Source organism: Delphinus delphis, chromosome 6 (genome assembly GCF_949987515.2).
Source record: "Delphinus delphis chromosome 6, mDelDel1.2, whole genome shotgun sequence".
Taxonomy (NCBI): Eukaryota; Metazoa; Chordata; class Mammalia; order Artiodactyla; family Delphinidae; genus Delphinus; species Delphinus delphis.
Genome location: NC_082688.1, coordinates 25,705,131 through 26,165,882, shown reverse-complemented (window position 1 = coordinate 26,165,882; position 460,752 = coordinate 25,705,131). Strand labels below are relative to the sequence as shown.

At 43.8% G+C, this 460,752-nt stretch overlaps 2 protein-coding genes, 1 long non-coding RNA gene and 2 pseudogenes across 8 annotated transcripts; 2 read left to right on the top strand and 3 right to left on the bottom strand.

Moving 5' to 3' along the window:
* Window positions 1–4,710: 4,710 nt before the first annotated feature.
* On the bottom strand, window positions 4,711–7,287 carry LOC132427634 (uncharacterized; annotated as a pseudogene).
* A 584-nt stretch (window positions 7,288–7,871) lies between these two features.
* On the top strand, window positions 7,872–150,034 carry ZNF462 (zinc finger protein 462). 5 transcript variants are annotated; one of them, XM_060014375.1, is made up of 14 exons: window positions 7,872–8,139; window positions 8,778–8,821; window positions 63,727–63,976; window positions 65,167–70,748; window positions 71,558–71,722; window positions 73,319–73,602; window positions 77,379–77,497; window positions 81,865–82,059; window positions 112,756–113,023; window positions 114,947–115,083; window positions 124,709–124,932; window positions 141,344–141,476; window positions 146,072–146,195; window positions 147,292–150,034. In XM_060014375.1, exons 3-14 carry the CDS (start codon window positions 63,754–63,756, stop codon window positions 147,497–147,499), a joined length of 7,662 nt encoding a protein of 2,553 aa, XP_059870358.1. In that variant the 5' UTR covers window positions 7,872–8,139; window positions 8,778–8,821; window positions 63,727–63,753; the 3' UTR covers window positions 147,500–150,034. The 5 variants fall into 5 exon arrangements, with proteins under 5 accessions (XP_059870358.1, XP_059870360.1, XP_059870357.1 ...); XM_060014377.1 differs by lacking the exon at window positions 8,778–8,821 and having other exon boundaries at window positions 73,499–73,602; XM_060014374.1 differs by lacking the exon at window positions 8,778–8,821.
* LOC132427756 (small nucleolar RNA SNORA70) lies at window positions 64,480–64,561 on the bottom strand (annotated as a pseudogene).
* LOC132427181 (uncharacterized) lies at window positions 143,209–373,412 on the bottom strand. The gene is made up of 6 exons (XR_009519816.1): window positions 373,288–373,412; window positions 347,281–347,395; window positions 344,801–344,873; window positions 174,134–174,203; window positions 147,265–147,334; window positions 143,209–144,221 (listed from the first exon to the last, which is right to left on the bottom strand). It is a non-coding gene; the product is annotated as an uncharacterized lncRNA (long non-coding RNA).
* On the top strand, window positions 373,413–417,444 carry RAD23B (RAD23 homolog B, nucleotide excision repair protein). Of its 2 annotated transcripts, none has more exons than XM_060014379.1 (11): window positions 373,413–373,543; window positions 373,937–374,105; window positions 386,888–386,969; window positions 389,838–389,917; window positions 392,818–393,092; window positions 397,943–397,998; window positions 404,388–404,515; window positions 407,772–407,904; window positions 409,767–409,894; window positions 411,439–411,609; window positions 416,532–417,444. In XM_060014379.1, the coding sequence occupies exons 2-11, from the start codon at window positions 374,040–374,042 to the stop codon at window positions 416,643–416,645; spliced, it is 1,233 nt and encodes a 410-aa protein (XP_059870362.1). In that variant the 5' UTR covers window positions 373,413–373,543; window positions 373,937–374,039; the 3' UTR covers window positions 416,646–417,444. The 2 variants fall into 2 exon arrangements, with proteins under 2 accessions (XP_059870362.1, XP_059870363.1); XM_060014380.1 differs by lacking the exon at window positions 373,413–373,543 and adding an exon at window positions 373,653–373,724.
* The last annotated feature ends 43,308 nt before the right edge of the window (window positions 417,445–460,752 follow it).

Genomic DNA, 460,752 nt, shown 5'->3' with positions numbered 1-460,752 from the left:
ATCACCTGGAAAAAACTACCGTTAACACTTTGATTATACTTTTAAAATTATCTTTCAATGCCTAGATGCACACATACCTGTTTACAAATATGAGACAGTGTTATACATATTGTTTTGAAATCGATTTTTCCCCTTATCAAAAAATCATGTAAATATTTCACTCTCATTTAATATTTCTTACAGAATTTGATAGCTATATAACTTCCTATTACATAGATGAATATAATTTCTTTAACCAATCACTTGTTGTGGGGTATTAATGCCACAAGGAACTCCCTTGTACAAAAGTTTTTGGTGACAGTTATTAATATTTCCTAAGTCAATTTTTAAAAGTTAAATTCCTGGGGGGCTTCCCTGGTGGCGCAGTGGTTGAGAGTCCGCCTGCCGAGGCAGGGGCACGGGTTCGTGCCCCGGTCTGGGAAGATCCCACATGCCGCGGAGCGGTTAGGCCCGTGAGCCATGGCCGCTAAGCCTGCACGCCCAGAGCCTGTGCTCCTCAACGGGAGAGGCCACAACAGTGAGAGGCCAGCGTACCGCCAAAAAAAAAAAAATTAAATTCCTGGGTTAAAGACTTCTAATACATCCAGAAAGACTGAAACTTTTCGTATTTCCACTAACAGAGAACTAGAGGGTCTATTTTTCCATATCTTCAACAACTGAGAATTATATATACTCTTAACAATTGCAAAATATAAATATACATATAGATACATATACAGTATATATTTCTGCTAATTTTTTAGGTGTAAAAGAGTATCAGAGCTTTCATTCACATATTTGATGAAGATAACCTTTTTTCATATGGGCCAAAAGAAAATTTCCTTTGGTAGTATTTGGCAATATTTTTGAGATTGTATGGAATTCTAGATTTCAAAACATAACAGTAAAAATTGGGAGAACTGGACTTTAGTCTTCTTTACACTATTAGTGTCAGAAGACCTTAGGTTAAATCATTCAATCTCTTTGGCCCTAAATTTCCTTTTGTATATAAAATGTACTCAGAATACTCACTCAAATCTTCCTGTTGTCCCTGTAAAAAGCAAATTAAATTATCTTTGTGAAAAACAGATACTGTGACACAGTTTTATTAGCAATATTAATAAGATCTTCAAGACATATTTATAATTACCAGACACATAAAAGTGGGTTCTATCATTTAACGTTAAAATGTTTTGAAATACTAAAACAAATATTTGACAGTTCAGTTCAAACAGTCAACTCCATCGTGTGTGTATATATGTATATATACTTGTATATATATACATATATACGTGTATATATGTATATACGTGGTTTATATACTTATATAACTTATATAGATCACTTATAAGTTCTACATTTCTTAAAATTTTAATAAGTCAATTTACTATTGACACGCTGGTATATTTCCTTTGAAAGTGATTTCTGAGTGTGTGCATTATGAAAAAATAATCAGTGATCATAACTTTATGTCTAGGTCTTTTACCTAGCATGAGGCCATTTTTCTATTTAATTACAAAAAATCTTCGTAAATAATTTTAAGCTGCCTGATATGTCATAGTGGAGATTTATTATTGACTAACCATTCCTCTTCTCCTAATCACAAGTTATTTTCAATTGTTTACTTTACCTCTATCATTTTTTTTGTGTAAATCTTTTCTACCATTTTTGACTGTTTCCTTAGGGTAGATTCTAAGAGGAGGAATTAAGGGAACAAAAAGTGTGAACATTTTAAGACTTTAAATATATATTGTTAAATCGTACTTAAAAGGCTTGTGCTAATGTTTAATTCCTCTAAGTATATATAATGAAAAGGCTTACTGTGGGGCTGTGCTAGCCACCACTAGACCATACAATTTTTTCTTAGTTTTTAAATTATAAAAGTGATTCCTGTTTGTACACACAAAAATAACTCAAACTTTCTTTTTCACCTTTCTCACTCCTTACCGTTAAGAGTTTGGCATGTATAATATCAGACTAGTTTTTTAATCCAAAATCTTTTTTCTTTATTCTAATTTTAATAATATATTTATTTTGATGTGTATTATAATTTTATATATTAATAGCCCATCGGACTTGTGATTTCATTAGTCATATTACTTTTGATGGAGCTAAGATTTTTTTTACGTTCATTTAGAAATAATATATTTTAAGTAAATAACAGTACAAGTAGTATGGAAGCATGTCAAAAAAAAAAAAAAGAAATCTTGAAGGTGATATCAGAATGATAATAACTTTAGGAAACTGCCTGGAAGCATAGCTTGTAGAGCTGACTGCCTTTGACCAGCTCTGTGTTCCTGACTAGGTCACATCCCCTCTCTGGGCTTCAGTTTGAATGCAAGTAGTAGGAATCTGGAAATACTGGTCTGTCTGCTAGACGGGATACCTCAAAAAATAGACAATCCTTCAGGTGAGTCTTTCTTATGAATTTTGGTTAATCTAATCATAGTTGATCTAACACAGCTCTTTCTTCCTAAAAAGATCTTCTCTAGTCAGAATTTCACGCTAAATTATGAGTTAAGGCAAGACACTGGCTTTAAATTATTTTAACACAATATTACTTCCTACTAACTCTGTAGTATGAACAAAAATGTTCAAATTAATCATAGCCTCCTTATTGGCCAAAGTCCTGTATTGCTTTTGAGTGAGTAAAAATCTAAAGTTCTATATAAATCCAAATAATGGCATTTTAAAGCTAGTGGTTCCTGCAGTAGATCAGGCATTTAGACTTTGACTCATCTTCTCTTATTCATCTTTGTATCCCTGGTATTCAGCTGAGTATGGCATATTGTAGATGCTAAACAAATATTCAATGGTTAATGGACATTCCACATGAATGGTCCATTATAACAGGAACTAGTTTGATAGAACTGTAAATTTAACTTCTACCTATGGGCAAAAGACTTAAAAAAAATTTTTTTTTTAGAACATTGCTATTGAAACATCTTCTTTGGTACCCAAAGGTATGCACAGAAAGATTCACACAGGGGAAGTTTAATATAAGTTATCGCAATTTCTCTTCCTTTGGGAGCTGTTCAGAATCATGAATTATCCACGTTTGTCTTCTTTCAGTCACTTCTCCCTAGGTGTGGACACTAGTCAACTAGTTACATATGTTTAGGTTTGGGTTTATGAAAATATATTGATTTTTCGGTAAGGGATCAGAAAGAAGGTGTGTTAGTGACTTCACTTTTTTGATATCTGGAGAGTCCATAATTATCCAATTTGAAGTCTTAAAAAAAAACTTTTCAAGGACTAGTCATTTTCAACAACAGTAAAAGATCTCAATAATTCAAAATAAATAGCCCATTGAAAATAACTCAAATAGTAAAAAGACTATATTGGATGGCATGGGAAATTAGTTTTACATGGGAAGGAAAATACCACCAAGTTCAAGAGGTGTGTGGTCAAATGTTTAAAGCCGGAATAATTAAGACTTCTGAAAAAGCCATACTCTCTATTCATCTACTCCTTGTTTTGCTAAAATCATCGGCCTGAACAGTTTTCCAACTGGAATTTAGAAAGTGGGATTATAAACTGGAAATTTTTTTTGCATAGTTTTCAGGAAGCAGGACTTTTCCTTTTTTATATGATATAATGTAAATATTGAAACCATGACATTAAAACATCTATTCACTCTTGTTTCAGTTGAAATTCTATCTTTTTAATGTAGCCTCTGGACCAACTCTTCCTTCTTTCCATGATTCCTTCCTGTAGGGGATAGAAGTCCCCTTTCCCCCCATAAACACTTTTGAGAGGTCTGGGCACTTTCCTTTCCTAACCTTTAAAAACCAAAATGATTTATAGACTATCCCTATCCTGCTAGAGTTGGGCAAGAAAGTGGATCATATTTGCATGGGTCACTCTGATTATAGGACTCCACTGTTTCTTGAACTAAAATTGCAAGATTTATTATTCTATTAATGCTCATAAAGTCACTCTTTTGATGAGCCATAATTTCCCTTTATGAGGAGTCTGTATGCCAGTCACCCATGATAAGGGAGAAGAAAGTCCAGACTTCCCACGTACTCATACTTCCTGGAACATTAACAAAGTCTTGAAATCCCATATGACTCCAGGGGAATAATGGCATAGGGTACAGTAACAAAAGGCAAATTTCACAAAGCCAATGTGTCCCCACGAGACTTGCCTCACATTGTTGCCTGTGTACAAAACCTAAGCTTTTCCATTTTAATTAAAATTTTTAGAAATTAACCCTCCTGGTGGAGAAGATAACCCAACGAGGCTTGTATTATCTTTGTGAATATTCTTAGGGAATGAAACAGCAGGAGGTGTGAACTTTCTCCTGTATATCTTAATGGTCCGCTAATGGCAAAGCATAATTACAGTTACTTAAGCGCCAAGTTTGTCAAGGTTTTCACTAAAACCTTCAGCCACACACTTTCCTTGAGTGACCTAGCTTTTATTTATCCAAATGCCTTCTTATCATTTGAAAGAAAGCTACCCTCTATAAAAAAAAGCAGGCAAACAAAAAGCCCACTCCCCCACCATGTTTATTTCTTTCATGTTAATTTCTTTCAATTATCTTAGATGGATAGTTAAGACACGTGTGACTTCAAAAAAAGTCGAAAAATTTGTGTATGGCATCGTTAACTGAAATTTTAGCCCTCCACATTCAAAAAGCAGGGCAATGCGGGAGTTTTGCAGTAGTTTGCTTCACGGCTTTGGTAAGTCAATTTGCTTCTAAACCAGAAGATGGTCTTCTAAAGACTATCCTGTATTTGGAATGGAAACTCGGCCATTGTACCTTTCGCCCAAAGCACCCACTTGAGAAGCCCGAAAGCCACCTATCTCCCCCATCGGTCTCTGGATCTCCTCGCTGCCTTTGTCCCTTCTAGACGTGGAGGCTTGGAGAGGAGGTTTAGTTTCCAAGGATTGGAGCGTTTGAAGGGCGGGGCCATCTCCAAGTCCATCTCCCCTTTTTGTCCTCTTCTCCTGGGACGGGAGGGAGGAGCCAGGTCCCCCCGCGGCCGGTTCGGGAGCTATCACGGTCGCTCGAGGTGAGTCTGAAAGGGCGGCAGCCCGTTTAATTGCAGCGCAAGGTTAATTTCTTGAGTTCACCGCAGTCGGTCCGCCAGCCGCTTCCCCGGTCTTTGCCAAGTGGGTTTATGAGGTCTGAGGCGTGTTGGGGCGCGCTCACGTTCTCGCGAAAGGCTCCTCCCCAGGGCTCATTCCCCGACTGCGGGAAGCCCTTTGGTGCCCCAGGAGTCTTGGGTTTCCTCTGACCTCGTCGCTTCCTCCTCCCTCCGCACCGCCGGGTTCCCCGCGCCCCTGCCCCCCTGCCCCCGGGGAAGGGCGGCCCCCATCTTAGGACTTCCGACCCAAGCCAACCAGAAGGAACCTTCACGTCGATGAAGATTTTATCACAGCCTCCAAAACCCAGCAGTAATAGAAGCTTTCAACCTGAAATACGATTGTTACTTCCCCGGTGCAGAGCTTGACAGAAAAAGTCAGCTTTTTATTAAAGACAAAGAGGTAAATTATCAGCCGGGGCAGTGAAGGGACGGCGGAGACCTGGCGTGCTTCCTCTCGGTGCCACGAGGAATTTATGGGGGAGCGGCGGCCAGGGCTCAGACACCCCTGGGGTCCCGGGGGTGGGGTGGGGGAGGAGCTCGGGGCAGAAGGACTATCCCCAAGTCCTTCCAGGCACCTGGACTGGGAGTCCTCCCAAGTCTGTTCAAAACCAGGGTCATTTCAGTCCTGAACAGCCTTACCGTCCTCCTCTCTCCTTTCTTCTTTCTCTTCTTGCTTTGACTACTGTTTCCCTTTCGCCTCTGAGCTTTCTCCTCTTGGTTCTCCTCTCCCTACTTTTTCTCTTCCCTCTCCTCGCTTTGCCTCTCCCTCCCCCTCCTTTCTCCTCCACCGCACGCGTAGAGTGTCATTTATTTATTTATTTATCACCCCCGCCATCAACACCCTTTTAGGGCTCCCAAGCTTTTCAATGTGAGTGGGAGGAGAAAAGGGCAGGAAGTGTTGACTGGAAGGGGGTGAAATCGTGTCTCTGGGTGAGAGATTCTGCCCCGGAATAAACGATTGGGGAAAAGCTTGGAAAAGGATTCCGATCTGTTTATAAAACCCCGCTGTCTGGTGGGAACCAACTCCGCGCGCGTCTCCTCCTCCCCTTCATTGTGTGGGTTTACAGGGATATCTTCCCGGACTGTTGTTGGGTTTGCGGGGGAGGTAGTGAGTATTACAGAGGACAGTCTTGCCCTGGATCCTCCCCACCGCGCCTTCTCCACCGGATGCGCGCTCCCCAATGCAAAGGAATCCAGCAACATCCCCCAATTCAGACGCGGACAAAAGAAACTTTAATTAAGGTCTCTGCCCCGCGCGCTGCGTGTTTCTCTCTCCCGAGGCTGTTGATGTCCAGCTCGAGGATGCGAGAAATAGAAATGGTACAAGCAGCCCATGCCCTTGAACTTCAATTGCTTCTGACTTGCTATATTGATTTTTTTATACTGTAGGCACCACCCCCGCCCCCTCCCCACCATCAGATTAAAGCCTTAGGAGACATTAGACCTAGTGAGAGAGGAGGGTAAACCCACTCCTTTGCAAAATAAACAGTTCAGAACGATTTGTGGGAAATTACACTAAATAAAAATTCAAGGTGTGAAAGCTTCATCTTGGCTCTCTTGTCTTCAACACCATGACACCTTATCATTAGGAGCTCTGATTGTTACTTTCCGAGCTTTTGGATGATCAGCCAGAAAGTGCAAGCAACGCGGGGCTGGAGAGTGTAAAGTTATTTAAGTAGGCTTTTTTTTTCCCCCCGTTTTGGTGCGCCGTCAAAACACTTCACAAGTTAGGAAAAGAAAGTGGTGGTTCCGAGGCTCAGAATGATGGGTTCTTTCCTCCCTCAACCTTCCCTTACCATATCAGAAAAGAAATAAAATGCACAACGAGCCTTTATTTCGGAGGAGAAGACTTCAAAATACGTGTCAGTAATGGACAATTTGAGCTTTTCACTGGAGGTACACCGCAAGCTGGAAAGGGATTAAAAAGCCCCACGTGGTTGATCTGGGTTTAGACTTGCAACCTCTAGTTCCCAATGTGTGTTCTTTGCAAAGATTGGCCTCTAGATGGATGCGTGTGAGGGACTCTCTGGGGCCGGGGCTCGGCGCCTCGGGCAGGGCTGATGGTGGGAGCGCTATGAGCGACCGGGCAGGGTCCTCACTGGGGGCTTCCTCTGCCGGCCGGGGCGGCCGGGCGCCTCCGGGACGCGAGCGCGCACGCCTCAGCCCGGCCGCCGCGCTCCTCGCACCGCCTTCTCCGCAGGTCTTTATTCATCTCATCTGCCTCTTCCCCTTCTCCTCCTCCTTTGCCTCCTTCTCCTCCTCTTCCTCCTCCTCCTCCACCACCACCTCGTCCTCCGCCACCGCCTCCTCTCGCGTCTCACTGGCCTGGCTCTGTGTTGCTCTGAGTGACAAAGACAATGTCCCAGCCTTAACTTTGCAACCACCTTGCCTCCTTCTGGGGTTCAGCGCGGGGGGGGGGGGCGGGCGGGGGGGAGGGGGGACAGCAACCGCAGCCTCAGCATCTCCTCCACCTTCTCCTGCTCTTCTCAGCTCTTGGATAATTCTTCCTTTCCCCCCCCTCCAGCCCTTTCCTCATTTCTTTCTTTCTTTCTTTCTTTTTTTCTTTCTCTCTCCTGCGCGTTGTTGTTGTTATTAGAAAGGCTTCGCGCACCCCCTGGTGCTCCGGCGTTTTGTGTGGCAGGAGAAGATTGTCTGCCTTCTCTCTTTCTGTCTTGCTTTCTCTCTCCCTCTGGTTGCTCATTATTCAGAGAGAGACACAGAGGGAGGGAGAGGGAGAGAGAGAGAGCGCGCGAGGGAAAGGGAGAGGAGAGAGAAGAGGAGAGAGAGAGAGGGAGAGAGTGAGAGGGAGAGGGAGGGAGGGAGAGAGAGGGAGAGGGAGAGAGACGGATATCTCAGGTCATCTGCAGCTGCAGCGAGTCTGAAGAGCCGAGGAAGGCAGGGAAGATGGCGATCCTCCATTGCTGAGACCCGGCAGAAGCACATGAGACTCCCAAACAACTTCCACAACAATAACCCGAGCAGGAAGAGGAGAAAGAGAAAAAGGATAAGGAGGCGGTGGGGCTGGAGAACCCGAAACACCTCCCGGCGCCGGGACGCTTCTTCAGTAAGTTACTGCAATTAACCAGCACCTCGGGGTGGTCCGAGTGCTGCGGGGAGGAGAGCACGGGGTGGTGGAGGCACAAACGCGCTCATTCATTCGGCCAAGGAGGGTTGGTGGAGCGGGGAGGAGAGGAAGTCCCCTGCATGGACTGGCTGTTGGAAGAGAAGAAGCGAGAGAGAAGAGGAGGGGGGGGGGAAGGAGGAGGAGGAGGGAGAGAGAGCTGGAGGGGGAGGAGGAAGAGGAGGAGGAGGAGAAGCGAGGGAGGAAGAGGAGGAGAAGGTGGTGGTGGCGGTGGCGGTGGAGGTGGCTGTGCTTTTCCTGCTGGCTGCTCCTTCTGCCGGGGGGGAGCGGAGCGCTGTGGCTTAATTAATTTCGTGTAGTTCTATGGAGAGAAGAGAAAATAAAAGATGAGTGAGGAGAGAGCTGGAGCCTTAGGACGGATGCTCCTGGTGTGGGCACAGGAGTAAGGGACAGAGAGGGGGGCGGAGGGCGGGAGTCGGGGAGACCTGAGCCGAGAGCCAGAGGGAAAGAGCGAGGGGCAGAGGAGGGAGCGCTCCCGGCCGCCCCGACCTGAGCGGGTTGACCTCTTTCTTTCTCTGTCCCTCTCCTTCCTTTCCCCCTCTCTGTCTGCTTGTCCCCAGCCCGATGGCAAAGCCGTGCGGATTGGCACCCCCCTCTTCCTCAGGTATTTGGCTCGCTCTCTTCTCTCCCCGAAGTTGGGATGCGGGGTCGGGATGTGTCGGGGGGCGGCGGCGGCGGCTGCCGGTGCTGCCGGTGAGCAGATAGGCGAGGAGCGGGGGGCGCCGGCCGGCTGGGGGGCGCAGGTTCAGGAGCAGCTAGGAGCTGTCTCCAGGCTGGGGGTTCAGAAGCGTCTGGTGGAGGAGGACAACGGTTTCTGGAGAGGAGAAGCCATTACACACGCTTGGCTCTCCTCGGAGGACGGGAGAAAAGACCCCAAGCAGGGGCCTGGGGGTCGCCTGACTCCTGGTGCAGTTCCCAGGGGTCTGTCCTCCTTCCAGGCGCGAGGGGAAGCCGCAGCCGCCCAGCAGAGGAGCAGCCCCTCTCTTTCCCTTTCTTTATCTCCCTGTCCTCCATTTGCAAGCTGTCTGCTTTGGTTCCAGTCCAGACTCCAAAACACAAAGCTTCTTCTCACGTTCATTCTCCAGGCTTTTCACCATTCCTGGAGGAACCCTCATTTTCTTTTCATTGTAGCTTCTAACCTACAGAGAGGGAGGGAGGCTGCCTGGAGTTCCTTTTATATTCCTCCCCTACTGAAAAAAAAAAAAAGTTTCATTTTTAAGCACGCGTCTGGGATGGGAAAAGACCAACCAGTTGGGGCTTTCTCCCAGGGCTCCCGGGGGGCTGTGTCTGAGTGTCTGTGTTGGCTGTTTGGTTTGCTTTGGTTTTGTTTCTGGAGGTGGCTTGCAGGATTTTTGAGGAAGTAACTAGTTTGGTTGAGAGCTGGGAACTGAGTCAGGTAAGCCCGTGTCATGTTGTAACTCCACCAGAAAATGGAGGAGAGCGGGTTTCCAGGAGACAAAGCTGAGAAGTGTTTATAAAATTATGGATGTCTCCATTTTGAAGCTCTGTTGGTGATGGCTGGAGGAGGAGGCCTGCCAGCCTTCTCCTTCTCCCTTTCCAGGGGGTGAATCTTGTGGTGGCTCCTCACTATCTGTTCATTATGCAAGGAAATGAGGGGCTTGGAAGGGCTGCTCGCATTTTCCTCCCACCTAAGGAGTGCTTTCACAAGTTATGGAGGCGTTTGTTGCCAATTTAAAGTAAACTTTTGGAATTTTTTTTCTCTCCTTTTGAGTGGACCTGAGGGTTTTGACCTCCTTCGGGAAAGGCAAGGAAAACCTTAAACATTTTTCCACTGAGGTCTTCACACAACTTTAAGCTGCTCCAGGTCTCCTGCAAGTCGTCAGGAAATGTGATTTCCTCATTGTGAAGATGGTGGTGGCCCTGAGCTGAGATTTTTGGAGTTCTGGGGCTTGGTTATCATCATGTTTTGATGCATTGCAAGACTTTATTGTCTGGTTGGGGTTGATTTCTGCAAAACAACAGCAGCAACAGCAAATCCTGCAAGATCTCAGAGGAACTCTAAGACTGGCTGACACCAGTTTCTTGAAGGTCTACATTTCTTTTCAAGATGCTCCATTTGTGTATTAGGCCTTCTTTTAGTTCCTTTGTTTTCCCTCTTCCCTTCCATTCTGCTGTTTTTCTCTGTGTTCTCAAGTATTGTTAAGTCTTCAGAAATGTCAGATGTCTTCTTAACAATGTCACTATGGAAACAAAATTTTAAAGTATTATGTCAGTTGAGAAAACCCTCTGTCCAGGTAGCTTCACCTTTCTAATTGGGAGGAATTTATTAGTCTTAGAGGAGGACATTTTGTGAGGATGATTTGAAGAAAGGACCCAAACCTACCCAGTCCACACACACTGATTGGAGTTCTTCACAGATTAGTTCTAGAGAATGTATGTAGTTGATCCAAGTAAAGAACTAAATCCTGAAATGCTTGAGGAATTTATAAAAGCCAACCATGAAGATGTTGCTTTTCCATTAGGTAAGGTAGCCATCTTGAGGATGAGGGAAGATGTTGGAAGAATTTTAGACGGACTCTTGAAGATAGGTGAGGAAGGCTCCACAGTGGAATGAAAACTTGGAGGAGATTCAGAACCAATTAATAATATATTGTAAGGAGGCTGATTGGACCTCGTTTTCAACTAAGGAGAAATATAGCAAGGTACCAGCTTCAACAGAAATAAGGAACACATTGGTGAGCGACTTATACCAGCTTTTTTCTTGCTTTGCTTTCTCATTATGTGTCAGATTTGTGTGTGTGTAAAGTTCTTTATGTCCACAGTATTTTTGGTGCAGATTGAGGTGGTTTTGAGATTCCAGATGTAATTATATTCTGTTGAGTAACTGGGAGCAGTGTCATTCAGTAAATGCTCAGTGCTGTATATGACAACATCACATTTTTCAAACCAAACTGTTGTGTCATTAATTGAGGGTTATTGTTCTTCTGACGGGTGTGAAAGGAGAGGAGAAATACATGGTTTTTTTAGCTAATAATTGTCCATGGTCAATGGAGTAAAACCCTGTTTTTGCAGACGAAGATGTATGGTTTTCAAGACTTGCATTTGATGTGTATGCTCATTTAAAAATACTTCTCTTCAGAGCTCTGCTTCTTTATTAAAAATCTAGGGCTTTCCAAGAGCACTTAAAAAATCTTACTTGGAATCATACCTTTCATTATTCATTTATTGAATGTTACTCTTTGATACCATTACTTTTGCTCTTAAGTAGAATGTCAGCAGTGTTATATTTAAAATTACTAATGCATGGATGTATTTGCTACATATTCAAACTCGGAAGTTCAAATGCAATGGGATAAAAAGAGTTATTTGGGGAAGTAATTACCAGATAGTTTTGCATCTAATTAACCATATATGTCTATGTAAACATAAGTACATTATAGTTGATCTTGAAGCAAACCTACATGATGTCTTTGTTGTTGATGTTGATACCAGGAAATCTGGTTAATTACTTCTTTCAGTAGGGAAAAAAGCTGACACACTGGTTGCCAGTCCAGCAACCAGGTTTTTTGACTCATAGTTTTTACTTTGCAACCAGATATTCAGCCTTAGAGCTGAGGTTTTCTGGAGGGAAAAAATTAGGTATCTAAGAGGCATTTTGGAGTTTGAGAATGTGTTCTAACTGGTTACCTAAGAGACACATCCATCTCTGATGCTCTTCACCAACATGAAAAGTACCATTATATTCAAGACATGGTTTCTTGCATTTTTCTAGATATATGCATTTGAAATGGGACAAGTATTTAGGATAAACCACTATGAGAGAAATAAAAAGTGTCCAATGGAACCTTCTCATTTGATGTCAAAGCTCAGAGATCCTTTTTGTTTTTGAGACGTCAAGTTGATGAGGCTCGTTAGGCAAGTTTTTACCTAATTTGTTCTAATATATCACAGAGAGAAATCATTCTGGAGAAGTATATGTGAGCTGTGATGCACACTGCCATAAAGAACATTCTTGTGGTCTTCGGATTCCATAATCCTTCTCACATTAGATTTATGTCCATCTAATTCATTGATCACATTCCTCCAGGACTTGTTTTTTTCCTTACTCTTTGGAGTTGGAGACAACTTTTAGATGAAATAATTATTTTGCATATATATGTGTCTATATATATATATTTTAAAAATTTTCTTTCTAATGAGTCTTCTGGAAGACAGTAGGGGAAAAAAGAAATCCAACTGTACTAATGGAGTTTAAAGTACTTGTGGTCAGTTTTCCTGAAAGGAAAGAATGGTAAAGTTGCCTTGGGAAAGAGTCCCGTTTTCAGTGTGATGGAGTTTAATAGGGTCTAGTCTATCTTGGATTCTTTCCTGGTATTGAGGTTTCTTGGTTAAGGTAACCTTACTTATCTTCTTTGTGGTATGTCCTTTATCAGACTTATAGTTCACTGCCTCATGGGACAGAACACTGACAAAGCTGCATTGAATGTTTCAAGTTGATGGCTGGGGAATAGAGAGGCTATTTCACAATGAATGCCACACTCACAAATTAGGAAATACATAAATAATGAACTAAGATTGGAAAGGACCTGACATGGGTGTATGATTGGATATTGGTATATGGAAACTAAGAAATTCAGAAGAAGTGGGGGAAATATTTCCAGTGTCTATTACTAAGATCTAGTGAGCTGAAAAAAAAAAAATCAAGTGTCCATGAGAGTGTGTGTGTGTGTGTGTGTGTGTGTGTGTGTGTGTGTGTGTATGTGAAAGCAAGCATCTTTTGAAGTTCACATACTTAGGAAGTTGGTGGCTTTGAGGGAAACATTAGCTGGGTGTTGGTGACCTATTAATTGATTATGAGCAAACAGAGAGGAAAGTAGATAATGTTAGAAGAAAATTCCTCTTCTTGTGTGATACGCCAAGACATCTGGCAGATGTTATGTTGGGCCCTAAGGAATGGACAGTTTAATTTTAGCCCTAGCAAGGAAATGGGAAGTTCTAAGCTCTTTTAATAGCACAAGCCTTAGTTTGGGGAAGGTTGCTTAAAAAAATAAGAGAGGAAAAGAAAAGAGGCATTGATTGTATTATGAAAGAACTCCGGGGAACATTGGAATTAAGCTGAGATTTTGGGGGTTATGGACAAATACATTATTTCCCAAGTAGAAATTAACATAAAAATCATTTAAAAATTGACTACTTGGTAACACCCTAAGTGATGAATATTAAGTGTCTGATAGTCACCTTTCAGAACTTTTCATTGAGAAGCTAGTTTTTTTGTGCCTTAGAGAGATCATCTCCTTCACATCTGCCCTTCCCCCTGCATTGTACTGAGGAGGAAACTGGCAGAGAGACGTGAGGTGACTTGCACAGGTCAGAGAGTTCATTTGTAATAAAGCCAGGCCTAGAACTTAGGTCGGCTGACTCCCAGTCCAGTGCCCTTTCCACTGCCCTACTGCCCACGATTGTAGCGGTTTGTGAAACACCAACTCTCCTCTCCAGAGTGCAAGGCTGTCTGAGAAACCCTGAAATCCCACGCTAGTGGGGCAGGAGTATTGATTTTTGGTAGCTGAGTGTAGCATGTTGGGGAGCCTGGGGCCGAGCACGGTCATTCATAGAAGTGATACGCGCCAGAGGCCAATTCTGTTCGTGGGACTTTTAGCTCTTGGGTCTGTAGCTGTGATTTTCTTCTAATTGTCCTCCTCTCTGTAGTTCTGTCATCCAGGGCTGGGGAGTCCTTTTCAAATGCCCTTCTTTGGAAGTTTGTCTGGGTCTACTGCAACTTACCAGAGTGCCCACAATTGGACTCCGAGGATCTGTTTTGCAACCTGGTACAGATTTCAGTTGGCTTCTTGCAGAGATGCCATTTTGTAATACTGATGAATGGCCAAGAGAGTGAAATCCAGTCTAAAACGATGACTGGTGGCTTCCCAGTGTTCCAGACTCATCCAAAAATGTGCCCTCTATGTATCTTCTTGAGGCCCAGTTCTCTCTTGCAGACCCATGGCTAGCTATTTCCCATGCCCCAGTAGACATGAAGTCATCCTTAAAATGCGTTTGAACAGCACGTGCAACATTTAACCATGAGAGAGGGATGGGACAGTACTTGAAGAAGGGTGATGACAGGTTTCCATTTCTGATTCCTCTTAGACAAGTGAGAGTAACTTTGTAAAGAAGAAGAGTGATGTTTGGAAGTTTCCACATTTTCTAAGCTTCTTCCAAACGAAAGCATAAATTCTTAATCCAGGAGGCAGTCTGGAGAAGGTAGGGCTGGATGTGGACTTCTGGCAGAAACACAGTTAACGCTATAAACAGTTGGACCTCAGTGTGGCATTCCTCCAGATGAGTTGACTGTCGAAAATAAAATGTTCCAGAAGAACTGGGAGAACAGGAAAGAAGTTAAAACAGCATGGTTTGCATGCCAGTACTGATGAAGAAAAAAAAAAAAAAAAAAAAAAAAATAGGGGGGGCATTGGAAAGAAGATAATCCTAAATGGAACTGTCTCTGGGATTTATAAAACCTAGGAGGAGAAGTTTGCAAGTGAAGGAAAATGGATTTTTATGAATTTAGGTTGCATTGACAGTTTATTAGGAAGCTCTTTTGAATCTTTTGTCCCCTTGAACTTTGTACCTGGAGAACTGCACACACTGAGCAATTTACATTTTCTGCTCAGAAATGCTATTGTAAAATATATCTACTTTCTAAGGGATCCTGTCCTTATCAGTTGGTGTATACATAGGGTTTGTAGTCTTGGGATTTGTGGCTCCAACACCAAGTTGGATTTTTCAGGGCTTGGAAGGACAAGAGGCAGAGGAGTAGTGTGGGCTGAGAGGTTACCCATATGGTTCACCTGCAAGTGCATTGTCTTTTAATTTTGGTGAGCACGTGACTTGGTGTCTTCAAAGCTTTCTTGCCTAATTCGTAGCCGGAGAGGGTTTTTTTCTTGCGTTATTCTTGGAGGGAAGGTTTCTTTTTGTGCCAGGTCATGGGTATTTTGGTATTGATTTCCTTGCTTTCATGTGTTTGCTTGTTTAGTTCACTGCGTGTTGCTTCTGAATATTAAGAAAGCACTTCTGCCGGCTCTGTCCACAGCTTACCCCCAACTTCATTGAGAGAGCAGAGCCTGCTCCAGAGGGTGAAGGGAAGGTGGGGAGGTCCTTATTTGTTCACAAAATAAATCCTTGAAGACTGCTTAATTCAGAAAGTTACTTGCCAGGCTTTCGAGTAGACTTTTCACAAAGACCATGCAAGGAGAGATGGGGAAAATTCCACAGGCAACCAGTGGGTCCTGATGAAAATGTGTTAGGATCACTTAGTAGGAAATTAAGCATTTGTCCGAGATGAGTAGGCAAGGCTTATCTTTGCATTCAGATTGGTTTGAGTACAAAAGGAGCTCGAGGCCCCGGCGAGACAACTGTGTCAGAAGTATTGAAGCCCAGGATTTGTGGAGCAGCTTAGCTGCCACACAGCCTGGCTGGGGAAGGCCAGTTCGCTCCCTAAGCCCTCGTCTGGCCAGTCGAACCACAACACGAGCGAAGACCTTCACATTTTGGAATTCTTCTCCTCCCTGTTGAGATTTAAGAAGGGAGAGTCACTGTCCTTCAGTTTTGCTCATGTCAGCTGAGTGCTTTTCTCTTGAGCTGGTAAAGCCAGAGAGGGTGGGGGAAAGGCAGGGTGCTGATCTCCTTTGAGGGAACGTTCTCCCTTTTAACGGGACAAATGTGCCTATTACCATTGTACTTATTAGGCAGAAAATAATTGTGTAGGGGCACAATGTGGGATACTTGAAAGATGTTTGCTGCACAGAGGTTCCAATACTCACCTGCAGATTAAGAAATGGGTTTCTAAACCATCTCATTTCTATTGCTAATGAAAAGCTTTGGAAGGCACCTGTGAATCAGTGCTCCAGCTGCTATCATGGTAGGGGAAGTTAGGCCTTGAAAGGATACACGGATTAGCCCATCAGAAAAGCAAACAGTAGCATTTTTCAGCACAGGTAGAAAATAGGGTTGTTAAGCTAACAGAAAAGTAAGCTAAAGCATTGACATAATTACGTGGTGGAAACTTGCTGGGATGGAGAGACTGCTCGGATGGGAGAAGGAAGAGGAGAAGAGAGGCAGGAGAATGATCGACAAGTCAGAAGAGAAGAGGTCTGTCCACTGGGAAGAGCCTACAGGAAGAAAGGCGTTGCTTTTAAGAAAACAATAAAGCAAGTGAAAAAAGACCTTGTAATTTAGTACCTATTGCATGTGAAATATGAAGACCAGTGTTCAGACCCACATTCTTTGGTCAGTTCTTATTGTAAAACATAGAATTGGGCTTGGGAGACAATTTATGTGACTTTGGGGTTACAAATACGGCGTTTCTGCCGAAGGGCAGATGGAAACTTGCAGGAGCTGATTAAGTAAGTAGAGTTAGGTGGAGATTTTCCTGGAAAAGGAGCAAAGTAGAGAATAGAGCACAGCAGAAAGTAGTTGCATTATTAATGGGCAGAACATGTGATAGTCCTTGCTAAGGTTATCCATAGAGCTTCTCTACCTGCGCCCTGGGTGTTAGAAGAAGTGAGGAACAAAGATGTGCTTACTTCGGAGGGGAAAGGCATAGACCGTGATGACTACCTGTGTCCAGTTTGGAATTAAGCCATTTGCTGGAGCCCTGCATCACAGGCTGGTCTGTCAATCCAATCTTGGCATTTTAAAATCAAAAATAAGGCCACCGTGGTCCAGAACGTTTAGCTATTCTAATCTGTAATTACATCATCCCTCTGTGTGACCAGTTAGTCAGCAATCCCACATCAATTACCCAACCCAGATTGGACCTGATCTGGGGGTCCTACACGTGGGGTAAAATTTGAACACTGGGTTATCGGCTGAAGATGGCCAAAACATAGATACCAGCTAGATATTATGTAAAGATTTCAATAACAAGTACTTATCACGCAGAATCTTTTCTCTTCAATGGTTTCTAACTTAAATGGTCTTCACTGAAGACTGTTAATTAGTATTTCATAATGATAACTGGCAAAGGGATCTGGGTGGAAGAGACCATTTTCATTTGAATGTCAAAGTTCAGCTACAAGAACTTCTCCCCCTCGGGGGAAGGATGGACTGGGACTTTGGGGTTAGTAGATGCAAACTATTACAGTTAGAATGGGTAAGCAATGAGGTCCTACTGTATAGCACAGGGAACTATATCCAATTTCCTGGGATAAACCATAATGGAAAAGAATATAAAAAAGAATGTAAATATGTATGTAACTGAGTCGCTTCGCTGCACAGCAGAAATTAACACAACATTGTAAATCAACTATACTTCAATAAAAAAAAACTTCTCCCCCTCTTCTGCTGTCAACTGAGTATCGTCCCTTCTGATGTTGGGTAAGAAGACCTTCCATAAGGAGATTAAATATGATTGCTTCATCAAAAAATTCTGCCAACTCCTCTATAGAGTGGGAATATCACATAAACCGTTAACAGAACGCTATTTCCCTTCTTGGAGTGACTCATAGTTAATATTAATACTAGGTAACATTTGTTTAACATTTAATATGAACCAGGGACTTTTCCTACGGTAGAGAAAGCTGAAGTCGGGGAAGTAATTTACCCAAGTTTCATGGAGCTGTGTAATGGGGGAGCCAGGATGCACACATGGGGGGACCACCTCCTGGCTCTCAGCTTCTGGGAACTGGCCCTGGCTATTATTTAGTTTGCTAATAGCTTATGTTTCGGATGGTTTGTCTCTTCCAGTTGCTTATGCCAGGAGTCTATCCTGGTGTTCTGGAAGGAACTCTGAGCTTAATGGAAAATTAATTGTAATATATTAGTTGATATGAGAGATATAACTTATTGTAATAGCTTGACAAAGTGTGTTTAACTAAAGAGTGCCCTTTCTTTGTTCTTCTGAGTTACAGAGGAGATGGTAAAAAAGAAAAGCCCAAGAGACCATGTAGGGGGAAATTTAGAGAATAAATTAAAAAAGAAATTGTACTGTATCAAGTTCAGTAGTGTAACGTAGTTATACACGTGGCTGTTTAAAAGGCGCCCCTCCCTGTTACAAGCAGAAAGATAATGCTGTATGACTTTTTTTTTTAAGTAGAGAAGGTGTCTTAACTTTTTCTCTTCTTAGGGCCCCTTTTGAAAGTCTGAGTGCCCTGTACTGGCTCTGGTTACTGCAAACAGGAGAAATGTTTTCAAAAGCCACAGAGACATATTTGAAAATTAGGTCCACTGTCTTAAGGGTCGTTGTTGGAAAATAGTGCAGATGCGCTTCAAAGCATGGGTGCTAGTATCTTCCACGCCCTTAGTGATCACCATGTGCTCTATTTAGATCATGGAGACATGATGGATGTTTTGGTTTTATTTGCCCCTCCCTGAAACATCACAGTACAGTAAGGAAGCTGTTGTTCAGGTATGACCACAAATGCCCTTAATAGAGTAACAGGCTGTACTAAGGGCCGTGGAGCAGGTCCAGATATCCCTCAGATATCCAGGGCAGTAGCTTTTCTGTAGGACAGGCGGTTGGTGTTAATTGCTGAGTAGACTCTTTAACCTTGAAGCAACTGGTGGTGGTTTTATAAAAATCTTAACTTTGCCATGGTCTGTTCAGGTGATCATCTGTCCCTAGACAGACTCATACCCAAAACCTGGGTAGGAGGATAAGCGTGTGTCCTGTGTCTGAAGCGTCCTAGAGGAGGTCACAGAGTCACCCACTTTTACCCATCATCCGTATCATTATCTACCAAACTTATAAGAACCATTGTTTTCTTAGATAAAGTCCTTTAATGGGAAAACGGCTCAGAAAAAAATAACTACATAGTTGAAGAGAGTAATATTGAACTGTACCAAAGCGTGCAGTCCTGTGGGTGGAATTTCTAATTTTATTCATTTATTTATTTATGGCCACACCTTGTGGCATGTGGGATCTTAGTTCCCCAACCAGGGATCAAACCCATGCCCCCTGCAGTGGAAGCACGGAGTCTTTTTTTTTTTTTTTAATTTAAATATTTATTTATTTATTTGCCTCTGCCAGGTCTTAGTTGCGGCATCTTTAGTGGTGGCATGCAGGATCTAGTTCCCTGACCGGGGATCGAACCCTGTCCCCTGCGTTGGGAGTGCGGAGTCTTTAACCATTGGACCACCAGGAAAGTCCCATGGAATTTCTCATTTTAGAGCCACAGGGACTGTCTTTGGCCTGAGCTATAGTGCCCAGCCATCTAAGATGCTCCCTCAGACCAGCCTGTCTCAGACACCAGTCCTTTACATGTTTCTTCTTCTTCTTTTTTTTTTTTTTTGTGGTACGCGGGCCCCTCACTGTTGTGGCCTCTCCTGTTGCAGAGCACAGGCCCAGCGGCCATGGCTCACGGGCCCAGCCGCTCCGCGGCACGTGGGATCCTCCCGGACCGGGGCACGAACCCGCGCCCCCTATATCTGCAGGCGGGCTCCCAACCACTGCGCCACCAGGGAAGCCCCTTCAGTCTTCTTAAATTTTTGAAGAGAAGTCTACCCGGGCTACCCTCGGGAGCACTGCAGAAAGTGAAGGTGAATTGGGTCAGTGTCTCTTTGTGGGTGCAGTGACGTCCACTTGGGAACAGGACATTGAATTTGAGAACACACTCAACATGAGAGCCAGGGACGGGAGGGAGCTTTAGAGCATGTCGGAGGAGGTAAATGTGTAAAGTTTATGTATTTAGGCCTGGTGGAGGAATCCTCTATTATCCTGAGAAGAAAATCACCGCTCCCAAGACAGATTGCATTAAAATGTGAAAAAGCACATTATATAGATCACATAAAATAGCACCCGTTTAAGAAAGCAGAATCGTATCCTTACGCTTGCGTGGAAGTTCTCCTCATTCTTTCCATCTTCTGCCGTGGCTTTGCCTCTCATTAGTAATTTTGGGAGGCTGAGCAGTGAAGGGGGATTGAAGAACAGATTTCAGATGCCCCTGAAATTTCTCCCCACCCCTTGGCGGACTCACGTGAATCCCTCACCCAGTGTTTCTCTGACCAGTGGCTGTAGCTTGTTAATAATGAGTGAACATCACCCACAGGTCCTGAAATGAGCAAGTGTTAAATGTTATGTGATTATTAAGGGAAAAACAAGATAATCGAGTCAGTGGGTTTAATTAGATTGTGATTGCCCGATTGCTGCTTCATGATAATTATATTCATAACCCCATTTCTAGACATCAACTACAATTAACAAAATTGACCCCAGCACAGGTAAGTGTTAGCGATCTTCTCTGAAGCAGCTTCTGAACAGTGAATTTCCGATGTTCCCAGTACGTTCCTCCTGGTCCTTTGTCCCTTCTTGCCAACTTCCCATCATCTTTTTCCCCATTTTAGTAAAAAAGTTGGTGGCAACATCATCTTGTCTGTGACCACACACATATTATATGGCTCGTATTGATGTCTACAGAAAAATAAATTTTCAAGTTTTTGAGTCAAATATGGCTGAAAAACATTAATAAGTCAGCACATGGGAATCTTGAAGCATAAAAAATTGAACATTGGCTAGATTTTTTCTCAGCCCATGATACCTGTTCAGTAGATTTAATGTGATTCATTTGAATAGATCTTTACTTTATAAGGCATAGTCTTAAAATGAAAACGAGAGTCATGTGTGTTTAAGATGCTGCCTTATCAGCATGATCATTAAGGTCTGAGGAGTACGGAGCGAGGGCTTTTAACTTTATAGGATCCCCCTTCTTGTCCAAATTCCTGACATTTGCCGCTAGTGTATTCCAAGAGAAAAAGAACATATCACTGCTGGGGGACATCCTTTACTGTTATCTCTTAAATGAAGTCAATGATTTCTAGGAAGTATAAACAACCTGTATCAGAAGTGGGTATGTCAGTGTGACACTGTGAATCACTGGGCCAGATTGTCACTTGGCAGCCTTCCCTTTCTGACATGCAGTTATATGGGAAAGTAACGCAATTAAAATCTGCACACCATGGCGGAACTTCATTGCATTGAACTGTTTGAACAATTAGGAACTCGGCTGCCATGTCTATGGGTATATGGGTATATGGGGGTATGTGTATGTATTTATGTAGAAGTATGTAAATATATTTTACATAGCTAGATAGGCAGACAGACAGGATATTCTTGCTGGGGAGAAGGCATTTACTTTTCCTGAAGAATCAGGAATGCAAATTTCTCAGAATTTCTGTGTGAGCATGCAGTTCTTTGTGCTTGGGTCTTTAAGGAAATGGTGTGTAGTGGGTGGAGCACTCTTTGGGTGTTGCGCAAGCACCGGATGAAATTTTTCTCTGTTCCTTCCTAGCTGTGTGACCTTGAATAAGTCACTTAACCTCTCTGTTCCCTTGATTTCCTACCCAATAAAATGGAGATAATAATATGAATCTGTAGAACTGACATAAAGGCTAAAAAGTATTATGTGTAGGGCTTCCCTGGTGGCGCAGTGGTTGAGAGTCTGACTGCCGATGCAGGGGACACGGGTTCGTGCCCCGGTCCGGGAAGATCCCACATGCTGCAGAGCGGCTGCGCCTGTGAACCATGGCTGCTGAGCCTGCGCGTCCGGAGCCTGTGCTCCACAACGGGAGAGGCCCCAACAGTGAGAGACCCGCGTACCGCAAAAAAAAAAAAAAAAAAAAAAAAAAGGTATTATGTGTATAGGGGTTCTGGTTCATAATGGGCACTGGAAAAATGATAGTGTCTTTCTTCCTCAGGGATAGAGAAACTGAGGTAGAGGTCTGCTCTGAGGGCTTTACCAGGTGTGAATTGTCTTGTCCTTCGTCTTAGACTCTGTGTTTGGATTAGTTTTGTGCCATGTCTGTCTTATGTGATGAGTAGTCCTCGTTGCTGTTGTCCATTCACAGGTAGACTTTTCCAGATTGTGAGCCTCTGGTCTGGCTGGCTATGGACTCCGCAGCACTCTACATCTGCATGTGCGTTCAGTAGGGATTTGTAAACCACCCAAGAATGATGCCATGTCCTCTTGGAGAAGTGCACTTACTATCCCACCTTGCAGAAATATTCCCTGCAGTGGTGTGGGAACAATTTTTAATCAGTGTGAACTTCTTCAAGCATTTTCGAAGAACGATGTCATTTTTGTTCCTCTTGTTTGGCATCATTCTGGCAAAAATGCTTTGTCTAAGAACACTGTATTTGTTCAGTGAAAATACTGGCCTGTGCTGTTCCACATAAATGTTGGTTGCCTCTTTATGACTTCACTACGATAGGTAGCTCTGAGCCAGCTTGAGGGCTGTCCTGTGTCCTTGCTTTGAATTGCTTTGGTCTTCTCTGTGCAAATGTTTATTTTAATAGTACATGTCCACTTGGTCTTACTAATGTACTGTAATATCAGATGCTTAGAGATCTCAGGGGTAAGGAGGCTAATTTTAGAGTGCCTTCAGGGTAGGTGATATTTCAAAATGTGGACGGGTGTTGATAGGGCCTAACAGGACTTAACTAGCCTGGTCTGTGCCGAGTCAGAAGAACATTCATTGGTGCCTCCTGACAGCGTGCTGGTGATGGTGGTGGCAGAGATGGAGAACATGTAAGTGGTTCTTGGGTAGCACAGCAGTGATTTTTTCACCTTTCAAAGCAGATTCCCCATGACGCCTTATTTATTTATTTATTTTTACATTTTGAACGTTTCCAGAGAGACAAGGGTGGCGGTGGAATTTTTTTTTAATTCTTAAAAAAATGTATAGTCGCCACTTAAAATTGTGTGCAGCGATACTTGAGGAGGAGAGGAAAAAGTAACCAGGTATTTATTTACTGTGTTCCGCTCTCTAGGATGCTCTCAAATGAGAGACTTTTTTAAAAAAATAAATTTATTTATTTTATTTATTTATTTTTCGCTGCATCGGGTCTTCGTTGCTGGGGAGAGCTTTCTCTAGTTGCGGCGAGCGGGAGCTACTCTTCGTTGCGGTGCGCGGGCTTCTCGTTGCGGTGGCTTCTGTTGTTGCAGAACATGGGCTCAGTAGTTGTGGCTCGTCTTCAGTAGTAGTGGCTCGCGGGCTTCAGTAGTAGTGGCTCGTGGGCTCTAGAGCCGAGGCTCAGTAGTTGTGGCACACGGGCTCAGTAGTTGTGGCACACGGGCTCAGTAGTTGTGGCTCATGGGCTCTAGAGTGCAGGCTCAGTAGTTGTGGCACACGGGCTTAGTTGCTCCATGGCATGTGGGATCTTCCCGGACCAGGGCTCGAACCCATGTCCCCTGCATTGGCAGGCAGATTCTCAACCACTGCGCCACCATGGAAGCCCCTCAAATGAGAGAGTTTTGGTGTCAAAGGGTGGACGCCAAAATGAAAGAAATGGAGGCTTAAGCTGTGGGTGTGGTCTTGGTTATAATAATGTGGAATGCCCTCAGTAAAATAAAAAGTGTGGGAAAAGAGGAGGGGCTGAAACTAGAACTTCCTAGCTGCCAGAAAAGCTCTGGGAGTGGAAAGATTTTTCCATTTTTCTTGAGACCTCAGGGGGTGTTAGATTTGGGGATGCCACCTTCACCTGTGCTCAGTTCTTTCCAAGTTGCAGAATCCTTACTTATCTGTGACAACCAGGTTGTAGTAAAGTGATTGGCTTCACTTGGGGTCAAGTTCCTAATTTGCTCCTGACCTCCAGTTTATCTTTAGAGTGAAATCCCCTCTCTGGTGAAGGCTCAGAGGCATAATGTATGTAAAACACCCAGCACCCTGCCAGGTACTAGATGAATGGCTGCCTCTGCAGTTCATCTGCAATGATCAGTTACTGGCCATCCACTGCCTCTTGTGCAGGTGGCTTGCTCCTTGACATTTAGCCGCTGCCTGGCTTTGCGCTCCTAGTTAGTAGCTGTGGGATGATGATAGAGTTGGAAAGAATTTAGTGTCTTCACTCTCATAAAACGTGTTTTATAGATGCTGTTATATTTAAGAAATGTGTGCCCTTTCATCTCCATTCATCAAACATTTATTGAGGGCCCTCTGAGCCCCTGGCACGCCTGCAGTGTGTCTAGGTGGTCGAACCCAGGGGAGGTGGGATCGCTCTACCAGTTAGGTTCTTTGTTTTGGTAATTGGAGTGATTATGTTGGAGATGGCTGTCCTTAACCACATTTAAATGAGCCAGAGGGTGGTGAACCCTTGGCTGGAGGCAGTGGGCCACGGATTCCTATTTAGATGCGTGTATTTCTGTGTCTTTGTGTGTATATATTTACAGTATAACTTGCGAACCATGTAGTTAATGCCGCTGGGGTGCGGAATCTGGCAGATCATTTAAATATTTACTGTTGGTGTGAAGTCGAGTTTCCAGTTATTTTTAGGTCATTTTCATCTTAGCAACCCCGTTGGAGATGAACCAGACACACTGCTGTAAACTGTCCCCACATTTTGATAGAATTTAATAAAGTCAAGTTGAATGGTTTGGTCCCAAGAGGCAAACAGACCATCTGGTTAGCAGAAGGGTTAGGTTGAGTATTGCATGGCTGCTGAGAGGGCCACAAACCAGCCCCGACCGACACACTGGTAATATGTCCAGTTGCTGAATGCATTAAGCATTGAAATGGTGCTTTCAAGTCTGCCGAGCCAGCAGTTCTGTTACCACCGCTGTGACGCAGGAGATAATTCAGCTGGGCAAGCGGCAGCATGGGGGTGGATCCACAGTACAGGATGTGTAATGTCAACATGAAGGATTGGAGCTGGCAGAAGGAAGGGAAGCACTCATTTCATGCCAGTGCAGGAAGCCTACAGAGATGCTTCCCCCCCACCCCCACCCCCGCTTTGCATCTTGTCCTCTTCTGGAGCTTTCCCATGATGTGCTAAATGATTACCTTGTGCATGGTCCATGGCAAAACTTCGGCTGATTTTCTGCCTCTTTTGGAACCTGTCAGCATAAATGGAGTGAACCATATTTCCCACACATGTAGGGCGGGCAAAGGGAGGAGTTAGTGGCCCAGCCTGGGAGGAGGAGAAAGGGCTTCGTTAGGCTGGAGCATCTTTGCGCTTGAGATGGAATCCCATTGTACGTCCCTTTGTGTCCAGCTTTGAGACCGGCCATCCGTTCAAAGGCTGCAATCATCTCGGAACATTGTGCTGCAGCTGTAGTCAGGAGGAAGCTGCAGAATGGTTCCAGTGATTCTGCAGAAGCTCGGCAATTACATAATTGCTGTGTAACTGGAGAGAGCCATCAGGGTTGTCTAGTTCTTCTGGAAAGAAAGCTACAATTCGAAGGGGAGATTGTTTTCCCTCGTTAAACCTGAAAGCTGATGAGCGAGTAGGTCAAGCCACTAGGCTGGAATGGGGTCCTCTCGCGGGCCTGAGAGGGCACGAAATTCACAAGTACACTTGGCTGGACACTCAGTGGACTTCGCGGCTGTGTTAAAGGGAGAGAGAGAGAGAGAGGAAGTCACTGACTCTTGGAAAAGTGGATTCTCATATCAGCTGAACTTGTTTCTAGTATCTGGGACTCCGTTCTGTATGCATCTGAAGCATGGGGTATTCCAATCTTCCGTTCCTAGGAATGGGACCAGCGGAGTTGCACTTGATCACCAAGAGCCCTCTCAATTTCTGCTGCCTGCTCGGAAGGATCTCACAGCCTCTCCTGAATGAATACTCCCGGATGCAGATCAGCAGAAGCACCGTGAGGCCTGGCTCTCATCAGCTCTTCCTAAATGCTGCAACCCTGTGGTTGTCAGCCCCTGGTGCAGCGCCTCAGCAGCCCGGGGGCTGGAGCAGACTGGACAGTTTGTCTGGGAAGACCTCACAGCACAGGAATGAATTCCTTCTTTCAGCCACCTTACCACTTGTTCTCCCCAGTGGAGAAAATTTTGAGGTGGAGTCGGGTAGATGCAGGCACGAGGGTTGCATTAAACCAATCGGAAGCCCAGGCTCCAGATTTCATCAGATACGGAGCAGTCACCTAAAATTAGCCACACCTCCTAACCCAAGGGAGGGCTTTATGTTTATTTATGTTAAGTAGCTCTAAATTTCACCAAGCCTGCCTTTCTGGGCTCAGTTTTGTGGGGCTGGTGAGTAGAAAGAGTGGTTGTCAGAGGCCCAGTTTTATTAATGGCAGAAGTTGGGCCTTTCATAACTGTGGTACTCATCTGCATTTTTCTGTGTAAATGTGTGGTCAGAACTTCTGTATACGGGAAAATTATATATTGTGTCTCCTTTGTGAATTAAAAAGGAGGAGCCAGCAGGCAATATTAGGACTTGGACTTCCAAAATGGATTAGGTCCACAGATTCCTAGACCTTGTAGACCTCTGCTTTACTCTGTACCCTCTGGGTTTAATGCTGAGGTTGACGGATGCAAAGAGTTCCTTTGAGAGGTTCGATTCCTCTGAAACGTTACTGGTGGGTTTTCAAGGAGCCAGCCTGTTGCAGCCCCGAGCTAGTATTTTGGAGTAGTCTGGAAGGGTATAGGATGACCCTTGGTGACCCTTGCCTGCGTCATTCCAGGCAGGCCTTGGCATGCTCCAGCAGATGAGTAAGGGCAAGGGCAATTGGCAGGAGGACCCGCTGAGTTCATCTTGCTTCGTATCTCAGGAACCGTCCTGACCTTTTTCCATCATCAGTGTTCGGGCACTTTGAGGGCCTCTCACCGCTGTGGCCTCTCCCGCCGCGGAGCACAGGCTCCGGACGCGGAGGCTCAGCGGCCACGGCTCACGGGCCCAGCCGCTCCGCGGCATGTGGGATCCTCCCGGACCGGGGCACGAACCCGCGTCCCCTGCATCGGCAGGCGGACTCTCAACCACTGCGCCACCAGGGAAGCCCTGGACCCTCTTTGAAGGGTCCTGGAGATTGTATTGGGGGCAGCGTGCTCTCATATCGGGAAGGAACACTTGACTCTAACGCAGAGACCGCATCGAAGGGAACCCTTTGCTATGAGGATTGGGAGGCCCGTGAAGACCTTGGCAGTGAGGGCCATGGTATGTAGTGGAAAGAACATAGACCTCAGAGCCAGAGAGTAGCTGTGTGACCTTGAGTGGATGATTTAATCTCTGATCCTCAATTTCCTGATCTGGAAAAAAAACTCCACTTTGTAAACTTCTTGTGGGGAATAAATAAGATCACAAATGTGAATCTCTGGTGCAGAGCCTGATATGCTGTGGGCGCATAAAAAATACGAATTCCCCTTTCTCCCATCCTTCAGTTTTTATAAAACAGTTATTACAGGCAGGGCACTGTTAAACAGTGACTATCTGATTAGGAGTCCGAATACACTTGAGTCCACTTGAAATCCCTGGGAGGGGGCTCCTTGAAGCATGTCCTGGTGGGACTGATAAACATTTAACTTCTTGGCTTTAGGGGCTGAGCAGTATCTTTTATTATATGGTGACTTTTAAGAGCCAGTGTGCTCCTCAATGAAACACGACCCCAAAATCTGGTAAAGGGGAAGAAAAGTACCTTAACCTCTGTATGCAGTATCTTGAGCATTCTGTAATGGATTATTTATTAAGTACCTTAGATGAGGTTCTGGTGTTTTTGTTTTGACTATGGTTATACAACGAACTCCCTGAAAACAGAAACCTGATGTTTCCCAAGAATAGCCCTGATGGGAGAGATTGGGGTGTCCAGAATGCAAAAGACTGCACAATATGGATGACTCTTACAGGCTTTTCTTTGACCTCTAGCCCAGCGTGCCATTCCTTAGGTTGGTGCTCAAGGAAGCCTTGTTGACTGTTTTCAGGGGAAAAGACCTTACTTAGTTAAAATTTAGCCAAATCAACTGGAAGGCCAACCACTGGTTTGGCTCATGTCAGTTACTGAATGGAACTAGCTGGAAGCTGTGGAAAGGCAGGTGTGGGGTTTCCCTTGTTCATCTCTGTATGTCAGTGTCTTGCTGAGTGCCTGGGGCAGATGTACATAATCAATAAGTATGGGTTGAGTTAGTTAATCAAGTCTAGCACTTTTTAAAAGGGCATGTTGCTCCTGAATATCTGTTCCCCAAACACACCTAGATTTCTGAAATCAAACATCTCTGAAATCAGACATTTCCGAAATCAAAAATCTCTTAGTTCCTTTTAAGCACTGGTGGCTACTGCAACCCTCCTAGACGTCTAATCCAGCATTCAACTTTAGTTAAGTGGAGATTTGGCACTGACATTTTCATTGAAAAATGAGAGTTAGTATTAATCAAAGGAAACTGCCCAACTCTACAATCTATATTCAATATGTTTTGGAAGTAAGAATGTCTAGATTGCAGTCTCGGTTGAAGAAGCCAAGGAGAGTTTGATTGTTGGTAGTTTCTGAAGAATACTAATTTGAGCACGACCGTTTACCGGTAGGATGACTCTTCAGGCCATTGTAAAGTTAGATTTTGTAGAGCTGAGTCTGAAACACTGGAGAGGGAACATTCAAACTCAGCAGTACTCAAGGATTCAAGGCCGGTGGTTCTGGAGGAAACTCATGCGTAGTTTTATATGACAAAAGAAGACACGTATTTTCCCAAGACTTTATTCGGCTTATCAAGTCTAAATGGATCATGGCGTGTATTTCATGGTGGTACGGAAGCTCAAGGAATACAGACAAGTTACAGAGAGAAAAGATGAGTATGTAGTGTTTCCCATCAGTTGAACAGAATTGGAAGAACGAAGCAGTGGAGCCGGGACACTAGTCATGCGCTTGGAAGATGGTCAAGCAGTTTCAGAAAACATGTTTCCTCACCTTTGCCTTTGGTTCTCGAACATCTCAGTGGAATGATTTAGACTGTTGAAAGTCTAGGGTGTGCAGAAGACCTTCTAGGTATGAGGTGACTGCAGCGTTAAAGAAACCCATGGATCCTGTTAGTTCCAACCTCACTGAAGGACATATTCTGAAGAGCCAGCTCATTAAGCGAGCTTTTGAAGGGTGTGCGCTGCAGAGCAGTTTCCTGTTATTTGGTTAATGGTTGACCTAGTTCTGTTGCCATATGCTTCCTGGAACGCATTCTAATATAAAGTATGTGTTAAAGCGAGACTAGGAGAATAGCAGGAAAGTCAAAGCCTTTCTGAAGCCGGGACCATGTGAACGTTAGCCTAGTGAGGGCAGAAGAGCGTTATGGACAGAAGATGAAAAGACTTTTCTCTTCATGGTCCTGTTTACTCATTCCAATTTTAATCTTCACATTGCATCCCAGCCGATTCTCAGGAGTTGCATTTTCCCAGGGTACCTTGTACAGAAGGCCTGCATCTGTGTCCTTAGTTATTTCTTGTGTGGGCTAAGCTAAGCTTGACGTTGAAGTACCCTGAGTACAGTTACTACTTCAAGGAAAGATGCTATTCGATGTGGCCGAGAACAGGTGATTTTGTTTTTGTATTATTATTTTTGTATTGCCAACAAGGGATTAGTCAATCTTTCGGTCTGAAATCTGGATGGAATCCAGGGTCTAAGCTCCTTTGATATATTTATCATTTTACCTGGGATCAGCAGCCTTGGCTTGTTCATTTAGGTGGATAAGGGAGCCCACACAACCACGGGGGCTGCTGAGCAAACTTTGCACCAGACACGGTGTTTGTTTTAACAGCTTCAGAATGTGAAGAATCTGTGGGTCTCGTATGCTAATCGCTGGATATTTGGGTGGTGGTGGAGGAGGCTCTTCTGTTCTCTTCATTGCTCAGAAAGCAAATGTTTGAGGAACCACAAGTATGGGGAATCAGGTGCGATGGGGTGGACAGTTCCTTTCGAATTTGTTTTTTTTTTAAATCACCCTAACTGTGGTATAGGGTAGTGATTCCTCACCTGGGCGGACCTTCAGAATCACTCTGAGAACTTGGAAACAAAAAGAAGGTTATTAAAAACCGATTTTTAGCTTCTACTATGGGAGAGGGATTTAGCAGGTCTGGGGTGGGACCCTGTAATGTGTGTTCTTAGAAGTCAGGTTTAGGAACCACTGGTCTTGGAAATTCAGTACCGTTAGGCTGGCAAGGGGGAAAGGAACAGCTGCTTGTGCTTTACTGTCTCACATGCAGGAAAGCAGGAAAAGGAAAAGAGGTGCTGTCAGAACTTGATATTTGTAGCTGCTAATAATTTGAGCTACGGAATAGGCTTTCGTCTTTTCTTCCCTAGGAATTCAGTACCTCCAGGGCACCTTAAGGGTACAGTACACCAAGTGATACAGGTTTGGGAAGTGTCATCTTAGTGGCAGGCTACTTACTGTGCTTCACCACCACCACCATCCCCCAGTGCCCCGTCCCCTCCCTCCCACCATGGAGGCCATGTTAGCAGAATATCTGTCATTCATCAATTCAATAGGATGCAGGGTTTTTTTTCATATTATACCTTTGGCAGAAACAAAGGGATGTGACATTGTGTTGATTTCTATCTACAAAGAGATTGCTACTGACCAACCCAATTAGCGTCTGGGTTTTTTTTTCCTATTAACAATAAAGAGATGCACTTGTTGACCGAGGACTTGCCCCATATGGCCGCCTGCCTGTCCTGTTTTGAAGCTGTTCCTTCTGATGTTGGGCCACAGCTCACTGACCCATTTGTGAATCAGAATGACCTTGACTACAGGATCACCCTGATCTGGGGTCTAATAAGGTGCCTGATAAGTGATAGATCTTGAGTGCTCGGTTAGTGAACGAATGAATGAATGAACCAGCTAAGTAAACATTGCCCCCAAGAGATAAGATGTGGCTTGGAGGGAAGAAGATTCCGTTTCAAAGCGATGTTGTGTGGTCAGTGTAACCTTTTTAGGATATTTTCTGCATTAATCTCAGCAGAAAGGAAGATGACCCTGTTGCAAAATTTGATAGATCAGACACTTTGGCTTCCTGAGAAAAAGCAGGGCAATTATTATTTTTTTCTTTTTAAAAATTTTATTGAAATATAGTTGATTGACTATATTTGTTGTGTTAATTTCTGCTGTAGAGCAAAGCGACTCAGTTATACATATATATATTCTTTTTCATATTCTTTTCCATTATGGTTTATCACGGGATATTGAATATAGTTCCCTGTGCTCTACAGCAGGACCTCGTTGCTCAGGGAAATTCTTTCTTTTTTTACGTGTTGTTTGTCCCCAAAACAACAATCACCACTACTGCCACGAAAAACCCTCCACACATAAAAGAGTGGGTACAGAACAAATATTGTTAAGGATGTTTGATGTCCTTCCTCTATTCTTCCTGCAAACTTTAAAGGTCCCATAGGGAGTGAGAAGAATGTTGTTTTAGAAGCAGCAGAGAAGAAACAGTTGAATAGAAAGAAGAAAGTTGAGGAAATGTCTCTTCTTGACAGTCATTTGTTAGGAACCGAAAACAGTGGTCATAGCCTCAGAACTCATGGTCATGTCCTTGGCATGCTTAGAAGCTCCAAGAATGGAAGAAAGTCTCTTCAAAGTTATTTTGAGGAGTTGGACACTACCTGCCAGGCTTCTACCGCTTACCCAAGTTAAGAGGTTGAAGTACCTCCAAGGCTTTAAGTAGCAGCGGAACATGTGATCTTGTTAACCCCGAGATGTTGCTGAGCAGTGACTCAGATCACTGTGGCAAGCGATCCTGGCCTGTTCCAGCTGCCCCAGCAGAAATCAGCATGAGGTCACCTTTTAGGCATATGGTACAGAGCTCATGCCCCCATCAGGACTTTAGATCCAGGACAACTTGAATCGGCTCTCCTGCACGTGGGACCGATGTTGAGGACCGCTTGGTGCTCTGGACCTATCTGATTCCTAACCATTTCCAGTTCTTTCCTCCATCCCGTACCCCCTCCCCTCACATACATCACCTGGAGAGAAGGGGAAGGTGCCAGAGAGAGTCATGAGTCCTCATAATGCTTTGCTCTTTGGATGTTTCCTCATCGAGATAGACGGAGGCTTGTGTTTTCCCCAGGAGAAGGTAAAGTATGCTCAAGGTCGCCTAACAAACATGTGATGCCTGTTTGGAATCAAATAACAGACTTGAACCGTTTGTCTCTTACTAAATGATAATCAAGAGGTGCCTCATACCCAAGAAGCTGGTGTGTTGGCTTTCGCAGGAGAGAAGGGAGCCGTGTCACGACTCGTGGAACATCTCTGATTTCGTACAAAAGACAGATGGGGGTGTGGGGTGGCAAGAAGGTGGCTCAAGTGGTTGCCTCCCTTGAAACTTTCTCTGCTTTTTCCTGACTCCACTATGTTTCTGTAAATCTGGGATTATTTTGAAGCTCGAAACGTCTTTCTGTTCAGCTGAGTGAATGTGTGCCTGTTTCGAAAGTTGATAATGACTCAAGGGTATCCAGCTCTCAGGATTCAAGCCACTGCATGTTGGCAATGATACTGGATCCCAGTTTTATAAATAAAATGCCGGGGTGCCGCCTGCAGGATCCAGACATAGTCTGTGAGCACATTCTAAATCTTGACCCATGGGTACACAGCTGGTGTCAACTACAAAAAACAGAAGGAGCCAGGGTCCAAAAGGGAAGGAGTTCCTATCTTCTGCAGTGAATGTCAAGTCACTGGTGATATTCAAAGAAATGACCTCTCAGGCTAGAAGGGACCTATGAAATCATCCTGGCTAACCCAACCCCTTCATTTTGCATCTCTGGAAAGGCTATGGTGATTTGTCCAAAGTCCACAATGTAAGAAGTTAGTTAAGAAGCCTGAGATGGAATTTCAGTTTCCTGTCTTGGCCATCTATGCTTATTCCACTACAACAGTGCTGGCAAATAGCTTCTAGTTCTTGTGTCAATTTTGATTGATTGGTGGAGACGGTCCGGAGCCCCGCTTGGAAGGGTCTGTGCCTTGTCTAGGCGTGTTGGGAAAGAGTGTGGAGATGAAGCGTTAAAGGAGAAGGCTGCGGGAGAGGGGAAATCCTTGGTTGGGAACTACTTCCCCATAGTTGCAATTATGTGTTTTAAAGTCACAGACTCCCTCCCTCCCAAACGCCTTGGTGTTCATGAGGTCTTCCTGTTTCCAAATGGTTTAAACCAAAGGAGAGGGTATTTAGTTGGGAGGAAACTCACTCATGGAGCAGCTTTTCCAAGTGACTTATCCAAGGTAACTAGGTTGTTAAGTAGCACTTTGAAGCGATGATAGGGTTTTCACTGTGGTTTTTATCAAGTAGCCTGAAGAGTTCTCCTTCTGCTTGGTTCATATAGTTTAACCCTGGTACTGGTGAGGGGTCACTCAGCTCCCTGTTTCACTGCCGCCTTCTTATTTGTTCTTACATGTTGTCCACAGTTGGCCTTTCATTGCCCACCTACTTGAAGGGACCTCCCAGAACATCTACATTAAATCCCTTCCCTCTGTAGACGGTTCAGAAAGGTTGTAAACTTGCCCAGGGTCATACAGCTAAGTTGGAGAATACAGCCAAGCTAGATCCCTATATCCTGACCATCACTGCTTCAAGATATTACCTTAGAGGTTTCCTACCTGTTACTTGTGATTTTCAAACTACAAGGAACCTTGGAGGCCATTTATTTAATCTCAGTTTTTGGAAATGAGAGTGAAATTGAAAACGAGATCAAGGACTTGCCCAAGGTAACTAAGTTGTTAAATAGCACAAAAACCCTCTAGATCTTGAGGAGCAAAGCCAAACCCATAGTGTAAATTTTTTTCTGTACCATCTCTCTTTTCTCTTTTTTAATGAGAAAAATGAACTGTTTATCACAAAATCCACAGGGGTCATGATTGCCTTGCCTCATCTTAGAATCTATAGATGTTATATAGTTAGAATGATGAAACCGTGATTCAAGAGGACTTTTGCGAGTTATTCTTACGTAGTTTACATAGTAAATTTAGAAGGAAAAACTTTGGTCGTAAATTTCCTTGTGATGTGACCCTCACGAGGTTTTAAATATAATTTTAGAACCCTTTCTGCTTCCAAAGATAAGCTGTCATAAGGACCCAGGGTGGGTATAAATGTGCCTGGCAATTTAAGGAGCGCTGTGAATTTGTGATTGTCAAACACAGCGCTTGGTTTTCCCGGCGTATGAACAAAGCGTGTGTGATAATACTTTGCCCTGAATCCGGTCAGTGTTTGGCGGGGAGGGAGCTCTGTTTCACATGCAGAGCGGTCTGTTAACATATAATTTGAGATGAATGCTGTTGATAACAACATAGCAAGGGCTCTGTGATTTCCCATGCAGGTGCATCCATTGGCCCCTCTTGGCTGGTCTGGAAAACAGAATTGAGGCTGTCCTGTATTTTAGCATTTCAGCAGCCAATAGCTCCTCTTAAGAAATGCCACAGACGTCTGTTCCCATGGGCCGCTCCACATCTATCCCTCTTGCCACCATGTTAGCCGGTGAGGAGGGAGAGCCATCTACCTTTCTAAGAACTCTTGGTATTCAAAAGAGTGTTGACTCAACCTTAACAAGTAGGCAAGGCAGCCCACCTTGGTGCTTTCGCCCTTCGCTGGAACATTTCCTTTTGAAGCACCACTGCTTTTAGAATCATCAATAGAAAATGTTTCTTCTGCTTCTGGAACCACCATCTAACCTTGAGCCTTTGTTTTGGAAGATAATGGTCTAATTTCTGCACAAACCTGGGGAACACTCCACTCTTAATTTCTTTCCCTCCCAGTCAGTTGTTTCAGCAAAATGATCCCCTTTCACTTTAACAAAAAGATTCTCTTGGAGCTTAAAATATTCCGGATATGCTTTAACTTGCCTTGGGGTCATAGCGCACCTCTTCCAGGACTGATAAGTCTTGTCAGTTGCCCCAGGGTGAGAACTTTAATAGGCAAATTGCACACACCTGGTTTTGCAAAATTTTGGCCTAATGGGGAACCTAGGTGGAAGTCAGTACTTCCACTCCTTAGTACACACCCTTCCTCTGCACCCCTTTTAAAACAGAGGCCTCAGAAATTGCAGCCTTGCTGCCATTTATCTTGTAAAACTTGCCTCTTTGCTCCCCTGTTGGGATCTTTAACGAGCTCAGGCCAGCTCAGGTTGTTGTTGCTGTTGCGGATCCTGCTTCTTCTGTCTTTTGAATTTGAAGGTCATGCCAGTGATGGATGTGGTGTATGTATGGGGGAGCCTGGTTAAAAGCGAACAGGGCTGGCAAACTCTCTTTGTCAGATTATGCAGCCCTTGCTCTGCTCTTTGATTTGTGGCAGCTCTTGGTGTTTGCACAGCCTTTCCCGGCCCAGACTTCTCTTGGTTAGTTGAAGACAGACAGCCTGGTACCCCGATTTTAAAGGCTGGACACTGGATTGACCTGTCCTTCACCCTTATTCATTCATTTGGTCATTCGTTCAAACATTTATTGAGCGTTTGTGCTAAACTTTGGAGATTGACAGAAAGACCAGATCCTGACTTCTAGAAGCGCATAATCTAGTGTTTCTATCTCCCATAGTTGGCAGGTGTAATGCACTGCCACACCTCCTAGGATGCACTGTAATGCGTATTCTTTGGCTTCTATGTTCTCTCTAATTGCTGAAGATCAACTCCCCCAAGTAAACCTGTCGGACGTCTTTCTTGTCATCCACTCTCTTTCAGACACGTCAGGGTACCCAGGTGATCAGGATGCAGGACCACTTCCTTAAGAAGCTGCACGTGGTACTGATGTATAGGTATATTCAGACCAGTGAACGGGCATCACCCTTCCCTCGAATGCTTTATGCTCTAGACTAGATTCCACATTGATCATGTTCCTTCTGCCATCCTTCTAATATGCCTGCAGGATTCTTAGACCAGGCTTTTTCTGCAGTGTGCAACCTATATATACGTCATTGCTTGACATTCTACTAAAAGTTGATAAAATCTGGTGATGGCTCGTAGCTCTTTAGGCAATAAAAACTATGTATAAGGCTTCCCTGGCTCTGACTAGGCCGTGGCTGACCTTATTCTCAAAATCTGTTGTCAGTCTGTGTTCCACCATCATTTGCATGTATGTACCTCAGAAATTCCAGTCATCACCCCAGCAACGCCTGAAGTTCCTCTTTCAGGAACACTGGTGATCTTCCAGTCTCTTGGTTTGGAAGAGTCTCCCAAACATCTTTTGGAAAATTTGTTCATCTACTTCTAGAGTCCCTTTTCGAGCATATAAAAAGCTAGCACGCTGCACAGGACATGAAACCTTTCAGTCAGATATCATATCTGTCTTCCACGGTTCTCTCTCTGTGTCCATAAACCATGGTTATACATTGTTTTCTTACGTGGTTAGGCTAAACACCGTTGGTGATGGGAAACAGTCGAGGCTTGTCGCCACTCACACGGCCACGCTTTGGCTTACCTTCATTGTACGGGTGAATGTCTCAGGTTGGCCCCGTGTGTCCAGGTCAGAGGGCATGTGCTTTGCTGTGGAATCCCAGAGGTCACTCCCTGCCTTTGTCCTCGACACCAAAGCTCATGTCACTTGCATCATGCTGTGACATGAAACAATATTGCATCGTAGGGAGTGCATAATGGGCTGTGTTGTCCAATTATCATGAGATTACCAAATACTTTTGCCTGGAAACTTGCCAGCAAGAGTGAACAAAGAGATGCCCCAAGCCACTTTTTCATCTTTATTCCTGAAGACTAAATGGCATTCCTAATACCCTCTGTACCTTTCTGGTTGAGTAAAAGGATAAGGCAGGCTTTTTTCTTTTTTTCTTTTTTTTGGACAAAGAATATGGCTAGTACAGGAAATCAAGATTTTTTTAAAGCTAATTTGATGAGAATTGGTAAAAAGTCAGAAGGTGGAACAGAGAATACACCGACTAGAAAAGGAGATGATGGATTTCTAGGAAATGAGAGGTTGATATATTTATAGTAATGAAGGCGAGTTCTTCCTGGAATAAAAGTACTGAAGAAGTAACAAAAAGAGGCAAAGAAAAAGCATTTTCCTAGCACACAAACTATGAAGCCCACGCTTTTTGTTACTGGAAATTCTGACATTTCTTGAATTCTCCCACTTTCTTGATTTTTAAAATCTAACAATTTCGTTCCAAAGTCATCTTTATCCATCTCTGTGCTTTCGCTCTCCCTGAGTTGTCTGTGTCCTCGGAAAGTTAAAAACAAGTGGTATCTTTTTTTTTCTCGTCTCTCCTGGCAGAGGCCTACAACGGGCTGCCTTTCCCCTTCTCGGTGGAAAGAATGGAAACAGAGTACGCGGCCAGCGGAGCTCCATACGGATTGACATTCCTTGCTTCTGCTTTTGAAGTTAAGATGGTCACGAGAGAGAAAAATATTTTCGGTTCCAAGCCTAAGAAAAGGACATTCCTTTCCGTCTTGGCACTCTGTTTTTCATGGTGTTGATTTCTCTCCGAATCATCTTCAGTCCCATTAATAAATCACATCTGAAGATGAAATCACTTGTGTAAGTTCTTTTCCTCGCCACACCCTTGATTATAGAGAAGGTGACGTTTTCTTAGATTTATCTATAGTAGCTTTAGGATATATTTTCCTGGCATTTTTTTTTTTTTTTTTTTTTTTTTTTTTGCCCTGGATGAGTTCCCATTGTTGATCAAGCACATTCAAGAGAGTTTTCCAGAGCCCTGAGAGACCCATCCATGCATTCTGTTCTGTTAAACAAGGGGAAAAAATTTTGTTTTCACCTTGCTGTAGAGAAGGAAATCTCAGAGGAATCGTTTTCCTTTCAGGAAGATTGGGGTTTGTAGGTTGAATTCCACATTATACAAATTCCCTGAAGACAAAGAAGCTATGCGATCAACAATCTTTCTTCAAAATACATTTCTCTGTTGAAAGAGGAGGGGATTCCATTTGAGGCTGTTGATTAAGACATGAAGATGAGGTCTGAAATTGGTGGTGGCTCAAGGTCGCTGGTAGAACGAATGGACCGTTTGAAAATTATTAGCAGCTGGTTTAATAGAGTTGTAACAACTACAGCTGTGTGAGAAAATCCACACACAAGGTATTTGGAATGTCCCCTTTGAGGTCCTTTCCTATTGTTCTAGAATAATCCTGGCATCCATTTAACAAAAGCACAACTTGGACAGAAGATTATGTAGCTTTATGCATGAGCGTGTAATACAGGCTTTATTTGCTTTAGGTTTTGGATCATCTTTGTATTTTTATTTTTTTTTAAATGCTGGCATCATGGCGCCTCTCACACAGCCTGCACATCCCCATGTCCCACCTGCTAAACCATGACTTCAGAGGCTCACGATGTTTGAGAATTTTAATGGCTTGTCAATGGAGTTCTCTTTCTTTTCACCTAACATTTTTTATTAAAAATTTTTAATCATATCAAAGGATTTATGGGGTTTAATTTGCCAAACTCCAAGGCAGTGAAGAAGACAAAAGAAGAGATGTTGTACTTTCTACAACAACCCTTTTCTTAAAACACAATGTTGGTTTCTGGATTTATGCAACCTAATAGAGGAATAATTTGCTTAGATCTTGGCCTTCCTTCATAGCTGGAGGCAGGCGCACGCGCACACACACGTACGTATGTGTGTGTGCATATGTAAAAAAAATTATTATTTTTTTTTTGCGGTATGCGGGCCTCTCACTGTTGTGGCCTCTCCCGTTGCAGAGCACAGGCTCCGGATGCTCAGGCCCAGCGGCCATGGCCCACTGGCCCAGCCGCTCCACAGCATGTGGGATCCTCCCGGGTCGGGGCACGACCCCACGTCCCCTGCATCGGCAGGCAGACTCAACCACTGTGCCACCAGGGAAGCCCATATATAAAAATTTGGTCTGCAAAGAAATATGCCTGTTTCCTCCGTGTATCATCTGTACCTTGCTAACCCAGAAGCTTGACAGGGAAGAGAAATGCAGAGAGCATTCCACCCGTTCATGAATTCCACAGCCATGAGTCACCCTGGCCCCAGGCTTCTCGCCTCTTTGCCTCATCCTATCCCTGCTCTCAAAGTCAGAGGTCTGGATCTCCAGTTCCTAACTCTGGAACTGGGCAAAAAGGTAGGAGATGACACAACGAACATAAAGCAAGAGATCTATTCCTTATCTCAGGGCAAATTTCCAAAATACGCTACCAACGCACAAGAGTATGGAAGTCAGGCTTAGATAAATCCCTGCCTTACGTTGATTTGCAAAACTCTTTGTAAATGAGACCTAGGGCTTTCAGTACACATTATGTAAATTTGTTCTCCACCACAACTCCCTGAAGCAGATGTGCTGTCTCTGATCCACAAAGGTCAAGTGACTTCCCCAAAGTCACAGCTGGTTGAAAGCCAGGACAAAGTCCCAAACCTTGTCTTCTGACCGGTCCTTTCCAGGACACCATGGATGACTCACCCATGAATGACAAATGCTTTGTTGGCTTTTAAAGGAAGTTGGGGATATTCAGGAGACATTCTCTAACCTTGTGAGGATGTCTCATTGTGGAAGGAAGTCACCATGTTCTTCATAGAATAGTCCTTCTCGGAGCCAGTGGCCCAGATGGCCTGCTATGGCTTATGTAGGATGGATTTTAGTGATGATTAAAGACATGGTAAGATAGCAGATGCCCATTGAAATAGTAAACGGTCCTGTCAGAAGAGTTTTCCTTTGCCTTTACTTCACTCAGAAGAGATGTATCCCAACTCATTCCCAAACTAATGTGTTTCATTAGGCGCTGATGGAGAAGGGGAAGGGATGTGTAAATGGTACTCAAGAGAGGGCAGGCACTATATTTTCTAAGGGCCAGATGACATACTCTGTTTGTTTTCTAATCTTTACCATTATTGTTCAGTGGATCCAATTTTGTTGCTGTTCTTATTTAGCAGATGAGAAAACAGAGGCCCAGACAGGTTAAGTAACTGGCAGGTGGTCACATCCGTGTTAGGTGTCAATGCAGTGATGTGAACTCAGGTCAGCTGTGCTCTTTCCATTGTGCAATGCTGCCTACAGACCTCTCTGAGATTGTTGAGAAACGTGATACTGGTGTTTCTGGAAGACAGAGAAGTCCATGAAAATAATGGCTGAGAATTATTGGTGATCGACAGCGTGCCCAAATAATTTTTATGTATTATCTCATTTAATCCTTACTATAATCCTATGAAATAGGCGAGGAAATAGAGGCATAGAAAGGTTATACAATTTACTAAGACCAGGCAATTAGTAAGTGGATACAAACTCAGGCAAGTGGGCTCTGAGCCCATGCTCTTAACTACCATTCTGGGTGCTGCTAGGCAGGCTAATTGCCAGGTTCAAAATAGCCCTCGTTGGCCGAAGGTGTTTTTCAGCTGATCAGCTCTGGGGCTGGTGCATTAGAAAGCCAACTTGACAATGTAGGTAGAGAGATTGTGCTTTAAGAGACCTTTGCATCTCTATTCGTATAGAAGATATCAAGATATTATTTCAATAATCCATGAAACTTAATGTGACAGACTCTCCTTGAGTGGGAGAGATCCCTAACTGGTCAGTCTTAAGGAAAGTGTAAAGACATTGCAGGGCTGTAAGCCAGGGAACTGATGTGATTAGATTAGCATTTAAAAATCTCTCACTCCAGATGTTCAGCTGCAGTAGAGGCTACCTCAAGGTAAATTCCAGTGAAAACTCAATTGAATAAGTACTTTGTGTTCAGAGGGATCCTTGAAGGTTGTCTAAGTTTACATTGTCCAATACAGTAGCCCTGAGCCATTTTGAGCATTTGAAATGTGCCTGGTCCGAATGGAGATGTCGCTGCAAGTCTCAGACTGAATTTTGAGACTCAGGAGAAGAAGAATGTAAAATATCTCATGAATGTGTTTCTGTATTTGTTATATGTTGAAATAATACTTCTGGCTATATTAGGCTAAATAGACTATATTATTGAAATTAATTACACCTGTTTCTGGCTGCTAAAAAATTTAAAATTACTACATCCATGGCTTGCATTATATTTCTTTCTGATAGTACAGGTCTAGGTAATTTCCTTGCTATCTCGTTACATAGAAAATACGTAAGAATACCATTATCATAGGTTGATGGTGTATCTCTGAGAACCATCCGGTTAAGTATTCCAACCTAAAGACTGTTGCTTCTTGGGTGATATTCTACGCCTTCACTGGCACTGTTCTTTTTAAAAATGCAGTTAAAAGTATAATTTCTCATTGATCACTGAAGAACTAACTGTTCTTGACATATGTTTAAAAAAATGAGCTTGGGGCTTCCCTGGTGGTGCAGTGGTTGAGAGTCTGCCTGCCGATGCAGGGGACATGGGTTCGTGCCCCGGTCCGGGAAGATCCCACATGCCGCGGAGCGGCTGGGCCCGTGAGCCATGGCCGCTGAGCCTGCAGGTCCGGAGCCTGTGCTCTGCAACGGGAGAGGCCACAACAGTGAGAGGCCCGCGTACCGCAAAAAAAAAAAAAAAAAATGGACCTTGGACCACATCTCATCAGTTACTCTAAATGGGTCAGAAAGTGGTGGTGACCTGGTGATTAGATCAATCCACAGAGCATTGGCTTTTGTCATTTCTCCCTTCTCCGTACTGTGTAGGCTTGACCACCTTCTCCTCACCTCCAGTACATCTTCCTGGTCCAGACCTACTTTGTCTCGTCCCTGGACCATCTCAGCAGCTGCTTGAGCAGCTTGTATCTGCCCCACCCCCTTCCTCCCCTCCTCCCACCCCCAGAAGTCCTTCATAGTGCTGCCAGAATAATCTTGAGAGGACACAGCTTCATTATATCACATTCCCCTGATTAAGGATGATAAGAGTTCCCTGTTGCTCTCCCAGTGAAGGGAGGGAGGGAGGGAGGGAGGGAGGGAGGAAGGCATCTGACATTTGAGGCTCCATCGATGTTATCTTATTTCATCCCTATGAGATGGATATTTTTAGTCCCATTATACAGGTGAGGAAGCAGTTCTGTATCTTGCCTGAGGTTAGGTGGTAGGCAATAAAGCTAGATGCTAACTGCTGGGGTGAGATCCTATTATCTTTCTTTGCTCAAACCTAGGCTAGTTCCACTGACCCAGCTGGCTGCCTAGCTTTCAAGAACATTCATTATCAGACCCACAGACCCACCATGTCCTTTGCTTTCCCAGCTGTTCTCATCATCTTTGTACTTGGAAACTGTACCGTAACAATCCACGCTTCATTATAAAGTGTTTATAATTCTTCAGTCTCTAATTTTTTTTTCTGTTAGTCTTGTCCCAGCTATGTTTTAACTTCCACGAGAAAGAGCATGCCTTATACCTGCCTTTTGTCCGCCCCTGTGTTTCTTTCCGTTTTATTTTTATTTTTTTTTGACCAGGTCTAGAACCACACCAGCTACCTAGTAGGCACTCAGGTGTTCAATAAATGGATGGTGTTGGCACATGGTAGCTGGTCAATAAATATGTGTGTTGGACTCAGTTGAAAATGATTTTTCTTTTAAATGAGGGCAGAGAGCTCCAGGTCAGTGACTCCCTTTTCACTCGTCTAGATATGTGATGTAATGGCCTTTGCAATGACAGGATACTTCTAAGCCAGACTTTACCTCATTAAGTCTCAGATTTCCCACCTTATCTCAGCTGTGGGATGAGGTGGTCATGCCTGGTGTCCCATGTATCTCCAGGGGCGTAATGGATTATGTTGCTTCTAATATTTCCTGGAGGGACATTTAAGATGTACCTCTTTTGAGGTATAAGATAAATGGTGCAGTCCCTGGAGGACAGTCTTTGTCTTCCTTGGGCTTCATGAACATTAAATGGAATGGTCAGTCAATGGGGTCCACTGATGGATTGATTAAAGTTTGTGTTCAAATGTGTGTTCCAGCTGAACCTTGCTTTCTCAAATTGTATGGGACACAACTGCTCCTGTCTGAAGTTCGTGGAGAAAACTAGCAAAGCGTTGACACCTGGTGCATTTGCTAATAGGCAGTTCGTGTTCTGTGGTCAGTCTTGGCTGTGCCGCTTTTGTTAGCGTGCCCACATTATTATGTGGACACATATTAAGTATTTACACACCAAAGTGATCACGCACCCACACGTTCCCTAAAATGTGGGCTGACTTGTTGGACCTGGGGATTTTTTTTTAAGGGAGACTGTTTAGCTTGTTTACTTATTTCTCTGAAAACACTCAAACGTTTAAAAATCATTTCCGGCTCGTAAAACCAACATACTAATAACAAATATACAAACATTATAGAAGTTGGAATTCAGGGAAAGTGAAAGTTCTTTTAACTCCACCCCCAGAGAAAACTTCACCGTGGAGGGTTTGGGGAATATATTTTCTTATTGTTTTCCTATATTTGTATAATATTATTATTATTGTGACCATTATTATTTAACTAGCAACAGACCATGAATTCTGTTGTGCAGCCTTTTTTTTTTTTAACATCTTTATTGGAGTATAATTGCTTTACATGTGCAGCTCCCTTTTCACTTATTTATGCCTGTTAAGGAACACTTCCCCCAAGAATTCCTTAAGGAGAAGCACAGGTTTTGTGATGCAGGCGAAGGAGCTGAATGCCTGGGGTTCTTAGCTTTGGAGACAAGAGAGCTTTGCCTATGCTGTGCTCAACCTTGGCCATCAATGACCTCATTTCTCTTTAATATGTGGGTCTTCAAGGACTTATATTTTTTGAGTAATTCCATAGAAATAAACTTTTTGGAGACCAGTTCTTTTCAATCCCGACATTTCTCATCCCTCCAATACACCAGCCTCCTGGAATACAGCAATGTTTTATGAGTGAAAATGGTATTTTGTAAGGACACTCTTCTTTGTCTGAAATTTCATTGCCAGAGGCAGGGACAGTATAAGGCGCATAGTAACGTGCACATGGATGTGAGAGAGGGAGGATGCAGGTAGAAACATATCATTAAGTTCCAAAATCTCCAAATCAACCAGGAAGTCTTAAGACAAGGGCAGCATTGAGATTAGGAAGGAGATGATTTAAGCTTGAGAATACAGAGGGAAATAGGCCAGCAGAAGGGTCCTGCTGATCTACCTTAGAGTAGCCTCCAGCCACAAGCCAGGCCCCTAACTCATGGCCATGGGGTACTGAAGCTAAAGCGTTTCTCTAATTCTTTTTTTTTTTTTTTTTTTTTTGCGGTACGCGGGCCTCTCACTGTTGTGGCCTCTCCCGTTGCGGAGCACAGGCTCCGGACGCGCAGGCTCAGCGGCCATGGCTCACGAGCCCAGCCGCTCCGCGGCATGTGGGATCTTCCCGGACCTGGGCACGAACCCGTGTGCCCTGCTTCGGCAGGCGGACTCTCAACCACTGCGCCACCAGGGAAGCGCGCGTTTCTCTAATTCTGATCCTTAGCTCCTACATCAACATTCCCCCCACCGCTGCCGGGCACACAGATACATATATGCACAAACGTGCAGCCCATTGGCTCAGCCTGATTCCTTATTTCCTAGCTACCGAGACCCACTTTCCCCTACATATGTACATTTCTCAAAAAGGATGCATGTTACAATCAAAGTTTACATTGTGTGCTTGGGGTTTTTTTACCTTGAAAACCTATTAAAGTATGTCATAACAAATTTGTTTTCAGCGGGAGGAAGAAGAATATGTAGGTTCCAGACACTGGCTGGGGCTGAGGTCGAACCAAACACAGACCCTGGTGCCGGGGAACTCACACTGCAGTGTGAGGAGACAGGCAATTAGGCAGACAGTGCTGTGTGGAAAATGCTTGGGAGCTTGAGGAGCACCTAGGAAGGGTCTCAACCCAGCCCTGGAGTGCCGGACAGGGTTTTCTGGAGAAAGTGGTTCTCAGCTGCGGGTGATTCTGCCCCCAGTGTCTCCAGTGAGAGCGGCGGAAACACTTTGGTGGTTGCTACAGGGGATGATGAGGGAGGGAGATGCTACTGGATTCTACTGGGCACAGGCCGGGCGTGCTGCCAAGCATCCTACAGGGCCCGGGACAGCCCTCCCACAACAAACATCTGGCCCCGATGTCAGTGGTGCTGAGGTTGAGAAACCCTGGTGTAAAGTCAGAGTGAAGGATGAATGCAGATTGGTGGTTCTGGTGGAGAGAATCATAGGTATCCAGGGAAGAGAGTTATTTCAAGGAAAAAGTGGGCTGTGGTGGAGAATGGTGCAAAAGTTATGGTTAAGTTAAATAAGGAGAAAAAGTATTCTTTCACTGGTCCGAAGAACGTCGTTCCTGACCATGGTGTGTTTGTTTTAGCCAAATGGTAGTTACAAATGCCAGATGTAGAGGACTGAGGGAGAAGTAAGGAGCATGAAAGCAGCTTGTCTGTGAAGAGGGGGAATTAATGGTAATTATGGCAGTTATGGTTAAGGCTTCCTACAATGTCAAATGCTGTATGTTCATTATCCAGATTATACCACCCAGCAACCCTATGAAATGTGGATTTCTTTGTATGGCTGAGGAAATAGAGATTTGGAGAATTTAAATATGTCAAGAATTCATATAGCTCATAAGGCATAGAGTAGGGATTCAACCCTAGGTGGCTTTGACTGTACCTATATTGTTTTTCCAGGGGAGAAGATAGGTCAGAGGGACATGGTGTGTGCGTGCGCGCGCACGTGTACGTGTGCGTGCGCGTGTACGTGCGCGCGCGCACGTGTACGTGTGCGCGTGCGCGTTGGGCGGGGTGGGCGGGGGCTGGGGAGTTCTTCCTGGATAGGAGAGTTTAAGATGGGAATGATTTAGCTGGTAGAGCGAAATTGAAAATGCAGGCCATGTGGGCTCCCAGGTGAGGCAGGAGAGCATTGATCAGGAGCCCAGGTCTCCGCTAAAAGGGAGTGGAGCACGCCTTCCATTGTGGCAAGAGAAGAGGGAAAGGATGGGTACCCGCAGGGTTGAGGAAGGGAAAGGCAGACAGAAGATGGAAACCTCTTCCTCTTCTCAGTTAGACACGGTGAAGAATGGAAGACAGGTAAACATCAGACTACTGGGTAAGTTTGAAACCGTGAATTTGCAGGGATACCAATCTCAGAGTAGGGAGAACACTGATTTACACGGATCCAAGGTTGAGATTTTTCCAGATGGTTATGAGGGAAAGACATTGGGTCGGGCTTCTTAATTTAATTATTTCAGGAGGTCATTCTCACAGTTTTCCTCCTTGCTTGAATTCCTTTGAGGAGGAGATAGAGTAAAGCTTTTTTTCCACAGAACTAAAAGACTTTTCAATGCATGGGTGGAGCAGCTTGTGTTGCTTGAGACGATTATATGCAGATAAAATCAGTTAAAAATTATCTTCCTGGGCTTCCCTGGTGGCGCAGTGGTTGAGAGTCCGCCTGCCAATGCAGGGGACACAGGTTCGTGCCACGGTCCGGGAAGATCCCACGTGCCGCGGAGCGGTTGGGCCCGTGAGCCATGGTCGTTGGGCCTGCGCCTGCGCGTCCGGAGCCCGTGCTCCGCAAGGGGCGAGGCCACAACAGTGAGAGGCCCGCGTACCACAAAAAAAAAAAAAAAAAAATTATCTTCCTGACCTTAAGGCTGGAGTTCCTAAAATCACTGCATAGAGATCATCTGAGGCTATTGCCTTAAGGAGTCATTAAAGAGTCTTAAATTGGGTAGAAAATGGAACGCCAGGGCTGGCAGGAGAGTCAACATACTTGGTGAACGGAGGTGCAAACCACTGATAACAATACCGTGCCATATCACTCCAGTGCTTTACATTTGATGGTTGTTTTAAAGTTAAAGTAATAACGTCTTGTTAAAAAATTTTAAATCATTAAGTAGAAAGTGAAAGTGTTGTTCACCTGGGCCCACACCCAGGTGAATTACCTTATAAAGTTTAGAAACTCTTTTCAAATTGTTATTTCTCTTTATTTTCTTGTACAAATACATGGGCTAGGATTTCTGCAGTACTAAGTAATAGTGATGACCCTTGTCCGGTTTTTGATTTGAATTTTTATAATGTGTTAAGCATGCTGCTGATTTATATATATATATATATATATATATATAGTTAAAACATTTTTATTAGAAATGGTTCTGGAATTTAATCAAATGCTGTCTAGCCTCTCTGTGTTATCAAATCATTTTTTTCTCCTTTGACTTCCTAATGTAGTAGAATACAGATTTTCTTTTCTTTCTTTTTTTTTTTTTTGCCGTACGCAGGCCTCGCACTGCTGTGGCCTTTCCCGTTGCGGAGCACAGGCTCCAGACGTGCAGGCTTAGCGGCCATGGCTCACGGGCCCAGCCGCTCCGTGGCACGTGGGATCTTCCCGAACCGGGGTACGAACCTGTGTCCCCTGCATCGGCAGGCGGACTCTCAACCACTGCGCCACCAGGGAAGCCCATCTTTCTTTTCAGTTTTTTTTTTTTTTTTTTGGCCGCTCCATGTGGCTTGCGGGATCTTTCTTAGTTCCTTGACCAGGGATTGAACCTGGGCCCTCGGCAGTGAAAGAAAGTGCAGAGTCCTAACCACTGGACCACCAGGGAATTCCCTAAATTTTCTGGTACTGAAATACTGCCTTCCTGCAGTGAACCCCACTTCATCATGGAGTGATATTCCTTTAATGTGCACCTGGATTTTATTGTGAATTTTTGCCTCAATATTTAAGTGCATTGGTCTGCTTTTATTATTTTTGTATTACTATTTATTGTTTGGGGCGTAAGCTTTGATATATGTGCTACACTATAATGTGTTTGGAAATATACTGGTGAAAGTCTTACACTTCAGACTTTGGACCAATTTAAAAAGCATTCTGATATACTGAATTTTTGAAGTCTCTTCTCTGGTTGGGTTGGCTCCTTTTCTTGGATTAATTTTGGTAGTATATGTGTTTCTAGACAATCATCTATGTATGACGTTTAGGTTTACAAATATAACTATGAGTTGTACAAAGTAATTTTAAAATTTTATTTTCCTTTACATCCGTGGATATTTTCTGCTTCTTAGTTATATTTGTGTTTTGCCTTCCTCCTCTCTATTTTCTTGTTAGGCTAGATAGTGGTTTTTATTTAATTTTACATAGAATTACATTTTCAAAAAATAAGTGGTTCCTCAGGCAGTTTTATTGTTTTTTGATTTTTTGAGTCCCGATTTTCGATCGTAATAAAATTCTTTCTTCGTCTTTTCCTCCTTTTTCTTTTCATTGAGTTAGATGTTTCATTCATTTAGTATTATTTCTTGATTTATAAGAAGTATTACTATTTCTTGTTTATAATTTTCATAGAGCTATGAAATTTCCTCTAAGTACAGCTTTTGCTAAATTCCACATTTTGCATACATAAGATTTTTAAAGTCACATTCTGTAGTTGAGTCTTTCTGTTTATCCGAACTTGTTTAGAATAATGTTAAAAAAAAATTCCAAGTGTTGGAAGATTTTGTTTTCCTTTTTCCTCTAGATATGCTGCTGTGTAAGTAGAAATGATAGACTACTTTTTTCTATTTGTAGTTTATAATCTCTTAATTCTGGCGTTAGAGATGCTTGTAAACCTCCATGGGCATTTGAAAATCTTTGTAAATGTCTCATACTTGCTTGAAATGAAAATGTGCTTCCTGTTTCCAGGATACAGAATTTGAAATGTGTCTCTTAATTCTGTTATTTCTATCCTTAGTTGACTTTTTCCATTTAACATATTAAATACTTATGTCTATCTCTTCTTGTATTGCCTTTTTTTTTCTTTTCTTTCTCCAATTGGTGCTGTGGGGGGGGGGCATAAATAGTCACGATCAGTCTTCATTGTGGATTGTAAGTTTTTACATTATTAAATGTTCATCTTTATTTATTTATTTATTTTGGCCGTGCCTTGCGGCGTGCGGGTTCTTAGTTCCCCGACCAGGAACTGAACCTGGGCCCCCTGCAGTGGAAGCTCAGGGTCCTAACCACTGGACATCCAGGGAATTCCCTAAATGTTCATCATTAAAACTTTTCAAAATATAATTTATTTTCCTTTACATTTGTGGAAATTTTCTATTTTTGCTTTTGCAAAAATTTAAAGATAAGCTTACAGGCTTTTTTATCTTGAATTAACCATGAGTAAAATTTATCAAGATCCCCACTTTTCTTGATATACTTTTACCATATTATTACTTTAAAGATTTTGTGTCATTTTACGGTGTATCTCTTGTAGACAAAGTGCAATTAGAGTTCATTTTTGAATCTAGTCTGGGAATATTTTCCATAGTAGTTTATTGATTTAACATATACACTTGACTAATTAATTTTTTGCACGTACTTGTATATGTCTATACACTTTTCCTTTGTTCTCTGTTTTTCACTACGTGGGCTGTGTTTGATCAAAAAAAAGATTAAAAACTAGTCTTTTTATTACTAATTAAAATTTTAGCTTTAATACCTCTATTTAGTAACTTCAGAAAGAATACTATCAAGTATTCATATTTGTCCTTCTGTGAGAGTTGAGAATTTTCTTCCACTTACATTTATCCTCTAATGCCAACCACCCCCACCTCTTTCTTTTTAACTTGTTCATTTTATAAAATGTATTTATTGAAGTATAGTTGATTGACAATGTGGTGTTAATTTCTGCTGTACAGTGATTCCATTATACATATATATGCAGTCTTTTTGATATTCTTTTCCATGATGGCTTATTGCAAGGTATTGAATACAGTTCTCTGTGCTATACAGTAGGACCTTGTTAGTTATGTATTCTATATATAATGGTTTACATCTGCTAATCCCAACTCCCAATCCATCCCTCCCACCTCTTTATTTTTGTTGTTATGCTTGAGGATTTTCCCAATTCTATATAATTTTATTATTATATGGAATAATGTATTGTATTATAATTGTTCCCTTTAAGGGATTGTAATTTTGTTTTGTAATTATTATAAATTGATCAATCTTTGTTCTAAATGTAAGTGGATTCTGTGTTCACATCCTCTCTTTACCTCTAAATTCCCCATTCTTGAGATCTCGATTTTGAACTTTCTCTTGGTTGGATATATTACATCACTGAATAGATTTTGAAGAAGAGTCAGTAAGTGCAGCATTCCCTGACTGTGCTGATTGGAAAATGTGTTATTACTTTTATACATGGTTGTGAATTCAGTTGGGAAATGAATACTCCCATCTTGCTGTCTCTTTCTCAAGCCTCTGTAGACATCCGTTCACTCTTCTTTATCATTGAATGTTACTGGGAAGAAGTTTGTGGCTGTCTGACTTTCCCCCCCTGCAATTGACTAATTTTTAAATATCTTGATTTTGTAGTCATCAGTGTTTATCCTTGGAAACTGTACCTTTACCGAGATGTCTCAATTTTGATGATTCTGTTACTTTTCCCTGGAACATCAGATATTCCTTTATTTCGGGGAAGTTATTTTCCATCACAGATTTGAGCATATTTTGTTTTGCCCTGTTTTGTTTTACTGTCTACTCGAGAATACCTTTTATCTGTATGTTGGATCTCTGTTTTCAAACTCTCTTACCTGTCATGTTCTCTACTTGCTTTCATCTACTTGTCCTTTTCCTCTGCATTTTGTGCAGTTTTTTTGAAGACTGTTTTCCGCATCATCAACTTTGATTCTGGTTTGTGGATTTTACCTCTTATTACTTTAATATATTTATCGGTTCTGCAGTGATAATTATTTTTGTTGTCAGTTTCTTTCTTCAACTGCCAGCATCTCTTTTATCTCATGCTGATGTCTTATCATCTTATCTTTGATCTCTTCTTTTATAGTATCTCTGTTAATTGTTGTATATAATATTCTTCTGTGCCCTGTTCTTTCAAAATATATTGTTCATTGGTCTTTTCCATGCCATGTTTCTTTCTGTCACTTTTTTTGGCCTCAGTTCACTTTTTCTAACTTACTCATCTTCAGTTAGGACATGACTCTCAGAACTTTCTCTTGGCCCCCAGGTAGTGAGGATGATATCTCTCTAAATCTCCTTCTTAAATCCTGCTTAATTCTGCTTTCAGAACCTGAGTTTGGGTGTGGATGGACTGCCTTTCTTCTGTAGCCTTCAGCAATCTGCAAGGGTCCTGGTTAGATGCCTAGGTAGGACACAGTTGATGAATCTTATCTCTGAACTCTGTGATTCTAAGTTTTAAGTCCTGCTTTAGATTTGAGGGTCCCATAGATCTACTGGTTTGGTGTGACCAGTTTTTTTTTCTTTGTTTATATTTTCCTCTTTCTTTTCCTTCACCCAAGACTTCGTTTGCAGTTTGAGACAATTAGCCACCATTTTTTCTGGAAGTCCCTTGGTTAGCTTAAAGCACATATCCGTGTTCTGAGGGATTTCCAAACACTTCTGTGTTTTCAGACGTTGATCCTTACAGTGGGTTTAACTCAGCACTGCAGCTTTAGTGTGGTAATCAAATAACCACTCCAAGTTTGAATGTTTTCTAATAAGATTTTGTTTTATTATGAAAGCCTTCTGTCATACAAGAGGCTTGGGTCCTGAGGATTTACCCAACTCTTAGTATTTTCTGTATAAAATACTCCACTTCTTTCCTTTGTGTATTGCCACATCCCACTTTAGAAATATCAAGGACACCATGTCATGAACCGTTCTTAAATTATTAAGGGAGATGAATATCAGTATCAGCATTGTCTTGGCCACAGTATTCATTCTTTCACAGATATTAACTCTGTCTTTTAAGGGTGTGCTCTTATTAGCTTCTGATGCTGGGTTCTGCAACTTAGTATTTTCCCATTAATTGTTAAATAAGTGAAATATTTGCAAACATTAGTCTTCTCCTAGGCTCTTTAAAGACTGCATAGCTATTATCGTATTCATTCAATCAACAGGGCTTATAAGTAGGGCTCCCAGTGCGATGGAGAAGGGAACTCAGCATTCCAGCTGCTGGTCTCAGGGACTAGAGGGAAGATTTGAGCTTGATCTTAAAACTGGAGTGAGCATGAGGATCCCCTTGAGGGCTTGTTAAAATACAGATTGCGTTTGGGGCCCTACCCCCAGGGTTTCTGATTCACAGAGTCTGGAGCGGAACCTGAGAAATTGCATTCCTAATGAATTCTTGGCCGGTGCTGCTGGTCTAGGGATCTCTCTTTGAGAATCATTTTCTTAAAGGATGGGAATTATGTGGATCTTCAAAACGTAGGTAAAAGTATTCTACAGTGAGGAAAACGTGGACAAACATGGAGATCTCAGCATCCTCCTGATTTCTAAGTCATTCTTTTTTTTTAAAAAAAACTTATTTATTTAATTTATTTTTGGCTCTGTTGGGTCTTTATTGTTGCACGCGGGCTTTTTCTAGTTGCGGTGAGCGGGGGCTACTCTTCGTGCGGTGTGGTGGCTTCTCTTGTTGCGGAGCGCGGGCTCTAGGCTCGCAGGCTTCAGTAGTTGCGGCATGTGGGCTGAGTAGTTGTGGCTCACGGGCTCTAGAGTGCAGGCTCAGTAGTTGTGGCGCACGGGCTTAGTTGCTCCACGGCATGTGGGATCTTCCCGGACCAGGGCTCGAACCCATGTCCTCTGCACTGGCAGGTGGATTCTTAAGCGCTGCGCCACCAGGGAAGCCCTCTGAGTCATTCTTTTCATTATGGTAAGGGACTCTTTCCTAAGAGACCCATATGGGGGGAATATTTAAAAAGTTAAAGATGATTACTGGCCTTTCGGATGCATTTAGTTTTTCATATCCAACAAATGGATGTAGATATCTACTAGGAATATAGATAAATAAGGGATAAATATATAATATAGTATAATATAAATGTATTAGTAAACGTGGTGACATATTCTAAGTTGTGGTTGGTTTCAGGATATGACGTGTAATTTGAAATGGAATCTGGTGTCCACGGTATTCTGAAATTATTGGTCTGAGCCACTGACTGGCTGTGTCACAAGGAGACAGGTTCATTTTAAATGAACTGACCCTGATGTTTCCAGACACCCCTAAGGCTCATTCAGCCAGCCTCTTCAGCCACTTTGTTGGCAGAGCACATTTTCCATAAGAAACAAGACGAAGCTTCTCATGGGGTAGATTTGGTGGGTATAAAGCTACTACATAACCTTGTTCTGATTCCATGAGGGTGGATTCTGAGGAAAGACGATTCGGTGTTATGGATCTCGTTCTTCTGTGTATACCTTTGTCAGCAACTTTCAGTCTCCCACATGTGTTTCTGAAGCAGGAGCACACTGCCTCTGTGCCTAAGAAGATCTTTGAACAGCCAGACTGCAGATGATGGAGTTTGCACCCTTTCAGTTAACCTCCTGAGTATAGAATTCTGAGCAGAGGAGGGGACACTGGGGGTTATTCTGGAATCTGCCTCCTCAGTGAAGAAAGACTCTTGTTTGTGAGAATATATGGGGCGTGGACTTCAAGTGTGAATAACTATTAATGAACTGAATAACATTTATAGAGTGTTTTTACTGCCGATTTCCTTTCTCTAATTATGGAATTCAACAGATTTTTTTTTCCTGCTTCAGAGAGTATGTTCCAGAAGGCTTGGGCAGGTTATTTTTCCTGAGACCTTCGGTTTCACTAACTGAAAAATGAAGATATTGGGCCCCATTGGACGACATGGTCTTTGAGATCTCCTCTCTAGTGGGCACTAATGAGCTTACAGATAGTTAACTTTTAGGAGTGAAGTCTTCTGTTTGAGTTAAAGAAGGCACAGGTAATTTATTGTTTCAATATTTTTTAGGGAAGCCAAGGAGAGAGAACTCTGTTCCTACCTAATTTCTTTATACTTTCCTCTACTGAAAAGGTTTATACGGTTTTGAGCTATCGGGGAGAATTGTTCCTCAGCCTTTCCAGAATCTTTGCAAACAAGAATTGAAAGGTTTTTTTGTGGAGGGAAGGCAACCAGATAGTCTCAAGTGTAGCCCCAGGTGATGATTCCAAGTGTCACATCAGTTTAGGGGAGCTTAGCAGTGTTATAAATATGTGGGTAGAATGATGCTGCCAGAGTACCTTCCGCTTGGATGGTGAGGAAAAGCAAGGTGGCCACTTCCTCACGTATCAAGGACAGGTGGGGACGTGGAATTCCTAATATCCCAGGAGTCAGCCAAGTGCTGTGATGTGGCTTCATGAACTTTATGAGCTGAGTGGGAGCAGTGGGATATAGTGCTAAGTTTTGTTTTGTTTTTCTGGTCATGGAGCCTCTCTGGAATTGCTTAGGTTCCTATATGTTTACTTTGGGTTGGTACCACTGGTTAATTTTCTCCTGGAAAGCAGGCATGCGCACACTCATTCATCCCACAGATCTTGTCAGGGCCAGACCCGTGCTGGGCCCTGGGGATGTAAGAACCACAAGGAGCACGGTACTCATCCTTTGAAGAGTGATTTTGAGTAGCCTGGGGCCCCGTCACTTTGAGAGAAGATAATTTTGTATGTTGGCGAGGAGAAAATGTGCATGACGTTTTTCATAGAAATTTTAGTTGGAGGCCACGTGCTAACTGTAGGACTTGACCATTTTTAATGATGTGGATCCCTTACCCACAGAGCCCACAGGGTCATCATCAGTGCAAGGGGCTTATCACTAAGGACAGATGGACCAGTTATATTCCTTAATCTTGGATTTTTCTTGAAAAGTTTATAGTAAAATACCCAAATCAGAAAAATAAAACTAAAAATCTCATGATGTCAAAGGACAGGAAGGCTACTAAGATCATTTTGAACCATGGAACCATAGAATCTTTGAGCTGGAAGAGAACTTGCTGATCATCTAGTCCTGAGATTCCCCAGCCAGGACCACATGAAAGGCTTATAAAGGCAGGTGGCTTACAGGCAGAGACTGAAAATACCTAGAGACCACTTGTGACAGGGTTTCCATCCTCCACACTCTTGTCATTTTGGACCAGATCCTTCTTCCTTATGGGGGTTTTCCTGTGCGTCGTAGGATGTTTAGCAGCATCCCTGGCCTCTATGCATTAGATACCAGTAGCACCGCTCCCCCCGCCCCCACCCAGTTGAGAGAACCAAAAGTGTCTCCAGATATCCCTGGGCTGGGGTCTGTGGGGGTAAGATTGCCCCTGGTTGGGACCACTGCTCTGTGACAACATAAGGTTAGTAGAAGAGTCTAACTCTCATAACCAATCTTTTTATGTTTGATTGGAATCTTATCACTCACAAGCTCTGCTTCATTCATTCATTTGTTCATTCATTCAGCACATTTGCTGAGTACCCATTGTGTGAACTGTCCCCAGTGCTGAAGATACCAGTGTAAATAGACAGGTGTGGGCTTGCTATCAGGGTGCCTGTGTTCTAGCAGAGGGAGATGGAGCACAAACAAACAGGTATCATAGCAACAGTGAAGGAACTTAAAAGGCAGCGTCATGTGGTAAGAGAAAGTCAGCATGGTCAGAGCTGTGGATAGGGGCTCGATTTCATGGGGATGGGGAGGGCGGGCTAATATTAGATGGAGTTGTGAGAAAGCCCCTTGGAGGATAGAACCTTTGAGCCCAGAATTGCATGAGGAGGAGTCAGCCGTGATGAAACTAGGCATTTATTTGTCTCTGAATAATAATAACAAGTGAGAGATGAATTAAGTCAGAAAAAAATCTTTCAAAATACGAGAAGAAAATTTTGTAAAACACTCCTTTGTACAAAAGGTTGACTGGCACAATCTAATCTCTTCATTTAGTGAAATGATCCAAGTAAAGGCTTCGAAAGACTTGTTCAAGGTGAAGGTGGCAGGCGGAGCCATCACACCTGCTGGGAATAAATTATTTTACTTGCTGGAGAGGCATTTCTGGATCCTTGTCTTTTTTTTTTTTTTTTGAGCAGCCCCATAGTGAATAAGCTGAAAGACCTAAGTTTGTTGGGCAAAGTGAGATTTTCATTAAGGATTTATGGAACGTGGGGCTTGGCCAAGTACCTGAGCCACTGTAGTGTTTTCACATGGTGATAAATCCCACTGTTGTGTTGGCAGACAAATGTCTTAACTTTCTGCTAAGAAGTTCTTGAGGCGCAGTGATTTTTAGGAGTAAACTTACTTGCTGAGAGTAGATTGGAGACTGCAAGAGAAAAGGAATTCTTTAGCTATCATGTAAAATAAAATATTCCTAATTCTTGGGTATCTGCCAGTTCCACACATAAGAACATAGGGTGTTTTTCCTGTTTTCTTGGAACGGGGTAGGAGAACCAATGGAGCTCAGTGGGCAGTGCCTTCTGCTATAGGTGGAGGCCAAGAGGAGAAAAAAAAAAAAATCACAATCTTCTTGAATAGGAGGACTTCACAGTGGTCATGATTCCTGATTCACACAAGCCCAGCCATTGTTTACCTTTCCAGAAAGCAGTCTGCTTAGGGCTTTCAGCCTGAGGGGGTAGTTAGATCAGGAACCATGGAGTGGCTATATTTTGTCAAATATAAGAAATTGAACTGGAAAGGTTACTGCATCAGGGCCTTGTGTGCCACAGATATAGGCAGACTCGGGACAATTCTCATTTAAAGGAAGTGACTTGTCTGAATTTTCTGAGCACAGCGTGAGCACAAGGCAAAGAACAAATCTCAGAGGGATTAGATTGGGACTTTTGTGGGCTTTTCCTCAAATAAGAGAGGTTCTTCTGGCAAAACTTTCTTATACTTTCACCAGCCCTGGATCCTTTCGTTTTGTTTTTTTTTTTTTTTTTTCCTCTCAGAAGGTAATAGAGAGCAAGGTGAGTTGTTCGAATGGTTTCTGGATTCATTCACTAAAACTGTAGAATTTAGACGTGGTGGGGTTGGCCAGACCTTCTGTGCCGGGCACAGATCTGGCTGTGAAGACATGCCCAAGGCCTGTGGTCAGCGAAGCCTTCAGACCCACAGAGGAGCTACTCAACGCGTGGTTTGGTCTTTCACGATATGGAAGATGCCTTTGACTGCAGCTTCTGCTTACTCTGCGTCTTAATCAGTTCTGTAATGAAGACCCAGCAGCATATCTGCAACTTCCCTTTAATTTTACAATTTTTATAATGAGAGTTCTTGTAGTGTGAAAAGTGTCTGTGGAAACCCAGCCAGCATGCTGAAGAGTCTACAAAGGAATACAGCGATTTTCTGTCTCTGCCGTTGGGGTGAGGTTTGGCTCTAGAGGAGAGAAATCGGGTCCCTCTTGATCTCCAGGCTCGGGCAAGAATGGCTTCAAAGTTTCCAAGGAATTTCCTGATGGACCCATGACATTTCAGAGAATGCATTCGACCCTAAGAGTGGTTTTCGCTCATTTGGAAGAACAAAATGAGCTGGGATCTCATTTGTCATGGTTGCCTTTTGAGAATTTTAGCATGTGGAGGCGTCTTCATTTTGTTTTGTTTCTCAAGGGGAATATTGTCAGGACGCTTCTCAGAATTGGACTTATCTGGTGAACTGCAGGTTCCCCTTCACAGACAATGAAGTCTAAAGCTCCTGAGATACCACCCTGCTTCCTCCCTTTCTTTTCTAGTCCCTTCTCTCCTCTTTTATCTCCTTATTCAAATCACACGCTTCCTTTTCTAAGGACAGGAGAGCTGGCAGGCTGCCTATTGGCCGGTTGGCCTCAATTAGCCTTATATCATTGCAAAGGAATGCATGAATTCTCCAGAAGGTATGTACTATCTCATTCTGTATTAGACACTCACTACCTGCTTTCATAACAGGTCACTCAGCCAGAATGGCCTCTTGTTTACATATCTGATATTTTGTTGGTCATTTGGATTAGATCATCTCATTTTAATAATGATCCCCGAGGTTATCTGTTATGAAATATTACTCCAACATGCTCTGTAAAACTTGAAAACTTGATTCAGGAAAACAAAGCTAAAATAAGAGAACCTGAAGGCTAGCATCCTTGGCCGCAAGGTGACTGGGGTTATTAATCTGCAGATTGCCTGCTTCAGACTCTGTCCCAGAGATGGAACAGAGGCCACACATGGGCATTGGCAGGACTCAGGCTCGCGTGGTATTTCTCTGCTACTATTTAAATTCAGTCTCATCTTGGGGGTTACATATGTGATTGCAAATTAATCCTTTCTCTTCTGAAAATTTGGTTTTGAAGAACAGCTGTGTCTCCCTTCTGAATTCCTTAATTATTTATCCTCCCTGATATGTTAAACCTTTCATTAGTGTGGTGAATTGCCAAGAGTACACAGAACTGCTTAGATCATGTAGCAAACAGTATAAACATTGGATAGGACATTTGAAGACACCACATGGTGAGCCAGGATCTATAGTTGTACCAAATGTTGTGGGATCAATGTAGGTATCTTGTTGTTGGAAGTTCTTTGTTGGTTTATTTTGTTGGCTTATTTTTTTTTAATCACTGTAACATGGGAAGAGTATGTATGTCATTTGTACTTATTCAAAAGTGTTCTAACAGAAGTGTTAAATCTGGAGGGCACATGCCCCTATCTGAGTTCAAATTAAATCAAGAAAATGAGTTATTTCATATATACGTACACGTATGTATGTATATGTGTATGTGCAGAGGACAGGCACCCTATGATACATGTGTTGCATATATATGCATGCCTGTGTGTGCATATCTACAGTCTGCATTTGCATTTGTAAGTGTGATTCCGTAACTACTGTTCCTTTTCCTGAAAGGAGATTTCTGCTCTATTTCTTGATCCAGTCCTGTTTGGAAAGATGCTTTAAATGATTTTTAAATTAGAACTCCCACTTCGACCATGACAAGAGTAAATGATAAGCAGTGATGTACAACACGTCTTGTTGCTGAGAGTAGCAACCCACACTCAAAAGTGGATTAGTTAGTGATTTTTTTTTCCCCTCATTTTTCATCCTAAGCATGAAAATTCTTCTTTCCTCCCAAACCACGTTCCTGGGGCTTGAAATAAGAGATGTTAACTTCCCAACACACCCCGCAGCTCTTTGACCTCATCATAGCAACAGTTTCCGATCTCAAATACATTTGTAGAATGATCTTTAAGTTCCTGATTTTTCTGTCTTTCTAGCTGAACGGTGCCGAAGTTTATGCATTCCACTAACTGGTAATTGGTTTTTCCAATCATGGGAAAGGAAAGTAAGAAAAGCACAGACAATAGGTGCTCACTAAAGCCTTTTCTTAGAATTGTGATTCAAGAGAACGGAGGAGTTCAGTGTCTTACAAATGAAACTAGGTTTCTGGAGTGGACATAGGAAAAGCATCTTACGGTGTTTCTGGTTCTATTTCTCAAAGGCTTTGAAGCTTATAATTAGTTGCTCTTGAATCCCTGTGGCTGTGGTGCTTCACAGCTTTATTTCTGGTCTGCAGTCCTTCAGTCAGAGAACAGGGTAGGTCCAGGCAAGGCCTGCACCTTTTCATTTGGACACTTCCCGGAGACAGTTGGGATTTTGACTTGAAGACCGTGTTCGTGCTCCATGCAATCCTGGAGAACAGTGCTCGCCGAGGTGACCCAGGTGAGGGTTGTGGTGGCAGGATTGTAGGAGTGCCCTCAAACACCCAGGGCGCCTCCCTTCTCCCCTCCTGTCTGGGCAGTGAGTGGGGAGGACACATGATGAACCTGTGGATTGTCCCCTTTCACCTTCACAGGAGGAAAATGGAGGCATAATGGGTCTCTGAAATTGTGAACACAGAAAGTGGGTGGGCAGACGGTAGAAATTAAAATTGGTGGGTTTTTTTAAGTTGAAGTGTAGTTGATTTACAGCGCTGTGTTACTTTCTGTTTTTTTAATTTATTTTTTAATTTTTTAATTTTTTGGCCACACCGCATGGCACGTGGGATCTTAAGTTCCCAGACCAGGGGTTGAACCTGCGCCCCCTGCAGTGGAAGTGCAGAGTCCTAACCACTGGACCGCCAGGGAATTAATTCCCTGTGTTACTTTCTGAAGTATAGCAAAGTGATTCAATTATATATATAGATCTACTTATCTGTCTTTTTTTAGATTCTTTTCCGTCATAGTTTATTACAAGATATTGAACATAGTTCCCTGTGCTATACAGTAGGACCTTGCCATCTTTTTTTTATATATAGTAGTTTGATTCTGTTAATCCCAAACTCCTAATTTATCCCTCCCTCCCCCTTCCCTCTTTGGTAACCATAAGTTTGTTTCCTATGTCGGGGAGTCTGTTTCTGTTTTGAAAATAGGTTCAAAATTGGTGTTTTTAAGATTGAGGAAGAGCAGCTGGTGGCCATTCTCTCCCTTTCCCCCTTCTCAGCTGTATATTCCCAATCCTTAACAAGATCTCTGGATTTTCTTTAAATATGTCTTCAAGAGTTTGTCCAATATGGAAAGTTGGGTTTGGGGTTTCCCATCAAAACCCCACCTCTTGAAAACTCTAGACTTATCCATGTAAATTGCACAGACCAACACGTGGCAATCCGTAGTGCGGAGTCGTGATAATTAGTATGGTCAATTAGTATGGTCGTCTAGAGGTTTCACATTAGGAGGACTAATCACATTAGGTGCTAGCTTATTTGGGAACGAATCCATTTTTCATCTGCCTGCCAAGGCCTCATCATGGGTGGTGTTGTGAGTCTAGTCGTCCGATGCCTGTTTGACCTTGAGGGGCCTGGAGATATTGCATTGGGAGTAGGAGATGGGGCCGGTGGGGGGGGGGGACACGCTTGTTTGATTTGTAGATTCATCTCATGACCTTTTGAAATAGCATTTCTTTCAGTTAGTTCAGAAGCTTCCTCTTTGGCTTTTGATTTTGCTGATTTGGTCAGTGGGAAAAAAAAATACTGCTAATCTCATTATCGCAGTAGAATTTTTAAATAAAGTAAATAGATAGGAGATCAAGGCTTTTAACTTGAAATCGTCATTTGGTAGCAGCTCAGTGTCTGGTGTAGCCTTTTAGGGTTGCTGTTCTTTCTCGGTTGATGAAACAGTCAAATATGCAAGAGAGTATTTCTCATCTTTGTTCCCATCTTTGTTGTTGGTTTCTCAGAGGATTACCATCTGCTGCAAAAACATCCTCGAGCTGATGGATGGGTCATCCTCAGGTCCAGCTTTCTTTGTCTCTCTCCTCCCCTGTTCCGTCTCCGCCTCCCTCCTCTCACTTTTCGCCCATGTGTGCGTCCTCAGTCTCATAAACACGTCAAGTTTCTGTGTCTTTGATTGTTTAGGCCATGCAGGCAATTTCTGTTTCCTTCTGTCAGCGTCTCCAGGAGCAATGTGTGCACAAAGACAAAATGGCTTTCAGAGGAGGCCACATCCTCATCTGAGGACTCAGTGCAGACATCCAATTGAAGGCCACTCAGTGGTAACCAGACACTGGTTCTCTCGGCAGCCTGGAGATTAACCTCTTCTAAGGCTCTGTGCTATTTTTGAGGTAGAGTCTGCAACAACATTAAAGCTAGAACCTATTAGGAAATCACTTTCATCATCTCTTCTTTTTCCAAATCAGTGGCTTTTTTTTTTTTTCCTGATCTCCTAACCCTTTAATCTCCTTTGTAGCAGAGCAAGGAGACCGTTGGTTTGTTTGCATCCAGCGAAGTTTGAATCCTTCCTTGCTAAGAGCTTCGGAAGACACCAAGATATTAGAGAACCGTGCAGAGAGATGAATTTCATCTCGGGGTGGATGACTTAATGCCAAAGGTGCCCTGCTTTCCTTGGGCAGAACTGTCATTTTTTTGGTGGATGTTGTGCGAACTAGGCTCAAACTTTCCAAAAGACACACAGCAGAAAGCCTTTTGTTGCATTATTTCTAAAGGCTTGAAGTTTTGAAGGGAAGAGATTTTGTTTTGCTCTCGGCTACACAATGGAGCTTTCAGAGAACCTCTTTTAAAAGGAATAGCTACAGCCTTTGTGTTGAAGGGTGTGCCTGTTGGCAGGGTCCGCTGATGCAGACAGACTGGCTGGTGATTAACAAAGGTCATTAGACTTTGGAATCTGGCAAGCAGAGTCGGATGGTATGTCTTCTGTGTGTGGAAGGACGACTCCCAAGAAGCCAAGGCATTCTGGAGGTTCCCCCCTCCAGCCCACCCCCAAAGGCAGCTGGAGAACAGGGTCTGGTCCAGGAACGTCCTGCGGTAACCAGGGCTGTGCTGGGATGAACGGACTAGCCCATCAGGCATGGGATAAAAGAACCTTCGGAGATCCTGGTGAATGACATTTGAGGAGGAGAGAGGTGCTGCTTTTTCGGGAAGGAGTGAAAACAGTTCCTCCTTTGTTGGGAGGAGGAGGGCAGAGGAGGGGCCCAGGCTGCTCCTCTCCTGTTGCCTCGGCCCGGCAGCCTGGCAGCATCCATCCCAGAGAAGCCATGTTGTGCTCAGAAGGGAGGCTCTGAGCTAAAATGGCCGCTCCTGAAGCTCAGAGGACTAGGGCAGCTTAGTGAGACTTAGAGCTCCAGTGACGCAGGAGCTCCTATCTCTTGAAAGTGTGATAAACACATTCAGCAGAGCTGTGGCTTGTTTGGCTGAGATGAAAGGACTAAGCTGGGGGGATGGGGAGCGCACACTGGATGATCTGCCTTTTTGCCGTGAAGTGTTCTAAATGCAGGAGTCGTCTGCACTATGGAAAAATTTGTGTTCAGGTCTAATGGGCTGTGCGAAAAGGAGAAGTGGGGTGGGGCCTCGGTGACGGCTGTAATTTGATCCAGAGCTGATAGCAACCTCTTCCACACAATTTGGGTTGGTGCTGAGACACAAAAGCTGGTGTGGCTGGGAATATGGAGGCTGAGTTAGCCGACAGGGACTCTGGTGCACAGTTCAGGGTTTATTGAAAAAAAGGAGAAATTGCTGGGTGAAAGGGGAGAAGGTAAATCTCTGTGTGTCTCACTCTGCAAGCTCAGGCTGTCCAGAGCTGGACTTGCCAGGAGTTATTTTCACAGGAGCATTCTTTCAGAGAAAATCCTCCTGCCATAGCTCCTTTCACTGCATTGACAGATTTCTCCACTGTATTCTTCCTGCAGAAATCATTGATGTTTTACAATAAAAGTATAGAAAGTTGCTGTACGATCAAAGTATCGAAAGATTTGGCTTGTGGCTTTTGTTCTTGGACATCTGGTTCTAGATTACAGTGACTCAGTAGAGTTTGCTATGAGCTCAGTGAAGTAACTCAGTCATTAAGATAATAACTGGGTATCTCAACTTAAGATAGGAAGGCGTATGCCTTCTCATACATTTTTAACTTCTTAATGGTGGGCCGCTCCATTGAGTTCGTGTGAAGCTATCTGTATCTTTCAATCACACAGTAAATAGCAGGACAGAGGCAGCCGGGCAAGTTTTACTTTATTCTGAATCAGGTTCACTGCTTGTTATGGCCAAGTATGCACTCCACATTTGTAAAGGGGAGAAGTAGAAAAAGGGAAAGTCCTGCCTTAGAAGCCCTTCTTCCAAACCACGTGCATTTCTGTTGCCTTAGTGTAAATCGAGGTACCGAGGTGCAACCTGAAACTAGAAACTGGATTGTCATCTAAAGTTGGTTGTTTAAGAATCTCTTGAGAAATATTTTATGACCTAATTAGATTGGAGAAGCTGTTAGGTTATAATTGGTAGGTAGTAAAAAGCAAATAACCATTTAGCTCATGAAAAAAAAAAATAAACCGTTTAAAGAAGGGAAGAAGGAGGTGTACCGCAATATCAGTTAAGAGAGTAGAAGAATAAAAAGATACAATAAAAGCGCTTCCTACTGCCACTCAGAGATTCAGTACTGTTTCACCATTTGGTGATAAAACATCAATGTTTTACAGTATTAAAACAGCTAATGAAGAGTGAAGTTTGTCCTTTCTTCTGTTTGGCCCCCTCTTTACTTCTGAGAAGATTCTGGTTCAAAAATAAAACTGGTCCCAGCCGGAATCAAAGTCAGTATTAACCTACCAAGAAATCTGAATTCAGTCAAGAAATTCAGAAACTACTAAAACTTTTGAAGTATTAGGGGTTTCTTTGGCACATAGCACTTGCAGATACATCAAGCTAGAAAAAGTTTACCTGGTTTTTCCCCCCTTCTTTGAAGTTAGGAAGTCAAGGACACCATCCCTGTTATGTCTGATTTCCTTTCTTTGGCCAGTGTTCCATCTGGCAAAGTCCAGTGAGAGGAAATGGCCGATATTGGAATTTCTTCCATCAATGGACTTGTAGCTCCAGCAGCCTGGGGTACGCGATGAGCGCAGGCCTTAAGGTGTTTCGTCTGCCTTCTGCCACCGCAGGTTCCTAATGTGAGAGGGTAGACCCAGATGATGGAGGTGCTTCAGTGCGATGGCTGTGACTTTAGAGCCCCGTCTTACGAAGATCTCAAGGCGCATATCCAGGATGTCCACACGGCATTTCTGCAGCCGACGGACGTTGCCGAAGACAATGCGAACGAGCCGCGCTCTGGGTCCATGAATGCCAGTAACCAGACAGAGGTGGAGTTTTCGTCTATAAAGGATGAATTTGTGATTGCAGAGGACTTATCAGGTAAATCTGTCCTGGGCTCGGCATATCTGATGTATTTCACTGCCCTCATCTATTTTGAGCCTGTAGCCGTGGTTCTTTTTTTTTGGACAGGAGAGTAGGACTTATTGGTGGGCGTGAGTAAGGAGGGGACGGTGCCAAGGCCCTCCTGAGTGCAGGGTCCGCCGCTTGCCCAGAGGGCCAGGATTACGGATGTATTTGACCTCACAGCCATCTGGGATGAGCTGCTTTTCTGCCACCTTGTTTTCAAATTCATCTGCATTAAACTTAGTAAATGCCCACTTCTTGGAGATGTGGCTCTTCTGGTGGCCAGGGAACTTGAACTTGGCCCTGTGGAGGGCCTTAATCACATGCTCCTTGTTCTGCAGCCTGGTGCGGATGGACCTTATGACTTGGCCAGCGTGGACCCTGGCCACTGTGCCCTGGGGCTTTTCAAAGGCACCGCACATACCTGTCTGGAGCCTAGATTGGGCACAACATGCCAGTCATGAATGTCCACTGGAAAGGGCTGTCTGCAAGGTCCCTTAAGGCAACCAGTACAGGCAGCAGGCTGCATACAGTACCGAGGAGTCTGTAGCCGTGGTTCCTGACATGCATGGTTCCCACAGAGTTTCTTGCTCTCTGCGAGCCTCTTTTTTTTTTTTTGGCCACGCTGCAAGGCTTGTGGGATCTTTAAAGGTTCCCCGACCAGGGATTGAACCTGGGCCACGGCAGTGGAAAAACGCTGAGTCCTAACCACTGGACCGCCAGGGAATTCCCACTTGTGAGCCATTTTTGTGGTTTGGGCATCACGTTTCTCTTCTTGAGTAGCCCAGGTTATTGTTCTTTCAGCTTCCTCTGTTTCTTAGCTTCCCTTCAGTTTGGAGCACAGGGTAGTATCTTGGAAAGTTCTAGAATGAATATTGCAGTCTGTGAAACTTGCATTTTCATAGCTCTGTGGCACATGAATCGAGATGTGGAGACTCTTGCACCTGAAGCCAAGCACTGCCTTCCGTCCGTGAGAAGCAACGTGTTTATGTTCGTTAACGCTTCGTTAATACTCTTCAGGGCCTCATCTTGAGATGTTAGGCTTTTTGAATGTGATGTTTATTAATGAAGGATAATTGAGAAGAAAATGGATTTGCATGATTGAATTTCTTGACTCGCTTTTGCTATGCTTTTCTCTTCCCACTTACCTTATGCCTTCTCTTTAGGTCAAAATGCAACTGCATTGGGGACCGGAAGTTACTATGGCCATAGTCCCGGATATTACGGTCAGCATATTGCCTCTAATCCCAAACCAACAAGCAAGTTTTTTCAATGCAAGTTCTGCGTACGCTACTTCAGGTCAAAAAACCTCCTCATTGAACACACTAGGAAGGTCCACGGAGCTCAAGCTGAAGGGAGTTCAGCGGGACCTCCTGTTCCAGGATCCTTAAATTATAATATCATGATGCACGAGGGATTCGGAAAGGTCTTCTCTTGCCAGTTTTGCACATACAAGTCACCAAGGAGGGCAAGAATAATTAAGCATCAGAAGATGTATCACAAAAACAATTTGAAGGAGACCACTGCTCCTCCCCCTGCCCCTGCTCCGATGCCAGACCCAGTGGTCCCACCCGTGTCCCTGCAGGACCCCTGCAAGGAGCTGCCGGCGGAGGTCGTGGAGCGCAGCATCCTAGAATCTATGGTCAAGCCTCTGACCAAGTCTCGAGGCAACTTTTGCTGTGAGTGGTGCAGCTATCAGACCCCCCGCCGGGAACGCTGGTGTGACCACATGATGAAGAAACACCGCAGCATGGTCAAGATCCTGTCCAGTCTCAGGCAGCAGCAAGAAGGGACTAATCTGCCTGATGTGCAGAACAAGAACGCTCCCAGCCCCACTTCTAACTCCACCTATCTGTCTGTGAATGCTGCCAGCCGGGAGCTACCCAACACTAACGTCTCCACCTTCAGGGGCTCCATCGGCAACTCCATCATGAGACCCAATTCTTCTTCCGCTTCCAAGTTTTCGCCCATGTCTTACCCTCAGATGAAGCCGAAGTCACCTCACAATTCTGGCCTCGTCAGCTTGGCGGAGAGATCCCGTTACGGAATGACTGACATGACCAATTCTTCTGCCGACCTGGAAACTAACAGCATGCTGAATGACTCTAGTTCCGACGAAGAGTTAAATGAAATAGACAGTGAGAATGGCTTAACTGCTCTGGATCATCAGACAGCAGGCATGTCCGCGGAGCAGCTGATGGGCTCAGAGGGCAACAAATTATTGGAGACCAAGGGGATCCCATTTAGAAGATTCATGAACAGGTTCCAGTGCCCCTTTTGTCCGTTCCTCACCATGCATCGACGTAGCATCTCCCGTCACATAGAAAACATCCACTTATCCGGAAAGACAGCCGTCTACAAATGTGATGAATGTCCATTTACTTGCAAGAGCTCGTTAAAACTTGGGGCTCACAAACAGTGTCACACGGGTACAACGTCAGACTGGGATGCTGTGAATTCCCAGAGTGAAAGCATCGCTTCTCCGCTGCACGAAGGTGTCGTGTCTTACGAGAGCTCGAGCATCAATGGGAGAAAGTCGGGGGTCGTGCTGGAGCCCCTGCAGCAGCAACAGCCGCCCCCGCCGCCCCCGCCGCCCCCGCCTCCGTCACAGCCTCAGCCGCCGCAGCTGCAGCCACCCCATCAGGTGCCGCCCCCGCCCCCGCCGCCCGCGCAGGCCCCGCCCCTGCACCCCTACAAGTGCACCATGTGTAATTACTCCACCACGACTCTGAAAGGGCTGAGGGTGCATCAGCAGCACAAACACTCCTTCTGCGACAACTTGCCAAAATTCGAGGGGCAGCCCTCCAGCCTGCCAGCGGACGGCGAGACAGACAGCCACCCCTCTTCCAGCAACACTGTGAAGAAAAGTCAGACCTCAATTCTTGGGCTGTCCTCCAAGAACAATTTTGTAGCTAAGGCCTCTAGGAAACTCGCTAATGACTTTCCTCTCGACTTATCGCCCGTGAAGAAGAGGACCCGGATTGACGAGATCGCAAGCAACCTGCAGAGCAGAATTAACCAAACCAAACAGCAGGAAGATGCGGTGATCAACGTGGAGGATGACGAGGAGGAGGAGGAAGACAACGAGGTGGAGATCGAGGTGGAGCTGGACCGGGAAGAAGAGCCACCGGAGCCCGTCCTGGAGGTGCCCACGTCCTTCTCAGCGCAGCAGATCTGGGCGAGAGATGCCCCTGAGCCCCAGAAGGAGCCCAGCTTCAGAACTGTCACCCACGATTACAATGCCACCAACGGGGCTGAGATAGAGCTCACCCTTTCTGAAGATGAAGAGGATTATTATGGCTCCTCCACGAACATGAAAGATCACCAGGTTTCCAGCGCTGCTCTGCTCAACACCCAGACTCCTATCTACGGAACTGAGCACGGTAATGAAAATGCGGACTTTAGCGACTCGGGAAGGCTTTATTATTGCAAACACTGTGACTTTAACAACAAATCTGCCCGGAGCGTCAGCACCCACTACCAGCGCATGCACCCGTACATTAAATTCAGCTTCAGGTACATCTTGGACCCCAACGATCACAGCGCAGTGTACAGGTGCCTGGAATGCTACATCGATTACACCAACTTCGAAGACCTGCAGCAGCATTACGGCGAACACCACCCAGAAGCCATGAACGTCCTCAACTTCGACCACTCGGACCTGATCTACCGGTGTCGGTTTTGTTCCTACACGAGCCCCAACGTCCGAAGCCTGATGCCGCACTACCAGAGAATGCACCCCACCGTCAAGATTAACAATGCGATGATATTTTCGAGCTACGTGGTGGAGCAGCAGGAGGGGCCGAACACGGAGTCCCAGACGCTGAGGGAGATCCTGAATTCGGCTCCCAAGAACATGGCCGCGTCCGCTGCCGTGGCCCGTGGCGGCGGGGTGCCAGCTCCGTTCCCTAAGAACACCCCTTCCAAGACCTTTCCTCCAGAATGTGAAAATCAGAAGGACCCCTCGGTCAGCACCGTCGTCGTGTACGATTGTGACGTTTGCTCCTTCGCGAGCCCCAACATGCACTCTGTGTTGGTTCATTATCAGAAGAAACACCCGGAAGAAAAGGCCTCCTACTTTAGGATCCAGAAAACCATGCGAATGGTGTCTGTGGACAGGGGCTCTGCCCTTTCTCGGTTGTCATTTGAGGTGGGTGCTCCAGTGTCTCCCAAAATATCCGCCATGGGTTCCCCACCCCCCCCACCGCCCCCGCCACCAGACCTCGGTACCGAGCTTTACTACTGCAAACACTGCTCCTACAGCAATCGGTCAGTTGTGGGAGTCCTTGTCCACTACCAGAAAAGACACCCAGAGATAAAGGTTACCGCCAAATATATCAGACAGGCTCCTCCCACAGCCGCAATGACGCGAGGGGCCGATGGGCCCCAAGGCTCCCCCCGGGCACCGGCCCCCAGGCAGCAGCTCAGCCGGAGCGGCTCCGAGAGAGACGGCCCTCCCGCGGAGAGTGAGATGTTCTTCTGCCAGCACTGTGATTACGGGAACCGCACGGTCAAAGGTGTCCTCATCCATTATCAGAAGAAGCACCGAGACTTCAAGGCCAACGCGGACGTGATCCGGCAGCACACGGCCACCATCCGAAGCCTCTGCGACCGTAACCAGAAAAAGCCTGCCGGTTGCGTGCTGGTCCCCCCCTCGAACGTGGAGCGGGACAGAACGAAACTCCGGGCGCTCAAGTGTCGTCAGTGCTCGTACACCTCCCCCTACTTTTACGCACTGAGGAAGCATATCAAGAAAGACCACCCTGCCCTGAAGGCCACGGTCACGTCCATCATGCGGTGGGCATTTCTAGATGGCTTGATAGAAGCTGGCTACCACTGCGAGTGGTGCATCTATTCCCACACAGATCCCAACGGTTTGCTCCTCCATTACCAGAGGAGGCATCCCGAGCATTACGTTGATTATACGTACATGGCCACCAAGCTCTGGGCTGGGCCAGACCCATCCCCTCCCTCTCTCACGATGCCAGCTGAAGCCAAAACGTACAGATGCCGAGACTGTGTTTTTGAGGCCGTCTCCATCTGGGACATCACCAATCACTACCAAGCGTTCCACCCCTGGGCCATGAATGGGGACGAGTCCGTGCTGCTGGATATCATCAAGGAGAAAGATGCTGTCGAGAATCCCATCCCTGCGCCTGAAGAGCTCGTGGGCCCCGTGAATTGTGAAAACAGTATGCCGGCCCCACTGCCCGAGCAGGAAGCTGACTGCCCCGAGGACGCCAGGCTTTCCCCAGAGAAGAGCCTCCAGCTAGCGTCAGCCAACCCCGCCATCTCCTCCACCCCGTACCAGTGCACCGTGTGCCAGTCTGAGTATAACAACCTGCACGGCCTTCTGACCCATTACGGGAAGAAGCACCCAGGCATGAAAGTGAAGGCTGCTGACTTTGCCCAGGATATCGACATCAACCCGGGCGCTGTCTACAAATGCAGGCATTGCCCCTACATCAACACCCGCATCCACGGCGTCCTGACCCACTACCAGAAGCGACACCCGTCCATCAAGGTGACTGCCGAGGACTTCGTGCACGACGTGGAGCAGTCCGCCGACATAGCCCAGAACGACGTGGAGGAGACGAGCAGGATCTTCAAGCAAGGGTACGGCGCCTACCGCTGCAAACTGTGTCCCTACACGCACGGCACTTTGGAGAAGCTCAAAATCCACTACGAGAAGTATCACAACCAGCCTGAGTTCGATGTCTTTTCCCAGTCTCCCCCGAAGCTGCCCGTGACCCTCGAGCCCGAGATAACCACTGAAGTGAGCCCCTCCCAAGTCTCCGTGACCGAGGACGAGGTGGGAGAGGAGCCCGTGTCCACGTCTCACTTCGCTACCTCGCACCTGGTGTCCCACACTGTGTTCCGGTGCCAGCTCTGCAAGTACTTCTGCTCCACGCGGAAGGGCATAGCCCGGCACTACCGCATCAAGCACAACAACGTACGCGCCCAGCCTGAGGGCAAGAACAACCTCTTCAAGTGCGCCCTGTGTGCCTACACCAACCCCATCCGCAAAGGGCTGGCTGCCCACTACCAGAAGCGCCACGACATCGACGCCTACTACACCCACTGCCTGGCGGCCTCCAGGACCATCAGCGACAAGCCCAACAAGGTGATCATCCCGTCGCCGCCCAAGGACGACTCCCCGCAGCTCAGCGAGGAGCTCCGGCGCGCCGTGGAGAAGAAGAAGTGCTCCCTGTGCCCCTTCCAGTCCTTCAGCAAGAAGGGCATCGTGTCCCACTACATGAAGCGTCACCCGGGGGTGTTCCCCAAGAAGCAGCACGCCAGCAAGTTGGGGGGCTACTTCACCGCCGTCTACGCCGACGAGCACGAGAAGCCGGTGCTGATGGAAGAGGAGGAGAGAGGCGGCTTCGAGAAAGCCGAGGTGGAGGGGAGCGAAGGGCAGGAAATCGAGTGGCTCCCGTTCCGCTGCATCAAGTGCTTCAAGCTGTCCTTCAGCACGGCGGAGCTGCTGTGCATGCATTACACGGACCACCACAGCCGGGACCTCAAGAGGGACTTCGTCATCCTGGGCGGCGGCCCCCGCCCGCAGAGCTCCGCCTACCAGTGCAAGCACTGCGATAGCAAACTGCAAAGCACGGCGGAGCTGACCTCACACTTGAGCATTCACAATGAGGAATTCCAGAAGCGTGCCAAACGTCAGGAGAGGAGGAAACAGCTTTTGAGCAAGCAGAAATATGCAGATGGTGCTTTTGCAGATTTCAAACAAGAGAGGGTAAGGATATGTTTTGCTTTCCCTTCCCCCAGGAGGCCTCTCATCACTGGTGCCCACATGCACGTCTTCGCTGCCAGCCAAACCGCTACGGGCTTCCTAGTGACTTAGCCTGCCAGAGAGCTCAATAAGTCAATTAAACATTTCGAGCTTGATTATCCCCCACCCCCCGCGTTCTACGCTCACCCTTCTCCCCGGCCCCCTCCCTCCCGCCCCTCCCAAGGTTCCCCAGGGGAGGGTCGGGTGGCCTTTCTGTATTTCTCTCTGCCAAGTAGCCTTATCCGAGGCCTAGTTACAGGACAGCGCTCGCTCTCTTTCCCAGGGCAGTTGCGGGCCGTCTCTTGGTATCGTTAGCGCTTCTCAGCCATGTCTTGGTTTGCAGTGTCGGCTACAGGAACCTAACGTCTCCAGGAGTAGAGTTTTTTTTTTTTTCCTTCTTTTTTTTTTTTTTCTTTTTTGGTCAAGAAGTTCGCTAATGGCGTAGCTATGCGACGTTTCACCTGTGTAGTTGAAAAATCGGTTTGAAAACCAGATAACTTGGTGGCAGTGACCATGAGACTTCAGCACCGAGATCTTCTCTCCTCACAAGTCATAACCTGTTTGGGTTCTGGAGACTTCTCCCGCGCGCGCGCAGTGGGCAGCGCGCCTCGCCCCTGACGAATCTGTTGTGTAAAACTGCTCGCCGTGTTAGCTCCCTTGGTTTTTAACCTGCTAATCTGCTTTAACGTAAAATCTGCTAGTAAGCTGCAAGAATAAATGCCGGCGTTGAGGGAGGGCTCGGAGTACTGATGGCTACCACTGTATTTTACCAGCCTTTTGGTCACTTAGAAGAGGTGCCAAAGATCAAGGAGAGGAAGGTGGTGGGCTACAAATGTAAATTCTGTGTGGAAGTGCATCCGACGCTCCGGGCCATCTGCAACCACCTGCGCAAGCACGTCCAGTACGGCAGTGTCCCGGCCGTGTCAGCCGCCGTGAAGGTGAGCACTGGGAAGGTCTGGATGAGGAGTCTTGTGTGTGAGCCCTTCGAGTTCCTAATTCACGCCGTTGCTCAGAGCCGCTCAGGAAAGGGCGACCCCACATGTGGGCGTTCCTGAGTTATGCTGGGATCGGTCTGGCTTGTTTTGATTTCTTTACAGGTTGGATCCTCCTCATCTTCCGTGTTTCGACCCGGTTGCGTTTCGATCTGGTTCCCTTCCACGCGGATAGTCTGGTGGAAACAGAAGATCCGGGCCTCTCGGTACAGGAGGCCTTGGGTCTCCCTTCTATGCTGCGTTTAGTGCCGTTAGGTGTTCGCTTTTGCAAGCGGCCCGGGCTCTTGAGAGGAGTCCAGTGGGTTCTGTTCCCATCCTCTTCTGCACCTCCCACTGCCTGACTTCTTGCTGTTCTCATCTGGCGACGGTGCAGAGAGCCCGGGAGAATCTGTCTTTTACTTCTTATCCTGGGTCCCCGGAGGAGCGTTCAGAAACGTTAAATCTAAAACTGAAAGCCTCCAGGTCACAGTTGGCCCTGTGAGCCCTTTGACCTGATTTGTCTCCTCCATCCCCTCTCCCTCTGTGTTGCTGGCGAGCACCTTCTCTCTGCCCCCGACCAGTATTAGGCCACCTGGTTTGAAGATCATAACCCTAAAATGAGCCACTGTTTCAGTGACCAAGCTGCCATCCCTGCCTTCCAGGGTATTGCTAACCACTTAGTGTTGAGCAGAGAAGTCAGTTCAGGGCTCTGCTCTCTCTCTCTCTGGATACGTGAATGCATTTCTGTCATCGGCCCTTCTTGCTCTTGAGTCCTGTTTTGCCAATGTGGCATATGGAGGCGAAGCTTCCGCTCTTCCCTTTGAAGACTGAAGCCTTGTGGCTGGCGGCACAGCAGTGAGTGGCACGGGGACAGCATCAGTCAGCTTCTTGCCCGCCACCAGGGTGTGTCCCAGCCTTGCGTCCCATAATTGCTCAAGGGAGACAGCGGCTCTTCCCGTGTAATCGGTAATCCGAAGGAGCCCCCCCAAGCCAGGCTAGGCTGCTGCTTAATTTTTTGAATTGATTGTACAGCAACCTTCGGTCAAGGGGTGATGTCACCGCCTGTGAGATGGGGATGAGCGTGGTGGCAGAGAGCTGGATCTTCCAGTTTCCTTCATTTCCCGAGGGTGCTCCAAGGCTCCCAAGTGCCCATACCGCACCATTCTCCTTTTTCCCCTTCCTTCCTCTCTTCCTTTCTGTGAGCCATAACCCTAACCTGCGTTATATCAGTTTCGGTAGGATCCCAATTTGAATTTTCTCTTTAAGATAGAAGGTAAGTGAGTGAACTGTCTTCAAAGTGGGAGAGCCGCTCCCTCAGCTTTCCCAGACAGTAGCAACCTGTGTCCGGATATGTTGCCCTCACGTCACCACCACTGCATGAAGGATGGCAGTTGGGTTTGCCCTCCCTCTAGGGGGAGCTGGAGAGGCAGGGGAGGAAGCCTGAACAGGAAATGCTTAACAGGAGTTTGGGAGAATGAAGGGAGAGGAGGAGAGCTGGGAGCAATGATGATGGATATTTATTTTGTTGGTGGGGCATGTGTGTGTGTGTGGTTCTCTTAGCAGGAGGCTGAAGACCCTTCCCACTTGTTCCTGGATGGACTGGAAGCAGCCAAAGATGCCAGTGGCGCCCTGGCGGACCGGGTGGATGGTGAACACTGCTTGCTTGATGGAATGTTGGAGGATGAAACCCGGCCGGGGGGATACCATTGTAGTCAATGTGACAGAGTCCTGATGTCCATGCAGGGGCTGCGTTCTCATGAGAGGAGCCATCTGGCCCTGGCCATGTTTACCCGCGAGGACAAGTACAGCTGCCAGTATTGCTCCTTTGTTTCTGCTTTCAGGCACAAGTAAGTGTTCACCGAGTGGGTGCAAGTGGTAACTGGAGGAGGTGGAAGGCGGGAGCGCTTGGAGGCATCTGAAGGCCCCGCTCATGGTTCAGGCCTGCCGTTCAGTTGGCTGTGTTACCTTGAGCCTCTGTCGCCCCACCTGTCAAATGGGGCTGAGAACAGGAGATTGTTTGCCTGACATCAGATTTGGCGAAATCGGGCATTTAGAAAAAAAATTGAAGTATAGTTAATTTACAAGGTTGTGTTAGTTTTAAGCGTACGGCAGAGTGATTCAGTTATACACACGCGCGCACACACACACACACACACACACACACAAACACAATACATACACACATTCTTTTTCAGACTCTTTTCCGTTACAGGTTATTACAAAATATCGAGTATAGTTCCCTGTGCTGTACGGTAGGTCCTTGTTGTTTACCTATTTTATATAAAGTCGTGCAGTGGTCCCCAACCTTTTTGGCACCAGGGACCAGTTTCTTGGAAGACGGTTTTTTCCACGGGGCAGGGGGGTCGGTTCAGACGGTAATGTGAGCGATGGGGAGCGGCGGATAAAGCTCGCTTCACTCGCTCCCCCGCCGCTCACTTTCTGCTGTGCGGCCTGCTTGGGGGACCCGTGAAGTAGTGTGTATCTGTTAATCCCAAACTCCTAATTTGGTCTCCCTGGCCCCCGCTATCCCCTTTGGTAACCGTAAGTTTGTTTTCTATGTCTGTAAGTCTATTTCCGTTTTGTAAATAAGTGCATCTGTATCATTTTTTTTAGATTCCACATGCAAGTGATATCATATGGTGTTTGTCTTTCTGTGTCTGACTTACTTCACTAAGTATGATCATCTCTAGTTGCATCCCTGTTGCAGCAAATGACATTATTTCATTCTTTTTTATGACCTAGTGATATTCCATTGTGTATATGTGCCACATCTTCTTTATCCATTCATCTGTCGATCGACACTTAGGTTGCTTCCATGTCCGGGCTATTGTAAATAGTGCTGCTATGAACATTGGGATGCATGTATCTCTTTGAATTAGAGTTTTCTAAATTGGGCATTTTCTTAAATGATAATTTTGGAGGTGTTGCTCTGACTTACACAAGGCAAGACCAGAGAGTAGATGCGTTTACTGGTGCATCTGTCGAACATTCATCCAGAACCTAGTCATCATTTGAGGAAGTAAAGTTCCATTTGGGAAATTTTAAGCAGCTAAGGAGGTAAAATTAGGACTTTTTAACCCATATGACCAAAGGGTCATTGCTTGGCATTTTAAAAAAGACCTGGAATGGTAAAGAAGTTTATCGATGCCAGAGAGATGCTTGAGGCGCAGGGTGGGTTGAGGAGACGGAGCTTCCTGCTACCTGGCACAGCTTTGAAATTGAAAACTTGGGTTTTTGTGTGAGGCTTTTCGGGGCGATAGGAAGAGGGATGGTTCTGAGAAGAAACAACCTTTTGTTGCCTTTCTCTCGCAACTGCATGAGAGAGAAATTTTTCAATAACGTGTTCTACAGTCTTGGATGAAGGTGACTGATGGTGAGACTGACACGCTGTTTATTTTTATCATAATTGAAAATAAGTGATGGGCTGTTTGCTTCTTAAAAAAGATAAAGTGCTAGTTAGTGTCTGTTGAAAGGCAGGAAGAGGTGATGCTTCCACAGAGGTTAGGATGGGTTGCAAACTCTTTTATGATTATACAGAGCCTAGTATCCAATCTTTGTCATCAGATTCATGCCCTGGCCTCAAACTTGTGTAGTTCTCATCCGTTCGATAAGTATTTGTCGGACAGCAACTCTCAACGTTTTCTGACACACACAACCTCAATAAATCGTTGTGAATAAATGAATATGCCCTGTTGTTGAGGCTTTGGGGGAATATAAAGATGAATAGGACATGGTCGGCGATCTCAGGGAACTTAGGGTCTAGTCGGGTTGTAAGTAAAGCAAGCACGCAAATGACTTGGCAAAACAAGGCACATGTCTTTAAAAAAAAATGTATCAATAAAATGCAGTGAAGTTTCAAAGAAGGGAGATGGTACATCTACTTTGGAAGAATCGGGAAGGTTTTATGGAACAGGGAGCACTGGAGCCAAGTCTTAAAGTAGGAAGACAGGACCTGCCAAGTTTGGAAAGAACATGCAATGTGGAGGAAACGATGAGAGAGTAGGGCCCTGAGGAAGAGATCGATGCTTAGGAGGGACCAGTTGGCGGTCCAGTTGGACTAATTTTTAAGTGATATGTAAAGGAATAGTAGAAGGTAAAGTCTGAATACCTGAGTGGAGACTGCATTTGGGGGGTCTTTGAATGCAGAATTAGTGCTTTGTAATATACATTACTGGTAAAAGGAAGACTCTGAAACGAGTAAAGGCATCTTAATCACTAACATTTTTGAGCCTCACTGTGTGCCAGGCACTGTGCTACGTGCCTTCAAGTATTATCTCATTTTATTCTCAGAACAGCCCTATGAGATATGGTCCCATTATCATCTCCCTTTCCTGGATAAGGGAAGTGAGGCCTTTTGATGTAGAGGGGTTATGGAACTTGCCCAAGGCCACTCGGCTTATGAGTAATAGCTAGCATTTGATCTCAGGCAGTCTGACTCCATCGCTTGTGCTTCTGAGTTGGAAAAAAGATGGGGGAGACCAATTAGGAGGCAGTGATAGTAGCTGATCCACGAAGTTAGAATGGAACTTTGGGAACAGTTGAGGGAAGGAGGATCTTCATGTCTTGGGAAAATTGGCTTACTGGAGGGGAAGAGGGACAGAGTACAGTACAAATGGCACGGAGGTTTCCAGGCCGGTTGACTGACAGCTTGGAAGTGTTCTTTCTACAAAGAAGGGAATGAAGAAGAGAATTTGTTTGGGATTTTAAAAAACTGACGCGTTTGTTTCAGGCTGGTTGAGTTTAAGATAGCTGAAGGACATTCAGCGGGAGGTGTCCTTAGGCAGTGTGGAAAGGGCTGCTTTGGGGCTTGGGAGAACATTATATATTTAAATGGTAAGCAGTACTGTTCCCATATGAGTTATTTAGAATGGAATCTAGTTCTCCGGGGCATTGATACAAATTCAATTAGAACATCTTCCCACACCTCGTTTGGTAGATTTATTATTTTTTTAGAGTAGTAATTATTATGAAATACTGGGAAATTATAATTAAATCATTTCTTTATAAGTTGCTTCTGGGATACGATGTACAGCAAACATGGTTTTATCAGAAGGCATGGCCAGCCTTTGGATCACATGATTTCCTGTAAACACACCTGCAGTGGACCTCCATATTTAGAAAGACCTTGAAAATAGCCCATTGCAAGTGCCCTGCTCAAGTGTTCATAGCGGAATTAAGGTTTAAGAAGGAAGTCAGCCTTTTTTACATGCAAAATTTCTCTAATTCCCTTTTTTTTTTTTTATGGTATAAGTTCAAGGACTCTTTGATAGGCACCTCATTGACTTTTCAGAAAACTTAAATTTGTCCATATTTTACCTTTTCCTTTTAGATGCCCTCTTCTACTTCACAGTGCTTTAGAGAAGGGAAAATAAGTCTACCAAGACCTGTTTCCATTGCCATGTCTCTCAAGCCAAAAAAAATTTTGATCTCTTCTTTCCTTTAGCTTCTCCAACTCTTGCCAGTTTGCGTTTGTTTGTTTTTTCCCTCCTGTAAGCACCATCCTTGGAAAGTAACAAAATGACTTTGAACCGCTTAGAAATGGGATTTCTGGAAAAGGGCAATGAGAAAATGTTGGATGCAATTTTTAATATTGTCATTTCCTTTTCTCTTCTTCTGCATCAAGTTTGGATCGCCATATGCAAACCCACCACGGACACCATAAACCATTCCGATGCAAGCTCTGCTCCTTCAAGTCCTCCTACAACAGCCGGCTGAAGACACACATCCTCAAAGCTCATGCTGGTGAGTTGGTGTTCGCGGTGCACTGGTTCCCTGAGTTTGAAATTTAATAGTCTTCAGTGAGTGAAATTTTTAAGTCTCTTGCTCCATACACATGAGAATAAGGTTCTCTTGAGATGGTTGTGTATTCAGTTTTATTTTGATCTAATTAAAAAAATAAAAGAATGGCCCAAAGGCAAAATAATACCAAGTACCATGTCACGCATGTCATAGTTGATTCGTGCAGCTAACACATACCTACTGACAGATTCTTGCTACTCACAGGTTCTGTTTTCTAGAGAAATTTCTAAATTACCTGGACTTTCTAATGGAAATGCAAGAATTGGTACATCTCCTGAAGATAATTTCCAACTAAAATAAAGTGATAATCTTGGGGACGTTCAAAGGGACACAGAGACCTCAGGATGTGTGAGATTTCTCATGAGATGCCCTTAGATGCATTTCCACATCCCAGATAAGAAATGACCTTGGGTCATGAGTGTCCAGGAGTTGTGTTGATCTCCATCACTCTATCATCCCATCTCATCATGCTCGTCTCATGAACATCCCTTACGCACCAGTCTCTGTACTAATAAGCCTGGTATGTTCATCATCTCATTTAATCTTCAAGGCAGTCCCAAAGGGTAGATGTTGTCACCCTCAGTGTCGGATGAAGCCACAGAGACTCAAAACCCAGTGTCCTGCTCAAGGCCACAGAGCCCATTCACTAAGAATTTGACTCCAGAACAAAAGCCTACATCCTTGTCACTCACAGGATGCTGCCTCCCTCTCTCTTCTGCTCTTTTCTACTTGGCATGTGATGGAGGATGCCCACAGGTGGCTAATCAGAACTCAACGAAGAGAGGAAAGAGGCATGAGTAAGAAAGGCAGTGTGGCAGGGTCTGGGCGGCCTCCTCCCAGGATGTCCCCAGTCCTCTGAGGAGCCCGACTCCGCAGCAGCCTGTGGCCCTCTCAGAGGTGTTGTCAGCCTTTGAGGAACTTACAACAAGCAAAGGAAAATTGGGAAACCAATAGCTTTAGAATAGCTAGCGATACTGTCAGAGATTCTTCTAGAGATCCCGTCTCCCTGCTGAGTTTCCTCAGCTAAGGTGTTTAGAATTCTAGTTGAATTCTAGTTTAAAATTTTTCAATCAACTAGAATTCTTCTGTCTCATTTATTTGCTTCCCTTCCCTTATTAGCTTCCCTTCCCTTATTAGCTTCTTATTAACTGCCCAGAACCCGAGTCCTTCACTTTTGTCGTGTCCTCATCCCCTGTGGAAATACAGCCATGTCTCTACTGTTTCCTGAAGGTTGGGTCCCGTTGAACTGGCTTAATGGAGTAAAACTACGGAAGCCTTCAGGATGCCTTAAGCCCACTGGGGGTGGGGGAGGGGATGGCAGATTAGCTATATGGGCTCTTGTCTATCTGTTAGTATTTTTATATCTTCCAGAACATTTTACTAAAGTCCATGGAGTAAGAGGCTTCGGGGTTCAAACCACTCTTTTCTAACTGGTGTATATTGTAAATTATTCACTCGGGACACTGTCCTGGGGAGTTTTCCCCATAGATCTCAGCCTTGTCAAAAACACTTTACCAGTGGGAGTTGGGTAAGTGATTTGGCCTGTGGGAAAGACTTTAAAAAAGTGCCACAGGCTACACACGGACTCCAGGGCGTTGAGCTGAAGTGTATATTCTTGGAGCTGACCAAGCAGACTGGTCTTCTGTGCTCGCTGGTTTGCAGGAAGGAAGCATCCAGAGAGAGAGGGTGGGAGCATCGTAATCCAGTTGTACACACACCTTGAACCGTTGGTGTCTATGACTTGGTCTTAGCTACAGAGAGTGGCTTGGCTTGGAGAAAGCCAAATCATTTTCCAGAAGACTCTTGACTCGTCTGTTCTAGATGGAGTGTTTTATTTTATTTTATAGGGTAAAAGTGTGTACTAACCAGATACCTGGATTTGAGTTCTCTCTCAGGTTATGCTACTTATAACCACCCACCAAGGTTCATATAGCCAGGTTTGCACTGAAAAACTGAGAAATGGAATAAGGAGAGCAGTAGTGTACAATATGACATATATTTATTATTTCAGTAAACACCATTATTCATACCCAGCATTATCCTGTAGCTAACAGGTCATGGTCTGAGGGGTGTGGAATTGACTGGTGTTCTCGTTTGGGTCCTCTGACTTCTTTGTGCTTCTCTTCTGCTTTGGGCTATAGTATGTTGCCTCATTCAAGGTTTTGTGTGGGTCTCTTCAAGGCTTTCTTGGAAATGCACACTTTGGGGGTCATCAGTGGTGAAAAGGAGGCATGAATGCGGGACTTCAGATGCTGGTCTCACTTCACATGAAACCACTTAGTAATTTTCGGGGTGGCAGGAAAGTAACCATCTCAGCAGGGTAAAAGCAAGAGTGGAGGTTTAGGGCTTCCCTGGTGGCGCAGTGGTTGGGAGTCCGCCTGCCGATGCAGGGGACGTGGGTTTGTGCCCTGGTCTGGGAAGATCCCACATGCAAAAAAAAAAAAAAGGGTGGAGGTTTACTAGCTCATTCTCGCTCTGCTTTAGTGAGCATTTGTCTATAGCACATCAGCGCTGTCCTCAGTTCATATTCACTGGTCCACAAAACCTTCGTTACTAACAATCCTTTCTTCTCTTATTCCTCTCCTTCCTTTCCCTCTTCTCTGGTTTTTAAGTTTCACTTGAAAATAAATTTTAAAAATACATGTTCATTAGAAAAAAATTGAAAATGAAAGAAGAAATACAGTCAAGGCATTCATAATCTTATTATCTGAAGACCACTGTTGTTAATATTTGATAATATTTCCTTTCAACCATTTCCTCTATAATTATTTTCCATAGTCATGATTATAATTTAATCTAAAATGTATTATGCTTTTCTGTTTATTTTTCTGAGTTTCAGTATTTTAGTTTTCTATGAATTGCCAACTCTTGGAGAATTTATTTTCATGAGTAGTAATTTATCAAGAAGATATACCCACATTTACTTAATCACTTCCCAGTGGTTGGAAATTTAGGTTGTTTTGCCCCTTTTTCAAGCATAAATAATGTATATTTCTAAACAGAGATTTCTAAGTATTCAAGGGTATTTCCTTAATATAAATTCTCAGAAGTGGAATTATTGAGTAGCAGGCATGAACTTTCTAAGCTTATTGTTATAAAAAGCAAAATTGCTTTCCGAGTTGATCGTACCAGAGTTTGTCTGTCCAGCGACATAAGGATGCCCATTTCACACCCTTCTTAAATTGCAATTCATGTAAAAGCTGACTTAGGGCAAAGATAAATCATACTCTCATTTAACTTGATCATAGTGATCTGTGCTGTATTTCAGTGGTATAAAAACAATTAAAAGGACAATACTTTGTAGAAAACAAACTTATGGTTACCAAGGGGGCGGGAGGGGGAGGGAGGGATAAATCGGGAGATTGGGATTGAAATATACACACTACTATGTATAAAATAGACAACTAATAAGAGCCTACTGTATAGGTATTGTACAGGGAACTCTACTCGCTACTCGGTGATGGCCTATATGGGAAAAGCATCTAAAAGAGAGTTCGTACATGTATATGTTTAACTGACTCACTTTGCTGTACAGCAGGAACTAACACAACAGTGTAAATCAACTATACTCCAATAAAAATTAACGAAAGAAAAATACTTATTTTTACTTACATGTCCTTTTTATTGAAAAATATTGGAGCTAAATGCAGACACACGTTTATATATATAAACACACCTCTCTCAGTTAAAGAAATGACTTTCACCCATTTCTGTGCTATTGATCAGATAGGGAAATGGAGTTTTGTGCTGAGGTTCGTGAACTGGTCCCAAAAAACCCCACAGGTAGGATGTATGGAATCCAGGAGGCCTAGAGTCAGCAAGGAAGTAAATTATGAGGATAGCACAGCAGTTTGCACTGAGTGACTTCGTGCTCGGAAAGCCACCGATCGACCCTTGGAATAAGGATGGAGTGTATTATTTTCTGTGCATGATACGAAGGCTGGAATGAAAACTGACATCGTCATTTGTAGTACAGAGAGGGAGGGAGACAGACGGGAAGCCTTTGCCGAGGGAGCTACCTAGACATTTGGTTTCACGCTCTGCTGGGGAATCTACCGTAGGCTCATCCCTGTAAACAACGCATGAGATGGCAAAGGGACCAGGTCACTCGATGACGGAGCTCCTAAAAGAGTTCCGATCCTCCAGGAGCCCTGTGGTCGTGGCAGTGGGCAGGGGGTTGGTCTGGGAGGGTCCTCAGACCGTGCAGCTTGGGACGGGCTCTCTGGAGTCACTGACCCTGTTGTTCTGTCTCCCACCCGCCTCGTCCCCTGTCCCCTCCCTCTCCCCTGCCGCCGACCGTCTCCCTCCAGGTGAGCACGCCTACAAGTGTTCTTGGTGCGCCTTTTCCACCATGACCATCAGCCAGCTGAAGGAACACTCCCTCAAGGTCCACGGAAAAGCCCTGACCCTCCCCAGGCCGAGGATTGTCAGTCTCCTCTCCTCGCACGCCCACCACTCCTCCTCCCAGAAAGCCACCCCGACCGAAGAAGTGGAAGATTCCAACGGTAAAACCGGGCTTCCGAGCCGCCATCAGTCATGGGTGGGGGGAGGTGGGCTGGGGTTAACGGCCCATCCTTCTTTCTAGAGGAAAATCTGACACGAAAACGTGGCGGTTCAAGTGAAGGAAGAAACGGGAAAAGGTTGGAACAGTATAGACATTGGAGTTGGAGGGTGAAGTGAACTCGGTGAGCATCTGTTTGGTGCTGAGGCCAGACGCCCCTGCACTGGTGTGCCCGCTGCTTGTGAAAAGAGCACGTGTGTGATGGGTTCGTGTTGGATTCTTCCGCCGTGGTTGTGAGCAAGGAGGAGGACGAATACCAGGCAGATTTCTTTCTTCGTTGACTTTTTTACTTATTGATATCCTGTCTTGTCCTAAAAAAATACGTGTGCTGTGAAGTGTTCGGGGTGCCAGATGTGTACGTTAAGGACAGAATTCAGAGGGACTGGAATGGGCGAGTGGGTGGGGGCATGTGTCTGATGGGGTCACAAGAGAATTTAGGGGTAACGTAGTGATTTCTGTTAATGGCTGAAGGATGTCGAGGAAGCGTCATTTGGAAGGAGGGTGTAACTGCCCACTTTTGGAAGCTTCAGACTAAAGCTGGGAAGCCCTGGAAGGGGTCTCCTCGCTGGCAGTGTAACTAAAGCTGTAGGAGCGAGAGAACGAGAGCGGGAGATGGCGGGTGTGGCAGAGCGAGCAAAGGACGGCTTGTTGTTTCGATCCGCCCAAGAAACAGAAGGGTGTTGATTACTCAGCTCACCTCAGATGACTGCAGAATCTCGTGCTTCGGAGAGGAGGGAGTCTGGAGAGTCTTAGTGATGTAGAAGACCTGAGAGCTGCTCTCTTCCGTGAGCCTCTCGTGCTAGAATCCCTTCTGCGGCATCTCTGGTAACCAGTTATCTACCCCCTAGCCTGAATACTTCCCAGGTCACGGAATGGACTGTTTCCCAAGGTCTGCTACTAGGTCCTTGAGAGGAACTTAGTGGGCTGGCAAGAAAGTTCAGGGGCTCTTTGGAACAAAGGCTTGGCTTTGAATCTTACTTCTCTCAATGCCAGTTGTGTCTTCCTGGGCAATCTTAGCTTCCTAGACTCACATGACAAATTGGATAATGATACCTACTTCATGATGGCCTTGAGAGATTAATGAGAAAAGGTACATGTGTAAAATGCCTAACACAACACCTGACACATGTAGGTATTTAATAAATGGTCATGTTATTCAGCACTTTACATCCTTTGATTGCAGTTTTGGTTTTTGAGACCATTTATGACACGTATGAATTTGGGGTTGTTTTTAATGTAAGGGTGTAAAAAGATAGAATCCTCAGGTAACCTGAAGATCTGACAGCCCAACATGTCCATGTGGGCTGGTTATCCAAATAGCAAAAGAGTAAATGAGGAATCTTCATTCACAAGGTCTGGGCGAAGACAAGTGGGAGGAAAAGAAAAGGTAAGTCCTGGGATTAAAAGCTGTCGTTGCTGAGTTGTAGAACTTGGTGGCCTTTCCTTTGCATATCAGTAAACACCAGCTTAGACACAATAACTCCTTGCCGGTATTCCTGTCTTGAAGGACTTCTGTTTAACAATGAAGGCTTGTTGTAATGAATGAAGCGAGCGCGCTGTCTCCTCAGCTGTTGTGTGGCAGTTGAGCCTGTGTTTGTTGTTGTTTTCCAGGAAAACTTCAGAGTCTCAGAGTGAGGGGTGGAGAGGAGATGGGGGGAGCACATGTGAAAGGCCACAGAAGATGTCCCCTTTGCACCTTGAGATTCTGTTCTTTGTAAGAGATTGGTATATTGCAACAAAAGGCAAAATAGAATTTGATGTAAATTGTAAGGTCTTGTTTCACATGATTGTCAATGAATTGCTTTCATCTGAAATGGAAGCTGTGCTTGTGGAACCATTTGGGTGAAATTGATACATCCAAACACCATTCCCAGCAAAGGCTTTTCCTGGGACATTTCTCTCCATGTTGTACCTTCTTTTCCCTTTGTCCTCCCCCCCCCCGCCCCCCTTGGAAGGTGGGTCTTAGTCTCAGGACAAGGGAATCCCGCAGACTACTCACTGCATGGCTTGCCTCCCTCTGTGTAGGCTGAAGAAGAGTTCAGTCAACTTCCTGAGTCTGTACTTTCTGCCAGTAGGTGTGCAACGCACAGAAGAATCATAAATGGATACAGTGCCATTCTGGCCACCCAGCAGCTTAAAATCAAATGTTTAGAGGGTATTATCAGCATGGTATTGGACTAACCGCAGCCCTAAGCCTGAAGCCTAACCTTTTTGGGGCTGATTTCAGGTTCTTGGAAGCTAGACTAGGTTAGGACCTTGGGAGGAGGGTGGTCGCAGAGACATGATGATAATGATATTGAGTAACTCTCTGCATAACACCGATAGTCTGTTCAGCCCCAGGGAGGTAATTTGGCAACATATGAAAGTGTTTTCCTTTCTTCTTCTAAAGAAAGAACACAATGAATGTGAAAGCTCTGGGTGACAACTCGTTAGTGAGGCCTACACAGAACTCATTGGACCTGTGCTGTTTTTAATGTATATAAATAACCTGGGTCAGTGGGTCCACAGTGATTTGTTTAATTCGGGTGAGGTAAACCCAAAGGTTTAAGGTGGGGTAAACAGAAAAAAGGCATCAAATGGGCTGTTCTCATGAATGGATAGAGTGGAAAGAAAAATTAATAGTGTGTCCGTTCAAAAGATACTTTCTTGAATCCTTCTGATGTAGGTCTTGCAAGGTTTTGGATGCCCAAGAATGATGGAAGAGGTTGAAAATGGGAAGGCTGTCTGCTAGGGAGCTGAGTGGTGGATTCCTAGAAGTGGCTACATCTGGGGGACGAAAAAACAGCTGTGGGGCTAGACAGTAGCCTGTAAATCACGCCTTGAATGGTGTTTGAAACACGCATGTGAAATCCAGTTGCACATTTTAATAGGGGGAAGCTGTAGGGCCATTGGCCCTCAGTTAAGGTTTCCCACACTGCAGATGCCAGGGCGCTCTGAACACAAGAACCGAAAATGTGTTGCAGGTCTCGGGGGGAGTAGAGATCTATAAAGCCAGGGAAATCACCAGCGTGTCCTTGGCTTTCTGATCCCCTAGTGCGGGATGTGAATAAAACGACTGGACACGCTCGCTGCTGTGTGCAGTGGTCAAATGCTTGCAGTCTTGCGGGCAAGCCAGCGTTCTCCGGCAGAAGGAAACGGGCTGAACAGGAAGGTTCTTCCCTAGCTGCTCTCCCTCGCAGTGCAGAGGGGAGCCCTATGAGGGAGGGAGGCTGGGAAGGCAGATGTGAGAAGGTGGAGGGGTGATTTCGCTCCCACTGCCTGGCCTCACACCTGTTCTGGACATAAACAGAGCTCTTAGGCTCTGGGCTATCAGTCTTGACATGTCTCACCAGCACGTGGATCCTCTATATGTCCTTCATGATTGGCGGTTGGAAAGAAAAGCAGTGCTGATTCCGTGTATAAGATAATGGGAAATGACACTTAATTGCTGTTCTAAACAGTGCATTAAGGGGAAATCGTAAGGTTGTCAACAAGAGGAAGTGCTCTGCTGTGTTTGTGTTCACTGGGTTCTTTCTGCCGTATAAAATAGAGGACTGGGTTTTTTCAGGCTTTCTCCGAGTCTGTGCTTTCAGTACAGAAAAACACACATATACGTACATCTATAAAACAAGAAAGAAACTAGAGCAGTGTCGTTTCATTATGAGATTTGTTTAGGCCTGAGTAGCTCCACAGTGCCTGGGCAGTGGATGTGTAATTTAAAATTCAGCTCTATCCTTAGTAAGAAGTCAGGCCACTGGTGACGTTCCATCTTTTTCCTCCCTCGAATTTCCCCTAAAGAATAGCTGATTTTATTTCTTCTCTCTGTCCAGTTATGCTGTACAGAATGGCCTGTTTTAGGGAAGTAGCTAGCGTGGTACGCTTAAAACAAAAATCGGACACGAAGAGCAGGTGCAAAAAATAAATAAGGTGTGTGAGAATTAGATAGTTTTTCAGTCTGTGCCCTATGGCAGCCTAGGGAAAACACCAAGAACTTTCGGTCATGAAATCCTTCCCCTTGTAAGATAGATCTCATTGTAGCCCACCCAGCAGAGAAGTCTTTGCTAGTATGAATTGGTAGAAAAATGTAAGGAGCTTTGTGATTTTTTTTTTTTTTTTTTAAGAGAAGAATTTTCTGTTACAACTTCTCATTTGGCTTCTCGGTTCTAATCTCTAGAATAATATTTGATAAGCACTATTTTTATCAAGGCATCTCTCATCAGAAAACCACAGGCACTTCTCATGTCAAAATCCAAGTCCTCTGCGTTGCATTCAGAGTTCACCACTCAGTCCCACATTCTCCATCCTGAGTGGTCTCTCCGACAAATACTTACGTTTCCAGCCATCTCTGTACTTGCTGTCCCCAGCATCTTCCGCCTTCATTTGCACTTCCATGCATCTGAAGAAGCTCTGCTGGGAGCTTGGAAGGATTTCTTCCTTGTCCGCTTCTGTCTACCAGTCTCTGAGTTTAACTTCTTCTAAAGACTGACATGTACCAGCCCCAGCCCTACTCTGATTTCTCGTCGATTGATGACCTTCTTGGTGTTCATTTGTACTTTTGGATATGCTGTTGGTTCTGTCCCCTAATTTTCCAGTGGGAATAGTTAGGTAGATACTTATGAAATACTGACTTCTCGTAACTGACCAACGATTTCTTGGAGGCATCACAGTTTTCAGTTCAGTTAATTGTACCGAGTCTCCTAGCCTGTCTGACTAACTCCACAGGACCAAGCTGTACAGCGGTAAGTTAATTTCATTTCCATTTAAGAGGCAAGTTCAAAAGACAGACGATCCAAAGATGAAACCTTAGGGATTGCTCTAAGAGAAGCTTTCTGACACATCAGTCTGCCAGGAGGAAACGATCTTCCTTGACCAAAGAGTGTTTCCAACTTTATCATTGTTCCCTGGATAACGAGACCTTCTGTACAGAAGTGGGAAACTGAAGTTTGAGACAGGGTGTAAGCCTTTCCAGTACTCAGGAGGAGACAGGAAGTGTGGTGGCACTGGGGAGATGGGCATTACCAGTGTGGTTACCTGGTAGCAGAGCGCCTTGGAGCAAGCGCACATAATCATTTGACCCTGGAATGGACTAGCTTGTTCTCTGCGTCTGTGTCAAAAAACATACAGTGTGGGCTTCCCTGGTGGCGCAGTGGTTGAGAGTCCGCCTGCCGACGCAGGGGACACGGGTTCGTGCCCCGGTCCGGGAAGATCCCACATGCCGCGGAGCGGCTGGGCCCATGAGCCGTGGCCGCTGAGCCTGCGCGTCCGGAGCCTGTGCTCCACAACAAGAGAGGCCGCAACAGTGAGAGGCCCGCGTACTGCAAAAAACAAAACAAAACAAAACAAAAACCATACAGTGTTTGGTTGCTGTTAAATCCAGTTCGGAGAAGCTGTAGAGTGAAACTGACCCACAAAACTCATAGATTAGTAAAAATCTTTTACTCTCCCTGAAAATTTTGCCCACCAGCCTTTTAACATAATATATGGGTTAGAGGAGACTTGTAGTGGTTAATTTCTACAAGCCATAAATCAAGGATTGGCACACTTTTTCTGTAAAGGGCCAGATCAAAAATACTTTCAGCTTTGTGGGCCATAGAGTCTCTGGTAGAACCAGTTAACAGTGCCACTGTAATGTGAAAGCAGCCGTAGACAATATGTAAACAGATGGACGTGGCTGTGTTCCAATAAAACTTTATGTGCAAAAGCAGGGGAGGCTGGATTTGGCCCATGGATTGCATGTTGCTGAACCCTGCCATACATGACTGGTGGGAAAAATTACAGCAATACCCATGAAATTAATCCTGTCTTTAATAAATGTCATTATAGACCTTTATATTTAACATATAGACTATTTCTAGATGTCACTTAAAATATAACTTGACCTAAATATATTCTTTGTTTCATATATGAAATGTAGGGCATTAAGTAGAGCTTTAAAACTGTTATTGTGTGAATTACACTTATGCTTGAAAGAAAATCTTCTCTAAGAATTGTATTGAGTCTGGCGCCAAACTATCAATTCATTTAACCTTGACTGCAGCAATACTTGACACTTAAAAATTAAGATCTGAGATGCCTCCTTTTTGAAGAGAAGCTTTTCAGATTTCTAAATAGGTCAGACATAAAATTCAACCTTTAAGAGGATCCAGTTAGTTGCTAGGGCATCAGACCCTTCCACACAGGTTCCAGTTGCAGTCGGATTTCTCTTGGGGTGAAAGAAAGAAGAGTGGTTTCTTTAAAAATGACTCCTGAGTGAATAATTGTGAAATACAAAGATCTACGTCGTTTATAGCACGTGGGATACAAGGCATAATTTCAGTGGCTTGGCCGTCATTAATTAATTTTTTATTTATTTTTGGCTGCGTTGGGTCTTTGTTGCTGTGTGCGGGCTTTCTCTGGTTGCGGTGAGCGGGGGCTACTCTTCGTTGCGCTGCATGGGCTTCTCATTGCGGTGGCTTCTCTTGTTGCAGAGCATGGGCTCTAGGCGCACAGGCTTCAGTAGTTGTGGCACGTGGGCTCAGTAATTGTGGCCCGCAGGCTCTAGAGCGCAGGCTCAGTAGTTGTGGCACACGAGCTTAGTTGCTCCGCGGCATGTGGGATCTTCCCGGACCAGGGCTCGAACCCGTGTCCCCTGCATTGGCAGGAGGATTCTTAACCACTGTGCCACCAGGGAAGCCCTTGGCCGTTATTGTTTAATAGGTTCTGCTGGTCTCAAAATTATCTGGCCAGAGAATACTAACCTTCCCTTTTTTGACTTAAGAATTTCTACATTAAAATCTGATCTAGAGTTTATTTTAGTGCTTATTATGAGGAGTGGCATTTCTCCTATAAAGACTTAAGAATTCTGTAACTCCAGTGGTGCAAAGTGGTACAGATGATTCCGCATCTTCTATTAGACATCCAAAAGTCTTCAGCGGTTAAATTATAGACCTTGCCCTCATCAGCAAATAGGGAGCCTCCGAAATTATCACTACCCTGTAGTCGAATATCATGTGATAGACCCTTCCCAAGAAACCCACCTGCCTGAGATTTCTGTGACTTTCTGAATTCGCCACAGTTTCATGTGCCAAGGATTGAAAAACATTTCAAATATAAGCTTTCCATGTCCTGGGAACTCAGTCAACTCGCCCATCTCCCTCTTCCCATGCCAAGAAAAACATTTGTTCCTCAGAAGTACAAGCATATACTACCCAACTCATTCAGAGCTAGTTCCTAGCAACACCAGAATTTGCTTCATAATTCCGCAGCTGACTTTTGCATTTCTTGGTTGGAGGTTACCTTAAAGTCCTCCAGAACCTCAGTTGTGGGAAATATCTAAAAGGAAGAAGAAATTTACTTTATTCTTTGGCAGAAAATATATTCAATTGTTAGGCAAATCATCTAAAATTATCTCGGGTTTTTTTCGAAAGGAAATTTTTTTGTCTTATCATTGCCCACCTTGATTTTTTTTTTTCCCCTGGAACCAGAGCTAGATATTTTAGTGCAATTTTATTGAATATAAAATCCCTTAAACTCTTTTGAGACTTCTTATGATTCATAGGTCCTCTCCTCTCTTCCAAATACTGTTCTGCACTAGAGGATTTTATACAAGCAGAGGGAAGGGTATTGGATCTGGGAGGACTAGTGTGTGTGAGCCGTGATTCAGAGGTAGATATCCTGGGGCAGCTTTGCTGGAGCAGAGGGTATGTCCCAGGCAAGATGGCCATGTGAAAAAGAATTGTTTTTAAGAGCCGAGATGAGAAGTTGCCAGAAATAACCTTCTTGAAGCAGCTATTATTTATTTTTTAAAATAAATTATGTGAGTTTTGGTGGTGTGGCCCAGCATGTCCAAATGATGTACACATTTTCTTAATTCATTCATAATCCTAAATAATATCCTATTGAAAAATTCCAGTGGTGGTACTTAATCAAAAACGGCAAGATAAAGACTGGCCAGACTGACGTGAAAGGTTCAGGTAAGTTGGGTCTGCTTGCCTTTTACTGAAGTCAGTCCCTTGCTGTTTATGCCCAGGAAGGGACGTGTTCCTGCCAGAGTGCTCCTCTGTTTTGTAAGTAGTTTCATAGTCGTCAGGGTCAACCCAAAAGAGGTGTTTGGCTAAGAGTACAGGGCCCAGCTAAGGTTTTATTTGCCTGTACACTGCTCTTGGAGAAGTCATTCCAGGGCTACGCTCTCCAGCTTCCTCGGGGACACAAAATATTCTTACCTGCCTCATGGAAGCCACCTCCTATGTCATCTCTTACGTTCATGTGCTGTGAGCCTTCCACCAGAGCTGTTGTGATTGCCCCATCGGGCAACACAGGATGACCTTCTCAACCTTTCCCGGAGTCCTTGATTTTTAGCACTCCTAGTTATTTTTTTCTCCATGACCAGTTTGAAAGTCATCCATTCTGGGTTATTATAAGGTTTCTTGGCTGTCGTCTCTTGGTTTAATTCTGAAGTGGTAAAATTAATCATAATTTTTATTTACTTCGGCTGACTGCCTTAAATTTGCCATCAGATTCAATATGTCTGATGAATCAGAATTACAAATTATTATTAGTCTCATTTTACAGAGAAGGAAACTGAGACTGAAATGATGAGTCCCAAAGTCATAAAACATATATGTGGTGGACCTTGTCTGAACCCAAAGCTTATGCCCTTAACCTTTGTGCCATTTCATCAGAGAGTCGCAGCAGAAACACACATGCATAAATGAGCCAGAGTGGAGAAGATGAAACCTATTCTTACATGTCTGGGGGCCCTGGAATCTTCCAAAGGAAAATAAAGCCAAATTTTATTGTTGATTGACAGTTAGAGCTTAAGTTAATAAATACGTAGAGTTAATTAGAAGAGCAGAATATAACAAGTGAGAAATTTTGCAGTTGGATTTTATTGGCTGCAGCCATGGAGAAGAGAAGGAATTGATGAATCCTGGAGGGCTTCTTGGAAGAGGTGGGACTCAGGCTGGGCCTTGAAGGGCGAGTAGGATTTTTTTATGGGCAGATCGAAGTCTATTCCAGGTGGGAGGAGTATCAGAAGTGACCAAACTTAAAGAAGGCTTCCTGGGATGGCAAGAAGACCAGTCTGGCTAGAGTGGAGGGTGTGTAGGGAAGTTATTGGGAGGATAGTTGGCGAGATGAGGGGAGGTAGAACCAAACTGTAGGGGTAATTAACACCAGGGAGACGTCTTTTCATTGTTAAGAAGCTGGGCTAAACAAGGAAGACCAGCAGCGAGGTCCCTGTCCCCTTTGGTGGTGGGAGGGTACTTTTGAGCTATGGGTGCCTGATGTTGATACCTGTAAGTCTTCAAGAATGAATGTGCATTAAAACTAGTCATGGGAGGTACTTATCCCTTTTGAAGATGTCTGCATAGATTTTTCCTCCTCACGACAAGAGTAATACCTACTTAGGATTAAAGAACAGCTTTATGGCAGTAGTGAGGGCCACCCATAATGCCAGCCTCTTTAATAACAGTCTGCTGTAGAATCATCTAGATGTTTCTTCTTTGCATATACAGACAGGCTCTGTTTTGTTATTTTAATTTTTTTCTAAAACTGGGACCACAGTATACAAACGACTTTTTTTTCATGTTTTTGTCTTTACTTGGAAGATTCTATCACTATTTGACTCACCATAGTTTTAAAATGTGAGGGTCCATATCTCAAAACAAACCAACAAAAATGATTCCCCTTCAAATCATAAACATTGAGTACTTAAAGGCTTCAAGAATTTTTGTGTGAATGTGATATATGTGTTTAAGATGGGAGTCTCAGAATTATATAAGGCCTTTGAGGTTTCGCCAATCAAAATTTCACTCATTTATTTCACCTTAAAGGCTCATTCACCTTCTAAAAAATTATTTAAGTAAAGTCTCTCTTCCTACTGCTTAAGACTTAATACATTTGAAATACTGGCAAATGGTCCATAGTTAAATGACAAAATCAAGATTACAGACTGTCTAGACTGTTCAGAGTAATGAGCTGAAAATGAGATTTTGTTAGGGAATAAATATAAAACATGTTGGGTAGCTTCTGACCTTTGTATTCACTTCCATTACTAGACTTGCCAAATATTCTTATAATTGTCGGTTATCATATCTGTCTCCACAACTAAACTGTGTGCTCTCTGAGGTCAAGGACTATTTCAGAGTCTTAGCACTTGGCAGGCCATTCAATAAATATTTCTTGATGTGAATTAGGGCGGCAGAATAAACCACACACAAGGAAAACAGACAGACAAAACAGTAGTTTATGTGTGAAAAAGCCTGGGAATTTTAGTGACTGCGAGCTCAGCTGTGTCACACGATGTTTGGAAAAAGCCAGTGGAATTGTGCTGTGTGCACCATGATGTTGCACGTTTCCTTGGTCACACCTCCCTCCTCCAGCTAACTAGCTTTGCCCCCTACCGCCCCCCATGGCAGCTCCATCTCCCTCTCAACTCTCTGTGACCGAAGCGACTAATCCCTTTCCTCCAAGCGGCCAAGAAGAAGAGTGGGTGCAGTCCTTACTTGCTGCTACCTGTTGAGAACATTTTTGCTTCCTTCACTTTTCAAGTGTCTGCTCTCTGCTTATTTCCTTCTTATCTTCTGGAATGTTCCTTCAGCTTCCTCAGCGAACTCAGTGCCAGGCTCACAGCCTGCCTTTTTACCTCAGCCATGACCGTCGTGCTCTGGAATTTCAGTATACTAGACTCAGTGGTCATGACTCAGTGAATGTTTGGTTTCTTCAGCTAGAGAGATTCACGTCTTCCTGACTGTGTTCCGCCACCCTTCATCTGTGGCTGGACTCACCGTAGGCACTCTACTTCCAGCATCTCAAACCTGTAAATTCTCTCTGACCACTACCGATCCCTTGTCTAGCCAACCCAGATCCTAGGCCTACCCATTTCAAAGGGGCTTTCTCCTGCATCCTCGTGTCTCTGCCTCCTTTGTCCTTCTCTGGTTTCAACCCGCCAGACCCCAACGCTGAATAACCCTCACCTTGTACTTCCTCTGATTTCCACCGGTCTTCCTGGCTCTAATCTCAAGCTTTCCCAATCTGTTTTCAAGGTTATCTCTATTAACCACAAATCTGATTTACTTTTTTTTATATTGAAGTATGATTGGTTTACAAGGTTGTGTTAATTTCTGCTGTACAGCAGAGTGATTCACTTATGCATAGATATACATTGTTTTTTAATATTCTTTTCCACTATGGTTTATCACAGGATATTGAATATAGTTCCCTTTGCTGTGCAGTAGGACCTTGTTTATCTGTTCTGTATATAACAGCTTACATCTGCTGACCCCAACCTCCCACTCTGTCCCTCCCCCAACCCCCTGCCCCTTGGCAACCACAGGTCCATTCTCTATGTCTGTGAATCTGTTTCTATTTTGTAGATAAGTTCATTTGTGTTATATTTTATTTTATTTTTTAATTTTTTTTTTTTGTGCTTTTTGGCCACACTGTGCATGGCATGTGGGATCTTATTTCCTCAACCGGAGATTGAACCTCCGTCTCCTGCATTAGAAGCACAGAGTTTTAACCACTAGACTGCCAGGGAGGTCCCTGTGTCGTGTTTTATCTTCCACATATAAGTGATTTGGTATTTGTCTTTCTCTTTCTGACTTACTTCACTTAGTTTGATAATCTCTAGGTCCATCCACGTTGCTGCAAATGGCATTATTTCATTCTTTTTTTATGGCTGAGTAATATTCCATTGTATAAATATACCACATCTTCTTTATCCGTTCCTCTGTTGATGGACATTTAGGTTGCTTCCATGTCTTGGCTATTGTGGATAGTGCTGCTGTGAACATAAGGGTGCATGTATCTTTTTGAAATTATCCATTTTTTTTTTTTTTTTTTTTTTGTGGTACGCGGGCCTCTCACTGTTGTGGCCTCTCCCATTGCGGAGCACAGGCTCCGGATGCGCAGGCTCAGCGGCCATGGCTCACGGGCCCAGCCGCTCCGCGGCATGTGGGATCTTCCCGGACTGGGGCACGAACCCGTGTCCCCTGCATCGGCAGGCGAACTCTCAACCACTGCGCCACCAGGGAAGCCCCTATCAATTTATTTTTAAAAATAAATTTGAGCTTATTCCGATTTATCCCTCTATAACATCAGTTGACTTATAAGTTTTCCAAGGTACTTTCTTGAGTGAAAGAGACAGGCATGGGGTCACAACCAAGTTGGTAGAAGTTGCGGATAGCTGCAGTGTTTACCTTGTCTGTCCCGAAGCTAAGAGTGAATAAATGGAGTGAGGAGCTAGAGTTAATAGCTGTGGTGTCACAAATTATTATATTGTACTTGTGAATTGTGATTTTCCTGTTACTCTGATTTAACAGTATTTTAAAATGTTGCCCATGGGGAAGTTTTTAATTAGGAATACAGAGAAGGAAAGATGGAGAAATCCACATCTAACTTGCACGCAAACAAGAATAATGCCACCAGTGTGTCTGTTAGAAGGAACAATTGTGATAAGTCAATTAAAGGCAGGCAGTAAAGTGTAAGTAAACTTCCCAACTAACACATTAAAATCAGTAATTTCTATATATTGTTAATAATAAAATAAGACCATTTTTGCTGATACATTTACAGTATACTTTTGCATCTTGGTTATGTTACCTATATAATGAAAGACTGGAAAAAAACGATTGTCTAAAAAATGATTAAGTTCAGTGCTAAAATACAGGATAGAATTTTTTTTCTCTTCCTTTTTCTTCAGTGGCTTTATTATTATGTGCCTCTATCCCAGTACTTTTCACTACATTTCTGCCTTCTCTAATTTTCTGGGATATTATCTAAATCACAGTCTCCCTAGGGAAGAACGTAGGCTACATAGATGTCCACCCACTGTGTGTTGCCAGGGCAGAAAAGAGTGTTTGAGAACTACGGGATGGAAGGGTGGTAGTTCTGTGTTAAGTCAAGGGCAGGTTTAAGATTTTATTTATTTATTTAATTAACATTTTCTAAATGGCGAGATGGCAAGAACAGTGTATGAGAAAACAGCTTTCATAATATACTGAGTAAATTGGTGGTGTTTATACTAATCATCATCATCCCAGTAAAAGGAGGTGACCGTGCTTGAGCTGGTGACGTAAAGCCATATACGTTAAGCAGCACGGAGACCGGCCCCACCCCCGCAGCCCCAGACTCTCCCTGTGGACCAGGTGGAGCATCTCTCCTGTGACCCCTGGGCTTCCTGTCTCCCGAAGCGGTGTGAAGGTGATTAACAGCAACAGGTCAGCAGCATGTGAGACACGAGAGGTCCTGCTCCAGGACGTCTGGTGGCCGTGGCTCCCCTCAGGCACTCCCCCAACTCAGGACGATTTTTTTCCAGTGTAATTTTAGGGTCGCACTGCAGTACTGGTGCGGAGCGTGACTCTCCCTGTGTATCGCTGGGTGCGTTTTGATTGAGCAGATGCCAGGAGGACCCATTTTAACCCAGCTGGAGCTAGTGAAAATGAGGAGTGAATGAGCTTTCCAAAACCAGTTATTTGTACAGATCATCTTTCCTTAAGAGTCTGCTCGGGGATGTTGGACACCTGAGTTTGAGGTCCAAATCCAGGAAGTACCACCCACATTGGAAGCCGTGGACCATCCAGCATGTGCAGCCTCAGGCAGAGGGCCTGACTGCCTCCGTCTCACACGTGTGGGCTGAGATAAATCATTGACCTTCCACGATTTCTTATACGTAAGACAATAATGATGCCTACTTTTTGGGGTTATTTTGTGGATAAAATGAGATAGCATATGAAAATGCTTTCACATTCTAAAGTACTGTAGAAATCTTAGTATTAAAGTAGCATAGTAAAAGCAAATTTCTTGTCAATTTATGATAATTTGTCAACAACCAGAGATTGATGAGGATTTTTTTTTTTTTTAATGGAAAAGGAAAAATACTATCACATCTTGCCTTGGAAGCTGAATGAAATCTCTCAACATCATGAATTGTTTCTTGGGAGTCTAAAATAATTCAGTGTTTGCAAAGTGGTGCTTAATCAGGAGTCCTGTTGATTTAAATTTCTTTAGACTTTGGGGCTTGATGGAACCCACCTACACAAGAAACTCCCTTGCACTTGATGTCCTGATCAGTGGGTGTAATGCAGTGATAAGTCCCAAAGTTAGACATTCTTATTATTGGCATTAATCAGTATATATTTTAAATTAATGATAACTGTCATTTATTGCGTGTCTGTTAATACTTTACGAATACTCGTTTAATCCACACAACAGTTCCATAAAATAGGAACTTCCGTAACCAGCTTCCTGCTGTTTTTGGAAGGAGGAAAATAGCCTTAAGAAAGGTCACAGTTACTACCTGGCAGGGTTCGAGGAGGGTGGAGTCGGCCTAACTCCACAACTCTGTCTACGATGTCACACAGTCTCCCTAAATCTTCGTTCTCAGATGTGTTATTGTTCCCTTGGAGAGTCTAGAAAAGGGAGCGCTATGAACCCTGGGAGAGTGCTCTGTGTTTTGAATATTAAAACCATTCTTGGGTAAGAACTTCTGCAGTATTTCCTGCAGTTGCAACCTTAGCCTCCAGATCTCTTGAAAAGAACCAATACTCCCAACTTATTCTTCCTCACCACTCGTTCTCTTCTCAAACTGCTAGAGTCGGTGTTCTGCCTTCAGCGTTTTATTGAAACCACTCATGAAGTGACCTGCTGGCCAACCCCAGAGACATTCTCTCTGGGAAGGAGTCGTTCCTCCCTTGTTTACACCTGCTGCCGCCGCCTCTCCTCCCCGCCCTCTCTGGAATCCTTTGCAGTGTGGCTTTGGCTCCAGCGTGCTAATGGAATGGCTCTTACAGAGGTGGACAGCAACTCCGGACAAACAAGTCCACGGCCTCTGCTCCTGCCTCATCCTTCTTTTTTTGTCCGTGGCATTTAAAACTGCTGACCTTCCTCCCGGGGAAGCTCTCCTCCCGTGGTTTGGGTCCTGCTGTATGTTTCAGGCTCTCCGCTGGCCTCTCTGATGATACCATCTCTTTACCCTGTTTTCGCTGACAGCTGCCATCATGTAGACCCCAGTCTGGTCCTCAGTCCTCTCCTCTGCGCTCTCCTCCTTCACGGACACACGGAACCACCTCTCACTTTTCTGAGGATGCCACCAAAATCTCCAGGTCCAGCCATAATCAGGTTAAGCCCCAGACCGTCTTTTCCATCTGCTCTTTATTTTCTCCACCTGGGTGTCCCACTCAGCCTCCACCGCAGAGGTTCTAAAATGGAACTCATTAACTTCCTCCCGGGCCTGCCCCTCTGCCAGGGCTCTTGGTACCCAGCTAGAATCCACTGCGTATCCGGGTCTCCTTGGACCCACATCCCATCCGTTGCCTACTCAGTCCTGTGGTTTCCGTCTCCTTACTTCCTTTCACACCCACCCCTCCCCTCCTCTCCCCTCCCCGTCTCTTACCCGAGCCATTACCATAGCCACCCCACCTGCACACTGCTCCCTTCAGTCCACTCTAAGCAAGGTTGAGAGTCCTATCATTCTCCTGTTCGAGAACCTCTAGCAGCTCTACCTGGCCTATTAAAAAAAAATTCCCACTCGGCATTCTCCGTGCCCATCCCCCAGCTGCCCCTCCCTTCCTCTGCTTCCCCATGTCCAGACCCTGCTTGTCCTTCAAAGCCAGGTGCACGTTTCGCTTCCATGGTGTTTCCTGTGATGCCAGACATGAGTCAGCTCTCCCTCCTCTGAAACCCCACAGTGCCGTGGCCGACCTCGCCGGGGGACACGTGGTCCGTTCTGCCAACTCCACGATATTACCAGAAAGGGAGCTCATCAGGGACAGGGTTTTTGTCCTGCCCACGGCCCATCTTTCTATTCTAAACACCTGGCATATTATATGCTGGACATCACTTTCTAGAGTAGATGTCCTGTAAATGTAAAATGAAAGTTGTGTTCTGTAGATAATCGTGACAGTGGTTTAAAGCAGTAAGTCAAGATTTGGATTTTTTTTTTCTGACCCCAGACCCACAGTGTCTTGCAGGCTCTCCGCTCACAACAGGTAGAAATGCCCGTGGGCGTTGGCTCTGTTCCTTGAGCACGCACTTATTTTCATATGTGTTTCAGTAATGTCCCCTAAGAACCAGAGAACCCTCGAAGTGTGAGCTCTGATGGTCTTGGTATCTGTCAAATACCTAACATATAGTAGATATAATATTTGTTATGACGAAACAAACCATTTATAAAACACTAATGAATCCAGGAGAATATTGAATCACTTTACAAGATAATATTTTGACCATTGAGTTGAGTCTGAGTCCAAGAAATATGTATTAAGTGTCCTTGGGTTGACACGTGGGTGTTAAAATTAAGGAGTACAATACAGATTTAGAAACCTTTTGGATGTTGCTGAGATGCTGTATTTGAACAACAGACCACAAGATCTTGGCTGGCGCCTACGTCTTTTTGGTGTTTGCAAACGTGTGGACATACCACTTGGTTTCCTGTGCTTCCTTGGTATTTTCTTGCACATGAAGGGTTGGTAGGGAGCAGAAAAGGCAGCCTCCTGGGTTTCCAGTTTTCCTTCCCATAGGTAGTAGGATCATCATCTATTCCAGATGTAAATGTAATGTGTTCAGTTGAAACAGTAGGAACTGAATTTCAAATGAACAATTCCAACCTGCTAGTAAAATCCAGAGGGGAAGAGTTACCACATTGGTGTTTTCTACTTGACAACACAAAGCATGGAGTCACAGGCAGCTGCTGCTGTCCCCCATCAATAAGGAACGTGCTGCTGCTTGGTTTTCTCTCATGGTGGGAATGCATTTATGCCAAGCTGCCTTCCCTATCTGAGAGACGGGGCAGGGCTCTGGGTGCAATCGATAGACCTAGAAAAGGTACAGATGCGAAGCCTTTATCTCACCTGCTTCCTGCTTCAGACCCTCCAGTGGCTGTCTGCTCTGCCTTCATAGTAGATTGAAGCTCAGCATGGAAAGCTGATATTTGGGCCCCTCTTTCTCTCGGGGTCACTCCTCACCCCTTCTTCCTGCTGCATTCTGCGCTGCAGCTGTCCTGGAGGCCCTGTCTGCACAGGGTCCTGCTCTCACCCTCCAGGCCTTTCTAGTCCTCCTTCCTGGAATGTCCTCCTCCACTTATTTTCACCTGACCTCCTCTTTATTCCATTCACTTGGCTAATTCCTACTCATCCTTGAAAACTTGAATCTTCCTAACTCTTCCTGCCTGGCTAAGGGACCTGCTTTCTGTTCACACCTTTGGGCACTCTTTAGTTCAGAGCTGATCGTACTCTATTGTAACTGTCTGACTTTCCATCCCCCCCAAGACCATCCACTTCTTTTTTTGTTGTTGAACTATAGTTGATTTACAGTGTTGTGTTAATTTCTGCTGTATGGCAAAGTGATTTAGTTCCATACGTATATACACATTCTTTTTCTTATTCTTTTCCATTGTGGTTTATCCCAGGATATTGAATATAGCTCCCTGTGCTATAGTAGAACCTTGTTGTTTATCCATTCTGTATGTAATGGTTTGCATCTGCTAATCCCAAGCTCCCCGTCCATGCTTCTCCCACCCCACCCCCCTTGGCAACCACAAGTCTGTTCTCTATGTCTGTGAGTCTGTTTCTGTTTCGTAGATAAGTTCATTTATGTCATATTTTAGATTCCACATATAAGGACCATCAGCTTGTTGAAGGCAGAGGCCATTATTTTTTTTAAAAGGGCATATCATATTTTTAAAAAAATTATTTATTTATTTGCCTGTGCCGGGTCTTTGTTGCGACACGCGGGATCTTTGGTTGTGGCGTGTGGAATCTTTTAGTTGCGGCATGCGGGCTCTAGTTGTGGCATGCAGGATCTAGTTCCCTGACCAGGGATTGAACCCGGGCCCCCTGCTCTGTGAGTGTGGAGTCTTAAACACTGGACCACCAGGGAAGTCCCAGCAGAAGCCATCATTTTATTTTGAGTCCCCAGAGCGTGGCAGATTACCTTGCACACATAGGCACTCAAATGAGCTATTTAAGTGAATGAATCTAGTCTTAAGTGCTGCTGTTCTTGGTGCTGCACACTGGCCACGACCCTCAGGAGGCCGAGACGCGTGCTGGTTCAATGGCAGGACTGCCTTTTGTCACAGACCCTTAACATTTTTCATACTGAGTCTTGGGCAGACACTCCGTGCCCAGCTGAGCCGGAAGTCCCCAAGAAAACTTAGATGCCCTCATTGGTTATGAAATAAAATCCAGACATCCATGCAAGTTAAGAAGTTTGAGACAGACCCCTCACAGATAGTGGGGAGAACCAGCCAATCGACCAATACCTGCGTACTGTAGATCAGGTGGTTAGAAGTACAATCGAGAGAAAGAAAACAAGGTAACGGAGAAAAGGGCAGCGGCGGCAGTGTCAGGTAGGGGCCTTTGGGAGAGCATCATTAATAATGGGGATGATCACACCCGCCAGTCGGTTACCCAGAGACCTTGCTCAAAGCTGGAGGTGATGTTGAAAAGCCTTTAAGAGGAAATAGACCCCGGAATGGTTGCCAAGAAAGCTTCTAAACTTTGGGAGTTAAATTTGCTCTGATGTGCCTTCTCGTAGCAAGTTGATTTGTGACCATTCTGTGTGCCTCGTTATCTAACAAAATGGGGGTGACTTGGTGTATTATTGGGGTCGAGCCCTGCCTCTGAGCTGAATCCAAGCCCCTCGGTCAGTCCCCTCCCCACGGCAGCCATCCTCACCCACAGAGTAAGCCAGCCGGTTGTTGCCAGAAGGGGCAGTGCAGTTGGCTTTGCCCAGAATCAATCAGTCACAAACGAGCTGCCGAACACCTGCCATGTGCCTGGAGCTGGGGTGAATGTCAGTTACATCTGTTTAGAGCAGTGTAAGAGATGCTCATTCCACTCCGTCCTGCAGTCCAGCGAAGGAGATCAAATTCTTTCGTCTATAGAAAACACTCCGTAAACACTAAAAGGCAATTTGTTGTTTAGTGCAAAATATATGATGTAGATTTTCATTGCTGTGGAACTGAGGCCCTTAAAGCACCCCCACCCCCACCCCGTGCCAGACGCTGTACTTTACACACTGCTCTCCTGTTTGCACTGCACCCTATGAAGTCGTGGGTATCACTGTCTCCGTTTTATGAATGAGGAACCAGAGGACTGCTTAATTGAGAGTCCCCAAGGGTTACGAGGAGGCTCACATGCACGCTCCGGGGCGCTGAGAAGTTGCCTGTTTTCCAGGTGCTCCCTTGGTTTCCCCATCTGTAAAATGGGAAGTAACACATCTCATGTCATAAGGTCATGGTGAAGATCAGTGAGAGACTTGTGCAAAAGCACCTGACATACCTGATGACCTAGAGCTGCTAAGCCAGTGAAAGGTGAGCCTGGATTTGACTGCCTGATCCTTCTGCTTCTTGGAGGTTTACACCCTACACCTGAGCCCAGCATCACTAGCAATATTCCTGCGGGGGAGTTTGGAGTGGGTGCAAGAGTGTCTGTCCGAAGAGAAGAACCTACTGCTTTAATGTTATTAAAAATACAGCTTTACCCGGAGCCAGGATTTTCTTCCACTGCATGGGAAGAGGTGAAAAGAAAAGGGAAAAAACGGGTAAGAAACCCACTGGGTGTGTTGGTTCAGAGACTCCTGCTGCTGGGGGACAATTTTAGAATAACCGTGCGCTTTGAAGTGCGGCTGCGTGTTCTTGATCCGCCATCATTATCCTCACCCGATTTCCATACCGTCACTTAGAGCTCGACATGTATCTAAATATATACGCTTCTCCTCAGATGTGTTCTTTCCTCTTGCTACGCTGAGCTTTTGAGAAATCTCTGCATCGTTCCCTGTGCGGGCTCTCCCTGTACTGTTTGTTGCAAGCTGGACACTGTGACCGCCTCCTTGAAGTCTGTAGGTATCTTCCCTCCGGTCAGGCCTTGAGGAGGAAGCAGGGCGGCCTTGCCCATGGCCCATAAGCTCTGAATACCATGTGAAGTTGCTAGCGAGCGCTCGACTGTTGCGGCCAAGTCACTGATGTAAAAGAGGCTTTTGTACTCCACGTTGTTGGGTGGATTTTCCGTGTGGTAAAGACATCTATACGATCTAAACGAACAGCAGGAAGCATTACTTCCTCATCACACAATTCCAAAGAGTCGCAGGTGAATTATGCATTGGTATTGCGAGAGTGTCTCAATGAACACTGGCAGATGCCGCCCAGAGTTTCCTCCTGAACAACATTAGAAAAGGGCTCCTTCGCCTGCATTCATTTGCTTTGTGGCAAATTTCCAGCCGGTTTCAAGGAGGGTTTTTAAGAACACACACTTTGAGTTACAAATACCATTTAGTACAGAAGGAATACCTGTGATATTTGCTAATGGCTGTGGCAGAAAAAGAACGTGTTTTCGAAACTGGGGCATGCAGGAGCCCCGGGTTCTGTTCCTGTTTCTCCACTGACTGGCTGGGTGACGTGAAGCCATCTCTGCTTTTCTGAGCCACCACCAGTCCTTTTGCAAAATGAATAGCCTTACACTACATATCTGGGAGGAGAGTGCATCCATGATGGAGGAAAATTGGTAAAACATTTCATACGGTGAGGATGCAATGCTAAAAATCTGAAAGTAATCCATGAATACCTTCTGGATTGCAGAGGCCTCTATTTTCGTGGCCTTAGGTGTTGACTATAGCAAAGTCATGGTGCATTTAAATACATGGTACCGTTACACCTGTGCATTTCACGAACATCTGTGCCTACCACAGATCTGTGCCTACCAGTGGGTACGAAAAAGGAGAGAGAGTTTCATAGTGATTCATCCAAAGTGGCTCCCAGGTGTCCTGATATCATCTGTTTTAAAGTTTAGACTTTTTGCTGATTTAGGGTGAAAGCCAGAAATTATGCCTGTGACTTCTTGGGATGGTCATGGATCATGAATTTCCTGCCATTCAAATTCTCAAATGTTTCAGAAGCCATTCTCCAAGTAATCAGAAAAGACCCAGGCTTGTTTCAGTAAAAGTGGATCACTGTTTCAGTGGGGCGGCTCTATTAACCACAGTGTTCAAGGAGAGAGTGACATTTGGTTCATTGGATTTTCCTGTTAAATCTGGGTTTTGCAGAGCACTTTTTCCAGTTTGAACTCTTTTTGGATCTTTATAACACGTTCATTGAGCACCTCTTTTGGGCCAGGCCCTGAACTAAGTCCTGGGAGATAATGAACTTAAAACAAGTTATGGGTGGGTAGTTGGATGGATGGATGCATGGATCCTGCTTGCAAAGAGATCATAGTCTGGTGGAGGCAAAATAAATTAACCTGCATGCAGCGTGAGTACTAGCAGGAAAGCCTGAAGGGGGAGTTAAATAAGTGTATCTAGAAAGATCAGGGAGAATCTTCATAGTGACAGTAAATTTGAACTGAGTTCAGTTTTGAAAGATGAGTTTGCCAGGCTGAGAAGTCGAAGGAGGATATTGCAAGAATGTACAAAGAAGCAGCGAAAACACACAGAGTGAATGTTAGGAACTTTCCTTGCGGCAGTAGCACTGAGTGGGAGCAGTGTGGGTGTGGAGTGTGGTAGGTCTGGGAAGATGAAGGTGGGCCAGGGTACTGATGTTCAGAGTTTGGACATTTTTCTTGTAAGAAGGCTTGAGTACCTTGATCATATTTGCTTTTAGAAAAGAAAGGGATCTTGGGGGAGAAGAAACTTGAAGATAGAAAGCCAGTTAGGAATGTCCTGCAATGCAGGTTCACACAAGCAACCACAGGGGTCTGAACAGAAGCAGTGGCTGTGGAACCGTGAGTGGGTCACAGGTACGGGCTTTTTGGGAGGTTGAACCGATAGGGCTTTTTCATTCAATGTATAGAATGAAAGAGAAATGAATCGAGGATTTGTTCTGATTTTATTGACTGGGTGGGTGGTGATGCCACTGGGGGAAAATGATACAGAGAAACAAATGGGCTTGTCCCTGATTATAGGACCTAGCGAATTGCAAGTCCAGGAATTCTCTTTTGTTTTAGGTCAGACTTGCCTGGATTCCCCCGAAAATACAGAGAAAACGAGAACATGAAGCTTCATGCCAAATAAGGCCTTTGAGAGACCCTTTCAGTGAATTTAAGGATGGTGGGATGCTAAATCTCAGCCCTTTTCGTTTTTTTGCTGTTTTTGTCATTTTGAAGACTAACTTTTTGTTTTGTTTTGTTTTCCCTGATCATATTTCAAGGTTTTGTTTTTACTCATCAGAATGACAGGAAGTTTTCAGTGCGTGTTTCCTTCAAGTTTGGCCTCAACCTTATTTTCAGGATTAGGCATTTGTTTTTCCGTTTGTCTCCATGACAACCAAGCCCAGAATTCCTATATATAGTCATCCAGTGCCCATTGTCCCCCCTGGCCATTGTATCATAATCTTGTACATCCAGGCCAGAGAACTCTACTGATGATAGAAGACAAGGAGGTGCCGGAGTCCTTGGCCTGGAGGTTTTCAAGGCATAATCAAAAGAAGGAAATAAAGTAACGTGGCTGCCTTTAGAGATTTCTGTTCCCCTTTAGACGCTATCCAGGAGGAGTTGAAATGGCCTGTGTTCCAAAGCTTAGTTTCTAATATAGTTTTCCTTTGGAATGGCCCCGTGTTCTATCTGGAGAACCTTTTTGAGAGTCTTCAAAGGAAATACGTGGACAGTTGAATTGGTGATTTGAAGTCGGTCATGTTCTGGATGCCACATTCTGCTCCCTGATAATAGCAAGAAGTGAACAGTAGGTATCTTGAGAAGGAAATTGAGTTTCAAAGAAATTCAGATAGAACCTAAGAAATCTTTAAAAATAAGTAAACCTCTTGAATCTGTGAATCATCTTGACAGCTCTGTGCTACAAACAGTTCTTATAACTTCAAACAGAGAGATAGACAGAGGTACAGGATTGAATTTAAGAAAGTTGTTCACAAATTCAATCCAGGAACCGTTTTCTTAAGTACTTTTTTGAATGAAAGGACCATGAGTCTCTGGCTGTGAAAGCACGTAAGATACTATTGCTGTCCATCTAAAATGTAAGCCCCACGAGGGCAGGGATCCTTGCTGGGTTTTTTCACTGATGTATCCCAAATGCCTAGAAGTGCCTGGTACACAGCAGCCTCTCAATAAGTATTTTCTGAATTAATATAAAATAGGGTCAAACATATAGATAGATACAGTTGAAACTTACTTGATATAATCAAGACCTAGTTTCTCAGTGATATTTGCAAATTTCTTAATGCAGGGAATCCTTTTAAAAATGCTTTAAGCATTTTATTTTCACTTAAAAATGCATTCATTCACCAGGATTGTGCTGTAGGTTTCAAGCTTATGTATTTGAGTCTGGGTCTTGTGATTGGAGTTCCCCATTTTCTCTCTTGCATAAATTGTAATCACCTATACTACTTCCAGTTTCAGTTTCTTTTAAGTGGCATGATAATTTAGACATTTGTGGAACAGTCTTAGAGCAGAGTCCTTCTAGACTTTTATGTTCTCCTCAATCTTTTATCTTGCCAAAACGTAATTTGACAGTAATTTTTTTTAGCAGCTTGACTTTCTCAAATCTTTTCCAAGCACTTAATGTAGCTTTCATAGAAATGGCAACTTTTATACCCATCTTTCATCATTTTAGGTAATATTAATTAAATTGAATAAGCTCAGTAACAAATATAAATATAACAGGTACAAAGAAGTTTGGGAGAAAATAAAACTGATTTTTGTTAGCATTAACTCAACTGCTGGAAGCAGAAGTGGATGGGGCTGCTGCAGAGTGCTCCAGCAACCAGCCTGGACCCTGTTGCCATGGGATGTTTTAAGGTTAAAGGCATAGAGAGATAAGGCCAAGTTTGGCGGTGGAGGTTGCTTAAGAGAACATATGTAAGTGTAAGCTGAAGTATAATAAGATCCAGATGAAAATCACTGTGTGTGTGTGTTGACAAAGCACAGAGGAGAGCAGGGTTCTGTCTGGATTGTTGGGGGAAAGCCTCACAGAGTAGGTGACATTTCAGCTGGGTTTTGAAGGATGGGTAGGGATTTGCCGGGCATAAAGAAGAGGAAGAACATCAGGGAGCCCTTGATCAAGAATTCCCAATGATGAGATATGTAGACAGTGCAAGGAGTTGGGAATTAGCCAAAAGTGAGGCTGGAAACACAGGCTGAGACCAGACTGTGGAGCTGTATGTACCAAGGAGTAGGCTTTATCCTTGAGCCCTGAGGCATAATCATATCATACTCGTGTAAGTGATATACATTATATGTCTATGACATGTATGCTGGCCAAACTAGAGCAGATCTTGGAGGAAGGAAGACCAGCTAGGAGGTTGTTAAGAGTTGCCCGTATGGGATCTGAGGACGTGAATGAACAGTGGGAAAGGTAGGCAGGGCCCTGGAGGAGGAATATGATTGGAGGTAAGAAATGACGTGTGTCTCTGGGATGTGGTACCTGGTGAAATGTGCTGCCACAGGAAACATCTGACAGCCTGAAGGAGGATTCCCACAGTTTGAGCTTGAACGAAGTGGTGAGCCACGGACTCACATTCAGAACGCCCGCGGAGATGCGTGAGCAAAGATGGTGGCCATGTGCAGCATGTTGAGTTTAAGGCGTCCACCAGACAGAGTTTTTCGGCTTTAGCTGAAGACTCAGATCATGTCTAAGCTCACTGATAAGCAGGAGGATTCTCTATCTCGTCACCACCAGATACCTGGGTTGCTGTCACGTCCATGGAAATACTTGGACCCTTTTTGTCCTTTGCCTGAGTTTCTTAGCCATTGTATGATAGGAGTTGATGCCATTCCAAAAGCTTCCTGCCTGTTAACTAAAGTATGTCTTTAGCTGCTCTCTTGTCATCGTTGGTGTGCCCTTCTCAATTTTTCTAGGAACAGTGGACAGTATTTCCAGCATATTTGGGTCCCAACCCAACCCCTATACTTTGGGCATTTACCATATTTGTTGTTAAATTATCTACAGGTAATATTCTGTTTCTGGTTTCTTATACTACAAACCTTCAGTTGCCAAATCACCTGCTTTTCTGAAGATAATTACAACCTGTGCATCATTTTGAACTCTATGCTATTGTAGGACTTGAAGATTTTCAGTCCTTCCTTATGCGATCTCCCTCACCCTCCGATGTACACATTTTTCTGCTCAGATTCATCCTCTGATCTTTATTTCTTTTCTCTGTAGGAATTAAGTCACTTTTGTTGTTGTTGTGATAAGAATGTAGTTGTTTAATTTCTATTTATGACTTAAGGTGGAGGTGTGGTGAATTGAACATTTCGGTAGCTTCACGTCTGGTAGTGATTTCATTAATTAACACACTAGCTAATACTAATTACGTTTATTAATGGAATTCAAGGTTCTCTTGACGTCCTCCCTCCATCTCCCTCACTCCTACTTCCATCAGTCACCAAGTACTGCTGGTACTGCTGATTTTGTCTTCTTCTCCACTAGGTCTTTGGAGATAAGGTGGCTCCATTGAGACTTATTTTTTCTTTGCAGTGTATCACCGTCAGTTATTTACACGTCTGTCTGAGACAGTGAGTTGCTTGAGGGCAGGGACCACGTCCTGCTGTTCCAGAACAGGGTCACCCATTGACTTAGATGTTCAATAAATGTTTGCTGAATGAATGGGTGTCATTTAACCGTTTGCTCTCCTGGCCGCCTCTAAAATTTGCTTGCCTAAAATCCTTTTGTCTTTTATTTTCTCCTGGTACTAGATTTGCCCTGACCAAAGAGCCTCTCTCCCAAGCCTGCATGAAAATCTAGCTCAAATATAATTAACTGTGGTCGCTGGCACCAAGGTACTGCTGCCACTTTTTCACCTTCACTCACACCCTCTCTGCGGAGCTGCGGAAAATTGAGAATTGATCCTCCCGTACAGCTTCCTTTTCAGATCACTCAGCGCATAAGGGAGCTGTCCTCTCTGCTGCTCCCACAATTTACTGCCCAATTGATTCTTACTCTTCCCTGTGTCTTCCTTAATCTTGCAATAGTTAAACTCTCCTGGTACTGTTCAGTTTTTCTCTTTGCCCCTTTTATTCCTGCAGTCAGTGGAGTTAAGTGTGTTAGACACAGAGCAGGCGTATATCTTCATAACAGCCAGCTACTCTGTGTTTCTCCTAGTAGATCAGGGCTCCTAGAAGGCATCCCTCGCACCTTCTTCTTTTTTGTTTTTGGCTGTGCCGTGTGGCTTGTGGGATCTTAGTTCCCTGACCAGGGATTGAACCCGGGCCCCCAGCAGTGAGAGCACCGAGTCCTAACCACTGGACCGCCAGGAGATTCCTTCCTCGCACCTTCTTTGACTTTGAGTCCCTAGAGCCTGCCTGTGGCCTGACACGAAGAGGGTGTCGAATATTTTGTTGGATCAGAATGTTCACGAGGACTTCATTCTGTCATGTTTATTGTTCTTCCAGAGTTCACTTATTTGTCGTTTGCTATAAAATAGATTTCCAGTGATTATTTCTGTGCTGGCTAATCTCTGGAGAAAAAAGAAAAGAAAAGAAAACAAAACGCTTTAAATGGATACTTGCCTGGGTTTGGCTGGAATTCTGGGGGTCTGGAATGAGAGCCAGAAATTTCCCATTTCTCCAGGAACCTGACTGAATGAGAGGGGTGGGTAGGAGGTCTCATCTGGAACTCAGCCCTTCCCCGGTTTGAAATCCTGAGCTGTCCAAGAGCCCCCGGGAAACACCCATCTCCCGTTTGTATTCGTGTACCTTTCTTTCCCAGCCAGATCCCCCCTGAGGAATGTTAGAGCGTTATCTTTCTAGGGCAGTTTATCCAGCATCTGACTTAAGCATGCCATTCGGGCAGGCGCATCTCCAGTTCTGGGTATTTGCAGTGCTTACCTGCGTAGCGTGCTTATAGAGGTGTCCCCTGGGTGGTCCCTTTTTTTTGTTTTTATAAAGCATTTGAAACGTTGGATATTCTTTTTCTTTCCCAGGAATCTTACTTTGTTGATTCTTTTTTCCCATGTGCTCTGAAATGCTGGTTTTAGTGTTTTCTTTGGTATTCAGTTTAATATTATTTTCTCTTTGTGACCATTTCTACCTAGTCTGATGTTACTTTCTCAGCTATTTCACCCTTGCTGCCATCTCTCTCTCTCTCTTCTCTGCTGTGTGTTTCTCGCTGATGGAACACTCAGATATTCTTTCATGTTCTTCTGACTTGCATCAGGGGACCCTGGAGGTCAACCCATTGAGTCAGATGCCTGATAGACAAGTTTCAGATTTTAGAGTCAGAGAGATCTTTGTTCCAATCCTACCTCTGCCTCTCGGTAGCTGTGTGGCCAGCCATTCTCAGCCCCAGCCATCTCATCAGTAAAATTGGCATGAGAACCTATGTCGTACACCATAGTGGTGAGAATTCGTTGTTGGCTGTTCAGTAACTTACAAAGCCCCACCTGGATGCGCTGTGACCATCCATTCTACAGTTCTGTTATGATCTTGCTTTTATAAAATCATTTTCCTATTATAGAAAGTTTACAAAATGGATAGCTCCATATAACTTAGCTAAATTTATTTTATAACTGCAATTATAAATCATAATTTAATTTCCAAAACTTTGCACATAAATAAAGTCACAAGTCAGAGACCGACACTCTTTTCTGAGACTGCACGTCTCAGGGGTGGGTTAAGAATGGATGGACCAATGCCCTCTTTGCTGTTGGCTCCATCGTAGATATTCTGGGCCAAAGAGGCGGTAAAGATGTAACCTGTACTCCTGTGCTTTAGCTGCTGTATGTTCCCGTGACCACAGGTCGGGCTCTGCAAGCACAGAGTGTTTTTCCTTTCCTTTTCTTAAGCTTGGAATGAAAGAAAAGAGTCTTAATGATGATTTTTAACTTATGTGACATGCCCTTCACTGCTAAGAATCTGTTTGTCTTTTTAACCTGGGCACAAAAGCATCCTCTTCTGCTCTTCTTTCTGGCTATGCCTCGTGAACAAACTGGGATTTTATGTAGCTCAGCAAATGGGCTTTTTTAGGATCAGTGGAATCAGACACACTCACGTCTTTGTCACTTTAGTGCCTGAAGTGCTAAAACTGTACATTATTCACAAACTCCAAGTGAGAGCGAGGAAGAGTGTGTCTTGGCACCAGAGAGGACAGTAAAGCTCTCAGAAGACCCAGAAAGTTATCACTTGGGCATTATTTCAAGTGTATCCTAAGTGGTGGGATTTGCTTCTTTCTGTAAGTAAACCTGTCCATCTGATTTTAACCAGGAAGGAAGGATTTTATGACACGGATACATACAGGTGTTCTCTTCACACTGCCATTTGTGAAGGCTGATGAGCTGTCCTTTCTTGGAATGCTTTCTCCACGACTTCTAGCATTTTTATTTCAAGTTTCATATCACATAGAAATACCCGTGTTAAAATTGAGGATGTGTTTTTTGAGATGGGTGGAATGATATGCCATAGACCCTAGAAACAAGAAAACTGTGTTGAGTCAGACTCCTCCCCCTTTGGGGAGTTTACCCAAGGGAGCCTTACGTGTGCTCTAGGCTGGGGGGTGCAGAAGGTAGGGGAGACGGATTGACCTGGTTTGTCTTCTGATTAGGAGCCAGTTTGTAATTTTGTTATAAAGGGACTGGAGCTGTCCAGTGCCTTGTGTCCGAGTCTTAGAGGCCGTGGTGGCTGCTTGTTGAGAAATGGGCTGTTCCTTTGTTTTGGTCTCTGGGGAGATTTGTGGATGGTCAACTGGTCAGGGCAGTCGGACCTGCCTTCGGCCTGCTGGTCCCAGGATTTCTTTCCTGTAGAGCTGAGAGCAAACCAGGACCAGCACTGGCGAGAGGGCAGGGCTGGCCGGGGCACTGGCGTGGCAGTGCTTTTCCAGCAGCTCAAGTCCCAGTTAACAGGAGAGGCGGGCAGAGCATGCGTTGTGCTTCATTGTGCGTGTGTCTGAAGCAGAAACTAGTCTTGAGAGCTTAACCAGAAAACATCTCAAACAGTCCATGAAATGGTAAGCAAACCTGCTGTTGAAAGAAAGAATGAGAAGTTGACAGTTGCATTATTGTGATCCTGAGTGGGTTCATCGGCTAGGCTAGGGTCGAGGAAGAAGGAAAACGGAGATTAAAAGAATCGGCTGAAATGAATTCAGTTGTGTTAATGTCTTTCTTCCTTTGTCTTCAGTTTACACCTGGTAATGAACCCATGGAGGCTCGGAGATATTGTTCGAGTTTCCTTTTGTTTTATTTGTGTGTGTGTGTATGTGTGTGTGGCAGGTTTGTTCACAGTTTCCAAAGGGGTTTTTTCCTCCATCCTGAGGAATATGAATTGAGGAGGGGAGGAGGAAACAGGAAGGGGAGGAATTTTAGTATTTCGAAGACAAGAGGTGACCCCACAATAAGGGAACTGCTCTGAGGCCGATGGGATGGATGGTCCCAGTCTCATCAAATATGGGTTTTACAGAGTCCCCGCGTGTCCCGCCTGGGGAAATCACACTTTGGAAAATTAGGTGTCCATCAAATCAGGAGGAGGCTGGTACAGTTTCTGTCCCGTTTCCCCCCTGCTTTTTGAAAGGCTTAAGAAAAGAGTCCTTTGTTTTCTTTTCAAGGAAAGTTACACTGAAATTCATCTGTGTGGGATTCACAGACTCCCATTTGTGTCATTCATGGGCAGCCGTAGGTTATATAGGACAATGGTGGTGATAACGTTGGTGAATTCCTGACCTCAACATTCAGAGCTGCGTGTTGGGAAAAGGTTCAAGACCTTTTTTTCTTTTCACTTGCTCGCTCTTTTTTTAAAAAAAATTCTTATTTAAGGAAGAAACTGAGATTTTCCCACCTCCCGTCTACATTAGATTTCCCCACCACATGACATTGGGCGTCACAGGCTTAAGATTTGTGCCTGTCACTTCCAGCATTTTCCTCCGAATTGCAAACTTTCAAATACCTTTTCAGGGAAACTTGTTTGGAATTTCATTTTAATGGGATTTATGAATAAATCTCCATCTTAATGCTGACTAAGCTTTAAACATCCATTCCTGGAGAACACTATTGGATTTTTATATTTTAAAATTTAAATCACTTGACAGTGAAGGCATAAAACACTTTTATATTTGTGAGTGCCATGTGCTTGAGCATTTCTGTTAAAGGCTTTTTTCCCCCCGGTTGGCTTGAATAATTCTGGGCTGCAGAAGAGGAGATACTGCATCTTCTACTTGCCTTTCTCATGTGGATGCCTGTGTACATTGTGCGGGTTTGTTTATCTCACCTACAAGGATGGGGATTCTGTGGCAGCCTGTTGCCACGCTGCAATTTCCTTTAAAAAAAGTTTACTTTCTTCCTTCACTTGGAAACCTTTAACCTCAGAATTTTATTTTTAAATGCTGTGAACCCTCAAAGTCAGATTAAAAGAAGTGACGCTTCCTCCCTACCTGCCTTTCCCCAGAGATGCGTTGTAGAATGTAAACGAAGATGAAAGCTGGGATCATAGTCAACCCCTTTAAAAAAATACTCAAAACTAGGGCTTCCCTGGTGGCGCAGTGGTTGAGAGTCCGCCTGCCGATGCAGGGGACGCGGGTTCGTGCCCCGGTCCGGGAGGATCCCGCGTGTCGCGGAGCGGCTGGGCCCGTGAGCCGTGGCCGCTGAGCCTGCGCGTCCGGAGCCTGTGCTCCGCAACGGGAGAGGCCACAACAGTGAGAGGCCCGCGTACCACAAAAAAAAAAAAAAACAACTCAAAACTAATGTTGGGGGTTTTCAGGTGTCAAACCTCCACTGTGTTCTTTGTGTCTGGTGTCATCTTCCCCCATCTGTCCACAGACTCATCCTACTCCGAGCCTCCAGATGTGCAGCAGCAGTTGAACCACTATCAATCCGCTGCTCTGGCGAGAAACAACAGCCGTGTCAGCCCCGTGCCTCTTTCTGGAGCCGCGGGGGGCACTGAGCAGAAGACGGAAGCTGTTCTTCACTGCGAATTCTGTGAATTCTCCTCTGGCTACATCCAGAGCATCAGGCGCCATTACAGGGACAAGCACGGTGGGAAGAAGCTCTTCAAGTGCAAAGACTGCTCCTTTTACACAGGCTTTAAGTAAGTGGCATGAAGAACAGCCTTGAAAAACAAGGTGGCAGCACCCGCTTCACCCCTCACCATACTCTTCCCTTTCACTCTCCTATCTGGAGCTCATGGGAGGCCCTGCCTGTGGGATGAAGAAGGGGTTGTTGGGTCCAGTCTTCACAAGAGGAGGCTAGTTCCAGAAGACTGTTCTGGGGGTTTGGGGAAGACATGAAGAGCTGTATCAGAACAAATGAGCTTAAAAATCAGAGAAAATGGGTGCCCAAGGAGTGTGAGATCATGGCAAAGGATTTCCCTGACCCAGTATGTGAAACAGTGAGTGTTTTCCCTTTGGAAAACCACACCCTCACCCTCACCTTTTATTTTATTTGTCTTTGGGGGAAAAAAAATATCTTCTTGGGAGCAAAGTCAAAGTCAAGAGAGAACACCGGCAGTCGTGACGCCCCTGCTACCCTTGTATAGATTTCTTATTTCTTAAGATCATGTTGTTGAAAGACACCCAGAGAACCAAGACTCCACACTGGGAAGCCTAAACTTGAACAATCACAGAGAGATTGTTCCCATCTAGAAAAATATAATCCGGAGTCACCTTTGCTCCTGTGTATGAGAAAGATTGGCATGCTTCCTGTCATTTAATCTAAACCCCTGTGACTTCGTCTCATCCTGGGAGATACTGTTCAGGTTCATGGTTACGAGTGTAGCATATGGAGCCTGACTACCTGGGTTTGAACTCCAGCTTTGCCACTTACTGGCTGTATGACTTTGGACAAGTTACTAAGCCTGTCTGTGTCTCTGGTTCCTTATCTGTTAAAAAAAAAAAAAAAAAAAAAGGACAATAATAGTACCTACCTTGTAGGGCGCTTGTGAGGAGTAAATGAAGCCGTAAAGTGCTTAGCGTAGTGCTTGGAGCAAAGGAAACACTAATAAGTGTTATTGTATCATAGATAGACAGCTTTTATAATAATATGAAATGCTATAGTACACATATAAAGCTATTATCTGCTCCTGCTGCCGTCAGGGCCTGGGCTTTAGGTCACTCCAGTATTTCAATACACACTCCACACAGAGAGGCTGGTGAGTAGACTTCATGCCCCCCCAAAAAACATGAACTGATAGAAAAACAAGTCTCTTTTCCACCAACATCTTAGTTGCTTGGATTTAATGGAAAATGTGTTACATCTCTGACTATTAATGTGGTTCAGTTGTTCTTTAGATAAATATGTATGTGACCTTAGAAGTGAGAGAAGGCAAAAAGGACCCAGATAACAAGGGCCCACTGACAGGTGTACATGTTTCCCCAGAGAGAGGCACTCGGGTTAATAAGAAGGGGACCTTGCCCGTTAAACTCTTGGTTTCATCCATTTTTATGAGACATTTAAGGCTTTGTAAATTTTGAAGTTTTGAAAAGGATGGAGTGGGGAGGCAGTGGTACCCTCCACCTCCGAGCTGGTACAACAGCTCTGAGTTTCCTTTACGTGGTCACCAACCGTCCTGACTTCCTAACCAGCCTGCCCTCCCCTGTTCCCTGGGAAGAGTCACCGAGGCAGCTGATAAATCTTCCCAGCTTCAAAACAGTCCCTCTCCTTCTGAGCTTGATGAGAAATATATTCTCGTAGGGATTTTGTTTTATATTTTGTTTTAAGTTTAACAGGCAACTTCCAATTCTCAAGAATAAACTCAGGAGTCTATTTCTTTCTTTTCAAACTCAGCCCTGCCTGAGCCCAGCCAGGTAGCAAAATTTCCAAAAAGAAGTTACTGCTGCATGACAGTGCTTAGTTATTGCACGAGGGACCAGGACACTTGTGGTCAGCAAACATGATGAACCACTGTAGTTTTGGCCCCCGGGTGGAGTGTCTCTGTAGTAGGGTTGCTGGCAGGGGGTGTGAGTGAGATGCTCCTTGGTTGCACTCATCGCCTCTCTCCCCACCTCCCTCCCAGATCTGCTTTTACTATGCACGTGGAAGCCGGGCATTCGGCGGTCCCCGAGGAGGGCCCCAAAGATCTTCGCTGTCCTCTCTGCCTCTATCACACCAAATACAAACGCAACATGATTGACCACATCGTGCTGCACCGAGGTAACCTTCCAAGCTCGGTTTTCTTGTGCGGGGCGGGGGAGGGCGGCTCGGGTGGCGTTAGAGGGAAGCCGTCTCAAGGTGGAAGCGGCACCTTTGCCTGGTCCCTTGCTCCCCACCGTATCTCCCCTCAAGAAATCACAGCGATCACCCTAGTGACAGCCAACAGGGTAAAAACATCTTCCAGCTGAGAGGATTTCCTTCACGTGGAGGGAGGCAAAGGTGATGGATTCTGCAGTGAACAGTTCTGCGGGGCTTCCCCCTGAGAGGGAGTTTTATATCCTGAGTCCTCCGCTCTCACGGCCTTGCTAAGGAAGGAGTGAATGAGAAGCAGAGTGGGTGGGTGAGGGCAAGGAGCTCTGTGGCTGTAAGCAGTTCTTTGGACGAACACCAAAATGATGATTTCCGAAGCAGAACGCGGAATTTCCCTTGAACTGGATGGAGAGAGAAAATTCTTAAAACTGAAAGTGGCCTGATATATGTTAGAAACCCCATAGGCTTTGCGTTTAAATTCTAGATTTAAGGCCTCCTGTGTTTAACCTCCCTCTCCTCCGTAAAAAGAGGTGACGAGTTATGCCTCTGAGGTGACGTATTGAGTGTCTAGTGTGTTCCATGTGGGTGCATCCTGGGTGTTCCGTAACCGTCGGCTCCTCTGCTAAGCTGGGGTACGTCTTTTAGGTCCTCTTTGTTTTTTCTTTGACTGGAGTTTACTGCTGGCCAATTCAAACAGTTAAACAACAGGCCCGTCTGCACTGGAAGGAAAAATATGTTTATGTAAAACCTACTTTATCCGGAAGAGATTCAAGCCAGAGGTGGATGGAAAAAGATGGCTAGAGTACCCGTTGCCAGTCTCTCTTGCTATTTCCACCTACTGACCTTTCCATCTCTCCTTCCTTCCTCCCTGCCTCCCTCCCTCTCTCCCTCCCTTCTTTTCTTCCTCTTCCTGCCTCTCTTCCTTCCTTTACCTCTAACCTGGGAAAGCTTTCAGGTATTTGCCGAAAATACCGGAAAAAGACTCGAAGGCAACAAGTGTCTTCTGCTGCCCTGCTGAGGTGTTACTCTGAAATGCTGGGCATCGCAGGGGGCGGGGGGAGGGGGCATTTTCCAAGTTGCCAGCATTTCCACAGAGCCGCTGCCTCTGGCCGGCACGTTTTGTGACATGTCACCCACATCTGCTGCAAACTCCGTGGACGCCTCAACCTTCAGCACCCTCAGGTCCCCCTCCTCCCCGGGCAGGCTTATGAGACGTGACATGCCTGCTGGCGAGGACGTCCGCCTGCAAGCTAGGGAAAGCCACGCAGGAGCGTTTAGGCAGGAATTCCTGGCCCGACTGCCCCCTCCTGGTGTGCCCCCTCAGCCACCTGGCTTCCGGTCCCCCGGCCCATGTGTGTGTCACTGGCTCTGTGCCCGCACTGCTTGGGGCGAGGCCAGGCGTCGTGCTGCTGTAGAACAGACAGCATCGGTGAGACCCCACTCTGGCGGTGGATTCTCTCTCTTTTCCATGTTGCTGCCTGGTGGGATCAGAGCCTTGATGCCTAATGCGCTTGATGACTTTCCTTCCCTGAGCTGAGAATTCAAGAAACGGAGGCAGAGGGAGAGAAGCGCATAATGCCTGGAGCATGCCACACCTGACGTGGCGCTTCTCACACACGCTTACTTCATCGTCCAGCCACAGAGGGAGGGACAGTACTGTGACCCGTAGTCCTGTTATATGTACGTGAAGCTTGAAGCTGGAAAAAACTTTTTCTTTGATTTAGTGTAGTTATTTACGATCGTTTCACAAAGGATTTAAGGTATCTTAAAAATAGTCGTGCAGAACTGTAGGATTAAAAACAAATGAGAAGGGCTTCCCTGGTGGCGCAGTGGTTGAGAGTCCGCCTGCCGATGCAGGGGACACGGGTTCGTGCCCCGGTCTGGGAAGATCCCACGTGCCGCGGAGCGGCTGGGCCCGTGGTCCATGGCCGCTGAGCCTGCGCGTCTGCAGCCTGTGCTCCTCAACGGGAGAGGCCACAACAGTGAGAGGCCCGCGTACCGCAAAAACAAACAAACAAACAAAGAAACAAATGAGAAGATTGGGGCAAATGCAGGATAAGGAGAAGGCAGTTGAAAGTCACGTCAAGTATGAAAAAGCTCACCTAGAGTCTGGGTACTCGGTGTCCGCCATGAGGTGCTGTGCGTTTGTTAGCAGTGGGCTGCAGTCGTGGCCCTGGGACTGCGGCCCACGGTAGGAGAGACAAAAACGGAATCAACTGGATTTAGAGTGTTTGTTAGACTCTTGAAATTTTGTTCAGGAATCTGAGATGCTGGAACCTGAAAGGAGTTTCTCTGCTGGGTTCTCCTGAGGGGACCGTGTAGGGTGTAGTGCATACTGTCCCCACCCTGAATCCAGTGCTGAGTCCCTTGAGCCCACAAGGGCTGAAGTAGTTTAACCAAAGTCATCCAGCCGGTGAGCAGGGAAGCTGTGTGTCAATGCAGTCCTCTGACCCCATGACCCATCCATCATATTGCCTGTCGCTGGTTACTTACAGTCTCTTCTCTTTATTTATAGAGATGATTTATTTTAAAAGAGGCATCAGAGTATATAGATATTGTCCTCATTGGGGTCAGAAAGTACACAACCTGGAATGAACATGAGCATTTGAGGGTTGGTGGTAATAATGACAACATCCATGGCAACAGCAATGGTTACTATTACTGAGAGCTTATTAGGTACCAGGTGCTGTGCTAAGTGCTTTCCAGTGAGTCATTTTATGGAATTTTCACAAAACCCTAAGTGGTAGGAATTACTGTTATCCCTCACAACAACAGAAAAAACAGGTTCAGAAAGACTGAGCATCTTACCTAAGGTCAGATGACTAATAAGCAACCCAGCTGGGATCTGAACCCAGGCTTGTCTGACCCCCAGCCCATGCCTTTACCCACCAGGCGTCACTGTCTCATCCTTGGGGAGGTGGTTGGTGTCACTCTGTTGAGCGTTCTAGTGGCTGTGGCATTTGGGTCTGAGGATGGCGTGGTCTGGAGGCTGCAGGTCAGAGACGAGGACCACTGAGCTGCAGGGGGCAGGGTGCTTCGGGACAGCGTATCTGCCATCTGCATCCTGGCCTGGCTTTGGTGGCCATCCCAACTCAAAATGGCAGCTCAGTGGGAAGCTGGTCTCGACAAGTCAAGAGACAGGGCTGGGTGTCTGCCTGGCAATTTCGAGTTGGGGCTGATCTCAAAGTAACCAGATGTGGCTCTTCCTCCACCTGTGCTTTCCTTACTCTGTGGATGAATAAACATCTTTGGTCTCTAAAGCCTGCAGTATGAGATCTTTCTGAGACCGTAGTTAATTAAAATACGTGGAATGAAAGGCAAGAAAAGCAACTTCTGAACTGGCCCTGAGACTGCGCTGCTGTTTGCAGGACTGGAGTCTCCTTAGCTTTTTGTTCAGACAAATTGCTGTATTTACATAGGGAGGAAGGGAAAGAGAATCCGTTTCACTCCTGGGAAATCTGAATGAGAAATAACCATGGAATTACGTTGGCTGTGGCAAAAGAGAGCAAGCATACTGTTTGTCCATGCATTCAGCAAACATTCATTATTTGCTTGTTTCATGCCACGCCGTGCTGCGTTCTTTGGGTTAAGATGGGATACACGAGACCCAGTCTGCCTCTTCAAGGAGGTGAAGCGTGTGCATAAGTCCATATAAGATAATGAGTGATCAGTGTCTAGGAGATTCCCAGTGGCAGATATATTTCTGTTTGGGGTAGAAAAAGGTGGTAGAGGGGGTAGCTTTCAAACTGATCCATGATAACATTTCAGCAGGCAGAGAAGACTTAAGGTGGGTGTAATTCGTTATCTGGGGGACTTAACAAAAGTGCATCCTCTTTCTGTTTTGGAGCCCGGAAGTCTGAAATCCAGGTGTTCATAGGGCTGGGCCCCTCCTCAAGTCACTAGGAGAGAATCCTTCCTTGTCTCTTCCCGGCTTCTGCTGGCTCCCGACTTCCCTGGGCTTCCCTTGCCTTGTGGCTGCATCATCACTCCAGTCTCTGCCTCATCTGCACATGGTCTTCTGTGTGTGTGTGTGTGTGTGTGCATGCGTGCGTGCGCGTGTGTCGGTGTGCCCTTTCCTCTTCTTATAAGAGCACTGGATTTAGGACCCACTCTAACCCAATATGATCTCATCTGGACCTTGTCTTGACTAACATGCAAAGACCTCATGTCCCAATAAGGTCACATTCTGAGGGGCCAGGTGGACATAAATTTCTGGGAGCACCGTTTGACTCACTACAGAGTGGAAGGAGAATTTTAACAAACCAGTCAGGTGAGTGGAAGCAAGACGTGTTTACAGAGTGGTATCAGACTGTTCTGAAGAGAATAGGAGACAAGCCTAGGAAAGTATATTCTGGCCAAATTAAGGAGGGTTTGGGTACCAGCACAGGGGTAGAACGTTACTCTGTAGGTAGTTGGGAAGCTGCGGTACTGATGAGACACCTGTGGATTCTAATTTAGCAAAGATTGAAGCCAAGGATTATAGACCCATCTCTTGGAGGAGCTGTGAACTTAGGTCAGATCAACATTTGGTGAGGTTGACCATGATCGGACTAATTTAACTGGAGAAAAATTAAGCCCTGAGACTTCTGTTTCAAGGAGAAAGTTGGTGGTAGGAGGTTTGGTGGGTTTTCATTCATGCCACAGACACACACTGAACACCCATCCTGTGCTAGTGTTGCTTTAAGCTCTAGGGATACAGCCGGGAAGAGTCAGGCCAGGTCTGGGCACGAAGGAGCTTGAGCTTTTGTGGCAAGAGAGACAGTGAACAAAGGAGTAAACAGTTTCGGGAGTATGTTTCCACTGAGCTCTTTTTTTTAAAAATAAATTTATTTATTTTTGGCTGCATTGGGTCTTTGTTGCTGTGCACGGGCTTCTCTAGTTGCAGTGAGCCGGGGCTACTCTTCATTGTGGTGCACGGGCTTCTCATTGCGGTGGCTTCTCTTGCTGCGGAGCACGGGCTCTAGGCGCGCGGGCTTCAGTAGTTGTGGCTCGCGGGCTCTAGAGCGCAGGCTCAGTAGGTGTGGCACACGGGCTTAGCTGCTCCGTGGCACGTGGGATCTTCCCAGAGCAGGGCTCGGACCTTGTGTCCCCTGCACTGGCAGGCAGATTCTTAACCACTGCCCCACCAGGGTAGTCCCTCCACTGAGCTCTCGTCACCATTGGAAGCACAATGCCTCATGCATCGCTTTGCCTAGACGTCCCTTGTATATGTACAGCAAACCTGGGTATAAAAAGCTGGGCACAGATTGAATTATAGGCACGAAACAGTTCTGCCAAATATTTACATTGTAATTATGAAGCTCTGTAATCACCGAGACTGGTCTCCGGTTGGCTGGTTAACCTCTCTGTTTCCCAGCCTGTAACCTCAGTACGTACACAGATGCTGAGTACAACTGACCCCTGCAGGTGGGTGTCTTTTTGGAACTGAACTAATCTCCCCTAATTGATCTGATCAGTATCATTTTTCTTGAGAAAAAAAAAAAATCTACGGTGAGATTGATAGTCTTTCGTTTTATTCAGTGAGATTACACGTTCCGTTCCTCCCCATCACGTGCTTTGGCCTGTTAGAATTAGAGGTGCAGTTCCCAGCTCTGTCTGGCTTGAGGGTGGTAGCCTGGCTGATGGCAAAACTTCTTACGGGAGCTGTTGTGCTTATGTTTCTGCGTGTCTGTTTATGGTTATATTTGGGGATGGTGGCTTTCTAGTTCTCAGCCTTTGTCAGTTGTTTGGCGCTGAGAGGGTAACAGGTGGGTCTTTGGTTTGGCCCAGAGAGGGTCTCGGCCCTCTACCATGGTAACCTGCATTCAGAGTTTGTTGGAGTGAATGACTTCCAGATCTCCCCCAGCTTCCTGTAGGCCTGGCACGTTGTGGGGAGGAAACCCATGTGTGTTGTGGGCTCCCTTTCGGGAAGGATTTTTCCTTGGTGATTCTGGGCTCCACAGTGATGTGGGTTTTCGCTGTTTTGAGCAGAAGTGACCCCCTCACCCCCGCCTCGGTAGTGGCGATCTTGCAGATTTTTCCACCCGGCACACGCTTCCGGGCTCTTGGTGAACTTTAGCACCCACGTGCTACAGTGTGGCGTTGCTCCGGGCTGGAGCCTCTTGGCTTTTCTGTCCAGCTGCGGTGCTAAGCCATCTTTTGAGTGTGAGGAGATGAGAGACACGATCTGTCTTGTAGTCAGACTGGTGAAGTCATAATATTTTTGCAACCAGAGCTGGAAGCTGAGGCACAATGAGTGTGATTCAGGCCTTGATTTCTTACCCAAGGTAATTTCGAGAGGTGTGAAGTCAGGAAAAGACCCACAGTTGTCGCTGCCCCCGTAGAAAAAGCCCCAAGCGCTGAGCTTCTGTAGCCAAGACAGGGCTCAGGCCCCACCTGGAAACATTCCAGTCTCCCACTTCAGGACCTTCACTGGCCTCCACCGTGAATAACCTTATTGAGAAAACGCTATCGGTCCTTCACCTGCTTTTTAGAGTCTGTCTTGTTTTATATCTTGGTCATGTTAACCATGTTTGTAGAAAGGAAAAAAAAGATAACTTTTTTCTAAAATTAACATCCATATAACTAAGAGACTTGGGACATACTGTAGTTAATGTCTTAGTTTGGAAATGGGAAGTCTTACCTTTCAGGATAAGTCAGCAGGGAAATGACCTTCTATGAAATCCAGAAGATATTTGAAAGAAATACAGATAGAAATGGTTGCCTTAGACACCGATAGCTTTTGTGATTTTGAACTATTAGGAATAAAAGCTTAGCAGTGCATGGCAAACAGACTGGATGTGCCCAGAGAGCTCTTTTCAGGAGGAACAGAGGAGGGTGCGGGTAAAGGTCAGCGGACCCAGGCTCCCAGGTCACAACTTTGTGCTGAACTAGAGGAGCGACTTCGAGGAAGTAGCTTAACTGGTCCGTTCTCGGCTTTCACTGGAGATAATCAAACTGACTTTGCAGGGCGTTGTGAGAATAAAAAGTAGCTGAGAGGATCGAACACCTAACCGTGCTTGAAACATAGTGAGCCCTTAATAAACGGGAGCAGCCGTTCCCATTCATTGTTGTTGTTTCACCTCCAAGGTATTATTCTGGGTGCTCCTGACTTTGTGCAAAATGCATTTAGACACACAGAGTGAAATAGGAAACTGCAAAGAAGACTAACCAAAGTGGTAGAGGAGTTGAAAAGGAGACCTATTAAAAGAAACACAAGCTTGAAAGAAATGATTATTTATGGGGGAGAAGGGAAGACTGGAGGGCGACCGAATGTCTTCAAGGTGTTGAGGCGTCGTTATGTGGAAAATTATAGCCAGCTGTTCTCCATCTCCACGGAGGTCGACAGAACCGGGGCCGACGGGACAGGCCAGAGCCGAAGAAGGAAAGGGGAAGCAGTAGAAATGACAAAATATAAATCAGGAGCAAACACAGAGAGCATGGGGTGGGGGGAGGGTGCGAGTCCCAACACTTCCCATGAACTCCTGAGCTGCAGGGTGGAACCGGTCCCCTCGCTTCAGCCTGCCCCCCGTCTCTTGCCGTGGGCGCCAGCTTGCTCGTAGCTCATGGCCACGCCTGTCTAACCCAGGGCAGCTGGACTGAATAGTTGGCACTTGACCTGGAGCGGTGTCTCAGTCGGGGTCCATCTTGCTTCTTCAGGGTGCAGCTGTCTGGAGGCATTTTCTGTCGGCGTGACTGGGGGGGAGGAGGTGCTGCTGGCCTTGGTGGGCGGGGGCCTGGGGTGCCGATGATACACATGCCGCACTGCACGGGAAAGCCTCCCACAGCAAAGCATTATCTGGCATCAGAACATCAGTAGTGCTGCTGTTGAGCAAACCTGGATTAGAGGAATAGAACATCACAGGCTGGGCTTTCTTAAGGCTCATTAGTTTACGCCAAAGCATTTTTTCCCTCCATTTACACCAAACCGTGGAACTGAATGGTTAGAAGACTGTTACAGCATTTACTATTCTAAGAAAATGTGTGGATTCCATTATAATCATGTGTTTCTTAGCTGTCTGCTCTACTGTGGTTTAAAAATATTTATATTTCTAAATAAGCGACTGACTCTTTGTACAGGGAAAATAACATATGCATCAGAGCTCCAGGGAGTGTGGTGCAGACACCACCTTCCACGCTTCCTCTGCCCAGATTCTTGCTGGCCAATTAATCGCTGCATTCAAGGGCTCCCACGGCAGGGACTGCCCTGCACTGAGAATGTGCTGGTTGAGAGAAAGACAGGGCTTCAGGTGGGAAAATTCCCCAGGGGCCAAACACAGGCCAGCAACAAAGGGAGGCCTCCCAGAGTGAGCGGCTTCACACAACATCTTGATGCTCTGGAAATGTTGCCACTCGGTGACTCTGAGGGTACAGCACACTTTCCTGACTTACTAATACATTGCTCTTTCTAAATAATATATGTTGTGTGTGTCCATCTGTAAACTTTCAGAGTCTTCTGAAATTCAGACACAGCATGAAAGCACACGCTATATTTGATCCTTGCATAAATAGCACAGATTTTAATTTTATCCCAGTTACGGATATCTGGCGCGTGTGCCGAAACTCTGGGCAGACTGGTGTGAAATTTAACTTGAGCAGCTAAACACAAGGGTGAGAGAGCACAAAATAAACAAGCACACACACTTCCAGCCCTACAGCATTTGGTATGTGAATGGGAAAAGCACCCAAATCCTCTCTCTCTTTTATTTTCTCCCTTGTGACAGTCAGATTACAGATTGTCTGTAAAGGCACAAATCCTCCGCATCTCCCACGCCACCCCTTTCTCCCCCGGAAGGCTGCCTGCAACCGTTTCATCTGCCTGAGTTCTTCCGAGGTGCAGTTGGAGTTTCAGTGAATGAAAGTGTCCAGGATGCTTTGTTTTCAGATTTGAACTTAGATTAGAGATTCCCTTGGTTTCCAGAAAAGGAAAACAGTCTCCTTGAGAACATCTTGGAAGGGGAAACAGGAATGGAATTGGAAACGATGGGAAATAACAGACTTGCGGTTTGGTAGATGGGCATGGGGATCTCGGTTTGGGCAATTGCAGAGTTTGTGACCCCTAGAGAGTTACTTAAAAGCTCAGTTCCTTGCTTTACTAATTTGTAAAAATGGGAATAACTCCAGCCTAATAGAGTAGCTAGGGAGGTACACAGTGGTGGCACATAGGTGCTCCGAAAATGTCATTTTCCTTCCCCCTTAAAGACACCTGTGACATCCGTAAGTCCAGCCTAAATGCCACGTGCTGAGGAAGTAGGATGCGCTGTTGCTGCTGATAATCACTCATGTTGGTACAAATTCTGTTCTTCTCTCCTCCTTTAATCATCTCCATTCAGGAATTCGCCAACACCTTTCAGCCTGCCCACCCCTGTTTATAGGCCATTCTGGGTATTAAGTACGCAGAGAGCTTTTGACCTTAGAAACACCTGTGTGTCCCAGCGGACTGTGTTGATTTGGGGGGTTGGAGGAGGGACGGTGGGCATGTGCATGCAGTTCACGGACCTGGAGCCATGAGAAGTAGCAACAGTGGATGGGTGAGTCTCTCCTTGTACTCCCGAGAGAGGACATCTGCCTTCCATCAGTAAAAATTCCCATCTTTATATTCAATTTGTTTCCACAGAAGAGCGCGTTGTCCCCATTGAAGTATGCCGATCCAAACTGTCAAAATACTTGCAGGGAGTAGTTTTCCGCTGTGATAAGTGTACCTTCACCTGCTCCAGTGACGAGAGCCTCCAGCAACACATAGAAAAGCACAATGAACTGAAACCTTACAAATGCCAGCTCTGCTACTATGAGACCAAGCACACGGAGGAACTGGACAGCCACCTTCGGGATGAGCATAAGGTACGGGCCTGGCCTCCCTCCTCCCACCCCCGCCCCCAGCACACCTGGGGGAGGGGCTGGGCCAAATTTAGCCACACCCATTGTGTGCAAGACAGAGACACGCGCCAAAGTAATGTTTAAAATGAGGTTCAGTTTATTCTTTTATAAAAGAACTGTAAGGTCGTTTTAGAAAAGTGGAACACGTAGGTGGGGGAGAGAGAACCACCTGTAATGCTACCCCCACATCCAACTGCTTAACATTTTTGGTCTCTTCTATGCCCACTTTCCTTTGTTTTATTTAATTATGATTCTACCTTACATGAAAGAGCATATCTTTCCTTTCTTGTTCTTCACTTACCCTAACTGGAGTATTTTTCCATGTTATATTTTATTTTTTTGCGGTACGCGGGCCTCTCACTGCTGTGGCCTCTCCCGTTGCGGAGCACAGGCTCCGGACGCGCAGGCTCAGCGGCCATGGCTCACGGGCCCAGCCGCTCCGCGGCATGTGGGATCCTCCCGGACCGGGGCATGAACCCGCGTCCCCTGCATCTGCAGGTGGACTCTCAACCACTGCGCCACCAGGGAAGCCCTTCGTATTATTTTAAATGTACTATCACGAGAGTTGATGAACTTTTTCCATAAAGGACTAGATCGTAATAGTTCCGGCTTTGCAGGCTAGATGGTCTCAGTGGCAGATACTCAGCTCTGCCCTTGTAGCAAGAAAGCAGCCCTAGACAAGACAAAAATGAATGGTCATGGCTGTGTTCCAATAAAACTTTATTTACAAAGTTAGGCGACAGGCTGTGGACCCTTAGTTGCTGGCCCCTATTCTATCTGGTGGCTCTGCCGGTGTGTCCCTCAGTCATGTGGGTTGTTTCTGATATATTGCTGACTACAAAAATTTTCCAAGGCTTTGCTATTCATGTCTGAACATTGTAAGGACTGTGCAGTATGTGTTTTATTTGTGGAGGGAACAGATTCGTATAGGACATAAAATAAGGGGTTTATGAAAAAGAATTCTCTTCCAAAAGTCTGCTGATCAGAGGGTAAAGTCATCCCAGATGGCTTCCTCACTTCTCTGAGGACTTGTGTGGCGCATCAGGAGTTGAGACAGTTGTTTCTGGTTTTGTATATTGTCCAGAGTGTGGGGAGTGTGGGGGGGGGGGCAGGGATGATCAGTATTTGTTTCATGAAAAGAGCCTATTGAAATGTTTTCTAATTAACCAACAAATCCAAAACATCAAGTGCGTGTTTACCTAAGGCACAATGAGAAGCACTTTTGATACTGTTTCCTTTTTTCCTTGCTCTGTGTACTGTCAGTGGAAATAACAGCTTCTCTTTTCTGGACTTACAAACCCAAGTTATAAAGATTCCTGTCTGAGTCATCTGCACCAAGGGTTAGAATTTTTCTGTGGGGTGTTGAGAGAGAAGGCTGAGCTTATCACCCATCTACAGTTTAACAGTTTGATGCTAACTTTTCTGCTTTGGAATGCCTTCATTTTCTAAGTGTCTCCCCAAAAATGAAAGCAGAGAAGAAAAGCCTGAATTACCTCACTTAAAAACTTCCAATACCCTTTCTTATCCAAACTTCCTGGGCATTTCTGCCCCCAAACTGAAAGGAAAATCACTTATCTATCTCAAGCTAAGCTTTCTACAGTTATGCACACGTGTCTTATTTATGTAACCACCTCGGATCTGTTCATTGTAGTGTTGAAGCCGTCAGACTGGTATTTTGGGACTGAGCAAACCAGGAAGGTAGATTCTTCCCCAGTGGTTGCACAGTAGCTGTGAGTCACTGGAGAATTCCAGAGAAGGCTAGAAACCATACCAGATGTGAAAGCAGGCAGAAACGTGGGGCTTTGGAATATGCATCAAGCAAACGGGTTACTCAGGAAACTAGGAGCCCAGTTTAGGACTTTTGGAGCCAGACAGACCTAGGTTTGAATTTTGTCTCCACCATTTACTGTACAGCAGGTTACTTCAATTTCTCTGTCTGTTTCCTGATTTCTAAATGGGAACCAGTATACTCTTCTCAGAAGTTTTGTAAGATTAAATGAAGTCCTGGTATTTCCCACACTTCGAGAGCCGCGTCTCAGTCTATTTGTGAATTGAACTGTGCTCAAATACAACAGCAACCTATCAGAAAGGCGGTTGTGTCCCTAAAGACCTAAAATGGACTATAAAGTCACTAACTCTACTTTGCATTTTAGACATGGTCTTTGATATGTTATATTTTCATTATGCCGTGTTCGATTCTTTAATCTTACTGCCTCTCATGGTTGACCAGCTTATTAAGTCCAGCAAGCACCTAATTGAGGCTAAAGAATGGCCACTCTCAGCACGGCTGATGATTTTCATCTTTGTCTCAATCGTTGTGAAGTTTGAGGCTCGTGCTTATTAACTGTTCCTTCTTTTCTAAATGATGAATACAAAATGCAATTTGAATTTTTGAAATAATTATCCAAACACTACTTTATAAACATAGACAGCAGTGCTGCTGAAAGTGAATTTTTGACTGATAGGCAGTGACAATAATTATAAACGGTCATTCGTTGGGGTGAAGGATATACAACAGCCTGATTTCAGCATTCATGATAAAGGGTGTAGGAGTATCAATAAACAGTGTACTAAAGAGAAGTTTGCTAGTGATTGAAATACAAAAGTCAAGAACCATGAGGCAAGAACAAGAAATTAAGGCCATAAGAATTGGAAAGGAAGGAGTAAACCTGTTTTTGTTCACAGACAGTGTGATCTTTGTAGGTAGAAAATCCTAAATAATCTATTTTAAAAGATACTAGAATATTAGTGAGTTTAGCAGAATTGAAGGATGTAAGATCAATATACAAATGCCAGTTATATTTCTGTATACTAGTAATGGATAGTCTGAAAAAATGAAATTTTAAGAAGATCAGTTTCATTTATAATATCAAAAAGAATAAAAATGCTTAAGAATAAACAAGAACTGTGAAAGCCATATGCTGAAAACTACAAAATGTTGTTGAGAGAAATAAAAGAACTAAGTTGATGCAGTATATACCATGCTCATGGATTAGCAGACTCAATATTGGTAATGCTTCCCAAACTGATCTACAGATTCAGTGTAATCTATCAAAATCTCAGTAGGCTTTTTTTCTTTGGTAGAAATTGACAGACTGATGCTAAAATGTATATGGAAATGCAAGGGACCTAGAATAGCCTGAACAGTATGAAAAAAGAACAAAATTGGAAGACTCACCCACCCTTCCTTATTTCAAAACTTTTACTGTAAAGCTACAGTAATCCAGAAAGTATGGTATTGGTATAAGGACAGATGTATGGATCAGTGGTGCAGAAGAAAAAGTCCAGAAATAAACCCTAATATATGTGGCCGGTTGATGTTCATCAGAGGTGCCAAGGGAATAAGGAAAAGATAGCTTTTCAACAAATAGTGCTGTTACCATTGGATTTCCATATGCAAAATAGTGGTTGTTGACGCTTACGTCACTCAAATTTCTCTTGGGAAAAAATTCTTAGGTATGACACAATAGCTGTGAACATTAAAAGAAAAAAGATCAATAAATCAGATGTCATCAAAATTAAATTGTTGCTCTTCAGAAGACACCATTAAGAAAATGAAAAGGCGAGCAGCCGATTGGAAGCAAATATTTGCAAAATAACTAACAAAGGACTTTAACCAAAATATATAAAGAACTTTTACAACTCAGTAGTAAGAAGATTGACAATTTAATTAAAAATGAGAAAAAGATCTGAACAGACACTTTACCCATGAGGATATACAAAAGGCAAATGATCACATGAAAAGGTGCTTAATAGGACTCATCATTAAGGAAATGCAAATGAAGACAATTAAATGCAAATTAGGTAGTAAGCCATCACTACCTCTCCACTAGAGTGGCTGAAATTAAGAAGACCAATAGCACCGAAGTGTTGGCAAGGATGTGGAGAAACTGGAAATCTCACACAGGGCTGAATGCAGTGTACAATGATGGCACATCTACTTCGGAGCATTTGGGCAATTTGTTTAAAAGGTAAACATACACTTTACCATTTGATCCAGCAAGTCTACTCCCACATAAAGTGGTTGCGTAAACAAAGTGTGCCATATCCATACAATGGAATACTACTTATCAATAAAAGCAATTAGCTACTGATAACATGTAACAATATGGCTAAATAGCAGAATCATCATGTTAAGTGGACAGAAGCCAGACACAAAAGACTGCATATTGTATGGTTTCTAGGAAAGGCAGAACTGAGGAGACAAAGCAGGTCCGAAGTTGCTTCAGGCTGGAGGTTTGGAGCAGGGATTGCTTGCAGAGGGTATGAGGGTATTTCTTAGAGTAATAGAAGAAGATTGTGGAGGGTTGTACAAATGCATACATTTACTAAAACTCATTGAAATGTTCATTTAAAATGGATTAATTTTATGGTAAGTAAGTTACATCTTAATACCTAAAAGATGCAAGTTCCCCAGGACCTGACACATGGTAGGTCCTCAGTAAATGTTAATTTTCTGCAGTCTTTTCTTATAAGGTTGATCCTGAGAACAGACAGATCTATAAAGATGCAGAGATCCAGAGGAACGTGTAAACTGCCAAAAATAAAATGTGCAATAGACTTAGCAGTTGGTTCTAAACTAAGGTTTTCTGTTTTCTAGCGAAACAATGTGTTGTGTGCGTTGCTCATTACATTCTTCCACAAATAGCTTTAGGTGATTTTGTGTGGTGGAGAGAATCTATACAAGAAATTAAAAGACACTGTAGGATGTATTTTCAGTCAAAGGATTTCATCATTAAACAGAAGTGGATATTCAAAACTGGACTCCTGAATTCTGCCTGCAAAGCTTGTAAACCTCAGGAATGTCTCTGAAGATGTCAGACTGTATCATTCATGGACTAGACAGAACACTGGTTCAGCAGGAAGCATCCTTGAAGTCAAATAAACCATTCTGCTGAAGAACCAAATTCTCAAGTGCCCTGGATTTATACTGCTGTGTTTATCCTCAGAAGCCAAGGTGAAGTAGAAATGGGTGACAATCAGCACATTCATTTTTTTCTCTTTATTTGTTTTAGCACCTTCATTTTTTTAGGTGACACAGAATCTTGTCTTCCTAGATCTTTATCTTTGGACCAGTGAACAAGGAATCACTTGTAAATCTCTTGGAATCTAAAGTAAACAGTACAGGCTATTTGAACTTTTAGTTTTTCATCCTTCAACTCCCTGTCTTTTTTCTATCTCACTAGGTCTTCTAGAGGCGGACTATTCTGTTCTTTCAGTCCCTCCCTCCCTCTCTCTCTCCCTCTCTCTCTCTCTCTCTCTCTCTCACACACACACACACACACACACACACACACACACACACACAGAATGAAATCATATGTCAGTAGTGCCATTTATCAGCAATGCTGGTGCAAGATGAAGAGGTAACGTTTCTAGGAACCTTGAAGTCATGAAAAAAACCAAACCTCGCACTTCTCACATTTGGAAAAACACACATATTTTTTTCTTTGAAGAAAGTTTAAGTATATGCAATACCTTGTTAGCGTTCTTTATGGTTCTGAAGTCTCTTTGCTAGTTTAAGGAACATAAAAATATATTATCTCTAACTTGCTTTGCTCGTAAAATTGTCATGTTCGCTGTATTAAATTTAGAAGGATAGTCTATTCAGCCAATACACATTCACTAATTGAATTTACTTTGAAATGTTTTTAATTTTTTATACAAATGGAGCCTCAGGCAGCTGAACTCTAAGGAACTCGTATCTCTTTCTTTTTGTCAGTTTAGGGGAAGCAGCAGAACATTCAGCTCAGGAGGAATTGCCAACATTTGAGTTATTCCAATAAAATTGTTCCGCTTTCTGGACTAGTGAAATCCGCAGTGGCAAAAAAGTCACATAGAATATTTGTTTCCAGCAAAGGGAATGAGAAGAAATAAAACAAAGAACCTTCCCCAACTCCAAATCATAAAATACACCTTTGGCCATGGTCTTTTTGGACTGCGTTTAATTTCTGAACTAAGTACTGGCATCTCTAGCTTTATGAACTCTGTAGGTTCCTGCACGCTGAAGGTTTTTCCAGAAGATTATGTCATTTCATCTGTGCTCTCCCTCATGTTAGTTGCTTCTTGATTTGTCAGCCGTGGACCTGCTTCTATCATGTATTTTGGAAGACAAACCGGAGGTAGATGAGCAAGAGGTGTGGTCATATTCAGAGGGATGTGCCTGGCAGAACCTTAGAAGATATTTCTCAAGTAGACATTTGAAGATGTTCTTTGCCTATAACCTTTGAAACTCTCCACTAACCTCTCCAGCCAAAATGAATGGCCTCGGCTCCCAGGCTTCCAGAGAGCTCTCCTCCTTCCTCTGTTAAGGCACATATTTCATGCTGCCTCAACTTGCACTTAACTCTTAACAAGGCTCTGTCTTGCCCCTGGATGCAACAGTCTTAAAATGGAAACCACATTATTTACCTCTCTTTTCTTCCCAAATCTAACCATAGTGCCCTGCATACAATAAAGTCTCCAGTAGCTGGTTGCTAAGTAAATAAATAAGTGAAAGCACTTTTCAAATAAGAAATTATACGTATCCTGTTTGTTCAAATAAGCAAAACATGACAGCAGCATCAGCACCTTTGCCTCTGGATTTCGAGTTCAGGAGATTGGCAGCAGCTCAGTTGGCCGACAGCAAAGTTGTTTGACTTTAATGATGCCTTTCACTTGGCTATCTTGAGTACTTGTGACTGGGGCTGTGCTGAGATTCTCAAAATGATTGATTTTGTCTGGACTTTTGCTAAGTCAGGTCTGGCAGGAGCATGTTTTCTGTTCTAACTCAATGATGGCAAAAGAAAGTAGATAGTCTCCTTGACTTCCGTGCCCCATACCCTTCTGGAACTTTACCATCCTTTATTCTTACTGTTCTTAGAAAGGTTTTTATTTTGAAGAAAATATTCTCAAAAGATTCTACTGCTTTATCCCACCAAATTTTGGATCGAATATTATTGTCACAGTACTTTTTTCTTCCTTCTTGTGTTCAGCCAGTATCCCATGGATAATGTTTCCATATTTTGTAAGCAAATTTACATTTCGACAGATGATCTGCATTCTAATGAGGAAAGCTGGAGCTATGTCATCTGAAGATGTGAGTTCTAATCCTGGCTTTATCACTTAACTTGCTTTGTGTCCTGTTTTCCTCATCTACAAATACGGAAGATAACGCATATCTTACAGAATGATCATAAGGGTTAAAGTGATACATGGAAAAACTACTGGGTTAATTTTTAGCATATAGTAGATTATTTGGTCAGCATTGAAACAAAATATTTTAGAAAATGTCCAATTTTATTCTCATTAGCAAGCAGATTTGTATCATGGCATGCAATATTATGAAGTTCTTTATACTTTATGATCGCCTATGGGATTTTATGTTACTGGTAGATTCAAGTAGCATGTATTGTGTGTCAACTAGATGACTGGCCTTACACTCTGCGCTGAGCCTGTAAAACTAAATAAGAAACAGTTGCTACCCTGCAAGAGTTCATAAGCAAGCAGATGAGATCGCCTTAAACAGAGAATCACAACCAGCGTGTTAAGTGCTGCATAAAGATGTCTATAAAATAGGAGGGCGGCATAATGCAAAGCAAATATGGTGTCCTGGCTCACCTTCCATAGAACTTTAATACACTGAGCCGAATATCTTTTCTAGAAGCTTTTAATAAGAGCTCTGATAGAAATGCTCTTAGCAGAGAATTTAAGACTTCTACCTGCGTCTTTGACCACCTGCCTGTAAGAATTCATAGAGACAGTGCTTTGCTGACCCTTTCTCCCACTGATTCCTTTCCTTCATTCCCATTCTGACTTTCAGAGACAGGCAAAGAGGATGTGCTGGGCAAACCACCTGATATCATAAGTCAGGGGTGGGCAGACTCTGGCCCATGGACCAAATCTGGCCCACTGCCTGTTTTTATATGGCCCGCCAGCTAAGAATGGTTTTGACAATTTTAAATGGTTGAAAAAAATCAAAAGAGTAATATTTCATGACATGTGAAATTATACAGAATTCAAATTTCAGTGTCCCTGAATATAGTTTTATTGGAACACAGCCATGCTCGTCCATTTCCGTATTATCTGTGGCTGCTTTCAAGCTACACAATAATTGAGTAGTTGTGACAGACCATATGGTCCAGAAAGCCTAAAAAACTCGCTAACTGGCCCTTCACAGAAAAAGTTTGCCTGCCTGGGCCATGAGTCCTTTAAAATCTTTGCAGTACCACACATGGTCAGTTTGTGACTGAGATGGGCACTTCGGATGTAAGAGACAGTTTTTCCATGTTCTCTGCTGTCACTTCTTCTAGAAGTAAAAAGTTCTCTTGGCCTTTCTTTTTAACATGAACATGCACTATTAGGTGATGTGAACATCCTGGTTGGGGGGTCTCTTTTTAAAGGTACAAGTGTTAAGTCAGTAGGAGGGGGACTCTGGAAACATTACGTGGATTTGTCTTCATCACCATCTCCTCCAGTTAATGTTTGCTAAGTAATCTGAAGACGAGGGTGTCCAAATTCATTCTTTCCGTAACAAGCAAGGTTATATCAGTCTTTCCTGCAAGGCTGGGTCTGCCCCCCAGGGCAGTACGAAAATGCATGTGCAACTTGCTTATATTTGTAAATCACATAACACTCCTTCCCTTAGAATAAGACTCGAGTATGGAAATTCTTTCATATGCTAGGGACAGACAGAAACCATTTTGCTGAATGGTTAAAAAGCAACAAACAAAAAGACAGGTGTCGTGGTGAAGCTTGAACACTAAGCATGAGCCTTGAAGGGTTTACAGCATCTCTGCTTCAGTGTTAAGGGGTAAAGTTTTTGCTGGTCTTCGGCAGTTCATCTCATCTCCTTACTGGACAGCTCTTCACACAACTCTGAGTTAGCGGCCTTTACGGGGGACTTTCAATTCCTGGGCATTCACAGATAACTTTCACGAGATGTAAGGATCTGCACATAGTTTTACAGTCTGAGTGATTGTGTGTTTGAACAGTCTACCCTTTAAAAACTTGGATGGCTTCTTTTGCCTTCAGAAGGCTCTAAGGAGCCAGGTTCTAGAACTCAAACTCAGCCTTGCTGTCTTTCTCCCTCTGTTGTGGGCTTTTGTGAAACAAGGTGATAAACTGCTTCTCATCTCTAAAGAAGAAAGTGAATGTCCCTCCATATGTCCTCTGTCTCATTAAGAAGTTGGTCGGATACCCACCAGTTTCGAGATCCAGAAAGTAATCACTACAAGTATGATCATTTTAGAAGCAAACTTAGAAATATGTTGGAACTTTAATATAAAATCTGTATACCATTTGACTTTGACCCTGTAATTTCATGTCTGAGTATTTAGCCTATAAAATTAAAACTAAATATAAAAGAAAGGTTTATATACAATAAGGCTTATTACTGCATTCTTTTCTATTTTTAATTAAAAAATTTTTTAAAAATTTATTTTAAATTGGAGTATAGTTGAATTACAATGTTGTGTTAGTTTCAGGTGTGTAGCAAAGTGATTCAGTTATATATGTACATATATCCATTCTTTTTCAGATTCTTTTCCCATATAGGTTATTATAGAGTTCTGTGTGCTATACAGTATGTCATTGTTGATTATCTGTTTTATATATAGTAGTGTGTATATGTTAATCCCAAACTCCTAATTCATCCCTCCCCCCACCTTTTCCCTTTGGTAACCATAAGTGTGTTTTCAAAATCTGTGAGTCTATTTCTGTTTTGTAAATAAGTTCATTTGTATCATTTTCTAGATTCCACATGTAAGTGATGTCATATGACATTTGTCTTTCTCTGTTTTACTTACTTCACTTAGTACGATAATCTCTCGGTCCGTCCATGTTGCTGCAATTGGCATTATTTCATTCTTTTTTATGGCTGAGTAATATTCCATTTTGTGTGTGTGTGTGTGTGTGTGTGTGTGTGTGTGTGTACACACATACCACATCTTTTAATTAATTAATTAATTTATTTATTTAGGCTCCGCTGAGTCTTAGTTGCTGTACACAGGATCTTCGTTGCAGCATGTGGGATCTTTAGTTGAGGCATGCGGGCTTCTTAGTTGCGGCACGTGGACTCTTAGTTGTGGCATGCATGCGGTATCTAGTTCCCTGACCAGGGATCAAACCTGGGCCCCCTGCATTGGGAGCACTGAGTTTTACCCACTGGCCCACCAGGGAAGTCCCTATACCACATCTTCTTTATCCATTCATCTGTCGTTGGACATCTAGATTGTTTCCATGTCTTGGCTATTGTAAATAGTGCTGCAATGAATATTAGGGTGAATGTATCTTTTCGAATTATAGTTTTCTCTGGGTATATGCCCAGGAGTGGGATTGCTGACTCATACAATAGTTCTATTTTTAGTTTTTAAAGGACCCGCCATACTGTTCTCCATAGTGGTTGTACCAGTTTACATTCCTACCAACAGTGTAGGAGGGTTCCCTTTTCTCCACACCCTCTCCAGCATTTATTGTTGGTTATTATATTTATTTAATATAATATTATTATTATATTATTATTTGATTATTTGATGATGGCCATTCTCACTGGTGTGAGGTAATTCGTCATTGTGGCTTTGATTTGCATTTCTCTAATAACTAGTGAATTTGAGTATCTTTTCATGTGTTTTTTGGCCATCTGCATGTCTTCTTTGGAGAAATGTCTATTTAGATCTTCTGCCCATTTTTTGATTGGGTTGTTTGTTTTTTTTTGTTACTGAGCTGCATGAGCTGTTTGTATACTTTGGAGATTAATCCCTTGTCAGTTGCTTCATTTGCAGATATTTTCTCCCATTCTGTGGGTTGTCTTTTTGTTTTGTTTATGGTTTCCTTTGCTGTGCAAAAGCTTTTAAGTTTAATTAGGTCTCATTTGTTTCTGTTTTTATTTTCATTACTCTAGGAGACGGATCCAAAAAGATATTGCTGCGATTTATGTCAAAGTGTGTTCTGCCTGTTTTTTCCTCTAAGAGTTTTACAGTATCCAGTCTTAAATTTTGGTCTTTAATCCATTTTGAGTTTATTTTTTTTGTGTGGTGTTAGAGAATGTTTACATGTAGCTGTGCAGTATTGAAGAGACTGTCTTTTCTCCATCATATGTTCTTGTCTCCTTTGTTGTAGATTAATTGACCATAGGTGTGTGTGTTTATTTCTGAGCTTTCTATCCTGTTCCATTGATCTATATTTCTATTTTTATGCCAGAACAAAAATGTGTTTTGATAACTGTAGCTTTGTACTATAGTTTGAAGTCAGGGAGTGTAATTCTTCCAGCTCCATTTTTCTTTCTCAGGATTGTTTTGGCTATTCAGGTGGGGTCTTTTGTGTTTCCATACAAATTAAAAAAATTTTTTGTTCTAGTTCTGTGCCATTGGTAATTTGATAGGGATTGCACTGAATCTGTAGATTGCCTTGAGTAGTACAGTCATTTTGACAATATTGATTCTTCCAATCCAAGAATGTGGTATATCTTTCCATCTGTTTGTGTCATCTTCAGTTTTTCATCAGTGTCTTATAGTTTTCAGAGTACAGGTCTTTTGTCTCTTTAGGTAGGTTTATTCCTAGGTATTTTATTCTTTTTTGATGTGCTGGTAAGTGAAATTGTTTCCTTAATTTCTTTTTCTGATCTTTCAGAAAAAAGATCTAGTGTATAGATCACTATACACATTTCTAGTGTATAGAAATGCTAGATTTCTGTGTATTAATTTTGTATCCTGAAATTTTACCGAATTCATTGATGAGCTCTAGTAGTTACCGGTAGCATCTTTATGACTTTCTATGTATAGTATCATGTCTTCTGCAAACAGTGACAGTTTTACTTCTCCTTTTCTAATTTGGATTCCTTTTATTTATTTTTCTTCCCTGATTGCCATGGCTAAAACTAAACATGAAAGAAAGGTTTGTATATAATAAGGCTTATTGTTGCATTTTTAATAGTGAAAAGCCAGAAATAACCAAAGGTAGACTCACATGGGAAGAGTCAAGTAAACTATAATATATCTACTTAACGAAGGATTATGTGGTGATTAAAAATGGATGTATAGGGCTTCCCTGGTGGCGCAGTGGTTGAGAGTCCGCCTGCCGATGCAGGGGATACGGGTTCGTGACCCGGTCCAGGAAGATCCCACATGCCATAGAACGGCTGGGCCCGTGAGCCATGGCCGCTGAGCCTGTGCGTCCGGAGCCTGTGCTCCACAATGGGAGAGGCCACAACAGTGAGAGGCCCGCGTACCGCAAAAAAAAAAAAAAAAAAAAAAAAAGGATGTATACAGAGATTGATATTTATGCCGTACCATGCATCGAAAAGCAGCACTGTAAATCACCTGTGAATAGAGAACAGGAATACAGAAATGTAACTACTTGTTCACAGGTATTATGTATAGGTCGTTGGATTTTATTTTTGTTATTTTTTTAATATCTTTATTGGAGTATAATTGCTTTACAGTGGTGTGTTAGTTTCTGCTTTATAACAAAGTGACTCAGTTATACATATACATATGTTCCCATATCTCTTCCCTCTTGGGTCTCCCTCCCTCCCACCCTCCCTATCCCACCCCTCTAGGTAGTCACAAACCACCTAGCTGATATCCCTGTGCTGTGCGGCTACTTCCCACTAGCTATCTATTTTACGTTTGGTAGTGGATATATGTCCATGCCACTCTCTCACTTTGTCACAGCTTACCCTTCCCCCTCCCCATATCCTCAAGTCCATGCTCTAGTAGGTCTGTGTCTTTATTCCCGTCTTACCCCTAGGTTCTTCATGTAGGTCGTTGGATTTTAAATGAGTTTTTTCTGTTTTCTAGTTTTTCTTTGTAAACATTTATAGTACAGAAAAATATGATAAATGAAAATGCAGACACCCAGTATCCAAGAGGTGAGAACCATGCCTGCTCTAATCTGGACACTGCACTGGCCAGTGTAGATCTGGCTGTGAATAAGCTGCAGGGTGTTTGTCTTCATGGAGTCTGCAGTTCTGTTGGGCAGGTGGGCCAGAAACAGTTAATTTCTGAGGGTTTTTTTAATCGCACCATTGTTGATTTACAGTGTTTGTTAGTTTCGGATGTACAGCAAAGTGATTCAGTTCTACATACATATATAGGTTATTACAAGGTATTGAATCTAGTCCCCTCGGCTGTACAGTCACTGAGTTATGAAAGGGGAGGGGAGGGTGCTGTGGTAGCCTAGGGCAAGGATATTTAACCTAGGAGGTGTTGAGGGAAGGTCCCCCAGATACAGTGACATTGGAGCGATGCTGGAAGGCTGAGGAGACGACACACCATGTGAGCGAGGCAGGCTTGAGAGAATTTCACACAGAGGACATAGCCTCTGCGGAGAGAGGCACAAAGTCAAGAGCTTGGCCTGTTCCAGAGACCTCAATAAGCTCAGGGTGGTGGGAGCAAAGGGCAGTCAGTGTGAGGGCAGGGTGGGCCAGGGGGTAAGATGATAGTCGGGGGGACATGTAAAGCCCAGTAAGAAATTGGGGTTTCATCCTCAGGGCAAGTGGAGTTTGACATGAGCAGATATAATTTTTTTAAAAAAAATCACTCAGTCAGACCACCCTGGAGGTTAGATGCAAGAGGTGGTGAGAATGGACGCTGGGAAGTCGGCAGGGAGGGAGGGAAGGGGCTTGCACTAATACAGGAAAGAGACGGTGGCTCAGAAGTGCAGCAAGGAATCTTCCTTTTGTATGAAGATTAACCCTGGATTGCTGGTTTCGAGATTTAAAGTATAGTAAGAACTCAACCCTATAAAGAGTTTTTAATTTAAAATCCTCTAATTACATAGCAAAATTTTTCATTTTTATTTTTAAACAAAGATTTTAGAAATCTTCAGGACAGATAAATCCTCGGTGAGCCCCGGGTGAACGTTATACCATGAAAATGTCATGTACTCATAAAATTGTGCAGAATCCAAAATGCTAACAGTTTTCCTGTAAAAGGAAAAGAAACAGGAAGGAGGAAAAGAAAAAATAACATTTGGTTTGGTGACAGATCTCCTTCTGTCACTGTGAGTTCCTTGATAGGCACAGGGCCTGGCATACAGCAGGGCCCCTGGGAGTCCTGAATGAATGAATGAATGCAAACTACTGGATTAAAGATGTTTGAGGATTGTTTTTTGGCCTTTCTTGGTTTCGTTTCTTTTTGTTTGCTGGCAATGCCCACCTCTCCTGCCCCTTCTACATGCTTATAGTTGCCCTGGCTGAAGCGGGGAGAAAGCTATTGGAAAAGGCTGCCTTTTAAAGTACTGATCATTTCAAAATATTGTTTCTTTGCATATTTTGAAATTAGGCCAGTTGGAATCTTGCCTCCTTTTCCTGAAAAAAACTGGCAACCCAGAAAACTTTTATTCACATATTTGTCATAAATGCTATTTGATTAAAATGTAGACTTTGTGGTGAAACATAACTTCATAAATATGCACTTACCACACTTACATGTGCTTCCAAAAGCCAAAATCGGAAAAGGCCACATTCCCAGAAGGGGAAGGAAACCACAATTTGGTGAACTGTTTATTGTGTTTCGGATACTATGCTGGCCCCCTTTTACAAACAAGGACACTTATGTTCAGTAATTTGCCCGGAGTCTCATGGTTCACGGCGAACCCGAAACTTGCGCTCAGGTCTGTGTTATAAATTTTTAAAAATCTGCATAGGTTGGTAGGAGTGAGGATAGTAAATAGATAAAGCCCTAATTGGGAAGGTACTTTGTTCAGAAGTCCTTTGCCGGCTGATACCGTGAACTCAGAGAGGAAGAAAGATTCCAACTTGACTTCCTCCTCTTCGCCTTAGGCTATTCGTTTTTAAAACTTTTCTTCATGAGCAGAACAGGAATTCGCCTTCTCTGAGGGTTTAGTGCTGAGAGGGACGAAGAGGTCTTTTCCACCCTCATGCTGAGTTGTTTTCCAAGTCAACTGATTTCATGGATTTCATTCAGTGGGTTGTTTCTCTTGCTTTAAGAGAGCTTTCATCCCGAGGGTTCTTGCTCCTTTTCAACGCGGCCGACCCCCAACATGATGTGATGGGGGCGGTGTTAAGCTTTTTCACAGCACTGTCTGTTGGCCCTGATGCTCTGAGGCTCTTTCTCTCGCATTTGTCACAGTTGATGATGATGTTTCCATCTGCCAGGCATATGGAATTGGTGGTGCTCAGCACATCTTTGTTCCAGGCTGGTCCCAGGGAATATTTTGGAACTGTCTTGTAAATTCTCCCTGTCCTCTCCTGCGCCCTCATTACTCTCTCTCTCTCCTGTAGCAGCTATGGAAATCTGCCTTGGAGTCTCAGTAATGAAGTCTGTCTTCCCTCCTCAACTAAACTCTGAGCCTCTGGAGGCTAGAACCGGGTCTTATTTATCTCCATGGGCCCCTTCCCTGGTCCCCACGGGGGAAGCACGGAACCCATCACTGTATTGGTTTGAGTCGTTTTGTTGGCTAGACTCCTGTGCTGTCGTTGCTGGTAATTCTACACATGCAACTGAAGAAGTTCTGAAAATAGATTAATTGAAGAGGTTGCATCTTGTACTACCATTGACATGAGAACCCCAAACAGAATGTCCTTACAGAGTTTTCTCAGGGTGGATTTTTATTTCTCTTGGATGATATTTTGAAGACAGTTTGGATTCCCACATTATCCTAACCACGTTTTATGTAAACAAAAATCAGCCATAGTTAACACTTTAAAAGGGTTTTTAGGGATTTGTCATCCAGATTTTTCTCAGATAATCCCCAGCTGTGATGAATAGGCTGTGGTCAGCTTCAGAAACAGTAGTAACACTAAACAGTACCAATATTATTGTCTTACATCTAAACCAGAGTTAGGAATCGAATAGCTGTCGTTTGGTCAAAGCTAGGACAGCCCATAGCCCTCCAGCTTGATAGGCTCATGGTGGAAATGTTGTGACTGCTAGTCTTCAAGTTACTTACAGTCACTTCACCTCCAGAAACATAACTTCATAAATATGCGTGTATGACACTTCTAATACATGTTTCCAAAAGCCAAAATCAGAAAAGGCCACATTCCCAGAAGGGGGAAGGAAACCACAATTTGGGTAGTTTACAGAAGGTACATCCTTGGATTCAACTCCAGAAATGTTTAGTGGACACCTGTTCTACACCCCGGGCTTCACGATGCTTTTGATTTTCTGCTGACGGTAGCTCACGCTTCTTACTGAATTTGGTAAGGAAGGTCCGGTGTTGACACTTCCAGTGAAAATGAATGTGGAAGTAAACGGCAGGTACACCTCTGAGAGAGTCAGCGTGAAGAAAGGACCTCTTAGGCACTGGGGTTATCTGGTCCTGGCTCTAAAAGCACACCCACAGGAAAATGACGGCGGGAAGTTCTGTCCTCCGGGGAGAACCGCATTCAGCTGCGGTTTGTGATTCCACTGTCTGTTTGGGTCTGTTTCAGGTAAGCCGTAACTTTGAGCTGGTTGGACGAGTTAACTTGGATCAGCTGGAACAGATGAAGGAGAAGATGGAGAGCTCCAGCAGTGACGAGGAGGACAAGGAAGAAGAAATGAACAGCAAGGCTGACGGCAGAGGTAGGTCCCTCCCCTGCCCCCTGAGCCCCAGCTGGCACCCAGCCCGGCTGTGCTGAGATACAAGGGGAGGCAGAAGGTTGTTGTAGGGGCAACAGAAGGAATGGACTGACTTAAGAAACACACCAGGGGCTGTGTCCTGTAAACTAGTACCAGCTCTAGAAACTCCCAGGAAGTACATTCGGTAAAAAAATACGTGGCGATGATTGGTTTTTTATTCAGGAAAACTGGTATCTTGGGAATCTGCAGAATAAGGACAGACAGCAAGATGGATGGTCCTGTAAATAAGCTACTGAGGAATGTAAATGAGCTTCCAATTGAACACTTATTTCAAATTGCTCCTGCTGGGCTGGGGGGAGCTGCAGGGGGCTTGAGTTCTCTCCATGTGTGCTGCACGGTCCTCCTCTTACCCCCTTGCTACTGCTTTTGCTTTGTAAAGAGAGAGAGAGACCAGGGGCTTTTATTCCGCTGTGTTTACAGGGAAAGGTTTTGTGGTATTTTTGTATGAGTTTCTGTGAGTCTATCATTATTTTCAAAGTGAAGTTTTTCAAAGTATATTTAGTTGTAGACATACGTTTACATGATCTAGAGTTGGTATTCTATATTGCTCAACATAGAATCTTGTGGAAAACCCAAGACTCTACGTAAAGGATATAGGTTGGGATATCTTACTTTAGTTATTGCAGATTTATCAAAAGCACATGGATAACCTAGACCTGAGAAATAAATGTGATAGACATCATCGCAGTGATGAGAAGAATGGTGTTAGTTGCCATTACTGAGCATCCTGATGTGCCAGGCCCAGCGCTCGTGGGTTTTATACCTTTTATCCTTAACGTTCCATAACGTTAGAGGCTCTGTAGTTGGTCTGCCTGGATTTGGCTCCCAGTCGCGCTACTTGTTGGTTATATGACTTTGGGTAAATTATTTTATCTCTTTATGCATTCATCATCCTAATAATAACAGTGTCACTTCCTAGGGTTGCGTAAATCTTAAATGAGATAGCACACAAACGTTAGTCCTAGAACATAGTAACCAGCTAATAATAATGATAAAACCCTGCAATGTAGATGGTATTATTGCCATTTTTACAAATGGGGAAACAAAGGCCTGGGATACTTAAGAGCTTGTTCAAAGTTTAAAAAAAAAAAACCACTGGAGGTTGAGTCTAAGTCTTCTGGCTCCAAAGGCAAAACGTCTTTTACACTACACACCATCTCCCCTACCCTTTGGACAGCGGGGTGATCCTCATTGAAGGGAACCTGCCCCTGAATTCTGTCAGTCCAGTGGCCCTTAGGGCCTCACTCTAAGGGGCACTTTTGCGGAATTTCTTGGCTTTTCTTGCTTGGTCAGTCTGCAAGCCTAAGAAAGCCGACTTGGTGGCCGTTCCCCCTGCGGTTCTCCCTGTTCTTCTTCCTGACTTGCCCTGACTTCCAGCCCCATCCCCTTGCCCACCATCTTTTACCTCTGCCGTAGTAGGAGACCACAGGTTTGCTGAGTGGGGATCCAGTTTGGCTCCTGAACCCCCGTGCCCGCGGGAAATGGATAAATAGAACACCCACGCCATATAGACTGATTGCCCTTGTCATGTTACAACTTTTATTAGGAGGGGCTGCAGTAATCTGTTTCTTACAAGGAAAATGGCTGTGATCTGAGAAGCATGGTTTTTAAATTTTCTTTTCCTTTATTTATTTTTTTTTAGCATTTCACAAATATGTTCTTAGTGATGAATTCTTTAGCGTCTGTGCACTGTTTCCAGAGTTCTCTGGAAGAGGATGCTTGTGACAGAGGGTACACAGGCTCCTTTTCTTCATGGTGCTCTGTGCCCTACCGTTCCTCTCCAGGAAATGAATTAGTCCTCGTTGGGTACCATGACGTTTTAATCTCTAGAGCCGAGCACACATGATTTTACAGGTTGTAAGTACTGCAGAGGCAAGAACCCCCTTTAGTCCTCCCCTCCCCTGTGACGCCTCTAAACTAAATGGCAGTTGGCTGTGAGAGCACCAAGCACGTTCCCTTGCCCAGCCTGGCCGCCCCCTCGCATGGGCACTGTGGCATCAGACCAGCTCTGTTTGCCTGGAAAGAACTTCATGGTATCTGATCGCCTGTCCCTGGGAAGTTTAGCATCCACATTCATGAGCCTTAACAGCATGGGGGAAAAAATCTTGGGGTGGAGAAGCCTGTATTCCTCTCTCAGCGGGTGGGGGAATTACGTGAGTCACTGCTAGTAACGTTAATGGGAATTACCAGCCAAAACCTTCCCGTACCCCTCGACCGATCCTTGAAAGAACAGCCTCCTTTGTTTCGTTGCCTTTGAATCAATTTTCCACCATCAGGTGTATTCTTGCCAACCAGAAGAACCGGCACACAATAGCCTCGGGGCGTTTTTGCCAGACGTCCTGTCTTCCAGGAGTGGAGAGGGGAGGTGGCTTTAGCGCAGCTCTCGGGCTAATGGAGAGCCATTTGGTGTGTGACAGGTAATGACTGGCCTCCTCCTTTGAGGATGAAACAGCATGAGCCCTCGGAAAGAATAGGTGGCTGGTTTCATGTTGCCTAAGGGTAAGCGAGTGCGTGTGCCAGGGGCAGGCCCCGCGTTGGCAGTGTGGGTGCTCATCGGGCGCTCAGTCGGGGGGCTCACATCCTTGGAGCCACCCCGTTCCCAGCGTCCTTTCCCAGCACGAGAACCAGGGAGGGGACTGACTGTGGCCACATTGCAGGTCCTGCCTCAGAAGGCAGCTCAGAGGGAATCTGAAAGAGGAGAAACCAGGCGTGAAGAAATCAACATGAACCCAAGCAGGACCCTCCCCACCCCCTCTCATTATGCAGCTGGGAGGAGTTAGGAAGGCATTCTGCTGATTTCTTGCCCAAGATAATCCCTGCTAAGGAATTAATGCGCAGGGCAGATGGTGCTGTCTCATTTCCAATGAAAAGAATCAAGGAAGGTAGTCTGTGCAATTATTTTTAATGGCTTGTGTGGTGATCTTCTTAATTTGTGAGAAAATGTTTCATCTTTTGTTAAAACTGGCCCCATTCACAGAGCTTTTTGTGCTGAAGGTGAAGGCAGCGTAGAGACACCTAGCCTGTTAACGTCATCCTGAGGATTTTTATCAGACGGAGTGTTTCAACCAGGAGCCATCCTCCTGTAACATCTTGTAGGTACAGACACACAGCGATCAGATACGCAGAGATGATCAACACGTCCCCGTGTGCTGCCCTCACTGCAGCGTGGCTGCAGAGCCGTCTAGGTCCTGCTATTTATTATGCACGTAAAGATCTGGCCCTCTGTGGTATGATCAAAGACGTGTGGGCTTGGGGCTCAGGATAGCACAAAGGCCATATAAGCTCTCGTCTTTGAGTTTGCCAGGAGGCGTGGCCTCTAAACAATTAGCCAGCCAGTCCACGTTTATCAGACCACTCACGTGTGCCCAGGGCCGTGGAGGAAATAAAACGACAGTCAACATTTGATGTTAACAACAGAGCTATCCAGAAACGTGTGCATATCCCCATGTTCAAGAATACACCAATTGGACTTCTCCGGTGGCTCAGCGGTTAAGAATCCACCTGCCAACGCACGGACACGGGTTCAAGCCCTGGTCTGGGAAGATCCCACATGCCACGGAGCAACTAAGCCCGTGCACCACAACTACTGAGACTGTCCTCTAGAGCCCGCAAGCCACAACTACTGAAGCCCGTGCGCCACAACTACTGAAGCCCATACGCCTAGAGCCCATGCTCCGCAACAAGAGAAGCGACCGCAATGAGAAGCCCGCACACTGCAACGAAGAGTAGCCCCTGCTCGCCACAACTAGAGAAAGCCTGCATGCGGCAACAAAGACCCAACACAGCCCTTCCCCCCCCAAAAAAAAAAAAAAAAAAATATATATATATATATATATACACACACACACACATACCGATTGAGGCATAGATGCCGGGCAGCTGGCCAGGAGCCCTTACTAGCTGAGGACACGCTTTCACATTCCAGACTCCCTGATGCCCGGGACTCACTCCTGCTAGGTTCTTTGCTTACAGATCTCATTCAGTGCTCACAGTCACCCTGGGAGGTGTTGATTCTGATATCCATGGCAGATGACCACCAGTCGTGAGTCCTCGGCCTTCCTTGGGATGTGTCGAAGCCTCGAGGTCTTACCACGCTTTTCCTGATCTGGTGCTTTTTTAGTGAGTGGAGATAAACTTGTGTCAAATAGAAAATGAATACATGCTAAACTTGAGGCACTGATACAGAGCATCACAGAAGGGAGAGATTTGATAGGGAAAAAAATGCTCAGATGCCATTGGAATGAACAGAATGGGTTCTTCAGGCAAGACAGACCCAGGTTATTTGTGATGGAAGCAACTGGGAGGTGAGGAGAAGTGAGGACACCTGGGGCTCGGGAACCACAGGAACAGTTCTTGAGAGAGTTTCAAGAAATATCCTTTGGTGAAAAGCCAGTAGGAGAAAGAGTAAGGAATCTGGAAATTGGTTTCACTGAATGGCTTTGGGACGGAAGGTAGGAGACGAGGTTTCCTAATGGATGTTGACTTCTCTTCTGCCCGCTCCCCGGCACACAGGTAACACTTCTGCTTTCTCCTCACAGATCTGATGAGATTTTCTGACCGTGGGGCTGCTATCAACACTGAGAAGCGTTTTCCATGTGAATTTTGCGGACGGGCATTTTCCCAGGGCTCTGAGTGGGAAAGGCACGTGCTGAGACACGGCATGTAAGTCCCATGAAGGCCTTCGCCCATCGTGCGAGGTGGTGGTTTCTCCTGACAGTACATAGACCCCTCTGTGTCACACTTCCGGGCATGGGAGGAGAGGCAGTGGTAACGAACTGGGTCTCTACCTTTCCGCTGGTTTTTAAATGGTCACCCAGACACAAGGCAAAGGAGGAAAGATCATCTTTACGAATGACAGAGCCCGCTCCAGCCCTCGTGTAGAAGTGTAGCGCTCTCTCCAGCCCGTGTCCCTTCAGCTTTCATTAGCATGACGTTCTCTGATAGAGCGTGGACCGGGGTCCAAAGATCTGGCTTCTGTTCCTGCCTCTGTGATGACTCATTCCCTGAGTGGCCTTGAACCTTCCCACGCACCTCTTGGTGCCTTCAATGCTCTGCCTCGGGGACAGAGCCCGCTTCTGCCTGCCTCCCAGGTAGGTGGGAGCATACCTGTAGAGCACTCATAAGATCCTTGAACATGAAATTGTCCCCTAGATAAGGCACTTAGAGCCCAGCAGACGCTGGGAGAACCTAGGAGTTGGTCCTTCCAGCAGAAAATGCCCAGAAACGTGAAGCATCTAAACTTCAGAGACTGTAACTAAGCTCCCCAGGACATGGGTCCCATCTTCAGGTTTTTGCTTTTTGTTGTTTCTATGATTTGTTTCTGGACCTATCCATTAAATCTTTAATACCTGAGTTGCTCGTTTAGTCCGAATAAATATAGCAAATCTCCAAGCTTCTAGGTTCCTCTGATGGGTCTGAGCTTAAGGCAGTTCTTGCTATGACCGCTTATGATTTATATTGTTCCCAGTACAGGAGGGAACATAAAATAATTATGTTGATCTGGAATCAAAGCATGGTATAATCAAAACATAGTATGATAATGGATATTTTTATAGGTTCAACTTTTTGTTAAGATGCCAGAAATATATGGCCTAAGCATAACAGGTAGCAAGGATAAGTCACTCACAGTTCAGTCATACTTGTAAGACCCCAAGGCCTTTTTAGGATCAGAGAAATAAGGACATGAATGTTTTTTGTTTAACTAGAAAAATATATATATATATATACTCACCCTTCACTACCATGAATGTTTTTCCAGGGCGTTGAATGACACCAAGCTGGTGAGCCAAGAAGAAATCCACCTGAAAGATAGCATGGAGGACAGTATTAAGGTGCCCTCTATAGAGGAGAAGGAAGATGACGAAGCAATCGGGATAGACTTTTCCCTAAAGAATGAACCAGTAGCCATCTGTGTAGTAGCTGCTGACAAATCTCTCCTGGAGAATGCAGAGGCCAAAAAAGAATAAGCGTTTGGTGAAATTCTTAATCACCTCTTACTTGAACCGTGATGAAAAAAAGTGGGAGGGCCAGCTTGGGCTGAGAAGGGGGGGACAGAAAAGAAGACAGAACAAAGCTGCTTTTTAGGACTGAACAATCTATTTTCAAAGCACTGGTACCTGTGTGAGTGAGTATGTAAATTAAAGTTATTTAAATGGTTGGAATATGTGGCTCCTTTTCCATCACTACATCTTTCCTTCCGGATCTTCATCGTGGAAGTTTCAGTTGTTGCGGAATACGAAGCACCTCCCTTGCACACGTGTGCGCTATGGTGGTCTTGGACAGTATGTGGAAACAGAAGCTCCGTGACAGTAGAAGACTTCTCTTAGGGGAACAACTTTTTGACGCACAACTTTTGGTGCGTTTTTCTAGTTTTAATACGTTAAGCTTTTTCAAGACCTAACTGCAGCCGCTTTGGGAAAAAACAAACAAAAAAACAAAAAACAAAACAAAAAAACTGCTTTGCATAAAACAGTCACCTGTTTCCTAGTACCTCAAACTTAACCAAGGGAATTCTCTGCATTTGTCAGTACTACCTGTCGTCATTGTGGTTAAATGTAGAGAGAACTGCTGGGCAAGATGGTGAATGGAGAAAAAAAAAAAAGAGTTTTAAAGAAAGGAACACAAATTGTGCTTAAAATCCCCACGTGGGTTTTATTTCTTAAAATACTGTGATTTTTTTAATTATTTTAGTAAAAAACAAAACAAAAAAAAGAAACAGACTTTAATTATTAGATAAATGTTTGTGAATTATCCTTTATTCCAGGTAAGCTGTTTATTAGTGTTCAACTATAATTTAGAATTTGGTAGATTTCATGTGAGCTAATTTTAAGGTGACTGTGGAGTTTTGTTTGCCACACGTTTATCTTCTATCAGTTTGAGTGTTACAAACACAGCACAATTCAGTTTTTCATATAAATTGTTTTTTTTGTGTGTGTTATTGTTGTTTTGATTTGGGGGCAAGGGAGATTTAGTTTTTTGTGAATAGGAACGTTTTTATTTTAAACATGGAAATAACAACTTTTTTTTTTTTTTTTTTTAATTTAACTAAAGAACCAAACTTTTCGGCACAGCTATGCAGCTTGTGGGCCAGACGAGGAAGTCCTCTTCACCCTTTTGTTGCTGTCAAATTTTACACATTATCTGTCTCACACAAATAATTCCTGTTAGGATGGGCTGGCTTTTGTGTGTGATTTTAAATCTGTGTTCTGTTTTTGTTTGCATTGTGTTTTTTGGGGGCGGGGGGATTCTCATTTATTTTGCGGGACAAGGGGATGTGCTCGAATCCCATCCCTTTGGTGAGAGTGTTCACGAAATACTTATATCCTACAAGGAGCCTGGAGAACTACTTTTTTTTTTTCTTTAATCTAGCTGCCAGCTGCTCTGTTTCCCCATATTAGCTTTTTCAGGAGGGAGCAGCTTAGACTAAATCTAAGTCTACATTTATAATACGTTCTGATTGATTGTGAACAAAGGGTTTCGTTCCAAAAAGTAGAACTTTCCTTGAATCTTAGGTTTTAGAAGCCTGTGTGCGTGTGAGCTTGGATGTGTGCGTGAGCATGTGTGTGTGTGTATGTGTGTGAGTCCTTTGGTTTTCATGTTTTGTTTTTTTTTTTTACTTGGAAGGGTTGGGGGAGGGGGGGAGAAAGGGAAGGGGAATTGCTGAGATGACAGTGTCCCACACAGCTTCAAATAAAATCCATGGAAAGATATTGCATTTGTGGAATAAGTGCTTACTTGAAAAGCATGTTGTTCTTTTACTTTCTTGCTGTTAAGAATTTTTATTTGTAGGGCGTTTGTTTTAATTTTTTTTTTTTAGGGATGGGGGCCATCATGTGGAAACCAGAAAAAGGGAAAGTGTGAACTATCTAGACAAAGATTCATTTTGTGTCCATATTTGTTTTTAATTGGCCTCATTTCAAATGTACTAAACAGTTCCATACCTGGATTGGGTGTTTGTAATGGTTACCAAAAAACAAACAAAAAAAAAAAAGAAAAAAAAGAAAGAAAAAAAGAAAAAAAAAAGAAAATATTTGTGACATGCTTTTATCACTACTTTATTTTTCAAATAACATGTAAATATTGTAATCCATTGGATTTTGTTTTGCTAACCTGTTAATAAAAATATGGGACCATTATCCTTTTAACAAGGCTAGAATGTCATTTTTTTTTTTCTTTTTTCAAACATATACCTGATATTTTGTGGCCGCACATTTTGGATGCATTATTATAATTCTGTTGACTGTAATGACATAGAATTTACAACTTTTTTTGTTTAATTTATACAGAGGACATTTTTTTTCAGAGCTTGAGAGAAGAAAATAAATAGCAAAATGATAACCTATTGACTCCAATAAAATCAGTATTTCCCAGTACTTGATAAAAGATAGGGAGATCCTGAGTTCTTGAAGCCAAGGGGTTTAAAAAACAACAAAAAACACACAAGTAGGTTATTCAAAGTTGTTTGCAACATACATTTTGTAATGAAATGTGAGAAATTAATAAAGAATTTTTTTCACATGTGTCTATGTGCATCTGTTGTAAATCATTTACAGATATGACTACAGATATGAAATGTAGAAATTATATAGCATTGCCTTTCAATGCATGTACGTGAGAGATATTTCAAGCCATTAAATCTAAACCGTTACGAAAAACAAAGGTAAATTTAAGGTGAGGTGTGAGCTGGAATTTTAAAATGTTAATATTTCTCCATCAGCTATTTATAACCAACTGGGGGAATTTTATGGAGGGAATGAATGTTTTCCATCAAAAATGTTAAAGTGGTGTGTGAAGCTTCAGAAGGAGGAAATGCCAGTGACTGAACATCATCTGGGAACCCTGAACCCGTGAGCACAGTTATTTTCCTCTAACTGCAAGTCACAGCCACTGCCACAAACTATCTTACTATGCATCCTGCACCGGTAATTACCATCATTAACTTATTCTTTGAGCTACCCTGTTATAAATCAAAGGGAAAATTAATAGTCATGAAACCTGGAAGAAGGGTAAATTAAAATCAACAGCACTGATTTTTTTTGTCTTTTTTTTTTAAACATCTTTATTGGAGTATAATTGCTTTACAATGGTGTGTTCTGCTTTGTTATCAGCTATACATATACATATGTCCCCATATCTCTTCCCTCTGGCATCTCCCTCCCTCCCACCTTCCCTATCCCACCCCTCTAGGTGGTCACAAAGCACCAAGCTGATCTCCCTGTGCTATGCGGCTGCTTCCCACTAGCCATCTATTTTATGTTTGGTAGTGGATATATGTCCATGCCACTCTCTCATTTTGTCACAGCTTACCCTTCCCCCTCCCCATATCCTCAAGCCCATGCTCTAGTAGGTCTGCGTCTTTATTCCTGTCTTACCCCTAGGTTCTTCATGACATTTTTTTTTCTAGATTCCATATATATGTGTTAGCATACGGTATTTGTTTTTCTCTTTCTGACTTACTTCACTCTGTATGACAGTCTCTAGGTCCATCCACCGCACTACAAATAACTCAGTTTCGTTCCTTTTTATGGCTGAGTAATATTCCATTGTATAAATGTGCCACATCTTCTTTATCCGTTCATCTGTTGATGGACACTTAGGTTGCTTCCATGTCCTGGCTATTGTAAATAGAGCTGCAATGGACATTTTGGTACATGACTCTTTTTGAATTATGGTTTTCTCAGGGTATATGCCCAGTAGTGAGATTGCTGGGTCGTATGGTAGTTCTATTTTTTGTTTATTAAGGAACCTCCATACTGTTCTCCATAGTGGCTGTAACAATTTACATTCCCACCAACAGTGCAAGGGTTCCCTTTTCTCTACACCCTTTCCAGCATTTATTGTTTGTACATTTTTTGGTGATGGCCATTCTGACCGGTGTGAGATGATATCTCATTGTAGTTTTGATTTGCGTTTCTCTAATGATTAATGATGTTGAGCATCCTTTCATGTGCCTGTTGGCAATCTGTATATCTTCTTTGGAGAAATGTCTATTTAGGTCTTCCGCCCATTTTTGGATTGGGTTGTTTGTTTTTTTGATGTTGAGCTGCATGAGCTGCTTGTAAATATTGGAGATTAATCCTTTGTCAGTTGCTTCATTTGCAAATATTTTCTCCCATTCTGAGGGTTGTCTTTTTGTCTTGTTTATGGTTTCCTTTGCTGTGCAAAAGCTTTGAAGTTTCATTAGGTCCCATTTGTTTATTTTTGTTTTTATTTCTATTTCTCTAGGAGGTGGGTCAAAAAGGATTTTTTTGTCTTTTAATATGAACTTTTTAGTGATGAATTCAAACTACTTTAGCTTTTTAAAATTATTTGACCAGGCAAGTATTACTGTCAGAAACTAGCTCAAATCAAAATTATCATGTAACCAGTTAAACTTATTGCATTCGAATATTCAATTTCTGCCAATCCATAATCTAATCATTTCAAAATATTTTTTTAAACATCTTTACTGGACTATAATTACAGCACTGATTTTTAAGCTCAAAGCCGATTTATACTGTCTGCCTTCACCAGTGTTAAGAATGGCTTACATCCAGAGCCCATTCTGAAAATTTGATTCTCACACGTCCTTGTTTTTATCTCCTTCACAAAAGAAAGATGTTAAGAGACTTACAGAGTGTATAAAACACAATTAGAGCAAACAAAATTAGGTAAATCAAGACCTAAAGGGAAAATGACTGAATAGCAAAATCATAGTAGAGAATTGGCAAAAATGCATTCCATGAGACCATGCATAAGCTACATACTTGGCTCTGAGCTTGCCGGGAGGCATGGCAAAACAACGGCTCAGTCAAGAATCACATTCTTAGTAACTTTTTATTATTGAATGTTCAAGAGACATTCCACCTTTTCTAGAACTGCAGGTTAAGAAGTTTCTTCTGTGTGTTTTCCTAAAGGAAAGTGATGTAATCGACTTGTCCATTATAAAACATAGCTATTCCTCTCTCATGGCCTCCATCAAATATTTAATGAACAGTGTTTTTATTGCGTTCATGTCTAATCCATACTCCCACTTGGTTTTATGTAGAGGAAGTAGAATATACTGATAAATTAGTCATGGTAGGCGCTGCAACAAGGCAACTCCTTAGCACCATAGAGGTTTAATTCTTCCACAGATTGGCAGTGAGGGTCAGTGGGAATGCCCTTTCATCTAGTGGCTCAGGAATCCAAGCTCCTCCATCTGATGTTGCTGTCATCTTAACACATGAATCCTAGGGTCATTGCTGAGAGCTTGGAGGTGATCTACCCACTCAAATGCCTCATCCAGGAAGTAGCACACATCACTTCGAGTCTTGCTTCATGGGCTAGACCTGGTCATACCATCCCACCAACCCACAAGGGGCTGGAAAGTGTGTGGTCTTGTCTACCAATGTGCCCAGGAAGGACTCATGAGCTGGCAACCTCTACCACAACCAGGAACTTACAGAAGTGTTTCCTTGGAAACAGAAGGGGAGATAGAAACCCTCTATTTAGAAAGCACAGGATGCCGGTCCCATCCCCCATGCACGTCACCAATATTTTTGAGCAAATGTTTGGTGCTAGCCACCAGGTAACAACAAACAGACATGGCTCTTGTCTTCCAAGAGCTCACGAATGGTGAGGACAGATGCAACGTGGGAGAAGTGACTACCCCTGAAGATGCTGGGGCTTGCTGGACCGTCAGGCTCCTGTTGTGAAGGCTTTGCCCCCACCTCTGGGTTGCTGCTGGCAACTCTGGGGAAAGGCAGCCTTGACTGAGTATGTCTTCTGTGTCTAAAAGCACACATTTGTTTTAGGGAGGCATAGGAGAAATCGGTTACTCATATACATTTAGTGAGTCTTCAGCCCGAAGCATAACAAAAATTACTACAGGATGTGCTCTTTCCTTGCAGCTATCCAAATCTCAGGGCCAAGGGGTCTGACAGGGGACAACACTAGGTCATAAGGACCGTAAGATGCTTCGAAGTGCTGTGCTCATCATTTCCTGGAAATAGGGTTTTTTTCCCCAAACACCCTGCCCTGTACATGCCACTCCCTCTGCCTTCAGTATTGAACTCCTTTTCTTTGCCGGAAATGACCTGTCCCTTTAAGAGTCAGCCTAAGTGTAACTTCTGACATGAAGCCTTCCCTGACTTCCTACATGTCATAGGTGGTCACCCTATTTACCACCCATCCCCCGTCTTAATAAACATTTATTGAAGATTCTTCGCTTCTCTTCCCCACCCCCACTCCGACTCCGACTTGAGTCTCAGACACACTGCTGTCAGATGCAGCTAGCCTTTTTAAATTCAAATATATTCCTGTTGATACCAAGTGTTAGTTCCCATCTGATTTGGCATCAATGTTACATTTTCCTTCAGAGCTTGAGATTGCTTTTTAAAATATCTAAGTAAAAATATGCAGCTCGGTAGATGAAAAATGTCTTTGTCTGAAACCCTCGGCTCTCTGGGAAAGCATCAGAGAACTGACACCAACAGTCCCCCTCAAGAGCTCACTTTGGCCATCCTCCTCCTCCTACTCTCTTGTCCAGAAGTGAACAGGAAATGGATGGGGAGGTCCACTGGCTCTGAAGATTAGGCATCAATGGTGGCCAGCCACGGGATGGGGGAGCAGAAGCCAGAACTGGCGACGGTGGCAGCAGGGATGTGTGGCAGTGACAAGTGGGTAGATGACTGGATCAAGATGCACCCTGGCGAGAGCAGGCAGGCAAGGGGGGGCTCGGGAGGCAGGTTCGAGGAAAGACTTTTTTTCGGAGTTCGAGTGATGTGGACATGTTCATTACACTGGAGCGAAGGAGTAATGGCAGCTGCAGAGTAACTGACAAGCTCATTCATGTTGGGATCCAGGGCACAGTAGAGGAACTGGCTTTGCAAAGAAGAGCGGCTCTTTCTCCCCTGAGAGGGGAAGTAAGAGGAAAGGGAATGTGCTCTCTGTGCCTTTGCAGGCGGGAGGTGCAGGGGGCACTGAGTTCATTCTGTAGAACCTCGGCTTCCAGGTGGAATCCAGAGTGAGAGATGGGGGCGAGTCAGCAGAGAGCTTAAAGATTTGCAACTGCTGCTGAGGGCCAGATAGAAGAGAGCTGAGTGGAGGGAGGCTGAACAGGACTGGAAGCAGTTATTATGTTCTCCATATGACAGAAAAAGCTTACTCAGAGGATCCGGGGAAATAGATCTTTTACTAGAACTTCCCTTACGATACCCACCCCTCTGCCCCCAAGACACACAGACAAACCACCACCACCGCCACCACTACCTAGTAAAGAAAGGAAATGGAGAAAGAGAGAGAGTCAGCTCTTGGAATTAGAAGGGACACTTCCTTTCTCCGCCTACTTAATTATCCGGCTTTTTGAATTAGGGGTGGAAAGCAAACTTGCCTTATTTCTATTCACCATTGCTCTCTTGAGTTTGCTCCCATTCATGAAGCAGCTTAGTTTGGTTTAGCTAACTGCATGCATGACTTCCAAAAACCACATCACACTGTGGGAGGAATGCAGCCTCTAGCAAAGCTACAGCGGCTTCACCACATTGTTTAAAGAGAGAAGCAGCGGCAGCGCCAGGGCCTCTGAAATCCATTTAAGATGTGTGAAAACATGAGATTGAAACGCTGACCTCTCCCTGAAGCTGAAAGAACCTACTCCAGGGGACTGTTTGGAAAACTGCGGCTGCAGGTCCGGGCCCATCCGAGACTCCGCAGGCCCCTGGCTCCCAGGGGCCCGTTCAGCCGGGAAGCCCTGCCTCTGTGTCCTCTGTCCCGCACAGGGCATCAGCCTGAAGGCTACTGGGCATTTTGGAAGGGGAGACGTTGCTTAAGGAACGGTCATGGAGGCCAGAAGAGGAGGGGGTCATCAAAGGGCAAAGAGAGGAAAGGAGGGAAACCTTATCTAAATCGCCTGGGTCCAGGTCTATGGCCACCCACTGCCTTTTCAGATTCAGGTCAGGGAGGAGACTCTACCCAGATGGGCTTTCTGATGCTAACCCAGGTGCCAAATCGTTTGAGGCATCTCAAGGCAGGAGCTTGGCCATAGAACTTGAAATTTGATTAACATGACTGAATTTTCATTCTGCGAAATGAAAATTCACAGAATTTTGTCACAGAAAATAGCAGATAAATATAGCACAGCTGGTTAAGAGTGGAATCTCCTCCTCCCTGTCTCAAACTCCGGCAACTTCTTCAGCTGTCCACGGGTCCTTGGGCCCCCTTGCTGCCTGTGCCAGCAGGCTGGGTGTCGCCTCTGTTTCAAGCGTGCAGAGGTATCGCTCTTCAGCCTCCCCTCAGGTCAAGACCTACTATTACCGAGTTCCCAGCTGATTTTCGCCCAACTGGATGTTTGATCCAACACTGTTATGCTAATCATCATAAGGGTCACATCCTTTAATCTTTTTTTCATTGAAGTACAGTTGATTTACAGATAAAGTTGTGTCAATCTGTGCTGTACAGCAAAGTGACTCGGTTACACACATATAGACATTCTTTTCCATTACGGTTTATCACGGGATATTGACTATAGTTCCCTGTGCCGTACAGTAGGACCTTGTTGTTTATCCATCCTATATATAATAGTTTACATCCGCTAACCCCGAACTCCCACTCCATCCCTCCCCCACCCACCTCCCCCTAGGGTCACATCCTGCAGGGAACTTTTCCTTGTATTAGTATCATCATATCGCCTGTGGCGCTCCAGCCCTATCCTTCAGCTCTATCAGCTTCTTTTCCTCTTTTGCTGGATGACGAAGCCCATTCAGGGCCAGGTCTCCTCCCTCCCTCTCTGCAGGGTTTAGGGTTTGGGACTCGGGTTGCTGGTCCTCCTGCTGGCTCTTACTCCTCTCTGTAACTAACCCAGGGGCCACCTCAGGTGCACCGAACAGGCAGACTTCCGCTCACAGGGATCTCACTGCTGCCTTTGCCAACACACCCTTTCTTAAGGCCGGATGCCACAAGCCCAGTTTTCCCTGCTTAATTAAACACCTCCTCTGCCAAATTCCCTACCCTGGAGTTAGGGGCCATCACGGATTGGGCCAATTATACCATCTCTTTCACTGCCATCAGAACTTAATTGTGCAACACCCCCTTGAGGGGGTCCATCCACTGAAGTCCCTAACTGTGCACTCCCTTCTTATGTTTTTGGGGTATCAGGGACACTGGGAGAGCACCAGCACAGACAACTACCATTTGGCCAGACCCCTGACTGATCATGACAGATCCCTGTCTCGTCATAACATCCTAACAAAAAATGGGGGTGACTACAAGCACCCCGAAGGACTCCCCGTTAGGATGCATAGCTAGTTGGAGTGAATTTAGACAAGGTGGTTTAAGAAAAGAGAAATTAATTTTCTTTTGCAATACTGCATGGCCGCAATACAAACGAGGGGACCAAGAGATCTGGCCAGAAAATGGGTCACTGAATTACAATACCATCTTGCAGCTGGACCTGTTTTGTAAGAGGGAAGGTAAATGGGGGTAAGTTCCATATATCCAAATGTTCGTGACCCTGTTCCAAGATCCAGGAAATAAAAACAAAAGCAAAATAGAAATAAAAGCAAAAATAAACAAATGGGACCTAATCAAACTTATCAGCTTTTACACAGCAAAGGAAACCATAAACAAAAAGAAAAGACAACCTATGGACTGGGAGAAAATATTTGCAAATGATGCAACCTACAAGGGCTAGATTTCCAAAATATACAAACAGCTCATACAACTCAATAACAAAAAAAGCAAACAACCCAATCAAAAATTGGCAGAAGACCTAAACAGACATTTCTCCAAAGATGACATATAGATGGCCAACAGGCACATGAAAACACGCTCACCATCGCTAATCATTAGAGAAATGCAAATCAAAACCACAAAGAGGTATCACCTCACACTGGTCAGAATGGCCATCATTAAAAAGTCTAGGGCTTCCCTGGTGGCTCAGTGGTTAAGAATCCTCCTACCAACTCAGGGGACACGGGTTCGAGCCCTGGTCCGGGAAGATACCACATGCCGCAGAGCAACTAAGCCCGCGAGACACAACTACTGAAGCCTGTGCACCTAGAGCCTGTGCTCCACAACAAGAGAAGCCACCGCAATGAGAAGCCCGCGCACAGCAACAAAGACGCAACGCAGCCAAAAAAAAAAAAAAATGTCTAAAAATAACAAACGTTGGAGAGGGTGTGGAGAAAAGGGAACCCTCTTGCACTGTGGGTGGGAATGTAAATTGGTGTAGCCACTATGGAAAACAGTATGGAGGTTTCTTACAAAACTAAAAATAGAGTTACCATATGATCCAGCAATCCCACTCCTGGGCATATACCCAGAAAGAACTAAAATTTGAAAAGATACATGCACCCCTATGTTCACTGCAGCACTATTTACAATAGCCAAGACATGGAAACAACCTAAAATGTCCATCAACAGAATGGATAAAGAAGATGTGGCACGTATATATAACGGACTATATTTCTCAGCCATTAAGAAGAATGAAATAATGCCATTTGCAGCAACATGGATGGACCTAGAGATTATCATACTAAGCAAAGTAAGTCAGAAAGAGAACGACAAATACCATATCACTTATATATGGAATCTAAAATACGACATAAATGAACATATCTATGAAACAGAAACAGACTCACAGACATAGAGAACAGACTTGTGGTTGCCAAGGGCCGAGGGGGAGGGAAGGACTGGGAGTTTGGGGTGAGCAGAGGCAAACTATTATGAATAGGATGGACAGACGACAAGGTCTTGCTGTAGAGCACAGGGAACTATATTCAATATCCTATGATGAACCATAATGGAAAAGAGTATGAAAAAGAATATATATATGAATGACTGGGTCTCTTTGCTGTACAGCAGAAACTAACACATTGTAAATCAACTATACTTCAATAAAATTTTTAAAAACAAAATAAAAAACTCCTGCCAGGTATACCTGGCTCACATCCCTTAAAAGTACCTTCTTCTCCTACAGGAGCCCCACAAGCACCCCGAAGGACTCCCCATTAGGATGCATAGCTAATTGGAGTAAATTTAGACAAGATGGCTTAAGAAAAGAGAAATTAATTTTCTTTTGCAATACTGCATGGCCCCAGTACAAACTAGGGGGCCAGGAGATCTGGCCATCTGATTTTAGATGATACCCTTATGTGGACCTCTTGAGGTCCACAACCTCGAACTCCTACCCTCCCCAATTCTGAGGGGAGACAGTCTTCCAGACCGTCTACCCCTAGCGCCCCATCTGGGCTGCTGGAAATACCACCACTTATCCCTCCAGCCCTGTCCTGTATCCTCCGTTACCAGAGGTGAGTCCTGCCAGTACTACACGAAGCAGGGCTACCTGCAAACCTCCCAAAAGCAAACTGTGTCCCTTAAGGGAAGTGCCAGCCGGCGATGGAGGAACAACAGAGGCCACGCCCCTTTTCCAGGGCTGGCCTAGCTACTTGCAAAGAGCAATCTGGATGTTCTTCCGAGGACTCCAGTTGGACCCCTTTGTGGAAGGGATTCACCAAGCTGACGATGTCCTATGAACTTACTCGGGGGGACCCATAGGTCCTCCTTCTACTGCTGCACCTTTGAAGAGAAAAGCCGGATCCTTGGGGCAGCCCGGGCACATGGCAATGAAATGGCAGCCCAAAATCAAGGACATATAATCTACCTTACAGGAGGGGATGCAATCCCTGACCAGGAGCCCCACTGGGACTGCCAACAGGGAGGTAGAGGGCTCGAACACAAGAACCACATGATAACTTGCCTCACAGAAGGCATGAAAAGGCGTGTTGTTAAGCCTGTTAATTATGACAAAGTCAGAGAAGTAACACAGGGAACAGGTGAGAATCCAGCCCTCTTCCAGGACTGCCCGGTGGAAGTCTTTAGAAAGTATACAATTTTAATCCTGACACCCCCGAAAGGCAAGTCCTCGTAAATATCCATTATATCACTCAATCTGCCCCAGACATTAGGAGAAAATTACAGAAGGCCGCTATGGGACCCCAACCTCCCATGAATCAGCTCATGGACTTGGTCTTTGGAGTATTTAATGATAGAGATAGAGTTGAGGAAGCACAGAGGATCTGGGGGCAACAATGCAGGGCACAATTACTAGCTGCAGCCCTATCTCCTGCACCTCAGGGTTACCCTCCCCGACTTCGCCACCCCCCATCCCCTGCCTTGCAAAAGCCCATGGCAGGGGCGGGATCTAGAAAATCTGGAATAGAGACACTGCCCCACCAAAAAGGGACCTATTTTAATGCAGCCAGGAGGGCCACTGGAAGAACGAATGCCCCTTGTATGGAAAAGTCCACCCGGACCCTGCTCGATATGAGAGGGCCACTGGAAGCAGGACTGCCCCCAGTCCTGACGGGGACTTAGGGCTCCCAAGACGATGAAGGCTGAGAGGACTGACGGGGCCCGGGACCCTGTCTGTCTCCCAAAGGACACCTGGACACCTGGTCATTTCCCCTGAGGAGCCTCGGGTAACCCTTGACGTGGCAGCTAGGAAAGCTACTTCTTTTTTTTTTTTTTTTTTTTTTACTAGATACAGAGCCACCTATGCTTTCTGATTTCCCCGGACTCTTGTCCTCCCAATCCCATATAGAAATAGGGATGGATGGACGGATGGCCCAAAGCCAAATGATTCACCACACCCCTCAGCTGCTTACTAGGAAGTTTTACCTTTGCACACCAGTTCCTGTTCATGCCTGCGTGCCCCATCCCCTTGTTGGGAAGGGATTTTCTCACCAAATTCCAGACAATAGTTCAATTTGGAGACCACCTCCGAGAAGGCACGCACCAGGAGAAACAGCTGCTCTTGGCCGTGGGAGCCTCTGCCTCAGTAACACATCAGAGGAAGCCTCCCTGCCTCACCATAGTGTTTCCCAAGTGAACCCTGCTGTCTAGGATACTGAGGTTCCTGGCAGAGCTACCAATGGACCCCAGTTCAGATTTCATTAAAACCCAATGCTGATTACCCGTGGAAAAAACAGTATCCCTTGAGGCCCGAGGCCCCACGGGGTATCCAGCCTTTCATAACCAAGCTTAAAATATGGGCTGTTACGACCCTGCCAATTTCCGTGTAATATCCCCATTCTCCCCATAGAAAAACAAAGTATACAGAATACAGGTTTGTTCAAGACCTGAGGGCAGTTAATGAGGCAGTGGTCCCAGTTCACCCAAGAGTCCCTGACCCATACACCATACTGACCCAAGTTCCAGAAAACACAAACTGGTCCACAGTGTGAGACCTAAAGGATGCCTTCTTTTGTATTCCCCTGCACCCAGACTCCCAGTTATCTCTTTGCCTTTGAGTGGACAGATCCAGGCACCCAGAGCACCTCCCACCTAACCTGGACCGAGCGGCCCTAAGGCTTTGGGGCTAGCCCCAACCTGTTTGGGAATGCATTAGCAAAGGAGTTAAGAGAATGACAGTTGGTTAATGGATCTCTCCTACAGTGTGTGGACAACCACCTAATTTCCATTCCCACTAGGGAAAACTCAGATAAAAACACCACTCAGGTCCTCAGCTTCCTAGGGGAATGAGGATATCAAGTCTCTCCTCACAAGGACCAAATTTCCACCCAACAGGTTAAGTGCCTGTGATACGTGCTCACGACTGGGACGAGGACTCCAGTACAGGACCGAAGGAAGCCACTGTAACCCTCCAACCAACCGCCCTGGATACCTGGATTCAGGCTCATAGCAAAGCCTTTCTATGAGACCCTAAAAGGAGGCGACCATGAACCCCTTAACTGGGATGAAGATTGCCAACAAGCGTTTCTAGCTCTGAAACAAAAATTAGGGATCACCCCTGCATTAGGTCTCCCTAACTTAGAAAAATCCTTTACCTTCTATATAGCTGAGAGACAAGGGGTAGCCCTGGGTGTCCTCACCCAAAAACTCAGGGACCTCACTAAACTAACAGCTTATTCCTCAAAACAACTTGATCAGGTGGCCACTGGATGGCCAGGAAGTCTTACGGCAGTGGCCGCCACTGCTCCACTAATGGAAGAGTCCAATAAGTTCACCCTGGGACAATCATTGGAAGTCCTAACTCCTCACCAGGCACAAGGAGTCCTGGAAGCAAAGGGACACCAAATGGCTGACAGGTGGATGACTGCTTAAATACCAAGCCCTCCTACTTAACGTCCCAGGTGTAACTCTTAAGGTTTGCCAAGACCTGAACCCAGCTACTCTAATGCCAAACCCCCCACCCCAAGGGTCCCTTGTTCACTCCTGCGTGGAGACTATTGAAGAAGGTTACTCCAGTAGACCTGACCTCAAGGATGAGCCCCTGCCGGATCCCGATGTAGAACGATTTACCGAGGGAAGCAGTTTCATACGTGAAGGGGTAAGAAAGGCTGGCTATGCCTTAGTCAGCCTGCAGACCACTACTGAGTCTGGAGCTCTGCCCTCTCACACTTCCGCCCAAAAGGCCGAGTTGATTGCCTTGGCCAGAGCTGTTCAGCTGGAAAAGGGATTAAGAATCAATATTTATACTGATTCCAAGTATGGATTCCTAGTGCTACAAGCCCATGCTGCCATATGGAAAGAAAGGGGACTATTAACAGCCAAAAGGTCCCCTATAAAACACCAGGCAGAAATTCTAGAACTCTTAGAAGCAGTCCGGCTTCCAAAGGAGGTTGCAGGGGTCACCAAAAGGGCAACAAGTCCCTTACAAGGGGAAATGCCCTGGCCACAAAGGCCGCTAAGATGGCAACTCAACAACAGCTTGTCCTACAAGACCGGACAGCCCACCCTTCCCAACGGTGCCACCTTATACACCTGAAGAACTCGAGTGGGCTAAACGAGGGGGACTGGAAAGAGACCTCTCAGGGCGGCTGACAAAAGATAACAAGCTTCTCATTCCTGGGGCCAAGCAATGCAAAGTAATTAAGCACTTCCACGAATGCTTCCACTTAGGGCAGGACTCTCCTTATTCAAACTGGTTACTCAGGTGTTCCCGGGTAAGGGACTGTCCCAAATTGTTAAAAATATCACCAGGGCTTGCAAGTTTTGTGCCTGCAATGCTCCAGGAAGCCACCCCATACCTCCACCCCTAACTTGGCCCATACAACACCGGGGAACCTATCCAGGGGAATATTCCTGGGCTTGACCCAAACACCCCCACGTAGCAGATGAAAATACCCATTGGCATTCATAGACACCTTTATAGGGTGGATAGAAGCTTTTCCTACCTACTAGGACTGAAAAGGCAACAGAAGCATCCAAATTTCTGCTTAAAGAGATAATTCTGAGATTTCAGTTACCAAAAAGCTCACAGAGTGATAACAGACCTTCCTTCACCACCAAGCTGACCCACCAGGCTTCCCCAGCTCTGGGTATTTACTGCTTCCACTCTTCCTAGAGGACCCAGTCCTCAGACAAAGTAGAAAAAGCAAATCACTTTCTAAAAAGAACGCTTGCTAAGCTGTGCCAAGAGACCTCAGAAACCGGCGTCTCCCTCCTCCCCGTAGCCCTTCTAAGGACCAGGATGGCCCCAAAGGGAATTTTAAACTTAGCCCGTTCGAAATGACCTATAGGAGGCTGCTCTTGACCTCAGATCTCTGTTTGATGAGGAAACCCACCAGTGGTCTCCCACCTTGTTAGCTTGAACCAAGTTCAAAGGGCCCTCCAAGAACACGGAAACAAAGTGCTGCCCACCCCCCCCCCCCCCACAACAAAAGAAAATGTCGAGGAGTCCATCCAGTCAGGGGATTTTGTCCTACTAAAAACTTGGAAGGAAGGGTCCCCTGAGGACCAGCTACAACCAAAATGGAAGGGACCGTACCAAGTGTTACTAAGTACCCCAACTGCTGTCAAGCTACTGAGAATTACTAGTTGGGTACATCTGCCTAGATTAAAACCTGTATCTTATGAGTCCCAACAGGAACCAGAAGAGAGCTACTCCTGTGAGCCAGTGGAAGACTTCAGACACCTGTTCAAGACAACAGATAAGTGGCTTCATATGGCTGTGATGTGTTGGCCTACTCATCCTTGTGTTTCTGACTATCATGCTCTTATTCTGCCCCTTTTCAGAGCCCCCTCCCCCTGGCAAACATCCGCTTTGCCCCTGCTGGGTCTAAGAGAAAAAATACAGTAATAGCCATGATACTACTAGTAGGACTTCTGATGATGGTCTTGGCTCGGGGGAATGGGGAAATCAGGCTTTAGTAAACATATCTACAATAGTCACCTGGGGAGAAAAACTGCTTAATTGTTGGGTCTGCCACAAAAACCCTGGCTTACAACAATCATTACAGATACAAACAGGTACATACAACAAGAGCTTGACCAATTCAAACACATGGCATCCCCTCCTCCCTCCCCATACGAGCATGATGGACAATACTCCTGTTAGGCCCACTACCTTGCCTAAGTTTAACTCTTTTTAAAAATATGACTTAAAACTTTTCCATTAATAATGACTACTTTTGTCATCCAGAAAACCAGTCATGCTTCCAACCTCTAATGGTTCTCTTGGCTATAGTGAGCCTTTTTGGAATAACCCCTGGCCACCCAATGGTAACATCGCCATAGCGTTTTGGAACCTGGACCCAAACTGAATTCCCATGAATGTCTCCACTCCGTGTGCTTACAGAAATCCAGGTTGAGGGTGCCTACAGGATAGAGATGGAATGCACCAAAAATTGGGCTAAAGATTGTCTGGCCCTGTGGAAGCGGTGGGTAAAACCCTCTTAATTCACCATCTCATCTAAGCTGAGGGCATGGAATACTCCCGACCTAACTATTTTGCATATTCTAATGGGCCCCTGTCCCTGCATTGTGTTTATAACTTGTCGCTTCCATGGGTCCGGACAGTTGCTTCCTTGTTAAATTCTTCTGTTCCCAGATCTCTTATTGCACCTTCAGGATATGTCTGGATATGTGGCACTCCCCAGAACGAGGGCCCAAAGACAAGTGCACCCCAGGGTAATATGTCCCCTATATAAATCTTATCTTTATATCAATAATGTGTGGCATGAGAGAGCCTATACATTAGGACATTTGGTCCCATTCACAGCACAATACATAATAATACTCAATATTATCCCAGGAAGGCCACTGGATTAATATTGGCAGGAATAGGACTGGCAGGGGGATGGACGGCTCCATGGGGAGGCTTTGCCTACCATTAAATAACCCGAGAAAATCTAACCAACACTTTAGAGAGCCTAGCCCTGACCACTGGAAATGTCCCAAATAGACTTTTTGACTTCTTTAAACTCACTGGCCAGTGTGGTTATGGAAAATAGATTGGCCTTGGATTACTTGCTGGCCAAGCAGGGTGGCGTTTGTGAGGTCATAGACAAACCTTTTGTACCTATGTTAATAATTTGGGCCGAATCGATAGACATCAAAAAGATTTATGAAGAGGCATCCCAGTTACACTGCTACAACCGGGGGTCAGCCCCTAAGGCCATCTGGTCCCAGGTGCCTCCAAAGCCTCGGGGCTTACTGAGGTCATCGCGCTGAGGACTCAGAATAGAAATGCTCTGCTCACTTGTGAGCCTCTCTCCCTCTCTCCCTCACTGATTGGCTGTGTCCAGTGCTCAGCACTGTGTCTGGAAAAAAGGAGGTTGATTCAGTCAGGATGCTTTGTGCTGCAAGTAATAGAAAATCCCAGTGCTAACTCCAACGGGTTTACAGCCATGAGGAAATGTATAATTTCACAAAAATCGGAAGTCCAGATACAGGGTGGGAAACAGGTACAGTAGGAAAAGCAGCTCAATGACGTCGTCTAGGGTTCAGTTCTGATTCTTTTCTCTGACCACCATCGGTATCAGCTCCACCCGAAAGCTGGTTCCCCTTGTGGTCACAGCATGGCTTTCAATGCTACATACTTTATTGTTTGCATGTAAAAGGGAAATTTCTTCCCAACCATAGTCTATAAAAGTTTCTTGTAATCTCATTGGGCCAACATAGCTTGGCCCACACATATAGCCCTGGACCTTTGCCAGGTAATCACCATCATCTGATTGTCTCAGACTAATCGTGGTTTCCATCTGGAATAGGAATGGGGTGGGGAACAAATCTGGGTTCAATGAGGAAGGAGGAAAGGGGAACTAGATGTTGGCTATGCAACCAGCAGTACTCTTTCCATAGGTGCTGAATAATTATTTGGTGGATGATATAATAAAAACAAGAGCATGGGGCTTCCCTGGTAGCACAGTGGTTGAGAGTCTGCCTGCCAATGCAGGGTTCGTGCCCCGGTCCGGGAAGATCCCACGTGCCGCGGAGCGGCTGGGCCCGTGAGCCATGGCCGCTGAGCCTGCGCGTCCGGAGCCTGTGCTCCGCAACGGGAGAGGTCACCACAGTGAGAGGCCCACGTACCACAAAAACAAAACAAAACAAAACAAACAAACAAGAGCATGGCCTGATGCTCCCTGGTGTTGTCCCAATGCAGAACAAAGTCAGAGTGGCCGAGGCTCTTGTGGTGTCTCTCTCCGCATTGGAATGTCCTCGGTTTCAGGAAACTTTTGTTGATCTAGGCACCACTGGGTCCTTACCAGTCTGATGCTTCTTTTTTTTTTCCTAAAGATTTATTTATTTATTTGGGCTGTGCAGGGTCTTAGTTGCGGCACGCAGGATCTTCGTTGCGGCATGCGGACTTCGCAGTTGCGGCATCCCCGACCAGAGATCGAACCCAGGCCCCCTGCATTGGGAGTGCAGAGTCTTACCCACTGGACCACCAGGGAAGTCCCACCAGTCTGATGTTTCTACTCCTCAGCCATCCTCTTGCTCAGAGAGGATACTAGTAAACTTGTCCAGACACATGAAAACATTTCAAGAGTTTAGCAGGCGGAATCCATATCTCCCCATCTTAGACCGTTTCCTTAACTCTAGCAAGGTATTTAGCAGACCTGCTGCTCACTTTCCTTATAACCCAACCTTTTCAGTACTCATTAGTTTTCAAGAACCAGAAGTCTCTCTTTGGAGACAATTAAAGAATTATAGTCTTTCTTCCCAAGCCTGTGTCCTATAATCTATCCAATCCACTTCTCGGGGAGAAGGTAGGGGCAGATGGTAATAAGGGTCTTTGGGACCTGATGGGTCTGTCTTAGAACACCACCTCCACCACTGACTCAGAAGGGGACCACTGGGAAACCACATACCCTCCCTAAGTCTTTTTCTCCTTTTCTGTGAAATAGGGTCTTTATAAATAAAGTACTGTCTCCCCTACCCCAAAGAACGGGCTTCTGAAAACTGCCAGAGTGGGACAATTTGTCTGTTTGTTTATTTTGGGCCATGCCATGTGGCATGTGGGATCTTAGTTTCTCAACCAGGGATTGAACCTGTGCCCCCTGCATTGGGAGCGTGAAGTCTTAACCACTGGACCGCCAGGGGAGTCCCCAATGTAGGAGAATTTGGGTTTGAAGAAATTAAGACCGTACAGAGAATTGGGAGAAAGTGGGGGGCAACATCAGCAATAAGCCTATGAAAGGTTTCAAGGGGACTTCCCTGGTGGCGCAGTGGTTAAGAATCCACCTGCCAATGCAGGAGACACAGGTTCGAGCCCTGGTCCGGGAAGATCTCACATGCCACGGAGCTACTAAGCCCTTGCGTCACAACTACTGAGCCTGCGCTCTAGAGCCTGCGAGCCACAGCTACTGAGCCCACGTGCCACAACCACTGAAGCCCGCGCACCTACAGCCCGTGCTCCGCAACAAGAGAAGCCACCGCAATGAGAAGCCCACGCATCGCAACAAAGAGTAGCCCCCGCTCGCCACAACTAGAGAAAGCCCGCACACAGCAGTGAAGATCCAACACAGCCAACAATAAACAAATAAATAAATAAAAATAAATTTTAAAAAAAGGTCTCATGAATATATATTTTATGAATATATATTTTTAATTTTTCCTAACATAGAGCTTAAAAAAAGACAAGATGGCAGTGACATTTAACACACATTAAAACATGAATAACAAGTGCTATCCGATTAACTTCTATTTACCATCCCTTGCTTGTCAGAACATTTTCAACATCTTCCACCCCTTAGTTTATAGGAAAATGCTGGCAAGTCAGATTGTGGGTCAGCCGATGAAGAGGCGTTTGTTGGCTCGCTTGCTCTAGACTTCAGGCCTCCATCCTACGCTCACCGTATTTCTGTTGGTTTGCTTGGGCATTGTTTTTCTCCCATTCCCCAGAGACCCAGGCTCAAGGCACCAGAAAGAACACACCTCATGCACCGTCTGTCTACACTGGGCCTGCTCCTCCCCTGGGGCTCCCAGTCTCAGGGAAACACTACCGCTTAACCAGTCACCCAAGGAGAAATCCGGGCACTGAGTCCTCCCTCACACTAGCTCCTTGGGTCCAGCTGTCTGCTGCACAGAACCCCGAGTCCATCTCCCTCTGGCCATACTCACTCCAGGTGCTATAGCTTAGCTTTCATCACTTATCAAGACCACTACAAGCACTTCTTATCTGCTTTCCTCCAGTCCAACCAGGCTACGCAAGGCAGCCAGAATGGAGGCAGATCTAATTCTGTCACTCCCTTTCTTCAAGCCTCTCAAGACCCTCTAGCTCCATCCTCCCAGGCCCCACAGCCTCCAGTCATAAAGAACATCCGGCAGCTCCCCACCCCCAAATTATTCCTCATACTCTGTGGATTCCCCACGCGGCTCCAATTGCTTGGAACATTTCCCTCTACCCCAACCTAGCTAACCCGTCTTTGCCCTTTAATACTCAGCTCAGATTTAACCCCTCTGCCTAAGTTTTTCATTCCATAAAATGAGCATAATAATAGGACCTACCTCATAGGTCCTTGGAAGGAATAAATGAGTTCTTCCATATAAAGCAAGAAGAATTGTGCCTGGTAGTTGGATAAATGTGAGCTATTATTATCCTTTCCAGGTAGCCTGAACCCTGAACCATACTCCCCAGATTAGGTGCTTCCGTATTGTCCCACACTTCCCTCATCACAACCCTTCACAAACTGAACTCAGATGGAATCACTAGACTTTGCATTCCTTGAGAGCCTACCCAGGGTCATATTTATCTCTGGCTGTGCTCAGAGTAGGGCCAGGAGCACTGAAGGGCCACAGTGAATGTTAGTTGAATGAATAAAGATTCAAAGCAAGAAGCCCTTTTACCACTGCCTGGAAGCCATCCCAGATGAGTTACAGAAACTCCCTCTCCTGGGAATTCCCTGGCAGTCCAGTGGTTAGGACTCCGCAGTTCCACTGCAGGGGGCACGGGTTCGATCCCTGGTCGGGGAACTAAGATCCCGCATGCCAAGCAGAGTGGCCAAAAAAAACCCCAAAAAACAAAAAAACTGCCTCTCCCCAGGCTTCTGACAAAACATCCTGGATGTCTGGGCTTCTGTCCCAGCACTCACTGACCAGAGACAACCCCGACAACTGGTGGTATTTGTGGCATGATAGGCGGGGTGACTCCACTTAAAAAAGGGAAAAAAAACAAAAAACACATGAAGAGGAAAATAACTTAGTCATCACTGTCAACCCTGGCAAATAAACAGTGCTATTACACACTCCAGAACTCAAGGAGCGACACGTAATTAGGCACAGGTTCAATCAGCAGCGTGAGGCAGCTTAGGTGGGGGCGCCAGGGTATGAGTGGCTCATTTGCACTCAGAAGAGATGGGGATGTTGATTTTCATGCAAACACTGTCTCTAAGATTCCCAATTAAATGCGCACATGAATGTGTTTAACGCCCTACCTAGGAGAAAGCTTTTTCTGAGAAAAAGAGCAGGGAGGTGGTGTGGATGTTTCTGAGTTGGCAGCAGATTTATTAGGGCTTTACTTGTTTTCTGATTTTAAAAGTAATATATTTTCATTGCAAACACCTTTGGAAAATATAGAGAATAAAGAAGAAAATAAAAATCTATAATAATCTTATCACACACTTGATCCTATCACGACTTTGATTTCCTCTATTTACATTCAGTAACTCGGGAAGTGCTCTCATCCACTCCCAGGGCTTTAAATGCTGTCTTTATGCACATGATTCTCAAATTGTATCTCCAGCCTCCTCCTCTCCGCCAAGCTCCAGACTAGATGTCGAGAGATGCAGGCCTGTGGGTATTTAAAAGCATCAGAAACTCAATGTGGCCACAATAAATCTCTTGTTTTCTACCCTCTCCTTGCAGATTTCCTTCTTGGATCTTCCCCATATTAGTAAATGCCACTGTTATCCACCCAGTTGCTCAAGCCAAAAACTAGAAGACATCATGCTCTAAACTTCACGTACATTTTATCCACTGTCGAGTCTTAACTTTACCTCCAAAAAAACATCCCAATTTCCTATACATCCTCCATCTCTACTGCCATCCCCCAAATGCCAGAGTCCAATATTTGTTGCCTGGAATAGAATTTCTCTATTCTTTGTACAGCAGTCAGAATATCTGGTTATTTTCTTAAACCTGATACCTAAAAGTAGAATTGCAAAACATAAATAATTTAAGGTCTTGATTATATATGTATCTAAGTCGATTTACAGAAATCATCTCCTAATAGTCCCCACACCAACAGTATCTGAGTGTCAGCATTCTGAGACAGCATCCCCAGTTGTATCACACACCTGGCCAAGCGCAAGCCTAGGTCTACATTACCGGTTTACATTTCTATCTCTGCTACTGACTGAAGCAATGATCACTTCTTTGATCATCTCATATCTATATACAAGTATGAATTTTCAATCTTTGCCATAAATGAATCAAAAATATCATTACATTTTTTTACTCATAATTGAACTTCGTATCTATCTGGAACCCCCATGTTGTCTAGTGGCAGAAAACTCAAATCTATTTAATTCTGAATAAACTCAATCACTTAGGGGTTTTCTCTGTCACCACAAGTTTAAACTCAGTCAGTTTGGATTTTTTCTACCTCTTCCTTCAGCTCATGACCTGAAGCTTATCTAAGTTGATAGAGATAGCTGGAGAGGGAGGGGCTTTACAGTATCCTAGCCCCAGACTGAAAGAGGGGAGGGGGATCTAGTTTACAGCTGTCATCTGTCCTTGCTGGAATCTACTAAGAACTTTTTGTTTTGTGGTCTTCGAGATGTCCCCTGCCCACCATAAACTTTAGGTGTCAGTTGGTCCAAGCAGCCCAGGTCTGACTCTCTATTAACCATTGCTGAGCCCTCTTGGGGATGCAGGGAACTTTCAGGCACTTCTCCATGGCAGTGGGGGGCCATGCTTGGGCTGTCCTGCTGTCATTCCACCTCCACGTCAGTCCCCCCGTGCTGCCTCTCTTGGGTTGCATTTGGGGAGTTCTCACCAGGCCCTTACTGCAGGCTTTCTAAGCCTATCCAAGCATTCTATCAGCTCCGGGCCTGGGATTAAGCTCAGGGAGGAGAGGATTAGTGTGGTAAACGTGGAGATACACTGCTGCCCAGATCCCTTGTCACAGAAGGACTTGCAGCCCAGCTGCAGAGAGTGAGTGCAGTCAGCAGATGGTCTCCAGCTGTCAGCTCCTCTGAGATGCAGACAGCCACCTCTCTCAAGGTCATGCCCTTCCCAGAGCATCTTGTATTGATGACTGAGTAAGGTGGAGGTATAAAGGTCCAGCCATTCCACCCAATCCCAGAGTACCTGGGTGAGTAATATTTGCTCCAAGGTTTTGTCAGGCTTCCATCCCAGTTCAACTTCTCCCTCGGCCCAGTGCTGCTTTCTTTCCCTTTCTTTCTTTGATGTTAATTCCCAATCAGCATTTTGCACTCCGGACTTCATCTCGGAGTTCCCTTGCAGAGAACGCATCCTGGAATGATTGCTAAACTGAGCCACATTTAGGGGTCCCTCTCAGAAATACTCACTGCTACTCTGTTGCTTCTCCTAGGACCCCTGGGTCTCAGTACAGCCCCTGGAATCTCTATAGACTCTATACAACTAGACCATTCATTAACTTTTAAAATGTTTTAACATATTTTTATTTTATATATTTCTTTGCATTTTTATATTTTTTATTTATCATCACATACTCTCCCCAAATCTATTGTAAACATCATAGCATATGGCTTTTGGCGTAAGAAAAGCCAAGCTTTTGAAACTCAGAAACCTTTTCTATCAACCTGTTTTCTTTGCCAGGACTCTGAAAAGACTCTTTGAAACTCAAGATTGAGAATTGATGCCTTTGTTCTCTTTTGTTTGGCTATAGCCTCCCTTCCTTGAGGCAATGAGCTTTGCCTGCCTGAGCTGCTGCCTGAAATGATAGAAAGTTCCCATGGTATATTAGAAATGTGGAGGTGGCTGTGTGTGGAATATGGAAAATACTTGGGCTAACTCAAAATCTTATGCTAGCTTATACCATAGCCTCTAAACGCCAGTAAAAACGGGTGAAGCTCAAGTCTGCGCTGGTTCTGAAACCCAGACATGGGAGGTGAAGCCATAGGGAGGTGAGGTGAGACCTCCCTAAAATCATAACTGTCACTACGTAACGCTAAAAGATGTTACCAAGAAGCTGGAAATAAATTTTCTCCTCAAAAAGAGATGCAAAGTCATCTGAAATAGATGGAGTAGCACATAAAAGAGTAGGGCTCTCTTATATTTCAGTAGATATTCCTTTAGGAAATGGACTTAGAAATGTTAAAGCAATATCAAGATAAAGAATCCCAGAAGCAGATGTGGACAGTCCTATTGGAAAGTCCTTACCTATGGTGTAGGTTGACGAATGAAAAGTTGTTCATTCTGTTACAGTGGTGGCCCTCAGTGAGCACACACTGTTCAGTCCCTCCCCTAGAATCTGGGCTGGTCCTGTGACATACACAACCAACAGACTGCAGAGGAAGTGACGTTGTGCCAGTTTGGGGCATAAGGCTTGAGAAGACCTATCAGCTTCCACCTTTGTGCTCTTAGGAGCTCTGACTCCCCGTGTTAGAAGGCTGCCAACACTGCTGGAGAGAACGTATGGAAAAGCCACATGGAGAGAGAGGTCCTGACATTATATGGAAAGGGAGGAGGCCCAGTCATCCCAGCATCCCAGCTGAGCTCCCCCCGCCGCACTGCCCTGCCAACTAAAAAGTGCCACATGAATGACCTCCAGTCAGACCTGTAGAAGAACTGTCCAGCTGAGCCCAGCCCATTTTGAAGACGTATGAGAAACAATATAACACTTTCTGTTTTAAGCCGCTAAGTTCTGTGGTGGTTATCAAATATTCAATTCACCCTGCTCTGTGCTAATTCCTGGATCACCCAACAACTTTCCAACCCATCCCTGACCCTGAGCTCCTACCCTGCCATGCAGTTCTGACTTAAGGGAAAGAAGGCACTAGTAAAAGGCTGGTGAGAGCTTTCTTCCTGGCTTGCAGACAGTTGACTTCTCACTGTGTCCTCACATGGCCTTTCCTGAATGTGTGCGTGCAGAGAGAGAACAAGTTCTCTAATGTCGCTTCTTATAAGGACACTAATCCTATCGGAGCAGAGTCCTGCCCTTATGATTTCATTTAACCTTAATCAACTCCTTATAGGCCGTATCTCCAAATACAGTCACACTGTGGATTAGGGTTTCAACATATGACTTTTGGGGAGACACACATGCAGTCCATAACAATGAGTAAAGATACAGATCCGTTAGGAAGCAGAGGGGAAGAGAGTGGAAGAAGTTCCTGCTTAGTGGCTGTTTATTTTCTGTGACCTAGGATACAAGATTGTCTGTTGATGATGAGTGGGATCTGGAGAGCGTGGAGGCCAGAGGAAAGGCACAAAGCTTTAGAACAGAGCAAGGAAGGAGGAGGAAGGACAGTGGAAGCCTTGGCAGGGAGGAGTGTGAGTTCTGCTGCAGGTGACGGCATAGATGTGAAATGAAGCTAACCCAGAGCGTGGCAAAGCACTTTCATCTGGGAGTCATCAATAGTTCAGGAGCAATCAGTGGTTCTGGAGCAGGAACACAGGGAAAAGAACAGTGAATTTATCCCAGGTAGGAGAGGAGTGTGTATGTCCGGGGTTGGAGATGGAAATGAGGGGGTTGAATTCCCGTGGGATGCAGGCTAGGTTAGGAAAGGAGCAAAAATGAGATGGGATCAGAAACTTTGGGATAAAAGTAAAGAGAAGGCTTAGGAGTATCTGCAAAATAGCCTCTCGTTTCACAAGAACACATGAAGGTTAATGGTTCTATTTGCATCTAAACCTGACAAAGCTGGGTTTGGTAGCCGCTTGATCCCCTTTCATACTTTGTGCCTCTCTCTCCTAGGATGGACTGCCTAGCTTGCACGCTCATCTGTTGGATCATTTTTGTTACAAAGCCACAGAGATAATGGGAGATTTGTATGAAACTGTATTTATAAAGATAAGCTCAAGAAAGAACGATTCTTGAGCATTTCACCAAATCAAAGAGACACATTTCCTTAGCAGAGGGAGATGATTAGTTGAGGTATTTGTGATATAACCATTACACACTGGTGGTGGGAGAATTCTCCCGGACTGTCCCCAGTCACTCCCATAGCCCTGGCATAGTTTAGAGGCCGCCAGCTCAGCCCCCCTAGATATGTGATCTTGGGCAATTAAACCAACGTTCCTGAGCCTATTTCCTCACCTTGAAAATAACTTCCCTTCCAGGGCTGTCATGTGGCAGAATGAGACAATGGATATGAAATCGTGTGAGGTTTAGTCTTTAATTGCTTGGTTGAAGTAAGTGCCCAGCCGTCCCAGGTTTCTCTGAGGCTGATTTTTTTTAAGAGCAGACTTACCTGGAAGATGATCTGGGAGAGGCTTACTCACTGCTTTAAATGAAGCTCCTTCAGGTCCCATTCAGGTCCACTAAGGAAAAATGAAAGACGGTTGAGTCCATGAAGCTCGCCGCCCATGTCAGAAGCAGCTCCTAGATCTACGGCCATGGTTCTCAAGCCTTAGCATGCTTCACCATCACCTGGAAGGCTTGTTAAAATACAGATGGCCACACCCCCCTCCAGAATTTCTCCATCAGCAGTTCCAGGCTGGGGCCCAAGAATTTCCATATCTAACAAGTTTCCAGGTGTTGCTCCTTTGGCCCAGCAGCTCACACTTCGAGAATCATCACTGATCTAAAAGAGCTACAGCCCTGAGACCTGGCCCCTTTTCGCAGAGAAGCCAGCTCTGCTTCCTGTTAGCAGAGGAAGACATTCTGCATTTCACAGATTAGTAAGGACCTTTTCCCCTCTTTCCCAATCAGTGGTCAGAAGTGAAAGTCACTGGCTCTCGGTGATTAAACTTGAGAGCTGGCTTGGCCAGTGGTCCAGGGAAGAGCGTTTAACCACACACCTAAATGAATGGGTTTGATCAATAATTAAGTGAGCTGTTCCTGGCATGATTGTGATGGTGAGGCCGTGGTCAAGCCGCCCGGTGAAGGAGGTGATTAGGTGCGGTTTTGCTTGTTCATGCTGGGTTCAAAAGGGCTTCTGGGAGTTAGAAACTGAGTCAGACAGAATTTATTATTATTTTATAATTTTTAAAGAAGGAAACCAGCACTACTGAGAGGTACTGGTGAAGGGAATATAAAGTGTTGCTAAGTGTTGGCTTCTTAACCTCCTTCTCCTACTTGGGAATTGCCAGACTTGTAAAATTGAGTCCAACTCCCACAAAAGAGACGAAAAATGCCAGGCACTTGCCTCCCAGGCCCTCCTTGCGTTTAGAGGACCTGATGGAGACTCTGCCCTTTGGTGCACTAACTTCAGACTCCACCAGAAGTTAAGGACCCAAGAAGCAGGCATCATCAAGAACCCACCTGTCAACAGGCAGGACAACAACACTGAGTTTCTAGAAGCATCCGGAGCAGCAGTCCAAGAGACCTCACAGGCATGCAGGCGGTTTCAGGTTTGCGAGCTGTGGTATTTAATGCCCAAGGAAGGCTACACTGGTGCCTTCACCAGGCCAGTGCTGGGCCTAGTTGGGTAATGCTATTCCTGGCTTTTGGGTTTGGGGGGCTTTTTGTTTTGTTTTTGTTGTTTTCTAACTTTTGTTCACAGTTGAGAACCCTGTGCAACTCGGGATATGTTCCAAATAAACTCTTAAATCAAAAAACCTAGTTCTGAGTTCTGCTTTTTTGTTTTTTTGGTCATTTTGAACAAATCTTTTAGCCTCTCCAGGCCATAATTTCTTAAGCTGAAAACAGGGAAGACTAATTTCTACATAAAGGAAGAAGGGGAATCAAATGAAATAAATATGCGAAAATGCTCTGAAAACCACACTGTACTATAAAAATGTCAGTTACTACATGTATATAAATATGGACTAATACCCATGGCCTCTGTATAACAGAGGCTATAATTTGGCCCTTCCTCAAAATTAGTGAGCCTTTTCCTTCTCTATGCTCATCAGTATCTCAAAGCATATCTACTTAAAGTGTTTTCACAATGAATTTTAATTAGATTTACTAATCTATCCCATTGGAGTATGAGTTCCTCAAGGGTAGAGTCTAATTAGACCTTTTATTTTCCTCTCATGTCTACTGGTACATAGTAGGTTCATAGTAATTGTCAGTTGGATAAAAAGTAAAAGAATTTGCTGGGGCCTCCGTGAGTGTACCAGGAAGTTTCTAGCTCAGATGCAACTCTCACTTTCTTCCTTTGCAACACTTTTTGAATCTGTGGCAAAAGGCCCCGATGGACAAAGGGAGCGATCTGATGGAATATGCTCGTGGCGAAGCTCCTACAGGTGCAAGTGATGGACACGGTGGTGGAAATGCGTCTTAATTGGTAGCGTGAAAAACATTTCCCAGGTGCTAGATTGGGTTGTAAATGCCATCTGTCCTGCCACAGAGGATTAGAGGGAAGAATGCCTTTCTCTGGGTTCTGGGGATAGTGTAGGCATCAAGATGAGTGTTGATATTAACTTGTCTGTGCTCCGCCTGGATAATTGCAGGCAAGGGAAACTGTCTAGGGTTTCTATCTTGAAATCAAATGGATTGATGCGGTGGCAGGTCTCCTGTTCCCAGGTGTTTGGTTACATTTGTTAAAGGGAATTCTAGGAAGAATTAGAATTCAACAATTTTTGGCCTATCCTGGGAGGTTCTAGGTCAATACACTCCATACTATTTGATGTTTGATCCTCCAAAGGCAGAAGAAATGAAGCTTACTTCTTCACTCTGGCCCTGTCTTCTCTTAGACATCCTCTTTAATTCGGTTATTAACTCCATAATTACTGAGTTCCCATGAAGGGGCCAAGCCCTGGGTTGGGTCCTGGGGACACCAAGGAAGAGATGACATTTTTTTCTGAACTCAGGAAATTCACTGTCTTGGATAGGAGGTGGGGAGGGTGTCAGACACATAAACAACATAATGTAGTAGACGATATAATAGATATACAAAGAATTCTAGAAAGAGAGGGAGAGAGAGAGGGATATATACATACATTCATATATGATCCCTCATGGCACATTAGCTAAAAGATCCCTGGAACTTTCAGCTACTTTGGCCAATAAATCTTTTTGGCTAAGCTAGTTTGCTCTTGGTTTCAGGCATTTAAAATTCAATGAGTTCCAATAATACGGGAATCACAGAAGCCGTTGTGTTAAAGCCACATTTGAGCTGAAGTTTCTCACCTCAAGGAGGGCTGGGTGCGCTAGAGAGAATGTTACGTGCAACGCCATGAAAGAACAAGGCCTGTCTTGGGAATGTTGAGATATCTGATACAACTGCATTTTCATCACACCACCCAGATGATTCTACACATGCACGAGAACCCCCGCTTTAAGGAGTACCCAACCATTCGTATCTGAAGAATCCCAACTTTGATGCTTCATTAAAGCAGATTTCCCCAAAACTTCATACGCGTTACTCATCACACTCACCCTATGGAAATGTGCTTAAAAAAAGTTAACCCTATATCCTTGGCTTTTTTCTGGGGGAGGGGCAGCATTATATAATACATTCACGAACATTAAGATGCTAATGCCCCTTTGCCTCATTCATGTGTAAACCCCATGTCTTACACTGCATAAAGTAAAACTCAGTGAGGAACAGCGGCCCCATCTTCAGTAATAGTCATAAAGTAGTGACATCCACTTACTGTGTAACTTCTCTGTGTCCTGCTCTATGCTGAGCGCCCATATGCTTGACCCAATTCTGTTTTCAAAACAACCCTCTGATAGGCATGGTCATCCCCATTTTAGAGCTGAAGAAACTGAGGCCTCAGGTAGTTGAAATAATTTGCCTGCAGCTAATGGAAGTCAGGATAGGAATCCAGGTGTTTCCTTTCTGCCACACTTACCCCTCTGCCTCTCCAATTCCCTTATTCCCTAGCTCCAAAACCCACCCTCAGTGTTTCCTTCTTGGGGGAGTGAGTTTCTGGCCCTCTCAGCTTCTGCCGTGGGAGGTGAGCTTCTGGCAAGGAAGTCGGGGGAAGGGCGGGAATGGCTGTCAGGGAGGCGGACAGTAGTGGCCGCCCCTCCGAGCCACGTGGGACACGGCAGAAGATGCTGGAGGTGTTTACTCCTGAGGGGAGGAAGGGCATGACGACTCTCTCCAAACATCCTAAGTCACTCACTTGAGTGTTTTAAGAGGTAAACCTAGGACGGTGGCGGAGAGTTCAATAATAATCTTCTAACACCAGCGATCAAGAGGAGGGGCTGAACAGCGGGGAGGTGACCCAAGGTGTTCAGACGCAGACTGGAAGGTGGCAGTTCGTGGGGAAGAGGAAGCTCTCTGGTCTCAGACAGACCAGCTGGTTGATCCAGCTCTCCCACAGCTGAGCTCTGCAACCTAGGACAGATGATTGAAACTTCCTGTCTCCTTCCTCATTATAAATTAATATCTTAATAATATCTATTCTGCAGGCTTGTGAGAATTAGAGGTAATACATATTCAGAGCTGCCATAGAGCAATGGAAATAATAATACTACAATGGTTGCCAGAGATGGGACATCTCTCTTAGCACCACTGTTTTAGATTCAAGAATCCAACAGGAAGGGCAGAGCATTGAAATGTATTACCTGTAGAGATCCCACCAGGGTAAAGAGGTCTTTTTTAACCATAACTTCCCAAAATGTGGAGCTAGAACAGCACTGATTGGAGGGTGGGGGTAGTATTTTACAGGAACTTTTTTCTTTCAGCGTGTTGTGTTGTGGGAGGGGCCGGAGAGGTTCCCATATTATGTACATTTCATCTCCAACGAGAGATCAGGTTACTCTGACATAACCGCAGGGAGCCCGTTATTTACCCTCGATCCCTATAAACTTCTCACTACTGAGTTTACAGTTGGTGGATTGTTCATTCCACATACTATAATTGCTTCATTAGAGGCTTCAGATGGTTCACTGTGTTGGCAACTTCCTGCAAAACTGTCTGCACAATCAGGGCCAGGCACATGCCACTTGAGTCATCAGGAATTGAAGCATTTGCCTGTTTGTTTGTGTGTGTGTATTTGTTTTCAAAAGGCAGCATATTACATGGGATTTAATCCTGAGGCTAGGTGCGACCCCGCCCGCTGGGGGGCAGCACAGGGGCAAACAGATCTCTCAGCGATCTCAGCCACTACGGTGTGTAAGTTACCATCCATTTATTAATGACTCCCTGATTTCTAGCTCCAGCCCCCGTGTCTCTCAGGAACGTCAGAACCAGATAGACAAATACCTCAAGATAGCCCCCACCCTTACTTGGATTATCCCATAGGTATCTCCAACTCAACATCCTTGATACTGACTTTCTGATGACCACTGTATCCTCACCCCGAACTCTGTACCCTCTCCTGTTCCCCATCTCAGTAGATGACATCACCATCCATGCAGTAGCAACATCTCTGCTCATCATCCACGTGGCCTCCATTTCCCTCGTGCTTACACCCAGTCACCAAGCCCAATGAATTCTTCCTTCCGTTTGCTCTCATTGGGGCCACTCCCTCATTTCCATGGTCACTTCCACTGTTTGGCCTAAACTTCCACTATTTCTTCCGCAGATACAACAGCCTCTTCTATGTGAGCTCCCTCCAGGCCACAGGAGCGGAGTCATCTTTTAAAAACTCAAGTCTGATAACATCACCACCATGTTTAAAGCCCTTCAAAAACTTTCCAGTGTCCTTAGGGGAAAAATCTTAACTGACCATGTTACACCTGGTTATACCTTTTTCTTAGCACTTTGTATACTTTCCTCTTCTTTTAAAAAAAAAAATCCTTATTTCTCAGAACCCTCCTTACTCCCTGATGTCAGGAGCTGTCTTTCTTATTCACCACTGATTAACCCCAAGATTAGCAGACTGCCAGCCACAGAGAAGGAGCTGAGGAACTATCCATTGACCTGTGGCCATGAAAGAACAAGAAGGGATTCCTGTTAGCTGGCTTTTCACCCCTATTCCAAGATGACTTCAGGGGTGGAGAGAGGAATACTTCAAAAATCAAATGGGCAAAACCTAACAAATCTGCCACCCCAACGATGGGACATAAGGTCCCTTACACATGTGCTTCTCCAGCCTCAGCTCCCCCAGATCCTACCCTTTTCTCCAACCTCCATCACAGGTCTGTGCTCAGTGCCAGAAATTTTCTCTGTTCCCCAAACACCCTGCCTTGTTCATTACCATCAGTGCCTTTGCATATAAAGTTCCTCTGACAAGAAGGCCTTTTCCCACCTTCCTTTCCTGGGAAAATTGGATTCCCCCTTGAAAAGTGATTTCAATGACCACTTCTGTGGCTCCCCAGGTAAAGACGCTGCTCCTCCCTTGTCTTAGTCTGCTTAGGCTACCATAAAATAATGCAACAGACTGGGAGGCTTAAGCAGCAGATATTTAATCCTCACAGCTCTGGAGGCTGGGAAATCCAAGATCAAGGTGCCTGCATGGTCGGGCTCTGGTGAGAACCCTCTTCCTGGCTTGCCTTTTTGCTGTGTCCAAACATGGTGAGGAGAGATCAAGTTCTCTGGGATCTCTTCTTAGAAGGGCACTAATCCCACCATGAGGGCCCCATCCTCACCACCTCATTTAACCCTAATTACCTCCCAAAGGGCCCACCTATAAATACCATCACACTGGAGGGCTGTGGTGGCTAGGGCTTCAGCATATGAATTTGGGGGGACACAAACATTCAGTCTATAATATCCTTCTAGCCTACCTTCACATTTTACTATGTAATCATTATAAGGGCTATTAATATTCAAAACTTGCTGTAGACTTCATATTCTTTATTTCATTTAATTCTCACAACTATACCAAGAGGGTGGTAATTTTGTCCCCATTTTAGAAACGAAAAAATAGTTTCCAAGTGCCCAAAGTTACACAACAACCCAGTGGTGACCGCAAGCCTGGAATCAGGGGCTCCTGACACCACAGCCAGGGTTTAACCACTCTCCCGTACTGCCTAAACCAGAACTTGGTGAATGTCCAGGCAGACAATATTTTGGACTTGCTGGGCCATACACTCTTTGTCACAACTATTCAGCCCTGCCACTGTATGCAAAAGCAGCCACAGACAGTACATACGTGAATAGACATGGCTATGTTCCAATAAAACGTGATTTATGGACTCCAGAATTTGAATTTCATATGGTTTTCAATGTGTCACAAAATGTTCTTCTTTGGATTTTTTTCCCAACCACTTAAAAACATAAAAACCATTCCCAGCTCACAGGCTGTAAAAAACCACCTCGCCTGCTGATCCCTGGCCTAAACGACTACGACTTTAATAGTAAATATTTTTCTGAGAAGGGAGACGTTTCTCTTCTCCAGTACCTCCTGACCCGTCAGATTCCTTCCATGTCTCCAAAAGCCCTCTTAACATTTCCTACCGCAGGGTGTTTTAGCATCAGGGCTGCTCCCTCTCCTCCCTCAGGTGCCTGCCCACACACGGCTTTCTCAGCGAGGTCGTCTCTGGCTGCCCTGTCTAAAGCTGTCGCAGCCCCCTGTCCCTCCGTACCTCTTTTATCCCGCTTTATCTCTCTCCTTAGCACTTACCACCATCTACCCAAGCACACGCCCTGTTTATTGTCTTACCCCCATTAGAACGTGAGCTACGTGAAGGCGGGGCAGGCTGCTCTGTTCACAGCTGGAAACCCAGAACCTAGTAGGGGATGTAACCCATAGTAAAAGCTAAAGAAATATTTAATCAATCTATTCATGCAACTAAAGTCATTCACGAACATCCAGCACAGAACGGATTCTCAAAAATAAAAGCGTGGACGAACAGACAGAGGAGGTATGTACCCAGTTTCTCCTGGGATCTTCCATTTGGGGTTGGTGGGAAATCTTGTTTTCCATAGAGTTTGCACAGGGGGGAAAGCAGGCCCTTGCTTTTCCTCTGGCCTCGCTGTGAAGCACTGATCTGTGCTGAGATTTCTTGGAGGCGTGAACTCCTGACCCTGCTCCTTCTGGAATGCCAGGCTGGAGGCTCTCAGAGAGGAAGCAGGAGGTGACTGGGGCCTGGGCGTCAGCCCCAGACGGCAGCAGCAGATGGAGCCGGGGACAGCTGGAGAGGAAGGCCTGGGATCCCGGCGGAGGAGGGAAAAGGTGTGTGCCAGGGCTCCCGGGCCACTGGCAGAGGAGGACGGGCTTCTTGTTGGGTTAATTGAGGTAATTTTTGCTGCCACCTTTCGGATAGTGATAAAATTCTCCTACCAGCCACTGACGGTATCTCTGATGCCTGCCTTGTTCCACTGTACAGAGACAGCGCTCTAAATTTAGCCCCAGTTATTTAGCTATTCCTTAAAACTCTGTCACTTAAAAAATAATTATAGGATTTCTCTGAAAGACTGTAATACATGGAGTGCACAAATTCCAGGTATAACTTGGAGATCCAGCTGGGATCACCAAATAAAACTGAGAGCAGTGGCCTAATTCGAGCAGTCCATGTGGCAGCTAGAGAGACCTTGTTCCTTAGGCCCCTCTCCTTAATCTGTATTTTGAGCTAAAAGCTCAAAGGAACCAAAAGAAACTAAAAGAAGTGGTCTCAAGCCCGATGTACAGACCCTGGGGAAAGCCCGGTTTTCCTTCTGCTTTTGGCAGAGCCGGGAAGGCCGCCCGGGCCCCCAGAAGGTCAGACGTGCTCTCCCTGAGCGCAGAGGAAGTCAGGCTGAGCCCTGCTCTGTCTATCCACTCGGCCAAGAGCCTGACATAGTTGACCTCTAGGAGAGAAGGGGTTTGTTCTTCTCTTAAAAAAAAGGAAAAAAAAAATTCTTTTGGATTTTCTGTGATTGTAAACTGCAGAAACCAAAGTCAGTCTCTCAAAGGAAAAATGATGCCCAGGAGGAAAAGAACTGGTCCCTCTAGGAAGTGAAGACCCCACTCAGCAGAGCCCTGGTGGACATAAAAGCCACAGGGAGATGAAGAATTCTGCTTCCGATTCATTCCACAGATGGTACTGTGTTCCCACTTTGGTACAGTCCCTGGGGGACTCACAGCAAATCAAAGGAACAAGGGCGATCTATTCAGCCTAAAACCTTCAGTAGATGCTACAGAAGAAGGATCCAGGAGGGGCAGAGAGGGCCCAGGGAGTAATGCCTATAGGGAAGTAGCTGGGCCCAGAAGCAGGGAACTGGGGACGAGGATGGCGCTGCCCTGCTGGTGAGCACTGATGTCTGTGGATTTCCCACCTAAATCAGGCTTTTCAAGGATGGTTCATCATGGCTTTCCAGGAGGAGTAAAGGGCTCTCTGGCTACATATATTTCCCTAGGATGCTGGGTAGAGGCTAGGGTCCAGGGCTGTAACTAACCCTTCCAAGGTTAACCCCGGCACACTTGGTGGCTTGGAGCACATCCAGCACTAAGACAGCCAGTTGGTCCAGTTGGAAGGGATCATCTGGGCTTTTCACTCCAAGCTCTGTGTTTGTCAGAGTCGCTGACTCAAGCCCAGAGCAGATAAGTGACTTGTCTCAGGCCACAGAGCAAAGCTGCGGCCATGTCGTGAGAAGGAGCCAGCTCTCCGTGTCTCAGTCCAGGGCTACCATGTGTAAAGCAACTCCTGGGCTAGTGGAAAGCACTGGCTTTGAAGCCAGATGTTCTTAGACTAGAATCCAGACCCTGACACACAGGTGCAGATAGGTCTCTCAAAGCTGCTGTTTTCCTCTCTGTATAGTGGGGATGGCCATCCCTGCTGGGCTTCCTGCCCTGTGTGGCTCTCAGAATCGAATGATCCAACCTGAGGGAAAGTGCTCTGTAAACTGTAAAGAGCTGAGCAGATACTGCCCATTGTCACAGTTCCTCATCCGTGACTCAGATTCCAAAGGGGCCCATCCCGCCGACTTCAGCCCTAAACAGAACAGCGTGATATGGACAGGAATGGTGGCCAGGTGACTGTGTAGTCAGCGCAGCAGACAGCAGGCCCTGCATCATCCTGCTGTCCATCCCTCCCTCTGCCCGCTTCGTCTCCCCCAGATGGGCCTGGCTGGGGGGAGCTGCAAAGCTGTCCACCTTCCCCGTGGCTCTGAGGCCCCGGCTGGGCAAAAGCCAGGAGGCAGATCTTGGGCATCTGACCGATTCTTTCCTGCCAGTGTGAACATCTCAACTCTCAGCCTCTCCTCCTGACTTCCCGAGGGACATGCAGAGGACCCTGTCCCTGGATGATCTGTCTCTCATGAAACCAGAGGTTACCCTGTATTCTGAAAGCGGTACCAGCACCCCCAGTCCTTTGGAGGGCTAAGACTGGGATGGCTGCTAGTTGGTGACGGGCCCCCAGATCTCCCAGCGCTGACCACTGCTGCCACTGAGACCAGAACCACCGGTCCCACTTTGAGGCCGCTTGGGGAGGGGATGACTGCAGAAATCTCAGGACCCTCCATAATCACAAAACCCGTGAGTGCCTGAGGGAGCAGAGGGGAGACTTGTGCTGCCCCTGAAGACAGCCCTCCTAACCAGTGGCCTCCTCTGAGTGCAACGTCCTGCATGAAATAAGGCACAAAATGAATATTTGCTGAGCGCCTACCTGGAATTCTCTAGGTACAATCACACCGGTCCTTCAACACCTGCTGACTAAGAAACTACTACTCGTGCTTTACAAATGAGGAAATAAAGAGTCCAAAAAGGTTGCGAAATATGCCCAAGGTCATGCAGCTAACAGCAACATTAACATTCGCAACGATGAGGGCTTTGAACAAGACAAACACATTCGGGGCGTCTTCTCACCAGGACCCCACAGTAACCCTGAGGTGGTGATTAGCTCGCTGTCTTCCAGATGAGAAGGCTGCAACAGAAGCAGACCCAGTCACACAGATGGCGAGGGGCAGATCCACCGTCAAATCCAGATCCCACTGCCCGGTCTCCCGCACACGTGGGCGGCCGCTGGATTTAGACACATGGCTCCGGACGCTCAGCCCAGCGTACGTGCCTCCAGCTGTTAGGAATTCTCTCCGCAGAATCACGAAGGGAGCTTTTTCAGACGAGGTTCTCAGGCCCCACCCTGAAGATTCGGGCTCAGCAGGTGTGGGCAGCGCCCGTGGCTGTGTTTACACACGCACTCAGGCGCTCCCAGTACTCCCAACGCTGCCTCCCTGTCAGAGTCAGCCTCCACCCTCAACTTCTGTCCTCACCACAACTGCCGCTGTCCTTGCCCCCGTGGCCGACAGCCTCCCTTCACTGTAAACCCAGGGGCCACTCGGAGGCGCTCACCTCCATCCACCTGTCAGGGGCAGCCCGCACCACGACCACTCCTCCTTCGCGAAACTCTCCCCACAGCCTCCCTTCGCTCGTGGGTTTCCTCCCGTCACTCTGGCCTCTCCTTGGCCTCTCGCGGACTTCTGCGCCTCCTTCTCTCCGTTTCACCTGGCTGTTCCCGGAACTCTGCACTCAACCATCTTCTTTGGCCATTTTCTTTGCCCTGGGTGACCTCACCCACCCCGTGGCCTCAGTTACTGCCTCTGTGTGGATGGCGCACATCCCTGCCCAGACCTCCCCTAGAGCCCCAGTGCTGGAGGCCCAAATGCCTCTGGATCTTGTCCACCCGGCCGGCCCACCTCAAACATGGCGGCACGCCCGTAAGGGAACACGCCATCTTCACCTCCGCGAAGGGCTCTTCGTGGGTCACTGAAGGCATGAAACTGGTGGTGCGTAGGGGGGGGATACAGTCCCCAACTCCTCCTGTGTCCTGAGATTGCCAAGGTGTAGAGATTCGAGCTTCTAAATCTGAGAAGCACGCCAGCTCTCCCGCTGCATGGCCACCGGCCCACTTCTTCCTCTCTTCGGGGCCCTGCTGCGCTACTCTGGTGCCTTCCTGACCAGACTCTCATCCACCCAACGCACGCTCCACCCAGAGCCTATCAATCAGGCCATGCTACTTCCCTACTAAAACCCATTAAGTATTTCCCTCTGACCGTCAGCACAAAACCCAAGCCTTTTATCTCCCTTCCAAAGCACTTCCTGTGGGTCCAGGCTTTCCTTTCCAGCCACGTCTCCCCCAGCTGCCCACCAAACAGCGCTATCTACGCTCCGGGCACTTAGGCTTGAGCACGGTGCTGGGAAAGCTTCCAGGTATTTTGCTATCTTTGCACTGCTCGTCCCTCTGGTAGGGAGACTATCTCCTTCTCTACGTTTATCCTTCAAGTCTCCCTCAGGAGGCACCTCCTCCAGAAGCCCCCTCTGCCCACGGGCTTTAGGTGGGCGCCCCTCCCTCACCTGCCACAGCAGCTGCTGCTTACCTCTCTCCCAGCACTGACCACCGATCCTGAACCATCACTGCCTGTTCTCCTCTCCCACCGGAACGCAAGCAACGTCTTGTTGCCTTCAACTTCCGTTTTCCAGGGCCCACCCAGAACCGTGCCCGTGGCACTTAGTCAATGTCTGTGGACTAATATGATGAAAACAGTATCACGCACCAAACATTTATTGAGGACTCAGACTGCCAGGCACCATGCTAGGTACATGCATTGTATCATTTAACCCATACAACAATGCTAGATGGTAACTGATTCTTACTCCCATTTTGCAGGTGAGGAAACTGAGGCACGGGGATATTAAGCAATTTGCCCAGGGTCACACGTTTAGTCAGTGACAGAGTGGAGACCAGGGCCCACAGCCCAAGTAATGAGGGAAGAAATGCGTGAGGAAACTTATTCCAGGAGGTCGAGTGACCACAGCTTCTGCCCGGAATTAGGGAGGGACCACATTCCAGCGGGGACAGTGACCGTGCGATCCTGTGTAAAAGTCACTGGGAAATGAACTCTGAATTCAGCACGGCAAACGGAAGACCACTAGCTCCTTAAAATTAACCCGCCATCCCACAACTCTGAGGGCCTGAAGTAACCATATTCCCAAGCGAAACGAGGGGACAGAGGTTTCCCTCATCAGCCTCCCTGCTCGCCAGCCCCACTCAGTCCTCTTCGGGCCCCCTGTCCACTGAGCGGTCCCCAGCAGCACGCTGCTTCCCTGGCAGCCGGAAGAAGCACAAACCCCATCGTTCCCTTCAATCACCCCAGATTCCAGGCTACGCTAGGCACACAAGAGGGCAGAAAGTGGTTTGAAATCTGTGTGCGGGAGATGTCGGAAAGGTTGGCGAGAGCAATTTTTGTTTCCCGTCATTCCTTTGTATAATGTTGTACCCTTCTGACAAGTCCGCATAATACAGCTTAACTTCACCAATTGCTGACTTAAAAGAAAACAGTGAAGACCTATCTTTAATGTCAAAAGAACAATGGGCAACCTTCCAGAGGAGGAAAATGACTTGCTCTGAAAGAGCTGGAGAAGAAAAGTGCAAAATGTTCCCAGCTTAACGTGAGGGGGGAAGAAAGTCAGCAGCTGTGTGCTGGCACGTCGGCTCCCCGGCTGCAAGCCCAGGGCGGCCTCCACCAGCCTCCTCTGACAGTCAGGCCCACAGGCTGAGGAGGAAGCCTCCGAGCTTGAGAGGGGACAGACGGTGGCTGTTTACTGCTCGGGAACGTTGAGCCAGCGGCACTCAGCCCAGGTGTGTCTGCGCGTAGATGTATACATGGATGTAGAGCTCTCCTTTCGAAGACAAGGAACCCCTGAAAGTGTCTGTGGAACCCCCTGGGAACCTCAGCCACTGGTTCTCCATCTTCTGCTGGAGATTTCTGTTTGTACCTCACTCTCCCCACGAGTAGCCACTCTCCACTGGGCACTGCGATTCTGACCAACCTTGCCATCTAAACACTATTTAAATGATTTTAACTCTTTAGGCTTTTCCCCGTGAGATAGGGAGCATCTCAGGCTGCCTCTCCAGGTTCAGATTCCATCCCTGCCACCTCATTTCTGATACTTCAGCCACATCAACCTTCTTGGAAGGTCCTGACTGTGCAGTTTCGTGCTTCTGTTCTATGCCCCCAGTGCCTTTGCACATGCTGTTCCCTTTGTCTGAAATGCCCCCTGGAAAGTCCTACTCGTCCTTTAAGGCTTAGATCAAGAATTTCCTCCTTCTGGAATCCTGTCTGACTTCTCCAGTGAGTTTGCCACTCTCCTCTTTTGAGCCGTGGGCTACCTCTATCAGAGGAGACATTACTATATATGAAATTTATCAGTTTACATGATTTCTCCTCTATTAGGTGAAAATTGTCTCAGGAGCAGGGACTTTGGCTTATTCATAGACATATACACATATACATATGAATTCACATGTACATGGACCTAGCTCAGGGACTGGCCATACAGTATGCATTCAATAAAATGCTTGTAGGTTAGAGGGTCTAAAACTCAGCTTCTCAATGCTGGCTGCAAATTAGAATTACCTGAGGAATTAAAAACAAAACAAAACAATGACAGCATCCACGTCACCTTGGAACTCCAGACCACCTGAATCAGAAACTCTGGGGGTAGGGCTCAGCCACTGGGGCTTTTATGAGCCCGCTAGGTGATTCCGATATGTTTCCTTTGTCTAGAAACTTATGGTTAAATGACATATTTAATCCCCGCCCCCCAACACGTATGATACATGGTGGTGAAGAAAGACAAAGATAGCTACAATGAAGAGCTCCCTCTTAGAAACAGAGAGAGGGGAAAGCAACATCCTGTGGTCACAAGGTGTGGCATTCACACCAATGCATGTGTGGACGGGGATAACAGCACAGTGGACGCCTTTGCCCTGCGATGGAGGCCGACCAGCCTGGCCTCCTCTGCTCCTCCCTGAACTGCCTTGTCTATTGGCCCTGTGGCCACAGCTAGAGGGCCACGGGGTGGCTTCCCTTCTCAGGGCTGCTGACTTCCTCCTAGAGAGTTCATGGGGCTGGAAATGCCCTGGGAGGTTATCATTCGTCAGGCTTTGTGTTTTTCAGGCGTTTCAATTTTCCAAAACTTTAATAAGCTCTTGGGTGATCTGCATCCAGTCAAATGCAAAGTCAGAATTATGGGTCCCTGAATCTAGACCACTGTCTGAAGGTTCCAGTCCCTTAGTAGCAGGCCCTCCGGTTCGATCCATCTTGCTAATGATACACTGGGATGGGGATGCAGAGGGACAAGGCTAAAATTCCTTTTGCTTCCTGGCTGCATCTCAGAGGATAGCTTTTTATGCTGTGGAAGAAAGAAGACATTGTAGAGTGCTGAAATATCATTCTACCTCTAGGTTCCAATCTTTTCTCCCTGTGTCTTTTTAGCCTCCCTCACTTCACTTATGCCAAGTTTAGCTTGGGATAGACAGTTCAGCTTTTCCAACCCACCGCACTCCTCTCTGCCCTCCTGGACAGCTGATCGAGACAGGGTGGGCTCTGTTTCCTTCCCACTCAGCTTGCTTCATCCTTACAGGATGCTACTGAAGGCTTTATGAAGTAGCCAATCCTCTCCAATAGAATTCTTTTTTCTATCTCTAAAACACAGTTTGAGTCTCAAGATAGTACATGTGACAGTTCAACCCAGCTGCTATGTAAGACATGACTGGGATTTCCAACTTTCCAGCCAAGAATAGAGGAATTCTTGGTGCTCTGCATGCTACTACGATCCAGCCAGTTCTACTTTTTAGGATTTCACTTATAAAACCCCACTTTCAGAAGGCAATGTTACAATTATTTAGGACCTACTCCATAGTAAGTGAAAGAAACCCACCTTAAGATGGCTTAAGCAAAAAAGGGGAATACACTGGCTCACCCAAATGGGCAGTCCAAGGTTTCTGCTCTCTTTAGATGTGGTTGTATCTGAGGCATGAAATTATGCCATCAGTCTACTCTCTCCTGTTCTCTCAAAATCTCAGCTCTGTCTTCCTTTGTATTGATTTCACTCTCTCCCAGTAGCCCCAACAAAAAGAAAGTGCCACTTTTCTAATAGTTCCAGAGTCCTATTGCTGACTCTCATTAGCCCAAAGTGGGTCACATGCCCATCCCTAAACCAATCACTGTGGCTAGAGGATGCAAGACAACGATTGAGCATGTGCCCAAACTTGAAGCCAACAAATGAAAGTTAGCCCAACCTAAAACACATGGTCTGAGCATCAGAAAGATGTGTTCCCAAGAGAAAAGTCTGGTTCTGTTAGCAGAGGAGATGGTAGGTGGGCAAACCACAGAAGTTCACTTTAAGGACCATGACTGTTTGTGCTGGCTGCTGTGGCCCCAGAGCTCAGTACAATGCCTGCCACACAGGGCACGCTCTATCAATGTTTGAATGAGTGAATAAATAAGTGAATGAATTCAGAGACTAACTCTATATCCCAATTACTCTATGGGGAAGCCCAACGGAAAGAAGAGCTCTTCAAAAGCTTTCATGAGTTCTAGTGTATAGCCTAATTTTTTTTCTTTTTCTTTTTATTTATTTATTGGCTGTGTTGGGTCTTTGTTGCTGCGCATGGGCTTTCTCTAGTTGCGGCGAGAGGGGGCTACTCTTTGTTGCGGTGCGTGGGCTTCTCATTGAGGTGGCTTCTCTTGTTGTGGAGCACGGGTTCTAGGCACGCGGGCTCAGTAGTTGTGGCACGCGGGCTCGGTAGTAGTGGCTCACGGGCTCTAGAGCGCAGGCTCAGTAGTTGTGGCGCACGGGCTTGGTTGCTCCGCGGCATGTGGGATCTTCCCCGACCAGGGCTCAAACCCGTGTCCCCTGCATTGGCAGGCAGATTCTTAACCACTGCACCACCAGGGAAGTCCCAGCCTAATTTTAATGACCCCTGGATTTGCCTAATTGGAGATATAATCCTTTTCTCCCCACAGGGATCCTTTTTCCCAACATTGTCACCAGAAGGGAAACCTGGCAATATTTCCCCAAATTAAAAAATACAACAAATTTCTCTGAAGCAGCAAAGTTATATATTCATTCTTTCTTTAAGCCATTCATTCTACAAACATTTATTAAGCACCTCATATATCAGATACTATGCTAGGTACTAGGATATAGGTATAAAAGATCATAATCTCTTACTTTAAGAAGCTCAAGCCTAACAGAGAGACCAAGAAGTGATCAAAAAAATGGAGGCAGCTTATGGAGTAAAAGATTCCAGGCTTTGGAGTCCAAGCCAGCTCCACCACTGAATTCTGGTTCCGCCACTTGATTACCACACAACATCAAGAGAGTTACTAACCTCCTCAAGCCTCGTTTTTCCTTATCAGTAAAATCAGTTATAATAATATCACCAACCTCATAGAGCTGTCGTGTGAATTAAATGATAATATATATATGAACAGTGTGTAGCTAGAGCCTGGTACAAATGGTAGCAATTCTGTCTGAGGCTGTTGAAGACAAGAGGAAAGAGCAAGTCGTCCTCTGGGAGTCAGAGAAGGTCTGATGGAAGAGATTTGAGCTGGTCTCCGGGATGAGCAGCAGATCACGATGTAGAGTGTCTAAAGGGAGTGCATTCTAACAGAGGGACAGTTTATTTAAAGCTTTGAAAACCCAAGGAAAATTGGTACGTTTACAGAGCAGCAAATATTTCTAGATGCCTTGCGTGTTGGTGGGATAGTGATGGGAGTGGAAAGGTATGAAACACCAACATTCGGGGAAAGAACAAGGACTCTGGGACTTCTCTGTCTGACAGGAGTATAGGGCACCCGGGAACCCCTGACCAATAACCATAAATCATTGGCGCCCCAGGTAGGTATGTCGGAACAGCCATTATCTCTCCTGTACGCACATCATGATGGTGTCTTTCAGACGGGCAGAGAAGTTGAGGGTCCATTTACAGTTCCTTTCAAACGATTCGCAATAAATCACAGTATTTATTATTCACAAGCTGGTTCCAACGAAGCAGGGATTGTGAGTTGGGGGTGGAGGAGGAGGGCGTGGCTTGACTCCTAAGGGAAAGGTTGGGGGGTTTAATGAGATAATATCCATGAAGCACTTAGTCTCCCAGAGGCGATAATGCGGCAGCTCCTGCTCAGGGACTGGGAGATCTGGGGAGATACTGTTTCTAAGTAGAGACGCTAGACTGAGGAACGCTAGACAGAATGGAGGGGCAAAGCCTTGCTCCTTAAGTAATTTCCCTCATCAGCATCATGGCTAGAACCATCCACTGCAGCAGAAACAAAGAAATGCCAGTTAGGGGAGTGAGGTCCAGACACTCAGGCCTCCATGGCACCAGGGAAGAACCCACCATCCCCACCATGACCCGTATCAGGCCCACATCACACGGGCCGCCTGGGCTCCAGCGCCTCAGGCACAGCCTTGGTCCTGAGCCTTTCTCTCACCCAGCTTCTGCCCCATTTCCCAACCTAACTCAGACTGCCAGTTGTGAGGGAGGAAAGGGGGACCAGGATCCAGAATTCCTATTTCCTGAGTAGCTGCTACTGATGTCATAGGCCCCTCACGGGCGCGTACCATAGAAACAACATCCACACTTTGCTACCACCAGGACGGGTGGGGGAGGGCTGGGCTACGTTCTGAGAGGTGAGGTCATTACTCACCCTCTCACCCTGCTGAGTGCCTCCTTTCCCCCGATCATTCCCTCACTCCTAACCAGCATTACACACAGGCCTGGGAGAAGCCCCGGTCCCATGAATGAAGCATTCTGGAGAGTGTCCAAAAGGATGAAACAGTAAAGGAAAGTATCCACAAAGAAGACAGAACTTTAATTCTCCTTATCTCCTCACCCTAAGCCTGCCCCTCTTCCCTGTGACCCACTTTTGTGTCCCTGGTGACTCTACTTGCACATGATCCAGTTTAGAATTCCTTCTCCTTATACATTTATATTAGTCAGGATGAAACTAACTGCTGTCACAGACGAACTCCAAAATTTCAGAGGCTTAACTTCGTAAAAGCATTTAAAAAAAAATGTGTGGTCAAGGGACTTCCCTGGTGGTTCAGTGGCTAAGACTTTGCCTTCCAATGCAGGGGGTACAGGTTCCATCTCTGGTTGGGGAGCTAAGATCCCACATGCCTCGTAGCCAGAAAAAAACAAAACATAAAGCAGAAGCAATACTGTAACAAATTCAGTAAAGACTTTAAAAAATGGTCCACATCAAAAAAATATATATATAAATACAAAAATATATACGTAAAAAATAAATAAATAAAAATTCATGGTCAATGTGTGTGTTTTTCTTCGATCATGGGAAGTGGGGCAGGGGGCGTGGAGAGAGAATGCTATGGACTCAGCGTTTGTGTCCCCCTCCCCCAGATTCATATGCTGAAGCTCTGATGGTATTGGGAGGTGGGCCATTGGGAGGCAATTAGGTCATGAGGGTGGAGCCCTCAGGAGCTGGATTAATGTCATTAGAAAAGAGACACAAGAGAGACAGTCTCTCGCTTCACCATGTGAGGACACAGCATGAAGGTGTCAGTCTTCAGACAAGGAAGAAGGCCCTCACTGGGAACTGAACTGGCCGGCACCTTGATCTTGGACTTCCTAGCCTCCAGCTCTAGGAGAAGTGAATTTTTGTTGTTTAAGCCACCCAGTCTACTGTATTTGTGTTATAGCTGCCCGAGCTGACTAAGACAGAGGGGCTTGTGTTCCCTGAAGGAATTCAAGGTAACAGGCTCTGCCATCTTCAACGGGGCGGTGGCGGGGGCGGGGGGGCTTTCAATCTCACCCTGCGTGTCAGCATCCAGTTTGCAAAGGGGGAAGAGCATGAGGGATCAGGCTTCTGGGGGCCAGGCCTTGAAGGAAATGCCTCACATTCCCTGACTAGAAGCCCGTCCCGTCCCGTGGCCCCAGGTAAGTGCTTCAGAAGCAGGAACGGGAGTTGCCAGGTTTGCTGAGCAGCTTGCCAGTTGCCGTGATGCGGACCTGCAAGGTCCAGGTCAGGGAAGGTTCTGTGAGAGAGCAGAGACGAGGTGCTGGGAGGAGGGCAGCAGCACCTGCAGATCCCAGTGAAACCAGTGGAAAAGCACATATATACGTGAGGAAGACTGGATGCTCTGGCTCTGGAAGCGCTGCTAGCAGGACCCGGATAAGCTGGAGAGCTGGACACGGGGCTGAGGTCGCAGAGGCCCAGGGCCACAGGGAAACACATGCACTGACAGCTCTGGGCAGAAACGGCCATCGGGAACACCAGCCACACAGACAGTGGGACAAGCTTCGGGAGAAATACAGGAATTCATTTAGCTCCTTTTTGCATATTCTAAGTCTTTGAGGAAGATGACAGACACGTGGGAGGAGAAGAGGTCTGTGAGCAAGATACAAAAATCCTCTACGACTGAGGAAAGGTGGCATGGAGGTTGGTAAGTAATATTACTGGGGTTAAGAAAAGAGCAGCGGGATTGCCTTGAAGAAGGAGGAGATGCAGAAGGAAAGAGTCGGATGATATTCCGGACAGGGGAGGGGGGAGGGGGAAGGGGAGGGGAGGGAAGGGGAGGGGAGGGGGAGGGGAGGGGGAGGGGAGGGGGAGGGGAGGGGGAGGGGAGGGGGAGGGGAGGGGAGGGGGAGGGGAGGGGAGGGGAGGGGAGGGGAGGGGGAGGGGCCCAACCCCACTGCTAGTCCTGAGGTGGAGGGTGTGAGAGGGTGACCGCCCTTCCTGAGAGGGTCCTGAAGGACACAGCGGGTCAGGCGCAACCAGGTCCCAGTTCAGATGATGTAGGCGGAGGGTACACAGCAGGAAGCCTGGAGGAATGGCAGGAGTCTTCCAGAGCCCCAGGGCAGGGGCACCCAAGGTGGGAATGGCTTGCACCTGGGCCAGAGTTGACCTGGGTGGAACTTTGAGAAAATGGGAGAGGGCAGCTGATCAGATGGACTGTGGCCTGAGGGAGACAGTGAGCCCTATTTTAGGATCAGTGCATTTTACTCTAGGTAAATTATACTCTAATTTATAAAAAATGGAATAAAACCCCATAAGGGCAATTTAAAAAGTGATGTAAATTACATAGGAAAGTATCAACCATTTCCCCCAAATGAAGAGGCTTGTGTCACATACACATTTTTTAAGGCACGGAGTATGAAGAAGATAAAATTACTTTAAAAAATGGACATAAATAGCTAATGTGAGCAATAATGAAGATTTAAGAAAGACCAAAGACGCAAAGAAACAAGTTATCCTGCTGTTGTTTTACTCACATTAGGCTTATCTGAGCCAGCAGGTGTTTCAGCTCAGGTTGGAAATGCCTGACAGCGAAGTAGAAAGTCCGTTTCATTGGGAAAGGAGAAGGATGGATTCCACTTTAAAGGTTAAAATTTCGATCTGGGAGCTATAACAGCACTGTCAAATAATTATCATTGTTATTTTTACAAATCTATTTCACTTTAAAACAAGTTGGGAAATTTCTGACTTAGTTTAAATGAGACCTCAATTCTCCCAGGCCTGATCGCCACCTGAGGCAGGGACTCCCGCTGGAAGAGTGCTGTGCTGAGTCATTCAAATGGCAGCTCCCACTGAGAGAAATAACAGAGCCAGAACCTCGCAGCAGAGCTGCTGAACAGTAGCAGAGGGAGCAAGGAGGAAGCCGATCTTTCCAGGCAGATCTGAATGCTTCTTTTTCACAGGATCTTAGTCAATATTTATCTAGCTATTCAAAGAGTTTTAACTAATCATTTATCTTTTTCCTTTTTGTCATATTTCTCTGCCTCTTTGGTTTACACTGAACTTGGACAACAAAAGGAAGCCCTAGCTTCTTTATTTCAGACCTCAAGATATCAGAAATAAAACGTCTGGCTGAGGTATAACCAAATTGTGAAACTCAGACAGTTGGTGCAAGACCTATGAAAAATAAGGCTTATGCCCCCTCCTTCTGGGTGTTGATTTATAGAGTAGTAAGGTTTATTAGCTATGATTTATTTTTCTAGAGTCTTTTTTTTTTTTTCTCATGGTACCATTTTCAGGGGTTACTAACCCAGTCCTTCTCTGACATACAACTTTCTTTGACTTTGGGCATTAGAATAGCTTCCCTGGGAGAAGAAATCTTGTTTGCCATTTTGAAGTACAGTGGGATACACAGCGGATGTTGCCTTTAGAGGAATCAGTCCCGCCTTGCATTTCTGTGATTATTAAGAGACGTGGAGGAGCCACGCCCCTGATGGGGGACACTGACATGCCTGATCAAAGTCCCTGGAGGACAAGAAGCCAGGGGACAAGAAGTCAAAGTCAAGTTCTCCAGGAAACACTCAGACAAGGCGATTTGTGCGCAGCTGTTTTCTTGGGAAGGAAGTGAAAGAAGCAGGGTTGGGTAGAGATGACGGGGAAGTTGAACTGGGATGCAGTTCCAATGGGCCCCAGGGGAGCTCTGAAGCCGAGGTGACTCTTCAGAGATGTCCAAAGTTGAGCTGACAGGGCTGGGCCTTTGTATCCCACACTGACCAGTGATTGGATGGAGGCCGTCCTCGGGGAGAAGCTACCTTGGGAGAGGCAGCTCCCTTCCGCTAAGGACCATTCCCACAGACAGTCAGCAGGCAACACTCCCGGCATCTCGGGGTGAGTGCCTCAGTTCTGAAGGGGGGACCCAAGTGGCACATCACAGCATGCATTGAGGGGCCACTCTTTATGGATATGAAGTTTACCGCCGAAGCCTTTCTTGGACTCTAAGTGACTCCTCTGTTATTTGCGCGTGGATTTACCACGTGCACGACCCTGCCACACCCATCGTCTGGTTTCATAAAACATGAGAGAGTGCGAGAAGGGAAAGGAGTATGATCCAGTCCAACCTCGTTTTATAAATGGAGAAATTGAGGCCAAGAGAGTAGGAATAATGTAGTCAAGGCGGTAAAGTGTAGTCATAGCAGAGCTAGAACTGGAACGCTGGTCTTCTGACGTCCAACACCCAACCTCTTTCCACTGCCCATACCTGCTGCCTCTGCCTCCATTTTATTCTCACAGTGGCCCTAGAGCACAGGCAGGAAAGGTATCATATATATGTGATAAATATATACAGTGACAGCAAAGCTCACACAGCCAGAAAGTAGAAATAGTCCAACCCAAGCTTATTTGAGGATCAAAAGGGTGCTCAGTCAACCTCACCACACTGGGGGCCTTTCCCAAGGGCCCCACCTCTATTCAGTTCAGCTCAATGATCATTTGTTGAGCATCTAGACACTGTGCTAGGCCCTGATGATACAAAGATTAATTAGACACTACATCAGCTTTCAATAAGTTCACCCCACTTAAATGGAAAAAAAATAGAAAAGTATACATCAGTTCAGGGTCACTCTGTACATGTTCTGATAGAACTAAACAATGCCATTAGGGTACAAAGGAGAACCCCAACTCAGCCTGAGGGCTTCCTGGAGGAGGCAAATGTGTTCACATTTGAACGAGAGACCCTCATTCTCCCTGCACATCCCCACCTGATCTTCCCCAGCTGCGGGCCAGGGGGAGGGGTGCGGCTCCATCATCTGCTTAGTGACTGGAGCTGGGGGCGGTGCCCAAAGAAGAGGGGGCCAAAGTCAGAATCTCCTCCTCCTTCACCCCACCTCCAACAACCCATCTGCCATGGAGGGTTAATGAGGTTTCTCATCTCTCTCCCATTCCCATCTTTGCCTCGGTTTTGATATGACAACTTCTTAACTGGATGTAGAAAACCATCTCCCGTCTGGTTCTCTGCCCCCAATTGTTCCTTGCCCTTTCTGCCTGTGCCATCTTTATATAGGGCAAATATGACTCTGCCTTTCCCTGTTAAAAATCCTCCTGTGATCCTACACGGCTTTCTCCTGATATGAAGGTCTTGACACTTGTATGGCTTTAGATACTGCTCATGTGCCTGGAAAAGCAGGCATTAATTGAACCCTCTTCTTTACCTTGCAAACTCCTACTCTTTCTTTAAAACTCAGCTCAGACAACCATCTCCTCCAGGAAGCCTTCCCTGATGTCCCAGTCTGATGTAGGTGTCCCCACTGCACACTGTCAGCCCTTACCACACAGTTCTGGACTCACTGCTACAGCTGCATGTCTTTCTCACAAAGCTGTGAGCTCCTAGAAGGTAGGAGCTCATTTGCTCTGTATTCCAAGCACCTGGCACATGAAAGCTATCTAGTAATTGAGGAAGAGAGGCAATTTCAGGGAGCAGAAATAGCTTGAGCAAAGGCATGGTGGAGCGCAACAATGGTGCTTTTGGGGGTTCTGTATGGCAGAAAGTATCATGACAATGTAAACAGGGGACAGCATACTTTTCCTGTAAAGGACCAGATAGTAAATATTTTAGGCTTTGCAGGCCAAGAGGCAAGATTGAAGATACTGTGCTGGAACTTGTGTAACCCTTTAACATGTAACTGTTCAGAAATATAAAAACCATTCTTAGCTTGTGGTCTGATCTGTGAGTGGCAGTTTTGGCTCATGAATTGTGGTTTGTCAACCATCGCCACTAAGGCTGAGTAGATAAGGTCCACAGTGAGGGAAAAGGCTGGAGAGGTAAGCGGACCCCTGACTGTGGAGAGCTAAAATGGTGGGTGGATGATCTGGTACTTGATTCTATAATCAAAGGCGAGCTATCAAAGGGTTTTAGACAGGGGAGTGAGATGGTCTGATTTGTATTTTATAAAGGTTAAGTTGGCTGCAGTGGAAGGGGCTCTGTTCAACTGGGCAAATCCACCCGGCCAGTCACCACCTTCTGACTCCAGCACGCAGGCATCTCAGATGGATCCGGACATCATCTCTTTTCCCAAGTGAGGAATTCCTGGAAAGAGATGGCCCCCAAGGCTATTATCTCTAATAACTTCCAGCACGAACTAGGGGCCTTGAGTTTGGTGGAACATTCCCAGGGGACAACTTTCCTCCTCCCTTCCCAGAAAAATAAATCGGGTCATTTAGAACCAATGGGACAGGACCCACCAAGAACATTCGCCGTGGATGTGCAGACCCACTTCTGCCTAAGTTTCTTCATGACAATGGTTATTTATCTGATCTTGACTTCCACACTGATCCAACTCCTACACTTAGTTCCAAAACAGGTCTTAAATCACTCAGGAGCCAAGCCAAGCCAGGCTGAAAGAGGAAGTAACCTTGGCCGCACACTCTACAGACATCAAAACAAAGACGGTAAAATCAGATGAAATCACCCTCAAACAATGAAAGCAAGATGCTGGCATCTTCTTCAGGGACTGGCCCAAATTAAGACTGTAACATCCATGGATAAGACAGGCGACTGAGTCAGAAGGCTTTCCAGGGGGAGATCTTAGTAGCTAATCAGACAATGACGATTACTGGATATTACAAACTTAAAATCAAATGGGTATCTGCTTTTGGACGCCTGTTTTGACTTAGGAGGCCAACTTCAGAGTGATTAACACAGCCTTCTCGAGCGACCACACCCACTTTTACTGCCTATATTAATTTTCCTCTACACACTTCCCTCCAAGAAAGCAACCTTGAACCTGACTCAACTAACCAGCCGAGGTCGTGGTAAGTATACTTCACTATTGTCTTTCTGGTTCTACATTCTTACTCAATTTCCTTGGAGAGGAAATGTGTTTTCGTGCTGGTGTGAGATCCAAACTGTTAGCTCCAGGCTACAGTGAAACCAAATTAGTCATTTAAATGCTGAGTCTTCAGTGCAGCAACTCTGCCCCTCCCATCCCTCTACATTTTATTCAGGTAAAGTGTTTTCCTTGGGTTCTACAAAACTCCTCTGCAGGTGACGTTACTAAGGAAGGACGTAGGTCAGACTTCCCCAAGGTTACCTAGAGAGTTTTTGGTTTTATGAATTCTATTTAGAATCAAGCTAATATGGATCAAATAACTTGAGATTGGACTTCAAAAGTTTTAAAATTATCTTAAGAAAGCCATCAAGGGCTTCCCTGGTGGCGCAGTGGTTGAGAGTCCGCCTGCCGATGCAAGGGACACGGGTTTGTGCCCCGGTCTGGGAAGATCCCACATGCCGCGGAGCGGCTGGGCCCGTGAGCCATGGCCGCTGAGCCTGCGCGTCCGGAGCCTGTGCTCCACAACGGGAGAGGCCACAACACTGAGAGGCCCGCATACCGCAAAAAAAAAAAAAAAAAAAAAAAAAAAAAATTATCTTAAGAAAGCCATCAGAAGTACCTCCAATTCCCCCAGAATAACCTGCTCAGTATTCTGATGGCCTAATATTTTAGATGAAAAATCACAGGTTTCTAGGTCCCTAAGGATCTTATAGTCTAGGCCCTCATGTTTTAACATCTAATAGCAAACTTTTAAATGGCTATCCTGGGGTTGAGAATGTGATTGAGAGTTTGAATGAAATGGAATCTGTGTAAGATGCTGTGACTATAGCAAATTATCCTACCAAACCCATGGTTACTTTGTGACCTGCAGAGAATTCATTTACTTTCTGCTGTAGCAAAAATCCTTCTGTTCCTCTTTGAGGAGAGGACCTTGGCTGACAGGACATGTTTAGCCAGGGAGTCCTCGGAATCACAGGGCTCTGGGAGTTAGAGGTATTATAGGACATTTGTAACGGATTATTTCTGAATTGCTGAACCACTTAGTGACCTATTTTGAGGTTATCCGGTTAAGACCAGGGCACTATCTGATAGAAAGAAGAAGCTCCAGGAGTAACAGTAACCCAGACATCCCCACCAGCACTACCACCAGCCTCTCAAATCTTCTGAGAACTGGGGAAGGCCTGGTATTAGACTTCTGCCTATTAGACCAGGTATTAGAATCTGCCTTCACAAAATTCTACTAAGTCCTTATTTTCGACACGGAGGCCAGCTTTGAGGGCCTGGGGTTATACTATATTAGGGCAAAAACGAAGAGGAAAGCCTACGACTCTCACTATCAAAGGACTTTAGATACAAGAGACCAGGTGCACAATTCACAAATCAGAACTACCAGCCTTCAAATAAGCCATCATATGTGAGTTTGGGGAATATGGTGTAGAGGATCACTGGCACGGCAGTTCAAAGGGGGAACTGGGTTGGGGACATCCCTGGCGGTCCAGTGGTGAAGAATCCGCCTTCCAATGCAGGGGACGTGTGTTCGATCCCTGGCTGGGGAACTAAGGTCCCACGTGCCGTGGGGCAACTAAGCCCGCACACCGCAACTACTGAGCCTGCATGCTTCAATTAGAGAGAGAAAACCCGCACGCCACAACTAGAGAGAAGCCCACGCATCGCAACAAAGCCCATGCGACACAGTGAAATATCCCGCACGCCGCAACTAAGACCCAACGCAGCCAACAACCTCCAGCTTGCACATCCACTAGCCATACAAGCAATGAACCAACACGCAGGAAATACACCAGTGGTAACAATCTCTTTGCCCACTATGCCAGGCTTAGTTCACCATCCAAAGTCAACCAGATTATAGGAGAGAAGTCATTTTTAGTATGTGAGTTCTCCACCAGAATTTGCCAAATGAAGGGGAAATTCTGAAAGTAACTTACTGCGAGAAGGCCCTAAGCTAGCATAAGTGCAATAAAACTTCAAAGTAGAGATTGTGCATGGACGCTTCCTGTGCCCTAAATGAGCTAAGTGGCAAATATCTCAAGTTCCTCTTGCTGAGTTCTTGGCTTCTGCGTGGCAGACTCAACTGTTTTTGGCTATCCAGGGGCAGTTCTCCTAACCAGATCTCTGGATAATCAATTATTCCATAGAATCGTCATGACTTTCCCTGGGCCACTCATTTCCTGCACTTAGAACACATGCAAGGGTTAGGGAGTTAGGGAGTGGTCTCTCAGTGGTCAGCTCTTTTGGGCTTTCTGGGTAACCCCTAGCTCTGCAGGGCACTAGTTCCCCTTCAGATGGCTCTAAGGGACCCAAGCTATGGTCCCTTAGCTTGGGACCCTACTGTGAATGAGAGTCAGAACCAAGAGCTCTGCTGGACTAAGGCACTGACCACAGCCCCACACACTGGCCAGGGCAGAAGAGCCCATTACGTGAGTGGGGTCATCACTTAGCTTTGCAACTTTGCCTTCCCGCTGAATGAGTGCCATCAACACCCAACCTGTGATTCTAGACCTTTTGCATCACAAAAATCCAGTCACTCCTTGAGGGCTACACCTTCCAGCTACACCACCACACACTCATAAACTCCCAGAGATTCTTGGGTGTGGGAAGGAAGCTAAACTTTGCAGCTGAACAGGTTCACTCAAGTGCCCTTGAGCTTGACGTAGAGGGAGTGGACTCACCTTGGACACATCATTAACATGAGAAGGTAGGCAGAGAGCGGGAAGTTCTGCTGAGTACAATAACGGCAAACGTTGGTCAAGTGTTGACCACACGGCAGACACTGTCTAAGCACTTTGCAAGTGTGATGAAGTCATTTAAGCCTCCCAGCAATGAGTCAAGGCGCGTACTGTTTTTGTTTCTAATTTACAAATAATAAAAGTGAAGTACAAAGAAGTGAAGGAATTTGCAGGTAGTAAGTGGCCCACTGGAGAGTCGATGCCAGGCTGCAGGCTCCTGCGGCCCTGCTTCTGGCCACACAGCCCCTGCTAGGACCATATTTCACATTCTATCATCTCCCAGGTACCCTAGAGATTTACTAGCCCCATTTTATAAATAAGAAGGTGAGTTTCAGAGAGGTTAACTAATTTTTCCAAAAATCACATAGTAGCCAAGCAGGGAGTTCAGTCCCTGCCTCCAAGGCCCACACTTCCCCCCCGTACAACACACTCAACTGGTTCATTTTCCGGAAGTTTTGAAACCTATGCGGAAGAGAAAAAAAGGGAGGAGGTGGGAGAGAAACTCAGAGGAAGAAAAAAAATGGATATTTAAGGAACAATGAAATTAATGAAATATTTATTTTACACGCATGTTACGGATCTGAAGTTATATCATGTGGGGTTTGGAAAATAAAAATATATTATGTGTTACTTGGTTTGCAAATAAAATGTCCATGTCTCATTCAATTAATCACACTAAAGCCTAGGAAAGGATTGAAACAAACTAGGACAATTAAAAAATTGTCCTATTAAATTAATAAAAATTAAAAAACAAAAAATAAGACCCTTAGGGGATTCAAAAAAATAAGAGCATGTTTTCCGCTAATTTAAAAAAATTGTCATGGTTTTTCTCCTCTTTGGTTTCACAGGGCTCTGCAGCAGTTGCACACAATTAGCAGTTAACCATTTGGGAGAAAGTATTTTGGCCCAACGATGCAGCCTCACCCACAAAGCGGGGCGCACTCCAGAGAGCGGCTGCCATCCATCCACCAGGCTCGGCTTTTAGACTCGGCTTTTAGAGCCACCCCACGGGGAAGGGCAATTGTTCCTCATGGTCCCAAGGGAAGACATCAGTTTGGCTGTGACAGTCCCCGAATTGCAGGCATGATTGTTCCAGGGGAAGTATTATAGGACCAACAAAAAGAAATCTGTGCTGTATTATTTTGTAGGTTCCAACTGGTTGGGTATAAAACAAAACAAAAAAGAAATTACATACTTGATGTGAAATTAGAGCATTTAACATTTCTATTTCTTTTAGACATTTTAATCTATTCCTCCATGAGGATAGCTAGCGACTGTCTAAAAAGCTTTTGCCACTTTTCTAGCACATTCTAAGATGCCTATTTTCTTTTGCTGGTCCTTCCAACAAAACCATGTTCATTTTGTTCTTAGGATTTATTTCCAAGGATACAGTTCTTAGAGTAATTTAGGAATTATCCAAAGAATTATTAAAGGATTTGAGAGTTTTAATATAGCAGTATTAGTTTATACTAAGGGATCCTTCAAGAAAAATTTTTGAATGTCTGGTGGTGAGAAAAATCTTAGAAAAAATATCAAAGCCAAGGGCTTCAAAATGATTAATAATAAAGGAGATGAAGAGAGGTAACATAATTGTCATAAAAGAAGTTTTCTCATATATAAATGTATACATAGGCATGTTACATTTACATCAGGCAAATCCCCTTGATGGTGTTGTGCTAATATTTTTCCTCAAATACATTATATTTTCCCATCATCATGAAGCGGTCCATGATGTGTAAGCTGATCTGCCAGGAAGGATAATGTGTTTGTTCGTGAATGCCTTTTCTATTTACAGTTCTAGTCCTAAAGCTAATTAAGTTCTCCTTTGATTGCAGGCTTAATAATAAGAACTATTTGGGTTTCAAAAGTCATATTTAATATCAGAAAACCAGTCCTTTAAGTGTTTCCTTGTGTTGGCTAGTGCTGAATGAGCCAGATGGTCTTAACTAAACAATCACCCTTGAGCAGAGAAGAGTGCACCAAAGCACAATCAGTGGCTTTGCCGGTGTTTCCGCTCCTCACCGTGCACAGCAACGTGTGTCTTCATCCATAATGTAAGAGGTGCATCATCTTCTTTACTCACATATCACCCCAATGATGAGTAGAAAATAGAAATTCTCCTCTGTGCAGCATTTCTATAATTTGTGGGGAAGTGTGGTGAAAGCTACGTATTCTGGAGTAAGAATGCGAAAGTCATGCTCAAGTGCAAGACGGGGCTCCTAACTTGCCTTCTGAGGTGATGGGTCTGTGAAGGTGGCCCACCTGTTCTTTCACTGGGCTCCAGGGCATGATTTGGAGACAGCATCTGGGGCGGAGCTGAACTATGGAAGAGGGAAAGGATGGTGACCAGTCCATTGGTACAAAAGGATAGAAAAGTAGGACCCCCTCGTGGCTGGGCAACAGAAAAGGAACCAAGGAAGAGGGAGATGTGTGAACTTAGAATTCCAAGCCCAAGGCTGTTTAAGGTGGGGTGCCAACCCTCTTCTCTGTTCCTTACACAGTCTCCAGTCCACATTACTCACCAATGCTGTTGTACAAGTTAATTCCACAGGGGAGCACATGAAAGAGAACAGGGAAGAACTGATGTCCTGCTTACGTTCTCAATACAAATAGTGATACCAACCCTCAAATCTACAAGCTCACAAAAGAGTGAAAAATTGTGGTGTGCTGCTTTCTAGAAGTGAATGGTGGAGTACTGACCCCAAATTCCTTCCTACGTAACTCAAGTGGAGGATCTATTTTACAGTGAAAGTGTTAGAAGTTTAAAAATATTATAAATTTGTCTGAATGCACAGAATGTACATCACCAAGACTGAACCCTAATGTAAACTATGTGTTCTGGGTGCTAGTGATGCAGCCGTGTAGTTCATCAGATGTGCCCCTCTGGTGGGGATGCTGACAATGGGGCCGGCTGTGCATGTGGGGAGCAGGGGGTACATGGGAAACCTGCTCAATTTTGCTGTGAACCTAAAACTGCTCTAAAGTCCCTTTACCCTGTTTGATTTTTTTCATTCCATTTATCACTAAATGAATGGCTATTTTTTTTTCTTATCATTCACCATTACCCGATTTATTTCTCTCTCTCTCATTAGGATTTAGGGGATGAACTTTGTCTTCTTTACCACTGTTTTTCCAGCTCTTTGAACGTATCTGGTATTTAGTAGATGCTCAATAAATATGTGTTGAACAAACAATAGTAAGATGATAAATATGCAGGATCTAAATAATAAATAAATAAATAAATATGCAGGATCCCAAATGAATGATCTTTGGTAGAATTCAACAATTCGGTAGGCATATGACCACAACCAAATCACTTCACATCTCTGGGACTCATTTTCCCATGTGTCCAAGAAAGGGTTCTTCCTAAATCAGCAGTGAGCAATCCTTAGCCTCAAGAAATGCACATGGCCTACCTTGTTACACACTGGATCTAAGTTGTGTGTTAATTTATGAAAACTAATATCATCTTTGATCTAATTTAAGCATGAAGTGAGAAACTAGAAATGTGCTTCCTTGCTGCAATTTCTCCAATATTAACATAGAAATTAACATTTTAGTGACTGAAAAGCCATGCAAAGATTTTTAATTGGCATTTTTCTATTTAATAAGCAGGTAACTTAAGTTATTAGAATACACATTTCTCCACAGGAATCAATAAAGCTTTTTTTTTTTTTTCCTTTTGACTTATAGAAAATTTGTGTATAGTTTCTCTTCCATCAGTTGGTCCCGATGCAAAAGAAAAAGGTTGCTGATACTGGGTAGACAATCTCTGACTCTTTTAGAGAGAAATGACTAGGGTTTATCAAAGTCAACGTATAGGTGGTATGTAGGCAATCAATCTCAGTCTATAGTAATTCCATTCTATAGCTAGAAATCAGGGGCTCATAACTAAATCTCCTGAATACTAGTGCTGACTACATTTTGTTAACTGTAAGGTAATGTAGAACACTGGTAAATGGTGAAAAAAAAAAGGTAAAATGGTAAAATGAATCACCAGCTTCCCCGACATTAGTTGATTATATTTAGGGCGATAGGAAATGGGCAATGGAGGCGGTTGGCAGGGACTCGCTTCTTTGTTCTTATTCCATCTTTGAAGACTCACTCTTGCTCTGTGAAATTTCTTTATGGATTCTGAACTTCATGTGTAATTAAATCTCCAAAGAATTGAATGACAATTGGCAAGCTGCCACTTTAGAGAATATAATCGATTTGACAGCACATTTCCAATTGCTCTCCCCGCTTCCACACTTTTCCTCTTCCAACTCCTAATGAACACGACCAGCACGACACTCTACCCGAAGCCGAGCTCTGATCATGTTGCCCTCCTGCTCAGAAACCTATGAAGTCTCCCCAATACCTGGGAAATCCAACCTGAAGTTTTAGCACAGCCTTTAATGCCTCCTGTAATCACAGAAAGAATGCTCTCCTCAAACTTCATCAGGCCCTGAACGGATCCTCGATTTTTCCTCTCCCCACTGACTGAATGGCCCTCTCTGCACCCACCCCCATTTCCCAGAAATTCATTGCAGTGCCCTCCTTTTCTGAAAAGCTTCCTATAGACCTATACTCACACATGGGGGTATTTCCTGTCTCTCGGATTGATGTTGAATCATTCTGCCTTTTTTTTTTTTTTTTTTTGCGGTACGCGGGCCTCTCACTGCTGTGGCCTCTCCCGTTGCAGAGCACAGGCTCCGGACGCACAGGCTCAGTGGCCATGGCTCACGGGCCCAGCCGCCCTGTGGCATGTGGGATCTCCCCGGACCGGGGCACGAACCCATGTCCCCTGCATTGGCAGGTGGACTCTCAACCACTGCGCCACCAGGGAAGCCCCATTCTGCCTTTTAATAGATTTAATTATTTGTATCTTAGGACCCTTTCAAAACTATAAACTTCTAAAACCAAGTCTCATTCATCATTCTTTCCACTACTCCAAACTGCTTCTTTCCTTTGGAGGAGCAGCTAAACCACTTGATGATCGTGTGTCTGTCTCCTTGAAATGGGAGGCATTCAACTGGTTCTGTCACTGCTTTTTAACATAGAGGTAGCCCTTAATTTTGTCTCTTGTCACCTATTAAAGAAGGACTGTGTGTCACAATGATAACACCCCTCCCTCTCTTCCCCACCCCTTAATGAGACCAGTGCGTCATAAGAATGCTCAGTAAAGACCAGCTTCATCAGCCCATCCTCCTTAGCAAATGATGTGCAGCTCAGAGAGGGCTGGAGGGAAACCCCTTCTTCTTGGCACCTGTATTAGTTTCCTGTGGCTGCTGTCACAAATGAACACAAACTGGGTGCTTGAAAAAACAAAAATGTATTCTCTCACACTTCAGAAGGCCAAAAGTCCAAAATCAAGGCATCTACATGTTCTGTCTGAAGGCCGGAGGGAAGTCCTTCCTTGCCTCTGCCTAGCTTCTGGTGTTGCCAGCAATCCTTAGCATTCCTGGCCTTGTAGATGCGTCACTTCACCCCTCCCTCTTCACACGGTGTTCTCCCTACACATCTCCTGTCTCAGTGTCTCTTCTTTTTTATAAGGACACCGGTCATATTGGATTAAAACTAATCATCTTAACTTGATTACATCTGCAGTGACCCTATTTCCAAATAAGTTCACATTCACAGGTACTAGGGGTTAGGACTTGAACATATCTTTTCAGGGGACATAATGCTACCTACAACGGCATCCAAAACTCTCCCGGTGAAGCTTACTACTCACACAGAATTACATAAGGTCATTGTCCGTACACTGCAGAGGAGATTAAACTTCTGACTCTCCACTCTCCGTGAGAGACAACAGTAACACCAAAACTCTTGAAGAAGAAACAATGATTCCTTTTTTTAAAAAATTGAGCTACAATTTTACATTATTATTTTTAGTTGTGGTAAAACATATATAACATAAAATTTACCATTTTAACCATTTTCTAGCATATGGTTCAGTGGCATTAAGGATATTCACACTGTTGTACACCATCACCACCATCTCCCTTCAGACCTCTTGTCCTGCAAAACTAAAACTCTGTCCCCTTTAAACACTAACTCTCCTTCCCTTCCCCCATGATGGCTCCTGTAAATATGGAATTTATCATGAACAGCAAACAACTGAGTTGCTCTAACACAAGGTGTTTATTTTATTTTATATTATACACATATATGTTGATCATAAGTGAAAACAATGGTGCTAGTGAGAAAGTCTCTATTATGGAAAGGCGTAAGAAGCTAGTCTGGGGCAACCAAGAGGAGTTTTACACTCTTTGTCCCAGAATGTGACTCAATTCCCTCGTTTGACTGATGAAATTATTGCCTAAGCAAAAGTGACTAGGGCCCCTGGAGGATGTTTGACATAAATCCTCATGGGAAGGTGCTACTGGCCCCATTTGAAAGTGCATTCAAATCAACACTACAAACATTTGTTCACAGCTCTTACCTATGCCAGACACTACTCAAAGCACTGGGGCACAGAAATAAATAACACATCCCAGCTCTCAAGAACTCAAGTCCATAGTAGATACAGATATTTAATACCAGGAAATATCTGGTATTTTTTTTTCTTTTTTAACATATAGCCTACTTTCTAGCCTTAAAATAGTTTTTTAAAGGATGCCACAATCGGCGCAGTGGTTGGGAGTCCACCTGCCGATGCGGGGGACGCCGGTTTGTGCCCCGGTCCGGGAGGATTCCACATGCCGCGAAGCGGCTGGGCCCGTGAGCCATGGCTGCTGGGCCTGCGTGTCCAGAGCTTGTGCTCTGCAACGGGAGAGGCCACAACAGTGAGAGGCCCGCATACTGCAAAAAAAAAAAAAAAAGGATGCCACAATCTTCCATTGGTCAACTTCTTCCTCTTCTTTACTCCTCCACTGAGTCTGTCCCTGATCCCTGGTATTCTACCTTTTAAATATTTTTCAAGGGGAATCAGCTTTGCAAGGAAGGATGAAGTGCTTGTGGGTGTCAAAGAGACACTAGAGAATGCAGATCTAAAGTTCAGGAGAGCTCTGTGTTGGAAAGAAAATTTGAAAGCGATTGGCTGGAAGTGGCCAGAGAACATCTGGTTCCCCAAGAGTGCCACATCTGGTGCTTCTGCAGCTTGTCCTGGCCTAAGAAGTAATTGTGTTCCGTCATGAAAGTATATTGCCCAAAAGAATGTAGAACACCCTTTTCTAGGAAGATCTTAGACATCCTGAATTTATTCTTTCTCTGCCTATTCTTTTTTTTTTTTTTTTTTTTTGCGGTATGCGGGCCTCTCACTGTTGTGGCCTCTCCTGCTGCGGAGCACAGGCTCCGGACGCGCAGGCTCAGTGGCCATGGCTCACAGGCCTAGCCGCTCCGTGGCATGTGGGATCTTCCCGGACCGGGGCACGAACCCGTGTCCCTTGCATCGGCAGGTGGACTCTCAACCACTGCGCCACCAGGGAAGCCCCTCTCTGCCTATTCTTAAATGTTAGTATTCTGTCCTGGGTCTTTCTTATGATCACTTTGTACTAGCTCCCTGGACCATCTCATATAATCCTGTGGCTTTAATTATCATATATAATCTGATGACTCCAAAATTTAAGTTACCAACACAGACTTCATTCCTCAACTTTAGAAGCACAGATCCAATTGCCTACAGACATTTTCACTTAGATGTTCTATTAGCATATTCCTTGAGCATGTCTAAAAGTTACCTATCGCTCACTGCCAAATCTCTTCATCCCATGCCATGGAGTATGTGCACACACCTGTGTATGTGTGCATTGTTTTATCTTGGTGTATTGCAGTAACATCCATCCATTTTTTTCACTCTCTCCATCAGTGAGACATGGCAGGGAGAGCAACATAAATCAGAGCCTCAACACTGTCAATGTTTCTGGAATTAGACTATCTGCTATTCAGGAATATGTAAGAACATATTAAGGATTAACGGGGCAATCTCCAATTCCTGTGCCCTTTATGTTGTGTTCCATATTTTAGTACTGCACCAGAAATCAGGCATCAGATCAATATTCCATACTCCAAACCCAGGATTATCAGAGCTGTTTCCTCATGAGTCAGTGATTTTTAGTCCTTAATTTAACTAATGGATTTTTGCAACTCTCTATGGCTAATGAGAAGAGAGAGTGAAAAATTGTCTTTATGGTCTGTGGGATTTTAAATAGGGAATCAATTTGATTCCCTATTACTTTTCAATGCTGGATGAAAGAAAGGAGGACATGAATTACCTGGAAGGGCTAATTTATTTGGATGATGAACTTGTTTCTGCTAAGATCTTGGTGGAATGTGCTACCGGAGGTTGTGGACTTTGCAAGAAAAGTACACCTAATGTTGCTCTTTGATGATTATTATTTCTGTTTGATCTCAGTGTCACAAGAAATATATGAGCCAATTGACTCTATCCCTCCAATTACGGAAATTTGAAGATATTCCTGGAGTTCAATGGCAGTGGAGGAGATTTTGAGAAACTATTCCAGAATTACAAAACCATAAATGAGCTATCAGGTCAAGAACCCAGAAGCAATGATGTCCAGAGCCCTGGAATCTGCACCATTAGAAGGGACAACTATCACCAGACCTTCATGTCCCGGATGGATCATTTGAGCTTAGCGGGTACAGGGTTTTCTTTGGGGATGATAAAAACGTTTTGGGACTAGATGGAGGAGCTGGTTGTACAACATTGTGAATGTACTGTCACTGAACTGCTCACTTTTTATACTACAGTATTAAGTGGTTAATAGAATGTTATATACCATTATAAATATTATATAATATTTTACACAAATTCTATAATAGTATGTATAGTATAAAGTGGTTAATTATATGTTGTATGAATTTCACCTCACTTACAGTTTTAGAAAATTGTCAGTTGATAATAGTTAAACTCTCTTCCTCCCACGACTTCCTATTTCTTTTGCAATAAATTCCAAATTTATCACCCTGTGCTATAGGACTCTACAAATCTGGACCAGCCTACTTCTCTCACCTCTCTCTTTACACCTACTGTTGCTTCCTGTACACCAGCCTTTTGGTTTCTTAAACACTCCAAGTTTGTTTCCACCCCAGGGCCTTGGCACTTGCTGTTCCCTCTTCCCAGAATGCCCTCCCTTAGCTCTGTGCAGGACCATCATTTTCTCAACAAACAGGTCTCTGCTTAAAAGCACTTCCTTAGAGAACCCTTCCTGAGTGATAATATCTAAACTAGTCTCTCCTCAAGCATTATTATACCACTTGGTTTGTTTCCTTTAGAGCACTTACACCATATGAAATTATTTTAAAATTCACTGTCACTTGTTTAATATCTGTTTCTCTACATGAGAAAGTAAATTTCATGAGAAGAGGAATTTTGTAGATTTTGCCCATTATTCCATCCTCACTGCCTGGCACACAAAGGCATCAAAGATTATTTGCTGCATAACAGGTTGAAAGGAAGGAGGGGTGGAGGGGAGGAAGGAGAGAGGGAGGAATGAATGATGACATGAAGGGAGGAAGACTGTTAAGTCATATCTAGGTTCGGTTGGACCAGAATTCTGTGATTGATTAGCAATGTCTGCCATGAGTGTAGAACAGCATAGAAGCATCACGAAGGCAGTGGTATGCTGATAAAGGTCTAATAACTAGTTCTGGGAACTGGAGCTAGGGGCGGGAGGCAGTGTCCCGATTTGTAGCATTTACCAGTTTACGTGGTGTAAACATTCCAACCGTGGCTGATTTCAAGCAAACTGTAAGTTGTGAACTGGAATAAATGATGTGTATTTGCTGTCCATGAGATAGTCCTATACCTGCCTTTTACAGACAGAGAACCTGAAATCCAGAGAAGAAGAAAAAAAAAAACTGGATCAAGATTACACAGCAAGGGGCTTCCCTGGTGGCGCAGTGGTTGAGAGTCCGCCTGCCGATGCAGGGGACACGGGTTCGTGCCCCGGTCCAGGAAGATCCCACATGCCGCGGAGCGGCTGGTCCCGTGAGCCATGGCCGCGGAGTCTGCGCGTCCGGAGCCTGTGCTCCGCAACGGGAGAGGCCACAGCAGTGAGAGGCCCACGTACAGCAAAATAAATAAATAAATAAAAGAATATACAAAAGCAAAAGAGATAATATCTCTGAAATATTTTTGAGTAATTACATCTAACACTTGGGTTGGATTTGCTTCAAATAAAAATTACAGAAACTCCCCCCATTATGGCATGGAAGCTTGCTATAATGACAAAACATGTTCTCTTGGTTGCTGAAATTGACTTATCCATTAGCAACTTTATTAGTGCTTCTTCCACCCAGCGATGCTTGTCTGTAAGATGGAAAGGTTCACAGATTTAGAAGAAGGAGGAGGGGGAGAAGGAGAAGACAAATGGAGACTTGGTTGTGCATGGCTGCATCTGCCCTTTGAACGAGGACGGATGTGTGGGAAAACGTGCAGTGTAGGAAGGATTTAACTCAACGTCATTCACTTGAGTGGGCTCTGGTTACTTGTGCAATTTGCTTCAAGATCAGCAGTTAGAGGCTTCATCTAGAACCAGAGTCTTTTTTCCTTTTTAAGGTTCTATTGCATGCAAGTTTAAGGTTCTATTGCATGCAAATCTGGGCAGGGCTGCCCTGGTAGCGCAGTGGTTGAGAGTCTGCCTGCCGATGCAGGGGACACGGGTTTGTGCCCCAGTCCGGGAAGATCCCACATGCCGCGGAGCGGCTGGGCCCATGAGCCATGGCCTGGCTGAGCCTACGCGTCCGGAGCCTGTGCTCCGCAACGGGAGAGGCCACAACGGTGAGAGGCCCGTGTACCGCAAAAAAAAAAAAAGGAAGTTTTAAATTGTTATACAATTCACCATTATGAACTATAGGAAAAATAAGAAAAGAGAAGAAAAACACAAATAAAATGTCATATTTGCTTATAATGTTGTGTTTGCTTAAAAAGTCAGATTTGCTTATAATTTTTATCATGCATTTATGTAGCATTACATTTACATCAATGGGATTAAACTAGACATCATGCTTAATAACTTGCCTATCCTCACTTAATTATGAACAATGGTTTTCCCATATCAGTTGACATCAATGCCATCATCAATTCTTTGGCTGCTTATTGTGTGGTATGGGTGTACAAATAATTATTTAACCAATCCCATTATTGGTCATTTTGGTGTTTTCAGTACTGTGCAAACCCACAGAATCACTTTGAAAGAAATTAGCCTGATCCTGAAAAGACAGACCTTAAACAAGTGGAAAGAACAGATTACAGCTGAAATAAGCTTTGGAACTCCATTCTTCCAAGCTTATGGCACTCTTTCTAATTGCAGTCTAAGTGAGAGAAGGGCTAAGGGAATTTCTGCAGCTGCCAAAAATTCTGCAAGAATTTTCTTCTTTTTAATGCCATAGACCAAGGGTCAGCCAAATCTAGCCCCCCACCTGTTTTTGTACGGCCTGAGAGCTAAGAATGGTTTTACATTTTTAAATGATTGAAAAAAATCAGAAGAAGAATATTTCATGACACATGTAAATTATATGAAATTCAAATTTCAGTGTCTATAAATAAAAATTTTTTTCACCTCACATAGTTACCAAAGTTTTATTGGAGCACAGCCATGCTCATTCATTTACGTATTGCCTATGGCTGTTTTGTGCTACAATGGTAGGGTTTAGTAGTTGCAACAAGTATCTTACAGCCCATAGTGCCTAAAATATGGCCCTCTATATAATTTGCCAATGCCCGCCAGGGGCTATTTTCCACTCAAAATTAGAATTTCTCATATCTACCTAGTCATTAAAATCTGGGGTTTTATAATAATTTCTAGGCTTGGAGAAAGCTTGGGCTTGTAGACCCACTCTGTCACTGATGAACTTATATGACTCATTTTTCTTCTCCAAGCCTCAGTTTCCCAATCTGTAAAATAGGCAAGTTGAACTAGATCTCTAAGGCGCTTCATTTATTTATTCATTTGACAAGTATGTCCTTAGTGTCTACTACATACTGGGCTCCAGACAAACTCTGAAGTGTGCTGATAACGTTTGTGACATGGGACAATATTACGTGATTTTCACTGAAATGTAAATTCTTACTGACAAAGAAAGGAAATGCAAGGAAATCTACCAGTAAGAAGCTCAGAAGGGTTCCTAGCAGTAGATGCAAGCAAACGACTTCTCCCCTGAAATTGTATCTAGAATCCTAAGGGATTCCAAATTCAATAAGTTCTTCTGCAAGAGACTTTAAAGAGAAAAAGGTATATCTTGTGCCAGTACTTTCTCCTCTCTTAACCTTTCAACCACTCCAAGCTGCCAGGAGAGACTTTCCTTAAAATACAATCATAAGATGGCACTGCTCAAAGGGACCACTTCATTTGATGGAGAGGAGCTATCACACACCTCTTTTTCCTAAAAGTTTCAGATCTTTGTGACTTTCTGATTTAATAACCACTAACTGAGCTCCTGCTCTTATGCACATCTGTGGCTTGAGGTGTGCTGTGTCTGGGGGGAAATCCTGATGTGACTTCAAAGACTAAAGTAGTTAAAACTTCTTTAGCTCTTGTATCCAAATGGGGCTTCTCAGTGGACACCAGCTCAGGTTGACTTTCTCTCATAGCCCACCAGGCTGACCTTTTCTAGAATTCTCAGGCGTTGTTAACCGAAGACCCTTTGAGGCCATGAATGCATTTTTATATTTTTAAATATGACAATAATAATACAGCTAATATTTATTGAACATCTATGTTCTAAGCTCTGTGATAAATACGTTATATGCATTTTGCATTCAATCCTCATAATAACCCCAAAAGTAAATATTACTAGTCTATTTTCCAACAAAGAAACCAGGTTCAAGGAACCTAAGTAACTTGCTTAAAGGCACTAAATCAGCTTGAGATACACCAGACCCAGAACCCAAATCTGTCTGACTCTGAAGTCCTTGCTCTTAATACTACACTGTATTACAGTTTTACTACCCCTTTTCCTTTGAATGCAAACCCTCCCAATTTCTTCCAGTTGCATCCACTTTCCACAATTTGATTCCATTTAATTCAACTGACATTTAAGTTTCTACTCTATGTTCCAATAAACAGCCCCTATCTAGTTACTTTGAACAATTTTCTACTAAGCCTTTTCATGTTCATGCCTTGATTAAAAACAGCTAGTTTGGGCTTCCCTGGTGGCGCAGTGGTTGAGAGTCCGCCTGCCGATGCAGGGGACACGGATTCGTGCCCCGGTCCGGAAAGATCCCACATGCCGCGGAGCGGCTGGGCCCGTAAGCCATGGCCGCTGAGCCTGCGCGTCCAGAGCCTGTGCTCCGCAACGGGAGAGGCCACAACAGTGAGAGGTCCGTGTACCGCAAAAAAAAAAAAAAAAAAAAAACATCTAGTTTGCAATAGTCACACAAAAGATCTCCTCTGATCTAGTGTCCCACATCCACCAGACTGTGCTGCTTAACATCAGAGGCTCTCTTAACTTAGCTCTATCTGCAAAGCTTAGACATTGCAGGTGTACTCAACAAGGAAACCATGGGGAAAGTCACATCCTTGAGCCCCTCCTGATGGCTCCTGGACCTCCCACAGCCCCTGCTGAGGGTTCAGCCTTAGGCAACCATGTTTTATGACCTGATCCTCTCTTATTTATTTACTTGTTTTGACCTAGATAACAGAAATTGATTCCTCACAGTTCTGAAGGCAGGGAAAGTCCAGGATCAAGGGGCTGGCCAATTCAGTTCCTAGTGAGTACCCTCTTCCTGGTTTTCAGACAGCAGTCTTCTCTCTCCTCACATGTCAGACAGAAAGATCATCTCCCTCATGTCTCTATGATCCTCTCTTTCTTAGCACCTGACACAAGAAAAGCCAATCCGTGCCAACAATTTATGAGTTCATCTAGTTGCTAAAATAGGGACAAACATTGCTGATCAGAGCCTGAAAACTTCAAACCAGGAAATGCAGAGAGATTCACCCAATTGGAAACAGAAGCCAAAGCTAAAAATTCCAAAGAGGGAAAGTACTAGGTGCCATGAATGTGACAAAGGTATGAATAGAACAAATAAATGAGGTAGAAGGAGACATGCAGAGCAGGGGGTTACAGAGTTGGTAGGTAGAAGCAATTGCCCTTAGTGTATCTGGGCCAGGTGGATAATGACAGCAACAATCCTTGCAGCCTTGAATTCTCAATGAGCTTCCAGACAGTTTCCATGTTGGAAACAATTCTTGATTTCCTGAGTCTTTCTTGACATATGTATGTTTTCATTGAATTTACATTTCTGGAAGTAGCTGAAGTGCGTTATGATACTTTGGAACCCCAGGAGCCTAAGTAACACAGGAAACATAAAAAACTATTGATTGTCTCTTTGGTGGGGCTGGTGGTGGACTCTGGGAGGGCTCATGCCGGGTAGTACTTCCCAGGGCTTCTGCTGCTGGTGTTCTTGTCCCCAGGGTGAGACACAGCCATCCCCAGCCTCTGCGGGAGACCCTCCAACACTTGTAGCAGTGTTGTGGGCTATTTTATCTTTTATTCTGCTCGAAGATTATGGAATGCGAGAGCTCAAAGCAGGAAGCAGCCCTGAACCAAGATGGCGGAGTAGAAGGACATGCTCTCACTCCCTCTTGTGAGAACACCAGAATCACAACTAGCTGCTGGACAATCATTGACAGGAAGACATTGGAACTCACCAAAAAAGATACCCCACATCCAAAGAAAAATGAGAAGCCACAATGAGACGGTAGGAGGAGTGCAATCACAGTAAAAGCAAATCCCTTAACTGTTGGGTGAGTGACTCACAGACTGGAGAACACTTATACCACAGAAGTCCACCCACTGGAGTGAAGGTTCTGAGCCCCACGTCAGGCTTCCCAACCTGGGGGTCCGGCAACAGGAGGAGGAATTCCTAGAGAATCAGACTTTGTAGGCTAGTGGGATTTGATTGCAGGACTTCGACAGGACTGGGGGTAACAGAGACTCCACTCTTGGAGGGCACACACAAAGTAGTGTGTGCATCGGGACCCAGGGGAAGGAGCAGTGACCCCAGGGGAGACTGAACCAGACCTACCTGCTAGTGTTGGAGGGTCTCCTGCAGAGGCAGGCGGTGGCTGTGGCTTGCGGTGGGGACGGGGACACTGGCGGCAGAGGTTCTGGGAGGTACTCCTTGGCATGAGCCCTCCCAGAGTCTGCCATTGGCCCCACCAAGGAGCCCAGGTAGGCTCCAGTGTTCAGTTGCCTCAGGCCAAATAACCAAAAGGGAGAGAACCCAGCCCCACCCATCAGCAGTCAAGCAGATTAAAGTTTTACCGAGCTCTGCCCACCAGAGCAACAGTCAGCTCTACCCACCACCAGTCCCTCCCATCAGGAAACTTGCACAAGCCTCTTAGATAGCCTCATCCACCAGAGGGCAGACAGCAGAAGCAAGAACTACAATCCTGCAGCCTCTGGAACAAAAACCACATTCTCAGAAAGATAGACAAGATGAAAAGCCAGAGGGATATGTACCAGATGAAGGAACAAGATAAAGCCCCAGAAAAACAACTAAATGAAGTGGAGATAGGCAACCTTACAAAAAAAGAATTCAGAATAATGATAGTGAACATGGTCCAGGACCTCGGAAAAAGAATAGAAGCAAAGATCGAGAAGATGCAAGAAATGTTTAACAAAAACCTAGAAGAATTAAAGAACAAACAAACAGAGGTGAACAATACAATAACTGAAATGAAAAATACACTAGAAGGAATCAATAGCAGAATAGCTGAGGCAGAAGAACGGATAAGTGACCTGGAAGACAGAATGGTGGAATTCACTGCTGTGGAACAGAATAAAGAAAAAAAAATGAAAAGAAATGAAGACAGCCTAAGAGACCTCTGGGACAACATTAAACGCAACAACATTTGCATTATAGGGGTCCCAGAAGGAGAAGAGAGAGAGAAAGGACCAGAGAAAATATTTGAAGAGATTATAGTCGAAAACTTCCCTAACATGGGAAAGGAAATAGCCACTCAAGTCCAGGAAGCACAGAGAGTCACATACAGGATAAACCCAAGGAGAAACATGCAGAGACACATTGTAATCAAATTGGCAAAATTAAAGACAAAGAAAAATTATTGAAAGTAGCAAGGGAAAAACGACAAATAACATAAAAGGGAACTCCCACAAGGTTAACAGCTGATTTCTCAGCAGAAACTCTACAAGCCAGAGGGAGTGGCATGATATACTTAAAGTGATGAAAGGGAAGAACCTACAACCAAGATTACTCTAGCCGGCAAGGATCTCATTCAGATTCGATGGAGAAATCAAACGCTTTACAGACAAGCAAAAGCTAAGAGAATTCAGCACCACCAAACCAGCTCTACAACAAATGCTAAAGGAACTTCTCTAAGTGGGAAACACAAGAGAAGAAAAGGACCTACAAAAACAAACCCAAAACAACTAAGAAAATGGTCATAGGAACATACAAATCGATAATTACCTTAAACGTGAATGCATTAAATGCTCCAACCAAAAGACACAGGCTTGCTGAATGGATACAAAAACAAGACCCATATAAATGCTGTCTACAAGACACCCACTTCAGACCTAGGGACACATACAGACTGAAAATGAGGAGATGGGAAAAGATATTTCACGCAAATGGAAATCAGAAGAAAGCTGGAGTAGCAATACTCATATCAGATAAAATAGACTTTGAAATAAAGAATGTTACAAGAGACAATGAAGGACAATGAAGGACAAGAGACAATGAATGTTACAAGAGACAATGAAGGGATCAATCCAAGAAGATATAACAATTATAAATATATATGCACCCAACATAGGAGCACCTCAATACATAAGGCACTGCTAACAGCTATAAAAGAGGAAATCGACAGTAACACAATAATACTGGGGGACTTTAACACCTCACTTATACCAATGGACAGATTATCCAAAATGAAAATAAATAAGGAAACAGAAGCTTTAAATGACACAATAGATCAGATAGATTTAGTTGATATTTATAGGACATTCCATCCCAAAACAGCAGATTACACTTTCTTCTCAAGTGCACATGGAACATTCTCCAGGATAGATCACATCTTGGGTCACAAATCAAGCCTCAGTAAATTTAAGAAAACTGAAATCATATCAAGCATCTTTTCCTACCACAACACTGTGAGATTAGAAATCACTTACAGGGAGAAAAACGTAGAAAACACAAACACATGGAGGCTAAACAATATGTTACTAAATAACCAAGAGATCACTGAAGAAATCAAAGAGGAAATAAAAAAATATCTAGAGACAGATGACAACAAATACAGGACAATCCAAAACCTATGGAATGCAGCAAAAGCAGTTCTAAGAGGGAAGTTTATAGCAATACAATCCCACCTCAAGAAACAAGAAAAATCTCAAATAAACATCTAACCTTACACCAAAAGGAACTAGAGAAAGAACAACAAACAAAACCCAGAGTTAGTAGCAGGAAAGAAATCATAAAGATCAGAGCAGAGATAAATGAACTAGAAACAAATATCAATAAAACTAAAAGTTGGTTCTTTGAGAAGATAAACAAAATTGAGAAACCATTAGCCAGACTCATCAAGAAAAAGAGAGAGAGGACTCAAATCAATAAAATTAGAAATGAAAAAGGAGAAGTTACAACAGACACTGCAGAAATACAAAGCAACCTAAGAAACTACCACAAGCAACTCTATGCCAATCAAATGGACAACTTGGAAGGAACAGACAAATTCTTAGAAAGGCATAACCTTCCAAGACAGAACCAGGAAGAAATAGAAAATATGAACAGACCAATCACAAGTAATGAAATTGAAACTGTGATTAAAAATCTTCCAACAAACAAAAGTCCAGGACCAGATGGCTTCACAGGTGAATTCTATCAAACATTCAGAGAAGAGCTAACACCCATCCTTTTCAAACCTTCCAAAAAATTGCAGAGGAAGGAACACTCCCAAACTCATTCTATGAGGCCACCATCACCCTGATACCAAAAGCAGACAACGATACTACAAAAAAAGAAAATTACAGAACAATATCACTGATGAATATAGATGCAAAAATCCTCAACAAAATACTAGCAAACAAAATCCAACAACACATGGAAAGGGTCATACACCATGATCAAGTGGGATTTATCCCAGGGATGCAAGGATTCTTCAATATATGCAAATCAATCAATGTGATACACCATATTAACAATTTAAAGAAGAAAAACCATATGATCATCTCAATAGAGGCAGAAAAAGCTTTTGACAAAATTCAACACCAATTTATGATAAAAACTCTCCAGAAAGTGGGCATAGAGGGAACCTACCTCAACATAATAAAGGCCATATACGACAAATCCACAGCAAACATCATTCTCAATGGTGAAAAGCTGAAAGTATTTCCTCTAAGATCAAGAAGAAGACAAGGATATCCACTCTCACCACTATTATTCAACATAGTTTTGGAAGTCCTAGCCACGGCAATCAGAGAAGAAAAGGAAATAAAAGGAATACAAATTGGAAAAGAAGAAATAAAAGTGTCACTGTTTGCAGATGCCATGATACTATACATATAGAATCCTAAAGACGCCACCAGAAAACTACTAGGGCTAATCAATGAATTTGGTAAAGTTGCAGGACACAAAATTAATGCACAGAAGTCTCTTGCATTCCTATACACTAATGATGAAAAATCTGAAAGAGAAATTAAGGAAACACTCCCATTTACCACTGCAACAAAAAGAATAAAATACCTAGGAATAAACCTACCGAGGGAGACAAAAGACCTGTATGCAGAAAACCATAAGACACTGATGAAAGAAATTAAAGATGATACCAACAGATGGAGAGATATACCATGTTCTTGGATTGGAAGAATCAACATTGTGAAAATGACTATACTACCCAAAGCAGTCTACAGATTCAATGCAATCCCTATCAAATTACCAATGGCATTTTTTACAGAACTAGAACAAAAATTCTTAAAATTTGTATGGAGACACAAAAGACCCCAAATAGCCAAAACAGTCTTGAGGGAAAAAAACAGAGTTGGAGGAATCAGACTCCCTGACTTCAGACTATACTACAAAGCTACAGTAATGAAGACAATATGGTACTGGCACAAAAACAGAAACATAGATCAATGGAACAAGATAGAAAGCCCAGAGATAAACCCACGCACCTATGGTCAACTAATCTATGACAAAGGAGGGAAGGATATATAATGGAGAAAAGACAGTCTCTTCTATAAGTGGTGCTAGGAACACTGGACAGCTACATGTAAAAGAATGAAATTAGAACACTCCCTAACACCATACACAAAAATAAACTCAAAATGGATTCAAGACATAAATCACAGCAAGATCTTTTTTGATCCACCTCCTAGAGTAATGGAAATGAAAACAAAAATAAACAAATGAGACCTAATGAAACTTAAAAGCTTTTGCACAGTAAAGGAAACCATAAACAAGACGAAAAGACAACCCTCATAATGGGAGAAAACATTTGCAAACAAATCAACAGACAAAGGGTTAATCTCCAAAATATATAAACAGCTCATGCAGCTCAATATTAAAAAAAACAAACAACCCAATCAAAAAATGGGCAGAAGACTTAAATAGACATTTCTCCAAAGAAGACATACAGATGGCCAAGAAGCACATGAAAAGCTGCTCAACATCACTAATTATTAGAGAAATGCAAGTCAAAACTACAATGAGGTATCACCTCACACCAGTTAGAATGGGCATCATCAGAAAATCTACAAACAACAAATGCTGGAGAGGGTGTGGAAAAAAGGGAACCCTCTTGCACTGTTGGTGGGAATGTAAATTGATACAGCCACTATGGAGAACAGTATGCACATTCCTTAAAGAACTAAAAATAGAACTATCATATGACCCAGCAATCCCACTACTGGGCATATCCCCAGAGAAAAACATTATTCAAAAAGACGCATGCTGGGGCTTCCCTGGTGGCCCAGTGGTTGAGAATCTGCCTGCCGATGCAGGGCACACGGGTTCGAGCCCTGGTCTGGGAAGATCCCACATGCCGCGGAGCAACTAAGCCCGTGAGCCACAGCTACTGAGCCTGCGCATCTGGAGCCTGTGCTCCGCAACAAGAGAGGCCGCGACAGTGAGAGGCCCGCGCACCGCGATGAAGAGTGGCCCCCGCTGGCCGCAACTAGAGAAAGCCCTCACACAGAAACGAAGACCCAACACAGCCAAAAATTAAATAAATAAATTAATTAAAAAAAAAAAAAAAAAAAAGACGCATGCACCCCAATGTTCATTGCAGCACTATTTACAATAGCCAGGTCATGGAAGCAACCTAAATGCCCATCAAGAGACGAATGGATAAAGAAGATGTGGTACATATATACAATGGAATACTACTCAGCCATAAAAAGGAACGAAATTGGGTCATTTGTAGAGACGTGGATGGATCTAGAGACTGTCATACAGAGTGAAGTAAGTCAGAAAGAGAAAAACACATATCGTATATTAATGCATATTTGTGGAACCTAGAAAAACGGTACAGATGAACCGGTTTGCAGGGCAGAAATTGAGACACAGATGTAGAAAACAAAGGTATGGACACCAAGGGGGAAAGCCACGGGGGTGGTGGTGGTGTGATGAATTGGGCATTTGGGATTGACATGTATACACTGACGTGTATAAAATTGATGACTAATAAGAACCTGCTGTATAAAAAATTAAATAAAATTAAATTAAAAAACAAAAACAAAAGCTATTGATTGACTGGCTCTCTGAAAGACTGAATGATGGTCCTTCAGTAGTTCTCTGTAGTTACTTATATTGGTCTTTGTAGGGACGTGGATTTTTTTCCTACCTGAATGTGTAATTGACACTAGAACCCTTGGGCATCAGGCAACCTAAGAAGCTTGTATGTTACCTACGGGACTTCTAGCACAAACCATCTTCAGTTCTGCAACAAGATCATCAAGGGCCTTATGTGCCAGGTTAAGGAGCTCGGATTCCATCTTGTTACCATAGCAGATGCCAAGAAGAAAATAAATATCTGCTGGAAAAACGGAGTCCTGATACCAACAACTTCTTTATTAACAATTATTGGGCTGAGGCCTGTTCCCAGGTTTGCCACGTCAAACTTTGGCCCTTATTACTATCAATACCTGGTATGATAGGAAGGCAAGGCTGATACCATTTCAGCAAAACATCAATCTCAAGATAAGGATGAACCTCTGTCAGCTGCAGTTGCCCTCAGGGGGTTGATATCCTTTGCAGTTGGACAAGATTTCATTTCCCTGGTTGTGTGCCTGTTCTTTTTAAAGGCTAGCAAATAACTGCTCCAAGGCTTACAGTATCCTCTATCCCTGACTGCTTGTGCTAGAAATATGTGAAATAGGAGGTGACCACCTTTGTGAAGGGTGATAGGACTCTGCAAAGTGAGGGTTTATCACCAGAGAACTCTAAGAATAGCTCTACCCTAAGAAAAGGCTGTTTCATGTGATCCTTTCGGAGTTTCCAGCAGGGATAGCTACTCAAGTTTATCTGTTATGTTGACTCTATCAGAAACAATTTGCCCTCCCTCCCTGAAATGCTGTGTAGAGAACTGCTAACTTTTGACCATACTCAGTGGACAGAGTGCTATTTTCAATTAATAATGTCTGCCAGGTACACAGGAGGGGAAAGAGGCAGCATGAGTGCTATGAGCTAGAGTCAAGCATGGGTTCCTCCAAATGAATAATCATTTCTTGCCTCTGTGATGATACAAGTCTGAGTCATCTAAAGTTAAAATGTTTGAGTCTTTCAAGGGCAGTTTATTAGTTTCCTCAGTTTTTCAATCATGGGAAGAAGAAGTGAGAGAAAGGGATTATTGTTCCTATATTTAGTTAACCTACAGTAATGTCTTGACCTTGTAAGAAATAACTGAATCTTTTCCCACCTACAATGCCAAAATTTTCCATTTACTGGCCATGTGACCTTCAAAAATATGTCTTAACCAGCATCTCACTTTCAATAATGGATAGGTCAACCATACAGAAAATCATAAGGAGATGTTGGACCTGGACTATCCTTTAGATCAGATGGATCTAATAGACATATACAAAACATTCCACTCAACAGCAGCAAAATATACATTCTTCTCAAGTGCGTACAGAATATTCTCCAGGATAGATCATATGATAGCAAATGATCTTAGCAAATTTAAGACTGAAATCATACCTAGTATCTTTTTCGACCCCTATAGTATGAAACTAGAAATCAATAAAAGGAAGAAAGCTGGACAATTCACAAATATGTGGAAATTAAACAGCATACTCCTGAACAACCAATGGGTCAAAGAAGAAATTTTAAAAGGAAATAAAAAAATATCTTGAAACAAATGAAAATGGAAATACAACGAATCAAAACCTATGGGATGCTGCAAAAGCAGTTCTGAGGGACAGGTTTATAGGAATAAATGCCTACATTAAAAATACTCAAATAAAGAACTTCACTTTATACTCAGGGAACTAAAAAAACAAGAACATACTAAGCCCAAAGTTAGCAGAAGAAAGGAAATAACAAGGATCAGAGCAAAAATAAATGAAAAAAAAAAAAAGACCAAAAAAAAATAAAACTATAGAAAAGATCAACAAAACTAAGAACTGGTTTTTTGAAGAGATAAACAAAGTTTACAAACCTTTAGCTAGACTAGGAAAAGAGAGAAGACTCATATAAGCAAAGTCAGAAATGAAATAGGAGACAATACAGATGATACCACAGAAATACATAAGAGACTGCTATGAATAATTTATATGCTCACAAACTGGATAACCTAGAAGAAATGGATAAACACCTAAGATTGACAACCTACCAAGACTGAATCATGAAGAAATAGAAATGTTAATAGACCAATAATGAAAAAAGATGAAATCAGTTATCAAAAATCTCCCAACAAAGAAAAGCCCATGACCAGATGGTTCCCCTAGTGAATTCTACCAAACATATAAAGAATCAATGCCAAGTCTTCTCAAACTCTTTCAAAAAATTGAAGAAGAAGGAATACTCCCTCATAAACATTTTACAAGGCCAGCATTACACTGATACCAAAGACAGATAAGGACACTAAAAGAAAACTGCAGACCAATATCTCTGATAAATAAGATGCAAACATTCTCAATAAAATATTAGCAAACCAAATTTAACAACACATTAAAATGATCATACACCATGGTTAAGTGGGACATACTCCTGGGATGCAAAGATGGTTCAACAAATGCAAATTAATAAATATGATATACACAATAGAATGAAGATAAAAATCACATGATCATCTCAATAGATACAGAAAAAGCATCTGACAAAACACAACATCCTTCCAAATAAAAACTCTCAACAAATTTGATATAGAAGGAACATATCTCAACATGAAAAAGGCTATCTATGACAAGCCCACAGCTAACATCATACTCAATGGTGAAAGTTTTAAAGATTTTCCTGTAAGAACAGGAACATGACAAGGCTACCCACTCTCACCACTCCTATGCAACACAGTATTGGAAGTCCTAGCCGGGATAATTGGGCAACAAAGAGAAATAAAAGGCATCCACGTAGGAAAGGAAGAAGTAAAATTGTCTTTGCACATGATATGATCTTATATATAGAAAATCCTAAACACTCCACCAAAATACTGTTAGAACTAACCAATGAATTCAGAAAAGTTGTAGGACAAAAAATCAGCATATAGAAACAGTTGTGTTTCTATATACTACCAACAAAATGTCTGGAAAAAAAATCCCATTTGAAATAACATCAAAAACAATAAAATACTTATGAATAAATTTTACCAAAGAGATGAAAGATTTGTACACTGAAAACTATAAGACTTTGATGAAATAAATTGAAGAAAACTCAAATAAATGAAAAGATAGCCTGAGTTCATGGACCAGAAGAATCATTATTGTTAAAATCTCCATACTACCCAAAGCCATCTATAAATTTTGTGCAATCTCTATCAAAACTCAAAGGGTATTTTTTACAGAAATAGAAAAAACAATCTTGAAATGTGTATGGAACCACAAAAGATGCCAAATAGCCAAAGCAATCCTGATAAAGAAGAGCAAAGCCAGAGGCATCATCCGTCCTGATTTCAAACTATACTACAAAGCTATAGTAATGAAAACAGCATGGTACTGGCATAAAAATAAACACATCACCAACAGAACAGATTCAAGAGCTCAGAAATAACCTTCACATATACAATCAACTAATATTTGACAAGGGAGTCCAGAATACTCAATGGGAAAGAATAGTCTCTTCAATAAATGGTTCTGGGAAAAGTGGATAATCACATGCAGAAGAATTAAATTGTACCCTATCTTACACCACTCAAAAAATTAACCTGAAATGGATTAATGACTTAAATGTAAGTCATTACATTTAAGTAAGGATGTAAAACTGTATATAGGGAAAAAGTTCCTTGACATTAGTCTTGGCAAGGATTTTTTTGGATATGACACCAAAAGCAAAAAAACAAATAAAACTATAAAACCTTTAGAAAAAAAAAGAGAAAATCTTCATAAGGTAGATAGAGATAGACAAAGTTCTTAGATATGACACCAAAAGCATGACCCATAGAAGGAAAAATGAATAAGTTGAACTTTATCAAAATTAAAAACTTGTTCTGTAAAATATCCAATTAGGATGAAAAGGCAAGCTACGAGTGGGAGAACATATTGGCAAACTACGTATCTGACAAAGGACTACTATCTAGAACACTCAAAACTCAACGTTAAAACAACAAATAATCAATTAGAAAGTTGGAAAGGTACATGAAGAGACATTTCACTGAAGAGGATAGACAGATGGAAAATAAGCACATGAAAAGATGTTCAACATTGTTAGCCATTAGGAAATACAAATAAAACTACAATGAGATATCACTACATACCTATCAGAATAGCTAAAATAAAAAATTGGTGACAACACCAAATGCTGGTAAAAATGTGAAGAATTGCTGGTGTGAATGTAAAGTGGTCCAGCCTCTGTGGATAATTTTGGCAGTTTTTTAAAATAATAAAAACCTGCAACTACCATATGACCCAAGAATTATCCTCATGGGCATTTATCCCAGAGAAATGAAGACTTACATTGACACGAAAACTGTACATGAATGTTTAAAGCAGCTTTATTCATAATAGCCCAAAGCTAGAAACGATCCAGATGTCCTTCAGTGGGTGAATGGTTAATTGTGGTATATTCGTACCGTGGAATACTGCTCAGAAACAATATTTTTTAAAAAAATGTCAATACATGCTACAGTCTGGATGAATCTCCAGACAATTATGCTAAGTGGAAAAGCCAACTTAAAAGGTTATGTATTATATTATTCCACTTATATAACATTCTTGAAATGACAAAATTATAGAAACAGAGAACAGATTAGTGGTTTCTAGGAGTCAAGAGTAATTTCACAGTTCAAGAAAGCAAGGCTCTGAAGGGGTCACAACTGAACTCTGTTCTTTGGCCACCCATTGGTCAGTTTTTCCTCAGGAATGGGAAACATTTCCTCATGCTTCAGCTTGGTCATCAGATTGGTGGGATGGAAACACCTGTGCCCACCAAGTACCAGATCACCAGATCGTCCTTTGCACTAAGGCTCCCAAAGAAGGGGATGGGTGCAGAGAACCATGAGGGACTATGAAATATGTCCTGAAAAAGATTCTCTACAGAACTGAACAATAAGGCAGTCAGGACAAAAGATGGTTGAGAAGGAACATGGCTTCAAAGAGGTAAATCTAAACGAAAAGGAAAAAACAGGAACTCTTTGGAGGCAATTTCTGTAGCTGAAAGGTTTAGAGAGCAGTACTTGAATAATGGGAGGAAGGGAATTCAAGTTCCATTTCAGTTTCTTTGGTGCAAGAAAGAAGTCCTCGTGGACCAAGGAAACCATAGACTTCTTAGACACTGAAGTCTCCAGAGCAAAAAAAGTCTCAACTTCTTTTTTTATTAAGGCAAGAAGAGCCCATGGGATCCCACCCAAATCAGGGACTACAAGGCTTTGAGAGAGCTCCGTGTGTGTGTGTGTGTGTAAGAGACAATGTGTTCACCTGTCTTGGTAACCTGGTAGGTTAGAATTGATAAGCAAGACAGTGACCATGCTATACCCAGGAAAGGAATAGAGACCAGTGCCACCTAACAAAGTGGATATCAGTTTAAAGGTACACAGGTATTAAAAATGGATGGCAGATTGGCTCAAATCCAGGAAACAGGAGGTAACTTTTAAGAAAAGAGTAGTCAGAAATAAGAAGGTGCTCACCTTATGTACAAGCACTGTGGACACTTTGGTCTACCCTGTATAAATAACCCATAATAGGGGTATAATTTCAAAAAAGGATATATTTGCTGACAGCATCATTGGAACAGAGGGCGTGGTGTATCCAGGCAGAAGGAGCACACTGGTACAGGGGGTCCGAGGGTCTTTCACGTTGGACTGGCTCTCAGCTCCCCTAGAAAGGTACTGTCCCGCGGCAAACTGTCAGCTTCAGCTTCAGGAGGGAACATCTCTAAACCTGAGCCCCCTTATGGAATTAGCACCCTTGTAAGAAGAGATGCAAGAAGGCTTGCTTCTCTTTCTGCTCTCTGCCATGTAAGGGCGTAATGAGAAGATGGCCATCTACAAGCCACGAAGCACCACATGTGCCAGCACCTTGATCCCGGACTTGCTAGCCTCCAGAACTGTGAGAAATAAATGTTTGCTGTTTAAGCCACCCAGGCTACAGTAATTCGTTATAGCAATCCCAGCTGACTGAGACATATGCCTAGTCTGTAAGGCTAAAACACAAATGATCAAAAAAATCTCAATTTTGTTAAAATATAAAGATCAATAATAAATCATCTATTTCAATGCAAAATAAAACTGTGAGAAATGGGTATGCTATCTGTGCAGTTTGGTATAGTTACTGTAGATGGATTTCAGATTTGACTCTGAGCTTCCTGGCAGCCAAGGCAAAAAGGTAAGTATGTTGGATTACTTAGTTCTCACTATCTGGAAGGAGAAAGTGTATCAATTCTTTTTTTTTTTTTTTTTTTGCATTACGCAGGCCTCTCACTGTTGTGGCCTCTCCCATTGCGGAACACAGGCTCCGGACGCGCAGGCTCAGCGGCCATGGCTCACGGGCCTAGCCGCTCCACGGCATGTGGGATCTTCCCGGACCGAGGCACGAACCCGTGTCCCCTGCATCGGCAGGCGAACTCTCAACCACTGCGCCACCAGGGAAGCCCAGAAAGTGTACCAATTCTTAAATTCTGAAACAAAGCTATTATAGTGAATACTGTGATAGCTTCAAAATAGTTCTACAGCAAATGCAGAAATGTTTTTAGGATGACTGTTTCTTGTATCTGCCCTCAATAAAGACTGAGGGCAAGATATTAAAACATAACTCTAAACCTCTTGATCATTAGGAAGCTGATATCATTATCAAGGGTAATAGGGTCCAGTAGTTTTTGGTGGTCCAGCTGCATACAGGGACAGAATCAAACATGAACCAAAGGAACGTATTCCCACCATTAGCCATATCCAGCCCTAGACATACATCAGGAATAGCCTATGAATCAGAATTGGGGGGGCGGGGCCTGGAAATAGCACTTTCTCTGAAGTTTCTCCTAGTAATGCTGATATGAAGCCACATTTAAGAGCCACTGACAAACTACCTTAGCAGAGGAATTAAGCAACACACAACCACGGGTCAGATCCTCCCAAAAGGACCACGAAGCATTTACTGTCGGTAGCTAACTTTTATAAAAATGTAAAGAAACCATCCGTCAGCCCAGATAATTTGAAAACTCCCCCACCTGCATTTGATGAGTCCTGGCACCACCCCCTTTCCACAGTCTTTCAAACATGAGATGAGATGTTTAGGCAGTGCTACCCTCGGAAACAGAATTTTGGCATTGGAAGGGTCATGCTCTTTCATGCCTCAAGCTCTTCAGTCATGTTGCTTCCCCTGATACCTCCTTTCCCTGCTCACCCCGCCCATTCCCATCCCCCACCTTGCCAACTCCTACTCATCCTTGTGACCTCCGTTTAAATGTCACTCTGTACAGGCAGTCTTCCCTGGACACATCCCTGGACAACGCTGCCTGCCATCAGCTCCTTCTTGACCCTCCCAAGGACTGTCAGCTCCTGTGCAGTAGTGTCTTTGCCACCCTACTGTAAGCTCTACAAGGCAGATTCTCTTTGGTCTTCTTCACCCTGTATCGCTGGTTCTCGGCATAAAGCCTGGTGCATCACAGACGTCCAGTAAATATCTGTGGAGTGGATGAACGAACATCTAGCCTGCCGTATTGTATAGATACAGAACCTGAGGACCAGAGAGGCACTGATCCAGAGTTCAGCTGAGCGTCAGTCACAGAGCCAGGACCAGGAATAATGAAGATGATGAAAATGCACTGACCCTTTACTAAGTTCCTGGCACTGAGCTAAGTGCTATTCATCCATTATTTAGGTCAATCCTCATCAGATGACTATGAGGCAGTTCCTAAAACCAGATGCCATCCTGGCTTTTCTCTCCCACACTCTCTCAGCTGCTCCCTCATCAAGTTCTGCCAGCCCTACTCACCAAATAATGAGAATCTGACATCTTCTCTTTATCTCCACCATAGCCCAAACCACTGTGACTGATTACCCAGACTACTGCCACAGCCACAAACTGAGCTCCCTGCTTCTACTCTTGCCCTACCCACAGATTTATCCTCCACCAGCTGCCAGAGAGATATTGCTGTTGCCAGAGAGGCCATGCCATTCCTCTGCTTAAAACCCTCTGGCTTTCCGTCCCGTGGTAATGAAATATAAGTTCCTTACCTTGGCCTGTGAGACTCAAGGAGATCTGGGCCCTGCTGGCTTTCTGACCTCCTCTACCACCTTCCTCACCTCTTGCTACTCTCAGCCACACTGGGCACCTTTCAGACCTCCAGCTCCCTGACTTGATCAAACATGTACCTAGCTCTGGGCTTTGCCCAGGGTGTCCCATCCACCTGAAGCTCTCCTGCTCTCTCGCTGCTGAACTTCAGGTCTTGGCATAGCTGGCTCATTCTTGTCATTCTGATCTCATTCAAATGTCACCTTTTCAGAGAGGTCACCCCTAACTCACCCCAATCTGAAGTAGTCTGCTTAGTCATCACATTATACTGTTTGTTTTTCTTTATAATACTCATCACTATATAAAATTTTCTTGCATAATTCTTTATTAGCCATCTGCTTCCTTCACTGTTGTATTGGGCCCCGGAGTTATCATCAGCCCCTAAGACCCCATCTATCTCTAGAACAGTACTTGTTCACTGCTTAGCACAAACTTTTTGAATTCATGAATCAATGCCCATTTTTCAGATGAGAAAACCGAGGCTCAGAGAAATCAAGTGAGCTGCCCAAGATCACACACTTATGAAATGGCAGGAGTGGGATCAACCACATGCAGCCTCTCTTCAGAAACTTCACTCAACCCTAAAATCCAAATTTTCTAGCTTTGAGCGCAGTTCCCAACTCCCTCCACCGTTCTGGATTCTTAGAAGGGAAGGACTGTGTGGTTTTTTCCTCCTGGATGGCCGAGACCCCCAGATGAATCGGACTTAAAGAAAGCATCCTTGGGGCTTCCCTGGTGGCGCAGTGGTTAAGAGTCTGCCTGCCGATACAAGGGATGCGGGTTCGTGCCCCGGTCCGGGAAGATCCCACATGCCGTGGAGCAGCTGGGCCCGTGAGCCATGGCCGCTGAGCCTGTGCTCCGCAACAGGAGAGGCCACAACAGTGAGAGGCCCGCGTACCACAAAAAAAAAAAAAAAAGAAAGCATCCTTCTCAGCGTGGCCTTGGGGAGGTGTGGTGCCAGGGTTCCATCAGCCACTCCCTGCTGCCCAACCCATATGTGAAGACATTTTTGCAGCCTCTGCTCTGCCACCCAGGGAAATAGTCCTCATACGACCCCATTCCTGGGCCTCAGATGGTAAGAACCAATTCTTTCAAAAATGTGATACCTCCTGCCTGCTTTCTGGAATTTAGGAGAAGGTTCTAGCATAATCTGGTACAGGCCACTCATCTTAGAGCAGTTTGGTACAACTGTGGCCTTGAAAAGACACGTATGTGAGATGTCAGAAGCCACTCGGCCACACCCAGAGCACCCCAGTCCCTGCTGGGCCATCACCCACGGGTCAGCCTTGCCCACTTTTGGAGAGGTCTCGGAAGTCCCAGGGCCACAGTCCAGAAAGCATCCAGAGAAAGGCAGCTTTGCCACAAAGCCAAAGGAACCCATGCGTGGGCTGCCGGAGAGACCAAGGTTGCCTGCAGGAGCCGATTCTGCTCATTCTCAGGTAGAAGAGAATGTCCACCTACCCTCCGTCTGCCCCTGAGGCTGAAGGCACCACCTACGAGTCCCATAGCGGGTGCTCTGTGGATGACCTGAGGCCCAGCACACAGCTGCCCCTGACCTCTTCACACTGGCAACTACTTCTTGTACTGTTTAAGAGCACAACAGTGAGGGAGCCATGGCCTGCCCTGGGGAGAGAGCAGGCACGGGATTGATTTTCAAGATTAACTGTCATCCCCAGCTGGGAAGCAGTGCGCACGTGAACTGAGCAATCTTCCTGAGTTTTCTCCTGCTTCAGAAATCACTTTCTCTGCCAGGTGTCTGGCAAGGCTGGGTTGGTGGGTCCTAGGAGGTCTGTTACTGGCCACTGAAGGATAAAGCCCTCCAGTGAGCAAGCATGAGGAGGTGTCAAGAGACCTTCTGGTAAGAAGGGCTCACCCTGTGCATATGAGTTTCATTTTCTTTGCTGTGTGGCCCTAGGCAAATTGCTTAATCACTCTGAAATTTCCACTCATCCAAAAATCGTAGACTGTTAACACCTACTTTACCATATGCTTGTGAAAATTAGAGATAATGTGTATAAAATACCTGGCCCATAAAGGCACTCAAAATGAATGGTGGCCATTCTTCAATTCCCATCTCTCCAGTAACTGACATCACCTAGGGCTATCCCCCCAAACTAGGTTAAATTTTCAATAGGATCTATACAAAATAATAAGGGAGGTCAAACAGGAAATGAACAAATAAATATCTTATTTGAAATAGAAAACTGTCAAGTTTCCATAGTCCACATTCCTGATGGTTCCAGACCTTGGTGGTTGAGATCACATTCTTTCCCACCAAGCTTACCTGCCCATCTTACCTCTAGATAGTCTCCAAACTGTTCTGGTCTTCAGAATAGATCTAGAGATTTAACTTATCCTGATTCTTGGGGCAGCGCCAAAGCTTTTATTAATTTTAAACCGTTCCCTTTGGAATCTTCCATGCCCCAGGAATGCTCCTTCTGGCATAAGATACCTGGTTCCCATGCTACTTGTAAGACTCTGACGTCCATCTATTGAGATCCAATGAATGGTCTGGGTTATTAGTCATGCCTGCTTGAAATGTCACAGTGCGCTCACTCCTTTGAGAATCAGCCTCCTGCCACAGTTCATAACCCAACATGGGGCCACACCTATGCTAACCAAGCCAATTCTCTAAGGGTGAGGCTAGGAATCTGCCCATATAGAAACCCTAACTCATGATTATTCCTGTGAAAGTTTAAGAACCACTCAGGTACAGTAACAGGAAGGACTCTTAAAATGTCATAGTTCCCTCTGCTTTTATCTGTTGGAAAGAAGATGTAAGCATCTGAGTGAGGCAATCCACCATGCAGAAGCATTTATTATCTATGAGCGCCCCACATGTTCAAAGAATCATGATGAGGAATCTTAGGGCAAAAGACTAGTTCCATATTCAGTTGATCTATACATCATTTCATGCAGCACAGAGCTGGCCAGCAGAACAGGTACACTGAATACAGAGTTTATGTCTACCTCCATAGGAGGGGCAAAGGGGATAGAAGCATTTTATTTTTATTTGAATGTTGCCTAAATGAATTTAGTTTGATAATATTATAGATTACTTGATATCAAAGGAAGAAGAATTTGTGTACTCACACACACACACACACACACACACATTTGGCGAGCAAAATAAGGACATACTCTCTCTGGTTTGTGGTGAAAAGAAGTAATATTGAGGGCCTACTATGTGTCCAGCATTTTCATGTATCTCATATAACGTTCCTAATTGCCTTAGGTAGGTATTATTAGTTCCAACTTCAGACAAAAATTGTGGCACAGAGTTGAATGATTTTCCCTATTTCCCTTACTTATTAAGTGGCGCAGCTCATCTTCAGACTGGAGTCTGGCTGATTTAAAACCTGCGCCTTTGGTCTTTATCCTTTGTTTCTTTCTTAATTTAGGTTTGTGTGGCTCTTCATATTAAACAAAGCCTGTCTAAGGAGACCAGGGCCTACTAGGGAATATAAAGGAAATAGACAAATATCTACATTAGGACATTGACCTGGATTTGATGAGAGATATGACATTACAGGGCTTCCGAGGAGGTTGCATTTGCATCTCACTTTAAAGGATTTGATATTGGCCTGGAAGGATGGGAAAGATTGCTCTAGGAGAGAGAGAGTGAAAGGGCATATCAGTTGGGAGGAATGGTATGAGTAATTGTGTGGAGGTGGAAAGAGCAAGGCATCTAGATTGATTGGAACAGGAGCTAAGGCCCCAGGAAGAAAGCAAGCATGGGCCTATAATATGGCTACTGGACATAATTTTATATTTCTCCAGCAATACTTTGCATCCTTGGAGACTGGGGGCAAAAAAACACCACCAGGACTTGTTTAGGTAGAAAGAGCCGAATGTCAATTCATAAGGATTGGCAGGAAGGCTCCTACTCTTGGAAAAGCTGGCTCAGGAGCCCAACTGGGCTAAAAAGCAAGGGGAATGGTAGGAGGAAATTGAAATGGACCATGGGAATGTGAAGGATTGATGATTAAGAGTAGGAGCCCATAATGAGAGGTTTAGCAATTTGGATGCCCTCAGAGGAAAGGAACAGAAAACCCTAAATAAATTAGTTTAAATGACACGGCAATATGTGAGTTAACCCGCTTAACAAAAAGTCCATGGGTAGAGCATCACCAGATGAGGGCTCTGAAGGCTCTGACTGCCTGTCTTACAACCCAGGGTCTCTGCCCTTCATGATATATATTGGCATCGTCCTCGGCTGGCAGCGAAGTGGCTGCAGGAATTCCAGAGGTCACCTTCAAAGAGCACCTTATCCAGAGGAAACTGGGGACTGTCTCTTTCTTAGGTCTCTTCTGAGGAGAAAGGAAACCTTTCCCAAAAGCCTTCCCAACAGACTTCCTCTCATGTCTCATCAGCCAGAATTAGGTCACTTACCCATGCTTAAGCCCAACACAGCAGAAGGTAAGAATTCTCATGACTGACTTATCATTGAGGGTGGAATAGATGTTGGGGACTCAGCTAACTGGCCACTATAAGGGGAAAAGGAAGGAATCATACGTTCTTTCTAAGCCTTGGTTGTCTCTCATCCACCCCTCTTTACTTCTCTCATCCACACTCCAGGTGTGTGCTGTTACCATCTCTGTACCAATAAGAAAAGAGAGGCTCTGGGAGGTAGGCAACTGCCCAGGGTCCCACATCTCTACTGTGCCCCAAAGCCCCTGCCCTTTTATTACTCTGCACTACAGACTCCGAGTGAAGTGGAAAGACAGAAGCTGTGCCCAGAGAGAGGATTTTCAGTGTCAAATATCTTACACGTGGCAACATTTCTTTTGAGGTGTCACACGCTTGGTTGGCTTCAATGAAGACCTCTAGGACTGAAGCCCGTGAGAGCAACAGTTGAAAACATTATCAAAAACAGAGTCCTCAAACAGGTAGGCTCCCCTGGGGAATAATTCTGGAAACAGCCAGTTGGATTGGGGAGGGTGGGCCAGGTACCAGACACTGAGGGGTCCCATGACAAACCACACAAAGTAAGCAGTGGGTTGGGGGGCTGGGTGGGGAGCCAGCCTGCCTGGGTAAGTTGGCTCAGACATCATTATTCTCTTTCCCTCCTCCTCTTACATCACACCAAATATGGAAACAGATACCTGCCTACCATCTGTAGGCAGCTCCACAGGTCATTCTTTGGAAGGTGGGAGCCAGATGGGGTGATGTTTTCTTTTTTCCTGAGCATTCACAGAATGAGGAATCTATGAACTGGAAGCAATATGAGCGATCATCTAGTCATTTTGAAGTGAAGAAAAATCCAGGGAAGCCAAGTTACCTGTCCTGGGATGGGAGGAAAGCCAGACTTAAGAACTAAGTCTCTTATCTCCCAGACCAACGCCCCTTCCACTGAACTGTGCTACTTCCCACTGTCTAGCTGACAATAAAAACTGAAAGCAGACTTCTTCTCTCTCCCTAAGAGAGTCCCAGCCCCAGTGGATTTGCTGTCCCAGCACGGGTGAGGTTCTCCCGCGTCCCCACTGAATTGGCCGTTGACTCTTCTCAGGGCCAATAATGGCACGACAGTCTCTATCCCTCTGCCTCAGCCTTTAGAGAGCAGGGTCTGCATGGACTGTATTTCACATTTTACTCCACAGCGGTTTCCTGTTTTGTGTCAACAGTGTGCCCTCTCGTCTAGGAACTTAATGTAGTTTTGCTCTTTAGCCATTTAATCCCCACTCCGTATTAATAACCCAAGGCCAAACCATTAGGAATTACTGGAATTAAAGATGGGGAGGCAGAAGTGGACTGGACTGACAGCTGCTCTTTACTTAGGACAAACGTGATTGTAATTCCTAAAAAGCAATGAACTAGATTTTGGACTCACAGAGTCCAAGTTGAAAGAATGGGACGATCTGAAGGATTCCCAAACTTGAATTCTAAAACTTTGAAAACTACAGGGGCTGCTCTGCCAGCCTACTCTCATCTCAGGCAGTTGAACTCTTATCTAACTTGACTTTGAATCCTGGATCTTGGTGATCCAAGATGAACCTATATTGTAGGAATTTCCAGAACCAGCCTCTAGGCCTAGTGTACCAGAGGCTGGTACCTAGTCAACAGGAAAAAGCAAATGGAAGTAGTTCTCCCACCACTCACTTGAGAAGACTTGCAAAGTGCTGTTAGGAACGTCAGATGTCGAGTGCAATTGAGAGGGTGGTGGAAGGACATGGACGTAATCTGGACTCATCTTCTCCAAAGAAGCACTGATGATGTCTGATGCTCCTAAAGTCACTCCTGCATTCAGTGCCCCATATGAGTGGTTAACTGTAACTCTGTCCAGTCCTCTCTCCTCCCCGTAGTTCATCACGCTTTAAGGGTGGAGATCCAAGTTGTATTCATCCTTCAGTCCCCCATAGCACCTTCCAGGGCCTGGACTACGTTGAGGCACACCAGGCATGTAGGGCACAAAATTTAAGGAGGCGTTTACTCTGAGAGTCCTTAGATTCTAGGCACCTGACCTGCCTCACCCTCTTTCCCACACCATCACCCTCCTGAATATCTGACATACAGGAGATGGGCGGTGAGTATTTGTTTGCACAATGTTCACTCCACTACCTGAAATTCTCAAATGTCTCCCCGTCACCTGCAAGTCCAAACTCTTGAATGTGGCCAACACAGCCCTTTGTGAGCTGACCCGTCTCCATCCCGAGCATCAGAGACCTCAACGCTTTGCCTTATTTTAAGCTCCAGCAATCCTCAATTCCTTAAGGTCTTGACCTCTCATGGGCTCTAGAACAGATTCCGTGCTCTGTGAAAGATTGCCAAATGAATAAATGTGAGACCTGAAACACTATTAATACACTGATGTCAAAGGATGGGAGGAGAAGGCCTAAGGAAGAGGTCTGGCGGTGACTAAGAGCGCAGGCTTGGGTGTCATCCCATTTCCATCAGGAGCTGTGTCCATGGACCACTGATTTTCCCTAAGCCTCAGTTATCTCCTTTAAAAAGAAAAAAGAAAAGTGAGAAAAGGGCCTATTTCATTGGTCGCTGTGCAGATTTTTAAAAACGGTTCACGTAAATCCTTAGCACGGTGGCTGACTCATGTAAGCGCTCAATAAGTGGTCATTAATGTTCTTACAAATTGGAAACAAAATCCAATCTCAGAGAAGTATTTATAAATCAGCTGACTGCTACTGGGTTTCAGGAGGTGACAGCGACATAAAGCTAGCACCAGTCATCCTGAAAAGTCCAAGTTCTCTCTTTGACAGGTGCCTGCCAAGACCAGGACTGAGAGACACCTTTCCATGCTGCAGACTTGTGCTGGGAGACACCACAGAAGAATAAAGGTAGAGAGTCTGGATTTCCATGTATCAGTAGCAAGACCCTGCACCAGAATTTGTTAGTTCATTACTTAGTGTCTGAGTCTTGGAGAAAACATGTAAATTATGCAGAAAGGCACCATATTGTCAGAGGCAAATGAGACCTTCATTATCCCTGTGTGAGTAGGGCTTAGCCAACAGAGCGGAGAGAAACAGTAAACCCATCAAGGTCTGGCAGCACAGATGGGTGCTCAAAAAGGTTCCAGGGACCCTCAGAGCAGGGCCAAACGCTGTCGTTATTCAAGCAGTTAACACATGGCTAGGCACGTGGTATCCCTGATGATCTGCTTCTTTGCAGCCTTCTCTAGGGGAGGCTGCTCAGCTGTCCACAACCGTTACCACCACATCCTTAAAACACAGAGCCCACATAACCCGGGTGGTTAGTATTCTCCTAGTCCCCCACTGCCATTTATAGGAATTTTCGTTCCCATGTGATTCAAAGACCCTCCTGTCTCCACGAGTCACAATTATACCATTGCATGGACTATAGGCTATACCATGTCTCCTATCCCCACCTCTGTCTCACACTGACTATATTAAAATTTATCCCCTGTGTTTACCGGGCACCATGGCATCTAGTGTCTGGCATGAAGTAGATACTACACAGATTTGCCGACTGTTGGCATTGGTTCACAGCCTTACTCTCCACCCCCAGTTCCTGCTGCCATCTCAGAGGCCCTCAAGATCTATAAAACATCTCCTCTTCCAAAGTCTTGTTTAACCTACTTACATACACTTCTCTTCCATTCCAGGAACTCACGTTTATGACCTGCCAACATCTACCTCTAAAATCTTGACCTTGAAAAATCATCCATCTGACCTCAATTTTTATCCCTTCCCCCTCCCACTCTTCACAAACTTGATCCAAACCATCACCCCTCTCAAGTCCTGTTCTACATGTGTTCTCACACTACCTCAATCATCTCTTACTTCCCATAGTAAAGGTCACCACATATAAGTTCCCCCAGATCCCTTCCCATTCACTTCCAAAATTAACTATATTTTCTTCTATTATAATTTCCTCTCTTGTGGTCCCTTAGGAAGGGAAGCTTCTTTTCAAAGCTAACCCCTGTACCCCTGCATCCTATCATTATTTTCTTGGAATAGTGTACATTTCAGCAACCTGTCTCTTTCTTCTGTCAGTCCACCTCTAAAGTCACTTCCTATTTGTCAAACCCAGTGAACTTTTAGTTCTTAACCTTAGTTGATTTACCCAAAGCATTTGACAAGGTTCTTAGAATCGTTCTTCTTAGAATCCTCTTTTTTGTCTTCTGAACTAGCATTCATTTTGGGTTTTTCTCTCATCTACATTCATCCACACTGGTAGTTGTCTCTGGATCCTTTACTTGGCCCACTCTTTAAATTCTGATGTTCCTGGAGGGTTTGTCCTGGATTCCCTTCTCTTTTCACTCTGTACCCTCTTCTTGGGTCATGGACCCACTCACATGGCTTCTACTATATGTGTATCCATATCATGACTTGCAAATCAGTATCTCCAGCCAAAACCTCTCCCTCGAGCTTCAGACCCAAATACCTAACTATACATGGAAACCTCTACCAGGATGTCTCTTAGGATCTCAACACACTCAAGACTCTTTGCTGTCTCTTCCTCTATCATACCCACTCTGCTCCTGAATCCTCCATCTCACTTAGTGGTCCCATCACGCATCTAGCTGAGGCTCAGACATGTGAATGTCTAGGTCAATGTCTAGGTCATGGATTGACTGCAACAGTTAGCTTTAACCTGAACAAGGAGGCACTTTCAGCCAGGATGGAAAAAAGATCGTTCAACCTAAGTGTCCATCGACAGATGAATGGATAAAGAAGATCTCGTATATATATATATATATATAATATATATAAAATAAATATACACACAGTGGAACAGTACCCAGCCACAAAAAGAATGAAATAATGGCATTTGCAGCAACATGGATGGACCTAGAGATTAAGTGAAGTAAGCCAGACAGAGAAAAACAAATATCATATGATATCACTTATATGTGGAATCTAAAAAAAGGATACAAATAAACTTATTTACAAAACAGAAATAGACTCACAGACATAGAAAACAAACTTATGGTTACCAAAGGGGAAATGTGGTGGGGAGGGATAAATTAGAAGTTTGGGATTAACATATACACGCTACTATATATAAAATAGATAACCAACAAGGACCTACTGTATAGCATGGGGAACTATACTCAATATCTTGTAATAACCTATAATGGAAGAGAATGTAGAAAAAGAATATATATATTTGTATATATATGTATAACTGAATCACTTTACTGTACACCTGAAACTAACACAACATTGTAAATCAACTATACGTCAATAAAAATTTTTTTAAAAAGAAAGAAAAGAGGTTGTTACTAAGAAATTGACTGGGAGGTAGGGACTTTTGGGGTCTTAAAGAGAGAAAGAAATAGAAATTGAGAAGTGACCTCTGACATTTAACCAACAGGAGGCTCATGGAATTGACCAACACCATTGAAGAGTTTCCATCAGTGTGCTCTGTCTCCCTGACAATTTAACCATCTCTCTATAGTGATCCTCATCTTGTCCTCCCTTGTACTTTGGGATTTATACACATGTCTCAGATCCTCCAGGACACTATTGGCTCTAGAGTGGTATGGCCGAGTCTGATTCATTGCTACGCTCTCTACAAACAAGGCCTGACCCCAAGGAGATACACAAGAAATGTTTGTGAAATAGAAGGATAAACAGATAAATGGGTAAGTGAATGAATGTATGAGGAAGGGAAGGAATGAGTGAATGAACTAATGGACTGAGTTGAAAATGAGAACCCATAGATGGTGGTAAGAATCCCAAGCAGCCATTATAGACAGTGATGAGATCGTATTCACTGCAAAGCATGATGGGGAGAAGAAACACACTGAGATTAAGATGATGCTAACATGCAAATACAGTTCCAGGTCTGGGAACTGAGCAAAACACTCTTCAGGTCCCAATAAGCCCATGTTATAATCTCAGCAACCCTGGATTCACTGCGTGTAGATGTGGGTACTGGTTTTCTGGAACTGTTCACTTTTATAAGGCCCTAACTCTTCTTCCTGAACCTTAATAAACAGCCGCAATACAATAACACTGTAATGGAGAATAATTCTGGCGCACTCACAGAGTGCCATGCATTCTTCAAGTATCTCATTTAGTCCTCACAACAACAATATGAGACAAGTATTTATCCTATATTACAGATGAGGAAAATGAAGCTTAGAAAAGTTAAATAATTTTCTTAAGGTCACTCTTCTTCTAAATGGCAGAGTCAGGATTCAAACCCATGTCATCTGACTTCACAGCCATCCCTCCTAATCACTCCCATCAAGTTTCCAGCAACACGTTCCCATGGCTGACTAGGAGAACAAGTTCACGTCCATTAAGCAGTTGCTATGTGAGGCACCAAACACTCTGTGGACGTTGAATCCGCAATACGCTTGTGCTTGGGGCACCATTTTGATCCTCATTTTATAAACAAGATGCTAAAGCTCATGTGACCTAGTGACACCACTAGAAAGTGGCAAAGCTGGAATGTGAAACTGAGTCGGCTTATTCCAAAACTCATGCTGTTCACCACAACATACTCTATCCCAGCCACAGCGCTCACAGTTTCTCTCTTGCTCAGTAGGTAGTTGTGGGGGTCAGAGAAAGAGCCCTGTATGTGAAATAGGATTATTTATGTTCTAGTCTTGTTTCTTCCGCTTAGGTCTATACCTTGGGCAAGTCATTTCACATTTCTGGGCCTCAGTTTCCTCCTCCGTAAAATGGAACCAGTCATGCCCCTTGTAGAATGACTGTGAGGCTTAAAGGAGAAGTCAGTGTTGATGAAAGCACTGTGCAAGCCTTTATCTCTGCGAAGCAGAAAGGGGTCAATAGATGTGATTATGCTTGTCCTGGGAGTGGATGAAATGAGTCTCACAGAGATCAAGTGTCTGGTCTAACAATCTCACAGAGAATCCATTCATTATACCAGGAATAAAGCCCAGATGTCCCTAGGCAGAAGTCCATGTGCCTTCTGCTAGGTGGCCAGGGATTGTTATTTTGCCAGGGCGAGGTTCTGCCAGCCCCACGGTGCTACTTCAGTTTCAATGTGCATCATTTCTTCCCCCTCCCACACCCCCCAGCTCTTTCGAGGCCCCTTGACATTCAGGGTAAAAGTCTTTTTCCATCTTTCCTTGGCGTAACTGTTGAGTTAAGTGGTCTTGTTCTATCATGTTCCTCCCAGAACGAGCAGTTTCAGAGGAGGCAGCGTGAGTCTGGCCAGGCATGCTTGTCAAGTGCTTGAGACCCTCTGCTAATGAATATTGTTTTGGAGCTGCTTGGGATTAGGCCATTATCTGTGTGCTCTTCCCCTGACCCTATATGGGCCAAAATTCATTCATTCTAATTCCATGCTTAACTAGGAACGCTTTACAACTCCTTTCTCCCCTGGTATCATTTCTCTTCAATCTCCAGGACCCATTATGCAGCAATTTTGCTTTCTCCAATTTCATTTTCACTTTCAAAGTGAATGTCATTTGTAAGGCAAACGACGTATTCTTTGGATCCCAATCTGTTAAATTATTTCTGAACTTGACTTTTTTGGGGCCTCATTCTGGCTGACCTAAATTCTTCTCTGTCTACCACTTCCCCCTTCTCTCTGAAGGCAGCCATTTGTGGCTTCATTGCCTAAAGAAGCTGTTTCTGGAAGCATTTACCTGTCACCCCAGTTGGAAAGGTATCATTCCTATCTAAATTAGCAAGTGTGAACTTTTATCTGAACTCCAGGCAGAAATGATCCTTTGCACGAGAACTCCCCATTAGGTTTCAGACCCATCCACAGCATCATTCTCAGATGATTCTCTTTGGAACTAGGATTCAAATGTTTCGAATGCAAAGATCATCTCTTTAGCCACTTTTCAAAAGAACGTGCCACTCTTGCAGAGAAGATGCCTGGAATCCCAATTAGGCCATCTCTTGCCCCAAGACCATCTCAGAGGAAACGTCCTGCAAGGACCCCTGGTCTTTTCTGCCCTGGTGTTGCCAACTGCAGAGAGAATGTGCGATGGGTGACTGAGGAGGGAACAGCCTCAGTATCAAGGAATGATTTCATACAATTCACCTTCAGGAGTAGCAGCAAAGGGATTTTGCAATGAAACCATGACAGTTAACACATGTCAAAACTGATCTCACAAGGGGGCTGGCAGCCCTGCTCTGCCCCAGGTTGGACAGACAGTGGGTAGAGTGTTGAGCTGGGTTTGAAGTACCCCAATTCCAGAGGACGTGCCACAGGTACATTCCACAGAGAACAGTCAAGCTTCTGAAGAGACCAAACTGTGTGAAGGACGGTTAAAAGAACTGGCATGTTTAGCCTGGAAAGGAGACCTTTTGTGGGGACAAGCAGGGTGGAAAATTCTGTGGAAAATTCTGTCTCAGACTCCTGTTTTACAAATTAGAAACCTGAGACTTGGAGAGTACAGATCCAGGGAATAAGCAGAGTGAACTTTCTAAAGAACAGATGAGATCATTTTGCTTTACTGCTTAAAACCCGCCAATGACTCTCTCACTGCTGTTAGAATAAAGGGACCACCCCAGGCCACACCCTCCAAGACCCCACATAATGGTGCTGGCCCTCTGTACTAGGGAAAGGTGGAGCTAAGATGGTACAATCAAGAGGCCCCCCTAAATGAATGGCTTAGACAAGGTACCAGTTTATTTCTTCACCTTATTAGAAGCAGCACTATAAGTTGGACACCAGACCAGGCTTCAGTAGGAGCCAGTTAGCAGAAACTGTCAGCTGAATCTCCGGGAACATACCCATGAATGAAAAAACGATGCCTGCCTACTCTGTCTACTTGGAGAAGAGTAACAAAGAGTAGACTGGACCACAAATCGGAGGGTGGCAAACAGCTCAGGTGAGGAGGAAGCACATCTTAAAGGGAGGAGGTATGCTAATTAATGCACAGGTGATACGTGCTACATTTAAGCATATGGAGACTGTTAAATTTTATTATAAGTAAGAAGTTTGAATGATGAAAAAGTCAGAGGTGCACAGTCAAGAGCAGGCTGGGAGGCTCTGTCATCCTTAAGGTGGAGCTTCTCTGTCTGGGGGCCGGGTGGCACCTCTAGGAGCCTTTATTTAGCTCTCAGTGTCTGCTTAAGCGTTAGCTCTTTGGGGAGCATTCCCTGCCCGACCTATTAAAGGCGCTTGCCTTTCATGTCTCAGCGTATCTCAGCTCAGCGCCCTGCTTGCTTCTTTCCCAGCACTTACCACAAATTATACTTATTCATTTGATTTCATCATTTTGTCTATTCCTCCTCATCCCCACCCCACTAGACTATAACTCCATGAAGGTAGGGTAAGGATCTTGTACGTCCTGCTCGCTACTTTATTAGTTCTCTATGACTGCTTAACAAAGTGCCCCCAAACGGAGTAGCTTAAAATAACCAACATTTCTTATCCACCTTTTCTGTGCGTCAGGAACTCAGAAGCAGCTTTGATAGCTGGCTCTGGATAGGAGTCTTTCTTGATGTTGCAATCAATATGTCAGATGGGCTGCAGTTATCTGAAGGCTTGGTTGGGGCTGAAGGAGCTATTCCCCAGTGGCTCACTCACGTGGTGCTGGTTATTGGCAGGAGGCCTCAGTTCCTTCCCACGTGGGCCTCTCCAAGCACTGCTGAACATCCTTACAACATGGTGGCTGGCTTACCCAGTGTGAGAATTCCAAGAGAAAGCAAAGCAGAAATCACTGTGCCTTTTATGACCTAGCCATGGAAATCACAGACTGCCATTTCTACCGTATCCTATTGGTCACACAGGTCAGCTCTATTCATTGCGGGAGAGCGATATTCACAAGAGTGTGAATATCAGAACAGGGATTGTTGTGGGCCATCTTGAAGGCTGGCTACAACCACGCTATGCTTCAGCAGCCAACATAGTAATGGCGTAGAGTAGGCACTTAAGGTATGTTTGTTTAAAGAATGAACGAAGGGTGAGAGCCCAAGTGAACTCAGCATTGTCAGGATTAGTAACTGAACTCAGTCTTGAAATCAAGTCTTCAACCTCCTGCTAAGTGCTCTTTCCTTACACCACAAGGCCTTCTTTATGACCCTGCCTACCATGGTCTGTCTTTTCCAACACACACAACCATCTCTCCTAGCCTGTATCAGCCTGTAACCAACCCTGGTGATGGCCTTTCCAGCAAAGAAATGCATTGCTGGGATATGTCTTTACTTTAGTATCTGGCAAGGACAGCGTAGAAACCCTGGGAGGCTGAGGAGATGAGAAGGCCTGACAGAACCATAAGTAGCATTTGACAGTCTAAGGCCAAGGTTTAGAAACTTCAGCGTGCAGAAGAGTCAGCCAAGGAGTTTGGTGACGTGTCCAGAGTGGGACCTAGGATTCTTCAGTTAGGTGGGCTGGTGGGAAGTTCAAATTGCCGATGGTTACAGGACAAGCACTCCCATTGCCCTAGCTCCTTTGCACCACTGAGCACATCCTTCCTGAGGGTGTCCATAGAGAGGTGGGAAGAGGAAGCCCAGCCATAAAGCTACCAAGGTAAGAGAATTTATACAAGCTCATCAGGAAAATTAAGGCTGGGGAGGGAGAACAAGCGGGCAAGAAGTTCCTCAGTAGTTTATTTGCGTGGAACCCGAGTGTTGGGTGGTTGTATTTTTTAGAGGTTTTTGCAGTGTGAGTGTGTGTGTGTGTGTGTGTGTGTGTGTGTGTGTATGTGTATGTGTGTGTGTAAGTTAGCTTCCTCTAGTATCCAACTGGGAATCTGATTCATTTAACTTGTTCAGAGTCAGTTGCAATAAACCAGGTGGTTTTGCATTGCTCATGCAAATCACTTTCTCCTCACACATGGCTACAGTCCCAGCTGCCAAAATGTTGTCATGTTCTTGTCTCCAGAGCCTTAATAAGAAGAAAAAGTATAGTCTGTAGCATATATGTTTTAAACACTCTCCCTGGTTATCCCTGGGCCTGGGTGGTCACTACTACCCCTGTCAATGGGCCAGCTCAAGGCAGGAAGAGAGGTGTACAGATGCCAGTGGGGCTGGAGGGTCAGGACTCTGGCTCCTCAGGTCACAGATTCTGCTGACCGAACTCAGAGCATCCTTTATTAGAGCCAAAAGAACCTTGAGTATATGGAGACTAAAATCCCCAATTCCAGTCCTGCCTTTGTATTAGGATTATTAGGATAATAATTATTAGGATATTAGGATTTGGGCTCAAACTAACAGTGCCCTAGTGCCTCAGTTCTTGTGAGAATTAAGTAAGACAATCAAAGTCAAGATTCTCAGTTGTTTTTACTTGATGGTGCAGAAAAAGATATTTGTACAGTACACTGGGGTAAACAGGAAAGGTTACTTATGGCCAAAGATGATCTCTAGAGTGTTCTGATCACCCCAGCCTCTGTCCATACACCCTATGGCTAAGGGATCAATGTCTCACGGTAAACTGACTGTTCCCCCACATTAATAGCCCTCCCAGCAAGAGGATTATACTTACTCACCCTGTAGACTCTTACGTGGCCATGCACCTTGCTTTGGCCAATGAGATGTGAGCAGAAATGACATGCCACTTGCGAGTGGAGTCTTTAAGAGCTAGTGCATACTCTGCCTTGCTCTTTCCCTCTATTACAGTGACCAGCAAAGTTCCAGATCATTCTGGATACCAAAGTGAACACTGTATGCTATACGGCCACTGAAGCAGAGCCACGGCCAACTCACAATGGCCATGTAGCATGAACAAAGAATGAACTTCTTTTGTAAGAGATTTGGGAGTTATTTGTTACTGCAGCAAAACTTCTGCTACCCTGACCATGCCATGGCATACCCAATGGGACAATTTGATCTCAAGGAAAGCTCTAATTAAGTGGAGATTGCAATGTTAACCACTCACATACACAAGCACCAATGGAGTATAAATAAGTGTTTTGAGTTTCTATCAGCTCTGAACTCTGTGGGGTTCAGCTTTATCCCAAGTTTGTGAAGAGATGACTGAAAATTCTAGTTATCATAATCCATACAAAAAGATATCATCTCTTTTTTTGTCTCTTTCGTAGAGAATTAGAATCTCCCAGAAGCTCTGTTGAAGTTTCTGTAGTATATAATTATAGTAATAATGAAAAGCATGGGCTGTGGAGTCACCCAGCATGAGTCTAGATCCTGACTGCGTGATCTTGGGTAAGGGGTTTAATCTCATTTTCTTTTTTATTTTTAATTAATTTTTATTGGAGTATAGTTGATTTACAATGTTGTGTTAGTTTAATCTCATTTTCTACATCTGTAAAATGGGAATAACAATAGGATTCAATGGATTTATTCAGCAGGAATAAACAAGTTAGTAGCTGTAAGGGTTTTGGGCCAGTGCCTGGCACAAAGTACATACTTTGTACGTGTTAGTAGTGGACATCTGACATACTCATGGCCTCCCATGTTATACCTTGTCATTAGAAATCTTCTAATATTATGAGTCCCACCTTCATCTCCCTTACAGCAAATTTATCTGTGGACAACTTGAACTCAGAATTATACAAGGGAGGGCATAGCTCCTGCTTAGCTAGATTGACACAAAGCACAGCTATCACAGTTTGGAAAGGTAGATCATGGCAGACTGTGCTGTCAGGCTAAGGATTTTGGGGGACAGAGTAAAGTCTTAGAAAATTTTTGTTTTCTTTTTACGTAGATGTGGCTTGATTAGCTTTGCATTTTAAAAGATCTCCTAGGTGCCAAGGTAGAGAATGACTGGTGGGGAGTGGAGACAGGAAGCAGAAGAACCAATTGTTACAGTATTCTGTAATTTCTAAGGCGCTGCTTCAAATCCTGTGGAACGAGGTGAGATAAGAATGCGCAAGCAAACAATCACTGAGGCAAATTAGTTCTAATTATTTGTGATACAATGCAAAAATAAAATATATGTACACACATCAGATTAAGAGACTTCTTTTTTAAGTGGCATTCAGTCCTTTTAACTAGTTTCCCAAAATGCAGTGCTGTTATTGATTTAATTCTGAATTTTTGCCATTGACAATGAAAGTAAGTCAAATGATCAGAATAATTCACCTATATTTTCTCCTCACGTACAACATAAAAAAAAGCTGTGAAAGATTCCGAATCCACTTACCTAGAACCAAAGAGCTTTCTGACTAATAGCTTTAGATGTATATATGAACTTCAGCTCCAAAAAACACCTCTGGAAGTAGGAGAGAAGGAAACAGTCACATCATGGAACAACCCTCTGCACTGAATATCCATCCACGTGCTCCCCCTCTCTCTCCCAGCTTTCTTTGTGATTGCTTGGGCTTGTGTGTTGAGTTCTGGCCAGCAGACTATGAACAGACGTGATGTGTCCCATGTCTGGGCCAAGGCAGCTTGGAGCTGGGGTGCCTTCATCACTTTTCTATTGGGTGACTTGGAAGCAACAAACAATAGAGCTACAAGATGAGGGGGCTTGTCTGACCAGGATGGGACTTCATGTGAATGGAGAAATGAGTTTTTATTATGAAAAATAATTGTGGATTTGTTACCTCAACATGGCCTAGCATAGCCTGACTAATATACCTGCCAAAGCCCGTGTCAGGCACTTTCACACCTGTTTTCCTCACCGAGACATCCCAATGAGCCTGCCATAAACGCAGGGCTTGGAAAGGCTGTGTAGCTTACCTAAGCTCACAGAGCTTGTGGGTGGCACTGAAGAACTTAAACCAACCGGTATGGATCTAAAACCCATGATTTTTCTATCCTGCCACACCACAACACATCCTAGTACCTTCCCACAAAGGAATCTGAAGGATCTGGCCATGGATGGACAAGAGGCACTGGGAGAGACACAAAGTTCTAGCTGGTCCCAGGTCCTCACCAAGTCTCCAGGTCTTCAGGTTTGTTCCTCTGACCTCTCCTTCAATTTCTTTTTCCTTTTAATTCTGGAGGCAAAGTAGCACTGTGGTTAAGAGCATAGATTTTTGGAGTCCTGCCACTCACAAGCTGTGTGACCTTGACCAACATACTTCACCTCAAGCAAGCTTCAATTTCCTCATTAGCAGAAATGAGGATAAAAGTACCTACCTCATAGGGTGGTTATAAGGATTAAATGAAATGGTGTCTGCGAAGTACTCAGTGTGGGGTCTAGCAGATTGGAAGTGCTTGGTGAATAGTAGCTGATAAATGTGATAGCCCAAAGCAGCCATTCATTTTAAGGTGCAATAGATTATTCTTTCCAACAAATGCTTTCTCCAGGCACTAACTGTATAAATGGCCTCAGGGCACAGTGGGACCGGAGTCCCAACCTCAGAGGCAAAGGGGACATTTTGTCAGCTTGCTTTCCTCTTTCTTGCTTACATTCATAGTTATACTTTGTTCCCATGACTAGTTGCTATTCTCCTAAAGAGCTCTGGGCTTGGCATCGAGCAGGCTGTTCATCTAAAAGAGCAGAACCTCTTCTAGAATTAGCGATTCCATCAGGAATCTCAGGACCCTCAGAATCAGTTCCTCATCTGAAAAATGGGAATGATAATCTCCACTTTACTGGGTTTATAGGAGGATTAAAGAAAATCTCACAGGGGAGAGCCCGTGGCACAGTTCCTAGCATGTAACAGGCATTTTGGAACTGAGAGTTATGTCTCATCACCTCAGGAGGGAGGCTGGGGCAAGTACCCTGTAGATAGTGGCGGAGGGCTTAGCTGTGGGAAACTGTTCTGTGGGACACACACAGCTTTTATTTTTTATTGCTATTATTTTTTAATTATGGTAAGAACACTTAACATGAGATCTACCCTCAACAAAAATTTAGGTGCACCGTTACAGTAACGTGAACTAGAGGCACCATGTTGTATAGCAGATCTCTGGAACGTGATCATCCTCCATAACTGAAACTTGATGCTCACTGGATAGCAACTCCCCATTTCCCCCTGAGCCCCAGCTCCTGGCAACCACCACCCTGCTTTCTGTTTCTATATATGTGACGATTTTATATACCTCATACAAGTGGTATCATGCAGTATTTGTCTTTCTGCGACTGGCTTCTTTCCCTTAGCCTAATGTCTTCAAGGGTCATCCATGTTTTAGATATGGCAGGATTTCCTTCTTTTTTGATGCCTTTTTTTTTTTTTTTGTGGCCGCACCACGTGGCATGCCAGATCCTAGCTCCCCGACCAGGGATTGAGCCCATGCCTCCTGCAGTGGAATCACGGAGTCTTAAACACGGGACCACCAGGGAAGTCCCTAGTCTTTTGATAGTGATGAGAGAGAAATAAGCACTTTCTTTTCTCTTATATATTTAATAATTTTTAACTTAAAAATGTACATATAATTTATGTTACCTAGGAAACTTAGACAATTCAAATAAATCCAGAAAAGGGAAAAAGAAAACGATCCATAATTTGGACAGCAGAGAGACTTAGACACCGTTCCAGAACTTCTTCTAGGTGTGCATAATTTTTATTTAAGTCTCATAATGCATATGGCTTTATAATTTGCTTTCTGCCCTTAACTAGGTTTTGGATCTATCTTTCCACATCAGTAAGTATCTATAACCAGTTATTACAACAGCTGCATGGTATTCCATTGCATGGAATAAACTATAGGCGGTTTCCAATTTTTTGCTATTGCAAGCAACCCTGTGATCCTCAATGCTGAAATAATCACAGGGCAAAGCATTATTAGCTCTGCCGTCTAATTTCAGTCCCCACTCCTGAATCTCTTGCTTGTCCCTATTATAAATAATTAAAATGTTTTCCAGTTAAACCTGCCTAATTACATATTAATGGTTCCTAAGTCAAAAGATCATTGCTGAGTTTAATTACAACAGAGCCACTTGTTCACAAAAACCCGATCCTTATTTCATATCAGAAACAACCCAATAACCTACAGACTGAACTTCATAGACCCGAATGATCTTCTACAACAAAGAGATGTCTAACAGGGTCTTCTCTGGAAAGGCAGAATTTATTTCATACCTAATAATTCAGACAAGAGAAAATAAGTTCCAAAATAAGGGAATCTGTTTGTGAAAACAGTTTCTAAATTATGAGCAGTGCTGCAAAGTGGACAGGGCATGACAGAGAGTCAGACAAAATGAGGTTATCATTGGGACTGATCCTTATTTGCTGTGTGCTCTTGAGCAATTTACTTAACTTCTCTGAGTCCTAACTTCTTTATCTGTAAAATACTTACTACTCTCTACTACAATGTTGTTGTATGGATTAAAATGTTGATATGTAACACCAATGTTTTATTTGGCCACAGATTAATAGAGAAAGAAAGTAAAATCCCCTCTTCCCATTCAGAAAGCAACAGAAGGGCACCAGGAGTGAAATTTCCCCTTCTTGACCACTGAGACATGGAGAATAGCTAGAGTCAAGGCCCTCTTCAACTTACAAGAAACTGTCTCTTAGTCCAACTCTGTCTTTGATATCTCAGGCCAACAGAGTTCTCCATGAATAGGGTGGCCAAAGAACTTATATCCACACTGGTACACTTTTTTGAGACCTAACTGGGGCACTATAAATAGTAGGGACAGCAGGTGCAAACTTGAGCTTTCCCAGGCAGACTGGTAACCCTAGTATTAACTGGATAATAACCAGTCTACATGGAACGAGTAGGAAAACCAAGTCATTTCATTTCAAGTCCTCATCTAAGTTGTCTTGGCTGTTCCCTAAGTGATCAAGAAAAAATAATTCAATCACAGACTGAAGTACACACACAGTTTATCTGCTTGTCCAGAATGACCCTTTGGCTCTATCTCTTTGAATTGTCAATTCCCTTATCAGTCTTCTCAAAGCTAAGCAAACATCTTTCTCTCCCCCATAAATCTTGTTGTGCAATTTTATAAGCTTTGTGTTTTCCATTTATATGATTTTTTTGTTTTTACACATCCATTACATGCTAAGTCCTAGCCTAAAATTATGGGAACTATAGAGATGTCTGAGCCAAAGTCTCTGCTTTCAAGAAACACACAGTTAAGCCAGGGAGATGAACACAGAAGCCATCCACAAAAATGTACGATAGGAAAAATTCCAACATGGCGGTATGTGCAAAGGATCATGGGACACAGAGAAGAGGGTGACCGACTCTTCCCTAGAAGGCTTCACAGAAGTGGTATCATTTGATGCATCTCAAATGATATTTTCTAAGTGAAGAAGTATGGGGAGTATGTCCCAGGTACAAGTTTAAGGAAGTTTGAGACTGTGGAATGTGTGAGGAGCTGCCCAAGGTCCAGTGTGGCTGGAGCCTGCTGTGAAAGAGGGCGAGAGGTTGGCCTCCAAACTCTCTCTGGGTTCCTAAAACCCTCTCCAGCAGCGGAAATCCAAACCAAGCAGACTTCTTGCCTCCTCTCTAACAGAACTCCCAACAGCCCCAGAACTTCTTGCAAAGCTCCAACACGTTTTCTTTGAACTTCTTTAACAACAATGCTACAGTTTCAATTTCTTAAAGTGTGTGTGTGTGTGTGTGTGTGTGTGTGTATAAATGTGATGCCACATGCCCGCTATACTCTACCAGATTTTTGCCATGATTTTGTACCAGTGAAAACTTTATGAATAGATGCCATACTGACTTTTAAAACACCTATAAGTGACTGGTTTTTAAAAGAATTTTTCCTCACAGTATTCAAAACTGGTCCCTTCATATGAGGAACCCATGTGAGACCGAGACGCACCCTATATTGAGTTTACATCCTTGTAAACAAGTTTTTCTGCTATCATTTCTGTAGGGTATAAAAAAAATCAATGTGATTCTAAATCATTCTGACCTCTTTAGAAGGCAACACATGTTGCATTCGATTCATAACAATTCCTGTGTTAAAAAAAAAAAAAAGCAAGTGGGAAAGTGAGCAGTCCAGCCATATGGCAATGGGATGACTCAAAGCAGGGGGAGTGCTCTCATGGAGAGCAGAGTGCCATCACATTGGAGGATGGAGGGAAGGGGCAGCAGGGTGTCCCAGAGTTTTGCAAATGGGCTTCTATTAGGCCTCTGGCTTATAAGTGATAGAAACTCAATTTGAACTAGGTTCAAGAAAAGCAATTTTAAAGGGTTTATTAGATACCTTAGTCGAAAAAGTCAGGGGAAGGACTGATCAGTACTGACATGTCAGAATTTAGATACTCAAAGGATATCACTCAAAGGCATCTCTTTCTATCTCTCAGCCTTGCTTTCTTATTAGCTGGGTTCATTCTCACGGCTGTTCTCCTACCATGCTGACACAATGGTTGCCCGGGCTCATATCTTCACACCTCAGCAACCCCAATGGAAGGAGAGGTTCTCTTTGCCAAAAGTTCCAATAAAATCCTAGGATTGAGGTTCACTGGACAAGTGTGGGTCATGTGTCAATACCTAAAACAATCATCGCGTGCAGGAGAGAAGTAAGGTGATTTCACTTAGTATTATCATCCAGGCTGAATCATCCTGGATCTTAGATAAGGAGAATGGAGGGTAGGAAGCAGGAAATTCCACTGGGCCTGGTGGGCTGAGAGCTAGGGAACAATGGTTCACCACTGCTGTGGCGGTATCTGTCTCACTTTCCCTAATCTGTTTTCTCTTCTTCTTAGATACACATTCTAATGAATGATTTCAGCCTCCTTAACAGGTGGGTATATCCATATGACTAAGTTCTAGCTAATGGAAAGTGAGGAGAAGTAAGATGTGTTGCTTCTAGGCCCATCAAAACCTCCCAGCTGGGACTTCCCTGGTGGCGCGGTGGTTAAGAATCCGCCTGCCAATGCAGGAGACACGGGTTCGAGCCCTGGTCCGGGAAGATCCCACATGCTGCGGAGCAACTAAGCCTGTGCGCCACAACTACTGAGCCTGCACTCTAGAGCCCGTGAGCCACAACTGCTGAAGCCCGTGCGCCTAGAGCCCGTGCTCCACAAGAGAAGCCACTGCAATGAGGAGCCCACGCACTGCAATGAAGAGTAGCCCTCACTCGCTGCAACTAGAGAAAGCCCGCGCACAGCAACGAAGACCCAACGCAGTCAGAAATTAATTAATTAATTAAAAACAAAGAGAAAAACCTCCCAGCCACCTTTAGAAGCCATGAATAGAAGACGGTAGATGCACAAAATGGAAGGAGCCTGGTCCCTAAATGTCCACCCCTTAGAGGAAAGCTGCCTACCAAACAGGAATACCCGTGGTGAATATTCCATCGTGTTTGAAACATTATGCATTTGGGGATTTGCTTGTTACAGCAGCTTGCATTACCTTAACTAACAGAGATGCAAATACCAAAAAGGGGGGATTTGTAAACTGAGCAGGCAAAAGCAGTTGATGTCTACTAAATAGCTTATTTGTGTTTGATGCTGGAAATTTCAGACATCCCGATGGGTTTAATCAGTTAGTACCCATGGCCCGATGGAAGTGCTGGCCAAGGAGTTAAAAGACCCAAGGAGTTCAAGGCCTGACTCTGCCACTGATAGCTGTCAGACCCTGGACATGTCACCTCTCTCTGACCCTCAGTTTTTTTCATCTGCAAATTGGCAATCACAACCTCTACTTGACTGCCTGACTGTGAGACTCAAATGCAATTATTTGAATTAAAGTGTGTTGTAAACTATAAAACTAGCCTATAAACAAACTGAAAACACGCTGATTCACCCAGTTGGTTAGAGCAAAGCATTAATGAATCCATTTGGCCTCACAGAAAAAAAATTTTTCCCATCTAGAACTGTAAAAATTAGCACTGGGAAGAAAAAAAATGAGCAGGATATATATACATCTTGTCCCAGGGAGAGAGACCAACACAGCAGGGGGCAAGTCTGCTGGGAGGCAAGCTGAAGCCTCCCTCTTTTCTCCCTCTCTCCTTTCCACCTCCTCTCAAACCCAATCCACTCCTCAGAAGACTGTGTCTGCTTATGTTTTCCAAAGCTGGCCACTCCTCAGCTCTCTTCCCCCTCTCTCACGGACTAGTAACATCCAGTCTAGTCCAACTTCCACAAGGCTGGTTAGTGATTCTTCTTCCAAAATGCAATTTGTCATTTTTCTGGGACCAGAAACCTCTGTTTTTAATCCTGAATCCAAGATGCACACAGCCCTTTTGGCATGGCTTTTGGGTCCCCTCACGGTCTGCTCTCAGCCTCCCCTGCTGAGTCTTATCATCTCCAATCCACGTGGAAGAGACCACCTCTCCATTCCCTGGATGCTCCAGCTGCTTTCACAACTATCACCTCCACCTGGGAAGACAGAGATCCAGGCAGCAATGATTTTGGGAGCTCAGGAGGTCCCAGCTGGAGATATAGGTTGGGAGCATCTCTACAGAAGCAAGAACTGAAAACCTGGAGCTGGGAGACCCAGGTTTGGGGTGGGACCGTGAGCTGAAGGAGGAAGCTGCAAGGCTGAAAAATAAGATGCTGGTGTGGGGGAAGAAGCAGAGGAGGGCGACAGCACAGAGCAGAAGGAAGGAGAATGGGACGAGAGGAGGGAAGGGTCAGCAGGGCTGAATGCTGCAGGAAGGGCGGAGGGGCAAGGAGAGAGCAGAAAGGGGACACTGGGGCTTCCCTGGTGGCGCAGTGGTTGAGAGTCCGCCTGCCGATGCAGGGGACACGGGTTCGTGCCCTGGTCCGGGAACATCCCACATGCCACGGAGTGGCTGGGCCCGTGAGCCATGGCCGCTGAGCCTGCGTGGAGCCTGTGCTCCACAACGGGAGAGGCCACAACAGTGAGAGGCCCACGTACCGCACAAAAAAAAAAAAAAAAGAAAGGGGACACTGGCTTCGGCCAGTGTCTTTTCAGTGGAACAGCTGGGGTGGGAAGTGCTCTGAGCAGGTCCAGGGATGAGAGGAGGGGAGGAAAAGGAGGTGGTGGGAGGGGCCGAGCCTTTTGGGAGGATGGCTTTAGGGAACCTGAGTCAGTTCCCTGACAAGTAACCCATTGTGCCCGGCACCTGGTGAGGGGAGTCGCTCTTGGCCTCACCCCGTGGAGATTTCAGCGGCTACCACCTGCTTCTGGTGGCCCAGACAGGCTGCAGTAGCCTGAGCCGGCTTCTGCCAGCATTTGAAAGGGACTGAACAACAGGTGCTGAAATCCCATCTCCTCTGAAGCTTCCTCCTGCACTTACCTGGCTCACAAATACCTTCCATCGTGAGCTCCTAGAGATCGCGCCCCTCCACTTGCCAGCAAAAAACCAGACCCAGTGATGACCGTCAACTGGACCCATCCTGAGCGTAAGATTTAAGGGAATCAAGACATGGTTCCTCTAAGTAGCAGCTTTGTGACCTTTGGCAAGGCACATCTGAGCCTCCGTGTCTTCATCTGTCAAATGACAACAGTTCTCTGGAGGATAGATGTGAGGGTCCGATCAGAAACGGAGTTCAACCACATGGAGAACTGAAAAGCTTTCCACGGGGGTTCATTACTACAGTTTTCTGATTGTGGAAATGCACCTTTGCCTAGAGCTTGTCAAACATTTCATCCTCAACTCCCTTCTTTCCTTCACAACCCCCATCCAGAGCATCAAAACTCCTATCAGCTCTACCTCCTAAATATTGCATGAATCTGACCCTTTCTCACCACCTCCACTGCTACCACTGTCACCCAAACTGGCATCATTGCCCTCTTGGAAAATTACAAGAGATGTGCATTTAACAATAGGCCTCACACGCCTGCCTTCCTACCCTCTCTCTTCTCTCAAAGCAGCCAGAACGGCCCTTTTCAAAATGTAGCCAGACCACGTCATCCTTCCTTCGAAACCCTCCAATGGTTTCTCGATGTGTGCAAAACAAATTCAAAGTCCCCGCCATGCCCTGTGAGGCTCCCATGACCTGCCTCCACTGCCCAGGGGCTTCTTGCTGCTCCCTTGACCACACCCCGCTCTTCCCGGTCCAAGGCTTTCCATTCTGATGTGTGACTCGCTCCTTTGTTTGATTCAGGTCTTTGCTCAAACAGCACCTCCCTGGAGAGGTATCCCTGATGACTCTATTTCAAAGGGTGCCCCCCACACCCAGCATCCAGCCCTGCTTCCACCTCATCTCTCACCCTTTAGCCCTTTGTCCTGATGCATCTGTCTTTGCAGAACACTAAACTCACGTTAAAGTGGGTTTGTTTATTATCTATCTTACCCACCCCAGCCTTTGCCCAGTCAACTGCAAGTTTTGTTAGGACAAGGGCTTTTTCTCTACTTTGTTATCCTCAACACTTAAAAGGTGATAGGCCCTTAATAAATTTCTGTTGAATAAAAGAATGACCAAATGAATGTTTTTCCTACATCTGTCTAGGTCAGCAGTGTCCTGAATTCCATCTAGCCTACTTCACCCAGCCCAGCTCCATATCCAAATAAATGGCTTCCGCTAAGTCCTAGCAGTCTTGACTCCTTGAAAGGGAAAGGAAAGGACAAGTTGCTTAATTTGATCCATGGAACTGTTTTTGCCAGTATCAGCTTCACCTTTTGAGTGGCAGTGAAAGGTGCAATCTTTGACTTACTATCTTTTCTTTAGGACTTTATTTTTTAGAGCAGTTTTAGGTTCACAGAAAAATTGAGAGGAAGGTTCAGAGATCCGCCATATCTCCCCTGCTCCCACACATACAAAGCCTACCTGTTAACAACATCCCCGACCACAGTGGTTACGCTGGCTACAGTCGATGAACCTGCACTGACGCGTCATAATCACCTGAAGTCCATAGTTTACCTTAGGCTTCACTCCTGCTGCTGTGCATCCTATGGGTTTGGACAAATGTATAATGACGTGGACCCACCATTATGGTAGCGTACAGAGCACTTTCACTGCCCTAAAACCCTGCGATCCCCCTATTCATTTCTCCCTCCCATCAAACCCTGGCAACCACAGACCTTTTTATGGTCTGCATAGTTTTTCGTTCTCCTCTCTAGTAAGAAGTAGATATATCCTCATTGTAAAACATCCCAACAACACAGTTATATAAACAGGCAGTAATAAAAGCTCCTTCCCTTTACCCCCACTCTTCCAATCCCACTCCACGTCCCCCACTAGAAACTACTGTCCATGGTTTGATGTGTTTCCTCCAGGACCTTTCCTGTGCATTGGTACACATATAACTATACAGACACATACATCTCCCTTTTAGAAAATGGTATCACACTGTGCATTATGCTGCAATTGACTCTTTTTTCATCCCAATACATCTTTCCATGTCAGCTCATCTAGACTGGCTGCCTGGTATTTTTAGTGCCTGCCTGGTATTCCCTAGTATAGATATAATCATAGTTTGTTTAATGTTCTGTGGAACATATAAGCCAGCTCCTATTTTTGGCTATTACAAACACCACTACAACAAACGTCCCTGTACGTACAACATAATACACAAATATATTTCTATAGAAGAGATAACTAAAAGACAAAAGGACGTTCTCACTTAATGACATGCATGAACATTTAAAAATGTAAATAATTATACTATAGGATAATCTTTTATTAAGAGACCATTAATACAATTTCCCAAAGACTGAATATTAAATATAATGATGGGGAGAGGGAATTAACATTTAATAAGGGTCTCTGGAACTTTCCATGGCATCTGCCATTAAACCTTAGGACCACTGTACAGGATGGGTATTTTTGCTGCCTGGCCTGATGAAACTTGAGGAAACGGACGCTCAGAGAGTTGACGTGGCATGCTCAAAGTCCTCCAGCTAACGAGTGGCAGAGCTGTGACCCTCACCCAGGCCCGTTTACAAAGCCCATCATCTTTCCAACACACTGGGATTTTTTTTTTTCACCTTCCTTTTTCGGCTCAATAGAAAGGAAAAAAATTTGCTTGTGAAACTTGGTGATCTGCAGTCATGCATTCCAAGTCACTTAGGTTGTCTCACCTGAAAATCAGCCTCTGCTCTGTTGCTCATCATGAAACCAAGAGGACCATCCAAAGTGCGGGTGCCCTCATAGAAAACCCCCTCCTTTCCCGGGGTGGGGGGAGGAGAGAGGGCTCTTTGGTGAGGCTCTCTCCTACCCAGGAGAAGCATTCACAAGTGTCCCAGCCCTGACTGATGCCTGGGGCTTCTCTGAGCTCGGCCCTGTCCTAGCAGGGTGCGGTGAAGAGGAAACAGATCCTTCAGGACCTCGACATGTAACCAAAGGAAGCAAATGCTTTCTCGGTAACAAAGGAGGCTCCGAGATGTCTCGATAGCTTCCCTCTCAAATAGCTAAAAGAAAAACAGAAAAGACAGGGAGGCCACACATGCATTTATGGAGACGTCCACAGTTGGGAGTCTGGAGGACAGGGGAACTTGAAAGGGAAAAGCTGGGAAGTGGCCCAATATGCAGAAGCAGAGGTCATGGAGTCAGGAGGTCTCAGCATGACATGGCTGAAAGGGGCCTGAAAGTTCTGCCAGCCGAACTTCACAGCCAAAGCCTCACGTCTTCGGCAGCTTCCCCGCCAAGAGTCAGTCCCCCTGCTCTTGCACTCGCCACTGACATGGAGAGCATCACCGCCCCAAACGCCAAGGTCCACCTTTGCACACCTCTGCCCAGTAAAGAGCTCTCCCTTCTAGGATTCTGAAACCTACCCCCTCCTTTATGTCCGCCCACTGGTCCTAGGTCCCCTCCCTCGAGACCCCACAGAACGAGTCCAGTCCTGCTTCCCAGACACACCCCTTGCAGCCCTGAGAAATGCCCAAATTCCCCAGCACCTGTGAAACCTTCACAGCACTTCTGAAGGGGGCTGCAGGATAGAGCTCTCTCTTCTTAACAAACAGGTCTAGCCTTTCTGGTTAGGAGAGCTGTCTGGACAAAGAAAACCAATCCCGCTTGTCTTTTGAACCTGCAGCCGGATGGGGATGGGAAGGGAACAATAGCCCCGGCAGAAGTGGGGGGAGGCCTGACTCTTCACTTCTTAATGAAGGTGTGAACTTTGAAGCTTTATTATGAACACTTGAAAGCCTAGCCCTGGTTAAGCTCCTTTCCGAAGCTCTCAGTCACCCTGGATAATGAGGCCGCAGCTGTGTGGGAAGCGCTGGGGCAGGAGAAAGGGAGGACCAGGGTTATCTAGAAGCAGGAGCCTCGCTGGGCCTGGCAGAAAAGCCACCCTTGGCTGCAGGCTCTGCCCCGTGACCAGGCCCTGGTGGCTTTCAGGGACAAGGAACTCTCTGTTCAAGTGAAGGAGAGCAGTAATCCTATTAAGGATAGGAGAAAGGCCTGGGGAGTCCTTTTTATCTTTTTCTAACTTCCTAGGTAATAAAAATAATGCCTCACACCTGGATGGCATCTCACATCATCACGTCCTCTTGATTCACACAAAAGTCTCTGTGAGGCAGAAAGGACAGTGGCTTAGAGAAGTTAGTGCCCCTGCCTGAGGCCACTTGGCCAGTAAATGGCAGGTCAGCTAGCTCCAGCCCAGGTCTCTGTCCACCCCACAACTCTTCCACCCCACCAGCTCTTCTCTTGAAGCCTTCAAGGCAAGTCTCCAGGTATCCATGGAAATGTCCAATCACGATCAGTACGCAAACGACAACGAAGTTACAGTCTAATGTTAATCAAGTGCTTCCTGTGTTTCCTAGCACCAGACGTCACCTATTTACAGGCATTATCTCATTTAATCTTCCTAACAACCAAATGAGGCTGTTATTATTACTATTATTAATATTGATGGGGAAACTTGGCATGGGGAGGAGAAGCAACTTACCCAAGGTCTCACAGCCAGCAAGTAGCCAGGTCACAATTTGAACTCAAGCTATTTCAAAGCTTATCTCACGTGTCCCCATTGTAACTGTAATGCCTATTTCTTATAGAAACTGGGAAAATCCAAAGAGATAGAAAAAAAGGAAATAGAGGTCCCATCACCCAAAGATGCGTGCTGTATTCACGTCCTGGCTTTTTCCTCTGGGCACTTACGTCTCACACACATTCATTCAGTACGCACTTCTCGAGCACCTCCTGTGTGCCGGGCGCCATTCTGGGTATTGCGGATCCAAATGATCCACAGGTGAGTAAGAGCAGAGGGTCCCTGTCCTCAGGGGGCTGACACTCTAGGAACACGTTCCTGTGTATGTCAGTGTTTCCTCCACCTGCACTGCCCTCATTTAAGGTGCCAGAGGGTTATAACCATTGCGTGAAGAACACACCGGGGGGCGGGTGATTTAAATGGTCATGTGATTCACACCCAACATCTATGTGCTGGGTAGCTCTGTGCTAATGGCCAACGACGGGGCAGCAAATAGAGTGCTGACTTTTCCCTTTCCTACTCTCAGTTCTACAGAGACAGCAATTTACTCTGCATGCTCTGAAGGGCATCAGATCTGCCATCCTGTGATTGCAAGATGGCAACGTGACTGCAAGATGTAACCAGTCCTTGGGCAGAACAGGCTCACGGTTAAGAAAATGGAGCCAGGCCTGCCCTCCCAGCTGGGGCAGGAGAACAGCCTCCTAAGTATTGACCCCGTTTTCTAAACAGGGAAAGTGAGGCTCACAGAATACATTTTCCTGAAATCACTTTGAGTTGGGAATCAAAGTCAGGCCAGCTTTGAAAGGTACCAGGGCTAGGGATTTTTCGTATCTCGGAGGAAATGACTGAGACCCACCCCGGAATGGAGGGAGTTCCACTGGGGGGATCTGGTCAGTTAGAATCCAGGCAGCAGCTGAATTCTGGAGTGTCAGATATTAAATTCCTTCCTCCTTCAATCTGTTGCGATATATTGTTTTAGTTGAAGCATATAAGAAAATAGAGCCTCATAAAGATATGTAATTGGAAAAGGGAAAATATTTTAAGAGTATTTTTTTTCCAAATAGTTGTGGTTATTCTTCATTGGTACTACACGAAAACTCAATATATGGTAACTTTTTAAACATGAGTTGCAATGTGGAATCTGAAATCATATCAGTGCACTTTTCATACTCAGCTTCATTAAAATCCATTGGTCTGCCTTGTGGTTTTTTTTTTTTTTAATGTTGAGCCTTCTTTTAATTTATTTATTTTTATTTTTGGCTGTGTTGGGTCTTCGTTTCTGTGCGAGGGCTTTCTCTAGTTGCGGCAAGCGGGGGCCACTCTTCATTGCGGTGCGCGGGCCTCTCACTAATGCGGCCTCTCGTTGCGGAGCACAGGCTCCAGATGCGCAGGCTCAGTAGTTGTGGCTCACGGGCTTAGTTGCTCCGCGGCATGTGGGATCTTCCCAGACCAGGGCTTGAACCCGTGTCCCCTGCATTAGCAGGCAGATTCTCAACCACTGCGCCACCAGGGAAGTCCTGCCTTGTGTTTTGAATAGTTCTTTTACAGATTCATGTTTTGTAACATCATGCATTGGTCATTAGAAAAACATTGGCTCACTGAGTTACACAGATCTTCCAGATACTGACGCATCACATTATGATACCCTCTGGAATTCCTACTCAAGAGAGAATGAGAATGGAAAAAGACAAATAATATCTTAGTATTATTATGAAAATGGTTTTGACTTTGGGGATCCCCTGAAGGGTCTCAGTGACCCCCCAGAGGTTTACAGACCACTTTCAAGAACTACTGCTCTGGAATAAGGGACAAGTGATGACCACTGAGAAATCCAGGTGTGGGTGACTGAACTCCAACCTTCTGAAGGCAGGAAATACATGGGAAGCTGAAACTGAGACAGAAGCCCAGTCCCGTGGCTGGGAAAAAAACAGATTAAGAGGGCTTGCCCAGGTGCTCAAGGGTCATCCCCCAGGGCTTCCCTGGTGGCGCAGTGGTTGAGAGTCCACCTGCTGATGCAGGGGACACGGGTTTGTGCCCCAGTCCGGGAAGATCCCACATGCTGCGGAGCGGCTAGGCCCGTGAGCCACGGCCGCTGGGCCTGCGCATCCGGAGCCTGTGCTCTGCAACGGGAGAGGCCACAACAGTGAGAGGCCCGCGTACCGCAAAAAAAAAAAAAAAAAGAGGTCATCCCCCAGTGAGCAGCAAAAGATAATTGAGAAGCTGCAGAGGGGCCCACAAGGCAGGACCCAGGCACTGGACCCTATAGGCCAGAGAGTGCACTGAAGCCCCACTGAAGACACTGAGTCACCACCGCCTTCCTCAGCTAGACAGTGCCAGGGAGCGGAAAGGAATGCCAGCTGGATGGAGCTGGGAGCAGAGGCCAGGGATGCAGCGTCTGAGATGCATGCTGGGGACGTGAATATATGAGAAAGAACACCTTCTAATTCTAATTACCATCTCTTTTGGTGTTGGAGTCAAAATAAGAAGTGTCTAGAAAAAAACAGAATCAAGCAATAAAGGATCACAAGAGGGAAACCTCCGCAGGAAGTGTCTCAAGTCTTCATTCTCCTGCCACACTCCTATGTCAGGTTCTCAGCACCTATCTTCCTTAACTGGCCTCCGCTTTCAGGATTGCCCCCCCCAGTCTAGCCCCAACCCTTCAGTCAGAGCTATGTTTCTACAACACAGATTTGAGCATCTTACTCCATGCTTAAAATCTTTAATCATTCCCTGCCATTTCTCACAGGTCAAGGGCAAATTCCTTAGGGAGGCACAGAAATCAGGCACCAGCTGGCCCCTCCTGCCCTACCCACTCGTCCCTTCCTGTTCCACCACTGAACCCTCTGTGCAGCCACCAGCACTTCCTGCCACCCCTCAAAGACACCAGCCTATTCCCTGCTTTTGGCCTTTGCCCAAGTTCTTCCCAGGGCGTGGTGGACCTTGTCCTTCAACATCCGGTTCAGTTATTACTTCCTCTCCAATGGAATCTGGCACTTTCTCTACCTGTGTACAGTAGGATCCATGTGTTTTTCAAGATGTGATAGCCATTAGTGTTGTTCTCTAGATGTTTCTGTTCTCCCCAAAGTCCCTTCTGGGTCCATGGTAGAATTGTACTTCCTGGTTCTCGTGTGGTTAGATGGAGCCTAGTAACTAATTCCAGCTCTGGACAATGAGTTCTGTGAGGAAGTGAGAGCTAGACGGAGAATTTAATCGCCAGTAAAAGGCCATCAGGGATCTCTTCCCTCTGACACTGCAATGGGTATTATCTGAGACGGGCCTGCTCCTTCAGCCTAGGTCCCCTAGAGATTCTGATGAGCAAAGAAAGCGCCTACCCTCGCCAACACCTCCTCAGTCTCCCTGCCAACTCATGATGTATCTATAGTGTATCTTCTGAGATTTGGGGATTATTTCTTTTTTAAAAAATTTTATTTATTTATTTATTTGGTTGTGTTGGGTCTTCGTTTCTGTGCAAGGGCTTTCTCCAGCCACGGCAAGCGGGGGCCACTCTTCATCACGATGTGCGGGCCTCTCACTATCGCGGCCCCTCTTGTTGTGGAGCACAGGCTCCAGACGCGCAGTCTCAGTAGTTGTGGCTCACGGGTCTAGTTGCTCCGCGGCATGTGGGATCCTCCCGGACCGGGGCACGAACCTGCGTCCTCCGCATCGGCATGTGGACTCTCAACCACTGCGCCACCAGGGAAGCCCTGGGGATTATTTCTTTTTTTTGTGGTACGCGGGCCTCTCACTGTTGTGGTCTCTCCTGTTGCGGAGCACAGGCTCCGGACGCGCAGGCTCAGCGGCCACGGCTCACGGGCCCAGCCACTCCTAGGCATGTGGGATCCTCCCGGACCGGGGCACGAACCCGTGTCCCCTGCATCGGCATGTGGACTCTCAACCACTGCGCCACCAGGGAAGCCCTGGGGATTATTTCTTAATGCAGCATACCCTAGCCTAACTGACTGAGGTGGTGACCAGAAATGGCCAAGCCATAAGGCTATCCTGACTCTGAGTCTTAAACAGGGCTGACCCAATCAGACCCAACAGAAGTGCGTGTGGACCCCTCTGTCTCTTACCCCCACCCCGTCCTTCAGATATCTTGGACCCTTTCTATCTGGACTTGACTCTGTCCTTGTTCTTTGCTCCACTTCTGTGTCTGCCCGATGCACAGACTTCTCGGCTCTGCCTCTCGTTTCTAGTTTCTTTGACTTAATGGTGAATGTTTGCCTCCCTGGGTTTGCCCTTCAGTGCTCTCTAGCTGTTGTTTTCTCTTACTCCCTGTGATATGAAGGAACATGGTCCCCCAAAGATGTCCATGTCTTAATCCGCAAATTCTTCCATGGCAAAAGAGGCTTTACAGAGGTGGTTAAGGGAAAAACCTTGAAATGTGGAGATTAGCCTAGATCATCTGGGTGTGCCCCATCTGATTGCATGAGTCCTTAGAAGTGGAGAACCTTTCCCAGCTGAGTCAGAGAGGGAGCTGTAACTGTGAAGAAGGGTTAGAGAGATACAACACTGCTGGCTTTGAGGACTGAAAAGGGGCCCATGAGCCAAGGAATATGGGTGTTCCCTGGAACCTGGAAAAGACATGGAAATAGATATTCATCGTAAGCCTCCAAAAAGTAAAACAGCCCTGCTGACACCTTGATTTTAGCTCAATGAGACCTGTGTTGTACTTCTGACCTATAGAACTATAAGATAGTAAATCTGTGTTGTTTTAATCCACAGAGTTTGTGGTTGTCTGTTACAGCAGCAGTAGGGAGCTCATACGTACATTACCACCCCCTTTCAGTCTGCTCTGGAAAGCTTTCCTATCTGACGGGGCCAAGGCCACAGGGACATTCTCCAACTTGTCCATGAGGTTGGAGGAAATGGTAGAACCATGTTGTAAGTCAAAGTCCACCCTGACTGGGAAATTATGAGAGCAGGGCTGTGCACCGTACACCATGGTAAGAGTACAGCCTCTGGAGACTAGAAGGCCTGCCTTTGTCATACTGAATCTGTCTGTTTACTGAGTTTATTCCTGAATCTCTGAAATGCGAAGGTTTCATTTATTTTTCTAAATGATCTTCTCTGGCTTTTATTTCCCGTGTATGAGTTCTCCCAAGCCACTGTCCATTTAACTGAGAAGCAGAAAAGTAAAGGCCATAATATTCAAGGTGGCTGCCACATCAGTCTCTGCTCTGCTTCTGAGATGTCTATGGGACTGGAATTATAGGTGTCAAAGGAAGAAGAACCAAAGCCAGCACAAAGATTGGGAGAAAGCCAGATGTGAGGTTTGAATGCTAACTCTGATGTGTCCTAGCTGTGTGACCTTGGACTAGTTGCTTAACTTTTCTGAGCCTCATGTCCTTCATTTATAAAATTTGGACAGTAATGCTTACTTGCAAGTTTGTTGTAAAGATTAGGCAAGATAATGTACATAATGTACCCAACAGAGTACCTGGCATACAACAGGCACACAACCTACAGCATCTTGTAGGAGTGGAGCACAGAGGAACACAGGATGTGAATTTCATGTTGGTCAACCATCTAACCACTAGGGGGTGCTCAAGAACCCCCTTCACATCATCCCCAAGGAGGAGAAATTTAAATCTTTGTTAGGCTAAGAAAACAATAGTACATCATGCCAGGGGTAGAAGTCTTCAGGGGAAGGAATGGAAGAGGTGAACACTTCTTTGTCATTTGCTGATTCTCGGTTCTCTCACCACTGGTGGCTTTCCTCTCTTCCCTTCTATATGGCTGGTGTAGTCAGAAGAACCAAGGGCACTGGTGTGCTACAGCCAAGCCTAAAACTGCTAACTTTTCAGAAATTCTGCCAGCTGGTTGTCAAACAGCCATTATTAGATATTAAATTATATAAACTTACAAGTAAATAAACTGTATTAAGAACAAAGGTAATACTCAAAAACCATCATTTCCTAATTATTTTATAGCATTTTACTATGAGCTATGCTCTTGAGTTATTCGTGTCTATTGTGTCTTTATGGCAGAAATCCTATCTGATGATGTGCTACCGCACACTTCTTCCCAACCCAACATTCAATGACGTCATGTTGGTAGCCTGAAATCCTCCATGGTGGGCGTATTCACACCACACAAATTGGCAAACACTGAACATCAGGGCTTGATGTATTGTTTTGTTGATTGTCTAGAGCGAGGGCAGCAAACTCCAGTCCAGGGGCCAAATGCAGCCCACTGCCTGTTTTGTACGGCCTACTGTGAGCTCACAGGTTAGCAGTGTGAGCTGCAGAGACCCAGCTGCACCTCCCCCTCTGCCCTGGGTTGCCCCCTGCTCCCAGCACCTGCTTCCCTGGCTGGTGGCCATCCCTTGCCACTGCACAGGATCCATGTTGGTTGCCACCTACACGCTAGAAACTCTGCTCTTGGCAAGTGTGCGTACCCAGCTGTAGAACTGCAGTCCAGGAGCTGGTGACTTGGCAAGTCCCTCTGCCTCTAGTTAGCTGCCCAGGTTAAGAGGGCCAGGCTCTCTAGAAGAGAAGGATGCACCAGGATCTGGGTGTCACTGGGACAGAGAGGAAAACGGACCTTGGCAGTCAACAGGAGCCGCTGCCCTTCTCGTAGGCAAAGTCCTTTCGAAGAAGTGTGCTTCCTATACTGGAGGATGGTCTCTGGCTGGGAGAAATGTGGGGCTGGCAGCGATAGAGAGCAGCTCAGTCTAGCAGGCAAATAAATAATGATAATCCAGTTAGTGGGTCTCATAGGTTGGAGGCATGGAGGTAGCTGGCTGGATCCAAAAGTAGGGCATGAAGAGCTGGGCTAGCAAAAGGAAAAAGCCATAAGGGAGTGTGAACACACAGTTCTCCGTGGAGTTCTGCTCTGCATCCATTGGACCAGGCCCAGAGGTTCAAAGAGGAGCGCCATCTCGGAAGGAATGTTCTTTCCCTCTTTGGGGGATAGCACATTATGCTGGACTTTGGCCAAATCCTGGCTTGCCTCATCTCCCAGGATTAATTTTAATGGCCTCCCAGAAAGATTTCCATTCTCCACTTCTCGACACAATGTGTGAGGGTTCCCAGCAGAGAAGTAGAAGCAGATGCCCTCCTTCCATCTGGTGATTTATTGGCCAGGAAGACAAAAGGGGTGGGGACACATTCTTTATGAGTCTGAAAAGCCCAGGGTGAACCCCAGAACACTCCAAAAGGTGAGAATCTATCCTATCACATCTCAGATAAGGGAGTCATGTACTTCAGGTCTGTGATATGTTTCAGATTAGGCCACACTTGCCCATGCATTGCCACGCCTACCCAAACTGGAACAGAGGAATGAGCACACACTCTAGAATTACAGGTTCAAATCCTACATCTGTCACTTAACATGAGACCCTATACAAACCACTTTGTATCTCAGAACCTCAATTTCTTCATCAGTAAACTGGGGTTAATTATAACTACCTGAGGGGCAAGCTGTGAAGATGAAATACATATGAAGCCCGATACACACAAGGCCCTCACCGAGTGGGACCTACGTGTGTTAGAGCTAGCAGACTCGCAAAAAGCCAACTGCTAAATACTCAGAAACCTTGCCAGCCAGTGGTTAAACCATTTGCAGCCTGAAACCATCCACAGCATTAGTGCTGACACCCCAGAAAGTAGCAGGGCTTTTCTTTTTTCTGGAGATCCGGTTCACCAGCACACCATTGTTTTCATTATTATTTCCCTTCCTCTTCCTCATATCCTGGAAAGACCCCTGTGAGGTAGTATCATTACCCCCATTTTACAGATAAAAAAATGAGATTTAGGTTAAATGACTTGTCCAAAGTCAACAACAAGTCATAAATATACAAATATTTTGTCTTCAACTATAGTGCCACGTATATGGGAAAAGAATCTAAAAAGGAGGGGATATATGTATCACTTTGCTGTATACTTGAAACTAACATTGTAAATCAACTATACTCCAATAAAAAGTTTCTTAAACCCTTAAAAATATATAGTGCCACCTCCACTCTACCAGAGTAGCCTAAGTAATTTTGAGTGCACACAGATCCTGTCTTGGCTTCTGGTACCCCTTTTCCAGACACTTCAGAGGAGATGTGACCTTTCAGGGCCCCCGCTCCCCCCTGGACAATTTGGTTTTATCGTCACATTAGAAAGCTGAAGCTCTGTGCCTCCTGCAGGAAGGTCCCACCTCATCTTCAAGGTTTCCCATTTGTTAATTTCACTGTGTATTCATCACTGCATTTCTACAGATACTTCACCCTCTATACAGCATCCTTAAGCTAAGTGGCTTCAAGGGCTCCAGAAACATTATCTCATTGTCCCCTTACATCCCAGTGGAAAGGGTTGGAGACTGGAGCCCTTATTTTACAACTGAGAAAAGTGACTTGGCCAAGGTCACCAGAGGAATTGGAGGCACTGGCAGCCTGGCTCTCCTTTCTCTCCAGCCTAGGCTGCCCCACCCACTAGCAAAGAGCAGAGGAGCAGCTGCAGCCTCTCTCCTGAAGGAAGAGAAAATGTCAAGGGCTATCAAGACTCTAGCTGCAGGGCACAAACTCATTACCAGCTAGGGTTAAGGATGAAAAAAAAAACCCCTACATGATGTACTACCATCCAATTACGAGCTTCACCCAGGCTTGAAGCAGTTGACATTGTCCACAATCAAGATGCTAAACCCAGTCTGGATGAGGACATAGTTTGCATTCTCTGGCTGTGGGATGATACTGAAGTAGATCTGGGAAAAATAAATAAATAACATGGAGAGAGGTTCACACTGCCAGATTATTCAAGCTGACATTATTACTATCACGCCCAGTGATTAAGAAGAAAATACAGGCAGAGTCCCACTTGTCTAATTTGATTATCAGAAAGGCTTTGTGTTGATTACTAACGTCTGCTTGTAATTGGGGACAGAAAAGCGGTATCCAACCAGCTGAGAGCCAGGAAATCACACACAGGGACCTACGATCTGTGTAAATGAAATTTAATAATAAATGGGATGTGCTCCCAGATAAAGTAGTAAATAACAGGCAGAGAAAGAGGAGGTTCAGATTATATAGGTGGGAAGGGGATTGTGGCCAACCTGGCATATGTGGAGAAATGGCCTGTGTTGAGAGGGAAAGATGGGCTCAGGAGTAAAATGAAGGAGACAGAGAAAATGAAAAAGAAGACAGGGAATTAGATACGAGATTATGGTGTTGGTCTCAGGAGAGGTGATTATAAGTACTGTTGGGGGCAGTATACAAGAAGACTTCTGTGTGTAGAGAGAAAAACGTGGCCAAATATGAAGGACCCCAGAGCCAAGCAGAGAAAGATTACAAGATGGGGGACAGCATCTCCGTGAAAACCACTGGTGAGCTGCATAGGAAAGCAGGGGCGGTCTCAGCATTCTCTCTGGCCCAGCGTGTTAGGAAAGACCCGAGGTGGCCCTGTAGTAGTACTGACTGGGCACCTGACTCCCGCGGTGGCCATGCCATCGCCTAAAGATACTGACAACATGTGCAACCTACATGCAGATGGAGCTGTAGAAGTGGTGCCGTTACTAGGCAACAAATGCTAGGCTTGAAGTCAGGAGCCCAGGCGCTGTTCCTCGTCATCTGTAAAATGGGGATAATAGTGTAGTTTGGGGGCGGAGTTTGTAGTTTGTAGTTTGGAGTTTGGAGTTTGGAGTTTGGAGTTTGGGTACTTGGGGGCGGAGGGACAGGGGAAGAACACAATTTAAAATAAGGGGAATGAGGGCTTCCCTGGTGGCGCAGTGGTTGAGAGTCCGCCTGCCGATGCAGGGGACACGGGTTCGTGCCCCCGTCTGGGAAGATCCCACATGTCGCGGAGCGGCTGGGCCCGTGAGCCATGGACACTGAGCCTGCGTGTCCGGAGCCTGTGCTCCACAACGGGAAAGGCCACAACAGTGAGAGGCCTGGGGGGGAATGAGGTAGCCCTATAAAGACTAAAGCTGTAAGATCAGCATGTTACAGGTCACAGCAGAGACAGGCAACGTCACATTAAAGTAGCAGAAAAGGCACTCAGGCAGAGCAAGAGCCTGACTAAAAGTGGTAAGACCTCCATAGAAGGAAACTGTGCAACCAAAGGGGGCTTGATGGGAAATGGAAGAAAACAAGAAGGACCAAGCTCAGTGCCTCTGCCAGTGAGTTCATATGATGCCTTACCACAGACCTAGAGAATGACGGTCCCATAAACAAGAGCACACCTACTGTCACCATCCTAGGATGAGGTTATGAAATTTCCCAGCCATCTAACTCTATGCCTTGGTTCTGTGTTCAACAGCCAATCCTCAACTCAGCTTATTCTACTGGGGAACCACTCTGCTAATTTAGAGTTTCCCCTGAGTGAGCCCCAGGAGGATGTGCTGGCCTTCCTTGGACAGCAAGACCACTGTGTTCACTGAGCTTTTTCCAGGGGAGCAGATACAGAGGAACCCTGATCTCTGATGCAGCAGTGACGTTCTGTTCTGCCAGGAATCTGCCAGGCTCCAAGGTATGGATTTGCACCAGACATTGTCCTTGCCTTTGAAGAAGCAGTTGATGGGAAAGCCAGGCATAGCAATAACAGAATGTGGGAAATGCTCAGGGGAGATCTGTAGTTAAATGACTCTGGGCCTCTGCATCCCTCAACTGTAAAATGGGGTTATGGCATAAATGAGTTTATACATGGAAAGCACTCCAAACAGTGCCAGGCACACAGCAAGTTCTCAGTGAATGTTGGCCATGAACAATTAATTACTGGACACAGTAGCATGCGTCTCCACTTCACTGTACCTACTGTCCTCTTGACTTCAGAAACTTTTATTGCTTAATGCCATTTTTACAGCTGTCACGTGCTTTCTCATTATTGTTATGTGATTATCAGAATATAAACACTATGCAACATGCAAAAGAAAAAAAACAACTTTGTTCAAGACTGAAATAATAATTTATAAAGTAGGGAACAGAAAGATCTTCTAACACATTCACAAGTTATTTTAATACTTTCCAAATAAATGCCAAGGAAGGGAATGTTTATATATAGCATTCAAAACAGGCCCCTCCACTTTCTCGGTGAATATGCACCAGCTTGTCAATGTCCCCATTGTGCAGGGCCCAGAGCTGGATATAATTAAATCCTATTACCCAGGAAAACTTGCAGCATAGTTGGTCTGACACATTTAATGATTTGTTAACTCAATCTGCAAATGTAATTAGAATAACTCTGTGTCTGGGAGATGGGAGATGAATCTGAGGATATGATGCCATGTCTGCCCTTAAAGAGCTTAAAATCCAATGGGTGGGCTCGATATGGAAATGGCTAAATATGGTCTCAGGCAGAAATACATGAACACTAAGTAGACATTCAGCAGCTAGAAGCACCAATCTCTGAACATTTTGAGGGCAAGGTTTTATCTGTGCCTCTTCATCTGTCATGAAAAGATGTCCTAGCACAGCAATTGGAAATATGAACTCTGGGTACAAATCCCAGCCCGGGCTCTTGCCAATTGCATGATCTTGGTTGCGTGAGCTCGTTAACTTCTCTAAACCTCAGTTTCCTCATCTTTAAAATAAGGATAACAACAGTAACTATATCATAGGGCTATCTCATTGGGATAATATCTCTATTATCTCACAGCAGTAGTAAATATCTCATTGGATTAAGGTTGGGATAATGGATCTAAAACACGTACCGCAATACCTGCCACATAATAAATTAGTACTAAGCTTTCTCTGCTCACTTCCCCTAACACCGAGCATAGAGCTAATCCATAGTAAGCACCACTAGTCAATTTTAAAGAATAAAAAATGCAAGATTGAAATAAAGAGTAAATGAATTATTTAATTAACAAGAGAAGTTATTGTATGGGAATAAAGGTGGAAAAGTAATTATTCTTGCTTGGGGAAGCAAGGTGGTTTCTTTGAAGATATGGCATTTGAGAGAGCCCTAAAGGCCGGACTCACAAGAGGCCTGAGCCTGCATGGTATGTTTGGAACAGGATAGATATGCAGAAAATGAGGTTGAAGCCTTGGTAGCAATCTAAGAATTGTGGAGCTTCTCTTTGGGGAAAGAAAGGCCAGTAGAGATTTTAGTGGAGGGGTTTGGTATAATATCTGTTTTCTAAAGTCATTCTGGCCGCACACAAAGAATGAAGTCGTGGGGGACAAGAGAAGTTTGGAAGAACAATGAAGACATCAGCACAATAGTTCAGGCAGAGATGGTGGGAGTCTGACTAGGGCAACAGCAGTGGGAGTGGAAATGAGGAGAAGGCATTTGAGAACGGATGGAATGTGGATGTAAGAAACAGCAGGGAGTAAATGAAGATTTGAGGTTTCTCACCTGGGTGACTGACATAGCCTTTATTATAGAAAGATCATTATTAAGTCATAGAGAGAAAATGGTGCATCATGTTCTCCCGAATCATGTAATCCTAGATTACAATGGTGGATGAGACCAGGCCCCCAAATATTCACCACCTGCCACATCAATGTCACTCATCTGTGTCCTAATTCCAAAGCAGCTTCAGGACATATCTTATTCTTTGAAAGGTCAGACTTATACCGAGTTAAAGTCTGCTTTCCCATAATTTCCAACCTTTAGTCCTAGTTTGGCTTCTGGAATCACAGATCAAATTTGGACCTTCTTTTCTAAGGCCATCTTTTGAATTCAGCTGGCTAAATAAGAATTCCACCTTCATTTTTCTAATTTTTCCATAAAAATAACATGAAGTATTTCGTCAAATATTTTGCTGAAATCAAAATACATTGTCTGCTTCTCTCTACCTTATTATTCTGTTAAACCTGTCCCCCCAACCCCTGCAAAATGTGGAGAGGGTCTAGTTATATAAGTGGTCACAAACCAGACACTAATGACCATCAATTTTTGTACAGGTGCTCAAAAACTACTTATTTAAAAATCTAGCCTAGAATTTTCCCCAAGATCAGCAGGTTGGCTGCCTAATTTCAACTGCAATGGAAAAACGCCTCTGGAATCTCACAGAGCCACCACCAGTCTAAGGAAAAGCATATGCTCCTTTTGTGTCCTTGACCACACCAAGCCAGATCTACCCAGCATTCCTTTGTGTTTGCTGGTCGTTCTCATGACACGCTTTTTGTATGCTTGTTCTTTCTCATCACTTGAATTTCAGCTCAAATATCCCCTCCCCCAGGAAGGCTTTCCCTGACCACCTGATCTAGACTCACTCCACCCCCAGCACTTTCCCATTACCTGTTTTACTGTTGGTGTAGCCTTTTTAACTATCTGAAATGATTCTGTTCATTTGTTTGCTTGCTGTAAAACATAAGCCTCCCGAGAGGAGGGATGTTGCCTGTTACATGTTGTAGTCCCAGTACCAAGAAGGCTGCCAGCCCAGAGTCTGTGCTCTATAAGCTGAATAAGTATGTGAGTGGTCACTGGCTTAAAATTCTAACTGCCCAGCCTCCAATCTTTTCAGCTTTCACAAACCCCAGGATGACGTTGTTGTTTTCTCCCAGGGTTTCTGTCACATTCACTTTGCCAAGCAACTTTTCCTAGTTGGTCAGAATTAGGTCTAGGACAGAAGTTCCCCAAGCCTCTTCCGCTTCCGGCTGAAAGATGAAATTCTCAGCCAAGTCGAGCAAGGCAAAATGGATCAGATGCCCTGTGCGAGACTGAAGGGAGCTTCTAGCAGTTACTGCCCCCCGCACTGTTCTTCGTATAGGGAGGTCTCATCCCCCAGCTGTCTCCTACCGTCATACATGCTCCCCAGCCCCAAGAAGAGGCTGGATCTTCTCCAGCATCGTCCAAGCAACTTCACCACGACTCACTGACCTCCTTCTCTTCCCTGACTCTGGTTCTTGATTCCCAGCTTTAATGACTCACATTAGACCAGACCCTGATAGCAGATGACCACGGAGTTACAGTCAATGGATATCACTGGTTGCATGAGTCAGAAAACACTCCAGCTACACAAAATAAGAAGAGGAGTAATTAGAAGTCAGCAGGGAGTTTCATGGAACCCAAGAGTAGTAGGCAAGCTATTGTCCCTGTCTCTGTCCCGCCCCCTCTCTTCTTCTTCCACACAGCTGAGTCATGCTCCCCTTTGCTTAACAGCTGGCTTCCTCTCCTTGATCACTGTTTATGTGCTCTCCCAAAACTCTGACTTACATGTGCTATGGCTTTCCCTCTGTCAGGTCGCAAACTTCATCTCAAGTCGATATGACCTTTCAGCTCATATACTCACCACCGAATGACTACAGCCTCTGGCCTGTTGGTTCAATTACTCAATAGAAAAAAACCTGAAAGGCCACTAGCCAGCCAATGAATTGTCTTGTTATTTGAGGTTTCTAATCTTTTGAGGGTAGGGAGTGGGACTTCCTAAGGGGGGGTGGTGTAGGAAAGTGAAATATCTCAGAACATTCTAAGATGCATAGCATGATATCGTTGCTAAAGTGACTGTTCCCTGCTTGGCCCTGCTTTATCTCTCTGGATTGGGGCCCAGTTCAAACTTTTGTACCATCCTAGACCTGAACCCCTCTCCCCCTGCCCCCAAAAGTGGGCCCCGTCTCTGCAGCATCAGCTGGATTTCTGATGCCTCTAGCATCAGCCAACATGCTGACACACCTGGGTGCTGACACCCACTACATTGAATGCAGTTAGTCTCAAGCATGGGTGGCACCACCACCACAAAGGTTTTTGGAGAGGTGTAAGAGTGACTTTGGGTTGACCCAATGGCTGGGGTCAGCTACCACCCTTTAGTGGGCAGAGGTCAGGGATCCTTAATTTCCTGCACCATGCAGGAGAGTCCCTCCTAACGAAGACATGTCCTATCAAAATGGCAGCAGCGCCTCTATTGAGAAACACAAGTAGACTGACAAATCCACCTAATCAATCATCCATGTATATGTTCAGCATCTTTACTGCCCGCTACTATGCTAGTCTGGGAATACAAAGATAAATATATGATAGATTTATTTATTTATATATGATAGACATAATCCTTGTTCTGGAGGCTCTCAAGCCTAAAGGAGAAGAAAGTCACATAAAAATAATACCAAATAGGAAAACATTAATTCTAGATTAAAAAACAATCCCAACTGTATAAGAAAGGAAACATAATCATAGTACAATATTTGACTCAGCAGGGAGTGATATATAATCAGAATAACGTAAACTCTAATTACTGATTTAACAAAAAAATGTGATGTAACCATTTTGGGAGGATGAAGGGAAAAAGAAGTGGGGTGGTGCTTGTATCAGAAAACCTAATCTTCATCCATTGTCAAAGGAAGTCAATAGATAATTCCAATAAATCGCAGCATAGCTGTATAAGCACATTACTTAGGAATACGGAGGTAAATTCCAGAAGACATAAGTAGGAGAACTGGGAAACAAGGTGGTAAGACAGAAGTCAGCTGTTGTTTGATAATAAACCTTTCAATATTATTTAAATTTTATACATATATTATCCTTTAATGCAAAATTTAATTTTAAAATTATTACAATACAGGCTATGCAATTATTATGAAGCCTATATTGGAGAAATGTACATGATGCTATGCATTTATTCTTTTTTTGTGTGTGTGTGCGGTACGCGGGCCTCTCACTGTTGTGGCCTCTCCTGTTGCGGAGCACAGGCTCCAGACGCGCAGGCTCAGCGGCCATGGCTCACGGGCCCAGCCGCTCTGTGGCATGTGGGATCTTCCCCCACCGGGGCACGAACCCGTGTCCCCTGCATCAGCAGGCGGACTCTCAACCACTGCGCCACCAGGGAAGCCCTATGCATTTATTCTTAATGTTATAATGTCTGTAATTGGTAAAGCCATGAAAAGGCTTTACTAGACTAAGTACGTAGGTCTGTGGGAATGCACCAGCAATACCCAGCATATGACTAAGGCGTGCTTCAAATGCTCATATATATTTTCTTAGCACCTCTGTTGGAAGCTTCCCAATCAGCCCACCTGGGGTAGTAAGCAGAACCTCCAGAATCCCAGCATTGGCTGCCACTCAGGGTGTGGAGGAAAGAGAAAGCTGTAATACATACTAGAGGGAGAGGAATTGGGAACCCAGGAGAAATTCAAGAGAGAGGGGGTGAGGAGAGAGAAGAGGCTGGGAAAGGAGGCCCAAGAGGAAGCAGGTAAGGATATGAGTGTCTGTGAGGCCCCCAGCTGATTTCAGGGTTTTCCAGTTTTACCACGGTGATTGGTAATTTATCTGCCACTCCTCCTCCATCAGTAAGCTCCTGGCAGGCAAGGACCACACCTCAATCACATCTGAATCCCCTGCATCTAACAGGGGATCGTGCCTGTGCTCCCTAAATAGCAGAGAGTTATTGAGCATTTATTCCTGTTACGTGCTGTTCTAATATATGAGCATGCACATATAACAGAGATACTGTTTCTACATATGAAAACATTTAGTCCTAACAGATACTCAGTGAGGTAGGTATCATTAAATACATTTTACAGAGGAAGAAACTAAAGCACTTAGAGATTCAGGAACTCTGATGGAAAGATGTTATTTCTTTCCATTTCACTGGTGAAAAAATCGAGCGTCAGAGAAGTGAATGGATTTTCCCAGCATCCTACAGCTGGTCAGCTGCAGAAGGAAAATTTGAGCCCAGGTCTATATGATGACCACACCTTCCAAGGTAGCCAGCCTCCTGGGCAACCTAGTGGCAATTCGGTCCAACTTTGCCAAGCTAATGCTGGGTGATCTCAATGCTGGTGATATTGGTTTTGGGGGTGCAGTTTTGGGGTATCTCCTCTCATCTGTGATTCAAAGAGTCTCTGGATGTTGGTGGAGGGATCACCTCAACATTTAAGATGTTTCTTCTAAATGCTGTACAGTTCTCTGGGCAGCCAAGGCAACCCCTGAACCTATGGAAGCCTGGTGTTCTGCACACTGGACCAGGTGTCAGTTACAAAACCAACACAGTGGGCATTTCCCAATTCATGCAAATATGTTAAGCTAATGGTTAGAAACGTTTCAATTAAAATTTTTTTTACCTATGTACTTTTCAGTGCTTGTCCATGTTAGAATCTAGTGTTGAATGATGTCTTATATACTTAGCTATTTTAAGTTTCATATATCAATATTTTATGGTGTTCCACAAACAGTCCCATTCAAGACATAGATAATTCCAACCCCACTGCCTCTCCTGTCCATCTTTGCCTGCTCAGAGCTCAGGATAATAGTAGCTGTGAATGAGGAAAATGACTCACAGATTTTTTTTTAAAGGAGGGGGGAAAAGTCATTGTTATGTCCACCTTCCTTTCTAAGCCTAACTCTTCCATTTGTACAATGGATCCCGTCCCTTTCCATCTACTCGATGACTTCACTTCTCTCCATCTAATGCCTATGTTTCAGGTATTCTTTATACAAAAATTTATCAAAGGGTCTGTCAAGGCTCACTTTCACCTCTTCCCTTTCTCTCCTGAAGTCACTCGAATCAGGTTTTAGGTCCCACTATTCTTCTGGAAGAGCTCTTGCAAGGTCACCAGTGACTACACATGGCAAACCCCGACAGTCAATCCTCAGTTCTCTTGTCAACTCTCAGCTCACTTCACCCCCCCTTTCCTGAAGCACTTTCTTCACTTGGTTTCTAGGCCATCACTCTCTTGTGGTTCTCTTCCAGCTGCTCCTATCACTCATTCTGGGTGTCCTTCACTTGCCCAGAATGGAAACCCCTTATGCCCCAGAGCTCAGTTCTTGGGATGTTTCTCTTTTGTATCTAATTTCACTCCCTGGATGATGACCTCATCCTACTCTGTGCTTTAAAATGCCACCTGTACTCTCGACAATTCTCAAATTTATAACTCCAATCTGGACCCCTCCCTGAAATCCAGACTTTTATCTACAAGTGCCTTCTTGACATCTCCTCTTGGATGTCTAAATAACATCTTAGACCTAATGGGACCAAAACCAAACTCCTGGTTTCCCCATTTAAAACTTCCCTCCCACGTGTTTGCCCATTTTGGAAATGGCAACTCCATTCTTCCAAGCAGCCAAACTTGGAGTCATGCTTGCCTCCTTCCAGCCCATCAGCCAATCCTGTGAGGTCTACCTTCAAGATGTGTCCAACATTTTATCATATTTCCTGCATCCACCCTGGTGGAGCCACTCCCATCTCCACCTGGATTCCAGCAACAGACTCCTGCCTCTCTCTCTGCTTCCCCACGCTGCTTCTCATTCTGGTCTCCCCCTAGAAGCCAGAGTCATCCTGTTAAAATATATCCTTCATATATATATATATATCCTTCATATACATATATAAATATATCCAGCATATCCTTCCTTTGCCGAATATCCTCTGCATGGTTTGCTCCATCAGTCCCTCAGATCTCTGTTCAAATGTCAGGTAATCAGAGAGCCCGTCCCTAACCACCCTATTAAGAACACTAATCTCCACCTACCCACTGCACTCCCTATCTCTCTTACCCAACTTTACATTTCTTTCTTTCTCTCTCTCTCTCTCTCTCTCTCTCTCTCTCTCTCTCTATATATATATATATATATATACACATGCATGTGCACACACACACACACATATTTATTTATTTTGTTATATACTTATTTGTTATCTCCCCATGAGTCCCAACACATTGCCTTTTATACTCACTGCCTTATCCCTAACACCTAGAACAGGGCCAAACTCAAAGTAGGTCAATAAATATTTGTTGAATGAATGAATGACCTCAGTGCAAGAAGTGCCAAAACAGAAGTGTGAACACAAAGCAGGGCAGGATCACCTGTCTGGAGAGGAAGAGGCAGTCAGAGCAGCCTCCTTGGATGAGACCATATGACATTGCTTGGCACAAGTTTGAGAAAGATTGTCCAATAAGAAAGTAGGAATTACGTTGAGGCTTGAACCTAATTCCAGTTCAAATGTCACTGTTTACAGGCATTCTTTTCTTTGGTAAAAAGTCAAGTGTGCCTCACGTCCAAACTCCTTTCACATAAAAGGGATCCTGCCTCTGGGCTTCTTCCCAGTGCGCAGCAGAAAAGAAGGCTTATGGCTGTCAGCATGGGGCAACTTCACGGTCATGGTTCAGCCACAGAGAGGATGGGCAATAAAGAAAACTGGCTCAGAGATTTTAAAGAGCATGTTTAGCCAAACCGGACTCGCAGGAGGTTTACCATTGCTGAGGATGTTTTGTTCTGTTGGACTGGCTGCAACTAGTAATGCTCTGAGAGAAAGGAATAACCCTCATTCACAGAGGGGGCACTGCCTGGGCTCTGGAGAGAGCAGGCTAATTCCAGCAGCTGCCACTAGAGGTCCATTCACAGCTAGAAATAAGAAGAGGCATCATTCCTGCAGCCTTTTCAGGGCTCCTGCGGAGTTGCCTGCCAGAGGGTCTGCCCCCAGAGTATGTGGAGCTCACATCACAGCTTCCAGTCCTTCTGCTGTGGCTTTTTTTTTATCCCCCAAAGACCTCATGTTGGGTCCTCTTCCCCCCCAAACTGTGGAAGGACAACCCCTTCAAAGTGCTGGCTGTCGCAAGCCCATGGCTTGAGGGTGGACAGATGAGGAGGTGGTTCCTTGTCACTAAATAAACATTGCTACATTCAGTAGTAGCGCTGCAATTACCCTAAGCAGGTCACCTTCCTGCTTCATGCAATAAGTATTTCACAAAGATCTACCTAGGAATAGAGTCGTTTTCATACAGTAGAGATGAGTGCCCAGTCTGAAGGAATCCATCAAGAATCCTATGAGTGGTGAACTGACAGCTCGAATAATATACCTGTTCGGTAGATTCATGCCTCAGTGTGGCTTTATATGGTTCTCAGGTTTGTCTGTAGGTGAGTTAGAAGTAGCAGCCCTGTGGGTTTTAGAGTCCAGTTATCCTTTACTGGCAGATCCATTCTATACTTTTAATCAAAGTTAAATCTACATAACATAAAATTCACCATTGTAACCATTTTAAAGTGTACAATTCAGCGCCTTCCATCACATTCACAGCACTGAACAGTCATCACTACTATCTAATTCCAGAACATGTTTATCACCCAGCAGAGAAACCTGTATCCATTAAGCAATCTCTACCCCCTACTTCCTTCAGCTCCCTGTAATCATTAACCTGCTTTCTGTCTCTATGGATTTAATCTATCATTTTATATAAGTGCATTTATATAAATGGGCATTTTATATAAATGGCATCGTACATTGTGTGGCTTTCTGTGCCTGGCTTCTTTCACTTTGCGTAAAGCTCTGAAGGTTGAGCCAGGTTGTGGCAGGTATCAGTACCTCATTTCCCCGATGGCTGAATAATAGCCCATTGCATGGATATGCCACATTTTGTTTACCTACTTACCAGCTGATGGACATTTGGGTTGTTTCCACCTATCTTTTACCTATGAAATAAATAGATAATATGAATAATGCTCCTATGGACACTGTTGTACAAGTCTTTGAACACCCTTTTTCAGCTCTCTTGGGTATATACCTGGGAGTGGGACGATTGTGCACTTTCACACTGAGCACCCACTCTCTACCAGGCATCGAAGTACAAAGAGGAATGAGATATGGTCCCTCCCTCCCCCAAGTAATCTCCTTCCATGCTTTCTGCGTGCTGTTCATTTGTTCACCAAAGGTGTACCAGGCCCTGGAAGTACATCCATGAGCAAAACACACGAAGGTCCCAGTTCTCATGGCGCACACAGTTGGGTGAGCAGATAAGAATGAAGAAAAAAACCCTGCAACTGATGATCAAATAAGATAATTTCAGATGACAGTGGAGGGCAATTTTAAGTAAACACTAATATTCAGTTGTCTACTAGGAAGCTCTCAATTGCCACAGAAACATTTAATAATTAGCATGGCCAAAACTGGGCCCAGCACCTTTATCCCATTCTCTCGCCACCTAACCTGTTTACCTTCCTAGTTTCCCTACCTCTGTTCTTGACCTATCTAACCAGTGATTCAAGCCACTGTCCTAGAGTCCTCCTCAACTCTCCCTTCTCCCAAATCTCCACATCTAAGAGGTCTCCAAGTCTTCCGTGCTCTCCCTTCCGTGTCTTGAGTCAGTCTTCTTTGCCCCATTACTCTCGCCTCTGCCTGGTTCAGACTAGTATCATTGCTGGATTTTGCAAGGGCTTCCCATCTCTCACCTTTAATCAAGTCTTCACCTCAACACCAAAATTATCTTTCTACTGTGCAAATCCAGTCCTGCCATCCTCCAATTTAAAATCTTCACTAGCCCCCCATTCCACTCAAGATGAAGTCCCAACTCCAGCCTGGCATAAAGAAACCTCCGGCGGCCAGACCCTGCCGACCCCTCCAGCCCTCTATCCTGCTGATCCTGGCATCACCTTCCCTCTAACAGAAATAAAATCCTTTGTTGTCTCCTAATGACACCACAGTTGCATGCTGTCCTCTCTGCCTAGACTATCCTTCCCCCTTGGACTTGACCTTCCATTCTCACCCACCTCATCCTCTTAGAAGCCTCCGCCTTCTTCCCTCCACCCCCACGAGACTGAATTAAAGGCAGTCCTCTGCCCTCTCCAAGCTTAAGCTGATTAGCAATCACGTCTACTTGCCTGCAAGGGCTGATTTTCCTGTAGAATGGGCACATGTCTGTTACTTCTATATCCCTAAGGCTGAGCACTTTCTACAAGGTGTATGCTTAGACGAAGATGTTAGCCCCTCTGAGCCTCAAGTTCTCTTTTGCAAAAGGGAGTTACTACCCACCACAGATGACTCCTGTGAGGATTAAATGAGCAATGCTTTATAAAACAAATAAACAAGAAACAAACAAATTAAAAAACTGCCTAGAGGGCATCCCTGGTGGTGCAGTGGTTAAGAATCCATCCGCCTGCTAATGGGTTCGAGCCCTGGTCTGGGAAGATCCCACATGCCGCGGAGCAACTAAGCCCGTGCGCCAGGACTGCTGAGCCTGCGCTCTAGAGCCTGTGAGCCACAACTACTGAGCCCACGTGCCACAACTACTGAAGCCTGCACGCCTAGAGCCTGTGCTCCGCAACAAGAGAAGCCACAACAATGAGAAGCCCGAGCACCGCAACGAAGAGTAGCCCCCACGCACCACAACTAGAGAAAGCCCGCACATAGCAACAAAGACCCAAGGCAGCCAAAAATAAATAAATAAATTTATTTATTTATTTATTAAAAAAAAAAAAAAGAGTGTTGTTGATGATTTCCTGAAGCTGGAGGAATTCTGTTCTTCCAAGCCTCCTGTTCAACTTTTGGTTAGTCTTATGAGTGCATTACAGAGAAGAAATGTTAACCAAATTGCAAACGATTAAAAAGTCAGAGGGATAGCCAGGGATAGTATGATGGGAATTTTTCCTAACTGTCTAGAATGTTGAGTGAAAATGACTGAGGTGTTGTGAGTAAGGATAAATGAGTTTTCTCTTCAGATTCCAAAAACCAATTGCATACATGCCAGGCCAGGGTGCTCTTACTTAAGAACAACTCATGTGAACAGATGGGTAATGTGACTGCTAAACAAAATGTGAGTCAGTGTGAGCTTGGTGTTGCAAACTCAGGAAGTAATAGACCCATTGTTCTTAGCTCCAAGCAGATGATATTTGGAATGTGTGGGACCACATCTGAAGAGGAACAATGGTCAAGTACAGAGTATCCTTGAATGAGCAATCAAAATAAAGAGGGGTGAAATGCCAATAATGGAAAATAGACGTCACCATTTATTTCCAAATAGCAGATGGAATCTCAGATGAGTCTAGGTTACATCGTTATACTAAAGGCCAGTTTTGCTCAAAGTCCGTAAAAAGCAAGCACCTGAACACAGGTAACGTGAAGGGCCACTTTGGCTGGTCTAACAATGGCATCTCAGTCTTACCTGTAACCCACTGCCATTGCTTCTGTATTTGGGTAAAGTTAAATATGCATTGTTATTTTTTCCATTTAACTGAAAAAGTGGAAATCAACCTTACCGTCAGTTAGACTGTGATGTATAGTGTTTCTAACCAAACAGAGGCAAGGCCACACTGGAGCTGAAAAAATGACTTCCAAGAGATTGTTGCTTTCTTACCAGTGACATCTCTGGCCCCATTTTGTTCTTTCTAATTCCTGAGCAAGGATTTCTGAAATGCCAATTTGCTGAATTTCCCCTCTTTCTAATAGCATCCAATACAAAGCTACTTCCTGTTTCTCTAGTCCTTCCTTAGAATCACCCACATCCTTTAACAAACCCCTCCAATGCTCTCTTACCAAGGCACCAAGAGCTCTCCCCCATGGCAGTAAACCTACATTTGTTTAACTATAGATATGCTCCCAAAGGTCTTTGACTGGTGGAATCCAATACAACAAATTTTTATTGAGAATCTATTATGTGTTAGGTACTAGGTACTTGGTGATGAAGGAAAGTAAAGACTTGATTACAGACAAGAGAATAGAGGAATCTGGATCAATTCCAGAGCTACTGATGATAAGAAGAAAAAAGAGAAATAGGAACTAAGCCAGAGTAGTAGAAATTGGACAAGCTATGTGCCAGGGCACCTAGCCTGCCCAAACTTCCTACTGCAGGTCCCTGTTACACAGACATAATCAGACTCTGTACCAAGTGACACAAAATAAGGGTGGACACCAGCCCCCAATGGGACCTTATAGTCCAGGAGCCCATGACTTGTGTGGCCTTGCTCAAAGAAGATATGTTAGACCAATTATATTCCTATTTCAGGATGTTGAGTTGAAATTCACATAGACCAACCTCAACTGACAATGAAAGTCAGAAGGATTATCAAGAGTTACCCCATTGTAGAGGTAATTGGGTGACCAATATGGACCACCTGCTTCTGAAGGCAGGAAGAAACTGATCAGCAGACAGGTGAGACTAGAGGTTATGCACAGAGGGCAGCAGAGCTGTCTAAAGTGAGGCCATGAAGCCATCAAGAGATAGCCTTTTTGTGCAACAATATCCCCATTCAAATCCCCATGAAAGCTGGAGGAACTTGGGTTCTTGTCCTGGATTCTCCTGAGCCTGTCTTTACCACTGATGCCCCTTTTGTTAAGCTAGCTCTTACTACTACAATTAGAGCACTATCCAGGACAAGAAAGAAGGAGCAGGGGATCCTTAAACAACAGCCCAAGACTAGTAACCTCAAAAGCAAAAAGACAAAAGAAGGCAATCAGAGTTCACGTGGTGCCTTCTGAGTTCAGCACGGGACCAGGTGAGGGGAGGAGCAGGTGATCAAGGCAAGAAGCAGGCTGCAGATGGGGCCAGTGACATGCCAAGTGGTACCACATCTGTGCTGCTGCCATTGCCTTGCCTGTCATGCCATGGCTTGGGAGTCAACTCCTTTAGGGAGCAACTCAAGTCTCTCCTCCCCACTCCTCCCAGACTCTGTCAACAACTCCTCCTCTCAGTGGACTTCGCTCGAGCTGCGTTTACATTTGTGTGAGCATTTGACTGTTTACCTCCCTCAGCAGATTGGAAGCAACCGGAGGGCAAGAAAGAGGCTCGGCTTGTTTACCTCCCTATTCCTGAGGCCTAGTACAGGGCCTGGCACAAAACAGGTGTTCAGTACACATGTGTGTACACAACCAAATGATGAATGGCCCGCTAGGGAGTGTATTCATCACAGCTCTCCAGAGAAACAGACCAGTAGGAAAGATAGATAGGTAGCTAGATAGATAAATAGATGCATATATATACACATGTGAATATAATACGTATCTATAGTATACTATTTATATGAATATATATAAAAGAGATTTATTACAAGTGATCATCTCACATGATAATGCAGTCTGACAAGTCCCAAGATCTGCAGGGTGAATTTCCAAGCTCGAGACCCTGGAGAGTTGATGGTTTACCTCCAGTATCAAGATCTAGGAAGAGCCATTGTTTCAGTTCAAGCCCAGAGGCAGGAAGAAAGCCAATGTCGCTGTTTGAAAGCAGTTAAGCAAGAAGAATTGTCTCATATTCAAGGGAGAGTCAGTCTTTTTGTTCTGTTCGAGGCTTCAACTGATTGGATAAGGCCCATCCACATGACAAAGGGCAATCTGCTTTAGTCAGTCTATGGATATAAATGTGAATCTCATCCAAAAACACCCTTGCAGATAATGTTTGATCAAACATCTAGCGGCTCCATGGCCCAGTCAGATTGACACATAAAATTAACCATGGGAGAGGTGGAGCTGGGGAGATTGGAGGGGAAAAGGAATTTGTCTTGCTGGGTTTGTATTTAAGTAAAATTTTATTGTAATTAGGCAAATCATTTTTGTTTTTTGGGTTTTTTTGAAAGGACTTTAGGAGCTGTCCCAACTTTGCCTGGGCTCACCCCTTATCTCTTTCCTGGAAGGAGACAGGAAAGAACAGGAACAGGATAAACTCCATCAATTCTGGTTCAGCACATGAGTCTCCTCATGGGACACTGAATACTGTGATTGCTGCTGGGCTTCCATTGGCTCACTCAGATAAAAGGAGGGGTGGAGAGACCACTGGGAGTCAAGCTACCACGCCCTCAAAATTCTGAACCACAGAAATCTGGGTCCCCGGGCATTCCTAGGTATGGTCATTGCTAACCCCGATACTGTTGTTTTGCATAAGACTAAATGTTTTCATAAACAAGATGTTTTGCTATTTCAAGAACTCAAAGACTCTGGCCTGCCAGCTTAGAAAGCCACTATCTTAATTCCGCCCCTGGTAAGATGCTCACATTCTTTGTGCTTGGGACAAGACTGTGGCACGCTCCTGCCACCTGGTGGCCACAGTTGTGCAAGCTGAGAGTTGTGCAAAGGCTTTAACCTTGAAGTTCTGATTTGGCCAAAACACAAGACAGAAAGGGCACGCTATGGGACTCACATTAGTGAAACAGAATTATGGGTTAACAGAACAATAAGCATGGGAGAAAAATTAGTGATTACTGAGTTCAACCACCACAATTTCCAGATGAGGAAACTAAGGCTTAAAGATACTTTGTGACTCACTCAAAGATACACAGGCAGTAAGTGACCAGAGCCACCTCATCATCAATAATCAAGTGTCATTTCCCTCCAACTCAACACTGGAAAATAATTCTTTCTTTATTTAAGGCAACTAAAGACTTGATTAATTAGCAGAATGGTGAGCAATTAAGCGTACAGTTGACTCTTGAATAACACAGGTTCGAGCTGCGCAAGTTCACCTACATGTAGATTGTTTTCAATAAATACACTGGAAAACTTTTTGGAGATCTGCGACAACTTGAAAAAACTCACAGACAAACCACGTAGCCTTAGAAATATCGAAAAAATTAAGAAAAAGTTAAGTATGTCATGAATGCATAAAACATATGTAGATACTAATCTATCCTTACATAAGCGTAAAGTGAGTGATATTTAATATAAAATTAATAATGTGCTAGTTTTCTTATAACTTTGCTTTCAAGTAATTACATTACCGTACAATATGCCTCTCTTGTAATTAAAGAAATTGCATATCAGCCTATCATCACAGGTAAGTCGTTTTTAAAAAATGTAACAGTGTTTCCAATACTGTATTATGAATATGACTGTAATACTGTGTGCCATAAAACCTTATAATGATTCATTCATTAGAGCAAAGGCTTAGCTACCATGAAGCAATCGTATCAATTGCACTAGGCTACCATAAAGCAGTCATATCGCTGCTTCTTCATTATCAGTGCCTGAATCGTTACATCTGTACATAAATATCAATTTCTTTTTCATATTATCTTTTCATTTTTGATGTCAAGTGTTAGTCATACATACAAGATCTACAGCATTTTGTATGCTATAAGACAATATTGATGTCCGTACTGACAGTTGATTCATCTTATAAGGAGACAACATAAACTTATGGTACTGATAAATACAGTACAGTGCTGTAAGCGTATTTTCTCTTCCTTACGATGCTCTTAACAACGTTTTCTTTTCTCTAGCTTACTTTATTGTAAGAGTACAGTATATAAGACATATAACATACAACATATGTAGCTTAACTGTGTATGTTATCAGTCAACATACACAGTAGTTGAGTTTTTAGTAGTCGAGGTTTGAGGAAGTCAAAAGCTATACGTGGATTTTCAACTGTGTGTGGGGTTGGTGCTCCTGACCCCATGTTGTTCAAGGGTCAACTGTAATTACAAAGCAAACAAAGGGGACAAACATCTACTATGATACCTCTTCTGTAATGAGCACAGTCTTTGTAAAAAAGGCTGTCTTTTCAGAAGTGACAAAGTTCTGCCAGGGCTGAATTCTGCTTTGCTCTTTCAGTTTAAAGGAACAGAGATGGATGTGTATCAGCAAAATCAAGTGAACGATCACTTCCCTCTACAGGAATGGGATATTATTTGTATGTTTACGCTTTTGTTCATAAAATATGTATTAAATATTGCTGTGTTGTACTAGGTGCTGGGGATACAAGGAGAAGAAACACAAATGAGATTTCTGCTCTCCTGGAGCGCACTGTCTGGTGGAGAAGGACAAGTTAATACTCAAGTGCCATGGAAGGTGGTAGAAAGGATGCTGCACATGTGCTTAGGGAAGAGGAGCTAGGACTGGAGGAGGCAGCTGTCAGCAGAAACAGAATCTACGAGAGCCACTGGTCCTGGAGAGGGAGCTGAATTCCAAGGGTGGTCAATGCCAGAGTGGCCAATAGGAACTATAAAACGGTGGCACTGCCAAAGCTGAAGAGTCAGGTGAGCGTGGGCGTCAAGAAGAAGATCCATAGGGCCCATTATACCTGCTTGGCTACAGGGAGCTCACCTCTGGAACGCCAGGCGCTGGATGTGGCTGCCACCAGAAACAGAAGGAAGGGCAGAGAGATACGGTAACAGAGGGTGGACCACTGAATCCCAGGTCAGGGAAGCCTCGCAGACCGGGCCAAGGGATGGAGATTATTAATGTGCATCTTGCCTCTGTCAGGATTGGCCCAGGGACCAGCATGAGGCTGAGCCAGCAGGGAGGGGGGCAGGCAGCACAGGTGGCTTCTGTAGTGAGGATGCCAGCAGGGGTCAGATGGAAGCTCTGACCGTAATGCTAATTGATTTCTCTGTGGGTTTCTGTTCAGACAAATGTCGGTCTCTTGCGGGTTTAGTTTAAACCTATTGGCTGTGTGGGGTCAAAGCTCTACATCCTTGATTTCTTTTAATTTCTAAGTCCCTGATCACCTGAGTTTAAAGGAAGAGATGGTCAAGGTCTTGGCTGCTGGGAAGACACCATAATGCTTTGGAGAGCAGTTGGGAAAACGCTACTAGTTTCCCCAGAGCTGAGGAACATTCCAGCCTGTACTATCATTCTGTACTATTCAAAATGCAACATCAGACTGTGAGGTTTTAGGGCAGGTAGTGAGCCTGTGACCTTTAACATGTCTAATCCAACCTCTCCTTGGGAAAAATATTGACCCTTCCAGGTGGAAAGCGGGCTTGGAGCAAAGAAAGATGGAAGATGGAGCTTGGTAGATTCATGGTGTCGTGATGCCTTGCCCGTCTGTTGGGTTGGGACACCCTGAGGAACTTTCCACACCCCAAATCTACCCAGGGACATTCAGCTGGACCCTCTGAAGTGAACTTTGGCCTAACTGGCAAGAGTTTTGCTTCCACCAGCGCTTGGCCACACACCAACCCCAAGACCCTGAGATAGTTCTCACTCCCTGACTCAATTTCCTCAACTACTCTTGCTATAGTTTCCAACACTAAGAAGAAAAACTAGTGTTGTGGCCAAAAATGAAAACACCATGCTACATATTAAATGTCGTCCAGGAGACACTAATTTAATGGCCCCAAAGTGGTTTCATGCCTCCGAGAGGATTTTACTTCCTGGCCTTGGAGAAGCTAAGTGCTGCCTTCTACTTCTGCTCTGCATTCGAAAAGTCATAAATAGTTCACTGTGTTAAGTCCTGTTTTAAAACCTCCCCAGAGCATCTAAAAATAGCCTCTGGCGGCTCCATGCATGTTTCCTCAGGTCTTCCTCTTAGTCTTTCAATATTGGTGGCGACCATTTACTGTTATTGCCACACACAGACTTGCAGAGACAAGAGCAGCTAGGCTGGAAGGCAGAGAGGCAGTGTGTCCGAAGGGCCCCTTGAGAGGTGGAACCTAGCACTGATCTGCTACATACATCCCGGGATGAGAGATGTCGCCTCTTCTTGCCTTGGTTTCCCTGCTAGCAAAAGGAGAGTGGCGGGGGAGTCTCCCTCTCTCCAGGGCGCAGCAAGAATCACCCTTGAGTGGGAAGTGTCAGCAGACTCTTCAGCAAAGCGAGGCCTGCCAGCCGCCAAGTGCTCTTACGACCAGCCAAGTCCACGCTTGTTAAGTGCCTTTGCAGTACGCGTCACTCCTGTCGTTTCCTATCTTCAGGCCAGAGTGGGGCTCTCCTGCCAGTTTTCCAGCCCCGGGGCATGACCCGAGGCTGAATGTCCATCATAAGCTCCATGGACAAGGGCCAGGAACGGCCAAGCCCAACTCAGCCACCTGCCTGTTCTTTGCATCCATGCCTCTGTTTTCTTTCCACTTAACTCCAACAGTAAAGACCACCTCTCTCTGACTCTCAGCCCACCTCCTTCAGGGACGCACCCCCTGCAAACAGACCACCAGCTCAGAGCACTCCTGTCTAGCCAGGAGGAAGGGTAGGACAGCACATCCTAGGTGGTCTCTGTGGCCTCTGTCTTCTCTCCAAACACTCCCAACAATGCACAGTGATGAGCTGCGTCTCGGGCCCCCTGACACCCCTTAACCTGCAAAAAATCAGGCAGATATTTCGCGACAGCAATCAGCTCCCAGACACATCGAACCGTAATGTGATTATGCCATTTACCAAAATGCAAAGAGAGATACTTGAGGTGTTTCTGATTAGGGATGACATTACCCCTCTAATGGGCCACTGCATTAATCAAAGCTGTCGCTATGACAATGGCGATGGTGGGGAAATAACCCCAGCTTGATTCAGGGCTTAGCAAATACCACCAAGGAAGAGGTCAGCTTTTGTGAGGGGCACAGACGAAGAACTGCTTCTTCCTGCTCGAGCAGGGCTTTTTATTGAAATCACACCAGTAACCAGAAAGAGAGGCCTCTGTTTTCTTCCACTGCATTGGGGTTTTCTGGTTCCACTGCTCAAGATGACTGGATAGCACTGTCCTGCGAGGAACTGGGGGAGGAGGTGTTGGTGGGGAGGAACCGAAGGCTGATTTGTGGGGCTGTCAGAGCCTTCTGGTTTCGAGAGCTGTGTGTTAATTGCTAGTGGCCCCCTGGGAATCATGTGGGGCATGAGACCCTGGGGGCAGCGGGAGAGATGACCTGTGGAAAAGCCCAGCTTGTCCCGTGGCGTGAACACTTAGCTCATGCCGCTGTCTCCATCCCAGAGCCTCTGAGGCGTTTGGCAGACACAAGCCCGCCCTACACACCCTGGGACAAGACAGATGGAAGAACAGAGGCGGGAATGAAATGGATCTGACGGGCCCCGGGGGGAGACGCCTCGGCCTCTGCTCTGTGCTGCAGGGAACCCAGGAACTGCAGGCGAGACCAGGGCTCTCAGGAGACTGGCTCTGGCTCGTTAGCGGTAAACTACTCCACCAACCCAAGTTGGCCCTCTCTCAGGCACAGACTTGCCCGGAAAGGGAGCCTGTGAGGTTGGCAACGTGGCACGGCCTCTCCCCCACCACAGGGACGGGACATCGGAGCGGACGCAGGAAATCTGATTTACAGTCCAGGTCCTTCTAGAATTGTTTCTGAGCCTTGGTTTTCCCATCTTCAGAGTGCGGACAGTGAAATCTACTCTGCTGTCCTTACGGGGGAGTAAAAGTTCAAATCACTTCATTTGGGGGAAAGCGACTTGTAAACTCTAAGAGCACAGATCTTCAAACTCGGCTGCATTTTGGAGCTGCCCAGGGAGTTTTATAAAGTCCTGTTGCCTGGGTCCCAGTGCCAGACGTGCTGGTTTCACTGGTCTGCGGGGTGGCCAGGGCATGGGGACTTTTCAGCTCTCACATGCAGCCAAGGTTGAGAACCGTTGCTCTCAAGTGTTGTGAGGTGCCGTACCCCCCTTTTTTGAGCCTCATTTCCAAAACTAACTTATACTTTTAATGAGGATAAGAATTTTTTAAATAAAAGGATCTTGTGAGGATAAAAGTAGAAAATGTACATGAGAGTGCATAAGGTGGTACACACCAGATTCCTAATTAAGCCTCCAGACCCTCATTAGAGGCTGCTGTCTCTATTTCAGGGGAAAGAGCTTGTCCCCAGAGCTGAGACCCCAGACGACACCTTGCCCCTTAGCTGTGCCACTGCATACACGTCGCTGGATCACGGGGAACATCTGCGACACCTGAAGCCTTTCACACGGTTGATCTCAATTATAGCAATAACCCGACAAGGTGGCTCGGACTGTTGTTACCACCCTCTGAAGCCACATCATAGGTGATTCAGGCAGTCAGTGATGGAGTTGGGATTGTAGTCCAAATTTGTCTTGTTCAGAAACTGGAGTTCTTTCTACGACCTTCTTGGTTAGAACTGACCTGAGCCAATTTTGTCATTCAGCGCGTACACGCACGAGGTCTCTGGGCTGCAGGTCTCTATGTTATAATGAAAGCAGTGTCGGGTAGAATTGTGCCACCTAGACTCTCATTTATTAGCAAGCAGGGGCAAAAACAGGCATGTGGCTTACTCTGTGAACTCAATGGTATCTCGAATCAAGGTCCTTTTAGGTGCCCCAGCAGAGCCTGGCACAAAAGCTTTGCTCGGGGCAGAGGTGACATTTTTTAGCACCAAGATCCAGCTAAACTTGCAGTCGGGTCATGAGAAAAAAAAAAAAATCTCTGATAATCAGTCTAACAAACATGGGATCCATTTGGAGTCCTAAGCTCACAGCACTGTTCTACTTAACTAACATACCGACCAGAAGGCTACCAGGACGTTTACAACCCGGAGTTGCCAGAGGTCTTTCCCAATGGCTGTGAGGAAGGAGGAGGGGTTAGATTATTCACTGAGCCACAACCAAACATGCTGGGCGCTGGATCAGCCTCCTGGGGCTGCTGAAACAAAGTACCACAAACTAGGTGGCTAAAAACCATAGAACTTTATTCCCTCACTGTTCTGGATGCCAGAAGTCAAAAATCAAGATGTCAGCAGGGCCACACTCCCTTAAAAGGTTCTAGGGAATGTCTCCTAGCAGCTGGTGGAGGCCGGCAATCCTTGGTGATCCCTGGCTTGTAGCTCCATCACTCTAACCTCTACCTCTGCTGTCACATGGCCATCTTCTCTGTGTGTTTCTGTGTCTCTGTGTGCCCTTTCTTCTTCTGATAAGGACACTAGTCATATGAATTAGAGACCCACCCTAATACAGTATGACCTCAACTAATTACATCAGCAAAGACTTTATTTTGAAATAAAGTCACATTCTGAGGTTCCAGGTGGACATGAATTTGGTGGGGGGCGGCGGACACTATTCAACCCAGTACAAGCACCTACACTGTGCCAAGTGCTGTGGAGAGAGAACATAAAGGGGACTAAACTTGCCCTGCACTTGGGTTGCTCACCCTCCAGCGATGGAGACCAGCAGGTATGTGAGCACCCTGAGAGTGGTAAACATGTTGCGGGCGTGGCACGAGGGAGGTGTCGCACCCAGCTTAACAGGGTCATGGAGGCAACCTGCAGGCTGACTTTGGAAGGTCTGACAGGAGGCACCAGGTAGAGGAGGATGGGAGGGCAGCAGACAGAGGGAAGGACATGTAGATCCAAGGGGCTGGTCATAGAGGGAACAGGACTGGTTCACGGAGACAGGAATGTGGGATCCGAGATAGGCAAGAGGGACAGATGAAGCCAAACTGTTGGATAGGGGCAGGTCAGGAAGGTCCCATGTGCTAGTCTAAGAGAGCTGGGATTTGATCCTAGGGAGCTCAGGGAGACACTGGCATCTTTTAATCAAGGAAGGAATGTAGTCATATTTGCATGTTAGAACAATCACTCTGGAGCAATGAAAAGGATCCACTGGAAAGGTTAAGATTAGAAATCGGAAGTCTACGCAAAAGACAAGGAATGATGAGTTTCTGGCATATGGCAGCAACCATGGGGGTAGAGAGAAGAGAACTGATTTAATGTTTATTCAGAAGAGGGAATCGGCAGAACTTCTCGATAGATGGAATGCTGGATGCTGGGTGTGAAAAAGGAGTTGGTAATGACATCCACGGTGCTCTTTTTGGTTTTTTGTTTTATTTTAATTTTAGTTATTGGGGTCATCCATGAACTCTCTGGGAATGAACCAAGGACAGAAGCCTAGCGACTTCAATATTTAAGAAGCAGGAGGAGAAAAACCAGCTAGGAAAGGATTCATAGAACAAAATAGTCAAGTGACAGGAGAACTGGAGCTACACATGGGGAGAACTAGCAGAGGGCCCCTGGGACACGGTCGGAATGGGGGCCTGCGTGGCAGTATTAGTCTGAGGAGGGGGATCTCTGGGAAGGAAGGCCCCTGGGCAGGCCGCTTGGAGACCCAGGAAGGAGGTGGGGTGGAGACTAGGACCAAATAACCTTACATTGGGCAATTTGCCCAAGTCTTGATGTCCCCAGAACAATGGGTTCAGGTCAGTTCATTCATTTGTTCAATTAACTAGGATGACCAATTGTCCATTCTGGTTTTCCCAGAACTGTTCTGGTTTTAACACCGAAAGCCTAACATCCCAAGAAACCCTTCTGTCCTGGGAAAACTGGTTGGTCACCCTAGTTAACAAGCATTTCCTGCACTTCTGCCACATGCCACGTATGATGTCGGATGGCACGGAACTTAATAATACTTAGAGCAGGCTTTTGAGCACCCCACAGCCTGGAGGGGAAATAATGGGTTACAAGTGCTTAAAAACGGGCAGAGGGTGGATTGAGATTCCTCTCTCTCACTGCCAAGGGCAAGTTAAAGGAAGGTGGTTTGGATATAACTTAGGCCAGGGATGGAAAACACTTTTTTTTAAAGCAAAATAAGGCCGTGACATGAGTCTATAAGAGAGTATGTCAGTAGGAGAAATATTAATTTCTTGTATAAAATAAAGACGAGCAGGAGTGAAGCCTTTTCTGTTGTTTAACCCAATAAAAGCAGTGCGAGTTTTCAAGATGGTTATGTTATAGTGAGAAATAATTTCTTTTATAAAGCTGCAGACAGCCGGGTTCAGAAGGAAGGGAAGAAGTCCACGCAGGGTAAAACGTGCTTGATTTCTGATACTGCAGGAGAGAACCAGTCACAGCTTGGAAAGGAAAACCCTTGTTGAGTCTCCCCTTCAGTCCCTACCCCCTCACCCCTGTATTAGCTTCCCAGGGCTGCCAACAAACGACCACAATCTAGGTGGCTTCAAATAACAGAAATCCACTCTCTCACTGTTCTGGAGCCCAGAAGTTAGAAATCAATGCACTGGCAGAGCTGTACTCCTCTGGAGTTTCTGGGGGGGAGGGTCCGTTCCTTGCCTCTTCCTGCTTCTGATAGCTATTGGTGTCACCTGATGTTCCTTGATGTGTAGCCTCGTAACCCCAATCTCCATCCTCACACGGCCGTCTTCCTGTGTTTCTCCATACATCCTCCTCTTCTGTCTGTCTGATGTCCCTCTGCCTTACTCTTATAAGGACAGCTATCATTGGGTTAAGCTTGCCCCACCCCCCAAGCAATCCAGGATGATCTCATCTCAAGATCCTTAAGTTATAACTACATCTGAAAGAACTTTTTTTCCCCAAATAAGGCTATATTCACAGGTTCCATGGATTAGAACTTGGACCTATCTTTTTGGGGGTCACAATTCAACCCACTACACTTCTATTAATATAATCCAAGCACACTTCCCCTCCTGTGTGTTGTGAGGGGCAAGGAGAGCAACCTGACTCTGACAAAGAGCCCACCCTCTCTCAGCCCCAGCTGTATAGCAGCAAAAAAGCCATTCATAGGGCCTCCATGTATGGTTGTCCGATGTGTGCACTGCACAAAAGCCCTTGACTAGGGGGTACTGAAATACAGCCCACTCTCTGCAGGTCAAACCATGTGCCTTGTCAGTACTGCACCCACTGGAAGAAAGGGACACCTTTTTCCTTCCGGGCAAAGGGACTGCCTACATCCCAAGCAGTGTGCCCGGCTCAAACGTGGCTCCTTTTTCTGATTTGAACAAAAGTGCTATCTGGGCTAGAGGAGAACCTGGCCATTGACATTCATTAACTCAACTGTGTTTGCCAGTGGCCAATTAGAAGTGATGGTACAAGCTAATGATGGAAATTTTTCAGGACCACGTAAAATGTGCCAGACATCAGGCAAGATGGAGAAGGGACTGATTATTTCTTTAGGAAGCAGCGCGGTGAAGAGGGAAGCAAGGGGGATCATTGCAACAAGTCGTGAGTTAAAGGGAGAGATTTGCTAGAAGCGGAGGGAAGGTCCACAGCCTGGATAGCCTCTATGTGAGCACACCCTCATCTTCACCCCAGCATCCTAGGCAGCGAGGCTTCATCCCTTCTGTGATAGGAAGGGGCAATGCAGCCAGACTGAGACCTGCTCTCCAAACCCACCTACCCCTGTCCCACTCTCTGTAAGATGTTGAAGTAATCACCAGAACCCCCTGCTTGGTAAAGACGTGCTTGAATGTTCACTGAGAGCCAATATGCCTTCGCTTTGAAGAAAGCTGAGTGCTCTGGTATCTGAGCCAGATGGAGAAAGGCAGTGGCGTCCTCATCGTGGCCAACTGTGTGTCCAGCAGCAGATAGCCTTGGGCAATGATCCCCCAACTCAGACTGCCCAGAGACCAAGCCACCACCCACCCTACAGGAGAAGGGGACAGGGAAAAGGAAGCCTCTCCTTCTGGTGACACTGCAATCCCTTAGGTGTGTACAACCCCCAAATCTTTCTATATCCACTATTTTATTGGAGCCTCACAACAATGTCCCATGACGAGCCAATTTTATAGATCTGGAAACTGAGTTTCAGAGATATGATAGTCTTTCTCAGAGGCAGGGCTCCCTACTCCTGGTCGGGTTTTGCATTCACAGTAGTGATTTTCTGCTTCCTGTCTTTCTGCACAAGACATGTTGAGAATCTGAAGGCTGGGCTCTAATCTAGACCCCCCTTGTAGAGGTCTCAGAGCATGTCGCTTAACCCAGCAGGAGCGATTACTCTGTAAATAAAAAGGAATAACAATAATCTTCCCCGTGATGTCACTGTGGACTAGCCAATAAAAAAGATTAAAAAGCAATTGTCAACAATTGAAATCAAATACATAAGAGTAATTAGCTATGTCTGACTAACTTCCATGGGGATTTAGATATAATTAAAAAACAAGAAAAGACCAATCCCTAGATATTCATGAGAGTTAGAGGGAGTCATTAGTGAGGTGGAAAGAAAAGTGGATTTTCTTGATAGTTTTATTAATAAGAGAAAGAGTATATGTGTATTGTTTGTCCAAAAAATGAGATTTTCAGGAGCATATGGCAAATTAATCATTAAGACTCTCTTATGGCTCAGACCCACTTAATATGTTCTCTGTGGTGTGTGTATGACAAACCTGTAAAAATTACATTACAGTGACTATTAAATGATTCATCAGGGTCACTTCCCCTGTAGATTTAGAATCTGGTGCTTATTCATGCTTCCCCTTTGGTAGGCTTTATTACCTCAACTGTGTTTGCCAGTGGCTAATTAGAGGTGATGGTACAAGCTAATTGCTAAAATTTTTCAGAAACATGCAAAGTATTTATTTTGGGAGGAGGGGGAAATTACAGTTCCATCTTTGGCAGCAGAGGGATGCATTGTGATTTTAACAAATGGTATGGCCGCTGGTCCTAAAGAGTTCAGGATCAGTTTAATATGCAGAGTGATGGGCTAACAGCGTGGACCCGGGAACTGAGATGCTATTGTTGCTCCGGATACCCCAGAACACGCAGGCTATAGTGGGCTCATGCTTTGTGTGGCTTTAAATTCCCATGGCTTGGATTTGGTCCCTGAGGACTTTTTCTCTCTTGTAACCCTTAACCATAGCAGGATGGGGAACACCATGGGGGTGGCAAATTGAACCGGGTTCATCTGGGATGTCAGAGATTGGCGAGACCAGCACAGATGGGCTCCAGGTGATAAGAAAAAGTGCAATCTGTAGGTAAAGAGTAGACTTCAAAGAGCAGAGGATAGTTATTTGACAGTAGAACACAAAGACAAGGGATTCAGGAGAGGCAATGCTTAGAAATTCAGGAAGGTAACCCTGGGAAGTCTGACAACCAATAACCAAGGCTTGTACCCTAGAATGGGGGTCATGGTTGAGACTGGCCCCTAGGGAAGAAGAAGGTAGAAGGTGGGGGAAGAGAAGAATCAAGGTTGGTCTCAAACACAAAGAGTACCCTAGCAGTAAGAGAGATGATGCTGAGTCCTTGAGAACAGAAGTTGGATAACGCACTCTTGATCCAGACAGCTACCTTTACAGCAACCTATACTTCATGAGATTCTGTTGGGTTGAGCAGCATCCAATGCCCTCAGCATCCACTCCCACTCCTGGTGCGCCTTCTCATGCAGAGGAGGCTGGAAATAGACGTTACAGATCCATGGCTCGCTTGCAGCTAGGGTTTGCCGTACAAATTAGGTTCTGCCAATTCGATGCGCTCATGCCAGATTGGAGTGGGGGAAGTGAAGTGCAGACCAGTTGCCTGCTGTCTTTACTGCTTCTCCAGGCAAGAAAGATCATGGCGATATACAACTGTGGCAGCCCGGAGAATGCACTTCCCACTTTTCCACTGCGGGACTGGCATCCATCCACCCAGCACCCTGCTGCTGTGCTCTGAAATCAACCATCACATTGTCACATTCATCCCGGAAGCCACACTTCCCATGGGCTGGGAATTATCTCATTCTATTTAATTCTCACAATGAAGCAGGTCTTCTTACTACTAGCCCCATTTTGCATTTAAGGACATTGAACTTAAAGAGATTATGTAATTTCCATAAAGTCACAAGGCTAGTGAAGGGCAGGTTCTCCTGCCAGATTTATTATGCATGTACCATGTACCACAGGCCAAGCTAGAGCCAACAGACAGGTTATTTCACACGCTCCTCACTGTAAAGGCATTGCCAGAACCAGGAGTTCAGCAGGGGTGGGCTTGGCTTAAATGGCTCTGATTAAGAAAGCTTCATTGTTGCATTTTTCAATGTTGTTGTCATATCTATAATAGTTAGGATTCTAGATAAAATATGGGACACCCAGTTAAACTTGAATTTCAGATAAACAATGAATAATTTTTTAGCATAAGTATTCCCAAGACAATATCTGAACACATTTAGACTAAAAAAATGATTTGTTGCTTATCTGAAATTCAGATTTACCTAGGTGTCCTGTGTTTTTGTTTGTCAAATCTAATGAGTCTAACAATTAACAAACCCCTTCCAAACAGAGGGAATGTTGTCCAAAGCCACGATGCAAAATTAATTTCTAAGCATTGCCTAAGGAGCAAAGCCAGGAATTCTTAGAAGAAAGATAACAATAACAACAATAGCTGATTTACTGGACACCTTTCTACTTGGCAATAACTTTCCTAAGGCCTTTCATGTAATAACTCACTCTAACCTCACAATGAGCAATGTGGCAGGCGTTACCATCATTCCTCTCTCACATACGACTGAGACAGAGAGAAGCCTGCCCAATGACACCTGGCCAGCAAGCCGAAGGGCTGGAACTCCAGCCATGGTGGTCAGTTCCCGATCCTGGGTGCTTAACCACTACCCATTCGCATAGTCAGCAAGGCTCAATTTACCAAATTAGACAAGGAATATCCAACTCAGGTTGACACAAATGTTATAGATTCCCTTGTCATTTGTTCTTTTCCAGTTACCCCCAATCTAGGCGTCATCTCCCTAACTGGCGTCATACCCATTCTCTCCTGGTATGGCAGCAATCTAACCAGAGCCTGTATTTTTAAACTACAATTTTCTTTTTAAAAAGTATTGTATGTTTACCTTCTGAAATTCTGAAATACAACAAAGAAGAGGGAAAACTTTTTTATAGAAAGTATAAAGAAAGTTAAAAGCAACTTTATTTCCATTTTTTAACATGCTATATAAAGTCTTCTTGTCTTCCTTTAGACACATATATGTTCTTCTAATTTGTTTTTTTAGACAATATCTGAATCATACCATATACAGTTTTGTGGCTTCAATGAACATTGAACATTGTGAACATCTCCTCTTTCCCACAAGTGGTCTTTGAGAATGCTATGGACTGAATTCTATCCCCACAACATTCGTATGTTGATGCCCTAAGCCCCAATGTGACTTATTTGGAGTAAAGAAGTAATTAAGGTCAAATGGGGTTGTAAAGCGGGGCCCGAATCCAATGGGATTTGTGCATTTATAAGAAGAGACACCAGAGAGCTGGCTCCCTCTCTCTGCCTTGTGAGGACACAGCAAGAAGGCAGCCATCTGCAAACCAAGGAGAGAGCCCTCACCAGAAATCGACCCAGCTAGATCTTGATCTGGGACCTCTAGCTTCCAAAAGTGTGAGAAAATAAATGTCTGTTGTTTAAGCCACATAGTCCTTGGTATTTTGTTATGGCAGCCTGAGCTAATACAGAGAACATGGGTATTTCAGAACTATAATACTCTGTCTGATGGATATACAAAAATTTATTCAACATATTTCCTTATGCTAATCCTGTAAACTGTTTCCAAATTTGCACTTTTCACAAGTAACACATATTATAAGTAATCTTTCCAGCCTCTTCACCTTAGGAAAAATTTCTAGAGGCAGAGTTAGTGGTAGGGTGATAGACTGTCTCAGTTTGCCCTGGACTGTCCTGTTTTTGCACAGACAGCCTCACATCCAGGGAAACCCCTGAGTTCTGGCAAATCAGGACAGTTGGTCACTATACCCTTGGGTCAATAGCAATGTACTTTCCAAAGCCTTCTGACATGTACTGTTGGATCACCCACCAGACATGTGCTAATTTCCACAGCTGCCATATAAGAGGTTTCCCTTCTGAGGTATAGAACCTTATCTGTAATTTACATTAACATGCTTCAGCATAGATAGGAGAAACATGAAGTATAAATTAAAAGTAGTCTATACCCTAGAAACGGTTAATTAATATGTGAAGTACCCTAATCATGAATCCATATTGCAGAGGTAGCTGGTTAGCATTTGAAAGACCCTAATCAGGAGCCCGCACTCCAACTCCAGTGCCTGCTACAAGCACCGTGACAAGTGCTTGCTTTAAATACCACTATCTGAAGCTGCATATTGAGCTTGTTAATTAGCATAAGGAATATTAGAAATAATGTTTCATCAGTGAAATGCAAGCTATTCAAGAATCATTCTGCCTTAAATTAACAGATATTTTGAAAAACCTGGTATCAAAAACCAGCAACCTTGGGAGTAATACTTTACACCTTTGGAGTGATACTCTAGGTCAAGAACTCCATTTGATCCCATCACCCTTACATTTATTAGAGGATCACAGAGGTTTGGAAATGGGGTGCCTTTTGGGGTTATCACAGTGATTAAGGGGTAGTGAATGGGGAGGATGGCTAGCAGAATTCAGCGCCTGGGTCCAGGGTTGCTAAATATCCTACAATGCCCAGGAAAGTAGAACACCCAAAATGCCAGGGATGCTGGAGAAGTTTAGCCAATGAGCAGAACCTTGTGGCATTTTTGCCTCAACGTGAACCTTCTAGGTTGGAGAACCCCAAGGACAGAGGGTCCACACTTCAGTGGGCTTACAAAGCAGACTGACCAGTCTTTGTGTCTGTTTTCCGTTATCGTGTTGGGGTTTTTTTTGGTTTGTTTCTTTATTATTTTGTTGTTGTTACATGTGGTTGAATTTGGGCCAAGACTTGCTAGTATTGTAACACATCACCTAGAAGTGAGGTTTAGAGGAGGAGACCTACTGACTTCACTGACCTCTAATCATTGGAAACCATGAACATTCAACAAAAAAGAAGCTGCTCATGGTGGACAGGCAAATCAGCCAAGGTCAGGTCACAAAAATGGGTATCTTTAAGGTCTGCTTTAACACGTCATTATCCCTTTTAGTGCTCTTAAATACCAAGAAAAATGAAATGCAATGAAAAATAAAGCTGGTAAGTTCCTCTGTTTTATTTAAAACAATGCATAAGGCATAATTGTCTGATGCTGTTTACTGAAAAATATGCCAGATGAATGTGACAGTGTGCATATGTGCATTCTCCTTGGTAAATCCAGTTATACATGTGCCCATCTTGTTTAACTGATGGCCCAGATTTAAATTCAGTCTTCAAGCAAGCAGAGTGAAACTCAGAAGCAATGCCACTGCTGGTAGGTAAGATCCCCACAAAGAGAGGTCTTCCCCACCACCACTACCGCCACCAAAGACAGCCAGCAGAGGCTTATGTGGATGAGGGCAAATCCCCTATGACAGTGAATCTCAAATCCAATAGGGAATCCAAATCCACTGGAGGGCTCCTTAAAACACAGATCACTGGGTCCCACGCGCAGAGATACTGATTCAGGAGGGCTGAGAATCTGCATTTCTAACAAGCTCCCAGACGCTGCTGACGCTCCTGGTCCTGGGACTACACTTTGAGAACCATTGCTCTGGTCCTCAGCCTTAGCTGTACATTAGAACCAGCTTTTAAACCAATCAAGACTCAGCCACACCCCAAGAGGACTGTGTCAGAATCTTGGGGGTGAGGCCCTGGCCCCAGGATTTTCTTTAGCCTTCCTTAGGGAATTCCAGAGTAAAGCCAAGGTTGAAAACTACATTTCTAGAAGGAGGAAAGAGTCAAGCTATATCCAGCTTGGAAGTCCCAAGCTCGATAATATCAGCAGTAATAATAATAACAATAGATGCTCTTTATTACCTCTGACTGTATGCCAAGTTCTGTCCTAGGCCTCCTTTAAGCATTTTAATTAATCTGTACAACAACCCTATGAAATAGGTATCTTTGACGTTTTTCGTAACAGATGAAACTCAGACTCTGAGAAGCCAAGCAGCTGACCAAGGAAATAAGTGTGCATTCAAACCCAGGAGGATGTGATTTCAAAATCCGTCTTTCTTAACGACCACATAATGCTTCCTCCTGTCATCCAATCCAAGGGGTAGGTGGAAGCCAGAGCGAACATGAAGGATTAAAAAGGGGAAAAGGGAATTCCCTGGCGGTCCAGTAGTTAGGACTCCGTGCTTTCACTGCCGAGGGCCTGGGTTCAGTCCCTAGTTGGGGAACTAAGATCCCACAAGCCAGGCAAAACAAAAGTGGTGGGTGGGAAGGGGAACAAACCTAAGAGGACTTGAGAAAAGGAGAAATGAGCAAACAAGAGGAGGCTGGGGCAGTTCTAGAGGTGCTGCCAATGCCTAGGGCGCCACCTTTGGTCATCCTCTTATAGACCGCAGACAGATGGGGTCCATTCGAAGGGCCTCTGTGCACAGGATGTAAAGGAACAATGACGGGATGGTGATCTTCACACCCCGACATCCCACGTTCCAGGTCAGGTAGAGACATCTACAGAGTTGATGCCATAGTCAGCAGGGGAAAATCCAGGTGACCTCGTTCCCTGCCCACAAGGAGGATGAGGACTTCACGCAGCCTGGGTAGGGGTGAGGGGGGCAGACATGGGTTCATGACTTTAAAGGAGGTCTGGGATGAAAGGATGTGAACGGGGTCTGGGAGCCTTCGGGAGAGAAGGGGAGTTGGCATCTGGAGACTGCCGGGTTCCCCTGATGCCCAGAGCCTGGGAGCCTTCAGGGAGCTAAAGCGGCCCCTGAGAACCATGGGCAGTGCCCCTCGAATCACACAAGTGGGAGGGCCTCGGAAGCTTTTCTCCTCGTGGGGCTCCTACGTTCCGCTGCCTGCAGTTGTCATGCATCTTCCATCACAACGGACCTGCACCTGGTTGCAGTTAGAGTCACTTCGAAATGTTTATGATAGCAGTGCTCAGGCCCCTCACCCATAGATTATGATTTAATTGGTCTGGGGTTAGGTCCAAGCATCTTTTTTTTTTTTTTTAATGTTCCCCAGGTAATTCTAATGGGCAGCCATGTTCTAAGATATCCATAATTTACTTTAAAATACCTCAGCAGACAGTGTGGTGTTATTACATTTTTGGATTAAGCCAGTAGTTCTTGATCTGGGCTGCATGCTGAAGTCACCTGGGCATCTTTAAAAACATGAGTGCCTGGATGCCACCTCCAGCGAGTCTGATATACTTGGTCTGCAGGTGCAGCATCAGCATCAATGGTTTTAAAATTTCCTCCAGGTGACACCAATAGGTGGTCAAGGATGAGAATGACTGGATCAACTTCTAGCCCAGAAACTGATAGTATACTGAAGTGTGCAAAGTTCGGGGGTGGTCAAATGGCATTCTAATCCAGATACTCATTCTTCAAGAGTAGCCTATCTCAAGTGCTTTGGGCTTCCCTGGTGGCGCAGTGGTTGAGAGTCTACCTGCTGATGCAGGGGACACGGGTTCGAGCCCTGGTCTGGGAAGATCCCACATGCCGCAGAGCGGCTGGGCCCGTGAGCCATGGCCGCTGAGCCTGCACGTCTGGAGCCTCTGCTCCGCAACGGGAGATGCCGCGGCAGTGAGAGGCCCACGTACCGCAAAAAAAAAGTGCTTTGCAAATTAGCATACTGGACATCAAAAATGAGTTTTATGAAATAACATGAGTATTACAAATCGGCTCTCACTGGTGAAATTATAGTTATAGAATATATATGTATTGACTAATAATATTTTAGAGACACTTTGCATGAATAGGGTAGGAGAATCCAGTGAGGCCGATAACCTTTAATTTTAGGGATATTATATTAGGGATATTATGTTAGGCATATATTAGGGATATATTGCCCTGAGCTAAATCTCTTAAGTGGTTCCATGCTCAGCAATGAATTCTCAAAGATTCTGCCTAATGCCAGCTGTATGGGTGACAGGAGCACTGCCTTTACATCAAATGAATCTTTGATGCAAAGTGTTGATTGAGCACCTAAGAGCAGACTTCCTTAAGCTTACAGAACAGATCATATGATTTTGGTGGAGGGACAGGGGGTGTAACAGCTTGCTTATAAGCATTTAGTTAGTAAATGTATGTACATCTAGCAGAATTTGCATATGTCCAACTCATCAAATTGTATCCATTAAATATGTGCAGATATGTGCAGTTTTTTGTACATCAATTATACCTGAATAAGGCTGTAAAAAATTATCATATAAAGACCTTTCCACTCCCTTCCAAAAAATCAATTAGTTAACTAACATTGCCATATCTTAAAAAAAACCAAATGTATTAGTGAAGTTGAAGAAGTATCTAACTCACCCACCCACCCCAGGGCAGCCCTGATGGCTGTCAGCTTAGAGCTGACCTGGCTCTAACAGGAAACCCGTGCTGTTCTCCTGCGGAACACAAACAGGGCCACTCTGACTGTGGTGGGTGAGACAAAAAAAAAAAAAAAAAAAGGCCACCCTGGAACCATGTCTGAGCACAAAGATAGGAGTGCCGTCCAAACCACAAAAGTGGCCAAGCATCCCGCTTTCCCTGCTAATGGAGTGACTGGGGCCTCTTCATCCATTCTGGCTTTAGCCCCACTATGTTCTTCTCACCTCAGAGATAAAACTTACTAGGCTACTCAACCACAGAATAGTCCCTCCTTCTTTCTGATAGCACCCAAACCAGAGCAAAACCATGCGTCTTGAACTCTCGCCCAAATCACCCAACATAAACCCAGATTCTAGGACCAGCCCTTCCATAACCTCCTTACTGAGACCCTCCAAGGTTCCCCATTTTGTTCTGTCCCCCTTGTTGCAATGAACCAAATGCATTCTTTTTCTATTCTATGTTACTGCATAATAAATCACCATGAATTTAGAGGCTTAAAAATAGGAGAGATGCATCATTTCATAGTTTCCCCGGGACAGGAGTCCAGATGGTTAGCTGGGTCCTCTTCTCAGGCTCTCACAAGGCTGAAATCAAGGTGTCAGCTGGGGCTACATTCTCATCTGCAGCTTGGGGGTTTTCCAAGCTCATTCAGATTGTTAGCAGAATTTGGTTCCTCCTAGTTGCAGGACTGAGGTCCTGCTGTTCTTGTTGGCTATTGGCTGCTGACCTGGGGTCATTTTCAGCTTTGAGAGGTCACTCCCACATCTTAGCCACATGGGTCCCCTCCATAGGCAGTTCACAACATGATTGTGATGCTGTATGAGCTCCCTGATGTTTTACCTTCTCTGATGAGTTCACCTGATTAGATCAGGCCCACCCAGGATAATCTGTCTTTTGACTCATTAGTAACCTAATCATGGGAGTGACATTCCAACATAGTCACAGGTCCCACTTAGATGGAGGGGGGAGTAGAGGGGAGGGGGAATGATACAGGGCTTATCCACCAGGGGGCAGGAATCTTGGGGGGGCATCTACCTATCACACCAAGAAACACTTTTCAGCTCTCATTTTCTATCAAAATGAGCCTAAGACTCGTGCACAATCAGACTACATCAAGTCACTTCATAACACCAGGATGGGAGACCATGGGTCAGACTTGCCAGGAGACTTTACTGAGCTTCAACCAAACAGTCTGGGTGAATCATTCCCCTTTTTCAATGGCAGAGACATTGAAAGCCTCTTCCACCAAAGGCAGATAGAGCTTGATACCCAAGGGAGTAAAATGAAGCCTATTTGCTCAGTGACCTAGTCACTGAATTTAAACTGCTTTTTAAATGATGTATTCCCAAACTATACCAACTTTACCCATTTACTTAAGTTAACCCTAAAGAATATTCTTCTTGAGTATATTCAACAAATATTAATATTTTCTGTTAGATATAAGAATGAAGAGCCCTTCTCCCCTTCTATTAGAAGCAAAGAATACTTGCTAAGTGAGAAAATAAATGGTATTTTCATTATCTACAATTTTAAGCACCTCCTGCCCCATGAGTCCAATTTAAATTATCCCTTTGGCAGAAAATATCAGAATGGTTGGGGACCTGGAATTCACATCCAATTGAAGTCTCTCTATGAACTACAACAGGTTGATTTTCCCGAGGAGGTGTCCCTATGACCCCAATTATCCTTTAACTTGTGTGAATTCTCCAATTATCTTCCTTTAAGCTTTTACTCAAATTATCAGGATTATTCATTTATTCATTTTTGAATAAATATGTTTTGAGCGCCAACTATATGCTAGGTTCTCAGTATGGAGATCCAGCAGTGGACCATAGAAATGTCCTCCCTCATGGAGTTTTCAATACAGCAGAGACACAGATGTTCAACAAAAAATCCAAAAATTAATATGTAATTACAAATTCTGATGACTATTAGGAAGGAAAAGAATAAGAAAAAACCATGTGCTTGTGATAGTTACAGTAAATTTGAAGTGAAAATTGTGAGTTTGGACATTTTCTCTTTTCTCCTATCGCTACAAAGATTGTTTAGGAAATATGTCCAATAAAATAAAATCACTATCGCAAAGAGATGCCTGCACTTCCGTGTTCATTGCAGCATTATTCACAATTGCCAAGACATGGAAACAACCTAGGCGTCCATCAATGGATAAATGGATAGATAAAATGTCACACACACACACACACACACACACACACACACACACACGCGCGCGTGCACGCGCGCGCGCACACACGCGAATATTACTCAGCCATGAAAAAGAAGGAAATTCTGCCATTTGCAACAACATGGATGGACCTTAAGGGCATTATGCTAAGTGAGATAAGTCAGACAAAGACAAATACTGTATGATCTCACTTATATGTGGAATTTTAAAAAGCCAAACTCATAGAAACAGAATAGAGTGGTGGTTGCCAGGGCTGCGGGGTGCTCAAAATGGGGAGATGTCTGTCAAAGGGTACAAACTTCCAGTTACAAGATGAGTAAGTTTGGGGAATGTAATGCACAGCATGGTGACTATACTTAACAATACTGTATTATATACTTAAAAGTTGCTAAGAGCAGATCTTAAATGTTCTCAACACACACACACACACACACACACACACACACACACACACCCCTAATTATGTGAGTTTATAGATGTGTTAAGTAACCTAATTGTAGTAACCATTTTGCAATATATAAGTGTATCAAATCGTCACATTGTATACCTTAAACTTACAACGTGTTATGTGTCAGTTATACCTCAATAAAGCTGGAAAAAACGGAAGAGACATCCACCTTTCTGGGAAATGCAAAGGATAGTTTGGAATGTCCTTTACCCAGCGGTTAAGGGATCCACTTGATCAAGTTTATTTCAGAGATAAAAAAACAGGTCAGCTGTGTGACCATGACTTTCCACTCACCTCATTTCAACTGGAAAAGCTAGAGCTCCATCAATTCAAAGGTCTCCACTCCTAATATTACTTGCTCCATCAATCTTTGTTTAAAGTCAGCTAAACAAGAAGCACTTTTCCCCATTATGGACCAAAAAAGTAAAGAAATCTACTCTGCTTATACTTAATGTCCATTAAAATTGTGTATGAGAATCAGGAATACCTCCTGTTTAAATATTTACCAAACACAGATTAATCTTAGGTCTTAAATTGAACAATATAATTTAGTTCAGTTTCATTCACTCTAAAATAAGGATTCTCCACTGTAATTATCCAGGTAAAGTCAGTTACTCTCTAAAACCTTCCTTGATTCCGCCAGGCACAGTTATTAATAGTTACGTCCTTCTCTGTGCTCCTGCAAGACTTCCATTACAGCTCATTTTTGCATTGTACCGTAAATAACTTGAGGTCTTTGAAATTATTTTTCTGGCTTTTTTACTCGACTGAGGCCCTTGAGGAAAACAACTTGGTCTTATTCATTCATGTATCCTTGGTACCTAGCAGAGTGCCAAGGTCATAGTGATAAAACTCAATAAAAGTTTGAGTGAATAAACAAAAGGCATTGCACAAATCTAATATTATTATAACAAGTGGAGAAGGGTGACAGCTGACTCTTGACTTGGACCCTGAATGAGGAGACAGCCATGCAAAGATCTAGGCAGGAATAGCATTCAAGAAAGAATCGCCAGTGCCAAGGTCATGAGGGGAGGAAAAAAGATATGGGAAGAAGGCTACTGGGAGAGCGAAAGAGAGTAGAGGAGATAAGGTTAGAGGAGAGGGGCAAAGGCTGAACAATGAGGTCCTTCTAGGTCAGGATAAGAAGTTTGCATAGTGTGCTACGTACAAGGGAATTCACTTTCAGCAGAATTACATGATATAATTTATATTCTTAAAAGATCATTCTGGCTATTGTTTGGAGAATGGACTATAGAGGGTGCATGTTTGGGAGCAGGGAAACCCTAGAGGCCTACTGCAGAAGTTCAGGCAAGAGAAGATGGTGCCCGCGCACTGCATCCCGAGCTGCCCCTTGATCACCGGCTTCCCAGCTTTGCTGCTCTCCTCCCTCCTCCCACCCTCTGGCCCATCTGAGTCTGGAAACAATTGCAAAGGATTATTGTGTTGGGGGTTTATATAATGTGGAGTGAAGTGTAGAGCACAAAAAAAAAAAAAAGAAAAAGAGAAGATGGTGCCCAGTTCTAGAGTAGAAGCCACTGAGGTGGACAGAAGTAGCTGGATTTAAGACATGTTTTGGATGTAGAGGCGACCGGACTTGATAATCTGGATACGGGAAGGGCTGCTGTTTCACTGCTAAGTCCCTAAAGAGCCCACCCGGTGACCAAAATATTGAAATATTCTATACCAGTTGGTAAACAGTCACTGCCAAAAGCCCCCAAGTGGTGCCCCACTTCAACACCCTAACACCCTCAGACTTCCCCTAAAACCAAAAACCAAGATATCAATGCCTGGCATGGTAGAGACCCCCTTGGACAGCTCTACTGCCTGACTCTGTTCTGATTGGTGGGTCCCATGCCACACTATTTGCTAAAAATCACAATTGGATTTAAAAGACGGGGAAAAGAGAGGAATGGAGCTCTCCTAGGCTTTTGGCTTGAGCTGTTGGATGGATGCATTGCTGTTGGCTGACTGTGGAAGGATAGGAGATGAATAAGTCTGGTGGGAGGAAAACGATGATTCTGTTAAATTTTATTACTTATTAAACTTCCAAGTGGAAAGGACTAAAGGCCAAGTGAAGGTTCCCAGTCACTATGTACACCACAAACTTCAATGCAACAAAACTCTAGAATGATCAAACTTTGAAATAATCTTGAGGATTATTTTATTGTGAATAAATCTATAATGCTCTGGATTCCATTAAAACCTTGAAGGACCTCCAAGCCTTTTATAAATCCAGGCTCTTATGACCCATTTGGCTGACCAGTGGTAGGCTGAATAGTGGCCACCCAAAGACACAAGGTCCTAATCCTGGTACCTGTAAATACTGTCTTATTTAGAAAAAGGGTTTCTATGGATGTGATTAGGCTAAGTATCTTGAGATGGGTAGATCATCTTGGATTATCCTAAATGCAATCACATGTACTATGGACTGAATTGTAGACCCCTAAAATTCATATGTTGAAGCCCCAGCCTCCAATGTGACTATATTTGGAGACAGGACTTTTAAGAGGTAATTAAGGTTAAATGAGGTCATGAGGGTGGGGCCCTAATCTGAGAGGATTGGTGGCCTTATAAAAGAGGAAGAGCTTTCTCTCCCTACACCCCCAAAAATGTGATGACACAGAGAGAAGGTGGCTGTCTGTAAGCCAGAAGGAGAACTCTAACCAGGAACAAAATTCCCATCACCTTAATTTTGCACTTTCCAGCCTCCAGAACTATGAGACATACATTTCTGTTGTTTAAGCCACATAGCCTATGATATTTTGTATGGCAGTCCAAGCAGACTAATACAGTATGTATTCATATAAGAGGGAAGCAGAGAAAGATTAGAAACAGACCAAAGAAGACAAGGCCATGTGAAGATGGAGGCAGAGATTGGAATAATGTGGCCACAAGCCCAGGAATGCCAGCAGGCAGCAGATACTGGAAGAGCCAGGGAACAGATTCTCCCCTAGGGCCTTCAGAAGGAGTGTGGCCCTACTGACTTTGATTTTGCCCCAGTGACACAAATTTCAGACTTCAGACCTACAGAACTTGAGAGAGTACATTTCTGTTGTTTTTAATCAGCATTTTTGTGGCAATTTGTTACAGTAGCCACAGGCAACTAATATACCCACTAAGATAGGTGGGATGAAAAGTGGTGTCGTGTCCCTCTCACAAATGAAAACCCAGAGACAGGAATGTTTATAACGTTTTGCCAAACTTTCATGACTTCTAGGGCAGCACACCTGCCCCACTCCTGCTTTCCTCAGTGAGTAGGGCAGACGGCTTTCCCCAGGCTTCCTTTTTTTTTTTTAAGTGAAAACTTTTATATTTAGAATTGGCCAGCCGGACTCAGTTTAGATGATCCCAATTTTGTTGGCAATATCCAAAGTGTCATAGTCAGGAGCCAGTCGAACATATTCCTTCTTCTCTCCATCAGGCCTGATCAGGGTGATGACCTTAGCCAGGTCAATATCATAGGGCTTCTTCACAGCCTGTTTAATTTGGTGCTTGTTGGCCTTGACATCCACAATGAACACCATTGTGTTGTTGTCTTCTATTTTCTTCACGGCTGACTCAGTGGTGAGGGGGAACTTGATGATGGCATAGTGGTCAACCTTAGCCAGGCTCCTCAGAGCCCTGTTCTCAACTAGGCCTTGATCTTGGCCCCCATCCTGTCTTCAGTCTGCCTACCCAGTCTTAGTAAGAATCCTGCTAAGTCAGTTTACCGAGAATCCCCACACCCTTGATATCTGATCACTCAGATACCCCCACCCTTGGTATCTGATAAAGTTCCCCATTCCCCACCTTTGATGTCTAGGTTCTTGGCCTTCCTTTAGCAAGAATCCTAATAGGTCAGTTTAGCAAGAGTTCCCCTACCCTTGATGTCTCTTCTTAGTAATTTTTTATCCACTGACCCCTTCATTCTGCTCCTTGGCTATAAATCCCCATCTGTTCTTGTATTCAAAGTTGAGCTTGATCTTTCTCCTCTATTGCAATAGAGTTCACCCTTATTGTACAAGCCTTGAATAAAGTCTTCCTTACCATTTTAACAAATGTCAAAATACTTTTTTTCTTTAACAGACGTGGCACTGCTGGTATATCAACTATTGGCTTCCAAAAGTGAGGGAACTTTAAACGGCTCTCCCTTCCAAATATAAAGGTTGCTGCTGTCACTAAAAATGTTGCACAGGATTAGGACAAAGAGGAAATATCCCTACTCTCTTTGGAGATACTTGTCTTTGAGTTGAAACCATCGTAATTTTTGTATTACAAAGAAGATATAAGTAAGCTAAACCTTTCATATCTTTTCTCTTTCCTCCTCCCTTCTTTCCTTCCTCCTTTCACTCGCTTATTCATTCATTCATTCAGGAAGCATTTACTGAGCTGTGACTATGCACAAGGCTACATGCTCTGTGCCTTAGGGTTAGAAACATGTAGACATTGTAGTCATTGCCCTCAAAGAAGAAAAGAAACCACAGTAAGACTCTGAGCGGCTGCCATGTTATCTGTCACCATTTTTACGTGTATTGTCACATTTAATCCATCCACAGGACCAGAGAAATAGCTGTTATTTTTCTTTTTTTTTTTTCTTTTTCTAACAGATAATAAAACTGAGTCTTAAAGAAACTGAGCAACTTATTCAAGACCACGCAGCTACTGAGCTTTGGAGGTAGCTCTCAAAAACAGATGTCAGGGGCTCCCCTGGTGGCACAGTGGTTGAGAGTCCACCTGCCGATGCGGGAGACACAGGTTCATGCCCTATCCGGGAGGATCCCACATGCCGCGGAGCGGCTGGGCCCGTGAGCCATGGCCGCTGAGCCTGCGCGTCTGGAGCCTGTGCTCCGCAACGGGAGAGGCCACAGCAGTGAGAGGCCCGCGTACCGCAAAAGGGAAAGAGAAAAAAAAAAAAAAAAGATGTCAGACATCAAAATCTGTGCCTTTTTTTCTCTCACTGTGATATATAACAATTAAGATATACACCCACATAACTATGATACAAGGTAAAGAAGAATAACTTTGCTGCCCTAGAAGAAATAAATACTCTTGGAATTCAAAGAATTATAAAATGTAGAAAGGAAAAAAAAAATACTGTGTGTCTAGTGTTTGCTAGGCATTTTACTTTGCATATCCATGTGCATAATCTTTTCATTTTATTGTGGTAACAACACTTAATGTGAGATCTACCCTTTTAACAAATCTTTAGGTGTACAACAGTATTGTTGACTACGGGCACAATGTTGTACAGCAGATCTCTACAAGTTATTCACCTTGCATAACTGAAACTTTTTGCCCATTAGGAACAACTGTCCGTTTTCCCTTCCCCTCGGCCCCTGGCAACCGCCATTCTACTTCTGTGCATAGTCTTGTTCAATCCTTTCAACAACCCTGTGAAGAGAGACATCCCACTTTCAGCAAGAGAGACCGGGGAAATCTTCAAGGAAAAGGTAATGCCAGTCTGGGCTTCGGAAGATGAGGAGAGCAGAGCATGCGCAACTAGAGAGAAGACACGTTCAAAGGGAAGAAACGGGGTGCTCTAGAAAAGGAGGGTACGTTCTCAAAGCAGCTGCTGGTGAAACTGGCTGGAGCAGAAAGAACACAACAGGAGGGAACAAAAGGCAGAGGGCCTACAAGGCCATGCTCAAGTGTTTGGCCCTTGTTTGGTGAGCCATGGGAGCTCTTGACCTGGAGGCCAGAGCTGAACTTTGGGAAATAGGTGGTGTGAGGGTTGAATTGAAAAGGATGGAGGGAAAACCCGGGGTCAAGAGAACAGGTGGGAGGCTATAAATAACCTAATGAGTGGTTTATCTCCTAAGGCAGAGAGGCTGGGTAGGAGGGACAGGAGAAGCACATAGTGAGACGAAAGTACACATCATTTTTCAAAAACGGCATTAAAGAGAGGAAAAACTGTGGCTCAAGATAAATAGTTCTCTTCTGGAACAGACGTAGCAGTGGGCCTATGATGCTTTCATTTAAACCTATATTTGTTAGATGGCAAGGGCGGAAGCTGGCCAGCAGTAAATTGCCCCTTATCTCTAGATCCAGGCCATTTCACTCCTCTGCCCAGAGTCTGAATAATAAATATTCTATTTTTCCAAAGAAAACAATGTCATTGAATGAGGCAGAAATATCAGAAATAGGACGGTTTGATTTTTATGGACAGAGTTTCATATGATACATCAGAACTCATCTGTTTCTTTCCCAGTTGACCCAGAGCCCAAATACCTGACCTTAGAAAGTCATTTTCTTCCTCTTTTCAGTACAGTTTAAAAACATCAAAGTGTTTTTAGAACTGGAGAGACAAACCTAGGAATGAAGCTTGCAGCAAAGAAGGGATAATCGATCTATTCAAAGGACCAGAGTTCTCCTGATAAGACTGAATGGGAACAGCTGGAAGTGGGCCAGCAAAGGCTACAGATTAGGCAGTGATGGGAAAGGGAACTAATTTATTCGTACCCGTTTCTCTTCAAATACTGAGCTTGGTGAATTTAACAATGAACAAGATGATCCCTGCCCTCAAGGTGCTCACAGACATACAGAAAAATCCCCATACAGTGTGAGGTGAGCACCAGTATGGGAGCAGAGGTTTGGGGACCCAGGGAAATTTCCCAGAGACCTGAGTAAATACACATGATCCAAGGCTCAGAACATCAGGCCTCCATAATCAATGTCTCCTAAACGTCCACATCACACTTACTGATTTCAAACTATATCACAAAGGTATAGTAATTAAAGTAGTATGGTACAGGCATACAAATAGATACACAGACCAATGGAACAGATCCAACAGCCCAGAAATAAACCTTTGCATATACGATCAACTAATATCTGACAAGGGAGCCAAGAATACTCAATGGGGAAAGGATAATCTTGTCAACAAATGGTGCTAGGAAGACTGGATAATCACATGAAGAAGACTGAAATTGGACCCCTATCTTACACGACTCACAAAAATCAACTTGAAATGGATTACAGACTTAAAACATAAGACCTGAAACCATAAAACTCCTAAAGAAAGCATAGGGGAGAAGCTCCTTGACATTTGTCTTGGCAGTGATTTTTTGGATTTGACTCCAAAAGCGAAGGCACCAAAAGTTAAAATAAACAAGTGGGACTACATCACACTATAAAACTTCTGTGCAGCAAAAGAAACAACAAAATGAGAAGTGCTGTTACAAAATGGGATGGACTGTCTTGAGAGGATGTACATCCTCTTCTTTCTGCAGACGTTCAAACACAGGTGGGATGAGCACTGGGCAGGGGTATGGCAGAGGGGCTCAAATAGCAGGAGGTCATTTAGAACAGATGACTTCAAGCTTCCTTCCAAGCCTGACATTCTGTGACTCTACATTGAAGGTTCACGCTAGATTTGCTCCAATGCACTCTTGATCCCTACAGAGCTCCCTGCCCGGAATCATGCTATGAGGAATGGTAAGTGGCATCTTGGATGGGCCAGGCCCAGGGCTAGCTGGAGATAAGTAAATAAACACATAAATATATAAAATCATAATAGTGCCAAACATTTATGTATGATACGCCTTCAATCCACTCATGGAAGGTAATCCGATGGCAACTTTATTTCTGTTTCCTTTCAAATTGTATTCAGTGGGCTAAAAACTCAGGCAATCTCGTGATATTTGGATCAATTTCTGATCAAAAGTCTGACAACCACTTTGAGCTGCAAACACAGTATAAACCCTGAGGTTACAAAGACCAGCCTCCTGTAATACTAATCAAAGCTGCCTCCTCATTTGAAGGAAAGACTTTCCCCTACTTCCCAGGGAGGGCGGGGACTGGAGGAAGGGGAAGGAGTGTGGTAGCTCTTCCCCCTGCCAAGACTCCCCTCCCCCAGCTTGTCAACGGCAGTTTCTGATCCCCTCAAGGTTGGGGTAGGGAAAGATCAGGTGGGGATAGGGGGTAGGAAAAAAAGTAAGAGCGGCAGGAATGTTTTACCTGCCTATCATAAGCAGGTTAGGCCCTGGAGATGGACTGATATTAAAGTTGTTTTCTGGGGCAGTTCACTGATGAGCTCTCACAGGCCATGCCCTTGACCCAGGCAAAAGCCCTCTGGTCTACCATTGCTCACTCTCTCCTCTACCTCTAGGAATCCGGAAGCACGACTTCGACTTAGCCTCTACTGAAGGGCACTTCTCTCACCTTGGTGACTCTACTGGACAGCACACCAGATGACCCCACCCAGAGTTGCCAGATAAACCATCTTGTCTTTGCCCAAAATCTAGGAGTGAAGACCGATCTCCAAGCAGGAGCAGTTCTCCTTTGCTTTGCTGCTACATCAGCTAATAGCCCAGGTTTCATCCTCTGACATCCCGGGTGGGCACAGTGGTGTGGGACCAGACAACAGGCCTGTGTGTTTCCCTAACTGCTCTCTGGTCCCAGTGAAACTCCTCTGCCTTGACAAGATGAGGGGGGAAGCTCCCTTCAACCCTTTTCCTTGGATGGGGTAGGAGGACTCACCGCACAGCCACAACTCTCCAGGGAAATCCTCATAAATTTCTCTAACTTTCCACTCTTCTAACCTTATTGTATCCTTGATATGGCTGGGGGTTTGGTGAGCTGTGTTTTCCAACTTCTCTGTAATTTCTGCACATGGCCTAGACTCTCCTTTACATTGTATGGTATTGCATCAATTGAAACTTCCAATACAACATCCTGTTTAATTTTCAGTGACCAAATTGGTAAGAAACTATAGAATTTATTTATAGCTATCTAAGTGCTTGATGCTCCAAAGCAAAGCCCTTGTAAGAGAACAAAGAATGCAGGTGAGGCCTGAAGCCCCTTGCTTCCCACTCATGAATCTCTGCCTCTTCTATTCCCCAAACCCAAGGGTAGGATGTTAATCACTGCTGTGCAAAGAAAAACCACAGTGAACCACAACTACCAGAGGAAGTGGAGCTAGTCAAAGCACTAAAAGGACCACATTTGATCCCAAACCTAATGCTGAGTATTCCAGGCACCTTTTTGTGGGACGAGAACAGTAGACAAGGTCAGGTTGTCATTGGGGAGAAATTCAATCCAACTGGAGACGGCCAAGTCTCCTCCAACACAGTAGAGAAAGACCCAATCATTCAACTAATCCTTGGAGTAGGAAGTAAAAGAGGAAGGTGCAGGAGAGCCTATCATGCATAGATTCAAGAAGTAAAAGAGAAAGAGGATGGCTTGGTCCCTGCCCCTGAGTAATCCAGAGCTTCCCAGTGGGCCACGCTGCGGTGCCATGAATGGGTTCCAGATGTGCCACAAGGCCTTAAACCCCCAAGCCTTTGGGGGCTGCAGGAAACCCCAGACAGGTCAACTCTGGTCATGAGCAGCCTTATTTGGGGCTCTACAGAGGGGGGTTCCAGATAAGCAGGACCTGTCTGTACATCCCACAGTCCCTACAGGCAGAAGTGTACTGAGCACCACTGAGCATGACTGGTCAGCCTCAACGTTCTGCGCAGAGCTAAGCAGGAGCCCTTCGACGTGGACAGTCATGCCAGCAACTAAGCATGGAGCCCAGACTGCCCATCATGGACAAGCGGCCCATGGAGCTTCTGGGGGAGTTTGTATTCCTGGTGCCCAAGGAGCATGGTGCATAGCCCAGGGTGCCACGTGTCTATGTTGAGAGAAGGTAGACCAGGAAGGTTGAGCTCCTGGTGGTGGCCTTCCCGTACATTTGGGACTTCTGCCCATTTGTAATTGATGTGTCCTGTCAATGATGACTGCTCTCGTGATGTGTGGGAGTTTTGCACATTAATATTTGGAAGTACTAGATGTGAAAAAGTTCTATTATATTTAAAAACATTTGCGTTATCACAAGAAATTTCAATATTAAGTTTGTCAATAAAAGGATGGGCTGCTATAGTCCCTAAATATAATTTCAAGTGCTACAGATTTTGAGACAGCTGTAAAACAATGGTTAAGTAACTTTTTATGACCTCCTCATGCAAAGTTTCTAATTGATGGTGAATAACCAAAATTGGAAGAGATTGTTATTAAAGACTTTTGATCAGGAATTGAGTTCAGCCATTTCAAGCATCAAACTTGATAGTAAAAAGTTACATTTCTAGACGCAAACTCATTTATTTTCTCATTTTGAAAATTGACAATGCTCAATTTGGATGTTTTTATGCAAACCTAATACCCAATATCTTTCTCAATTTAAAATTTTTCTTGTAATTCCATGATGTAAAAAGAAATGATTTTTTTTCACCTTGCCCCACATAGGTGCCCCTGGAACCCCTTCAGTCTACCCACAATGTGCTGTAAGAATATTGCCATCTTCTGTATGAGCCATGACACAGAGGTAATCCTTGAGTTTGAGCACATGGTCTAATAATCAGATTAGGTAAGGGCTCCTTCTAACACTCTCTTGAGCTGGGTGAGGAATCTTAGAGGGAAATTTTCTAACGAGGAAATTGCTTTGACGTACATATTTTTAAGTTTGCATGCTCTATCAAGAACATATCCATTGTGTATAGTGTGTCAAAGGTGTTTCCTAAAACACTGATCCTCAACTATGGATCTCAGCTCTCCAAATTGCTGCGTGAACCCCATCTTGGGAGTATTGTTCATGGCTACCTCCTTCCTCAGGATTCTCCCTCCCGTGGGAAGACAGAGAACAATCTGGGCGCTTCACTCTCCCAGGTGTTTCATATTACCAATCCACATTCTCTTATTTGGTCGTTTGGCCACCTCAAAAAAACAAAACCAATTTAATCTAAGTCTAGCATACTCTTTGGCTAATTTTACTATTTTCATTATTTTATCTTTAAAATATTTTCTCTATTCTTTTAACTTATCTGTAATATTTTATCTCTTTTCTCCTAGTCCTTCCCCATTGTGGAATGGGAAGATTGGAGAGATGAAGGTGTGACTCACATAAGTGACCCAGGTCAGAGGACAATGTGTAGTCAGGCCCAGGCCTCAGGAAACCTTGCTGAGTTTCTCCCACGCCCTCATTCATTGTTCACCTGCTATGTGCTAGGCACACACACATGCTATCGCTAGTCAGTACAAGGACCCTGCAGTACAGGTATTAGTAGGTCCAACTTACAGATAAGGACACAAAGGCTCAAAGTGACTTAGCAATTGCCCAAGGATACATCTCTAGTGAGTGCGTTAGTGTCAGGAGTTACAGTAAGATCTGTTTGATTTTGAACCTGTGCTCTTTGTACTCTGACAGTGCTTCTCAAACTTCAATATGCTCACAAGGACTTCCCTGGTGGCGCAGTGGTTAAGAGCCGCCTGCCAGTGCAGGGAACATGGGTTTGAGCCCTGGTCCGGGAAGATCCCACGTGCTGCGGAGCAACTAAGCCCGTGTGCCACAGCTACTGAGCCCATGCACCTAGAGCCCGTGCTCCGCAACAAGAGAAGCCACCGCAATGAGAAGCCCGAGCACTGCAACCAAGATTAGCCCCTGCTCGCAGCAACTAGAGGAAGCCTGCGCACAGCAACAAAGACCCAATGAAGCCAAAAATAAATAAATAAATAAATAAATTTATTAAAAACATATATATGCTCATAGGTCACCTGGGTGTCTTAAAATGCAGGTTGGATAGGTCTGGGGTGGGGCCCCAAGAATCTGCATTTCTAACAAGCTCGTAGGTGAGGCAGATGCTGCTCCTTGACCTCACTTGAGTTAAAATCTGCCCATGGGCTTAGCCAGGCCCCTCTGGGTACGCCAGCATCAGGGAGACACCCCAGACAGAGCTGTCGAGGTTATCATTTACAGCTGATTTCTCCCTCTTTCGCTCACTGGCTTTTGATCAGGGTTCCAATGGATGGCTAGCAAAAGCTAATTACAATCCCAACTAATTCACTGTGTCAGTTGTTATTCATTAACAAATTATGTTCCTGACAAACTGCTCTAGTGTGGTACCCTAAGTACTGTAATTAAAATCTTAGAAAGTTGCATGTGGGCCTAATTGATTTCCTTAATGTATTACTCAGACTAAACATTCCATTATTTCCTGTCTTGATGTTTATGAAGGGGTGGAACTGCCGCTGCCACCCAGGCAGCAGATAGATGGGCTCTGGCTTAATGGGGAGCTTGCCTGCTCTTGGGGACTGCCCACTTCCCCAGCAAATGACAGTGGGGACTGCTCTCCACCAGAAATATTCACGGAGAAAGGGATGGAGAGTAATTTGACTTGTGTCTATAACTAATTTGTGTCCTTGGATTTCCGGACTTTGGGGATGTTATAATGATTCCCTAGGGTACCGATGGAGAAACGGAGAGATGCTCCCTGAGGCTGTCATGGCCCCATGTCAAATAGCCTCTCCCTTTTAGCACTGAGCACCACAGGGCAGAATTGGAGAGGAAGCTGGAGACAATGTTTATATTCCATCTAAAGGTGTGTGTGATGCAGACAAGTCCAAGTGCATTTGGCAAATTTGGAATGTTACAGACAGCCAATATGCATACTGCAGGCCATTGAATTAGACTACATGTACTCATTCATTCATGTTTTCAATAGCCTCTTAATGAATACCTAGGATGGGCCAGGCCCAGGGCTAGCTGGAGATAAATAAATAAATACATAAAATCATAATAGTGCCAAACATTTATGTATGATATGCCAGGCACTGTTCTAGGAACTTTAAACATATTAATTCATGTAATTCTTGCTCAGCTCCTGTTTAGTAGGTATACTTATTAGCCTTGTTTTACAAATGAGAAAACAAGCAACAGAGAAAGTGACGAATTTGCCTAAGGCCACACAGCCAGGATTCAGATCTGAACAGTCTGGCTCTGACTCCTTGCTTGAACCCCTGAACTATACTGCTTCTCTTCAGTATAATAATAATAATTAACAAGGACTTAGTGTGTCCTCATGAATAACTCTAGACTCACAAAAACCCTAAAATGGGGTAGGTACTGTCATTATTCCCATTTCACAACTGAAGACACTGAGGCATAGAAAGGTTGCTTAACTGCCCCAAGGTCTCACAGCTGCTAAGGGGCAGAGTCAGAATTTGGGCCCAGCCCAGGACCACAGCCTATTCTTAATCTCTATGCATCTTAGATAAAACTAGCAGAGATCTGAGAAATCATATGGGGGTTGGGAGCCTGCATAGGTCAGCCAATTTAAATAATTAAACTCCAGGTGGCCCTGCCCTAGATTTCCAGTGGATGAAAGTACAGAGCTGGATGTGAAGGCAGATGGTCCGGTGCCTAGGGCTGCCCCTGACCTCTATTATCACGCCTCTTGACACTATTCCCCTGCCCTCCGCCTTACTCACTCAGCATCCCGCACAACAGGGGTGGACCACACATGTCTAAGGATAAACACATTTCTAAGGAAATGTGTTGCATTATTTGCTGCACACTGTACGTTATGTACTTAATTTTAGAACTTCACTTTCATTTTTTATGAAGGCAGACATCAAAAACTGCAAACTATAAAAGACAGATGTTTCTTACATTTTCCTGATTTTGAAAAAAAAAAAGGTGTCAGTTGTGAGGTCGTTGGAAGAACTAGACTATTTTGTTTGCTGGAACAGGAGACTGGGCTTTTCCATAGGTTATTTCTCACACTGCAGCGATGTGCTCAATGAGGACTCCCATTACCCACCCACTGCCCTAAGTGTGAAGTGCTTCCTTAGTACTTTCAAGCTCTCCCCTCAGTTCTGGAACCACAGCTTGACATGACTCATCCCCGCTACCCTCTGAGTCACTTCCTGTGTCACTGGTTCACAGGCTCCCTCATCGTAAATTGCATTATTTCTGCTTCTCTCAGACAAGTGCCTTTGCGTACACCCTAACCCAGAGTCAAATAATCTACACCCCATAGATCATTTGACTCCCACACTTCTGCTCCAGGAATCACAAATTCCTTTCCCTCTGGTTTCTCTGACTATGTGCCATCCTTGCAGAGCTCCTTCTCTCAGCAGTTTCCGCTCATTATTAGGCACGTTTTCCTCTCAGTAAACTGATTGTATATCCTTCCATTGGACTATCCCACCAGTAGAACAAACTGGCTTTTCATTCATCCCTTTTAACACATCATGTTCTCCAACTATCTTTAATGCACATATATACATATATTTATATTTTAATATAAGCAGCCAATACTGTAAATTTTTGTCATATTACTAAGTTCAAAGAAATTTGAGTTTAAGTTCAAAGAATCATGTAGACATATATGCATCCCTGCAAACTCCATTTTTCACTTCTTATGCAGGACCTTGGAGCATTGATGATTTAGCTAATAGAAATGCTGTCGAAAGCTGAAAGTCGCTCCTTGGGGTAGTGCTACCTTTCTCTAAGAAAGTCCTTAAAAACACTTGACAGAACTCGGTTGCCGATGACAGATTTTCCCCTCTGCGCTAGTTACCATTTGCAAGCAGAGAAGGAGGCAATGCAATCATCAGAAAAGCTTCAACCATTCTTTTCAATTTATTTGATATAAAGGAAAACATCTGGTTTAGGGTATGTGTTCAGAATACAGACTATCTGTGAGGCAGGCATGATGCCGGTACCTAGGAAAGACAGAGTCTCTTTTTTCTTTGCTGGAACTGCCATTGGGAGGTTGCTGGCAGCTTCTAGCTTGGGGAGGCTGAGAAAGCTCTCAGAATTTCTGGAACCGATTCCTTTTGTTTTTGGAAAATTACCAGGATTGGTTTCGTAGTTATATAAATATAAAGCAAGTCCCCACCCTTTGTCCTTGGCCACCGCAGTGAAGTCACCACAAATCTGAATGCTGATGCTGCAGATCCAGATGCCAAGCATTCTGTCCAGTGATGTAAGTGGGTATCTTCAGCCAGAACCATGCCCTTGAAGAGGGTGAGAAATGTTTTGCCTAAATGTGAATCTAGAGCAGGACCACTGGTATTTAAAGAGTAAATTAACACCAACCTTGTGAAATGTATTTTCAACTATTTGAGTGTTTTCAACTTTTCTGATTTAAAAAAAAGACATTTAAAAAGATATTTTATATTTTACATAGTATTCCAGTGAACATATGCCACAAATCTAACAAATAAGTTTCATAAAGCAACACCTGTCCTTATTATGCATAATGCTGATATTTCCATATATTCTTTGCCATTGTTTTTGATGGTGGTCATGTCCCACTGAATTCATATTAGGACCTGTTAATGGGTCGCAATTTGCAGTTTGAAAAACATCCAACTATTGGGTCCAGTGGTCAATCTGTGGAATCCAAGAGATTGGGGGCCTTAGATTTTGAGGTTTGGGGACCTATAATGATGACAGCATTTTACTTTAAAACACTTCAACATAGATAGGGAGATTTTATATATGTGCCAGTTAGTTTCAGTTTTAACTCTCTGGGTAGCTGGGGCAGTCAGCTAGCATTCTGATATAAAGTCCATCCACCAGTGCCCCTGCTGTCTGTATCTCAATCAATAGTCATACACAGCTTTGTTAATTTGCACATGGAATGTAAAAAATTGGTTTTTATTGTGGAAAATGGGGTCCTGTTGATCAGCATAACAGATACCAGAAATGGGCTCCTTTTAGTGAAATTAAAAGGATTTTTTGTCAAATATATTTCAATTTAAAAACGTAAAAAAAAAGAACATTTATAGTAAAGATGTTTCTAAGAATGTTAAAAAAAAATGTTCTTAATATTTGGACTAGTTTAAATATCTCTACCCTCTCTACACGAGCAGCGTGTCAGAATCCAGAGAGCTGGGCAGCCTACAACCCTTGGAAGACTTAATTGCTAAAGGTTCCATATGCCACACCGGTGTGTGGCCATCGATGTGGAATGTCCTTGTTGTTGGATATTGACGGAAAGGGTGACAGAATCCTGCCTCTGCGGTCTTGGCTTTTGTCTCCAGTGAACAGAAGTTTATGCAAGTTCATCAGACCATCCAAAACGCCAGACAGAGGCTGTGACTTCGTCAAGCTTCCAGAATGACAGTGTGAGCTGCTTTGTGCCTGCTTGTTAGGGAACGTCTGCTGTGTGGCAGTCGTGGTCTGAGACTTGCTTTCAGTATAACACAGTGGTGAGTTACATGAGAGTAGCAAATTGTCCCCCACCTCAAACTTTTTTGGGTTACCATGTATTCTTTCACGTATATTAAAAAAAAAATGAGCTGTGTTACCAAATTGATTAAATCCAGTTCATACGCCCCTTCGGCTCTTGCAAATCTATACAGAGATCAAGGCATCCTGGAGAAGCAGGTCACCTCAGGGGTGAATGGCTGACAAACACGACCAGAGAACAGATATGTAGAGCATGTGAGTGTCCTCTTGACGCCCAGAATTCAGTTGGTAGAAAAACTCAGCAGAGGAAGGATCTTCAAAGGATGAGGACTTAGGGTCATTTTACTTTAGATCATAAAAGGAAATATGACCTTCTTTGGTAATCAGAGGCTAGTGAGGCCTGGAAATCCTTAAGTCACCTTTGGAACCACGGTCTATAACAAGAAGGATTTTGTTCATGTTCCACTCTATTTAAATGTTGGTGTTTTCACTGTGAAGTTCATTTTCTCAGGATAATATGGTGGGAGGAAAAGTGGCAGGACTCCCATTTGCGCCTAAGATACATCCACTGCTGAGCTTCAGACCATCCTGATGAGCCAAAGAAGGGGACAGGCCATAACGGAACAACCACTGAGGAAGGGGCTTTCTGAATTATGGGGTTATTTGGGAATAGTGAGTGGAGGTTTGAAAAGGGCCCAAGAGCAATGAAGATGAAAGACTTGGGATCCTCCTTGTACATCACTCCCTGGCCCAGCCCATGAACTATGGGTCTGATTAGATCTCTCAGGGCTGCAGGCAGAAACAAAAGGAGACATGAGAATATTGCTCCCAGTGTATTAGACCCGGGGAATTAAGTGTAGCCCAGATGGGAAGAAGGATCTTCTCTTCATTGCTGTTTGGATCCAACATAGAGAAGATTCAAGGGAGTGCAGAGCCACTTGGGAGCTACAGAGCTGGGGTCTGCACCTTGGGTATCACTTGGAGAACAGACAGTGCTGTCACCCAATGCCCTGGGATCAGTGACAGTACTGGAATATGGCCACTGAGGGGCTTTTCCATTGGTGCACATTGATTATGTAAGCCAGAGAAAGAGAATTTGAGATCAGTGTCTGTAGCCTCATGCAGTTTGGGGCAAAGACAAAAAATTTTGGTCATTACCCATGCTGAGCTCCACTGTACCTATTTATGCAGGTAAGACCTGAGGAAACTTGAATTAAATTTAGGACTCTCATTAGAATTGTGGTGATTCTGGGTTCTCCTTCAAAAATAGAGCCTGAGACGAGGTCTTGTGTGTGAGCAGTTTATTTGGGAAATGATCCGGAAAAGTGAGGCCAAGAGGGAATGGCAATACCAGAGTATATTATCAAGTTGGTCACTCTGAGTTACTAGGGCTTGACCCAGTAAGACCCTCTGAGAAGCCATGTAGAATATGCCTCATTTATCCACCAGCTCCCATCCCCCATTAGAAAAGAGATGCCCATTGGCTTTAACTCCCCCGCCCTTTCGGGTTCCACGTGCCTGAGTGGGTTTCCATAGCCATCTCACGGCGCAGCATTAGAGAAGTCCCAGGGCAGGAAGACATGATGCAGATGAAGTGAGGTGCTGTCAGAATGTTTGCACAAAGCTAGTTGCTACAACACCAGCTGGAGTAAAACGCGGGCTGAGAAACCTCGAGGATGTGCAGTGGCACACACACAGTGATACGGTACATCTCTTGCATGGCTCAGATCCACTCTCGTCCGACGTTAGTCCCATTCATCAGACAGCCTTCAGTGTGACGGCTTTCTACAGTCTCTACAAAAGACTTACAGGAGGCTTCCTGGAAAAAGCTATAGTCGCTCCTGATACAACCGGCATTGCAGGAAGGGGTTCCATAGAGTCAATCTGCTACCAGATGCCTGGCCAATACTTTCCCCATACCTTCACAAGAAACGGAAATTCTCAATTATGCGAATTGCAATTCAGTTTCAAGTAACAGATAACTGACCCAAAGTGGTTTAAACTAAAAAGGGAATTTATTGGCTCATCTAACTGAGCAGTCCAGGAGTAGATCTGGATTCAGATAGGGCTGGATGCAAAATATATGTGGTACTCTTGCCATAGAACAGAAGGAACTGATGCAAGGCAGGAAAAAAAACAGGTGTATATTACATCAACATTTTTAAATTTTGCCAATACAATAAATGAAAAAAATAGCATTTTTATTTGCATTTCCCCAACTACTGCTGGTCTAGTGGTTGAAGTGGAATTTGAACACAAGTCAGTTGACCCAGAAATTCATATTTTTTTTTTAACCAATATCCTACACTATATCTTTCACATCAGCTCCATTTGGAATCCTGAACTAGAAAAAGGCAGGAAAGAAAACACTGTCTATAAGATCTAAGAAGATGACAAAATATTTAGAAATTCTGCCTGGGAAAATTTAATGGAAATGGGGATTTTCTCACTGTTAAATTTGTAAAGGCTATGAAATAATGTAACTTCTCAAGAACATTTAAGGGTTTAACTGTTGCCTTTTATTGACAGAGAATCATGAAAAGATTCTGACCAGCTGGCAGAAGAGGAAAGGAATTAGCCAGAGGGAATCAGTTTAGTCATAACAATTACATTTCTCAATAGAAAAGGTATAACACAGGGATGGGTATAGTAGACACACGTTGTCTGTCTACCCTGCATCCTCCCCTGGTCATGTGGTCCTAACGCAACTGTGAATAGTGATGCCACCCTACCCTCAACTCAAGAGTGGTCATGCAGCCCAGGCTGACGAATGAATATGCTCATCCTTCTGGTCATGGTGAATGGTTCAAAGATGGGCATGTGATATAAGCAGAGTGATGATTAGTGAAGTAGAAATAGAAAGCATATAACATATTTAAGGAGATTTAAGGATCTATACCCAGGCCACAAAAAAAGAGAGAAAGGAAGACGAAAGCAGAAAATAAAATACAAGTAATACAGTTACCACGTGATTTCTGTAGTATGTAATAGAATGCGTATGCAATAGTGCAATTTTCTTTACTAGTCCAGCAAGGCAAATCTAAGCGGAGTCCTCCCCAAGACTTTTCTGCCAGAGTAACCAGAATACCTCCTTTTCATTGGGGTTGATAACCTGGCATCTAAAATCAGCATTATCCCTGAATTTCCAAATCTTCTGAGCCAATAAATTTCCTATTTTGCCTGAGTTGACTTGTTCAGATTTCTGTTTTCCAACAAGAAGTTTTCGACCAATATACTAGCTCACTCTCAAAGCTGTTACAGCTCCTTCTTCTGAGTCTGTTTATGTGAGAGGCTTCGTGTGTGGAAGGACGATGGCCAGTCGACACCTTTAGACACCGGTTCCTTCACCAGGTCCCATGGAGAGTGTAATGGAAAGAAAAAGGAATGCAGGGAAGTGTGAGTCTCACTTCAGATTCCGGAAAGTGCATTCGTTCCCCCCACATTCCTTAAATATGATTCCAGAACCCGTAGGCGAAGGATATTTAAGTGATTTACAGTGTGTAAGCTATAATCCTTTTTCCTTTGTCGCGTGGGAAATGAAAAGTTGATTCCTATGTACAATCATTTAAACAAAACAGATTCTGGACCGAGTGTCAGCTGTTATGTTATCAGCCAATACTGCGCTTTTTAAACAGTCCTTCCTACAACTCGTCCATTAGAGCCAATTGATAAATCAGGATGTGAGTTGGAAGCAAGGCTGTGATGAATAAAGACTAACTGCAGCCCAATTAAAGCCTTTCTGAGGAACTTTGTAATGTGGGGTTTCAAAGGAACAAAAAAAGGAGTTGAACTGAGTCTCTGACCCAAAGGTGCTTAAGTTCCCTGGAGAAGGGGAGGGACATCAAACCACAAGAAGAATGGCCACCTTTTGTGGAGCTGCTTCTCCATGCTAGGCACGCTGCCTGCTTTATCCCACTTGATCCTCACAACTATTTTATAAAAGAGGCATTTTTAATCCATGGATATTCACACGGAGAAACAGAGGCTCACAGAAATCAAGGTTTGCCCAAGGTTGTATAATTGGTCCACGGAGGATCTAGGAGTCAAGCTCAGTTCGAGCTTGTCCAAGGCCTGTGCTCTTCCCAAAAGCCTGTATTTTTTTCCACAGCATTATGTGGCCATGTATAGCTGTGTTTATTAACAGTTTTGCATTTAAGGCATTCCTTCCAGAACTAAACTTCTAGTTAAGACCTCTGAAGGAATCAAATCACACCCACAGTTATTACAGTATTGCTTGGTCTTCTTTTCTAGAAGGATGCTCTTCTAGAGGAATTGTTTACTGCCTTGAAATGCTCTCTTATAAAATCTCAGTTCAAAGGCTGTGTGTGTCCCAGTAAAAAAAAAAAAAAAAGCTTTTAAATCTTTTGCCACCGGCTTAAATAGTGCATTATTGTCACTCACGAGTCATATCCTAATCTATGGTAAATCACACGATATACTCAATTTGTATTATAGCTAGTGCCCTAATTATATGTATCCTTAACTGTTTATACAATCGTGATGGAATCAATTCTATTAATTTTGCAGTACCCACAGATTTCCCCTCTTACCCAGTCTGCCAAAGAGATCCTGTAGTTAATTATCTGCTCTGTTCTCCTCCTTAGGAGACACGAGAATATGAAAAAATTCCTCTAATTATTTTGTGCTTATTTGTGCCTCTATAAATCCAACCCTTCTCCAGAACTGAAGCACCTGGGACACAGCTTCCATAGCGCTGCACGACAACACCTGTGAAAAGCTAGCAGTACACCAGGTACAGAATCACACATGCCTGGCGGCGTGGCAAGGTGGGATGATTCCTGGAGCCTGACCATCCCTTATGTGCTCTTCACAGCATTATCGGGGGATTACATGAAATAATATACATGAACATCCCTTCTTAACTACAAAACACTGTGCAAATGTGAGCTGTCCTAAACAGGTGGTGTGTGCAATGGAGATTACCTTTTGCCAGGGGGTAAGCATTTCAGTTTATATAACACTTTTCATTCCAGGAGCCCCAAACCCTTGCGAATATTATCCTAAGAAATATCACTTGAAATAAAGTGCACATAAATAAACAGAGTCTAACAAACGGAGACACCAATTATGATGACAATGATGAAGGTCTTAAAAAAGATCGTCAATATTTTGACAAGTCAACTCTCAAGGATGCTGCCACTGTAATCACAACACCTTCTGAGGGGAAAAATCAATTCTCAACATTAAAGTTTCCCAGCAGTGTTGACTGTTTGGGTGAGGGGGGAGGACGAGGGGAACAGAAGTGGGAAAACATTTTAAAATGTGAATTTTATTTCCCATAGCAGTATACATCAGAAAACTGAAATGTAAATCCGCGACTCTTTCAAGAGTTTCTTTTTGTTTTCCGATGGTAAAGGGGGAAAAAATAAACTGTCATTATCAGAATGATCAAATGCAGGGAGAAAAGAGGCAGAGGTAAGGAAAGCACCAATTACAGTGCTGCCAATCTGTGTGCATTGGGCTCCTTCCAAACAACAGTGCAAATGGATCAGAGGATGTGGGGAGGGGATGGTGCGGGTAGGGAAGGGAGAGCTGCCAAAATACAAGACGGGGGGCGGAGAGAAATTGCCCCCTGGCGCTCTGGCAGCAGTTTAATCAGCCAGAGCCCCTACATTCCCAGGCACCGATTCCACTGTGTGTGTTCACTCGCGGATTTGGCTTCTGCCTCAGTCTCTTTGTTTGGGTAGCTAGGCATGAAAAAGAATCATCGGCAACCAGAGCTCCACTTGATTCCCAGTTCCTCTCTGGAAACTCTCTGTCCACTTAATTCCCAGTTCCTCTCTGGAAACTCTCTGTCCACTTAATTCCCAGTTCCTCTCTGGAAACTCTCTGTTGGCATCGTGTAATGTTCTGTGTAAAAGGCCAGGCTTTGGCAGGTCAGAAGAGAAATTTCAGACCCTCCATCAGGATCCTCATGGATAAAGCTAAGTGAATTCTTGGAAACTGACAGAAGAATCTGCACCTCTGGAATAATGTGTTGCCCCGGCATCTCACTGTTCTTGACAGTGACAAATAGGAACCCCTGACAAATGTTCCTCCCTCTCCTAGCGTATGCAATGGCGGCACAGCTGTTTTCTCACTATAAAAAGACAGTTACTCCTCTCTCACTCCAGACTATAGCAAAAGTTCAACTTACACTAGTGATTGAACTACCATGTGTCATATGAAGAAATACAAAAGAAATTCACCAGGAGATGCTCTAAGATTTCTAATCATTTTACCTACTTTCCAGTACCTAAATTTAAGCATGATGTTCACAAGTTTTTGAATGAACAAAAACCAAGAAATCTGGATAGATATTGCATTACCTGCTCTTTTCAGAAATCTTCATGCAGGGTAATTTTAATCCCTGCCTTTTGTCCCCATGGGTCAGGGAAGCCACTTTGTCTTATTATAACTGCTTTGATTTGTATCAAGTACCTATTGGGTTCAAGATACATTGAAGAGTGCTCTGAGAGACATAAGAAAAACTGGAAGAAGGAATAAGTGAATAGACTTCCAGTAAACATGAAAGATTATACACATAAATTTGCCTTTCCCTTCCCAAACCCCTCTAAAATGACAGTAAAAATTAAAAGAAAAAGAAAACATGAACCTACAAAAACAAAGAAAAGAGAAAAGGAGATGACAGCAGATTATAGACAGCCACAATATTTTGGAAATGGAAACCCAAGGAGGGAAAGGAAAGGAGGTACGGGAGGAGGACTTAACCAGAAACACACCAGTTCATGCCTCAGAATCCCTAGAAAGTCTCAGGATTTGAGGATGCCAGGTGCCTCCCAAGGAAGAAATGCTGAGTGGGTTTGAAAGCAGGACAACTGACCGCAAGTTTTGTAAGGAGTGAGCAATCCCTCCAACCCCTCACCAGCCCTTTGTGGCCAGGCAGCCACAATCCCTGCCCCAGTGGAACCTCAGCGCTGTCCCCCGGACATGTCGTGCAGAGGTGTCTGGACTTGGGAACATCAGACACAGCTGACAATGGAATGAGGCACCACAATTAAATAAGGAGACTGTGTGATAAATCACACAATAAACAGACAGTCCAACCAAATCCATCCCCTTCTTCATGGTAGTTCTCAGAAATATTGCCATTTAAGCTTCAGATTGCAGACAAGACGGGAGTTCCCTGGTGGCCTAATGGTTGGGATTCCAGGCTTTCACTGACGTGGCCCAGGTTCCATTCCCTGGTCAGGGAACTGAGATCCCACAAGCCATGCAGCGCAGCCAAAAATAAAATAAAAATAAAAAAATAGAACTACCAATAACCAAAAGGACCTACTGTATAACCCAGGGAACTATACTCAATATCTCAAAAAAACCCTGCAGATAGGAGAGAGAAAACTAGTCACAAAGAAGTAGGGATAAGAATGGCATCATCTTCTCAATAGCAACACTAGCACCTTGACCCTGGTTTACTCTCCTTCAATCCCACCCCACATCACTCCACATGCTTGGTTCTGCAGCTTTGACTTCATGCAGAGGCTCCCACAAAATATTAGTGTTCCCCTCTGTAAGTGGTTGGTATGGTGTATCCACCCAGCCCCCTCTTACCAAAGAAATGGCCTTGGTTCTCAACCCACAGAGATAATGAGGAACTGCTTTAGCAAAGGGAAGAACCAGCATGGATTGTTTCCCTGGTCTCTCTGCTCTTTGGATAGTACTTTACTCTCAGTTCCCTGTCCTCCTCTTGTGATTATAACCTAAAGTGCAACGATGGCAGCCAATCCCAAATATATTCCTGATTCCTGCAATGTAGCCAAAGACTGATTTCATCACCCTTTCCTTTTTTGCTGGTGATTGGAGGAACAAACGGATCATGGGCCTGGTTTGATGAATAAATATATGGCCTGGTGACATCTGGAGTGGCAGCCTTCCAGATCTGCAATTGGCATAAAACACACATAATGAACCTGGGGTGGAGACACTGGGTTTAGGGACCATAGATTTGATATTACCTCACCATCTGGACATCAGCCTAGATTTCCCTTTCTTGGCTGCGTTCAGGGGCTAAATGCCAGTTCCCCATCAACTACGCAGTGGAGACAAGAAGATGATGCCTGGAAAGTCCACCATAGTTTAGGAAGCCTGCCGCAGCCAATTTGCTGTGTCCTTTTAATTAAAAAAAAAGAAAGAAAAAAGAAAAGGAAAGAAAAGAAGAATAATCTCATTGTTAGGTGACTGACAGAGAAGATGATTGTTTTTGCTTTCAGCAAACCAATGGAAGAGAAAGTCAACCCACATGGTCTGAAAAGGAAAATGAGAACCTCACTCATATACTAGGAAGAATTTAAGAAAGACAATTTCCAGGCACTTGAATGGATACAACTCTGTTGTGCCTCTGGTTCCTGGATTTTGTGTTTGAGCTTGGTCTCTCTGCCTTTTGAACTTTCCACTGGTGAGGCCGGCCCCACCTCACTCATGAGGAGGAAATTTGCACATTTCCAGGTTCAGATGCTGAGTGAATCATGGAAGATAATGTTATTTGCAATAGAGGAGAAGCAGCCATTGAAGGAAAGAAGATGATAAGTTTGCTTGGGGGCATGGCGAGTTTGAGATACCTGCAGAAGGTTCAGGCTGAGGTTCCTGTGGACACTGAGAGTGTTACAAGGTAACTAGAAACCTAGATCCTGGGCTCAGGTGATCAATTAAGTTCAGTTCAGTAGATTTGGAATTCATTTAATTAGAGGATAAAGTTAAAGCCACAATCTTGGATAAACTCATCAGGGGCTAAGGTGAAGAGTTTAAAGAAAAAAAAAAAGGTTATTTCAGTCAGGGTAGAGCTAGATTATGCTGTAGAACAAATAATCCCCAAATCTCAATGACTTAATACCTCAAAGGTTTATTTCTCATCCATTCTTTATGTCAAGGGTTGACTAGGAATGCTATTCAGTGTCATCTCACTCTGGGATTTGGACTGATGAACAACCACCCACTCGCAACATTGCTGGTCTCTGTAGCAGGTGGAAAGCTGGGTCTCATACTGGCAGTTAACTGTTGTAGCCCAGAAGTGACAGACATTGCTCCTGCTCATAATTCAAAGGCCAGAACTCATCACACAGCCCCACCCAACCGCAAGGAAGGCAGTACTCGTCATCCAACCATGTGTCTGGAAAGAGAGGAGTGCTGACATCAGGAGCCACATTAATGACTACCCCAAGGCCCAGGACAGGCTTTGTATAAACATGTCACTACAGAGATGCAAGAACTAAGAGTCGGCACAGAAAAAAGACCGGGAAAGAACACTTAGGCATAGGAGGAGGACCAAGAAAGCAAGAGTCATAGATGACCAAGAGGAAGGAAAGAGAGTGAAGAAAGGAGCAAGTCATCAATGCAGAAATTTCTAATAGAAGGGTACACCATGCACAGTAAGGCAGAGGGATTTAACACATCCAACTGGCTATCTCACAAGAGACCCTTCAAGATGGTGCTCATTTCCTTGATGATTTTCTCAGTCACAATTTCTGTCCGTCAGCCTAACCCTAACCCCACAACTAATCTTAATTATAATGATGTATACATAAGGCTGCCTCAGCCTGTGGCCACCAAACATTCTAAAGGTCTAATGATTTCATTCTTGTTAAGCAAACTTCTGCTTATGATTTGGCTTTCCTTGAAGGTCTATCTTCAGTAAGAGCCGTGTGTTAGTTATCGTATATTAGAGCATTTGGGACCATGTGACAACTCCACTGCTCATTTGGGTAAATTTAAAAGACAACATTCTGATTCATCAGTGGGATGAACATGGTATATATGAATCTCTCCCTAGATGGTTCCACCCTTGATATGCAGGTAAATGTATGATATGTAGGCAAACATAAGGCCTGCAAGCCCTATGTGCAATACTGACTTTTTTCTACAATGAGCATTTAGCAGGAAAAATCCAATAAAAATCAACTTCACGTTGAAGAGAGACAGAGGAAGGAGTATGAAGAATTCAACAGAGGAAAAGCAGTTAGGAAGTAAAGGAAATGGGGAAAAGAGAGACCCTGAGAGGAGATCGCAATTTCAGCAACCTAAAAACTTTGGTGGCCTTTTAATTTTTGCTGAATTTAAAACAGGACTACAATTGTTTGCAGACTATGAAGTCTACAGTTTGGCAAAGTTTAAGTTAAGGTTATTGATGGTGGGATGAAGTATCACAACTGAACACATGTCAGAAGCCAAGTATATACCATATTTTTCTATTTCTAGAAACAAGCAAGCTGGGAATTATTAAATAAATTATAATAGAACCAGATTGTATATTTTAATATTACATATAACATGCATTATAATATAATAAATTATAACAGATTATAATATGATGGAATATAATTTGGTCACCAAAATTAGATCATTAGATAGTATTAAATAGCACAGAAAAAAAAATGGCCTCAATAGAACGTTCAGTGGGAAAACAGCAGGGCTTTGAAATGTGTGTGCATTATTATACCCAGCTTGAAAAACAGAAAAGCCTAGAAGATCTCCAGAATGGGTGGGGAAGTAGTGCTGTGGTTATGCTGATTTTTATTTTAGTCTTTATATTTTCCTGTGATTTTCAAATTTTCTATAATGAACTTAAAATTCCTTTAGATAATGTAAATGACTTGTATAGAGAAGCACGCTTCCACTAGCAACTCAGTTTTTAAATTATTTTGTTAGTTATATTGGAATTAAAACCTCATTAGATACATTAAATGTAGCATATTTAAATGCTCAGGGTATATATGTTCCCAACTGCTTTTAAAATGAAATTGTAATTAGATGGAATAAGAGAATTGAGACTAGAAAAGCTCTCTGAGGGTAATGGCAAAGGCATGAAATGCCCTATTTCAAACATTATAAAATACCATACAAATGGTAATCTTGTGAACATATTTTGCAGAATGCAATACATATAAATTAAAACTTGACTTTAGATTGTCTCATAAGTTTTAGTATGAACAGAAAAAGTTTTCTAAATTTCAAATTAAGCTCAAGGTTTACTTTTACAATATATGAAAATGAGATGATAAGCAAACCAATACTGAAAATAAGATTATGGAGAAAAGAGTTTACCTGCCTAAGAGAATATACGATTGTCAAATAGTGGAACCATCCTTTACATATTTACAATATATGTGTTAATTAACAATTAATACTCTAAGTACAGTTCTAAGCTCCATTTGGGGATGCAGAAGAAATGAAGAGTTTCCTCCCTTCTGATGAATTCTGCTCTTTCTGCAAAGACTGAAGCAAGATCATCTGAGAGTAAGGGGGCAGTGTGAAGCTCAGGGAGCAAGGAAGGTCGAGAGGCTCAAGGTAACTTTGCAGAGAATAGGAGGGTGTGTCCACCTATATTGCCACCTATATTGCTACATTGCCATGGCTTGGAAGTCTCGACCTAGCTTTGGATTGAGATTATTTCAATGATATAATTGAATGATCTCACTGAGCAAGATGGATTCCTAGGGTGCAAAGAGAAAACAATTTTATTCACCCCCAACTGCCCATTTGAATTCTCTTTTTTGAGCCAGCTCTTCCTTACCTTTCAGATGAAATATTAGGAAGATCTTCTAACTCTCTGATCATCTCAGATAATAAAATGTCCTCTGGTCACTTCATCCCCAAATCACAGCTTCAGTTTATAAATTAATATGCCAAGAACTATTGCAACAAAACTCCAAACTTCACTGCAAGCTTGGATATGCTTTAGAACAAAGGGCCTGCCGTGGGGAATGAGGTTTCACTTCTATTTCCCCATTAGTGCTACTCCTCCCGACCCCTCTCCGATCTCCCACCGCTTGGCTACCAAAAGGTCTTCCAAGATGGGAGCAGAGACGGCAGGAAGGTAAGTGGAAGGAAGGCCTTATCTGACTGACACAAATATAAGTTGGGGTAGCTTCCCTCTGGTTCTGGCTGCTGTTTTAAGCTGGCATTTTTTCTCTCATTCGAGTATCTGTGGCCTCCCCAGACACCCGCCTGCTGGACCCTTCCAGTTGGAATTCCTTTGCCTCAGGCAGTGCCTCTCCTCTAACCAGCCACCTACAATCCCTCTCTGCTTGTCTACCTAGTAGAACCTCCAACCCCTTTTTGCTGAGGACATCTCATTGACTGCAGGAAGTCCTTTGGGTCACAATTCCTTTTAAACAACCCAGACTCACATTCCTTCTGTGGGTTTCACATTTGGTCCCTGGAAAAATACAGCTTTGGCCTGGCATAGACCAGAATGTGGTTATTTCCTAAATGCAGCCCTCGGCTGTACTGACACAGTTCATTTCAGTCAGCCCCTCATTAAAGACTTTCTTCCTGGGCTTCCCTGGTGGCGCAGTGGTTGAGAGTCCGCCTGCCGATGCAGGGGACACGGGTTCGTGCCCCGGTCCGGGAAGATCCCACATGCCGCGGAGCGGCTGGGCCCATGAGCCACGGCCGCTGAGCCTGCACGTCTGGAGCCTGTGCTCCGCAACGGGAGAGGCCACAGCAGTGAGAGGACCACGTACCGAAAAAAAAAGACTTTCTTCCCTAGGCATGAATCTAATGCCTGTCTGTGTCCCCCAAGCTTCAAAACATACCTGTCAAAGATGCCTGTGAAGCTCCCACATGGCTAAGGCATGGGGAGGGAGGGAGTGTCACATAGGAAGAACTCACAGCTCAAGGTAAGTGAAAGATAAAACTCATAAAACCTGTTTCCACCCACTTTCTTCTCAAGTCATGTATAGGTGGGCCGAATGATTTGCCTTGGAATATGATAGTATTTGGCATCCTTGGTCTTCGGGCCTCAGTGAAAACTGGAACAGAGGATTCTATTCTACTTTTATCTTCCCTCTGTGCAATTTTTTCACTACTGCTCAGCCTCCCAGTTGAAGAGAAACAAGATGGTTGGGATCACGTTATGTCAAAGAGAAATGATGAAAAATAGAGCAGCAAGGGGATTTGGGCTCTGGTAAGAGTGACTGAATTGATGCAGCATGGAACCAAGGCCGGATAAGGAAAGAAGTAAAGGAGGTCAGTGGACTAAATGGTTCAGGAGGTTGAAGAATGAAGAAGGAATGGCTGAGTAAACATTCTGGAAAGATACTTTTAGCAGTTGATTGACTAAAGGGAATGGAGATGAGAGCAGTTGAACAGTCTTTGGGGTTTGGAGCCTTGTGGACTGGTCAGTGATTATGGAATTATTGGCAGGGTTGGAGTATTGGAGAGGAGAGCTGGTTTTCAGACCAGAATGATGAACTCTACTTTGTTGAACAAGCTGAACTTGAGAGGTTAGTGAGACATCCAGGTAACGTGACTGGAGGGTTGGAGCTCAGAAGAACAGCATGATCCATGATGTGCCTTTCAAAGTTAGGACCAGAGGTAATTTTGGGAGTCATAGGATTCAATGATGTCTCCAAAGGAGAAAGAAAGACTGAATGCAGAAATCAAGGACCACTTGGGAAATGCATCTTGTTTGAAGAAAGGGGCATAAAAAGAGACTGTTAACAGAGAAGAAATAAAGCTCTCTGCCATCCCAGAGAAAGAGCTGCATCTGGAAGTCAGGCTAATCTGTTCTGAAGAATGCTTCATCCAAGAATACCCTTTCTTCTGCTTCCTTTCTAATCAGATTTATTGCCTGATTATGCAGCTAAATCTCCTCCTACCTCTATGCTTAGTTTCCGCATCCATAAAATAAAGTTAGTAACACTTTCTGCCTCTGGGGCTGTGGTGAAGATATAGTGAAACAAAGGGTGACACGCCTGGCATAGAGTATAAACCCAGCAGATGTGAGCTATGATTATTATTATCATTTTTCTCGTATCTGTCTCTGCTTAATCAATAATTACTCCTTTACAGGATGAGTGTATCGAACTTGTTTCCAAAGGCTTTGTCTTTTTTTGCCTCTCCGTTAGCTCCTCCCTCTAATGCGAACGGCACTGGGAAAGAGAGAATAACTCAAACGTCGCACTCCTGATGCCCTGGCATGGTTAAGAGAAATATGCTGCCATAACGACACTGGCTTGATTTTCAAATCTAATGTTCAGAAGTCACTATTTCCTCTTAGGGACTATGCCTAAGGTTTAGACACATTGTCCCCAACTGGACGATGATGGCTGAATTATGACATTTATTTACTGTATTAGTTTTCTATTGCTGTGCAACAAATTACAACAAACTTGGGGGCTTAAAACACCACTTCTGTCTTAGTTCACAGCTCTATGGGGCTGAAATCAGGGCACTGCGTGGGTAGGTTCTCTGCTCAGGGTCTCACAAGGCTAAAATCAAAAGTCAGCTGCAGTCCTCATCTGGGGCTCAGAGTCCTCTTACAAGCTCACTAGTGTTTGGTAGAATTCATTCCTTTGTGGCTGCAGGACTGAGGTCCCTGTTTTCTTGCTAGTTTGTTGTCTGGGGATCTGTCTCAGCTTCCAAAGGCTGCTCCTTTCCACTGGCAGTTCACTACATAGCTGTACGTATTCTTCCAGGCCAGCAGGAATGTTTCTCTCCGATGTTTTCCTTTGCTACCAGTTGGAGAAAACTCTGCTCCTAACAGACTCGCCTGATTAGAGCAGGCCCATCCAAGAGAGTTTCCCTTTTGCCGTATAACATACCCTAACCACTAGACTGATGTCTCATCATTTTCATATGCTCCGCGCACACTCAAAGAGGAACGGATGATACAAAGGCAAGGGTCACCGGGGGTGGCCTTAGAATTCTGCCTCCCACGCTCACTTATGGAACAGCAACTATGTCTCATGCGCTGCCCGAAGCACCGTGGGTACACGATAGATTAGATACTGCCTTTCAGTTGCTCGTCCTCTACCCCCCACTGTCCAACACAGGAGCCCCTGCCACATGTGGCTATGTAGCACTCAAACATGACTAACCCAAATTGTGGTATGCTGTCAATGAAGCATGCACACTGGATTTCAAAGAACTAATACCCCCAAAAACCTGTGAAATACCTATTAATATTCATGTATTAAATACATAGCAAATTGATAATATTCAGGATACATTGGCTTCAAAAAATATATTATTAAAACTAATTCTACCTGTTCCTTTTTACTTTTTTAAAGTGTCTACAGTTGAGCCTTGAACAACGCAGGTTCGAACTGGGTGGGTCCATGTATACACGGACCTTTTTCAGTAGTAAGTCAAACAGTATTACATGGTCTGTGGTCGGTTGAATCCACAGATGCCAAGGAACCTTGAAAAGGGAGGGCCGACTATAAGTTATACACAGGTTAACCCCCTGTGGTCAAGGGTCTACTGCTTAAGAAAACTTAAAATCACAAATGTAGCTGGACAGTACTGGTCTAGACCAAGAAAAAGACAAGCACTTCCATGCGTACCAGGTGCCAACAGAGGAGAAGCCAATGATGTTTTGCGCACACAAGGAGGAGTGGTCAGTTCAGCTGGGGAAGAGAGAGCAAATAGGAAAGGCTTCCATTGCTTGGCTTCCCATTCACAGCAGACGAGGTAGAGCACACTGGTCCTTTTCCAATAGATAGCAATTTATATAAAACTGCAAAGCAATTACTAGTGACTTTTTAATTTTAGAAGGCACACTTCAGAGCAAGATTTTAAAACAAATGCAAATGCCCAAATACAAGTGAACGCTTCCTGACAAACTTTTAACTGTTCTCCATCCAGCTGCACTTTCCTCTTTTCCTTGGACCCCAGCAGAAAGAGCCAAGTCTCTCTTTGAGCTATTTTGCAGGGTGAGAACTTCAAGGCTGTCGTGGCCTGTCTTCCAAAGTCCTCGCCGGCAGTGATTCTCTGGCTTTTAATCTCTCCGATAGAGGGCGGCTATTACCAGCTTAATTAGAGAGCCGTTAATTACCCTCTTGGCCCTCGTAATTAGTTCAAAGAGCTGTCTTTGGCTTCCTTGACTTACGGCAAATGAGAAAAAGAAATGCTGAAATGTGATTTATAACATTTTGTCTATTATGGTCTTCATTCCCATTGGGAGATTCCCTGTCAATTATCTTTTTAGACTATATTCCACTTCCTATAAAGACCCCTGTAAATAATGTGTACTCAGACAAATGCTTTTATATGCAAATAGTTAATACCCTTTAAGCACATGTTATATATCAGATGTGCTCAGCACTTACATCATCTCATTTAATCTTTACAACTCAAAAAGGTAACAATAATAGTATGATACTAACAATTATTGAATGCTTGCTAGGTGCCAGTTACTTTTCTAATCTCTTTTTATTTGTGATGAAGTTAATTTAAGGATTAAATGAGATAAAATATGGGAAGTGCTAAGAATAGTGCCTGATACCAGAAGAAGTGCTCAATAAGTGTTAATATTTAATCCTCACAAAGGTTTTGTGTCATCAATATTATTGTTATTATTTCTATTGCAAAATAAAGGTAAGTAAAGTGAGGCTTAGAGGGCTTAAATTCCTTGCCCTATATCAGTGTAACAGAATCACCTGGAGGGCTTGTTAAAACAGACTGCTGCCCCCACTCCCCACCCCGCCCTTGAGTTTCTGATTCAGTGGGTCTGGGGTGGGAGGCGGGAATGTGCATTTCTAGCCAGTTTCCAGTGAGGCCCATGATGATGCTCAGGGATCTCACTGCTCTGATCACACAGCTCATAAAGACTTCGCCTCTGCTGCCCATGCTCTTCACTACTCAACACTCCCTCTTTCCACCTGTGTTAATGAAGCTTAAAGTGTCTAAAAATCAAGCTAATGTCAGAACTCAGACAGCTTTAAACAAATTATAAGAGTTTTAAAGGACAGTATAAAATGATTGACTCAAACTACATACTGGGAAATCCTGAACCAAATAGGGCGTCAGTTCTTCTGAGGACCATGCTATCCATAAACGCTCATTAGTAAGGGCCTTTTGCTCACTTCCAGCCACCATGTATACCAGCAAAGATGAGTACTGTCTTGTCTAAACACGCATGTAGATGGGTTCTTTCCGTGCAAATTATGGCTCGTTCTTATCATCTTCATGATAAGGGTTTTCTCCAGAGTGCAAAGGAGGGCTATGGGATTGAGAGGAATTCACAAAGGTTTTAATTAGAATACCAAAGTTTTTGTTCTTTAAAAAAAATGTGAAACAATTCTGGCAAAATGTTGAGATTTGTTAAAGCTCATTGATGAGTACACAGGTGTTTATTATGTTATTCTCTAAATTTTTCTGAATCTTTGGACTATTTTTTAAGCATATATATTTAAAAGACCCTATGCCTACTAGTTAGTAGGGAAATCTCATAATGGAAAAACAGACACAGACCCAATTCCCATAGGAGTAACTGTCCAGTGAAGGAGGTGACCCTGAATCAAACAATTATAGATAGAGTTTCAAACCGCAGTTTGTTTTACAAAACTAAGGTTTAGAGCACAAGGAAAGCTTTCAACTCTGGTACCTGACCTAGACTTGGAGTCAGGGAATGCATAAGTTCAGCTATGAGCCGAAGGACTTGAAACTGTTGACTAGGAGCAAGTGGGTTGGGGCACAGAGAACACTGCAGAAAGGCCAAGTGCTGGGAAGGAGCAAGGAGTTTTCAAAGGAATGAAAGCGTGTCTGTGGGTCTGAAGAGCTGGGAGCAAGTAAAAGGGTGGCATAAGACGCAGCTTAAGAAGCAGGCAAGGGGCAGGTCATGCAGAACCATATTTAGGATTCTGGACGTGATCAGGGCCCTAGCAGAATGTAATGTGCCTTCATGGTCACCTGGAAATAGGTTGAAACTATAAATATTAAAGCCTTGACTACTAAGCATCTATAGTTTAACAAGTGGTATACTGGCAAACTGGCTTTCCAAATTAAAAAAAAAAAAAAAATTCCTGGTTGAAGTGTTTGCCTATGTCTGTGGTGGAAATACTCCCTCCATGTCTGATTTCAGGTCACTCACGTGATGTTACAGAAGAGATGTGTAGCCAGAGCTGATACAAGCTGGCTTCTGTTCACCACCATATTGTAACTTAGTTCTAGACACATTCTAAATGGAAATGATATTGTGTACTTTGGTATTAGTGAGAAACAACAGTTGTTGAGAGCAGATAGAATAGAATGCATTTTTTTCACAGAGAATATAAGATGTTCTCTTATTTCCTGAAACAAGTCACCACGGTGAATTTTAGGTTTTGTCACTTAATGGAATCAAATCAGAACCGACCATGATTTCAATCTAACCTTGAGTTTATAAGCTTCGTTCATCCTTTGTTTCCTCATGCATAAAATGTGGAATCCCTTGAAGGGATAAAATCTTTATTATTTTATGAAATGAGGTCTTTTATAACCAAGATCTAAGTTATGCCCATTAAGGGTTATAGCTTTCTAGTTTCATTGTCAGGGTGTGGGGACACAAAAAATCAACCATCTGCTGCTTGCTAGTGGTTTCTGACTCATAAATCAAAATTTCCCTCATCTCTGTATGTCAGAGAATCACCACTGAGGTTGGTTAAGTGATTTGACTTGGCATTTTCAGCACTTAGTCCTTAGCCTACTATGAGGAGGCATCTTTTAGGTCAAATATCCGTGTAACTAATGCAAGCAGTCTTTATGTCCAAAATTTACTCCACCAGGACTTGGAATTAATTCTATAATTAAAATGTTAGACGCCTGATTTCCTACAGCTACTCTTGGTGATATCCCACTGTGTATGAGGGCCTCTGGAATCCCTGACTTTCTAAAGAAGTTTAAAAAAAATCAGTATTATCTCATGAATCCCAATTTGGTACACCATAGGTATTTATAAATCAGATTATACAGAAGGGAGAATTTCCTGATTGTGAAGTTTTGTTTTGTTTTGTTTCTTTTCAAGAGTGGTCTCCTTAACAAAAGGTATAAGACAGCATCTTCCAGCATCATTGGCAAGGGGCTATGATAATTTCCCTTGTAAAATATTCCTGTATGATTCATTTATTTCATGAAATAAAAGTGAATGGTGGCACACACTTGCATGGAATATAGTTTGAAATCTCTCCAAGGACTGCTATTACTTTAAAAACATTCCATTACAATATTTATCATGAACTCTTATTCATTCAAGCTTGCTGCAAGGGCTGTACTTGGAGCCCCAAAGAACCAAGTAGGAGCACATGGCCACGTATTGGCCATATTACTCTGAGAAACTTTCTAAGTTTTTATTATAGACAGGCACTTTCATACATATCCCAAATGAGGGAAAACAGCAGAATGAATCACCAGGTACCCACCAGCTACTTCAATAGTTATTGATTCATGGCTGATCTGGTTTTATCTTTACCCCCACCCCCTTTTCATTCATCCAACCCCACACTGAATTCCTGAGAGCTTTCAAAGGAAGTTGCGGAATCTTAGCCTGTGGCAATAACAACTGCTCACATTCCTTCCTGGAAACTAGACTTTCTTGTAACCTTACAGTTTCAGCACAGCCATCAAAGAAGGAATGAACACATTTTCCAAGGCATTCTATTTACATGCTCTGGGTTTTTCATCAATCATGTAAAACAGAGTGACATTTTCAATTCAAACTAAAGTGACTCATCAAGCCAGAGGGACGGGTCATTGAGGACATACGACACCTTCCAGTTTAACCTGCTCTTTGACTGTGAACACCTGTGTAGTCATCTTGCCATAAATCTCTCCCTGACCTTTCTGTAATGAGAGACCCTGTTTACATAATCCTGAGTCTTACCAGTACAGTAAGAAATGATTTCAAAATTTATTGCAGGAAACCTCAATTTTTGGAAAGTATAGATTTATGTCAAATTCAACAGCAGGTCCATACTTTTACTTTAGAAGTAAAGCAAGCCACCGGGAAAAGCAATGGGAGAGAGTTTGATTCTTTCGACTAGAAATTTTTCTTAAAGAAACAATCAAGCAGTTCTTCAAAAATGTATGTTAGGGTGTTGAGTGCAGTAGATTGAATATACAAAAAATATTGGAAACAATTAATTATCCAACAATAGAGGATTGTGGAAATAAACTCTGGAACACCCACACAGTGGAATATTATGAAGCCTTGAAGAATAATGGGGAAATGTTTGTGATATATTAAGTAAAAGAAAAATGTTATCTTTAATAAATAAAGTGCTAAAAAATAGATGGAAGAACCTATAGATTAAAAGAAACTTAAGAGAAATATTAACCAATTGCAGTGTATTGTATTGTCCTTGTAAGTCTAAGCATGCATATGTGGGCATAGAACTGAGGAAATCTGAACAGTGACCAGTTACTGAAAGACACTATGGGTTTTTTTATAACTATTTTTTAAATGTAATAGTGGTATATTTTTTTAAGTTCTATGTTTAGAGATGAAATGCTATGCTGATGGGGTGTAAGGCTATAGATGAAACAAGTTAACAAAATTTGAGAGTTCATTACACTCTCTACATCTGCACATGTTTAAAATTATGCACTGTAAAAACCTGTTTAAGTTTGAAAACAGTATACACTCTGTGACTCTGTTTATTAATTTTAGCTATCTTTTTTCTCATTCTGTATGAAACATGATAATCTTTAAACACTTTTTGTAATAAATTATTTAACAACTTGAACGAATGAGACAGGAACGAATGGGGGCAGGCACAACCGTTAAAAGAATGACACAGCCATTGAGAAAAACGGGATACGACAAAGACTGGTAAAAACCGACCAGGCCCAAGATGGCAGAAGATTCAACCTCCAGGAGACCTTGAGCCTGAGCATCTGCTCATTGTAACACATCAGCTAAATGACACCCCCACAGGCACCATGGCAGCTCTGAGGCTGACCATAAAACGCCAAAAAGTGGGCGGTAGCCCGATTTCTGAAGTCCCCACCCCTTCCCCAAAATAGTTAGAATATTCCTCCCACTCCTTAGCATATGAAATTACCCAGCCCATAAAAACTAACAACTCCATACCCCGGGGCCGCTCTCACTTTCTGATACAGCCGGCATTATGCCTGTGGAATATGTCTGTCTCTAATAAACCCGCTTTCACTCTACTTCCGCTCGCTCTTGAATTCTTTCCTATGAGAGACCAAGGACCCTCACTTGGTGGCCTGTCCCAGGAACTCGCCCGAGACTTGGGACATGACCATTCTCTCACTCCCCCTTCTCCTGCAACACTAATTTATGATAGACGTTAATCACCAAAATTTTGCCGTTTTCTCATTTTTGCTAGTAAACCACTGTGTTCATAAACTGTTAAAAATAGCAATCTAAGATGAAGTCACATATTGTCTCAAACTGAATTTGGTGATCTTCTATTGACCTAAGGCCCATACACCAGTTATGAAGTGACTTTTATCCCGTGGCCTGGGAGCAATTTATGCCTGAAACAAGCAAAGAGACAAGCACAACTCTTTTGAAATGCTTGGCTTTCAAGTTTCAATACGAAGCTAAACTTTCATAAACAAAACAAGTAAGCAAACGGAATCTCCTAACAGGTGAGTGTAGAGAAACAAACAAAAACTTATTTTATATAAATGATTTGAATAGTCTATAACATTTTAGGGACAATTCTGCCCAAACTGATAAGAAAATGCAATTTTTCCAGGTACCAATTTTGCTTTTGCTTTGTTAAGGTGGCAGGATTTATCTTATGTAGGAAAAACTAAGTCACCAAGACATTGAACTTCCAAGCTCCTGAAAGATGCAGTTAAGCCTGAAATGGGCTTTCCAGAAAGTGACCACAAGCATACAAAATGGAAAAAGGAAAAATCACATATAAGTACTTACCATATCAGAACCCCTGTGGATAGGTGTGTGGCGCTTTGTAACTTGATCCTGCTTAAAAACTCAACCACAGACCCTGTGTGCAGGAAAGAGAACAGTCTGGAAACTGGATTTTTGTGATCCTGCTTGAGTCCTCCAAGGCTCCAAATTGTTTAACTGACTAGAAAATTCTGCTTCGCTTCTAGTATTGGTCTCTCCTCCCTGGCCCTCTCAACTACAGGCCCTGAGCCCCATTTGGGGTAATTTAAGTTCTGTCCCACTCACGCTCCTGAGCCCTCTGTCCTGTTCATCCTCTGTCCTGGGTGAGTCTCCACCCCGCCCAGAGAGTGGGGTCTGGAATGGGCCTTGCTGCCCAGTTGCCAGATGGGTACAGGCAGCAGGAGGCTTCTCCCCTCACTCCTTCTCCCATGGCACCTCAGGACTTCTGTTTTGCTTTCCTGACTGCTCCCCTGGTCAATACCCAGGAAGAAGCCCTGAGTCTCAGCCTTCTGCCCCCAGATGTGGCCCTTATCCTTCTTCCTCTAGTAACTGCAGGCTGAGGTCTGGCTCCCTCTATGAGGGACCACCTGGAAGCACACTGCCCCCTGGTGGATGCCATTCTTCCTGCTTGGAGATCCCTGCAGCCAGCCCACCCCTCGTGCCAGGTGGCTACCCAAATATCTCCTTAAGTGGGGATTAAACTGTAATTTGCCACACCTGTAAAAAACATAATTAGAACTGTGGGACGTTCCTCGGTGGTGTGCCAACTGATACATTTTTAGGCTTTCTACAAGTTGTACTGTTAAACACTGTCATTATTAAAATTGGCCACTGAGCCTGCGCGTCCGGAGCCTGTGCTCCGCAATGGGAGAGGCCACAGCAGTGAGAGGCCCGCGTACCGCAAAAAAAAATTAAATAAATAAAAAATAAAGAGCATTGTATATTTTATTATTACTTATAAATGGTGTGCTGCATACCCTTTACATCAGTAAAAATTTATAAATGGACATAGTTTTTTTTTTCTAGAGAGCTAATTGTTAAACATTTTGAAGCACACTACAGTGTCCCTTCCTCCCACTCCAGGGCCAGTTGTAGAGTCTCATTAATTCTCCCAGTTCTGCAAACACCCCATTACTGACTTTGAGAGCTGGTTGGAGGGTGGGAAGCTCATACTCCCACCCCCACCCTCACCACCCCCGATTAATCCTGTCCAAGTGGAGGGACATCATTAGCATACCACACCTGGCCTCTTCTGCTTCCTGACACATTCCTTCCCTGCGGAAGGTGAACTGACTTCCCTGGTTGGTGAGTTTAGAAGGAGAAAGAAATCATGCATGGCCTAGCTCCTGCTTCTGTTCCTTTTCTTAGAAGCCACCACAGGGGGCCTCTCTCTCCACATGGGGAAGTCTGCCATATTCTGGTATTGCCTGAGGCTGATGAGCAAGTTGGTCAAATTCTGGAGTTTGGTATTAAGAAGCCCACTTGCTCAAAGATAGAAGCTATGCTCTGTAAAGTAGCATTGATCATAATGAGGGCCATATATTGGCCTCCATCTGCTAACTCCTTTGTCTTATTTCTCACTGGTTTAAAAACTGAATGGGGAAAAGGAGTGCTATTTACTGGGTCCCTCAGAAACTCACAAAGGCTCCTCTTCCATCAGCCTTTGCTCCTGAGGTCACAGAATGCCTTGTGGCTGTACCCATTTGTACTGGTATGCATAAGCCTTTTCTAAGATGAGAAAACTTGACTGGCAAATTTATTTGATTCTAATTCCTTTTATTACCTATACGTGTATGTGGAATAATAATGCTTACACAGTTGAGCACCTTGTATATGCCAGATATTGTACATAGGAAAACAGATCTTAGAAAGCAAGTATCAATGACCTAGAGTGTTAAAGTAACTTTCCCAAGGTCACAAAGTAACAAGCTAGTTGTCTGATTCCAAGGCCCTTGCTCTTTCCAGTACATTTTCCCTCATTCCCCTTTTCTTTCTCTTTCCTCCCACCCCCAGCCCTCTAGTCTTCCCTCCTCTCCTCTCCTCTCCTCTCTCTCCTTCTCTCTTTCACCCATCCATCCTTCCACTACTACCTTCCCCCATTTCCACATTTTCTAGCCCTTTGACACTACAGAAAACTAAGACAGTATCTGAAATCTCGGAGGATTTTTTTTTTTTTTTTTTTTTTTGCAGTGCGCAGGCCTCTCACTGTTGTGGCCTCTCCCGTTGCAGAGCACAGGCTCCGGACGCGCAGGCTCAGCGGCCATGGCTCATGGGCCCAGCCACTCCGCGGCATGTGGGATCCTCCCGGACCGGGGAACGAACCCGTGACCCCTGCATCGGCAGGCGGACTCTCAACCACTGCGCTACCAGGGAAGCCCTCTCAGAGGTTTTTATACATATATATAATTTTAGAATTTATACATATAATTATATATAACTCATATATAATTATATATAAATTCTAAAATATAATAAAAATAAATAAAAATTCTACAAAATCTTACCCCAACATCTGGGCCCTCAAGAAACTTGGCGGCAGGCATGAGGAAAACTGTGGCTGTCTTTTTAGTATCCTCCTCGGGTTTCTCATGAGCAATGTCTAGCATCCCATTCAAGATCCTGGGGGAGGAGGTCACAAAGAAATGAGTGTGTGTCGAGAGAGACCACAGGATTGCATCAAGCTAGAGTCTGTGCAGGCTTGACCAGGGGGCTGGGCTCTACGTGGAAAATGCAGCCTTACCTCAAATGGAGTGTTTTCTGTTACCTCCACATCAAGCTTTCTTTCCCTGGGGTCAATAGTTGTGCAACAGTTTCAGAGGTTGAGCAAACAGTTTAGAAATTATTTGGGGAATGATTACAGGAAGGGGAAAAATAAATACATATATATACACATATATACCTATTATATATATTAAAAAAAATGCATTCTCTATGGGAGGTAACATCATCCCCAAGGGGGTGAAAATTTGTTCTCAGGGGAGAGGGTGAAAAAAATCTCTCTTTTTACATATAAAGCACAGATAATACTGACATACATATAGTGCCTAAACAAATAGAGTAAGTCTTTGGTATTAAAATTTCATGGAGGGGATATTAAGAAAAACATGTCTAAAAAGGCTCCTTAGGGGAACAATAATCTTTTTAAAAATGGTTGAGAAACAGTGATGTATATTGAGAGCCTAGCAGACTATGTGACACATGGTAGGTATTCAAAACATGAGACTTGTAGGTGCTATTATCATGGTTAGCTGTTCTTACAGTTGTCCAACAAACTAACTAGAGAGCCATGCCATCCCATCATGGTTACGGTGGAGAAGGGGTACTGTGGCCAGTTCCCAGATGAAGTTAGCTTAGGGTGGATCCTGCATGAGCTAGAGGTCCAAACTGCCTGGAGTTCTAGAAAATAAGCAGATTCTTGCACACCACTGGGATGACCTCTGGGGTGCTCAGGAACACTTGTGCAGGATGGTGTTAAAATCCAAAGAACAAAGCATGGCACAGACGTTTGTGAGCAGCGCATAGGCTACCACAACGCCCATGTTAATCCTCTGGGGAAAGGACGTACTCCTAAATTCAGTTTCTTCCTGGCTAAGAACTCGACCACCGAGTTTTGTGTGCCTGCCTCTGTTTCTCTTTAGAGAATCTGGCTTCTAGGAGGCACTCAATATTTGAGTTAATACAGGGTTGGAGCAAATATTGAGCAACCTCTCATGGCTGCTGAATGTGCTCTGCAGGTTGAATTACCCAATGATTATTCTTAAGACCTGTATTTGTGTTCCTTTCAGCGTACACAGTGGTCTCATATATAGTATCTTATTAAATCATCATAATAACCTAGTCATGTTATTATTCTATCACTACTTGAAGGATGAAGAAGCTGAGGCTTGGAAAGTTCACGTATTTTAGTTATTTGTTGGGTTTTTTTGGCCGTGCTGTGCAGCACGCAGGATCCTAGTTCCCCGACCAGGGATCGAAACTGTGCCCCCTGCAGTGGAAGCATGGAGTCCTAACCACTGGACCTCCAGGGAATTCCCAGTTATTTCTCCTCTTTAGCTGCCCAGTAATAAGTAGCAGAGCAAGCCTCCTTTCTACTACGCTACACCACCTTTGATATTCCTTTCCCACAGAGGAGAAAGACACACGAATGGTAAAGCTACAGAGGAGAAGTCATATGCTGGAATTTGGGGACTCCGAGCGAGGGATATGGTAATATCTCTGAATTGTCACAATTAAGTCATGCAGGAAGAGGAGTTATCTCGCGGAATACGAATCTGGCATACGGCAGAGCCTGCTGAGGCTGGTCAGACTATCAACTGCCAAGTTACAGGGAAATGAAAAGCCGTCAAAATAGAGATGGAAGCATCTCAAGATGCTGTGAAATTTGAAACATAGAAGACTTAGGGCACAAATGTGGAGAACGAAAATGTGACATGAAAAATGAATGGCCAGGGGACTTCCTTGGTGGGGCAGTGGTTAAGAATCCGCCTGCCAGTGCAGGGGACACGGGTTTGAGCCCTGGTCCGGGAAGATCCCACATGCCGCAGAGCAACTAAGTCTGTGTGTCACAACTACTGAGCCTGTGCTCTAGAGCCCGTAAGCCACAACTACTGAGCCCACGTGCCACAACTATTGAAGTCCACATGCCTAGAGGCCATGCTCCGCGACAAGAGAAGCCACTGCAATGAGAAGCCCGCGCACCGCAACGAAGAGTAGTCCCCGCTCGCCGCAACTAGAGAAAGCCCGCACGCGGCAACAAAGACCCAATGCAGCCAAAAATTAAATAAGTAAATAATTAAATAAATTTTTTTTAAAAAATGAATGGCCAGGTACACACTTGGTGCAAATTTTCATTTCAGGGCCACAGCTTCAAATGTAGGAATGAAGGATATTTGACTAAGAATGGAGAACATTTTTCAAAGAGTGAAAAGAATGTGTTTAGTCAGAGACCAACTCATCTGGCCAAAAGGGCTGTAAATGGAAAACAGATGGGAAAGGAGAAAAAAACACCTACATAAAACTGAAATGGGTTTCCATGGATGACATGAAGGAAGGCCTGGGAAGAATTTCAACAGTGAGGGAGGTGCCGAGTGATTCCATGAGAAAACTATTGGGAAGGACATCAGAAACAAACTAGACAGCAGATGTCCTGATATCATGCACAGAACATAGTAACCTTGAGATTACAGCACAGGGTGACAAACAAGACCTCACAGATACCAAGAGAGTTGGCAGGATGGAACAGGTCCATGGGAACATAGTGATAGAGGGTGTGCTGTGCACAAAAGACCCGTTGAGAGGAGATGGAACAGCACTGTAGGCTGTAATAACAATAGATTCAGAGGAATCCCTGAACACTTGGATGAAGATGAAAGGAGAGAGGAACAGAAGTGATGTTTTTATGGAAACTGAGCTGAGCCACATGGGGGAAAGCCACAAAATTGGCAGAGCACACACGCTGGGGATAACATTCTGGATATCTCATTCAGATAAAAGCAGAGTTTTTTTCACTTGCCTTCACATCCTAGAAGGTAGAGGAAAGAATAAAAATAACTATGCTCTGACTGATTCCAACCAATGGGAAAAAGCCATTTGTTAGAGTGGAAGGGATGAGACCCCGGGAGAATGTGGCCATGTCGTCTTCAAGGGAAGACAAGGATGAGCTGGATAAAATGCGTACAGAGGACTTAAGGAAGCCAGACTTCAAAATATCTTTTAAAATAGGCATAATTCCACAAGTTTCCAAAAGAAGACAGTACCAGGAAGTGCTCAGAAGCATGACTTCGGGCAATTCCAAAGAAGAGAAAAGAGGTGCGGATATTCTTAAAGAAATTAGAGAGATGGCACAGAGCTCTTTAAACTAGAATATAGAATGAACACTCAAAAAGACGGAGGCAAGTGATCAGAGTGACAGAGGACCATACAAATAGTAGCAGGAATGTTAAAATCCTGGAGGAATCAAAGCATGCAAAACTGGCAAGGACCAGAGGATGTGTTACAGGTACCAGGGAATTATGATAATGGATGGTAGAAAGGATGTACTATTTCTCAAATTTCTCTTTTAGGGTCTGAAAAAGACTGCAATTGTGGGGCTGCAAAGACAAAAGTGGATAAGAATATGTTGAAATCCAAGGTTGGGGAAGATGTTACTGATCCCTTTTGAAAGCTAATACAGGATCAAACTTGGTGGTCCACAGTCTATGGATCAAGTGGCATTCATTTGCCTATCTCCACACATTCTTCCTTCTTCCTAAGTATTACCAATAGCATGTTAGCAAGTTGATCTCCAAATTCTTACAGGAGATTGGGGGTATCACTGTTTCGGATCAGAAGAATTGATTCCATTTGGATCATCTGCATACTCTCCTATTATCAGAGTGCTTTTAGTTGAAATATGTCTAGTTCAAGGCTTAAAACTAGCTAACTAATTACAGAAGAATAGTTTCTAAAGTCCTCAGCGGCATACTGTTTATACTTCTTGTAAGGTAGGCTACCTTTACCAACACAAAATGAAATGTGTTGGAGTTTTCCAAGGGTTGTCTAGAGTGGTTTCTCTTAAAAGAACTTGGAAAAATGAGTGTCACTGTCTTATAAAAATTATGGAGTTAGCCCATAGTTAATACATCATTTTATGAAATTATAGAACAGGCAAAACTGATCTGTGGGGAGAGAAATCATGATAGTGGTTGCCAGGATAGATAGGGCCAGGGATAGAATGGAAGAGACCGTAGTGAACCTCCTAGGATGATGGCATACTCAGCTGGAGTACTGGTTACACGGATATCTGCAGTTGTCAAAACTCATCAAATTGTCACTGTCACTGTATACAATTACACTTCTATAAAAATATATAAAAAGTATATAATAAATCTGGGCAGTGATATGAAGTGAAAAAAGAATGATTTTCTCCCATGACTTGACAGCGATCGAATGAAGTTAAGAACATCAGGGAATCAGAGAAAAGCAGTCTCAGAGTTTGAAATGAGCAGTACTCTACCAGTAGATTTAGTGAAAAGTCAGTCTTACCAACACCCTTGACCTGTTAATTTCCTTTTGGCAAAGTCTCCCATATTGTAGAAAAGGGGCACCACTACCCTTTTTCCTGGTTACACTGGAACCAAGTACTGCTGGTTCCCAAACTTCCATGCACATAAATATCACCTTGGATGTTTGTTAAAAGTGCAGACTCTGGGTCCATACCTGGAGATTTTGATACAGTAAATCTAGGTTAGTGTCTAAGAATTTCAATTTTAGTGAACATCCTTGGGGAGACTGATGGAGGTAGTCAATGGACTTATACTTTGAGAAACACTTTAGATAATCAAATCATAAAACTAGTTCCTAATTCCTCTAATTTCAGGCTCTCCAGCCCACCTTCTGATAATATAGCCTTCTTCCATTCCTTCACAAAGAAAATATGTTGCTTATAGCAATACGTGTATTCCAGCCCATGTGACCAGAACTTTCTTATTCAGTAATAAATAGGCATTGGTTTTGTACCTCAATCTGACGGACCTGGTATTTAAATAAATACAAATACCCTTATAAATGTGGTAAACGTTTCACATGATACTGAAAAACTGTACTTCTTGGACTGAAGGACAGATACGTGCCAAATTTATGCCAAATTTACCAAGATAAAGGGTATTTACAAAATTCCTTCCTTAAAGAAATCCTATGCCTGACATCATTACGGTTGCTGTGTTCTTTTTTTTAAATTAATAGACTTAATTTTTTTAGAGTAGGTTGTAGGTTCACAGCAAAACTGAGTGGAAAGCACAGAGAGCTCCCATGTATTCCCTGTCCTCTCACACACACAACCTCTCGCATTGCGGACATTCTGTGCCACAGGGTATGCTCTTTATGAGCAATGAAACTGCACTGACATACCGCTATCACCCAAAGTCCACGGCACAAATTAGGGTTCGCTCTGTGTTGTACATTCTATGGGTTTTAGCAAGTGTTGTGTTCTTCTAAGCCAGTAAGCTTAACAATAAACATGTAAATATAATATTTCCATTTTAAACGTAACTCAGCAAATATTTAAATAATTTGTGTTGTGGTTTACTTTTCTAATGTTAAATAAAAGTTCTTTATTGACATTTTGGAAAAATGAAAACATATTTAAAAACCACAAGTGGAACTTCCCTGGTGGTGCAGTGGTTGAGAGTCTGCCTGCCAATGCAGGGGACCTGGGTTCAATTCCTGGTCCGGGAAGATCCCACATGCCACAGAGCAACTAAGCCCGTGCACCACAACCATGGAGCCTGCGCTCTAGAGCCCGCGAGCCACCAACTACTGAGCCCACGTGCCACAACTACTGAAGCCCATGTGCCCTAGAGCCTGCACACTGCAACTACTGAGACCACATGCCACAACTACTGAAGCCTGCACACTCTAGAGCCTGCACACCACAACTACTGAGCCCACATACCACAACTACTGAAGCCCATGTGCTCTAGGGCCCGCATGCTGCAATTACTGAGACCACGTGCTGCAGCTACTGAAGCCTGCACGCCTAGAGCCTGTGCTCCACAAGAGAAGCCATTGCAATGAGAAGCCTGCACACTGCAACAAAGAGTAGCCCCTGCTCACCGCAACTAGAGAAAGCCTGCACGCGGCAATTAAGACCCAACGCAGCCAAAAATAAATAAAATATTTTTAAAAATTAAAAAATATTTTTTAAAAATAAAATTAAAAAAAATGAAAACCACAACTTATTTTACTACCCTGGGCTAACCATTGTGAATGTTCTGATTCTTTTTTTCTTCAAGTCATTGTTCTGTTTTTATGTACATATATTTATCATGGTGGTGGTAATGGTGGTTGTTTATTTATTTACAAAACCAGGATTATAATATATAAACAGTTCCTAACACTGTATCATTCTATCATATTTTAACAGTATTAACCCTCCTCTGCTCTGATTTTATTTTTCTTCTTGGCATTTATTGCCACCTGACATAATACGTTTGCTTTTTTATTTTCTGTCCTCACTGAATGTATGTTCCAGAACAGCAGTTGTTCCAGAAGGGAGTTCTGTTCATTATGAAAACACAGCACCTATAACAGTGCCTGACACGTGTTAGTTATTCAATACATATTGGCAGAATGGACAAATAAATGAATAAGTGGCACTTTATTGTGTTAGTAAATATGCTTCAAAATCATGATTTACAATAATTAAGCAATTCCATCAAATGTATACATTGTAATTTGTTGAATCATTCTTCTAAGTGATCAACAGTTGGGCTATTTCCACCTTCTAGTTTTTTACTATTGTAATTAATGAGGATATATAAATCTTGTTTATAAAAGGGAGTTCATATTTCTGATATTTCCTTAGGACTAATATCTAGAAGTAGAGTTATTATATGAAAAATTATAAAAATCTTAAAGATGTTTTTACATATTGCCATTTAACTTTCCAGGAATATTGCAATTCATTTGTCTATAAACACTGTAAGAAAATGGCGACCTCTTTTCATCTTTGCTAATAGTGAGTACTGATATTTTATTTCAAAAAATTCTGTCCTGAGAAAGAAAAATGGAGATGTGGGAATCAGGCTCTCTGACTTCAGACGATACTACAAAGTTACAGTAATCAAAACAGTATGGTACTGGCACAAAAACAGAAATATAGATCAATGGAACAGGACAGAAAGCCCAGAGATAAACCCACGCTCCTATGGTCAACTAATCTATGACAAAGGAGGCAAGGATATATACAACGGAGAAAAGACAGTCTCTTCAATAAATGGTGCTGGGAAAACTGGACAGCTACATGTAAAAGAATGAAATTAGAACATTCCCTAACACCATACACAAAAATAAACTCAAAATGGATTAAAGACCTAAATGTAAGACTGAATACTATAAAGCTCTTAGAGGAAAACATAGGCAGAACACTCTTTGACAGAAATCACAGAAATAGTTTTTGGATCCATCTCCTAGAGTAATGAAAATAAATATAAATAAATGGGACCTAATTAAACTTAAAAGCTTTTGCACAGCAAGGAAACTATAAACAAAACGAAAAGACAGTCCACAGAATGGGAGAAAATATTTGCAAATGAAGTGACCAACAAGGGATTAATCAGAATATACAAACAGCTCATGCAGCTCAATATCAAAAAAACAGACAACCCAATCTAAAGGACAAGTGTTCTTTTCTCTTGTGTTGAGTTGAAATGTAATTTTTTTTAATGTGTATATTGACCACTTGTGTTTTATATTTGTTTATTGCCTGTCCATATCATTTGGCAAATTTCCTATTAGACGTTTTCTTATCAATTTGTAAGCATGCTCTATTACTTAGAGATATTAACATAGCACATGGTTTATTTTTGTCTTCATTTTAATTCTGCTCTTTTTTGTGAATGAAGTTAGCTGGAGCACTGACCCCTTTCTGTAACTGGCCTAATTTCTGCAGTACAAGCTTACTATTATTGAAACATCCATTCTTCTCCCACTGATTTGAAATGGTCACTTTTATCACATTCTGTTTATATGGACCAGTGGTGGTTAATAGTGAAAACCCTGGGATCAGACTGCTGCCGTCCTCTTTGTCACCGTTTTTTATGAGGTTGTGAGTGAACTGGGGCAGTGGCCTTTAGCACATAGTAAATGGTACTTAAGTGATAGCTGTTATTATTACACTGGCTAAATGATCTCTCCTGTTGTGTTTTTTGTTTGTTTTCACATCCTGCTTCATTTGGTGAGATCAATCTCAGTAAGCCTTGACCTTTGCTCTTGGAATATTTTCAGCTACACACCTCCCTAGAGACAGTTTGGAAACTCTCTCAAGTAAGATAAATGGAGTTCTCTAAATTCTTTGCTTTGATGCCCTCCCTGCACCATTAAAAAATTGCCAAACATGCCAGCTTCTGTCCTTGGATATTAGAGATATTGCAGGAGGTTACTGCGGTGGTGATATGCTGGACTTGTCATGACATGCTCAATTTACCATGGCAACCTGAAGGGTCACTGCAGCCACCAAACCCCTTACTGCCCGATCCAGGAGCTGGCTGTGGCACACCCCTCCCTTAGCCAGCACGCCTAGCAAAGTGAAGGTCCTTAAGTTCACAACCCCACCCAATTCTTTGCATCTCAGGGCTGGCTCCTGATAGCATTGCCTCTGCTCTGAGCCTGGAACACATATAGGAAGGTCTACCTGCGTTTGTTTGTTTACTGTCAGTCCATTTCCAGATGCTTTATAGCTTCTACAATGATAGCCAAGTATCAATCAACCCAAAATTTCATGGCTTAAAACATTAACTTATTAAGATCTCTCATGACGTTATGTGTTGACTGGGTTCAGCTGAGCAGTTCTCCTGGTGTCATTTTAGGTCTCTCGCGCAGTTACACTCAGACGGCTAAGCTGCATGGGGACATCCGAGATGATCTCACACACCTGGCCCCTTGGTGCTTCTCCAAATGGCCATTCTCTCCATCCTCAGGGGTATCTCATCCTCCAAGGTCTTTCTACATGGCCTCTCTCTATAGCATGGTAGTTGGACTTCATACATGGTGGCGAGCTTCCAAGAGTGGGTAGGGGCCAGAATATGCCACCCTGAAATATGCCATTGGCATAAGGATTATTTTGAGCTAGAGGCAAATGAGAATTGACAAGTGCAGAAAGACACCTTCCAGGAGCTTCCCTTACCTGACAAAAAGCAGAAACTTCTGAGAAATGAGAGCTGCCATAACTCCCTCTCCCAGGGAAGTTTTATGGCCATGAAAAAGATGGAAAGTCAACACCGATATGGACCTGCAGAAACCAACCTCACTCCATTAGCTTCCCCCACATTTTTACCTTCCCATAGTTTGTCACCCTTGGAAGCCTAAAACTATCTCCCTTTGTCCTGTCACTTCTCTACAAATTTATTGTTCTTTGCTAAGATCCCATACAAGCCCAAGTTCTAGCCACTCCTTTGAGCAACTCATCACTGAGCATACACATAATGCAAGTGTTAATAAAATTCTTTTGTTCTTCTCTCTGTCTTTAGGCAGTTTAATTGGCAGGGCCCCAGTCAATGACCTAAGTTGGATACAGAAAAAAAGTTTTTCTTTCCTTCCCTGCAAGTGTAAAAGAGGAAGCTGCCAGGACTTTTAAAGGCTTAGATACAAAATGGTCCAGTACCACTCTTGGTATTCTATTGGCTAAAGTCCTGCTTCAATATGAGAGGAGAACTACACAAGGACCTGAGTACCAATGTGCCTGTTTCACTGGGAACACTTTTATATAACTATCACATCACCTTCCTGGTTTTCCAGAGCTCTTATTTAAAAAACAAAACAAAACTAGATTATTTCAAAAAGATTTCAAGGAGAGAAAAATGGTGAATTCCTAGTTTTAATTCATCTTCTTCAAAGTGGAAATATTTGTTTTGAAGATGGCTATGCAAATTATTTTTTGCTATTTATGTCATCCTCCTTTTACATATGTGTATTATGTAATACAACATTTACAATACTCTACTCATTCTCCAATCCTCTCAATATCACTTAATTGAAAAAATAACCTTTCTTTGACAATGAGAGCTCTCGGAATAAGAATATATTTAATTCTTATTTTAATAAACATTTTAAAAATGCCAATTATGTGCTGCGTCCTAACAATTAGGGTACAAACAGACTAATATTTTCAATTCAATTCAATAGTCAGGAACAACAAAGCATTTTTTTAGAGGGCATTAAGCTGTTGTTAAATGCCTGGTACTGTAAGGGATATAAAGAATTATAAGACACAGTGCTGTCCTCAAAAGGCCTTCTTGCAATATGGAAAATTAGCAAATGTAATAAAAATGAACATCTAATATCCACGTGCAAAAGAATGAAACTGGACTCTTACCTAACACCGTATACAAAATTAACTCAAAATGAATCAAAGACCTAACCACAAGCTCTAAAACTATAAAACTTTTAGAACTGGGGAAAGCTTCACGACATTGGATTTGACAATGATTTCTTGGATATGACACCAAAAGAACAGCTACAAAAGAAAAAATAGGCCAATTGGACTTCATAAAAATTAAGAATTCTGTGCACCAAAGGACACTGCTATGTTTGTGTCCCCTCAAAACTCCTATGTTGAAATCCTAACCCCCAAGGTGACGGTATTAGGAGGTGGGGCCTTTGGGAGGTGACTGGGTCATGAGGGCACAGCCCTCATGAATGAGATTAGTGCCCTTATAAAAGGAACTCCAGAGAGCTCCCTCATCCCTTCTGCCACGTGAGGACACAGCAAGAAGACTGCTATCTATGAACCAGGTAGTGGGCCTTCACCAGACACTGAAGCTGCTGGCACCTTGATCTTGGACTTCCCAGCCTGCAGAATGGTGAAAAGTAAATTTCGGTTGTTTATAAACTACCTGGTTTATGGTAATTTTGTTATAGTAGCCCAAATGGACTAAAACAGACACTATTATTAAAATAAAAAGGCAACTCACAGGAGAAAATATTTCTGGATTATATATCTGATAACGGAATAACATCCAGAATATATAGAGAACACCCAGAACTCAACAACAAAAAAACAAACAACCCAATTCAAAAATGGGCAAAGGACTTGAACAGCTGTTTCTCCAAAGACGATACACAAATGGCCAAAAAAGCACACGAAAAGATGCTCAGCATCACTAATCACTAAAGAAATGCAGCTCAAAACCACAATGTGATACCAGTTCAAATCCATTATGACGGCTATTATTTAAAAGAAGCTTTGGCAAGGACGTGGAGAAGTTGGAACCCTTGTACGTTGCTAGTAATAATGTAAAATGGTGCAGCCACAAGGAAAAACAGTATGGCAGTTCTTCAAAAAATCAAACACACAATTACCATTTGATCCAGTAATTCCACTTCTGGTTATATACCCAAAAGGACTCAAAGTAGAGATTTGAACAGATATTTGTACACCCATGTTCACAGCATTATTCACAACAGACAAAAGTGGAAACAACCCAAATATCCATGGGCAGATGAATGGATAAACAAAGTGTGCTACATACATATAATGCAATATTATTCAGACTTAAAAAGGAAGGAAATTCTGATATATAATACAACATGGAAGAAGGTTGAAGAAATTATCCTAAGTGAAATAAACCAAACACAGACCAAACACAGAAGGACAAATACTGTATGGTTCCATTTAGATGAGGTACCTAAGGTAGTCAAGTTCATAGACAGAAAGTAAAAGGGTTGCTAGGGACGAGGATGGGGGGAGGAGTCGGGGGGGCAAGGGCAGAATGGAGAGTTATAGTTTAATGGGTACAGAGTTTCAGTTTGGGACGATGAAAAGTTCTGGAGAGGAACAGTGGTGATGGTTGCACAACAATATGAAAGTACTTATTGTCACTAAACTATATATTTTAAAATGATTAAAATGGTAAATTGTTATGTTGTGTATATTTTGCCACAATAAAATAAATAAAATAAACATATAGAATAGAAAGTGATAAATGCTATAAGAGAGACACAAGTAACCTTTCCTTAGGATTTCCCTCAGACATGGAATCTAAAATTTCAATCCTGGACTTCCCTGGTGGCGCAGTGGTTAAGAATCCGCCTGCCAATGCAGGGGACGTGGGTTCGAGCCCTGGTCCGGGAAGATCTCACATGCCGCGGAGCAACTAAGCCCATGCGCCACAACTACTGAGCCAGCGCTCTAGAGCCCGTGAGCCACAACCACTGAGTCCATATACCACAACTAAAGAAGCCCGCATGCCTAGAGCCTGTGCTCTGCAAAGAGAAGCCACTGCAACGAGAAGCTCACGCACCACAACAAAGAGTAGGCCCTGCTCACCGCAACTAGAGAAAACCTGCGCACAGCAATGAAGACCCAACTCAGCCAAAAATAAATAAATAAATTTAAATTTTCAATCCTATTTCCACTCTGATACTTCTTACCCCACGCCCACGTGTGCTTTCTTTGTTCTTACCGCTATTTAATATTCTATAAATTTAACTTTATTTTTATTGTCTGCCTTCCCCCTTAGAATGTAAGCTCCATAAAGGTAGAAATTTTTGCCTGATTTATCCATTGCTTTAACTGCAGTGACTAGAACATACAGTAAATGCTCAATAAATATTTGTTGAATGAGTAGATAAAATGATAAGGGAATTGAGAGGAAGGAAAAATGATTTCCTGAGCAGTTGAAGGAAATCTTCAAGGAGAACGTGCCTTTAAGGATGAATAGGATTTGAATTCTTGAGAGGCAAGAGTGATGTGCCCATCAGATTGGCAAAAAAGAAAATTATAGAACCTATGAAGTGTTGGCTGGGGGGCAGGGGAAACTGGTACTCTCAAACCGTGTTGATAGGAATATACATGGCAATTTCGATAGAACTTTGGTAGGCTCTATTAAATTGAAAATCCACATTATCTGTTGACCTAGCAATCTCACGTCTTTGCATCTTTCATGGAGTAATTCTCAGACATGTTCACGGAGGAGGGAAACTGAAAGGCACAGAAAGATTAAATAACTCGACCAGAGTCATCTCATAATGATGTGAAGATTAAAAGTTAATATATTAGGCATTTAGAAAAGGACCTGAACACATAATAAGCACTGTATAAACAACGGCCCACGGGACTTCCATGGCGATCCAGTGGTTAAGACTTTGCCTTCCAATGTAGAGGGTGCAGGTTCGATCCCTGGTCGGGGAGCTAAGATCTCACATGCCTCGCGACCAAAAAACCAAAACATAAAACAGAAGCAGTATTGTAACAAATTCAATAAAGACTTTAAAAATGGTCCACATCAAAAAAAAAAATCTTAAAAAGAAAACAACAATGGCCCACATTATTATTTACTGGCTAAATGTACTTTTCCTGCAAATTTTCTGTATAAACCATTTGTGCTTTTGCCTAATTGGATTGTAATGTTTTTCTTTTTAATTTGTATGAGTAATTTATATATTAAGGCTATTAAATTTGTCACATGTTGGGAATATTTTTCAGTTTGTTGCATGCTTTTTATTCTGTTTATATTGTTACCACATGATGAGATAATGAAATCTTTATCTAGTCAATCCATTATGGCTATTTTTTTTAACTTGGATATTTGCTGCCAACCAGAAATTTGATAAATATATGCACCTTATTTATTCTGTTTCCATAGTCTGACTTTTTATATTTACTAATCAATCCATCTGGAATTGTTGTTAGTGTTCCTAGAAGTTTTGGTATTAGTTTCCTAGGGCTGCTGTAACAAATTACAGCAAACTGGGTGCCTAAAACAATAGAAATGTATTGCCTCACAATTCTGGAGGCTAGAAATCTGAAATCAAGGCGTTGGCAGGGCTATGCTCTCTCTGAAGGCTCTAGGGGAAGATCCTTCCTTGTCTCTTCCTAACTTCTGGTGGTTGCTAAAAATTCCTGGTATTCCTTGGATTATGGCAGCATCGCTCCAATCTCTGCTTCCATTGTCACATGGCATTCTTCTCTTTGTCTGTGTCTGTGTCCAAATTTCCTCCTTCTTATCAGATCACCAGTCGCTGGATTAGGGTCCACTCTAATCCAGCATGACCTCATCTTAACTGGATTATATCTATAAAGACTCTTTCCAATATGGTAACATTCACAAGTACTGGGGGTTAGAACTTAAACGTATCTTTTGGGGAGACACAATTCAACCCACCATGGTTTCTACATAGCTAACCAATTATTCTACTGCTAACACTTTTCCCTATTAAAGATTATTAAATAGTCTTTTATTGCGCCATCAGATCCTAAATTGAATGGGTATATACTAAAGTCTCAGGCTGTCAGTTTTTACTCTGTTTCTTATACCAATATGAGAGGTGATATTTCTTTAAGTGGCTTATAATCACTTTTTATAAGTAGCTGAATATGATTCCTTTTTAAAATGTCATATAATCCAACAACACAAACAAATTATTTCCCTCTGCCAAAAACCTATACTTTGACCAGCAGAGTCTTCTTCATTCCTAACTTTCTCAGAGCCAGTGGTTTCATCATGAAAGCTACATGGAAGAGCAAGAGGTACAGCTCTGCTACGTTTAGGAGCACACCCTATTCACAGCCCCCGTATTTTTTGGTTTTATTTTACTTTTAGCCCATATTTTATGTAGCCCATAAACTACAACATGGGTTACAACTACTTTATAATAATTTGGAACTGGCAGTAAGGAGACTTAATAAGAAATGAGACAGATTGGGAATACCAGTAGGAACTAAAACCATAAAACCAATTTCACTCAACAATGAATATGCAAGAAAAGATGTATCAGTGCGACAACTATCTAAGCTTCAAACACTTTGGGTCCTGGGACTCTTCTTAATTAATATATAGTGCAACAGCTCTGCAAAACACATGTATTGCATGTATTGCAAAACCACAAATTATAAACATGGGTCTGGGAAAAGGAACCCATACTTTCTATTTAAAGTAGAAAAAAATTTTAAATGCTCTAAAGTTTCTTTAGAGAAGCCCATAGGATTATATTAATTTATTCATAGTTTCATTTGTGACAATATAATATTATAACTCTAATATAATTTTCAAAACACTTGACCAATATATAGATTAGATAACCAGCTGTGAAACAGAGACAGACAGAGAGCTGAAAAGATGCTGGATCCCTGTGTCCATCTCCTACCCCATCAAGAGCCAATCAAGCCTTACTGCCTTCCTGGAATCTACCTCAATCCCAGCACATAACAGAGATCTTGGACTTGTTTATTTCTCTTAGTAACCTCCTGAGGGCAGAGATTCAGAGACTCATCAGACATAGGTAGGGCCTGGCATATAATTGCTTCCCAATAAATATTGGAGAAAAAAATGACAATAAACTAATAAACACATAAACGTGATTTCAACAAAAAGCCAGCTATGCTTTTTAGCTCAAAAAACAAGCCAGGTATACTTGAAATAAATCATAAGTAAATCAGCTTTAGCTAGTAATGAAAAAACCTGCTGAAAGAAAAAGAATGATGAACTGGGAAAAAACAAAAGAACCCAAACTATTTAAACATATTGAACTTCAGCAAAAGATCTATTTCACAACTTGTTGCTAACAATTTTTCGACTCTCTCTTGCAAAATTAATGAGAAAATCAGTTCAAATGAAAAAAAAAGAAATTGGAAAAGAAGTAAAACTGTCACTGTTTGCAGATGACATGATACTATACATAGATAGTCCTAAAGATGTCACCAGAAAACTACTAGAGTTAATCGATGAATTTGGTAAAGTTGCAGGATACAAAATTAATGCACAGAAATCTCTTGCATTCCTATACACTACCAACAAAAGATGTGAAAGAGAAATTAAGGAAACAATCCCATTCACCATTGCAACAAAAAGAATAAAATACCTAGGAATAAACCTACCAAGGAGGTAAAAAACCTGTACTCAGAAAACTGTAAGACACTGATGAAAGAAATCAAAGATGATACAAACAGATGGAGAGATATACCATGTTCTTACTTTGGAAGAATCAGTATTGTGAAAATGACTATATTACCCAAAGCAATCTACAGATTCAATGCAATCCCTACCAAATTACCAATTGCATTTTTTACAGAACTAGAACAAAAAATCTGAAAATTTGTATGGAGACACAAAAGACCCCGAAGAGCCAAAGCAATCTTGAGGGATAAAAAATGGACCTGGAGGAATCAGACTCCCTGACTTTAGACTATACTACAAATCTACAGTAATCAAGACAATATGGTACTGGCACAAAAACAGAAATATAGATCCATAGGACAGGACAGAAAGCCCAGAGTTAAACCCACACACCTGTGGTCAACTAATCTACGACAAAGGAGGCAAGGATATACAATGGAGAAAAGACAGCCTCTTCAATAAGTGGTGCTGGAAAAACTGGACAGCTACATGTAAAAGAATGAAATTAGAGCACTCTCTAACACCATACACAAAAATAAACTCAAAATGGATTAAAGACCTAAATGTAAGGCCAGACACTATAAAACTCGTAGAGGAAAACATAGGCAGAACACTCGTTGACATCAATCGCAGCAAGATCTTTTTTGACCCACCTCCTAGAGTAATGGAAATAAAAATAAACAAATGGGACCCAATGAAACTTAAAAGTTTTTGCACAGCAAAGGAAACCATAAACAAGACGAAAAGACAACCCTCAGAATGGGAGAAAATATTTGCAATTGAAGCAACTGACAAGGGATTAATCTCCAAAATACACAAACAGCTCATGCAGCTCAATGTCAAAAAACAAACAACCCAATCCAAAAATGGGCAGAAGACCTAAATAGACATTTCTCCAAAGAAGACATACAGATGGCCAAGAGGCACATGAAAAGATGCTCAACATCACTAATTATTAGAGAAATGCAAATCAAAACTACAATGAGGTATCACCTCACACCAGTTAGAATGGGCATCATCAGAAAATCTACAAGCAACAAATGCTAGAGAGGGTGTGGAGAAAAGGGAACCCTCTTGCACTGTTGGTGGGAATGTAAATTGATACAACCGCTATGGAGAACCATTTGGAGGTTCCTTAAAAAACTAAAAATAGAATTACCATATGACCCAGCAATCCCACTACTGGGCATATAACCAGAGAAAACCATAATTCAAAAAGACACATGCACCCCAATGTTCACTGCAGCACTATTTACAATAGCCAGGTCATGGAAGCAACCTAAATGTCCACTGACAGACGAATGGATAAAGAAGATGTGGTACATATATACAATGGAATATTACTCAGCCATGAAGGGGAAAGAAATTGGGTCATTTGTAGAGACGTGGATAGACCTAGAGACTGTTATACAGAGTGAAGTAAGTCAGAAAGGGAAAAACAAATATTGTTTATTAACACATATATGTGGAATCTAGAAAAATGGTACAGATGAACCGGTTTGCAAGGCAGAAATAGAGACACAGATGTAGAGAACAAATGTATGGACACCAAGGGAGGAAAGCGGGGGTGTGGGGCATAGTGGTGGGATGAACTGGGAGATGGGGATTGATGTATACACACTAATACGTATAAAATAGATAACTAATAAGAACCTGCTGTATAAAAAAATTAATAAAATAAAATTTAAAAAAAAAGAATGTTTGGTTGCATAAATGATACTGTTTAAACATAATACATGTGAATGCTAAGCCTTCGCCCTAGCGGCTAGCTGACTGCACCATTGTATCAACTTTTCAAATCATAGTTAGATAGCTAAGCTGAGAAAAGTAGTTTCAGAGGTTTCATGTAGTGTGTACAAGAGTTGAAATTCCAGAAGTTAAGAACCACCTATATGCTAAGTGGCTTTCCAAAAGGTTGTAACAAATAGTAAAATCACCAGCAAACTATGAAAAGCATTTTTCCCATATACTTTTTGATATTATTGGAGGTTATTAAGCCTTAAATGTTCATTTTAACATGTAACAATATCACCTTGTTTTACTTTGCTTTTTTTTGATGGGTGGCTAAATTTTCCTTTCATTGCTTAGTTCTTTCTGTTTCAGGCACTCTTCCTGGTGCTTAAAGAATGTAAGTAAAATAGACAAAGATCCCTGTGTTCTAGCAGGGGAGACAAACACTAAAGAAGAAACATAATAAATAAATAATGCACTGTGTTAAAAGAGGAGGAAACAGGGTAAGGGGTATAGGGAGTGCTGGACTGGGACACGGGCATTTTGTCACATTACATAGGGTGATTAAGGGGTTAGAGCAGGTTTCATTGAGAAGGTGAAATTTGAGCAAAGGTTGGAGGAGGTGAAGGAGAGGGCCGATATCTGTAGAAGAGTATTTCAGGAAGAGAGAACAAAAGATCAGGTAGGAGTGGACCTGTTCAACTCAGGGGACAGCAAGGAGACCAGTGCGGCTGGAGCAGATTGAACCTGTGTAGCTGATGACGTCAGAAAAGTAAAGAAGAGGATGGGGGAGGGGGCAATGTGAAGATTTGGGATTTTACTGATTGAAGTGGGTAGCCAGGGTAGGGTTTTAAGCATGAGTGAACAGATCCATGTTTTAAAAGAATGTGGCTATTGTATCTAGAATAGACTATAGGAAGCAAGAGTAGAAACATGATGAGTGGAGTGACCATGGTGGCAGAGATGGGGACTATGTATGGCCTCTTGGCATGAACTCTCGGTAAGGCTAATCTAGCCATCATCACCTCTGAATGTCCAACCTGCCGAATTCCCAATGTGGTACTATTCTCTGAGGGACCAACTGGTCCCTTGGTGACAAGTTGACTTCGTTGGGCCCTATGCATGCTGGAAGGCCAAGCGATTCATTCTCACAGGAATAGACATTTATTCTGAGTACAGGTTTACATTTCCTGCCAGCAGAGCTTCAGCCTATACCACTCTACAGGAGTTTACAGAGTGCCTGATCCATAGACCAGAACCCTACCTATCACAGCATCCAACCAGGAGACACACTTTACAGTGAAGGAGGTTTGGGAGTGGTCCCATGGTCATGGGACATGTTGGTCTTATCACATACCACCCTTCCCCAGAAGCGCCAGCCTGAGAGAGTGACAGAACAATCTGCTGATGGTGCAGACGAAGCACCATCTCAGGGGCAATATTGTGTAAGAACAGGGTCTCATTCTCCAGGGTGCAATCTACAAACTGAATAAAAGTACCCTCTAGGCTCTAGAGTCTAGGGCACGGTGTCCCAGCAGGAAGACTAATTGGGTCCAGGAATCAAGGCAGGGAAGCAGAATGGTCTCATTTACCACTCCCAGTGACCTACTGAGGATTTTTCTGTCCCCACAATTCCGGGACCTGTGGTGTTAGAAGTCTTGGTCCTCAAAGGGGGAGTACTTTGCCAGGGGACACAGCAATGGTCCCACTGAACTACAAGCTTTGTTGCTTATATTAAGAGACCAAAAAGCAAGAAGAGTCATCAACTTGGGAGGGGCAATTGATCCTTATCAGCGAGAGAAGGTAGGACCACCTTATACTCAGAACAAGAAGGAATATATGTGCAATTGACTTGGATGCCTCTTGCTACTCCCTTGCCCAGTTGTGACTATGAATGGACGAGTACAGCAACCAGACCTGAGAACAGTGGAAACACCAAAGGCTCATCCTCTTCAGGAGTAAAGGTTTGGGTCACACCACTAGGCAATGCACCAAGACCAGCAGAGGTAACTGACGAGAAAAAGGGGAATTTAGGATGGATAGTGGAGGAGGGAAATGATGAGTACCAGTAGTGGCCCCGAGACCAGCTGCCAGTATGCAGTGTGGGGTTTGTCCCACTGTCCCACTTCATTTAGGTTTCCCTTTAGTAAGAGAGGCTCAATGGGCCCCTGGAACAGCTGTTTCCTGAGTGTGTATGGAGAAGCGGGTTTACATGGTGCAAGCAGAGGCCTATTTCAGCCAAAAAAGTGCACTGCCTGGATAGCCCTTCAAGAAAAAAATTACCTGTGAGAACTTAGCTATGAGGAGTACAGTTAGCTGACAGCTCTTCCTGGGCAGCCTCTAGCCACTGAACATGGCAGGGATACCAGAGTCTGGCAATTTCATCCAAAGAGTGACTGCTCTAACAGGTAATCTGCACACCACTTACTCCCGTTGGGTTGGCTAATACTTTGTCAGATCTACATCACAATCTGAGTCTTTCTCTACCCAACGTTTCCTTCTCTCTTTCCTTTCACAGCAAACATATCAGCGTTGTGCTCTGAAGCATTCTGCTTCCTCCCTTGTATTCTTCACAGTTGATATCCACCAAAAAAACTTCTTGTACTCCTAACTCCATTTCAGTGTCTGAACTGACCTAGTGACTGAACAATGAATGAGACTCACAGGGCTGAGAAACTTGGGGTGGGGGAGGCAGGGTGGAAAATGAGGAAGGAAGGCAGAGCTAGAAGACAGAAGAAATTTTCAAAGCTCAATTGTTACGGGCTGAAGTTGTTTTTAAAAGTATATTTAATTGCAAAAGGAAATACTTTTAATAAAGAGTTGAAAACTTTAATTACAATAAGGAAATATTTGCACCACTCTATAAACATCTAGAACTTGGAAAGAGGTTCTATTAACATAAAGCTTACATCATAAATCACCAATAGGTTTTATAACCAATGGAGATGGGAGCCATGCACCTTGCCTTTGGAAGGGCTTAAGTCAAACACTGCTATTTTTTTGAATAGGATCCCTAATCAGTCTTTATCCATTACTGTATATCCAACACAATGCCTGGCACAGAGTAGATGCTCAGAGAGTATCTGCTGGATAGGGGTGTGCCACACGGAACACCGTCAGTCAGGACAGACACTCTTGAGTCAGGAGGACCAGAGAATTCCAAGGAAGTTTCCTAATGTGAAACTCATGTGCAGTGAGCCTCTTTCTCTCACATCCCGCATCAACCCCATCAGCAAAACCTGTAAACTCTATTTTCAATAAATTGAGAATCCAGCTACTTCTTACCACTTGTAAAGTTTCCACACTAACACAAGTCACCAGTCTCTTATGGATTACTGCAATAACCTGCTAACTGGTCTCTTTGTGTACATCCTTGCTGTCCCCCCAGCCCACACCAAGAAGTTCTCCAGGCAGCACTCAGAGTAATCCTTTTAAAGCCTAAGTCAGATCCTGTCACTCCTCCCCCTTAAAATTTCTAATGACTTTCCAAGTTACTCCGAATAAAAGCCAAAGCCTTTACAGTGGCTTTGTGCTCACTGCCCCACTTCCTTTACACCTCTAATGCCACCAGCTACTCTCTCCCCACAGCTGTCCCAGCTCCTTCACCCGACATCCTGGGTATTTCTCCAATATGTCAAGGATACTTCTACCTCATGGCCTTGCACCTGCATGTGACAAATGCTATGTGAGTGTGAACATTTATGGCTATTATTGTTGTTCCCTCTACTTAGTCCCCTCTAATTCTACTCAGCAGCTGAATGTCTCCCTTCCTCACTTCTCTCTACTCTAATATCAACTATCAGGAAGACTTTCCTTGATTGACCCATATATCAGGCAGTCTCAGCAGAAAAATATACCACATTCAAATGAGGTATTGTTACAGATTGAACTGTGCCCCTCCAAAAGATTTACCTTAATTAGTTAAATTAAGTCATACTGGAGTACGGTGGGTCCTTAATCCAATATGACTGCTATGAAATAATAAGAAATATACCTATTGGTCTCTGCCCCTGGTTCTTGCTAATATTTGGTCTTTGACCTTGGTTCCTGACACAGGGCTCTCCAAAACTCTTATAATTTTCTGAGTGATAGCAGTTATCTGACACAGAGCTCCTAACCCCTTGGAATTTCCTGAGTAATAGGAATGTCTTTTGTTGTAATGAGGGGACTCTTGGTGGGCTCCTGGATGGGGGCTGGTCACCAGAGAGACTAAGCCATGATTAGAAGGTTGTAACTTTCAGCCCAACCCCCCATTCTTCAGAGAAGAGAGAGAGGCTGGAAATTGAGGTAAATAATTGATCACCCCTGCGTGATGAAGCCTCCATAAAAATCCCCAAAGTGCAGATTTTGGAAAGCTTCTGGGTTGGTGAATGTATCCACGTGCCAGGAGGGTGGGGCACCCCAACTCCACAGGGACACAAGCTCCTGCATTTGGGACTCTTCCAGATCTCACCCTATATATCTTTTCATCTGGTTGGTCATCAGTATCCTTTATCATATGCTTTATCATATAATAAGCTAGTAAACATGTTTCCCTGAGCTCTGTGAACTGTTCTAGCAAATGATCAAACCCAAGGAGGGGGTCGTGGAAATCCCAGTAGGTAGCTGCTCAGTTTGAAGTACAGGTGACAAGTTAGGACTTGCAATTGGCATCTGAAGTAGGGGCAGTCTGGTGGGACTGAGCCCTTAACTTGTGTGATCAGGTGCTAACTCCAGGTAGTGTCAGAACTGAACTGAACGGCAGGACACCCAGCTGGTGTCTGCTGAGAACTGGGGAATTACTTGGTGTGGGAAAAAAGCCCACACATTTGGTGATCGGAAGTAAATACTAAGAGTAGTAATTGAGCGGTGAGTAGAGGAGAAACAATAGAGTTTTTCCTATTCTACTGGTGTCCTTATAAGAAGAGACACAGAGGGACAGACATACAAGAGTTGAACGTCACATGACGATGGAGACAGAGACTGAGGTGATGCAGCAAGCCAAGGGATGCCAATGACCGCCAGCAAACCACCAGAAGCTAGGAAGAGGCAACAAAGAACTCACCGTGACAGGTGTCAGAGAGAGCACTGCCCTACCAACACCTTAATTTTGGACTTCTAGCCCCCAGAACTGTGAGACAATAAGTTTCGATTGTTTTAAGCCACTCAGTTCATGGAGATTCAATTAAAGGGACTCTTCACAATCATGTAGGGAAGCATACAGGGACACTGCAAGGACAGTACAGCACCCTGGAGTGAGAAGTAGGGGCCCTCTAGGCATGAAGGGGCAAGGTGGGGAGCAGGTACCAGAACCTGGAAGGAGAGAGTCACCTGGAAGGTCAGGATACAGAAGCAATGACCTTGTATCAAGAGCATTGCCAACCACAAAGAGGAATACATGGCCTAACTTCATTCTCCTCCCTTAGTCCTATCTCCTGCTGGGACTCCCCAGGAAGCCAACTGTGGTAGCCCATACAGGGCAGCCCTCTTGGGGCCAACTGCTGGGTGAAAAGGGGGTAAGAAGATGGGGGAGGGGAATGAAAAATATCTGGCACATTCGCTGTAGCAATACTATTTCGGCTCTGTACTATTGATCTTCTTCATGTTTTTTTTTTTTAAAAAAGCACTTATCAGTACCCCATATACTATAAATATTGATAACTTTGATTTTTAGTTTATTATCTGTTTATCTATTATTCCACTAGAATACAAACTCCATGAGGGCAGGGACTTTGTTTCTTGTTGTATCCTCAGCACCTAGAACAGTTCCTGGCATGGAGAGAGTCTCAAGAACTATTTGATGAGTGAATGGTGGCATTTTTACCCTGGTATTTTCTAAGTCAGCAGCTGCTGCATCTCTGCTTGCTCATCTTCTTCCCTGAAATTACTTGACTGATTTCCAAAAATGCAAGCAAAATTCCCTGGCTTGTTACCAAGTATTTGGAATCAATGACTCCCTCCTGTCTTTTTATCTTGGCCCAATAGCTCTTGAAGAAGCCCAAGGCCTATCCTACAAGGCCTTGCTCATAAGCACCCTCATCTTGGTGGCCTTTGCGTTGGGGGGTTGGAGGGGGTCTTATCATCTGTCATGTGAACGGTGGGACTCTTGGCAAACACATCTACATCAGACGAGGAGGCATACAGGCTGTCCAACCTGTACTATTTAGCCAAACAAATAAAAAGTAATAATTTCAGGTAGAGCCATGAAAATCTTTAAACCAGGGTACTGTTGTACTATCACATGGAGTTTTGTGGGGCTCAGATGAGATTATCCATGGAAAGTGCCTCAAATGGTGCCTTGCCTAAAGCGTTAATGTATGTTTATTATATATTATTAAAGTTGTTGAAGAAGTCCTCTGTGAGGAAGTAAATTATGACTTGGACCCTGAATGATGAAAAGGAGATAGTCAATTAGAGATATGGGAAGAGAGTTTCAGGCTGAAGTAACCTCAGCTGCAAAGGCCCAGAGACGAGCACCAGCTTGGCCTGTTCGAGGGATGACAGTGAACAAGAGGGAGACAGAAGGAAAGAGATGGGGCCAGAGGGTTTGGCAAGTATCAGATCATGTGAGCTCCCCAAGGCCAGGTAAAGAGTTTGAATTTTATTCTTAAGTATAATTAGGTATTAAGAGTAGATGTGACACGATTTATATTTGAAAAAGACCACTCTGCTGGGGAGGTTGAAAAAAGAGTAGAAGTGGAGAGACCAGTTGGGAGGCAGGGGAAAGATGCTGATGCACTAGCCTAGGGTTGTAGAAGTAGAATTGGGAGAAATGGCTGAATTGGGGATATAACTTGGAGAATAAAGTTGATAGGACTTGATAATGGATTAGGTGTGGTGGTTGGCAGGGGTGGGGTGGGGGGAGGAAGAGAGGGAAGAGATTTATCAGGGATGATGACTAGATTTTTGGTCTGAGCACCTGGGTAGATGGTGGTGCCAGGAACTAAGATGGGGGAAAACTGGGAGAGGAGCAGGTTTCAGAGGGAGGGGAGGTCCAGAGGGAATCAACGGTTCTGTTTGGCCATGGTAAGTTTCAGAGGCTTACTATATTTCAAGTGAAGATATTGTGTAGGCAATTGGCTAACTCTATCCATAGCTAAGGGGAGAGGTCCAGGCTGGAGGTATTTCAAAACAAGGGGCAGGATGAGATCACCTGGTGACTAGCAGTAGATATACAGGAATACAGAGGGCGGAAGGTTAGATACTGAATTACAATACAGGGAGATATGTGCTGTGAATGGGGCAACACCAGGTTAGTGGAGAGGGAGGCTGGTCAGCAAAGTTCCGTGGAAGCATTATATCCACAGAAAACCAAGCAGTGACATTTTATCAGTGAGGATGCTGGTCCAGAGAGGTAATTTGCAATTAGTCACACAGCTAGTGACCTAACTGTAACTTTATACCTGAACTACTTTAAGTCAAAACCTATTAAGAGGCAGGATAGTCAGGCACCTAGGAACACAGGCTCTGGAGTCATTCTGCTTGGGTTCAAATTCTGGACCTGCCACTTACCAGGTGGGTGACTCCAGGTACATTACTCATCATCTCTATACTTCAGTTTTCTTATCTGTAAATAGGCATACTACAAATAGCTATCTACTTAGGGAATGCTTACTATGTTTCTGGTACTAAGATTTTACATACATTATTCAACACCCCCCTCCAATAATCAATGAAGTTGAATGCTATTATTATCCCCATCTTACTGATGAGAAACCGAAAGCATATTTACGCATTCACAAATATTTACGGTGCCTGCATTACATGTTTCTTCATGCTAGGGGTACATCAGGAGATACAACAAAGTCCTTGCCTTTGTGCAGCTTGTCTGTGATTTACTGAAAGGAGAAAGATGATAAACCTAATAAATATGTATACTATATGGCAATTAGAAGATGATAAATGCTATAGGAAAAACACCAGGGTAATGGAGCTAGGAAAGTTGCTGTTTTAAGTCGGGTATCCAGGGTAGACCTCTCTGAGAAGGCGACATTTGAGCAAAGATTTGAAGGAGGTGAGACAGCGAGCCACCCAGGTAGCTAGGGAAAGAAGACTCGGAGCGGAAACAGCAAGGGCGAAGGTAGGCTCTCAGGTGAGAGCGTTTGTCTAACATCCACCAACAACGCCTAGGGCCAGCCGTGAGAGTAAGATATGAAAGGAAGGGGCTGTGTATCCAGTTCTAAGAACTTTGACTTTTACTCTGGGTGAGATGAGGAACCACTGGACAGTTCTGCCCGGGGGAGTGATATAACTTGACCTTGTATTTAGGCTCAAGGTCCATCAAGGCAGTCTAGCGCTGGAGTCAATGCTCTCAGAATAAAAGAATCAGTCGCCGGCACAAGGACTCAGCCACACAGCGAGCGCCCTGCAAGCGCCGGCCCACTACTGTGGCTGTCACAATCCTTTCACTTAAACCCCGCCCCGACCTACCGCCCTCTAGCTCCCCAGCTCCAGGGCTCCGCATCCACTCAGTCGGGTCTCCACGTAGCGCTTCCCCGGCTATGGATTGCGCAACTCAGACAACAGGGCGGAGCCTGGACGTGGGCGGAGTCTGGACGTAGGCCGAACCGCGGCGGGCTTGGAGAACGCCCGGGCCGAAGACTCTCCGTGGAAGCCCCGAGAACCCCGAGACGCCCACTGACTGCGCCTGCGCACGCGCAATCCAGGCCGCCGACATTCCAAAACGGTAATCCGCGCCGCCCCGCCCCAATTCCGGGGCGGAGTTCTTGGCTGCGCCTGCGCACAGGCTCGCCGCACCCTACGCCTGCGCGTTCAGCCAGCCCGACCCCATCCCCCAGGTTTTTCGGGTGGGGGAGGGGGTGCGTCTCGGCGAGTCACGATGATGGCGGCCACCATCCTGTGGTGAGGTAGCGGATTCTCTGCTGATCTCGCAGAGCCCCTGGCGCTTCCTGCAGACTCAGTGGCTGGCGCCGGGCTCGTGAGGAAGCACGGTGGCTCGTGCTCGCGAGGAAGGCCGCAGTCGCGGAGGCAGCGGCGCGGCCCGGGGCCAGGGCTGGGGGAGAGGCCGCTCTGCAGGGCGAATGTGACAAGCCCCCACCCCCACCGCTTTCCTCCCTAGTGCGCGAGGAGCGCGGGCGACCCCGGGGCCCCGCCAGGCCACAGACCCCGCCCAGCGGCCAGCACCCGGAGCAGGCCCGGCAGCGGAGCTGCGCGGCGGCACCATGCTGGTCACCCTGAAGACCCTACAGCAGCAGACCTTCAAGATCGACATCGACCCAGACGAGACGGTGAGTGCGGCGGGAGCGCGGAGCCCGGCACCGGGCAGGGGAGGCGCGCGAGGCGCCCACCGGGCCTGGGCTTGGGGCGGTGCGGCGGGGCCGTGTGCGGGGCCCCGGCCTCAGCTTCTAGAGGGGCCCGGCGGCGCGCCCGAGCGGGGAGACCTCCGGTACACCCTAGAGGGCCCGGCGAGCGGGGTCTTGGGCCCCGGGCGCTGGATGAGGCCTGCGGGCTCCGAGCGCGGGCAGGGCCCGGGGGCCCGGCGGCAAGCGGGCCACCGGACCTTCAGAGTTGGCTGTGGGCTTTGTGGCAGGAGTAAGAGGAAGCAGTGGTCGGACACCGAAGCCCTGGTGGCAGATGGCGTGGAGTACACGCCCGCTGGGCACGGGAGGTCTCGGCCTGGGCGCTCTCGGCGGAGGGGCCAGAGGGGGAGGGGAGGTCAGGGCTGCCTCGGCGGTCTAGCCGGGCTCCCCGATGGTGGGTGCACGGGTGGGGGAGGGAGATGTCGGCGTCACCACTGTCCCTGAGTGGACCTGGTTAGGCGCTGAGGTCTAGGAAGGGCTAACTGGAGATAATGAGCCTTAAATAAAAAGTATCAGATTCCGTCTGCTGCACAGTGAGAGGCGAGTGGTGAGGGGTGGTGAAAATGCATTCTTTGCCCCCTTCGCCGCAGAATTGGTGATCCTTTTATTTGCCTATATCTTGAATCGTTTCGCTGCAGTTCTCCCGCCACCCAACCCACACCCATGTGTAGATTGCCCTTTGAGCCCTCTTTGGTGGTGAAGTTTGTTGGGTTAGAGCCCTTGAAATCCAGGCTCAAACTTAACTCCAGATTAATGAGTTCCCTGTGTTAGAAGTCTTGAAGTTGTAGGAGTCGGAACTCTGCACCCAACCCCCAAGTAATAGCCTTTCAGGGGAGAAAAAAAGAAAATAAAAACTTTGAATCTCTTCTGTAAACTCTTGAACACCTCAGAAGTTCACGTGTTAAATTCTCATGTCATCCTGTGTATTTGTGAGTGCAAAAAGGCACTGTGTTGAAATCAGTACAACTTTTTGCCAAGATCTAAAAATGCCATTCAGTGTAAACTTATTTGTGTTCTGGAATTGTGATGCTGTACACCATTGAGGTTGTCATAAGGCTGTATTTAAAGCAGCAACTTTCAGCCCATCTGTATTTTTAAGAATAGGTGATTCAATTTTGGTGGAGATCTGGGGCCTTAGTGTTAGTTAATTAAATAATCCTGAGCTCCCATGTGTGGCTCTAACTTATTTGCTATGTGCCTGTTTTGCAAAGATGTGAAGATTAAATATTATTTACTTGGTGGTCAGTAAATGGAATCGATTATTAATCACTCCATACCTTTGAGTGAGGGTATAGTGTTATGTTTTACCTATATCATTTAATCTAAAGTTTTCTACACCTTTAATTATTTAAAAAAAGTAGTTCCCAACCTTTTTGGAATTGTGGTACTAAATGATTTTAGTTCAAGATATTTAATTATATGTGTAAATATGCTGTGTGGTAAATTCTTAAAGGTGCAGGAGATAGCAATTTTAGATGAGAAATTCAGTGTTCTCAGAAGTAATTGACAACACCCTGTGGATTGCTATTACTGACAAAAATCATATTCTTCCTGAGTATTCCTTTACTGCTTGGTGTATACTTGGAAGTTAAAGGATGAAAGTTAATGCAGCTGTTTAATGTTTTCAGACGAAACTTTTCATAAAATGTTATTGACTTTGGATTTTTGTAGTGACACGTGTTGGTGCTGCAGGAACTTTACCAGCTTATATTCACAATTAATTCCAAGATTATTGAAACCTAAAGGATTTTTTTTTTTTTGGTAAATATCTGTGGATTTATTGAAGTTATGCAGTGACTTTCTACAGCTCCACTGAATTATTTATGTTCTATAAAGTTTGTATAGCTCTTTAGGCATTTTATGCATTCTTTATCTTAGAGCCAATATTGTATTTGTATAGATTCTTAACTGTACTTGCTGTTTTCCAGTTTATTTCCAAGGGGATTTAAGTTATATGAAACATACTTCTAGAGGTATATTTTCAGAAAGCTCAGTTGTTACAGAGAGTTGCTTCTTTAGCTTTTTATTGCTGTTTGTCCAAATATAATTTTGTTGCTGTTTATGTAAATATAAAAGCTAACATTGTTAGGCTGGGACAAGAAATGAAAACACTTAATCTGGATATACTGGAACATTTACATTAAAATGACTTGTGGGTTTTTACTTTAATGGACTTAAATTTTAAAAATGGGAAAAATGTTAGAACTATTTTAATTCCATCTTTATAGTGATTTTTAATTAAATATTTATTTTTGATACAGTATTTGAGAAAATTCCAGTAAGAAAAGAAGCAATGAAAATTACATAAATAGAGGGAGGCTGTAAGTGTCCTGTTTATAATTTGTGAAAGCTAGATAACCAAGGATATTAGAAATAGATCTAAAATAAAGGGAAAAAAATAGGATTTTACTGAGACCTCTAGGGAGATTCACATAAAATGAACAGATTTTGGTCTCTAAGACCTCTATTTTGGCTGCTCAAAGGTTTTATTTTTACCTAGAAGGAACTAAGAAACCTTAAGGAACTTAAGTAACTTGAGGTGGCCGGTATAGAAACTTGTGAGCTTGAGATGAGCAGGAGCGAAAATGAGTGAAAGGACTCAGAGATAAGAGGAATCATGGGAGTGAATCATTTGCTCAACAAGTGAATGTTCAGTGAGCTTTGACTGGCAGAACTGGAGGAGTACAGGGACATGGGAGACATGGTCTGGGTCTTCTTGGGAGCCATATCGACATAGTCTTAGCTCCGTCAGTGGCTATAGAGTAGATGCACAAAGTAGAAAAAGCAAGAGGATTTGTTTTTAAGGTGTTTGTATTTGCTTTAGTGTTTGAATGTTGAAAGTCCTCCCTTGCCTCTTTTTTAACAAGAGAAACTTTCTTAACATTCATTTGCCATTTTGTACCATTTACTTGACCATTACCATGCACTGCCTTTAGTGTTAACCATTACAAAACAGTGATTTTATTATTACAATAATAATTCATCTCCTCATAGAATAACTGGGGAAAAAACCAACAGTAAGTTTCAGGTGAGACTTTAAATGCATAAGCTGAAATATGATTGTATTATATAAGTGACATCAAAGTTATGTGTATACATTGGAAGTTTTTGGTAAGAGAATTGTGAAGATACAGTAGTTTTAATTTCTATAGACAGTATATCTAATATGCTATGCAGTAATCTGCAAAGAATTAACCTCACTTTGTGGTATATTTGTGTAATGGTGATTATGCTATAAAATACTACTTGAGTACTAGTCTTGTACATGGGATTTACTAGCCATCATTTATTAGCAAATTGTTCCCATTGTGGCTTATTGTATTTTAACAGAGTTGTGCTGAAGATAGTACCTTATTATGGAAGTTCCCTAGATTATTAAAACATTAAGTAGTAAACATATTAAAACACTGTATCACAGAGGTAAAAACTAACGTTTCTTGGCATATTGGTAAAACAAAATACTGTAGTACCTGGGAAGCCTGGTATGGTTTGTATCAGACCTTTGCTCTTTCTATACTTGGCACACAGTAGGCATTTAATAAAGATCTTTTGAATGAATTAAATACATTTTTTGGTGAATTGCCAAGTCAATGATCCCTCAGTGTTTGCATGTTGATTTATTTAATGTTTGTTGAATACTTACTAAAAATATCAGGTCTTGCTGTCATGGTGTGTACATTATAGTGGAATAAATTAGTCGAAAGCAAATTTTAAAAAACAGATAGTGGTAAGAGTTATGTAGAGAATTGAAATAGGGTGAGGTAATTTGATAGTGTATGACTGGGTGGCTACTTTTAAATTGGTCACAGAAGGCCTTTCTAAATAAGGTGACATTTAAACTGAGATCTGAATAGTAAGCACTCAGAGATGGGGAGAGTGTTTTCTGTAGGGAAAGACCTTTAAGAGTGTGTTTTGGGAATCAAAAAAAGGCCTGTATTGTTGATCTAGTAGTTAAAGGAGAAGAGAGGTAAGGGATTAGAGTTAGGCAAGGGGCCAGGGCCTGTAGGGCTTTGTAATAAACTGAAGGTTTTCAGTGTAAAATAGGAGGCCTTTGGGGGCTTTTAAGCAGAGGAGAAAAATTATTTCTTTTATGATTTGAAAAGGTTACTTTGCTGTATGGAGAATAGATAGTAGGAAGACCATTTAGAAGGCTTGCACAACAGTCTTAAGAGGTCAAGGCTTTGACCAGGGAAGTAGGAGTGGAGATACAAAGAGAGGTGGAGGGATTTGAGATATGATTGGGAGGATAGAGTTGAGAGAATTTTTTGATGCGTTGGAGTGGGGAAAATTGAGAAATCAAAGATTAAACATAGGTTTTGGTTGTATAACTTGTGTGAATACTTGTGTTCTTTCCTGAGATGTGGAGGGATGGGAGAGGGGCAGGTTTAGGGGTTGGGGTGGAAACTCAAGACTTAAGTTTAAGATGCCTATTAAACATTCAGGTGGAAATGACAAGGAGATTTGCTATGAATTTCCGTCCCAAAGGGACATTTGGGCTGGAGTTAGAGACATGACAATAAGCAGCATATATGTTTGACCTCAATCCATTGGACTGGATGAGACCATCTTGCCACAGTCTTTTTCAGTGTCCATGCCTTGCAAAATTGAGTCCAAGTGCCTAGATTATCCCTTATGTGTAATTAACTTCTCTGCTACTGGAATTGAGGAACCCTGGTGAGAATGTAGTGGGATGGGGCTTAGGGCTGAAGCCTGGGATGCTATAACACGTGGAGATTGAGTACTGAAGAGGTCAGTTAAGGAGCAACCTTTGAGGTAGGAAGAATCCAAGAGAAGAAAAAAGTTTCAAAGAGGAAGAAAAGGTCAAATGTATCTACTGCTTGAGAAATCAGAAGTAAGATAAAAACAAGAAACATGACTTTTGGTTTTGGCAACTTGGAGGTCATTAGTGACCCTAGTGAGTAGTCTCCATGGAGTGTTAGGGCCAGAATTTAGTGGATTGAGGAATGAGTGGGAAACATGTGAAAATGATCACAATAATTCTGAGCGTCACAGCCTATGGTAGGCATCGTTTAAAACACACACACACACACACACACACACACGCACCAGAATTGTGGAAAATATGTAATAGTGTATGTTTTAAAAAGAAGAAATGGAGACCAGCATGATTGATAACTTGCCTGGGGTCATACAGCAATGGCCTTGGTAGTTTTACTGTCTGTGAATGATGTTCTTGCCCATACTCTGACCTTCTGTTCCTTAATCGCTCATCCATTGATCTTTCCTTCTACTCTACCTCAGTTATTCAGACTCATGACTGGTAACCACCTCTTATCACAACCAGTAACTGTAGCTCTTCCCCCCATCCACAGTAATCAGTTTTTAGTATCCCACTTTAACTTCCCTCTGATTCCAATGCTAATGAAACTTACAGTCTATTCCATCCATACTCCTTTTCACTGACCTTCCCCTCGTGCCCAGCTAAGATAGAGTCAGTGACTATAATCACTCCCTTGCAAGGGTCAGGTATAGCATGTCTCTTGAGCCAGGCTGCCTAAGTTTCAATCCTGGCCTTAGTACTTGCTGTGTGATGTGACCTTTGGCAAGTTACCCGATTTTGTGCCTGTTTCCTCATCTGTAAAAAGAGAACACAGCCATGGAAGTACTAACCTCACAGGATTGTTTTGATGGTTATATGAGTTTGATGTGGTACACAGAGTGCTTAGTGATAGTGCTTAACAACATGGTCCCACTCTCACTCCATTATTCTTGTTTGAAATACTCCAAATATGATTAAATTCAAGTCTGTGTCTGTACCTGTGCAGCTAGAAGGCGAACACATAGGCACCTTGACTTGTCTCACTTAAATTCCTGAACAATAATCGTAATCAGGCCCTTGTAGTGACAGTCATACATTTCACTATTCACTTTTCCACTGTCATAGGCAGATTTCATATCATCTTCTCTCTTTATTTTCAATCAGTGACCCTAGATTTTAGGTTTTATTGAAAATATAGAAACAGTCGGGACAGAACTTTTACAAGATCCTACTGGAACTCCCTACCTGCTAGCCTCCTTTTATTGTGGAGATAGCTATGTATTGTGGATGGTGCTATCTAAGGCCAATCCCCCCCCACTTTAACACAGCACCCTAAACTCTTGTCGTTTATGAAGGACATCACTCCATCAGTTCTCCTTTTCTACAATCATTGATTTTTCCATTTCTAAATTTATTTAATTTATTTCTGCATTGGCTCTTTGCTGCTCTGCGCGGGCTTTCCCTAGCTGTGGTGAGCAGGGGGCCACTCTTGTCTGTGGTGCTCGGGCTTCTCACTGCAGTGGCTTCTCCTGTTACGGCGCACGGGCTTAGTTGCTCCGTGGCACGTGGGATCCTCCCGGACCAGGGCTCGAACCCGTGTCCCCCTGCATTGGCAGGCAGATTCCCAACCACTGTGCCACCAGGGAAGGCCAATTTTTCCATTTCTAGAGTATCTAAACATTTTCCTTGTCTTAATAAAACCCTCCCTTGTCTCCACATTTGTCTACTCCTCCATTTCTCCCTCTTCCTCACATCAGAACTTAAGAGTAGCTCTTGAGTCTGTCTGCTTTTTTTTTTAACATCTTGCTCTTTCAAATACATCATGCTATTCCTAAACTAGAGGAGAGTTTTCTCCCACTTTATAGTTGCCCTGTGCCCTTGAGCATAGTACTTAAATCTCTTTTCTTGTGAGTAAAATGGGAGTAATAATACTTTACCTGCCTTCCTCGTAGAGTTGATCTGAAAATCAGATGAGATTATGGATCTGAAAAATTTTTGGTGAATTGTGAAATCAGAAATCTATGCAATTTCTTTTTTAACAAGTCCTGTTTACAGTTATTTTGATCAGTATTTTCACTGTCCTTTTTGAACAAGGTTTGTGTAAGTGAGATATCCTCATTTTCTTAGCTTGATGTAATCAGCAATTTCAGTGTTGAGAGCAGTGTTCTAGCTTTAGCTTGGAAATTGAGATTATTTGATAGATAATGTATAAAATTTCTGTTGCCTTTGGAAAGAAATGTGCTAAATTTAAGCCTGCTGTAGAACAGTGAATCCTGCTGAAGGACACCATGTCTGTTGCCTATAAGTTTGGATAAATACATTCCTTGTGTAATGTCTCAAAGAGCTAATTTTATAATAGAATGAACTTTATAAACCCTTTAACATTACATATACCTATTCCAGCAGAGGAAGTAGACCAACTACAAATGACTAATATGTACGAATAGGTCCTAGATACTTCAACAGGTAGATAAAAATTGTTATTTGTCTCTCCCTCTGCCCTCTCCGCCACACACTTCTGGTTGAATGAGGTAGGTGGCTTCTTTGTAGTATGTTAGATCCATTTTCTGCCTATATAGAAACTTGAAAATTTACAAGTAACTTGGGAGTTTCTACTTTTCAGTCTTCAAAGTCTGTGTCTGTTTTGATTGTTGAAACCATACTGTTAGGGATATATTTTATAATAGAAGAGATTAAATTGGCGTAAATAGGTAGGTTTAGGAGCCTGAATACCATAGTTTCTGTGGGGGGAAATTAATTCTGTATTTAAAATTATATTTTAAAAAGTAGCCTTTTGGATCATAACCCTAATTTGAGAATTGGTTGCCTTTGTTTACTGTTTATCCACATATTATTAATACTGTAGTCTTAGTTATTTCAGTTAAAAAAAAAAAACAAAACTCTTGTGCCACATTTTTTTCATTCCTTGGGTCCAGTGGGGAGATTTTTCCTGTTGCACTGATGTCAACCAACATCTTCATAATTCTGTTTTTAGAATTAGCAGAAACCAACTTTGTGGAAGAGATTCAGGAAATACTCCTTGGTGCCTGCACCAGTTTCTCAAATGGAAGGATACCACCCAAGGAACCAAAGAGGAAAAAGCTTTGCCCATAGCGTAAATCTATGAAATTCTTTTGTAAACATATTTGGCTTTAGGTCTCTGTTTCCTTTTGCTAATCGTTTAATTGCCAAAACTTATTTCCTCTTACTAATTTTTTTTTTTTTTTTTTTTTTTTGTGGTACGCGGGCCTCTCACTGTTGTGGCCTCTCCCGTTGCGGAGCACAGGCTCCGGACGCACAGGCTCAGCGGCCATGGCTCACGGGCCCAGCCACTCTGTGGCATGTGGGATCTTCCCGGACCGGGGCACGAACCCGTGTCCCCTGCATCGGCAGGCGGACTCTCAACCACTGCACCACCAGGGAAGCGCGAAAGAACTACTTTTAGTGGTGGTTGGCCTGAACTAGGGTAGTGCCATGGGATGCAATATAGTGTTCACATTGGGAAGTAGTTAGATGGTAAGTTGGAACAACTGAATAAATGATTTAATGTGAGGAATATAGGAGAAGGAAGAGACAAATACCTCACAAGGGAATGGGATGAAAAAGGATAACTGATCTGCTTTTGTGTTGGCACTTTTTCATACGTGATTATCTCCCTTTTGGGGAAAAAATAAAAACTACGTCAACTATGTTTAGTATTAGATGTTGAGTATATTTTTCTTTTAAAATGCACAATTTCGTAAGAGAGAAGTATGTGGCTAGAAAAAATTTGACTTCTTGAGTGTTAACCATGCATTGTCTCTAGTTGAATCAATGGTAAACTCCCATTCTTTATCTAGGGGGAAATAAGCAGCAAAATGAAAGTTTAGTTCCTGCTTCTTGTTTGTTAGCCTTGGAGAAGCCTGGTTATTTACTGGGATCATAGTGCTCAGTTTTAGATCCATCCTGTTGAGATGACTTATTGGAAGTATTGGCACGGGGCTCAGCACAGAGGAGTCATAACTACATTAGCTGTTGGACATAACCTTTCCAAGGGAAACCATGTGCAGAGTTGCTACCTTTTCCTTCTTTGCAACATCCAGAAAGAAGGCCTTTCTTTATAGCTGTTTTAAAGTATGCTCAATTTGATTGAGTTAGGGAAGACTTAGAAAGAGTAGTCTAGAAACCATCTTTCAGCAATTACATTATGGTTGAGATGCCTATGGGACATCCAGTGAAGGTGTCAAGTAGAGTCAGGAGAGAGCTGGGCTAGAGATACACATGACATATGAATGGTTCTTAAAACTAGGAGTAGTTGAAATGGATTATCCCAGAAGTCTGTGTAGAAGAAAAGGCAGTCTTGGGCATAGCCCTAAGTAACACTTAAAGGTCTCGGCAAGGAAGAGGATTTCAAAAAGGAGTGAACAAAGAGATAGGAGGAAAACCAGAAGAGTGTGGTGTTATGGAAGCCAAAGGAAAACAGTGCGTAAAGGAGAGATGAGTCAGTACTGTCAAATGTGGCAGAGAGGTCAAGTAATACTATAGAGGAGGACTAAGAAGTATCTGATGATGATGTTGCTGAATTTAGTGGTACTGGTGAGGGCAGTCTTAATGGAATTGTGGGAGTAGCACTACTGCAGAAAATAAGCTGCAGAATGAGAACAAAGTCTGTGCCTCAGTTTATCAGCATTGTGTTGCACCCTGGAGTAATAAGTGTGGGGTTATGAGTAAGTAAAGACAATGTATAGTTAAGTTTTTGAAAATTACTTGAGACTAAGAGGAGGAGGAGACTGTGGGGGATTTTGTGTGTTTTTAAGATGATAGAGAATTGGGTCTGTTTAAGTGTGAATGGAAATGAAGTGGCTTTGAGGGAGAGGTTGAAAATACAACTCGGCGGGGTGGGGGAGTAGGAAACAATGAATCTAGCAAGGTACTGGAGAAAGGAATTAGATTTGAAGAGAGGGATAGCTTTCATTTAGTAGGGAAGAAGATTGAGATTAGGTGGATCTGGACGCAAAAAACCATGTGTCAGTTTGGTAGCAGAAATTTGAGGGTGTGAGTTCCTGTGGTGTCTTCTGTACCTTGAAGTAGAAAATGGTCATCTGCAGGGGGTTGTGGGGGAGTGTTGGGAATCAGATTTAGAGGAGAGTACAGGTTTCAAACAACCTCTTGGAGGAGGGAGAAGAGGGCTAACCAGGGGAACAGAAGGATTGGGGGTGTCGTTCTTTTTCTCCAGTAACATTTAGAAGACTGGATATAAATGTGGATAGGCAGCTGGTTAGACATTAAAGGTGAGATGTGTTAGATAAGTGAGGTAGAAGAGTATGACACCACAGTGGTTGAAGTAAATTTTATTTTGAGTACTGACAAATAAATTCAACTGTGCTGGTCCAGATGTGGAGTTTTACCTGGTAGGAGCAACAGAAAGGCAAACAAGTCTGTGATGTTAGGAAGAAAGTGATAGAAGCAGTGGCATTATTGTCTAAGCTGAATAGAGCTTGCAGTAAAGATCAGAATGAATGAAAGTAGAGGCTCAAGGAACCAAAGTTGTAATGAGATGCAAGACCAGGTGTAGTGAACAGTTACTGAGAGAGCTGGTGGGAATAGGAGATTGGCACTTACCATTTCAAAGAGCATTTTGGGGATGATGAGATTCAGCCTGTGTCCTGAATGACTGTGAGTAGATGACTTAAGTGGATTGGAAGTAAAGATCATTGGGTTGAGGTTAAGGAACAATGCCAGAAGTTTGGACAGGTCAGGGAAGCTGGTTCCAAAGTCTGGTTCACTTCTTTTCTTTTTTTTTGATGCCGTTGTAAACAGGATTGTTTACTACAAGGTATTTTTTTCATCTTTATTGAGATATACTTCAAATACTACAAAAGTTCACGTATTTTTTTTGACACATGACCCAAGGTGGTTTTGCTGCTTTGAATCCACACACACACACACACACACACACACACACACACACACCCTCTGCCCCCAAAATGTCAAGGTGTCCTGGCATATTGCCCATAAAACATTATATCATTTGATACCCTTGTTCTGAGTGTGTCTCTTCACACTTATCACCAAAAATTGTTCAACACACTCTTTTCCAGTATGACCGTCTATTGGATTAATGATGTCTGACATTAAAATTTGTGCTTTTGGTTACTAATGATGTTGAGCTTTTCTTTTCATTGGGTGTATAATTGTGAATTGCCTGCCCCTGTCATTTGTCCATTTTTCTGTTGGCACAAGAACCATTTTCTACCATTTCTCTTAACTTTTTATTTGCATTTTTTCTTTTGTTATGTGTCTTGTTATTTCTATTTGAGTTGCGTGCTTAGTTTATTAATTTTCCTTCTTTAATAATAAACATGTTTAGTGTTAGTCTATGATTACTTTTTTAACCACATCATATAGGTATTGTTATGTAGAGTTCTCATTGTTATGTTTTAGTATTCTTTAATCACAGTTTTGATTTTTTGAAGCAATGTTATTTAGTAGTAAAATGACTAGAGGGTTTTTTTGTTGTTGTTTGTCCTCCTTTCCCACTCTTAATCATATATATAGCGGGTTGAGATTCTTGTGATGGATTTCCACTTTGGGGATATCAGAATAGCAGTGATGCTACTGGCCCACTTCAGGAAGATCAGTATAGCAAGGGTGATTTATGTGGCATTTGCAAAATACTCTGCTCTAAAGCTTGGAGTCAGAAGAGCTGGTTTTGGATTTCAGCTACTACTTAGAGTAGCAATGTGATTTGGGGAGGAACCCTACCTTTTGTATCCCTATTGTGACAGTTTTCCACTTAAAGCTCAGAGCTATCAATTCAGACAATTTTTTTTTTTTTTTTTTTTTTTTTTTTTTTTTTTTTTTTTTTTTTGTGATACACGGGCCTCTCACTGTTGTGGCCTCTCCCATTGCGGAGCACAGGCTCCGGACGCACAGGCTCAGCGGCCATGGCTCATGGGCCCAGCCGCTCTGTGGCATGTGGGATCTTCCCGGACCGGGGCACGAACTTGTGTCCCCTGCATCGGCAGGCAGACTCTCAACCACTGCACCACCAGGGGAGCCCCAGACAATTTTTAGAAGAGTTCTGGGAACTGAAGGATATGGAATTTTCCCCCTTGATTCTTGGTCATTTAAAGTAGTGAAATTTAGTTCCATTATGTCTCCTTGCCTTTTTTTTTCCTACTCCTGTGCCACCCTACTTCAGAAATTGATTGCACTCTTTTTCTAAGTATCAATACTTCATAATGAACCTGTGGTCATGTAATTTTAGGGATGGAAGACCATAAAGATCATGTATTCCAGTCCCTCTTTATAGATGAGACTGATGTTGAGAAAAACTGAGCTACCTGTTCAAGATCATTGAAGTAATACAGTGGTTCTCAAGTTTGGCTGAACTTTGAAACCAACTGTAAAGCTTTTCAAAAATATTGATGTCCAGACCCACCCTCAGAAATTATATTTTAATTGGTCTTTGTAAAGCTCCCTCAGGTGATTATAATGAAACATTAGCCACTTTTAAAGTGAATAATTTGCCTTTTAACATTCACATTTAACTTTTTTTTATTATTGTGGACAAGACCACTTTATTTCTTAGACCTTTTAGATTAGAGAGCTTTTCTTTACTTTCTTACTCTGTGAGAAATAAGCCCATAAACTTTATAGTGAGAATCAAAACTTTCTGCTTTTGAAACCTTCATTTTGAATAGACTTATAAAGTCTTTTTTTAAAAAACTGTGTACGTGGAACAGATGGTAAAACAGTTTATACTTCTACCTAGTAGTATGGGTTGTTAATAATAGGTCTTTTTGACGTAATATTATAAAGACATGATCTTTGAAGTTTTTGGAGTCATTGATAGTATGTATAAAATTTTTATCTTGCATCATTTGTTCAGATTCTGGATTTTCATTTGCTTAGACTTTTTCAAAAATCAAAAAATTTTTTCCTATAGGTAAGAGCACTGAAAGAGAAGATTGAATCTGAAAAGGGTAAAGATGCCTTTCCTGTAGCAGGTCAAAAATTAATTTATGCAGGTATGCATTAAATGCTGAAATTAATATGCCATTTTCTTGTGTACTGTGACATTCTTTAGTTTTAGAAATTGCCATCTTACAAACTGTAGTGTATACAGATTGATTGTCAGAAACATTGTACAAATAAAAGCAGAGAATGAACCGTCATTTGAATGTTATTAATATTCAGTCCTCTGTTTTTTCACATTTGCTTTATATATTTCTCCATGCAGTGATGTTAGATAGTTTTGCTTATTAGTTTTATCTTTTGTAAGTATTATGTAACTGGCTGTATTTGTTTTGTTTTGTTTTTTGAATTTAAAAATTTTTTAATTGAATTAGTTTGTGTGACATTGTATAAGATGTACAGGGTGTTACTCTGATACACTTATATATTGTAATATGATTGCCAGTGTAACGATCTTTATCAGATTACATGGTTAGCAGTACAGTGTTATTGTCTGTGTTCATTATACTGTGCATTAGATCTCTATGGCTTATTTACTACTCATTAGAAGTTCGTACTCTTAAACACCATCACTCTTATCTCCCCCCAAACCCCATACCCTTGGTAACCACCAAGGTAAAATACTTTTTTTTTATAAGTTTAGGTTTTTAGAGTCCACATATAAGTGATATCATACTTAGCATAATGTTCTCAAGGTTCATCATGTTGTCGCAGACGGCAAGATATCTTCTTTCTCATGGGTGAATGATATTGTGTATATGGGTCACGTCTTTTTTATTCATTCATCCATTGGTGGGCATTTTGGATTGTTTCCATATCTTAGCTATTGTGAATAGTGCTGCTGTAGAGATGGGAGTGCATATGTCTTGTCAAAATCCTGTTTTCATTTTCTTTGGGTATATACCCAAAAGTGGAATTGCTGGATCATATGGTAGATCTATTTTTAATTTTTTAAGGAACTTCCATATACTCCATAGTGGTTGGACCAATTTACATTCCCACCAACACTGTATAAGTATTCTTTTTTCACCACAACCTCACCAGCCCCTGTTGTTTCTTGTCTTCTTGATGATAGCTATTCTAACAGGTGTGAGGTAATACCTCATTTTGATTTGCATTTCCCTGATGCTTAGTGATGTTGGGCATCTTTTCATCTGTCTGTTCACTATTTCGATGTCCTCTTTGGAGAAATGTTGGTTTACTCTGATGATTTTTAATCAGATTGTTTGGTTTTTTGTTATTGAGTTGACTGAGTTCTTTATGTATTTTGGATATTAACCCCATATCTGATATATGGTTTTCAAAAATTTTCTCTCATTCTGTAGTCTGTTCCATTCTGTGGAATTCTTTTCATTTTGTTGTTTCTTGCTGTGCAGCGCTTTTGAGTTTGGTGTAGTCCCATTTGTCCATTTTTTTTTGTTTTATTTTTTGTGCTTTTGGCATCATGCCCAGAAAATTATTGCCAAGACCAAAATCTCTGACTTTCTTCCCTACACTTTCTTCCAGGAGTTTTATGGTGTCAGACCTTATGTTTAAGTCTTTGATCCATTTCAAGTTAATTTTTGTGAGTGGTGCAAGATAGGGGTCCACGTGTTTCTTCAGTTTTCCCATCAAGCTGAGCATCTTTTTTAATCTATTGGAATGAAACCATTTATACTGATTATGTGTATTAATGTACTTGGAATCATTCCTGTGAAATTAAATTTCAGTTTATCTGTTTTTTAAATAAAATACCAAAATTGAAGAATACAGAAGACCTTATATGTCAAAAGACACTATAAATAAGCGACAGGAGAAGAAAGATTAATATTCAGATTATATAAAGAGCTCTTACAAATCAGTAAGGAGAGGATGACCCAATTAAAAAGCAACAAAGGATATGAATAGGAAATTGTAAATTAACTAGCCTCACTAGTAACCAGAAAAATGTGTGTTAAAAATAGACTTGATATGTGAATTTTGTGGAGAAAATTCTTTTCTTTGTTCTTGAGAAGAAATACTGAGCACTGTCATTGTAGATGTCGGTAAGGTGAATCTTGAGTTGCCCATGGATTCTTGTCTCTTCCTACATAGAGATTTTAAAGTATTTTCTTAACTGAGGTGGTTTAGAGGAAACACCAGCCCTGTGATGAGGAATCAGAAGCCTGAAGAGATGCATGTAGTTGATGGCAGACATAAAACTAGAATTTCTGCTTCCTAGTCTTGGCCTGTTTTTTCAATCCTATGCTGAGTAGAGACACTATTCCCTTTTGTCTTAATGCTTGCAGCTTTTGATTCAATAACTTTTTAAAAATGGAAAACGAATTTCAAGGAAAAGGAAGCCTGAAGGAATCCTGACCTTTCATTTGTCCTTCTGCATGACTAAAATCTTACATAGTCTGTGTGCCTTACTCAGTTCTATATTATCTTACCATTTCTGTGTATCAGGACACTATGAGTATCTTATTTTTATAGCAGTGGAACATTTCTGTGTTGCAGGTATCCAGTATTTGTGGGAGCAGGCAGTTCGTTCATTTTTTCTTCCATCACGAGGGATTATAGGTTATTCCGGGGAAGGGGTGGGGAATCCTTGAGCATCTCAAAATTGAATTTTGTTTGTCTAAATGATCTCCTCTTTCTCAGGACCTAGTTAATATTTCCTTACCCAGCAAGTCTTTTTTATTATAAGTAATAATTTTTAAGAAATGTTTGGGATTGAGATATCTACATACAGTATATGAGTTTGCTATCTTTTAGTCAAATGCTTATTTATGCCTTCTTAACTAATCATGTATCCACTTATGTTTATCTTGGCTGACTGGTTAATCTTTTTCTTTGGGGAAAGTTTTAATAGAATTGATGTTGGTGATTGTTTTAACCTCAGTTAGTGTAAGACAAAGTTACGGTGCCTTCAGTAATATGTTTTTTTCTTAATGTGCTAGGCAAAATCCTCAATGATGATACTGCTCTAAAAGAATATAAAATTGATGAGAAAAACTTCGTGGTAGTTATGGTGACAAAAGTAAGTTTCAACCTCGTTGTATATATCTTTATGCATGTGAGTTTAAAAAGAAAAAAAAGATGATCCCAAGTCTTGCTTTACACTTTCAAGTGAAAACAGTTTATACACATCCATAGTGGCATGCACTTAATTGTTATTAAAGATTTTAACAGTTTGCTTTGAGTCAACTATAAAGTTAATAGTTTCATATATTTGTAGTTTGAGCATAATTTTAAATATGTCAAAACAACTGATATGTGAAGTGTCATGTTAAAAATTATTAGGTATTGTTGGATTAGTAAAATCACTAATTGTATAATTATTAGAGAATGTGATTCTTAGAAATTGAATAAGTGTTTCTCATTTTGTAGTTTTTAATAAGAGTGCCTTAAAAGGACTTGCTAATTGATGTACTAGACCTAACAAATACTTCAGGGCCAAAAAGACATATAGATTAACAATTTCAGTGATATTTCTTAGCCAGTGGGATAGATTTTTAGAAACTAAAAAAGGGAAAAGACAGCTAAGCGAACGATGGAATGATTATTGTGAGAAGGTTTTTAACAGGAACTTTTTTGTGATTTATTGGACTGAAATAAAAGTCAAAAGTTTTTCTCTAAAGCAGAGAATGAATATGGATTCTCTCAGGACTTTTGTTTTATTTATATACTTGTTTAAAGATACGTAAACATGCAGTAGAGAGTTAAGACAAATAGAGGAGTGGTGGTGCTCATGATACTTTTAGGACTGAATTATGATCCTAAATTCTAAACTCCTAATAATCTCAGAAGAGTAGTGTTACTTGTAGCACCCAAAATAAATTTAAATAGGTAATTGGAAACCAGTTTGTCAAGGACTGTAGATAGAATAAATGTGAGTTTCTTTTAAAGTCTCAAAGTAATTGATATATGCAGTAGAAAACAAAGTTGAACAAGTAAATTTTTTTTAACATCTTTATTGGAGTATAATTGCTTTACAATGGTGTGTTAGTTTCTGCTTTATAACAAAGTGAATCAGTTATACATATACAAATATCCCCATCTCTTCCCTCTTGTGTCTCCCTCCCGCCCACCCTCCCTATCTCACCCCTCTAGGTGGTCACAAAGCACAGAGGTGATCTCCCTGTGCTGTGCGGCTGCTTCCCACTAGCTAATCTATTTTACATTTGGTAGTGTATATATGTCCATGACACTCTCTCACTTTGTCCCAGTTTACCCTTCCCCCTCCCTGTATCCTCAAGTCCATTCTCTAGTAGGTCTGTGTCTTTATTCCCGTCTTGCCCCTAGTGAACAAGTAAATTTTAATTATGGAATACTTTTGTAGTGAGAAATGAAAAGCAGCTGAACAGTTTACATTTACTGGACTTAATTTTTTTTAATCTATTAAGAACCATATTGATTTTGCTATATTTAAGCACTTATTAAATGTTAAACTTTAAATACACAGGAACAGAATCATATGAGGAAACTTTGCCTCATCTAGTTTTTTCAAAAACTGTGGTACACAACACAAAATTTACAGATTTAACCATTTTTAAGTGTTTGGTTCATTGGCATTAAACGTATTCACATTGTTGTGTAGCCATCACCACCATCTGTTTCTAAACCTTTTTTCATTTTCCCAAACTGAAACTGTACCTGTTAAACAGTAACTACCCATTTCCCCTGCCCCCCAGCCCCTGACACCACTGTTCTCCTTTCTATGAACTTGACTACTTTTCGTACCTCGTATAAGTGGAATCATACAGTATTTGTCCTTTTGTGACCTGTTTATTACCCTTAGTATAATGTCTTCAGGGTTCATCCGCATTGTAGCATGTGCCAGAATTTCTGTCCTTTTTAAGGCTGAATAGTATTCCCTTGTTTAGTTTTATCATACATAGTACATAGTGGAAAATGTGGTAGCCACATATTTGGGTATGTATTTGTTATGGTCTTATTTCCTTTATTATTATAGTAACGTTGACTATTTAGAACATAACTAAGAGTTAAGCAGGATAGGTAAGTCCCATCCCCCTACCTTGCACAAGGCACTTTTTTCCAGTACACTCTATACTAGCTCAAATAGAACAAGGCACAAATCCACTCATTGCATTTACAGTTTGTTGATTTATACTTGGGGCAAATTATGTTGAATTTTAATCTCATCTTCCATCAAATCAGTTACCTTTTCACCTTAGGTAAGTTATGAGCTAAGCAGGTAGTGAGTATTGATAGGCTGGAGAAGAATAAAACTCATAATATGATTTTTACCCATATGTAATTGCTTTTTTGCTTGGTGGGAATGTTTATGGCTCTGATTCTAGTTCAGAAAGTGCTGAGCATGCGGTTATAACTTTATTTGGCCTTTATTTGTCGGTTTAACTGTATATACATCTCAAAAGTTATGTTAATCTCTTTGTACTTACACCTATTGGCTTGTAGTCAATATTGGGATTTTCTTCCCTCCTCTAAAATACAGTAGACTTTCTGGCATGTTCATTAATCATACTTCTGTTTATACTTTCATTTCAAGAAAGTTATTTTTGTTGCTTTCAAATGACGATAAATACTTTGAAGTTGTAACCAAGAAACTTTAATTGTGAAGTTTTGGGGGGGAATTATGTGGTTCTTTTTCTGGATACACATTCTGTACATTTTAAAATATTTGCTTCTTTTGGTTCTTTTTCATAATGATCCGAAGACTGAAACCGTTGGCTAAAGCTAATGGAAGTTGATAGTTAATGTATATGCTCTCATCAGCTTTGAAAGAATAACATAAATAGTGATTCAGATTGCCGCTATTGATCACTCATTATGTCACCTTACAAAATTATTTTCAAGTTACAAACTTGTATTAGTGTTATGTTTGTAGCATCCAGAGATCAGGTAATAATGCAGTGTTTTATCATAATGCATTATTTTGATTTGTAATGTGTTTAGCCCAAAGCAGTGACAACACCAGCACCAGCTACAACTCAGCAATCAAATTCTGCCACCACTACCACAGTTAGTTCCTCCACAGCACCAACTGTGGTTCAGGCCCCAACCCCTGCCCCCACTTTGGCTCCCGCTCCCGCTCCCACACCTGCATCTGTCACTCCAGCATCAACGACAGCGTCTTCTGAACCTGCACCTGCTAGTGCAACGAAACAAGAGAAACCTGCAGAAAAGCCAGCAGAAACACCAGTGGCTGCTAGCCCAACATCAACTGACAGGTAAGAACTGGATTCTAGGAAATTGTATAGGAATATGTTTATAACAGTGACTTACGAATGTATTTATTTTGATTATTGTTTTGATCAAACTAACTTTCTATCTACTATGTTAAACTTTTTCTAAACTTTGAACCCTGACTACAGCAGTATGCTTGTGTCTGTTCGGTAATCTGAATTTGTATACTCTGCATTGTTTTTTTTCTCCCAGGGTGAAGGGAAAGGGGTCAGTCATTATTCATTTTGTGTAGAAAAGTTAGGAAATACAAATGACCAAAAAGAAGAAGAATTATAAAATAATCTGACAGTATATTATAGCTTGACACATTATAAATAACTTGACATTTGTCCCCCAATCATTATTATATTTGACCTATATTCTTTGACTATTGTCACATCTATCATAAACATCCTTCCATGTCAGTAAATTTTTCCAGTTGCTACGTAGTATTGTGTTTGGGTCTAACATTTGTTAGGTCTTAACCTTAGAAAAGAAATTAACGTCTTTGGATTTTTCCTCATCTGCAAAATGTGGATGACAGCAGGACCTATCTCATAGAGTTGTTATAAGGATTAAATGAAATAAGTAAAAGATATGATATAGCACATGGCACACAGTATGTGCTGAGTAAGTATCTACATCTTTGTGAAGTTGTATAGAAATTTAAGTTTTTGCCTATGTAGATCTTTAGAACAGAAGAAAAAGTGCTGGGATATTTGGGGAGCAAAAAAAAGTTCTTGTGGGAAGTTGGCAGTTAGGATTATTGAGTAGTTTGTGACAAAGGTTTTTTTCCCCAATGATAAATAAAATAACCAAAACAATGCTTCAGTTCTCTTGGCTGGAAATCATACACGGGAATCTCTTCTTTATCTGAGAGCCTGAGTTGCTTTGTGTCCAGTATGTATTGGCACTGAAGCAAGCGGTTTGTATTTTGTGACTTTGGTGCAACTCAGGACCTCAGTGGCAGTAGCGTCCTGGAATCAGGACCAGTCACAATGGAAAACTATGCAGCATTTGGAAACACTGACATAGAAGGATGTCTGTGATAAATACAATGATGAGAAAGAATTTAGTCATGAATTCTTTCTCATCATCTTTCATTTTAGTGTTTTGTCTTTGAGTGCCGTTTCTTTGAGTCAGTCAGCCATGTTGGGAGGGGTTTGAGTCACCTGGTTTGTTGCTGCTTCGGGCCTCTTTTCAAGGATTTAATTCCCCAAGAGAACACAGGTTCAGGTAGTAAAATATTTTCCCTATGTCAGCCTGCTGTACTTTGCTTTAGGCATTCTGAAACACTGTTGCCTAATTTGGTACTTCTCCCATGTGCAGCTAGAATTGCATACAATCACCCTTAACTAGTGGGAGACAACCCAGAGTCGGCCTATGCTATTGCATCTAAAGGCTGTTACATCTTTTCTGTGTATGGGAGGGAACTTATAAATTTCACAAATTGGTTTTCCAAATCATTTAAACATTGTAAACTTAATTAAATATGTCTTGAGTTGGTACAGTATATCATATTTTCTTAATTGCTTTAAGCTCCTTTTAAAAAGCTCCATAGTGTAAGAATTCCCAAATTGATCAATCCATTTTAATGTGCTAATATCATCAATTCAAGTTTCTTTATTATCTCTATTCTTTTTATTTCTTCTTGGGGGTACAGTTTTATTCATCTGTTCTCAAGAGTCAGGATTATCTTTTCAGACCCATAGAGATTACATAAAGGAGTTGATGGTCAGAAAAGCAGACTCCAGAGTTGCCTACTTACTTGGGCTTTGTACACCAACCTTTTACTCTTTTTTTAAAAAATATAAATTTATTTATCTATTTATTTATTTTTGGCTGCTTTTGGCTCTTTGTTGCTGTGTGTGGCTTTCTCTAGTTGCGGTGAGCGGGGACTACTCTTTGTTGCAGCGTGTGAGCTTCTCATTGCGGTGGCTTCTGTTGTTGCGGAGCACAGGCTCTAGGCGTGTGGGCTTCAGTAGTTGTGGCACGTGGGCTCAGTAGTTGTGGCTCACGGGCTCTAGAGTGCAGACTCAGTAGTTGTGGCGCACGGGCTTAGTCGCCCAGTGGCATGTGGGATCTTCCCAGGCCAGGGCTCAAACCCATGTCCCCTGCATTGGCAGGCGGATTCTTATCCACTGTGCCACCAGGGAAGCCCAACCCTATACTCTTATTTCCCCAAACTATACACCTCAGAGAAGAATAGCACAGAAAGGGAAGGGAGGGAAGCTCAGAAAACCAGCTGCTTAAATGTGCCTTAGTTTCTTCATTTGTGCTATAAAACATTTAGTGTCTTATAAAGCACAGAACTCAGTGAGATAATTATCAGGAGATAACGCTGGTATGAATTTTGAGGAGTGTCAGAAAGTTTGTTTATCACCCTGGCCTGACATTTCATTATTAGGGACTTGTTTTTTTAGGTCAGTTTTGTTCTTTTAAAAACCACATATTGCAGTGCAAATTCCACTTGTTGATAATCTACATTAGAGAAACTGCACTTGTGCACAAGGACTGCATTGCTTGTAATTGAGGACAAATTGGAACCAACCTAAATATCCATTAGTAAGGGCATGACTCGACATGTTATTTGTATTAGAGAACTGTGCTATTCAAGTGTGGTAGTGAATAGACAACATCGGCATCACTGGGAGTTTGTTTGAAATTAATTGTTAGGCTCCACCCTAGACCTCTAAATAAGAATTTCTGGACGTGGGTCCTAGAAATCTGTATTTTAACAAGCTCTCCTGGTGAATTCTTGGGCTTCCTAAAGTTGGAGGAGCTCTGATATCCAATACTACAGGCCAGTTAAAGTATGCAGTGTATATGCATATTAAATAAATGTGGTTTCAAGGCTTTGTTATCAAGTGAAAATAGCAGATTGCATAACAGTATAGGCAATAACCACAAACCAAACAAAAGCCACATAACAACATTGCATATTTTCTGTGGGTGGCATATTAATGTGTAGAAAAACAGTAGCAGAGGGACAACACACTAACTGATAAAGTGGTTTCCTCTGCGGATGGGGAGGGGAGGAGTGTTGAGGCAGAATCAAGATTGAATGGTGGTTAAACGGTATCTCAGTCTTATCTGTAATGTTTAAAAAGAAATTTTAAAACAATGTGCAAAAATAGCACAAATTGTTCTATAAAAGAACAGTAACAAAGGGGTCTAATTCTACCAGATAGTAAAATGTATTATGCATGGTAATGATTACAATTTAGTATGGCTCTTAACTAGAAAGACTGCTTGGTGAAATAGTAGTCTAGAAACAGACCAAAATACATACAGGGACTTAATATAAGATAAAAATGTAATTGCAGACCACTGTGGGGAAAATGCTATTAGGATAAATGTCTAGCCTTCTGGAGGTAAAAAAAAGATGGATCACATCTTACACTCATAAAAATAAATTTTAGATGGATAGAGATTTAATGTAAAAGTGAAACCATAAACTAGAGGAGAGCATGGGAAAATAATCTTAACCCAAAAAAGTCATAAAAGGAATGATTAATACATTTGACTACAGAAAGAATTTAAAGGTTGGAAACCAAACAAAAAATGTCTTTATAGTTTGATTTGGTCAATTAAATGGAATACTATGCACCCCTGGGGAAAATTTAGGCAGTTGTAGTTCTGCTGACATGCAGTAATTGTTCAAACACACAACAACAAGACACAGGTCAGGTCTAAGGCAGGAGAATTTGTTTTCCTATATATATAGTATAGAGCTGTAGTATATAGTTCTTTTTGATATTTTGCCTTCTACATGTTAATTTTACTATCTAGTTGATGAAGATATGTTAAAAATTATACCAAAGTATTGTCTTAATCATAACAATCATGTTGAGTGTTATGATACCAGGCACTTTGCTGAGCACTTTACCAGCAGTAACCCTACCCACAGCACATAGGGATACATGGGTACCATTGTTGACCTCATTGTATTGGTGAAGAACTGACTGAGGCTTACAAAGTAATTTATGAATTCAAACTTAGGTATTTCCGTTACTCTTACTATGCTGTAGGGTTTTCTCAGAACTGAAGTCTACTGTGTTTTGTTTCTAAAATTGGGACAGAGGTATATGTGTGTATTGTGTTGTGTGTATGTTTTACTCCAAACTGCTAACTGCTGTCTTTACCACTTTTGTAAACCTCAATTTATTTTTCTTTGGCCTTCTCTTTATGGTCTTTCATTATTGTGTTTGTGTCTTCTTTGTTTTCTAGACTCATCTTCTGCAATTGCCTAACAAAACTTAGTCCTTCTAAACTGGCTTAAAACTTGGTTACAGCTTGGGTCTATCCTCCCTCTGCATCTTTTTGTTTATGCTGCGTTCCTTGACCTGAAGGCTTTCTTGCAGTTTCTGTGTTCAGAACTTAACTATAAGACCTAATGAAATTCTACTATGTAAAGACTTCCCAGGCCTTTCCAGCCTAATGCAGTTTCTGCATGTGCTGTTTATCATATACAGCTTTTGATATTTCTTTTACTGTGACTTGACTTATAGATTATTTAATTTTTCTTGTAAATTCTTTCACGGAATTAGTTGTATGTTATCTTTTTTGTATTCCTTCAATGGTAAGCTCTCTGTAAGGATGTTCTTTTATATCTTTGGACATTTTAAATGATGGATTTGCAGAACAGAATGAGTATTAAAATTGAAAATTCTTCCCATGCCGTAAATGTTATGGATAAAGCTTTGGGGTTTAATCTGGAAGCCTTTTTGAACACTGTAGGCAGACTTCTACATTCAATTAAAATCAAAGAATCTCTACAAATTGGATAGCTACTAAACTTTAAGGTAGATTTTACATACTTTCTGATACATGATTTTCTAAAAACATTTTACAGTACATCAGGTGATTCTTCTCGGTCAAACCTTTTTGAAGATGCAACAAGTGCACTTGGTAAGTATCTACATTGTAAATTACCTTGTAAGAGACAGGGAGGAGGTTTAAGTTTCATTTTTCTAGATCACGAAAATGTTCATTTTCATGGTTGCTTACAATCAAGTGGCTAAATGATTTAGATAATTCAGTTGATGTTACTGAAGACTTTTGTAAGTTAATGTATTATATATTGAATCCTTTAAATTGTATTGTTAGAGTTAAGCATACTTCTTGCCTTAAAGCAGATAGTTTTCCATTTTCCAAATGTGGGTTTTAAATGAGGTTTTAACAAAGTTTGATCTGTGTACAGGTTTATTACAAAGTATCTTTGAAATGAGTATAAGATGTTACTAAATCTGTCTCACATTTCATCTTTATTCACCTCCAGCCTTCATTCCACCTTGTAGCCTTATAGGTCCCCATCTGCATCTTGTTGCTTGTATTGTACTTGCAGTGAAAGTGCCTTTTTATCCCGACTTTCAGTTTTACCTGTTGAATAATGTCTTTCCATCCTTCCCTTCACATCTAATCTGTCAAAATCAATTTGGGGTTTTTTGCCCATTTTCCCACTGTAACTATACCTGGTACAGTGCCTGCTATAAGTACTCATTATTGGTCTGTTGGGTGGCAACCCCATTCCTTCCCTTTGGTACTCTTCTGTACTACATGAAATGGTAGGGAGGTAGAAGGCTGGGAACAGGTGGGAATGGCAGCTTCAGTAGAGTATGGGCTTCTGGATTCCTTGTTTAGCTGCTACAGCAGCAAGGTTCCAACAGCAGTAGTACCTCACAAGATATGGGATTGGCCCTCTGACCTAATTGAACTTGAACTCCATGGTGCCCTCATTGCCATGGAAAATGGCTGGCTGATTTCCCATAGCACATAGGGGCAAAATAGTTGTTTAATCAACTTAAGATCACCTGGATGTACCAAACCCACATTCCTATCTTTGAGAGACTGTTCTCTGGGATTACTCTGCTTCATATGAGTTAGTATCCAACAATCAGGAAAACAGAAATCACTCTATTTCAAACAGGAAAAGGCTTAATCTTAGGAGATTGTTACAGAGGTGCTGAAACAGCTCAAGATTACCCAGAGATGAGTAAAGGGCTCTGTACCCTCAGAGCTGAAACCAGCTAGCACGTGCCCCTGCTGCTGTCGGAGGCTGTGGCTGTTGCTGTTGCTGCTTCAGCTGGAATGCACTGATGCTGCTGGGCGGAAGCCCAGGAGTCCACAGCTCTAGCTGCTCCTGCTCTAGTCTCTGGTGGTGGTGTCTTACCTTTTACACCTTGCATCTCTTAGAACAGCAGTTCTCAACTGTATGGTCTCGAGACCCCTTTACTCTTTCATCTTTAATTTATCCAGTCTTTGTGTTGATACCTTGCTTCTTTAAATATTTCTTCTTTGACTTCTGTGACACCACTCTTTTCTTGAACCGTACCTCTGACTATTCCTTCTCAGGCTTTCTGGTTAATTCTTTCTATCTCACCTGGCTTTTAAATGTATGAGTTTTCTTTGGTTCTGCTCTAGGTCATAGTTCAAAGTTCAGACATGGGAATGGCAAATACCACCCATATACAGTTGACACTTGAACAACACAGGGGTTAGGGGCGCCAACCCCATGTAGTCAAAAATCCATCTATAACTTTACAGTCAGGCCTCTGTATCCACGGTTCTGCATCTGCAGAGTCAACCAACTATGGATCATGTAGTAGTGTACTAGGAATAGACTTAATCTGATTATTAGTGGATCTATGCAGTTCACACCCATATTGTCCAAGGGTTAACTGTACTACAAGCGTTCTCAAAATTAAAACTCTAGTACATATCTCCCTCTGACTTCCCAGACTCATTCTTTAAGCTGCCAGCTGGAAAACCTATAACCTCCACAAACTCCTTAGGTTCTAAATTTATTCATTTTTAATTCCCCCATCTGATTCTTCTCCTTTGTTCCCTTCTTGCTTGCATCATCTTCCACTCTCTACCAAAGTATTGGCATCAACCTTGACCCTCTGCCTCTCTTGGCCCAGTGAGGCCAGGAGTCCTATTGATCCTCCTTCCTAAAGTCTCCGGAATATTTGTTTCTACTGCCACTTAATTGCCTTGGTTCATGTCCTTACCTTACTGATGCTCTTCTGTTACCCTCTTTTAGCTGTTCTATTCTCTGCCACAGTGGAGTTTCTAAAAGGCAAATCTAAATGAGGTCATTGTTCCTTTCACAGCACCTCCTAACCTAGAAGATAAGTACAAGACTTTTTTTTTTTTAATATTTATTTATTTTTGGCTGTGTTGGGTCTTAGTTGCGGCATGTAGAATCTTTCATTGCGGCGTGCAGGCTCTTTGTTGCAGCGCGTGGGCTTCTCTCTAGTTGTGGTGCGTGAGATCAGTAGTTGCATCATGCGGGCTTAGTTGCCCTGCGGCCTGTGGGATCTTAGTTCCCCGACCAGGGATCGAACCCACATCCCCCAACCAGGGATCAAACCCACATCCCCAGGGATCAAACCCACATATACCTCTGTGTTGGAAGGCGGATTCTTAACCACCAGGGAAGTCCCCCAAAACTCATTCTTAATGACATCTTCTTCATCACTTCATCATTAGCTCTGTCTCATGTTGTTCATTGCCCCTAATTTTTCTAGGAGTCATTTCCCTCATACTTTCAGGATCTAAAGAGTATCAAACTTGAGTGTAGGCATTTCTTTTTGAGTTTTAATAACTTAGTCGACTAAGAAGTGTGATTTTAGGACGCATAGCATCAAGGAGAGGCATGGGAGCTCTGGAGTCTAGACAGCTTGTGTTTGTGTCTCTGCACCATGACTTAACAGCCGTTGATCAAATTGTTAATCTTTCTAAGCCTCAGCCTCATAATCTTTAAAAGGAAGGGAAAATAAACCTTTCTTATAGAGTTCCTATAAGAATTAAATGAGAAACACTACGTTAAAATAGTACAGTTATGGTTTATTATTGATAATATTTTCTGTTTCTGGGAACTAGATTACTGAAAGTGTATTGGCACCTGAGTGATTTGTGCTAGAATTGTATCAGTGGGTATTTTAAAAGATAAAAATAGCTTAAATACTTCATGGAATAGGTAGGGAAAAGTCATTACTCTAAACCAAGGTATCAAATGCTAAATTTGCTCAGTGATACTTAGTTTTTTAAGCTATGCTTTCGTAGTTACTAGATAACTTTATTGAAAATTTTGCCATCAACAAAGTAGAAAGGCAACTTATGGAATGGGAAAAAATATTTGCAAACCATGTATATAATAAGAGGTTAATATCCATGATATATAAAGAACTCATACAACTCAATAGCAAAAAAAAAAACCAAACCAATTTAAAATGGGCAAAGTACTTGAATAAACATTTCTGCAAAGAAGATATACAAAAGACCAACAAGTATATAAAAAGATGCTTAACATCACTAGTTGTTAGGAAAATGCAAATTAAAACCACAATGAGATACCACTTCGGGCCTGTTAAAATGGCCATCATCAAAAAGACGAGGTATAGCAAATGCTGGTGAGGATGTGGAAAAAGGGAACCCTTGTAAACCGTTGGTGGGATTGTAAATTGGTGCAGCTACTAACCACAGCATGGTGGTTCCTCAAAAATTAAAAATGGAACTACCATATGATCTAGCAGTTCCAGTTCTGGGAATCTATCTAAAGGAAATGAAAGCACTAACTTGAAAAAATACCCGCATCCCCATGTTCATAACAGCATTATTTACAATAGCCAAGACATGGAACAAACCTAAATGTCCATCGATGGATGAAGAAGCGGGGTTGTATATATGTATGTGTGTGTGTGTGTGTGTGTGTGTGTGTGTGTGTGTACACATAATGGGGTATTACTCAACCATAAAAAGTGAGGAGTTTCTGCCATTTGCAACAACATGGATGGACCTTGAAGGTATTATGCTAAGTGAAATAAGTCAGAAAGACAGCTCCTATAGGATCTCACTTATATGTAGACTCTTCAACAAAACAAATCATCAAACTCAAAGTGGTTTCCAGAGGCAGAGGATGGGGGATAGGAAGTTGGAAGAAGATGGTCAAAAGGTACAAACTTCCAGTTATAGGATAAATACTAGGGATGTAGTGTACAACATGATGACTAGGTAGCTAGCATTGCTGTATGGCATATAGGAAAGTTTTTGAGAGTAAATCCTGAGTTCTCGTCACAAGGAGAAAAAATTTTTTTCTTTTTTTTGTATCCATATGAGAAGATGGATGTTAGCTGAACCTGTTGTAATCATTTCACAATATACGTAAGTCAAGCCATCATGCCCTATGTCTTTCACTTATACAGTGATGTATGTCAATTATTTCTCAATGAAACTGGGTTGGGGGGGTAGATAGACCAGAGTTTTAGTGTAATACACTATATGAAATAAGAAAAAATTCTGCAGAAAAAAATCATTCAACTGATTTTGTCACCTGTATATCAGGGAAACAGTAAAGCAAAAATGGCATGGTCCCTAGCAAGGTTGAACCTGTGATGGGGGAAAGAAAATAGAGTGAAACATAAAATAAATTGCAAATCATGATAAATGATATTTTAAAAATTAATGGCTTCCATAAAGAAGAACAAAAGGCACTTATATTTAGGCTAGTCAGGCAGTACCTCTCTGAGACTGTAGCGTTTAAATTGAGAACTGGAGCATGTAAAGGAACAGACCATCAAAGAAGCCTGGTGTGTGTGAAGGTCCTGGGGCAGAAGCTGTGACTTGTGAAGCAAGAAATGGATTGTTTGGAGTGTGGCACATGCAGGGTTGTTGAGGTTGGGAGCCCAAAATGAGATTAGGTTTTCTTTCTTAAAAGCTCACTTTTGCAACTGGCTGAAGAATGGATTGTGGGCTTGGGGGCAGAAGAGGAAGCAGGGCATAATCTAGACCAGAGATTGTTGTGGACTGGTCTTGAGTTAAGGCAGGGAGAAAGAGGAAGCTTGATAGGTTTGGGGTATATTTTAGAGATAGGACCTACCAGGTATGCTAGTGGATTAGATGCAGAAGGAGGGGAAAGGGAATTCAAATCACCAAGGTTTCTGGTTCAAGCACTTGGATGGATAGAGGTGCTGCTAATTGAAGTGGAGAAGGCAGATGATAAATGGTGAGGCATGTTTGAGGGGGAATCTTTGAGATCCAAAGTCACATGCTGGTATTGGTTGTGGAGTGAGCAGAATGTGAGAAGTGGACACCGCGTGTACAGACAGCTATGGCTGTGAAGGGAGGAGAGCAGACGGATGGACCAATTCCTGAAAGAGAATTGGGATGCAGTCAAGGGAGGTGTGTTTTTGTTTTTAGGATGACATTCTAGGACATAGTTAACTGCTGATCAAGATAATTAGGTGGGCAGGAAAGGGTGGGAGATGGACAAGAAGTGTGGTAGCTTTAAGTTTAGTGGGAGAGAGTTGGCTTTCTTTAAATCAGAGTGTCGTCTGACATTTCCATGAAGAGTGAGTCAGAGTTGGAGAGATCCTGTGGGAAATGCCTTACAGGGATAATTGTACCAGTTTTATACGGTATGGGACATTCTAACTTTCTAGCTTCCAACCTCCTTTTCCCCTCTGCTTTGATAACGGAAGGTGTCCAAGGAAAACAACTTATTACAGCACAGTTGATTTTGTGAAGTGTCCCTGCTACTTGTTCTCAAAAATCAGTTCATCTGTCTCTTCTTCCAGTTTGCCTGCCCTGACTTGCTAATTCTTTTCTATGTTTGTGCTACACTTGCACTTGATATTTTTATTATGTGTATTAAACATACTGTATTTTCCATTGCTGCTCTGTACCACAACTTAGTGGTATAAAACAACAGGTTTATTATCTTATTATAGTACTGTAGGTTAGAAGTCTGGTATGGAGCTCACTGGGCTAAAATCAGAGCTGCATTCCTTTCTGGAGACTCTAGGGGAGAATTTGTTCTGTGTCCTTTCCAACTTCTAGAGGCTGACCACATACCTTGGCTCATATCCCTTTCCTCTGTCATCAAAGGTGGCAGCATAGCATCTCTGACCCTGCTTTTGTCCCTCTCTTCCTTACATCTATTTCTCCGACCCTCTCATCTGTTTCCCTCCTACTTTTAAGGAGCCTTAAGATTACATCGGACCCACCCAGGTAATCCAGGATGATTTCCCTATCTTAAAGTCACCTGATTAGCAACCTTAATTCCCTTTTGCCTTGTAACCTGACTTACTTAATAGTTTCCAGGGATGGGAGGGGGTGGATTATTCTACCTACCACATATATGTTGTAGTTGATAACTGTTACTCATCTTTGTATTCCTGGCACTGTAGTGCCTGAAACAGTGTATACGTATATGCACTCACATTACATGGAGATTGTTTATTTATTAAATTTTCTTTTTCTTTCCCCTTCTTCCACCCACACACACCTTTTTTTAGTGACAGGTCAGTCTTATGAGAATATGGTAACTGAGATCATGTCAATGGGCTACGAACGAGAGCAAGTAATTGCAGCCCTGAGAGCCAGTTTCAACAACCCTGACAGAGCAGTGGAGTATCTTTTAATGGTGAGAAACATTTTGCTTTCTTTGTTCTAGTTGTTTAAGAACAAAATCTCAAAGAAACAGAGATTTTAAAGGGATAGTAACAATTCAGAAGATAATAATGATGTATGCTAGATAATTTACATAACGCTTTTATTTTTCTTAGTATGTTAACATTTTGTGTTAATAAAATGTAACCTCTTCTAAAAGATTTTGATAGGATTTTCAATTAGAAAACAACGTGGCTAAATGGGTTGTAAAATTTGCTATCCACTTGGAGTAGTACCCTCAAAGGATGACAGCTGTGTGTTAGAGGGGTAGGGGTGGGGCAGATTTTAAATCTAATTGAATCCAACATTTTAGTAGCTTTTTTGCCTGCCAAGCATAATCCTGGATGTGCTATTTAGAGCAAAAGTTTCAAGTTGGAAGCCCAAGCCAAATTTTGTACTATGTGTAAATTTCTTAATTAGTTGCCAGCTTTTAAAAACTGGGAGATTTCACTTAAAAGTTCAGATAATCTGGTTTATCTGGACAACTCAGATCCCAGATTTAGGAAAAGTTTTAGGTTGTAGACTCTTTAATTCACTGTCTTCCTGTCCATTCCCTATTACCTGACAGCATCATGCATTTAATTTAATGTATGATATTATGACTGGTTCTGTTGGCATTTGAATTGTTAGCTTATTTATAGTCAGTAGCAGTCGAGGGAATTTTGAATAAATTATTGGGTTTTGTTTTCTACTAATGAAGGTTTTTGAGAAATAGATTGTTGTGGGCATGGACTGAAACCCGTGATATTTTATGACAATGAATGTCTGTTTTACAAATGTGACATGGGTCAAAAGCAAAGTGTAGAAGTTTGCAATAACATTGGATTAACTTTTTAGTCTTAACATTTTATTCTATAATTCTTTGGTGTGTTGGAATATTATCAAAAGTGTCAATTACCTTAAATATCATCTCAGATCCTAACTCTTTGGGGAATACCATCTACAAGTTTAATCCATTCCTTTGTTTCCAGTTGTACTTCTGTTAGAAACTCCTTTTGAGAGCGTAGTTTCAGGAGAGTCCCTGTCATGAGCAGATAACTGTGCTTCTCTACCACCAGTCATTTGCCTACTTATTTGCATGAGAGTCACAAAACCTTTTCTTAGCATATCATTTGAATTGTTTTTCCCATTGTCCTCTTGAGAGTCTTTAAAATGCTGGCAGTTCATTTAATTATCATTTTGTTTGAAATTGAGGAATCATACTGGATTGATAGTTACTGTGGATCTGTTTGTGGTTGCCGCTCATTCCTCCCCTCCCCCAAAAAATACATATTATGTTAAAATATTGCCTTTCCTTTCATAGAATGGCTCTAATTTATACCTGATTTGGAATTCTGCATAAATTTAATGATATCAAATATTTTGATCTAATAGATTTGAAATTTTGAGGTATAAAAAAATGGATCACTCTTCACAGTTGCTGCTATTTAGCATCAAATACAAATGAATAGATGAGAGATAAGTTCATGAAACAGTTTAAAGTTTTATATATATACTGTTTGTTTCATAGACTGGAAAAAAGGGGCTACCTTTAACTGTTACTAGTTTTTGACACTTCTGTGTAAGTGAGGGTGAGTGTATGGGAAAGGAGAAATAATGATCTAATAAAGGGCTAAATACTATGAGAATTTGAGGTAGATCTGTAGCAATGGTGATTAACTTTTTAGTTTAACAAATTTGTTTGAGAATTTGATGGAGGCTTTTGGATCCTCGGTCTATATAGTTTGTTAGCACTTGATAGCTCCTCATCTAAGGGTTTGAATTGGTGGATTGTGAAAAACATTTGTTTGCAATGCCTACAATAAACTTCTAATATAGGCAGCCATTATCCTGCTGTTTATTACCGTTCATTCTTCATATGTTTATGATTTTGGCTTCTGATTTACTGGGAAATGGAAGCAATTACTATTACCATCTCATATTCAAATACAATATTTTCTCCTTTATTCTCCTTCCAAAATCTATGAAGATTTCATAAAGACTTTAATAAGTTATATATGAGAAGTCTTATAAATCGTTTATCAAAATAGGGGTGTTCCAAAAATCTTAGTGCAGTTTTAAGTTATGATAACTTCAGAAGATAAATGCCACAAACTTAGAAAAAGCATTACCTAAATACTTAATTATTTAAGATTCTTTTATACCTATTTACTTTTTTTTTTTGGCTGCGCTATGCAGCTTGTGGGATCTTAGTTCCCTGACCAGGGATTGAACCCATGCCTTTGGCAGTGAAAGTGTGGAGTCCTAACCACTGAACCGCTAGGGAATTCCCTTTATTTTTTGTAATTTTTGAATAATCAATTTTAAGTTTTTGTATGTGATACATTTCTGGATGACGCTTTCTCAGAACCATGGATCAGTAGAGGACATCCTCCTCACTTGGCCGCTGTCATCACCTGCTCTGTCTCCATTAGACTCTTTTTCCAGTGATCACTTCACAACTGCCATGTGTGCATCAAAATCTCTTTGGATGATCTTAAGGCTAGGGTTAAAAATACAATCCTTTCTGTCATTGAGCTGGTGAAAGTTTCTGTGAGGTTCAAAAATCAATTAGAGTGATATATAACATAAAAGCCAGATATGTCTAATTTTAATAAGATTTGTGTTGATACTTTGAAAATTTAAATAATTAGCCTTATAATGTTAGACACCATTACTTCTATGTAAGTTTAGGGTCTTGCCCAATACTTTGGTGTTAGATGTTAACGTGTTGCTGGATAAACATTTCATGATTTATTTTTTTAATTGCAAAATTATTTACTTCATATCCTAGATGTACACTGTCTAGTAGGGTAGCTGTTGAGTACTATCAAGTACAAGTAGCTATTTAAATGTAAGAAAATTAAAAGTAAGTTAAAATTTTAAGTGTCTTAGTACCATTAGCCACATTTCAAGTTCTCAGTAGCTACTTGGGGCTAATGGGTATTTTATTGGACAGCATAGATATAGAGCTGTTCCGTCATCATGGAAAGTTCTGTTGGACAATGCTACTGTATATTATAGCAGTATGGGTTTATCTATACCACATTGAGGCCATTTCTAATCTGATTTAAATATGTGAAGATTTCAGATATGTCTTGATCCTTTACATTTAATTGAAGCAGACATCTGTTTGATGCTTTTAGAAATTAGACAAGGATATTAAATAGATTCATAAGTCTCTTACTCTGTGTAATATTTAACTAACTTTGAATGATGAGCTATGTTAAAGCTTGGAAATTGTGTTATAGGGAATTCCCGGAGATAGAGAAAGTCAGGCTGTGGTTGACCCCCCTCCAGCAGCGAGTACTGGGGCTCCTCAGTCTTCAGTGGCTGCAGCAGCAGCAACTACGACAGCAACGACTACGACAACAAGTTCTGGAGGTAAAGTGGAATCTTTCAATGGGGAGGAAATGGTCCTGAATCTTTAGTAAAAAATAATTTAATCTAAAATACTTTTGAGATGAGGTTCATTCCCAGAGCATCTCAGTAACTCTTAAATTCTCTATTCAGTGTTAGAGAAGGGCCCAAAAGAAATTATAAAAGATATTCTCATTTATATTAAACATCATTACTACAGTTTTGGTAAAGGGCATATTCTGTTTAGCTTATTCTAAGGAAGAGATGCTTTCCAGTTTGCATTTAGTGTTATATTCTGAAGCCGTTTGGAACGGTTTGCTCACCTTGTCTCTTTCTCTCCCAGTAAATGTCTTCAAAGCCAGTAGGATCTTAATGGTTATTATAGAACCAAGGAAATAAAACCTGGGAGGTTTAATATCTTGAATCTAGAGGTGAAAGCAGAGCTTGAATTCAGGTGTCTTTACAGCACCCGCTCTTCCATTGGCAAAGGTTTGACTAGAAAGCAAAGCCTGGAGCCCGTGGTAGTCCTAGGAATTATTTAATGCTCTCTTTCATTATTTCTTTGTAAAATTGATAAAGTAATTCAAACTGTTACTTTTATTTTATTTTATTATTTTATTTTATTTTTTTATTTTATTTTATTTTTTTTGCGGTACGCGGGCCTCTCCCTGTTGTGGCCTCCCGCTATTGTGGCCTCTCGCGTTGCGGAGCACAGGCTCCGGACGCGCAGGCCCAGCGGCCATGGCCCACAGGCCCACGGGCCCAGCCGCTCCGCGGCATGCGGGATCCCCCCAGACCGGGGCACGAACCCGTGTCCCCTGCATCGGCAGGCGGACCCTCAATCACTGCGCCACCAGGGAAGCCCCCAAACTGTTACTTTTGAAGAGACCATTCTTTTATGTATTTCCTAGCTCTAATTGTGGCAGTCATCTCTGGTTGACAGAAATCCCTAAGCACTTTGTGTGCAGTCTCCCGGAGGATAGGCTCTCATTTCCTGAGATTCAGCATGGAAATAGAAGAGGAGGCCACAGCTTTGGTTCAGATTTGGGGTGCTGTCCCATTCAGTGGCAGTTATTGGGTAACTTAGTTTCTGAGTCTTGTTTTCTTCTTCTGTAAAACTGGTGTTACACAAAGAAGAATAAATAACCATATGATGTGGCCTTTTTCTTTTTTTTTTTTTCCTTGGCGGTACGCAGGCCTCTCACTGCTGTGGCCTCTCCCATTGCGGAGCACAGGTTCCGGACGCGCAGGCCCAGTGGCCATGGCCCCCGGGCCCAGCCACTCCGCAGCATGCGGGATCTCCCGGAACCAGGGCACGAACCCGCGTCCCCTGCATCGGCAGGTGGACTCTCAACCACGGCGCCACCAGGGGAGCCCGATGTGGCCATTTTTAATTTGAATGATTGTCTTGAATAATTTAGATGACAGTGTACATCTAAAAAATTCTCATTACTCTTAGTAACCTCAAAAGCATAATTCTTTTGAATGCAATTAAAGTAGGTAAGTTTTTTGCGTTTCTTAATCCTGGTATATATTTTTCTTAGGAACTTTTGAGCATCAAGAACAACTTTTAATACTTTTTATTTTGATAGAGTGCACGAAGGGCACAAGTTCTCCGTGTTACTTGATAATATTGAGTGCCCAGGGCAATTGTAGGAAAACTTTGTTTTTTTAGTGTTCTGTACTCTCTACCTTAGCTAATAGGAATAATTTCTGCAGTATGAGACTTGCGAGCTGGTGCAGTTTGAAGATGTTTTCATTATTTACTTCATTTTATATACATCTGAGAATTCAAATCATATTTTTTCTTGACAGTGTTTGCTGTCTAGATTATGTTTGTATATGTAATTGCTATTTTTGTTTAAAAATGTTCATGTGTATTTTAGGACACCCTCTTGAATTTTTACGGAATCAGCCTCAGTTTCAACAGATGAGACAAATTATTCAACAGAATCCTTCCCTGCTTCCAGCATTGCTACAACAGATAGGTCGAGAAAATCCTCAGTTACTGCAGGTGACTATTTAATCAGTTAATTTCCAAAAATGGGTTTAGAGTATATCACATTTTGTAGAAGTCCATGAGCACCCCTTCTCCTTCACCAAGTCTATAAACTGTTCTTCTAAGCTGCACTTAGTAGAACATGCTATAGATAGATGTACTGATAAAACGAGAATTGGGGGTGGGGATTGGGTTAGATATTTGTTTGGGAAACACTTTATTAAAGAATCTGAGAAACTCTAGCAAAAAGAAATGTTTAACTGTCTAGGTCTCTCTTTCCCAAGCTTATTACTAGTGGCGCACTACCTCATAGAAAACATACCTGTGGGCTTATTTTATTTTATTTTTATTTATTTATTTTTTTTGTGGTACGCGGGCCTCTCACTGTTGCGGCGTCTCCCGTTGCGGAGCACAGGCTCAGCGGCCATGGTTCATGGGCCTAGCCACTCCGCGGCATGTGGGATCTTCCCAGACGGGGGCACGAACCCGTGTTCCATGCATTGGCAGGCGGACTCTCAACTACTGAGCCACCAGGGAAGCCCTGTGGGCTTATTTTAATGCTCAGGTCATGAAATATTTGAGTTTTGTATAGCAGCAGTCCCCAACCTTTTTGACACCAGGGACTGGTTTCGTGGAAGACAATTTTTCCATGGACCAGGGTCGGGGGATGATGGTTTCGGGATGATTCAAGCACATTACATTTATTGTGCACTTTATTTCTCTTATTATTACATTGTAATATATAATGAAATAATTCTACAACTCATCATAATGCAGAATCAGTGGGAGCCCTGAGCTTGTTTTCACTTGCCACTCACTGATAGGGTTTTGATATGAGTCTGCAAGCAGTTGATTTATTATGGTCTGTGCAGTCAAACCTCTCTGCTAATGATAATCTGTATTTGCAGCTGCTCCCCAGCGCTAGCATCACCACCTCAGCTCCACCTCAGATCATCAGGCATTAGATTCTCATAAGGAGCACGCAGTTCATAGTAGGGTTTGCGCTCCTATGAGAATCGAATGCCTCTGCTGATCTGACAGGCGGAGCTCAGGCGGTAATGGGGGGCAATGGGGAGCGGCTGTAAATACAGTTAAAGCTTGGCTCGCTTGCCCGCCACCCGCTTGCTCGCTCACCTCCTGCTGTGCAGCCCAGTTCCCAACAGGCCACAGACCAGTACCGGTCCATGGCCCGGGGATCACGGACCCCTGTTATAGCATTCTACTGCCTACTAGTGTGGAGGATAAAATATATATATATATATATAACTTCTATTTTTTCTTATACATCAAGTAGTTTTTTAACAATGACGGGGGTGGTGGGAGTGTTTATGAAAGAGAATTTGGATTCTTTTAATTCTTCACTGTTTACCTCAGAAATACGAAGTTTCTTTAATGTACAAGAAATCATATCCTTCCAAAGACTGAATAATCCAGAATCATTCTAAAATAATGCAGTTGCAAAGTTATAACTTTCTCTCTTATTTGTATTAGAATTCTTATTTTCCTGAAGATACTTTATATCAATGTCTTGTTTTTCTCTGTCCTTCAAATCACTGCAGCAAATTAGCCAACATCAGGAGCATTTTATTCAGATGTTAAATGAACCAGTTCAAGAAGCTGGTGGTCAAGGAGGAGGCAGTGGAGGTGGCAGTGGAGGAATTGCAGAAGCTGGAAGTGGTCATATGAACTACATTCAAGTAACGCCTCAGGAAAAAGAAGCTATAGAAAGGGTGAGTTTCAGTAAAACTTAGAAATTCAGTTCCTAGTCACACTAGCCACATTGCAGGTGCTCAGTAGTCACATGGGATTAGTGGCTCCTGCACTGGATAGCCCAGATATAGAGTATTTCCATCACAGTAGATAGCTCTTACTGGACAGAGCCAAATAGAGCATTACTAACCTAGGGACTGCAGTGGAGACAGTCTCTTCTCAGCCCTGCTCTCTATTGTGTTCTTTGTGAAGCCAAGGGACTAGCACTGAATACCAGTCTAGCATGAAATAGTTATCAATATATCAAGAAACTAAAATTTTCATTCATGTTTTAGAAAAATGATCTTAAAGTATATGCCCAATTCAAGATTATCCATTTTTAATTTATATTTAAAATTTTATTTCACTGTTGTCTCTAAAATGTAAATAGATATGTATATGAATATTTTCATAAAATACATGTGTAGTAAACATCAGAACCTGGTATCCTGATTCTCTTTTCATCCTATGTCTGCCCATACATGTGTCACTGCAGTAACCTAGTTTTTATGATACTGTGACTAGTCATTCATTTTTCTCTAGGCCCCATTGTTAACATTTGTAAATAGGAAATCATAGTACTTGCCCTGTCTTATCCTACAAAGTGTTTTGAGATGGAAATCAGAGAAAGTGCATTTTAACTTAATACTTAGAAAATCATTGGAACTATAATTAGTCTTTGTTTATGACAAACATATCAAGTGTTCAGGTTTGTAACTATGTATTTCAAAAAAGATACTTTATATATTGCAGTGTTATTTTTTCCCCCTCAAATAAATAGAAGTGAAAATAGACAATTGCCTCACTTGTTCTAGAGCAACTTTTTTTTGAGGTTACAGTTATCAAATCTTGATTTCTGTGTTGGAGAAATTTTTTCTTTTGTTGCTTGTGCTTTTGGTGTCATAAAAGAGAACATTGCCTAACCCAAGGTCAGAAGATTTAAGCCTCTATTTTGTCCAAAGAGTTTTATAACTTTATTACATTTATGTAATGTAAAATGCCTATAATCCATTTCGAGTTGCTTTTTGTTTACGGTGTGAGGTGTAGGAGCCTAGCTTCATTTCCTTTGCCTGTGTATATCCAGTTGCCCCAGCACCATTTATTGAAAATACTGTTCTTTCCCCATTAAATTGTCTTGGCATCCTTGTTGAAAATATGTTGACCATAAATGTGAGGGTTTATTTCTGGGCTTTCAGTTCTGTTCTGATCTATATGTTTATCCTTATGCCAGTCCTTCATTGTCTTGATTGCTCTGGCTTTGTAAGTTTTGAAATCTGGAAGTGTGAGAGCTCCATATTTGTTCTTCTTTCCCAAGATTGTTTCGGCTCTGTGGTTCCCTTGCAATTTCATATCAATTTTAGGATTAGCTTGTCTAATTTCTGCAAAAAGAAAACTGGCTAGAATTTTGATAGATACTGTGTTTTTTTCTGTAGATCAATTTGGGGAGTATTGCCATGTTGGCAATATTAAGTTTTTACCAAGCCGTGAACACAGAATGGGATGTCTTTCCATATTGAATTTCCATAATTTCTTTCAGAAATTTCTTTAGTCTTCAGTTTGCTAAATTTATTTCTAAGTATTTTTATTCTTTATGATGCTGTTATAAAGAGAGTTGTTTTTCTTAATTTCATTTTTGGATTGTTCATTGCTAGTTATATAGAAATACAATTTAATTTTGTGTATCTTGCAACCTTTCTGAACTCATTTATTCTGATAATTTGTGTGTGTGTTCCTAAGGATTTCTATATGTAAGATATCATTTGCAGGTAGACGTAGTTTTACTTCTTTTTCAATCTGGATGTCCTTTATTATTAATATGTACATATTTTATATATATATAAATATATATATATATATTTGCTTAATTGTTCTATCTAGAGCCGCCTCTGTATAGTTGAATAGCAGTGGTGAGAGCCAACATCTTTTATCTTGTTCCAGATCTTAGAGGAAAATAAAACATTTAGTCTTTCACCATTAAGTTTGATGTTAGCTGTGCATTTCATTAGATTCCTTTTATCAGGTTGAAGAAGTTCTATTCCTAGTGTGTTGGATGTTTTTATCACAAAGGGTGTGGGATTTTGTCAAATTGTGTGTTGATTGAGATGGTTGTGTGGTTGTGTCCCTTTTTCTGTTAATATGCCTTATTACGCTGATTGATTTTTTTGTATGTTGGCCTAACCTTGCATTCCTGGGGTGTTGCTGGAATTGGCCTGCTAGTATTTTGTTGAGGATTTCTGCATCTGTATTCATAAGGAATATTGGTCTGTAGTTTTCTTGTGATGTCTTTGTCTGGTTTTGGTATCAGAGTAATATTGGCCTTACAGAATGAGTTCCCTCCTCGTCTGTTGTTTGGAAGAGTTTATGAAGAATTGGTGTTAATTTTTCTTTAAACGGCTGGTAGAATTCACCAGTGTAGTTATCTGGGCCTGGCTTTTGGGGAAGTTTTGTGACTACTAATTCAATCTCTTTGTTTGTCATAGGGCTATTCAGATTTTTCCTTTTTTTCTTGAGTCAATTGGGGTGGTTTTTATCTTTCTAGGAATTTGTCTATTTCATATATGTTATCTAGTTTGTTGGCATACAACAACTTAGTTGTTCTCAGTATTCCCTGATAGTAGTTTTTATTTCTATAAAAAGTGGTAATGTTCCAACATTTATTTTTGATTTTAGTCATTTGAATCCTCAGATTTCTTTTTTTTTCCCTGTCAGTTTAGGTAAAGGTTTGTCAGTGTTGTTGATTTAAAGAAAAAAAGTGAGAATTTTTGGTTTTGTTGATTCTGTGTTTTTTCTAGTGTCTATTTTATCTCCTTCTGCTTGCCTTGGATTTAGTTTTCTCTTTTTTTTCCTAGTTTCTTAAGGTTGAAGCTTAGATTATTGATTTTATATCTGTCTTAATACATAGGCATACCTCTTTTTATTGTACTTTGTTGCATTTTGCAGTTAATTGCATTTTTTATAAATTGAAGGTTTGTGGCAACCCTGTGCTGTCAGATGATGGTTAGCATCTTTCGGCAATGAAGCATTTTTTAATTAAAGTATGTACATTGTTTTTTTTAGACATGATGCTGCTGCACACTTAATAGACTACAGTATAGTGTAAACGTAACTTTCATATGCATTGGGAAACCAAAAATTCGTGTGACCCGCTTCATTGCGATATTCGCTTTATAGCAGTGGTCTGTAACCGAACCTGCAGTATCTCTGAGGTATGCCTGTAGATATTTATAGCTAGAAGGTTTCCTCCAAGCACTGCTATAGCAGCATCCCATAAGTTTTAGTGTGTTGTGGTTTTATTTTCATTCATCTCAAACTATTTTCTATTTTCTTCTGTCATTTTTTTCTTTGATCTGTAGGTTATTTAGGATTGTATCAGTTTCTACATTTATGAATTTTCCAAATTTCCTTCTATTGTTGATTTCTAAGTTCATTCCATCGTGGTCAGATAACATAATTTGTATAATTTTAATCCTTTTAAATGTATTGGGGCTTGTTTTATGGTTTAACATGGTCTTTATGGAGAATGTTCTGTGTATTCTTGAGAAGGATGTATAATTTGCTGTTGTTAAGTGTTCTCTAAATGTCTGTTAGGTCTGGTTGGTTTATAGTATTTTTCAAGTCTTCTATATCCTTGTCAGTCTTCTGCCTTCTCGTATGCATTATAGAACATGGGGATATTAAAGTCTCCAACTATTGTTGAATTGGTTATTTCTCCCTTCAAGTCTGTCAGTTTTTGATTCATGTATTTGGGGGCTCTGTTGTTCTCTATGTTTATAATGAAGTCTTTCTGATTGTTTTATCATCATAAAATGTCCTTTGTTTCAGTACCAATTTTAATCTTAAAGTCTGTTTTGTCTGATATTAACATAGCCACTTCAGCTCTCTTTTTGTAACTGTTTGCATGGTGTATATCTTTTTCCATCCTTTTACTTTCAGCATATTTGTGTCTTTGAATCTAAAGTGTGTGTCTTGTAGAAGCAATATAGTTGGATCGTGCCCTATCTACCTTTTACTTCAGCTAGCCCAGCTTTAATCTGGACAAGACCTAGGTAACAAAATCATTTTTGAGTTTCTTCTCCTTTCATGGATGAATATAATCATGCTGAATCGGGACTTTTGCCCAGTTTTTAGAAGTCATTTCTTGATATAGTCTAATGCAAGACGATTGAGACAGTTGAGGAAGGGGGTTCATAAATAACATTTGGCTGACATAATAACATTTGGCTGTACCTAGGGAATTAGACAGTTGACCTGAGTGTTTAAAGGCTTTTAATAGCAGCAATTACTGAGTTACAAGTGGTTTTTAATAGACTAGGAAGACAAAAATTAAATGGGTCGTATCACCATTTAAAATGCTATAAAAATTAAGCAAATAAAAATCAAACACCATATGTCTTGATTTCAAAAATATATCATATAATATTACTAATAATTGACCACCCATTTTTGTAGTATGAAGTGTTTCATAAGGCAAGGAGGTTGAGTAATATATGACCCTAATGAAAGATGTGGCTCTCTTTACAAATAATTAGCAACCTCTGGTTGCTCTCATCCATAGCTTCACCACTTATGTACTAAAAGCCATTTGATTTACAGATTTCTGTAAAGTCATTTATTTTTAAACCACCACAGAAGCTAATTTCTAGTGTTAATGCCAATGAGTGTTATCAAAGTATCTGTTAGCCTAATAGCTTTAACTAGGAACAAAGAATTTGTAGGTGGTTACAGGAAAGGGCCTGGGTTCTGTCTACCCCCTTGAATTGGACAATGACTCCATATTCAGATAGGGGTGAATTCATGTAAAATTCTCAAGCTTCTTTGTGTCCTTTATAGTATGTTTTCAAGTGATGATCTGTCAGTAGTGCTATGCTGGACTCCATAATATGTTTTCTTTCTTTTCTTCCAGTTAAAGGCATTAGGATTTCCTGAAGGACTTGTGATACAAGCATATTTTGCTTGTGAGAAGAATGAGAACTTGGCTGCCAATTTTCTTCTACAGCAAAACTTTGATGAAGATTGAAAGGGACTTTTTTTTATCTCACACTTCACACCAGTGCATTACACTAACTTTGTTCACTGGATTGTCTGGGATGACTTGGGCTCATATCCACAATACTTGGTATAAGGTAGTAGATTCTTGGGGGTGGGGAGGGGGGTCTAGGATACAGGGCAGGGATAAATACCGTGCATGTCTGCTTCAGTTAGCAGGTGCCGCAGATCCACACAGCGTGTAAAATATTATACAACCAAAAGTCAGCTTTTGCAGGTCTTTATTTCCTCTATAAAACAGTAGGTAACTTTTCCTAGGTTTCACTCTTTTTAGTGTACTAGATACAGAAATTTAGTGTAATGCCCTGCTTTATATTTCTTTGACTTAACAGTGGTTTCAGAAAGAATCTTTGCTACCTAGAATCTACAGTCCCTGTTTTATGGCAACACTGGATAATGGCTTTGTGAAATTAAAAAAAAAAAAAAAAATTGGAGCAACTGTAAACAGAAATGCCAAATTATTGATGGTTATTGTTGCTGCTTCAAATAAGTATAAAATTAATGTGTAAGAAAGCCCATTCTTTCATGATAAATACTTGGGGTTGAGGGGGGAGAGGGGGGAATCTTTTCTTAAAATGAAAATAATTACTGCTATTTTAAATTTCTTGATCATTGAATGTGAGACCCTTATAACATGATTTGAGAAGCTGTACAAGTATAGGCAGAGTTATTTCCCTGTTTACATTTTTTGGGTTTGTTTTGGGGGGGAAATTGGTAGGTGTCTAATTACTGTTTACTTCATTGTTATATTGCAGTAAAAAGTTTTAAAACCACAGTTGCATGTTTGCTTTTGATGTATCCCGTTGTGGAATTAGCACTTTGGGGCCAATGGAGAAATGCAGCATTCACTATCCCTGTCTTCCCCTTCCCTCAGCAGAAATGTGTTTGTCAGCAAGTCATGAATTCCAACTGCTGCCTTTTTTAAAACCCACAAAATGCTGATTCAGTTCAAAATTAATGCAAATGTCTCAAAACTGGGTTTCTGATCTTTGTAAATGTTTTTCCTTATTAGATAAGAATGTATGACCATTAAAGTCATTTAGGATTATTTGCTTTCGAAAAGAGAAGGTGGACAGAACTATAATCTAGCATCCTTTATTGCATTGGACAGACTGGAGAAATCTTTTGGAAGGGCTGGGAGATGCGGCTGGAAAAGTACTTTGGAAAATATACAATCAAGATATCTCATGGCATATTAAAAGAAAAATCTTAATAGCAGTGTTGGCTTTTATTTGGATTTTTTTCATCTCAGCTTTTTTCTTTGGAATCTCCTTCATTGTCATTGTTATTTGATCATAAAGAGGGAGCAGGTGTCTACTTGTTCAGTTTTTCAAATCTGTTTTCCTGAATATAAAAAAAACTGTTCAAAGAGATGTTTTTTTTCTACTATCTGATACTGAGTGAAGAAGATGAATTTGCACAGATTTCTTCCTGCATAATCTCTTAATAATACTTAGCAGAGTTTGGTGACAACTTTTAAGCTTTTACGTCATGCACTCATGAACTATCTCATGAAAATAAATGAAACCATGATTTCTCCCCATGGTGTCATCATGTAGTTTAATCTTCACGTGTTTATTCCATAAACAAAACAGGACCTTTGGATTTTGTATTACCTGTATGTTTTATAATGGATTATGCAGAAATGTCTCAGAATAAAATGAGGATTTCTAAATATGTTCATCTTTCAAAGCAGAACAATGAGTTGGGAAGAGGGCTGGCAGTTCTGGTGGGAAAATGGGATACTTTATTTTAACGATATTTTATCTGCCACTAATTGCTTAGAGCATAGTGAAAGCTGGAAAAGGGAAAAAACAACCAGCAGCAGCCTCTCTTTTCTCTGGAAAGTGACAGCAGAAGGTGATCGATCACATGGAGCTTTTGTCCTTGGACAACAAAACTACAAATAGTGGGATTAATAATTACCAGAAGACAGTTCAAGCCAAGTTTTGACCATTCTTTACAGTACTTTGTTTATCTGCTTAAAGAATCACCCATGACGCTATGAAAGAAATAGGCTTTTTGTGACCTTTTGCTGTTATCTTTTAATTTACAAACAATTTTGGTTAATCTAAGTGTCTACATGACTTTGGAATTTTGCATTTGAGGTATTCTGTCATCTGTTTCCTGAAATATATTTATTGTTGAGTTGCTTTGTGGAAAATGAGGAAGCTTAGGTTTATATTTGTTCAATTCTTATTGCCATCCCCTAGTCAAATATGTCTTTACATTGTTTAAAAATACTGAAGTGTTCCACCATACAATTTTTTCTTGTACTAGATGGCTAGGATTCTAGAGAATTAATTATAAAATATTTTCAATATATCCAACATGGCATTTCTCATTTTTTAAATGATTTTACCATATGGAATCTTAGATTGGAAATTGATGGTGCCTCTATCACTTATCCTTCTGTTTTCTTCACTAATTGGTGAACATAGTGTGTAGGAGGCCAGGCACTAGGTCGATTTTATTGGGTCTCCTGTTTGTGTTCTCAGCTGAAATATCAACACAGAGATGGGATACTTGATAGAATGTAATCAGAGTTCATGAGAGCTTTTAGAGATTTCAGTGAGTTCCCCCTTTTCCATACTTCTTTTCTTGTATCAGCCAGCCTAAGATAGCTACAAAATATTAAACCCAAAGTAAGCAGTTTCGGGGAGTCTTTCATGACCACGTCTGTGTTCTGGTGAGGTCCCTAGCTGTGCATCTCAGGTACAATGTGTCCTTCCAATTGACGGCCCAGTGTCCATTTTGTTCCACTTTGTTCTAAGCCAGGGGCTGGCAAACTGCAGCCCCATGAGCCAAATCTGGCTCACCGTCTGTTGTATGAGCCATGAGCTAAGAATGGCCTTTACATTTTTTAATGTTTTTTGTTTATGTGTTTGTTTTTACAAAAAGGATTTTATGACATGTGAAGATTGATTCAAATTCCAGTGTCCATAAATAGTTTTATTGAAACGCAGGCATGCTCATTTATTTACATATTGTCTATAAGCAGCTACCTTTGTGCTAAAGAGGTTTGCTGTTGCATAGTTGCAACAAAGACTATGGCCAGCAAAACCTAAATAATTATTATCTGGCCCTTTACAGAAAAAGTTTGCCACCCCGTTTTAAATTGCAACCAAGGGGCTTCCCTGGTGGCGCAGTGGTTGAGAGTCCGCCTCCTGATGCAGGGGACATGGGTTCGTGCCCCGGTCCGGGAAGATCCCACATGCCGCGGAGCGGCTGGGCCTGTGAGCCATGGCCGCTGAGCCTGCGCGTCCGGAGCCTGTGCTCCGCAACGGGAGAGGCCACAGCAGTGAGAGGCCTGCGTACCGCAAAAAAAAAAAAAAAAAATTGCAACCAGGTCCATCATGTGTTAAATTATGATGTTTTCCCCCCTCTATTTGGCATTCTTGGCCTCTTGAGGTCTTAGCTTCAGTTTGCTTTGCTTGTGACCCTCGTGGGTTCTTTCCAGAGGGGTGGTATCACCCCCATATATTCGTTATCAAAGGGAGGAGCGCATCGTGTGCCTGGTGTGCTTGTTTGGCATGTATGCGGTGTCTAAAATTATTCTTTGCTGTTCCTATGCTATGTCTTTCTCTTTAGCAAGATAACTAAATTCAGCACTAAGCGCTGTCAGAAGCACCTGGCATAGTGATGAATCAACCAGAACAGAAAAGTCAAATGAATGCATCTGGGAATCCCTGCGCCCTGGGATCAGAGCTGGGGCAATTCGAACAAGGATCTTAACCACAGCTGGAAGAGAGTAGCTGGAACCTTGGAGGGAGGGATATAGCAGTTGGACCTGTTGAGTGACAGACTAGTTTCCAGAACTGTGTGTGGATAGTTTGGGGATGGGAGGAGCAGTGACAAGGAGGCAGGAGAAGGCTTGGACTTGGTAGGCAAGAGATACAGCGCTGTGCACTAAAGGTTGGGGAACCACAGGGACGCTGCTAGTGACAAATCGGTTATAAAAGGCCTTCCCTATCATGATATAGTTGACAGAAAGTGGCCCCACAAGCAGGGTTTGCACTGTGGAGAGGCGAGGAGGACCAAAGAAACGTCAGCGATGACAGATTGCTTCACGTGTGGTGCTGTGGATTCCAAAGTGAATGGAAACACGGTCTCTGCCATTGAGCTTGATATACTATCTTAGAGACCGTTTGAATAGTAATGGATCCTTCAACAGGTGCAGCATAACTTGTCTTCTAGGAGCACAGATTCGAAAATCTTCATCCCAGACTTCTGCCTCATGTCTCACTCAAAACGTATTTTCCGTTCTTACTGATCCTCTCTTCTCACCTGGCTCAGAATGAGTTATAGATGTTTGTAGATAGTATTCCTCTCCAGACCGTGAGGTGGTCTTCAGGGTGCCTGGGGAAGCTGGCCTCCAAGCCTCGCCCCGAGCAGCCTCACCCTTTTTCTCCAATGTTTTGTTTAACTATTAGGTTTTCTGTGATTAAAATGTTGGGCACCTCTATCCTACACGTGTACTAGCTGTAGATGGGCTTCCTGTCCATGGCCTTCCACACTTCAAACATGTGTCTGCCAGGATTGGTTACTGCTTGTTGAATTGCCACCTTAAGGCTCAAAGGATATTTGATGCAGATCCTGAGTTTTGTTATTGACAGCTTCCATCTATAACAAAGTCCAAAATTGTAAATCATAGAAGCCAACTGGGTTTTATTTGCCAACAATAGCAGATTAGAAGAACATGTGATAAATTATCTCAAAATTGGTTAAAAATAGATAAGAATGAATGGGACTGGTACGGCTATGCCTGAGAACAGCTTGAGGTTAGAATTATTATTATTATTATTTTTGGTTGGGTGATTTTATGATCCCTGGAGTTGATTTTTTTTTTTTTTCTTGCAACTTTTTAGCATTTTAGTCTATTTTTTGGTGGGGGCATTTTGTGGGGTTTTTTTTTGTTTCATTTTCAGATGTCTTTTTTTGTCAGTAAGGCCTGCTTCTGCTTGTTTGACATCATTTAAACTACTTTTTATATTATCTCCACTTGTAAGGAAATTACGAAGGAGAGAAATCTTTTCACTAATTTATTGTTACTTTCATTGTAAAATATTTTTGTATCTTAAATTTTGTTGTTATAATTTTTATACCATTTTTGCAAAAAGCCTTAATTTTTTCATCCTTACACAATTTCAGGCTTCCAGAAAAGTTTTGGGAACAGCACAAAAAGCTCCCAATTACCCCCACCCCATACTTCCCCAAACCCATTTAAGTTTTGCAGTTGTCCTAGTAATGTCCTTCATAGCAGAAGACTTCAATCCAGAATAATACACTGCATTTAGTTAGTCTCCTTCAATCTGTACTCTTTCTCAGTCCTTCCTTGATCTTTATGAGCTTAACTCTTTTTTTTTTAAGATTACAGGGCCCTTGTTTTATACCACGTCCCTCAATTTATGTTTGGTGTTTCCTCATGACTAGACTCAAGTCATGCATTTTTATAACTCATTATATTGATGCTCAAATGTCCCATTGTTCTGGTTCTCAAAGGTAACTTCTGTGTTTGGCGTGTCTTTATCTCTTGACTACTTCCTTATTTTCTGGCACAGTAATATATTTCAGGCTCTTGTACTTTCTGTGCACCAGCCCTGGAATTCACCATTTCTCCAACGAGCTCTGTTCCCTTTCAAGTAGAAACCAAAACTTTGTTCTAGGTGTGTTCATTGCTACTGGAGTCTCACTGCTCCCAAGCATTTCAGTAAATGCATAGAAAATAAATACACAAACATCACATCTGTATTCCTGCGTCTACATATGGGTACTGAACACCTCAGTTCACACTGGCACCTTTTTTTCCTAACAAGTTGTCATCTCCCTTTATTTTATTGAAGTATAGTTGATTTACAATGTTGTGTTTCTGGTGTACAGCAAAGTGACTCAGTTATATATATATGTGTAATATATTTTATATATATTTTTTTTGTATTTTTTTCCATTCTACTATTTCTTTTCCAAACTACTGTATATAATAGCATCTCTAGGTCCATCCATGTTGCTGCAAATAGCATTATTTCATTCTTTTTTATGGCTGAGTAATATTCCATTGTATACATGGTACCACATCTTTATCCATTCTTCTGTTGATGGACATTTAGGTTGCTTCCATGTTTTGCTATTGTAGATAGGGCTGCTATGAACATTGGGGTGCATGTATCTTTTTAAAAATTTTTATTTATTTATTTACTTTTGGTTCTGTTGGGTCTTTGTTTCTGTGCGAGGGCTTTCTCTAGTTGCGGCGAGCGGGGGCCACTCTTCATTGCAGTGCGCGGGTCTCTCACTATCGTGGCCTCTCTTGTTGCGGAGCACAGGCTCCAGACGTGCAGGCTCAGTAGTTGTGGCTCACGGGCCCAGTTGCTCTGTGGCATGTGGGATCCTCCCAGACCAGGGCTCAAACCCATGTCCCCTCCATTGGCAGGCAGACTCTCAACCACTGTGCCACCAGGGAAGCCCCAATGTATCTTTTTGAATTAGAGTTTTCTCCAGATATATGCCCAGAAGTGGGATTGCTGGATCATACGGCAACTCTGTTTTTAGTTTTTTAAGGAACCTCCATACAGTTTTCCATAGTGGCTGCACCAATTTACTTTCCCACCAGCAGTGTAGGAAGGTTCCCTTTTTTCCACACCCCCTCCAGCATTTATTATTTGTAGACTTGATGATGGCCATTCTGACCAGTCACACTGGTACCTTTAATTCTAGTCCAGCACCACAAGGTTCATTCTAGCTTCTCCCTTTCATTATTTATAAGTCCTTTCTTGCACAGTGAGAGACTTAGCTCCCATTATGCTCAATGTGTTTACTTATTTGTCATCTCCCCTGCGTGTAACCCATCTTCGTAGGCACTCAGCTGCCTAAGTGTGTTTCAGGTGCTAGTGGTGGTCAGGGAGACTGCAGGAGGAGCAGACTAACGGACAGGAGTGCAGCCCACGTGCTACACTAGTCACGCTTCCCCTGCAAGGATTGCGCTCTGTGGTGTCTTTGTCTTGGCACATGCTACCACCCTGATTCATGCATTCAGCAACTAATGAGCAATTGCCTAAAGCCAGGCAGGCACTTGGTTTGGAATTGTTCCTACCGCTTTTATCTTGCTGGTTCCTCTGTTCAAAACCATACAAGACCCCTCTTTCAGGAAGCTTGCCCACGACCCCCTTTGCCCTCCAATATGGGCCAGAGACCTCTTTTTCTCTATTCCCTCAGCCACTTGTACGTACATATCTATCATAAAAGTGAAAACCCTGAATTGAAAGTGTCTATTTGTGTCTCCCATTAAACTGTACAGTGAATGAGAGAACACCTGACAAGCTCTTTAAAGGCAATGTGCCTTTAATCTCTGTACCCCCAGAACAAGTGAAGGGTGGAAATGCCTGGTCAGTTTTGGATGGATAAACAGGCAATGAACAAATAGTTGGGACAACCTTTGTCATCTTTACTAGGGCTCCAGGCTCTCCTTACCCTGTCTGCCATCCCTTCAGTTCTAAAAGCCGACTAAGAAGCTGAGGGACAATGAACAGAGTCCCAAAGCCTGCTCTGTTTTTCTTTCCTCAGCCCAGGGACCTTGGCACCAGATTCTGAAGACCTGACACATAATACAGTGAGCTGGCTGGTTGCAGGGACAGCGGGATTCTGTTGACAAATTCCAAATGGGCCTACATCTGAGACTTAAATGGAGAGCAGAGCAACAGCTGCAGTCCCAAGAATCCCATGCTGGGGCCAGGTCAGAGGGTCTTGGGGGTCAGGGTTTGGACTTAGGCCTGGATTTCTGTCTTCACACCCCATGCCAGCTGTGTGACTTCGGCCATGTGTCCCGATTTCCTCATCTGTAAAGCAGAGCCCGCCTTACAGCTTGCTAGTAGGGGTCAAATTAGAGAATGGATTGGTGAACATCCCTCCCAAGGCCAAGGCTTTAATGTGGCTGCAGACTGCCTGTCCTGAAGGCTGGGAGAAGTTCTCTGCCTTTCTGCAATGATGAGGCTTGTCCCCTAAAGGACTGAGAGAGTGACTGAGTTCTTTTCAATGATGCTGAGTGCGCCTCTTTGATCTCTGGGTGCCTTGGTCCTCCCTCCTTCACTGTTGGCCCCTCACATTCCCAAGGGGCTGGGGGGCTTCCCCCTCAGCGGGGGCAGCGCAGCACAAACATTGGCATTTCAGGCACAGAAAGCTTTAATGTCTACGAACTTTCTGAGCAATGCTGAATTTTCTCCTGTCCATTTCTAGGCCAAGGAATTAGCAGCTACATCTCATCTCTGGATCAAATTTGGCAGAGAACCCAGCAAAAATGCCTGGCGGAATGCCCACTGCCCCTTTCACCCACCCCTAGGGACTCTCAGTGTTCCCTTTTGATTTCCTCTGATGGTCTCCGAGGTGCCAGAGGCACAGGAACTCAGACTGGGAAGGGCCTATGGGTGCCACCCAGTGACCAAGCACAGGGCCTCTTTCATGCCTCATCTCCAGCCTCCACTTGGACACTTCTAGTGATGTGGCCCTCACTACTGCCAGCTCTGACTTCCTACACTCTAGGGATTGTCAAGCTCCCCTCTCCCCTCTGCCTGTCCGGACAGGCCATCCTCAGGGCCTAATTCATTTCTGGGGGTCACCCTGAGCCAGTGTGCCAATCTCTCAGGTCTTTTAGAAGAGTGATTGTGTCTCCCTGACCGCCTCCCCACCTCTGGCCAAGTCTTCTCCATGCTGAAAAAAATCCCTCACTTGGAGTGAGTTACACAGAGTGCTTTGCCCATCCTGACGAACACAATACTTGAGGGGGGGCCTGAGCAGTGCAAAGTATTGGGTTGGCCAAAAAGTTCGTTCAGTTTTAAGTAAATAAAAGACATTTTTCATTTTCACGAAGAACTTTACTGAACAACGTATTCACTAACCAAACGAACTTTTTGGCCAACCCGATACTAGAGGAGCTCTCACCTCCCTTGTTCTGTGCATGGTGTCTCCATGAATGCACCCTGAATTTGAGCTTGCTGGTTTGACAGCCACATTACACTGTGGCCTTGGACTGAGCAGCTGTGCAAATAGTACCAAAGTTTTCAAGGTGCCCGTGCATTTGGAGTTCACGTCTGACCCATGTTACAGAAGCAAAACAGCCTATCCCAGACTTACATGTATGTCTTAGCTACTGAACCAAAGCTGTTTTCACAAAGTCCTCTTTTGGCCCAGGAGGAGGGAGCTAACCTTCAGAAGTCCAAATGTCTCACCCTGTGCTGCATGCTTTACTTATACTAGCATTATTGCCATTTTACAGATGGGTTAACTGAGGTCAGTCAGGCCAAAGCTACACAGTTACTTAGTGGCAGAGCCAGGAGGCAAACCTGTGTCGCCCTAGGTGACACAGCCTTGCTTTCACCCCTGCCTCTTCATATCCCCTGAATTAAGTCTTTTTCCTTCCTGTGATTTTTTTTTTTTTTTTCATTTTCACCAAGAACTTTATTGAACAACATATTCACCCTTTTGTTCCACTACCTTCTGCCATTTTTCAGGCAACTTCATAATTCCATCTTCCTAAAACTTTTTTTAATTAATTAATTAATTTATTTATGGCTGTGTTGGGTCTTCGTTGCTGCGTGCGGGCTTTCTCTAGTTGTGGTGAGCGGGGGCTACTCTTTGTTGCGGTGTGTGGGCTTCTCATTGCGGTGGCTTCTTTTGCTGCGAAGCACGGGCTCAAGAGTGCAGGCTCAGTAGTTGTGGTACACGGGCCCAGCTGCTCCGCGGCATGTGGGATCTTCCTGGACCAGGGCTCGAACCCGTATCCCCTGCATTGGCAGGCGGATTCTTAACCACTGCGCCACCAGGGAAGTCCCTTCCTAAAACTTTTTATCTTTTTGAGCAAAGAACTCTTTCAGGTGCATTTTACAGTCTTCCAGGGAATTGAAATTTTTTCCATTAAGAGAATTTTGTAAAGACCTAAATAAATGGAAATCCAAAGGTGCAATGTCTGGCAGATGAATCAGAACTTCCCAGGCAAGCTGCAACAGTTTTTGCCTGGTCATCAGAGCAATATGTGGTCTTGCACTATCCTGATGGGAGATTATGCGTTTTCTGTTGACTAATTCTGGACACTTTTCGTTGAGTGTTGCTTTCAGTTGGTCTAATTGGGAGCAGTACTTGTTGGAATTAATCATTTGGTTTTCCAGAAGGAGCTCGTAATAGAGGACTCCCTTCCAATCCCACCATATATATAACATCACCTTCTTTGGATGAAGACTGGCCTTTGGTGTGGTTGGTGGTGGTTCATTTAGCTTGCCCCACAATCTCTTCCGTTCCACATTATTGTACAGTATCCACTTTTCATTGCCCATCACAATTTGTTTTAAAAAAGGAATGTTTTCATTACATTTAAGTAGAGAATCACATGTGGAAATAGGGTCAAGAAGGTTTTTCTCGCTTAACTTATGTGGAACACAAACATCAAAGCGATGAACATAACCAAGCTGGTGCAAATGATTTTCAACGCTCCCACGTGGTATAACGTTGATTGTTCTCAGTTAATGTCTCGATTTGATCGCTATTAACTTCAACTGGTCTACCCGACCGTAGAGCATCATCCAGCAAGAAATCTCCAGCATGAAACTTTGCAAACCACTTTTGACACATTCGATCAGTCACAGCACCTTCTCCATATACTGCAAAAATCTTTTTTTTTTTGCATTTTGGTTGCATTTTTACCTTTCTTGAAATGATAAAGCATAATATGCCAAAATGTTGCTTTTTTCCTTCCATCTTCAATGTTAAAATGGCTACACAAAAATTCACCAATTTTGGTAAGTCGTCTTTTAAATGCACGCTGATACGATAGCTCTCACATACAAGCTAACAAAATTGTTTCGAATGAAGTTAAAGACAACCAAATGCTACTAGAGCCATCTTACGGAAAAAACGAACAAAGCTTTTGGCCAACCCAGTATGTCCAATTTATGTTCTTGCAACATTTCTGCACGTTTGAAATTATTTTCAAATAATAAGTTTTTAAAGTTTTATGTTCTTATATTACAACTGTCCTCTGCCAGCAGCTCTCTGCTGTAAGTACTCTCTTTAAGGCTCCAACCCCATCCCAGCGTTCTCCACTTGGCAGTCTCTCAAGGGTCCAGATCCTTATCCTTGGTGACGTAACCTCTCTATAGCCCTTACATTGTTGAGCATCCACTTCTGCTTGGAGCTCTTTGCAGACCTTCTGTCCCGTCACACTCTGAGGATGTCTTCTCAATCATTCCCGGGACCCGTGCTCCAGTAAATGGAGGCCCTCCCAAGATTTGGTCTTGGATTCTCTTCTCCTTTCACTCTCTCTTTTTTAGCACCGCAGGCCAGACGTCAGAAATCAGTTTCATTGGGTTGAAGTCAGGGTGTTAGCAGGGCTGGTCCCCATCGGGAGGCTCTAGAGGAGAATCTGTTTCTTTACCTTTTCTGTTTCCAGTGGCTGCCTTACTCCTTGGCCTGTGGTCCTTCCTCCATTTTCAAAGAGCGTCACTCCAATCTCTGCTTCAGGCCTCATATCGCCTTGTTTTCTTCTGTCCTTCCTGTGATTTTTTTAAAAGCCCCTCCTTGCTGTTCTGACAGCTATTTGCTCCTCTGATGATTTGCCTGGCAGTTCTTAAAATGTGACTTGAAGACCACTTGCAGGAGGGGTCTATGAGATAAGAGCCATTTTCATAATAACACTGACTCTGCTTGCTGTTTTCACTCCCAGTCTCTCATAGGTGTATAGTGGAGTTTCCCAGAGGCTGCATGGCATGTGATATCACAACAGATGGAATGAAGGAGCACATGTGGAAATCCAGCTGTCGTCTATGAAGCCAGATAACAGAGATTTGCAAAAATCAAATACAACACCATTCCTGTCATTAATTCCTTTAACAATAATTATTTTTCATAAAGATTAAAAAACACTTCAACATACACTATGTTTATTTCAAATGAATTAACTTTTAAAATTTCTCAATTTCTAATCAAGTAAATATTGATAGAGGCAAGCCACACGAACAAAACCTCTTGGGTTGCTCAATTTTTAAGAGGGAGAAGAGGTCCTAAAACTGGAAAGTTTGAGAACTGATGGTTTTTCCACTTTAGACTTGTTAAATGACCCCAAAAACACTACTTGGGATGGTCACTGGGTTGCTGGTGAAAGGTTCCTCCTGTCTGCTGCAGATATGGTTGGGAAACTGATACCCGGAGCTCGTTTGGTGCCCCTCTGCCATAATGCCCTCCATTCCTGCTTTCAGGGTAATGAACTCCGAACTCCTCTCTTTGGCTTTCAGCGCCCTTTACAGGCTTGCTTCAGCGTATGCCTTCAGCCCGTCCCCCTCCCTCTCCACCCCATACCACACGACTCCATGACCCAGGCCTTTCCACAGCTGTACACACTTACACGTGCTGGTCACTCTGCCTAGAAATTCTCCCATATTCCTCTCTCCTCATCTGAACTCCTACTCCACCTTTAAAACCCACTTCAGCGTTACATGCACTGGGAAGGCTTTCCTACCCAGGAGCCAGCAGAGGACTGCTCACTTGTTCTACTGTCTGAACATGTAGTGCACTGACTGCATATCTGACCATAATTGTTTATGTGCACATTTGTTTTATGGACACGTCAAAGCCAAAAACAAAACTTGCCATATCAGTCAGCAGCAGTAGGAGCTCGGCACTCACAGCCAACAAGGGAACTGGAAGGAATCGTGCTTTGAAGCCCTGGCTACAGGTTTGGGGTGGAAGGGAGGCTGGTCGGGCCCTGGAGAGGGAAAGTAAAATGCAAAGCCCAACTGAGTGATGGGGAAATGCCAGGACCTGACGGAACAGGTTGGGAAGGGGAATGGAAATAATGGAGAATGCTCTCCACCATACCCTGATACGCCCCCTTGTGGTGAGGGAGAGCCAGCAGTGTTTTAGGTGGGAGCACAGGATGGGGAAGAAATGGGCCCGTAAGGGGGAACCAGCACCTCTGCAACGTGGAAGAGTTGAAGGCACCTGTGGGGAATCTGGCTCAGGGGAGAAGGGGGAAAATGCTGGTCTAGAAAAGCCAGCCCACACTGGCCCTCTGTTGCCCAGAGGAACGCTGGGGTGCTCTGTGGGGGGGGGGGGGAGGAAGGAAGGGAACTAAACCTACAGGACCGTGGGCACTAAGCTATATCTACATTGACTCATTTAATCCTGCCATGCAGATGAGAAGCTGAGGCTCAGAGAGGGTGACATAACTAGAACATAGCCCAGGGAGGATGGGGACCTGTCTCCAAGCCACCCCCCACGTCCCCCTTTATGCCGATTTTCTGTCTGTACGAGCATGCGAGCTGGGGAGACAGTGGGATTTTCTTCATCTGACATGTTCTTGTACCTTTGCCCTCCTATGGCACACCCGGAGGGAGCAGCGCAGGGAAAGCTCTTGGGATTTGGAGTCAGATGCGTTTTTTTTCTCCTTCAGATTTATATTACTGTACATGAAGCAGGGTTGGCGTGGAGAAGACCCTCCCTTTAGGAGAATCAGCCTATTCTCCTTCAAAACCCATCCACACAGAGACTTCTCCAAGGGGCTGTGAGGGAGACATCCCAGGCGGACACCACCGGGAGCTCCCTGCTCCCTGCTGTCTGGTCTTGACCCGTCCATGTGCCACTCTCCAGCTGGAGCGATAGGCCTCTCTTAACCATGTGGATTCTTCAGCCAGAGGCCCCTGTAGCCATCAGTATTTACTGAGCACCTACTGTATGCCAGGCACAAGGAGGAGGCTGAACAGACCACTTGCCTCTAAAGCTACACTTTAATGTTTTACATTTGAGGCTTCTGTATATTGTTCTGTTATAGGAAAAAATAGGGTCATTGGCTAATAAGAAACACAAAAAGAAAAAACAAAAGTCTGTACCCTATTGCTTCCTTGGGGAACCACTGTAGGTTTTGTTTTTTCTTGCTGGGGGTGGGGGGGGTAGTGTCATTTGTTTATTTTGTTTTTAGCAGAGGAGACAGATGTGGTCAGATCTATTTTCAAAGAAGTGAAGACAATTCTATGGCTTCTCAGCCCTTCCTCACAGCCACAGTACAGGAAGCAGGAAGCCCACTGCCCACTAAAGTGGAGGCTGTTCCTCTGGGTCCTGAGCTCGGGACTGGTCCTCTTGGCCCTGCTGGGTGCTCCCAAGGGAAGACAACAGTGGCAGATAATGTGGCTTCTCTCTGGTTCCAGGAGCCAAAGGAAATGTCAGTTGCTTCTGGGACGGAACATGACCTCCTTTGAGGCAGGGAGCATGACGCCAGTGCGCTCAAACTACCATCGCAACCAACCCCTTCTGCTCCCTGGGAAAGAGACAACTCTGAGGACAGCCTTGTGGAGTAGAAAGATCCCAGTCTTTGAAATAATGCAGACGTGGGTTTGAATCCTGATGTGGCCACTTATTAGCCCTGTGATCTTGGCCAACTCACTCCAATATTCCGAGCCTGAGTGCCCTCATCTGTAATGATAATAATTCTTGTTTACACCTACCTCACTTACCAGTGATTAAGATGCATTACAAAGCCATAGCCCAAGAAGCAGCACAGGACAAAGCAAACGGAAGAAAGCCGCAAATCCTGAAGCAGACCTAGGAATATAGGAGAGCCTCACATGCGAGAGAAGTTAACACCAAGTATCTGTGGACAAAGGATGGAATATTTAGTAAATGCTGCTGGGGAGACTGGCTTCTATCTGGACAAAAATAAAGTCATATGTATGCGTGTCTTCAGTTATCTTTGGTTGATTAAGACCTAAATGTGAAAGGGAAAACTGAAAACAAATAAAAGGACATTTTAGGGACCTGTCTGAGCAGAAGGCGCCATCACGGGAGTCGATATCCACCACAAGGAGGACCAAAACTCTCGCTGCACAGAACCCAGGAGCCAGGACATCTACAGAAGCTGTTCGCAGAGCTGCACGGTTTCTGGCCCGGAGGAAACAACTCCACCTTCAACCAGTTTGTGCTAAAGAGGTTGTGCATGAGTCGCACCGCCTCGCCGCCTCTGTCCCTGTCCTGGATGATCCGGAAGATGAAGTTCGCCGGCCGGAAAAACAAACAGCTGTGGTTGCGGGGCTATAAAGGAGGCTGGGCGTGTCCGGAGGCGCCCACGCTGAAGGTCTGCGCCGCGCGGGGGCAGCCGCGCCGGAGCCGCACTCGCGGAGTGAGGATGGGGAGCGGCGCCGTCCTCACAGCCGCCCGCCGGCTCCGCGCTCCGCCGGGGTGCGGCCCGTCCCGCTCTCTGGTCCTCGCAAGGGCCGAGAGGTGCACAGGCCTTCGGGCAAGGCCTGGGAACCCGCACAGCCGGGAGTTCAAGAACGCCCGCCCGGAGGCCAACGCGCCAGCGGAGGCTACAGAAACTAACCCCAGAGCCTGCCTTGTTATGAAAAAGATTTTGGATGCTGGGGAGAAAACAAACACTAACAAAAGGAATATGAGCGTCATTTTAACCTCAGGGAAGGTAAGGATTTCTTTTTTTTTTTTTGCGGTACGCGGGCCTCTCACAGTTGTGGCCTCTCCCATTGCGGAGCACAGGCTCCGGACGCGCAGGCCCAGCGGCCATGGCTCACGGGCCCAGCCGCTCCACGGCATGTGGGATCTTCCCGGACCAGGGCACGAACCCGTGTCCCCTGCATCGGCAGGCGGACTCTCAACCACTGCGCCACCAGGGAAGCCCCTGGCAAGGATTTCTTAAAGGAGATTCCAGACAGGCAGAGGTGGGCTCTGAGGAGCGAATGTTGCCTTGTAGGAAGGGGCCTCTGTACCGTCTTTGGGGGGGAGGGGCGGGCTGCACCAGGCTTCTGGCTTGGAGGGTTCAGTGGAGTCTGGGGAACTGACACATTCAGTGGCCTCTCCCCAGATGTCCCTATCTCATTGGTCGGGATCCCAGGACTTTACCTTGCCCTCACTGGTCTTGCCCTGGTAGGCCGTTAACTGTCTTTGAAGTTCAGCCACTCAGACTATTACGTCTTGGGCTTGTGGGCTTGCCCTGGATAGAAGATGAACGGTTCCTTGTATGCAATTAAAGAGGCCCTGTGGCTTCCATCCCTGGCTTTCCACTGGCTGCCCCTAGGCCTCAGCTGTGCATTATCTCTCAGTGGGAGTATCAACAGTACTTAGCCATGGCCGTTTAATACTGGTATCTTTAGGGTTACTATTACTCCCCACCCCACCGTCACTCTCAAATGTCCAGTACGCTCATGGCCTGCCTGCACACTCCACCCACAGGTACACCGTCCATTCATCACCCTTGTGCTCGGGCCTGCCTGTGCTTCCCCTGCCACCAGGGATGGGGCCCTCCTTGCCAGCTGAGAGGGGAGTGCTGCAGTCCGAAGCACCATCTAACCACCTGCTTTCTTGGACCCCTCCCAGAACCAGCTGCCGCAGGTAAGTTTCTCGGGAAGCAAAAACTGCAGTGGAGTTCAGGGGGCAAGAGGTTTGTTGGGGACCAGCACCTAACTGGGCCGAGGAGGGAGGCAACTGCGATGCAAGCCTGACAAAGCCTCGGCCAGTCCGTGGGGGAGACCTGGCGCCAGGCTTGCTGGGCAGAGCTGTCACACATCTGGCTGAAGTGGCTGGGCCTTTGTGCCGCCCTCCCCTCCCCCATCACTCGGTCAGCAGGTGCGGCTGCCCCAGGAAGGGCTGCTCTCTGCAGCTTGGCAGCAAGTCCTTCCACGAAGGGGCATCTGGGAGTGGTCCCGATGTCTTCCACAACCCGGGAACGTATTGATAGTTTGTGTGTGAAGGCAGACTGTGTGGATGTAACAATAGCCCATGTTTATTGAGTATTTACGGAGCCGGATGAGGCTAAGTGCCCTTTGTACTCTAAGGCAGGGACCATCATTATCCTCATGTTTCTGTGCCCAGATGAAGAAACTGAGGCACGAAAAGCGTAAATGATCTAGTAAAGGTTGCATAGCATGCAATGGAGTTGAGATTCCCTCTGGAGAATTTTTTTAAACGTTTAATAAAACGTTTTTGGAGTCATTTAAAATTTTCAGAGAACGATAATGCAGAGAGCTCCTGTATACTCTTCTCGCAGCGTTTCCTGATGTTATTATCTTACAACCATGGTACATTTGTCACAGCGGAGAAATTAGCACTTTACTGTTGACAAAATCACTGGCTTGGTGTGCATTTCCACTAATATCCTTTTACTGTTCCAAGATCACATCTAAGATACCACCTTGCATTTCACATCCCTGAGATTTGAACTCTTAGGTGTAAACTTTTGACCTGTCTGCTCTACTGCCTGCTGTTCCCACAGAGGTTTTGTGGCCATAAACCATTCAGGTGCCGCTCGCTGCCCCAGGTGTGTGTGTGGCGGGGGGCAGCCCCAGAATGTGGCATGCTGACTAGCTCACTGCTTTCTTTGTGCGTGTCTCTTCTCTGCTGGCGTGTGGAGAAAACTCCCGCCGGGCCCAGCTAAGTGATGTGCTTGTTTTGCTTTGGCCCTTCCGACGTTTCCTGGTGCTCTCCGGTGTGTGTGGGGGTGGGGGCTGTACCAGGGCGCCTAGAGCTGCTGGGGGCTTGGTGCTGCCCTCCCGGAGCTCCCAGCCAGCTCACCTCTGCCTCTCTCACCTGGCCACCCCCCGGGCTCACTGGCTCTGAGGTCTGGCGTGAAGCAAAGAGGAGTTAAGTAGGGGACCCCTGTTCTCATCCCCACAGCACTCAGCTACCTCACAGACCTCCTAGGTGCCTGCTGTGTGTCCGCTTGGGTCCGGAGCCCCCTGGCAGCTGCCCACTGAAAACTGTGGCGCTCTGAGCACACTGCCTTTATACTATGGAATGAAAGAGACTGAGCTTTACTGGTTGGGAAGTGGGGAAAATACAGATTATTGCACTCTCTTCCCAGCTTTGCTGCTTACTACTTGTGAGGACTTTGCATTATTCCGGGTCCAGTTTTCTCATGGAACTCACTAAAACAGCATCTTGCTTAGTGGTTAAAGATGGTAGGCTGAAGACAGATGAATTGGGTCTCTGCTTATTGGCTGTGTGACCACTGTCATGTTACTTAACGTCTCTGGCCCTCACTTTCCTCACCTGTGACATGGGGACATAACATCCACTTTATAGGGCTTTTGTGAAGATGAAGGGAATTAATAAATGCACGACGTCTAGAACCATGCCTGGCATGGATAAACTCTCAACAAGCATTAGTTGTTATCGTCTAATTCACATGGGTGTTTAGAGAGAATCGAATGAGATCATTATTGTAAAGGTGCATTGTAAGTGGCAAAGCATGCTAAAAAATGATTAGTGTTATTTATTTTTTTCTTTCAGTTTTATTGACATCAATGACATATAGCACTTATAAGTTTAAGGTGTACAGCATGGTGATTTGACTTACACGCATAGGAAACGATTATCACAGTAAGTTTAGTGAACATCGTCATCTCATACAGATACAAAATTAAAGACAGAAAAAATTTTTTTCTTTGTGGTGAGAACTCTTAGGATTTACTGTCTTAGCAACTTTCACGTATAACATACAACAGTGTTCACTGTATTTATCAGGCTGTACATTACATCTCTAGTACTTGTTTATCTTAGAACTGGAAGTTTGTACATTTTCACTGCCTTCATCCAGTCCTCCCGCCCACGCCAGCCTGTGGTAACCACAAATCTGATCTCTTTTGATATGAGTTTCTTTGTTGTTTTTGAAGTGTCATTGACCTACAACAGTATGTTACTTCCTGGTACACAACATAGTGATTCGATATGTTTGTACATTTCAAAATGATCACCGTAAGTCTAGTTACCGTCTGTCACCATACAAAGATATTACATAATTAATTATTGACTATATTCCCTACATTTCATCCTTGTGACTCATTTATTTTGTAACTGAAAGTTTGTGCCTCTTAATCTCCCTCACCCGTTTCTCTCTTCCCCCCCACCTTAGTGCTATTATTTTTTAAAGCTACTTTATTGTATCAGGAGACACAAGTAGTCAATAGGAAATCATTGTTCACCTGGGTCAGATTACCATGGCCAGGTGCAACTGGAAAACGGAAGAGTTTGTGAAGTCTACCATCCTCTATGGAGCCCCTATGTGCTGTCTGTATTTTTAGGCATGTTTACTTACATTTTCTCACTTAATCATCACAATCCAACTTGAATGGCTATTTTTATCCACACAATGGCTGTCGAAACTAACCCTCAGATATGTTCCAGTCCCTCAAGAAGCAGGAATCAGCCTCAATCAGTTGGTATTTACTGAAAGCCTCTCACGTCTAGACACTTCTAGGCACTGGGGAGTAAACATGATGGGTCCCTGCCCTGAAGGAACCTGCATTCCAGGGGAGGTTCAGTGAGCTGTGGACCAGTGTGCCAGTCCTTTGCCTGTCTGCCCCTGATCCTTCCCTGTCCTCCCCTTCCTCCCCTTGCTCCACGGAGGGCTTCCCTTGAAAAGTAAATTTCCCTGCCTGTCCAGTCCAAGTGAGTTTCAGGACCCTGGCGGATGGGCTCAGACTTCGAACCCCCTAGACCTGGGTAAGGGTAGGGCTGGAGTTGCCGCAGCCGGGAGCCTACTTGAGTGAGGTCAGCAGTTACTTGGAGAAAAACTGTCTTGATGATGTCTTTCTCATCTTGAGCCCAGCTGTGCCTGAAGCCGGAGCTCCTCCTGGGCTAACAAAGTCTCATTCTGTCTGAATGATGGCCTGAAACAGTCCTCACTGATTCATTGCCTCCCAGGTCTGCTGTGAGGATTAAGTGAGAAATTCCACGGAGGGAATTTAGCCCAAGGCCTGCACCTAAGCCCCAGCCGCGGTCAATTATTAGGATTAGTTTAATAAAAAGTCACTGTTAGGGCTTCCCTAGTGGTGCAGTGGTTGAGAGTCCCCCTGCCGATGCAGGGTTCACGGGTTCGCGCCCCGGTCCGGGAAGATCCCATGTGCCAAGAAGCAGCTAGGCCTGTGAGCCATGGCCGCTGAGCCTGCGCGTCCGGAGACTGTGCTCTGCAACGGGAGAGGCCACAACAGTGAGAGACCCGCATAACGCAAAAAAAAAAAAAAAGTCACCGTTATTGTTTCTGTTGCCGTTGTCGGCTGTGTCCGGGTGTAGCCGGCTTGCAGATGTGGCCCAGGCAGAACTCCAGCTGCAGAGATCTGGGGTAGACGAGGCGGGAGCTCCCCAGGGCTGCATTTGTTTGGAAGCTGCGTCTCCGTGTTTGCTCTCCGTGGCTTCCCTGCGTGCGTGTAATGCCGTAATTGCAGCCTTCCCAGCTGTCGGCCACGGAGACGGCCCAGAAAATGAGGTTGGCTCGGTAAATATTGAACTAAATGATGCAAATGAGCTCCACGAGAGACTCAGCTGCAGAGACAGGGTCTGATTGGTGGGTTCTGTCCCAGCTTGCAGGAGACCCCTCCTCTTCCCCCCTACACCCCACTCCCGGCCCCCCGACTGTGCTGTCAGCCAGAGGCAGCCACCTGGGGCCCTCCAGAGAGGCTGGGGCTCCCGATGGCCGTCAGGGGTGAGGGCTGAACAGCGTTGTGGGTGAGGTTAGGGGGAGTGATGGAATGGGGGGTGTCGGCAGTAGTTTACCTCCTGCCACATCCTCATCTCACCCGTGAAGAGGCTGCCTTGGCAAATGAGTCTTTGAGGGCACAGACCTGGCCTCTCTGCTCGGTGTGTACAGCTGCTGCAGGTGGGAAGAGGGATGATGGGCTCCCTCACCCCCGGGAGTAAAGCATTGCAGTGGCCCATGCAATGCTGGCAGACCAAGGTCCTGAAAACCCCCATGGTGGCCAAGTTCACTGTGGAGGAACTCGGGGTTCTAGAACCATGGATTAGGGAGCAGGTGAGGGAAATAAAACTGAAGTTCTTTTGAGGTCGTGGAAGGGGGTCCCTGTGGCCTTAGCGGGGATGAAAATACATCCGGGCACGTCTGGCAAGAGTGGGTGTGTGTGCGGGAAGTTCACGGGTAGGGGAAGGGTGTTTGGCTGAAGGAGCAGGGCAGGTTGCGGCGACAGCCTCGGGAGAGCCAGGATGGGATGGGTGGCTGGGGTGGGATGGTATAGCTCCTGATCCTTCCCCAGAGACTGCCCCCTGAGGGAATAGGGATGCAGCTGAAGGTATCGTACAGGGTCATGGGCAACACTTCCGTGAGACCAGATGCCCCGGTAAAAGACGAAGTGGGGGAAGGAGAATTCCCTCAGCTCCTTCCTGGACAGTGTACAGTTTGAAGTGCTGAGGACAGCAGGGACAGAGTGCCGCTTTGGAAATGCAAGCAGCTGATGCTCCGTGTGTCCTGCAAGGTGATCCCCTGGGGACAGGCCTGGGCGCTCTCAGAGGGCACCTGTGGCAGTAGACAGCATGGCCCAAAGGTAACAGAGGCATCACATATCACCAGAGGAGCTGGAGTGGAAGAATGTGCGGGATGTTTTTACGAGTTCTCATGAGTCAGCCCGGGACGCCTGTCCAGAATAAACAGTGAGACCTGGGGTGGGTGGAGAGGGCTCAGCTCCTGGGTCAGCAAGTAAGGGCATTATATCAGTTTCCCATTTCAGCTGCAACAAATCCCCACAAAATTAGCAGCTTAGAACAACACAGATTTAATATCTTACCGTTCTGGAGGTCGGAAGGTCTCACAGGGCTAAAATCAAGGTGTTGGCTGGGTTGTGCTTCTCTCTGGAGATGTCAAGGGAGAATCTGTTTCCTTGCCTTTTCCATCTTCTAAAGGCCGCCTACATTCCTTGGCTTGTGGCCACGTCACTCAGGCCTCTGCTTCCATCATCACATCTCCTCCTTCAACTGACGCTTCTGTCTCCCTCTTATCTGGGCCCTTGTGATTACACTGGGCCTACCTGGATTATCTCCTTATCCTAAAGTCAGTTGATTAGCATCCTTTTTAAAAAAAATTTATTTATTTATTTGGCTCTGCCAGTTTTTAGTTGCCGCACCCAAGAACTTTGTTGCCGCCTGCGGGATCTTCATTGCAGCATGCAGGATCTTTATTTGCAGCATGCGAACTCTTAGTTGCGGCATGTGGGATCTAGTTCCCTGACCAGGGATCGAACCCGGGCCCCCTGCATTGGGAGGACGGAGTCTCAGCCACTGGACCACCAGAGAAGTCCCTGATAAGCATCCTTAATTCCGCTTTGCCATATGACTAACATATTCACAGTTTCTGGAAATTAGGACGTGGACATCTGGACAGGGGGAGGGGAGGCATTATTTTGCTTCCCACAGGCATAAACTGAAAAAAATTGAGTTTTTACTGTTCAGTGTAACCCCAAGACTACCCACAGGCTGGCAAGGTTATGCTTATAAATATGTTCATGAAAATATGTTCATGAAAATAAAACAATGAAGACGGCATATCAAACAAAGCAAGTGCTGGTGCACATTGTATGTGTACAATTGGAAATTACGTGTACTATGCTATTCTTTTCTATGTACCATCTCTCGTTCAATATAAACTTTAGAGACTTTTTCTCCCCACAGTTTTAGTAAGAAACCTATCGATTTGTTTCGCTGTGTTGCAGACAGGCCATGCTAAGAGGCAGCTTTCTGTTTGTTTTGTTTTTTCTTGTTTTAGTCTGATCCTTCCTTCATCCCAATAATCAAAACCTTTCTGATTTTACAATTGAATATTCCTAAGTGTTTCTCCTCCCAAATTCATAAGGGATCATCTTTATCTGAAATTTTCCTAGCGGTGGGAAGCATAGACGGGTAAATCTAGGGAAAACAGAATTATCCATAAGGAGCTTGCTCTTGGGAAGAGAAACAGATGAGTTCATCCAACAACAAGAATATTGTTCTTGCTGCCAATCAGTTGTTGGGTAGCTGGAAGCACTCAGAAGTTCTGGGGTTAGAAAACCATAATTCAAAGAGTCATGTACCAAAATGTTCACTGCAGCTCTATTTACAATAGCCAGGACATGGAAACAACCTAAGCGTCCATCATCAGATGAATGGATAAAGAAGATGTGGCACATATATACAATGGAATATTACTCAACCATAAAAGGGAACGAAACTGAGTTATTTGTAGTGAGGTGGATGGACCTAGAGTCTGTCATACAGAGTGAGTCAGAAAGAGAAAAACAAATACTGTATGCTAACACATATATATGGAATCCAAGAAAAAAAGAAGGTCATGAAGAACCTAGGGGTAAGACGGGAATAAAGACACAGACCTACTAGAGAATGGACTTGAGGATATGGGGAGGGGGAAGGGTAAGCTGTGACAAAGCGAGAGAGTGGCATGGACATATATACACTACCAAACGTAAAATAGGTAGCTAGGGGGAAGCAGCCGCATAGCACAGGGAGATCAGCTCGGTGCTTTGTGACCACCTAGAGGGGTGGGATAGGGAGTGTGGGAGGGAGGGAGACGCAAGAGGGAGGGGGTATGGTAACATATTTATATGTATGACTGATTCACTTTGTTATAAAGCAGAAACTAACACACCATTGTAAAGCAATAATACTCCAATAAAGATGTAAAAAAAAACCAAAAAACAGAAGTTCTGGGGTTTTCCATCCTGCTTAAAATAGCCTCAGACTTAGAGGTCTGGTTTGACCCCCATCATGGACCCACCCCAAGCCATAAGCCAGTTTTGTTATCTGTTCCCCTTGCACTGGTCCCTTTTAAGCTCCCTAGACTTAGCTCTCCCTGTGCCCCCTCAGGCCACCTGCAAGGTCCAGACACATGGGAAGCCATCATTTTTGGCAAACCCCAGCACTCTCACACCTGCTGGTTTTGGCAGCCTCTCCCTTGTTTGTCTGACTAGTCATCCTTCATGGCCCAGCTCAAGATGTCAACCGTCCTGTGCAAAACAGTGCCTCAAACTCAAAGACTCGGGAGTCTAGGCCTCTGTCTGCCAGGAGCAAGGGAGGAGAACTGGATCTAATAAGTGAGTTTTGGGGGTTTTTTGTTTTTTGTTTTGGCTGCGCCGTGCAGCTTGCGGGATCTTAGTTCTCCGACCAGGGATTGAACCTGGGCCACAGCAGTGAAAGCCCCGAGTCCTAACCATTAGACCACCAGGGAATTCCCCGGTAAGTGAGTTTTTAAATCATCATCAACAGCCTTTACTGCTCACATCCCACCAAGCCCTGAGATGAGTGTGTGCTCTGTGCATGTTCTCGTTTCATGCTGTGACCTCACAAGGGCCTTAGGATTTGTCTTAGCATCTCCACTTTTCAACTGCGCAGAGTTTAGAGTGATTGGGAACGTGCCCTAAACGATAGAGCTGGCAAGTGCAAAGCCGGGCCTCAACGCCCTTCTGTTGATTCCCAAGCCTGAGGCCTCTGCATAATCCTGCCTGCACGCTAGAGGCCGAAGCCAAGGGCATGGGCGGTCCATGGAGGTGGCCTGGGCCACCAGACCAGGCATGGGAACTGGCAGGAGAAAGCCACGTGCACGCTGTGGCGTCTTAGGCAGGTCAGTTGGCATCTCTGAGCCACCCTCAGCTTCCTTGTGCCTGTCTTGTGAGCTTGCTGTAATGACCAGGTGAATGAAGCCAGGGACACCCAGGTGCTCTTCCTCAACCAAGTGTCAGGGGATTTTCATCAAGGGGCATCAGGAAAAGCTTCCCAGCAGAGGAAGCAAAACAGACACATGAACAGGCAGCCTCTGTCCTGAGGCCCTGGGCGCAGCCACGGGCAGAGAGATTGGAGGCACAGGAGGCCCCGCTGCACAGGCACTGGCCTTCCCAGAAGCTCCAGCTGCAAGAACGTGGGCGGGACAGTCTTTGGCTCGGCCGCATCCCGCTGCTCGGGGAATCAGCTCTGGGGCAAGGAAAAGAAAAAAGCCTCTGGGGAGAAAAATCCAGGCTTGCTAAAGTGATAAATCAGTGGGATAGGTGAGTGTTTGCTGTAGAGAAGGGTTCCTTTTATTTATTTATTTTTTGGCCACACCATGTGGCCTGTGGGATCTTAGCTCCCTGACCAGGGATCAAACCCGTGCTGCCTGTAGTGGAAGCTTGGAGTCTTAACCACTGGACCACCAGGGAAGTCCCTAGAGAAGGGTTTCTGATCACCTCCCTTTCGTTGAGCCACTGGGTGAGCTCATTTGCTGCATAGAAAGCCAGCCGAGTAGACCTGGGGTCCGATCCATGGGGGACCCGGGCCAGGTAGTGTTTAGTCTCTGAATTTTGGCCTCTGCTTCCTCATGTGTAACACGGGCTGGGATCTGTCTACTGCTTTGTGTGGTGGAGGAGTAAATGGAGTAAAGAAAACCAAAATTATTTATAATTTGTAAGGTACATATATGAGAAGCCAGTAACAGTGGTCTTCTATGGGGTGGGGAACCAGGCGGCTGGGAGACAGGAGCAGGAAGGAGGCTTTCCATGTGTGCCCTGTATACGTTTTGATATTTTGAAACATGGGAAGGCATTCATTATTGAAAAAGTAACTTAGAAAAAAACCAATAAAGTTAGTAAGAAAGTCAAAACCAATAAATGCAAATAATGGCCGTTAGCAGCAGCAGCACTGACATCATCATCATTTAAAAGGCTCTTTTGCCATAATCTTCCTAGTTTAGTCTCAGCTGGTACTAAGAAAACTAGGTCCTCAGTCTCAAATTCCTGGGCTCCCCCTGTACCACACTGTCTACCCAGTGCATCTTCAGAACTCTTCCACATCTGCAAGGATCAGAGTCCTTGGAGAAAGTGGGTGGAGAAATTCCAACTTAGTGCAGTTTTTTGCCGTAGAATATTAAGCAGCCATTTAAGAAGAGTTGGAGCCCTTCCAGGTGACCTGGAGGGATTTCCAAGAGCACTGATGACAGACAGAAGACGCAAGGAAACGGGTGATCTCATTTTCTAAAACAAAGACCAATAGAGCATGGCCATAGATAGCAAACTGTGTAGGCTTGTATGGCTGTGGAGGAAGAGAAGGACACGTACCAGACCGGGAACAAGGATCACTGGCGGGGCACGTATGGAGTAGGGGATGGAAGTGGAAAGGGTTGATGATTAAAAAAATTCACAATACCTTCTCATTTATGGAAACTTATATCTACCCGTGTGTATATGTGAATGCATAAACAGGTGCAAGAAAGCTGGTCACCAGTATTAGCAGTGGTGAGCTTAGAGTGTGAGGTTTTAGGTGACTTTTCTTTGTCCAGATATTTATATGAATAGTTCTAATTATTAAAAATCATCATGTTATTTATGTAATGAGAAAAAATCTAATTTCAATATGAAAGATAACTAGAACAAATAACTGAAACTTACCACTTTTTTTTTTTTTTGCGGTACGCGGGCCTCTCACTGTTGTGGCCTCTCCTGTTGCGGAGCACAGGCTCCGGACGTGCAGGCTCAGTGGCCATGGCTCACGGGCCCAGCCGCTCCGCGGCATGTGGGATCTTCCCGGACCGGGGCACGAACCCGTGTTCCCTGCATCGACAGGCAGACCCCCAACCACTGCGCCACCAGGGAAGCCCGAAACCTACCACTTTTAACAGCTGGAGTTACAAATAAAGTCAGATTTCTTTTAAAATTCAAATGGAATGATTCCAAGACTGCTTCCCACCCCACTTACTGGTTTCCCTGTTCTGGTAAATTCAAAATCCCAGAAGTAGGGTTTTGACCCCAGGGGCAGCCCTGGGGTATCCTTGCTGCCACCTACAGGGAGCAGGGCCGCCAGTGCCTGCCTCTATGTGTGGGCTGCAGGGAGGGCTGGGTTCTCAGGCGGCTACCAGGCCATCTCCAGCACTGCCGCCTGCCACTGCCCTCTCTTGGTCCAGCATCGTGTGGAAGTTCTCAGTAAGAGTTGAGGCATGCATCGCTGATTGCTGCCGCTGATGCTAGGTCCCCAGGCCTTTTCTCAGAATGGGAGGCTGTCTCCCTCAGGGGAGGGACACACTGCAGAAGCCAGCTTCCAGGGGACAGTGCTTTAGGCTGTTTTAGCTCACACACAAACACACACACACACACACACACGTACACACACGGCAACCCCACAGTGCCACAGGGCTCAGTGCTACTACGACAGCCCATCCTACCACCTGGGGCTGCTCAAGATCACTGTGATAGGCTGAATGTATTATTGTTTAGAACATTTGCACGTTCCCCTTATGGAGGATGGCACTTTCTGCCCCATTGATGGCAGACTTGTCCATGTGACTTGCTTTAGCCAATGAAATGCAGGAAGAAATGACACATGCAGTTTCCAAGCCAAAGGACTCTTGCCTGGTCCCATCATCTTCCTTTATTCCTCTGCTGCAGAAATGGCAACGTCCCTGATGGGGGCTGCTCCTTCAGCTGGGATCCCAGGACCATGGCCAAGAATGGCCAGCACATATGCATGAGTGCACAACAAATTTCTGTTGTAAGCCACTGCGATTTGGGTTATTTTGTTACCACAGCATAACCTGACCCAAGTTGACTAATACAATTGCATGGCTAGGAAGAGCTAGGCTGGGATTTAAACCTGTGCCAGTCAGGACCCAGATGAGAGACAGAAGCCACATAGGCTGCTATAACAAAATGCCGTAGAATGGGTGGCTTAAACAATGAATATTTATTTCTTACAGTTCAGGAGGCTGGGAAGGCCAAGATCAAGGTGCTGACAGATTCCACGTCTCCTGAGGGCTTATTTCCTGGCAGAAGGGGTTAGGGAGCTCTGTGGGGTCTCTTTTATAAGGGTACTAATCCCACAGATGAGGACCCAACCCTCATGACCTAATCATCTTCCAAAGACCCCACCTCCTAATACCATCACATTGGAAATTAGGATTTCAATATATGAATTTGAAGGGAGAAGGAACAAGTTTAATCCATAACAATACCTCAGACATGTGAAGAGTGCATTTAACACAAAGAATTGATAACTAGGTAATTGAAAAGTAAAAAGAAAAACTCTAAGGAATTACAGAGTAGCAATTGCAGGAAGCAACTACAAGAGTGGAAATCTAGAGTGGAGGGAAGAAAGGGAAGATGCTGTAATTATTAAAACTTAGAAACTCAGGGGGATTTCCCTGGTGGTCCAGTGGTTAGGACTTGACGCGTTCACTGCCGAGGGCACGAGTTCAATCCCTGATCAGGGAACTGAGACCCTGAAAGCCACGTCGCATGGCCAAAAACAAAAAACAAAAACAAAACAAAAACAAACAAAAAAACCCAAAACTTAAAAACTCAGAAGAGGGACCCCATGGAGCTGCAACACAGATCTCTGAGCAGGGGATGCCAGCCAGCTGGCGCTGACATGTCTGAGGTGGACACAACAAAGCTGGACCTGCGAGCGTTAGAAAACTGCAGCCGGGATTCAGGGGCTGCTACAGGAGGAACAGCCACTGTGCGGGTGGGGGTGGGCTGCAGAAGCAAGGCTGGGTGACTCACAGGGTCAGGAGGCAGACAGGAAAGAGCAAGTCCCTTCCCACTAGCGCCCCCTATGGACAGGACTTATCATCGGCAGAACCAACTGGCAAAGCAGAAATGAGGTTTGCAGGCTCCCAGCCTGAGCGTCATAAAGAAGAGTGGAGAAGCATATGGGTTTGGAGCTGAAAGACACAGCACAATACCATGAATCCGAAGCATAAGCACTCTTTAAAAATTAAAAAAAAATTAAATACAATTTTAAAGGTTCCTTTCCATTTACAGTTGTTACAAAATATTGGCTATATTCCCCGTGTTGCACAATACATCCTTGAGCCTACCTTACAACTAATAGTTTGTACCTCCCACTCTGCCACCCCTAGATTGCACCCCCCTCCCCACTGGGAGCCACTAGTTTGGTCGCAGCACCAGCACTCTTCCCGCCCCTCAAGGAGAAGCGATTTTCCAAAGGCTCAGAGCTTTCATGAGATACTACCATGTCGATCCTTAGGCAGTTTACCCAGAGCAGAGGGAAGGGAATGATCTTTCTGCCTGTTGTACAGACTGGGAAGCAGGAATGGCCAGCCATAGGCCCTGGACCCCCAGTGTTCCATCAGCAGATGCAGTTTCACCCCCTGGAGATCCAGGGGAGAGGGACTTGCTCTAAGCCCCATGCTTTAGAGGACATTTCACAGACACAGTTGCTAAAGAACATGTGGGTGCCTCTGTCACTTGAGACCCGGTGCTCAGTGCCATCAATATGTGCTCTCATAACTAACTCCATTTAGGCCTCAGGAACTATGTCTTCAGATTTCCTGACCTGTGTCCTCAAATCAAAAGGCACCTGAGTCCAAACACTCTGAATGTTTGTGGATGCACTGCTGCTGATACTGGACGTGGGTACTGCTCTGGAGCGGGGGGAGGATCTGGGTGTGAAACTGCCTAGATAAAAGAGGAATGAATTCACGTTTAAGAGGCTTCTTCTCTTGCTGTGCACAAGCTTTCTAGCTTGTGATAGGCCCACTTGTTGATTTTTGCTTTTGGTGTTTGTGCTTTTGGTGTCAGGGCCAGAAAATTATTGCCAAGACCAATGTCAAGGAGCTTTCCCCCTGTTTTCTTCTTGGAGTTTTATGGTTTCAGATTTTATGTTTAAGTCTTTAATCCATTTCAGGTTAATTTTTGGGTGGTGTTAGCGGCCCGTTTTCATTTTTCTGCATGTGGTTATCCAGTTTTCTCAGCACCATTTATTGAAGAGACTGTCCTTTCCCCATTGAGTATTCTTGGCTCCCTTGTCAAATATTAGTTGACCTTATATGCAGGGGTTTATTTCTTGGCTCTCTATTTTGTTCCATTGGTCTATGTGTCTATTTTTATGCTAGGACTATACTGTTTTAATTTAAAAAGCTTCGTAATATAGTTTGAAGTCAGGAAGTATGATGCCTCTGGCTTTGTTGTTCATTCTCAGGTCTGCTTTGACTATCAACAAGCAGGACTACATCAAACTAAAAAGCTTCTGCACAGCAAAATAAACTATCAACAAGCAAAAAAATCGACAGAATGGGAGAAAACATTTGCAAAACATATATCAGATAAGGGGTTAGTATCTAAAACATAAAAAAAATTCATATAACTTAATAACAAAAGACAGAAACAATCCAATGAAAAAAATGGGCAGAAAATTGAATAGACGTTTTTCCAGAGAAGAATGGCCAAGAGGTACATGAAAAGGTGTTCAACATCAGTAATCATCAGGGAAATGCAAATCAAAACCACAGTGAGCTACCACCTCACACCTGTTAGAATGGCTGGTCTCAAAAAAGACAACAGATAACAGGTGTTGGCAAGGATATAGAGAAAAAGAAAACCTTGTTGGCTCTTGGTGGGAATGTAAATTGGTATAGCCACAATGGAAAACACTATGGAGGTTCCTCAAAAAATTAAAAATAGAGCTACCGTATGACCCAGCAATCCCAATTCTGGATATATATTCAAAGGAAATGAAAACAGGATATCAAAAAGTTAGCTGCACTGTCATGTTTATTGCAGCATATTCACAATAGCCAAGATGTAGAAACAACCTAAATGTTCACCAGTGGATGAATGGGTAAAGATAATGTGGTACATATATACAGTGGAACATTATTCAGTCATAAGAAAGAAGGACATTCTGCCATTTTGACAACACGAATGCATCTTGAGGGCATTATGCTAAGTCAGACAAAGACAAATACTGTATGATTTAACTTATATGTGAAGCCTAAAAAAGCCGAACTCAAAGAAACAGAGAGCAGAACGGTGGTTACCAGAAGCTGGAGGTGGGAGGGGGGAATTGGAAAGATGTTGGATCACTCTGATTCTGTTTTGAGAACAGACTAAGCAGAAGAGGGCAAAGGTAGAGATAAGGTAGTATCAGGGAGACTAGATGAGAGGCTAGTTAATAATTGAAGTGAGAGATGATGGAGGCCTGGACCAAGGTGATAGTACTGGAGGGGGAGAGTGGTTGAATTCTTGACATCTTGTGAAGGTGGAGCCAACAGCAGTTCTGAAGGATGAATGTGGAGTGTGAGAGGAAGGGAGGCATCAAGGTTGACTCCAGTATTTTTAGCTTGAGCAGCTGAAGGATGGGGTTCCTGTCAACCGAGTTGGGAAAATCTGTGGGTGGAGCAGACTGGAAGAGCAGTTCGTTTTGGTCATGTTGAATTTGAGAAGTCTATTAGATGCCCAAGGAGAGATGTCAAAAGGTTTGCAGAGGAATCTGGGCTGAAGATAAACATGTGGGAATCATTAGCTTAGAGATAAAATTGAAAATAAGATCACCAAGGAGTGAGTGCAGATAGAGGAAAGGAAAAGAAAAAGTACTAGGTCCTGAGGCCATTCCAAGGCAGGGGGGTGGGGACGGGGTGGTTGGGGTGGTGGTGGACAGAACCAAGAGAAACTAAGAAGGAGATACTGGGGAGGTAGGAGGTGGAGAATGAGAGACAGACGACCCAAAAGCCAAGTAAAAAAAATATATCAAGGAGGAAGGAATAAATAACTATGTCCAATGCCACTGATAGGTTAAATAACAGAAGGAATGAGAATTGACCACTGAAATTTGCAACATGGAAGATGTTAGTGATAAGAATGTTTTTTCCTGGGGCAACTGGAGAGGAAGTCTAATTAGGGTTGGTTTAAGAGAGAATGGGAAAAGAGAAATGGAAGACAGCAAGAATGGATGACCCTCGCAAGGAGCTTTGCCTGCAAAGGGGAAGCAAAGAGGAAGGGAGACGGGGAAATTCTTTTTTCAAAGATGGAAGAAGAGCAGCATGTTTTTTGTTTTGTTTTGTGGTACACGGGCCCCTCACTGTTGTGGCCTCTCCCGTTGCGGAGCACAGGCTCCGGACGCGCAGGCTCAGCAGCCATGGCTCACGGGCCCAGCCGCTCTGCGGCATGGGGGATCTTCCCGGACCGGGGCACAAACCCGTGTCCCCTGCATCGGCAGGCGGACTCTCAACCACTGCGCCACCAGGGAAGCCCAGAGCAGCATGTTTTTATGCTGATGGGAATGTGCCAGTGGAGAGTGAAAAACTGATCCTGTAGGAGAGAGGGGGCAAGAATTGCTAGAGTAATGTTCTTTTAGTGCACGAAGGGAGAGACTGCACCTCGGGCATTCATCACCCGTGATCCTCAGAGTTGGAAGGCTGGGTTGTTTGCATTTATTCAGTGTCATGGAGCTGGCATCTGAGTGCTGGGGCTATGCGTCTATTTCGTCTATTTCGGATATCTCCACCCTGGGAGGAAGGAGTCTGGGAACTTGAAAGACAGCTTGGAGAAGGAAAAGACATGCATCATTTTCCATAGTACTTAAACACCTGGACACACCATCCTTAGCTCCTGAGGCACCTCTGTGCTGGGTTTGCCAAGCTCTTGGTTCACAATTCATGGGATTCTCTGTTATTCCCAGTAAGCAACATCACTGGGACCCCATGTTTCATGGACTACCTCTAATTACTGGTGTTGTCTCTCTCTTGTCATCACGAGAGGATGATTTAACCGTGAAAAAGAGTAAGATGCCAAGAAGGTAGGAGGAGGACCTTGAGAGAAAGGTGTGGAGACCCAGGGAAGTGAGTTTCCTGAAGAATGGGGTGATTAACATGAGACTCTCAGAGAGGTCAAGGGAGACAAGGACTGGAAAGCGCCCACTGGGATTGGCAGAAGGAGGCCATTGACCTTTGTCAAAGCAGTTCCAGTGGAGAGGTCAGGAGGAAACCAGGTTGCTGCGGGTTGAGGATGTGCGGGAAGTGAGGAAGTAGAAACGGTGTGAGGGATATTTGTTCAATTTATTTGGCTGTGAAGTGAAAGAAAGAGATGTGATGAAAACTTAAGAGCAAGGCAGGGTGAAGGGAAAGCCATTTCAATATGGGAGATTTTTGAACCCAGAGAAGGGACCCAGAGAAGGAATAATTGAAGATCAGAGGCAGAAAAAGAGGGAAGTCAATGGAACAGAGTTTTGAAGGAGATGGAAGGGGTTCAGAGCACAGGTAAAGGAAAAGAAAGAAGATAAGCAAAACTACAGAGATACTTTGAGATGGAGAGAATCAGGCATTCCCTGGGTAGAGAAGGAGACAAAGTTCTGTAGGATGGGCGACTTTGGGAAAAGTCTGGGGTGTGAGAAGAGGAAAAACTTTTTTTTTTTTTTTTTGGCTGCACCACACAGCATGCGGGATCCCAGTTCCTCAGCCAGGAATCGAACCCGGGCCCCCTGCAGTGGAAGCGCGGAGTCCTAACCACTGGACCGTCAGGGAAGTCCCAGCAAAACATTTTTCAAAGGCTCGAGCCACAGAGATGCAAGGGCTGGATAAAAGAATTTTGTAGCAGCATCATGGGTCCACTGACTCTGTCAGTTAAGTTGAGAGCCCGGTGAAGTTCCCTGCTTCTCCAGAAAGGAAGCATGTAGGTGTGGAGAAGGACAGGGCGTGGTAACAAAGGATCCCTAGAGTAGGATTAATCAAAACCATACATAAGGAATTGTCACATATTATAGATGATTTTTACCCAGCCAGAGATAGCCCCTAAGAATCAGGCTTACCGTCTTCCTCTCTCTGACCTGCTGAGATGTGGTGGGATGACAGAAACTCAGCTTCCTCTTTCCATCAAAGAAAAAATTGGGGGAATCAGAGAGGAAGTATTTAGAATAGTTCCAGATATGCCAGTCAGATAAAACATTCAGCTAATGTAGGGCTCTTTGTAATAAAAGTAGGCCAAGGAAGTTCCTTTGAGCACAATAATGACAGGGCTATAGTGTTACGAGGAAAAGGGTTAATATTTTCTTAATAGATGAAATATATATTCATCCTATGAGATGAGACTGTTCCCTTTGGAAGAAGATTAATGGTTTCATTGGAGGGGTGTTGCCCTCAGGTAATTCAGAAGGAACTAGTGAAAGCTTTCTCTGTTGGAGACTTCAGACTATAATTAGAGCATTCCAAATCTCCCCACCCCCTTCCTCATCCCAACTGACAGGACTGATTCAGAAAACAGGTAGAGGAGCACTTCTGGCAACAGCTGGTGAAATTGGGGTTCCAGAGTTTGCAAGATGCAAGAGCTAAGAGTCAGAACTCTACCACGTGAGGATGATGGAATTCCGCAAGTCAGGGAGGTGAGGGGACGCTGGACTGAGGGGGTGGCTTAAGGAAACTGTGTGGGAGGAATTAGACAATGAGAGACTGAGGTTCAGAGAAAGATGGGGACTGAGTGTGTGTTTATGTGGATGGCGGGGCAGTTTCCTGGGCCTGAGACCCGGGCATTCTCACAAGGCCTCTTGCTCAGAAGGCCCCTGTCCTGATCTCTGATGTCACCTTCTTGAAATGCTTAATATTTTTTGAACAAGGGGCCTCACATTTTCAGTTTTCACTACCACCTGCAAATGATGCAGCTGATCCTGTGGGCAGGTTTCTAACAATCCAAACAGGTTGGTTAAGTCATCGTTACTGTTTTGGGTGGATGTCTGACACTTCAGTAACAAAGCCCGTTGTACACCACCAGGCAGAAGGCACCACACAGCAGCCAACATCACCTCTAAGACGAGAGACCCTTAGCCTGACTTTCCTGATATCCTCCCTCAGGATAGAAGGGGACAATGCTTTCTCCCCACCTGACGTCCCCATCATGACATAGAATAGAATGGCCCAGTTACACCCTGGTAACCAAGGTAACACCCTCATGCTTAGTCCTCAGGGGATGGCATTGTGTACCCCTTGGTTCCTTTGAAGTGATTCCTTTAGTTTCTCTCACTGCTCTGTCCTTCATTCAACAACCATTTATTGTTAGTTACTGTGTAACCGAGTGTTCCATCGCCAACCCACCCAGCAAGAGTTCAGCATGCCCCAGCCACCGATCAGCCTAAAGGAGCCCAACAGACAAAGACCTGGAAAGAAGAGGAAGGAAGGAGAGGCCGTGCAGAGTGCTTCACGCTCCATTTCCCCACCCACTTCTCAATTCAAAGTCAAAATCCCCTCTTCTCGTGTGCCAGCTTCACTGTAGCAATTTATCCTGCAGTATGAATTTAAAACCCTATCATAAATTTCCACATTGGAACCTACAGTGGACTGTGCCCTTCCTAGGCACTGGTGGAGGATGGAAGTACAGAATAATGCAGTTGAGCTGATCACTTGACATAGCCAAGGACAGAAGGAATCATTGTGCGAATATCCATTTCCAATACATTCTCAGTGCAAAAGATTAGAATGATATGAAATTCCCTCTTTAACATTACGTCTTCATACCTTCCTTTCTCCTCAACCTGCATCCACAGTTCTGTGTACATTCTCCTCATCCTCTTTGTTTACATGTAAAGTCATGTATGTTGCATATACCTTTTTTTATGTATAAAATTTTTTTCTATTTTAACCATTTAACTGTAACCAGTATACAGTTCAGTGGCATTAAGTACATTTATATTGTTGTGTAACCATCACCACCATCCATCTCCAGAACCCTTGTCATCTTGCAGAGCTGGAGCTATAGATCCTTTAAGCAATAACTCCCCATTCCTCCCTCCCCCAGCTCCTGGTAACCACTGTTCTATTTTCTGTATCTACCTGTGATTGTGACTACTCTGAGTACCTCATATGTCTCAGTCCATTTGGGCTCCTCTAACAAAATACCATAGATTGAGAAGGTTATAAACAACAGAAATTGATTTCTCACAGTTCTGGAGGCTGGAAGTCCAAGATCAAGATGCCAGCAGATTAGGTGTCTGGCGAGAACTGCTTCCTCATTCATAGATGGCTGGCTTTTTGCTGTGCCCTCAATGGTAGAAGGGGCAAGGGAACTTTCTGGGGTCTCTTTTATAAGAGCACTAATCCCATTCGTGAGGGTTCCACCCTCATGACCTAATTATCTCCCAAAGGCCCCATCTCCAACACCACCACATTGGGGGTTAGGTTTCAACATGAAAATTTAGCCGAGACACAAACATTCAGTCCATAGCATCATATAAGTAGAAGCATTATATGTGTCTTTTGTGATGGCCTTATTTCACTTAGCATAGTGTCCTCAAGGTTTATCCATGTTGCAGCATATGTCAGGATTTCTTTCCTTTTTAAGATTGAATAATATTCCATTGTATGTATATACTACATTTTGCCTATCCATTCACATATAACTTTTTAAATAAAAAAAAAATAATGGGATAATAGTGCGCGTAATGTTCTGAATATTACTTTTTTACTTAATGACACCTATTTTCATTATAGCTTCTGTAGATCTATGCACTTCTTTTTCAATGGTAGTCTGTTACATTGTGCAGATGTGTCATAGTTTAATCATTCTATTTTTTGCTAGATATTTAGGTGGTATACAGTGAATATTATCAATAATCCTACTATGAGTGTTCTTGTTCATACATATTATGCCCATGGGCAGATGTTTTGTCAGGGAAGATGCTTCAAAGAGGAATTTCCAAATTCCAGGTTCTGCTTTTTCTTGCAACTGCCAAGTTGCAATTCAAAAAATCTTCACCAGTTTCTTCTCCCACCGACAACGTGTGAACGTGCTCCCTTCCCCAAATCTTTGCCAATATTTGATATTGACCTTTCATTATTCTTTTAATATTCGTTTTGCTAGTTACTAGCAAAGTGGAACGTCCTTTAATTCTTTTGTTGGCTGCTTGAATTCTGTGAATTGTCTATACATATACTCAACACATTTTTCTTACTTTATCCTAAAAACTGCAACCCTATGAAGGAGGTGCTATTATTATCCCTGTTATACAGCTAAAGAACTGAATATCCAATAGCCAGAGAATGATAAAGTAACTTCCACTTGACACTAAAACATAGTGGGAAGAGCTCAGCCTCTGGAATCAGAATACCACTTCTGGGCTGTGCTACCCCAGACAAATTATTTAACTTCTCTGTGTTACAGTGTCCTCATCTGTAGAATGGAAATACTAATAGTATCTATCTTATAAGGTTATTGTGAGGATAAAATGAGACAATCCTCGATAATGTTTGAATCATATAATATAGTGGCAGAGACCCTCAATATATGCCAGCTATTATTAATATTATAGAAAAATATGTAGATCTGGAGTAACCAGGAAAATATTTATGACACAATGGAAAATGCAAAAACAAAACACCCCACTAAATAGTATATATTCTATGATTGCAATTTTGTGAAAACTACTTCTGCTCATGGAAAAAGACTTGAAGGAAATATGCATACGTGAAAAGAATTTCTTTGTTAGGGTGATGGGATTGTGGTAGCTTTTTAAATATCATTTTATAATCAACAAAAAAGGAGGAGAAGAAAGGAAAGGAACTAAACTCTGACTATGGGCTTTGTCCCTGAAGATGTGAAGGAGGTTCACAGGCCCCCCAGACCAGTGCCTCACCTCTAAAGAATATGGCTCTGATGGGCCTGAGCCATGCTAGGCTAGCTCGCCATGCTCTTATCTCTCCAAAGGCTGCCGGATGGCTTTGTCTCTCTGAATTATAAACAGCAGCACTTTGTCTCCTTGGTCATTCATTCATCCATTCACTTCATAGGTATTCATGGAGAGCTTCCTATGTGCTAGATAGACACCATTCTGGGCACTGGATATACGATGGTGAACAAGACAGGGAAGGTCTTGGATCCCAGTTTATAATGAGGAATTGAAGACAATAAAGCAACAAATACATAAACAAGAAACAACCAGATAGTAATAAGTGCTACGCAGAGAATTAAAATTCAGGGCTGTGATAGTGGCTGACTGTGTGGTTCCTTTAGACTGGTGGTCAAGGTAGGCTTCTCTGAGGAGATAGCTCTTCAGCTGATGGCAAGAAGGTACCAACCTGGGAAGCTCAGGGGAAGAATATTCTGGAGAGTGGGCAGCGTGTTCAAACGCTCTTGTGCAGAAGCCCATTTGGTGGGTGTGAGATATGAAAGAAGGCTAGTGTGGCTGGAGTGTGGTGGGCGAGGGTGAAAGCAGCGTGAGATAAGGTCAGATCAGGCAGGGCTCCGTGAGGGAGGACAAGGATTTTGGAATTTATTCAAAGCGAGATGGAAAACCACTGGAAGGTGTTTACGTAAGAAAGTGACTTGATCAGATTTATGTTTTTAGAGAGATCCTCTGGCTGCCGTATGGCAAATGGACTGCAGGAAGATTGGAAGCAGGAACGTCAGTTCCAAGGGTATTGCAGTGATTCAGGCAAGAGATGCTCAGGGGTTTGGTTAGGGTGTTGGCAGTGAAGAAGGAGAGGAGTGGATGTTGGGGTATCCTGTGGAGGTAGAGGTCATAGGACTTGCTGAACGATTGGGCATGGGCTATAGGAGAACAGAGGAATCAAAGATATTTCCTAGATTTTTGGCTTGGGTAACTTGGTGCTGTTTACTTTGATGAGGAAAATTGGAGGAGAAGCAAATTTTTCAGGGGAAAATTACTAATCCTATTAGCTGTCTAAGTAGAAATGTCAAACAGAGAATTGATTGTGTGAGTCTGGACTTCCAGAGAGAAGTCAGGACAAGAATTGCAGGTTTGGAAACCTCCATACGTGGATGGTATTTTAATCAGGAGATTGGTGGCATCACCCAGGCAGAGTGTAGATGGAGAAGAGAAGAATGCAGGATTGAGTCCTGGGTCCTTTAAAGTGGGGAGATTAAGCAGAAAACAGAGAATCTGATAAGGAGACTGAAGAGGAACAGCCAGTGAGGCAGGAGGAACATCAGCAAATGAGAGTTCATAGTAGCCAAGAGGGCTTCCCTGGTGGCGCAGTGGTTGAGAGTCCGCCTGCCGATGCAGGGGACACGGGCTCGTGCCCCGGTCTAGGAAGATCCCACATGCCGCGGAGCGGCTGGGCCCGTGAGCCATGGCCACTGAGCCTGCGTGTCCGGAGCCTGTGCTCCGCAACGGGAGAGGCCACAGCAGTGAGAGGCCCGCGTACTGCAAAAAAAAAACAAAAAACAACACACAGTAGCCAAGAGAAGACAGTGTTTCAGGGAGGACATAGACCAGCTAAAACATCAAGTACAATGAGGACTAAAGTCACCATTGGATTTGGCAACAAGGAGATCATTGAACCTCATTGCAGACATTGTGAACATGGGAGGCATGCCAGTTGGGGAGCCAAATAGGATTTGGTTTGGACTGTAGTTCCACCACTTACCAGCTGAGTGACCCTGGACAGGTCACGTAACCTGTCTATAAATTTAGATAATGACATTCACCGTGTAGGATTGTTGTAAGTATAAGTGAGGTAAACTATATGAAATTGCACAGCACTTAATAGGCACTCAATACATACTGATTCCCATTTTTTAGGCAGCTGTGGAAAGGCAGGGAACTTCGGACGGCCCCAGGGAAGAGGTCTTGGTGTCCTCAGGATCTGTTTTGGAAGCCTCATCAGTGCTTGTTTTCAAAGAAAAGAGAAGGGTTATTGATCCAGAGGCCTGAGAGTTGAATAGCTAACTCTGTCCAAGAAGGAAATGAGGGCAGGGTTTTGGGCCCCATGTTTGGCCTCAGGCATCCTTACTAATCAACTCCTAGGTCATAAGGTTTCCTACTAGGCTGGTCACCATCCTCACTCCTAGTAGGTACTGGGCTGAGCAGGACAGATTGAGGCTGAAGGTGACTGTCTAAATCCTTGAACAGTGTGTTCTGAGCAAACTTGGTGCTTAGGGTAATGCCCCTGTGACTTGGATGAGTTTCCAGGACTCGTGAGAAGTCCCAGACCCTGTGGTAAGAAGACCATGGTTCCCCCAGTCTTTGCATGGAGAAAAGTGGATCAAACAGAGCAGGGGAGCCCATTTCAGAGTCACATTTGTGCTCTCCTCCTGTACAAATGTAGCTGGGACCATGGGGTAGAAGGAGGTCAAAACAAGGAGTCACTGCCCACGGGGCTGTGAGCAGGTGTTGGATTTAGTCCTTATCCCAAATGGTCAGGTCTGGAGACATCCAGTTCTCAGTCCCCCAGGAGTTACTGGAAATGCCAAGGGTAAAGTGGGGAAACTGCTGAGAGAGAGAGATAAATGAGACTGAGCGCCTGGGACAAGGAGGGCAGGTACGGGACACATGTGGCCACCTCGACCCCCTTGGTGCAGGGCAGACACAGCTACTCCATCACAGCTCGTTTCCACTCAACCTAAACTCAGTCTCTGAGCCTAACCCAACCCATCCTCAACACAGAGCTGCATGCAGCCACTAGCGATAATTGAGCCTTGGCTTTCAAGGCAGACTTAGCAAATTTTTTTTTTTTTTGGCTAGGCCAGTTTTACTAATCTCTCTAACTAGTACTCAAATAACTTTTTACAGCCTGAGAAGAGGAGTGCTCTGCAACATTTTAATAGTATCATGTAGCACTTGGCCATCATCTTCAATCCTCCATTACATGAAACTTATTTTAGGAGGCGATGGGGGTTTGGAATTGAACTTTCATGGACCTCTGGAGCACTTCTTTGCAAACTTTATCATCTTAGTAAAGGCAGAGTCTGATTTAGCTAGTCGAGGGTGGGACCTGAGAGTGTGCATTACTGCCAAGCTCCCAGGTGCTACTGATGCAACTGAGCTGCAGTCCACACTTTGAGTAGCAAGGGAATGGACCCCGTTAGGCATTGACTCACAAGACAGCAGAGGAAAATTTCAGACAAACAGGAACCTAATAGGGCTCACAGTGTTCTAGAGACAAGTTGGCAAGATCCTGCAGCCACCTGGACAAGCAATCCAGGATGATGTAACTCTGCCATGGAGACTCATGTTATGAAATAGGGGAGTAGCTTGAAGAGAATTTACACTCCCAGCTCCCATTGCCTTGTGTGCAAGTTGCTGTTCATGGGCAGGACAGGGTGATGGCTACCGGGCCCCTTGCCTTGTCAGTTGGGAAGAGAGGCAGTGAGTGGGCTGCCGGAAGACTTCTTGGAGTTTGCTGGCACGAGGACAGGATAAAAAGCAAACCACAGTATCCCAGGAGCAGAGATAGAGCCAGGGGGCTGTGCCCTTTAATTGGCAGCTCCAGCTTTCTCAGTCCCAGTGGTAGTTCTGGAACTGCAACCAACCAACCAACCAGAGATCTGTAACCCACTTCTTTGCCTTCTCACTCAGTTTCTGCAGAACCTGTCTCTTCAAGCAGCCTCCCTGCCGGAGGGGAGAAGTTGAGTGCAAGATGGTTCCATGTACATTTCCTACTGGGCACAACTCTGGCTAGATTCAAAGCATATTTAGATACGTGCCTGAAGGCTAAAGTTGTACCTGGTTACTAAAGGGGGCAGACAAGAAAGTGGGGGAACAGCTACCACCACCCAGCACGGACCTCCTTGATAACCTGCGTCCCAGGAGACCAATATGAAGGCGTGATGGAAAGGGAGTTTGGATTTGAATCTCAGCTTCTCACGTAACACCTCTGTGACTTTAGACACGTTACTTGATTTGTCTGAACCTTGTTTTCCTCATTAGCCAAATACGATCTCCTTGCAGGGCTAAAATGGCAAAATTAAATGAGGCAATCGTTGTGCAAGAGCTGAAGGCAAGACCTGACTTATTCCCAGCACTCACCTATAGAGGCCTCCTTTCTGGCTCCCCCTGGCACTTTCCCTCTTATGACGCAGTCCCTGCTGCCCATGAAGAGCTGGGCAAGGGAGCTGCTGACCCCACCCAACCTCTGCTGGACCAGCTGCCTCTTCCATCCCCGGCAGCACCCCACCCAGATAGAGTCAGCTAACAGGAAACACAGGTTTCTCCTGGACCGTCACATGAAAATAGTAAGATCCACCTCCAGGCCGTGAGGGTTTAGTGAACCACAGGATTTGGAAATATCTAGTATGACCATGCATCACAGTGTGTCCCAAACCATTTCAGTTTAGAGCTGATGTCCAAGTGTCCATCTCAAGGGCTCCACTTTGGATGGTAAAGTGTAAACACATAAATTGCAAGGGGCTGTGCAAATCCTAGGCAGTGTGTGTGTATTTGTGGTTGGAAGCTCTTGTTGCTGACAATAAATGAAGGCTGGAAACACAAGAGTTGCAATGGTTTTCTCTTCGCCTTCCATATTTTTTTAATTAATTTTTTTTTTTTTTTTTGGCCACACTGCGCAACAGGCGGGATCTTGGTTCCCCGACCAGGGATGGGACTGCGCCCCCTGCAGTAGAAGCGTGGAATCTTAACCACTGGACCACCAGGGAATTCCCCTTCACCTTTCATATTTGACTAGGCGCTTTTTCCTACCCTTGTCTTTTTGGGGACAAGAGGAAATCCGGGGAGTTTTGATGATTGGAGGGAGCCTTGGGATCTGGAAAAGCCCCCTGACCAGAAGAATACCCTTCCAGGATCCCCTCCACCCGTGCCCCCTATCAGCTACCCCGCTCCCTTCCAACCCTGCCAACCCCCAGGCCACTGACTCACTCCCATCCAGGCCTAGACCTATGCTCACCCAGTGTGTGGAGAACCTACTCCCCCTCGCCTGTGAGGATGGCAAAGACTTCCCTGAGAATATGAAGCCCACGTGGGCCTCTGGAGTTGCTCAAGCATCTGTCTTCCTTCTCCCTGTCTCCTTCTCCTCTTTTTTTTGCCTCTTATGGAAGCTATACTGAGATTAAGCAATGCTCAGGGGTAACTGGGTCACGTCAGCTGTGTGTGGGGAGGAGGAGACAGTGGGACCACTCAGGTCACCGTGTATCAGACAGCAGCCGACGCCTCCGTAACCAAGCAGGAAAATCGGGAACTTCTGTTCACTGACTGCTCAACTACCCATCACTTACTGCATCAAGCTCAGCTCCACTCAGAAAGCCAGGTAGCCTTCACCACTATGTCCCCCCATACCCCAGTCTTCAGCCACATGGAACTTTTCAGTGTCCCCTGGACTTACCAACTCTTCAGGCCTCTGTGCGCTGACCCACGCTCTTCCTTTTCCTCGCAGTGAAAGGAGCTCTCCCTCTTTATTGCTCTGAAAACTCTCTACATCTGCTTCTCTGAGAAGGTTTCTCCAGGCAGAGTTGGTTTCTTTCTCCGCTCTCCTCCCAGAGCACAGCACTTGCATTGCCATGAATGCTTCACAGATCTGCCAACCCATCTTTGTATTTTCAGAGCCCATCACAGTACTGGGTTCATGTGAGCTGCTTAGTAAATGCATGTCCAGTGGCTGAATGAGTGAATGAATGAGTAATGGTAAGAGGGTTGGCTATGGGGTCAATTACCTTGACTGGTACCAGCAACCATTGTGTGCTCTTGACCAAGTCACTTAACCTCTCCTAACCTCAGATGCCTCACCAATAAGATGATAATAATTACACCCACACTACCTACCTTGTAGGGCTGCGGTGAGGACCCAATGACATAGTTTATGGGAAAGCACCTTATAAGCTAAAAAGGGAGATACATGCACCCCAATACCACGAAGTTTACTAGACCGATTGAGTTTCAAAACCCTCACTCCTGAGCGAGGTGAATACTGGAAAAAGAGGCTCTCTGAACTCTCCAAGGAACTGTCAGCAGAAGCAGCTTTCAGTGCCAGCACAAAGACAGATGTATGTGCTTATATGGAAATGTGTTTTTAACAAATATAACATGAGAATGGAATTCTTTCTTCCCCACATCAAGCCTTGATAGCTAATTAATTCCACCTGGAGGAGGGAGCCAGCCATTGGGCAAAGAGAAGTCCTCCTTCCATGTTTGGGAAGGAATCTATGGTAGCTATCTCATGGGCATCTGGAGAAAGGCAACGGATAAACCAAGTCATTGGTTTTGAAGGATCTCAAAGATTACTTAGTCTGACCTCATCATTTATAGGCAACCCAGAAAGGGAACATGTTTAGCTCGGGAAACTGAGAAATGGCAGAACTGGGCATGACCTCCTCTCTTTCCACTGCTCTTTCTCCTACGTAGCCAATTTTCCTGATCCCAGACTGTGATGGCATCTCTTAGCTAGAGTCTGTTGACAGTTGTTAGAACAACCTGTGGACAAATTAATTATCCAAGGAAATACTCTTTATAGCAGGCTTTATTCTCCTCTCAGCAAATATCGTGCCCAGATGAGTGCTTTCAAGCTGATGACCCTTGGCACCTTCTTGCCTTCATAATAATTGCCTTATAAATTAAATCCTTATAAATTGCCTTGGACGCACTGAGTGCCTGGGTAGACGCTGAGCGCTGTGCTGAACTTTGCAACAATGAGACTCAATGTCTAAACCTGCAATGAAGGACGCTGCAGACTGCTCCCCAGGGGACCTGGATTCTGACTCCTTGATCCTGCCACCAACCAGCTGTGGCACCTTGACTCCATCCTCTGAACCTCACTTTTCAAATCTCTGAAATAACATTGAACTCCTTCCCGATTTCAGGGCTATAGGATGAACTGGGATTCTGGATGCCCACCTGAC

Bases quoted from the DNA above. Each gene is read 5' to 3' on its own strand.
- RAD23B (XM_060014379.1), top strand. From the start codon at position 374,040: ATGCTGGTCACCCTGAAGACCCTACAGCAGCAGACCTTCAAGATCGAC. The intron at 389,918-392,817 runs GTAAGTTTCAAC...TAATGTGTTTAG, and splicing joins TGGTAGTTATGGTGACAAAA to CCCAAAGCAGTGACAACACC. The intron at 411,610-416,531 runs GTGAGTTTCAGT...CTTTTCTTCCAG, and splicing joins AAAAAGAAGCTATAGAAAGG to TTAAAGGCATTAGGATTTCC.
- ZNF462 (XM_060014374.1), top strand. From the start codon at position 63,754: ATGATGGAGGTGCTTCAGTGCGATGGCTGTGACTTTAGAGCCCCGTCT. The intron at 63,977-65,166 runs GTAAATCTGTCC...CCTTCTCTTTAG, and splicing joins GATTGCAGAGGACTTATCAG to GTCAAAATGCAACTGCATTG. The intron at 70,749-71,557 runs GTAAGGATATGT...GTATTTTACCAG, and splicing joins CAGATTTCAAACAAGAGAGG to CCTTTTGGTCACTTAGAAGA.